Source organism: Pan paniscus, chromosome 1 (assembly GCF_029289425.2).
Source record: "Pan paniscus chromosome 1, NHGRI_mPanPan1-v2.0_pri, whole genome shotgun sequence".
Taxonomy (NCBI): Eukaryota; Metazoa; Chordata; class Mammalia; order Primates; family Hominidae; genus Pan; species Pan paniscus.
In genome coordinates, this window is record NC_073249.2 from 62,952,769 (window position 1) to 63,507,675 (window position 554,907).

The following is a 554,907-nucleotide window of genomic DNA, read 5'->3' on the forward strand; positions in this document are numbered from 1 at the left end:
ATATAATTAAACACATATCTAATTTATTACCAGACCATTAAACTATTTGACAGAGACTAACTAAACTTTTTTTTTTCTCCAGCTAGACTCATTTTTTAAAACAACTTTTCAGTTAAATGTGGCCACATAATTCAGTTTCTGGTTGTTAAATGTGGGCAGAAATTTCATGTGCCATTCTTATCTCCATTAACCAGCAGGATGTCAATGCCCAGGAAGACTTCAGATGCCACACACTGAAGAAAGCAGAAAGTAACAGGCTTGTGATTGACATGATTCTGTGGAGCAGGACCCCTACCTCTGTCACACATTGGCCTCTACATGACTAAGAAACAAACCACTTGTTAAGTCTGTGAGATTTCAGGATTTATCTTTCACAGCCTCTAGCATTCTTAAGTAATATGGAAATTGGTGTTAGGTACAGGCACTGTCACACAAAAACCCCACCTCAGTGGCATGAGTTAGAGTTTAGGCATCTAAACACTAGTAAAGCCATAGCCTGGTGATAAGGTCTGAGGTAGACTTGTAGCTGTAATAGAGCTTGTATAATAGAGTATAGAAAGTGTGCTGGTCATTAATGGCCATGTGCAGCATGTCATGTAAAAAAATAAGCTCAGGCAAGAAGTAGCTACTTAGCAAGCAGATATTAAGAGGAATAGAGTACCATTATATGGGATCTCAGAGTGTTGAAAAACTGAGTGATTCTAGAACTCAAACAGTGGAAAATAAGTTTGGAAAGATTTTTATTACAAAGGGTATAGTAAGACTCAGCCCTGCTTGAAGAAAAAAAGAAAAAAAACAAAAAAATCTCAACTAAAAGTTTGGCCTTCCTTGCCCCCATCCCCAAGCCTGATGTTCTCCCAATTGCTGCCATTAATGAGAAACAAAGGTGTAGGGCCTGGAAGCAAAGAAATAAATTTAACAATTCTGACAGCATCTGGTACCCACTAGAAGCAAATTGGTTAGGAGCCTACCTTCTTCAGGGACTTGCATAGCTGAGAACCATGAGGCCATTCTTTTTTTTTTTTTTTTTGCCAAGAAATTCCCTTCTGAGTTTATTTTTTTCTTTTCCTACTTTGAGCCCTGCTATCCCTACTTTTTTTATTATACTTTAAGTTTTAGGGTACATGTGCACAAGGTGCAGTTTTGTTACATATGTGTACATGTGCCATGTTGGTGTGCTGCACCCATTAACTCGTCGTTTAGCATTAGGTATATCTCCTAAAGCTATCCCTCCCCCCTCCCCCCACCCCACAACAGGCCCCAGAGTGTGATGTTCCCCTTCCTGTGTCCGTGTGTTCTCATTGTTCAATTCCCACCTATGAGTGAGAACATGCGGTGTTTGGTTTTCTGTCCTTGCAATAGTTTGCTGAGAATGATGGTTTCCAGCTTCATCCATGTCCCTACAAAGGACATGAACTCATCCTTTTTTATTGCTGCATAGTATTCCATGGTGTATATGTGCCACATTTTCTTAATCCAGTCTATCATTGTTGGACATTTGGCTTGGTTCCAAGTCTTTGCTATTGTGAATAGTGCCGCAATAAACATACGTGTGCTTGTGTCTTTATAGCAGCATGATTTATAATCCTTTGGGTATATACCCAGTAATGGGATGGCTGGGTCAGATGGTATTTCTAGTTCTAGATCCCTGAGGAATCGCCACACTGACTTCCACAATGGTTGAACTAGTTTACAGTGCGAGGCCATTCTAAAAATGCCTCCAATGGCTCAATGCCGACAACAATCTTCAGGTATCCAGAGTTGCATCACATTAAGTGGACTTTGAATGCTCTGGGAAAGGTGTCATGTCCAACACTTCTTTCAGAGGCAGTCAGGGAGGAGACTGGACAAGGAATAACTTCTAGAAAGGCAGAGCCAGGAAACAATGAAAAAAATCTTTGCTTCAAAATGAGTAAAATTAGCTTCTAATCAAGGAAAATTCCCCACCATTAGGGGTAGGGAAACTTCACAGAGCTTGCACAGCAGAATTCTGTAATTTTCATGGTCTTTCATTCTTTTCATTACTGGGTGGGAATTTCTATTTCTGGTTGTACTTTCCCTAATCCACTATGGTATATTAGCCAGACAGAATGGTATAGATAACTTGTCCTTTATAGTTTATAGATCACCAGAACATAAAGATTCACAACTAAACTAAGCGGAGAGGAATTAATATCACCCAGAGGTACTGGATTTATATTCATGGTTGATCTTTCATAGGGAGCATATTTGCACTATACTATCCAGTCTGACAATGTCTGCCTTTTGATTGAGATGTTTAATACATTTTATTTAGTGTAACTATAGACATGGTTGTTTTAATGTCTGCCATTTTGCTATTTGTTTTTGATTTGTCTTACCTGTTTTTCTTCCTCTATCCCTTCATTCTTGTATTCTTTGAATCAAATGATTCTAGTACTCTATATCCATAATTATTTTTTAGTTTAATGCATTATTTGTTAGCAGTTTCTCTGAATATTACAATATGCATCTTTAATTTTTTTCTAATCTAAATTATTGTAATCAAAGTTGATATCAAATTAACCTCATTAAAATATGGAAAACTTGTAATAGTAGATTTTCATTTACTGTCTCCATCTTCAGTGACATCGTTGCCATACATATCACATCTACATACACAACAAACAGCAATGCTATTTATCTTGTAAGAATTAAGAAAACTGTTAGGTATGTGTGTATAAAGAAATCTGTGTGTGTGTGTGTGTGCACGTGTGTGTTGTATAGTCTTTCATAATTCACAGTGTACTATTTGTGGAGCTCTTCATTCCTCTTTGAGTTTCCATGTGATGTCATTTCCCATCAGCTTCCTTTAGCGTCTCTAATAGTGTAGACATGCTAGTTACAAAATTTCTCATCACGTGTTTACCTGAAATTGTCTCAATTTAGCCTTACTTTCAAAGGATAGTTTATCTGGTCATAGAAGTCTTCCATGACTTTTTTTAATTCAGCATTTTAAATATGTTAATAAGCTATTTGACAGTTTTTATTTGACTTTTTATCATTAATCCTAGACATCAAAATTATATTTCTTTATACACTGATATTCAGGTCCTTTCTATAAAAATCTTCACAAATGTATTGTGGAGCATCTCTTGTAATTTTCTGCATAGTTCTGAATATATACTAACATCATTAGGCATGCTAAACTAGTAAAATAGTTCAAACTAGTGTTTGCATATATAAAAATCACCTGCCATAGAAGATGAATTTTGAAACTAGTATTTATAAACCCAGCAATTTAAAAAACAATCCAGATGTTTATGACAAATGTGCATTGAGCACACCAGTTATTAAGCCATCGCTATCCTGACCTTAATAAACCCATTCTGACCTAATTTTCTAATGCAGAACACAAGCACATATAGCACTCAAGATTCCCTGTGCTGGCATGAATGATTCTGGCAAACAACAAGCTGAAAGGAAGCTGGAAAAAAAGTCTGAAAAGTAATTTTTAAATTATTATTATTTTCTTGAGATAGGGTCTTACTCTGTCACCCAGGCTGGAGTGCAGTAGTGTGATCACAGCTCACTGAAGACTTGACCTCCACTGGCTCAGGCAATTTTCCCACCTCAGCCTCCCTAGTGGCTGGGACTACAGGCATGCACCACCATGCCAAGCTAATTTTTTGTATTTTTGGTAGAGATGGAGTTTTTCCAGGTTTCCCAGGCTGGTCTCAAACTCCTGGACTCAAGCAATCTACCAGCCTCAGCTTTCAAAAGTGCTGAGATTACATGCAGAAGCCACTGCACCCAGGCCAATATTATTCTTATTGGCCTCTTTTACATTTTTTCTTAAGATCTTAAACTATATTGACACATTTGTTTTTTTTCTACCTAAATAACGGCTGTTTCTCTAAATTACTCTATGCTTCCACTTAGAACTGCACTGCCTTCTTAGATAATAGTAGCTGTTATTTAATATGTGCCAAATACTTTGTAGCTACTTTTATGTCGCTAATCCTTGTCATTATTGTGCTCATTTAAAATATTAACAAACTGATGCCCAGAAAGGAAAATAATTTGTTCAAGGTCATTGAGCTATTTTATATTTAATCCAGAATTCCAAGCCAGGACTCCTGAATCTAAAGCGTGTGCTGTGTCACCAAATCTTATTTCCATCTGTGACCCTGAGATCTTGGTCTTTTTCAAGAACTATACAATGTATGGATCTACTTGCTCCTTTGGCTTACATGTTATTTATATCTCTCACCTCAATAAATGTGTAAAGGGTGCAGTATATGTGTGTCTGTGTTTATTTTTCCCAAAGGAAGTCTAAATGTGGTACTTGGTATTAGAACTAAATTTCAGGTAAGTAAATTGAATCCCTCTGGATAGCCCCTTCCCCCTTATCCATCTTACTCTGTGCCCTGGGTGCCTGACTCATGTGAACTACATCAATACGACCCCTGCCACCCAGCTCCCAGATGGTTTAGCAAGTAGGAGACACCAGCGGGAGAGTGAAGGACAGGAGAGTGAAGTTGGAATACTTATTTTTTTACTACTCTTCTGCCAAGCCACTATGAGGTTAGTTAACTGATAGAGACTTTAAAAAGAGCAAGGTTAGAAGTTTGTCATAAGACAGTCAGAAAATGCACATCTCAGGTACACACAGAGTAATTTTTGTTTGTGTTCCGTACCCACCAGAAGAATGGGCCAAACATGATGTCAGCTAACATCTTTCCCCAACAACACCAGCTTTCACTCAAAGTGTCCATGCCCAAAGTGGCCAGGATGGCAGAAATGGACATTATAAATAGAGTCAAGAACATGGACATCCACTCACGAAGGTCAATTGGGCTATCATTGTTGAGCACCCAACTTGCCAATAGGAGGCACCAGCATCAGGGCTTCTATACAGCATCACTCATCAGGTGATCAGCTGGCTACATGGTGGCAGACTACTTATATTGAACCCCCCCCCCCATTCATGGAGAGGTAGACACATATTCTTGATGTAAAATGTTTTCTCTTCCTAAAGCATTTCTGCTAGTATCATTTGCAAATCTAGAGAAGGTCTTATCTATTACCTTATCAGTTGTCTTGGGGGACATTGTGTAAAATCAGAAAACACATCTTAACAGCAAAGAAAATGCACAATGGGCTTATGCCCAAGAATATTCCAACCTCACCCCATGCACCTTTCACTCAGGAACCATCTCAGAGGGGTTTGCAGTCCCAGTATATAAAGAGGATGGCTCCTACCAGAAATACAGTGGAAATTATGGCACCCCAATAAAGATAGGTCTACTGAGAATTCAGATCCTATTGGAAAGAAGGCTTGGGTAACCCATTAGATGAAGTGATCTGACCAGCTTAGGTCCGGGCAGCAGGACCTAAGTGGTAGAGGAGTAATTAATCAAGTTAAGATTTGTGCCAGCTACAGAAGCAAGAATAGTCGTTGTTTTATGTTCCTTGTTTTTTTCACTGTCACCCATTTCCCTTTTCTTTTCTAATACTTTATTAGAAAAGCCCTGATTGTGGTTAATATTTTATGTTTTAGGTGACAATATGACAAAAATTGACATCATCCAATAATGACACAGTAGTAAGTAGGACTTTGCCTATCGCAAGAGTTAAGGATGTAAATTTTTTTACTTACATAAGACTGATGGAAAGAAAAAAAAAAGGAATAGAGTGGAGGGGTTTGGAATGTGACCCTATAGATAAAGTATATATCCTACTTCTTCCAAAGCAATATGTCCAATAAAGACTAGTTGGATTCAGCCCTTGGGAGACACTGACAGAGATATAAAAGGCATGAGAAAAGTGAGCTTAGAGTAGTTTCCTCTCGGGTTTCCTCCCAGCTAAGTTGCCCCAAGGTGATTTTGCATTCCCTTAATAAACTCAAGAGGCTTCTCTAAATCACTCTCTCTCTCTCTGGGTCCTGATAATTCCTTCCATCCTTTAACCCTGCCTTCAGGGCTAAAGATGATAAAGTCTTCCCAGAATATTGCACTAACTTTTGTTTACTTTTCTGAAACAATGTCCACATGTTTGTAAATAGTCCCTTTATTAAACTCTCTTTAAATGACTCACTTTGTGCAATCTATTCTTTACTAGGACCCAGATGATATGCAAATTATAATGACGTGTCCTTAGTGACAATTCCTACACAGAGTTCAGCTCATAGATGTCAGTGCATGTGTTTGTGAGTGTATGGTGCATGTACGAGGTGGGGGATACCTTCTTTCATATATCCCTGGGTCTAGAGCCAATATTCAGTTGTTTCATTTGCTAAGAAAGCAGGAAATTCTGAGCCCAAGAGACAGGAGCTGGCAGGTCAACGGTTCTTAAGAGGTTCTGAGCCCAGGTTTCCCTTGCAAGAAGTCCCATTTCTGCTAGTTATGAGGAAGTTCCAAAAAAGTAAAGCTTAATAGTCAAGGCCTTCTAACATCCACAGACTTCAGTACATCGGCTGCTTTTGCCACAAATACAAATGTAATTGCTTTTATAGTCTCTTTAAAATAAAGTTAAGAGTTTATTGAACAACTTTTAGTTATTTTTCTAATGAGTTAATTATGTTATATAATTAACCAGAAAACAAACAAAAAAGCAAAATCAGGGCTAAGACTTAAAGTTCCATTACTTAACTGATATATAAACACCAACAAGGCTAGAGTGGGAAAGAGGAAATCTGGAAATAAGTTTATAATTGCCAGTGTCTATCCCAATTTCTGCAGCTGTAAATCAGCATGGCTATCATTTATTGAATAGTTTTTATATACTAGCAACTGTTCGAAGCAGTTTAGTTGTGTGAACACAGAATTTTCACAAGTAGGTAGACACTATATCTTATCTCTACTATTGCAGAAACTGGGACACAGAGGCTTAAGTAACTTAATAAGTTTTGGAATTCAAATTTGAACCCAGGTAGTCTAACCTCAGAGCCTGTGCTACTAACCACTGCAGGGACTGTGGAGCTGTGGAGCTGTGGCCTTCATTAAATGAATGCAGTCACTTTGGAGCAACTTAGCCTTTGTCACCTGAACACTGAGAAAGTTGGTATAAGGATCGCCAAGATCTCCTTTAGCTCTCAGTCTCCATGCTTTTGGATCTGATTCGTTCCCTACACAGAAGGCTAATAAATTCTCCCTTGACATTGATAGTGCCTTAATTTCTCATATCACTGTTAGACAATACTGTGTCAATGAATCTACTGGGCCCCTCCTCTTCCCCTGCCTTTTTTGGGGGTCGTTCATCATAAGAATGGTCAGTTTTACTTGCAATCACTACTACTAGACTGTGAGCCTCTTGTGATCATCGACTGTTTTCATATTATCTGGAGCTCGCTTCAAAAGTGCTTAGGCACTGTACTCCAACTCCACCTAAAACCTCACCATTCACCAAGCTAGACCTACTGTCATACCAAATTTCAACCAGAGCCTAGAGGTCCACTAATTCCTTGATGACACACATGCCTGTCACACTTAGTCAGTGTTCAAGTGCATTTCCTTTGGATCATCCAAATCTTTCCTATTTTCCCCATCTCTTCCTCTTATGATATCTTTCTTCTATTATTTTATCTGATCTATTCTTCCATTATGTCCTTCTCCAGAACTTTCCTTAGCAACCCATGAAAATCCCAACTCAGGTGAACAAATTCTCCTGCCTCCTCGATCTCAGTTTAGTATCTACTTTTGGAGGAGATCATCTTTGACCTCAAGCTATGTATACGCTGTAAAATGCAGCAGCATACTTTCTAGAGAGTTGAAACTAGCATAATTGACATTAACATCCAAGTGTGGTGGATTACTTTACAGTCAGTGCAACTGCTCTTTAGGGGCTAGATTAAAAATAGCTACCCCACTGATTAAAAATAACTCAAATATTCCTCTTCCTTTAATTGAATCAGTTTTTACATATGTGCCCCAGCTGAAATAGCAGTCTGAAACTCAGTGCTTTCTGGAAAATACAAATAAGCAGCCAGATCTTCAGTCCGATCATATTTGAGATAAAGAAAACATACTTTAAATGTGAACGGATGTTTTTTTTTAAAGTTTATGAACAAAGATTATCATTGATAGTAGAATAATTTGTTTACACTCTTCAAGTTTCTTTAGATGTGTGGCCAATACTGGTCTACATATCTTCCAGCTCCGGCAGAAAAATAAGTGTGTCACATGCTGCAAAGTCTAAAATCTTATTCAAAATAAAAGTTCAAGGAATGATGGTTCTTGCTAAGGCCTTTCTATTTTGGAACGATACATTGTAACTGTTAAAGAGAAAAAAATTATTTGAGGTTTATCAAGAATTGTAAGATGTTAATTAACATTCTTCATCTATTTATGTCCTAGATTATTGAAGTATAAATTGTCTGAGAAGTCACCTCTTTTCATTTTGTTAAAAAAAAGTTGACCAGAACTTTAATTCATTTGCTGCATTTTTCTCCAAAGAATAGTCCAAATTTATAGAGTTTTACATTTAATAACATATTTATCTACTACATTAATGGATATTTAGGGGCACCTATTATATGTTAGGAATTATGAAAGAGCCTAAGAACACAGGAGTGAATAAACCAGAATGAGGTTTATTGAGGGTCATGTTGGAAGAGACTGACCCACACTTGACTCGCCATAATGCATAGTGAGTGTGCAACAATGGATGAACAAAATGATGATGGATGGACATCACAGTGATTACTTTAGGCAGATTACTTTAGGACAAGGTAGAGAAAGTTACACACAGAGCTCAAAAGTTTTAGGTAAGTTTTGAAGGAAAACTAGGAGTCTATGGTTGGACAAAGAGGTTAAGAGTATCTAGACAGGGACCATCATGTGTCCTCTGACAGCATATAGCCTTTCGGAACCAGATGTTTTGTTTCATTCAATTAGTTCCTTCCAACATGGAACTAGATATTCTAATAAGACAAAAGACTTGGCCCTTGCATTCCACTTCTGAGAAATCAAGGTGGAAAAATTCAAAGGAATAAGAAAGCAAATGCTTCTTATTTGTACAAATAATATATCTGAAAGAAATTGAAATTCGTTGAGACTAGGTTCTCCTTTAATCCAGAGCTGTGGTATGACTTCCATTGGACCTAAGCACTTTTGCCTTTGTGGGTCCCTTCCTCCATTTTATACAAACACACACTAAAAATTATATTTTACTATTGTGTTGGTTAAAAAGATCGATATGCTACTATTATATATAAGACAGTTTCTTCTACCTAGAAGTTGTTATTTCTGATTTTAAAGAACATTAATACATTTTGTTGGGCCCCTAGGCACTATGGCTATTGTGCCTAACGGACAAATCACTTTTGGCAACCCCTTCCCATATTCTACTCCTTGTTTTGTTGCCAGAGAATACTTCTAAAAATTCCCTTTTCATTGGATCACAGAGAACCATCAAGGACAGCAACTCATTCAGTGTAGGGATCCCCAGATCTCTGCTTGGATCAAGGCTTCATTCAATATTGTTTTGCCTGGCAACCTGACTCCTAAATGCACCTTTCACTTCTGTCAGGCCAGTATCTTTAGTCCAGTGCTGTGTATTGGAATAACCTAGGGAGGTTTGCGGTTTGTTTTCATTTTTACATTAAAATTTTGATTCCAAAACCAATCAAATTAGAATTTCTGGGTGTGGGACCCAAACATCAGTACTTTTTAGTGCCCTTCAGGTGATTCCAATCTGTAACCAATTTTGAAAACCAGTGATCTAAGCAACAAAAATACAACAATCATTCTCCTGTAATGTGCTATGGAGCACAGGAAAAAGAGATATACACACACATATACAAGTATCATATGGCATTGTAATAACTTGTTTATCCGTGATTCTCTCTACTAGATAGAAAACTTCAAGCATCACTTCTGAATTATTTTTATTTTACCCACCACCTAGTTCAATGCTAGCATCAAGTAGATACTCAATAAATGTTTTTATTGAACGAATTGCCACATGTTCTTAAACTTTTACTTTTCCTCTTCCCTTTCCCTTCTTCATTGTATTACTCCAAAGTTCTCAACCCTGCCAGGACATTAAAATCAGTGGGGAACTTTGTAAAAAAATCATGGGCCCCACCCTAGACCAATTAGGTCACAATTTCTAAGGGTGGGGCCCAGGTAGTGTTTAAAAGATTAGACTATTCTAATGTACAGCCAGGGCTAAGAATTATTGATTAATTTTTACTCACTCTTTAAGACCCTCTTAAAGAGCCAACTTATTCAGGAAAATTTTTCGGGTACTCTTCCCAAATATATCTTTCAGTTTCTCAAATACTGATTGTTCTTGAGAAATATGCAGTTTCAGTCTTAAACATATTATTGTGTCATCCCTGTGAATGTGAAGCTAGCACTTGAGGGCAAGAATCATGCCTCCTATTGCTTTGTTTTCCTCAGAGAGATGACAACAGGGCTGGGCCTAAATTCCAATACTTAGTGACTAAAGGCAGTTACATGGATTCCCTGTTAGAAGATCATGTTTCTTAATCTGGCCTTGACACATGCTATTCATTAAGCAATCAATGAATTGCTTAAAATTCTCAGTGTGCTGTAGTAGCCTATTCATTTTCTCAGCAAGTCACTAGTTTTAAACGTTTTGACTTAAACTAGGACTTGAGTTTGACTCCACACATGATGATCAGCTGCCTCAAAGTCATAATTCAACTTATTTATCAAATGAGGATCCACAGGTAGATTTCAGTTTATGAAGGGACAAGGAAAGGAGATTCAAAATTCAAATTACATTGCACTCCTCTACATTTCTAACCTTTTAGTGATATTTTCCCTGGGGAAGTAAAGGTGGTGCAATAATTTGGGAGGCACCTATTAGCCCTCACCTTAGGCATGTGAACACCTGATTACTTTCATGCCAGATCAGAGAATACCATAATGCTTATTAAAAATGCTGATTTTTTATTAGTCAGCATTACAATGCTGCTGAGTGGTATGAATTTGGTAACTTACCCGTTAATGGATATGCATTTACTGATGACTGTGGACTGTTTTAGTACAGTATTTTGTGTACATATTTTAGCCACATTTTTTTTGGACTCCGATGTTTTGAAATTTATTTTCTTCATTCTTTAGTTTAAAAATAAATATTAAACAAATAAGTGGTTCTCCAGCCAGGAAACATGCATATGCCTCACCTGTATTAAACAGACGAAATGAATATAGAGATTTGGTCAGTCTGTAATTGATGAATAAAAGGTGCTTAATACTTGAGGGGTAAAATACACATTTATAATTGCATAATGCAGATGCAGAATTTGAGTTAATTAGCATTTTAAAGTTTTACTTATCTGAGACTCTTGTTAAATAAAGTCAGCAGAATAATGACTTTGATAAACTTCTATACAGTCTATATGTTCTCATCAGGACTAAAAACACTATAATTTTTCAAAAGGAATTTAGTGAGCCATTTTTAAAAATAATAAAGATGTCTATTTTTCATCCATAAATGTTGTTCTTAATGTTAATCACTGTAAGTACAAAATCATGGAGGTCTTTGATGAACATCTGCTTGGAAAAAAAAATCTGCTAAGTACCAAATATTTGTAAAACATTCAAGCCCACACAGACATACACAGACATGCACAAACACCCCCCAAAGAAAGGTTTTGGTTTATACTCTGAGATCTAAATGGAGAAATGATTATGTAATTAAAAAACCAGTTAGGCACCAAGTGTGCAGAAGTGATTGAATTAAATTACACATCTAAATGCCTTATATTAAGTTAAATATTTAGAATCTGGTATCTTTGCAAACCCACACTCTTTATATACCAAAGCAAATAATGAAAACACAGAGGTCTCTACTGACTCATTTGTTTCCGTTTTCTTGAAAGAAATTAACAATGGATGATTTTGTTCATGATAGAAACAATTTAGCTATATTTTTTGTTAATATTTTATTCATGTGGGTGAAGTGGCAAAAGTAGTAAAACAAAACAAAAAAAAAGATGAAAAGCCAATTTCTTTCTTCATCCTTTTCCTGTATCTATTGGGTAATATCAGGAAGAAAAGACAACGCATGTGTTTTAGTCCATTTTCAAGCTGCTGATAAAGACATATCTGAGACTGGGCAATTTACAAAAGAAAAAGGTTTAATTGGACTCACAGTTTGATATGGCTGGGAAGGCCTCACAATCATGGCAGAGGCAAGGAGGAGTAAGTCACAAGTTATGTGGATGGCAAAAAGAGCTTGTGCAAGGAAACTCCCCCTTACAGTACTGTCAGATCTTGTAAGACTTATTGGCTATCATGAGAACAGCACAGGAAGGACTCACCCCTATAATACAATCATCTCTCAGCAGGTACCTACCACAATAGATGGGAATTATGGGAGCTACAAGATGAGATTTGAGTGTGAACACAGAGCCAAACTATATCATTCCACCCCTGGCCCCTCCCAAATCTCATATCTTCACATTTCAAAACCAATCAAGCCTTCCCAACAGTCCCCCAAAGTCTTAACTCATTTCAGCATTCACCCAAAAGTCCAAATCCAAACCCTCATCTGAGACAAGGCAAGACCCTTCCACCTATGAGCTTGCAAAACCAAAAGCAAGCTGGTTTCTTCCTAGATAAAATGGGGGTTCAGGCATTGGGTAAATACAGCCATTCCAAATAGGAGAAATTGGCTGAAACAAAGGGGCTGCAGACCCCAGTGCAAGTCCGAAATCCAGCAGGAAAGTCAAATCTTAAAGTTTCAAAATGATCTCCTTTGACTCCATGTCACATGTCCAGGTCATGCTGATCCAAGAGGTGGGTTCCCATGGTCTTGGGCAGCTCTGCCCCATGGCTTTACAGGTTATAGTCTCCCTCCCAGCTGTTTTCATGGGCTGGAGTTGAGTGTCTGCAGTTTTACAGGTGTAAGCTGTTGCACGGTACAAGCTGTTGGTGGATCTGCCATTATGGTCTGGAGGACTGTGGCCCTCTTCTCACAGCTTTGCTAGGTGGGGTCCCAATAAGGACTCTGTGTGAGGGATCTGACCCCACATCTCTCTTCCACACTGCCCTGAAGGGTCCCACCCCTGCATCAAACTTCTGCCTGGACATCCACGTATTTCCATTCATCATCTGAAATCTAGGAGGAGGTTGCCAAACTTCAATTCATGACTTCTGTGCACCTGCAGGCTCACCACAGTGTGGAAGCTGCCAAGGCTTGGGGCTTCCACCCTCTGAAGCAACAGCCTGAGATGTACCTTGGCCCCTTTTAGTCACAGCTAGAGTGGCCAGGACACAGGGTACCAAGTCCCTAGGCTGCACACAGGACGGAGACCCTGGGCCCAGCCCATGAAACCATTTTTTTTTTTCCCTAGGCTTCTGGGCCTATGATGGGAGAGGTTGCTGTGAGGACCTCTGACATACCCTGGAGACATTTTCCCCATTGTCTTGGGGATTAATATTTGGCACCTCATTATTTGCACAAATTTCTGCAGCTGGCTTGAATTTCTCCTTAGAAAATGGGATTTTCTTTTCTATTGCATTGTCAGGCTGTAAATTTTCCTAACTTGTATGCTCTGTTTCCCTTTTGAAACTGAATGCCTATAACAGCCCCAAAGTCACCTCTCGAATGCTTTGCCACTTAGAAATTTCTTCCACCAGATACCCTAAATCATCTTTCTCAAGTTCTAAGTTCCACAAATATCTAGGACAGGGGCAAAATGCCACCTGTCTCTTTGCTAAAACGTAACAAGAGTCACCTTTACTCCAGTTCCCTACAAGTTCCTCATCTCCATCTGAGACCACCTCAGCCTGGACCTTATTGTTTATGTCACTATCAGCATTTTTGCCAAAGCCATTCAACAAGTCTCTAGGAAGTTCTAAACTTTCCCACATTTTCCTGTCTTCTTCTGAGCCTTCCAAACTGTTCCAACCTCTGCCTGTTACCCAGTTCCAAAGTCGCTTCCACATCTTCAGGTATCTTTTCAGCAAAGCCCCACTCTACTGGTGCCAATTTACTGTATTAGTCCATCTTCATGCTGCTGATAAAGACATACCTGAGACTGAGCAATTTACAAAAGAAAGAGATTTAATTGGACTCACAATTCCATGTGGCTGGGGAGGCCTCACAATCATGGAAGAAGGCAAGGAGGAGCAAGTCACAACTTACGTGGATGGTAGCAGGCAAAAAGAGCTTGTGCAAGGAAATTACCCCTTATAGTACCGTCAGATCTTGTGAGACTTATTCACTATCATAAGAACAGCACAAGAAAGACCTGCCCCCATAATTCAATCATCTCCCACCAGGTACCTTCCACTACATGTGGGAATTATGGGAGCTACAAGATGAGATTTGGATGAGGACACAGAGTCAAACCATATCAGCATGCTTTACATTTTTTAAAGCATTTTTATATACATTTAAAAATTTTTTTCTTACAGTGACCTATGGGATTTGTATTGTTTTCCCCATTTACTAGAGATGAAGTGAACAATAATCAGAAAGCCTCAATGACTTTCCCAAGTTTCTACACTCCTTTAAATCAATGGTAAAAGATATTATACCAAGTACATATATGTAGCTGCTGTGTAACAGGGAAAGGAAGGTAACACATCTTAATTTCTCTGTCATAAGAGACACAGTACCATTTGAATTTCAGATCAAAGCCTGGCTACCTTATCATTGTTAATACTTCTCACTTGTGAAATATCTTGAGATGAGCAAAGCCATTCACTGAGATTCACTAACAGTCCTGAAATATTTGGAAATAAATTGGCTGCTGTAGTTCTCATGAACTAGTAATTGCTGTGATCACTCCTAAATTAAAGTCTAGGAAACTCCAGTAGCTAAGAAAAAAGCTCATTCATGCTTACTGCCAAATAGTCTCTTCAGTCTCAAGAGTTGGCACGAAGCTGGCAGTACTGTCACACAAAGTGGTTTTTAATAAATGTTGATTCCTAACATCATGGTGGTTATAAATGTTAATAAACTTCCTACAAGGGAAGTAGAAGTGGAAAGTTTTGTTTGTTAAACGCTTTATCACTCTACTTGGTTAGCATGGACAATTACCCCAGTTCCCTGAGGCAGGTAGTCCCTGAGTGTTTAGCAGTTAATGAATATAAATAGTAGCAAGCCAGCAATTTTTAAAACCATAAATAATTGTTCCTCTGAAAGCTCATGCTAATGGAAAAAATGTTTAAAAAAACTGACGTAGCAAAAAAATTACTTATTAACTAAGGCCAAAATTGAAGTTCAAAATCTTAGTAACTTGTACCATCTTAGGACACTGTGAATCTATTCAATTAATTCACAGACAGAGCTTTATAAATGTCCATTTTAAGCAATTGTCTTTCTTATATCTACAGTATTTATTCATTGTATAATCCCCTATAAAACAGACAGACTATTGTTATTGCTTAGCAACAGTATAATGTCCATGGATGCTCAATTTTATCTCAACTGATAACCCTTCTTTACAACTTTTTTGAATTAGCGATATTCCATTAAAAATACAATTTACGTAGTAAATCAAACAACAGAGAAATTAATAAAGAAGAGCTAATATCAGTTGACCCTGAATAACACAGGTTTGAATTGTGCAGGTTTGCTTATATGTGAATCGTTTTCAATAAAGGTTATACTGAGTGTGCCTACCTCTTCTCCTCCTCTTTCCCTTCTTCCACCTCTGTTACCCCTGAGACAACAAGACCAACTCTTCCTCTTCCTCCACAGCCTACTCAATGTGAAGACAGTAAGAATGATGACCTTTATGATGATCCACTTCCATTTAATAAATAGTAAATATATTTTATTTCTTATGATTTTCTTAATATCATTTTCTTTTCTCTAGTTTTCTTGTAAGAAAACAGTATATGCATCTTAATTTCCCTGTCATAAGATGCAAAATACCATTTGACTTTCAGATCAAAGCCTGACCACTTTATCATATTGTCAATACTTCTCACTTCTGAAATACCTTGAGATGAGCGAAGCCATTTGCCAAGATTCCCAAGCAGTCCTGAAATATCTGGGAATAAACTGGCTGCTTTAGCTCTCTCATGAACTAGGAATTGCTGTGATCACTCCTAAATTAAACTTAGGTAACTCCAGTAGCTAAGAACAAACAAAACATACAAACATGTTCATTAACTGTTTTATTGATAAGGCTTCTGCCAACAGTAGGCTATTAGTAGTTAAGTTTTGGGGGAGTCAGAAGTTATATGTGGATTTTTGACTATGCAGAGGGCAGTGGTCTTAATCCCTGAGTTGCTCAAGGGTCATCCATATTTTCCTTTTTCCTTTCCATCAATAAATGTAGTCATTGGCTTACCACTGTTCATTACGAATTAATGTGTCAAAGTATGTAAGAGATATTCAAATAACATGTTAACTCAGGATTTTAATGATATCCTAATAGTCGCTGGAGAAATGGCAGCTATCAGCAAAATATACAAAAAGGGGACAATAGTAAAAATGACAATTCTTGTAGAATTTTTTAATTTGCTGATTAAGTTCATTTGCTGAAATATGTGTACTAGATTTTTATATGCGTTATTATGCCACCAAAAAACAGACTTTAAAATTGTTATTCCCATAGAAATGGGATTATAAAAGAATGCAATATTTTGGCAAAATCTCTACAAAGTTGGAGGAGACATCAAGCTAGAATTTCCTAGTTGCTTTTTTAAAATAAAATCTTTTTATTTCAGAAGAGTTGTAGATTTACATAAAATTTACAAAGATAGTATACAGAGTTTCCACATCCGGTTTTCCTAATAGTTAACATCTTACATAAACACCACAGTACATTCATCACAACAAACCAACATTGGTATATTACTGTTAACTAAACTCTAGACTGTTTTTGGATTCCACCAGTTTTTCTCTAATATTCTTTTCCTGTTGCAAGATCCCATCCACAGTACCACATCACATTTGGATATCATGCCTCCTTAGTCTTCTCTGGTCTGTGATTGTTTTTCCTTGTTTTTGATGACCTTGACAGGCTCGAGAAGCACTGGGCACATGTTTGGTAGAATGATCTTCATTCTGTGTTTATCAGATGCTTTTCCTTTTTTTTTTTTTTTTTTTTTTTTTTTTGAGACTGTCTCGCTCTATCGTCCAGGCTGGAGTGCAGTGGCACAATCTCGGCTCACTGCAAGCTCTGCCTCTCGGGTTCAAGCCATTCTTCTGACTCAGCCTCCCGAGTAGCTGGGACTACAGGTGCCCACCACCACACCCTGCTAATTTTTGTTATTTTTAGTGGAGATGGGGTTTCACCGTGTTAGCCAGGATGGTCACAATCTCCTGACATCGTGATCGGCCCACCTTGGCCTCCCAAAGTGTTGGGATTACAGGCGTGAGCCACCCCGCCCGGCCCTGTCAGATGCTTTTCTTATTCTTAGACTGTGGCTATTGGTCTGGGGAAGAATGTCACATCAGAGAAGTGGCATTCTCATCACATCTTATCAAGGGTACATAGTATCAAAATTATATCACTGGGAAAGTTAACTTTGATCACTTCATTAAGATAGTGACTGCCAATTTTCTGCACCGCAAAGTAACTTTTCACCCCTTCCTATACTCTATTCTGTGGAATCAACTCGCTAAATCCAGCCTATACTCAAGAAGAAGGGGAGGATTCAGTGTTTTGTGAAAAAATGTTTGCTCAATTTTCCTGTAGTAAGCATAGGCAATAGAAATCAAGCTATTACTCTTTCTTTCCAGTTATAAAGTTGGAATTTATTTCCTCTAATCTGATGAGTTTTTTTAATCCGTTGCCTGCTATGGAAGAGAAAGATTTTGACTCAAGGGAGGAAGTTAGGAATGGAAGAAAGGGAAAGAGGAAAGGGACGTTGGGGAAAAAAGGTGAGATATCAGAGTTGATCACTTAGTATATATTAGGCATTATTCTGGGTACAAAGGGCAGAGAGTGACAAGACAAGTTGCAGAGGTCACCTGCTTTTATGAAGAAACAACTCTTAGGAAAAAGAAAACTAGGACCACAGAAATGGAGAATAAACAAGTAAACAAATCAATAAGTTAGATGATTTTGATAGAAGTAAGACTGAAAAATACTGTGGATAATAAAGCAGAGGTGGGTGTAGAAAGAGCCTACTTTATGTTGGCTGACTGAAACTCTGATAATAAGGGCCTAGTTTGAGTTGTGGGTGCTTTGGTTTGTTTGTGTTTTAATTTCTGGATGTTGCTGTTCTTGTATTCTCCACTTCTCTCTGCTATGGCACAAGTCCTGAAAAAGAAGAGTAATATAAGCAATATAAATCCTAAAGTGAATTCTAGCCAAAAAGCTTCTTGATCTAATTTTAATTTATATTCATCAGCATCTCTCTAATATTATGTTATTTATATATAATATTGGACAGATATTGGCACAGTTGCACAGATATGAAATGTAAACCTCAGTATGTTGAAGACGCTTTTTTAAGAGAGTAACTTAGTAATTAGTAAGTGTGACCCATTACAAATATAAAATTAACTTATCATATAAAAGTTAAAAATTAGAGGTCTACTCTTGCCTATAGAAAAAAATTTAATTTAACTAGTCTTCTAAAAATCCTGTAAACAAAACCTGTAGAGTTAGTTTTCATCATTAATGTACACCATTTACTTTTCTTGAAATTAAAATAACCTACTATAATTACTATTTAATCATGTAAATATTAACAATTTTATCACATAATTACTATCTTAACTGCTATAACTAGTCTTATAGCCTATTTTTAGGAATGTTTCTACCCTAAAAGGAAATATGAAAAAAAATACAAATTTTTGTAAATGATAAGGAAACCAATTCATAATCTTTGATTTCAACAACAAAAAAAGACTTGGTATCCCTTGGCCAACTTTTCAGTTAGTAAATGTGTAGAATTGAGCTATGCACATTTCATTCCATTTGTTACCAGCTCTTTCATAAAAACTGTAGGAAAATTACAAGCTATCCATTGATACAATTTTGTTGAAGTGGGCATGGCTGACTAATAACAACTGCTCACTAACTTGCTTAGCTGATTTTGGGCTGTTCTCCTGCCCTCAGGTAACCGGCACACCTACATATTCTATCAGAAGCTCATTTTGGATTGTCCTAACAAGCTTCTCTAAACCTAAAGTAAACCAAATGAGGTAGCAACATTAGTCTTTGTCATCAAAGGATGCATCACTAATACCACCTAGACCTGGCTACTCCCTCCTATCCACCCTCTTTTTGTTCTCTCTTTTCAACCAGCCAGGGGTGGACATCTGGCACAAACGACAGACAATTCAATTAAATTTCATTTGGCAAAGGTTGCCCCTACTCTTTGCCAGATACTGTGCAAGGCACAGCAGTAATCAAACAAGTCTTGCCCTTGCATATGCTGTTTAGAGGAGACAGATAAGTAAAAGGACAATTTCAAAACATTAGTACGAGTGTAAAATAACAGGTGTTATATGGTTTACATTGAAAGTTTTTAAATCCAGCTTTATACAGTCACAGAAAACTGCCCAGAGAAGATAAAATCCAAATAGTGACCTTAAAGTAAACAGAATTTAACTAGCATAAATCACCATTGTCTTCTATGTTGCTAAATCTGATTTTCCATTCTCAATCTTCATCTGACTTGAACTATCAGAAGCCTTGACAGTTGCTTGCTTCCACATCTTTGTAAAGCTTTCTTCACTTGAATTCTGGAACATCATACTTTCCTGGCTTTCCTGCTATCTCTCTCACTCAGTCTCTTTGCTTGGACTCCTTTGTTCTTCAGATACTCTCAAGAATATTGGAGTACCTCTGGGCTCAATTCTTGAACTATTTCTCTTTTCTCTCTACTCTCAATCCCTTCATTTACATCCAGTTTTATGGTCTTAGATGTCATCTATGTGCTGATGATTTCCAAATTTATATTTCCAGCTTGATTGTCTCCTCTAAATCCAGAAGTTTCTACTGAACAGCCTACTTAAACTCTCCACCTGAGTTACTAATAGACATCATGAGCCGAACATATTAAAATAAATTTCTAACACTTACTCCTAAAATCTCTTTATGTAGTCTTTCCTGATGTCAGTTAATGGCAACTTGGCACTTTCAATTACTCAGGACAAAAACCTTGATGTAGTCTTTGATTCCTCTCTTTCTCTTTCAACTCAATGAATGCATTAACAAATCATATAGACGTTTTCTTAAAATGCGTCCAAAATGCAATCACTTGCTGCCAACATCACTGCAACAACCCTGAACCAAACCACCTTCATGGTTTGTCTACATTATTTTAATAACTTTATTTGTCTGATCACTTTTGTCCTTCCTTGTCATCAGTCTAGTATTGACAAAGAAGCCAGGTCATGTTATGCTTTTGTTTCAGTACCACCTCCCCCACAATCTCTGTGGCTTCCCATTTCATCAAGAGGAAAGCCCAAGATTATGAAGCCTTTGTGCTATGACTATACCTTACTGCTGTGACCTAAGCTCCTTCTTGTCTCTCCCCTTTGCTCACTCTGCTCCAGCCATAGTGGTCTATGCACTGCTCCTGGAATTTGTTGACAAGATCAAATAATTGATTTAGATATGAGTACATGACGAAGAGATGGAATTAGGATAACGCCTAAACTTGCAGCTTAGGCCACTCAGGGAATGGTAATGTATTCACTGAGAAAGAGAGTATGGATGGGATACTGACTTTGGAATTGCTAAAAGGAGAAAGAATGAGCCAAGTTTTTAAAATGTTAAATTTTAGTTGCCTCTGAGACACCTAAAAAAATACAACAATCATTTTCTATGTGGGTTTGGAGTTCAGGAGGGAGAACTGCATTGCACATTTACATCTGGGAGTTATGAGTATGTTGTAATTAAAACCATAAAACTTGAGCTAACGGGGGAGTGGACCTAGCAATGGAGCAGTTATAAGCCAATGGTGGGGACAATACTTAATGCACATTCAGATGTGACAAAGAAGGAGTCAAATACATATAAAAGAAAACCCAGTGAGTGAGAAGTATTAGTTTGGATGCTTTTAGTTGAAAATAAAATAAAAGAATATACAACCTGGCATGGTGGTTCACATCTGTAGTCCCAGCATTTTGGGAGGCCAAGGCCGGTGAATCACTTGAGCCCGAGAGTTTGAGACCAGCCTGGGCAACATGGTGAAACCATGTGTTTACAAAAAAAAAATACAAAAATTAGCTGGGCATGATGGGACATGTCTGATCTCAGCCACTTAGAGTAGCTGGGCGGCAGAATCAATTGAACCTGAGAGGTCAAGGCTGCAGTGAGCTGTGATCATGCCACTGCACTGCAGCCAGGGAGACAGAGCTAGACTTTGTCTCAAAAATAAAAGAATAGACTACTAAAAATAGCTTTAAAGGTAAGGATTTATTATTCACAAGACAAGTTACCGGGAAGTAGTCAGTTCAATGGCTCAATGAGGTCTCTAGAGCACAGATTCTTTCCCTTGTTCTATACTTCAATTTACTGGGTTTTGTTCTCAAGTGTATTTATTTTTTTCCTGCACCAGGAAAAACATAAACATTTTTCCTGCACCAGGCTCAATGCTTCAGAAAAATCAACTTATTTAAACCTCATCATAACCCTCTTAAAGCGTTACTATTTTTATCATCATTATTCCCAGCTTACAAATGGGGAAATGTCAGCACAGAGAGATTAAGTAATTTAATCAAGTCATAAGAAAGCCTGCCAGGGAACTGGAACTTGAACATCAGAGTCTAGAGTTCATGCTCTTAATCACTATGTTATACTGCTTCTTCTTTTTACTTATGAGATGGCTATCAGAGTTTTAGACACCACTTCCTCATACAACTCATTTAAGGACTAAGACAGTTTGCCACAGCCCTCTAACTGAGCTCTCCCTGTGCCTTATTAGTGAGAACTACATCATATGTCCTCCCCTAAAGCAGTTACTAACAGTGGAAACTGGGGTTACTTTCCTGGAATGCAGTGCCACCTGACACTTGAAAAAACTCTGGGTTAATTATAAAAGAAGAAGTAGATGTTGATAAGGAGATGCTGTTATAATGGGAACCTAGAGAAGACTGCTTCAAAGAGAAGGGAATAATACAAAATGTTAAATGTTATCATGAGGTTAAGTAAGATAAAGCTAAAAAATATTAATTGGATTAAGTGTCAAGAAGATCATTGGCAATCTTTTTGACAACAGTTTCTTCAGAGTTTGGGGTTAGATCAGCTCAGTGTGCTTTGATAAGTGTTACAGATGGAGAGAGAATAAAACTACTCTTTGAAGTGGAGAAAAAAGCAAAAGATTACAGTAGATAAATAGCGCTATGGAGTCGAGAGGGATTTTCTTATTTTAGAAGAAAAATTTGACTTCAGTGAATCTAAATGTTGAGAGGAGAGAATCAGGAGCAGGAAACTGGAGAAGTAAGCTCCTTGTTAGGAAAGAGAGGCTGGGATCTGAAGTGAAAGTAGAGGAAGTAAAAGTCAGTTACTTATCCCCTCCACTGATGGGATGGAAAGTATATAGGTTTAAGATATTTCATAAATATAAGATCAGAATTTGAGGTGACTCCTATCTAATGACAACACTTGCATCCAGGCAGCAGTATTCAAGGTAGCAAGACTTTACCCACACTTGGCCCAGAAGCTCAATATTGTAACAGTCTGTTGAGACTACTCATCAAAATGTCCACAGCGTTTATAAGACTGGTCTTAGTTGAATGTAGCATCTGAGATCTCAGCAACTGCCTTCTCACAGCTAACTCCATAGACACATTCATTCATAGCTGAATATAAAGATAAATATTTTGCTAATTTCACTTTTTTTTGTATTGCGTCACATGTTCCTGAATGGATTTCGATTCTCTCAAAAGTAGCATCTATATTTGTCATCTCCTAATGCAAGACTATGTCACAGTGGATGGCCAATGACCAATAACATCAAGGGATAGGTGACAGTGATAATGATAGTCCATTAATTACTCTCATTATATACATATATATGATATATATATCATATACATAAAATATATAAGGGTCATTATATATATATATGTATACACACACACACACACACAGAGAGAGAGAGAGAGAGACAGAGACAGAGACAGAGAGAGAAAGAGGAGACAGAGTTTCGCTGTGTTGCCCAGGCTGATCTCAAACTCCTGGGCTCAAGAGATCCACCTGCATTGGCCTCCCAAAGTGCTGGGACTATAGGAGTGAGCCATCACACCCTGCCAAACTCTCATATCTTTAACAATTCTGGCTTTTCCAGGTCAAGTTGAATTTTATAAATTAATTTTACATGTACAATAAATATTAATAAATTCCTGCTGGCCAGAAGCCATAAAACCTGTGATTTAATGGGATTTACATTCTAGACAAAACTGGGCAGTGTCCGAATTGGAAAAGGTATTCTGAAATGATAGATCACCCAGGTGTAGTGCATATCTCTGAGTCAGCTAAGGGTGCCAATCTGAATCATCATCAACCAAAAGTCTATGCCCAGGTATAAACAACAGTCTCTACACAACTAGAATAGGTGGGAGTGGAGGATGGGTGAAGCATAAAAGTAAAATTTCTCCTTATTTAAAACCAATCATCCTTTATAAAAATTCACTGAGCAATTAATTGACACAGGTCCTCTCATGTCTTGAATTTAATTTTAGTCTAACAGTTGAAGATGAAGCTTATTGTTTTATTTTACCGACAGGTATGTCACTTCCAATTGTAGAGCAGGCAGGAAGCATGACATTCATTCATTCACTTACTCATTCACTCATGCCTGGTTGATTCAGCAGATATTTACTGAACACCAATTTTACATCAGGAAGCAGGAATTCAGACAAATATGGACATGAAGTTTGTCTTCAAGTACGTCACAATCCAGTGTACCATCTCACAGTCCAGTTGTGAATGATTTTAATTGGACAGTGGTCACCTAATTAATAATTTCTACTTAAAAGGTTAATTGCTCTGAGCTTATGTAATTAATGAAATTCTTCCTTTTTTCTTATCTTTATGTAAAAGGCAGCTGAAAAAAAAGGAAAATGTAGAATACTGGTCTTAAAAAGGGGTGCTGCTCTTTCAATGATTGTGCAATTAATCAAAAACATTTACATACCTTTAAAAAAATGCAGAAACCAGTGGGAATTGTACACATGAGTTATTTCAGTTATGTGGCAAATATCTTAAAAATAAGATGCTTAATGAACAGTAAAAATATAAAAATGAAGCAAGTATTCAATGAATGATTCTGGCAGACCCAAACATAAAAAGCAATTGTACATTATCTTAATACTCTGGCCTATTTCTGTAAAATTTTTCAAAAATCTCATAAATATAAAGAATGCTATTTCAGTAAATTCATTCAGTGAAACCAAATGCATTTATTTGACATCTTGTTTTCTAAGTAAATTAAAACTAATTTGAATATTTTTGGTACTTCTGAAATTCAAGTAACTTAATACTTTCTATGGTTACTAGGAACTGTAGCTAATTATCTATGAATAAAAAAAACAATTAACCAGGGTAATGATGTTCCTCCTATGTCCTCATTTATTTACATGAAAGTGCCAGTACCTTACAATCTTTTTAATTTATTTTCCTTATTCATTTGTTTAAACAATATTACTGAGCATTAAATATATACAAGTCAATATCCTAGTCCAATGTAAAGAGGAGTAAGAGATGATTTGTTTTCAACAAGCTTGTAATTTAACAGAGGCAATAAGATAGGCAGCCACATTGCCACAAAATCCAAATAGAATATCTGAGAAGTCAATAGAGAGATTTAATGTATGACATGAGTTGAGGGGAGGGAGGATCTCTACTGAGGGTAAAGTAGGAAACACAGAAGGCTTTAAGGAGGTGGTGGTATTTAGCTTGCCCTTGAGCTTGATATTGGCAGGGGTGGATGAAGGGACATTGCAAGCTGAGGAAAAAGATGGGAAAAGACAAAGTGCTCCAGTTTGTCTGGAGTATAACATAAAATAGAAGATTTGGAAGATCAGCCTGGGCCAAAGAACTGATTACTAAGTAATAGAATTTTGAGTGGAGGTAATAGAAAAGGAATAATTGAGACAAAATCCTCCCAAATTTAATCAAGAAAAACAATAGGTATCTAGGAATTAAAGAAACACAGCATCTCTAATTGGCTAATATCAAAACACCCTTCCCCCTGGCTTTTCATCCTATAAAGCGGAAGACTGCAGAGACACTCACTAATCATCCAAGAGATGCTCCTTAAGGTGTGGTTGGGAGGGGCTATCAGAAGTCTCCTCTTTTTCTTACCAGAAATACATTCATACTAAAATTATTCTAAATCATGCAAAGTCTACATGACAGGACTCATCTCAATGATTCAGCATATGAGTCATGGCAACTCATGATCAGTGTTTTTCATTGCAAATAATCTAATATTTCCATCAATACAGGATATCCCACAGAATGGTACAGGCATACTTCACTTTATTTTGCTTCACAGACACTGCATTTTTTGCAAATTAAAGGTGGCTGCAATCCTATAGCAAGCAAGTCTATCGGCACCATTTTTTCAAAAAGCACATGCTCACTTTGTGTCTCTGATTCACAGTTTGGAAATTCTTGCAATATTTCACAATTTTTCATTATTTTCATTATTATTATTAAGATATTATAATTATTATTCCATTATTATCATCCACTATTTTCATTATCTGTTCTGGTAATCTGTGATCAATGATCTTTGATGGTACTATTGTAATTGTTTGGGGGCACCATGAGCCACTCCCATATAAGATTGCAAACTTAATCAATAAGCATTATATGTGTCCTGACTACTTCACCAACCAGTCATTCCCCAATCTCTCTCACTCTCCTTGGGCCTCCCTTTCCCAGAGACACAACAATATTGAAATCAGGGCAATTAACAACCCTACAATTATCTGTAAGTGTTCAAATGAGAGAAAGAATCACATGTCTCTCACTGTAAATCAAAAGCTAAAAATTAAGCTTAGTGAGGAAGGCATGTCGAAAGCTGAGGTAGGCTCAAAGCTAGGCCTCTTGTACCAAGTAGTCAACTCATGAATCAAAAGGAAAAGTTCTTGAAGGAAATTAAAAGTGCTACTCCAGTGAATACATGAATGATATGAAAGTGAAACATTATTGTTTATATGGAGAAAGTTTGAGTGGTCTGGATAGAAGATCAAACCAGCCACAACATTCCCTTAAACCAAAGCCTAATCCTAAGTAAGGCTCTGGCTGTCTTCAATCCTATGAACGCTGAGAGAGGTGAGGAAGCTGCAGAAGAAAAGTTGGCTGATGAGGTTTAAGGAAAGAAACTGTCTCCATAACATAAAGAGGAAAGTAAAGCAACAAGTGCTGATTTAGAAGCTGCAACAAATGCTGATTTAGAAGCTGCAGCAAGTTATCTAGAAGATCTAGCTAAGATAATTGATGAAGGTGGCCACATTAACAACAGATTTTCAATGTAGGTAAAACAGTCTTACATTGGAAAAAGATGTCATCTAGGATTTTCATGGCTAGAAAGGAGAAGTCAGCACCTGGCTTCAAAGCTTCTAAGGACAGGTTGACTCTCTTGCCAGGGGATAATGCAGCTAATGACACAATATGAAGCCAATGCTCCTTTTAGCACTCCAAAAATCTTAGGGCCCTTAAGAATTATGCTAAATCTACTCTACCTGTGCTCTATCAGTGGAACAACAAAACCTGGATGACAGCACATCTGTTTACAGCATGGTTTACTGAATATTTTATGTCTGCTTAAGAGACCTAATTCCCAGAAAAAAATTCTTTTCAAAATATTTCTTCTCATTGACAATGCATCTTATCACTCATGAGCTCTGATGGAGATGTACAAGGAAATTAATGCTTTCATGCCTGTTAATACAACATCCATTTTGTAGCCCGTGGATTAAGGAGTAATTCTGAATTTTCATTTCTTATTATTTAAGAAATACAGTTTGTAAGGCTATAGCTGCCACAGCTAGTGATTCCACTGATGGATCTAGGCAAAGTACATTGAAGACCTTCAGAAAGGACTCATCATTCTAGATGCCATTAAGAACATCCATTATTCATGACAGGAGGTCAAAATATCAACACTAACAGGAGTTTGGAAGAAGTTGATTCCAACCTTCATGGCTTCTTTGAGGGGTTCAAGACTTCAGTGGAGGGAGTAGCTGCAGATGTGGTAGAACTAGCAAGAGAACTAGCATTAGATGTAGAGCTTAAAGATGTGACTGAATTACTGCAATCTCATGATCAAACTTGAATGGATAAGGAGTTACTTTTTATGGATAAGAAAAGAACATGGTTTCTTGAGATGGAACCTACTCCTGGTGAAGATCCTGTAAATTTTGTTGAAATGACAACAAAGAATTTATGATATTACAGAAATTTATTTTATAAAGCAGCACCAGTGTTTGAGAGGACCGACTCCAATTTTGAAAGAAGTTTTACTGCGGGTACAATGCTAACAAACAGTATTGCATGCTACAGAGAAGACTTTCCTGAAAGGAAAAGTCCCCCGATGCAGTGAACATTCTTATTTTCTTATTTTAAGAAATTGCCTCAGCTACTTCAGTCTTCAGCTACCACCACTCTCATCACTCAGCAGCCATCAACATTGAGGCAAGACCCTCCACCAGCAAAAAGGTTATGACTTATCAAAGGCTCAGGTGATCATTAACACTTTTTAGCAATCCTGTATTTTAAATGAAGGAATGAACATTTTTAGAAATAATGCTATTACACACTTAACAGACTACAGTATAGTGTAAATGTATCTTTTTATGGACTGAGGAAATTTTTTTAAATTGTGTGACTGATTTAATCGCTATATTCACTTTATTGCAGTGGTCATCTTCTCCCAAATATTAGGTCTCTGCATCTCCAATGCCTTGTTATTTTTCTCATGTTGTTAAGCAGATAATTTAAAAACATTTTGACCATGCTTTCTCATTCTCAGTGAAAAGACTGATTCTGTTTCCTAGTCCACCATTACTGGAAGTGAACGTCCTATCTAGAATTTTAATTTTTCTTCACCCATTCACTAGGCTGCCTCTCATTTGTCTAGAGTTTTCGAAGGAATGGAGAGATAGCTGGGGCAAAAGGTAGGAAAAGTCGTACTTAACTGACACCAATATTATCTGCTATTGGTTTCTTCTGTGTGATGCCAATGTTAAAGCTGTCTCATTTTCTCTTGAGCACTCTAGTGGGCTTATCCTAGGGTCTCCTGCCTGGCCCCATGCACTGTCCCTCCCTGGATTTAGGCAACACTCCTCACTGACGATGTGTGAGCCCCCTCTGCATCCAAAGCTTCATTTTAGGATCTTTATGCTGAGGCTGCCTGGCTTCTTACAAGAAGCCTTCTTCAATGGAATCTTTTCCAAAACAATTCCAGGACAAAGTTCCTACTTCATATTGCATATCTGATTCCTAAAACATCATACGTCTTTGAGCCATCCTCAGAGGGATGATTTCCAAACACTTTTCCTCAGCTCTTCCACCATGGAATGCTTTAGCCAGCTTCTGGCCTTTTTCTTTATTCATGAATGAGTCAGACATGGCTATGTCCCTTTAATCCAGGGTCCCACTCAAAGCACTCTGAGTGATCTTTAGAAATCCTCTCTCCATGGGCTCACGGTGAAGGGAAAGAGCCTTCATACCATCGCCTTGGCAAGGGTAGGCTTCATAGTGCAACAATTTTCCTTATAGAAGAAGCCCTTAGTTTCTAGCAACTCCAAGCCTCTTCACTTTCAACCATTTTGTGTTTGAATGGGAGTAGTGGCTAAGAAGAGCAAAACTACTTTATATCACTTATTTTGAAAACTGGCAAGAAAAGAAATCAACTTCTCATTTTGGAATGCAGGGCTAGTTTGCCCCTATTGCTTGAGGTCTCAGACAAAATGGAGACATACTGAGTCCCAATGTAATAGCGCCTTCAAAAGGGACAAGCATGAGGAGACATAACATTTCTAGGTTACCTACTCTATGCCATCTCCTATACTATGTATTTTAGAGTACATATTTTTTTCATCTTCTTCTCCCGACCTTATGAAGCTACACTAATCACTGATTGAAAATTCCTATTAAATTAACCTGTATTTTCATCTTAACATTGGATAAAACAAGATTTTTTAATGTAGCAAGAAAAGGTTCTAAAATTAAGAAACATAGTAAGTTAAGAAAATGTGCTTTATGGATTCGACTTAGAGAAATAGGATAATTATCAAACTTCTTCAAACTTTTCCATAAACTGGAAATAAATTTTCTGTCTGCATTCTCGTCTGTTGCGTAATGGGTAAATTACATGAAATAATATTTGTCTTTGTTTTTCTTCTTTGTTTCATGTAATCACAGTGCCCTTTTAATTTCTCTTCTAACCTCCACTCCCATGAATTCGCTGGTTTGTTCCGCATTACCATATTCTGCATAAACAGTACAGATCTCTGGTTGATTTCCCAGCCCTAGTAGTGTCCTCTTTTACTTGTCCATAAACACTGCTAGGAAACTAATCTTCACAGCACACTGTTTTTATTGTATCACTCTTTAATCCAAAAAAATTACCAAGGCATCCTACTGGTAGTTATATTTCCTGGGAGAAGTAGTTAAGGCCAAGACCACTAAACCTTGACCTGCAAAAATGAATGATGCCACAGCTAAATCTTCAAGAAACATATAGTCAAAAAAAATCCATTCTATTATTTATTTTTAGCTCAAGTCCTTGGCTCCAAGCCCCAATCTAGTTCTACCCTACTGCCTACTGAACTTCTGTTTAGCCTAGACTACCTCAGGTCTACACAGTATTTTTCTTGGCCTCTGTTTCAGTTCCTTCCCAGTTTTGTATGAAAGTGAATGATTAATCTGAAGAGGAACCTACCCATAGCTGCCTTAAAAAGATGAATTCCAAGAGACAAAAGTGCAAGAGAAATATATGGGGGAAAGATCCCAGCCCAGTCCTCTATACAATTCCTTTACTAACCCTGCTAAAAGCCCCAGACCAGGGGGCTGCTGGCAAGATGGTCGAATAGGAACAGCTCCGGTCTGCAGCTCCCAGCAAGATCAATGCAGAAGGCTGCATTTCCAACTGAGGTACCTGGTTCATCTCACTGGGACTGGTTAGACAGTGGGCTCAGCCCACAGAGGGCAAGCAGAAGCAGGGTGGGGCATCACCTCACCCAGGAAGCACAAGGGGTTGGGGAACACCCTCTCCTAGCCAAGGGAAGCCATGAGGGACTGTGCCATGAGGAATGGTGCATTCCCACCCAGATACAATGATTTTCCCATGGTCTTCTCAACCTGCAGACCAGGAGTTTCTTTTCATATCCCATTGGCACCTGGAATGCCAGCAAGACAGAACTGTTCACTCCCCTGGAAACGGGGCTGAAGCCAGGGAACCAAGTGGTCTAGCTCAGTGGATCCCAGCCACACGGAGCCCAGCAAGCTAAGATCCACTGGTTTGAAATTCTCGCTGCCAGCACAGCAGTCTGAAGTCAACCTGGGACACTCCAGCTTGGTAGGGGAAGGGGGCATCCACCATTACTAAGGCTTGATTAGGCAGTTTTCCCCCCACAGTGTAAACAAAGCCGCCGCCTGGAAGTTCGAACTGGGCGGAGCCCACCGCACCTTGGCAAAGCTGCTGTAGCCAGACTGCCTCTCTGGATTCCTCCTCTCTGGGCAGGGCATCTCTGAAAGAAAGGCAGCAGCCCCAGTCAGGAGCTTATAGATAAAACTCCCATCTCCCTGGGACAGAGCACCTGGGGGAAGAGATGGCTGTGGGCACAGCTTCAGCAGACTTAAATATTCCTGGCTGCCAGCTCTGAAGAGAGCAGTGGATCTCCCAGCACAGCATTCAAGCTCTGCTAAGGGACAGACTGCCTCCTCAAGTGAGCCCCTGATCCCCGTGCCTCCTGACTGGGGGACACCTCCCAGCAGGGGTCGACAGACACCTCATACAGGAGAGCTCCGGCTAGCATCTGGCAGGTGCCCCTCAGGAACAAACCTTCCAGAGGAAGGAACAGGCAGCAATCTTTGCTGTTCTGCAGCCTCCGCTGGTAATACCCAGGCAAACAGGGTCTGGAGTGAACCTCCAACAAACGCCAGTAGACCTACAGCAGAGGGACCTGAAAACTAACAAACAGAAAGGAAGAGCATCAACATCAACAAAAAGGACGTCCACACCAAAACCCCATCCAGAGGTCACCAACATCAAAGATCAAAGGTAGATAAATCCACGAAGATGGGGAGAAACAAGTCCAAAAAGGCTAAAAATTGCAAAAACCAGAATGCCTCTTCTCCTCCAAAGGATCACAACTCCTCGCCAGCAAGGAACAAAACCGGACAGAGAATGAGTTTGACAATCTGACGGAAGTAGGCTTCAGAAGGTGGGAATAACAAACTCCTCCGAGCTAAAGGAGCGTGTTCTAAGCCAGCACAAGGAAGCTAAGAGCCTTGAAAAAAGGTTAGAGGAATTGCTAACTAAAATAACCAGTTTAAAGAAGAATGTAAATGACCTGATGGAGCTGAAAAACACAGCACGAGAACTTCATGAAGCATACACAAGTATCAATAGCCAAATCGATCAAGCAGAAGAAACGATATCAGAGCTTGAAGATGAACTTAATGAAATAAAGCATGAAGACAACATTAGGGAAAAGAGAATGAAAAGGAACGCACAAAGTCTCCAAGAAATATGGGACAATGTGAAAAGACCAAACCTACGTTTTATTGGTGTACCTGAAAGTGATGGGGAGAATGGAACCAAGTTGGAAAAGGCTCTTCAGGATATTATCAAGGAGAACTTCTCCAAACTAGCAAGACAAGCCAACATTCAAGTTCAGAAAATATAGAGAACACTATAAAGATACCCTTAGAGAAGAGCAACCCCAAGACTCATAATAGTCAGATTCACCAAGGTTGAAATGAAGGAAAAAATCTTAAGGGAAGCCAGAGAGAAAGGTTGGGTTACCCACAAAGGGAAGCCCATCAGACTAGCAGCGGATCTCTCTGCAGAAACCCTATAAGCCAGAAGAGAGTGGGGGGCCAATATTCGACATTCTTCTTTTTTTTTTTTTTTGAGACGGAGTCTCACTCTGTCGCCCAGCCTGGAGTGCAGTGGCCTGATCTCAGCTCACTGCAAGCTCTGCCTCCCAGGCTCACACCATTCTCCTGCCTCAGCCTCCTGAGTAGCTGGGACTACAGGTGCCCACCACCATGCCCGGCTAATTTTTTGTATTTTTAGTAGAGACAGGGTTTCACCATGTTAGCCAGGCTGGTCTCAAACTCCTGACCTCGGGGTCCGCCTGCCTCAGCCTCCCAAAGTGCTGGGATTACAGGCGTGAGCCACCATGCCTGGCCTAACATTCTTAAAGAAAATAATTTTCAACCCAGAATCTCATATCCAGCCAAACTAAGTTTTATAACCAAAGGAGAAAAAAAATCCTTTACAGACAAGCAAATACTGAGAGATTTTTGTCACCACCAGGCCTGCCTTACAAGAGCTCCAGAAGGAAGCACTAAACATAGAAAGGAACAACTGGTACCAGCAACTGCAAAAACATGCCAAGCTGTAAAGACCATTGATGCTATGAAGAAACTGCATCAAATAACAGCCAAAATAACCAGCAAGCATCATAATGACAGGATTGAGTTCACACTTAGAATTATTAACCTTAAATGTAAATGGGCTAAATGCCCCAATTAAAAGACACAGACTGATCTCATTCTCACTTCTATGTGAAATCTAAAATAGTCCCACTCATAGAAACAAAGAACAGAAAGGTGGTTAGCAGGGGTCAAAGGGGAGGGGGAAATGGGAAGATGTTGGTCAGATGGTACAAACTTTCAGTTATAAGATGAATAGCTTCTAGGGAACTAATGCAATGGATGACGACTATATTTTGTAATAATGTATCATATACTTGAAATATGCTAAGAGGAGATTTTGCGTTTTCTGACCACATACACACACACAGACATACAAAGATAACTATGTGAGGTGATGGATATGTTAATTAACTTTATTGTGGTAATTATTTCACAATGTATACATATGTTGAGACATCATGTTGTATACCTTAAACATATTTAATTTTTATTTATCAATTTTACCTCAATAAAACTGGAAAAAGGAAAAAAAAAAAAAAAAGACACAGACTGGCAAATTGGATAAAGAGTCAAGACCCATCTGTGTGCTGTATTCAGGAGACCCATCTCATGTGCAAAGACACACATAGGCTCAAAATAAAGGGATGGAGGAATATTTAGTAAGCAGATGGAAAGCAAAAAAAAAGTAGGGGTTGCAATCCTAGTCTCTGATAAAACAGACTTTAAACCAACAAAGATCAAAAGAGACAAATAAGGGGATTACATAATAGTAAAAGGATAAATGCAACAAGAAGAGCTAACTCTTTGAAATATACATGTACCCAATACACGAGCACTCAGATTCATACAGCAAGTTCTTAGAGACCTACAAAGAGACTTAGACTCCCACACAATTATAATGGGAGACTTTAACACCCCACTGTCAATATTAGGCAGATCAACAAGATAGAAAATTAACAAGGATATTCAGGACTTGAACTCAGCTCTGGACCAAGCAGACCTAATAGATGTCTACAGAACTCTCCACCCCAAATCAATAGAATATACATTCTTCTCAGCACCCCATTGCACTTATTCTTAAATTTACCACATAATTGAAAGTAAAACACTCCTCAGAAAATGCAAAAGAATGGAAATCATAACAAACAGTCTCTCAGACCACAGTGCAATCAAATTAGAACTTAGGAATAAGAAACTCACTCAAAACCACAAAACTATATGGAAACTGAACAACCTGCTCCTGAATGACTACTGGGTAAATAACAAAATTAAGGCAGAAATAAACAAGTTCTTTGAAACAATGAGAACAAAGACACAACATACCAGAATCTCTGGGACACAGCTAAAGCAGTGTTTAGAGGGAAATTTATAGCACTAAATGCCCACAAGAGAAAGCGGGAAAGATCTAAAATCAACACCCTAACATCACAATTAAAAGAACTAGAGAATCAACAGCAAACAAATTCAAAAGCTAGCAGAAGACAAGAAATAACCAAGAAAGATCAGAGCAGAACTGAAGGAGATAGAGACATGAAAAACCCTTGAAAAAAAATCAGTGAATCCAGGAGATGTTTTTTTTTCTTGAAAAGATCAACAAAACAGATAGACAGCTAATCAGACTAATAAAGAAGAAAAGAGAGAAGAATCAAATAGACACAATAAAAAATGATAAAGGGGATATCACCACTGATCCCACAGAAATACAAACTACCATCAGAGAATACTATAAACACCTCTATGCAAATAAACTATAAAATCTAGAAGAAATCATTAAATTCCAGGACATATACAGCCTCCCAAGTCTAAACCAGGAAGAAGTCGAATCCCTGAATAGACGAAAAACAAGTTCTGAAATTTAGGCAGTAATTAATAGCCTACCAGCCAAAAAAGGCCAAGGCCAGAGAGATTCACAGCTGAATTCTACCAGAGGTACAAAGAGGAGCTGTTAACATTCCTTCTGAAACTATTCCAAACAATAGAAAAGAGGGAATCCTCCCTAACTCATTTTATGAGGCCAGCATCATCCTGATACCAAAACCTGGCAGAGACACAACAGAAAAAGAAATTTCAGGTGAATATCTCTGATGAACATCAATGCGAAAATCCTCAATAAAATACTGGCAAACCAAATCCAGCAGCACATCAAAAAGCTTATCCAACACAATCAACTCAGCTTCATCCCTGGGATGCAAGACTGGTTCAACATATGCAAATCAATAAACATAATCCATCACAGAAAAAGAACCAATAAGAAAAACCACATGATTATCTCAATAGATGCAGAAAAGGCCTTTGACAAAATTCAACACCAATTCATGCTAAAAACTCTCAATAAACTAGGTATTGATGGAATGTATCTCAAAATAATAAGAGCTATTTATGACAAACACACAGCCAATATCATGCTGAATAGGCAAAAACTGGAAGCATTCCCCTTGAAAACCGGCACAAGACAAGGATGCCCTCTCTCACCACTCCTATGCAACATAGTATTGGAAGTTCTGGCCAGGGCAATCAGTCAAGAAAAAGAAATAAAAGTTATTCAAATAGGACAAGAGGAAGTCAAATTGTCTCTGCAAATGACATAATTGTATATTTAGAAAACCCCATCATCTCAGCCCAAAATCTCCTTAAGCTGATAAGCAACTTCAGTAAAATCTCAGGATGCAAAATCAATGTGCAAAAATCACAAGCATTCCTATACACCAATAATAGACAGAGAGCCAAATCATGAGTGAACTCCCATTCACAATTGCCACAAAGAGAATGAAATACCTAGGAATACAACTTACAAGGGATGTGAAGGACTTCTTCAAGGAGAAATACAAACTACTGCTCAAGGAAATAAGAGAGGACACAAACAAATGGAAAAACATTCCATGCTCATGGATAGGAAGAATAAATACTGTGAAAAATGGCCATACTGCCCAAAGTAATTTATAGAATCAATGCTATCCATTGACTTTCCATTAAGCTACCATTGACTTTCTTCACAGAATTAGAAAAAAACTACTTTAAATTTCATATGGAACCAAAAAAGAACCCGCACAGCCAAGACAATCCTAAGCAAAAAGAACAAAGCTGGAGGCATTATGCTACCTGACTTCAAACTATACTACAAGGCTACAGTAACCAAAACAGCATGGTACTGGTACCAAAACAGAAATATAGACCAATGGAACAGAACAGAAGCCTCAGAAATAATACCGCACATCTACAACCATCTGATCTTTGACAATCCTGACCAAAACAAGCAATGGGGAAAGGATTCTCTATTTAATAAATGGTGCTGGGAAAACTGGCTAACCATATGCAGAAAACTGAAACTGGACCCCTTCCTTACACCTTATACAAAAATTAACTCAAGATGGATTAAAAACTTAAACATAAGACTTAAAACCATAAAAACCCTAGGAGAAAACCTAGGCAATACCATTCAGGACATAGGCATGGACAAAGACTTCATGACTAAAACACCAAAAGCAATGGCAACAAATGCCAAAATTGACAAATGGGATCTAATTAAACTAAAGTACTTCTGAACAGCAAAAGAAACTATCATCAGAGTGAACACGCAACCTACAGAATGGGAGAAAATTTTTGCCATCTATGCATCTGACAAAGGGATAATATCCAGAATCTACAAGGAACTTAAACAAATTTACAAGAGAAAAACAAAAAAACCCATCAAAAAGTGGGCAAAGGATATGAACAGACACTTCTCAAAAGAAGACATTTATGCAGCCAACAAACATGAAAAAAAAGCTCATCATCACTGGTCATTAGAGAAATGCAAATCAAAACCACAATGAGATATCATCTCACGCCAGTTAGAATGGCGATCATTAAAAAGTCAGGAAACAAGAGATGCTGGAGACGATGTAGAGAAATAGGAACGCCTTTACACTATTGGTGTGTAAATTAGTTCTAGCATTGTGAAAGACGGTGTGGCAATTCCTCAAAGATCTAGAACCAGAAATACCATTTGACATTATGCCATTACTGAGAATAAACACAAAGGATTATAAATCACTCTACTATAAAGACACATGCACACGTATGTTTATTGCAGCACTGTTCACAATAGCAAAGACTTGGAACCAACCCAAATGCCCATCAATGATAGACTGGATAAAGAAAATGTGGGACATATATACCGTGGAATACTATGCAGCCATAAAAAGGATGGGTTCATGTCCTCTGCAGGGACGTGGATGAAACTGGAAACCATTATTCTCAGCAAACTAACACAGGAACAGAAAACCAAACACCACATGTTCTCACTCATAAGTGGGAGCTGAAAAATGAGAACACATGGACACAGAGAGGGGAACTTCACACACCAGGGCCTGTTGGAGGGTGGGGAAATAGGGGAGGGATAGCATTAGGAGACATACCTAATGTAGATGACGGGTTGATGGGTGCAGCGAACCACCATGGCATGTGTATACCTGTATAACAAACCTGTATGTTCTGCACATGTATCCCAGAACTTAAAGTACAATAAAAAATTTTTTTTAAAAGGAAATAATCATATAAACTGGAACTCTCACTCTTTTAGCCAGCCCATTAATTAGTACACAATGAATCTTCAGTTTGTACCGCTCCATCAGGGAAGTCTCTCCATGTTTTGTTAAAAGTGTGGTTGGCCTGGAAAAGATTAATACCTTTCATTTATTGAACAGCTTATAGTTGGGGTGTTCACATTCCATTAGCTCATTTTATACCATAATGATTTTTTGAATTAAGCAGGAAAGCGGGAACATTACTTTCATTTTATTAAAAAAAAAAAAAAAAGAGGAGCTCAGAGAGATCAGGCAGACTTCCAAAGTTCATCTGGCAAGGTAGTAGTTAAAATGATGTTAGAATAGTGGTTTTATATGCTCTTCTTGCTACACCGCAATATACTCGAATGTTCTTTTTCACCTTAGCATGACAATGAGAGTCACTCTCTTAAACCAAAAATGATGACTAGAACAAGAATTTAGGGCCAGAAGCAACCATAGTAGATTCAGGCTTATGTCTTATTGGAGTTTAAACTTCCAACTAGAATTAATATTTTGGTTAGTAATAAAGCTATAACCCAAACTCCAGCCTGTTACTAGATGATTTTCAGCCTTTGGGATATGTCCCATTCCAATCAAGCTGTTCCTTTTCCTGTCTTGAAATGTGCTAACCATATTTAAACATTTAGCTACAACAACTTCAACCAGATGCTAAATTAAATGGAAAAATTTGGGAATTTGATATTTCCCTTTCCCAAATGTCTAATTTTGTACCCTTGCTACACTTCTTACACTTACAATTGACCTTCACCTTTGTTGTTGTTGCCAGTTTAATCACACAATGTTTTACTTCCATGCTATCAATTAAACATTTTTTTCTCAGAAAAAAAAAAAAAGCCCAGACCTAGAAGAGGGTTATGTTTCCATGAGCTCCCCCTAGAGGTTGGAGTGCTCATTAACACTAGTTAGCTATCAAAACAAATTCACAATCCACATTGTATTCAGAATAGACCACGTTCATCCAACATCATTTGCTTGTAATTCAGTAATAAAACACGAACAGATGACATAAGAAATTAAAAAGTGTCGTAGCATTTAGAGAAAGGTTTGACTGGTTGTTTCATTCATTCATTCATTCATTCATTCCATAAATACCTTGGGCTGGAACATAAATTTTACCTTTTAATTTTAGCATAGTTGTCTTTCCAATAGGTACAAATTATAGGGCCTAGAAGAAATAAAGGGCACATTCGGTCAGTATTTGGAAAGAGAAGAGGACCAAAGAAAAGTCTCTTTAAACAACAAAGACTCAGTTTGCCTGTTTCTTTCATTAATTTAACCGTTCAACGTTGTTGAGTGCTCATTATGTGTCAGAATGCATTTGATATGGGAATTGAACAGTGAACAAGGTATGACATCTGCCCTTATGAAGTTTTCAATTCAATGATTGCTGACAGGTCAGGTCACAAAAATAAAGTCACATGAAAGAATGTCAGTGGAGAAATAAGAGCAGACAGCAAAATGGGATAAGTATTCTAGCAGAATGTGACATATGAGTCAAATTTTAAAGGACACATAAATTTGGGTTAGATGGGGGCAGCAGGAAAGAAAGTTGGATAATGTCAAATAAAACTATCAGAGATGTATCATAGACCAATGAATAAACTGGAAATTTACATTTTGACTTCAATAAAACGTTTATTGCAGAATTTTTTAACGTAAGAGGAGAGGCAACACTTACAAATGCCTGGAGGCCTAAATGGCCCAAATTTTCCTCAGGGGCCCAAAAAGGTGATTTAAAATGAATAGAAACTCAGAGGACTGATGCTTAGAAGGGATGGGGTGCTTTAATGATAGAATTCTATCTAAATTATTATTAGAAACACCTTTAATTATTGTAATACTGTCTTAAGGGCCTCAAAAAAAAAACTCAACTAAATTCATTTTATACAATAAGTATATAGTAGACAAGTTTTTTTCCACCAGCCCAACATCATCTTGTGTTTGAGAAAACAAAGATCCAGAGAAGTTAAGTAAACGAAGTTACACAGAAATTTCTGACAGGGGCATGTAAGTGAGATATAATTCACTTCTGCATGTACTATACCAGAATGAAAAAATCAAAACATCGTATGTGGGCAATTACACAGAACTACATTGAAACCATTTGCTTTCCACAATCTGTTATTAAAGTTTGTCTTAATCCATAAACTGTTATTAAGAACTTCTAGAACATGTCAGTATAACAATAAATTTTTGACTGAGATTATTAAAAGCATGCAATTTTATTAATCAAATGATTTTTTAAAAAATCCATTTCCTAAGATTTGGAATTTTCCACTTTCCATGTTCTCCCTATGTTCAAATAAGAAAGGAAAAATACAGATTAGTTGAAAAACCTCTTCGCAGAGGTACCACATTACCATTCAAAATGTGTAAAGTTGGGCTTCTTTCATTTGAAGCTAATATTTGTGAATTACACATTCAATGAAGATTTATTGAGCACTCACTATGTGTACGGATTGTACCAAAGGCTAAGGATAAAACAGCAAAAACAAACATAAAACAAAACAAAACAGAAATAGATCTTGCTCTAGTGGCAAAAAGTGTAGTGAATAGCATGTAAGAACAGCATGTTTTCAAAACTGTTTATTTCAAACAGTATGTTTTCAAAATTATTTATTTCGATATTTTAGTGGCTTTTATTGAAATCAAATTACAGACTCAGATTCTATAATTCCAAACAGATTAGTTCTACACTTTTGCTCTCAAGGCATTGACTTTTTGACAATCTGATGACTGTAAAATGGTATGGCATTGGGTTTGTAATTTGCATATACCTGATAACTAAAGAGTTAGAGCATTTTCTTTCACATATATATGGGCCATTTGTATTTCTTTTGTGAAATGTCTATTTATTTTGCCTGTATGTTTATTGAGTTATCGATCTTGGTTATATTTAGGAATTGTTATATATTGTGGATATTAATCTTTTGCTATCATTTGAATTTTGAGTAAGACACAAATGGCTCGGAGGCTTGATTTTGCCTGTGTCCCTTAGTGAATCTGCTCTCACATATATGTTAGCCAAAGCTGCTCTCACTTTTGTATGCTCAAATCTGTTTCCTGCAACTCCAATCCCTACCCCACCCAAAACTCCTGCCCTGAATTTGCAACTTTTCACTAAGGGTCATTCATCCTGTTCCAGAAGTTCTGAAACTACTTCAAATCCACCATTACATTTATATAGCCCCAACACTTAGAAGAGTATCTGACACACTGTGGTTTTGTAATGGTTTAGATGACACCTTCTTGCTATTCCTTCACATGGTGGAAGGTCAAGGGGATCTCTTGAGCTTCTTTAATAAGGGCATTAATCCCAATCATGAGGGCTCTGCCTCATGACCTAATCACCTGCCAAAGACCCCAACTCCAAATACTATCACATTGGAGATCTGATTTCAACGTATGAATTTGGAGCAGGGGAACATAAACATTTAGACCATAGCTATGGGAAAATAAAACAAACATGAGTACAAATGAAGGCAAGAATCAGGGTTGTATGGACATTTGAGCTTAAAGAGATGATATACAAATTACTATAACATTTCACCAGAGCAAAACCTTTCTGCTTCAGAGTATCTCTTGAAGTTTCTATTTCACGCATTTACCTACACTGGTCTTAAAGATTCTGGCTTCAGAATATGGAACATGCTACTTCCTCCCATTCTTTACTCCTCAGTACCAAACCGACTAAGTCAAATAGTATTTGAGAACAAAGAACATGTATTTCCATCCTTTGACTTCCTATTATGCATCAGGTATTTTTCATGCATCATCACATTTAATACTAAAAACATTACTTTATAAGAAGGCTCATTTTGCAAAAACAAAAATAAAAAGGAATTATAAATTGACAATTATTTCATAAGATTATGGTGAAGAATTTAAATGAGTAAAGTAAGGCTAAAAAGGAGAAGCTACTTGTCCAAGGTGACCAACTCGTGACCTGGTGGAGCCAAGATTTAAAGCCAGGAAAATGTTAAACAATTACAACATATGGTTGTATTTGGCACTAATCCATTCTAAATGTAATCTACTCCTAACCTTGTCCCCCAAGTTTTTTTTAACTAAACATGGATAAATACCTGAGACTGAGTAATTTATAAAGAAGAGAGGTATAATTGGCTCATGGTACTGTAGGCTGTACATGCATGGTGCCAGCAACTGCTTGGCTTCTGGGAGACCTCAGGGAGCTTTTACTCACAGCAGAAGGCAAAGTGGGAGCCAGTGTCTTCCGAGGCAAGAGAGAGAGCAAGAGGTGGGGGAGGTGCCACACACATATGAACCATGAGATCTCGCGAAAACTCACTATCAGGAGGACAGCTCCATGACACGAAGGATCCGGCCCCATGACCCAAACACTTCCCACCATGCCTCACCTCCAACATTGGGGATTAAAATTCAACATGAGATTTGGTGGGGACATATATTCAAACTATATCACTGAACTATATCACTATATCACTTCCCTCCTCAGAGTATTGGGACGCTGAGAGATTGCCCACTTGTTGAATTAAAGCCTTATTTTTTGCTTTCTGATTTTTCAATAAATCGCTAGGCAGCCAGGGTTTTCAAACATAGCATTCCTTTGAGTTCTCCCTTACTATCCACTCCCCATCCATAAAAACCTAGGCTAGAGTGTTTCAAAAATGTGTTGCTGTTTTCCTGAAAAAGCTGTGTTTTGATGCATTACACTTTGGACACCATACCATGTCTAAACATTGAATTTTATATCAGTGCTTCTAGGAGAAGCACAGTGTCTCCCTACCCCATAGTTGACATATACCACAATAAAACTCACGCTAATCCTCAGACACAATGGAAATGCTCGTTTAAATTAATTTTATTAATATCATGTAAGAAATTGCAAGGAAGATGTATTTTCTTAGACATTGAATAGTCTAAGAAGTTAGGATCTAGAGTGGTGAGCATTTGATAAATATTGCATAGTGAAGCTAATGAAAGTCTAATGAGAGTCTAAATGTTTTATAGTCAATCATAATCTTTTTTTTTTTTTTTTTGAAATGGAGTCTCGCTGTGTTGTCCAGGCTGGAGTGCAGTGGTGTGATCTCGGTTCACTGCAACCTCCACCTCCCGGGTTTAAGCGATTCTCCTGTCTCAGCCTCTCGAGTAGCTGGTATTACAGGCATGTGCCACCATGCCTGGCTAATTTTTTTGTATTTTTAGTAGAGATGGAGTTTCACCACACTGGCCAGGCTGGTCTCGAACTCCTGACCTCATGACCCACCTGCTTCGGCCTCCCAAAGTGCTGGGATTACAGGTGCGAGCCACCATGCCCGGCCCCATAATCTTTTAATGTAAACTTAAGTCACAACAGGGAAAATGTCCATATTCAGCTTTACTATTCAATATTATATCCTTTAACAATCAGCATTTCAGTATATATGTAAGATATTTTCCTTCATTCCTTTACCAGTCTCTTCTCTGTCGTCATTTCTGATATAAAACTATATTTTTACATATAATTTTATCTTTAGATAAAAATTTTATTAAAATAACCAGATTCAGGCCGTTGAGCTGTGGTCAGGGGCTGGGGAATTCCAGCTGGTTTACTGCATTGAGTTCTCAAGGGAGGACAAACTAAGTCATAGGAAATTTGGTGTCTATCAGCTGAGTTAGATAAATCTTAAAAATCATATTTCAAATATTTTTCTCTTTTTTCTCTCTCTTTTTTGTTTTTTCAGATGGAGTTTCACTTTTCTCACCCAGGCTAGAGTGCAATGGCACAGTCTTGGCTCACTGCAACCTCAGCCTCCCAGGTTCAAATGATTCCCTGCCTCTAATCAGTTCTGTCCTCTAGACTTTGTAAGTAGATTGAGAACTTAAAGGAAACTTCCCAAAAAATTTCAACAGCTCTAAATTTTCCCATAAAGCATTTGGATTCTTGGGGACGGTAGCAACTGATTGGAAAAACAACTTTTTTATAGAGAATTCAAAACTTTGATTCTCTCTGTTGCTTATATCCATCAATTTTTAAAAATGCAATACTAATTTAACATAGAGACAAGACTATACACTTTAAATATTAAATACAGCCTAAAATGACCAGGTGATCTCTCTCCTCAAACCTTTAAGAAGCCTCTGAAAAATCTAAACCATCTGTGATTGCTAAACTCTGGTATTTTAATCTAACAAGTCAAGAAAGGTGGCAATTTTAATCAAGAATTCCCCTCCCTCAATTCCTCATAAATTTAGTATTAAATTTTGTTACTGGCTAATGTAAAATGTCTAGTATCCACTCCTCCCCAGCTCACTTCCTTCCCCATTCCTTATCTAGGAAGGATGTGGTTTCTCTCTATCTCAGGGGCAATTAATGTTTCCAGAAAGTATGCATCAATGTCTCATTATTTTAGCACACAACCGAAATTTTAAGTTTAAGGAAGGCCTCTGGACATCCTAATATCTTAGTTTGTATTTAGTTGTCTGAAAAGAATGACACATGATGGTTTGTAAAAGTATACTTAAAGACTTATTCAACCAGCCTATTTCTAAAGCCCTAGGAAATGCTTACTGGTGAGAGAAAGTTAAAACTGCCTGACAGCTAATTAAAGCGCGCGCGCACACACACACACACATTTCTCTTATTGTACTAGAATAATGCCTGAATAAATGAAAACATAAATCAGAAGCCATATTACTTTGTATTTATAATTTACCTTAACGGTAATGCTTTACTCCTTAATTACCAAATGAAATGAATGAGAGGTAGCCATATATAGATTTCCATGATTTACAGAGCCATATAATATCAACTTATATAGATGTGGCATTTCATATTACAGTCTCTCATTATCACTATAAACCTCATGAGAGCATTCCTGTAAAATCATGTGTTATCTATGTTTTTCAACTGAGTGAGCTAAGACTCAGACAAATTCATAGATTTGCCCAAAGCTGCAAAGCTAGTGTCAAGAGTGAGGCTCATTCCTGGTCTTTAACCCAGAATCTGGTGCTACTTATCCATAAAGAAAGCCCCATGTTCTCTACTGCCAGGATCAGACAGGTTCTTAGATATTATCCTAGAAACTACATGTGGTACAAAACTTGAGCAAGTTGCCAAAAATAGGTTTTTCAATTATTGGGGTGATGTTGCTACATAGAATAGTAAAGAAAATGAGCTTTGAGGTCTATCAACACTTGATTCTTTCCCTCTCTCCTGAACTGACTCACTCTGGGAACTTAGACAAATTATTTAACTTCTGTGTACCACAAAAACTTTACAAAATTATTGTGAGTAATAAAAGTAAAATACGTGGCTCCTCAGGGACACTCATTAATGGGAGTTATAAAAGGAGTGAAATGCCCCAGCAGAGGAGAAAACGTTTGGGGAATCAGCAGAACCGCCTGTGGAGCTTTGAAAATGCTGGTTTCTCTTAACTGGGACTATAAGAAAGAAACCAGGCCAAGCACTTGATTACAACTTAATAACACGACACTACAAGATAGAAATTATTTTTCCCAAGTTAAAGAAAACAAGACTGACACTTGAAGAAATTAAAAATGATGGAGCCAGAATTAGAACATAAATCTCCCTAAATCTTTTCACTGCACACTTTATGTTTCTGCATATTCATGTTTGCTGCAACTATGACATATGTTGTCATTGAAGCTGGCTTCAAAGTTAATGTGATTATGGCAATGACGTACTTCTGAACCATAAAATTGTTGATTCTGATTAATGCCACATGAGATGAATAGAATGGAAATACACAGCATTGTGTAAATAGTTAGATTTTCTTTGCAAAGACCATGGTTGTTTACTTATTTCTCAAGACTGGACTTCTGAATATAGATCATTTGACTACAATGAATCATCTCTCCTAATAGTACTTACTATGGATGTCATCTTCAAGTAGGACATTCTATAATTTAACTCCCTTTCAATGAAATCATATTTTATATGCAAAGAAAGCTCATCCACACAATACCTAAAAATACGTAGTTGTAAATTTACATATAATTCATGTTTTCAGTATATCCATTATTTTGTAGAAAGTTTAACTGTTATGATGACATATTTGTAATATTAAGCTTCAGTATGATAGTCTAATGTCTACATGAATAGAACTCATAGTCATTTTCATTCATTCAATTATTCATTCAATCATTATATGGAGTATACACATTGTGTTAAGAATAAAATGGTGAATAAAATCATCAGGGTCCTCTTTACGAAGCTTTCATTCTAGTTAGAGAGATTGATGTTACTCAAGTAATCCCATAAGTAAGTGTAAAAATGCAACCATCTTAGGAACCATTAAGAAAACACATAGAGTGACATAAGAAGTCATAATTGGAAGACTTTTCTGATAAAGTGCACTATGAGTTCTGAACAATGAACAAACTTCATTAGGTAAAGAGTTATTAGTTAGTTAGGACTAATATGCAGGCAAAGAGAGGAGTCTGTGTAAATGCCCCGTTCTAAGAACTAAAAGTACTAACTAGAAGACTAACAGAGAGAGGAAGCTGAGGTGGAAATTAAATGAGAACACACGATGCAAAGCCTAGTAGGCTTAGGAAGAATTTTTTTCTTTATCCTAAGAGCATCTGCAGATGTGGAAGGATTGCAAGCCAGAGAATGACTTGTCAAATTTTTATTTTATTTTATTTGAAAAAGATCTATCAGACACAGTGGCTCACACTTGTAACCCCAGCACTTTGGGAGGCCGAGGCAGGCAGATCACGAGGTCAGGAGTTCGAGACCAGCCTGGCCAACACAATGAAACACCGTCTCTACTAAAAAAAATATAAAAATTATCTGAGCATGGTGTCAGACACCTGTAATCCCAGCTACTTGGGAGGCTGAGGCAAGAGAATCTCTTGAACCTGGGAGGCAGAGTTTGCAGTGAGCTGAGATGGTGCCACTGCACTCCAGCCTGGGCCACAGAGCTAGACTCTATCTCAAAAAAAAAAAAGAAAAAAAGAAAAAGGAAAAGATCATTTTGGCTGCTTTGGATAATAGATAGGAAGGAAACCAGAAGGCATATGTGAGAGTAGATTATGGTTTGAGCCAGGGTAGTGGTGGTAGTAAAAAATTACACAAATGCAAAAGATATTTAGGAAGTAAAATCATGAAAGAAGAATTGTGCTATAATTTGCTGAAAGGGGTGAACAAAGACAGGCAGATTTGGTGAGGTGAATAGGGAGAGGGCAGAGAGGGCTTAGATCATGAGTTCCATTTTGGATATGCCAAGTTTGAGGTGTCATTGAAACATCCAGGTGAAAACATAGGCCTTTAGATATTCAAGTTTGGAGCTCAGAGGAGAAGTCTAAGTAGAGATATGAGTATTTGAGCCATCTGCTGATAATTGAGCCTAGGGGAAGAGCACAAAAAGTGAGAAAAGAGGGGCTAAGATCACATTTGGAGGCAGTACAATATAGGACAGGGGAGGATGAACATAAAAAGATGAGTGGTAACAAATGCTCAGAGAAGAAAGAGAAAAGCCATGGAGGGTTATGTCAAAAAGTGAAGGGAAAAGGTAGTTTAAAAGAGGAAAAGATCGATCTCAACTTGTGCTGCCCAGAGGTTAAGTATCATGAGGTCTAAAAACGTGGCCAAACCTGTTGTATTGTTTTACTCCATTATATGTGCCTCTTGCATTTTATTATTTTAAATATTTATATACATATATTTAACTGCCAAAACATTTTATGGCTAACCAGGCATGTGAAACCTTTGTAAACAAAGGAATTTTTTGGTCCTGGGAGGCACCAAATAGATAATAAAGCCATGCTTCCTGATTATATTTCTCAGAGTAGGTAATTAATTGTTGTCACCAGGTACTGCTAACACACACACATGATCTTAGAATCACTCAATTGTAAAATGTCATGTGAAATCAAAAGCATTTTGGAAACCATGAAAATGAATTTCAAAATTTCTCAGAGCCAAGTGCGTTTGTTAAAAAGTTAAGTAAAAGATGATAAAAAGTTAAGTAAAAGATGTATAACCTCTGTTAGATCACGGAAACAAAACCTATCTATTTGCAATATGTAAAACACATATAAAACAAAGCGACTAAGGAAAACTAATAATGGGAGAACAGGGGCCGGGCACTGTGGCTCACGCCTGTAATCCCAGCACTTTGAGAGGCCAAGGCAGGCAGATCACCTGAGGTTAGGAGTTCGAGACCAGCCAGAATGGCCAACATGGTAAAACCCCGCCTCTACTAAAAATACAAAATTTAGCCGGGCATGGTGGTACGCACCTGTGGTCCTAGCTACTCTGGAGGATGAGGCAGGAGAAACACTTGAACCTGAGAGACAGAGATTGCAGTGAGCCAAGATCACGCCACTGCACTCCAGCCTGGGGGACAGAGTGAGACTCCATCTCAAAATAAATAAATTAATGAATTAAATTTAATTTAAAAAAAGAACAGGAAATGACACGATAGGCAAATGCAAAGAAAAATATATTTTCAGTCAAAATGGAATGCAAGACAAAAAAAGCATTAAATTTTAAAAAAGAAAAGTTTCTTATGATAGAAGCCAAGTATAAATAAAGATCCACTAAATGTGAATATTTATAATGAAATAAAATTGTATTGAAAAGTATAAAGCAAAATTAAAACAAGTGTAATACAAGGATGAATACGCAGAAAACAATGTGAGGAAAATTCACTTATCTTACTATATCAGTTTGCTAGGGCTACTGTAACAAAGTACGAAAAACTGAGTGGCTTAAACAAGAGAAATTTATTATGTCACAATTCTGGTGGTTAAAAGTCAAAAAAGATGTCGATAGGTTTATTCCTTCATATAGCTAGAAGGGAGAACCTGTTCCATGTCTATCTCCTATCTAGTGGTGGTTTGCTAGAAATCTTTAGTATTCCTTGGCTTATAGCAGCATAATTCCAGCGGTGTTCTTTCTGTGTCTACATTGTTTCTAAATTTTACCTTTTTGTAAGGAGATAGTCATTCTGAATTAGGGCCCACAATAGTGACCTCTTCTTAACTTGATCATCTGCAAAAACCCTATTACCAAATAAGGTCGTATACATAGGCACTAGGGGTTATAATTTCAACATTTTTTTTGGTAGGGGCAGGCACATAATTCAACCTATAACACTTACTCTAACTTATAATAAATAGGCTAAAAATATATAGGCACCATCTAATGTAACTAAATACAAAATACAACTTTTACAAATGATAATGGAGTATTTGTAAAAACTGACAAAAACCCAAGAGAAATGAAAACATATGTCCATAACTAGATTTATATAAAAATGTTTTCTAGCTAAATTATTAATAAAAAAGCAAAACTGGAAATATCCAGGTGTGCATCATAGGAGAATAGATAAAGAAATTTGGCATATTCCTACAATGGAATACTTCCCCATAATAAGGAAGCAATTACTGATACATGCAACAACATGAATTAATCTCCAAAACATGCTCAGACTAAAAATGTCACACACACAAAAAAGCACATACTCTTAGATTCCATTTAGAGAACAGGCAAACTAAACTATGGTGGAGAAGTATCAGAATAGTGTATGTCTCTGAGGGTGAGAGGTGGAGATTGACTGGGAAGGGGGCATGAGGGAACTTTCTAAGGGGATAGTACTATGGCTTGAATACATGGATCCCTCCAAAATTCGTATGTTAAAACTTAACTACTGAGATGGTAGTATTAGAAGGTGGTACCTTAAGGAAGTGATTAAGTGCCTTCAGGACGTGATTAAGTCATAAGGGCAAGCCGTCAAAAACGGATATAATGACCTTGTAACAGAGACATGAGGGAGCTATTTGACTTTGTTTTGCACTTTTGCTTTAGCCACATGAGGACACAGCAACAAAGCACCATTTTCGGAGCTGAGAGCAACCCTCACCAGACAATGAATCTGCTGGCACCTTGATCTTGGAGTTCCCAGCCTCCAGAACTGTGAAGAATAAATTTCTGCTGCTTATGAATTACCCAGCCTAAGGTATTTTGTTATAGCAGCAGGAACAGACTAAGAGAGATGGTAACATTTCTATCTTAATATGGTGTGCGGTACACCAATATATGAATTTCTTAAACTTTAGCTAATGTATAATTTTAAGATTTTTGTATTTTAGTATATATAAATTTTACCTCAAAACAAGGAAAAAAACCCCGAATAAGTACTGAATACTAGCTAATGATATACATGCTGAAGTATTTAGAGGAAAGTGCACTGATGTTTACAATTTACTTTAAAATGCATGAAAAAATAAGATGAATTAATGTACGGATAGATGTATGGCTAGATTGATCGATATGTGAAAAAGCACATATAGTGAAATGTTAATGGTAGAATCTCGAGGCTGGGTATATGGTGTTCTCTATAATATTCTGTCATCTTTGCTGTATGTTTAAATTTTTTCATAATAAAATGCTAGAAAAATAGACAAAATCAATAAATTATAAAGTTCAATAAATTATCAAACTGTTTATTGTACATTCTCTATTCCAAATGTAATAAAATTTATAAGTAATAACACAAACAACATAAACATTCTGGCCCACTAAAAAGAAATGTAGAAATAAGAAAAAAAAAACTCTCAAATCAAAATTGCAAAATTTAGAAAATAAAAATTATGTAAATATTACATACAAAAATCTTTGGAACACAAGAAAAAGAAATCAATTTCAAATACATGAATGTAAACACTCAATCCAAGGTAGAAAAAGACTAATAGGAAAAAATGAGGAAAGCAGAGAGAAGAAATCAATATGTTAAAAGCAGGAAATAATAACCATATCACAGGGAGTGTGATGGTTAATTTTATGTGTCAACTTGACTGGACTAAAAGATACCCAAATACCTGGTATTTCTAGGAGTGCCTTTGAGGGAGTGCGTTATTTCTTGGAGAGCCTTTGAGGGAGTTTCTGGAAGAGATTAACATTTGAATCAGTGATCTGAGTAAAGAAGATCCATCACCAGTGTGTGCGAACATGATTCAGTCTGTTTAGGGTCAAATAGAAAGGTGAAGGAAGTGCAAATTTTCTCTCTCTTCTTGAGCTGGGACAATTATCTTCTCCTACCCTATAAGCATTGCAGCCCTTGTTTCACAGGTCAAAGGACTTTGAGACTTACACCAATCCTCTATTCCCTACTCCCTCTCTTCTCAGGTCTTACAACTGAATTACACCTCAGACTTTCCTGGGTTTCCAGTTTGCAGATGACATATCATGGGACTTTTCGACCTCCATAGTTGCATGAGCCAATTCTCATAATAAATTTTCTCTTCTGCCGGGCGCGATGGCCTGTAATCCCAGCACTTTGGGAAGCTGAGGCGGGCGGATCACGAGGTCAAATGATCGAGACACGAGACAATCCTGGCCTATATGGTGAAACCCCGTCTCTACTAAAAATAACAAAAATTAGCTGGGCGTGGTGGTACGTGCCTATAGTCCCAGCTACTTGGGAGGCAGAGGCAGTAGAATCGCTTGAACCCCGGAGGCGGAGGTTGCAGTGAGTTGAGATCGCACCACTGCACTCCAGCCTGGCGACAGAACTTTATTTAAATAAATAAATAAATATTAAAAAATTAAAAAATTATCTTCTATTTATATATATTGTAGATAGATACATACATAGTAATGGCTCTGTTTCTCTGAAAAACGCTAATTGGGGGAGGGCTCCTCCAATCGGATGTACCCACCCAAGACTATAAGACAGTGTTTCCAGAACCAGGATTCATGCCAAATAAATTCTGAAAACAAGTAGCAGAATTGGTTGCATTTATTTTGGATTTCCAGAGATAGCAAGGACAGCAGATGTGGTGGTACCATTGAGAGTCCATGTTCTTTGCATTGGCAGCACAAGCCACATCTGGAAATCAGCTCTGCCGTCTTCTTCTCCATGCTGTAGAGGGTCTTTGGAACATTGCTCTTGGGCGTGTAGCCTCCTGGTTTAGTTCTGAGCATTCCAGGAGGTTCTGTGAGCCTCCCAAATACTTTCATGAATCTATTTTCCACTAATATCAGTCAGAATATGTTTTTATTTCTTCCAGATGAGAATCTGGACTGACATACAATAAAACGTAAATGAGTCTGGGTGTGGTGGCTCACACCTGTAATCCCAGCACTTTGGGAGGCAGAGGCAGGAGGATCATTTGAGATCAGGAATTGAAGACCAGCCTGACCAACACGGTGAAACCCCATCTCTACTAAAAATACAAAAATTAGTAAAGTGTGATGGCACATGGCTGTAATCTCAGCTACTCGGGAGGCTGAGGCAGGAGAATCCCTTGAACCTGGGAGGCAGAAGTTGCAGTGAGCCGAGATCACACCACTGTACTCCCGCCTAGGCGACAGAGTGAGATTCTGTCTCACAAAAAAAAAAAAAAAGTAAATAAAGGCTGATGAATACATCTTTTAAAAATACAAACCCATCTTACATCTAAGTATCAATGTTAATATAAAAATCAGTTGGCCGGGCGCGGTGGTTCACGCCTGTAATCCCAGCACTTTGGGAGGCCAAGGTGGGTGGATCATGAGGTCAGGAGATCGAGACCATCCTGGCTAACACGGTGAAACCCGGTCTCTACTAAAAATACAAAAAATTAGCCAGGCATGGTGGCGGGCGCCTGTAGTCCCAGCTGCTCGGGAAGCTGAGGCAGGAGAATGGCGTGAACCAGGGAGGTAGAGCTTGCAGTGAACGGAGATCGCACCACTGCACTCCAGCCTGGGCGTCAGAGCGAGACTCCTTCTGGAAAAAAAAAAAAAAAAATCAGTTAATAGAATACAGCAACTTCTTAGGAGAATACTTCACCATGACTCAGAGGGGTTTTCCCAAAGAAAGATTTTCAGTATTAGGACATCTGCTATAATTAATATAATTAAAAGGTCAAAATAAATAAGCCATTTAATCATTACTATAGATGCCAAAAAAAGTATTATAAAGTTTAATATTTATTACTGATTCAAAAGAAACCTTTGTAAAACTGGAATGAGAGATTATTTCCAACATATAATATGTTTCTTCAAACTCAAATTGCATCATGCCTAATGGGGAAACTATATATTCTGACTAACATCAGGAACAAGATAAGCATCCCACAACTTTAATATTAGTTACTACAATTTTTAAAGAATTAAACAAAGTAAGTAGAAAAAAAGAAGAAATAAGTCACAAAAATTAAAGAACAAGAGAAAAAATGTCATTTATTTTAGATGGTATGATTGTATACCTGTAGGGGCTCGAAGGCATCAACTGATATTCAATTGTAAAGTTAAAAAATAATTAAGCTGGCTAGATACAAATTAATGTAAAAAACATCATGGCTCTCCTACAATGACTTTCTTTACAACTAGTTAGGAAAATGTAGTAAAGATTTTATTTACAATAGCAACAGTAAAAAAAAAAAATTAGGAATAAACGTAAAGGTGTAAGAATTATGTGATGAATAGCCAAAGAGAGATATTTTTAAGAGTTGAATAAATAACAATGCATACTTTTTTAAAATTTTCACTGCTATAGTTGTGTTTATTTCCCTTAATTTATTTTATAAATACAATGCAATCCCAATAAAAATACGCTTTTTTTTTTGAGACTGGGTCTTGCTCCCCTGCCCAGGCTGGATTGCAGTGGTGAGATACTGCAGCTTTGAGCTGCCTGGGCTCAGGTGATCCTCCTGCCTCAGCCTCCTGAGTAGCTGGTACCACAGCTTGCGCTACCACACCCAGCTAAATTTTATTTTTTGTAGAGACAGGGTCTCACCATATTGCCCAGGCTGGTCTCAAACTGCTAGACTTAAGCAATCCACCTGCCTCAGCCTCCCTAAGTGCTGGAATTACAGGTGTGAGCCACTGCACCTGTCCCAAATATGTTTTATGATGGAACAAGGCACGGATTACAAAATTCATGTAGAAAATTAAAGAATACCAAGTCAATAAAGAAGTAATGAAGAAATAGCCCTATCAGATATTTAAATCTGCTATAAAGTATAGTAATTAAAGCAATGTGACATAAGTAATAGAAAGATCAGTAGAATAGAGGAGTTCAGAGAGAGACCTGAAGAGAGAGAGAGGACTTCATATATGATAAGGCAGCATTTTACAATAGTGAAAAATTATAAAGTATTCAAGAGATAATACTGGATAACTGTTTGCCTATTTGGAAAAGAACAAACCAAGCTGTATTCCTACCTAATTCCTTAGACCATGATATATTCCAACTGTATGAAGTGTTTAATGTAAATAAATGAAAAAGTTAAAGTTCTAGATGAAAGCCTGAGAGGATTTTGGGAGGAGGCCTTTCTTGATATTCAAAACATAGAAGCCATTAAAGAGTTTGATAAATGCATTAAAACATTCCTAAACAATGGCAATTATGTATATATAAATACATATACATAATAAATGTATAAGTATATAAATAGCTACACACACACATACATATATGTGTGCATCTATTTTGTGTGTGTAGAGAGAGAGAGAGAAAGGAGAGAGAGTAATCATGTCAGAAAGAAAACACATTGGAAAGGAGTCTGGCAAGAGCTTACTCTGAGAAAGCTTGAGCCACTCAGGTGGCTAAATCCTGGGCAAGATAGAAAGGAAGATGGTGAAGCTCATTCTCTCTCATTCCCTTCTGCAGAGGAGCATGTTCCACCAGGGAGCTTGAACCATCACACTGTGAGAAGCAGGTACTGTAAGAGCTCTAGTAGAGCTGAGACCCATTCAAAGCCTCAAGCTCCAATCCTGAATGTATAACCGCCAAGTCCTTGCTGAGTACAAATAGGAAGTATCTTAGCTTAGGATTATCAGGAAACAGCTTCTGAGATGGAGACTTTCACAATGGATGCTTATCAAAGAAGGAATGGTCTGGGAAACAACATCCGTAGTGGTGAAGGAAGTAGTATTGCATAGAAAGAGGTCATGAACTGCAGGAAACTCGTAGCAGCCAACCCTCTCAGCAGTTGAGAAAATCAGTTATTTAGTCTCAAAGGGCGATCAGGGCAGTTCTCTACAGCATCTACCACAGACAGCAAGAGTGCCCCAAACAAGCCTTGGCTAAGAACAGAGATGAACAAATGCATAAAAATTCTTTTCTAAACGCGCGCACGAGTGTGTGTGTGTGTGTGTGTGTGGTCATTCACGTCTGTTTAGTGTTTGGTCTTAGACTTGTATTTTGTTTACTGCTATATCCTTGTAGATACTTACATAGAACAAACCTTTAGACTCAGTATATGACCAATTAATAGACGTTGAATTAATAAATCCATAAATAAATGACAATTAAATTTTAATTATCTTAAAATATAAAGAATTATTTCAACTATTTGGCCAATATCTGTCAATATTTTTAATGTATAAATCCTTTGGCTTTATAATTGCATATCTAGAAATTTTGCTATAGTGATATTCACATAGATGAGCAAAAACATGTGATAGAATATTGCTTGCTGCATTATTTATGATATTAAGACTATAAACAATATAAAGTCAATAAATATGGAACTGACTAAAGATTAATCCCAGATTGATACAATGGATTATCATGCAGTTGTTCAAAAGGAGGTAGTAGAATGTGCTTGTAAGCAACTATCTCAAACATATATTTTACAATGATAAAAGGATGATACAAAACAGTGGACATAGTGTCCCCACATTTGATACAAACAAAAAGTATACATAGATAAAAATAAAAATCAAGTAAGAACATGATAAAAAACAAAGTGAGGATTTCCTCCTAAATTTCTTTGGGTTTAACAAGGATATTGTCATGTTTTTTACCTCACCTATTAAAAGGGTTTCTGACTTTTCACCCTCCCAAAAATCATAAATAGAGTTACATCTTATTTATTTCAAGTATGCACTTGTAATAATCCTTGCTGGTTTTAGGCACTCTTTTAGATATGAGGAAACTTAGGCACATAGAAATTAAAGGCATTGTCCAAGATATAGCTCTAGTTATACCAGAAACATGCTAGAATGCCACATACCTGACAGCAATCAGGTATTCCTTCTGGTACAAAACAAACATTTCAGATTTCATCTAGCATGAGGTTTTTGGTTAGGTGAGACAGCTGAAAAATAAATTTTGACTTGTGAGAAGAAAAATATTAATAACCAAGTATGAATTTATTTTCAGACATAATGCAGCTGAAATAATCATCCGTTAGGTAAAAGTCTGTTCCTTGGCTAAGTAGGGTGATTTTTTCAGTGTGAATCTGTATAGTACAAACTTCCTGAGAAAAATTAAGAAAACTTTTCTAATGGAACTCTATTACGTAAATCCTTATTTAAATATTCTTGAAATTTTTTTCTTAAAAGAGTTTATATTTCTGTTTAAAGAGGGTGTTTGAAAGCATGTATCATAAAGCTTTCTCTAAAAATCGATTGAGATCCAAAGCTTATTTTGTAGCAACAAGCTTTTGCCCTTTGCTTTTAGCACAATGGTGAAGCACACAGACTGGTGTTAGACTTCCCTTGGTCAAATCTCAGTTCTTCCACTTAATATATGCGTGACCTTGGTCAATTGCATGATATTTCTGTGCCTCAGTGTCCTTATCTGTAAAATGTGTATGATATACTACTACTTATCTCTATTAGCTGTTTTAGAAATTAAACTAGTGAATTGTGCAATATTATAATAGAACCAGTTAGATACCAAGCCTGTGTAAGAGTTATCTATTATTATGCAGAGATATGGCCATGCTTTTAAAGTTTTGCAGTAATAGGAGAAATAACTGGTAGTCCAGATCCTTCTTTCCTTCCTTCTTTAGTAAAGATTTACTAACTAGTTGTTTGGCCGGGCACGGTGGCTTATGCCTGTAATCTTAGCACTTTGGGAGGCCAAGGTGGGAGGATCACTTGCAGTCAGGAGTTCAAGACCAGCCTGGTCAAAATGGCGAAACCCCATCTCTACTAAAAAAATACAAAAATTAGCTGGGTTTGGTGGTGGGCGCCTGTAATCCCAGCTACTGGGGAGGCTGAGGCAGGGAGAATTGCTTGAACCTGGAGGTGGAGGTTGCTGTAAGTGGAGATCGCACCACTGCGCTCCAGCTGGCAACTGAGAGAGACTCCATCTCAAAAAAAAAAAAAAAAAAAAAAAAGATTTGCTGAGCACCTACTTGGTTCAATACACTTATCACCCTTGAGACAAATGTATTTCTATGGGAGAGGATAACCCACCTTGTAATCTTTCTCATTTTCAATATATTTTTACTCTTTTCCTGTACTGAGTGCCCTTAGTAGGGCATGAACTGAATTAATTTTTCTAGCATCCATTGTAAAATTGCTCAGGGTCACCTTGATTCCCTTTCTCACCACAACTTTGCATTTGTGAAACTGCAAACTCAAAATGGGAATGTAGTTCCTGAATAAGGAACAAAATAGTCCATGATATCTACATTTTTCACCTCACCATCATAAATCTTTTTGATCCTATTACCCAAACTAAAACCTAGAACACTGAAATTAAAATGCCGCTTTAAAAGAAATCACAAAAATTCGTGTGCACTGTTTTTTGTTTAGTTTTAATGTGACTTTATACTGAAGTTGATTTACGGTAGAGACAACAGACTTTAACCGTCAGTGTCCCCGTGAAGACAAGAGTTTAAGCTTCAGTGTCCCTTGCTTGCACTGGCTCCTTCGAAGGCATTGGGAGAAGACCTAGCCTTGTAGAACTTGGATGTTGTCTACTTGAAAAATATTTGATGAGTCCTAGCACAAGAAAACTTGATATGGTCCAAAAACCTCATCACTCATTATGAAAGAAACTTGATAGTATCAAGTTTCTCTTGAGACAATTATCTTGATTTTCTCAAATTTCATAACAATTCAACCACTTCTCAGCCTTTTGACTAACATCAAGGGTAAGAAATTAACATGACATTGTCAGTAATGAGCTGTGATGCTGAATGAAACTTTTTAAACTATGAAATTAAAAGTACAATAAACTGTGATAGAAAAAAGACTCAACTGTCTTTTTATTATCTCTATAGCAAATGATATTCCAAAATCAGTGTAAGAGAAAGAAGTGGTCAAGAAGTAAACAATATGCAACCAAAAACTATAGGAAAAAAATATGCCATGTAATTAATGAAATGTGTTACTTTTTTCTAAGTCTTATGGTGTTGTCACCAGTGGAGAGTGTCCAGGTTCTTGGCATCTTGAACAAAGAATTGGACAAAATGCACAAACAAACCTAGGAAGGAACGAAGGGATTTATTGAAAATGAAAGTACACTCCACAGTGTGGGATCGGCCCAGGCATACGGGCTCAAGGACCCCGTTACAGAATTTGGGGGAGTTTAAATACCCTCTAGAGGATTCCATTGGTTACTTGGGGTATGCCCTATGTAAATGGAGAGGATGAAGTAAAATTGCAAAGTTATTTACACGGTATGCCCTATGGAGTTACCTGTCATAGCTGAAGTGTGAATCGGCCTTATGTTCCCTGCCTCCAGACCCATTTTCCTGCCTCAGTGTGTGTGGCATTTTTTTGTTATTTTTGTGTGACTCCTTTTCATATTCTAAATAAACATTCTCTTTCTGTCTAATTTGATATTTTGCATTAAATTTCTTTAAAAGAACCATTTTCGTTATAAAAGCTTTAGGCAACAAAAACTTTGTTGTTCAACTTTGTACAGGAAATAAACATTATACACAGTTGGGTATTTATTATAGAGAGAGGAGATTTCCTATAGGAAAGTGATAGGCTTGGCTGTGAACACACCCAAATCTTATCTTGAATTGCAGCCCTCATAATCTCCACGTATTGTGGCAGGGACCCAGTGGAAGATAATTTAATCACCCGAGCTGTTTTCCCATGCTGTTCTCGTGATAGCAAATAAGTCTCACGAGATCTGATGGTTTATAAAGGGCAGTTCCCCTGCATACACTCTCTTGCCTGCTGCCATGTAACATGCGCCTCACCTTCCATCACGATTGTGAGGCCTCTCCAGCTGTGTGGAACTATGAGTCCGTTAAACCTCTTTCTCTTTATAAATTACCCAGTCTTGGGGATTTCTTCATAGCAGTATGAAAATGGACTAATACAGAAAGCCCAATTGAGATCCTCAAACCAATCAAGAAAAGGACATTAGAACACATGGGCAGAGTGTCTCATCTAGGGCTTGCATACAGAAAAGAGTAAAATAGATTTCATCTGTGATGAACATTAATAACACCTAATATATATGTATAAATATCAAATCACCTAAGATTCACAGAGTGTTGACTATGTACTAGGCACTGTTCTAGGTGTTTCACAGGTATTACATTTTTATCCCCACTAAAGATCAGTGTAATTTAAAATGTTTTATCAACCCTGTGATAAGAAAACTAAGGGACATTGAATTAATCTTTCAATGACCAGGCAACAAGAAATCAGCAGAACCTAACCCAGAGTCCGTACTCTTAACCATGCAGGGTCCTACTTCTAGGTAGCTTATTTTGTACAGTAGGGAAACAAACAAACAAAAGCCATGTAAATAATTAAATCTCAACTTTGTAATTCACTTGCTGTGTGGCCTTGGTCCTCTCTGAGGCCCAGTGTTATTATCCATAGAAAAGATATTAATATGTATATCAGACCTAGCTTTATGAAGATTAAATTACACTCTATGAGTCACCTGAAATAGATATTCAATGAATGCTATAATAGAACAAAGGTGGTGGCTCACGCCTGTAATCCCAGCACTTTGGGAGGCTGAGGCGGGTGAATAACCAGAGGTCAGGAGTTTGAGACCAGCCTGGCCAATATGGTGAAACTCCGTCTCTACTGAAAACTACAAAAATTAGCCAGGTATGGTGGCGGGTGCCTGTAATCCCAGCTACTTGGGAGGCTGAGGCAGGAGAATCGCTTGAACCTGGGAGGAGGAGGTTGCAGTGAGCTCAGATCACGCCACTGCACTGCAGCCTGGGCATCAGAGAAAACTGTCTCAGAAATAAAAAAAAAAAAAATAGAATGGCACAGTGTTCATGAAAGCATTGCAATCCTGACTTATTTCTCTAAATTATTTTAAATTTATGGAATACAATAAATATTTGATACTGTATATTTTCCTCTGTTAATTATCAGCTTAGAGAAGAGTAACAACTCCAAAAATAATGACTAAAGTGTTTTCTTCTTTAACCAAACAATACAAAAAAAAGGAATGTTATTTTATGACATAAGTTGGCATCTTAGCTTTCTTTATCTTTTTCTGTGGAACTTTTTACTACAAAGCCCAAAATATTTGTATTGAAACTGCCACATGTAGTATATTTCTTTTATTTTTTTGAAAAGGGGTTTTGCTTTTTTTTTTTTTTTTTGAGATGGAGTTTCGCTCTTGTCGCCCAGACTGGAGTGCAATGGCGCCATCTCGGCTCACTGCAACTTTCACTTCCTGGGTTCAAGTGATTCTCCTGCCTCAGCCTCCTGAGTAGCTGGGATTACAGGCACCTGCCACCTTGCCCAGCTAATTTTTTTTTTTTAATTTTTAATAGAGATGAAGTTTCACCATTTTGGTCAGGCTGGTCTTGAACTCCTGACCTCAAGTGATGGTTCATTTATTCACAAAACACCTCATCAGAGAAGGAAGGTGTGCTATCATTTTTATAAACAAACCCTCCCTGACCAACCTGTAATTCGTAATCACTGAACCTTAGTCAATGCTTTCATATAACTTACCTCAAATTTTAAATATATCCATTTCATTCTTGCTAGCTTATATTTTGCCTTCCCTTCCATAATAAAACACAGCTCTTATTTTTGATAATCAGTGATAATTGCTAGTCCTGTAATGAAAATATATGACTAAGTGAAGGTGGTTCCAAGAATACAGAAGAATAAAAACCAAACATAATCGGTCATTTCTTGAACATCTATTGAGTAATAACTAGAAGCCATGGATTTACAGCTACCCCAGTGGCAGGTTGACTTATAAAATCAGGTCTTCATTGCTTGATTGATGTTCTGCTTCAAAGTCACGCTTTGTATTTTGACTCAGACATAAGCTTCTATCCATAGAATATGCTTAGTAAATACGTTGAGAAAATAGAGAATGAAAATATAAACAACAATCACAAAGAATGAATATTGCATACAATGAAAAAATATAGATTAGATATAAGATTTAGCTTAATATATAAGGATTACTTAAAGTTAAATTTCAAAAGTGAGCAATAGTCTAGTAAATATTAAATGTACCCATTACATCATTTTTACCATTTTTGTTTTGTTTTTCCAAGTTTTTTTTTTACATGAAAAAAATTGGCAAGAAACTTAAAAGAGGGAGTGGGCATCTTTAAATAAAATTTTTGCCATTTGCTTCTAAAATAAATCACATGCAGCACTTATAAGTGAAAACAGCTGATTTACAGAGTAAGGCTTTACTTAAATGTGAAATGAAAAACCTAAATTTAAAAGCAGTATTTGCAGCTCTTCAAATAGTACCAGAATGGAATCAAGTTGAACCACAAAAAGAAGACATGTTCTGGACACTGAATGTTATATAGGCCCTGTGTTCATCTCTGTAGAAGAGAAAATTTTGTGTGATAGCCAACAGCCCAAGGGTTGATTTGAAAACAGCTCAAAGTGTAAAATTTGAAATATAAAATATAAAATTTAAAATGGAAAAGTGGAAATGAAAAGACATTTTAAATCTCAAGAGCAGAGCACAATAATGACCACGTTGCATTTGAAGTAATGGGTTTCAGGAAGCCTGAATGTATTAGGTTTAGATCTCTTCTGATAACTCAAAGGAGTCCATATATTTTATTTATCTTCATGACAAACATGAGTAGATGAAGAAACTGAGGGATAATAAATGTATGTATTTGCCCAAGGTCATGTGGTCAGTGCCTCAAATTACGTGCTTCTTTCATTGAACTATGTTGGAAATAATGATAGGGTCTTTGATATAAAGAGATTTACATTCTTTTTATATCAAAAAGATATTTTAAAATCTTTGATAAAAAGAGAGTTACTCTTTGATTAAATCTTTGCTATAAAGAGAATTCAAATCTCTTTATATCAAATTACATAAAATCAAGTTAGGCAATGTAAGTAAAAAGTACCTGATAACAAGATGAAAGGAAGAAAAGAATTTCATTTTATCTATGGAGAAAATGACTCATTTTTACTATCTAACAGAACACAATCTATTATCTCTTTTTGTTTGTTTTTTGTAGAGACAGGGTCTCACTTTATCACTTAGGCTGATCATAGCTCATTGGAGCTCTTGGGCTCAGGTGATCTTCTGTTTTATTTTATTTTTTTCTTTTTTTTTGAGACGGAGTCCTGCTCTGTCGCCCAGGCTGGCATGCAGTAGCACCATCTCGGCTCACCACAACCTTCACCTCCCGGGTTCAAGCAATTCTCCTGCCTCGGCCTCCCAAGTAGCTGGGATTACAGGCATGTGCCACCACTCCTGGCTAATTTTGTATTTTTAGTAGAGATAGGGTTTCTCCATGTTGGTCAGGCTGGTCTTGAACTCCTGACCTCAGGTGATCCGCCCGCCTCGGCCTCCCAAAGTGCTGGGATTACAAGCGTGAGCCACTGCACCCGGCCGGGCCCAGGTGATTTTCTTACCTCAGCCTCCTGAGTATCTGGGACTACAGGTGCATGCCACCATCATATTTTTTATGGTATTTCATTTGTAAATAAATTTTTATTAAAATATTTATTTTATAATATAAAAGTAACAAGCATTTATTTAGAAAACATAGAAATACAAATAAGCAAAAGATGAAAATAAAATTGGCCTTTAGCCCCACCAATTAGAGATAGCTGGTCCTAAAAAACATATTAAGAACCTGCTAACTGCTAAATACCACTGTGTCAGACTTCATCTCCCAGCATCCCCTTGATTCCCTTTCCACCACGCATACTGGTCTTCTTGCTGTTTCTTGAACATTTCTAACAGCGACCATTTTCCCTCCATTACATTTATGTACTTAAAGATGTAAAAAGATGAACAGTTCTTGGCATACAGTTATAATGCAATACATGCACACTATATATAGCATTTATTTTATTATTACATTACTAATTTGTAAGACTTAATGTTCACTTGATTTTATTTGTATTTCCTTGCTTCTTCATGCAATCTATTTTTTCATAAGAGTACTAAGCAAATTTTTATTGAATTAGTTGATCATGGCTTTTTCCTGTTTATTTATGTGCTTGTCATTTTCATGTGTGTGTTTTTTTTAACTTTTGTTTTAGGTTTGGGGGTATATGTGAAGGTTTCTTACATAGGTAACATGTGTCATAGGGGTTGGTTGTACATATTATTTCATCATCCAGGTATTAAGCCAAGTACCCATTAGTGATCTTTTCTGCTTCTCTCCCTCTTCCCACCTCAAGCAGGCCCCAGTGTCTGTTGTTTCCTTCTTTGTGTTCATAAGCTTTTATCATTTAGCTCCCACTTTTAAGTGAGTACATGTGGTATTTGGTTTTATGTTCCTGCATTAGTTTGCTAAGGATAAAAGCCTCTGGCTCTATCCATGTCCCTGCAAAAGACACAATCTCATTCTTTTTTATGGCTGCATGGTATTCCATGGTGTATATATACCACATTTTCTTTATCCAATCTGTCATTGATGGGCATTTAGGTTGATTCCATGTCTTTGCTATTGTGAATAGTGCTGCAATGAACATTCACCTGAATGTGTCTTTCTGGTAGAATGATTTATTTTCCTCTGGGTATATACCCAGTAATGAGATTGCTGTGCCAATTGGTAATTTTGCTTTTAGCTCTTTGAGGAATTGACATGCTACTTTCCACAATGGTTGAACTAATTTTTATACTCCAACCAACAGTGAATAAGTGTTCCCTTTTCTCCACAACTTTACCAGCATCTGTTATTTTTTGACATTTTAATAACAGTCATTCAGACTGGTATGAGATGGAATCTCATTGTGATTTTGATTTGCACTTCTCTAATGATCAGTGATGTTGATCATTTCTTCATAAGTTGTTGAGTGCATGTATATCTTCTTTTGAGAAGTGTCTGCTCATGTCCTTTGCCCACTTTTTAATGGGGTTTGTTTTTCTCTTGTAAATTTGTTTAAGTTCCTTATAGATGCTGAATATTAAACTTTTGTCCGAGGCATAATTTGCAAATATATTCTCTCATTCTGTAGGTTGTCTGTTTCCACTGTTGTTAGTTTCTTTTGCTGTGCAGAAGTTCTTAAGCTTGATCAGATCCCATTTGTAAATTTTTGCATTTGTTGCAATTGCTTTTGGTGCTTTTGTCATGAAATATTTGCGCATTCATATGTCCAGGATAGTATTGTCTATGTTGTCTTCCAGGGTTTTTATAGTTTTTGATTTTACATTCAAGTCTTTAATCCATTTTGAGTTGATTTTTGTGTATGGTGTAAGGAAGAGGCCCAGCTTCAATCTTCTGCAAATGGCTAGCCAGTTATCCCAGAACCATTTATTGAATAGGGAGTCTTTTCTCCATTGCTGTGTCAGCTTTGTCGAAGATCAAATGGTTGTAGATATGTGGCCTTATTTCTGGGCTCTGTATTCTGTTCCATTGGTCTATGTGCCTGTTTTTGTACCAGTACCATGCTGTTTTGGTTACTGTAGTCTTGTAATACAATTTGAAGTCAGATAATGTGATGCCCCCAGCTTTGTTCTTTTTTGCTTAGAATTGTCTAGGTTAGTCAGGCTCTTTTTTGGTACCATATGAACTTTTAAATAGTTTTCTCTAGTTCTTTAAAGAATGGCATTGGTAGTTTGATAGGAATAGCATTGAATCTGTAAATTGCCTTGGGCAGTAGTATAGCCATTTTAATTATATTGATTCTTCCTATCCATGAGCATGGGATGTTTTTCTATTTGTTTGTGTCTTCTCTGATTTCTTTGAATAGTGTTTTGTAACTCTCATTGTAGAGAAGTTTCACCTCCTAGGTTAGCTGTATTTGTTTACCTTTTTTATTCATTTGGATGTGTTCTTTATTTAGCAAATATTATTATTTGCCAAATGAATTTCCCTAGCATCATTTGTCTTTTAATTTTTTTATTATGAGCATTTTAAAAACACAGAAATACTTTAAATTTTATCTAATCAATCTTTTTCAGATAACCTTTGTCTTAATCATCACATACTCTTATTCGTTTGTTCAAAAAATACTTTTGAGCACAAACCATGAATTAAGTACATATAATAGGTATTGTTCTAGGTGTTAGAGATACACATGTGAACTGGAGAGACAGGATCATACATTCATGATCAGTACATTTGAAAGATGGAGCAATAAGCAAGTAAGTAAGTCCGTTTTTTAAATTAGATTTTAAAAAGTAAAATGAAAAAACTAAGCAAGAATATGTAATGAAGAAAGTACCTGGGAGATAGGATATTTGAACTGATATCTGAGAATAAGACAACTTCAACCATCCAGAGGAAAACCACTCTGGTTGGAGATAACAGCAAGTGGAAGTGCTTTTAGGCAAAAAAAAAAAAAAAAAAAAAGAGAGAGAGAGAGAGATTAAGAAACATAAAAAGCCCAGTATGACTAGACCATAGTAAAGGAGGAAGACAATTGTGTGAGGAAAAGTTAGAGGTAGGTATGGCCTTGTAGGCCACAGAAAAGAGTTTAAATTTTATTTCAAGAGCAATGGGAAGCTGTTAGATTTGGCAGATGAAATATGATGGATAATATCAACTTTTAATAATCCAGTTGACCTTTGAACAATATTAGAGGCACCAACACCCAATCCCCACACAGCTGAAAATTAGTGTAACTTTGACTCCCCAAAAACTTAACTACTAATAATCTACTATTGGCCAGAAGCCTTAACAGTAACATAAACAGTTGACTAACAGTAGATAGGCTTTGTATGTGATATGTGTTATACCATATTCTTACAATAAAGTAAGCTAGAGAAAAGAAAGTTATTAAGAAAATCATAAAGAAGAGAAAATATATTTACTATTTATTAAGTGACAATGGATCATCATGAAGGTCTTCGTCCTTGTCATCTTTAACACTGAGTAGGCTGAGGAGGAGGAGGAAGAAGAGGTGTTGGATCTCACTGTCTTTTTTTTTTTTTTTGAGACGGAGTCTCTCTCTGTCGCCCAAGCTGGAGTGCAGTGGCGCGATATCGGCTCACTGCAAGCTCCGCCTCCCGGGTTCACACCATTCTCCTACCTTAGCCTCCTGAGTAGCTGGGACTACAGGCGCCCACCACCACGCCCGGGTAATTTTTTGTATTTTTAGTAGAGATGGGGTTTCACGGTGTTATCCAGGATGGTCTCGATCTCCTGACCTCATGATCCGCCCGCTTCGGCCTTCCAAAGTGCTGGGATTACAAGCGTGAGCCACCGCGCCTGGCCAGATCTCACTGTCTTGAGGGTGGCAGAGGCAGAAGAGGAAAAGGAGGTAAAAGGGGAGGCAGGAGAGGCAGGCACATTCAGTGTGACTCTGTGGAAATACAACATAATTTCTAACATTTTTGCTTTTTCATTTCTTTAAAAATGTTTCTATATGGCACCAATCTTCCTACCACGATTTGCTTTAGTTTTAGTCCCCATATCATAGAAGAGTCTGTGTTGCAAAATAAGTCGAAAGCAGTCTTAAGTAATCAGAACCCTTTTGCCAGATTGTCTAATGTCAATTTGTTTCCTGGCACTGCTGCTTCTACATCTTCCTCTTCATCATCTGGCACTGGTTTGGAAGCACTCATCTCCATCCAGTTGTTCTGTTAATACTTCTGGTGTAGTGTCTATTAGCTCTTGAATTTCTCCAAGATCCATACCTTGAAACCCTTCACTTGCCACCACTTTTGCCAGATTCATGATCTTTTTTGTGATTTCTTTGATTGGCTCTATCATACATCCTGGGAAATCATGCAAAACATCTGGACACAGTTTTCTCCAGTCAGAATTCATTGTTTTGGGCTTGATGGCTTCATGGCTTTTTCTATAACAATGATGATAACTTCAATTGTATAATCCTTCCGGACTTGCATGTTGTTCTCTCTGTCGAGATTATCTTCCATAGCATTGACAGTCTTTTCCCTAAAGTACTATGTGTAATGAGTGTTAAAAATCCTTATGACCTCCTGATCTAAAGGCTATTAAGAGATTGTGTTTGGAGACAAGTAGGCCACTTCAACACCACAGGACCACTTCAACACCTGTGGTGTTGAACTCATGGGGTTCTGGGTGGCCAGGGGCATGATCTAATATCCAAAGAACTTTAAAAGGCAGCCCCTTACTGGCTAGGTACTTCCTGACTTCAAGGACAAAGCATTAACGGAACCAATTCAGCAAAAGTGTTCTTGTACAGACCTTGTAGTACAACCAAAAGACTAGAAGCTAGTGTTTTTCTTTTCCTTTCAAGAGTTAGGGGTTAGCAGCTTTATAGATCAAGGTAGTTCTGATCATAAATGCAACTGCATTTGTGCAAAACAGTAGAGTTTGCCTATTCCTTCCTGTCCTAAATTCTAGAGTTTGCTCCTCTTTCTTTTTCTTTTTTTTTTTTTTTTTTTTTGAGACCTAGGCTGGAGTGCAGTGGCACCGTCTTGGCTCACTGCAACCTCCACCTCCTAGGTTCAAGCAGTTCTCCTGTCTTAGCCTCCTGAATAGCTGGGACTACAGGCACCTGCCACCACACCTGGCTAATTTTTGTATTTTTAATAGAGACAGGGTTTCACCATGTTGGTCAGGCTGGTCTCGAACTCCTGACCTCGTGATCTGCCTACCTCGGCCTCCTAAAGTTCTGGGATTACAGGTGTGAACCACTGAACCGGCCTGCTCCTCTTTCTTACTAATAAATGTCCTTTGTGGCATTTTTTTTTTCTAAAATAGAACACTTTTATCTGCACTAAAAACCTGTTCAGGCAGATATCTTTTCTCCTCAATGATTTTCTTAATGGTGTCTGCTACCTCTTGGTCCACAGAAGCTGTTTCTCTTATTGTCTCAACTTGTTTTTAAACCAACTTTTCCAAATTTACCAAATCATTCTATGCTTGCATTTAATTCTTCAGCTTTAGATTCTTCACTGTAGTTTTGCTTTAAGTAGTCATATAAAGACTTCATTTTTTACTCAAATAATATTAGAGTCTAACTATAGATATGATTTTTATAGTAATCCTGCATTCACATAAAAGCTGCATTTTCCACAAAAGTAAAATGATATTTTGCAAAAAGTGCAAGGTTCTCACACCTGCTGGCGTGGCTACAGCTATAGCTTCACGAATTTCCTTTTCTATTTTTTTTTTTACAGTCGTCCTTATGTTGGATTCATTTATCTTAAAATGGTGGGCAACTGAAGCTGCAGACCTGAATCTATGGTACATATCAAGCAATTCAACTTCTTCTTGTAATGTCACGACTTTTCTCTGCTTTTTGAGAGCACTTCCAGCATCACTAATGGCACTTTGTATGGGTCCCATGGTGTTAGTCAGGGTTTACAGTATTGCACTAAACATGATGAAAAAGACACAAGAACCATCAGAGATTACTTGTTACTGGGATACACAATTTACTGGAGAGATGAACTGCTCAAGTGGAGGTGATTAGCATCATAGGGAGCTGTTTGAAGCAGGTAACCACCACACTTGAGGGCAGTACAATACCAACAGGAGCTGGCTCTGAATTTATTACCAAAGTACAGTATGTAATACAGTTAATTTCATGCAGCTATAGTCTAATGCTACATCTTTACATTTGTTTATATTACTCTTCATTGCAAATGGCACCATGTATGGTCTGTAAGTGTTTATGTGTTAGGTTTTGATAAATCTTAATTTTTTATAGCAGATTTGTATATATTTTATGGTAGTAAATAATAAAATAGACTAGTGTCTGTATATTTCATGAATTGTGACATACCTAACCTTTTCTCTTTTTTTCAGTATTTCTTGGCTACATAGTTTGTGAGATTTTTCAAATTATCAAACATGTCTTAAAAATTTTTCCAATATATTTATTGCAAAAACTGCATATAAGTGGATCCATGCAGTTCAAACTGTGTTTTTCAAGGGCCATCTGTACATGTTTAAAAACTAGGAGACCTTAAAATTGACATATATTCAGCCCAACTGCTTATGTGTAGCTGTTGGGACTTATTAAACAATAAATTCATAGGTTGGGCAAGGTCTATGGGAAATTGATCAGGACTCCTTCTCAATAATACCATCAAAAACTAGGGTTCTTTTTAGCATTTTTTTCTTGTATCATGGATATAAGATTTGTTCTTCAGGTGCAAAATGGCTGCAACAGCTCCAGTCATCACACTGAGATGACTCCCGCAGTGTCTGCAACAACAATTGCATTTTAAAAAGAGCTTTTTTAGTCTTACTCCTTTACATTTGAAAAAAAAAATTAAGGGCTTCAAAAATGCTGATGACTTTGATTTTAAAATTATATTTTTAGGAAATAGCTACATGATAAAATGAAGGTCATCTAATTTTTGAAGTTGATTTCAAAGAAGATAGATTCACCCATTTATTCAATAAGTATTGAGTACTAGTATATGCTAGTCATTTTTCTAGGTGCTTGGAATATAACAGTAAACAAAGCAGACAAAAATTTGACCTTCATGGAATTTACATATTTGGAAGGGAAAGACGCATAGTAAACAAAATATGAAAGTAAAATATGTAGCACATTAGATGTTGATGAATACTAATAATAAATCTTGGTGAATTGTGAACCTGTTCATTCCTATGGAAAATATTAAAGGAAAATTATTTTTTGTTAAGAGGATAAGTTGAGTTTTTAGTACGGTAATATGAAAAGATCCAGGGGACAATTTCACAAATGGTTTTGAGCTTCAGGTAAGAGTAAGGGATAGAGGTAAAGCTTTGGAAGCAAGAAACCCTGAAGTGCTTGTCAAAGCTATTGGGAAAGATGTGAACCTCTAAAACAAGAGAGTGGTGATTCAAGAGAGGAAGAAAGAGGCTTCACATAAATGCCATCTTTGGAAATGACGGGGGTGAGAGAAGGAATAAATTTTTCAGATGTTTGCAAAGCAATCCTTGTCCTTAGGGTAGAGTGAGGTTTTAGTTAAGAAAGGAAGTAAACTTTCCATGAGTATCTCAATGAGCATCTGACACTATTCAATCTACACAGCATTTAACCTTGAAGCTTTTTCCCAATGATTATCAAGAATCAGCAAACAAATATGCATCGCCTTCAGCAAAACAGTCCTGTGGCTCGTGTGGTGGATGTTGTTTTCTCACACCACTAATAATCAAATGTAATATCTATAAAAGGTAGAATTAATATGCAAAATGAGTTCATTTTAAGCCCAGTTCAGAGTCACAGCAAAATTGAGCAGAAAGTACGAAGAGTTCCCATAGAACCCCTGTACCTTTCTTTACAAGAAAAGCTCATGTGCTATCAGCATTCTTCACCAGAGTGATACAATTACTATAATCAATGAATCTACATTGACACATCAGTATCACCCAAAGTCCCTAGTTTACCCCAGGGATCATTCTTGGTGTTGTGCATGCTATGGTTTTAAAAATGTATAAAGACACATATCCACCATGTTTTTTTGTTTGTTTGTTTGTTTGTTTTTTTGAGACGGAGTCTCGCTCTGTCGCCCAGGCTACAGTGCAGTGGTGCGATCTAGGCTCACTGCAAGCTCCGCCTTCCGGGTTCATGCCATTCTCCTGCCGCAGCCTCCTGAGTAGCTGGGACTACCAGAGCCCACCACCATGTCCGGCTAATTTTTTTGTATTTTTTTTTTAGTAGAGATGGAGTTTCACCGTGTTAGCCAGGATGGTCTCGATCTCCTGACCTCGTGATCCGCCCGCCTCGGCCTCCCAAAATGCTGGGATTACAGGCGCGAGCCACAGCGCCCAGCCTTCTATCCACCATTATAGTATCATATAGAATAGTTTCACTGCCCTAAAAATCCTTTGTGTTCTGCCTTTTCATCCTCACCCCCAATCCCAACTTCTGGCAACCACTACTCCTTTTAGTGTCTCCATAGCTTTACCTTTTCCAGAATATCATATTGCTGGAATCCTACGGTAGGTATCCTTTTCAGATAGGTTTCTTTCACTTAGTAATATATATTTAAGATTCCTCCATGTCTTAAATATATGATGGTACCACATTTTCTTTTACTGCTGAGTAATGCTCTACTGACTGAATATATCACAATTAATCCATTCTCCTTCTGAAGTACATCTTGATTGTTTCCAAGTTTTTGAAATTAAGAATAAAGTTGCCAAAAACATTTGCATGCAGCTTTTGTATGGACATACTTTTCAGCTCATTTTGGTAAATATCAAGGTGTGTGACTGCTGGATCGTGTATTAAGAGTATGTTCATTTTTGTAAGAGTCTGCCAAGCCATCCTCCAAAATGGTTATACTATTTTGCATTTCCATTAGCAATGAATGAAAGTTTTGCTTGTTTCATTTCCTCACCAGTATTTTGTGTTGACAATGTTCTGGATTTTGGCCATTCCAATAGGTGTGTATTATCTCATTTTTGTTTTAATTTGCATTTCCCTGAAGACATGTGTTGTGGTAAATCTTTTCATATGCTCATTTGCCATGTATTACATGTGTATTCTTTGGCACTGTGTCTATTCAGGCCTTTGACTTATTTTTTAACTGGATTGTTTGTTTTCCTATTTTTGAGTTTTAGGACATCTTTGTATATTTTGGATAACAGTCCTTTATCTGAAATGTTTTTCGCAAATATTTTCTCCCTGTCTGGGACTTGCCTTCCCATTCGTTTTTGACAGTGTCTTTTGTGAAGCAGATGTTTTTAATTTTACTGAAGTCCAAATTGTCAATTACTTTTTTCATGAATCATGCCCTTGTGTATCTAAAAAAAAATCATTGCCATACCCAAATCCATCTAGATTTCCTTCTATGTTATCATCTAAGACTTTTATAATTTTACATTTTACATTTAGGTCTATAACCTATTTTGAGTTAACTTTTTTATTAAAAGTGTAAAGTCTGTATCAAGAGACTTTTTTATTTTTTATTTTTTTGTTTTGCTTGTTGATGTTCAGTTTTTCTAGCACCATTTGTTGAAAATGCTATCTTTGTTCCATTGTATTGCCATGTATCCTTTGTCAAAAATTAATTGACTATATTTATGTGGGCCTATTTCTGGACCCTATCTATTCTATTGATCTATTTGTCGATTTTTTTGCAAATACTATGCTGTCTTGACTACTGTAGCTTTATAGTAAGTCTTGAAGTAAGATAGTGTCAGTCCTGCAACTTTGTTCTTCTCCTTCAGTATTGAGTTGGCTTTTTTGGGTCTTTTGCCTTCCCACATAAACTTCCTTTTTTTGAGACAGGGTTCTCACTCTATTGCCCAGGCTGAAGACCAGTGGTGTTGATCACAGCTCATGGCAGCATCAACATCCTGGGCTCAGGGAATCGTCCCCTCCCAGCCTCCTGAGTAGCTGGGACTACAGGCATGCACCACCAGGCCCAGCTAATTTTTTTGTAAACCCAGAGTTTCACTATGTTTCCTAGGCTGGTCTTGAACTCTTAGGCTCAAGCAATCCTCCTGCCTCAGCCTCCCAAAGTGCTAGGATAATAGGCAGGAGCCACCGTGCCCAGCCTCCATATAAACTTTAGAATAAGTTTGTCAACATCTACAACACAATATGCTGGAATTTTTATTGAAATTATGTTGTATCTATAGATTAATTTAAGAAGAACTGAAATCTTGACAATCATGAGTCTTTCTAGCTATGAACATGTAATATCTCTCCATTTATTTAGTTCTTCTGATATTTTCATCAGTTTTGTCATTTTTCTTATACAGATCTCATATATATTTAGTTAGATTTATACCTAAATATTTAATGTTGGAGGGTGTTAATGTAAATGGTAATGTGTTTTTAATTTCAAATTCCACTTGTTGATTTCTGGTATACAGGAAAGTGATTGACTTTTGTACGTTAACCTTGCATGCTGCAATGTTGCTATAATCACTTCTTAGCTCCAGGAGTTTTTTGGTCAGTTTTTATAAATTTTCTACATAGATGGTCATATCATTTGCAAACAAAAACAGTTTTAATTTTTCCTTCACAATCTGTATACTATTTATCTATTTACTTATTTATCTATTTATTTATTTATTTATTTTTGTCTTATTGCATTGGCTAGGGCTTCCAGTATGATGATGAAGAAGGGTGATGAGTCAGGTACAGTGGATCACTCCTGTCTGTAATCCCAGCACACTGGGAGGCTGAGGTGGGCGGATCACTTGAGGTCAGGAGTTCAAGACCAGCGTGGCCAACATGGTGAAATCCTGCCTCTACTAAAAATACAAAAACTAGCCAGGCATGATGGCACACTCCTGTAATCCCAGCTACTCAGTAAAATTGCTTGAACCTGGGAGGAAGAGGTTGCAGTGAGCCAAGATCACACCACTGCATTCCAGCCTGGGTGACACAGTGAGACTCCATCTCAAAAAAAAAAAAAAAAAAAAAAAGAAAGAAAGAAAGAAAAAAGAAAATGAATGGTGAGAAAGAACAAAATTGTCTCACTTCTGGTATTAGTAAGAAAGCTTCTGGTCCCCCATCATTAATTACAGTGTTAGCTATTAGTTTTTTGTAGATGTTCATCGTCAACTTGAGGAATCTTCCCTCTATTTCTACTTTGTTGTTTGTTTTTATTATGATGGGTATTGGACTTTGTCAAATGCTTTTTTCTGCACTATTGATATAATTGTGTGATTTTTCTTCTTTACTCTGTTCATGTGATAGATTGTCAATTAAATGTTTAATGTTAAGCCGGCCTTACATACTGGGACAAATCTGACTTGGTCATGTTGCATAATTATTTGCATATATTGTTGGACTGGATTACCAGCATTTTGTTGAGTCATTTTGCATATATGTTCATGAGAGATATTGATATGTTATTTTATGTTCTTGTAATGCCTTTACAATCTATGAGGTAATGCTGACCATATAGAATGAGTTAGAAAATATTCTTTTCTGCTTCTATCCTCTGAAAATGATTACAAAGAATTGGTATAATGTTTTCTTAAATGTCTAGTAGTACTCACCAGTGAACTTATATGAGCTTGATTCTTTCTGTTTTGGAAGGTTATTAATTATCGATTCAATTTTTTAAATAGGGATAGGCCAATTCAGATTGTCAATTTCTTATTGTGTGAATTTTGGGAGATTGTACCTTCTAGAAATTCATCTAGGTTATCAAATCTGTGGTCAAAAGTTGTTCATAGTATTCCTTTATTATCCTTTCAACGTCCATGGGATCTGTAGTGATGTCTCCTCTACTATTTCTAGTTTAAAAAAAACTTTTAGATACAAGGTCTCCTCTGGTACCCAGGCTGGAGTGCAGTGGTGTGATCATAGCTCACTAACCTCGAACTCCTGGGCTTAGGCAATCCTCTTGCCTTGGCCTCCCAAAGTGCCAGGATTACAGGCATGAGCCACCACAGTGGAGCTCTCAATTCTGATACTAATAATTTGTGTCTTCTCTTTTTTTCCTTAGCCTGACTAGAGTAATCAACTTTATGTCTTTTAAAATAACCAACTTTTTGGTTTTACCCATTTTCTTTTTTGATTTTCTGTTTTTGATTTGATTGATATCTACTCTAATTTTTTATTATTTCTTTTCCTCTGCTTACTTTGAATTTAATTACTTTTCTTTTTTGTAGTCTCCTAAAATAGAAGCTTATATTATTGATTTTAGATCTTTCTTCTTTTCTATTACATCACTCAATGCTATAAATTTCCCTCTAAGCATTGCTTTCACTGCATCCTACAATATTTCAACTCTGTTGTTATTTAGCTCAAAAGAGGTTCTTAATTTCTATTGGGATTTCTCTTTAACCCATGTGTTATTCAGAAGTGTTCTGTGTGATCTCCAAATATTTGGGAGTTTTTCAGCTATCTTTCTATTATTCATTTCTAGTTTAATTCTATTGTGGCCTGACAGCATATATTGTATGATTTATATTCTTGTAAATGTGTTAAGGTGTGTCTTATGGTGCAGAATGCGGTTTATCTTGCTATATGTTCCTTAGAAAATAATGTATGTTCTGCTGTTATTGGATAAAGTAGTCTATAGATGTCAGTTACATCTAGTTGATTAATGGTGCTGTTGAGTTCAGCTATGTCCTAAATGATTTTCTGTCTGCTGTATCTGTCTATTTCTGACACAGGGCTGATGAAGTCTCCAACCATAATAATGAATTAATCTATTTTTCTTTGCAGTTTTATCAATTTTGTCTTATATATATTGATGCTCCATTGTTTGGCACATACACATTAAAAATTGTTATGTCTTCTTGGAGAATTCACCTTTCCATAACATGTCACATTTCCCTTTATTCCTGATAATTTTTCTTGCTCAGAAGTTTGCCCTGTTGGAAATTGACAGAACTACTCTGGCTTTATTTGATTAGTGTTAGCATGCTCTCTCTTTCTCTATTCTTACACTTTTAATGTATACTTGACTTTGTATTTAAAGTGGGGTTCTTATAGAAAACATATACTTGGTAGGGTGGGAAGTAAAATAAAAAGAAATATTTGGGTATTGGTTTGATCCACTCTAACAATCTCTATGTTTTAATTGATGTATTTAGACCATTGATACTTATTTTTTTATTCTCATCCCTGTGATTACCCAGAGAGCTGCTTAAATTGATTATTGATATAGACAAATTAATAATTAATATCTACCCTGTTTGTTACTGTTTTCTATTTTTCATTGCCCTTACTTTCTGCTCCTATTTTTTGCTCCTTTTTCTCTTATTTTAGGTTTTAATTGAGTATTTTATATCATTCTATTTTCTCTCCCTTCTCAGCATATGAATTATCTTTCTTTTTGGCTTTTTTAGTGGCTGCCCTGAAGGTTGCAATGTACATTTACAACCAGTCCAATTCTCCTTTCAAAAAACACAATACTGTTTCATGGCTAGTGCAAGTACCTAATAATAAGAAGTCACTCCTAATTTCTTTCTCTCATTCTTTGTATCTTTACTGTTATTCATTTCACTTGTACATAAGCTGTAATCTTTCAATACATTATTGCTATTATTATTTCAAAACATGTTATCTATTATATCTATTTAAAATAAGAAAAATAGGCCAGGTGCAGTGGCTTACTCATGTAATCCCAGCACTTTGGGAGACCGATGGATTGCTAGAGCTCAGGAATTCGAGACCAGCCTGGGCAACATAGTGAAACACTGTCTCTACTAAAAATACAAAAAAAAAAAAAAAATTGCTGGGCATGGTGGCATGGGCCTGTGGTCACAGCTACTCGGGAGGCTGAGGTGAGAGGATTGCTTGAGCCTGGGAGGCAGAGGTTGCAGTGAACCAAAATCAAGCTACTGCACTCCAGCCTAGGTGACAGAGTGAGACCCTGTCTCAAAAAAAAAAAACGAAAAAGAATTATTTTTATTTATCTTCACTTATTTCTTCTCTAATGCTCTTTGTTTCTTTAGTATGTAGATCCAAGTTTCTAACCTGTATCATTTTTCTTATCTCAATAACTTCTTTTAACATTTCTCACAAAGCAGATCTACTGGCCACAGAATGCCTCAATTTTCATTTGTCTGAGAAAACCTTATTTCTCCTTCACTTTTGAAAGATAATTTTGTAGGGTACAGAATTCTAGGTTGTAGGTTTTTTCCTCTCAAAGTGAAATATTTCATTCCACTCTTTTCTTCTTTGTATGGTATCTGAGAAGAAGTCAGATGTAATTCTTATCATTATTACTTAAAAGATTGCTTCTGTTCCTTTCTCTCTTCTCCTTCTCTTCTTTCCTTCTCTGTATATTACACCTTTTATAGTTGCCCCATGTTTCTTAGATATTATGTTTTGGTTTTCTTCTGTGTTTTTTTCTTTGATTCTCAGTTTTAGAAGTCTCTATTTATATATCTGCAATCGCAGGGATTCTTTCCTCTGCCATGTCCGGTCTACTAATAAGCCCTTACAGGCATTGTTGACTTCTGTTCCAGTGTTTTTGATCTCTAGCATTTCTCTGATTATTTCTTGGAATTGCCATCTGTCTACTTACATTACCAACCTATTCTTGTGTGTTGTCTTATCATAGTAATTGCAGTTGTTTTAATTTCATAGGTATTGTAATTTCAACATCTCTACCATATTTGACACTGATTCTGATGCTTGCTCTGTCTTATCAAGCTATGTTTTTGTCTTTTAGTGTGACTTCTAATTTTTTGTTGAAAGCCAGGCATGATGTACTGAGTGAAAGAAACTCAATAAATTGTAATGTGATGATAAGAGGTCAGGGGAAGTGAAGCATTCTATAGTCCTATAGCAGGTCTCAGTCTTTTAGTGAGCCTGTGCCTATGAATGGTGACTTTCACAAGTGCTTTTCATTCCACTCTTTTCCTGTCCTTAAGTGGGACAAAATCACTGGAGGGGGCTAGAATTGGGTATTTCCCTTCTCCAAAGTAGAAGCTAAAGAGAGGGCCGGAGTTGGGTATTTTTCTTCCCGTGTATGGAAAGCTAGAGGCAGTTAAATCTGGATATTTTCCTTCTTCTAATTCAGTTAGGCTGCGACAAAAATCCCGATAGTTTAGGCTCTAATATTATAAAATAGTTTCTCTTGAGTATAGGCCTTATTAAGAACACTATACTCTGATGGAGCTGAGGGGGAGTTTTCTCTGATATTCACTGCGAGAACCTCGTAGAGCTCCAGGAAGCAAAACTCACAAAAGTGTGGGAGTCTTCCAGAATTTTTCCTTTGCAGACTTATCTGCACTGAACCTCCAGAAATTCATCAATTACAATTCAGGTTTTCCTACCCAGGTGCTGGTTTTCATGGAGGTTTCTGCCTGTGCATTTCTGCTCCAGTAAGTTGTTCTTCTTGTATGGTCTGTCTTTCAAATTTTTTAAGTAGGGTTATGACCTGTCACCTCACTTCTCTGACAGTTCTGAGAGTGTTGATTTTTCAGTTTGCTTAGATTTTTACTTGTTTTTAGGATGAAGTGACAATTTCCAAGCTCCTTCCTGACATGCCAGATCAGAAACTGAAAGTCCTAAGCCTCATATTCTGTGCGTGGGTATGTTCACATCCTGCCTGCTCCAGTGCACCCACCTCACACTCTCTTTCCCTTCCTTGTTCCCTTGTGAGATTTCTAGGTCCAATACAAAGACTGTGTTCAACTCGTTCAACTACTTTGGCTCATCTGAGTATTATAATGAACAATCACAAAAAAAATGAAGTAAAAGAAAAATCCATCAAAGAATTGAGATATTTGAGAAAAAGAAAGGAGATCAGTGTTTTATAAAACTTAGAAATAGATTTTTTAAGTGTTTCTTCATTGACTTATGTGAAAGGACTTTTCTTAATTTAACAAATTATGTGCTTTCGTTTATAGCCTCAAAACTTCTTGTGTAGCTAAGAATGGGTAAATAATCAGGCTTTACTGAAGGACTAACGTAAAGATCTTCTATAAGTAACATTTCTGCTACTCAAGGAAGAGATAAACTTCATGGCATAACCTTGCCAAAGTATACTAAGAATAACCCTGACACAAAGCTCTTTTTTCAGCCAACATGCCATGAAAGAAAGAAGACAAGGGGCGATCTCCACTCTCTAAGTGAACCACTAAACCCACCAAAGAAGAAACGAGGGAAATAGAAAGAGGACCCTTGCCTGAGATAATGGATCTATAGGTATGAGTAGTAGAACCCTGCTCAAAGTACAAGGAAGGGAAAAAAAAGTTAGTTTATTTGGAATTTTGGACATTAAGAGTCTTTATTGTTCATTTTCTTTTAACTCACATGAATGGCTTATCACTTCAATTAATAAATATTTCATTTCTTTTCAACATATTCATGAAACAAATCTGAAATGAACAGTGCAACATGTGAATGTTTAGAACATTATAAAATTAAACACAAAATCTTTCTGGCAATCTTCCTAGCATCTTAGGAAAAAAGTTGACAAAATTTCAAGCAGCAGAAGGGGGCAGTAAAACTCAACAGAATGCTCTGGAAGATTTTTAAGATTCTTCCTTATTTTCTTTTCATGTAGAGTATTTCCCAACAAATTTCAGACGCTAATAGAAATTTTGTACAACAGATCCATATATTTGCCTAAAATAGACACAGAAACATTGAATATATGCAAACATGAGAGCTATAAGTTTTACATGATCAAACCTTTTTTTTATGGTACACGATAGTCACAGTACTTTTCCATATAAAACAGGTTTAGTTGTCTTAATTTAGTTTGGCACATTTAATACACTCCCATGACCAGCATCCCAAATGTACCTATCCGTTTTATTTTATTGTCTCAGAATTGTCAGTTATTTAATAAATTATGTAACTTTTTTCCTTATGCTCAGATTTGCACTTCTTTCTAAAACTCTGCCCATCCTTAAAGTCCCAGATTCTCCTTGAACTTTTTTTTTGACTTTCCAGGTACATGGAACTCTCTTCACTCTATCCTGCTATATAAGTGACAGAATTTCCACTATGGGATAGATGGAGTTCAATTCCTTTGAGTTTAAAATAATCTAAATATGATTATTCCTTATGCCCTGTTTTTCCCTCACTTTTGTATCCAAATCTCTTTTCAGACAACAGAACAATTAATGTCTGATAAGGAAGACAATGATGATGATCACTTCAAAATGAATTCAGGATTGTAATGTAAAATTTTAGTACTCTCTCACAGTATGGATTCTAACATGGCTTCTAACCCAAACTAACATTAGTAGCTCTAACTATAAACTTCAAATTTCAGTAGATGTAACCTACTCCTTTCAAATGAAACAGAAAATTGAAATTATTAAATTATCAAAAAGAAAATGATCCACGCTCTTAGTTGAAATTTCATGTAAGATTCCATGCAATAAATAGCAGTGCCATAAATGGAATGATGAAATATGACTAGAGGAGGAGAAAGGCTTCCTAGATGAGATGGAATTTTAGTCATCCGTGTCTCATGTAGAATCAGATGTGTACACTAAGCAAAACGGTTAAAAAAAAACCTCCAAGTGAGTCTCTTATTTATTTTTTTCTTATAAGACTTCTACAAATTGAGGTACCTGGTGTAGTTTTATTTCAGGTTTTATGCTGTCATTTTCCTGTAATGCTAAGGACTTAGGACATAACTGAATTTTCTATTTTCCACTTCTTTTCTGGTGTGTGTGTATATATATATGTATATATACACACACACATATACATATATATTTTTTAGTATCTCACCCTCACATGCTCCTCCCTGAGCACTACCCATGATAGATGTTAAACAAAAGCAAAGATGAAATTCCAACTGTCAAAATCTCCCTTCCATCTAATTAATTCCTCATCAAACTATGTTCCAAAACGAGAATAGAAAATTAGCCCCAATAAGCCCAGGCAACTGAAAAGTAAATGCTATGTTGTACTTTGATCCATGGTCACAACTCATAATCTTGGAAAAGTGGACAGAAAAGACAAAAGAGTGAACTTTAAAACTCGAATTTATTTTACCGGTATCTCCTATGAAGGGCTAGTAACCAAAATAATCCACGCATCAGGGAGAGAAATGCCTTAAGGCAGACGTTTTGGACATTTAGCGTCCCTGCAAATTCTGGCCATCGCCGCTTCCTTTGTCCATCAGAAGGCAGGAAACTTTATATTGGTGACCCGTGGAGCTCACATTAACTATTTACAGGGTAACTGCTTAGGACCAGTATTATGAGGAGAATTTACCTTTCCCCCCCACCCCCCTTTCCAAGAAACAAGGAGGGGGTGAAGGTACGGAGAACAGTATTTCTTCTGTTGAAAGCAACTTAGCCACAAAGATAAATTACAGCTATGTACACTGAAGGTAGCTATTTCATTCCACAAAATAAGAGTTTTTTTAAAAGCTATGTATGTATGTGCTGCATATAGAGCAGATATACAGCCTATTAAGCGTCGTCACTAAAACATAAAACATGTCAGCCTTTCTTAACCTTACTCTCCCCAGTCTGTCCCGACGTGACTTCCTCGACCCTCTAAAGACGTACAGACCAGACACGGCGGCGGCGGCGGGAGAGGGGATTCCCTGCGCCCCCGGACCTCAGGGCCGCTCAGATTCCGGGAGAGGAAGCCAAGTGTCCTTCTGCCCTCCCCCGGTATCCCATCCAAGTCGATCAGTCCAGAACTGGCTCTCGGAAGCGCTCGGGCAAAGACTGCGAGGAAGAAAAGACATCTGGCGGAAACCTGTGCGCCTGGGGCGGTGGAACTCGGGGAGGAGAGGGAGGGATCAGACAGGAGAGTGGGGACTACCCGCTCTGCTCCCAAATTGGGGCAGCTTCCTGGGTTTCCGATTTTCTCATTTGCGTGGGTAAAAAACCCTGCCCCCACCGGGCTTACGCAATTTTTTTAAGGGGAGAGGAGGGAAAAATTTGTGGGGGGTACGAAAAGGCGGAAAGAAACAGTCATTTCGTCACATGGGCTTGGTTTTCAGTCTTATAAAAAGGAAGGTTCTCTCGGTTAGCGACCAGTTGTCAGACGACTTGCAGTGAGCGTCAGGAGCACGTCCAGGAACTCCTCAGCAGCGCCTCCTTCAGCTCCACAGCCAGACGCCCTCAGACAGCAAAGCCTACCCCCGCGCCGCGCCCTGCCCGCCGCTGCGATGCTCGCCCGCGCCCTGCTGCTGTGCGCGGTCCTGGCGCTCAGCCATACAGGTGAGTACCTGGCGCCGCGCACCGGGGACTCCGGTTCCACGCACCCGGGCAGAGTTTCCGCTCTGACCTCCTGGGTCTATCCCAGTACTCCGACTTCTCTCCGAATAGAGAAGCTACGTGACTGGGGAAAGAGCTTGGACCGCTAGAGTCCGAAAGAACTCCGTGGGTATTCCAGCTTTCCCACAAGCACTGATCATTATGAGCCAGTTACTTAACCGATCTGAGACACTCTCACCTCCTAAATAGGGATAGATGATACTAATTTGCAGGTTGTCATTATGATAAGACAGGATCTGATCAATATATGTGAATTGTTCATATTTGGAACCTTTTTATTGAGTGGAAGAAGTTGTTTTAAATACTCTAGTCAGTTCTTTCCTGCTCCCAGGAAAGCCCAGATTATGTTTTAAGATAAGCAAAATGTCTTAAAAGTAAGCTGTTTTACTTTGAATTTTTCCCTAAATGTTGATTAGTGTACTAGATCCATTTTAATTTGGAAAGTGAAGTGCTACTTATTTGAACTTCTTAAAAATGCTAATTTTAACATCTAAAGAGTTAACTAAGAAAAGCTTAGTAACATGATGTACCAAGTTGAATATGCTGTTATCCTCATTTAGAATAGAAAATTGGTATTTCTACGTTTTATCCATTCTAAGGCAGGTTAAAAAATTGTATTTCCATGACTACCTATATATTTCTTGAATTTATTATTGTAAAGTTGATTCATAGTAAAACAATTAAATGTTTAAATTAAGATTAAGACACTAGAGAATGATTTATTTGCTGTCCTTTAATTGCAGCAAATCCTTGCTGTTCCCACCCATGTCAAAACCGAGGTGTATGTATGAGTGTGGGATTTGACCAGTATAAGTGCGATTGTACCCGGACAGGATTCTATGGAGAAAACTGCTCAACACGTAAGTTTGTCCTTTGGTTGCCTCATTAGGAGTGGGGCTGGATACAGTTATCATTGTATAGATTTGTGTCTTATAATGAGTCCCATTAATTTCTCCCTCCCTTTCTTCGTCTTCTTGCAGCGGAATTTTTGACAAGAATAAAATTATTTCTGAAACCCACTCCAAACACAGTGCACTACATACTTACCCACTTCAAGGGATTTTGGAACGTTGTGAATAACATTCCCTTCCTTCGAAATGCAATTATGAGTTATGTGTTGACATGTAAGTACAAGTGTCTTTCTAAGGTTTTTAGCTTTCTCAAAGAAAAATATGCTTTATAATACTGTAAGCCTAATCTAAAAACATATTTCCAAGCTTATCAAAAAGACTTTAAGATACCTTTTAAGTTTGCCTTCCATCTCAATCGCCAAAAATATTGACATTTAGTCCCATCCAGTTTATACAGTCTGCTCACAACTCTGTATACCTCTTCTAACCTTTACTGTTTGGTCCGTTTGTGGAGGTAGCATGGTCCAGCTGTTTATTGAATGCCCATGGGCCACAGAATTGTTCTGAACATGTAGCACCCATTAAAATAAATCTGGATTTGGATCAGCAAGAAAATAACTTTCCATGATTCTAAAGTGGGTGCCATACTCAGCCATTCCTTTCATAGGCCTCTTGGATAGTGAGCAGATGGCTACCTGAAAAATCAATATTGCCAGATTATAATGTGCAGAGTATATGTATTTTATTAAAGATGTATTTCAAGTGGCCGTTAGACTATAAAGTGTAGTTGTTTTAAAATAGATTTTTCTTATTTTTGGAGTTAAATTCAACCTCTAGTGCCACTTTCCACATTTTACAATAAAAATAATGGTTGATTTACTTAACAAATGAGAATAAATAAAACATTTTTTTCTTTGAAAATTTCAGCCAGATCACATTTGATTGACAGTCCACCAACTTACAATGCTGACTATGGCTACAAAAGCTGGGAAGCCTTCTCTAACCTCTCCTATTATACTAGAGCCCTTCCTCCTGTGCCTGATGACTGCCCGACTCCCTTGGGTGTCAAAGGTGAGTAAGAAGAATCCATTAGAGATGTATTAACTATAAGACGGGCTGCATTGCTGCCAAAAAAAAAATTGACCTTAGACTACCATTTATTTATTAACAAAAGCAGTTTTTACTTTTAGCATGGATATCTATGGGTATTTTTTAAAGTATGAGTCTATGTAAACTATTATGTAAAAGCAAATGAGCATCTTGGTATAATGTCTTAATATTTTCAAATTATTTCATTAGAAATGAAATAATTCTAATTAAAATAGATAAAATCATTCAGTAAGAAGTTGTTCCACCATATCTTAGAACTGTTGTTTATATTATGATCCTATTCACAATTGTAATTCTCATATAAATGAAGAATTCTTGGTATATTGACAGTCACCATCTCCTTTCTTGAATACATAGATGGATTCTTATCTTAGCTTTCTCATTTTTCAGGTAAAAAGCAGCTTCCTGATTCAAATGAGATTGTGGAAAAATTACTTCTAAGAAGAAAGTTCATCCCTGATCCCCAGGGCTCAAACATGATGTTTGCATTCTTTGCCCAGCACTTCACGCATCAGTTTTTCAAGACAGATCATAAGCGAGGGCCAGCTTTCACCAACGGGCTGGGCCATGGGGTAAGATAGAGTTAATATCTTAGAGTTAGTAAAATTATACCAAATCATAGTCAAGGGCTAACATTAAAGGAGATATACCGATAGATAGATCCAAATAACTTATCCACTTTTTTAAAAAAGAAGCCTTATCTATAAAAACCTTAAAGGAATTTTCCATTTACGTCACTGGTCTAGTAAAATTATACACACACACAGACATGCACACACATATATAAACATTCACACACATACATATGTACAGGTATTGTTATTTGTAATTTGACCCCTGTATTTTTTAGTTTAAAATGTTAGTACTGCAAAATGTTATGTCCTCAAAAACACATTGTATCATGATTATGCTGCTTTCAATATTGTAAAGTGAGGTTTTTGCCGCATTATTATTTTTTGGATTTCAATAGCATAGCTTCAAGTTATTCGCAAGAATTTTTTATAAATAATACATTTTTATACTTTTTTAGAATTACCATATCATCATAGTGAAGTATATAATATATATGATATAAGCTCAATATAGTATATTAATTCCATTAAACACAAAGACATATCAGTTTGTAGCTTTGGTGGATAAACAAATTAATTTAGCAATTTGTGACTATGAAAAATGTATATTTTATTTAAAAATTTTAAAGAAAGCTAAATGATCAAGTTATTTAATGATGAATTATATGATAGACAATTTATATAAGAAAAACTTCAACAGCAACAAATTAAAATTTTTTCATCATTTTCTAGGTGGACTTAAATCATATTTACGGTGAAACTCTGGCTAGACAGCATAAACTGCGCCTTTTCAAGGATGGAAAAATGAAATATCAGGTATCCTTCCTTTGACTATTAAGACTTAGTTATTACCGCTTATACCCATATTTTAAAATCCCTAAAAATGTGTTCCTTAACTTTTTAACTGTTTATTTATTATTATTATTTTTTTAGATAATTGATGGAGAGATGTATCCTCCCACAGTCAAAGATACTCAGGCAGAGATGATCTACCCTCCTCAAGTCCCTGAGCATCTACGGTTTGCTGTGGGGCAGGAGTTCTTTGGTCTGGTGCCTGGTCTGATGATGTATGCCACAATCTGGCTGCGGGAACACAACAGAGTATGCGATGTGCTTAAACAGGAGCATCCTGAATGGGGTGATGAGCAGTTGTTCCAGACAAGCAGGCTAATACTGATAGGTAAACAAGAAAATGATTTATATAAAACCCTCTTCCCCAGGGAAAATTAGTGTGCTATCTTTGTTATGTTTTGAGTAAATGACAAGATATGGTAAATGAAAACTCACACATTCTATATACATTAAATATGTAAGCATGACTGATCATATAGCTATCTTTTGATACTGACAAGGAAGAAAACAGAAATGAAGGAATAGCAAATTTTAAAAATTGCATTCCAATTGCTTGAAAGCTTGTGATCAGATGCAATAAATGTTTTTATTATTTATTTTGTGCAAATAGGAGAGACTATTAAGATTGTGATTGAAGATTATGTGCAACACTTGAGTGGCTATCACTTCAAACTGAAATTTGACCCAGAACTACTTTTCAACAAACAATTCCAGTATCAAAATCGTATTGCTGCTGAATTTAACACCCTCTATCACTGGCATCCCCTTCTGCCTGACACCTTTCAAATTCATGACCAGAAATACAACTATCAACAGTTTATCTACAACAACTCTATATTACTGGAACATGGAATTACCCAGTTTGTTGAATCATTCACCAGGCAAATTGCTGGCAGGGTAAGAATTATTATTGAAAACCAAAACAAAAGACTAGTCAGTAACTTTAGAATTTCTGCCACGGAAATTATTTTTCTTAAACTTACTAAAAGAGTAGTTAGTTATATTGCTAGTAAAATTATTTTATTGATATAAGAAGCCTAACTTTGTTTGAAAAGTCTAAACTTTTAGTCTAGTCTACAGTTGTCAGACAAATAGCAAATTGTACCCCTACCTTAAAAATATTTTCAAAAAGTATCTATAATCTTATAGGAATAAATATTTTAGGCTTGAATACTAGTGTTATTTTTGAAATGTAAAAAGGCAAATTAGTTCTAGGCTGGTGTCCCATTGAATTTTAAGCAGAGCTCCTGTTGAAATGTAGGTAAGCATCTTTCCAGCAAATAAAAATTGTCTCCGCTGGGAGTTTCAGTTTTATCTGATTTGTACCTAAGGCAAGCTGAATACAAACAGTAAATATGCCTAAAATTCTTGTTTTACAACTAATTTTACTTTCCACAGGTTGCTGGTGGTAGGAATGTTCCACCCGCAGTACAGAAAGTATCACAGGCTTCCATTGACCAGAGCAGGCAGATGAAATACCAGTCTTTTAATGAGTACCGCAAACGCTTTATGCTGAAGCCCTATGAATCATTTGAAGAACTTACAGGTAAGAAACAGTTTCTAAACTTCTTCGTTTTTTGTTTGTTTTTGTTGTTTTTGGTTTTCTTTTTGAGATGGAGCCGCCCTCTGTCACCCAGGCTGGAGTGCAGTGGCGCCATCTCGGCTTGCTGCAACCTCCGCCTCCTGGGTTCAAGCAATTCTGCCTCAGCTTCCTGAGTAGCTGGGACTACGGGCGCACGTCGCACACATGGATAATTTTTTGTATTTTCAGTATAGACGGGGTTTCACCGTGTTAGCCAGGCTGGTCTCAAACTCCTGACCTAGTGATCCGCCGGCTTCGGCCTCCCGAAGTGCTGGGATTACAGGCGTGAGCCACCGCGCCTGGCCCCTAAACTTCTTAAAAGAATCAGGGGTCAAATGGAAACAGAGAAATTGGCAGCAAATTGAGCAAAAGAATCAAACTGTTTTTTATTTTGTGAAGTTTGACATTGGTTGTATCTCTGTCTTCATCGCCTTCACAGGAGAAAAGGAAATGTCTGCAGAGTTGGAAGCACTCTATGGTGACATCGATGCTGTGGAGCTGTATCCTGCCCTTCTGGTAGAAAAGCCTCGGCCAGATGCCATCTTTGGTGAGACCATGGTAGAAGTTGGAGCACCATTCTCCTTGAAAGGACTTATGGGTAATGTTATATGTTCTCCTGCCTACTGGAAGCCAAGCACTTTTGGTGGAGAAGTGGGTTTTCAAATCATCAACACTGCCTCAATTCAGTCTCTCATCTGCAATAACGTGAAGGGCTGTCCCTTTACTTCATTCAGTGTTCCAGATCCAGAGCTCATCAAAACAGTCACCATCAATGCAAGTTCTTCCCGCTCCGGACTAGATGATATCAATCCCACAGTACTACTAAAAGAACGTTCGACTGAACTGTAGAAGTCTAATGATCATATTTATTTATTTATATGAACCATGTCTATTAATTTAATTATTTAATAATATTTATATTAAACTCCTTATGTTACTTAACATCTTCTGTAACAGAAGTCAGTACTCCTGTTGCGGAGAAAGGAGTCATACTTGTGAAGACTTTTATGTCACTACTCTAAAGATTTTGCTGTTGCTGTTAAGTTTGGAAAACAGTTTTTATTCTGTTTTATAAACCAGAGAGAAATGAGTTTTGACGTCTTTTTACTTGAATTTCAACTTATATTATAAGAACGAAAGTAAAGATGTTTGAATACTTAAACACTGTCACAAGATGGCAAAATGCTGAAAGTTTTTACACTGTCGATGTTTCCAATGCATCTTCCATGATGCATTAGAAGTAACTAATGTTTGAAATTTTAAAGTACTTTTGGTCATTTTTCTGTCATCAAACAAAAACAGGTTATCAGTGCATTACTAAATGAATATTTAAATTAGACATTACCAGTAATTTCATGTCTACTTTTAAAAATCAGCAATGAAACAATAATTTGAAATTTCTAAATTCATAGGGTAGAATCACCTGTAAAAGCTTGTTTGATTTCTTAAAGTTATTAAACTTGTACATATACCAAAAAGAAGCTGTCTTGGATTTAAATCTGTAAAATCAGTAGAAATTTTACTACAATTGCTTGTTAAAATATTTCATAAGTGATGTTCCTTTTTCACCAAGAGTATAAACATTTTTAGTGTGACTGTTAAAACTTCCTTTTAAATCAAAATGCCAAATTTATTAAGGTGGTGGAGCCACTGCAGTGTTATCTTAAAATAAGAATATTTTGTTGAGATATTCCAGAATTTGTTTATATGGCTGGTAACATGTAAAATCTATAGCAGCAAAAGGGTCTACCTTTAAAATAAGCAATAACAAGGAAGAAAACCAAATTATAGTTCAAATTTAGGTTTAAACTTTTGAAGCAAACTTTTTTTTATCCTTGTGCACTGCAGGCCTGGTACTCAGATTTTGCTATGAGGTTAATGAAGTACCAAGCTGTGCTTGAATAACGATATGTTTTCTCAGATTTTCTGTTGTACAGTTTAATTTAGCAGTCCATATCACATTGCAAAAGTAGCAATGACCTCATAAAATACCTCTTCACAATGCTTAAATTCATTTCACACATTAATTTTATCTCAAGTCTTGAAGCCAATTCAGTAGGTGCATTGGAATCAAGCCTGGCTACCTGCATGCTGTTCCTTTTCTTTTCTTCTTTTAGCCATTTTGCTAAGAGACACAGTCTTTTCATCACTTCATTTCTCCTATTTTGTTTTACTAGTTTTAAGATCAGAGTTCACTTTCTTTGGACTCTGCCTATATTTTCTTACCTGAACTTTTGCAAGTTTTCAGGTAAACCTCAGCTCAGGACTGCTATTTAGCTCCTCTTAAGAAGATTAAAAGAGAAAAAAAGGCCCTTTAAAAAATAGTATACACTTATTTTAAGTGAAAAGCAGAGAGTTTTATTTATAGCTAATTTTAGCTATCTGTAACCAAGATGGCTGCAAAGAGGCTAGTGCCTCAGAGAGAACTGTACGGGGTTTGTGACTGGAAAAAGTTACGTTCCTGTTCTAATTAATGCCCTTTCTTATTTAAAAACAAAACCAAACGATATCTAAGTAGTTCTCAGCAATAATAATAATGATGATAATACTTCTTTTCCACATCTCATTGTCACTGACATTTAATGGTACTGTATATTACTTAATTTATTGAAGATTATTATTTATGTCTTATTAGGACACTATGGTTATAAACTGTGTTTAAGCCTACAATCATTGATTTTTTTTTTGTTATGTCACAATCAGTATATTTTCTTTGGGGTTACCTCTCTGAATATTATGTAAACAATCCAAAGAAATGATTGTATTAAGATTTGTGAATAAATTTTTAGAAATCTGATTGGTATATTGAGATATTTAAGGTTGAATGTTTGTCCTTAGGATAGGCCTATGTGCTAGCCCACAAAGAATATTGTCTCATTAGCCTGAATGTGCCATAAGACTGACCTTTTAAAATGTTTTGAGGGATCTGTGGATGCTTCGTTAATTTGTTCAGCCACAATTTATTGAGAAAATATTCTGTGTCAAGCACTGTGGGTTTTAATATTTTTAAATCAAACGCTGATTACAGATAATAGTATTTATATAAATAATCGAAAAAAATTTCTTTTAGGAAGAGGGAGAAAATGAAATAAATATCATTAAAGATAAATAACTCAGGAGAATCTTCTTTACAATTTTATGTTTAGAATGTTTAAGGTTAAGAAAGAAATAGTCAATATGCTTGTATAAAACACTGTTCACTGATTTTTTTTTTTAAACTTGATTTGTTATTAACATTGATCTGCTGACAAAACCTGGGAATTTGGGTTGTGTATGTGAATGTTTCAGTGCCTCAGACAAATGTGTATTTAACTTATGTAAAAGATAAGTCTGGAAATAAATGTCTGTTTATTTTTGTACTATTTAAAAATTGACAGATCTTTTCTGAAGATAAACTTTGATTGTTTCTATACATCTTTGTCATATGACATACGATTTCTCTGAAGCATTACTCTTAAACCATTATCTTGCATTCTCCTACCTGTTCAAAACTAGGACTGGCCCTTCATGAAATGGTTTTGCCCTCAATTATATAGAGGCTTCCTAGAGTCACTATTTAAATCTCATAATCCTTATTCACTGCGACACTGTGTTGGAAAATGTCTAGTTTGTGTATCTTTACAGAAGATGGCAAACAAGCTTATTTTCATTGCCTAGTCTAGAAGAAGAAGAAAAAAATCACAATAAGGCAAAGAATAAGACATATATTATGAAGGAGGCACAAAGTTAAGAAGTTCAAAGAGGAGGAAATTATACAAAGTTGGGCAAATCATTGATGCAAAAGCTCGTAGGCTTTTGTTGTACCTCTATCCTTGACATCTTGGTAATTTCAATATCTACATGGACCACATATTTAGCATCTTCCCTGGCCTCTCCTCTTTGGCCTTCTCCATTCCAGGGATGGCCTCTTCCACCATATTTCCTGAAATCATACATATCTTGATATCATTATGATTAATTACAGCACCACTTTCAAAATCTTGATTCCAAGCATCTTCCAGCTCACCTATTTTATTGCTTACACTCTAACATCTAACTCTCAGTCTCACTGAACCTACCGATCCACCAACCTCATCACTTCACTATTTATCACCTCTTTTATCTTTCCATTTACTTCCATATGCATCTAGCTCAGATTCTATTGTCCATCATTCTAATCATTCCCCTCTGCTCTGTATACTCTCCCTCTACTGTGCTGAATTGACACAAGTTGATTAAATCCAGCCATTCTCCTAATCTGTTTTTTATTTGGCTTCTCAGTAGCATTCAACACAAATAGCTATAATCTCTTTACTGAAAGTACCCCTGCCCCCCACCTTGGCTTCATGGTTTGATACTCTCCTCGTCTTTCTCTACCTTTCTCAGAGCACTATTGCTCAGTCTTTTCTCTCTCTCTTTTTTTAAGCTCTTTCTCTTCTACTGTATGTATAAGTTGAAGTGTCTTGATATCTGCTCTGTCTGCATTCCTCCAGATTAATCACATTTAAGCTCATTATTTGAAATAATAAGCACTCACAAATAAGGACTCCAGGACCAACGTCTAATTGTCAATTGACAACATCTCCAAATTGTCAATTGACAACCTCTCCACTCAAAGTCATCAATTTAATTGCTTCTTTTACATTCTTCCCTCCCAGCACCATATATCCCAAATAATAATTGTCCAACATTAAAGACACCACCATACTCTTTCCTTCACTTGCATAGCCAATCCAACAGCAATCCTGTTGACTACAACCCACAAATAAATCCTAAATCTGTCACCTTTTTTCCAACTTCACAACCTAGCAGTGTAATAGTCTATTAATTGGTGTTCTCTTGTCTATTCTTTCCTCAGCCCAAACCATTCTCCTTATGGCAGTGGCAGTAATTTTATATATATATACACACATATATATATATGTGTATATATATTTACATATATATGTGTATATATATACATATATATGTATTATATATGTGTATATATATTTACATATATATGTGTATATATATACATATATATGTATATGTATATATATACACACACACTTTATACTTTAAGTTCTGGGATACATGTGCAGAACGTGCAGGTTTGTTACATAGGTATACATGCGCCATGGTGGTTTGCTGCACCCATCAACTTGTCATCTACATTAGGTATTTCTCCTAATGCTATCCCTTCCCTAGCCCCCCACCCTTCGACAAGCCCCAGTGTATGATGTTCCCCTCCCTGTGTCCGTGTGGTCTCATTGTTCAACTCCCACTTATGAGTGAGAATATGCAGCGTTTGGTTTTCTGTTCCTGTGTTAGTTTGCTGAAAATGATGGTTTCCAGCTTCAACCATTTCCCTGAAAAGGACATGAATTCATCCTTTTTAATGGCTGCATAGTATTCCATGGTATATATGTTCCACGTTTTCTTTATTCAGCCTGTCATTGATGGGCATTTGGGTTGGTTCCAAGTCTTTGCTATTGTGAACAGTGCCACAATGAATATACATGTGCATGTGTCTTTATAGTAGAATGATGTATAATCATTTGGGTATATACCCAGTAATGAGATTGCTGGGTCAAATGGTATTTCTGGTTCTAGATCTTTGAGGAATCTCCACACTGTTTTCCACAATGGTTGAACTAATTTACAATCCTACCAACAGTGTAAAAGCGTTCTTATTTCTCCACATCCTTTCCAGCATCAGTTGTTTTCTGACTTTTTAATGATTGCCATTCTAACTGGCATGAGATGGTATCTCATTGTGGTTTTGATGTGCATTTCTCTAATGACCCACCGGTGATGAGCCTTTTTTCATGTTTGTTGGCTGCATAAATGTCTTCTTTTGAGAAGTGTCTGTTCATATCCTTTGCCCACTTTTTGATGGGGTTGTTTGTTTTTTCTTGTAAATTTGTTTAAGTTCTTTGTAGATTCTGGATATTAGCCCTTTGTCAGATGCAAAAATTTTCTCCCATTCTGTAGGTTGCCTGTTCACTGTGATGGTAGTTTCTTTTACTGTGCAGAAGCTCTTTAGTTTAATTAGATCCCATTAGTCAATTTTGGCTTTTGTTGCCATTACTTTTGGTGTTTTAGTCTTGAAGTCTTTGCCCAATGTCTATGTCCTGAATGGTATTGCCTAGATTTTCTTCTAGGGTTTTTATGGTTTTAGGTCTTACATTTAAGTCTTTAATTCTTCAATGCAGAAAAGACCTTCAGTAAACACCCCTTCATGCTAAAAACTCTCAATAAACTAGGTATTGATGGAACATATCTCAAAATAATAAGAGCTATTTATGACAAACACACAGCCAATATCATACCTAATGGGCAAAAGCTGGAAGCATTCCCTTTGAAAACTGGCACAAGACAAGGATGCCCTCTTTCACCACTCCTATTCAATATAGTATTGGAAGTTGTGGCCAGGGCAATCAGGAAAGAGAAAGAAATAAAACATATTCAAATAGGAAGAGAGGAAGTCAAATTGTCTCTCTTTGCTGATGAAATAATTGTATATTTAGAAAACCCCATCATCTGAGCCCAAAATCTCCTTAAGCTGATAAGCAACTTCAGCAAATTCTCAGGATACAAAATCAATGTGCAGAAGTCACAATCATTCCTATACACCAATAATAGACAAACAGAGAGCCAAATCATGAGTGAACTCCCATTCACAATTGCTACAAAGATAATAAAATACCTAGGGATCCAACTTACAAGGGATGTGAAGGACCTTTTCAAGAAGAACTACAAATCACTGCTCAACAAAATAAAAGAGGACACAAACAAATGGAAGAACATTCCATGCTCATGGATAGGAAGGATCAGTATCTTGAAAATGGCCATACTGCCCCAAGTAATGTATAGATTCAATGCTATCCATTGACTTTCCATTAAGCTACCATTGACTTTCTTCACAGAATTGGAAAAAACTACTTTAAATTTCATATGGAACCAAAAAAAAGAGCCCGTATAGCCAAGACAATCCTAAGCAAAAAGAACAAAGCTGGAGGCATCATATGCAGTAACCAAAACAGCATGGTACTGGTACCAAAACAGATATATAGACCAATGAAACAGAACAGAGGCCTCAGAAATAATACCACACATCTACAACCATCTGATCTTTGACAATCCTGACAAAAGCAAGCAATGGGGAAAGGATTCCCTATTTAATAAATGGTGTTGGGAAAACTGGCTAACCATATGCAGAAAACTGAAACTGGACCCCTTCCTTACACCTTATATAGGCAGTAATTATGTTTTAACATAAATCATATCATGCCTTTCCCATGTTTAAAATCTTCCAGTAGCTTCCTACTACACAATGGAAAAATATAATCTTCTTATCCTACCCTATGAGGATCTCGATGGTCTATTCCCTGCCCATCTATCTGAGCTTATCTATTAAAATTCCACACTCTTATTCATTATGCTCCAGACACAGTGGCTTTCTTGTGATTCCCTCAGTAGCTGTGATTCTCAGGTGTTGCCCTATTTTGAATATTTCTTATGCAGATTTTCACATCCTTCTCAACATTTAGATCTCAGCTCAAATTTCCCCTCTTTAGAAAGGGCTTCTCCAACAACCAAACTAAAGCAACTACTAAGGCTGTTTGATTTTCTTTATACCATTTATTTCTATCTGATAATGTCTTATTTGTGTGTTTACTATCTGTGTCCCCTTTCTGGAATTTTGTGAAAGCAAGGACCTTGCCTGCATTATTCACAGGTTCCAGAACAGTGCCTGACATTTAAAAGGCATTCAAAAATATATGATTAATAAATAATAACAGACTTCATGAAAGAAGTAGAATATGTGGTGATTCTTGAAGAAAGAGTAAGATCTTACAGAGCAGAGACATCCACGATGAAAAAGTTTGGTAATTTATTCTTGAATTAAAAATTCACTTACTTATATGTAATGCCTTTCTGCTTATGTTATTAACAAAATACTGCAAAATTATGAGCTCAAATTTATTATCTAAAGTTCTGGATGTTAGAAGTTAGAAATAGGTCTTATGAACTAAAATCAAGATGTCAGCAGGGCTGTGTTTCTTCCGAAAGCTCTAGGGAAATCTATTCCTTGTCTTTTCCAGCTTCTAAAGGCTGTCTTGGCTCATAATTTATTTCTCCATCTTTAAAGCCAACAGGATAGCATCTTCCAAAGTCTCTAACTCGGATTGTTTTACCTTCCCCTCTCATAATGACCCTTCTGATTATCCTGGGGCCCATGCAGATAATATAGGAAATTCTCTCCTGCTCATGATCCTTAATTTCTTCACATTTACAAAGTTCTTTCTGTCATGTAAGATAACATTCACAGGTTCTTGAGATTAAGGCATGGACATTTTGGGGGAGCCATTATTTTGTTTACCATACCACACAACCCAATTGTATTTGCACTCTTGACCAATTATCCAAGAATTGTGCTCCTTGGCCTTTACCCCCCAAAAATAAAAACCTATGTTCATGCAAAAACCTGTGCATGAAAGTTGTAGCACATTTATTCATGATAGCCAAAAACTGGAAACAACCCAAAGTCCATCAATAGGTGAATGATTAAACTAACTGTAGCAAGGTGTGGTATCTCTGTGGTATCAATGAAATACTATATAGTGAAAGGAAAAAAGCCTACTAATACACACAGCACTTTGGATGGAACTCAAGGGAATTATGTGTAAATTATGCTGAGTAAAAAAAGCCAGTGTTAAGTTCCACTTGTAATTCCATTTATATAACATTCTTGATATAACAAAACTATAGAGGTGAAGAAAATATAGTGGTTGCAAGATTAGCAATTGGTGGGAGGATTAGAAGCTATAAAAGAGTAGTGTAAGGGAAATGTTTGCTGATTGAACAGTTCTTTACTTTGATTAAGGTAGTAACACAAATCTCTATACATGGCATAATTGCATAGAACTATACACACACAAAAAAACATGTAAATGCATATACAAATTATGAAATGTAAATATGTTCTGTGGATTGTACCAAGTTCAGTTTCCTGGTTTTGATATTGTACTATAATTATGCAAGATGTCAACATTGGGGGAGGTATTATGAAGTTTGCATCTTTCCTCCTTATACATTTCTTTGCAACTTTCTATGAATTTATAATATTTCAAAATAAAAAGTTTTTTTTAAGGAAAAGATGCAAGGTTCTTCTTGTTGATGGGGTTAGGTTTGCAAGCCATTTTTGCATCACGTGATTTCCTTTATCCTCATCAAAACTGCCAGAATAGATTATCCCCAGAATGAATACTGAACCCAAGCTAGAAAATAAAATTCCTTCTCCTAGGAGTTTGGCAATTAGGATGAAGAACCTAGTTCAGACTGACAATTTTACAGTTGACAGTGATGACTATGCAATCTGACTGGTAAACCAAAATCTCTTTTCAGTAAATAGTATAGGAACTACTGAACATTCGCACGAATAGAAAGAACCTTAATTCTACCTCACAACACTCACGAGTTAATTCAAATGGTTCCTTTATCTACATATAAAACCTAAAACTATAAAGCTCCCGGAAAAAAATATTGTATATCTTTATAAGCCTGAGGTAAGCAAAGATTTTAGATAGGATCCAGAAGGTACTAATTATAAAAGAAAAAATTGATAAAATGGACTTCAAAAAATTAATAAAATTGCTCATCAAAAGACTATATTAGGGGCTGGACACAGTGACATACGCCTGTAATCCCAGCACTTTGCGAGGCCAAGGCAGGCAGATCACTTGCAGTCAGGAGTTCAAGAACAGCCTGGCCAGTATGGTGAAACCCTGTCTTTACTAAAAATACAAAAATTAACCTGGCATCGTGGCAAGCGCCTGTAATCCCAGCTATTAGGGAGGCTGAGACACGAGCATCGCTTGAACCTGGGAAGTGGAGGTTGCAGTGAGCCAAGATTGTGCCACTGCACTCCAGCCTGAGCAACAGAGTGAGACCTTGTAAAAAAAAAAAAAAAAGACTATATCAGGAAAGTAAATATACAAACCACAGACATATAGAAAATAATCACAGTACACATATAGAACAAAGGATTTGAATATAGAATTTATAATTACCTTCTTCAACTCAATAGCAAAAAAGACAAACAATAAAAATAAACAAAAGTCTTAAGCAGGAACTTTACAAAGGAAAACATGAGTGCTCAATAAGTAAATGAAAATGTGCTCAGCATCATCAGTCACCAATAAAATGCAAATTAAAACAACAGTAAGATACTACTACACACCCACTAGAGTCATTAAAGTTTAAAAGACAAACTGTGATGGTTAATTTTGTGTGTCAACTTAACTAGGCTTTGATATCTATTTGTTTGGTAAAACACTAGTCTAGATGTTGCTGGGAAGGTATTTTTTTAGTATATAATTAACATTTACATAAGTAGAGTTTGAATGAAACTTATTTCTTTACATAATGTGATGAACCTTGCCCAATCAGTTGAAGTCCTTAAAAGCAAAGAGTAAGGTTCCCCAAAGGAGAAGAAATCCTCCTTAAGATTGTGCTCTGGTTTAAATGATGGTGCCCTCTCTCTCCAAAATTCATGTTGAAACCTAATGCCCAATGCAACAAACAGTATTAAGAGGTGGTGTGTTCTTTGGGAGGTGATGAAGTCATGAGGGCTCCATGCTCACGAATAGGATTAGCACTCTTATAAAAGGGCTTGTGGGAATAGGTTCCCTTCCGCTCTTCTGCCATGTTAGGATGCAGCAAGAAGGCTCTCACAAGACACATAATCTGCCAGCAATTTGATTTTAGAATTATGAGCCTCTAAAATGTGAGAAATAAATATCTGATGTTTATAAATTACCGAGGCTGTGGTATTTTGTTATAGCAGCTCATATGGACTAAGACTGACTGGAACATAAAAATCCTACCTGAAGGCCGGGTGCGGTGCCCCACGCCTGTAATCCCAGCACTTTGGGAGGCCAAGGCAGGTGGATCACGAGGTCAGGAGTTTGAGACCAGCCTGGCCAACATGGTGAAACCTTGTCTCTACTAAAAATATAAAAATTAGCCAGGTGTGGTGGCAGGCACCGGTAATCCCAGCTACTTGGGAGGCTGAGGCAGGAGAATTGCTTGAACCCAGGTGGTGGAGGTGATCTCAGCAGTGAGCTGAGATCATGCCACTACATTCCAGCCTAGGTGACAGAGCAAGACTCTGTCAAAAAAAAAAAAAAAAAAATCCCTGCCTGAGTTTCCAGCCTGCTGCCCTACAGAATTCTGACTCAAAACTATATTAACTCCTACTTGAGTTGTCAGCCTGCTGGCCTGCCCTACAGATTTCAGACAATCCAACACCCTACAATCCCATAATCCGATTCCCCTTAAAGTCACTCTTTTTATCTCTCTTTTCCTTCACATACACACACACAAACTCACATCTATACACACACACATATCCCATTGTCAAAATCCTGCACCATGGTGGTACATTGGTTACAATTGATGAATCTACACTGATACAGCATAATTATCCAAAAGCCATAGTTTACATTAGAGTTCACTGTGGGAGTTGTACATTCTACATTATAACAGTGTACAAAGTGTTTTCACTTTCCTAAAAATCCTCTTTACCTCTCCAACCCTCCCACTGCCACCCACCAACTCCTGGCGACCACTGATCTTTTTATTAATACTATATCCACAGTTTTGCCTTTTCCAGTATATCAGACTCTAAAAATGACCATTAGAAAAAGCACATGGTGTGTGTGCATGCATGTGTATTACATATGAAAGTCAGTCTGAGTCTTCATTAATTTACGGGAATAGATGTCAGCAGAACTGAAAGAGTTCTGGTAGCAAAAGGTCTCCCCTGGATGTTTTCTTAGCTTCAAGTAGTTAATTCAACTCTCTCAAACCATATGGCTTCCTGGATTCTATGAAGGAGAATCCAATATTTACAAAATATTGTAGGACTATGGAGTCAGAAGAAGAAATAAATTTTGGGATCAAGGGAGTTGTATATTAGCAGGATTGTTTTTATTATTTTCACTGCATGTTATGAAAGGAAAAAAAATAGTCCTAGAATCTGCACTAATCACTGACACTGATCACAAACATAGGACCACCCATGAAGAGCCAGAATATGTTTATTTTTATTATAATTGTTTGTGTGTGTTGGGGGGGAGGAGGAAGGAGTGTGAATGGTTTAGGTAAAGGGTGGGAGTGGAAATGTTTATTAAAAAGCATAAATAAATTTTGTTCTTAAGTAACTTCCTCTGAATGAATCTGACTAATCTTGCCAGTGTTTTCTTGGCTTCCAAGCAATCTTTATCACACCAGGAAGTAGGTCAGCCAGACCTGGGGCAAGACAAGACAATTGGTTGGTATGTAAATAGCTGAAAGCTTTCTCCTACAAATCAGTAGGGGATTTGTAAAATTTCTGTACTTAAAATGTTGCTAGTCATATCTCAGAGGCTCTCCCCACCTTTTCATCTTCCTTCACCCTGAATTCACTGATACAATTATGTATGCACACAAATTAAGAGGTGGAAATATTCAGTAAAGTCAGTCTAATAAGAAAGTAGAATTTTTAACACTACAGAACATGTCTATTACGTAGATAAAGCTAAACAGAAGAGAAACACCGTTACATTAAATAAGTAACGACTCTTTGTTAAAAATATAATTCCTCCTAGATTGATTCTAAAAGCTATCATTTATGAATAGAAAGTTTTAGTTACTGGAGAATATGATTGTATATGTCTCAGAATAAAGTAGCAACTCTTAGAGATGTGGTCTATAGACTCCCTAGTCCATACTATCCTTCAACAATCTATAATTAGACATTGAGAGTTTTGACACATGACTCAGAGTCTTGCACCTCTCCACAACTCTTGCTCACCTTTTAGAAGGTTTCAGGGGCTGTGTAGATAACTCATTCAATGGCCTATGGTTTTCAGTTCTACTCCATTCAGCCACCATCCACCCCTTTCCAAGTCCACCCTTATCATCATTCAGCATCATCCCATCTCCTAAAGTTTAACCCACAGTCTTTCACCTGACTCTTGGATCAACAATTCTCTCCCATCTTAGCTAATGCCACATTACACTCTCACTTCAGGTAGGCCTAGTCCCATATCCCTCTATTTTATTTAACTCAATCGGTCTTCTTTTGAGTTTTCTTTCTTCTCCATCATATATTCTCATTGTCTAGTGATAATTATTCCTAATATTTTGAAAAATAAGAACATTAAAATATTCTAACTTGAATAGAAATCTTACTTTTTATATAGTTATAACTATATATAAAAACTACTACATATATTTATATATAAACTTTTTTCTAGCTTTATTGAGATATAATTGACAGGTGGGGGGAAGGGGGAGGGATAGCATTAGGAGATATACCTAATGCTAAATGACGAGTTAATGGGTGCAGCACACCAGCATGGCACATGTATACATATGTAACTAACCTGCACATTGTGCACATGTACCCTAAAACTTAAAGTATAATAATAATAAAAAAAACTTTAAAAAAGAGATATAATTGACAAAAATTGTATATATTATGGTGCGCAATATGTTTTGATGTATGTATACATTGTGAAACGCTTGCCACAATCAAACTAATTAACATGTCTATCATCTCACATAGTTTTGTGTGTGTGTAGTGAAAACATTTAAAATCTACTCTTAGCAACGTTCAAGTATACAGTACTTTATCATTAGCTATAATCACCATGCTGTACAATAGACTTACAGAATTTATTCATCCTGTCTAACTGAAACTTTTATTTTTCATAATTTTAAAATCTTGTTAAAATACCGTTCACTTTAAGGTCTACATTGTATTCTACTAATTTCATAGTTTTATGTTTCACAATTGGGTTTTAATCCATCAGGAGTTCACCTTTGTAAAAGTGGAATAGGAGTGAAAACTCGAGGAGCTCAGATCTGAGAAGCATCAGGGAGTGCCGTTGGCATGGATTAGGCAGGTGAGCTAAGGACATGAGACTTCCCTACTGTCTGCAGCCGGGCACTACACACCCAGCCCTTACTCCCCAGGCAGGAAACCATAGGCCTACTCTCAGGAGAAGTTACACTAGATGGATTTTGGACTCCATACAGCAGAGGAAAGGGTTAAAGAGCAGCAGGAAGGGGTAAAAGTGTTTGTCAAAATAGAAGGAATAAGTGAATCTCTATATACTAAATATTAAGATTCCCAGATAATTCCCTTGTTCAGAAAAAATATACACCCTCTAAACAAGAGATTGGAACCTTCTTTCCTCAAGACAATATACTGCACTAGAGAGAAGTGTTCCAGATACAATGAAGTAGTGGTAAATACTATAAAGAAAATAGCTTTGGGAGGCCGAGGCAGGTGGATTACCCGAGGCCAGGAGTTTGAGACCAGCCTAATCAACATGGAGAAACCCCGTCTCTACTAAAAATACAAAATATTAGCCGGGTGTGGTGGCACATGCCTGTAATCCCAGCTACTCGGGAGGCTGAGGCAGGAGAATTGCTTGAACCTGGGAGGTGGAGGTTGCGGTGAGCCGAGATCTCATCATTGCACTCCAGCCTGGGCAACAAGAGCAAAACATCTCAAAAGAAAAAGAAAAAGAAAAAGAAAACAGCATATGAATTGGGGTAGATTATTTTATTTGGAAAGGCCAGTGGTGGCCTTAATGATTAGGTGACATTTGAGCAGATACTTGAAACAAGTGAGAAAGCCATGAGGGTTATATGGTTTGGATCTGTGTCTCTGCCCAAATCTCATGTCAAATTGTAATCCCCAATGTTGGAAATGGGTCCTGGTGGGAGGTGATTGGACCTTGGGGGCAGTTTCTCATGAGTAGTTTAGCAACACCCCCCATAATGTGGTTCTCATGATAAAGTTATCATGAGATCTTGTTGTTTGAAAGTGTGTGGCACCTCACATACACCTCCCTCTCTCTTCCTCCTGCTCCAGCCATGTAAGACATGCCTGCTTCCCCTTTGCCTTTCACCATGATTGTAAGTTTTCTGTGGCATCTCCAGAAGCAGAAGCCACTATGCTTCCTGTATATAGCCTGCAGAACTGTGAGCCAATTAAAACTTTTTTCTTTATTAATTACTCAGTCTCAGGAATTTCTTTATAGCAGTGTGAGAATGGACTAATACAGATGGTAACAGAGAAAAAGTTATATCAGAAAGAAGAAACAGAACTTGCAATTCTCCTGAAGTAGAAGTGCTTGGACTGTTTGAGGAATAGCAAGGAGCCCAGCTGGTTGCAGTGGCATAAGCAAGATGGAAACTAGCAGAAAATGAGGTCAAAGAAGAAGCCATATGCTGAATCATGTAAAACTTCATAGGCCATGGTGAATACTTTGGATTTATCCTAAAAGGGATGGAGATTCTCTGGAAGCTTTGAACAGAGGTGTGACAAGAACTGACTACATATGGAGAATCTGACTACCTTTTTGATTCTTACAAATTATTGCTTCTGGTATCTTCCTTGTCTTGTTTCTGCTGTCTTTGTAAAGAGAAGGATCTTAATGTTTGTTGATTTTTATGGTGTAAGTTTGGGAGTAAAGAAAAACTAGTAGAAGTCTTCAGTCCAGGTTGTGATCCATCCTGTCTTAATGCACAAATATGTCCAACATAGAAGATTATTTATTTTCTTTAGGAAACTTCACTTACTGCTGAGGGAGTGATTCTACCCATTTACATGTCTTTGATTTTATTTTGAGAGAGCTACTATTAATATGCCTGATATAATTATAAACAAAAGTACACGCATTCCTCTTTCCACCCCTGCTCTGAGTTTTATTTCAAAGCTTTCCTGAGTTGACTGACAATGAAGATTGCTATGCTCAAATTATTTTTTTTATGATTGTGGACTGGCTTTCCCATGTGGAAAGAAAGATGATTGATGGAGTTTCCTGATAATACACTTCCATCTCCAAGACCCAAAAGAGAAATCCTCTTCTCCAGTTCCAATAAAACTCCAAAAGGAAAGCTTCTGGTTGGCCTAGCTGGGACCACATGTTCATCCTTGGCTTAATTACTGTGGCTACAGGAATGAATGAGTCACTCTGACAGGCCAGGTCCAGCTCAGGTGCCCATCCCAGCCCTGAGGAGAAGGTGGTATCATGGGTAGCCTAGCAGGAAGAGGAGGAGAGACAAGGCATACAAAAAATATAAGCATCTAATATACATGACATACAAAACCTTTGACAATCTGATGTCCACCTACTTCTCCAGCCCTTATCTTGTTCCACTCATTAATTTGAACTTTGTGCTCTAAAAATGACCAGAGTAGTTCAGAGCATGAGCTGTGAGGTTAGCATATCTAGGTTTGCATTAGAAATTTACAATTTACTCATTACATTACCTTGAGTAATTTTTTTAACCTTTCTAGTCTTTGTTTCTTCATTTCTTAAACATAATAAATAATAGAACCAAAGGAAATGATGCAAGTAAAACATGTGGCATAGGGTGGCAAGTGCGAGATTTTAGGAAGTTTATAAATAGCACCCCTCTTTTCCTCCTTCATGTTTGTTTAATTTAGAGATACACCCAGCAATCAGGAGAATGAAAATAGCTTTAAAACCTGTCAGGTCATGTCTTTCTGCTCAAAACTGTACAGAGGTTTCCCATCTCGCACAGAAAAAAAGTCCAAGTCATTATAGGCCCACAAGGCCCTGAAATCATCTTCACCACTCCCCAAATCTCAATTACCTTTTATCCTCATCCCCTATGGTTTCCTCCTTCATCACATTACACAGCCACGCTAGCCTCATTACCTTGCACTAAACATTTAGAAAAGCTCTCACCTCAGGTCCTTTGCCCTTGCTTTTCCCATTGCCAAAAAGACTATAGGTTCATGGAGAGTACCTAGCTACTCTCCACTTAGGGAAGGAAATAGACATAGTCTTTGCCCTCATTGAGCTGACAGTCTAAAGGGGAGATGGGCATTAAATGCATAAACAAACAAGAGTGATACGATTATAAAGTGTGATGAGTACTATAATATAAAATGTCTATACTCTCTGGGAAAATAATAGGATGGAAGTACTGAATTCTGAATGGTGGACAAGGGCAGGGCCTCACAAGGAAGCATCATGAAGGTAAGAGTGGTATGAAAATAACATAGACCGGGTGCGGTGGCTCACACCTGTAATCTCAGCACTTTGGGAGACCAAGGCAGGCGGATCACAAGGTCAGGAGATCAAGACCATCCTGGCTAACATGGTGAAACCCCGTCTCTACTAAAAATACAAAAAAATTAGCGGGGCATGGTGGCATGTGCCTGTAGTCCCAGCTACTTGGGAGGCTGAGGCAGGAGAATTGCTTGAACCCAGGAGGTGGAGGTTGCCGTGAGCCAAAATCATACCACTGTACTCCAGCCTGAGCGACACAGTGAGACTCCGTCTCAAAAAAAAAAAAAAAAAAAAAAAAAAAAAAAGAAAGAAAGAAAAAAGAAAATAACACAATTGGAAAGTATAGACCATGTACAAGACCCATTATCTAACCTATCAGAGATAGGACGATAATGAACAGTCACCTGAGAGTCAGGCAGAGAAGAAGTCAGCCTCTGGAATGTTCAGACACACCCAGTCACTGGTAGATTGGAGGTCAAGAACAGGAAATTCAGTGCATGTGGGAATCCAATTAAAAGCGAACTAGTCTAATGAGATCAGAGAATAACCAAGAATGAGACTGATTCAGTGCTTTATTGAGAACTAATTGGTGGGCCTTCTTATAACCCCTCTTTCTTAGAGAAAATTGTTCTTGGAACAAAATGGAGCTTTCTTTACCTCTCCACTAAAATGCAAATAAGTAAGGATAACATTATTTGAGGGGTAATCTTGGCTATTTTCAAAATAATTTTTTAAATTTTTTGTTTTAAATAATTGTACACTCAGAGAAAGTTGCAAAAGATAGTACATAGAGTCTTCTGTACCCTTTGCCTAACTCCTCCTAATACTGACATTTTATGTAAATGTCATGTGATATCAAAACCAGGAGACTGGCTTTGGCACAATATTGCTAATTAGACCACAGACCTTATCCAGTTTTTACATGCAGTCATTTCGGTGTGTCTGTGGGTATGTGTGTGTATGTGTGTACTCCAATGCAATTTGATAGCACATCCAGATTAATGTAGCCACCATCACAATCAAGATACAAAACTATTCCATCAGCATAAAGAAACTCCTCACACTCCTATTACTTAGTCAGTCACCTTCCCATCCCAATCTTGATCCCTGGCAACCACTAATCTGTTCCTTATATTTATGGTTTTGTCATTTTTAAGAATCATATACTATGAAACCTTTTGAGATTGGCTCTTTTTTTTTTTTTTACAGAGATCCATTCAAGTTATTGATGTATCAATAGTTCATTCTTTTTAAACTGTTGAGTGGTGTTCCATTATATGGATGTACCAGTGTTGGCGTAACTATTTACACTGAAAGACATTTTAGTTGTTTCCATTCCATTTTTATCTTTAAAATTTGCAAACTTCAGGTCTTTCACATTTACAAATAACTTTTAATCTACCTCAGTAGTGATTGGTACGGATTCAGGGTTGCTGAGCAAGGTGAATGCAGTTGGAGGTGACAGCAGGTAGATCATGAAAGCTGCTACCATTTGTAACGAGTATCACATAGGCTTTCACTCTGTGTAAACATGACTTTGTAAGGGTAACTTTTTTTTTTTTTTGGAGACAGAGTCTCGCTCTGTCCCCAGGCTGGAGTGCAGTGGCGCGATCTGGACTCACTGCAAGCTCCGCCTCCCGGGTTCACGCCATTCTTCTGCCTCAGCCTCCCAAGTAGATGGGACTACAGGTGCCCGCCACCACGCCCGGCTAAATTTTTTTGTATTTTTACTAGAGACAGGGTTTCACTGTGTTAGCCAGGATGGTCTCAATCTCCTGACCCCGTGATCCGCCTGCCTCGGCTTCCCAAAGTACTGGGATTACAGGCTTGAGCCACCGCTCCTGGCCTGTAAGGGTAACTTTTCAAATTATCTGTACACGAATTAACAGAGAGCTTAATTCTAAATTGGGTCAAGTCTTAGGTGACTGTGGTGGGAGGGAACCAGAGATGGTGAGCATGAGGCAAAGAGGGTTGGTCCACTGGAAATGTCACATAAGCATAAAGAGGAGGGGTGACAGGGTGAAATGGTGTGGGAATGAGTAGAACATACCTTTCCTGTGGTTCTGAAACAGGAAGATGATCACATATGCATCACTTCCACTTCCCATTTCCCTCAAATCATCACTGGCTGGGCTGTCACTCTCATCTCAGTACCACGTCCCTTTGTGCCTGCACTTCATGCCTCATAATAAACATTCCATTACTGATTTTAAAAAGCTATATATAGAAAGAAGACCAAAAAAATGGCCATGTTCTGTGCTAGAACAAATTCAGAAGAGTTTTTTTGTTTGTTTGATTGTTTTTGTTTTTTGACAGAGTCTCATTCTGTGGCCCAGGCTGGAGTGCAGTGGCACGATCTCAGCTCACTGCAACCCTTGCTCACTGCAACCTCCACCTCCTGGATTCAAGCGATTCTCCTGCCTCAGCCTCCAGCCCAGGCTGAATGTGTTCTTTTTTAAATCAACTAAGTTCTTATGTATTTGAAGTTAGCTTTAGTCCACTTTGGGTGAATAATTTACCCTATCTTAACATTAATTGCTATACCGATCAAGCAAAAGAATCACCTTCTCATCCTGAAGACAATAAAACAGGTAAAAATAAAACTCCTTGAACTGCTACTTTTCTTATTTCATTAAAATATAGTATTCTGCCAAAATATTCTATGAGAAAGATAAAGTCCCTAGTTGAACAAATATAAATTTTAGACACAGTCTCTGCTCTCAGTAGGCTCACAATTTAACTGGAGAAAGCCAGAGTTGAATGTATAAAACATGAAGTATATGCAAATGGAATTACTCTAGCAATTAAAAATAAATATTTCTGCCGGGCACGGTGGCTCACGCCTGTAACCCCAGCACTTTGGGAGGTCAAGGTGGGCTGATCATCTGAGCTCAGGAATTTGAGAGCAGCCTGGAGAACATGGTGAAACCCCATCTCTACTAAAATACAAAAAAATTAGTTGGGCATGATGGCACTCGCCTGTAATCCCAGCTGCTTGGGGGGCTGAGGCAGGGAAATTGCTTGAATCTGAGATCATGCCACTGAACTCCAGCCTGGGTGACAGAGTAATACTGTCTCAAAAAAAAAAAAAAAAAAGGAAGAAAATAAAATAAATAAATAAATATTTCTTGGTTCCTTGACATCCTCTTCCTCATTCTACCTTAGTTGGCCATTCTCATGGTCATCACTAAAACAGAGCCATCACACTATTAAATCACCCATCCTGCTCTGTGACCATTTCCTCTTATCCTTCCAGACTGCTTGTTGAAACTCCTCGTGGGATCACGCACGCATGGACCTCCTTGGGCTCTCCAGTCCTTTACATGTCTGCTGGGTCTCTCTTTTTTCTTTCTTTCTCTCTTTCTTTCTTTCCTTCTTTGTTTCTTTCTTTTCTTTGTTTCTTTCTTTTTTTCTTTTCTTTTCTTTTTTTTTTTGAGATGGAATCTCACTGTGTCGCCAGGCCGAAGTGCAGTGGCACGATCTCAGCTCACGGCAACCTCCACCTCCCGGGTTCAAGTGATGCTTCTGCCTCACCTCCTGAGTAGCTGGGACTACAGGTGCACGCCACCACACCCAGCTAATTTTTATATTTTTAGTAGAGACGGGGTTTCACCATGTTCAGGATGGTCTCGATCTCTTGACCTCATGATCCGCCCACCTCAGCCTCCTAAAGTGCTGGGATTACAGGAACAAGCCACCATGCCAGGGCTGTGTCTCTTTTATTTAGCTCCCTTCAGTCATTTGTTCTCTTCCTTTCCAGAATAAATACAATGGTCTATCCCCTCAATAGTTCTTTTGCCAAAACCTTCAAGTCCCTTGTCCCTCTACTTATCTGTTTTTTATGGTAAAATCTCTGGAAGAAACTGTCCACTTTCTTCACATTTTCTCCACAATTTCTTCATACTTTCTCTATACTCATGCACCAGAATTTAAATGAAAAAGTCACACAAGAGAGAAAGCTGGTACCTTTTTTTAAAAAAACACTTTTGTTTGGTTTCATTTTTTAGAGACAAAATCTCACTATGTTGCCCAAGCTGGCCTCAAACTCCTGGCCTCAAGCAATTCTCCTGCTTTGGCCTCCCAGAGTATTGGGATTACAGTCAAGGGCCACTGTGCCTGGCTTGGTACCCTTATGATTACTAAGTTCAAATATGCCTTCAGTACTCCTAGTAATCCCACTCTGCTTCTCTGTGCAACTCCTCCTCTCTTTTCCAAGAAGGCTTTTTCACACCTTGTCTCCCCTCAAATTTCTGCCCTTGCCCCATTCTTAACTCTTGCTCCCTGAAAATGACCTACCTGTAACTTCATAGAGAAAATCGAGGCAGCAGAGATGGACTCCAGCATGTTCCTCCTGTCATACCTAGAAAATGTTCCTGCTCCTGGACCCATGACAGCCACCTTCCCTCCTGTTTCAGAAAATGTGTCCCTCCTCCTATTCAAGGCCTAGCCTCAACCTGGGTTCCTAGTCTCTTTTGAACCCAACACCATCCATTGTACCTTCTTTCTCTGGTCTCTTTATACTTCCCCTCTAATCAGTCCTTCCCATCAGCACTTAAACATGCATGTTTACCTCAGAATGCAGAGTTCCTCCCTTAATCTCACTTCCTCCTTCAGTTACCATTATCCATCCTCCCTTCCCTAGTTTACCATGAAAAAATAAAAAGCTGTTTACTACAACGACTATAGTTTATGCGCCATAGCTATCCACTAGTGCCATCCTCCCTACCTATCCCTTTTCTAGTAAATGACCACACCCTCTACTACAGAAGTGAACACATGCCCCAAGCTTAACCAATCATGGTCATTCTCTGACCTCAGAAATTGGTAATTGGTCCTACAACCTGTATAAACTCAACAGAAATCTCTCTGAGTTTTTCAAAGAGAGGAATTAATTCAGGGAGGTTTTTCTACAAGTTTGAAAGGTCAAAAGAGCAAAAAGGAAATTAAGAACTGCAGGAAGCAGCCATTATTCCCTAGGGCTGGAGAAGCCAAAGAAAAAGGGTGAGGGTTGTGACTTAGGAACTCACTGGAGGGGGTCTGTAGACCTGGTGTTCCAAGCTGTAGCAGGAAGCTCTCCACATGTGACTTACGGATAACTGAGGAGACTTGGCCAGGCAGTTGTTTGGACAGCCCAGGAGGTGCAGCCGAGCAACTACACTCCCAACTGCATAGAGGTTGAAGCCTGGCAGTTACTGGTTCCTCTAAGGAGCATAGTAGAGAAGATGCTGATGAGGTGGTCTCATTGTCTGGGGTCAATACCCGAGGTTCACAGTCTGGCGCCAAGAAGATTAAGGACATGGACACACACAAGGAGTGAGTTTAGGAGCAGAGATTTAATAGGCAAAAGAAAGAGAAAGGGGGCCAGGTATGGTGGCTCATGCCTGTAATCCCAGCACTTTGGGAGGCCGAGGTGGGCAGATCACCTCAGGTCAGGAGTTCGAGACCAGCCTGTACAGCATGGTGAAACCCTGTCTCTACTAAAAATACAAAAATTAACAAGGTGTGTGGCATGCATCTATAATCCCAGCTACTCAAGAAACTGAGGCATGAGACTCACTTGAACTTGGGAGGTGGAGGTTGCAGTGAGCCACGAGCGCACCACTTCACTTCAGCCTGGGCAACAGAGTGAGACTCTGTCAAAAAAAAAGAAAAAGAAAAGAAAGGAAAAAGAAAGAAGAAAGAAAGAGAGAGAGGGAGGGAGGGAAGGAGGAAGGAAGGAAAAAAGAAAGAAGGAAAGAAAGAAAGAGGAAGGAAGGAGAAAGAAAGAAAGAAAAAGAAAGAAAGAAGAAAGAAAGAGAAAGAAAGGAAGGAAGGAAGGAAGGAAGAAAGAAAGAAAGAAAGAAAGAAAGAAAGAAAGAAAAAGAAAGAAAGAGAAGAAAGAAAGAAAGAGAAAGAAAGAAAGGAAGGAAGGAAGGAAGGAAGGAAGGAAGAAAGAAAGAAAGAAAGAAAGAAAGAAAGAAAGAAAGAAAGAAAGAAAGAAAGAAAGAAAGAGAAGAACAGCTCTCTCTCGTGAGAGAGAGGGGGTGCCTGAATGGGAATTCTGGCTCATGGTGGAGTGCACCAGATTTTACAGACAGGTTTGAGGAGTGGGTGTCTGCTTTACATAGGGCCCAAAGATTGGTTGGATCAGGTGTGACATTTACAAAGCACACGGGGAAGCTAGCGGCCCCACCCTAATTTTATTATGCAAATGGAGTCTTTGCCTGGCACGCACCATGTTGCCTGCTCCTTACTGCACAAATGACTGGCAAAAACAAGGGAAGATGGAGCCGCCATTTTGAACATGCCTAATCCCAGGTAGCCTTCTCCTATTGGCACAACTGCCAGCATTCATCAGTGCAAGCTTCCAGCTTGCTTGTCTGTGTTTGCAGCTCGATTTTACAGGCTGCTCTTTGTTAGAAAAGAAAATGATTTGGGGGCTGGTTTTCATTAAAAGGAAAACCTTACCGGGGACTCCCATACCCTCACTATCTGCCTAAGTAATTTTTTCTTAATCGTATGTTACTGAGAGTTCAGAAAGAAGATGGAAACTAGAGCCACATTTATCTTGCTGTTGGAGTAATAAGGTAAGAACTGAAAAATGAGGAAGGACTTCCTTCTTGCCCACCTCTTCCCTTCTAATCCTCCTCTACTGCTTCCCATTGATCAAACCTAATAAGAAACTAAATTAGAAAGGAGTCTGAGAAATGTTAGCTGAGTCCCAGCCCCAGCATCACACAGCAGAGTGTAAAAGTTGAAACTTACAAATGTGGCAATAGGTAAAATCCTGGTATATGATCCAAGCTGGATTTCACTTGGAAATTCAGATCAATAGGAATCTTTTTCTCCTCTCAACCCATGCTGTCATGAGGATTGATCTAAGTCCAAGCAACCAATTCCCAAGCACATGAAAAACCCTGACCAAAGACAACACCAAAAATAAACAGGAATAAGAATCCTAACACTATCATTGCCCAGCTTCTAAGACTCTAACATTCTAAGGAAAAAGGAATGGGATCTCCAACGATATCTACCCAGGGGTAGAGGAATTTTAAAGGATTTTTTTCTTTAACTGGCTCAGGTTTGAGCATTGAAAATAGGATCTTTTCATAACAAATGTTATGTTTTGTCAGTAAGTACATGTTCAGTGTAACAGTTACTCCAACATTTTTGAAGAGGAGATTGGAGAAGGAAAAGCCAGGTAAGAGGCAGAGAAGCTTTTGCCAGAGAGTCAAGAGACATCAGAACAATGTCCCAGAAGTCAAAGGCAAAGAGGGTTTCAAGAACTGTGCACTAATGTTCAGTGCCATCAAATGAATTACCCAGAGTGAATGATTAGTATAATGCTTGTTAGTCGCCCCAGGCTAAATGTTTGTAACTAATTATTCATTTTATAAATACCCCCACATCCAATAAATCCTTTCAGTAATATATTTCTAAATTCCTGATTAAGATCGAGGGCCAGATTCCTGGTTTATAGTTTACAGAATTTATTTTATTTTATTTATTTTATTCTTTTACTTTAATCAAGTAATTAAAGCCGGAGTATCTAATAGATGACAGTCTCTTGCTATTGCCCAGAAAATGCACAGAAAACAATAATATGGCTTAGCTCCTTTTCTGAAGTAACCTATAGGTGAGTCAGGGAGAACCTTCTGATTTAAACTGAGGAGCTCTGGATCTTCTGCCAACTTCAGGAGAAAGTCATGACTTTTATATTCTACCGCAGATGTATTGGAAACAATTCTTTTAAATATCAGAAAACACTTACTAGGTCATATTGCACACCTGTGTGTTAGTTTTATATGGCTACCATAACAAAATACAACAAAGCTTGGTGGCTTAAGCAATAGAAAAAAAATTTTTTTTTTTACAGTTCTGGAAGTCAGAATTTCAAGATCAAGGTGTTGGCAGGTTTGGTGTCTTCTGAGGCCCCTCTTCTTGGCTTGCTGCTGGCTGCCTCCTCACTGTGTGCTCACGTGTTGTTGTTGTTGTTGTTGTTGTTGTTTGATAGGGAGTCTCACCCTGTTGCTCAGACTGGTGTGCAGTGGATCAATCTCGGCTCATTGCAACCTCCGCCCCCCAGATTCAAGCAATTCTCCTGCCTCAGCCTCCTGAGTAGCTGGGATTACAGGCACCCGCCACCATGCCCAGCTAATTTTTGTACTTTTAGTAGAGACGGGGTTTCACCATGTTGGTCAGGCTGGTCTGGAACTCCTGACCTCATCACCTGGGCCTCACGTGGTTTTTCCTCTGTGCTCACATGTGTCAGTGTCATAATCTCCTCTTCTTATAAGGACCCCAATCACATTGGATTAGGACGTACCCTAATGACTTTATTTATCTTCATTACTTCTTTAAAGGCCCAATCTTTGTTTTGTTGTTTTTGCTTTTGTTTTTTATTTTGTTTTGTTTTCTTTTTTTTGAGATGTAGTTTCGTTCTTTTTGCCCAGGCTGGAGTGCAGTGACGCATTCTCGGCTCACTGCAACCTCCGCCTCCCAGGTTCAAGCGATTCTCCTGCCTCAGCCTCCTGAGTAGCGGGGATTACAAGCATGTGCCACCACACCCAGCTAATTTTTGTGTTGTTAGTAGAGATGGGGTTTCTCCATGTTGGCCAGGCTGGTCTTGAACTCCCGACCTCAGGTGATCCGCCCACCTCGGCCAAAGTTCTGGGATTACAGGCGTGAGCCACCACACCAGGCCTAAAGGCCCAATCTTTGAAAACAGTCACATTCTGAAGTTCTGGGGCTTAGGACTTCAATATATGAATTTGGAGGGGGGAAGCATATTTCAGCCCATCACACTCTGAAAATCAATTCTACACAATGTAGTGATTTATGCAGCCAAGTTAGTATGATCCATAAAAAGAGGTGGATATTCTACATGGATGAAATCGTTTTCTAATTCACCAGACAACTTATTTTTAAAGAAATTAGACAAAGATCACATTATTTCAAGCCAAACCATTTCAAAACTTGCCTAGGAAGAAATATCATCTACCTAATAAATATTAGCACTTACAATGGAACGCTCTCAACTTTCAGTCAAGCTATGTATTGGCATGAGTTTTCTGGGCTTAGGTCAGTTCCTCTGCTTTTCATGGCAACAGTTGGCTGTGATATCTGCTGTTCTCATTCCAACTCAGAGTCTTTAAAGAAAAGTCCTTGAGTGTATATACTGTTTACTTTTTACAGCCTTCATGGCAACAGGGTTTGGTATCTCCTGCATTTAAAAAGCTCTTTTCCACGTCCCTCACCAGGCCCTCTAGGAGAAAAACATTTTCCACATATTCTGCTTATGTTTCTTAGTAGCTGATTATACCTACGTTTGTTTCCAAAATACTGCCCGTTACAACTTGCATAACTTGGAAGCAAGCATATCATTATGCAAAAGTCTATATTTACATGAAAATTTGTCTCCTTTTCCTGCAGGCATCAAGTTGCAGTGACCTGCCCTTCTGAACCATTCATAGGTTTTGGAAGGGCAGAGCACACACTTATGCATCATTGCCTTGGCTGAAGAACTAGCTGGTCTTAATGCTCCCCAAGGGGAATTATGTGTCTTCTATTAGAAGGCAGGGAGGGAAACCCTACATCTCTTACTCCAAGAAATTCCTTAGGAAAACTGGGTGATGCTGTAACCTGCCACATTGGATAAGATTCTGCCTAGAAACAGTGAAAGTCAAACAATAGTGTAAACAAAAGTGTTATTTATTAATGGCAAATCATTATACTAATTAACATCAAAAGTGAATGAGTAGGCCGGGCATGGTGGCTCACGCCTGTAATCCCAGCATTTTGGGAGGCCAAGGAGGGCGGATCTCCTGAGGTCAGGAGTTTGAGACCACCCTGGCCAATGTGCCAAAACCCCGTCTCTACTAAAAATACAAAAAATTAGCCGGGCATGGTGGCGGGCGCCTGTAGTCCCAGCTACTGGGGAGGCTGATGCAGGAGAATTGCTTGAACCCAGGAGGCAGAGGTTGCAGTGAGCCGAGATTGTGCCACTGCACTCCAACCTGGGTGACAGAGCAAGACTCTGTCTCAAATAAATAAATAAATAAATAAATAAATAAATAAATAAATAAATAGAAAAGTGAACAAGTATGTAGAAATTAACTTCAAATCTAAGAAATCTATCCTAATTTCTAACTAAAGTGATAAATGTAGTCTTTTAGAATTTAGACCTAGAAAAAGTGTTTTTCCTTCAGAGGAACAAAGAGGTGCCCTTTTTCCTGGTAGTGCAAACTATACTTTTTCAATCATGATGCCATGGCTTACAGGTAGACCCCAGAGTGTTTACCAGTGTGCCCAAACACTGATTCTTTCCACCCTCAGGTTAGCTGGCACCCAGGATAAATAATTTTTTCCTATATTCCTTAAAATTATTACATTATTTTGTCTATGCTATTATATAAGAAGAAGTAAGAAGCTCTGTTGTAATTAATCATATTTTCCTTTTTATTTTCTTGTATATCAGGAAGCTTTGAAACAACTGTAAATTTCAACTACATATAATATCATAAAATTTGTGTATTTTTTATTTTCTTTTCTCCCTTTGCTCTGATTTTCTGTTTTGGTATTCTTATCTTGCACATGTTTTGTGCACATAAATCCTTTCAAAAAATAATCAAGATAAAAATTTCTATTACTGGTATTAGAAAAGTTAAAATGTAAAATATAGTCGTGCAAACATTGCCCTGCCTGCTTAACAAATAAAAGTGATGATCATCCTATCAAGAGAAGTGACCTTTCATGAAAGTGCTAAAGTAGACTGCAGTTAAATACATGCTTTCAAATCTAATTCACAGTTGTTTCTTCCACATGGTCACTCACTACATTGTTCAAAAAATGTATATTTAGCCAGGCCCTGGTGGCTCACGCCTGTAATCCCAGCATGTTAGGAGGCCAAGGCAGGTGGATCACTTGAGGTCAGGAATTCGAGACCAGCCTGGCCAACATGGTGAAACCCTGTCTCTACTAAAAATACAAAAATTAGTTGGGCATGGTAGTGCATGCTTGTAATCCCAGCTACTCAGGAGGCTGAGGCAGAAGAATCGCTCGAGCCTGGGAGGCGGAGGTTGCAGTGAGCCAAGATCGCACCACCGCACTCCAGCCTGGGTGACAGTGCGAGATTCTGACTCAAAAAAAAAAAAAAAGTATATTTAGCGAGTCTTCCATAAGTCAATAATATTCAGTTGATATGTGCAGTGCATTATTGAATGCAATCACATAGTTAATATGTAATGGTACACAGCAGCAGAGGGGATGGGCCATGTAGGTAGCTCTTAAGATGGAAAACTTGAAATCCATGATTCAGTTTCTTTAAAAATAAGTCCTTCAATTCTATTCTACCTTCAAAGAATATTTATTTCTCACCACAGTTTATTACGGATAGCATTACTAACCAAAATCTTGGTATCCAAGAAATAATGGTTAGAAATAGTTCTACCAGGATCTAGAGTATTACAATTTTCCATGACTTCATTTATCCTATTACTGGTGCCCCAAAATACTGGGACACTATTAAATTCGCCCAAATGCTATAAAATAGAATGAAAGAAAAACAGAAACATAACTAGCAATGTAACTCATTGTTCATAGGAACTGAATAAACCTCAAATCAAGAGAAGCCAAACTATTCCTGGTTTTGAGTTCATAAATGAACCACACACTGTAAGGTGGTACAATAGAAAAGAAATATTCTGCTAATATATATTTTTAGTTTCTTAGAGACAGGGTCTCACTGTCATGCAAGTTGCAGTGCAGTGGCACTATCCTAGCTCACCATAGCCTCAAATTCCTCGGCTTAAGCAATCCTTTCACCTCTTGAGTAGCTAAGACTACAGGCGCATGTCACAACACCTGGCTAATTTTTTTTTTTTTTTTTTTTGTAGAAATGGAGTCTTACTATGTTGCCCAGGCTAGTCTCAAACTCCTGGCCTCAAGTGATCCTTTCACCTTGGCTTCCCAAAGTACTGATATTATAGACATGAGCCTCCACACCCAGTGAGGACCTTTTAATATGCCATAATATCTTAACCCCATTTACAGGTAAGTGTGACTCAACAATGTCTAAAATTTGGCTCCAGTCAGATTAGTATTCCCTTGGACGGTTAATATTTCTTTGGAATAAGGAACAAGAGATTGTCCTTTACTTTGTTACTCAATCAGTAGTTCAATAACTCTTTGAGCCTATAAATTAAAGAGAAATGAAATGCAACTTTCCAATACATCCAGAAAGCATAATCACTCAAAAATGTTTTAAAAATAATAATAGAATTTTGAGCTCTTGACTTTTAAGCACACTAGAAAATTATGTTTTTGTGAACTAGCTAAAAAGGCCCAACATTTCTGGAAAAAAAAATATTCCTGGATCCAAGAACTATGGATAAGATACAGGAAATGATTTTTTAAGACCTTCATTTCTAGTTTAATCAACAAAATATAGTGATTAGTCATCAACAAATATTTCTATATACACAAAGAATAAACCCTCTCTGGTGGCTTCAAAATCCAAAAGAAAGGGGAAAAATCAAATGTTTTTTGTTTTGTCTGTGCGGGTGTGAAGTCAGCATAATGATCCCTGACCAGTAGCTAAGTCTATAAAGATAATGAACAACCAAGTAGAAAAATATTCTCTAAAGCATAGCCATAATTGGCAATTTTACTCTAATCTTTTTTTGTTTTGAACATTAAATATATTTTCAAAAATTCTGTAGACTGCAAGACAAAGTACCAGAAAGACTAACCCAAGATTTTCCTTATTTAATAAGGAAATAATTTTCTTATTTAATAGAAAACAAGAAGACAAAATGAATAGAACTGAACCTTCAGTACCAACCATGGGTTCTTAGGCTCTCAGGCAACAGAAATTGACAGGAGGCTGAGAAAGTTTCCCAGACGAGGCTTTGTTGGGGCTTATGCTTGAGCGCAAGGGATATAGCATAAGAGCAAGAGTTCCCTGGCTGGCTCCCGAAGGGCAGGTCTTTATGGTGCTTTAAGAAGAATGACATGAAGAAACAAGAGGTATGCGAGTGTCATCACAGGTGCAGACTGGGGTGCAGAGTGTGCAGCTGCAGTGAGAAATCATGTTAGTAGGTACATTACATAATCAATAAATGGCAGACAACCCGCCCCAGGCAGGGATTTTAGTTGTAGACTGAGATGAGGGTCAGAATTGGTCAGTCTCCTGGTCTTGCCTGCACATGGGTGATGGGGTTAACTTCCTTAGGTAAGATTTGGTGGAATGCTGCTTATCTTAGGTTCCTCACATAGTTTGCAAGGTCTTTAGTGATCTAGTATGGCACCAGCGCAGGTGATGGTTAGAGGATATGTATGGGAAACCTACCTGTTCCTGGAAGTGAGGCCAAGTCCCGTTCCTCCTGTGTGCCCATTTTTGAATTGGTCTTTGTTGGGGTTGAATTGTAGCAATTGTGAGTGTTTGACAGATTTCTAGAAATATTAGTTACACTTCAATTTTTGGTTTTCCAATGCTTTTTTTTTTCTTTTCTTTTTTTTTTTTTTTTGAGGCAGAGTCTCACTGTGTCACCCAGGCTGGCGTGCAATGATGCAATCTTGTCTCACTGGAACCTCCGCCTCCAGAGTTCAAGCTATTCCCATGCCTCAGCCTCCTGAGTAGCTGGGACTACAGGTGCCCGTGACCACGTCTGGCTAATTTTTGTATTTTTAATAGAGACAGGTTTCACCATGTTGGCTGGCTTGTTCTCGAGCTCCTGACATCAAGTGATCTGCCTGCCTCGGCCTCCCAAAGTGCTGGGATTACAGACATGAGCCACCACACCTAGCTACTTTTTTATTTTTTTTATAACAGTTTTATTTCGTAGAGCAGTTTTCAGTTCACAGCAAAACTGAGTTGAAGGTACAGAGATTTTTCCATCTACCCACTGCCCACACCCAGGTATAGCTTCCCCTGTTATCAACATTCCCCACCACAGTGGCATATTTGCTACAAACATATACCTAAATATTTATTATAAATTTTCCAAACCCATTGAATGCACAACACCAAGAGTGAACCCTAATGTATACTATGGATTCTAGTGAGAATGTGTCAATGTAGGTTCATCAATTGTTCAGACAGTTTAAAATCATAAAAGAAAAATAAAATTGTCTCAGACTCCCTCATTCATTTATCTGTTCAGGACATGACCCTCAAAATATACAGTCTATGAAGAAAAGAATGGTTTTGGAATAAGGTAATGAGCACTATGTAGATACAGGTATTATGGGGGGAGAGAAGCATTGAAAGCAAAAGGAATGGAAAGGATGGGAAGAATTGAAAGAAAAAAGAAAAAAAGACCAGCAAACTTACCTTCTCCACCCTTGCGAGAGGGACACTAATGAGATTACTCCTTGCTTTTTGGGACAATTCAGCCCTACCCAGGTCTTTTAAAAATACAACTAGTAGACAGACCAGAGAATCCCATCTGATGATTCAGCTATTATACAATGACAATGATTCATTTCTCTTCAATCTATATTTTCTCTCTGGCTCTCTTTTCCATTTCTGTCACCTAGGTTGCCAACTGAATGTCAGTGACTTACAAATCTTTATCTTTTGCTCATACCTTTTTCTTGGTTACAGACTCCTTTACCTAACTGACAATGAACTAGCTTCACCTGGTTTTCTCAGAAGTTTCTCAAAGTCCATATATGCAAAGTTGAATTCATAGACTTCCCCCACCAATTTGATCATCCCTGTATTTCTATAATTCATTAATTAATATCATAGTAGAGACTCATCTTATATGATCCTTCTTCCCCATCAGCAACTTCTAATCTGTCCCACTATACTGTTCTTTTATAAACATTTCCTTTTATAAACACTTCCTAAACACTTTCTTCCCTCAATTTCCATTGTCAAAGTACTATAGCACACTAATGTTTACAATGAATTTTTTTTTATTATACTTTAAGTTTTAGGGTACATGTGCACATTGTTCAGGTTAGTTACATATGTATACATGTGCCATGCTGGTGCGCTGCACCCACTAACTCGTCATCTAGCATTAGGTATATCTCCCAATGCTGTCCCTCCCCCCTCCCCCCACCCCACAACAGTCCCCAGAGTGTGATATTCCCCTTCCTGTGTCCATGTGATCTCATTGTTCAATTCCCACCTATGAGTGAGAATATGCAGTGTTTGGTTTTTTGTTCTTGCGATAGTTTACTGAGAATGATGATTTCCAATTTCATCCATGTCCCTACAAAGGACATGAACTCATCATTTTTTATGGCTGCATAGTATACCATGGTGTATATGTGCCACATTTTCTTAATCCAGTCTATCATTGTTGGACATTTGGGTTGGTTCCAAGTCTTTGCTATTGTGAATAGTGCCGCAATAAACATACGTGTGCATGTGTCTTTATGGCAGCATGATTTATAGTCCTTTGGGTATATACCCAGTAATGGGATGGCTGGGTCAAATGGTATTTCCAGTTCTAGATCCCTGAGGAATCGCCACACTGACTTCCACAAGGGTTGAACTAGTTTACAGTCCCAGCAACAGTGTAAAAGTGTTCCTATTTGTCCACATCCTCTCCAGCACCTGTTGTTTCCTGACTTTTTAATGATTGCCATTCTCACTGGTGTGAGATGGTATCTCATTGTGGTTTTGATTTGCATTTCTCTGATGGCCAGTGATGATGAGCATTTTTTCATGTGTTTTTTGGCTGCATAAATGTCTTCTTTTGAGAAGTGTCTGTTCATGTCCTTCACCAACTTTTTGATGGGGTTGTTTGTTTTTTTCTTGTAAATTCGTTTGAGTTCATTGTAGATTCTGGATATCAGCCCTTGGTCAGATGAATAGGTTGTGAAAATTTTCTCCCATTTTGTAGGTTGCCTGTTCACTCTGATGGTAGTTTCTTTTGCTGTGCAGAAGCTCTTTAGTTTAATTAGATCCCATTTGTCAATTTTGTCTTTTGTTGCCATTACTTTTGGTGTTTTAGACATGAAGTCCTCGCCCATGCCTATGTCCTGAATGGTAATGCCTAGGTTTTCTTCTAGGGTTTTATGGTTTTAGGTCTAACGTTTAAGTCTTTAATCCATCTTGAATTGATTTTTGTATAAGGTGTAAGGAAGGGATCCAGTTTCAGTTTTCTACGTATGGCTAGCCAGTTTTCCCAGCACCATTTATTAAACAGGGAATCCTTTCCCCATTGCTTTTTCTCAGGTTTGTCAAAGATCAGATAGTTGTAGATATGCGGTGTTATTTCTGAGGGCTCTGTTCTGTTCCATTGATCTATATCCCTGTTTTGGTACCAGAATCATGCTGTTTTGGTTACTGTAGCCCTGTAGTATAGTTTGAAGTCAGGTAGTGTGATGCCTCCAGCTTTGTTCTTTTGGCTTAGGATTGACTTGGTGATGTGGGCTCTTTTTTGGTTCCATATGAACTTTAAAGTAGTTTTTTCCAATTCTGTGAAGAAAGGCATTGGTAGCTTGATGGGGATGGCATTGAATCTGTAAATTACCTTGGGCAGTATGGCCATTTTCACGATATTGATTCTTCCTACCCATGAGCATGAGCAAGGAATGTTCTTCCATTTGTTTGTATCCTCTTTTATTTCCTTGAGCAGTGGTTTGTAGTTCTCCTTGAAGAGGTCCTTCACATCCCTTGTAAGTTGTATTCCTAGGTATTTTATTCTCTTTGAAGTAATTGTGAATGGGAGTTCACTCATGATTTGGCTCTCTGTTTGTCTGTTGTTATAAGAATGCTTGTGATTTTTGTACATTGATTTTGTATCCTGAGACTTTGCTGAAGTTGCTTATGAGCTTAAGGAGATTGTGGGCTGAGACAATGGGGTTTTCTAGATATACAATCATGTCATCTGCAAACAGGGACAATTTGACTTCCTCTTTTCCTAATTGAATACCCTTTATTTCCTCCTCCTGCCTAATTGCCCTGGCCAGAACTTCCAACACTATGTTGAATAGGAGTGGTGAGAGAGGGCATCCCTGTCTTCTGCCAGTTTTCAAAGGGAATGCTTCCAGTTTTTGCCCATTCAGTATGATATTGGCTGTGGGTTTGTCATAGATAGCTCTTATTATTTTGAAATACATCCCATCAATACCTAATTTATTGAGAGTTTTTAGCATGAAGGGTTGTTGAATTTTGTCAAAGGCTTTTTCTGCATCTATTGAGATAATCATGTGGTTTTTGTCTTTGGCTCTGTTTATATGCTGGATTACATTTATTGATTTGTGTATATTGAACCAGCCTTGCATCCCAGGGATGAAGCCCACTTGATCATGGTGGATAAGCTTTTTGATGTGCTGCTCAATTCGGTTTGCCAGTATTTTATTGAGGATTTTTGCATCAATGTTCATCAAGGATATTGGTCTAAAATTCTCTTTTTTTGTTGTGTCTCTGCCTGGCTTTGGTATCAGAATGATGCTGGCCTCATAAAAAGAGTTAGGGAGGATTCCCACTTATTCTATTGATTGGAATAATTTCAGAAGGAATGGTACCAGTTCCTCCTTGTACCTCTGGTAGAATTCGGCTGTGAATCCATCTGGTCCTGGACTCTTTTTGGTTGGTAAGCTATTGATTATTGCCACAATTTCAGATCCTGTTATTGGTCTATTCAGAGATTCAACTTCTTCCTGGTTTAGTCTTGGGAGAGTGTATGTGTCGAGGAATTTATCCATTTCTTCTAGATTTTCTAGTTTATTTGCATAGAGGTGTTTGTAGTATTCTCTGATGGTAGTTTGTATTTCTGTGGGATTGGTGGTGATATCCCCTTTATCATTTTTTATTGTGTCTATTTGATTCTTCTCTCTTTTTTTCTTTATTAGTCTTGCTAGCAGTCTATCAATTTTGTTGATCCTTTCAAAAAACCAGCTCCTGGATTCATTAATTTTTTGAAAGGTTTTTTGTGTCTCTATTTCCTTCAGTTCTGCCCTGATTTTAGTTATTTCTTGCCTTCTGCTAGCTTTTGAATGTGTTTGCTCTTGCTTTTCTCGTTCTTTTAATTGTGATGTTAGGGTGTCCATTTTGGACCTTTCCTGCTTTCTCTTGTGGTCATTTAGTGCTATAAATTTCCCTCTACACACTCCTTTGAATGCGTCCCAGAGATTCTGGTATGTTGTGTCTTTGTTCTCCTTGGTTTCAAAGAACATCTTTATTTCTGCCTTCATTTCGTTATGTACCCAGTAGTCATTCAGGAGCAGGTTGTTCAGTTTCCATGTAGTTGAGCAGTTTTGAGTGAGTTTCTTAATCCTGAGTTCTAGTTTGATTGCACTGTGGTCTGAGAGATAGTTTGTTATAATTTCTGTTCTTTTACATTTGCTGAGGAGAGCTTTACTTCCAAGTATGTGGTCAGTTTTAGAATAGGTGTGGTGTGGTGCTGAAAAAAATGTATATTCTGTTGATTTGGGGTGGAGAGTTCTGTAGATGTCTATTAGGTCCCCTTGGTGCAGAGCTGAGTTCAATTCCTGGGTATCCTTGTTGACTTTCTGTCTCGTTGATCTGTCTAATGTTGACAGTGGGGTGTTAAAGTCTCCCATTTAATGTGTGGGAGTCTAAGTCTCTTTGTAGGTCACTCAGGACTTGCTTTATGAATCTTGGTGCTCTTGTATTGGGTGCATGTATATTTAGGATAGTTAGCTCTTCTTGTTGAATTGATCCCTTACCATTATGTAATGGCCTTCTTTGTCTCTTTTGGTCTTTGTTGGTTTAAAGTCTGTTTTATCAGAGACTAGGATTGCAACCCCTGCCTTTTTTTGTTTTCCATTTGCTTGGTAGATCTTCCTCCATCCTTTTATTTGGAGCCTATGTGTGTCTCTGCACGTGAGGTGGGTTTCCTGAATACAGCACACTCATGGGTCTTGACTCTTTATCCAATTTGCCAGTCTGTGTCTTTAAATTGGAGCATTTAGTCCATTTACATTTAAAGTTAATATTGTTATGTGTGAATTTGATCCTGTCATTATGATGTTAGCTGGTTATTTTGCTCGTTAGTTGATGCAGTTTCTTCCTAGTCTTGATGGTCTTTACATTTTGGCATGATTTTGCAGCGGCTGGTACTGGTTGTTCCTTTCCATGTTTAGTGCTTCCTTCAGGAGCTCTTTTAGGGCAGACCTGGTGGTGACAAAATCTCTCAGCATTTGCTTGTCTGTAAAGTATTTTATTTCTCCTTCGCTATGAAGCTTAGTTTGGCTGGATATGAAATTCTGGGTTGAAAATTCTTTTCTTTAAGAATGTTGAATATTGGCCCCCACTCTTTTCTGGCTTGTAGGGTTTCTGCTGAGAGATCCGCTGTTAGTCTGATGGGCTTCCATTTGAGGGTAAGCCAACCTTTCTCTCTGGCTGCCCTTAACATTTTTTCCTTCATTTCAACTTTGCTGAATCTGACAATTATGTGTCTTGGAGTTGCTCTTCTCCAGGAGTATCTTTGTGGCGTTCTCTGTATTTCCTGAATCTGAACGTTGGCCTGCCTTGCTAGATTGGGGAAGTTCTCCTGGATAATATCCTGCAGAGTGTTTTCCAACTTGGTTCCATTCTCCCCATCACTTTCAGGTACACCAATCAGACGTAGATTTGGTCTTTTCACATAGTCCCATATTTCTTGGAGGCTTTGCTCATTTCTTTTAATTCTTTTTTCTCTAAACTTCCCTTCTCGCTTCATTTCATTAATTTCATCTTCCATCGCCGATACCCTTTCTTCCAGTTGATCGCATCGGCTCCTGAGGCTTCTGCATTCTTCACGTAGTTCTCGAGCCTTGGTTTTCAGCTCCATCAGCTTCTTTAAGCACTTCTCTGTTTTGGTTATTCTAGTTATACATTCTTCTAAATTTTTTTCAAAGTTTTCAACTTCTTTGCCTTTGGTTTGAATGTCCTCCCATAGCTCAGAGTAATTTGATCATCTGAAACCTTCTTCTCTCAGCTAGTCAAAGTCATTCTCCATCCAGCTTTGTTCCGTTGCTGGTGAGGAACTGCGTTCCTTTGGAGGAGGAGAGGCGCTCTGCTTTTTAGAGTTTCCAGTTTTTCTGTTCTGTTTTTTCCCCATCTTTGTGGTTTTATCTACTTTTGGTCTTTGATGATGGTGATGTACAGATGGGTTTTTGGTGTGGATGTCCTTTCTGTTTGTTAGTTTTCCTTCTAACAGACAGGACCCTCAGCTGCAGGTCTGTTGGAATACCCTGCCATATGAGGTGTCAGTGTGCCCCTGCTGGGGGGTGCCTCCCAGTTAGGCTGCTCGGGGGTCAGGGGTCAGGGACCCACTTGAAGAGGCAGTCTGCCCGTTCTCAGATCTCCAGCTGCGTGCTGGGAGAACCACTGCTCTCTTCAAAGCTGTCAGACAGGGACATTTAAGTCTGCAGAGGTTACTGCTGTCTTTTTGTTTGTCTGTGCCCTGACCCCAGAGGTGGAGCCTACAGAGGCAGGCAGGCCTCCTTGAGCTGTGGTGGGCTCCACCCAGTTGGAGCTTCCAGGCTGCTTTGTTTACCTAAGCAAGCCTGGGCAATGGCGGGCGCCCCTCCCCCAGCCTCGCTGCCGCCTTGCAGTTTGATCTCAGACTACTGTGCTAGCAATCAGCGAGACTCCGTGGGCGTAGGACCCTCCGAGCCAGGTGCGGGATATAATCTCGTGGTGCACCGTTTTTTAAGCCCGTCGGAAAAGTGCAGTATTCGGGTGGGAGTGACCTGATTTTCCAGGTGCCGTCCGTCACCCCTTTCTTTGACTCGGAAAGGGAATTCCCTGACCCCTTGCGCTTCCCAAGTGAGGCAATGCCTCGCCCTGCTTCGGCTCGCACATGGTGCGCGCACCCACTGACCTGTGCCCACTGTCTGGCACTCCTTAGTGAGATGAACCCGGTACCTCAGATGGAAATGCAGAAATCACCGTCTTCTGCGTCGCTCACGCTGGGAGCTGTAGACTGGAGCTGTTCCTATTCGGCCATCTTGGCTCCTCCCTTACAATGAATTTTTTATTCACTTCCCTTCTCTATTTTAAATTAAGAAATCATCAGAGACTCTCCTTACTATCACTTATTTTCACCACTCGTTTAGTGCTTCATTTTCTAGCGTCATTCCCCACCATCCTCTCCCTTAATTTTTTTTTCATTTCTTTTGTAATTTCTAGGCAAAAAGGATTGCCAGCTCCCCAAAAGTGCCAAACTTTGTCATGCCTCTATGCAGGCATACAGCCTTTCCCTCTACCTGGAATGACTTTTCCTCCGTCTTTGCCACACCTCATAACCTGCCTTTTCCACTGGGCTTTCTTAGTCATGCTTAAAGACAGCTTTTCCACTTTCTCCTTGAGTCCTTTCCACACCTGTACCCTTTCCCCCAGGCAGAGTGATTAGCAATTCCTTTTTCCTTGGGGACGAGCCAGAAGTATGAGTAGGAAAATCCCTTCTCTTTGGATGCAGACAGAAGAGTCAAGAGAGAAGGACAGAATTTGAAGTCCAACAAATCCAATCTGATGGATTCATTTGCACGAGTTTTTCTGTTCAGGACTGGGGACGGAGAAGTCCTCTGACTTTCGTTTTTCCATGGTGGTCTATTGCTGATCACTCTGTGCTTTCCTTGGTCTTTTCAGAGGGACACATCATTTATTTAGAAACATTAATATTACTGATTGGACTGAGTCAATTCTTATGCAGGCCTGAGAACCTCCCTCTTTCTTCGAAATGATTATGTCTATTTCTTTTTTTTCTTCAAGTCCAGCCAACATCATATATTTCTTATTTTATTCCTTAGTTTGGATTTTATAGTTTAACTGTCAGAAGTCAACCTCGTTTCCAAGTTCTTAAAGACAGCTCACTATGCTCTCATATCCAATTTACATTAGTGATTTCTGAATTTATTTTTTTTTTTTTGACAGAATCTTGCTCTGTTGCCCAGGCTGGAGTGCAGTGGCGTGATCTCAGCTTACTGCAACCTCTGCCTCCCAGGTTCAAGCAGTTCTCCTGCCTCAAATACCTGGGATTACAGGCTTCCACCACCATGCCCAGCTAATTTTTGCATTTTCTGTAGAGACTGGGTTTCGCCAGGCTGATCTCCATCTCCTGACCTTAGGTGATCTGCACACCTTGGCCTCCCAAAGTGCTGGGATTATAGGCATGAGCCACCACGCCCAGCCAGATTTCTGAATATTTTTAATATTGATTTCTGTTGTTGAGAGAGACTGAGAGAAAGGGAGAGAGAACATGGAATATTATCATATAAAATGCACGGAAGAAGAGATGTTCTAGTTGAAGCAGGAGCAGGAGTAGGGGCACAAAGAGTCAGCCCCAAGGCCTGTGTCCCTCTTGTCCCTCTTCAAAGCAGTGTACTCTCCAACTCACATCCCGATTATACCTACTATTTACTGATTAATGTTAAGTTGTCATGCAAGTGTTCACTGATACAAGAATTTACAAATATGGGCTTCTATAGTGGTTGTTCTTGATTTTCTTTTCTTTTTTTTTTTTTTTTTTTGAGACTGAATCTCGCTGAATCACCCAGGCTGGAGTGCAGTGGCACAATCTCAGCTCACTGCAACCTCTACCTCCCGGGTTCAAGCAATTCATCTGCCTCAGTCTCCCCAGTAGCTGGGATTACAGGTGCCCGCCACACCTGGCTAATTTTTGTATTTATGTAGAGACAGGGTCTCACCATGTTGGCCAAGCTGTTCTCGAGGCTCCTAACCTCAAGTGATCTGCCCACCTCGGCCTCCCAAAGTGCTGGGATTACAGGCATAAGCCACTGCGCCCAGCCTATTTTTGAGCTTTTATGGGTTATGAGCTTCATGGGAAACTAGAAAAACTATGAACAGTTCTCTTCAGAAAAATATTCATATAGCAAAAAATAAAAACCTCAAATTTTGTTTATATTTGCAGGAAATAACAAAACCTCTGAAATCCTATGTAAGCTATAGATTAAGACTTATTTTCTATAGTTAGGAAAATCCATCTATTAATTGAACAGAATTTCATGGTAAGGGAGAAAGAGTGGAAATGATAGTTGTCACTTCCAAACAGAAACTCCCGAAGTCAGAGCATGATAAACCACATTTGCTTTCTTTGTCCCAGTGGTAATGAAACAGTTCCTAGGTAATTCCTTCATCAGCTTGTGTTCCTGAGTGACAATAACCAAAGACACCTGTGACCAGTGAGTTCTTTCCCTACTTTCTATTGGTCACAAAGGAACAAATGACAAGTACAACTTTTAAACTTTGATACACTTCATAAGTATCCTCATCAAATATTATTTATGATAATATACTTGTTCTGTTACTAATATTCTAAATTCTTCCTCTGAGCTATACATGTTTTGACTTAAATCTTCTAAACTTGAAAAATCAATTCCTTAGCTTTTGGTAACTGTCAAGATAAAAACATGCTACCATAGTTTGGAGGGAGATGGCATACTCAGTTATTTTCTATGAAGTAACTGTAAAAAAAAAAAAAATCAGCGTTGTGGTGCCCATCTTCTACTACTCCAGGGCATGTAGGCAGAGACAAACATTTGACTATCATCTGTTGCTAAAGGCATCTCTGGTCCTCCAGCCCTTCCTATAGGACACCGTAGCCTTTTTTGCACTTGCTTCACTGACCCATAATTGTTTTTATGCCTTTCTGCCTCATTAAACTGTTAGCTCATTCATCCAACAAATATTTGTTTTTAATCTCCTTTATCTTTATATGCCTTCTATGAACACAAGGCCTAGCACAAATGAGAGTGTAGAATTTATAAATAAATTAAAGAATATATTGAATACTCATTATTATTTTTACAGTAATAGTTGCTAGTTATTGACAGAAAGCCAGGATTCTTAACTAATTTAATGAGCACTTTTTATATTCCAGAGTTTGTGCTAAGTGGTTTACAGGTATTACCTTCTTTAATCCTCATAATATCCCTAGGATATTAGGAGATTGGTATTTAATAGATGACTGACTCTACTACATCTCCGACATTGCTAGGGTTTAACTGTGCCCCTTCCACCAAATTTATATGTTGAAGTTCAAACCCTCAGTACCTGATTATGACCTTATATGGAAACAGAATCCTTAAAGTCATAATTAGTTAAGTTAAAATGAGGTCATACTGGAGTAGGGTGAAACACTAATCCAATCTGGCTGGTATCTGTATAGAAAGGCAAATTTAGACACAGACACACACACACAAGGAGCCCATCATGTGAAAACTGGAGTTATGCTGTCACCTACCCAGAAGCTACCAGGAACCAGGAGAGGGACCTGAAACATTTTTCCCTAGCACCTTCAGAGTGCAACTGCCCAATGGGTTCACCTTGCCCACTGCCTAGACACAGCCAATTTATAAGGCAGGGGAATTGCAATAGAGAAAGTGTAATTCACACAGAGCCAGCTGCATGGGAGACCAGAGTTTTATTGTTACTCAAATCAGTCTCGCTGAGCATTCGGGGATCAGAGTTTTTAAGGGCAATTTGGTGGGTTGGGGGAAGCCAGTGAGCTGGGAGTGCTGATTGGTCAGTTCAGAGATGAAATCCTAGGGAGTCAAAGCTGTCTTACTGCACTGAGTTAATTCCTGGGTTGCCAGGGTGGGCGGGGGTTGCCACAAGATCACATGAGCCAGTTTATTGATCTGGGTGGGGCCAGTTGATCCGTCAAGTTCAGGGTCTGCAAAATAGCTCAAGCACTGATCTTAGGAGCAGTTTAGGGAGGGTCAGAAATCTCGTAGCCACCAGCTGCATTCCTAACCCATAATTGCTAATCTTGTGCCTAATTCATTAGTCCTACAAAGGCAGTCTAGTCCCCAGGAAAGAAGGAGGTTTGTTTTAGGAAAGGGCTGTTATCTATTGTCTTTGTTTTAAACTAAAACTAAGTTCCTCCAGAAGTTAGTTCAGCCTATGCCCAGGAATGAACAAGGACAGCCTGGAGGTTAGAAGCAAGGTGGAGTTGGTTAGGTCAGATCTCTTTCACTGACTCAGTTATAATTTTGCAATGGCAGTTTCAAGAGGAAGCATAGTTTTGCCAACATCTTGATTTTGGACTTCTGGCCTCCGGAAATGTAAGACAATGAATTTCTGTTATTCTAAGCCATCCAGTTGGCACTTTATGATGGCAGCCCTAGGAAACTGACACACATTCTCAGCATCTCCTCTCTCCCACTCAACTAGTGAATGAAAGACTTTAATCAATATCAAGCAGCTCCTCTTCACCAGAAGGTTACTGATCTGCGATATAAGTATAGACTCAAATATTCTCAACTTTTCAAGGATCGTACAACTCACTACATGTCTCTTCGATATAACAAAGGACCTTTTCTATTTTCATGTGTGAAAAAAATAGAAATCAGCAGTGATTTTCTCTCCATCTCATGCCTCACCATCCAATCTTACCTGCATCTGAACCCATTCATTTCCGTTTCCCCTGCAACAATAGGAAAGCTGTCTTCTTTCCCACCTATATTCGTCAGGGTTCTTCAGAGAAACAGAATGAATAGAGTATCTGTAGATATATGTATAGGAGGAGATTTATTATGGAAATTGGCCATCATTATGGAGACCGAGAAGTTTTATGGAATGTCATCTACAAGCTGGAGATCCAGAAAAAACAGTGGTATTATTCAGTCCAAGTCCAAAGGCCTAAGAAGCCAGTGATGCAACTCCCAATCTGAGGCCAAAGGCCTGCGGGGCTGAGTGAGGAGATGGTGTAAGTACCACAGTGCAAAGGCCCCAGAACCAGAAGCAACAACATCCACAGGGCAGGAGAAGATGGATGTCCCAGCTCAAGGAGAGAGAAAAGAAAGAAGAAATAAAAAGAGAGAGAGAAAAAAAAAATCTTCCCCTGAGAGAGAAAGAGAGAGACCTTCCCCTGCTCCTTTGTTCCATCCAGGCCTTTAATGGACTGAATGATGTCCGCCCACATTGGTGAGAGAGGATCTTCTTTACTCAGTCTGCTGATTCACATGCTAAAAACACCTTCACAGACACACCTAGAAATAATGTTTTACCAACTATATGGGTATCCATTCATCCAATCAAGTTGAGACATAAAATTAACCGTCACACCATGCAAAGTCATTTATTTTACTTCTGCTCTGAATTCCATTATCTGCCCTCAAGAATCACCTTTCATTAGTTTTTCTCTTGTTTTCTGCATTTCAACCTCTCAATCCCTTCTTTTGTCTTTCCAATTTAATGTTTATATATTCTCAACTACCTCCCATCTTAAAAAAGGCGAGAATATATTTATCTTCTTTTCTCCAAATCTACTTTGAGCTAATATCCTACACCTGCCCTGTAGTTTTATGGGCAGAGTTATTGCCGGGATCGTTGACACTCCCTACCTCCTCATTCTCAGATCGCATTCATTTTTCAGCTCACTGAGTCTGTCTCTTACTCCCATCATTCCAATGAAACAACATCACCAGGGTTATGTCTTTGTTACTTAACCCAGTACCCATTTTAATCCTTTTCTTACTGGGTCACAAAGGCTTGTGTTTTTTGTTTTTTGGTTTTTTTTTTTAATCTTTAAAGAAATTCCTGGATTTGAAAATCTTCATTCTTTGACCATGTTATTACCCTTCTTTCTTTTAATCCTCCCTTCTCTTAGACTTACTCTCCTGTTTCATTATTAGTATTTCTTCTTCTTCTTCTTCTTCTTCTTCTTCTTCTTCTTCTTCTTCTTCTTCTCCTTCTCCTTCTCCTTCTCCTTCTCCTTCTTCTTCTTCTTCTTCTTCTTCTTCTTCCTCTTCTTTCTCTTCCGCCTCTTCCTCTTCTTCTTGTTCTTGTTCTCTCTCTGGCATTTTCTTTCTTCTTTTTTTTTGTTTTCTCAAACCTCGGTTCTGAGCTCCCTCTGGCCTTCCCATTTCAGTCTGCAGCAGGAGGAGCTTTTCTTTCTCTGATCATTCCTTAAATTTGAATTATTTCTATCCTCCACACTTTTTTCTTCCACTGCCATCTTCCCCGTGATCACATGCTCTCCACTGGCTTCAATTACCATCTTTTTGCTGATGATTCTCATATCTTATCTAAAGCTTTTTCATACTTTGCTTGTTGTGGATAATTTGCAGTCAGCATCTATTACTATACTCTTCTAGGTATTTCTTCATCTATTACAGAGGCTGAAAGTGACAACATTTCCAAGATTCACTTGCTTCTCGAGTTTTATGTGAATTAAATTCTATGAAATAGATGTATTAGCAAGAGATTTGGAAGGCAGAGTAGGTGCAGACCACTTTCCTGTTGCTTTGACTGTTTCTTCTGGCAAGCAACATTGTGGAAGCATGGTATTCTGCATCAGTATTACAGCTCTGTGGATGTTATAAAGTATTATGGCAGCAGCAAGGGTAACTTCTTAATTTGGTTTCCTGATTTCTGGATCGCAGGTACAGGGGTATGTTCTTGGATTCAGTATCTCTAGTGGAAGCCTTATAATTTCTTTCTATCAGAGGTGAGAACTTCCATAGAGGTCAATTCTGCCTAAATTCTATTTCTCCTGCTCGTCAAAAACTTTATTAAGCATCTACCTCTTTGGGTTTCAATCCTTTTCTGCCTGAAGTAATTAGAAGGATTTCTGTTTCTGAAACAGGTAGATAATTTGATAATTTTGTTCCTAGATTCAGGGCATTGTTATAACAAAACTAAAAATGTGTAGTATTAGCTTGGTGGCTGGGTGATTGGTATCAAAAGGACAGATATTTTAGAATTAAAACTTAGGAATGCTTGTTTTATATTTTTAAAAAGTTTTGGTAAAACTGTCACAAAATTTGAATACAAACCATTTGCTAACAGAGCTTATAATTCAAGTGGAAATAATTGGAAAAATTCATAATATCAATGTTAGTCAGCTGCTTCTTGCCTCTTGTACCAAAGTCCCAAGAAAGACTTGAACTCATGCTTGTTATAAGAGGTGATTCTGGCTCTAGGGAGGTAACACTAAGGAAAACAGGCTGTAGCCCACCCTTTCTAAGGTATCTCCATTAACATTTTGCAAGCAGGTAATGAGGAACTTGCTCATGGCAAAACTTCACCCTGGCAAAGTCAGATTAAGAGTATTGCCTTCCTATACAAGGCTCTTCTTTCAGACAACTTCAATTTGGGGGTCGGGAGTGGAGGTAGACAGAGCATCAAAGGCAGGGGGAAAATAGTAGAGATTTCAATCATACTATGCCTAGATGATATGCATTTCTGTGGTTGCCTGTAAACACCAGAAGCTTTTCAAGTTTTTGAGGAAAATGTATTGCTGAAAACCTATAAGACTGGCTCACAAGGCCTATGATTTCTTTTTAATCTCTAAAGAAATTCCTGGATTTGAAAATCTGCATTTTCAAGAAGCAAGTTCAAAAGATATTCAGCCTGCTAAGGAGGGCATAGCCCCACTACCCACTTCAGTTGTAAACGCAGAAAACAGTGGACAGGGCAATTCCTTTCAGAGAGCGGAACAAGCAACTGAAAGACAGAGTAACCAAAGTAACTCTACCATCAGGGTAGGGAATTTATCCAATTTTTCCTGCTAGTGGGACTTGAAAATTGCTAGGGTCCTGTCATTTTTATGCATTTCCAATTCTTTCATTTCCTGAATGGGAGTACGTACTGCACTTATTTTGTTTCTATCCCATCTTTGTATACCAGTTGGGGCAGAGGTGTGTGGAGAAAATATTTCTTTTAGTTTATAGATCACTGGATCATAAGATCCACATCCAGCCCTAATTGAAAGGCAGCTGAACACCCAGGGATACTGCACTTTGCATCATCCTGCAATCCTGGACTTTAAGCCAAATGTAGTAAATGAATAATTCCTGGGGATTGTCTCCCTTGCCTAAGAGGTGAATATGTCCTATGGGTATGTACAGAGATTTTTTGGTCACTAAAATGTCAGACTGGCAGAGGTTTCTAGTTGTGCCCTCAATATCTGTCCTCTACTTCTATAATAATGGAAATTTTGATAGGAATATGGCCTCAGAGCTAAAGATTGTATTTCTTAGCTTTAATTTTGTAGCTAAATGTGACCATGTAACTAAGTTCTGGCTAAAAACATGTAACCAAAAGTAATGTGTGAAACCACTCATGATTTAAAAATAGAATATACCCAACCTTCTACTTTTCAAACTTCTACTTTTATTACAAGGAATAACACGTTCATTTTTGGACCTGATCTACATTTCTTTCAGGGGTTTCCTTTGACACTGCTTCACTTGTAACATGTTTCTACTGCATTGACTCAGAAGGTTGCAGTGTGACAAGATTAGAGGGTATAGAAGGTATAGTTACCTAAATCTATAGCTGAACCTTAGTTTTGTATGTAGGCCATGATAATTACTTACTTCTCAAAAAATGAACAATTTTTCAAAAATGAATGCAAAGATAAAAATGTGATCTTTTAAATTTTTTTCTTTTTATATATTTTTATTTTTTTCTATTGCTGTTGAACAAATTAATTTTTCTAAGGGGAAACGAACTTATTTCTCCTTTTTGTTTATTTATTTGAGACTTGGTCTTGCTCTGTCTCCCAGGCTGGAGTGCAGTGGCATGATCACGGCTCACTGCAGCATTGACCTCCCAGGCTCAAGCAAAATCCTCCTGCCTCAGCCTTCCAGGTAGCTGAGCCTACAGGCATGTGCCTCTATGCCCAGCTAATTTTTGTATTTTTCATTGAAACAAGCTCCCACTATATTGCCCAGGCTGGTCTCGAACTCCTGGGCTCAGGTGGTCCTCCCACCTTGGCGTACCAAAGTGCTGGGATTCCAGGCATGAGCCACCATGGCCAGCAAGAATGTAGTCTTGAAGAAAGAGCCCGAGAGCCATAATTAGAAGACCTGGGTGTGCATCTCAGCACTATCATATGAAAGCTTTGTATAAATCATAGATGATCATAGAATGGATAGTTTCCATTACCTGACAGAAAATGGTGTTCTCTTCCACAGGAGTTACAGAGCTTCTCTGAGGCCAGCAAGATGTGAGTGGATTTGAGAAATGTCACACTTTTTAAAAAGTTTTTAAAAAGTGAGTGAAAATTAGGAAGATTGTTTAGCACTTAGTTTTTTTTGTTTGTGTGTTTGTTTTTTGAGGTGGAGTCTCACTCTGTTGCCCAGGCTGGAGTGCAATGGCGTGATCTCGGCTCACTGCAACCTCCACTTCCCGGGTTCAAGTGATTTTCCTGCCTTAGCCTCCCAAGTGGCTGGGACTAAAGGGGCACACTACTATGCCTAGCTAATTTTAGTATTCTTAGTAGAGATGATATTTCACCATGTTGGCCAGGTTGGTCTTGAACTCCAGATCCCAAGTGATCCGCCCACCTTGGCCTCCCAGAGTGCTGGGATTATAGGTATGCCACCACGCCTGGCTGCACTTAGTTTTGTTTTGTTTTTGTTTTTTATACTCTGCTTATTTTTCTAATATGTTTGCTTTGAAAGTAATATGATTAAAGATCTGAAGGAAGATATGGAGATCTGCTAAATTATTAAGTGACATTATAAATACTTAATTTTTTAATGTCATCCTATTACATTGATTGGGAAAAATGTTGTTTCTACTCTTAGGTTTATTATCAGTTATATTTTACACTGAACTTATGTTATTCAATCACTATATTAAAAACCAATAGAAAGTACCTCAATATTTATATATTTTCCTATTGACTTTTATAAAATTTTATTAAAACAAGTGTTCTGTTTTCTTATTTAAGAAAAACTTGTTTGGGTAGTGAAATCATCATCCAGAAAAAATTAAGTCTTTCTCAGGAGAAAAAAGTAAGTAACCAGTTTGAAAGAAAAGCTAATACTTTCATATGAACAACCATAATGAAAGTTTATAAAAATCAAACTAAACAGGGAATATTCAATCATTTTGATCTAAAACAGTCTGAAATACATAATCAGGGGAGTCCATTAATTCATTGAAAAGTTTTCATTATGTAGAAAGTAAAAACTGCAATCAGCTTCTTTTCCTGTTTTAACCAGTTGCCTGATTCACTTTACCAGTGTTTTGTTTTGGTATCGTTTCTTTTGTGTTGATAAGAAATTTCAGGAAAGGATTTAAAAACTGAAAGCGTAATAAGGTCTATTCTGAAAACGTCCAGATTTGTTTGATTATAAACTGAGGACTAGAGCTGGAAGGGCCTTGGCATCTCCTGCAGGAGCATATGAGCAATTTCTGGCTTCTGTTAATGAAAGCATAAATAAAGTAGGTTGTATAAACATGCTGCACAGCTGAAAGTGGGGTTGCCCTAAAATAGCAATAGCATGCCAGTTTTATTGAATAGCCCAATAAGGACAGATGATATTAAATGTCCCTAATTAGGTAGGGTTAAAAATAAAACCATATTATAATTTTAAAAAGTTGCATTTTTAATCAGAGAACTCAAGCAAGGCTTGTAGAAAGTAATTCCAAAATTTTATGAGCAGTGGCAGAAAACTAGTAACATGTGAGTTCACAATTAGAGAAAACTTGAAAATAACTGCAGGTGAGTTCAGAGACCTGGAGTCACAGCACTGAGATATAACTATTATTCATTGGTTTAGACTATGTTTAGAATTTGTGTTTATTAATATCTCTTTGTCACTAAGACAACTAAGAAACAAAGCTATGCTGAACCACAGAGCCAAGCTGGGCAAGCAGATAAGAGAATTGCAGAAGCTCAGTTGAAAAAAGACACAGATTCAAAAGAAACTTGCTTAGAATTTTATTTTTGACATGGCTACAGAGGAAGGAAAGAAAAGAAGGGAGGGATTTGTGACGAAAAGGGCTTTCCAGAAAAGCAGCGTTTCAGTGCAGTGTTTCCCACTGTTCCGAGAAACAATAACTAAAGTCCTTCCCAAATCTGTGACTCCTGTGATCAAAAAAAAAAAAAAAAAAAAATTTGATCAAACTGTTTCTTGAACTTTGTTGCTTGAATTTTGACGAATTTTGATTACAACCCAGATATGAGTTGGTTGTAATTAACATCATTTGTTTAAGATTAAAGTGAATTAATTAATTGCTTTCTTTTTCATTTTTAAACCAACCTACCTACTGTTGGCTGAAATTTAGCAGTCTTCACATCTAATTTCAGTGGCTCTGTCCTCTACTGAGCTTTAAATCTCAGGTCAACTCACTGTTGATGGCATCACATAGGCCAAGGACAAAATTCAGAGAGGTCAGATATGTTCCTTTAAACATGTATTCCAAATTATAGAGAAGAATCCCTGATGTATCAAAAATGGTAATAACCCAGGAAAGCAGAAATAGAAGAAAGTATTTTGATATGGCAGTTTTGACACAGTAATAAGAATTTTAGGTTGAATTTTGAGAAAACTTTAAAAATACAATTAAAAAATTATTCAATAATATACCACAAACACCTTCATCTTTACACATATCTAAACTTCATTCTTGATTTTCACCATTAAGATATAGGTTAAGTTTGTGAAATGCAGTGAAGCTCAGGAATGGGGTAGGGTCAGGATTAGGGTGGGGATCAAAGGAAGTTATACTTGGGCAGAGTAGGAGTGACTAAGTGTGTCTCAGGGATAGAGTAAATCCCAGGGATGAAGAGGATCAGGGATGGACTGAGGGTAAGCTAACATGTATGTGAATCTATATGGAAACCATTACCCACATGGTTCAATCAGGAGTTTTACATTCAAAGAAGAGCAGAAAAATAAGAATTTTGATTTTTCTTTATGTTGTTCCCCCAGGTCATCAGGAGAAACCCAAGTACGTAGGTCTACAATAACTCATTAAATTTCAATTTCTGGCCGGGCGCAGTGGCTCATGCCTATAATCCCAGCATTTTGGGAGGCCAAGGCAGGCGGATTACTTGAGGTCAGGAGTTCGAGACCAGCCTGGCCAACATGGTGAAACCCTGTCTCTACTGAAAATACGAAAATTAGCCGGGCGTGGTGGCACTTGCCTGTAATCCCAGCTACTGGGGAGGCTGAGGCAGGAAAATTGCTTGAACCCGGGAGACGGAGGTTGCAGTGAGCAGAGATCGCGTCATTGCAATCCTGCCTGGGTGAAGAAGTGAGACTCCCTAACACGGTGAAACCCCGTCTCTACTAAAAATACAAAAAATTAGCTGGGCGTGGTGTCGGGCGCCTGTAGTCCCAGCCACTCCGTAGGCTAAGGCAGGAGAATGGCGTGAACCCGGGAGGTGGAGCTTGCAGTGAGACGAGATCCCACCACTGCACTCCAGCCTGGGCGACAGAGCGAGACTCCGTCTCAAAAAATAAATAAATAAATAAAAAATAAAGAAGTGAGACTCCGTCTCAAAAACAAACAATCAAAAAAAATTCCAATTTCTGTCCTTTTCAGTTCTCCAACACCCTGAAAATCCCAGATGGTTATCACTTTCCTACCCAGGATGACTCTTTTTCTCAAAAGTATTACTCTGTTCCCCAGATCTCCCTGATCACATCTCTCATTTCTGCACCTAAAGCTTCCACGTCTTGCTAATAATATGTCACATGTTCAGATATTGCCAAGCCCCTGAAGAGTTTAGCTTATCTTCCTTTTTTACTCCTTTTCCTAAATAATAATTGTTTAAAAATAGTCTGTGACATTTATTCTTGCTACTTTTTCCCAGATTCCAGGATTCTGCATAACACTCTTCAGAATCACAGTGGGTGTGACACAACCTTCTTCTGTATAGAGGAAGTGGGCAAAGCCTAAGAACAGTCATATATTAATAATTCTTGTCGGCCAGGCGTGTTGGCTCACGTCTGTAATTCCAGCACTTTCGGAGGCCGAGGCGGGCGGATCACAAGGTCAGGAGATCGAGACCATCCTGTGAATGGTGAAACCCTGTCTCTACTAAACAAAAAATACAAAAAATTAGCCGGGCGTGGTCGCGGACGCCTTGTAGTCCCAGCTACTCGGGAGGCTGAGGCGGGAGAATGGCGTGAACCCAGGAGGCGGAGCTTGCAGTGAGCTGAGATTGCGCCACTGCACTCCAGCCTGGGCGACAGAGCGAGACTCCGTCTCAAAAAAAAAAAAAAAAAAAAAAAAAAAACTACTACTACTACTACTACTAATAATTCTTGTCCAGTCACCCATAAATTACAGTAATAATTAAAATATCAACATTTAAATATTTTAGCTGCAAAATAAGTATGAAAATCAATATATCCATGACAACCTAAATAATGATCATGTCGAAATGTCACTACTCCAGTGAAGAGGCCAAAAGTAAAAATCCATTTAAAAGCTGGAATAAATTTATTTCTTTATGCCACATAATAATGGACGCTTAACACTTAAGAAGACTCAAAACTTCTGACACAGAGAGGGCTGTAAAAATGTTTATTCTCGTCATAAAGGTATTACCTTGTGCCCCAAATTTGCTAATGTGCTCAATCTTAAATACAAGTCTAAATGTCATATTCTTTTTAGGTACTTTGTAATAGCAATACTTCAAATCCATCACCAAATTCTATACTAATCGGCTTTGCTGAGGTGATAAAACAACTCAAACCGAGTGGCTTACAACAACAAACATTAAATTTTCCTCATGGTCCATGTCAGGACCAGTAGGTCATCTGCAAGGGCTCTGTTCCTCATCTTCCTCTCATAGGACCCAGGATTACAGTGCGGTCCCTATTGGGGCATGCATCCTCCTGGCAGGAAGTTGGTGGATACACACAATGATTCATAAACCTTCTTCTTTTTTTTTTTTTTTTTTTTTTTTTTTTGAGATGGAGTTTTGTTCTTGTCACCCAGGCTGGAGTGCAATGGCACAATCTCAGCTTACTGCAACCTCCGCCTCCTGGGTTCCAGGGATTTCTCCTGCCTTAGCCTCCTGAGTAGCTGGGACTACAGGCACCCACCAACACGCCTGGCTAATTGTAGAGACAGGGTTTCACCATGATGGCCAGGCTGGTCTCAAACTCCTGACCTCAGGTGATCTGCCTGCCTCAGCTTCCCAAAGTGCTGGGATTATAGGCATGAGCCACTGTGCCTGGCATATCACCTTGTCTTAGTCTATTTGTGCTGTGCAACAAAATACTCAAGACTGGTATAAACAATAGAAATTAATTTTCTTGCAGATCTGGATTCTAGGATGTAATTCTCTCCTGCATCTTCTCTGGCCTCCCCTTCTGTGTGCTTCCCATGCTCTCCTTCCTTTTCACCTTGGAAAGTGCTGTGGCCCAACTGAGTGCTGTCCTTGGCCACTATTGTCTTCCTGCTGTTTGTGCTCAGCCTGTATTCTCTCGCCCACGACTTCAATTGTTTACTGAGTGAAGATAATTCTGCAGTGTGATTCTAACCTAGATCTTGCTCCTCACCTTCGAACTTGTGAGTCCCTACTAGACATTTTCTAAAATATTCCGTGTTTCCTTGCACCTCCAGAACTTTACAATCCTGTTCTTTCAGTCCAAAAGATCCTTCACCTTCTACAGTCTAATCCTTATTCAGACTGTAATATTTAACCCAAGTAGGCCAGGCGCGGTGGCTCATGCCTGTAATCCCAGCACTTTGAAAGTCCCAGGCGGGCGGATCACGAGGTCAGGATATCGAGCCCATCCTGGCTAACATGGTGAAACCCCATCTCTACTAAAAATATAAAAAAATTAGCCGGGCATGGTGGCGGGCGCCTGTAGTCCCAGCTACTTGGGAGGCTGAGGCAGGAGAATGGCGTGAACCCAGCAGGCGGAGCTTGCAGTGAGCCAAGATCGCTCCACTGCACTCCAGCCTGGGCGACAGAGTGAGACTCCGTCTCAAAAAAGGTAAATAGATATCCAAGTATTCCCTCTCTGGAAAGCTGTCTCCAACATCCTATTGTGAGCTGGCAACCTCTTCTGTAGAGTCCTGTGCACGGCCCCATTATGGCACTCATTGCCCTGTACTGTCATTGTTAGATTGTTTGCTTCTCACCTGTATTAGAAACTCAGCTCCTTTAACAAAAATACAGTGATTTGTCTTTGTATATATAGCAACAGTTCTATGTCTAGCATATAGCAGATACCCAATAATGTTTTTAAATGATAGATTGAATAAAGAATAAGTATATTTGTGAGAGATAGGTGGGATTCTTTTGAGTCAGGAGATAAGTTTGGAAACAGAAAAGGATGAGTTATGGTATGTCTTTTTTTCCTCCAAAAAGTTCAAGGCAACAGTGTTTGCAACAAAAGAAGTTGGGAATGGGAAGTACAAGAACATCAGGTATTCAATGTCTCCAAAACTTGCTATGTAAAAAGCCAAATAAGAATGAATAACAGAAATATTTTTCAACATAATGTAGGATATCTTATGAGAATTTTTTATTGTAAAATTTCATTTTCATAATCATCCAAAAATAATTCTATTCTGCATTCTATGAGTGACTTTGTTATAACCAAATATCCCACAAGATTTCATTGCCCATGTTTTCATTTTTGTCTGTAATCATGTTGCTGCCAAGTGGAACTATTTTAGTTATGCTGGGCATATCAGTCAGAGAGTTCAATCAGGGAATAAGGACTATTAGGGATCTCTCTCTCTCTCTAAAAGGATTTGTTACAGGTATTTGACCTTACACAATTATGGGAGCTAGTTAAGAATCAGCATCTGATGCCGGATCTTAATATCTGTGAGGCAGGAATGGGAGCAGTGGCACATGCCTATAATCCCAGTGCTTTGGGAGGCCAAGGCGAGAGGATCACTTGAGCCTAGGAGTTCAAGAACAGCCTGGGAAACATAGTGAGACCCTTGTCTCTATAAAAAATCCAAAAATTTGCCAGGCTTAGTGTCATGCACCTGTAGTGCTAACTACTTGAGAGGCTGAGGTGGGAGGATCACTTGAGCCCAGGAGTTCGAGGTTGCAGTGAGTTATGATAGTGCCGCTGCCTGGGTGACAGAGTGAGACCCTATCTCAAAAAAAAAAAAAAAAAAAAAATCTGTGAGGCTGACAGTGAAGAAGGGAAGATGCCTGTAAAGTCAGGAGATTAAGAATAGGCAGGAACCCACAAGCACAAGCTGGAACCTGTGAGGATGGACTAAAACTTGTGTTAGTTCTTGTTGTCTCTGCCCTTAGTGGTGTGGGTGTCCTGGAGAAGTCAGGGTGCTTCACCATGGAGCTAAACAAACACACCTATCCTGGGAGTCAGAGAATCTGTGAGAATCTCTAAGAAGATCCAGGGGAAAGTTGAAGAGTAGTAGGCCCAGCCACTGACTCACACAAATTGCGTGAGCCAGGACATAAATGACAATGCATGTGAGCTACAAAATAATTGCTTTTTCACTTATGCCCTCCAAGTTTTGCACAAGAATGTTTCTTGTGGTTTACTCTAACCAGAAACACACAGGAAAGATAACTTGGCCTAGCCAACACATTGCAGAGCCACCACACAGGCTTATGAATAGTCAACTATAAATAATGTGTTATATACCAGATGACATCACAGCCTGCTGTACAAGTAATAATAATTACTATTTATTGAAATTTTTATGTAGGTTCTATTCTTTAGGCATTAACCCATTGAATTATCACAACCCATTGCTGCAGGTACTATTATTGTTACCCTTTTCCAGAAATGGAAACTGAATCCCAAAGTGATTAGGTAACTTGCCTAAAGTCACAGAGTCAGTAATTAATAACAGAAGCAGGATTCACACCACTAGGCGATCTTGCTGTAGAGCCTCTGCCCTTACCCACTAGACTCTGCCAGCACCCTGTGTGACAATGTGAGAAAAGCTGTAGCCAAATGGAGTCAATAAATGCCACATTGCAGCTGATGTTGGCCAACTGCAAAGGAACCTAGGCATGTGGAGAAAAATCCTTGTGAGTTGTCACTGGGAATGTAGACTGGTATAGCCATTACGGAAAACAAGATGGAGGCTTCTCAAAAAATTAAATATAGAACTATCACATCACCCCGTGATCCCTCATCTTTGCATATACCCCCCAAATTTAATCACCACCTTGTAAAGATACCTGCACTCCTGTGTTCATTTTATTTTATTTATTTATTTTAAGATAAAGAGTCTTGTTTTGTTGCCTAGACTGGAGGGCAGTGGTTCTATCTCAGCTCATTGCAACCTTTGCCTCCTGGGTTCAAGCAATTCTCCTGACTCAGCCTCCGAGTAGCTGGGATTACAGGCACCTGCCACAACACTCAGCTAATTTTTGTATTTTCCTGTGTTCATTGCAGCATTATTCACAATAGCCAAGACATGGAAACAATCTAGGTGTCTGTAAATGGACAAATGGATAAAGAAACTGTGTGTGGTACATACAAAACAATGGAATATTATTCAGCCCTGAAAAAGAATGAGACCTTGACCTTACTACAAATGGATAAGCCTAGAAGACATTATTCTATGTGAAATAAGCCAGACACAGAAAGAAAAAATATTGTATGATTTCATTTATATGAGGAATCTAAAAAAAATTTCAAATATACAGAAGTAAAGCATGAACAGTGGTTTAGTGGGGGTGGAGTGGTGTGAAATAAGGAGATACAGGTCAGAGGACACAAAGTACAAGATATGTAGGATGACCAAGTCTAGAGATCTAATATATGACATAAGGACTCTAGGTAATAACATTGTATTTGGAATTCATGCTAAATGAGCAGATCTCTTGCCCTCAAAATAATTTTTTGTTTGTTTGTTTGTTTGTTGTTGTTTTTTTTTGAGATGGAGTCTCACTCTGTCACCCAGGCTGGAGTGAGGTGGCGCGACCTCTGCTCACTGCAAGCTCAGCCTCCCAGATTAACAGCATTCTCCTGCCTCAGCCTCCCAAGTAGCTGAGACTACAGGCGCCCACCACCACGCCCGGCTAACTTTTTGTATTTTTTAGTAGAGACGGGGTTTCACCCTGTTTGCCAGGATGGTCTTGATCTCCTGACCTCGTGATCCACCCGCCTCGGCCTCCCAAAGTGCTGGGATTAAAATAAATTTTTAAAAAAGGTAATTAAGATAATGTATATGCTAATTTGCTTCACTCTAGTAATCTGTTTACTATCTATATGTATCCCATAACATCTTGTTAAATACCTTAAATATACACAATGCAATTTATATATTAAAAATAAAAATAAAAAGACCTGGGCCATAGCTGTCAGCACCTAGCCTATTGTGGGCAGTACAATATTGCTCATCTGATTAAGTTAATGATTCAAATTTTGCTTGGATTTCTATTTTATAGACTTATTTTTATTTTATGTTGTATAAAAACTATAAGGAAGTGTAAGAAATTTAGTCACCATTTATATTTGCATGCATAATTTTTATGATGAAAATAATTAAAATCAATACAAGTCTCAAATAGTGAACAGCTTCATTCATATTTGGGCAAGCTTGACTGTTTCTAACAGATAAATGGGATGTGAGGGGCCAACATATCTGAGTATGTCAGTAATAAATTAAAGGATGAGTAAGTGCATTAACACTAAATGAGTGAATCATTAATTAGGTCCATAGGGAAAATGTTTTGTTAAAAACCCTCAATCCCTCCTGTATGAGAGATGCTTTTGCCAGATGATATTAACTTATTGAATTAAACGAGCGTGCAGTTTTCCTCATCCATTCACACACACAAAAAAACCCACCAGATTTCCACAACAAAATACTTCCTCTTTGTCTCTGGGGGCAGGTTTTCAAAATGTCCCGAATGTGCTCTTGGAAGCAAAGCCAGTTGGAATCAAGGCTCTCTGGTTGGAAGTCTTCTGAGACTTTCCTTGTGCAATCCTGTGTGTAATTCAGCATTTGAAAATGAAAACGCATTTGGAGTTTTCGGTGACAATGACTGCATTGCACAAGTCTCAAGCTGCTTTCGATCCCTTAACCACTTCCTCCTTACAGGGATTGCCTGCATTTCCTTTACTGCACGTTGTGCATTCAGAGGCACCGTGTCTGCCTGTTAAGAGTGTTTCACCTGCTGAACGCTGTGACACTGAACTTGGCACCCAGCCTGCTGGACAGAGACCGGGCCCTAACTGCAGTGGCTCAATACTGGAAAGCTAATTTGTATGAAATCCTGAAACTACAAGTCTTTACAAATATAATCTATTATATATAAAATATATTTTTCCCAAACATAGCCCATTAAAAGCCTTGTCTGCAGATCATCCGCCTGCCCCAGCCCCGGAGTGGCTCCTGTTGGGGTTCACTCTGGATGGATGACGCTGGCCACACCCACCACAGGTCCAGTGGAGTTCGACTTCACCTCACCTGCTGCTTGGAATCGTCTGTTATCTCCTAAGGAGTCCTAATGATTCGCCACAGAACTCTCCCATACTTTTTTACTTCCTCTAATTCAAATTCCTCTCATTGCCAAAACCCGACCCATCCACTGTCCATCCACTGCCCTCTGTCTCAAAACTGTAGATCAGCACTTTCAGATGGACAAACACTTTGTTTTAGTCTGAGGGGAATAGTGATCAGCTCAAACGAAGTCCTTTCCTGACTCCATCACACAGTTGTTTTTCTCTCCATTCTCCCAGAGTATGCTTTAGACCTCTTTTTCTTTCTTTCCTTTTTTTTCTTTAACCTGACACAGGTATTGTCATTGCCTCTTATAAAATTTAAAAGTCCTGGGTTCCAATTCTGTCTTTTCTACTACCCATGCAATCTTGTTAAAGTCACCCAATCTTTCTGATACTCAGTTTTCTCATCTGCAATGTATTAATAATAATCACAATAAAATATAGCAATAGTCATAAGATCTAGCACATAGAGAGCTTACTCTGTGCCAGGCACTCTCTTAAGAGTATGTATGTATACGAATATTTCAATAATGTAGAAGAATGATTAAATAATTTTTAGCATAACCATACCACAGAATACTAAGTGGCCATTAAAAAGAATGAGATGTGGGCCAGGCATGGTGGCTCACACCTGTAATCCCAGCACTTTGGGAGGCCGAGGAGGGTGGATCATGAGGTCAGGAGACTGAGACCATCCTGACTAACACGGTGAAACCCTGTCTCTACTAAAAATACAAAAAAATTAGCCGGGTGTGGTGGCAGGTGCCTGTAGTCCTAGCTATTCGGGAGGCTGAGGCAGGAGAATGGCCTGAACCCAGGAGGGAGAGCTTGCAGTGAGCCGAGATCGCGGCACTGCACTCCAGCCTGGGCGACAGAGCAAGACTCCATCTCAAAAAAAAAAAAAAGTGAGATATAAAGACATGCAAATGTATTGATGCTAAAATAATAAGTAGAAAATCAAGTTGCAGAACAATATAACATGATCACTTACATTAAAACTACATTAGACATATAAATAACATTTCTCTCTGTTTATATCTATAGATCTATCAATACATTTACACAAGCACACATATACAGTGTGAATTTTCACAAACCATGTATTTATATGTCTGTATAGATTAATTTCTCAGTGATCATTTTAAAAACAATGAATAGAAAAAATGACTATAAAAAGAAAACTTGACTTTAACAAACATATCAGAACTGGCAATTTAAGTAAATTAATGTTGTGCTCATGAAAATAAAAACTTTGGCTAGAAATTACCTTAATTCCAATCATAATTTTAAAAATAGTTTTCATGTACCCCTTTAAGAACTGCCAACTAAGTCAGGATTGCATTTTTCTGAATATCCCCAATGACAGCATAGATTTCTAATTTGGGGATGTTTGATTTTCCTTTTTAACAGACAATGGTCATTTTTCATCACAGCTGATGACTATAATTGCTAATCAGTCTGGGTAATGCTAATTTTGGTCAAAACTGTATCACAGACTTATTATTATTCAAAGAGCTGTAATTTTTAAGGGATATTTCAGAGGCAACACTTCACTCCTTTTACAGGACACAGAGCTTCAAAAATGTTTCCAAAGTCTATTTCAAAATAATAGGCCTGATTATGCATTGTAGGAAGAAATCAACATGAATAGTGTGCATAATATAAAAAAATAAATCAGCACTGACTTCATCTGTAATTTTATGCACCAGTGTAACCAATGACTTTCTTAGTTTTGAGGTCATAATAGAAATGCCCCCATTTCTTCACCTATCAAAGATTAAAATATTTTATTCATTTTTAATTTTTTTAATCTATTGTCCCTTGAAAAATTTTAGCAAAATCAAGAACTTCATACACTTTACTTAACACTCAAATTTTATTTCACAAGTATCTCAGAAATTGTTATTGTGGTCAAGATTTTTGTTGCTGTTGTTGTTAGTTATTATTGATTTTGTTATTTTTGCAATGTTTTGGCAGTCTATTTACTTATCTAAATTTCTCTACTCAGCTCCCATTCTAATAAGTTGCCGATCAGAATGAATCTTTAAACTTTTCAATAATTCCATCAATCTGGATGTTACTAGATAAATAGATTACCGATCACCTTAGAGTTCTTTCCTGACTTCTTTAATAATAATATTCCTGTTATTACTTCACCTCTATAAGTAATTTTTATTACTATTATTATTTTTATTTTTTTGAGATTGAGTCGCCCTCTGTCGCCCAGGCTGGAGTGCAGTGGTGTGATCACAGCTCACTGCAACTTCCACCTCCGGGTTCAGGCGATTCTCCTGCCTCAGCCTCCCAAGTAGCTAGGATTATAGGCATGTGCCATGATGTCTGGCTATTTTTTGTATTTTTAGTAAAGACGGGGTTTCACCATGTTGGCCAGGCTGGTCTTGAACTCCTGACCTCAAGTGATCTGCCCACCTCAGCCTCCTAAAGTGCTTGGATTACAGGCGTGAGCCACCACGCCCAGCCAGTAATATTCAAATATCAAGTATCTCACTTACATACCTTATAACTCATTCTTGCTTTGAAATGAAAATGTATATATATTTTTTGTATATATTTTATATATATATATATTTAAGTCTGTCATAGTTACCAGCACAATAATGAGTAGCAGATCTTAAAAGTGCTGTTACTTCAAGTTGAAATCTGATGCAGCAACACTCTCAACTTCCTGCCTCACCTCCAACATGTATCTAGCTCTGCACTGTGGCTTGTTTATGTTTCTTTCATTAGTGAACAATTCTGTCCAGGATTAATCTCTCGAGCCACTCTCAGAAGTTTGCTCCATCATTTAGATTCATTCATCCTTACTATCAGCCTGTGTTTTCACCTAGCTTTTACCCTCTCAATATTTAAAGGAGCTTAAGTCATTCCCATTGAAACTTGAAAGAAAAAGACAGAGACAAACAGAAAGACAAGATGAAAGAAAGAAAATCTTGAGCCCTAGGTCTTCTTCTAGCTTCTGACCAATCATTTACCTTTTTCTTTTAAACAATCTTCTTGATCAAGTCATCTTTACCTGCCCTCTTAACTTATGCTCATATTCTTCTCCAGTCACAGCATCCAGAGTTTTGCCTCAATGACTCCAGTGAAAAGGTTTCAATCATGGTCACTAATGACCATCCATTTTCCAAATCCAACACGTAATTTTCAAGCTCTTACTTCACTTCCTTGGCATTGTACGTTTCTTCACTCCTCACCACTTCCTCCTTGAAACCTTACCTTGGTCTCTGTGAAACCACACCTTCTTTGTTCTCCTTCCACCCCCTGTTGCTTTTTTGTGTATTTCAAAGACATCTTTTTTTTTTCCTTGTTTTTTTTTGTTGAGATGGACTCCTGCTCTGTCGCCCAGGCTGGAGTGCAGTGGCGCCATCTTGGCTCATTGCAACCTCTGCCGCTAGAGTTCAAATGATTCTCCTGCCTCAGCCTCCCGAGTAGCTGGGATTACAGGCACGTGCACCACACCCGGCTAATTTTTGTACTTTTAGTAGACATGAGGTTTCAGCATCTTGGCCAGGCTGGTCTTGAACTCCTGACCTCGTCATCCACCTGTCTCAGCCTCCCAAAGTGATGGGATTACAGGCGTGAGCCACTGCACCTGGCCCGAGGACATCATTTTTAACTTGAAGTTCCACCATAAGCCTTTTCTTTTCTCATTCTACACATTTATCCTGACTATCTCTTCCTTGGTCAAGGCCTCAACTACTACTTCTACCTCATGGAATCCTACTGTTTGAGTCTGAGCTGAGCTTTGTTTCTAGAGTACCAGTCTGAATTCATCTGAATTCATCATGTGGCTCTACAAACCCTCTTATCCTTGGTGCTGTCTTTTCGGCAAACGACACTGGACACTACCCAGTTGTTCACATCAGAAATACAAAGCCCTCCTAGACTTTCTTTTTCCTCATCTTCCATATCCATTGATCATTAAGCCCTGCCAATTCTATTTATTTATGTGATTTGCTTGCTTGTCTATTTGTTTATTTAGACAAGGTATCACTTTATTGCCCAGGCTAGAGTGCAATAGTGCAATCACAGCTCACTGCAGCCTTGATCTCCTGGGTTCAAGTGATCTTCCCGCCTCAACCTCCTAAGTAGCTGGAACTATAGGCGTGCACCACCATGCCTGGATAACTTTTATTTTTTGTATAGACAAGGTCGTACTATGTTGCCTAGGCTGGTCTCAAACTCCTAGGCTCAGCTGATCCTCCCTTCTCAGCCTCCTAAAGTGCTGGAATTACAAGAGGGAGCCACCATGCCAGGCAACTCTGCTTGTTAAATGTTTATTCAAATGCCCAGCATCCTAATTCAAAAATCTGACATCTGAACTGCTCCAAAATCCCACGCTTTTTGAGTACCAACACGACACCACAAGTGGAAAATTCCACACTTGACCTCATGTGATGGGTGGCAGTCAAAATGCACGTGCATACAGTTTATTCAGTGTCCCCCAAGGGAAAAAAGATGCCCCTAGCCCCCTTCAGCTGCGATATTCCTTTTCTGCAAACAGCATGATAGTGATGCCAATCAACCACAGATTGTCTACATGGGTGGCTGAGATAGTGACACCTTTGCTTTCTGATGGCTCAATATACACAAACTTCGTTTCAAGCACAAAATTACTTAAAATAATGTATAAAATTGCCTTCAGGCTATTTGTGTAAGATATATATGAAATATAAATAAATCTTATGTTTAGACTTGAGTCCTATCCCCAAGATATCTCATTATGTATATGCAAATATCCTCAAATCCGAAATCTTAAACATTTTGATCCCATGCATTTTGGAGGACTCACACTTTCTTCTATTTTTCTTTTCTTTTTTTTTTTTTTTTTTGAGATAGAGTCTAGCTCTGTCACCCAGGCTAGAGGGCAATGGCACAATCTTGGCTCACTGCAAGCTCTGTTTCCCAAGTTCAAGCGATTCTCCTGCCTCAGCCTCCCAGATAGCTGGGACTACAGGCGCCCACCACCACACCTGGCTAATTTTTGTATTTTTAGTAGAGACAGGGTTTCACCAAGTTGGTCAGGCTGGTCTCGAACTCCTGACCTCAAGTGATCCACCCGCCTTGGCCTCCCAAAGTGCTGGCATTATAGGCATGAGCCACTGTGCCCAGCAGTCCTATGCATTTTGGATAGGATAATCAACTTGTATCAGTTTAGGGCTTTTCTACTTCTTGCTAGATTCCTACCAAAGCCTCGCTGAACCTCTGCTGTTAGTCTCATGTCTCCCAATATATCCTCCCCAATGCCATCACAATGAGCTTTCTAATATGAAAATTTGTAGCTCCCCATCAACTTCCAGATCAAACCCAAGCCCAAAGCTGTACATCATCTGGCTCCTGCCAACCTTCCCAGTCTTATCTTCTCTCTAAACTTCATAGGTAACCCAAGATCTGGCCACACTCAACAGCTTGTAGTTTAGTGGACATAGTCTCTCCTTCCATGCCTTCTCATTATTTTCCATCCCTTTTCTCTCTTCTCAGTCCAGCTAATTATTATTTCATCAAGAAAATCTCAATTTTCCTTTGTTAAATTAAAATTATAGGAGGCCATTGTTTTGGACTAAGTCTCTGCACTAGGCCACAAAGACCAGACAAAACCAAAATGGAGTCACTCGTATTAAAGTTCTATGCCACCAAACCAAAACTAAGTTGTTGTGTGACTTTCTAAGAAATCAGGAGTGAGAGGTAGCAGCCAGAATCTCAAACAAGTCAGTTTCAGTTGGCATAGTGATGAAGTTTCTTCTGTTTTATTCTTTACAAAAAAGTAATTTGAAGTAACCTGATGTCAACCACTGTGTTCCCTTCTACAAGGAAAGTAACTTTAAAATGACAGTCTACTCTTTTTTCTTTGTTTAAGTGCTCTTTACCCCTCTTCTGCTTGGCTCATTGAAGCACTCGCGCTGTTTATGGAATGAAGTCTTGTCTAATTCTAGAGTCACAAATGAAGCCAAATGAGAACTTTAAATTTCCTGTAAACATTTTGTTTTCTGACAGATCTGGCAACCATGAAGGGAACTGCAGGAGACTGCTGATGACCCTGAGACCCCTTGTAGAACACAGGAAAGGTGTCACTGATCCCCTTTCAGGTACTCTGTCTTCCTCATGGAGCCCTGAGAGTTGTGAGTTCCGCTTAGGTCCGAGCTCTGCTCTCCTTTGCATTTGAGCTTTCTGACATCTTTGGCTTTTGGAGTACCAAGGGTTAGTTGGTGCTATGGCAAGGCATATGACATTTGGGTTTGCAGTGACTGCTGAATCACTGGCAAAAAGCCAGTTTTTAAGGTAAATGACAGCAGTTGTAGTAAGTGGTTATTATTGCAAGGCTTTTTCTTATTTTCTTTTTGCACACCAAGGTAAGAAAAACATTGACTAAGTTGGTGAAGAATATCTCAAATCCAAATATCACAGCTTTGAGACACCCAAAATCCAACATAAAAATTGAATTATTAATTGTAATTGCAAGACAGGTTCTTCTCACTTGCTGCACAGATAAATCTGATTTACTGAAGCAATGGTATTGCAGTAAAGAAAGAACTGAATTAACACAAGGCCGGCCAAATGGTAGGACAGTTGTTTATTATTACTGAAATCAGCCTCCCTGAGAACTGAGAAGCTAGGGTTTTTATGGATAATTTGGTGGGCAAGGGGCTAGGGAATGGGTGCCGCTAATTGTTTGGGGGTGAAATCACAGGAATGTGAAAAATGGTCCTCATGTGCTGAGTCCATCTCTGAGTGGGCCACAGGATAGGCTGAGTCATGAGTTCTGGGTCCAGACGGAGTCAGTCAATTGCGAGAATGCAAAAGTATGAAGAAAGCACATCAAAAGACCAATCTTAGGTTTTACAATAGTGATGTTAACTTTAGGAGCAATTGGGGAAGTAACAAAACTTGTGAGCTATGGCCACGTGACTCCTGAGCAGCAAGGGATCATAGAACATCAGGCTAGAAGGTAATAGCTGTTTATTGTTTAGCTACACCTTCATTTTGGCAGAATCCAGGCTCCTCCCACAAACCTAATCTTGTGTCCTTTCATTCGTCTTACAAAGGTGATTTCGGTCCCTAAACAAGGATGGGGTTTATTTTAGGGAAGGACTATTATTATCCTTGCTTCAATGTTAAACTATAAACTAAATTCCTCCTACAATTAGCTTGGCCTACACCTAGGAATGAGTGAGGACAGCCAGCCTGTGAGGCTAGAAACAAGGTGGAGTCAGCCATGCTTGGCTTTTCTCATTGGCATAATCTTTGCAAAGGTAGTTTCATAATTTCTAAAGATCTGAGTACTCCACTTTCTTGTATGCCTGCCTTTTTCATGTATAAGAATTATAGCTTCAGAAGCTGCAAATACTTACAAAAGTGACCAAATCTTACTAGAGCTAACTCAGAATTACAATGGCCATTAAGTGGAATGTTCCAGATGAACAAGATTGTTCCTCTAAGACATACACTCAGATCCCAAGCCTCCTAAATTAAGAATAGAGAATGTGATTCTTATTTCAATTGGCATTCAAAAAACTTCAAAAAGACAATAGGAATTTAAAAAAATAGCTTTTTAAAAAGATTCATTATGAAAAATCAACGAGAGGTTGAGCACGGCGGTTCACGCCTATAATCGCAGCACTTTGGGAGGCCAAGGTGAAGGGATCACTTGAGGTCAGGAGTTCAAGACCAGCCTAGCCAAAATGGTAAACCCCTGTCTCTACTAAAAGTACAAAAATCAGCTAGGCATGGTGGTATGTGCCTATAGTCCGAGCTACTTGGGAGGCTGAGGAACAAGAATTGTTTGAACCCGGGAGGCAGGGGTTGCAGTGAGCTGATATTGCGCCACTGCACCCAGGCAACAGGGCAAGACTCTGTCACAAGAAAAGAAAAAGAAAAATCAATGAGAAGTGAAAAATGCAAGCTATGCCCCATACCAAGGACAGTAGAACCGGCATGCTCCTACTTCTCCCCTCTTACTTTGCCTGAATATGTCTAATACATTCTATTCCTGAATATTCACAGTCTAGTAACTCCGTCTGAATTGCTTTTTGTGTGTGCGTGTGTGTGTCTCTGAAAAAGCAGTCAAATTGCTCCTTTATAAAATAAAACTACCTGAAAATTCAGGAGATAATCCCTGAGTCACTTACATTCTCTGGACAAAAACAGGGCTTAGGCTATAAAGAATTTCCCAATCCTAGGGAAGACCCTCAAAATTTTCTCAAGAATTCAGTCTTAATTGGAACCTATGACTCCTGGATATCTACCCTCTATTAACAAATGCACATGTTGCTGGGACCTGAGGAAGCCCCAAAACGGATGTAAGAAGCAGAACAGTATTCTCCTGAGAATGATATCAAGGACCCAAAAAGCCCCACCTCATTTATTTATGAGCCAAAGCCTTAAACATCCCAAATGACCTTTGAAAGCTATTCCTGATGTGTTCCCCACCCACACTGACTGGTCTATATCATCTAGGCCTGCAGGTAAAAGAAAAATGTGTCTGTTATTGATTTTAAAATTTGCTTGGAAGCCCTATTTCTCAAGGTATTCCAGCTTCCACCAAACTGATGATACAATCCAGCCAGCCCTAGCTGCCTTTTTTGAAATGGGCTCCTCCTGGAGATTAGCAGACTCATAAAAACAAAACAAAAGATAGGATGGGAGGCTACAAGACCAGCTGAACTAATAATTATAGGTGAACATTTTGAAATGATCTGAGAATAAGATAAGAAACAAAAGCCTTCTAAATTAATATCCTAGCAATTATAACAATTTCATGGCAACCAGCAAACTGGAATGACTTTTGGACCTGCCCCAGGGCATTTTTCCAGTATGCAACTCCTAAAACAACCATTTCCAAAAAATTGTTGCTATTTGTGCTAACAACTGGGACACTGCTAAAAGTACTGCCTCCAAAGATTTTTTAAGGGAAGCCCCAGAATACAGGCTGCCCACCCTCTGATAATAATCTCCATGTTACCAGTGGACAGACAGACCTCCAAGGGAAGGTCCAGTAAGCTTCTGCCATTTATTCATTTAAAAAATCAAGGGGATACACAGATAAAAATTAATGAAGATTTTTTTTCCAATCTTAGTTGACACCAGAGCTACTGGTTCTAGCTTAAACACTACTTTTATAGAATAACTTCTCCCTAGCAGTAAAACAGAATTTCAGTTGTGGGGTTTTCAAATCAAGTTCAAAAGGAATTCATGTCTTATCCTACACAAATGGCTCTAGACCCTTTCACTGAAAAATATTCTCTTTTGTTGTTTGACACAGCTCTAGTCAATTTATTGGGCAGAGACCTTCTGTCTAAGCTAAAAGGTCTGATATGGTTTGCCTCTAGTGGAGATGTGACTCTGGAATTTTCTGACCCACCTGAGCCAGATCTCATATGGACTTTGCAGTCTGTCCTAGACATAGAGGAAGAGGACAGTCCACAAAATGCCCCAATCTAATTGAACTACCCAATTGCTATGAGCCACATTAAATACTGACCTTGGAAGAATAAAAAGTGCAGAGCACTCAAATTCAAGTAGACCTCACTAAACCCCTTCCTCAATTACTGCAATACCCATTAAAGCCTGAGGCCGTAAAAAGTCTTGTCCCAGTGCCAATGATAGAAGACTTAATTGCTCAAAGATTAATTATTCCATGTAGCAGCCTTTGTAACACCCCGATTTTACCTGTACAAAAACCTAATGGATACGGATGGCAATTTGTTCAGAATCTAAGAGCCATTAACAGGATAGTTATGCTGTTTCCCAGTGGTTCCAAACCCTAACAGTCATTTGTCACAAGTTCCCCCAGATTCTAAATGGTTTACAGTTGTAAACTGTAACATGTTCAGCCTTCTTTAACATTCCAGGTGACTCTGACAGTCAATCCTGTTTGCTTTCACCTGGAATAATCAACAGTATTGGAGGGTCATGTCTCAGGGGTTCATTGAAACCCCCTTCTATTTCTCTTAAGTACTCTGTCGAGACTTGAGCATCCTCCAGTCTCCTAGAGGGTCGACTCCTGCAATACACCAATGACATCTTACTTTGTTCACTTACTAAGGAGGCATCCCAGCAGGATTCCTTCTATTTATTATAGCAGTTAGCAGAAAAGGGACTTAAGGTCTCCAGAGACGAATTACAAGTATCAATAGATGGTGTTCACCATTTAGGACATGATCTGAGTGCCGCAGGCATCCAGATCTGGTGTCTGCTAGTTAAGCTTTCCCAGGAATTTCCTAGGTTGGTAACTAAGAAGAAACTTTCTAGGTTCTTAGGTTTAATTAGATGTTGTCAACAAGGGGTCTCTAGTTTTCCCCTCTTAGGGTCTTTACTGTATGAACTCACTAAACACTTAGTCCCTGAACCCCTTTCTTGGGAAGAAAAACATGAACCAGGACTTTGTAAAATTAAAACAGGCATTATAAAAACTCCCTGCTTTGGGATTGCCCAGTTACTAAAAACATTTCACCCTATTTGTACCTGAAAGAAATAATCAGGCCTTGAGAAACCTTGCACAAGAACATGATAATAAGCTTAGCCCATTGCCTCTTGTAGTGCTTGATTAGACTATTGCCAAAGCGTCTGTGGATCTAACCTCAGGTAATAATGCTTATCTCCATATATCACACAAGGTGAAAAGTCTTCTCAACTCTAACCTTACCCAATATCTTTCTTTTCTTTTTTTTTTAATTTGTGGTTAAAAAATAGACATATAATTTTGTATCTTAACCATTTTAAAGTGTACATTTCAATAGTGTTAAGGGTATTCACGTTGTGAAACAGATCTCAATAACTTTTGTTTTTATCTTGGTTTCCTTATATTTGTTCTTTCGACAAATATTATTGAGCAGTTAGAATATACAGGCACTGTTCAAGCACTGAGGATAAAGCATTAAACAACTCAGAATGAAATATAAGATTAGACCTGTTTATTTCACAAATCTGTTTTTTGAGGTTAAATTGAAACAATGCATGTAAAATTTATGAAGTATATCAGTAGTTCTCAAAATTTGGTCTAAGGGCTTTTTTACACTCTTAAAAATTATTGAATAAATTTTAAAATGCTTTTGCTTATGTGGGATGCACTCACACAAACTTGTGTATATATATTTACTATACTAGAAATTAAAATGAAATATTTAAAATATATTTTCTAATTCATTTAAAATAAAAATAATACATTTATTGCATGTTTGTATAAATAACATATTTTTAAAATACTATATTTTATTAAAAGCATTTACCTAAACAAAAAATGTTCAGTAAGGCTGGATGTGGTGGTTCATGCCTATAATCCCAGCACTTTGGGAGGTCAAGGTGGGAGGATTGCTTGAGGCCAGAAGTGCTAGGCTAGACCATAGTAAGGAAAGAGAAAAAGAAAAGAAAGAGGGAAAGAGAGAGGGAGGGAGGAAGGAAGGAAGGAGAGAAAAAGAGAGAGAAAGAAAAAGAAAGAAAGTAAGTAAGTTTAGTGAGAGGCGAGGCATTGTGATGCATTTTGTAAATCTCATTAATGTCTGGCTTAATAAATGACAGTTGTAGTCTCAAAAGTGATGTCGTCAAAATGGGAGAATAGAAATAATCTAGCTTCAGTGTTCCCCACAGAAAACCAAAAACAACTATCCAGTACCTAGATTATCATCACCAGTAACCAAGAACTGGGCCTTTTGATGATTTTTGAGACCACAGAAAAGTGAAAAACTACAAGCAGAAAGTAAGAGAAATGAACTTCAGTTTCTTTGATATGCCTCCCCTACCTAAGTTGCCAGGCACTACATGGAAAAGTCCCCCTAGACTTAGGGTTTCAACAATGGAAAAAGTGAGATCAAGGCAGGAAAGACAGCAGGCTTCCCCACCATCTTGGGTTTCTTAGCAGGACTGCCATTTCTGCCTCAACTCAAGAAGCATCACAAGTGCCTGTAGAGAGAAATATCCTAAAGGCGGCTAGACTGAAAAAAAAAAAAAAAAAAAAAAAGAGAGAGAGAGTGGAGAAGGGATAGCAATCCCAGGGTGCAAAATGTAGGGCTGCTCTTCAGCTCAGCAAAAAGAGACACCAAACCAGAAAAGCAGTTCAGCAGCACTGTGCTCTAGGAGGCATTCTTCATGGGTCCTCAGGACACAAAACTCTACCCAGCCTCCCCACACAACCAAGGAATCTCCTTTGGGACTCCTCCCGCCACACAGCCCCCCATCTGACACAGGCATTCTCCAAACTTTTTTGAGAGCTGTAGAAAACTTGGACTTAGGGCACCATCTAGTGCCAAAAAGGAGGCAGCAGTCCGGGGCTAAGGGAACTCAACATGCAAACCACACAGAACCTCTAAACATGCATAGCCTAGAAAGACCAAAGCAATCCAGACAGTGAAGACTGGAATCAATAGCTAAACCTTTAGTGCAAAGACAGAAATGTAAATCCGTAAGAAACAATAGCAAACAGGAAACCATGACCTCCCCAAATGGACAAAGCAAAGATCCGGTGATAGGCAATGGGGCAATGGTGTGGGCTCTCAAATCAGGAATTCAATATGGCAATTCAATATAGCAATTTTGAGGAAACTCCGTGAACTCCAAGATAACAGAGAAAAACAATTCAGAAATTTATCATAGAAATTTAACAAAGAGATTAGAATAATTTTTAAGAAGAACAGAAATCCTAGAACTCAGAAATACATTGGCTGAACTGAAAAATTCATCAGAAGGTCTCGGCAGCAGAATTTATCAAGTGGAAGAAAGGTTCAGTGAGCTTGAAGATAGGGTATTTAAAAACACACAGGGAAGAAAAAAGAAAAAATAATTTTTAAAAAATGAAATATGCCTACAAGTTCTAGAAAACTGCTTCAAAAGAGCAAACCTAAGGGTTATTGGCATTTAAGAGGGAATTGAGAAAGAGGCAAAAGGTAGAAAGCTTATTCAAAGAGATAATACAGTAACACTTTCCAAACCTAGAGAAAAATATAAATATGCAAGTGCAGAAAAGTCAAGGATTATAAAGGATTATCAAATAGATTCAACCCAAATAAGACTACACCAAGGCATATAATAACCAAACACTCAAAGGTCAAGGTCAAAGAGAGAATTCTAAAATCAGCAATAAAAAAGAAGCAACATCATATGAAAAAGCTCAAGTTCATTGGGCAACAGACTTCTCAGCAGAAATCACACCCAGGAAGGAGTGAGATAACATATTCAAAGTGCTTAATGAAGAAAACTGCCAAATGATAATACTGTATCTAGCAAGCTAGCCTTCAAACATGAAAAATAGATAAAGACTTTCTGAGATAAATAATAGTTGAGGATATGACTTACCACCAGACCAGTCTTACAAGAAATACTGAAGGGAGTTCTTCAGTCTGAAAGGAAGCTAACATGCAACAAGAAAACATAAGAAGATATAAAATTCACTGGTAAAAGTTAGTATAGAGACAAATTCGGAATATTCTATAATACTGTAATTGTGGTGTGTTAATCACTCATATCTTTAGTATGAAGACTAACAGACAAATCTATCAGAACAATAATAGCAACAAAATTTTGTTAAGAAAGATGCAGTTATGAAAAGATGTAAACCGAGAGAATAAAAAGCCAAAATATGGGGAGGTGGAGTCAAAGTGTAAAGTTTTTAAGTTTTTCTTTGTGTTTGCTTCTTTTCTTTACTTTATGATCAAAGTGAAGTAGTTATCTGCTGATAAAAAAACTTGTTATAACTATAAGATGATTCTATAGGCCTCGTGGTAACCATAAAGCAACAATTTATAATAAATATCCTAAAAATAAAAATAAGCAATTAAAACATACTACCAGAGAAAATCACTTAACCACAAAGGAAAACAGTGAGAGTGGAAGAAAGGAAAAGTTACAAAACAAACAGAAAACAAGTAACAAAATGGCAGTAGTAAGTCCTTATTATCAATAATAACATTGAATATAAATGCAATAAATTCTCCAATTAAAAGACATAGACTGGTTGAGTGGATTAGGAAACAATACCCAACTATATACTTTCTATGAGAAGCTCACCTCATATATACACACACACACATAGACTGGAAGTAAAGGGATGAAAAAAGATTTTCTGTGCAAAAATGGAAGCCAAAAAAGAAAAAAGCAGAGCTAGCTATACTTAGATAAAATAGGTTTTAAGGCAAAACCTGTAAAAAAAGATAAAGAAGTTAATTACATAAACAGTAGTAAATATATATGCAACCAATATCAGACCACCCAAATATGTAAAGTAATTATTAATAGATCTAAGGAGAGAAATAGACTATAATACAATAATAGTAGGGGACTTTAACAACCCACTTTCAATGATGAACAGATTAGCCAAACAGAAAATCAATGCACATGTACCCTAAAACTTAAAGTGTAATAATAATAAAATAAAATTTAAAAAAAAGAAATTTGAGTTAAACTACACTCTACACCTAATGGACCTAAGTAATATTTTAAGAACATTTTCTCCTTCTGATACAGAATATGCATTCTTCTCAACTGCATGTGGAACATTATTCAGGATAGATCATATGTTAGACCACAAAACAAGTCTCAGTAAATTCAAAAAAGTCAAAATTATATCAAGTATCTTTTCTGGCCACAATGAGATAAAACCAGAAATCCATAACAAGAACTTTTGAAACCTAACAAATATATAGAAATTAAACCATATGCTCCTGAATGACCAATGGGTCAATGAAGAAATTCAGAAGAAATTTTTGAAAATTTCTTCAAACAAATGAAAATGGAATCACCTCATATCAAAACCTATAAGACACAGCAAAGGCAGTACTAAGAGGGAAGTTTATAAAAATAAATGTCCATGTCAAAAAAGTAGAAAGGATTTAAATAAACAAGAAAATGATGTATCTCAAGAAACTAGAAAAGCAAGAACAAACCAAACCCAAAATTAGTAAAATGAAAGAAATAACTATTGTTATTGTTACCTATATAACAAACCTTCACATGTACCCCTGACTCTAAAATAAAAGTTAAAAAAATTAAATTTGACTTCACCACTTAAAAAATAATAATAAAACAATACAAGTACAAACAAGTGGAAAGAAATAAAGGGTGGAAAATTACAAGGTCTAGGAAGGGAAACGAATATCCAGATTTATGAAGTCTTCTAATAGATTGACTCTAAAGTGGCCTATACTAAGAAACATTATAATTAAATTATACAAAGTCAGAGACAAAGAGAATGTTGAAAACAGCAGAGAAAAGTAACTCGTCACATATAAGCGAACCCCCACAAAACTATCAGCAGAAACCTTGCAAGTCAGTAGAGAGTTTGATGATATATTCAAAATACTAAGAAAAAACTGCCAACCATGATTACTCGACCTAGAAAAACTGTCCTTTAAGAATGAAATCGGGACAAAGACTCCTAGAAAAAAAAATTAGGGAGTTTGTCACCATTGGACCTCTCATTCACGAAGTATTAAAGGAAGTTGAATTGAAATAAAAAAATCCTAAACAACAACATGAAAGCATATGAAAGTATAAATCTCATTCGTAAAGGTAAGAATAAAGACAAATACAGAGTATTGTAATACTGTAATGGTAGCACAGTTTTTAACACTAGTATATAAATTAAAAGACAAAAGCATTTCACATAAGTATAACCACAGAAAAATTGTAATGGAGACACAATATAGAAAGAAGTAAGATCTGACATCAATTACATAGAGTTGGAGGGGGGCAGTAAAGTGTAGAGGTTCTATCTGTAATTGAAGTTAACTCATTATCAGCTTAAAACAGACTGCTATACCTATAAAATGTTTACTGTGTGCCTTATGGTAACCACACACGCACACACACACACACACACACACACACACAAAACACACAACAGGTATGCAAAAGATAAAGAGAAAAGAGTCCAAGCATACCATTAGAAAACAAATCATCAAACCACATGGAAAGAAAATGAGAAGAAGAGAGAAACAATAAAATTATACAACAGAAAATAATTAACAAAATAGTAAGTTTTACCCATCAATTACTTTAAATGTTAATGGGCTAAATCCCCCAAAGACATAGAGTGGCTTAATGGATAAAAAAACAAGACCCAGATGTATGCTTTCTTTTTTTTTGGCGGGGGGTGGGGGGGGTGGGGGGAGGGCGGGGGGACGGAGTCTCACTTTGTCGCCCAGGCTGGAGTGCAGTGGCGCGATCTTGGCTCACTGCAAGCTCCGCCTCCCGGGTTCACGCCATTCTCCTGCCTCAGCCTCCCGAGTAGCTGGGACTGCAGGCGCCCACAACCGCACCCGGCTAATTTTTTGTATTTTTAGTAGAGACGGGGTTTCGCCGTGGTCTCGATCTCCTGACTTCGTGATCACACAAGTGGCAACCAAAAGAGAGCAGGGGTGGCTACACTCACATCAGGGAAAATAGGCTTTAAGTCAAAAACTATCACAAGACAAAGGTCACTCTCTAATAATAAAAGGGTCAATTCAAAAAGAAGATATAACAATTATATATGCACCCGATTTTAAAAGCCTGAAAGGAGAAATAGCAATACAATAATTGCGGGAGCCTTTAATATCTTATTCTCATAATGGATAGATCATCCAGACAGAAGATCAATAGGGGAATAGCAGAACTGAACAATAGACCAAATAGACCCAACAGATATATACAGAACATTTCACCTAAGAGCAGTAGAGTAGGCATTCTTCTCAACGTTTTTTTTTTTTTCCCAATATGAAAGATCACATACTAGGTCATGAAACAAATCCTAACAAATTCGAAGAAGATTGAAATCATTGAAAGTATCTTTTCTGACTATAATGGAATGAAACTAGGAATCAACAATTAAAGGAATGGACAAATTCACAAATTCATGGAAATTAAGCAACACAAACAAATATTGGGTCAAAGAAGAAATTTAAAAAAATTTTTTAAATATCCTAAGAAAAATGAAAATGAATATACAACATACCAAAATTTATAGGATGCAACAAAATCAGTACTAAGTGGGACGTTTATAGCAATAAATTCCTACACTAGAAGAGAAGAAAGATATTAAATAAAAAACCTATCTTTATACTTGAAGAAACTAGAAAAGGAAGAGCAAACTTTACCCAAAATTAACAGAAAGTAGAAAATAATAAAGATTCAAGCAAAAGTAAACAATTTAGAGAATAAAAATGTATCAAAAATATCAGTACATAAAATTGAAACTGAAAAAATTACAAAAGATTTACAAAATGAAAAGTTGCGTTTTTGAAATTATAAATAAAATCATCAAATCTTTAGTTAGGCTAAGAACAAAGGAGAAGACTCCAACAAAATCAGAAATAAAAAAAAGAGACATTATAACTGATACCACAGAAGTATAAAGGATTATTAGGAACTATTATGAATAACTATACACCAACAAATTGGAAAACCTAGAAAAAATTATAAATTTCTGGTGACATACAACCTTAAAAGATTAAACCACAAAGAAATAGGAAGGCTGAGCAGATCAATAATGAGTAATAAGATAAAAACAGTAATCAATAGTATCCCATCAAAGAAAAGCCCAGAACCTGATGGCTTTCCAGCTGAATTCTACCAAACATTTAAAGAGGAATTAATACCAGCTCTACTGAAACTCTTCAAAAAAAAATTGAAGAGGAGAGAATACTTCCAAACGTTCTACAAGGCTGGCATTATTCTCATACCAAAATTAGACAAGGACACAACACAACAAAAGAAAACAACAGGCCAATCCCTGATGTTCATACATGTAAAAATCCTCAAGAAAATACTAGCAAACTAAATTCAACAGTACACTAAACAGATCATTTACCATAATCAAGTAAGTTCATCCCAGGGATGCAAGGATGGTTCATCATAAACAAATCAAATGTGACACATTACATTAACAGAATCAAGAACAAAAATCATATGATCATTTCAATAGATGTTGAAGATACACTCAATAAATTCAACATTTCTTCATGGCAAAAACTCTCAACAAACTGGATATAGAAAAAACATACCTCAAAACAATAAAGGCCATATATAACAGACCCACAGATATTATACTAAATGGGGAAAAATTGAAAGCCTTTCCTCTAAGATCTGGAACACAACAAAGATGCTCATGTTCGCCACTTTTATTTAGCATGGTATTGGAAGTTCTAGCCAAAGTAACTAGGCAAAAGAAAGAAATAAAGGGCAGACACCCAAATTGGAAAGAAAGAAGTCAGATTATTCTTTTATTTTGTAGAGACAGGGTCTTGCCATGTTGCCCAGGCTGGTCTCAAACTCCTGGGCTCAAACAATCTGCTTGCCTAAGCCTCCCAAAGTGCTGGGTTACAGGCATGAGCCACCATAACCAGCCTCAAATTATTCTTGTTTGCAAATGACATAATCTTATTCTTAGAAAAACCTAAAGACTTCACCAAAAAAAAAAAAAGTATTAGAACTCATAAACTCAGTAAAGTTACAGGATACAAAATAAACATTCAGAAATGACAACAGAGGTAAACAATCTGAAAAAGAAATCAAGAAGTAATCCCATTTACAATAGCTATAAAAAATTTCTAGGAATCAGTCTAATCAAAGAAGTGAAAGATCTCTACAAAGAAAACCATAAAACATGGATGAAAGAAATTGAAAAGGACACTAAAAAATGTAAAGATTTTCATGCTCATGGTTTAGAACACTTAATATTGTTAATATATCCATACTTTCCAAAGTGATCTACAGATTTAATGCAAGCCCCATCAAAATGCCAATGACATTCTTCACAGAAATAGAGGGAAAAAAATCCTAAAATTTGTATGGAACCATAAAAGCTCCCAAATAGCCAAAGCAATCCTGAGTAAAAAGAACAAAGCTGTAGGCATCACATTACCCAATTTCAAACTATACTACAAAGCTATTATAACCGAATCAGCATGGTAGTGGCATAAAAGCAGACACATAGACCAATGGAACAGAATAGAGAACCCCAAAATAAACCCATGCATTTACAGACAACTCATTTTCAACAAAGGTACCAAGAACATACACTGGGGAAAGAACAGTCTCTTCAGTAAATGATGTTGGGAAAATTGGATAACCATATGCAGAAGAATGAAACTAGATCCCTACCTCTCACCTTATGTAAAAATCAAATAAAGATGTATTAAAGACTTAAATGCAAGACCTGAAACTATGAAACTACTAGAAGAAAACATGAGGGAACTACACCTTAGGACATTGGTCTGGGCAAATTTTTTTTTTTGGTAAGTCATTAAAAAGCACAGACAACAAAAGCAAAATTACACAAATGGGATTATATCAAGCTGAAAAGCTTCTGCACACCAAAAGAAACAATCAGCAAAGTGAAAAAAACAACCTATAGAATGGAAGAAAATATTGGCAAACTATCTAAGATGAGATTAATAATTAGAATATATATGGAACTCAAACAACTCAATAGCAAAAAATCAAATAATTCAAATAAAAAATGTGCAAGAGATCTGAATAGACATCCCTCAAAAGAAGACATACAGATGGCCAATAGGTATACGAAAAAATTTTCAACATCACTAATCATCAGAAAAATGCAAATCAAAACTACGAGGAGGTATCATCTTACCCAGGTTAAAATGGCTTTTATCTAAAAGAAAATAGAAGATGCTGAGAAGGGTGCATAAAAGAATAGCTAACACTCTTGCTCTGTTGCTGGGAATTATAAATTAGTACAGCCACTATGGAAAACATTATCAAGGTTCCTCACAAAAACTAAAAATAGAACTACCATGTGACCCAGTAATCCCACTGCTAGATACATACCCAAAAGAAGAAAATCAGTATATTGAAGAGATGTCTGCATTCCCAAGTTTATTGCGGCACTATTCACAATTGCCAAGATATGGCATCAAGCCAAGTATCTATCGAGGAATAAATGAATACAGAAAATGTGAGATATATATATATATATATATATATATATATATATATGGATATTATTCAGCCGTAAAAAAGAATCCTGTTATTTGCAGCAGCATGAAAGGAACCGAAGGGCATTTTGTTAAGTGAAATAAACCAGGCACAGAAAGACAAATATTGCATATTCTCATTCATATGTAAGCTAAAAAAGTTAATCTCATGGAGGTAGAGAATAGAATGGTAGTTATCAGAGACTGTAAAGGTGAGTGGAGAGGTTTTAAAGAGAGTTTGGTTAGTGGGTGTAAAAACAGAAAGAATAATTTCTAGTGTTCAATAGCACAATAGAACTATGGTTAACAATAATTTGTTGTAGCTTGAATAAAAGCTTTGGAATATTTCTAACACAAAGAAATGACAGTCTTTTGAGGCCAGGCACAGTGGCTCACGCCTGTAATCCCAGCACTTTCGGAGGCTGAGACAGGCGGATCACTTGAGGTGAAGAGTTCAAGACCAGCCTGGCCAACATGGCAAAACCCCATCTCTACTGAAAAAAAAAATACAAAAATTAGCAGGGCCTGGTGGCCTGCACCTGTAGTCTCAACTACTTGGGAGGCTGAGGCACAAGAATCACTTGAAGCCAGAAAGTGGAGGTTGCAGTGAGTCGAGATTGTGCCAGCCTGGGCGATAAAACAAGAGAAGGAAGGAAGGAAGAAAGGAAGGAAGGAAGGAGAGGAAGGGAGAGAGAGAAAGAGAAAGAAAGAAAGAGAAAGAAAGAAAGAAAAGAAAGAAAGAAAAAGAAAGAAAGAAAGAAAGAAAGAGAAAGAAAGGGAGAAAGAAAAAGAAAGAAAGAAAAGAAAGAGAAGGAAGGAGAAAGAAAGAAAGAAAAAGAAAAAAAGAAAAGAGAAAGAGAGGGACAATTGTTTGAAATAATGGATATTCCAATTATCCTGATTTGTTTTTTATGCATTGTATGCACATATCAAAATACCATATATACCCCATAAACATGTAGAACTATTATGTATCAATTAAAAAGACAGTTGGATTCTTAAATCTGCTTCTTTAACCTGTTTTAATATATTGCTTTGTTTTAGTCCATGAAAAAAATCCAGTGTCACATAAATATGTCGCTGGAAAGATGAGGATTATTTTAGTAGCCTTTTCAGATAATTACAGATATTCTTTGATACTACACCAACACTTGAATAGTGAGTTTCTTAAAGGTATAGTGCAATGTGGAGTCTGAAACTATACAAATAAACTTTTCATATTGGTATATTAAAATCCATTGGTCTATCTTGCACTTTGAATGAATCTTTTATCCATAGATGATTTTGAGCTCATGTAGACGATTTTGAGCCTAGTGTTTCCTAGAGCATGCTTGGAGAACAGTTGTGTCACGTAGTTATTTATGAAACTAACAGATATGTATTGGGTTGTTGCCATATGTCAGTCACTTTTTTATGAGATGGAGATACAAAGAAATGATTTAACATGACCTTTTCTACTAGAGCTCATCGTTTTTAACATATTACCTGAGAACTCTTGGCTTCATAAAGAGACTGTGTGGGAAACATTTCCTTCTCCACACCTCCTCCAAGTATTTTGTAAACCAAAAAGTTTCCATCCCAAACCATACTAGAGAGAACTTATTCTCCACAGAAAAAGACAAATGACACTTTCTTGGGTATGCAAGTACATGGAGGGCAATTAAAATTGTTTACACACATACTTTCTGTATTGCTTTATTACTACCACCATCACGATAAACCACCCATATAGATTCTTAACTCTAACATCTTCATGCATTAAAGCCAGATGCCATCATCTTTCTTTCAAAAAATTCCAGAATCTGCTGTATCACCTCCAACTTTTTTTATTCTTCCAGGCACAAATTTATAATAAACAATTACTTCATAAGGTGACCTCACACATCAACTCCCTGAACTCTCTCTACATTAATTAAGCCACAATGATTTGAAATCGGGGAAAACCCCATATACTTTCTGTGGTTGATGATTTCCTCTATCTTGCCAATTTTTTTTTCAACTTTAGTCAACACTGTGTTATAGTTATAATCTTCAACTATACATTAAATAGCATAGTTTTCTAATCTGGATGTGAAGACATAGCTTAATCAGAACTATGGAAAAGTTTTTTCAGGTTGTATTCTTTAAATTTCATCATAAAAATATAAATCAATTATTACTACTCAGAAGAGAAACTGCCTGATACTGGACAGCAAGGATATTTTTGTGCTCATATTTGTAGCTACTGTATGTTTTACTTTTATTAAAGCAGGTGCTACACGAATGTTTGTCAAATTGAAAACAAGAGGAGAGTCCAAACATAAGGAAACAATTTCATAACTTTAATCGAAAAGTTCAGAGACAAAAATTTATGTGACAAGAAATTATACTAAAGATAAAAATGACAATTGAAATTGCTCGTCTAGTTAAAGGATAATCTTTTTTTTTTTCAGACGGAGTCTCGCTCTGTCTCCCAGGGTGGAGTGCAGTGGCGCACTCTCCGCTCACTGCAAGCTCCGCCTCCCGGGTTCACGCCATTCTCCTGCCTCAGCCTCCTGAGTAGCTGGGACTACCGGCGCCTGCCACCGCGCCTGGCTAATTTTTTGTATTTTTAGTAGAGACGGGGTTTCACCATGTTAGCTAGGATGGTCTCGATCTCCTGACCTCGTGATCCACCCGCCTCGGGCATCCCAAAGTGCCGGGATTACAGGCGTGAGCCACTGCGCCCAGCCAGGATAATCTTTAATAAACCTTTGAAAAATACCCTCAATTCCTCATCTTTAAAATGAGAAAAGAGAGTCTGGGTGCAGTGGCTCATACCTGTAATCCCAACCCTTTGGGAGGCTGAGGCAGGAGGATTCACTTGAGCCCAAGAATTCAAGATCAGCCTGAGCAACACAGCAAGACCCTGTCAATAAATAAATTAATTAAATGAGAGGAGCAATACTTTCCAGCTCCAGTTGTTAAAGTAACACATGAAATAATTGATATAAAGCATCTGGCACAGTTCCCGGCACCTAATAGGACTCAACTAATATAGTTCCCTTTCTTTCCTCTTTTCTGAATCTCCTCCATAAGGATGATCCTTGGAATACACTCTTCTTGATTGACTAAAGCAAAACAATAAGTATCAATTACACTGTTAATGACTCTAAGGTTTGGGAGTTTCGGGTTTTTTTTTTTTTTTTTTTTTTAACAGGATCATGTTCTGTCACGAATGGAGTGCGGTAGTGCCATCAGGGCTCACTACTACCTCAACCTCCTGGGCTCAAGCAATCCTCCCACTTCGGCCTCCCAAGTAGCTGGACCCACCCACACATGCCACTATGCCCAGATAATTTATGTATTTTTTGTATAGACAGGGTCTCACTATGTTGCCCAGGCTGGTCTTGAACTCCTGGGCTCAAGCAGTTCTCCTACCTTGGCCTCCCAAAGTGCTGGGATTACAGGCATGAGCCATCGCACCCAGCCACCAAGCTTTTTAAAAATGTTTTCCTGTATGTGTTTTTAAAACAACAGTATATCCAATGAATATTTACTGAGTACCTACTACATGCCAGGTCCTGGACATATAGGTCTGAATGTGTCATATACAGTCTCTGAATCTCATAGAGAAGACAGGCATCTACCAAATAATTAATTATAAGTATCCCTATTTCTTACTTTTTCTCCTTAACTCTTCTTATTGAATAGCATACAATATTCCTGGCCTGTTTACCTAGTTTATTGTTTGTCTCCCCTACTAAAATGTTTGCTTTATTCTCTACTGAATCCACCAACATTAGTGCTTTGACAGATAATATACACTCAATGAACATCTGCTAAAAAATGAGTGAATTACAATTTTAATGAGCACTTTGAAAACGTTTAAGATACTATGTAGCCTTATGACAGGTAGATAAATCTGGGGTTTCATATTAAGGATGACAGAAAGATGTTGCACTATATTTAAAAGACAAATAAACAGACCGGTCATATAGAAATGTGAGAAGGCAATTGATGTCGTCTGCCTGAAAAGCCACAAGAAACTTGTTTAGGTCTTTCACCTCCGTGGTTAGCTGTATTCCTAGGTATTTTACTCTTTTTGTGGCTATTGTGAATGGGACTGTGTTCTTGATTTGGCTGTCAGCTTGGATTTTGTTAATGTATAGAAACGCTACTGATTTTATTTGCATTGATTTTGTATCCTGAAAGTTTACTGAAGTTGTTTGTCAGATCTAGGAGTTTTGGGGAAGACACTGGGTTTTCTAGGTATAGAATCATATCATTTGCAAACAAAGATAGTTTGACCTTCTCTCATCCTATTTGGATGCCTGTTATTTCTTTTTAATGACTGATTGCTCTGTCTAGGACTTCCAGTACTATGTTGTACAGCAGTGGTGAGAGTGATCATCCTTGTCTTTTTCCAGTTCTCAAGGAAAATGCTTCAGCTTTTGCCCAGTCAGTATGATATTGGCTGTGGGTTTGTCATAGATGGCTCTCGTTATTTTGAGGTATGTCTCTTCAATGCCTAGTTTGTTGGGGGTTTTTACATTAAGGAATGTTGAATTTTGTTGAAAGCATTTTCTGTATCTATTGAGATGATCATGTGGTTTTTAATTTTAGTTTTGTTTATGTGATGAATCACATTTATTGATTTGCATATGCTGAACCAAAGTTGCATCCCAGGAATGAAGCCTGCTTGATTATGGTGGAGTAGCTTTTTGATGTGCTGCTAAATTTGATTTGCTATTATTTTGTTGAGGATTTTTGCATCTATGTTTATCAAGGATATTGACCTGAAGTTTTAGTTTTTTGTTGTATCTCTGCTAGGTTTTGGTATCAGAATGATGCTGGTCTCATAGAATGAGTTATGAAGAAATAAATTCTCCTCAATTTTTTGGAGTCATTTCAGTAGGAATAATACCAGCTCTTCTTTACATATCTGGTAGAATTTGATTGTGATTCCCTGGGCTTTTTCTGGTTGGTAGTCTTTTTATAACTGATTCAATTCCAGAACTTGTTATTAGTCTGTTCAGGGATTCAAATTTCTTCCTAGTTCAATCTTGGGAGGTTGTATATTTCCAGAAATTTAACCATTTTTTTCTAGGTTTTCTAGTTTGTGTGCATTAAGATGTTCATAGTAGTCTCTGAGGGATTTTTGTATTTCTGTGAGGTCTGTGGTAATGTCACCTTTGTCATTTCAGATTGTGTTTATTTGGATCTTCTCTCTTTTTTTTGTCTAATTAATGATCTATCAATCTTATTTATTCTTTCAAAACCCAACTACTGGATGCTCTGATCTTTTTTATGGTTTTTTTGCATCTCAATTTCATTCAGTTCAGCTCCAATTTTGGGTATTTCTTGTCTTCTGCTAACCTTGGAATTGGTTTGCTCTTGTTATTCTAGTTCTTCTCAGTGTAATGTTAGGTTCTTTTTTTTTCTTTTTTTTTGCCTCAGTTTCCTCATCTATAGTTAGGTTGTTAATTTGACATCTTTCTAACTTTTTTATTTGGGTGATTAGTACTATAAACTTTCCTGTTAACACTGCTTTGGCTATGTCCCAGAGATTCTGGTATGTTGTATCTTTGTTCCCATTAGTTTCAAAGAATTTCTTAATTCCTGCCTTAATTTCATTGTTTATCCAAAGTCATTCATGAGCAGGTTAATTTCCATGTATTAAGTAATTTTGAGCAATCTTCTTAGTATTGATTTCTATTTTTATTGCACTGTGGTCTGAGTGTGTGGTTGGTATGATTTCAGTTTTCTTGAATTTGCTGAGAATGTTTTTATTGTTAATTGTGTGGTTAATTTTAGAATATGTGACATGTGAAGATGAGAAGAAAGTATATTCTGTTGTTTTGGGGTGGAGAGTTCTATGGATGTCTGTTAGGTCCATTTAGTCAAGTGTCAAGTTCGGGTCCCGAATATCTTTGTTAGTTTTCTGCCTCAATAATCTATCTTATACTGTCAGTGGGGTGTTGAAATCTCCCACTATTATTTTGTGGTGCTCCTGTGTTGGGTGCATATATAAGATAGATAGGCCCTCTTGTTGAACTGAACCCTTTACCATTATGTAATGCTCTTCTTTGTCCTTTTTGATTGTTGTTCGTTTAAAGTCTGTTTTGTCTGAAATTAAAATAGCAACCTCTGATTTTTTCTGCTTTCCATTTGCCTGGTAGACTTTTCTCCATCCCTTTACTTTGAGCCTATGAGTGTCACTGCATGTGAGATGGGTCTCTTGAAGATAGCATACAGCTGGGTCTTGCTTCTTTACCCAACTTGCCACTCTGTACCTTTTAATTGGGGGCACTTAGCACATTTACATTCTAGTTTAATATTGATCTTGTCACTGTGTTGTTATCTGTTTATTATGCAGAGTTGATTGTGCAGTTGCTTTATAGTGTCAATAATCTATGGAGTTAGGTGTGTTTGTGTAGTGGCCCATAACAGTCTTTCCTTTCCTTATTTAGCACACCCTTAGGCAGGTCAGATGGTAGCAAATTCCTTTATCATTTGCTTGTCTAAAATGGATCTTATTTCTCCTTTGCTTGTGAAACTTAGTTTCACTGGATATGAAATTCTTGGTTGGAATTTATTTTCTTTAGGCATGCTGAATATAGACCCCCAATCTCTTCTAGCTTGTAGGGTTTCTGCTCAGAGGTCCACTGTCAGCCTGATGGGGTTTTCTTTGTAGGTGACCTGCCCCTTCTTTCAAGCTGCCTTTAACATTTTTTTCCTTCATTTCAATCTTCAAGAATTTGATGACAATGTGTCTTGGGGATGGATGGTCATCTTGTATGGTATATTGCAAGCGTTCTCTGCATTTCCTAAATTTGAATGTTGTCTTCTCTAGTGAGGCTTAAGAAATTTTCATAAATTATATCCTCAATTTTATTTTCCAAGTTGCTTTCTTTCTCTCCTTCTCTTTCAGGGATGCCAATAAGTCATAGATTTTTGTCCCTTTGCATAATCCCATATTTCTCAGAGGTTTTGTTCATTCTTCTTAATTCTTCACTAGCTATTTTTGTTTGAGTTCTTTTGGAGAACTGGCCTTTGAGCTCTGAGATTATTTCCTCAGCTTGGCCTGTTCTGCATTAATGCTGCTGATTATATTATGAAATTCTTTTTTTTTTTTTTTTTAGAGGAGTTTCACTCTTGTTGCCCAGGCTGGAGTGCAAGGCCGCAATCTTGGCTCACTGCAACCTCCACCTCCTGGGCTCAAGCAATTATCCTGCTTCAGCCTCCCAAGTAGCTGGAATTACAGGCACCCGCCACCATGCCTGGCTAATTTTTGTATTTTTAGTAGACACTGTATTCTTAAAGTCAGTTTTTCAGCTCTATAAGATCAGTTTCATTCTTTCTTAAAATTGCCATTTTGTCTTTCAACTCCTGTATCATTTTATTGTATTTCTTAAATTCCTTGGATTGGGTTTCAACTTTCTGCTGAATCTCAATGATTTTCATTTGTATCCATAGTCTGAATTCTATATCTCATTTCAGCCATTTCAGGGTGGTTAAGAACCATTGCTGTAGATTCAATGTAACCGTTTGGAGGTAAGAAAACACTCTGGCTCTTTGAGTTACCAGAGTTCTTGCATTGGTTCTTTCTCATTTGTATGGGCTGATGTTCCTTTAATCTTTGAAGTTGCTGTCCTTTGGATGGGATCTTTTGCTTTTATCTTCCTTGATGACTTTGGGGGTTTCATTGTGGCAAAATGTGGTTATAGTCAGCTGGCTTCATTTCTGGAAGATTTTAGGGGGCCAAGGCTCAGTTTAGCACTCCTGGGCTGCTGCATGCTCTAACTCTTGGGGGCTGGTAGTGGGCTCCTGGATTTGTTCTTTAGACCTTTGAAGTTAAGAACTTGCTGCACTGGAGGGGCCAAGGTATTCCCAGTCCCCTGGTCACAACACTCCAATGGGTAGTGGTAGCCAAAATACTTCATCGAGGTGATGGCAGTGGAATCCATGTTCATTCACATGTGCCAGCAGCCATAGCAACATGGCAGAGTATAATTGTTTTTTTAAGACTTTAATTTTTAAGAACAGTTTTTGATTGATTCATAACAAAATATAGAGAAAGGTACAGAGATATCCCATGTACTCCTTACCCCTACACATGCATAGCCTCCAAATTAACAAAATCCCCCACCACAGTGGAACATAGTCATAACCAAGGAACTTACATTTACACATTATAATTACCCAAACTCCACAGTTTATATTAGAGTTCACTCTTGATGTTTTACATTTTATGGGTTTGAACAAATGTATAGTGACATGTATTCACTATTATAACATCATACAGAGAATTTTCAATGCCCTAAAAATCCTCTATGCTCTGCCTATTCATCCCTCCCCAAACACTAGCCCCTGGAAATCACTGATTTTATTTCTTTTTTTTCTTTTTCTTTCCTTCTTTTTTTTTATACTGTCTCTGTGGTTTTGTCTTTACCAGTCATACAGTTTGAAACATACAGTTATGTATCCTTTTAAGATCATCTTTTTTCACTTAGTAAAATGTATGTAAGTTTCTTCCATGTCTTTTCTTGGCTCCATAGTTTATTTTTAGTGTTGAACAATATTCCACTGTTTGGATGTGCCATAATTTATCATTTCACTTACTAAAGGACATCATGGATGCTTTCAAGTTTTGGCAATTATGAATTAAACTGCTATAATCATCGATGTTCAGGCTATCATATGGACGTAAGTTTCCAGCTCCTTTCAGGGAAATATCAAGTAGTGTAATTGCTGAATCATAGGGTCAGATTGTGCTTGGTCAGGTTGTATAATTTTTAAAATATGCTGTTGAATTCTATTTGCTAATATTTTGCTTAAATTTTTGGATCTAAGTTTATGAGATATACTAGTCTGTAGGTTTTTTTTTCTTGTAATGTCTTCATCTGGTCTTGGTATTAGGGTAATGCTGGCCTAATGGAATGAGTTATGAAATAGTCTCTCAGCTTCTATGCCTTGCAAGGTATTATGCAGAATTTGTATATCTTTCATAAATGTTTAGCAGAATTCACCAATGAACACATTTGGCCCTGGTGCTTCCATTTTAGAAGATTATTCATTGTTGATTCAATTTCTTTAATAGTTATAGGTCTATTAGGTTTGCCTATTTCTTATGTGAATTTTTTTTTTTTTTTTGAGATGGAGTCTCGCTCTTTCACCCATGCTGGAGTGCAGTGGTGTGATTTCGGCTCACTGCAAGCTCCACCTCCCGGGTTCACACCATTCTCCCATCTCAGCCTCCTGAGTAGCTGGGACTACAGGCACCCGCCACCATGCCCAGCTAATTTTTTGTATTTTTAGTAGAGACGGGGTTCCACCATTTACAGGATGGTCTCGATCTCCTGACCTCGTGATCCACCTGCCTCGGCCTCCCAAAGTGCTGGGATTACAGGTGTGAGCCACCGCACCCAGCCTCTTATGTGAATTTTGACAGAATGTGTTTTTCAAAGAATTGGTCCATTTTTTTCTAGGTTATCAAATTTGTCAGCATAGAGTTGTTCACAGTATTACTTTATTGTCTTTCTAATGCCCATAGGGTCTATAGTGATGTCTCCTATTTCTGATATTGGTCATTTGTGTCATCTTTTTTTTTTCTTAGCCTGGTTAGAAGCTTATTGATTTTTTTGCTCTTTATAAAGAACTAGTTTTTTGTTTCATTGGTTTTTCTCTATTGATTTCCCATTTTTAATTGTATTGATGTCAATTCTACATTTTGTATTACTTCTTTTCTTCTCCTTTCTCCTAGTTCTATAAGGTGGAAACTTAGATTATTGATTTTAGATCTTTCTTCTTTTATATGTATTTGATACTATTAATTTTCCTCTTAGCATTACTTTCACTGTATCCCATCAATCTTGATAAATTGTATTTTTGTTTTCATTTAGTTTAAAATATTTTTATAATTTCCTTTAGAGTACTTGTTTGACCTGTGTGTTGTTTAAATGTGTATTATTTCAGCTCCATATATTTTGGGATTTTTCAGTTATCTCTGTTATTGATTTAATTCCCTTTTTTCTTTTAAGAAGTTTTTATTTATTTATATATTTTTATAGGCTTAGGGGGTATAAGTGCAGTTTTTGTTACATGGATATATTGTGTAATGGTGAAGTCTGGGCTTTTAGTGTAGCCATCACCAAAATACTGTATGCTGTATCATTAAATAATTTCTTTGTGGTTTAAGAGGAAATATTGTAAGATTTCTATTCTTTTAAAGTTGATAATGTGTATTTTATGGCTGTGTTGGTGAGTGTTTCATGTGAGCATGAGAAGAATGTGTATTCTGCTGGTTTTGAGTTGTCCCCTATATTCAGTTGATTGATGCTACCATGGGGATGGGCCACTCTTCTAAAAGCAGCTTTCCTTGGACTTTGCCTCCTCCAGATTGTTTCAGCCTTTCATTAGGATCCCAAAGCTCCTTTCAAAGGCACTATTATCATGGATGCTTGCCAAATTCATGTTTTGTGGTGTGACAAGGGCAGGAGACCTCCTATTCTGCCATTTTGCTGATGTTACTCCTCAAGATTCTTACATTCATTCTTGAGACTAAAAAAATAATCTATTTGGCTGGGCATGGTGGCTCATGCCTATAATCCCAGCACTTTGGGAGGCTGAGGCAGGCAGATCATGAGGTCAAGAGATCAAGACCATCCTGGCCAACATGGTGAAACCCCATCTCTACTAAAAATACAAAAATTAGCTGGGCGTGGTGGCACGCACCTGTAGTCCCAGCTACTCAGGAGGCTGAGGCAGGAGAATTGCTTGAACCCAGAAGCAGAGGTTGCAGTGAGCTGAGGTCGTGCCACTGCACTCCAGCCTTGGTGACAGAGCAAGACTCCGTCTCAAAAAATAAAAATAAAAATAAAATCTATTTTTATCCATTCATCCTGTGATAACTATTGATTTTTTTCTATGTCTTTGGGTCTAACTGAACATTTTGTTATTGTTTAATAGTAGTCTATTGTTGAAGACATCCAGAAATTCTAAATTATATTCACTGAGTTCATTTAATTAAACAGTAAACACAGATAACATTTACTGATGCTTATGTGGCAGTCTTTTTTCCAAGCACTTTACATGAATTAATTCATTTAATCTTTACAATAAATAAATAAGTAATCTTTATAAAAGTAAAACTATGTGATTATAGTTATATAGATATATACTATATACAGATGCCACTGCTTCATTTTAAAGATTAAAAAAACCAGGTCACAAAAATTTAAGCAACCTGTTAGTAGGCTTAGGATGAAATTTAAGGCCAAGTAGTCTAAATTGGCCTAAAATCCATACACACAACCAATATGCTGCACTGTGAAAAAGTTCTGAAAAACTTATTTTGACAAATTAAATATAACTTTGAAGAACTTTTATTGTACATAGTTAGTATCTGTTAAAATTTTTACTGGCTTTTCAGTTATCTGATTAGTTTGGTAGTACAGTTGAAAATAAACAAATAAATTTGACCAATTTTGATATTCAAAGAGAAAAAAAGATACTTATTAAATTTGATTTGAAGCTCAGTAATATGAAAAAATAGGTGGTCAGTATAATTTGATAACAGCTAAGTTTCTTATCATATTTAATATATAGTGGTGAAATTTATTATAAAATTTGAAGTCATGATGTATATGATTGCATGAGTGAGACCAGTGTCACATAATGCCAGTTTATAGATTTGTAGTACTGTCTAATACATACAGCAATGGTTAATTTAATTTAACTTAATTGTTTTAGTTGGAGAGAAGGAATTTAATTTATTTAGGCATTATTCAGAGCCTCCATGTTACATAAACATACTGGTTTAAAATGCTATTTAAGGCCGAGCGCAGTGGCTCATGCCTGTAATCCCAGCACTTTGGGAGGCTGAGGCAGGTGGATCACTCAAGTTCAGGAGTTTGATACCAGCCTGGACAACATGGTGAAACCTCATCTCTACAAAAACACAAAAATTATCTGGGCATGGTAGCATTCAGCTATAATCTCAGCTACTTAGGATGCTGAAGCAGGAGAATCGCTTGAACCCGGAGGTGGAGGTTGCAGTGAACTGAGATACCTCCACTGCACTCCAGCCTGTGCAAAACAGTGAGACTCCATCTGAAGAAAATAAAAATTAAAAAAATGCTATTTAGACAATTCTGTTACATTTTACTGTATTGGATGGTGCTTACATTTTTTAATTTTAAAATTAAAGCAAAAGTAATTTTCAAATCTAATTTTGATTAAATCATGCAACATGCAAAAAGAGAATAAACATTTTATGATCCTAATCATTAAAAAATCTAAAAAATGCAAAGGTATCTCCTGCGAGAAAAAGTAAATCAATAGTTATTAGGACAGCTGGGAAGAGCAGCAAGAGAGAAAGATTACAAAAAACAAGAGGCAAATATGTGAGAGTTTGGATCATAATCCCAAAAGACACAATCTCAAATGTTGAAATCCCAAAAGATCAAAATCCGTAAAAATTAAAATTGCTAAAGTCTATATCTCTAAGTCTAAAATCCTTAATGTCTAAAATCCTGAAAATCACAATAACAAGATTGCATCATGTTACATGGATTTACCTTGTTACTGTCTTTATGCAGATTTCAAATGAATCCCCAAACCCAAATGACAAATTTGAAATCAGGTGTGATCAATCCTTCTCAAAGTGAATTTCGAGATATTACCAATAAAGTTTGTTTTTTTCATGCAGCCCAATGCATTTGGCAGAAAACTCAGAAGACTGAAATGGCTATGAGGTATGGCAATGACAAAAACTTCAGTTTAAAAATATATCATTTGTCTGCATTAACATTCCTTTCAGCTGATGACATTTCAGGAGACTTTAATGAATTAAATTCAAATTTCCCCAAAGAAGCCAATAAAGCTACTGACTAGGTCAAAAATAATTATTAGGTGGTGCAAAAGTAATTGTGGTTTTTGCCATTGAAAGTAATGGCAAAAACCGCAGTTACTTTTCCATGAACCTATGTGCAATGTTAAGAAGACACTTGACACAACAGTATTGCTGTTTGATTACCAGTATTGTTTCTGCCAAATTTGTGGTGTGTATGACAGTGCATGCAAAATGGATTTCCACATACCCAAAACAACATAGAGGCATGTCAAAGAAGACAGGACATTTTAATAAGGAATGTTCATGTCAGTGTACACTGAATCATTGAAGAATTTCAAAAAGAGAAGTGTCACATATAAAACGAATATGAATGTTGTATTAGTCTATTCTCATGCTGCTAATAAAGACATATCCAAGACTGGGTAGTTTATAAAGGAAAGAGATTTAATGGACTCCCAGTTCCATGTGGCTGGGGAGGCCTCACAATCATGGTGAAAGGCAAGGAGGAGCAAGGTCATGTCTTACATGGCAGCAGGCAAGAAAGCATGTGGAGGGGAATTCCCCTTCATAAAACCATCGGATCTTGTGAGATTTTTTTCACTATCACAAGAACAGCATGGGAAAGACCACCCCCATAATTCAATTACATTCCACCGGACCCCTCCCATGACACATGGGAATTATGGGAGTTGCAATTCAAGATGAGATTTGGGTGGGGACAAAGCAAAACCATATCATTCAGCTTCTGGCCCCTCCACAATCTCATGTCCTACTATTTCAAGACCAATCATGTCTTCCCAACAGCCCCCAAAAGTCTTAACTCATTTCAGCATTAACTCAAAAATCCACAGTCCAAAGCCTCATCTGAGACAAGTCAAGTTTCTTCTGCCTATAAGCCTGTAAAATCAAAAGTAAGTTAGTTACTTCCCAGATACAAGGGGGCTACAGGCATTAGGTAAATATACCCACTCCAAATTGAAAAAATTGGACAAAACAAAGGGCCTACAGGCCCCATGCAAGTCCAAAATCCAATAGGGCAGTCATTAAACTTTAAAGTTTCAAAATGATCTTCTTTGACTCCATGTCTCACATCCAGGTCACACTGATGCCAGAGGTGGGCTCCTATAGCCTTGGGCAGCTCTGCCCCTTTGGCTTTGAAGGGTACAGCTCCCCTCCTGGCTGCTTTCATGGAGTGACGTTGAGTGTCTGTGGCTTTTCCAGGCACAAAGTGCAAACTCTTGGTGGATCTACCATTCTGGGGTCTGGAGGATGGTGGCCCTCTTCTCACAGCTCCACTAGGCAGTGCCCCAGTGGGGACTCTGTGTGGGGGCTTTAACCCCATATTTCCCTTCTACGCTGCCCTAGCAGACGTTCTCCATGAGGACCCCACCCCTGTGGCAAACTTCTGCCTGGACATTCAGGCATTTCCATACATCCTCTGAAATCTAGGCAGAGGTTCCTAAACCTCAATTCTTGACTTCTGTGCACCACAGGCCTAACACCATGTGTAAGTTGCCAAGGCTTGGGGCTTGCACCCTCTGAAGCAAAGGTGTGAGCTGTACATTGGCCCCTTAGAGCCATGGCTAGAGCTGAAACAGCTGAGATGCAGGGCACCATGGTGGGAGGCTGCATAGATCAGGGGGGCCATGGGCCTAGCCCACAAAACCATTTTTCCCTCCTAGGCTGGAAGAGAGGAGGGAAAAATGGGAGGGGCTGCCATGAAGTTCTCTGACATGCCTCGGAGACATTTTCCCCATTGTTTTGGTGACTAGCATTTGGCTCCTCGTTACTTATGCAAATTTCTGCAGCCAGCTTGAATTTCTCCCCAGAAAATGGGTTTTTCTTTTCTACTGCATTGTAAGGATAAAAATTTTCCAAACTTTTATGCTCTGTCACCTCTTTAATGCTTTGCTGCTTAGAAATTTCTTCAACCAGATACCCCAACTCATCTCTCTCAAGTTCAATGTTCCACAAATGTCTAGGGCATGAGCAAAATACCACCAGTCTCTTTGCATAGCGAGAGTGTCCTTTACTTCAGTTTCCGACAAGTTTCTCCTCTCCATCCGAGATCACCTCAGCCTGTATTTTATTGTCCATATCACTATCAGTATTTTGATCAAAGCCATTCAACAAGTCTCTAGGAAGTTCCAAACTTTCCTACTTTTTCCTGTCTTCTCCCGAGTCCTCCAAACTGTTCCAACTTCTTCCTGTTACTCAGTTCCAAAGTCACTTTCACATTTTTGGATATCTTTACAGCAGCACCCCATTTTACTGGTTCCAATTTACTGTGTTAGTCTGTTCTCACACTGCTAATAAGGACATACCTGAAACTGTGTAATTTATAATGGAAAGATATTTAATTGACTCACAGTTCCACATGGCTGGGAAGGTCTCACAATCATGGTGAAAGACAAAGGAGGAGCAAAGTCATGTCTTACATGACAGCAGGTGAAGAAAGCATGTGCAGGGTAACTCACCTTTATAAAACCATCAGATCTTGTGAGACCTATTCATTATCACAAGAACAGCACAGGAAAGATTCACCCCCATGATTCAATTACCTCCCACTGGGTCCCTCCTGTTGGAATTATGAGAGCTACATTTCAAGATAAGATTTGGGTAGGGACACAGCCAAACCATAATAAATGTATTCTCTGAGGCAAGCCATGTCCTAAAAGAAAAAAAGCCACTATTCTTCATGATGCAAGCCTTCAAAGTATAGTTAATGATCATGAATGTTGGCCAGGTCTTATAATATGTGCAATTGCCCATAATTTGTCCTTGTAATATACTTTTTATGTATCAGATATTCTTCTTAGTTTTTCTCTTTTTTTTTTAGTTTATTCACTATTTTAAATTGTCAGCCTTATTTTTTACAATTTGCTATGCTATATAGTTCATCTCTGCATCATTTTCAATGCTTCAGGTATAAATTGTGCAAAAACTTTTAAGGAGTTCTAATTCATTTCATGCATTTTTTGCAAATGTGCTTCCATAAAAGTACATTATTACAACATTTAATTCATATTTAAGCATTGTGTATATATGTAAAAACATTGAAACTTCCTCAGTAAATGAAGAGATGTCTTTTTGTATACCTGCATGTGTGAAAACTAAATTTTTTTGAGATCTTGGCTCTTTTGGTGAGTGGGGCAGTAGTGATGCAGTGGTGACCCATCATGTTTTTCATGTCAAAGGATTAAGATTGTTTATCAATGGTATTTCAAAGGACTACAGGTATAAATTACCAACTATAGTGATATACATTTACACATTTTACTTTTTGATCAATTTATGAATATGGTTGGTATGATCATAACTGTTATACCCATGTGACTATCATTAGAATACATGAGTGTGTTTAAGCTTGCAAAAATAGGTACGTTATTATTGTCTATTTTATTGTGTAAAGTGGCCTATCAAAGTGTTCTGTCATGTTTTTGTATGTTTCTCAAATCCCGTTATAAAAATGTCAGTAAATATCTTTCAAATTATTTTTTTCCAGAATTACATACTCAGGACTTTGATCTTTTGGGATGCCAACATTCAGGATTATGGCTTTCAAGATTATATTTTTTGAGATTATGATCAGCTCCCAATATATGGTGACATTTTCATGATTATGATAGTTTAATAGGTTCATCCATATTTCAAAATTTATCAAATTATACACTTTAAATCTGTTCAGCTTATTACATGTAAAGTATGCCTTCATAAGGCTTTAAACAATGGCTGAGGATAACAAATTTGGCCAAACATGGAGAGCTATTTTCTGCCATCATAGTACCCATCTAAGGAAAGCACAGAAATTTTGGGACTCCATAAAAGTTTTTCCCCCATTTATTATCACATAACTCCAATTTTTTAATAAATCACTCCAGATATTCCCTGAACCCCAGTGGCCAGTGGCAGGAATGGTGGCTGCTGGTCAAGCAGTACCAGGCAATGCCTCACTTGGGGCACTGGCTCATGGAGAGGTCATGGTAGGAGAGAGATGTAGTAACTGTGATCAAAGGAAATCACCAAGCACATGAATAAAACACAGGACTACAGTTCACCAAAGTACATTTTTATTTTCAAATACTTCTCCACAGTCTGCAAGAAAAGCTTATGCTCAACTAAGTGATAAACTTATTCCTAAAATAATTAACCTATTTGGTGAACAGTCATGAGCCCCTTCTGCATTGGAAGCTATTTACTCTAAAGGAGCTGTTCCATGCAGATTGGCACATCATTCAGTAAAACACAGATTACAGTGGGACTGTCTCCAGAAAATCTTGCATTGGAGCCTCTTCTTAATTATTTTAGCTGAAGATGTAAGAGATAAACATCCATATACCTTTGTGCCAAAGGAAGGTTTTAGAGAATTACTTTTGTTCAAATGTCGTCCTGAAAAAAACTGCTGTGCCTTTGCTGCCTAGACTGATTTCTGTGATAAAATAATTGCTGGTCCATTCAGATGATGAAGGTTTGAAAGAGGATTGAACGTAATGGTACACCTAAGTGTCATTGGTTAGTCCTTCTCTAAATGATCACCTGAAATTACTGCTTACAAGTCCTTCCAAGAAACTAATGGATAATAAATTCAAAGAGCCAGTTGCTAGTGAATTACAAAAGCTGGGGCAGCATGATGGAAATGGAAGTGCCGTCATCATCAAATATAAAATTCCAACATATTGCTTCACATACTATTGAATAAGAGAGCCAGAAATTATCTTACCACCTGGTGACAGGTGTTAAACAGTGCCCATCTTCATTCAGTTCAGTATATTCTTTTGTAAATCACAGCCGCTATTCATTATTTACTAGATTAAAATGAGTATACACAATCCCACTGAATCATAGTAAAATTATTCATCAACAAAAAAGAACAGTTAACAATGGTAAGCTATTAGAAGAAGTTCTATAATAGTAAAGTATTATGGGGATTATTTTTCATATTTTTATCACTTATGCAAAAAACCATGACTGAGGTTGTAAGATCAGATGTCTTTCTGTTTTCTAGTGTGACTTATTTATAATATCCTTCTTGCAATCAATGTCTAGCTTGCACTCATCTTTATAGATATTTTGTGCTTACTTGGGTTTTATATTTATCAAGGCTATAGGAACTTACAATAGTTAACAAACATTTGTGAATTCACTACTAGTTATTTTTTGTAAATATGTATTCTACAGTGCAGAATTCTGCATTTTCTGGGACAAAAATTTTCCTCCCAGAGTAATTCATTCAAGAAAAATTTTTAAATGTATACATTTTCTTATAAGTTTATTGTTTTATTACAACTTGTTAAAAGTGTCTGAACTTTAGGTGTTAATTCTATTTAAATAAATGTTATTTTTGTATATTCTAGCCCCAAAATACAAATTTAAAGAGATATTCAGAAATTAAAAGTTTCACATTCAAAAAAATCACCTAAGCAATGAATAGAGCCTAGAGATTGAAGATGACTTACATAGTAAGGCTTTCATTATTGTACACACCAAAACAATGTGCAGCTGGCGGTTCTTGGGTTGGGAACTTGGGAGCTAGAAAAAATTCATCATAAGCAAGCATCATGGGAAACCAACATGTCCTTGAAAAGGTAGTCCTTCCTTGAAACCTGCCAGCCAAACAGATAATGCTGTTCTCTGGGCCAAAAATTGGTCAGTTCCATGCCCTGTCTAGTCAGAGAGATGGGAATGAGAAGCCCCTAAGGGCTCAGTACTCCTACTGCCGTCAATCAAATGGGAGGGCACAAAGGTCAGCTTTCTTGAGCATATTGGGGGTGGTGACTGATGCATACTTTGTGGTTCTACCAGATGGTGGAGGTAAAATGGGCTCGGCCATAACTCTGGCAATAGTTTGGGGTAGGTTATAAAGTACAACATAGCTACACATTGCTACTCACATAACTGAAACGTATAGGGTATGTCCCCACTGTGAACATTTGGATGTATGAGATTCAATTCAGGCTGAAGCCTCCTCATGGAGACTTTCCTCCAGGGTTGCTGCACTGAACAGGAGAGTGCACATATCCTACACATCTAAGGCCTTTCTGTTATGTGATTTGGCAGGTGTGTACTGAAGTGATTCCTTTGGGTAATGGATTTCGCGCATTCACTACACTCATAAAGGCTTTCTCCAGGATGAACTTTCTCATGTCAACTTAGTGTTGATCTAGTGATAGAAGACTTTCTGCTTTCACTACACTCATAAGGCCTGTCTCCAGTGAGGGCTCTCTGATGGCAATGGAAGGTAGAGGCACAGGTAAAAGATTTCCCACATTCACCACAGTCATAAGGTCTTTCTCTCTCTAGTGACTCATGAGGTCATATTTTCCTCTAAATGATTTCTCACATTCCCCACCCTCAACAGGCTTAACACCTGTGTGAACATTCTGGTAGTTGAAAGAGACCAGTACATTCTCTACAGGATTTCCTACATTCACTGCATTCAAACGGCTTTTCTCAAGTGTGAACTGTCCAATGTTCACTGAGGTTAGAACTATGGTGAGATGTGCCACATTCACAGCACTCATGAGGTTGTGCTCCTGTGTGAACTTTGTGGTGTTCAGCAAGGAGATTTCTTTGGGTAAAAGATTTCCCATATTCTCTGCACTTGTTAACACCTTGTGCCAGTATGATTTCTCCAGTGTTGACTGAGGGTGGAGCTTTGTCTGAAGGATTTTCCACATTTGCTACACACATAAAGGCTTTCACCATTGTTGACTCTGTGATGCATGAGTGAGGATTTGCAGCTGAATTCCTTCCCATGTCTACTGCACACAAAATGCCGTCTTCCAGGGTGGACATCCTGCTCCTGAGCAAGTGTGTGTTTGCAGCTAAAGGCACTATCCCCATGTAGAATGACTTTTCCACTGTAAAAGTAGGCCCTGAACTAGATGATTATGACTGATTTCTCCCCATTGTGAGTGGTCTGCTGCTGGGGATAGCCCAAGGTGCCCTGAAAGTCTTCCCTAACCTCCTTTACCTACACCATGTTGCAGGTAAAGGGCTTCTGTGACTCACTGAATGTGCAGATCTTCCCTGTCCAAAATGATTCTGGAAGAATTTTCTCCCATTTGCTGTTTCTGGTGCTGTTGAAGTTTTGCCCTGAAATAAAATTATTTCATACATGTCCCACACATGCACAGTGTCTGAATGAGTTGTGTTCCTGGGTGTTTAGTCAAGTGGAATATGTCTCTCAAGATCAAACTACACATAGCATAGGGCTGGATGTTCTCGGAAGAAAAACCTGCCTTGGCAGTCCTGGCCTGTAACAAATATAGAGAAACACTCAGTTCAAAGGGTGCCTCTGTATCCTCTGCTCCACTCCAGCCACCTGAGCTGGGACCGCCAGCCTGGCTGCCACCATTGAACTTCATGGCCAGAGCAAGGCCAGGAGCCACAGGCGACCACTGTGGGGGCCTGGGTACAAGGGTGCCTATCCTGGCCCTGGCACATGTCACCTTGGACAGTGGACAGTGCTACCGAGCCTCAGATCTGCCTCTACAGCAGAACAATTCCTCTTGTGCCTTCGCAATGGTTAATTTTAGAATTGAGCATTTCATCTGCATTAAAGCAAAGTCAACATCTACAAATATTGCTTTGGATTTCTACCTCTTGGATGTAGAATTTAGATTTTTTTTAACCTATCAAGTCTGCGGTATGGATACCACAATATAATATTAGTAAAATCAACTGAATCTCAAATTTTAATCCAGAAGTAGAGAGTTGAAAGAGTAAGGAGGCCAGAGAAAACAAGATTAGATCAAGTTACCTGAATTACTTTCAAAGTGATGTAATGCAAGCGTGCTGGGAAAAGTGCCAAGGTATGAAATTGAAATAAGCAGGTAAATGTCATGGTATTAAAGTCCTTTGTATGCCAGACATATTAGAAAAGCATTGAAGAGCTACTGAAAAATTTTGAGCAGGGACTGATACAGACAGCTTGCAGAGTAGAAAGGCAATCCTGGAAGCAGTGTATTGTGGATGTTGGGCTAAGAGTAGTGAGGAGAAGAGTGGGTGAAGGTTGATGGTATCACTGCACTCGAGGAAGCTAATAAACAAGATATTTAATAAGGAAAGCCTGAATTAAGGCAATGATATCAGCAACAGAAAGTTGGATCAGATTTGGTAAATAATTAGCTATATAAATACATAACTATATTTATTAGCACCTATACATATGGTTCCTCTATTTAAAAAACAAAACAAAACTCTGTTAATTACTCATATGACCTTTACCTTCCTTCCTTACTATACCCTCACAAACATCTCAATTCCTCTCTGTCACTCCCCACACATTCTTTTTTTTTTTTTTTTTTCAGGGTCTCTCTCTCTGTCACCCAGGCTGGAGTGCAGCGGCGCAATCACCACTCACTGCAACCTCTGCCTCCTGGACACAAGTGATCCTCCCACCTCAGCTTCCCAGGTAGCTGGCACTAAAGGCCCATGCCACCATGCCCAGCTAATTTGTATTTTTAGTAGAGAAGGGGTTTCAGGCCGGGCGCAGTGGCTCATGCCTGTAATCCTAGCACTTTGGGAGGCTGAGGCAGTTAGATCACCTGAGGTCAGGAGTTTGAGACCAGCCTGGCCAAAATGGTGAAACTCTGTCTCTATTAAAAATTAGCCAGGCATGGTGATGCACACCTATAATCCTAGCTACTCGGGAGACTGAGGCAGGAGAATCTCTTGAACCCAGGGGCAGAGGTTGCAGTGAACCAAGATGGCACCACTTCACTCCAACCTGGGTGAAAGAACAAAACTCCATAAAAAAAAAAAAAAAAGAGAGAGAGAGAAGGGGTTTCACCATGTTGCCCAGGTTGGTCTTCAACTCCTGACATGCATTCTTTTTTTGTATTCTTGGCTTCAAATTCTTCCCAGGATGTTAACATTACCACTTAGCCACCATGATGTCAGGAAGACTATAAGCTCTTTGAGAATTGAAGCCAAGATTTGCTTGTTCACCACCCAAATGTCTGGCAATAGTGTCCAGCATACAGTAAGTACTCCGTATATTTTTGCTGAATAAATAAATGGTTGGCTTCCCTTTAGCTACATTTGGAAGGTCTACTATGTCTGCTAGAGTTCTTTGTTGCTAGGTACAGAAACCATCTCTGAGGAGACAATGAGAAATGAAGACTTCGGGGTTGTAATAAGGAAAGCGGGTAAAGGTTGTATAGCTAATCAGCAAGGTTTTTAACTAAGCAATAGGGAATGTATTGGAAGGTCAATAGGAGATACAGAATCTATAGAAAGGCTGGCACAAACACAGGAAACAAAACAAATCTTTGAAGGCAAAAATATAAGAACTACAAAACTTTCTTGGTTAGAGCATTAAGACATCACCAATGAAATAAATACATTCTCTTTGTCACTTTGTTTGAGATCAAATTACAAGGTAATAACATCTAATTGGCACAATTTGTGTGAAATACCTAACTATAATTAAGGCTAAAACTCTATCACCAAGAACATAGCCCAGACAGTGAAGTCTCTGTGAGTACTTGTTCAGTTTTCAAAAGTTGCTGAACCTTTAGTTAGGACAGATCATGTGATTTCTGTCCAGCTGGGTTATATCCAAGGGGCAAAAGGTTAATTCACTAAAAGCAAATCTCATGTCAGAAGTAGAACAAGATATAAGGCAGCCAAAAAACCAATAAATATTTGCCACATCTAAAAAATGCCAAGAATACAGTAGGTTTTACCACATTCTGAATACTCAGGAAATCCTGTAATTAATGTTGTGTAATCCAACAGCATTTTAAAAAAGGAAGTGGCCAAGATAAAATTATATTTAACAATAAAATTGGGATGCTAAACCATGATTTCTTCCCCTTTTCCCTATCTCCTTATTTCCTACTTTCTGCAAAGTTGAAGTAATGTGGCTTCTGGGATACTACTTATGTGCCTTGCTTTTTTATTACTATTTGCAGCTGTTTATAAATTCCTCTTTTTTATTCCCCATTCTTTTCCTTCCTCCTTGGAAAGCAACAAAGAGATTATTTTCTAATGTGATAATAATCTTTCTTATGTTATTATTTTTCTGCTTCCTTGCTTCACTCTGGAATTCATCTCCTTCCCTGATTTAACCCAGCCCCAGAGTCTTAACATTCAGAGTATAACATCATTAAGCATTTCCTCAACTGAGTCATGTAATAAGGATAGCATTTACTATTAAAGTTTAACAATTTGCTAATATGAAACCTTTGGGCTGGGCGTGATGGTTCATGCCTGTAATCCCAGCACTTTGGGAGGCTGAGGTGGGCAGATCACGAGATCAGGGGTTCAAGCCTGACCAACATGGTGAAACCCCATCTCTACTAAAAATACAAAAATTAGCCAGATGTGGTGGTGCACGTCTCTAGTCCTAGCCACTCGGGAGGCTGAGGCAGGAGAATCGCTCGAACCTGGGATGGGGAGGTTGCAGTGAGCCAAGATCCTGCCACTGCATTCCAGCCTGGGTGACAGAGCAAGACTCCATCTCAAAAAAAAAACAAAAAACAAACAAAAAAAACACTCTTACCTTTTGCTAGATCCACATAAAACAGGATATGATAGAATGCTGTGAAGAGTGAAATGCTTTCTTCACAAAAGTAAAAATACATTATATTATTTTAACGTATTATTTATATGGTGTTGGCATGATAGCCATGAGGTTTATCCAAAGCCTTGCAATTACTGATTATTATAAGGCCATCTCTAACTTGTTGAAAATAATATGAGAGGAAATCACAAAACTCATAATGATATCCATATTCAGAGTATTTTTTTTCAGGAAAAGCTCTGATGAATAATTATTAAAAGCAGTTGTGATGAGGTAAATTTCAGACTATAAAACACTGGACAGAGTGAAAGGGATGCAGTCATGGTTTAAGGGTGGAAGTGTTGCCCACGTAGTTTCCTTGAATGGTAAGGAGAATTTGATGCTTCCACTAAATCAGAATGATAGAGAATCTTATCTCAGAACAGTAAAAAGAGTAAAATGTGGCAACATTGAAATTTTTGTGTACCTCAGACACTTTTAATGGCTTGCCTGACTGCAGTACAGCAAAGCAGTGAAGGGTTAGACAAACTTAGGTTAAATTCTTGCTCTACTATTAAGAGTGTGGCTTTAAGTAAGGTTTCACATTTAATTCTCAGTCTTGACATGGAAATAATGCTTTCTTTACAGAGTTGCTGAAGGAATTAATCACACAATATGTGTAAAGCTCATTAAACAGTTACTGACATGAAAGAAGTTATTAATATGTCAACTGAATATTTGTTTACAGAATACTATTCATAGAGACACCCAATGATGGTGCAACCTAACACCAAAGACACAGAAGAACCTGCTAAATGCAAAGATAAAACTTTCTTTAGTGCAACACTGAAATAAAATACATAGATTTAAAAAGCCATTTTTTTTTACCCAAGCTATAATTTCTGTAAAATTTCTAGGAAATACATTAACTGTTTATTATGAGTCTCTCCTGATTTGGCTAAAGGGGAAGTGATATTATCCACTTTTCTATTTAAGTTGAGTCTATGAAGATAATTATATATCCAGATTTTGTGTGTGTGTGTGTGAAATGGTCTCAGTCACCCAGGCTGGAATGCAGTTGTGCAATCATAATTCACTGCATCTTCCAAGTCCCGGGCTCAAGCAATCCTCCCGCCTCAACCTCTTGAGTAGCTAGGCCTACAGGAACACAGCACTATGCCAGTCTAATTTTTTATTTTTATTTTTGTAGAGACAGAGTCTCACTATGTTGCCCAGGCTGGTCTCAATCTCTTGACTTCAAGTCATCCTCCTGCCTCAACCTCCCAATGCACTGGAATTATAGGTGTGAGCCACCACGCCTGGCCTACATCTAAATTTTTAGAAATATAGCAGTGGAGCATTTCTCCAGAAAAAAATAAAGATAGAAAAAAGGCCATAAAAATAATAATGAAATAGCATTTCTCTGTCTTTGGCCCTCAGCCATAAATGTTGGGATTCTAGATTCTCCCAACTTGTTCTTGAAGGCATCTGAGTTTATCATATTTATGCTTCACAATTGGCTCTCTGGTACCACAAGGCTTTCTCCTCTTCACCTCCTTGGTTACGGTTGTGTTATCCCTGAGTGTGACATTCTGTCCTGCTTCTTCTCTTTTCCAGGTGTTGTGTCTGTTCCACAACTCAACCTGCTCCAAAAGCAAACACAATGCAGAAATTTCCCTTAACCCACAGCACTGCCATACTCTGTTGCATAGGATAGAAAGGAGGGTTGCCTTGTCGTCTCAAGTTCTTAAATCTCTCTCCCTCGCCCTCTCTTTTTTTACTATCCCCTCTTTTGGGGCTCTGACACAAATCTCTGGGGACAACAGTAAAATAAAGGGGCAAGCCGAGGAGCACATCCCCAGCTTTCCTGAAAATTACCTTTCCATTATGACACTGACCCTTTAACTTGGGACTAACTCACACTCTTCTCTCAGAATGAGTTCTGTTCTGAATGGTTCCTCAGTCACTTATAGAAAATGACTCCTTTGAGGCTTCCTGTCCCAGTCTTACAGATGAATACAAACATATCTGAATCCAAGAGATAGGCTCCACAATCTAAGATTCCTACATCATATGAAAGAGGAAACGCTCCTCAAAATATAGCATAGGAGATCTAGTGTGTCCCCTCCACTCTGTCACTGAGTATACTCTTGCAAAACATACCGACAAGCCCTCATTGCCTGATCCACTGGGCCTTTTACATTTTCATTTGCTTGACCTTGGTGCTGTATATCTGGCACCATCATTGCAATTTTGTTTTTCCTTGCCTTTGCCAAAGCCAATCTCTCCTGCTTTTCTTTCTAGTTTCACTGTTTCTCAGACAAAGGTAATAATTTCTATGTCTCTCTTTCTAGCCATGATTATTACAGGTAAAATATTCATTATCATATTCCTAACTGCCTTTTGTATATGTAAACCTGGGTGGTCTCAAAACATTTCAATCTGACATGCTCAAAACCAGCTTCTCTTCCTTCCTGTCTCATATTAGTATTGTCATGCATCTACTTCCCTGTTTAAGGGCCTCACACTTCAACTTTTATTTCACTCCCAACATCAAACTTCTAACATCAATTATTACATTATGCTGATTGTATCTCTAAAGTACCTCTGAAGTACAAGCCTTCTTGTTAATTCTATTGTTGTAGCCCTAGTTTGGCCACTCATAGTTTATCAAATAATCAACAATGAGTTTTGCCCAGTATCTTCCCATTCAGGTATTCTTCACAGTAAACCCAACATTACCTCTAAAACCACATCAATTTGTGTCATTCTTCTGGTTCAAAACCTTTACTAAAACTTTCCATTGCTCATGGCCTTTTACAATCTGTTTCCAACCAATCTTTCCACCATCATATCACTCAAGGTTTTTATATCTCATTAAAAAAGCCCATCCATCATTTCCTGAGCATACTATTCACTTTTATACTTTCCTGCCTTTCTTTATGCTACTAACTCTCTTGGAATATCTCCTTCCCTTTCTCTGTTACACATCTTTCAGAAGTATATACTCAATTAATATTTGTGTTAATTAATTTAAAATATTAGTTTCCTTAAAACAATGGCTTACCTAGGATTTTCTGTAAACTGAATCTATTTAAAGGACCTGGACTTATATATTAAATGTCAGGTTAAAAAATAAATATGGGCCAGGCGCAGTGCCTCACGCCTGTAATCCTAGCACTTTGGAAGACTGAGGCAGGTGGATCACTTGAGGTTAGGAGTTTGAGACCAGCCTGGCCAACATGGTGAAACTCCGTCTCTACTAAAAATAGAAAGAAAAAAAAAATTAGCCAGGCGTGGTTGCAGGAGCCTGTAATCCCAGCTACTCAGGAAGCTGAGGCAGGAGTATTGCTTGAACCCTGGAGGCGGAGGCTGCAGTGAGCCAAGACTGCACCACTGCACTCCAACCTGGGCAACAGAGCGAGACTCCATCTCGAAAATGAATAAATAAATAAATAAATAATAAATATGAATTTTCTATGGCTATCAGAACATCATAAATTAGATACAATGCCTATGATTTAACCCAACAATTAAATTATTTGTGTCTAGATGAAATAAGTATAATTATTTTGGTTATAGTAACTGAAACTGAGTGACTAGTGAAGAAAAAAGGGGACTATAGCGTAAGTAGTAAATTGTCTCACTGAACAAAAGGACAGAATACAGCTTCCTCAAGAGCAACTGAGATGGAAATTTAAGTCAGTCAAGAGTCTCTCCCCAGCTTTAATCTTTGCTTATCTCTGTGAAACTACTTCACTATTCCCTCTCATCTTCCCCTCCCTTCTTCTCCCCTTTCCTCTTTTTCTCTGTCTCCCCCCACTACCCTTTACTTTTCTTGTTTTCAGGCCCATGCGACAGAAAACATGGCTCCCAACAGCACCCAAGGTTGAGGTTTAGTAATTCAGTAAGTAACTGTTCTCTCTTTTTTACAGTCTAATATCATATTCTTTTTGAGCTAACTTGAGTCAGGTTTCACCTATGGCCAGGAGGCAGGATCTTACTGTAGGAACAGCATGACTCTCATGCTGCAGGAGATAGAGAAAGGCGATTCCCTGGAAAAAAAAGAGCCAAAAAAATTGCTAGAAATGGTGCTGGGAAGGGAGGCAGTTATTAGCCAATGAAATAAATGTACAATTCACCAAGTGAAAACAAAACAAAACCAAAGAAACCACAAGGTAAACCTACAAATAATTAGTGAAATAAACTGATTTACATTCTATCATTTTATTTCCTTCTTTATCTAACTACAGTTTAGTTGAAATGACTTCTTGGCATGATAAGAAGAATAGAATAAATGATGATCAATAGCATATATTATAAGTTGACTAATTAATAGCTGAATAAGCAAAAACTGACTGTACAGCAGAGCATATAAAAGGGTGTTCATTGAAGCACTAGAGCCATCAAATGTCCCAGGACAAAATTATTTGAAAAAATATCAGCATACTGCAGCCCTCTCCTGGAAAGTCATGATATGTATTTATGTTCTAAGAACTTTGGAGAATTAATTCTCTATAAACTCCAGGAAATTGTTCACATTCTAAACTTAATCCTTTTTAATGATTTTGAACTTATTGTTTTTCTAGCTACTGTTTTATATTATCCGTATGATATTTCTATTGAGCCTTGCATCATTTTATGCTCTTAGTCACTGAATGTTGCCTAAACTTAGGATGGGCAAGAGTCTTGGGCTCATTAGACAATTTCCAAAGGGTTTAGACCAAGCATAGAAACTTAAGAGAAGCTTACTGTGTTCACTAAGGAACAGTCAGTGTCTTCACCTTTAATAAACCCTTTGTCTGACTCTTTAACAAATCTCACCTTATATAAGTTCTAGATGCTTTCTTACCCTCATTTGATTCCTGAGGCAACTAGGATTTTGGAGAAATTCGATGCAATTTAACAAACGAATGTTAAGCTAGTTTTCAGATTAAGGGCTAAACATGTATCTAGGTGGATTTGTTTGTAAGAATGCTAAATTTGCTTTTGTGGGTCCACAAATATTTTATGGTTGAAACTTTGGAACTTCATTAAATCTTCATTAAATCAATTTACTCTAAGAAACAGAAAAAAATTTGGCATAAAATATTTTTATAGGGCAAGTCAGGGCAATAGAACCATCTACTACATTAAGAATTTCTTGTTGAACTCCAAATTCGATGGGAATTTCCAACTCTATTATCTTCCCTGTAAAGCTTTATTTATTTTTTTGAAAACTCTTAAAAGAGTTAACATGGAAGGTGACATCTGTTTAAAAGTTAAGCATATATTGTATTTCAACAAATAGTCATCATATTACAAAGCATGGTGACACAAAGCCTGTCATGTCATAGGAAACTAATAATAAATATATTTTATATAAAAAGGAAGACAGAATTTTGCCATGACACTTATAGTTGCAAGAAATTTTATAGTTAGTTTTAAAATGATGCTAGGTTGAATCGTTTCTCCTTCACTGGTGTTTGGGTCTAAAATGTTACTTCTGAATCACCAAGCACACAAAAGGATCTTAGTGACCCTGAGAACATTTCTTGCCAGGTGTTTTCTAATATGTCATTTATAAAAAGGGGTCACGAGGCTATCCCACACCGCAGTTAAATGACTATAAGAAATTTAAAGGAAAATATTTGAACATTAAAGATTGGAAAATCCCGAATGCTTCCCTTACATTGGAAAAACCCCCATTAGCTGAACAAATAGATAAAGGATATATCCAAACAGAAGACACAAATAAGTGATCAGTATAGGTGTATATCATGCCCAGGTAGATACTGTAAGACAAATAAACTCATGGGGTGGGGACACAAAAGTATTTCTAAACACGAATATGTTTGCCGTATATAAAGAAAAAGATGTTGCTATACTATGTACATGTGACTGTAGAATAAAAACATATAGAATTAATTGCAAAAAAGTTTCAGAATAAATATTAGGAGTCCTATTGAGTCCTGTGACTTCCTTCCTAATAAAAGTATTTGGAAATACGTTGTAATGGTTAGATTTAATGTCTCCTGTATTTATCTTACAGGAACTTTAATCCACACTGTCTTCTTTTGAAACTAAAAATACTTAAGCTAAATTTCATAAATTATTTGTATTTCACCTGCATCTAAACATAGCAACTTTTTATTCAAGTTCTTTATAATCTGGATGTTGTGGGTGGAGGATGGATTGGAAAGCAATTTCCCTTTATTTATATATTCAAAACATATGTATTGAGTCTCTACCTTACTCTCTCTGAGTCAATATTCTTGGCATGCTGTAAATAGAGGTGAACAAGAAGGACAAGTTCCTTTTTCTCCTGGAGCTCACTTTCTATTGGGGAGAAAAAGTAGTTAAATAAGTAAACAAGCAACAAATTTAGGCAAGGTAACTCGATTGTGACAAGAGCTAAAAATAAAGAAATAGGATAATACAAAAACATTCAGTTTACCTAAGGGGTGATGTTTGAATCGAGACATAGCTCCAGCCACATGAAAAAACCTGGGTAAAGGGCTCTAGTTACACAGAGCAGCAAATGCTAAGACCTCAAGAAGCAAAAGAATTTCATTCTGCTCTAGGAACAGAAGATAGTCCAGGGAAACTGCAGCATTAGTAGGAAGCAGGAGAGAAGTGTGAAATCAGCTTGATGAGGAAACCAGAGCTCAGGTTGTTGTAAGGAATTTCCATTTTATTGAAAATGCAATGGTAAACCATTGAACTTCCTGGTTGGACTCAGAGGCTAACAACATAAAATGAAGTCATAAATATTTTAAGATGTCAACTAATACTTATAAAGTTTGTGGATTCTTTCGTGGAAGTTTTTTTCACTGTGAAATCTTAACATTTTTCTTCCATACTCTTATCTAATTCTTGAAGATATGAGATCTTAGCTATAAAGTTAAATATAGTTATAATTCGAAAAAATATTATTTGGAAAGTTGAGAGTTTACATTTTGAAGTGATTAATGTGTATAGATCACAAGTAAGGAACAATTGATGCAAAGGAAGTTGTTTGGGGATAAGAAGTTTTCAGAAGTTGATTAATTTTTAATGTCGAGGTTAAGAAAGGCTTTCTGAAGCAGAAGTTAATATACATTATTTGGTTAAAATTCTTTAGATGCTAATTTTACTGAATTTGGCAACTACAAAAAGGTACAAAGGAAAAAACAAGAATCACCTATAATAATATCATTTTCAATCTTTCTTAATCATTGTAATATATGTTTAGCAAAACTGAAATTTTACTACCTCATCATTTTAATTTAATATTATATTTTAGTAACTTTTTATGCCAGTAAGTATCCTTTGGCAACACTATCTTAATATTTGCATAATAATTCTTGTGGCTGTACTATAATTCATTTTATTCATTTATCTGATTTTGGTTTCTTTTTCCCTCTTTAAACTTGAAGGGGTTTACTAGAAGCAATTGTTTTTCATAGCATTATTTTTTAATTTTAAAACTTGTCCCATTAGAAGGCACAGGACCAAACCTTGGCAAGCAGAAATATAGGAATTCTTGGTAGTGGAACACATTTCTCTTAGTTATGTTAAGAAGAATTATAGTGACTAATAACCCAACCTCAACAATGACAACAAAAAATACTAATGGCCTGAACATTGGTGTGAATTTTATATATGTATATCAGAAAAATATTTTTCTGAGGCTATTCTCTCTCCTTACTTGATCTCCAGTGTAGCTTTAGAGGTTATGTTTACTATGGAATGAGGTGGGTGTTGTACATTCATTGATTCTGAATTTAAAGTGTGACTCTCAACTACCAAGAGAATTCCTGTATTTCTGCTTGCCAAGGATTGGTCCTGTGTGTCCTAATGTAATGGGACACATTTTAAAATAAAAAACCTACCATGAATAAGGAGATCTTTTTTGAGGCAAAACATTAGTGCTGAAGTTTTTATTGGAGATATCTGTTTTAGTCTAAAGGTCAAATGTTATTTCCTTATTCAACAAAGTTTACTTATCATCAACTATTTGCCAATAAACGTGATCTCTGCTTTGATGGAGTAAAGAGATAGACATCAACCAAGCTATCATACAAATAAAGAAGTAGTTCCAAGTGTCATTAAAAAGACCGAGTACTGTGAGAAAACCTAACAAAGGACGTGTATTAGCCTCGAAAAGGTCAGGAAAGTCTTCCCTAAGGAAGTGACATCTGAGGAAATGGGAAAGAGAAATAGATGTTAACTAGGTAGAGATACAAAGAAAAATAAAGACTCATTGCTTAAATTATAACTATTATAAATACTGGGAAGAAAGTTTTTTTTAACTAGTTCAAACTCCTGCTTACGCTTCCACAGGAGTCTAGTCAGTTTATTAGTCATATTTCATGCCATTTACATTAAATGGTGATGTCACTTACTAGGCAACCACCACTCACTCCAAACAGTGACATATAAATATTAAAAGCGAAAAAGAAACAGCATTGTTTTCAGTATTCTCTTATTTGAAGCATTTGAACCAGGGCTTCATTTTAAAGAATAAAGATCTATGTTTTATACCCATGTCCTTAGGGTATAAAACAATAATTGTGGGGAGTGGGAAAGTACGAACACAATTCGCTACTGTTTTTAAGATAGTTTTTAACTACAAAGACAGGTTATCTTACCTTTTTGCTCATATCAATTTATTACATCATTTGGAAAGAAGATATAATAGCAAGTCTTTGTCATGGAGAAGTGGCATCCAGAAATATGCTCATGGTCATCATCAACATCACAAGTTCTGTGGTATACATTTGAACTGAAGTATTCAAAGCTGCCAATATTAAGTCTCTGCTATAATCTGAAAAAAATCTGCCAATAAATAGTAGGAGTAGTAGGAATAACAGTAGTGGTAGTAGCAGTAGTAGTAGTAGAAGTAGTAGTAGTAATGGTAATTGCTATTTATCCTGAGTTTAGCATGCACTTACCAGGCTATTGCTTTATCTCTAATATTTACAATTTTTGTCCAAGTCAGATATTGTGGACTTTGTTTTACAGACAATAATATTATAAAGTTCATCGAGGTACATAGAGGTAAGTGGCACTGTGAGCAGTGGAGTAAGGACTCAGCCCTGGTCTCTCTGCTCTCTTCTCCAAACCAACATTGCTTGGACCCTGGGAACTTGTCTGGTTCTTCTTCTGATGATGAGAAATGCTATTATGTTTCTCTCTGAGTGATTATTTTACTATTTCCATAGCAATAAAATAATAAGCACAGTATTGCTTTTAATCATTATTCCCTTAATTTTTTAAATTTTAACTGGTCCCAATAATCCCCCCAAAATGAGGAACATTTTTAAAATAGAAACAACAGTTAAAAGAGATATTAGGACCTACTTTCAATGGGATAAATGTTTGAAGAAGAAAGGAGAAAATTTGAAATGGAATGCAACAGAAACATTATAACATACCATAAGGATTTATTGGCAGCAAGGGTCATATTCAATTCAAAACAGCAGCCAAGTTCCATTGAAAAATATATATTTTCAGCTGGGAAGTAACAGGACCAACAAGTCTAATGTAAGTATGTTGTTCTTATCCATGCCTCTAGTAAAATTTTCAGATTAAATGACACTAAATATGGCATGAGGTCATCTCTCTCTAGATTATATTGGAAAAGGATGAAACAAACCCCTCTCACACACACACAACCTTAACAATGTCTTATAATTTATTTGGGATATGAGAATAGATGAAAATACTACTACATTTAAAGAAAAAAGAAAAAACTGGCATTAACAAAATTGAGCTTTCTCCTACATAAAATGAAATATAGACAAAAAGGTTGTAAGAAGATACATATAATAATCATGTTAGGATGTTTTACCCTTATCTCTTGAAAAACATTAGTGAAGAAATTATCTCATTGTTTTCTGTTTCTAGCTCAAACAGCATGAAATGAGACTGCTACTCATGCTAGCTTGAGTTGATAGTTCCCTCTTCCTCACAATACGTAACAATATCTGCTGATTCTGACTACAATAATCCAGGGAGGCAGACAAACACACAGTCAGAAAGAGAAAGAGAGAGAGAGAGGAGACATCTCATGGATCAAAGGCTTGAAGAGCTCCACTTAGATTTCTTGCTTTTTATTTTTTGTGTATCCATTGTAAGGTTTTGTTTTGTGGTTACCATGAGGCTTGCAAATAACATCTTATTACCCATTATTTTAAACTGATGACAACTTAACTCTGATTATAAAACTCCACTTAGAAAAAATAGAAGCTGAATGATTGGCAGTCCTAGATGTCTGAAACCTAGTTTTATAGCGTTAGCTTGTGGGAAAGAGAGGGTTTAAAAATCTGAACGATTTGTGTGGCAGTATGGGAAGAAGGAAAGACAGCTCCATAGATTGCACAGAAGAGGAGCTGGAAAAGGGCAGTTGACATAAACAGGCCCTTTAAGAACTAAAGTTTGTTCTGTTCTAGAAAGTATAGGTAGAACAAATTAAATAGAATAGAGGAGACATTTGCAATGAATTGGAGACATTTCCAATTCAGGGTAGAATCTATACAAATTGCAATAAGCAGCTTAAGCCTGAAGTACATACCTGCATGCTCTTCTGAAGAGTGTGTGTGTGTGTGTGTCTGTGTGTGTGTGTGTGTGTGTGTGTAACTGAGCAGGTCCTTGTAAGAATTTTTCAGAATTAGACTGTTTTGATGAATTACAGGCCATAAAAAGAAATCTCTCTGTCTATAGGACCTGTATACTTACCCACGGCCCTTATATTTCAAAACAAACCTTTTTGTTTAAACCATGCTGCACAATTGAAAAGGAAGCACCCCTGCCAGCTACCTGCATTAATCAACATAGACTTATATTTATAAATTTAATTGGTCAGTGGTTAGGATCACCAGATATTTTAAGAAAGCAAAGAAAGTGAAAGAGAAGATCAAGATGAATAAACAGAACAACTGATCCCAAAGGAAACAGATAATATAAAGCATTTTTTAAAAATTAAGCCAGGCGCGGTGGCTCAGGCCTATAATTCCAACACGTTGGGAGGCTGAGGCAGGTGGATCACCTGAAGTCAGGAGCTTGAGACCAGGCTGACCAACCTGGTGAGACCCTGTCTCTACTAAAAATACAAAAAATTAGCCAGGCGTGGTGGTGCATGCATGTAATTCCAGCTACTCAGGAGGCTGAGGCAGGAGAATCGCTTGAACCCAGGAGGCGGAGGTTGCAGTGAGCCGAGATCATGCCACTGCACTCCAGCCTGGGCAACAGAGTGAGACTCTGTTTCAAAATAATAATAATAATAATAAATGTTTAATTATTATACACAGAGAAATTAGAGAGGATATATACAAAACAAGAAGAGTGTCGTAGTAAAGGAGCAATCAGAGAAAAAGAAATAGATCTTAGATATTGAAATATTGTACCAAAAAATTAAACAGAAAGACAAATTAATAGAATTAATTTGGAAACTAAATTATCCATCTGGAAGACAAAGAAATACTCCAGAATGTAGACTAAAACAATTAAAAAAAGGGGACACTTAAGAAATAGGAGAAACCTAAGGGTTTTCATTCATCTCAGACATGCCTGTAGAAGAGAACAGAGAAAAATGAAGCAAGGAAATAAAAAGTAATTATAATTAAATATTTTTTCCTAACCCCCCACCCCCAACAAAACAACAAAAACTCAGGTTTTCAGTTTGAAAAGGCCCCAAGTGCCAAGCAAGGTAAATGAAGACAGACCCACAGCCTGGTAATCAGACAAGAATTCCTTGATCTTCCCTTCTAAACCTGTAAGTCCTCCTGCCTCTGCACCATCTACTTCTCCTTCTATCCTGTTACTAAGGAGGATGCATCCACCCATCTATACCTCTCTCAAAAGCTAATCTTTCACTTGTACACTGGATATGAAAACTCACATATATTCAAGGTGTTCTTTCAGTTAGCCCCTTTTCTTCCAGCTATATCATTTCTATTAACAGGCAAATATGTTTGAGAATCTTACCCAAAAGCAACAACAAAAATTCTCCTATTATATTCTATTTTAGATCCCAATTTCTTAGCTCTTCTTGGGCACTTTTCTTTATTGTAGATGTTTTTTAAACAACATGTAATCTCTTCCTTTACCAGTATGTATTTAAAAAAACAAACAAACAAGAATTGTCTGCTCCTGTTGTCTCTAGTTCCTCACTTCCCAATCATATATCAGCTCATTTCCATCTGGATGCCACTCCCCAGAAGTCCACTGGCATTACTTTTGTTAAGGACACCAGAGCCTAGATACTACCAAGCTCAATGGATTTTGTTTTCACCTTATTTAACTTCTCATCAGTGTTTGACACAGCTGGTCACACCTTCTTCCTTTCCAGAAACTTTTTTCCCCACTTCATTGGCTTCTCCTCCTCATTCTCTTTTGCTGATTCCACCATCTTTACTAAGTTCCTAGATGGTAGGCCTCTTTAGATCTTGCACTCTCTCTAATGTCTTCTTTTCTCTTCTCTTCTTAGCTAATTTCATAGTTGCCTCGGTGTGACTACTGCATATATGCTGTCAACCCATATCTATATTTCTGGTGCACACTTCTCTAAACTCCAGACTTGCACATTCAACTTCTTTTCTGACATCTCGACTTACATGTTTTATCAACTTTTCAAAATTAAAATGTCCAAAATATGAAATAAAACCTGGTCTTCACCTGTACTCCAAATCTTTCTACCTCGGTAGATGAAATTACAATCTACCCAGTTGCTCACACCAAAAAATCTAGAAGTCATAATTGATTTCTCCTTTCCCTTTAGCCTCCATATTAAATGTACCAGCAAATCTTGTTGACTCTTATCTTTAACATATATATTCACCCTGCTTGCCTCTCTCCATCCCCTCTATTACAAATAATCAATTAAGTGACTTGTAGCATTAGAGACTCTTTCAGTTACACTGTGATTTCTATAAGCATGATCTCATAATCCTTATAAGAAGAATATGATGGGAACTAGAGAAGAAACATTCTTACTCAAAGTAAGTAATCTGACCAAGTTTACACAATAAGCGGAGCAGATGAAATGCAAAACCAGAAATTAAACTATGTGAACAAGTGACAATTAGCATTTTGATTATGTGCTATGTTAAGCATTTTCCATATTTTATCTCATTTAATTCTTGTAACCAGAAAGTATAATTGTTATTATCTTATAAATAAAGTTCATAGACACATTTTAGGCCAGTTGCCAAAAATGACAGAGTTGCCTTTGCTCCTAGTCTTCCTTCCATGCTTCCATTAATATCACTATAGACATGTGTCAAAAATACAATTCTCATCATGTCATTCTGCTGCTTAAAATTCTTCAATGTTCATATTTGGCTAAAGAATAAATTTATTGTCATGAAATTGAATTGTTTTTTGTGACCTGGCCCTCACCTACCTTTCAAACTCCATTTGCCCCTACTTTCCACCACACCAGCCATATCAATCGCATTAGAGCTAAATCTGAACAGGCTGTGCTCTTTCCTTCCTCCATGCCTTTATCCTTGCTCTTTCTTCTTAACTTGATTGTTCTTCCCACATATAGTGGAGCTGGTCATCTTGCTAACATCTGTTTTTGTTTGTTTTAATAGTTACTCCCATTTTTGTTTAAATATCCACACTTCTCTGGTTATATGCTTTGAACTTGGAGCAGCTCTAGCTAATCAGCGTAATTTTACACTCTAGTTACAGTTCTTGGTTCAGATAACTCAATTAGAGCCAGTGAGATGTAAGGTAAGGTTTATGTGAAAAAAATTTCCTGACTCCTCTGAGGTGGTTCTGGAATTGACACTCTCTCTTGCCATTGATGTGTAGCTGGTAAACATCTTATGAACAAGAGGGAGAATGAGTCTTAAACTAAAGCTTTACACTCTGGAAGGCAGAGAAGACAAAGGGAGATGTCAGGTCCTCAGTGATTTCATTGAGCTACTGAAACAAACCAACACTGAAGCTCACTTTACCCAGACCTTTCAGTATGTGCACCAATCAATAATCTTTATTGAGAAGATTTTTTAATGCTACTTGCAACTGAAAACAGCTAAATGTTATACCACATTTTACATTTTATATCTACTCATTATAGGTCTTCTTTAATCTCTCAAAGGTAAGCATTTTTTCTTTTGTGACTCTGAAATTTATTCTGTATTCTCCTATCAAAGTCCATACTACATTAATTTTTATTCTGCTTCTCCAGAATACTGAACACCTTAAGAAAAGGAGCTCTGAGTTTAGTATAAGACTGAATGTGTACAGAAACAACCCACTCTCTGTCAAAAAAATACTATTTTATTTGATTCAAGGTTCTTCAACTTCAGCACTACTGACATTTTGGGTCAGATAATTCTTTGTTGTGGAGTATCCTATGAAATGTATGTTTAACACCATCCTTGGCCCTGCCCACTAGATACCCATAACACCACCACCACCAAATGGTGTTAATAAAAAAATGTCTCCAGGAATTAACAAATGCCTTCTGGGGGATCAAATTATCATCAATCGAGTATGATTGACCTAAAATTATGACCAAAAGTTTAGATTTTATTACAAACATTTTGGGCTTTTAAGCCAATGGCAGTTTACAGAGGTTAATTCTTACAGGATCATACTATATCCAACCCTGAAAGTTGACAAGAGGGGCTAAGGATCCCACAAAGGGCAGAGTATATCAGTTTCATGTGAAACTATTGGTTTGGTATGTAATAAAGCAGCGCTAGGGTAAACTCCACCTTTACTGGGTACAGGATGTGATCTCACACACGAAACCTGCTTTTCTCACAAACCAATCCCTCTCCAGTAACTTCCCATTCCAAAGAGATGGGTCACTTTCATCGTTGGAAAAGGAAAGATCAAAAAAAGGATAAAATGTCTTATACAGTATGAATATTATACTCGGTGCCTGTGACAAAAGATCTTGTCACCAAACTTCTTTCATCACCTCATTTCTTACACATACAAGACCTAATCCTCAAATGGTTTCTCCTACCTTAGCGTGAGACCTTTCAAACTGTTACTAATTATAAACTTCTTCAGAGGCAAGATGTTTTCACTCAGAATGAACATGCAGGTACTTGAGCCCACGTAACCTCCTTGGCTTCAGGCAAGCAGTTTGCCTAAAATGCCTCTCTAATAGACAGGATGATGAAAACGGAAGCTGTGGAACTGAGTGAACCAAGCCAAAAATCTTGTTTGGATGATTAAGTTTTCTCTAATACATAAAGAATTCCGAGAAATGGTGTAAAATGAATACACCTATGATCTGAAATAACATAGTCCCTATCTTTATATCCAAAAAGTATTTGTATTTATACCAAATCACTACATGAATATGTGATTTTAGTAAACATAATCATAAATTTTTGGAGGTGAAAAATACAAACTATAGGCATCCATCTTGACTTTTCCCCTTTGTGAAGTTAACACAATGTTTGTCCTTGAACCTAGATATACTTTTAAATATTAATTTATATATGTTGATTAAAACATTTATAAGACCTCAACTAAAATTCTTGACTCTGCACATAAGGAAATTAATGAAATCCATACCATTGTATATAAAATGTCATAATTAAGGTCATTAATATGATCAAGAATGATAATGATGTATGGTATGGCTCATTTTCCCAGATACTCCAGGAAACAGTATAATTTGGGGCTATTGATGTAGTCATGGATGGAGCTCCTACATTGCCTTTATTAAAAAGAGATTTTACATTTTAAAAATAAGCTGATACCATAAATGAATTTCTCTAGAACCTGGAATGGAAAATTATAATGGGCATTTCCATGATATGGTTTATAGAAGGTAATATTCTTTAGAATTACCTTAGGGATTAGATATAGCAGGAAAAACAAACCATTTTCTGTTTTTCCTGTGCTACTCTCAACATAGCACAGAACATTTCTGTGGGTTTGTTTGTGTGCTTGTTTGTTTGCCAGACTGGCCAATTCTCCATCACTTTGGATAACTTGGCCAAAGTCACATAGCTTGCAAGAAATAAACCACATTCTTCCCATGAAGTAAGAAAAACAGTATCTTGTCTATCAAATAGATTCATAATCTAGAAGGAATCATCTGGGTCCTTGCATTTCACTAAAGGAGGCACATCAAATGTGTAAGTAGCACAAAGCTGGAATGAAAGCTAAAAAAGTTTCAAATGAACTTAGCAAGCTAGAACAAATAAAAAATCAGTAAGATTAAATCATTATGAGAATAGATGTAATGACTTATTTATGTCTAAAAACCACAATTAAATGAATAATAAGTGATGGGTTAGGGGCAAAACCCTATCTGTCAAGAATAATTATGAGCAGTTTGCTACTGTCACTTTACGAAATATCTTAGGTGTCTATAGCATTACCTTCATCTATCAACCTAGCAACCCTAGCAGAAATAAAACTGATTTGTTTATCATGACCTGTTCTCTTGGAACTCATGCTGGATTCTAACTCAAAATAACATTACTTAAGTCTTCCTAAGCTATTCATTTAGTAATATATTCTAGAAAATGTTCCCAGGGATTAACGTGAATTTTACTCTTTAGAAATCTCCCAACTCTACCATATTTCTTTTAAAAAAAAAATCAGAGCCACTCTTCTTCTCTAAACCTCTGCCATTTCTACACAATTTTCCAAAGACTACCAACAGAGAGCTTTATGGTCACATATCAAAGTACTTTCAGAAATCAGGGTGTAATTCCACTGGATGTATATAGTTTGAGTACAGTGTGAAGATACTAGCTATCTTACTAGTTGGAAACAGAAGAAAAGTTAAGCACTGTTCAATATGCTTCAAACATATTATTTCATTTGACCCAATTATATCAATAGTCCAGTAGGTATTATTATTTCCATCTTAAAGATGAAGAAAATGAAACTTTATATACACTCAGCTTGACTAGATCAAACACCTTCTCTAGTCACATATCCAGTAGGACATAAATCAAACCCTGGTTTAATGTCAGACCCTATAATTTTTCCATTATTTTATACTGGCATTGCTTGTCTTAGTCCCCTTTCCCAAATTCCAATTTTCTCTTTGTAGTCACCCATTAGCACATATCAGCAGGTTAATGTAAATGCCATTCTCTTAGAAGAAGATGAAAGCAAAATAGCTTTGTTTTCTTTCTGTGACTGGTTAATTTTAGTTCTCCATCTCTAAATAGTAGATCTGTCTCTACCTAATTCTTCTTATTCTGAACATCACTAGCAAAATAAAAGACAAAGAAAGAAAGAAAAGAAAGAAGAGACAGAGGGTGGAGGGAGGAGGAGGGAGGGAAGGAGAGGGGAAGGAAGAAAGGAAGGGAGGGAGGGAGGGAGGGGGAGGAAGAGGGAGGGACGGAGGGAGGGAGGGAGGGAAAGAGCTAATAAATAAAGAAATAAAAATTTTTGTTGTTTATCATTTTGCAGTTCTTCATTGATTATGAACTCCAAGTTGCCACAGACATATCTCTTAAGTTCTATGTTATTCATGCATTTCTCAACCACTTATTTTTTGTCATAATTAAACCCAGAGAAAGAGTTTCTCTTATCACTTCCATTTAAGACATTAAATTTTCAGAATAAATTACATATTTTTATATATTGTACTTTTACTCTAATCATAATGACATATATCTGGTTAGTGGAAATCACCCAAAACACTATATCTTGTTTATATATAATAGTGTGTTCGAATACCTTAATACAGAAAGTCTGTTTCAACATCATCTTGAAAAGAGTCAGCTCATTCAAAACATGTTTTTACTTCTAATAAACCAGGTAGAAGGCCAAGAAACCAAGAAGTGATGGTGCTAATAGGAAATTTAGATAAGCTGTTCACTGAGAAAAAAAAGCGTAATTTCTTAGTACAAACTTTCCCTTAAAATGTATTGATTTTTTGTTTACACTTGTAACGAAGGAATTTTCCATCTTTGTCACAAGATTACCTTAGAACATCTGTTGTAGGGGCAATGTTGATTTCAACACATCTGAGAATGGTTAATATTTGGCATATGAATAGGTGGTGATTTAAAAATACAGTCAACCTTTAATACATTCTGAAATTTAATTTGAAAGGAATGTTTAGAAAAATATAGTGGTATTTCTTCTCTTCCTGTCTATCCACTCTAGTTTACAAAGTTCCTTCCTTCCTCATCCACATCTCACATTCCCAATCATCACACTGTATCAACTGTCATTTTAATGACTGATTCTAAATTTCATTTCCAGTTGTATTTGCTCATCCAAGCTCTAGCCCTCTATTATTACCTCTTCATAACTCCTTCCTTCCAACAAACAAGAAACAAGGAGGAAAATCTTGTTTCTCTCTTGGGAGTATTTCCTCTGCCAGACCTTCTTCTTACCTACTGCCTTAGTTTATACCACTTATAATCTCTCACCAAGATAATAAGAATAGCCTCTAGCTGATCTCCTGCTAAGTAGTATTTTTACTTTCTTGTTCAACGTCTAGGTGCCATATCTGATTATTTTCTAATTTAAATCCTTCATTGGATCTCTCTTGCCTTTGAGACAAAACTGTTACTCATTGGCATTGAAATTCAGAGCTGGACTCCATTGATGTCTGGTACCTTTATTTTTGCTTACCCTATGTTCCTAACCCTATATAAAAAGCAGATATCATTCCTAAGAACCTTGAATTTATCTTCCCCTGAATATGCCATGCTCTTTCACAACCAATTACCTTTAATTATTTGCTTCATTTGGCCTAGAAAATTTTTTTTGTCTTCTCTACATGTATCTTCTGATTCTTCAAATTCACCATCAGTATCACTTCCTATATGATTTGATTTTTCTTCCTAAGTGAAAATTAACCATACCCTCCCTTTGGTCCACAGACTTCATTCGTAGTACTTACAAAATATTGACTTTAACAAGTATTAATTTAAACATGGTGAGTAAAGCACTATAATAGTGGTAGATAAACTATATAGAGTGAAAAGGAGAGGGAAAAAATTAGTTCTTGATCTGAGTCCTGCCTTAAACTGTGAGTTCACAGAAGACAGCAACCTGGCTTGATTCACTCTCCATTCAATTTGGACTCTTATCATTGATACATGGTGAGTATTCAACACACTTTTCTTTAAAAGACGGTCTCTCTAAAAAACTTTAATTACTAACCTTTACAAATGCTTTTAACATGAATTTCATGTTCTTCTATTTGTCTCCAATTGTTTAGTGTGTTCAAACCTAGTCTGCCCAATAGGAAGACTATACTTTTTAGAGGTGAGGTACTCAAAAGAGTCAGACTGAATTAAATAATAATCTTAAACTCAATAAACCACTTTTACCTCAAAATTTGATTCCCAAATTGAATTTTTAAATCATTTCTGTATAAACATACCAAAATTGGATACCATCTGTTGAGTGGTCATTCCACAGTTTACTGAAAATGCGATTTGAATATATTCACAATCTAGGGGGATTTTTCCCACAATGATGATGCAAGATGTGGACAAATACCTCAGGGATGACACAAAAAATTTAATAAGTTCTCATTTTAAGTTATCACAGAAATCCTGTTAGTTCTATGAATCTCATTAGTTATATAATAAAGAAAAAAATCAGCCAATAAATTTTAATCATTTTAGAGTTTCCAGTGTTACCATTGTTTATGCCAGTTTTAACAATCTGAATAAAATCTTAGCACTCTGTGTATGCTATTTGTTTACATAAAACAAATGCTGGGCTTTTAAAAATAATATAAAACCAGATCAATTCTGTTTATCTAAAAACTTTACCTAAAGTTGAAAGATTTTTATCTTTTTAAAAATCACTGGAAATACTTTAAAACCCAAGTGGGTTTGGGGGCTTTTCTGTTCCCTTTACATACATTTATGAGAAATGTTATTTTCAATAATTTCAAATTTTTGATTATTTAACTTTGGCTGAAGATTAATTCTTAATAGTTTCCTTGCCGGCTAACATCTCTGATTAGAATCATTTGTAATTTGGAGTATCTGTGATCTATCTTAAGGAAACAATTCTATACTATAAAAAAATACATACAAAGCTGTCTATCATATTACTATGCAAAATATAAAGTTGAATACAACTTCAGATTCTAAAATTAAAGTAAATATTATAAATATTAGACTCGATGTAATATTACAGAGTTCAAAAGACTGCACCAGTGTAAAAAATGCTTATGTTAATTTTCCCAAAGCAAGATATAAAATTGCATATGTATTTTGATTACAAACATGAAAAAAAAGATTATCTAGAGGGAGGTGTTTGGGGAATCTTAAGGAAGAGACTTCAAAATGTTAGAAATGGTTGTGTTCAGTTTATGGATTGGGGGTGTGTATGTGATTTTTCTCACTTTATTTCCCAAACTGTCAGATTGCTTTGTTATTTTTTTAATTTATAATTTAAAATATTATTTGCAATAGTATGTATTTGGTAAACTACTCTAGGAATAAAATGACTTCACCAATCAGTTTATTACTTTTAAGTACTTAAAATAACCTAAAACTGTGTTATCCATACAATATTTATAAATATACAGATAATATCAACTCACAATATTGCTATTTTTTTTGGAAAAAATGATATGACTACTCTGCTTGTTCTCACACTTCCCTTTTCTATCTGTTCTTCAATTTCCATGTATTTCTTTAAGTCCATCTTCAATTCAATAAAGATATGAATGGGTCAAAATCTGGCAAATGGAAACAATCTGACCTAGTCCTAGATTTTTCTCTCCATGCATGGATATGCTAGTTAAAAAAAAAAACAATCTTTGGGATGCATTTACATGTGTTTCAGGCACAGCACCAAAAATTCAAATTTATTCTTCTCCAAGCAGACCTATGAGATGGCTTTTTTGCCCTTATCCATGAGAAAACTGAGACCAAAACAATGAAGAAATAACTATATTTTGACTTCAGTAACTATGAAAGTATGCTGGAGAGTATCAGACAAGCGGTAAAATCCCTATGGAGCAAGAACGCCCAGGATAGCACCATAGAGAGAAGAATGAGGCATCCTGCCTCTGTCACAGTCTCCCTTGCCCAGTCAGGAGAGACTTCTTATAGAGAAAAGGTAAACTGTAGACCCCCAGTGATCCTCATTACCAGCACAGATGCCAGAAGTCCTTGCTACAGAGAGTCCCCTAGTCCTCACAGACCACAAATCCAGTTTGCAGAGTTACCAGGAGTTTGCATGGCTAAATGGCATCAGAGCAGAAGCCCAAATTGAACACCCCTATACCCCTGACTTAAGATGCTACAGCATAGTGCTGTATTGAAACTGAACCCATTGTAAGAGTGTGTCCTGCACTGGAGGCCAGTAGCCACTGGCTGCATTCATTCCTGAATGCCTGCCATTATTTCATCACTTCCACATGGGTACCTACAGCATCATGACCCCACCTGCCTGGAGCCTAGGTCCAAATGAATGACCAAGAGCCTGGCATGTGAAACCATGCAGCACCCAGCCCCCTTGGGAAAAAGGTGAACCTGCACAGTGGGGAAGCCACTACACATCTAGCCAGTTCACAATGTCAGCTCATGCCAGCATCTGTGCCTTTCTTGACATCCAGTTCAACAGGCCTGCCTCCCTATAAAATCACCATACAGTTGCTCATCTTGCCATGCATGGGCCTATATGTGCCCAGCCTGACAAACACCCCAGCAACCCCACGTTCAGCAAAATCACACTATCGTTGTCACAAATTCTTGCAGTCTAAGCTACTGAGGCAATCACTGACATTGCTGGTGATTATTAATGCTGAAGAAACTGTACAAAGACCATGCTACTGAGTCCATCCAGTACCACAGTCAATGCACCATACCCAACCAATATTCTCCATCTACATAAAGAAGTCTATATTTACATACATTATCATCATTTCTTTACAGTTGTATTACAGCATTAAGCATTTCTTGTAAGGCTGAGGTAGTGATGACCAGTTCCCTCTGCTTTTGTTTGTCTGGGAATGTCATTGTGTCTGCATTATTTCTGAAATATTACTTTGCTGGATGAAGTATTCTTGGCTGAACTATTCCATTAAATTGGAAAAAGTGACAGTTTCACTAGATGTGCATATATCAATGTAGAGACACAAGAAATATGAAAAAGCAAGAAAATGAACCCTCCAAAGCAACACAATAAGTCTCCAGTAACAGATCCCAAAGAAAAAGTTATTTACGAAGTGCCTAAAAAGATCAAAATAATGATCTTAAGGAAACTCAGAGAGATACAAGTATATATAGACAAACCATTCAATAAAAGGAGGAAACCTATCATGAGCTGAATGAGAAATGCAACAAAGAGATAGATATCATAAAAAGAATCTAACAGAAATCTTGGAGCTGAAAAATTTAATGAGAAAAATAAAATAACACAACTGAAATATTGACTAACAGACTAGATCAAAAGAAGAAAGAATTTCTGAATGTGAGCTAATAAAAGAAAGAAGAATGAAGAAAGCCTACAGGGCTTATGGAATACCATTAAATGAAAAAACATTGACATTAAAGGAGTGGCAAAAAGAGAAAATATGGAGAAATGCATGGAAAACCTATTTAACAAAATAACAACTGAAAACTTTGCAAGTCTGGAAAGATATAGGAACATCTAGATCCAGGAAACTCAAAAGTCCCCAATTGGATTCAAACAAAAAAGATTATCTCCAAGGCACATTATAAGCAAACTGTAAAGAGTCAAAGACAGAGACAATTCTAAAAATTACAAGATAAAAGCATCAAGCCATATATAATAAAATCTCCATTAGACTATCAGAAATTTCTCAGCAGAAAATTTGCAGGCCAGAAAAAAAAGGGTTGAAATATTCAATGTGGACAGAACAAAAAAACTGTCAGCCAAGAACACTTTATCCAGCAAAGTAATATTTCAGAAATAATGCAAACATAACGACATTCCCAGACAAACAAAAGCAGAGGGAACTCATCATCACTACACCAGCCTTACAAGAAATGCTTAACACTGTAATACAACTGTAATGAAAAGATGATAATTACTATCATGAAAACATGTGAAAGTGTAAAACTTATCAGTATAGGTAAATTCATAATGAATCTCAGAATACCCCAGGGATATAATGGTGCTATGTAAGTGTTTCAATTGTATGAAGTATGTAGTATGAAGGTTTAAAGTCAAAATGGTTCAAAACAAAAAAAAAAAAGGAAAAAAGAAAAAAAGCACAGCACCACAGAAAACCACAAATGTAAAAAACAACAGAGGAAGAAAGGAACAAAGGATCTACCAAACAACTAAAAAATAATTAACAAAGTGGTAGAAATGAGTACTTATCTATCAGTAATACCTTGAAGGTAAATGGATTAAATTCTCCAATTAAAAGATAAATAAAGATGGCTGAATAAGAACAGCTCCAGTCTGCAGCTTCCAGCATGATCAACGGAGAAGATGGGTGATTTCTGCATTTCCAGTTGAAGCATTTGGTTCATCTTACTGGGATTGGTTGGACAGTGGATGCAGCCCATGGAGGGCAAGCCGAAGCAGGGCAAGGTGTCGCCTCACCCAGGAAGTGCAAGGAGTCAGGGGATGTCCCTTTCCTAGCCAAGGGAAGCCATGACAGGCTGTACCTGGAAAAACGGGACACTTCCGCCCAAATACTGTGCTTTTCCTATGGTCTTAGCAACCAGTAGACCAGGAGATTCTCTCCTGTGCCAGGCTTGGCAGGTCCTATGCCCACAGAGCCTTACTCACTGCTAGCGCAGCAGTATGAGATCAACCTGTGAGGCTGCAGCCGGGCCGGGGGAGGGGCATCTGACATTGCTGAGGCTTGAGTAGGTAAACAAAGTGGCCGAGAAGCTCAAACTGGATGGAGCCCACTGCAGCTCAGCAAGGCTACTGCCTCTATAGACTCCACCTCTGTGGGCAGGGCATAGCTGAACAAAAGGCAGCAGAAATTTCTGCAGACTTAAACGTCCCTGTCTGACAGTTCTGAAGAGAGCAGTGGTTCTCCCAGCATGGCATTTGAGCTCTGAGAACGGACAAACTACCTCCTCAAGTGGGTCCCTGACCCCTGTGTAGCCTGACTGGGAGACACTTACCAGCAGGGGCCAACAGACACCTTATACAGGCAGGTGTCCCCCTGGGATGAAGCTCCCAGAGAAAGGATCAGGCAGCAATATTTGCTGTTCTGCAATATTTGCTGTTCTGCAGCCTCTGCTGGTGACACCCAAGCCAACAGGGTCTGGACTGGACCTCCAGCAAACTCCAACAGACCTGCAGCTGAGGGACCTGACTATTAGAAGGAAAACTAACAAACAGAAAGGAATAGCATCAACATCAACAAAAAGGACATCCACACCATAACCCTATCTGTAGGTCACCAATGTCAAAGACCAAAGATAGATAAAAACCACAAAGATGGGGAGAAACCAGAGCAGAAAAGCTGAAAATACTAAAAATGAGAGTGCCTCTTCTCCTCCAAAGGATCGCAATTTCTCACCAGTAAGGGAACAAAGCTGGACGGAGAATGAGTTTGACAAGTTGACAGAAGTAGGCTTCAGAAAGTTGGTAATAACAAACTTCTCTGAGCTGAAGGAGCATGTTCTGACCCATCATAAGGAAGCTAAAAACCTTGAAAAAAGGTTAGACAAATGGCTAACTAGAATAAACAGTGTAGAGACAACCTAAAATGACCTGATGGAGCTGAAAACCATGGCACGAGAAATTCGTGAATCATGCACAAGCTTCAATAGCCAATTCGATCAAGTGGAAGAAAGGATATCAGTAATTGAAGATCAAATTCATGAAATAAAGTGAGAAGACAAGTTCAGAGAAAAAAGAGTAAAAAGAAACAAACAAAGCCTCCAAGAAATATGGGACTATGTGAAAAGACCAAATCTACATTTGATTGGTGTACCTGTAAGTGATGGGGAGAATGGAACCAAGTTGGAAAACACTCTTCAGGGTATTATCCAGGAGAACTTCCCCAATCTATCAAGGCAGGCCAACATTCAAATTCAGGAAATACGGAGAACACCACAAAGATACTCCTCGAGAGGAGCAACCCTAAGACACATAATTGTCAGATTCACCAAGGTTGAAATGAAGAAAAAAATGTTAAGGGCAGCCAGAGAGAAAGGTCAGGTTACCCACAAAGGAAAGCCCATCAGACTAACAGTGGATCTCTTGGCAGAAACCTTACAAGCCAAAAGAGGGTGGGGGCCAATATTCAACATTCTTAAAGAAAATAATTTTTAATCCAGAATTTCATATTCAGCAAAACTAAGCTTCCTAAGTGAAGGAGAAATAAAATCCTTTACAGACAAGCAAATGCTGAGAGATTTTGTCACCACTAGGCCTGCCTTACAAGAGCTCCTGAAGGAAGCACTAAACATGGAAAGGAACAACTGGTACCAACCACTGCAAAAACATGCCAAATTGTAAAGACCATCAATGCTATGAAGAAACTGCATCAACTAAGGGGCAAAATACCCAGCTAACATCATAATGACGGGATCAAATTTACACATAACAATATTAACCTTAAATGTAAATGGGCTAAATGCCTCAATTAAAAGACACAGACTGGCAAATTGGATAAAGAGCCAAGTCCCATCAGTGTGCTGTATTCAAGAGACCCATCTCATGTGCAGAGACACACATAGCTCAAAATAAAGGGATGGAGGAAGATGTACCAAGCAAATGGAAAGCAAAGAAAAAAAAAAAGCAGGGGTTGCAGTCCTAATCTCTGATAAAACAGACTATAAACCAACAAAGATCAAAAGAGACAAAGAAGGCCATTACATAATGTAAAGGCATCAATTCAACAAGAAGAGCTAACTATCCTAAATATGTATGCACCCAATACAGGAACACCCATATTCATAAAGCAAGTTCTTAGAGACCTACAAAGAGACTTAGACTCCCTCACAATAATAATGGGAGACTTTAACACCCCACTGTCAATATTAGATCAATGAGACAAAAGGTTAACAAGGATATCCAGGACTTGAATTCAGCTCTGCACCAAGCGGACCTAATAGACATCTACAGAACTCTTCACCCCAAAACAACAGAATATACATTCTTCTCAGCACCACATCTCACTTATTCTAAAATGACCATATAATTGGAAGTAAAGCACTCCTCAGCAAATGTAAAAGAACAGAAATCACAATAAACTGTATCTCAGATGACAGTGCAATCAAATTAGAACTCAGGATTAAGAACCTCACTCAAAACCACACAAATACATGGAAACTAAACAACCTGCACCTGAATGACTACTAGGTAAATAACGAAATGAAGGCAGAAATAAAGATGTTCTTTGAAACTAATGAGAACAAAGACACAATATACCAGAATCTCTGGAACACATTTAAAGCAGTGTGTAGAGGGAAATTTCTAGCACTAAATGCCCACAAAAGAAAGCAGGAAAGATCTAAAATAGAACTAAAATCACAATTAAAAGACCTAGAGAAGCAAGAGCAAACACATTCAAAAGCTAGCAGAAGGCAAGAAATAACTAAGATCAGAGCAGAACTAAAAGAGATAGAGACATAAAAATCCCTTCAAAAAATCAATGAATCCATGAGCTGGTTTTCTGAAAAGATCAACAAAATTGATAGACCACTAGCAAGACTAATAAAGAAGAAAAGAGAGAAGAATCAAATAGACACAATAAAAAATAATAAAGGGGATACCACCACCGAGCTCACAGAAATACAAACTACCGTCAGAGAATACTATAAACACTTCTCCGCAAATAAACTAGAAAATCTAGAAGAGATGGATAAATTCCTGGACACATACACCCTCCCAATACTAAATCAGGAAGAAGCTGAATCTTTGAATAGACCAATAACAGGCTCTGAAATTAAGGCAATAATTAATAGCCTACCAACCAAAAAAAGTCCAGGACCAGACAGATTCAGAGTGGAATTCTACCAGAGGTACAAAGAGGAGCTGGTACCATTCCTTCTGAAACTATTCCAATCAATAGAGAAAGAGGGAATGCTCTCTAACTCATTTTATGAGGCCAGCATTATCCTGATACCAAAGCCCAGAAGAGACACAAGAAAGAAAAGAGAATCTTAGGCCAATATCCCTGATGAATATTGATGCAAACATCCTCAATAAAACACTGGCACACTGAATCCAGCAGCACATCAAAAAGCTTATCCACCACCATCAACTCGGCTTCACCCCTGGGATGCAAGGCCGGTTCAACACACGCAAATCCATAAATATAATCCATCACATAAACATAACCAATGACAAAAACCACATGATTATCTCAATAGATGCAGAAAAGGCCTTCAAGAAAATTCAACAGTGCTTCATGCTAAAAACTCTCAATAAACTAGGTATTGATGGAACGTATCTCAAAATAATAAGAGCTATTTAGGAGAAACCCACAGCCAATATCATACTAAACAGGCAAAAACTGGAAGCATTCCATTTGAAAACCAGCACAAGACAAGGATGCCCTCTCTCACCACTCCTATTCAACATAGTGTTGGAAGTTGTGGCCAGGGAAATCAGTCAAGAGAAAGAAATAAAGGTATTCAATTAGGAAAAGAGGAAGTCAAATTGTCCCTGTTTGCAGATGACATGATCGTATATTTAGAAAACCCCATCGTATCACCCCAAATCTCTTTAAGCTGATAAGCAACTTCAGCAAAGTCTCAGGATACAAAATCAATGTGCAAAAATCACAAGCATTCTTATACACCAATAACAGACAAACAGAGAGCCAAATCATGAGTGAACTCCCATTCACAATTGCTACAAAGAGAATAAAATACCTAGGAATACAACTTACAAAGGATGTGAAGCAACTCTTCAAGAAGAACTACAAACCACTGCTCAACGAAACAAAAGAGGACACAAACAAATGAAAGAACATTCCATACTCATGGATAGAAAGAATCAATATCATGAAAATGGCCATACTACCCAAAGTAATTTATAGATTCGATGCCATCCCCATCAAGCCACCAATGACTTTCTTTACAGAATTGGAAAGAAAACTACTTTAAAGTTCATATGGAACCAAAAAGAGCCCGCATTGCCAAGACAATCCTAAGCAAAAAGAACAAAGCTGGAGGCATCATGCTACCTGACTTCAAGCTATTCTACAAGGCTACAGTAACCAAAACAGCATGATACTGGTACCAAAACAGATATACAGACCAATAGAACAGAACAGAGGCCTCAGAAATAAAACCACACATCTACAACCATCTGATCTTTGACAAACCTGACAAAAACAAGAAATGAGGAAAGGATCCCCTATTTAATAAATGGTGCTGGGAAAACTGGCTAGCCATATGTAGAAAGCTGAAACTGGATCCCTTCCTTACACCTTATACAAAAGTTAATTCAAGATGGATTAAAGACTTAGATGTTAGACCTAAAACCATAAAAACCCTAAAAGAAAACCTAGGCAATACCATTCAGGACATAGACATGGGCAAGGACTTCATGACTAAAATACCAAAAGCAATGGTAGCAAAAGCCAAAATAAACAAATGGGATCTAATTAAACTAAAGAGCTTATGCACAGCAAAAGAAACTACCATCACAGCGAACAGGCAACCTACAGAATGGGAGAAAATTTTTGCAATCTATCCATCTGACAAAGGGCTAATATCCAGAATCTACAAAGAACTTAAACAAATTTACAAGAAAAAAAAACAAACAACCCCATCAAAAATTGGGCAAAGGATATGAACAGACACTTCTCAAAAGAAGAGATTTATGCAGCTAACAGACACATGAAATAATGCTCATCATCACTGGTCATCAGAGAAATGCAAATCAAAACCACAATGAGATATCATCTCATGCCAGTTAGAATGGCGATCATTAAAAAGTCAGGAAACAACAGATGCTGGAGAGGATGTGGAGAAATAGGAACACTTTTACACTGTTAGTGGGAGTGTAAATTAGTTCAACCATTGTGGAAGACAGTGTGGCAATTCCTCAAAGATCTAGAACTAGAAATACCCTTTGACCCAGTGATCCCATTACTGGGTATTTACCCAAAGGATTATAAATCATGCTACTATGAAGACACATGCACATGTATGTTTATTGTGGCACTATTCACAATAGCAAAGACTTAGAACCAACCCAAATGTCCATCAACGATAGACTGGATTAAGAAAATGTGGCACATATACAACATGGAATACTATGCAATCATAAAAAAGGGTGAGTTCATGTCCTTTGCAGGGACATGGATGAAGCTGGAATCCATCATTCTCAGCAAACTATCACAGGGACTGAAAACCAAACACCGCATGTTCTCCCTCATAGGTGGTAATTGAACAATGAGAACACTTGGACACAGGGCAGGGAACATCACACACTGGGGCCTGTCGTGGGGTGTGGGGCTGGGGGAGGGATAGCATTAGGAGAAATACCTAATGTAAATGACAAGTTGATGGGTGCAGCAAACCAACATGGCACATGTATACCTGTGTAATAAACCTGCACGTTGTGCACATGTACCATAGAACTTCAAGTATAATAATAAAAAAAAAGATAAAGAATGGCTGAATGGATTAAACACACACACACACACACACACCCCTACACACAATCCAACTATATGTTCCCTATAAGAGAGTCATCTCACCATTAAAGACAAACATAGCGTGAAAGTGAAGGAATGGAAAAAGATATTTCATGCAAATGAAAACCAAAAGCAAGCAGGCATAGCCATACTTACATAAGATAAAATAGACTTTAAGTCAAAAACTGTAAAAATGACAAAGAAGACTATTATATAATTTTAAAGGAATTAATTCAACAAGAGTATATTACAATTATAAATATATATGCACCTTATGCCAGAGCAGACAAATATATAAAGCAAATTTTATTAAATCTAAAAGTAGAGATAGATTGCAATACAATAATGGCAATAATAACAATACTCCCACTTTAAACAATGGATAGGTCAATTGGCAGAAAATCAACAAAGAAACATTGAACTTAAACTTCACCATAGATCAAATGCACCTAACAGACATTTAGAGAACATTCTATTCAATAGCTGCAGAATGTACATTTTTCTCAAAAGCACATGGAACATTCTCCAGGATAGATCATATATTAGGCCATGAAACAACTCTTTAATAATATAGAGATCATATCCAGTATTTTTTCTCACCACAATGATATAAAACTAGAAATCAAAAACAAGAAAAATCTTGAAACCTTTCTACATACATGGAAATTAACAATATACATTTAAATTACCACTGGGTCAATAACAAAATTAAAAGAGAAATTTTAAAACTTTTTGAGACAAACAAGAAGAATGGAAACACATCATATGACAGCCTCTTATACATGGCAAAACCGGTTCTAAGAGGGAAGTTTATAGCAATAAATGCTTATGTCACAAAAGAATTAAAAAATTCTTATAAACAACACATTAGTGCACCTCAAGGAATTAGAAAAACAGGAAATAATTAAACACAAAAAAGTTGGATAGCCTAGAAGAAATAGATAAATTCTATGTCTTTTAAGTGGAGAACTTAAACCATTTGCATTCAAGGTTGTTATTGATATCTGTGGTTTTGTTCCTGTCATATTAATTATTTTCTGGTTGTTATACATATGTATATATAGAGAGATAAAAAGATACAGATATAGATATTGATATATAAAAGATATAGAAATATATCTTTTCTTTTTCTCTTATTGATTGTTATTGTGGTTTGGTGGATTGCTGTAGTGGTACCGCTTGAGTCTGTTCTTCTCCTTTGTGTGATTGCTTCATCTGTGAGTTTTACAGTTTTGTATGTTTTCATGGTGGTAAATATCCTTTGTTTCCAGGTTTAGGACTCCCTTGAGCATTTCCTAAAGGGCCCATCTAGTGATAACAAATTTTCTCAGCATTTGCTTATCTGAGAAAGACTTTATTTCTCCTTCATTTATGTAGGATAATTTTGCTGAATGTAGTATTCTTGGCTAATAGTATTTTTCTTTCATCACTTTGACTGTATCGCCCCATTCTCTTCTGGTCTGTAAGGCTTCTGCTGAGAAATCTGCTGTTGGTCTGATGGGATTTCCTTCATAGGTGACTAGATGCTTTTCTTTTGCCGTTTTTAAGATTTTCTCTTTATCTTTGACTTTACACAGGTTGACTATAATGTGCCATACAGAAGATCTTTTTGCACTGTATCTTCCTGGGAAATCACTGAGCCTTCTGTATCTGAGTGTCTAAATCTCTTATTAGACTTGTGAAGTTTTCATCTATTATTTCATTAAATGGATTGTCTAATCCTTTCTTTGTCTCTTTGCACTCAGGGATACCAATAATTTGAATATTTGACCACTTTATGTTGTCCCAAATGTGGCAATGGCTTTGCTTGGTCTTTTTTATTATTTTTTTTCTTTATTTTTCTCTGAATGGATTATTTCAAAAGACTTGTATTCAAGTTCTGAGATTCTTCTGCCTGATCCAGATTATTTTTGAATATTTCAAATGTATTTTGTATTTCCTTCAATTAATTTTTTAGTTCCAGAATTTTCATTGCGTTATTTTAAAAAATATATGGCCAGGTGTGGTGGCTCATGCTTGTAATCCAGCACTTTGGGAGGCCAAGGTGGGCGGATCACTTGAGGTCAGGAGCTTGAGACCAGCCTCGCCAACATAACAAAACCCCATCTCTACTAAAAATACTAATAAATTTGAATATATGACCACTTTCTGTTGTCCCAAATGTGGCAATGGCTTTGCTTGGTCTTTTTTATTCTTTTTTTCTTTATTTTTCTCTGAATGGATTATTTCAAAAAACTTGTCTTCAAGTTCCGAGAGTCTTTCTTCTGCCTGATCTAGATTATTTCTGAAGATTTCAAATGTATTTTGTATTTCCTTCAATGAATTTTTTTAGTTCCAGAATTTTCACTGGGTTATTTTTAAAAATATATGACTGGGTGTGGTGGCTCATGCTTGTAATCCCAGCACTTTGGGAGGCCAAGGCAGGCAGGTCACTTGAGGTCAGGAGTTTGAGACCAGCCTGGCCAGCATGATGAAACCCCATCTCTACTAAAAATTTAAAAAATTATCCAGGAGTGGTGGCATGTGCCTGTAGTTCCAGCTACTCGGGAGGCTGAAACAGGAGAATCACTTGAATCCCGGTAGCAGAGGTTGCAACAAGCCAAGATTGCACCACTGCACTCCAGCCTGGGCAACAGACAACAGAGTGAGACTCTGTCTAAAAAATATATATATATCTTTTATACAATTTTTATTCAGTTCCTGAAATATTTTTCTGATGTATTTGGATTGTTTTTCAGAATTCTCTGGTATCTCACTGAGTTTCTTTAAAATAAGTATTTTGAATTCTTTACCTGGATTTCAAACATTTCTTTTTGATTAAGATGTGACTATTCCCTAAGGATTATTGTCTTTCTTTAGAGGTGTCATATTTCCTTGCTTTTTTTTTCTTTTTTTTTTTCTTTTTTTTTTTTTTTTGAGACGGAGTCTCGCTCTGTCATCCAGGCTGGAGTGCAATGGCACGATCTTGGCTCACTGCAAGCTCTGCCTCCCAGGTTCACACCATTCTCCTGCCTCAGCCTCCCGAGTAGCTGGGACTACAAGCGCCCGCCACCACGCCCGGCTAATTTTTTGCATTTTTAGTAGAGACAGGGTTTCACCATGTTAGCCAGGATGGTTTCGATCTCCTGACCTCATGATCCGCCCACCTCGGCCTCCCAAAGTGCTGGGATTACGGGCGTGAGCCACCGCACCTGGCCTTTCCTTGCTTTTAAAATTTCCTGGGTCATTATGTTGATATCTGTGCATCTGGTGTAACAGTCACTTCTTCCTATTTTTGAATTAACTCCTGTAAAAGAGGACTTTTCCTGAAGATATATGTATTGTGTTGGTCTGGTAGGGTACTTTGCCTTTGATTCTGTGTGTGTGTGTAGTAGTGTAGTCTCTGTACGATTTCTTTGGCTGTAAACAGCATTAATGGCATCTGTGATTTCCTCAGTATGCTAAAGTACAGTTATTAGAGGATGCTGTGGTGAAGTTGTGCTGGTGGCTGAGATGCCAGGTGGGCCAGTTTTCAGGCCCCAGTGGTGGCATCAGTGGCTGAGCATGCCTATTTTTGTGCCCCAGGGTGGTGTGCACTGGTATTTCTGTTGGCAGTTAGCAGTGAGCAAATTCTTGGGACTCCAGGTGGCTTGCTCTGATGCTGGTAGTGGCAGCAGTGGACCAGGTGAATAAGTGAGTGGATTCTCAGGCCCCTGGGCAACTAGTGTGGTTTAGGCAATGACAATAAGAGTGGGAGAATAATTCTCTGGGTCAAGCAGTGTGCCTTGATATTGGTAGTGGCTGCGATGGACTAGACAGGCCAATATCCAAGCCTAAAGATGGCACTTGCAGGTAGGTGCCAGCTGAAGTGGTAGCAGCTGGGAGTTTAGGTCCAACCGCAGGCTCCACAAGGAGTGCTGAGATGCCCGAAGTGGTAGCTTGAATTGGGCAATCTCCAGGACCCCAAGCTATGTTCTCTGTCCTGAAGGGAGGGCTGAAACCAGGGTAGATAGGCCTGTTCTCAGGCCACCCAATGGTGACAGCAGGCACCAGCTGTGGTGGGCAGGGGCATAACAATCTTCAGGTCCCAGGTGGAGTGCTAGGATGAGAGGCAGTAACAGCTATGCTGAGGAACACCACTAGAGAGAGTGCGGCCATCGTTCGTGGCCACAGCCTGAACCAGCATGTGGGGAACACGCATCACTCTTACACTTGGTGCTTTCCCCCAGCCCTGGTAGCAGCAGCCCATGCCTAGCTCACTATTCCATCCCAGCTGCAGGAGCCCCCACCCAGCACACAACAACGTCCCAGCAGCAATTCATGCCCCACTTGTGTCCCAGTCTCAATCCTGGTAGTGCTTATTTCCTGACATCAGGAGCTGCAGCCCACACTTTTCTTGCTTCTTAGCTCCAGCCCCAGGAGCACACTCAGCTCATTCTCTAGTTTTAGCAGCAGTAGCCTGAGTTTCCATAACATCTCAATTCTGGCACCACTGGGCCACAGGGCAGTGTGCAGTCTGCCAAAGGCTAGGTTTGATAATAGCACCTTGCTGTAACCACTTAAGTCTCAGATAGGGTGTGGAACCCGGTGCAAGCTCTCTCCCTAGTACAGTTCCATCCCACAGTCTCCTGGCAGCTACCTATGTTAATTTCAGGGGTTGGGAGGGTCAAAGGGTTCTCCCGTGACCAGGATTACATGATTCCACTATGGGAACGTTAGCTGCCAGAAGTCTCTCACTCATCCTTTCCTCGTGCTGGGAAATCACTTTTAGCACCCAGGCAATCCCTGCCAAGCAGGCTGCCTCTTTATTTTTTCCTTTCTTGCTTTCAATGTGTCCTGTCACCTCTCTGTTGAATTCAAGTTCTCTCTGGGATAACATATTCTAATATAGTTCAGATGCTTGTCCCCTCCAAATCTCATATTGAAATGTGATCCCCAGTGTTGGAGGTGGGATCTGGTGGGAAGTGTTTGAGTCATGGCAGCAGATCCCTCATGAATGGCTTACTGCCCTCCTTCTGGTAATGAGTGAGTTCTTCCTCCGAGTTCACAAAAGATCTGATTGTTTAAAAGAGTCTGAGAACTTCTCCTCTCTTTCTTGCGCCCTCTCTTGCCATGTGATATGCTGGCTCCCCTCTGCCTTCTGCCATGATTGTAAACTTCCTGAGGCCTCACTAGAAGCAGATGCCAGCACCATGCTTCCTGTACAGCCTGCAGAACTGTAAGCCAAAATAAACCTCTTCTCTTTATATATTATCCAGCCTCAGATATTCCTTTATGGCAGCACAGACTAACACACTGTTCATGTACTATTTAGGTTCTTCTAAGTGGAGGAGGTGGTATGAAATGCTGCTAGTCAGCCATCTTGAAGCCCCCTCTTTGAAATTTAATTTTAGCCTTTTATTTTTACTTTTTTTTTGGCATTGGGGGAAATATTTTATAACAGACTTGAATTCCTTTTTTACTTACTTAACTCTATGTAATGACCATTCACATGCATTATTGAATACCTGCAAAACATCACTAATCATTATTTGTAATATCACATTGTTGGGATATGCCCTAACTTATAAAACCATTTATCTATTTTTAAGATATTTATTTCCTTAAGAGAGATTACTAGAATTAGCAATATTGATTTAAGTAATATAAACATTTCTCATGGTCCTGAAGTGTAGCAATAAATAGCCTCCTTGAAATCATTGGTGCCTTCCAGCTGTGATTTTAAAATAATCCTGGAAAATGACCAAAAATTGCCTATTAACTTTGTTACCAGGGAAGCCTTGATGAAATAACTGGGAAAGTTCTTTTCCTCACTGTTTTTCTTTAGTCTCTTATTTATAGGCACAGCTGCTTGAAGAAACCATATGGACTTGGATAGCACCAGAGCTTTATGACCTATGACCAGATACCAGAGGGAGATAAGACCCCCAAACTGGCACAAACTGAAACAGATTACCTTTAGCTGGCATAAGTCATTAATATATTATTATAATGCTAACATTACCTCCCCCAAAAAGAAAGTCTCTGCTATTCTGTATTTTGTGTTTATGAGTTTTAGGAAGATGTATGTTTGTGAGTTGAGCCTGCACGTCTGGAGTCCCACCCTGCACATACTAACATTCCTCTCCCACTTCTCACACAGTCCTTAAAAACCCCATTCCTTCTATGGTTTGAGGAAAAGAGATCTTTAGAGTGAGAGTGCACTGCTTCTCGATTTCTCGCCAGTGGCTTGCTGGTCTTTCCAACTGGGTGTTCTTTCTTTGCAACCAACATAAAGTAGAGAAAGAACTCAGTTTACCAGTGACACTTTCTGATAATCCAGTTATATTAGCAGCTCTACAACTTCTTTTATTTCTTGCACTTCCCATATAATTTTTCTTTTTCTCTTTTCTTCCTTGCATCCATCCAGCATATTGATGGATGCCAATAACATAACCAGTATGAGAAAAACAAAAAAATATGCTTTTTAGATGATCAAGGCTTACTCTTAGCTAATGCAATGGAGAAAAAACTGTCAGATTAATGTATGAATGGGCTGGACAATTAATGTTTACTTTAAGCTAATCAAATATTAATATTAGGTAAAAGCACTGAATCTAGAAAAAAAGCATTTTCCCAAATTAAACAAATTCTTCATGTCTTTTAGCAATGCTATTTGTCTTTGCTTTCCTAAATTTCATTTTAACTTAATGTTGACTATATAGCAAATATTAAAACATATATTCAGAATTCATTTTAAACAATCTATAGCGTTCAAACTTTCAGACTTGCAATATTATGAAAAATCTGAAGATGGCTAAGAAACATAGCAAGGCCTGGTGGCAAGAGCTATAATCTCTGAGTCAGAAGCTGAACTTACTACCAAAAGCTGAATGACCTCAAAAAGGTCATTTAAGTCCACTGTGTTATAGTTTTACAAACTATAAAATGGGCATAATATTTATCCTGTATATTTAACATTAATATAATGAATATAATGTTTCAATTAGATTCACAAATATTTATTTTCTTTTTTTGGACAGGGTCTCACTCTGTTGTTCAGGCTGGAGTGCAGTGGTGTGATCTCAGCTCACTGCAACCTCTGCTTCCCAGGTTCAAGTGATCCTCCTACCTTAGCTTCCTGAGTAGCTAGGACTACAGGTACATGCCACCACACTCGGCTAATTTTTGTATTTTTTTAAAGACGGGGTTTCACCAAGTTGGCCAGGCTCGTCTCGAACTCCTGAGCTCCGGTGATCCACATGTCTCAGCCTCCCAAAGTGCTGGGATTACAGGCATCAGCCACTGTGCCCAGCCTAATACCCTTTTATATCCCAAGCATTCTTCTAGATGTAATTTTTTAAAAGATGTGCATAGTCTCTAACTTCATGGAATTTATAAGAGATTAATGACAATGATGACTCACAAAAGTATGATGAATGTTACAAAAGGAAATATAAAGGTAGCTGTGAGAGCTTTAGATCAAGGGGATTTAAATCTGTGGGGGAATCTCCTGAGAAGATGAAGGGCTAAGGCCTAGGAAGAGGGGTATAACGGAGAAGATTAATATCTTAAGTTTTCAACTTGGTTGCATATACGAATAAAAATAGCAGCCGAACATGCTTTACTGACTTTTAGTGTGCTTAAGAAATTAGTTGCCGATATTGAAAAACTTTGAGATTACAGAAAAAAAATCAAATTTCTAGTTTTCTTGAAAAATTAGAGGATCTAAGACATGGCAGCAATCAGTTGAACCAAGTAGCAGCTGCTTTTATGAGAGTATGTGTTTTCCATTTTGCCACAGGTACCAGCAATCCTGACTGTATTATACCTGATCTGCTTCACTTTAATCTGCCTCTGCTACATTTGGATTTTTAATATCTGATCTAAAAAGAAGGTTGTACTATACACTGGAGAAGGGAAGTAAATCCTGTGCGTCTTGAGCAAGAGACAAGGAAGAATCAGAGTGGGAGCTGAAGCTGAAGTGGTACGTAGGTATCTGACACAGACAGGGAAAAAAAAGTGTTTTTCCTTCTCTAACACTCATTCAATACAGCACAGGATGCTTCTGTGACCAGATGTGAGGGAGGGGTTCCCCACACATCAAGCAAATCTCCAGCAGACACCAGAGGGGTGTCCTGGAATTCTATTCAATTCTCACATTATTTACCTGGAGATAACTTAGGGTAAGGGCTCAGTCCCACAAGACTGACACTCACTTCAGATGCCAATCACAAGCCACAGGTTGTTACCTTTTCTTCTGACTGACTGGCTATAAAGTAGGGGTTCCCATGACCTCTTCTTTGAGTTTAATTTGCTAGAAGAGCTCACAGAACTCAGGAAAACACCTCACTTATATTTACCCATTTATTATTAAGAATACTTCAAAGGATACAGATGAACAGCCAGATGGAAAAGACGCATAGGGCAAGAGATGTGAGAGCTTCCCTGCCCTATTTGGGTGCCACCCTCCAGGAACCTCCACATGTTTAGATCCCCAGAAGCTCTTCAAATGCAGTCCTTTCAGGTTTTTATGGAAGATTCATTGCATAGGCATGACTGATTAAATCATTAGCCAGTTGCGATCGACCCAAATTTCACTCACCCTGGTTGGAGAGTGAAGCTAAAAGTTCCAAATCTTAAATTGCAGGGTTGGTTCCCTTGGCAACAGTTCTCCATTCTGAGGCTATCTAGTAGCCCCCAGTTTTCCAGGAGTCCCCAGCCATCAGTCATCTTTTCAGCCTACAAAAAGACATATCACTTAAGAGACTTCAAGAGTTTTAAGAGCTGTATGCCAGGAAAAGGGAAGGAAAACCAAATGTATTTAATATTTCACAACATCACAGTGCCAGATGTGGCAGGCCTGGTAAGCCTTAGGTCAATGGATGCCACTGAAGAGACTAAAACAGGGAAATTACATGCTCATATTTTAGTTTTAAAAATGTATTTCTAAGTGCAGTGTGGAAAGTGAATTTCAAAAAGCTGAAGATGAAAAAGTATTAATTTGCATTATATTGCAAAACTTCAGATGAAAACCAAGGATACATTTTAAATTTTGTGTGCAGTAGGTTCTATTGTGATAAAAGAAAGGTACTATGACTCTTCAACTTTCTCTAAAGACGATAAAATAAAAATTAGTCATATCTTGAGAAAACATTGACCAAAATTATTCTAACATGAAGGGGAAAAAAATTTGCATAAAAAGTGAAAAACCAGACGATAAAACCTGAGTGATAAAAGTTTCCCGCATGTTACAGAAGAGTCTTTCCCTTGCTCAATACAGTACATCTTAGTATTATTCAAATAAACTTAAACTAAAACAGACTCACTAAAAAGGACATAACTCAGAATGACCCATGGGGCTTATTTCCTGTTAGATTCTATCCCTGGTTCTGCTCTATAATTCTTTTTGAATACATTTCAGCAATGATTCATCTTGTCAGTCTGCCAACAGTCTTTCCTACTGAGAAAGTGGCATGTACTTCACGTACTTTAGCAGAAACACAATTGAAGACTTTGCTTAGATTGCCCCCAATTATCTTATTTACTTCTCAAAAATAAGTCATACTATTTTTATCAGTAATATGGCTCTCTAAAACTAAATATTATATGACAAACAGTGAAAGTTCATTTAAAACACCAAGAAAACACTATCAAGGGTGACGGACCTGAATTTTGGGGACCTAGCCTCCTTTAGCAAGGCTCACTGCCTGGGATCTGTGTGGACACTGCATCTGATGTCCAGGGTAAGTCTCTGCCTTCCAGGCCCAGCCTAGAGCAGTGGGTACCATGGCACATCTGACAGCATTGCACACTCTTTTTTTTTTTTCTGGTGATTCTTCTGCCCTAATATATTGGCAAGATTTTAGGCAAGAATATTATTTCATTATTATAGTCTCACTTTATTCCCTACTATCCTCATCTCCACCTCCAGATTGAGACCTGGAGTTCATGAAGAGCTGAGCTAAAGTAATAATACTTGGTTATTTTAAATGGCTAATATTAAATAGTTAATATTTATTGAGTCATTATGTATCAGAGACTATTAAAAGTGCTTTGTATGTATTAGTTCCTTTTATCTTCACAATAACCGTATCAAATAATTAGGGAAGTTATCATTTTTAAAAATAAGAATACCCAGCCATATAGTGATTAAGTTAACAGCCCATGGCCAAATACAGCAGGTGGTGAAGGTGGAATTTAAAACCTTGCTATTAACCATCACTCTATAGCTCTAGAGCCCACACTTTGAAGCTCTACATGATAGACATTCTGCTGTACTTGGAGTCACATTTTTTCTGTAATATTTGACTTCATTAAATGTGCTGTTTTCTAGGTGACCTCTGGTCAGCCACGAAATTAGGCTCCTGGTGGATACATTCTATCAGTCACGAGTATGAGCAGACATAACTGGATATCAGTAACTGACATAAGTTCAAGCTGGGACCCCTATTTTTCTCAACTCCTGGAAACAGTGACCTCACAGTTCTCTCTTGTTTTTTCCTTCATCTTTATCAAGTCAGACCGAAACCTTGACTTTTTGCTTCTCCTACTTAATGCCTTTATTGTAGATGACATTCTTTCCTCAACTGGGCATGAGTAATAGCAGAGAGCAAATAAGGAATCCTCTCTCTCTTTCTAGGTCAGAAACAAAAAAGGGGGAAGGAAGCCTACTTCACGCAAATATGTTATGGAGGTTTTGCTGGCAGCAAGGATTTTCTGTGTTCCTAAGATCCAAATTTCCCAGCTGCAACTCAAGATCTAATTTCCCCCAACGGAGAAGTGATTAAGCCAAATCAGTCATAGACTCACCTCTTGAGCCGTTCTCCTGAACTCTCATTTCCTTCAAGCAATACATCCTACCCTTAGATTGTTGAATCCATCAATTTCCCTCCATTGTTATCCCCAGTAACCTTGCAAAGATCACCATCATCACTTACCTAAATTACTGAAAACGCATCCTACCTGGTTTCCCAGGCTCCTATCCACCCCCATTCTCATTTCATTTTTCACACTGTTGCCAAAGAATCTTTGAAAAATGCATATCTAGTCAAATTACCTCTATGTATAAAATTCCTCAATGACTCTCCATTGTTCTTAGAGAAATCAAAATGTTTCAATATTGCTTTCAATGACCCCAATCTCATTTATATTTCCAGATTCATCATTCATCATCCTTCCCAAAAGTGGCTCTTCAGTCTTTTCCATTCTATCACCCATAACTCCTCTTTATTTCACTAAGGTAATATATATTTTTTCTTACCTATGGATATTTGCATGTCTTTTCTCCCAACCTCTCATTGTCCCTTCTCCTTTTCCAGGCTAACCCTTTCACATTTTGTATGCATCCATATCACCCTATTTTCCCATTGTTTTCATGGAAGGTTGCATTTTAATTGTTATTATTTGTATAGTTTGTACCTCAAGCTAAACTGTAAGCTACACAGGAACAGGAACTACTTTATTTTGATTACAATTGTATCTCCAGCACCTATTTCAGTGTCTGGCAAATAACAGGTATTCAGTAATAATTTATTGAATGAATGAACACATGAGTAATCTGCTGCATTATGAGTTAAATAAGTTCCCATGGGTCTATTTGAAAGCTAAACTTTCAAATGAAGTTCTGGAATAGTCTGTTAATAATTTGGGATTTTGCTCCACTTTGCCCATTTGTTTATTTAGAAATGGAATGCATTTTTACACAATCATCTGTTCCTTTCCTCCTTAAAGGCTGCTTCTAGATTTCTTATATTTGTTATTTAATCAAACAGGAATACAGAAAAAAACCATGATCAGAGGTAGAGATGTCAGAAATAGCATTAGGAGAACTAGAAACAATAGAAAATAGAAAAAATAAATGTTATAAAGTGTTGACATATTACCTGGTGTTTATTGAGTGTTTAACAACTAACACTTAGTAGGTCCCCCCAAAAATGTTAATTTTCTTTGTGAATGCAGCAATTTTTCAGAGTAGTCTTATCTGAATGTCCCTGATAGAAGAAGATGTTGATAGCCATACAGATGCCTCTCTGTCTATAGAATCAAGTTTAATCATTGACTTTAAAATTTTAGTGTCCAGCACTGTAGTATAATAAGTTTATTGTGAGATCTTCCCCCTATAGAATTACGCATTGTGAATAGAATGGAGTCTTGGAGGCACTGTAAGTCTTACAAAAGGTTTGGAAGTTATGTTAGTATCTTTCTGAGTAGAGGAGTGGTGGTGGGTAGGTTTAACTGTGGCCAGTGCTGGCAGCTGGAAATAGTAGGCTGCCCAGAGGAGTTGGATTGCCCTGAGACAGATACTGGTAGTATAACACTATTGGGATTCTGAGCCTTAGACTAGCACTGAGGTGTCAACTTGAGCCTTCACTTTCAGCTGATTTAAGATACTCACAGAGAATTTAAGTGGTCCTTGGCTATTAGAACCCTTTGGATCTCAGCACAAGCAATGCCTCTCTGTTGAAATTATTGCCTAATTTAGACCCACTTGAATGTCACATAGTAAAGTAAGATTAGCTCACAATAAAAGCTTATAAAGAAAAGGCAAAGTTAACATTAGCTAAAGCTAGCAAAACCAATAAACAACAGATCTAGACCTCCTAGACTTTATGTATGGAGTCATAAGAAAGAATGCTGGAAGATGGCTGATTAGAAGCAGATGCAATCTGTGGCTCTCATGGAGAGAAATGAAAGGGGCGAGTGAATTCAATACCTTCAACTGAAATATCTGAGTTCTCGCACGGGTACTGACTAGGCAAACAACTCAACTCATGGAGAACAAAGAAAATAAGGGTGGGGTGATGGTCCATCCTGGAGTGGCATGGAGCTGAAGGAACCCCTACCCCCAGCCAAGGAAAGTGGTGAGTGATGTACGACCCTGCCAGGGAAACCATGCTTCTCCCACAGATCTTTGCAACCCACAAGTCAGGAGCTCCTCTTCCGAGCCCATGCCACCATGGTCTTGGGTCCAATACACAGAGCTGTGTGGAGTCTCAGTAGAGTAGCTGTTCAGGCACACACAGAGACCTGGGAGTTTTACATACTTCAGCCCCAAGATCCCTAGCAAGGTGGGAGATCCATCTGCACATATGCCTAGGAAGAGGGCCGAATTCAGGGAGCCAAGCAGCATCATTCTATGGATTCCACTTCCATGGCACCTCACAACTTAAGACCCACTGGCTTGGAATTTCAGTCAGCCAATGACAACAGTCTGGAGTCTGTCTGAGATGGGACTAAGTTCCCAGGGGAAGAGGCAGACACCATCTCTGTGGTTTCGTTGACTCCGCCATTCCAGCCTGCCAGCTTTGGAGAGTCCAAACAGTTTGAATGAGGAAGGAACCCCCACAACACAGCACAGCTGTTTTGCCAGATAGTGGCCAGAATGCTTCTTTACGTGGGACCCCAATACATTCCTCCTCACTGGGCAGGACCTGCCTGCCAGGGCTTCAGCCACTCCAATCAGAGTTATGTGAACAGAGCTCCATCCCAGGGAGAGATCAGTTGACTCAGCTGTTCCAGCCTGCCTGCTTAGGAGAATCCAAATGGTCTGGATGAGGAAGTGTTTCCTCCCACAATTCAGCACACCTTCTTTACCAAAAAGCAGCCTGACTAATTCCTTAAGCAGTTCCCTGATCCCATTCCTTCTGAATGAGTGAGACCTTCCAACAGGGGTCTACAGCCATCTCCTACAGGTGCATTTGGGCTGGCAATAGGTCAGTGCCCCTCTGGGATGGAGCTCCCAGAGGAAGGAGCAGGCTGCCATCTTTCCTGTTTTGCAACCTTCACTGGTGATACCTCCAGGTACAGGAAAAAGTGAGGCAACTAGGGTCTGGAACAGACCCTGAGCAAGCTGCAGCAGCCCTACAGAAGAGTGGCCTGACTGTTAAAAAAATAAAAAGCAAACAAATGGAAAACAACTACAACAACATCAACAAAAAAGACCCCACAAAAACCCCATTCAAAGGTCAGCAACCTCAAAGATCAAAGGTAGATAAGCTCACAAAGATGAGAAAAAAATCAGTTTAAAAACACTGAAAACTGAAAAAGCCAGAGTGTCTCTTTTCCTCCAAATAACTGCAACATCACTCCAGCAAGGGCACAGAACTGGGCTGAGGCTGAGATGGCCAAATTGTCAGAGGTAGGCTTCAGAAGGTAGATAATAATGAAATTCACTGAGCTAAAGGGGCATGTTGTAAGCCAATGCAAAGAAGCTAAAAATCATGATAAAACAATACAGGAACTGAGCCAGAATAGCCAGTTTAGAGAGGAACATAACTGACCTGATGGAGTTGAAAAACACAGTATGAGAACTTCACAATGTAATAACATGTATCAATAGCAGAATAGACCAAGCAGAGGAAAGAATCTCAGAGCTTGAAGACTCTGTCTTATCTTTCTGAAATAAAACAGGAGGACAAAAACAGAGAAAAAAGAATGAAAAGGAGCAAACAAAACCTCCAGGAAATATGGGATTATGTAAAGAGACCAAACCTGCAACTGATTGGAGTACCTGAAAGAGATGGGGAGAATGGAACCAAGCTAGGAAACATGTCAGGATATCATCCAGGAGAACTTCCCCAACATAGCAAAACAGGTCAACATTCAAATTCAGAAAATGCAGAGAACCCTGGTAAGATACTCCACAAAGATACCAACCCAAAGACACATAATCCTCAGATTTTCCAAGGTTGAAATGAAAGAAAAAAATGTTAAGTGCAGCCAAGAGAAAGGTCAGATCACCTACAAAGGGAAGCCCATCAGACTAACAGCAGAACTCTCAGCAGAAACCCTACAAACCAGGAGAGATTGGGGGCTGTTATTCAACATTTTTAAAGAATAATTTCCAACCCCAAATTTCATATCCAGCCAAACTAAACTTTATGAGCATAGTAAAAATAAGATCCTTTTCACACAAGCAAATGCTTAGGGAATTCGTCACCACCAGGCCTGTCTTGCAAGAGCTCCTGAAGGAAACACTAAATATGGAAAGGAAAACCCATTACTAGCTACTACAAAAACACACTGAAGTACACAGACCACTGACACTATGAAGCAATCACATAAATAAGTCTACAAAATAACCAGCTAGCATCATGAAAACAGGATCAAATTCACAATACTAAACTTAAATGTAAATGGGCTAAATGTCCCAATTAAAAGACACAGAATGGCAAACTGGATACAGAATCAAGACCCATCAGTATGCTGTATTCAAGAAACCCATCTCACCTGCAAAGACACACCTGCAAAAACACTCAAAATAAAGGGATGGAGGAAAATTGACCAAGCAAATAGTAAACTGAAAAAAGCAGGGTTGCAATCCTACTTCTGACAAAACAGACTTTAAACCAATAAATATTTTTTAAAAAAACAAAGAGGGGCATTACATAATGGTAAAGAGTTCAATTCAATGAGAAGAGCTAACTAACCTAAATATATGTGTACAGGAGCATCCAGATTCATAAAGGAAGTCCTTGGAGACCTACAAAGAGGCTTAGCCTCCCACACAATAATAGTGGAAGACTTTAACACCCCATTGACAATAGTATACAGATTATTGAGACAGAAAATTAACAAAGATATTCAGGACCTGAACTCAGCGGTGGATCCAGTGGACCTGATAGATATCTACAGAACTCTCCATCCAAAAAAGAAAAAAAAAACAGAATATACATTCTTCTCATAACCACATGGCACTTACTCTAAAATGAATCACATAATCAGAAGTAAAACCCTCCTCAGCAAATGCAAAGGAGCTAAAATAAGAATGAAAAGTCTGTTAGACCACAGTGCAATCAAATGAGAACTCAAGATTAAGGGATTCACTCAGAACCATACAACTACATGGAAACGAACAACCTGCTCCTGAATGACTCTTGGGTAAATAACAAAATTAAGGCAGAAATCAAGAAGTTCTTGGAAACTAATGAGAACAAAGAGGCCATGTACTAGAATCTCTGGAACATAACTAAAGCAGTGTTAAGAGGGAAATTTATAGCACTAAATGCCCACATCAAAAAATCTAGAAAGATCTCAAGTTAACAACCTAATATCACAACTAAAAGAACTGCAGTACCAAGAACAAACAAGCCCCAAATCTAGCAGAAGACAAGAAATAACCAAGATCAGAGCTGAAGTGAAGGAGATAGAGACATGAAAAACCCTTCAAGAAATCAACACATCCAGGAGCTGGTTTTTTGAAAATATTAATAAAACAGATAGACTGCTAGCTAGACTAATAAAGAATAAAAGGGAGAAGAATCAAATAAACACAATCAGAAATTATAATGGGGATTACACCACTGACCCCACAGAAATACAAACAACCATCAGAGAATGCTATAAACACCTATGTGTAAATGAACTGGAAAATCTAGAAGAAATGGATAAATTCCTGGACACATACACTCTCCCAAGACTGAACCAGGAAGAAATTGAATCCCTGAATAGACTGATAACCAGGTCTGAAATTGAGGCAGTATAGCCTACCAACCAAAAAAGCTCAGGACCAGATGGATTCACAGCTGAATTCTACCAGAGGTGCAAAGAAGAGCTGGTACCATTCCTACTGAAACTATTCCAAACAATTGAAAAGGAGGCACTCTTCATTCTATGACACCAGCAATATTCTGATACCAAAACCTGACAGAGATAAAACAAAAAAAGAAAACTTCAGGTCAATATCCTTGATGAACATCAATGCCAAAAATCCTCAATAAAATACCGACAACCCAAATCCAGCAGCACATCAAAAAGCTTATCCATCACAATCAAGTTGGCTTCATCCCCGGGATGCAAGGTTAGTTCAACATATACAAATCAATAAGTGTAATTCGTCACATAAACAGAACTAAAGACAAAAATCACATGATTATCTCAATAGATGCAGAAAAGGCCTTTGACAAAATTCAACATTCCTTTATGTTAAAAACTCTCAATAAAGTAGATATTGAAGGAACAAACCTCAAAATAATAAGACATATATTACAAACCCACAGCTAATATACTGAATGGGCAAAAGCTGTAAGCATTCCACTTGAAAACTGGCACAAGAGAAGGATGCCATCTCTCACCACTCCTATTCAACATAGTATTGGAAGTTCTGGCCAGGGCAATCAGGCAAGAGAAAGAAATAAAATGTATTAAAGTAAGAAGAGAGGAAGTCAAATTATTTTTGTTTGCAGATGACATGATCCTGTATCTAGAAAACCCCATCATCTCAGCCCAAAAGATTCTTAAGCTAATTAAAAACTTCAGCAAAGTCTTGGGATACCAAATCAATGTGAAAAATCACTAGCATTCCTATACACCATCAACAGGCAAGCAGAGAGCAAAATCATGAATGAACTCCCATTCAAATTGCTACAAAAAAAAAAATGCCTGGGAATACAGCTGTATTAGTCCATTCCCACACTGCTAATAAAGACATACTTGAGACTGGGTAATTTATACAGAAAAAGAAGTTGAATGAACTCACAGTTCCACTTGGCTGGGGAGGCCTCACAATCATGGCAGAAGGAACATCTTATATAGCAGCAGGCAAGACAGCATATGCAGGGGAACTTCCCTTTATGAAACCATCAGATTTCTTGAAACTTATTCACTATCATGAGAACAGCAAGGGAAAGACCTGCCTCCATGATTCAATTACCTCCCAACAGGTTCCTCCCATGATGCATGGGAATTATGGTAGTTACAACTGAAAATAAGATTTGGGTGGGACACAACCAAACCACATCAACAGCTAACAAGTGAAGGACCTCTTCAAGAAGAACTATAAACCACTGCTCAAAGAAATCAGAGAGGACACAAATGGAAAAAAAATTTCATGATCATGGATAGGAAGAATCAATACTGTGAAAATGGCCATACTGCCCAAAGTAATTTACAGATTCAATGCTATTCCCATTAAACTACCATTGACATTCTTCACAAAATTAGAAAAAACTATTTTAAAATTCATATGGAACCAAAAAAGAGCCCAAATAACCAAGACAATCCTAAGTAAAAAGAACACAGTTGGAGCCATCACATTACCTTACTACAAGGCTATAGTAACCAAAACAGCATGGTACTGGTACAAGAACAGACATACAGACCAACGGAACAGAATTGAGAACTCAGAAATAAGACTGCACACCAGCAACCATCTGATCTTCAACAAACCTGACAAAAACAAGCAATGGGGAAATTATTTTCTATTTAATAAACGGTGCTGGGAGAACTGGCTAGCCATATACAGAAAATTGAAACTGGGCCCCTTCCTTACATAATATACAAAAATCAACTCAAGATGGATTAATGACTTAAATGTAAAAACCAAAACTATAAAACCTTAGGAGAAAATCTAAGCAATACCATTCAGGACATAGGCATTGGTAAATATTTCATGACAAAAATGCCAAAAGCAATGGCAAAAAAGCAAAAATTGACACATGGGATCTAATTAAACTAAAGAGCTTCTGCACAGCAAAAAAACTATCATCAGAGTGAAAAGACAATCTACAGAATAGGAGAAAATTTTTGCAATCTATTCATCTGACAAAGGTCTAATATCCAGAGTCTACATGGAACTTAAACAGATTTACAAGAAAAAAACAAACAACCCCATTAAAAAGTGGGCAAAGCACATAAACAGACACTTCTCAAAAGAAGACATACATGCAGCCAACAAACATAGGAAAAAAAGCTCAACATCACTGATCATTAGAGAAATGCAAATCAAAACCACAATGAGATACCATCTCATGCCAGTCAGAATGGCTATTATTAAAAAGTCAAGGAACAACAGATGCTGGTGAGGTTGCAGAGAAAAATGAATGCTTTTACACTGTTAGTGGGGGTGTAAATCAGTTCAACCATTGTGGAAGACAGTGTGGCGATTTCTCACAAAAATCTAGAAGCAGAAATACCATTTGACCCAGCCATCTCATTACAGAGTGTATACCCAAATGAATATAAATCATTCTTTAATAAAGACACATGCATGCCTATGTTCACTGCAGCACTATTCACAATAGTAAAGACATGGAATCAACCCAAATGCCCATCAGTGATAGACTGGATAAAGAAAATGGAGTACATATACATCATGGAATACTATGCAGCCATAAAAAGGAATGACATATGTCCATTGCAGGGACATGGATGGAGCTGGAAGCCATTATCCTTAGCAAACTAACACAGGAACAGAAAACCAAATGCTGCATGTTCTCACATATAGGTGGGAGCTGAACAATTAGAACACATGGACACATGTGGGGCAACAACACACACTGGGCCTGTGGGAGGAGCAGGGGAAGGGAGAGCATCAGGAAGAATAGCTAATGGATGCTGGGCTTAATACCCAGATGATGGGTTGATCTGTGCAGCAAACCAACATGGCACTTATCTACCTACGTATCAAACCTATACATCCTGCACATGTACCCTGGAACTTAAAATAGAAGTTGAAAAAAATAAAAGAAAAAAATAAAAAGATGCTGCTTTTTTATAAAAATAAAACTAGAAAAGAAAATAGGTTAAAAAAGAAAAAATTCTGAGTAAATGTTTGAAGAAATAAAGGATTCTATTACAAAGATAGCAATTAAATCTATGAACCCATAGATTTGAGAAGGAAAAAGAAACATCTAAAAATGAAAATATAAGAGTTGAAATTAAAAACTCAACCAATAGGCTAACTAGTAAACACATCTAAAGGAAGAATTAATGATGATAGGTCTTGAGGAATTACACAGAATGCATTACAAAGAGATAAGAAAATTGAAAATTTTAAAGAGGTATAGAGGACAGAAAGAGAAGGTTAACATAGACTTAGCCAGAGTTCTAGAATAGTAGAATGACAGAAAGGTGAAGAGGCATAATTTAAAGACATATGTCACAATTTTTGAAATCCAAGAAAAGCAGGAATCTTCACAGACAGAGAAATCAATATATTCCAAGTAGGTTAAATTGAAAAGAAAATCCAATCCTGGAAACATGAAGTTACAAAAAAAAAAAAAAAAAACAGTTGGAATGACAACAGTAAAAATGAAAGTTAAGAGAAAGTGGGAAAATCTCTTCTAATTGTTGAGAGAAAAAAACTGTCCACCTAGGATAATGTATTCAGCCAAGCTGCCATTCAAGAGTGTGCAAAATAAAGATGTTTAGACAAACCCAAACTGAGAAGCTGTATCAATAATATATATTCAGTATATTAATAGATAGGAAGAAGAGAAATTACACCCAGAAGCATGATCTGAAATACAAGAATAAATGATGAGTTATGAGCAAATAAAGTGATAAATATTTTTGTGAATAGAAGCAAACATTGACTAAATAATAATTTTTAAATATGAATGCATTCATCTGTTTGTATACTGCTATAAAGAACTGTCTGAGGCTGGGTAATTTATAAAGGAAAAAGGTTTAATTGACTCACAGTTCAGCATGGCTGTGGAGGCCTCAGGAAACTTACAATCATGGCAGAAGGCAAAGGGGAAGTAAGGCACCTCCTTCACAAGGCAGCAGGAAAGAGAATGCCAAACAAAGGGGAAGAGCCCCTTATAAAATCATCAGGTCTAATGAGAACTCACTCAGTATCCTGAGAACAGCATGAGGGAAACTGTCTCCATAATCCAATTACTTCACCTGATCTCTCCCTTGATACATGGGGATTATGGACAGTGTAATTCAAGATGGAGATTTGGGTGGGGACAGAAAGCCTCACCATATTACTCTACCCTCGACCTCTCCAAAATCTCATGTCCCTGTCACATTTTAAAACCAATCATGCCTTCCCAACAGCTCCCAAAGTCTTAATTCATTCCAGAATTAACCCAAAGGTTCAAGTCCAAAGTCTCATCTGAGACAAGGCAAGTCCCTTTTGCCTATGAGCCTGTAAAATCAAAAGCAAGCTAGTTACTTCCTAGATACAATGGGGGTACAAGCATTGGGCAAATACAACCATTCCAAATGGGAGAAACTGGCCAAAACAAAGGAGCTACAGGCCCCATGCCAAGTCCAAAATCCAGCAGGGCAGTCAAATCTTAAAGCTCTGAAATTATCTCCTTTGACTCCATGTCTCACATACAAATTACACTGATGCCAGAGGTGGGTTCCCACGGCCTTGAGCAGCTCTGCCATAATGGCTTTCCAGGGTACAGCTCTCCTCCTGGCTGCCTTCAAAGGCTGACATTGAGTGTCTGCAGCTTTTCTAGGCACATAGTGCAAGCTATCGGTGGATCTACTATTCTGGGCTCTGGAAAATGGTGGCCCTCTTCTCACAGCTCCACCAGGCAGTGCCCCAGTGGGGACTCTGTGTGGGTGCCCTGACCCCACATTTCCCTTCCACACCACCCTAGCAGAGGTCCTCCATGAGGGCTTCACCCATGTAGCAAACTTCTACCTGGACATATAGGTATTTTTATACATCCTCTGAAATCCAGGTTGAGGTTCCCAAACCTCAATTCTTAACTTCTGTGCACCAATAGGCCCAACACCACGTGTAAGCTGCCAAGGCTTGGGGCTTTCACCCTCTGAAGCAATGGCCTGAGCTGCATGGTGGCCTGTTTTAGCCAAGGCTGGGACCCAGGACACAAAGTCCCAAGACTGCACAAAGCAGCAAGGCCCTGGGCCTGGCCCTTGAAACCATATTTTTCCTAGGTCTCTGGGCCTGTAATGGGAAGGGCTGTTTAGAAGACCTCTGACATGTCCTGGAGACATTTTCCCTATTGTGTTGGCAATTAATATTTGGCTCCTCATTAGTTATGCAAATTTCTGCAGCTGGCTTTAATTTCTCCCCAGAAAATGGGTTTTTCCTTTCTACTGCATTGTCAGGCTACAAATTTCCAAATTTTCCAAATTTTATTTTCTGCTTCCCTTTTAAACATAAGTTCCAATTTCAAACAATCTCTGTGGATGCATAAAACTGAATGCTTTTAAGAGCACTCAAGTCACTTCTTGAATGCTTTGCTGTTTAGAAATTTCTTCCTCCAGATGCCCTAAATCATCTCTCTCAAATTCAAAGTTCCACAGATCTCTAGGGCAGGGGCAAAAATGCTGCCAGTCTCTTTGCTAAGGCATAGCAAGAGTCACCTTTATTCCAGTTCCCAGCAAGTTTCGCATCTCCATCTGAGACCACCTCAGCCTGGACTTCATTGTCCATATCACTATCAGCATTTTTGTCAAAGCCAGTCAACAAGTCTCTAGGAAGTTCCAAACTTTCCTGCATTTTCCTGTCTTCTTCTGAGCCCTCCAAATTTTTCCAACCTCTGCCTGTTACCCAGTTCCAAAGTCGCTTCCACATTTTTGGGCATCTTTATAGCTGTACCCCACTCTCTACAATACCAATTTACTGTATTAGTCCCTTTTCACACTGCTATAAAGAAGTGCCAAGACTGCGTAATTTATAATGGAAGGAGGTTTAATTGGCTCACAGTTCAGCATGGCTGGGGAGGCCTCAGGAAACTTACAATCATGGAGGAAAGTGAAGGGGAAGCAAGGCACTTTTTCCACAAGGCAGCAGGAGGGAAAATGACAAAGGGAGAAGAGCTTCTTATAAGACCATCAAATCTCATGAGAACTCACTCACTATCCTGAGAAACCACCACCATGAGCCAATCACCTCCACCTGGTCTCTCCCTTGACATGTGGGGATTATGGGGATTATAATTCAAGATGAGATTTCATTGGAGACACACAGCCTAACTATATTAAGTAATGTCAAAATTATGGAATTGAATAAAAGGATAGGATTAAAATTCTGGACAAAATTAGCACATATGTTTAGGGAGGATTAAAGTATCGTAAAGTCTTTGTCTTTTTTTTTAGGAGAGTGCTAAGATAATGATAATTCTTAGAGTTAAAGTATTGTAGAGTCTTTGTATAATTTTTAGGAGAGGGCTAAAATAATGATAATTCTGACTCCTGTTAATGGTTTGCTAGGTTATTCTGATAATATTTGTTAACCCTAAAAAGGAAGAATGAACAGGCTAGAGGCAAATAAACATTTATTCAGGAACAGGGATTACATCCCAGTTAGCAGCCAGAGACTGCACCACCTGAAAGAGGAAAGAGGGCTTACATTGAGAAAAACTTATTTAGTTTACATATGTTGTTTGTCAGATTATTTCATTAGTTGATTAAATGTGAATAAATTACATCAGTTTGTCAGAAAAGCTATATATATAAAGTTCTTAAAGATAGTGACCGGTTTCTTTATAGTGTGTACTGTTGAGAGTACAAATATTTGTGAAGGAAGTGTTACTTTGTAGATCTCAAAGTTCATCGGCAGTATTAATGTGAAGTCAGTAGACAAAGATGAAATTACTGATGGCAAGCGTGGAACATTGATAAGCTCACATTTCCCTCATTTGATCAAGATATTTCTCCCAGGAGAGAATATCTGTGATCACCACAGGTCCCTAGACACTGACGAGATCAATGCTGTATGAGCTCCATCTTGTCCTGCAAAAGCCAGGGTGAAGTGAGCCTATCTGTTCTGGGTCTCTGGCTCACAGGGAAGTGAATTTACAAGCTATTTCATAGACTCAGTCAAGCTTATAATTCTAGGTGCTGTAAGTTCCTTCTGGATGTTCAGAACAGGCTACAGGAATCTGGGCCAACATCAAATCAGTGGGCAGCATTAGTGCTTGTTCTAAGCATTGAGACAAACACTTACAGATCAACAAAATTATCAGAAACAATAATGTTTTCCAAGAACTTAGTGAACAGTTTTTAAAAAGAAACAATAATGTTATAATGATACTAAGTTGTAACAGGGATCTAGTCAAGGAATGTATCCTTTCTGTTAACAACTAAATAAGTCAAAGGATGGCTTACCAATAGATGGCACTTGTCTTAGCTGACCTGCCTAAACTAATTTTATTGAGCTCCAGTTCAACTACTTCAGAGGCATTTTCCCAAGTATAACATAAGTTGTTAACTATCCCACAAACATTTCCCTGTACTGCCAACAGATAATCTAGAGTAATTCTGTTATTTAATACAGTTGCTGCTAATGAATTTAAAGATTATTACTGAGTGGCAATAACTTTGACAGTTGAATAGGTTAGTGTATTAGTACATTTTCACACTGCTATAAAGAACTTCCAAAGACTGTGTAATTTATAAAGGAAGAAGGTTTAATTGACTCACAGTTCCACACGTCTGGAGAAGCCTCAGGAAACTTACAATCATGGTGGAAGGTGAAGGGGAAGGAAGGACCTTCTTCACATGGTGGCAGGAGACAGAAGCGAGCACACAGGAAAAAATACCATTTATAAAGCCATCAGATCTTATGAAAATTCACTCACTATCACAAGAACAGCATGAGGGAAACAGCCCCCATAATCCAATCACTCCCCTCCCTCAACATGTGGGGATTACAATTTGAGATGAGATTTGGGTGGGGACACAGAGATAAACCATATCAGCTAGGTTGCCTAGGATTTGAGAGAAATCAGTAATCATGATCATATTTCTCCATGTTCTACTCCAGGCAAAACAAACAAACAAACAAAAAAACACTAATTGGGCAGAAGATGACATATTTATGCCTCAGGTGCTCTAGGAGTTTCCCTTTTGAAACAGGATAAATATAATCCTTCTGGCCAGAAGAAGGTGTTATTGGAGGGATAAATGAGGTATTTTAGTGACATGAGCACCCAAGTACACTGACTTGCTAATGACCAAGAGTCAAGGAATTTTCTTCCCCAGCATATAAAAGGATTTGGTCCCCATTCACGGACAAATATATAAACATAAGCATACAGGTTTTTCGTACTTTTGAAGGAGTCATTTTTAGGTTCAGTCTGATTTGCTGTTATCAGTCAGTTTTAAGAGTGGGAAAAATTGCATTGCATAAAGACCAACTTTGATTAGCATTTGCAAAACCAAAAATGACAAATAAACTGGTTTTCTTTTTGCATTTTCTCCTGAGAAACAGAGTTTTAGTTGTTGAGTTATAGCAACAACTATTCTTTTTCCATGCTTAAGAGAACAAGATCAAATTGAAACAGGGTAGGTTTTTGTCCTAGTTTCCCTTTATGTGCACCCTGATAATAAATAATGTCTGCATATACTAGTTCTACTGTGGCATTGGGAATTCCCAAGCAGTTTGTTATTGAAGTTACTCATGAGTCATAGTGGAAGGACAAAGTTTTATAGCAATCATGGCAGATCCAATTAGAAAAAGTAACATATGTGACATTATTGACTAATTTCCTTAAGGCATTTTCATTCCAAGCATTTATAACTGATATAACAGTTAAAAAATTAATAACACAATCATTGTTTATTATAATTTTGTTGAGCCTTTTCTAACAAATATGCAGCAAAAATCTCACATAAATGTCAACAGTTAACACAACCTCCATAGCAAATTTTCTGCTTGTTGTACTATACAACTAGTCACTTCAAAGATTTGGTAAGTTGAAGGGTCAGTTTTCCTGTTGAAGTTGATGCCCTTGGGGGTTGGAGTGCTTTCTTAAGGTGTGAAATATGGATCCAGGAGTTTATTTTCTGTAATTTGGAAGTACAAAGATTAGTTAACAACACTTGATAAACTTCATCTCATCAAGTTTCCAGAGAAGGTTTGGATATAAAGTACTTCTTATAAACAAAGTCTCCTGATTGGATATAATGTAGTGTGTCATCATCTCCTAGAAGCTCTTTCATAAAGCATCATTTACAAGTTGATAGTTACAATTCACTTGGGTGATTAGTCCTTTGCAGTACTGAAGTATTGGTTCTTTAATGAGGATGGAGTCAGAACGAACTAAGGGTGATGACATAGGTATGCCTATAACTATCTCATAAGAGGCTAGGTGATGTTTTTTTAAGGGGATAGCTCTCAGATTCATCAATACTAATGGTAAACAGTTTGGCAAGGCAATTTAATCATACATATATTTTCCCAATTGGGTTTTTACTATTCCATTAGTTCTTTAAATGAATCCTGAAGATTGTATGCACAATGAAAGTACTAAAATATAGGTTATGCCTTGCCTATAGTTGGAATTGGAGACTCTGTCTCATGAAATGTGTATGCTGGTTTCTGTGTAACTCTTTAGAAACACCTCAAAGAGGTATTATTTTTTCTAGTAACACTTTCACTACTGCCATGGCAGTTGCTTGATGACAAGAGAAGTCTTCTGCCCAATTTGAATACATGCAGACCATAACCAAAACATATTTGTAATCTCAAAAGGGAGGTAACTGGATAAAATACAACGGAAATACTTCAAAGAGGGCTTCTAGTAGGTCAAATTTTCCCCTTGAAACTTTTATGGGTTTTCCCAGGTTAAACTTTGGACAGGTTGTACATGTGTTACTTACCTGTTCTGCCTCAGAACAGAATTTTCCCCACCAATATTGTTTTGTTTATTCAAACATTTTATCATCTGTCCAGTGAGCTAAATCATGGAGTTTTTCTAACAAACACTTTGATAACGTTTTAGGTAATATAGGTTTTTTCATTGAGACCTTTCCAGAGATCCTTTTGTGTATTTAAATAGTAGTCTTGTTCTTTCATTTATTAATCTAACTGACAAATGCATGTTGTTGTGTATGTCTTGTTATAGTTTCCATGGATTCCTCAGGGGGCATAATGAGAGAGGATGCCAGGGAGGTCATGGGGCATACATTTACACTTAGTTTATAACAAAACCAGCAGTCATAGCTGTTCCTATGATCAGCTAATGCATTTCCTTTTGCCTCTTTAGTATCTTTAGTGCAGTGGGCTGGTACCTTATTTATAGCCATTTTCTTAGGTAATTGAATGGCATTTAGTAATTCATTAACTAGAGCACCATTTTTTATGTGATGTCTGGATGAAGTTAAAAACCTCTCTATTCAGACAAGACCATAAGAGACAGAGAGAGTGAGAGAGAGAGAGAGACCTCTCTGTTTCCAAAGCATTCCAAAATTATGGTCAACACCAAAAGTCTGTCAACTATCTGTGTGTGTATATGTATATGTATATATATATTTTTTTTACAGTGTGTTTTCTGGCCAGAGTGCAGGCCCAAATTATTGCCTATAATTTAGCTTGCTAAACACTCATATATGAAGGAAGAGTCCCACCCTCAACTTCATGTTCTTTTGAGGCTATAGCATACCTGGTTTGTAAATCTCCATCCCTGTTTTTTAAGTCAGAAGCCATTTGTAAACCATCCAAAATCAGCATTTTTTAAACTGTAATTATTTTAAATCAGGTCTTGATATGGTTATGTGATGGTTAATATTGAGTGTCAACTTGATTGGATTGAAGGATGCAAAGTATTGTTCCTGGGTGTGTCTGTGAGGGTGTTGCCAAAGGAGATTAACATTTGAGTCAGTGGACTGGGAAAGGCAGACCCACCCTCAATCTGGGTGGGCACCATCTAATCAGCTGCCAGCATGGTCAGAATAAAAGCAGGCAGAGTAATGTGAAAAGACTAGGCTGGCTTAGTCTCCCACCCTACATCTTTCTCCCATGCTGGATGCTTCCTGCCCTCGAACATAGGACTTCAGCTTTGGAATTCCGACTGGCTTCCTTTTCCTTAGCTTGCAGATAGCTTATTATGGGACCTCACCTTGTGATCATGTGAGTCAATACTCCTTAATAAACTTCCCATTATATATGAATCTATCCTATTAGTTCTGTCCCTCTAGAGAACCCTAATACAGGTTATGTGATTGGTATAGGCTGCACAATCACATTCTAAAAGGCTTGTAATCCCAATGGTTAAACATCAGCAGTATTAAGACTGGTGGTTTTAAAGAATTTTATATTATGTGATGAGAGAAAAGTAAACTCATTGTGTGAGGGGGCTTGTAGATAGATTATGAGTATGTTGGGAATTTAAGAGAGTCTCAACAAAATGTGGAACATAAAGGTTTAAGACTTATCCAAAATGCTCTCTGATACTGCCTTGACCATAAGGTAAGTGGCAGACATAGTATCAGAGAGAGGATAGAAAGGCCTGAGCAAGTGGATCAAGTTTCTCAGAGAAATAGTCAAGAGTTCTCTGGCTATTGCCATGTTTCTAGGTTAGAATACCGAAAGCATGCCCCTACTTTTTATACACATATTAATTAAATTCTAAATCATAGTTAGGATATCCCAAAGTAGAGGGAAAGCAGAATGATGTTTTTAAAAATTTTTTAAAAACTTCCTCTATCTCTGTTATTCATTTTATTTATCAGGACTTCCCTTTAATGAAGGGATTTAGCTAAAACAGAAAACTCGGGTATCCGTTACCAGCAATATCCAACCAATCCCAAGAAATCTTGTAACAATTGAGAAGTTTTAGGTTTGCGGAATTGCTGGACCCCTTTTATTCTTTCTGGGTCTAATCACTTTCCTTTAGCAGATATTAAATCTCCTAGAAACTTAAATGATGGTTGTGTTATTTCTAGTATTTTCTTACTCACTTTATGTCCATGTTCAGCTAAAAAGATTAGTAATATAAAGGAGAACACACTAAAAGGGAGAACACACTAAAAGGTCATCTACATATTTTAGCAAAGAAAGCCCAGGTTTTAAAGATAGATCTCTAAGATCTTTGCTAAGGGGGTCTGAGAAAAGTATGTAGGACTGTCAGTATATCCCTGAGGCATTACAATCCAGGTATATTGTTGATTTTTCCATGCAAAGACAAAAATTATCTGTCTTTATATACTGGCATGCTAAACAAAGCACTACACAGATTCACAACACAAAAGAAAATACTATCCTGAGGATTGAAAGAGAAAAGGGTATGGGGATTTGGCACAAGAGGGTGATGGGGAATTACTCTATTATTGATGCTCTAAGATCTTGGACAAAATACCAAAATACCACCTTCTATTTCCAGGCTTTTGTTTTTTTTTGGGACAGAGTCTCACTCTGCTGCCCAGGCTGGAGTGCAGTGGCACAATCTCAGCTCACTACAACATCTGCCTCCTAGGTTCAAGTGATTCTCCTGCCTCAGCCTCCCATGTAGTTAGGATTATAGGTGTGCATCACCACGCCTGGCTAATTTTTGTATTTTTAATAGAGATGGAGTTTCACTATGTTGGCCAGGCTGGTCTCAAATTCCTGATCACAAGTGATCCACCCACCTCAGCCTCCCAAAGTGCTGGGATTACAGGCATCAGCCACCATGCCCAGGCTCCAGGCTTTCTGAGTAGAATAATTGGGGTATTACAGGAGGGATTAGTACAAGGTCTAATCAATCCTCATTTTAAATGCCCTTTGATGATAAAGGTTATACCCTCTATGGCATGTTGTGGAAGAGGATGTTGAGAAAGAGAGGGAAAAGGCCTTTTAAGATCTAACTGGACACCTATGGGCTCATCTGATTTAGTCAATATAATGTCTGCATTATCTGTTGCCCAGGGGACATCTGGGACTGAAGATAAGTACAGGGTCCAGTAGCTAACTTAGAAAGTTATGTAGTAATCATTTTATAGAAAGCTTCTGGTTCTTCTGGTAAGATTGAGAATTCTGAGTAAGACAGACTAAGTTCCTCCTCTTGAGAACAGGATAGCAGCTTTTATTTTAATTAGAAGTTCCCTACTCATCAGGTATGCTGGTGCATGGGGTACTAGTAAAAATAAATAATCAAGACATAAATTTTGTAGTTTCATGGGCAAAGGAATAGAGATAATGGTGTTTAACTGGTAGTATCTGAGACTTCTGCCATGGGAAGTTATTGCAGTCCAAGGCAACAGACAATTAATTGTGGTGGGGTTTAAGACTGATAGGGTTGCTCTAGTGTCAATAAGCATGAAAACTTTTTTATTATTTGCTAGTGGTGATACTTAGCCTTCAGAACTCAAAGGTATTACAGGGAAAGACTTTTTTTTTTTGGATCCCTGTCATTCCTAATCTTCTTGGTCTTTTAATGGGGAATCTAAGGGTTTGGAAGTAATTTTAGATGTCAGTTTGGCCTTTAATATTTTGCAATCTTTAACCTAATGTCCAGGCTTTTTGTAATAGTTTTAGACTCCTTTAGAAGAATTCTGAGAGCCTGTATTACTGGTTAATTATTGCAGCTATAAATTCATTATCCATTTAGCTTTTGATTGATGGGCCCTATTTAAGGTTTGAGATAATTGATTAGCCAAACTTACCAAGTATTTATGGTTTCTCAACTTAGCTATGCTCTTTTAGCCAATATGGCTAAATCTTCATCAACACTATTGACAAACATGGAGCTTACTTTAGTGGCATCACTCTTTTTTGTGAGACAAGAATTGTCTTTGAATATACCTCTAGTCTATTATAATAATCATGAGCTCATTTGCCTTCTCTCTGAGTGCCACCCTGAATTATATTCTAAACCACTGGCTTTAGTAAAGCTGTGGGAATAGCTTTAATTATTTCGTCAGCAAATTTTTAAGTTTTTTTTGTATCTTGGGGAAGATTTAAATTTAAATCATCAGAAGGATTTTTTCATCTTGCCATTTTTGCCCAATAGCTTGCTCATTGTAGCCCTACAAGCAAAGCTATTAGCCAGTATAAATCAGAAAATCCAGGGACATAAGTTATGCGCACCATTGTGAATTCCTCAGCAAATCTTAGGGTTTCCTCAGTCACCCTGGGAAATTATTTGGCTATCACGCCCAACTCGAAATAAAACTAGAAGGTGTAAGATACCACCTACCACCGGTAAATTCCCTTTGTTGTTTGAGCAGTATTTAAAAAGATATGCGAGAATTAGAGCAGGAGTAGGAAAGGCCACTGTGGGGGATTGTCAATTTAGGGGTTTGTAGAACAAGTTTAGGTTCAGCTGCTTAGGCAGCTGTAGAGGAGAGAGGGGAGAAATTTTTGAGTCTGCAAACAGGAGTCCTGCCAAAGAGGGCCATAAGAAGGATGTTGAAGGTGGACTTTCTTCTGAAGGTTTTAATTTTAAATCTTTGTTTTCCTTTACCAATTTAAACAGTGTCTTGGAGAGAATGTGTTCATGATTTTTTCTTTCGTAGGTTCTGAATACCAATTAAAGTATATCTCACTTACTCTGGGAGGTGAGACCTTTTTTATTTTCAAGATGCTGTCTTTAAAAAAAATGTTTGAATAGCGACCAGCCTAGCCAACATGGTAAAACCCCATTTCTACTAAAAATACAAAAATTAGCTGGGCATGGTGGTGGGCACCTGTAATCTCAGCTACTCGGGAGGCTGAGGTAGGAGAATTTCTTGAACCTGGGAGGTGGAGGTTTCAGTGAAACAAGATCACTCCACTGAACTCCAGCCTGGGTGACAGAGTGGGACACTGTCTGAAAAAAAAAAAAAAGTTTGAATAGCAAGACAGCAAAATAGAAGGTAACCCACTTACATCCCCCAACAACAACAAGAATTCTGCACCAATCTATGGTCAAAAGTGTCTCTGCAGGAATCTTAGGCTTTGAGTAAGAGTCTATGAAACCTGGTGGAGCCCAAGACTTAGGAGGGTGGTTTAGAGAATGCACACCAACACCCAGGTAGCTAATCTGGCAATCTTGCTCCAAAGTTCAAGCCTGGAATTGGCCCAGTCCTTTAAGGAGCTTAGCTACAGCCCCATTTGGCCTTAAGCCTGGAACCAAAACCAATCTGTTAAGGAGTCCAGAACAAATCTTGCACACTGGTGCCTTGACGTAAAGGCTTGTCTGCCCTCTGACAGAGGTCTCAGCAGTGAACCTGAAAGTTAGCTCATGGCTCTGCTCTAATCCCACTAAGATGAGATCCCAGCTCAGAGCTGCTCACACAAGGATGCAGAGGGAGCCTGACAACGCCACCAACCTCCAGCCCACAGCTGATCCTGAAGTGGCCCATTCTCAGCTCCAGCCTGTCTTGCTGCAGTTGAGGAACTATCTGGCCTCGTCAGGGTCCTCCTGGGAGATGTGTGTGCCCCTCTGAGCCAAGGAGACTGAGCTCTCCAGCCTCCATCTCACAACAAATCTGAAGAGGGCCCAGCCTCAGTTACAGCCCCTCTTACTGCAGTCTGGCAACTATCCTGTCTGTGCAGGGACCTGCTGAGAGGCAAAGACTTGTCTAAGACAATGTGATAGACAAGGCAGCCTCCATTCCACAATAGATCCCAAAAGGCCCAGTCTCAGCTCCACCTCTTCCTATTGCAGTCAAGAAACCACCCTGCTTGTGCAGGTATCTGCTGGGTGATGCACACTCATCTAAGCCAGTAAGACAGGCCAACTAGGCTCCTCCCCACAGCAGATCCTGAAGGGGCCAATCTCAACTCCAGCCCCTCTAGCTACAGCCTGAGACCCATCCTGCCAGTGCAGAGACCTGCTGAGAGGCATGCCTGCTGGGCCATTGGTATAGTTTTTGAGACTCAGGTCCGTGAACAGTATTCCCTCACAGGCCCAGTACATTCCTTGAGTCTTCCCTGGTCCATCTGTGCTGGAAAGCCATATCAACCACAGAGTCCTTGTGAGACTTGTGGCAAGCTAAGAGTGTTTCCTTTTGCTGAGACAGCTGCATTGGTCACAGGCTCAGGGAACACAACCATTAGTCTGCTTAGAACCATGGAAGGCCCTCTGAAAAAAAAAGCAGGCACAAAGCTGGATGGTGAAGACTAAAATAAATACCTAATCCCTCAATGTACAGACATTGTCACACATCCATAAGCATCAAAAACACTGAGGGAAAAACACCCTCCCCTAGCCAAGGGAAGCCATGAGGGACTGTGCCATGAGGAATGGTGCACCTGGGCCCAAATACTATGCTTTTCCCGTGGTCTTTGCAAACCGCAGACCAGGAGATTCCCTCAGGTGCCTATGCCAACAGGTCCCTGGGTTTCAAGCACAAAACCAGGCAGCCATTTGGGCAGACACAGAGCTAGTTTCAGGAGTTATTTTCACACCCCAGTGGTGCCTGGAACGCCAGCGAGACAGAAGTGACACTCCCCTGGAAAGGGGGCTGAAGCCAAGGAGCCAAGTGGTCTAGCTCAGCGGCTCACACCCCCACAGAGCCCAGCAAGAAACGATCTACTGGCTTGAAATTCTCGCTGGCAGCACCAGAATCTGAAGTCTACCTGGGACACTCGAGCTTGGTGGGGGAAGGGTGTCGCCATTACTGAGGCTTGAGTAAGTGGTTTTCCCCTCACAGTGTAAACAAACCCATGGGGAAGTTAAAACTGGGTGGAGCCCTCTGCAGCTCAGCAAAGCCGCTGTAGCCAGACTGCCTCTCTAGATTCCTCCTCTCTAGACAGGGCATCTTTGAAAAAAAGGCAGCAGCCCCAGTCAGGGGCTTCCAGATAAAATTCCCATCTCCCTGGGACACAGCACCCTGGGGGAAAGGGTGGCTGTGGGCAGAGCTTCAGCAGACTTAAGCATTCCTGCCTGCTGGCTCTGTGCAGTGGATCTCCCAGCACAGCGTTCGAGCTCTGCTAAGGGTCAGACTGCCTCCTCAAGTGGGTCCCTAACCACCTTGTCTCCTGACTGGGAGACATCTCCCAGCAGGGGTCAACAGACACCTCATATAGGAGAGCTCTGGCTGGCATCTGGTGGGTGCCCCTCTGGGATAAACCTTCCAGAGGAAGGAACAGGCAGCAATCTTTGCTGTTCTGGAGCCTCCACTGGTGATACCCAGGCAAACAGGGCCTGGAGTGGACCTTGAGGAAACTCCAGCAGACCTGCAACACAGGGGCCTGACTGATAGAAGGAAAACTAACAAACAGAAAGGAATAGCATCAACATTAACATCAATAAAAAGGACGTCCACTCAGAAACCATATCTGAAGGTCACCAATATCAAAGACCAAAGGTATATAAATCCATGATGATGGGGAGAAATCAGTGCAAAAAGGCTGAAAATTCCAAAAACCAGAATGCCTCTTCTCCTCCAAAGGATCACAACTCCTTGCCAGCAAAGGAGCAAAACTAGATGGAGAATGAGCTTGATGAATTGGCAGAAGTAGGCTTCAGAAGGTGAGTAAACGCAAACTCCTCCAAGCTAAAGGTGCACGTTCTAAACCAATTCAAGGAAGCTAAGAACCTTGAATAACAGGTAGACAAATTGCTAACTAGAATAACCAGTTTAGAGAAGAATAAAAATGACCTGATGGAACTGAAAAATACAGCACAAGAACTTCATGAAGCATACGGAAGTATTAATAGCAAATCAATCAAGTGGAATAAAGGATATCAGAGATTGAAGATCAACTTAATGAAATAAAGTATGAAGAGAGATTGGAGAAAAATGAATGAAAAGGAACAAACGAAGCCTCCAAGAGATATGGGACTATGTGAAAAGACCAAACCTACATTTGATTGGTGCACCTGAAAGTGATGGAGAGAATAGAACCAAGTTGGAAAACATTCTTCAGGATATTTTCCAGGAGAACTTCTCTGACCTAGCAAGACAGACCAATACTCAAATTCAGGAAATAGAGAACACCACAAAGATACTCCTCGAGAAGAGCAACCCCAAGACACATAATCATCAGATTCACCAAGGTTGAAATGAAGGAAAAAATGTTAAGGGCAGCCAGAGAGAAAGTTCAGGTTACCCACAAAGGGAAACCCATCAGACTAACAATGGATCTCACTGAAGAAACCCTATAAAACAGAAGAGAGTGGTGCCAATATTCAACATTCTGAAAGAAATTTTCAACCCAGAATTTCATATCCAGACAAACTAAGCTTCCTAAGTGAAGGAGAAATAAAATCCTTTACAGACAAGCAAATGCTGAGAGATTTTGTCACCACCAAGCCTGCCTTACAAGAGCTCCTTACAAGAGCTCCTGAAGGAAGCACAAAATATTGAAAGGAACAACTGGTACCAGCAACTGCAAAAACATACCAAACTGTAAAGACCATAGACACTATGGAGAAACTGCATCAACTAACAGACAAAATAACCAGCTAGCATCATAAAGACAGGATCAAAGTCACACATAACAATATTAACCTTAAATGTAAATGGGCTAAATGCCCCAATTAAAAGACACAGACTGGCAAATTGGATAAAGAGCCAAGTCCCATCAGTGTGCTGTATTCAGGAGACCCATCTCACATGCAAAAACACACATAGGCACAAAATAAAGGGATGGAGGAATATTTACTAAGCAAATGGAAAGCAAAAAAAAAAAAAAAAAAAAAAAGCAGGGGTTGCAATCCTAGTCTATGATAAAAAAGACATTAAACCAACACAGATCAAAAGAGACAAAGAAGGGCATTACATAATGGTAAAGGGATCAATGCAACAAGAAGAGCTAACTATCCTAATTATATATTCACCCAATACAGGAGAACCCAGATTCATAAAGCAAGTTCTTAGAGACTTACAAAGAGACTTAAACTCCCACAAGATAATAGTGGGAGATATTAGACAATCAATGAGACAGAATATAAACAAGGCTATTCAGGCCTTGAGCCCAGCTCTGGACCAAGCAGACCTAAGAGATATCGACAGAACCCTCTGCCCAAAATCAATATAATATACATTCTTCTCAGCACCACATCACACTACTTCTAAAAGTGACCACATAATTGGAAGTAAAAAACTCCTCAGCAAATGCAAAAGAACAGAAATCATAACAAGCAGTCTCTCAGACCACAGTGCAATCAAATTAGGACTCAAGATTAAGAAACTCTCTCAAAACTGCACAATTACATGGAAACTGAACAACCTGCCCCTGAATGACTACTGGGTAAATAACTAAATTAAGGCAGAAATAAGTAAGTTCTTTGAAACCAATAAAGACAAAGACACAACATACCAGAATCTCTGAGACACAGCTAAAGCAGTGTTTAGAGGGAAATTTCTAGCACTAAATACCCACAAGAGAAAGCAAAAAAGATCTAAAGTCAACACCCTAACATCACAATTAAAAGAACTAGAGAAGCAAGAGCACACAAATTCAAAGGTTAGCAAAAGACAAGAAATAACTAAGATCAGAGCAGAACTGAAGGAGATAAAGACACAAAAAACCCTTCAAAAATCAAGAAATCCAGGAGCTGGTTCTTTGAAAAGATCCACAAAATAGACCACTAGACAGACTAAAAAAGAAGAAACAGAAAAGAATCAAATAGATGCAATAAAAAATGATAAAGGGGACATCACCACTGATCCCACAGAAATACAAACTACCATCAGAGAATAATATAAACACCTCTATGCAAATAAAACCTGAAAATGTAGAAGAAATGGATAAATTCCTGGACACATACACCCTCTCAATTCTAAACCAGGAAGAAGTCAAATCCCTCAATAGGCCAATAACAAGTTCTGAAATTGAGGCACTAATTAATAGCCTACTGACCAAAGAAAGTCCAGGACCAGACAGATTCACAGTTGAATTCTACCAGAGGTACAAAGAGAAGCTGGTACCATTCCTTCTGAAACTATTCCAAACAATAGAAAAAGAGGGAATCCCCCATAATTCATTTTATGAGGCCAGTATCATCATGATATGAAAACCTAGCAGAAACACACACACGAAAAAAATTTCAGGCCAATATCCCTGATGAACAATGATGCAAAAATCCTCAATAAAATACTGGCAAACCCCATGCAACAGCACATCAAAAAGCTTATCCACCATGATCAAGTCAGCTTCATCCCTGAGATGCAAGGCTGGTTCAACATATGCAAACCAATAAAGGTAATCCATCACATAAACATAACCAATGACCAAAACCACATATTATCTCCATAGATGCAGAGAAGGCCTCCAATAAAGTTCAGCACACCTTCATGCTAAAAACTCTCAATAAACTGATGGGACGTATCTCAAAATAATAAAAGCTATTTATGAGAAACCCACAGCCAATATCATAGTGAATGGGCAAAAACTGGAAGCATTCCCTTTGAAAACCAGCACAAGACAAGGACGCCCTCTCTCACTACTCCTATGCAATATAGTGTTGGAAGTTCTGGCTAGGGCAGTCAGGCAAGAGAAAGAAATAAAGGGTATTCAAATAAAAAGAAAGGAAGTCAAATTGTCTCTGCAGATGACATGATTGTATATTTAGAAAACCCCATCGTCTCAGCCCAAAATCTCCTTAAGCTGTTAAGCAACTTTAGCACAGTCTCAGGATACAAAATCAATGTGCAAAAATCACAAGCATTCCTATACACCAATAACAGACAAACAGAGAGCCAAATCATGAGTGAACTCCCATTCACAATTGCTACAAAGAGAATTAAATACCTAGGAATACAACTTTCAAGGGATGTGAAGGACCTCTTCAAGAAGAGCTACAAACCACTGCTGAATGAAATAAGAGAGGACACAAACAAATGGAAGAACATTCCATGCTCATGGATAGGAAGAATCAATATCGTGAAATGGTCATACTACCCAAAGTAATTTATAGATTCAATGCTATCCCCATCAAGCTACCATTAACTTTCTTCACAGAATTAGGAAAAACTACTTTAAATTTCATATGGAACAAAAAAAGAGCCTGCATAGCCAAGACAATCCTAAGCAAAAAGAACAAAGCTGGAGGCATCATGCTACCTGACTTCAAAGTATACTACAAGGCTACAGTAACCAAAACAGCATGGTACTGGTACCAAAACAGAGAGAGACCAATGGAACAGAACAGAGGCCTCACAAATAAAACCACACATCTACAACCATCTGATCTTTGACAAACCTGACAAAAACAAGAAATGAGGAAAGGATTCCCTATTTAATAAATGGTGTTGGGAAAACAGGCTAGCCATATGCAGAAAGCTGAAACTGGACCCCTTCCTACACCTTATACAAAAATTAATTCAAGATGGATTAAAGACTTAAATGTAAGACCTAAAAACCATAAAAACCCTATAAGAAAACCTAGGCAATACCATTCAGGACATAGGCATGGGCAAAGACTTCATGACTAAAACACCAAAAGCAATGGCAACAAAAACCAAAATAGACAAATGGGATCTAATTAAACTAAAGAGCTTCTGCACAGCAAAAGAAACTATCATCAGAGTGAACAGACAACCTACAGAATGGGAGAACATTTTTGCAATTGATCAATCTGACAAAGGGCTAATATCCAGAATCTACAAAGAACTTAAACAAATTTACAAGAAAAAAAAAACAACCTCATCAAAAAGTAGGTAAAGGATATGAACAGACACTTCTCAAAAGAAGAAATTATGCAGCCAACAAACATATGAAAAAAAGCTCATCGTCACTGGTCATTAGAGAAATGCAAATCAAAACCACAATGAGATACCATCTCATGCCAGTTAGAATGGCGATCATTAAAAAGTCAGGAAACAACAGATGCTGGAGAGGATGTGGAGAGATAGGAAAGTTTTTACACTGTAGGTGGGAGTGTAAATTAGTTCAACCATTGTGGAAGACAGTGTGGCAATTCCTCAAAGATCTAGAACTAGAAATACCATTTGACCCAGCGATCCCATTACTGGGTATATACCCAAAGGATTATAAATCATTCTACTATGAAGACACATGCACATGTATGTTTATTGTGGCACTGTTCACAATAGCAAAGACTTGAAACCAACCCAAATGCCCACCAGTGATAGGCTGGATAAACCAAATGTGGCATGGAATATTATGTAGCCATAAAAAAGGATCAGTTATGTCCTTTGCAGGAAAATGGATGAAGCTGGAAACCATCACTCTCAGCAAACTAACACAGGATCAGAAAAACAAACACTGCATGTTCTCACTCATAAGTGGGAGGTGAACAATGAGAACACATGGACACAGGGAGTGGAACGTCACACAGTGGGGCATGTTGGGGGGTGGGGGGCTAGGGGAGGGATAGCATTAGGAGACATACCAAATGTAGATGATGGATTGATGGGTGCAGCAAAACACCATGGCACATATATACCTATGTATGAAACCTGCACGTTCTGCACATGTACCCCAGAACTTAAAGTATAATTATAATAAAAAAATACAAAAAGTAGCCACCAATGGTGCCTCATACCTGTAATCTCAGTTACTTGGGATGTTGAGGCATAGGAATCACTTGAACCCAGGAGGCAGAGGTTGCAGCGACCTGATATCTTGTCACTGCACTCCAGCCTGGGCAACAGAGTGAGATCCTGTCTCAAAAAAAAAGAAAAGAAAAAGGGTGAGATGGAAGGATCACTTGAGCCCAGGAGTTCAAGGCTGCAGTGAGTTGTGATCACACTGTTGAATTCTAGCCTGGATAACAGAGCACAATCCTGTGTCTAAAAATAATAATAATAATAATAGTAACTTTCCAAACCTAGAAAAAGATATAAATATTTAAGTACAGGAAGGTCAAAGGTCATCAATCAGAATACCCAATGAGAATACCCAAATAAGAATACCCAAAGGTATATTGTAATCAAACTCACACATCAGAGACAAAGAGAATTCTGAAAGCAGCAAGAAAAAATAAGCAAATTAACATATAGGGAGATCCAATACACCTGACAGCAGACTATTCAGCAAAACCTGAAAAGCCAGGAGTGGGTGGGACAATATATTCAGAGTGCTGAAGGAAAACAAACAAACAAACAAACAAAAAACCCTGCAAACCAAGAATACTGTAGCCAACAAAACTATCCATCCGGAATAAAAGTGAGATAAGGACTTTCCCAAAAAAAGCTAAGGGAATTTATTACTACCAGACTTGTTCTACAATAAACAATAAAGGGAATTCTTCAAACCAAAATAAAAGGATGCTACCATGATTGTTACACTGATATTGTAATCATGATGTGTAAACCACTAATATTTTTACTAAGAAGACCAAAAGATAAAACTGTTAAAAATACTAATGACTACAATGATTTGTTAAGAGATTGGCAATATAAAATGTAAATTATGACATCAAAAATTCAAAATGTGAGGGGAGAAGGGAGTTGTTGTGTAAAGGAATTTTTATTGTCATTAGTTTGTAAAAGTAAACAGACGAAGATGTACTAGGCAGATGCCAATCACAAGAAAACTGAGTCATATTGATAAAATATAAAACAGGTTCATAATATAAGAAATATTGGTAGGGATAGACAATAAGAGTAACAATGGAACTTAAACTTGAGATAAATGGCCTCTTTCTTCTGCAAGTCTATGTAATAGTCCCAATATTTTCAGACTTTCTTCCCCTTTCTCAGTGCCCCCAATGAAAAAGCCACTGAATTTCTACTTCCTTTCCTCCTGTTTTGCTTGTGTACTCTCTTCACTAGTCTCGTGGTAGTTTTTAATCCTTCTTTCATTAAAATTTCATGAGTTTTTCATGATTATGATTCATCAGTCCAGAAATAAGTTACAGGAATCAGTATTTTCATAAAGATTCAGAAGGAATTCTAATGTGCATCCAAGATTGAGAACTGCTGGCCTAGAGCAACTGAAGGGGAAGCACTGAAGTCTTCTGCTCTTGTGGGTCTCACCAAATGTACTTCCTAACTAAAAAATAATAGTCATAATAATAATAACAGAAAGATATAAATATTTAAGCACAGGAAGGTCAATCAATCAGAATCAACCCAAATAAGAATAAATGAAGGTATATTATAATCAGACTCACAAAGGTCAAAGACAAAGGGAGGATCCTGAAAGCAGCAAGAGAAAATAAGCAAACAACATATAGGGAGATCCTATTTGAAGCACTGCGTTTTGCTGCCTCCCAGTTCCTCACGACCCATCCGCAACCTCAATTCTGCCACTCTGAACTTGGAGAAATTTATAGGGCTCTGCAAGGGATTCAAACCTTTCCCAGGTGAGCTTTGCCTTGAAATTAAGTGGATTTAAGTTTGGTCAGTCTAAATGTTCTCCAAGCCTGTTCTACATATTGTAGCCAGAGCCTTCTTTCTGACCTCAATCTAGTATCCTTCTGCCCCACTACCTAACATGTACCCTTCAATGGTCTTTCACAGCCTTTAAATAAGGTGCAAATTCTTTGACTTGGCTTATAAAGCCCTCCTTGATCTGGACCTTGCCTTCCTATCCAGACTCAGCTCCTACCACTAGTTCCCTCAAATGTGATGTGCCAGTAATATGGATCTTCATTCTTTCTTTACACTCATTGTGCTTTCTAGTCTTATGTCTTACATATGTTTCCTCTCCTTAAGACTCATTGGCCCTCCTCCCTCCACTGCCCTTGACTACCCCTCCCCTTCTACTCTTTACCTGCCTAACTCCCCATTCAGCTCTTAATATATATTTTACTCCCTGCAGATGGCCCTGAACTTCTAGGATAGATTCCACTGTTTCCAAGCAACCCAACATCTGTATTTTTGAACATTAATCTGACTTATAATTAAATTATTGTAAAGTACTATTTGTCTGACTTCCAGGAGGGCAGAGATGAGTGTGGCTTGTTCACTTCTGGCTGTCCAGCAATGAGCACAACACTGGAAATGAGGGGAATGCTCAATATATATTGAATGAATGAATGAATAGTTACCTGATGGGTAAAGTTTCTAGTTTTGCCTACCTAGTTCCCTTTCCCCATTCTCAGACCCTGCAAATACTGAAGCTTAGGTGAGTTAAAAGGCAGAGAATTTATGATGTGAGTCAAATTTGAGTGGACAAACTTTTCTGAATAAAATGGCATGAGAAATGCTAACGGGGTTAATCTTCAGTGAGAAATCGTTGATTGTCTTAGATGCTCTGACGTGAAGCCAGTTCATACTGAAGGCTTCTGTTCCTCCCCCTTTCATCCTGAGGATTCAAATCCCTGTGCTTTGCTTAGAGTCATTGTTTACATAGTCCATCTAGATATATTTTTCCTTTTTAAAATTATATAAATCCTTCTCTCTTGTGCCTTCCATGGCATCTTATGTATTGAAAGTAAGCCTTTGCTAATGACAGTATACTATCTGCTGTCCACTTCATATGGCAAACCTGGTCATTTGTCTGGAATGAAAGTTTTGTCTCTACAAACTTATATGCCAAGCATGTCAATTACCCTTGATTCATTCCACACTCATTCATTGCCCTTCTCAAAATAGCTCTTAGAAACTCACTCTTCTCATAAGTAAATAGAAGAATTCCAAGAAGTGGAATGAAACAGGGAAGAGAATTCAAGTGAAGCATGATCATAAAACACCCACACATCAACAACATACTATTACTCCCTCCAATACACATGATCATTGTCTCTTAAAAGCAAAACAAACAAAAACAAAAAGTCCAGGTTAACTGTCCTTAAAATAATGTCTCAGAAATCCTACCATTTTTTTCCCAGAAATATTTCTGTCATAGAGTCTGATAAATTCGACATTACTTTTCATTGTAAATATGAATAAAATATCACTGCTATACATTGAGACAAAAAATCTTTGTTACTTCTATTTTAATTAAAATGTCATGAATGTTTAATAAGAAAAATTATATATGCTACTTACATATCTTACATACCCTAAATAACAGGATAACCCATGTAACTTTTTTAAATGTTAAAGGGAATAATTCAATGCAAAAAAAACAAAACAAAACATTGTGACCAAAAAAGAGAATGGACATGAATGCCTAATGAGCCAAAAGTATATCCTATGGCTCAAAAAGTAACTAGAAAAACCCTAAATTGACAATGATACATCAGAAAAATACAAATAAACTCAGTAAAATCTCAAATATAGCTAAAACAATAACTAAACTGAACAGTTAAGAATTGTGAAACATTAAGCTAAAGGCATTTCTATGTGCACCACACTAGTGATCTATATTGAGAATGTAATATCCCAAGATAAAGGAATTTTTATACCTGAAAATTCACACTTAGTAACAGAATTTACTAGCTGGAAACAGACAAGATGATGAGCTAAAACTTGTATGAAAGTTACATGGAATTGTGGGACTATTGAAAAGTTCAAACCACTATATTCAGCCTCTCCTTTTAATGGACATTTCTATTTCAGAGTAGACAAATGGCTCTAATTCTCCATTCATCAGAAAAAAATTCAGGAATTAAGGTCATTATTCTTATGGACTCCCAATTTAGAGAACATGTGCTTCCAATCTTCTAATATAGGGAGATTTCTGCCAGTGTTTCCAGAAAAAAATATTATATGCAAATGTAATTGTTTACACTGTCTTACACTGTTTATAACCCACTCATTTCCTCTTTTCACTCTTAGCTCTGTTCTAGCCATGAGCATATGTTACTAATAGCTCAGTACCATGTTATGCTTTTTTTTTGGCTAGGGCATCTTCTTTTGCCATGGGCCTCAATCAAAACCAGAAGTCTTTCCAGTCACCTGGCAAATGGCAAAAGCAGGATACACAGGTGGGTATATGCTCATTCCAAGGCATATCAAGTGTTGGGACTCTTTCTCAGTGGTATAAGGCCCAAAGTATTGTAAATTGTTTTTCCCTTTGGTGGGGATACCTTGACATCTTCCAGATGTTCTCTTAGTGTTACAGCAGAATCTAGTATCAAGGTTGTCTGGCCTTCCTTTCATTCAAGGGAATCTGATCCTGTAAACAAGTAATTTTAGGAATTGGCTAAGGGATCTGATCACGGCTTTTTTCTTTCCATGGCTTAAGACTTGTTTGTTAGACCTGGAGTTTTTGTTTCTTTTATGTTATGTGGTTGCTCTACTCCCAATTTTTTCCTAGGGAACTCATCCACAATCAATCAGAAGGAGCCAGATAGTTTTTCCAGGCAGGCCAGTCTGATGATCATGCCAAACTACTGCCTGTGATGTGAAGGTCTTGCCTGCTCTGTCCCACTCCCATGGTACTGCTCACTGTAAATTAAGTATTTCATAACAGAATTTCTGGACTAGAGAGAACCGTATTTTAAACAGATGTATTCAAACAGTTGTTTTAAAGATACTTGTGTTTTCTTCAATATGTATTTCAGGTGTTTGCTGAACAGGCTATCCTCTAGACCCTTTAGATTTGACTATGTCTATAATTTCTAAAGTTAAACATTTCTATTATTCTAACATGTCAACTTTCTTTGACACCTGAATGCATTTGCATGTTTCAATTTGTGTGTGTGTGTTAACTAAGACAAAAATAACTGTTACAATCAACTTAGCTAGTCTATTTTATACAGAATCTCTGGTACATTAACCACATTGACAAATTCAGTAAAACTAAAATCATGCTGCACTCTCCTTGGCCAAGCGTCCATAAAATCTATTCTCACATATATTTTCCACTTTAGGATTAACAAACATTGGCATTTTCCTGCTTGCCATTCTTTTGTTGTGCAAAATTTCATTTTCCAAGATTGATTTTGGACTCTGGGGCATGTCAGGGTATAATTCTAATTAATGATTTATGGATGAAAATATGTGGGGCATGAGCAAGACTGTTGACTTTTTTCTCAATGTGAACTCCCTCAGATGAAGCTACATGGGCATGTACCAGCATGAAAACAAACTAGCTTTCTGAATAACAAAGAAGTGTCATTTTCTGTCAAGAAAGGCTCAGTGGGGACTTAGAGGGGTTTGGGGGTTTGAATTACTCTGATGCCTCAGGTTTACTTTTTCCTAATTGATGCACTAACTTTCATGTAAGAAATATAGCAAATTCTGATAGTAGTCATTTTTGCTGTGCACCAAAAATTTTCAGTTCTTATACTGGATGGAATTGTACATTCTTGCCCCCTTGAAATTACTAAAGTACATATGACTTGCTTTAGCCAAAGATATATGAGCAAATGTGACCTCTCTCACTTCCTTTAGATGCCTTAAGAGCCAGTGCACAATTCCTCACACTGCCTTTCTTTCCCTTTGCCACAATGACCAGCAATGCCCCAGATAGTCACTGCTGCACCAGGCTGGGTCCTGCAGTAAGGATGATGCACAGCAGAACTGCCAACCAACCTGCAATGGATACGCAGTACAAGTGAGAAATAAATTCTTAAGTTTTAAGCCACTGACATTATGGAGTTATTTTGTTACCACAGTGTAACCCAGCTCATCCTGACTGATATGACTGTGAATTCAACTGGTGATTAAACACTGAGTTCAAATCTTGGCTCTCTCAGTTCAGTATGTACAAGATATAGGAGATATTTTCAACAACTTTACATAAAGTCCCTAGGTTTACATCCATTTTTTAAAATGATATTTTGATATCTTGGGCTTATCATTTTTTTGCTTTTATTCTTCCAATGCCATCAGAAGGAGCCTCCTTACACTGCTGTTTTTGAATTCCTCACAACCATTATGCTATTTCATGGTAGAACTAGTCTAAGCCTTCAAACTTTATCTTTTAGATATTTTTTCCCAAGTGACTGTAGGTGATAACTCACCTAGCCTCATTATCACAGGGCATCATATTTGATATCTCACCCTTCCCTCAGGATCTTTGTCCTAAGATTCCTCATCACGATGTCCCTTGCTTAAAAGCAGCGGAAACTGAGTTTACTGTAAACAAAAGGGAGTCTATTAGAAGGATATGGGCCTCTCAGAGAAGACAGGAAGTTAGGGGACCAGAATTGATATGGGAAAGAAACCAAGGGAACTCTGGAAGACAAGGGAAAAAGAAGCAGGAGATAATAACTATCTTAGAGCTGCAATAGCAGTTGCTTTCATGAAAGACTTTTGGCTGTTCTCTCTGTCCTTGTATCACTTGCTCAGACCTCAAAGCCTTGGGGAAAACTTTCCAATTAGTGGAGCTTAAATCACAAGCTTACCAACTAGCATTTCAAAGAAGTGGGAAAGAATTGTTCTGACCCATTAAAGTTACAGGCAGAGATGGGCCTGAAATTCCCTCCTAACACAATTATACACAATGGGAGAAAGGCAAATCCTCAACTAAATCAGTTCTACTAGAAAGAAGAATAGATGCTAATCAACACCACCACCAAAAAAAGATAGTTGTTCGCTAGAAAGTGAGAAAAGGAGAGAGTAATATGGTCCTTAACAAAAGAGAGTTTTATAGCTTCCTTATGTTATTAGGTTATTATAAGAACTCAGGAAGTATTCACTTATCAAATGCATTTCTTTCATGCAGGGTCATGTAGTTGAAGGCACTTTAGAATAATACAAATCTTAATTCAAACCAGGGTCTGTCATTAAGTGGATGCTTTGGGGCAAGTTCCTTAACCTTTTTGCATCTGTTACCCCGAGAGTTGTCTAGGGGATTCTGAGTTAATATGTATAGAATGCCTGACACATATCCTGCACTAAATAAACATTAGTTTTCATCCCCTGTGTATTAGTCAGGGTTTGTCAGAGGAACAGAACTAATAGAATGTGTGTGTGTGTGTGTGTGGTGTGTACCATAGATAGATAGATAGACAGATAGATAGATTTATTTTATATATAAAGAGATTTATTTTTAAGGAATTGGCTCACATGAGAATAGAGGCTAAAAGCCCAAAATCTACAGGGCGGGCCAGTAGAGACCCAGAGAAGGGCCGGTGCTACAATTCAAGTCCAAAGGCCATCAAGCTAAAGACTTAGGAGGGAGCCAGTATTGTAGTTCAAATATAAAAGTAGCCACCTGCAGAATTCCATCTTGCTCAGGGGAGGTGAGTCATATGTTCTATTCACACCAACAACTGATTAGATATGGGCCACCTTTATCATGGAGGGCAATCTGCTTTACTCAAAGTTCACCAATTTAAACATTAATCTCATCCCAAAACACCCTTATAGAAATATCCAGAATAATTTGTGACTACATATCTGAGTACTGTGGCACAGCAAGTTGACATATAAAATAAGCCATCTCACCCTAAGAGATGTTATTATTCCACAAAATAGTCTGTCTTTTTCTGGATTCAGCAAAGCACTTCATATTCTGTTAAAACTAGTTGGGAAAAAGGTGCCTGAGACTGGACCTATTGTAGTGATAGGGGTGGCAGGCGTGAGATATGAAATAGCAGTTCCCAGAGGTCAAGTACTCAAGTTTTAGAAAAGGCTCACTCTCAAGGAGTCCTTTGCTATAGCAAGAAAAAGGTATGGCTTGACTCCAAAGAAAATGGTAATATCACCAACACCAACTTCTATCAGCAAATTTTTAACCTGATTTAAAAAAAAAAATGAGCTCATTATCTGCAAGCTTGTGACTAAAGAAAACAAATGGCTTTAGGTAACAAGGCACATACCAAGAGATGAACAAATATTTACAAACAAGATTCTCATGAAACACGTTCCCCAGGCTGAAAAAGCAGGTAGGGTTCACAAGAGGCTCCTGGATGACCGCTGTAGTTGGACTGTGTCTCCCAAATTTCATGTGTTGGAAACTTAATCCGCAATGTGACAGTATTGAAAGGTACGACCTGTAAGAGGTTACTGGATCATGAGGGCTCTTTCCTCATGAATAGATTAATGCATTCATGGATTAATGAATTAGTGAGTTATCATGGGGGAGGAGCTGGAGGCTTTCAAAGAAAAGGAAGAGAGATCACAGCAAGCGCATTAGCACATGCCTCCCTATTGCCATGTGATGCTCGGGATTCTTCATGGTACCCACCAGAAAGAAGGCGCTCAACAGATGCACTCTCTCAACCTTGGACTTCCCAGGTTTCATAACTATCAGAAATACATTTCTTTTCTTTATAAATTACCCAGTTTCAGGTCTGTCATAAACAACAGAAAATGGTCTCATAAAATGACTATGCTGAGGCCACTAGTGCTTTGAGAAGCAGCTACAGGCCAAGAAGGAAAAGATTATCCAGACCTTGTCCAAAAAGACAGAGATTAAGAAATAAATCTCTTCCTCTTTTATCTGTACCTAGTGGCTTCATCAACAACAGATGATATTTAGAAAAAAAAAAAAACCCAAGCTTTTATCGAGGGGAAATGATTAAGGCAAAGAAACAAAATATCTAAGAAATTTAATAATATAAGTGATCAAAATAATACCACTAAATGAAAATTAATGTAATATTTGAATTTAACCATATGAAATTGCTATTTTTTTTTACCAGTTTTAACTTATGAAAATGGCAATTTCTTATGCTTCTGTTTAATATAAGAATAAGAGGCCAGGTGCCATGGCTCGTACCTGTAATCCCAGCACTTTGGGAGGCCTAAGCAAGCGGATCCCCTGAGGTCAGGAGTTCAAGACCAGCCCGGCCAATGTGGCAAAACCCCGTCTCTAATAAAAATACAAAAATTAGCCAGTGTGGTGGCAGGCGCCTGTCATCCCAGCTACTCGGGAGCCTGAGGCATGAGAATCGCTTGAAACCTGGAGGCGGAGGTTGCAGTGAGCTGAGATCCTGCCACTGCATTCCAGCCTGGGAGATAGAGTGAAACTCTCTCAAAAAATAAATAAATAAATAAATAAATAAATAAATAAGAGTCAACGCCGGCACAGTGGCTCACTCCTATAATCCCAGCACTTTGGGAGGCTGAAGCAGGCAGATCACTTGAGCCCAGGAGTTAGAGACCAGCCTGGCCAACATGGCAAAACCCTGTCTCTACTGAAAATAAAAAAATTAGCTGGGCCTGGTGGCACACACCTGTAATCTCAGCTACTCGGGAGGCTGAGGCACAAAAATCACTTGAACTTTGCAGGCGCAGGTTGCAGTGAGCCGAGATTGCACCACTGCACTCTAACCTGGTAAGAGTAAGACCCTGTCTCAAAAAAAAAAAAAAAAAAAAAAAAAGAAAAGGGATAAGAGTCAAGGTGAAGCAAACAGGCAAATCCTGTCCTGTAAGTTATATCATCATTCCAAGTCCAAGGGAATATAGTCGATAATTGTGAAAGGGAAGCAGAATTAAATATTTTAAATGCTGACAATTCAATAATATAAAATCATGGCCTTGAAATCTACTAGAGCTAGTAGAACAACTAAATACGATGCTGATGCAGAATGTAATGTGTATCAGACACATTTCTACAATAGAAAGAACTGCTCTCCTTTCTCTTATAAGCAGGGAAGATGGTTTGGCATGGCAAGAACAAGACTCTTTGTGGGCTTGGGGATTAGGGATTGGGGGAGAATAACATATGTTTGTGTATGTATATGTAGGTGTAAATGTGTGTGCATTTGTACATATAGATATAGGAGTATGTATATTTATGTGCATAGATGTGTATGTGTGTAGGTGTGTGTGAAGTAAAATTTTCCAGTCATAATGTGAACAAGATTCTAAAGAAGAGAAATCTTATGCCTTATTACCTCATTCCTGGAGGTCTACATGATATCCTAAGGTCTCCTAAGGACACAAAAGGCAGTTGCAGAATTTAGTTTCTTTCTTCCAAATAGGAAATAGCATGAAATCTGAACCAAGTCCATTTTCCTCCTTTCACCTTCTCCTTGCCAGTTCTTCACTCCTTCTTTTCCTATCTCCCTTTCAAGAAATATGGGAGCAGGTAAAACCTCACATAAGGGAGGTTCTGGCTGCCATGTTGCTCCTGATCCAGTCAATTAATGATTTTTGGATGTTCTCCATTGACCTATGACTTATTCTAAAAAGTGATGCACTGGTTTCCCATAGTTCATGGAACCAATTTAACTGTTTTGCTTGTCTAGCTTTGCTTTTAGTTTTTCTCAGTTAAATAAGGAGGCTTACTATGTAAGTTGTTATATTAATCAAGTGGATAAAATAATAATTAATTTACAAAGCCTAAAAGCTTGAATCTAAGTAATTCTTAAATGCCACATCTGTTTTATGATAGTAGAAGATAAAAAAAATTTTTGAAAGAAAAAAAACCCATCATGTTTCCCCAAAGCACTTATTATCTAGGCTTCTACTTCACAAAGATCTGTTAAGCTTTGCAGGTATCATTCACATACCTAAAGATTAGATTTGGGAAAGTAAAGGATGACCAAAGTCCAAGAAAAAATCCTTGATCTGGATAATTCTACAATGTTTTGGAAGCAGTACAAAGAAAAACGCATAATCCTGCTGTTGGACTACAATGCCCAGGAAATGAGTCCAATGACAGCTTTCATCACCTCATTTTCAATTCATGTTATTAGAGAATATTTTACAAAAATAATTTTGAATTAATTCAAGGTATAATAAATTCAAAAGAGGCAAATTTATATTTATTTCAACAAGTATTTAGCATCTACTAAATGCCAACTACTATCAGAGAAAGAAAATTAGTATAAGAGAGTAAAGCTTTAAGGAGTTAAAATGTTTTCTGGGAAGTAGAAACTCCAATTTTGGTAGCAGCCCTATAAAACCTTGGTTCACAAAGTTCCACCAAAGCTAGACATTCCAACATACTTAACTCATGGCTTTTGAGACTGCTTTAAAAATACCTATGCTAGAAACATGAACACACCTACAAAAGTAAGGAGGAAGTACCCATCAAAGAAACCTTGTGGACCCTTACTTAGGTTTCACAAATATTGGAAAAAACAACCACCTTAAGTTCAGGGAGGACAGAAATGAGTGTTCTCTGAACTAGTTTGTCTCAACAAGCATGCATTTCAACCCCCAACTTGTGGGGGTTCCTGTGGTCATCATGACCCTGGATCCTAGATCAGGATCCTGAGATCACTCAGCCAACACTGCCTCCCCAGAAATCAGTCCCCTTTGGCATAATTACACTAGCAGTACTTGATTCTACTACTACTACTACTACCGGTTTCAGAACATGATGAGTTGTCCAGTAGATTCTTTTCCCCTCTCATTTCACAGATTTCTAACACAGCACGCCATTCTATTCTAATGGGCATGCATTGTTGGAAATTTAACACTGGAGGCTAGGCACTCCAGTTCATGCCTGTAATCCCAGCAGTTTGGGAGGCCAAGGTGGGTGGATCACCTGAGCTGGGGAGTTTGAGACCAGCCTGGGCAACATGTCGAGACCCCATCTCTACAAAAAATACAAAAAATTAGCTGGGGGTGGCGGCATGTACCTGTGGTGCCAGCTACTTGGGAGGCTGAGGTGGGAGGATTGCTTGAGCCAGGGAGGTGGAGGTTGCAGTGAGCTGAGATCACACCATTGCACTCCAACCTGGGTGAAAGAGTGAGACCCTGTCTCAAAAAAAAAAAAAGAAAAAAGAAGAAAAAGAAAATTTGACACTGGATGTAAAGAAATAGAGATGGCTTGCTTCTCTTATCAGCGAAACTATGTTTTTATTCCCTGAATAAATAGAACAAATGAAACCAAAGATTTGGCTTTTATCCTTGGTGGCACTACATATAAGGGAGAATATATGCATGTGTGTGTATTTATATACATTTATATGCATATTTATATACATATAAATACAAATATATATTTCACAGATATTTGTTTCATACACACACACACACACACACACACACACACACACACATAAATAACAACTCAAGGAAAATTAGAGGACCAAAAAATAATAACATCGTGTTGAATAAAAAGTCCTATGGGAAAGAAGGTAAAAGAATGGCCAAAATTCTATGAAATGAATATAAGAAGCCTTCCTGAAGGAAGGGAAGTACATTCACGATAGAGAACATGGGATGTGCAAGAAGGCATGGAAATAGCATTTATTAAGTTTTAGGTCATCTTAATTTTTACATTCTTAACAATATAGCAGTTCCATAATAATATAATATAATAAATTCTGGGAAAGGGTATTTATTTACCTACATTTTATTATGATTTGATAGAGAAGGAAAATAGGTATCATTCAGATACGGAAAAAAAATTTCTGTAGTAGTCTGGATTATGAAAGCTAGATTTTAAATGAAATCAATATTGTCAACATGTAAGTCTAAACTCGCATAAATGTCACTTAAACTTACAGCATTGGCACAACCTTAATTTGAGAAAAATGTTTGGAGTTTCCCTTTTGACTTAAAAGTAATATTTCACTCCTATTCCTTCCTTCTTAATACTTTAGAAATCTAGAAACAGTGATGTTTTATGCTTTAGAAAAAATAGACGATTGTGAGACACAAATTTGATCTTACTCTATGGATGAACATTGTAATGGTTAGAACAGTCCAAAGTGAGGTTGGCCAGCCATAGGACAGAATAAACTCCCATTACTAGAAATGTTCAAAAATAAACTAGCCAACAATTTAGAAGGGTCAAGTGGATTTTTAAGGACCCTTCTAATTTCGACCCCATGGTTCAATTACTTTCGGGGAAAGCTTTCCACATTTATGCAGCGTCTTCAGTAGAGGTAAAATTTTCACTTTCTTCCAGCAATGAACTTTGTCCTTCCCAAGACCATAGCCAGGGCTTCATTCACTTGCTTGGTATTCTGCAAAGTTTGGCTCTGGAGGCATCCACATCACAAGCTCTGCAATGTTTACTAAACTCTGAGATTCCCAGACCACACCTCAGAACTACAAAAAAAAAGAATCTTTATGGGTGAGCCCAGAAATCTGCATATTTAACAAGCTTTCCAAGTGACTGATGTACTCACTGCAATTTGTGAGCCATTGCTCTAATCCTTGACATTCCTACTGAAAAGATAGACCAGTAAGGATTACTTGGAGTTATGATTGCTCTTATATAGTTATTTGTTCCTTAAGGAGTGAGTTAAGCTCACAAGCGTTTCGCACACTATTTAAGCATCCGACCATGTCTGGAGAATAAACTTGCAGCACGTAAAATCTTCTGTCACCTTTTCATTGCAACAGACAATTTTTTGTTTTCATGAGCATTCCAATTACTAAAAATAATCTTTCCCAAATCCTTTGTCTCACCAAAGAACATCAAGTGAACAAAGCCTCACTTATCAGCAATGTTTGCTTAAGATATGAATCTATGAGTACTTTAGCTGCTTTAGTTTCTATTTGATATTTTAAAAGAACACAGTATTCAGATCACATTGGCAACCTAAACCACAGAACGCAAGTTAAGAAATCCAAGGGAATCATCTGAATTTTACTGTAAAAATAGTAACTATTTGGTTGTATAGCAACCCATAACTACTCTACCATTTGTCCTATGGTGTAAAATCACATAAGCAAATTTGAAGATTTAAAAATCTCACCTTCCATTTCTTCCATCACAATGTTCTTTAAAAGATCAGGAAAAGGATTTAATTGTAGCATATTAAAAATACAGAATTAATTAATAGTAAAACTCTGGCCAAATTGTGCTAATTCAGGGAAAGGTAGTTCAAATTTTATAAAAAGAATGGATGGTTAATAAGGCTTTAAAAAACATTATTTTCTGTGAAATATCTGCACTCCCACATTTATTGCTGCACTATTCACAAGAACCAAGATTTGGGATTAATTTACAAGTACATTAATGGATGAACGGATAAAGAAAATGTGGTGCATATACACAACGGAATATTATTCAGCCATAAAAAAGAATAAAATCCTCTCATTTGCAACAACATGGATAGAAGTGGAGGACACTATGTTAAGTAAAATAAGCCAGGCACACACACACAAAACAAATTTTGCATTTCTCACTCATATGTGAGAACTAAAAATTAAAACAATTGAACTTATTGAGATAGAGAGTAGAATGATGGTTACCAAAGACTGGGAAGGGTAGCAGGAATGGTGGCATGAAGTGGAATGGTTACTGGAATGAACCATTAGTTAGAATGAATAAGATCTAGTATGTGGTAGCATTTGGTAGCACAACAGGGTGACTATAGTCAGCAATAATTTATTTTATATTTTAAAATAACTGTAAAAGCGGAATCAAAATATTTCAATTTTTTTTGTTGTTTTTTGTGTTTTTTTTTTTGAGATGGAGTCTCACTCTTGCCCAGGCTAGAGTGCAGTGGCGCAGTGGCGCAATCTTTGCTCAGTGCAACTTCCATCTCCTGGGCTCAAGCGATTCTCCTGCCTCAGCCTCTCAAGTAGCTGGGATTCCACGCCCAGCTAATTTTTTTGTATTTTTAGTAAAGACTGGGTTTCACTATGTTGCCCAGGCTGGTCTGGAACTCCTGACCTCAAATGATCTCCCTGTCTTGGGCTCCCAAAGTGCTAGGATTACAGGCATAAGGAATTGAAATGGAATTTCACTGCCCCTGGCCCTGGAATTGGAATGTTTCTAACACACAAAAAAAATGATAAATATTTGAAATGATAGATATACCAATTACTCCAATGTAATCATTATACACTGTATGTCTGTATTAAAACATCACATGTACTCCATAAATATATACACATCTATTATCTACCCATAACAATTTAAAATAAAAAAATCTTAAATATTTTCAATAATATATAGGACACCAAATTTCAAATGTGAAATGATGGTTATGAGCATATATAACCTTTTTAATAGCAAAAAAGCAAAGAAAAATAATTAATATTACTCAATTAAGTTTTTGCAATTTATTCTATAAATAGACCAGGTCCAAATCCTGCCTGAATTATAAAAAATTCCAAATCAAGGGATTTTGAACTTTACTATTTATCTGTTGTTTGGATTTGAATAGTCAAATCACCACGTAGATTAGTTATCTTTCATGCCTGCCTCAGTTATATTCTAAGGGCATTGTTTTAATTGGGATAAGAGTAACAAAATACTCTCAGCCAGGTGGTGGCTCAGGCCTGTAATCTCAGCACTTTGGGAGGCCAAGGCAGGAGGATTGCTTGAGCCCAGGAGTTCGAGACCAGCCTAAGCAGCATAGTGAGACCCCTCGTCTCCATTTAATTTTTTAAAAAGTTTAAAACTTGGAAGAAAATGTAATTTCATTTTTATAATTCCCCTTGGGTACCAACTGAACATAAAGAAAATGTTAACATTAGAAGGTTACAAAAACTCCTATCAGGAATATTTGAAAAGGTTACTTCAATTCATGACAACACATTTTGTCTTAAGTTAAGAACCTCTTAAAATTTATAGATTTTATATTTTACTTGGCTTGGTGAGTTTTGCTTATTTTAGAAAAGAAATTTTGCTTTGTGGCCCTAAACAAGTTCAGAAGAGAAAATAATTTTTCCTAGAATATTATTAGAACCCCATTTTAGAGAGAACAGAGAAGTAAAACGTTCTGCAAAGAGTATATGTTTTAAGAATAATGTGTTACGATATGTTGTAAGTAAACAAGTAGTATGTGTCTTTAGTTATAAACCTTGATTTAACTCTTCAGATAACCACAGAACTGATACAGGGACAGAGTTAGTAAGGTGGTGGAGTAGAGCATGACAGACAAAGTGCAAACCCTAGCTGCAGAACGTCCTTGTTTGTAAGACCACTCTGAATCACCCTGAATAATTTACATAATCTTTCTAAGCCTCAGTTTCTTCCTTTGTACATGGGAATGGATGATATCTACTTTCCAGGGTTTTACGGAGACTAAAGGAAATAATAACTGTAATGCATTTAGCATCATATCTACTGTATATAAAGCCTCCAATACATATTAACCATTATATACATACCTATAGATATATGTACATGTGCATATATAGACACATATACAGATGTTTGTATCTATGTACCTATATACATATATGGGTACATATATGTGTATATGCCTATACAAATATATATACATATGTATATATGTACATGTGTGTAAATATATGCATATACATATATATGCATATACATATATTTACACACATGTACATATATGTATGTGTATAAATAATATGTATATGTGTGTAGATATATGCATACACATATATGTATATGCATATAAACATATATGCATGTAACCATATATTTTGTTTATATACGTATATAAATGTATATATGTATATAAACATATATACGTATATATTTTATGTTTATATATGTATATGTATATAAACATATTTTATACGTATGTATGTGTATATGTATATAAACATATATTTTAATAATATTTATATTCAAAAATATTCAACAATGTTTTTGATATTTATGTATATATACATTTATGCATATATGTATATATACATACATAGATATATATGTGTATACATGTTCCTGTGCATGAAAACTCCAGAAAATTTTAAAAGTACACACAATAAATTGTTAGTAAGTTCTAAGAAATAAAAAGTGGATCCTAAATAATCCACATAATAGAACATGTCATTAAAAATCATATTTTCAAAGAATAAATGGTGAAATAGTAATGATATAATGTCAAGTAAAAATAAGGACATAAAACCATAGTTTCTATGAAAAAAAATGAATGCACAGAAAAGAAACTGGAAATACTGGAAGAAAATTCCTCAAAATGTACGCAGTGGTGCTTTCTGTTTGGGGGCATTACAGATGGTATTGCACATGGTCTGATATCTACCATCATGGTCCCTCTCCTATACTCCTGTTCGTTAATATCCTTTTAAATATACAGATATTGGAGCAGCTAACTAAGCATACTATTCCACATGTGTTCTAATACAATAGGATGATCACTGTCGTTTGAATGCTTTTTATACAACCAAGGATGCACATATTTATTGAGCATTTACTCTGTGCCAAGCACTGAGTACACAAAGACATTGATGCTGCCTTAAGGATCGTACAGTCTAGAAAAGAAAATAGAAAAGGTAAATAAGAGAAAAAGTATGCTGAATAGTCTGAGAGTATACAAGGTACTACAGAGACAGAAATGAGGGCAGTCCATTTTCTTCTTAAGTTTGGGGTACTTTAGCTGAATCTTAAAATATGAATAAGAATTGCTTTGATTTCACACCTAAGTGTCATGCAAGTGAGACATTCTTGTGGAATTGTTCAGTAATCAGTGGAACACATGAGTGTAGAAATCAAGAAAGAGTTCCAAGATGAAATGAGGATTCGAGAGCCTCCAACACATAGGTGGACAGTTTAAGCTAGAATGGATGAAGTTGGTAAAAGTAACCATGAAAAAGGAAAAAGGAATATGATCTAGAATCAGAAAAAGGACAAGGCCCTCAAAAACACCATTAGTTAAGGGATATACATAGCAAGAGAACCCAAAAATGAAGGCTGAGAAGAAATGGTCAGAGACATAAAATAAGAACCAAAACAGAGCTGGTGAGGAAGCACTGGATTGAGAATTTTTAAACAAGGGAGCAGACTGATAGTACTAGAAGATGCCTAATTAAGTGAGATATGAAACTAATTCATTAAATTTAGCAGTCAGGTTCTTTTGGATACATTTACCAGAGCAAATGTGTGTGTCTATGTGAGTGTGCACATAGATATATGTACATACTCATACATAAGATGGGAAGATAGGGGCTGAAGGCATTAAATGGGATGAGAAGGTAGGAGGCGAGGGCGCACACTCATACAGGGATGGAAAGGTAGGGGGTGAGGGCATTACATATTAAAATGATGAGGCTAAAGGGCATAAACACAATTCAGAAAGAAGGAAATACAAATGTAAAATAAATATGTATTTTAAAATTGACATCTCTAGCTCATAAATGCAAACTAAAACTAGATACCAATTTTATTTTAAATGGTAACACTTCATGCTGGCCAGGGTACAGTGAGACAGCACACACTGCTGATAGAAGTATGACATAATTCCACATTTTTCCTAGTATCTACCTTGTGTAACTAATCCCCTCTTTCTCTGTGGCCCCACTGTATACTATTTACAACATTTAGTTGTACTTATATTCTTCGTATATAGCTCTTCCTCTATTTGGCTTATAAGGTTTGACTACTCTCTATTCTCATTAGTTTCTAGCATCTATCACAGTGTCTGACTCACAGTAATTACTTAAGTAAGTACTTAAGAGGTGTTTGTTAAATGAATTCATAAAGTCCAGAGTTCCTGTTTCGATATATGTTATTCTAGCTAAAATGCAAAATTCATCCCGAGTTCATGTTATAATTTAAAGAAATTAAGTCAGAAAAAAATGATTTCCTGTATTAAATTCTGATAGCATCTGTGAAATCAGTGACAAAGGTAGGGACATATCTTATCATTTCATGCATATCCACAAGTATTTATGCTGTCCTGATCCACCTTCCATTTTGTTATTTTATTTCTCCCAAGGTAAGTATTTTCTTTTGTTGAAGTTTCCATTCATCACCTCATAATTCTTTGAATATAAACTTTAAAAGCTATGCAAAGCTGCCTAGTCAATGAAGACAGTCATACCCCCTGCTGTTCAGCTGGGCATATGACTAAACCTATGCCTAACAAGTTTATTGAAATCAATGAAAATGGAAAATGTATAAATTCACTTGGTATTTGAGGTGGGAAAGTAAAACATGAGTAGGCTTTAAAATATATTTTATGTGCTTCATATTACTAAGCTGTAATTTTAATGAATCATCAGAAATTATTGCGTCTGTATATATCATTCAGGGAATCTCAGGAAAAGTAGTCATCACTGAGCCCTCAGGAATATGGATGTAACATTTTGATACCTCTTCTATGAGAGCCAAAGTCCCCCACCATCAGCATTACCTAGTGTTATTCTTCTAGGATTTATCAACACCACCTGGAGTGTGAGCCAAGTCAACTCCTTCAAAGAACTTGGCAATTTTTTTTAACCATGCCAAAACTGAACTACTATTCCTTTGCTTGCTTGTGAAGATATTGAAATAATGACAGTTTCTCTAACTATACATTACTATCCCTTTGTGCTAAATCAGTGTTACTCAACCAGGGACAATTTTGCCCCTAGGGGACTTAGACAATGTCTAGAGACAAGTTTGGTTGTCACAACTGGGGGTGGGGAGGGGGTTTGCTACTGGCATCTAGTTGATAAAGGCCAGGGATGCTGCTAAACATCTCACAATGCACAGGAAAGAACCCACAACAAACATTATCCTATCCAAAATGTCAATAGTGCCAAGATTGAAAACCCTGTGCTAAATCATAGACTAAATGCAGCTTTCAGGGTATCATATCCATCTTTTGAGGCCCAACTAAGGCTATGATCTTTTTCATGAGGTTTTTCTCAGATCAACCAATGATGGCATCTTCACAAGTTGGACTTTTTATGTATAATTTAGATTTGATGGTAACTCATCTTAGAGATGTGTCGAAGAATCAAATGTTCATATTCATATTCACTGCTGACACTTCTGTCTTCCCTTTTTGTAATTTGTGTTCTATGATAAAACTATTAGATAACTTTATATTCAGAAACTATGTATATTACTTTCTCTTTCTAAATTTTTTTAACTTCTCCACAATCTTATCTACTATAACACTGGTTTCATAGAAAATAAGTTTTGAAGTGGGAAAGAATAACAAACTACTCTACTATTTTTCCAGCTAAAATGTTTGGGCAATATTTCTAGTAATTCACATTGCCAATCTCCATTGTTTGGCCATTCTACTAAGAATAAAAACAAACAAAAAGGCTATGATTTTTGGCCTCTGATCAATTATGTAATTCTCCTTTTATTTAAAGTTTAAAGATTCAGCCTGTTAGCTACTTTTAATGCCAGGAATTCACATGCCATTAAGCCAGTAGTGGTGGGAATGAGAGGCATGAAAAAAAAAATTTAAGCTCCGAATTAAACTCAATAGTTGAATAGAGTTCATTAGCAACACTCTTATGAAACAAGTGGTTTTCTTGAATAAGAAAAGTCTTTTAATAAGTCACTGTCATATTCTTTGATTGTGTTTCAGATTCTTGAGAGTCCTTCAATATATTGGTTATACACAAACATAGAGTCTACAAGTACATATGGAAGTTTGTCAAGAAATGAATTGTTATACAAAATGATATGAAGGCTTATGAGAGCTATTTCCATACGACCTACCCAATTAAAAAAAATCCAGCTAGGCAGGTTTACTTGGTTGTACATTTCCGAAAAAGAAAGGGCCATTATGGAAAATTCTGAATTCTGCCTAAGATTGAAGGGCGTGATGAGGTGGTGGAAAAGTCACTGGCAGAGGTCAACTAGAAGATGTTAGTTCCCATGCCAAACTGAAACCTGCCTTCCTGTAACTTCCACACTGCTCTCATCTGCAGCAACACAAACCAAGTCCAATCTGTCTTCCACAGAAAATCCCTTCACATACTGAAGACAGCTGCCCTATTCTCCCTCAGTCTTCCCTTTGAACTCATTTTAAGATACATGAAATATCTAGCCTAACCAAAGATGAGAAAACGATATAATTCTGACACTTGAGTGTAACTGAAGAGTGAGCAGTCTATCTTTGGAGATTTAAATACAATTTGACTTAAACTCCAATCCCCAAAAGTTGGAGCATGCCCCCAGTTGTCTTCAGGGATTCTTGGATGAGAAGAGTTGAGACCTCACTTTTCTCCTGGTTCCCCCAAGCTCAGAACCTGTGTTTTCCAAGAATATTTCATCTTATTTGATTCTCACTTTCTGCAGATGTTCTCTTTTTTCTTCTGTCTTTAGTACTAACTCAAATATTAAACACAATCCCTGTTCTAGATTTTCCCAAAACCAATCACACAAGGCATTTGTGTTTGTATCAAATTTACTGTAGTTTGGGGGCAACAGAGGAAACTTACATTGTAGGAATGAAAATGACTTAAAATTATATAGTAGGCATCATTGTAAAATTATATAGCAGGCAACCCTGTTCTTAGAAGTCCTTCAGCAATCTTGTTTGATCTTTTGCACTTTTTAAAACTCTCCCATAGATTCCACTCATTCTCTTAGCTCCAGCATCAACATGGAATTCTTAGCCATGAACTCCAGCCTGTCTCACCTAAGTATTCTTCTTCCTCCAACTTCTCTCCAAATCCTAATCAATATTGAAGGGCACATTTAAATCCTACTTTGAATTATACCTCCTAATCATTCTACCTTGCCTTTCCTTCTTCCTCCTCTAAACTGTATCCCGTTCACTTTGGCACTTGATAGTTTCACCTTCCTGGGTGCAGGTCTTCTAGCTCCAGAAAGTTTAAGCTCTTTTAAGCACTCTAGGTTCTTTCTAACTGCTTTACTGCATATGAATTAAAAGCTGAACAAGACTGAGTCCAACTTCCAGTTGCAGGTCTGGCATGTGAAAAACCTGAAGTCATCACTCTGTCCTAACAAGTAAAAACCTGAACAAACTGAAAACAGATGATTTTCCTAAACCTGAATTTTCTCCTTTTAAAAATATCTCTTCAGGGTCTTATTTACCATGATATTGCTTTCCTGAATAATAATTAAATTCCTAAGTAGGAAAAAATCATCACCCCATTACCAACTAAAAAGTAAAGGTTCAAGTCTTTAAGAAGAAAAAATTCTTTCATAAAAGCACATGTGAGGCCAGGTGCAGCAGCTCACACCTGTAATCCCAGCACTTTGGGAGGCCGAGGTGGGTGGATCACCTGAGGTCAGGAGTTCAAGACCAGCCTGGCCAACATGGTGAAACACTATCTCTACTAAAAATATAAAAACTAGTTGGGCGTGGTGGTGGGCGCCTGTAATCCCAGCTACTTGGGAGGCTGAGGCAGGAGAATTGCTTGAACCCAGGAGATGGGAGTTGCAGTGAGCCGACACGGTGCCACTGCACTGCAGCCTCAGTGACAGAGTGAGACTCCGTCTCAAACAAACAAACAAACAAACAAAAACAAAAAAAAAGCACATGTGAAATCTCTACTGTAATTTGCACTAAATCTTAAGCTTTCTATTTGTACTTCCCCCTCCTCATCTCCTCAGTAGCTCCTTCAAACACGTTTTTTTCCAGAATATTTGTGACAAAATACCAGAAAATACAGTCTAAGAATCTTACTCAATTCTGTCTTGTGCATTGGTCTCTGATAGTTTCCTAGTTCCACATGGAAGAATGTGTTTTTCAAAATCTATACTTTAAAAATTCAGTATTTGAATATTCATGTATCCCTTAACAATGAAGATGTGTTCTGGGAAATGTGTCATTAGGCAATTTTGTCACTGTGCCAACATCAAACGGTGGATTTACCACAAACCTAGATGTACATACTGTGCGGGTACTAGCCTACTACACACCTATGCTATATGGTATAGCCTACTGCCTCTAGGCAACAAACCTGCACAGCATATTACCCTACTGAATACTGTAGGCAACTGTAACACAATAGAAAGTAGGTGTGTATCTAAACATATCTAAATATAGAAAAGGTAATGTGTTACACTAAGATGTTATGGTGGCTACAATGCTACTGTGTGATAGGAGTTTTCACCTCCATTATAATCTTAGGGGACTATTGTTATATTTGCAATCCGTTGTTGACTGAACCATCATTATGCAGTGTATGACAATATAATACAAACTATTTATAGTGCACTTATGTGTAGAGTATATTTAAATTGGTCTACCTGCATTATCTCATTTAATCCTTAACAATCCTATGAATGCAAACTATGATTATTCCCATGTAGTTGAGGAAACTAAGGCATAGAAATGTTAACTTGCCCAAAATATCATGGTGAGTGAAGCATAAAAAGCCTAACAACAGTGTTCAAATGCTATGTATAGTTCCATCCACAAAAAACAGGAAAGAGAGTCTCTCACTCTCTGGGTGTGTTTGTGTGTGTGTTCCTTTTAAAACACAATTTTTAAAAGTCATAATTGCAAATTATTTTTCTAATGCAAATCACACATATCCTTTTGATAAGGATATTCAATCACAGAAAATATTTAAAAGTATTTTTCTCCCTAATATTTCATATCGTATTTTAATCAGTTGAGCAATGTGTATAAAAGGAAAAAAAATGACTGCATTTACATGTTACTATGTGGTTTCCTTTGGAATCAGTTCTTCTGACTTAAGGTCAAACCAGACAGCCGGCCTGTATGTGATTATGCTGCCCTCACGTGACAGACGTTGTGAACTGCAAGTAGAGTGGGATCCTAGCAAAGACCACCAAGCCCGAAAACTCAGAGGAGCCGAGACTAGCTACTCCCCCAACTGTTCACTGACCATTTTCAAATCAACTTTTACCTGTGACCTCAAAACATCAATGTGATTTTCACATGTCCTTAGCTTACTTCTATTCAATGAGTACAGGTATCTACAATACTGTGTATTTACAGGTCTTACATGCATTTACAATTTAGTAGTAGGCAGTATCAGAAATGTTCTATTTCCTCTGGAACTTAATATGCTAATAGAGAATGGTGGCATATAATAATATTTAAAAATAACCAAAAAGGTCTTGAAATTTCTCCAGGGGCATATATAATTTACCTATTTGGTCATACAACCTGACAAGTGCTACCATTTTAAAATCCTTCTAGAAACATGGCATTTAAGACTAAATTTAAAGACCTCTATTAATAATTATGAATGTGGCTGGGCGCGGTGGCTCATGCCTGTAATCCAGCACTCTGGGAGGCCGAGGCAGGCTGATCACCTGAGGTCGGGAGTTTGAGACCAGCCTGACCAACATGGAGAAACCCCGTCTCTACTAAAAACACAAAATTAGCCGGGCATGGTGGCGCAAGCCTGTTATCCCAGCTACTTGGGAGGCTGAGGCAGGAGAATTGCTTGAACCCGAGAGGTGAAGGTTGAGGTGAGCCGAGATCATGCCATTGCACTCCAGCCTGGGCAACAAGAGTGAAACTGCATATCAAAAAAAAAAAAAAGAAGAAGAAGAAGATAAATAAAATAAAAATAAAAATAATTATTAATGTGAATACAGCCTGTTTTGGTAAGATAAAATGTGTCATACAACAAAAATCCAGGCGAATCTCTAGTATGGTCCTTCTCTCCTTGATAAACAGTTCTTTGGCTCGCAAAAGAAATGGGAATGGCTAAAATTCTCCTTTGACCATAAATTTTTATGATAGTTTCATTGACTATGGAGTTAAAAACTAAAAACAGAGCATCAAAATTCCACCCTAGATGATGTAGGAAATTGCCTAGAATATGTGATCCGAAGCCGCCAAAAGACCTCTCAGTGGCTTCAAATGATCTTTCAAACTGGCTTGCCCTAGAGCCTAGGATTCCTGCCATTAATACATTTTTTCCTACTTACAGTATGATGTCTCTGGTAGTTTGATTTTGAAATATCAAAACACAGCATTATCTGGAGAGATAAGACACTATAAATCACAAGTTCCTTAGCACAGATTAATTAATCAGGATACTTAATGTCAAAAGGAAAGCAGTAAATAAGACCTTGAGGTCAAGCTACAGGTAGTAATTTATGGACAGGAGGATAGAGGTGTGGTCCAAAGGATACAGCACTGCTGAGAAGAGATCCCAGCCTGGGCAAGAAAAGATCATTTAGCAAGAGAAGCCAAACATGGACAGGGAAAGTGGAAAGAAGCTGAAGATAAACTTGGGCTGCTGAAGAACTGCATGTAAGACTGGCTCTTTAACTGAAACTAAAATATAAAAAATATCCAATAAAGAGGAAAAATTTTATCAGACTTTATAGATTAAATAAAGCAAATATCAGAATGACCAAGTTTGTTTTCAAAGGACTTTAACATTTATGACTTTACCACAAAAACTCTCACTTTTTTAAATAAAAAATTCTGCACATAGAAATATCAAATAGTATTAAAATACTAATGCGTCTGCTAAATATTAAATAGAGTGCTCTATCTCTTTGTGGCCAGGATGAGGAAAGGGCCATATTCTGTTTCTAATGATCTTACTGATTGTGTGTCTTGAAATGTTTAGAATACACTAAATAAATGTAAAAGCAAGAAACATAACCAAAATAATGTGCTCCCAGATAAGGAAGAGATTTTTACAACTCTCAAAAATCTAAGTCCAACCTTCCCAAACTGTAAAAACGAACATTAGAAAGTTTACCAAGTAAGTGATCATATAAATTTTTTTTCCTTATCTCTGAGAAAGCAATTGTTAGTTGGTTCTTTTCTGGTGAACTCTTTTTCAGGTTCATGCTTATTTGTAATGTAATAGCTCTTCTTTCCACAGGAGACATCTTTCAGTATCTACACTCAAATCTCCTGTGGAATCACTTGTTTCTGTCAGTGATTACGAACATATAAAACAAACATTCTGAGATCCCTTTGAATACCTCCTAAGTAGGTAGAATTTAAAAATTTAAGTAAATTTTTCTCTTTTTGTAACGAGGAAAGACCTCAAGGAACAGCAGGAATACAAATTTAGACATGGAGGGAAATGGTATTCGATTCCTTAAATGGCTCTAGTGTCTGAACCAGGGTAAAGAAAGCAGCCACAGCTGGTGGAGCTGCTCCTTCCAGTAAAGGCCAGTGCAGAGTCCTAAACTGGGGTCTCTTTTAGTCTTTGACCTTTTTTTCCACTCAGAAGACAACATACTTTAGGTGAAGGATCAATTTTTAGTTTTCATTCCCTAAGGATGATATTCAAAATATTTTCTTAAAAAAAATAGGGCAACATGGTGCTCTGTCTAATCAGAACAGGTTCAGGATATAAGCAACAGTATTTACTTACCATATTGTTTCCTCTACCTCTAGCTCCATTTCAGTGTCATTTTTCATTCTTCTTAGTTTTCTATTTTAGTAAAATTTAAATACCATAACTTAAAGTAATCCCAATATTTTTTAAATAAAGCCAAAATATGTGTTGTTTATAACTATGGCAAAGAACATAATTTAGTTTAAGCTTCACATAGTCATGTAGCTACATAGAATATTTTAAAAAGAAAATCAAACAAGAATCTTACAAGCTTGACACCATCAACATGGTGAGTTAACATACAAATTTCCTGAGGTGCTGATCACATTTGAATTGCACATTTAACATATTGAAAGATATTAAGAATTTTAAGGTGGAAAACAAGAAAATATATAGTCCATATGTAAGGAGGAATACTATATCTCAGATGTAGCAATATTACTAGAAAAATAGCTATATATAAGTAATAGGAATAAAAACCCATGTGGAATCAAATTAATGTCCACATCTTGGTCCCAACTTTTATTGGTTCTGGGATCTTGAGCAAGTTACTCAACCTCTCTTAATCTGTTTCTTCATCAATTAAATTATAATAATAATGCTCCCTCCAATCAGTTTATTGTGACAATCACAATGAAATCATGTCAGTGAAAGTATTTTGTAAATTATTAAAAGTAATCCAAATATTACCAATTAAGCATTAAAATAACAATAATATTATTAAGCTAAATCCTAAGACAGTTTCAGATTCCCTGTAAGAAAAGTTTTCTTCATGAACTATTCTTTAAGGTACTAGATATGTGATAACAATGTAAAAGCTTGACAAATGGTTTAGGGACTAACACTGGATTAAAAAGGCAGGTAGGCTCAACAATCTCTCATCACCATGACTGCAGCTTTGCACTTCATCCTTGAAAATTAATGTTATTTATAGATAAAGCTGCCCAGTTAAATCTCACAAGAGGATTACAAGACTGCCAATCAAGACAAAGCCCCAGCAGGTGGGGTTTATGTGAGCTGATAAAACAGGTTCTGGCAAAGCACTTGCAAAAGTGAATTCCAGAATCACTGACCCTCCCATACCGTATTATTTATTTAAAAAAAAAAAAGAACAAAAAATAAGAGCTGATATTAAATAGATAGATTTAGGTTAGAACAAAAAATAAGAGCCTGGTATTAAAAGATAGATTCCACCTAAAATGCTCTGTAGGTTATACAGAGAATATACGTGTTCTATATACCTAGATTTTGAAAATTGCTAATACTAAGAATTCAAAAGGCAATCTGAGGTTTTCAAGGGTATCTCGATGTAAATTATATTTGTCAATTATAAGAATATTCTTTTACATACAATATTAGATTCTTCATTTATGCTTCAGGCCCAAATTTCCATTTGTATTTAGGGCATCTCTCCCTGGGCTACCCAAATGTACTTCATATCATTATGTTCAGAATCATCTTTGTTCCCGAACCTCCCTCATGAGGGTTTGATCTCAGTGAATAGTATCACTCAGTGATGCTCAGTGACTAATATCATCATCTTTGACTCCTTCCTCACCCCTCTCCCACCACTGTCATTAATTAATTCATCCCTTTGGCTTCTATCTCTGAAGTGTCTTTTGTATTCATTCATTCCTCTGTTCCATTGCTTTTGCCACTACCCTTGTCCAGGGATTCATCATATTTCAACTAAACTATCTGTACAATGTCTTAACTGTTTTCACTGACTCTTTCACCTTTCCAAATGTACTTTCCACATTCCTGACATAGAAATCTTCTAAACAATAAGGCAGTAAGATTAAAACTCTTCAGCAAGGTAGTTAACAAACTAGGGTATATCTTTTAGTCTTATTTCTAAGTTGATGTCTCCACAAATTCTATTCCCTAGTTCCACCACACACTATAATAGTCACCCTTCCCTGAATACTGTACTTCATAGTTCTGGGCTTTTAGTTATATCATTCCCTGCATCTAGAAAATCCTCACTCCCTTCTCTAAATACTAGCATGCATTTATTTTTAAAAATCCAGTTCAGGTACTATTTTCTCCACCTCTTTCCATTCAAGCTGCACCCCAAACTAAAAATTTATCACTGCTTCCTATACTCTTACAAAGCCCTGTTTATATCCCTAAAAGAGGACCCTTCTCACACATGCATATTGTTTTCTTACTAAATTGTAAGTCCAAACACTGTAAGCATGTCATTTTTAGCTTGGTATCCCCTATGATTTTCGGGTGTGTGTGTGTGTGTATGTGTGTTTTATCCATAAGTAGCTCATTGCATGTTCACTAAAAATAACGACTACCCTTAAATGAGTGCTTATTAAATATCAGACTCTATCTCCAACCTTTTACACTATGTTAATTGAGTCATTTAATCCCCAAAATAAATCTATGAAGTAGCTAAATTTTACATGTAAAGTAGCAAATGCCCTACGAAGTTAAGCAACTTACCCAAGGCCAACACTAGTCTGGTGTCAGGACAGGAATCAAGGTCTTTCATAATTCATACCTTCTGCCCTTAACCAATTCATTACGTAGCCTTAAACATCTATCTCTGGGTAGTCAAATACAAAAAAACTATAGTGGATTAAAAGGCTATATATGAACACTGACTGAAAACATAGAGAAGCTTTACTCTAGAGCATTGGTGCCTAAAGGTATTATGGCTAGAATTCATAAATGTAAACTCTGTTTAAAGAATACTATTTCCTACCTCATAAGACTATTTTGGAGAATAAGTGAAATGCAGCATGTAAAAGGCCTAGCACAGTACCTGAAACACAGTAGGAGCTGAAATATTAGGTTGGTGCAAAAGTAATTGCAGTTTTTGACATTAAAAGTAACATGTTCATATTATTTTCTCAGTTGTGAATAGTATAGAAATTATACCCAGACTTATTTCCTATATCACAAAATCCCAGGGCAAGGAGATGTGCTTTCAATGCATAGTGGCCTGAGTGTCAGACAAAAGGAAGTGTTGTTTTAAATTTACACATAAATTTAATAAATTTATAAAACATTTCAGCATATCTGATATAGATAGAAAAAATGAATGGATTAATAATTGTTTGGACGAAGTTATGAATGATGGCCTTTTAGATCAAGAGATCTTAGCTTTTAAGGCCGATGGCAGGAAAAAACATCATATCCCACAATACATTCCTCTCCTTCTCTGCTGGAAATAGAGCACTGGACTATGTGACACCTGGACCATGAAATTGATCCAATAGCAATAATCATTCCTTCAGCAATGTGCTAGACACTGGGCAATGCAGTTCATATGTTTCAACACATTTACTTCTCACAAATCACCTATTAGGTTGGCGCTGTTATTGTTGTTATTATTATTATTTCTCAAATGAGGAAACCAGGGTGTGGAGGTTAGGTAATTTGCTCCAAATTGTACTGCTGTGAGTAGCATAGCCAGGATTCAAGTACACATCTGTCTGACTCTGGAGTCTGACCTCTTTACCACTCAGGCTGTTTTTGCTCAGTCTGTAATCTACTGTTGTTTTGGAATTTTCTTTTACAAAGGGACATTTTTTGTGATTCATTACATTATAAATACTAGCTTCTTTTAAAAAATTTCATTCAAGCAAAACACTCATTGTCTAGGCAATCCAACTTCTTTTAATTTAACTAAAACAGCAGACATAAACAAATTACAATTTATGTAGTCTGAATTTCACTACCATAAAACCAGAAGGCACAGTGTACATTTATCAATCCACAGTCTTTTCCTAGAATTGTCTGAAAACCAACAATGACATCATTGGGGGGTAGACTAACTTCATACCATATGACTGTATGGTGATGTGTTCTGCATATGTTATTATCTTGTTTTTTAATAAAGGTCATACGGGTAACACAATAAATATTTTAAAACTTCAGCTTTTCCCAAGTCAGCCACATCGTCCAGTCTTTACATCTACATATTTGCACTGTCATTTCCTGGGTAATTCTCTTTGTCTAATTTGACACCACTGTCTCCTATATAGTCGGGTCCTTACTTTAAAAAAAAAGTCCCTGTAAATAATTGTTCACTTGATAATTTCATCCTCTATAGGATAATTTAAGTTTTAAATATTTATGTTGGATCTGTGCAATGAAATAAAAATGTGTACAATGAAAGCAAGTACTTAGGCTTTACCATAACTAGCTGTGACATCCCTTTCCTCCACCACATAAAGAAGCAGAAATATGAACACAGAATTCAGAGGTTTAATTTAACATGATTGTGGTTTGGGGGCTCCAGCATCTGATGATAGTAATTATAGGCGTCTCTTGCCAAATTTAGTATTTTTGAAGTTGAGTCAAAGTTTTTATTTAAACCTAAATTTCAACTATTCATAAAGTTATTTTTATTATTTAGTCAGACACCTCAAATGCTGTTTCTCAGTGATTATCTTGAAACTCCAGAGATACCCATTAAAAAATGCTTTTCTCTTTACATGCTTTGAACTGTTAGGTTTTTGTGTCACTACTCTTTCATCTTTTTTAGCTTTGTATTTCTGATTTTTTGGCCAGTCCTAGCATAATTAAAGTCTAAAGCTATTCTAAAAGAGAATTAAGATCCTCAGCAAATCACTCTACAAGGTATTTTTACATATTCTGTCCTAAAATATTTTATTTGGATGAAATATTTAACATTTAAATTGAAAAGTTGAAAAATGACAAACCTGTTCAGAAGAGTGTACGTGGAAGAGAAAAAAATAGGATATGTTGAACTCTAAGTGTATAAATAGGAGTTCCCCACTAATTTTTTTTAACCAGCTGAAGAAATACAAACTTAACCAACCATCAAAATCTGTGTGTGTCAATTTACACTAAGTCCTCACTTAACATCATTGATAGGTTTTCGGAAACTGGGACTTAAAGCAAAACAAAACAATGTATAACAAAACTGATTTTACCATAGGCTAATTGATATAAACATGGGTTATATGGCATATTTCTGGTCACAAAAACATCACCAACCTCTAAAAAAAGACCAAAATACTTCCCATATTAAATATTTAAATAAGTGTGAGGTATATATGCATTTAAGAAGATTAATAAAAACAAGATAATTATTTACCTAATTATTCCTGTTCAGGGTGGCTGCTGGCTGGAGCCTCTCCCAGCAGTTCAGGGCACAAGGCGGGAACCATCCCTGGACAGGACACTATCCCATGGCAGGGCACACTTACACACACACACACTCAGACTGGGACCTTGTAGACGGGTTAATTCACTTAACTTGCACATCTTTGTGATGTGGAAGGAAACAGGAGTAATTGGAGAAAACCCACGCAGATGGAGAACATGCAAGCTCCACACAGACAGTGACCCTGGCTGGGAATTATTACTTTTTTATCTCATCAATATTGTTATGAAATGACATTGAATGGAATGAAGTTATTTGAGGTCCTGCTATATTTTCTTGTTGTTAGAATCAAGCCTTTAGTTTAATTTAAACCATCATTTTGGTCAGTCAGGAAGGTATAGCGATGTATTTCCTCCCACCCACTATGTGACCCTTGTAAAGTTATTCTTGCACAATTCTCCAATGTGCAATTATTGCACATTTTGAAACAGACTTACTCTGTCTTGAAATGAAATCCAGTGCCATCAATTCATAAAAACTGCTCAAACTACATTTAATAATAGAAACAGGAGATAATACCTTTCCAAAACACATTCCTGGTAGGCTGAATAATGACCGTCAGAGAGATTCAGATCCTAATCCCTGTAGCCTGTGAATATTGCTTTATTTGGCAAAAAGAGACTTTGCTGATTTAATTAAATTAAGAATTTTGAGATGGAGAGATTCTCCTAGACAATCTGAGTATCCCTAAATGTCATTTTAAGTATGAAGAAAGAGAGAGCCCTAACTAGAGAACGGAAGAAGGCCATCTTAACACTGACGTAGAGATTGGAGTGACGTGACCAAGAGATGAGGAATGCCAGCAGCCTCTAGAAACCAGAAGAGGCCAGGAATGCACTTTCACCTGGAAACTCCAGAAGGAACTAGCCCTCTGACAACACTGACTTTAGTCCAGTAAGACTCATCTTGGAATTCATGCCCCCAGATGTGTAAGAGAATAAATTTCTATTGTTAAGACAATAGAAATTAAAAGCCAGTACATTTGGGGTAATTTATTACAGCACCAATAGAAAACTGAGATAACATTTTACATATATGGCTGCATTTTATAAATAGGAGAATTGTTGCCAAATATGTTAAAGTCAATTTACTAATCTTTCAAAACCAGCATTCTCAAAGTTCAGTAATGAAGTGAGAGAACTTCTGGTTTCCAGTTCAGTATGTAAGGAGTTTAAAAGTTGCTCCGGTGTCCTAACAAGTTTTTAAAAACTCAACAAACTGAAAACATCAATTCTTCTTTAATCTGTCATAGAAATGAGGTCATAGGCACTTACCATTTGTAAATTTGTTTACATGGATTAACTCATTTACATGGATTAATACAACTGTTAATTGTGAGACACAGGATTTAGGGACATTTTACAGACACAGAAATGTTAAGCAATTTGCCTAAACCCTGTCCTCCAGTGCGCTCTGAGAAGGCACCACAGTGCTTTTCTTCCTCGAATAGGTAAATCCTTTCCATGTAAGCTGGCTATTTTTTGAGGTACCAGTTTGAAGTATCATTTCAAATAATTATCATTATTTAGACTTATAAAATATAAAATAATACCTAATCATCAATTCTAAGTTCCCCATTATAGTGAGATTTAATTGATATTACATTCTTTAAAATGTACTGATTTATCAAATACAAATAAAGAACCTTCTACGTACATGACACCACTGCAGTAGAGTTGGCCATTGAGGAGCTAACAATCCACCAAAGAAATGCCATGAGTAAGTATAACAAAGAGATGGTCAGATAAATCATTTCCAAGCAAATGCTTTCTTAATTCACTGAGTTTAGATATTTTTAAACATCAAATGTATTTGTTTTCCTAAGTTTGGTCACTCTTGGCTGGGGTCAAAAATAAATGTCTATTTCCTTATTTAACGTTTTCTTTACCAACTGCTCACCACCAAGTGGTTGTTTCAATTAACCAACTGTTACATAATCTAGCTTAAAAGAAGGGCCAGGCCTGGTGGCTCAGACCTGTAATCCAAGCACTTTAGGAGGTAGAGGCAAGAGGATCGCTTGAGCCCAGTGGTTTGAGAGCAGCCTGGGCAACGTGGTAAAACCTCGTCTCTACAAAAAATACTAAAATTAACCAGGCATGGGGGCGTGCACCTGTAGTCCAGGCTACTTGGGAGGCTGAGGTGGGAAGATCACCTGAACTCTGGGAGGTCGAGGCTACAGTGAGCTGAGATCATGCCACTACACTCCAGCCTGGATGACAGGGATTGTAAAGGAGAAAAACCACTGAACAATTTAATCCAAGGACTATTAATGGTTTTACTATTATAAGTTGAATGAATGAATAACTATGGTAAAAGTGACTGAATTATAGACTCAGCATCTGCTCAGTTCCAGAGAGTTGAGCCACAAAATACTTTCAACTTCATGAGTAATATTTTTACTAATACATAGAATTCACTTTTTCTGGGTGAAGGATTTCATGTAATACAATATCTGTAATAGCACTGACTAGCCCTTTTCTGACAAAAGTTTTCTCAGCAGCAATTTGAAGTTTAAGAAACTGTAAACCCTGGTAAGCCAACAATGTATTGCGATGGTAGTAAGAAATAAATATTCACTTAATTCAATAAAGTAACTCTTCAATGTTATTTTTATATTAGCCAAAATTTAAGACAGAATAAGCATAAACAAATAACTAAAGGAAATATAATCCAACCCAATAAAATAAATAGTATACTTTCTATTTATTTTTCAATACTTGCCAAGTTTTATAAATGTTCAGGTCCTATACTAATAAAAAATTTTAATAATAGGTTCCAAACTATAGACTCAAAATGCAAAGCAAAAAATCAGATAAATAACCCCAAAGAGAAATAATACAAATACGTTCATTATAAAGGTATGTATTTCTAATATTCAAAGGCAAGATATATAGATGTTTGAGCATGCTAAACTGTAGTCTCCCATAAAAGAAATGAGTCCTGAACATCCCAGAGTTAAAGAAAAGGATGAGGTTTTTAAAGTAGGCACTAAAATTATTTGAATTAAGACACATGAAAAGATACATAGAAATGAGGGAAGCAGAGGAAGCAAAAATAAAAATACTGATAATAAAATTATTAGCTGCTCACTATATGCTAGTTATTATATTAAGTAATTTACATTTATTAGATTCTCACATCCATGAAATAAAGTCAATATTCTTATCATTTTATAGATTAGGAATCAGAGGCCCAGAGAAGGATATCACTACAACAATGAGCAAAATAACTGGGACTTGAGTGTGGGCATTTCTTACTCTAAAAACAATGTTCTCAACCACTGCCATGTGCTAACCTACTTAGCAAGCAAAAATAAATAGGAAAAAATGACTCTTTTAATTTTGTGTGGTTTTCTACTTTGAAATAATTTCAAGCACACCTAGAGGTAAGAATACTACAAAAGAGAATTTTAAACAAATGTGATAAAATGTTAACAATTGAAGAATCTGAGAGAAGAATATTATGGAGTTCCATGTATTATCCTTGTAACTTTTTGGTATGTTTAAAATTATTTCTAATTTAAAAGTCACAAAAAAATTTAAATGTGTATTTTTACACATTTTTTTCCTTAGCCAGAATCATTAGAGAGTAAATTTGTAGATGTGGTGCCCCATTATCTCTAAATACTTTAGTGTGTATTTCCTAAGAGTAAGAACATTCACTAATTGTCTTAATAATGTCCTTAAAACCCAAGAACTATTGTAATCCAGAATCCTGTAATCCAGGATCATATATTGCATTTAGCTGCCATGTCTCTTTAATCTCCTTAATCTGAAATAGTTCTTTTTCTGTCTTTCACAACCTTCCCCATAGAAGGCCAGTTACTTTGTAGAATGCCCCTCAATTTTGTTTTTGTCTGATATTTCCTCATGATTAAATTCAGACTACATATTTTTGGTAAGAATATCACAGAAGCTGTGCTGTGCCTTTTTCAGAATCAGAATGCACATGATGTCAGTTCATCTCATTGTTGGTGATTTTTAACTGCTCATGTCATTAGATGGTTTCTATCAGGTTTTTCCACTGTAAATTTGATTTTTTTCCCTTTGTAATTTATACATAATTTGTGGGGAAATAACTTGAGGCTATATAAATATCCTGCTCCTCATCAAATGGCCACACAATAGGTTTAGCATCCATTAATAATTCTTACCTGAATGAAATATTACCATGATGGTTACCTAATAGTCATCTTTTAACTCTTTATTCCTTCTACATCTTGGTTGGCATTTTACTATAAAGATGGGATTTTCCTTTTCCCCCATTTATTTATATCAGTATATACTCATAAGTCCTTACTTTATTCTATAGATTAAATCCATTATTATTGTAATTTTGATGCTCAAATTTTTCCAGATTTGGCCAGTGGAGCCCTTTCAAGCTGGTTCCTGTATCCTTCCGATACATCTCCATGATTTTTTTAGCATGCTTTAATTTTTGGCATAAGATTGTATCTTAGGCTCATTTTGTACTTTTCTGTTCCAGCCCTAGCTAGTTTCTTTCCCAACATGCCTTGATTTATTTTAGTGAAGACATTGTTTAGAAATCAAGATTTTGGTACTAAGTATACTCACTACTACTGGAGTATCATTGTTTTGGGCCCTCTTAGTGCACAGAGCTGGGAAATGTACACACATACATAGGTAGATGACAGGGATAGATAGATGGGTGGATAGATAGGTTCAATAGATGATAGACAGATAGATGATAGATAAACAGAGAGATAGTCAGATAGCTGACAGGCAGGTAGATAGAACAAGCTGTGAATTCATACCGATATCTTCAATCCCAATCCAACATCACAGGATTCACTCTAATCTTTTCCCAATCCATGGCTGTCTTCCTGTCAACAATGAGGAATCAGACTTCTTTTACACTCAATTTATTTGTTGCCCAATCCTTAAAAACACGTAAAGCAGTAACATATTACTAACTTACAACATCAAAAACAACAGTGCTACTTATTAAAGTTCAGTACTTGTGTATAGTTCTTTTGGTCTTTATTCCTAGGTTAAGTTTCCAAAATACTATATCAAAAGATAACCTGGGTCCATTGCTCCCATCTTCAATGTGGTTGTATTTTTGTTTGAAATAGTTTCACTTGTTTCTGTCTGTATTCCATTTTAGATTCCTCTGATTTTTATTAGATTTATTTTGTGGGTTTAGTTTGAGTATGTAAAATATTAGCAAGATTACAAAAGTTAAAACTCTATGAAAAATTATACTTGGGGAGGCATCACTATCTCATTCTCAACTCTTGATTCTCACTCACTTCTAGTAGGTAACCAATCTTATTGGTTTCTGGGTTTTTCATTCCTGCGTTTCTTTTTGCAAAAATAAACAGATATATGTATATTTTCTTGTATCTCCTTCTCTCTCTTACCCAAAAGATAGCATGCTATATATACTTCATACAATTTAACTTTGCTTTTCCGACTTAACAACATATTCTGCAAATCACTTCATATCAGCCTTAGAGATTTTTTTCTTTTAAACTTCCATAGTACTTCATTCTATGGATGTACCATAGTTAATTTAACCAACCTCCTATGGATGGACATTTAGGTTGTTCCCAATATTGTAAAATTATAAACAATGCTTCAATAAATAAATATGTGCATATACATTTTCATATAGTTAGAGATATATTTTCAGGGTAAATACTCAGAAGTGGAATTGTTAGGTCAAAAGGTAATAACATATGTAATTTTGTTAGATAATGTCAAATTTTCCTCTATAAGTTTTATACCAATTTTTATTCCTACCAGGAGTGTACGAAAGTGCTATCTCACATCTTGCCAGCAGAATATGTTGCCAAGATTTTTGAATTTTTGCTTATCTGATAAGCCAGGAATGGTATCAGTATAATTTTACTTTCTCATATTCTCATTTCTCATATTATGAGTAAAACTGAACATATTTCCTTATGTTTAAGAGCTATCTATGTATGTAGATATGTTTTATATATAATATACATATTATAGACTATATGGTGTTAGAAGTTAGAATAATGATTACTCTCAGAGAAAGACAAATGGTGACTGGCAGTGAAATATGAAAATTCAATGAGCTCATGATATGTGCACTTTTTGAATATATTTCATTGAAAGATATTTTTTAATAATGAATGTCTTCCAAATAGAAGAAGGAATGTAAAGGGATTAAAGAAAATATAATCAATCAAAAGGAAGTTTGGTAATAAGAGAGGAAGGCAAAAATTCAATCATATAAATGTCATTAAAAAATTAAAACACAAAATAAAATGATAGGTGTTAAATCTATCAGACATCAAAACAAATGTACATGGACTAAATTATCCAATTAAAAGAGAGACATTAGCAATTTGTATAGAATAGACAGTACACACCTGTATGGTATTTACAAGAGACATTGGTTTTTTCTTTATAATGGCCATCCTAACAGATATAAAGTGATATCTTAAAGTGGTTTTGATTTGCACTTCCCAGATAATGAGTAATGTTCAGCATCTTTTCATATACTTATTGGCCATTTGTATGTCTTGCTTGAAGAAATGTCTATTCAAATCCTTTGTCCAGTTTTTATTTTTTCAATTTACTACTGCTCTGCAAAGGTTTCAACTTTTTAATAAGGTTATGTGCTTTTTGCTATTGAGTTGAAGGAGTTCCTTATATATTTTAGATATTGACCCCTAATTAGATAAGTGGCCTGCAAATATTTTCTTCCACTTCATGGGCTGGCTTTTCATTACGTTAAATGTTTCCTTTGCTTGCAGAAACTTTTTAGTTTGATATAGTATCATTTGTCTATTTTCACTTTTGTTGCCTGTGCTTTTGGTGACATATCCAAGAAATCATTGCCAAGACTAATGTTACAAAGTTTTCTCCTGTTTTCTTCTAGGATTTTTACAGTTTCAGGTTTTATATTTAAGTCTTTAATCCATTTTGAGTTGATTTTGTATACAGTGTAAGATAAAGGTCTCATTTCATTCTTTTACATGTGGAATCCAGTTTCCCAACACCATTTTGTTGAAAAAAACTGTTCTTTCCCCATCATGGGTTCTTGGCACCCTTGTTATAAATCAGTTGACCATATATGTGTGGGATTATTTCTGGACCCTTTATTCTGTTGCATTGCTATACGTGTCTGTCTTTATGTGGGTACCATACTACGTTAATTACTGTAGCTTTGCAACCAACTTTGAAATCAGGAAGTGTTATGCCTACAGTTTTGTTCTTTCTAAAGACAGTTTAGGGTATTTGGGGTCCTTTGTGAATTTTAGGATTGTTTTTCCTATTTATATAAAAAATTAGATTATTGATAAGGATTAAATACAACCTGTAGATTGGTTTAGGTGGTATTAAAATTTTAACATTATTAAATCTTCCACTCTAGGAAAATGGGATGTCTTTACAATTTATTTTCAGTAATGTCTTATAGTTTTCAGGATCTGAGTCTTTTATCTATTAAGTTGTTAAGTATTTTATTCTTTTTGATGCAATTGTAAATGAGATTGTTTTCTCTAATTCCCTTTAACATAGTTCACTGTTAGTGTATAGAGACACAATTTATTTTCGTATGTTGATTTTTATCCTGCAATACCATTAAATATATTTGTTAGCTCTAACAGTTGGGTTTTTTATTTTTTATTGATACAGAATAATTATACATATTTATGAGGTACATGTGATATTTCAATACATGCATACAATGTTTAATGATCAAATCATGGTATTTAGGATATGCATCTACTTGAATATTTATCATTTCTTTCTGTTGGGAACATTTCACATCTCTTCTAGATAATCTATCATTATTAACAGTAGTCACCCTACAGTGCTATCAAAACTTATTCCTTCTGTCTAACTCTAGTTTTGAACTCATTAACCAATTTCTCTTCATATCCTACCCCTTCCCAGCCTCTGTGAACTAGCATTCCATTCTCTACCGCCATGAGATAAACTTTTTTAGTTCCCATTTATGGGTAAGAATATGCAATATTTGTCTTTCTGTACCCGGCTTGTTTCACTTAAGATAATGTCCTGTCTCTATCTCTTTATTTCTTTAAAAAAAAAAAAGTAGAAAATGTAAGTGAAACAAATTAAGCAATAGTTAAGCAATGCAGCATTGATTATTTCCTTAGACAATTTTATGGTCATGTGATGTACTGCATACCAGTCAAAATAATAGTTAGGAGATTTTAAATATCTGGTGCCATACACGTCATAGAAAATTTCGCTAAGTTGTCTATACTTCTGATTAGATGTTTGAACTCATACAAATTAAAAGGTAAATTTGGCAAAATCAACCCCCCCCCTTTTTTTTTTTTTTTTTTTTTTTTTTTTGAGATGGAGTCTCACTCTGTCACCCGGGCTGGACTGCAGTGGCGTAATCTCAGCTCACTGCAACCTCCGCCTCCCGGGTTCAGACAATTCTCCCACTTCAGCTTCCCGAGTACCTGGGACTACAGGCGCCCGCCACCGCACCCGGCTAATTTTTTGTATTTTTAGTAGAGACGGGTTTTCACCGTGTTAGCCAGGATGGTCTCGATCTCCTGACCTCGTGATCCGCCCGCCTCAGCCTCCCAAAGTGCTGGGATTACAGGCGTGAGCAACTGCGCCCGGCCTGTTTTATTCTTTTATTACCATTTTTCCCTGAGTTTTGAATCATTCATATCTTTATTTAAAACCACTTCCCAGTTATTTCAAACTTTCTTAATTCCTGTGAATCTTTACCACTGCTCTTCTTCTGGCTTGGTTTCTGATGTCTTTCAAGGAATCATCTTTTCATATCTTACTGTATTTTTTGCCATTTACCTTTTATTCCACTTTAAATCTTCATTGCTTTGATTGGAAAGTCTCCAGAAAAACACCTTTCTTGATCTTGTTTCCATGCCCTGAAAGCCCATAAAAGATGTGTTTTTAAAAAAATCAAATCTCATTATTGAACATCTTTAGTGGAGTCAGCCTTTCACTTCTGGTATTTTGTTTTCTCATGTTACATCGTGGTCTTTAAAAGAGGAAAATGAAAATACCACTTGCATTTGTAAATTTCTCGGTTTTCTGCCAGAGACTTCATAGAAATCCTTTTTGAGTTCTCTTCTGAGAATAACATTCATTTTCTGCAAAAATATGCATAATGGAATGTGAAAACCATATTATTTGTTGCATTTGGGATGCATTCCCTGTGAAGATAGCAAAATATGTGGAGTAAAATTGAAACATGCTCAGATTTTTTAAAAAGAATATGTGGGCCGGGTGCGATGGCTCATGCCTATAATCCCAGCACTTTGGGAGGCCAAGGTGGGAAGATTACTTGAGGTCAGGAGTTTGAGAACAGCCTGGTCAAAAAGGTGAAACCTCATCTCTACTAAAAATGCAAAAATTAGCCAGGCATGGTGGTGCAGGTCTGTAATCCCAGCTACTTGGGAGGCTTAGGCAGAAGAATTGCTTGAATCTGGGAGGCAGAGTTTGCAGTGAGCTGGAATTGCACCACTGCATTCCACCCTAGATGACAGAGCAAGAGTCTGTCAAAAAAAAAAAAAAAAAAGAAAGAAAGAAAGAAAAGAAAAGAAAAAGAAAGAAATGTGATCCCCAAAGTTGGAGGTGGGGCCTTACTGGGAGGTGTTTAGGTCATGGGAGCAGATCCCTCCTGAATGGCTTGGTGCCCTCCCAGCAGTAAGGAGTTCACATGAGATCTGGTTGTTAAAAAGTCTGGGACCTCCCTCCTGTCTCTCTTGCCCCACTTTCACCATGTGACACACAAGCTCCCCTTTGCCTTCTGTCATTAATAAAAGCTTCCTGAGGCCTCACCAGAAGCAGTTACTGATGCCATGCTTCTTGTACAGTTTGCAGAACCATGAGCCAAATAAACCTCTTTTCTTTATAAATTGCCCAGCCTCAGGTATTCCTTTGTATCTAGTGAAACCAAATGGACTATCATGGAAGCTTCCTTCAGTACAAATAAAAATTTCTTGACGATGGAGGATAATGCTCTATCCTCCATCTTTTGACAATATTTTTCAAAAGATGGACGATAAAACATTAAATTGCTACTCCAGAGTTAATTCTGTCCAGCAAAAAAATAACCAGCCAGTAACAAGGATGTGTTGTAAACCTTCAAAAGGAAGCAACTAAGGGACTTAAGCTACAAAAAGAAAAGAAAAGGAAGGCTGACTATAGAAGAGTAAGTGCTACAGATATATAGAAGGCAATAAGCATTACAGAAGGCAGGTGCCTGTAATCCCAGCCACTTGGGAGGCTGAGGCAGGAGAGTTACTTGACCCCAGCAGTTCAAGGCCAGCCTGGGTAACATAATGAGATCCCTTCTCTTAAAAAAAAAAAGTTATATATTCTTTTGCCAAAGACTCTCTAAAATAAATAACATCAGGAGATAATAAAATTCTGACAATAACTATCTCCACATATTTTTAGGAAAGGAGAAAGATAAAGTGGCTGATGGTGTAACATCTCAGTGAATGCCCAGATGATTTGTTAAAGGATACTATAAAAAGGTAGAAAAAAGGGTATGCAATCAAATATGATAAAATAAAATTAAGAATACTATAATCCAAAGTAAAATAGGTTTCAAAAATATGTTTGAAAAGATTTTAAATTATGCATATAGTAAGAAGACAATGAAGGAAGATATGTCTCCTCTTTACATGAGTAATAAATTGCTAAGAGAAAGAGAAACTGGAATTCTTACCTTGCTTTCCTCTTCTCAACCAAGAAGAATAAAATTCAGACAAGAAAGAGTAGAACATATATTGGAAAAGGGAAATAAAATCCTAAACAGAAGAAATTACAGGACTATCTCATTCTGGTAAGTCTTTTCAGCAGTATGGTCTTGTTTCCAAACATGCCCTTCCAGCTCTAAATTTAATTCTGCTATTTGAAGACTGAGGGACATGTTTTCAAGTTCAAAGTAAGGAAAGGTTTATTTTTAGTAAAAACGATGTCTGCCACAGCGCCTGCTTCATTTACACCCTTTATTACTAAAAGTTCCCCAGCCCCTACTGAAAGGGAGCCCTATGTAGATCACTAACCTTGCCATCTGGCTAAAGCTGATTAGACCAAGGGTGTGACCTTGGCCAAATTATGCCAATGGCATAATGAAGCAAAATGGTTTTGGCTAAACAAATCATATTCTCCCAGAATACTCATTTGGAAACATGGAAATAGCCAAGCTGTTATCAATAGATGGGAGGCTTAAAAAACTTCTATAGATAGGTGTCTTGAGTAGAGTCAAGGCCATGAGGGGGGTTATGGAAAACAGAACAAATAAGAAAATATATATTGAGGAAGCACAGGCTGTAAAGTAAAGGTGATATGGAAGGCCTTAGGAAGAGTATTAACTAGTGACAGAAGATCAGCCACGGCGGGAGGAGCAGGGTTGGGGGCAGGCAGTGCATGTGGTTAGTGGGATGGAAAGCCACAATCTTGGTGTTTGAGCCCTACTGGGAAGATCAACAGACCCCTCCCAGCTGCTAAGGTGTTTATGCCAGTATTGTATCCTCCAAGATTTTGAGCTGACATTCCATTCTCCTAGGACTAGAGTGTATAGCTGTCCTTGAACTCCTAAGGAATTCATGCTTTTCTTTCAATTCTGTCCTTACAATTAACTTTCTCACGCTCAAAAAGAAAAAAAAAAAAAGAGCAAGTAGATATGTATGACAGCCTTGGAACCAGAAGAATCTCCACTGAAGGCTGTTTAGGGTTTAAAGAAAATTCTGTAATTTCATCTTTTTAGAGCAGGTAATTTAATCTGCCCTAAACAGGAGACTTTACTGGTTAATAGTGTGGACCATGGAATTAAGTCATACCTGAATTCGAATGCTGGGGTCTGCATGGACATAATGTCAATATTTGAAACATAAAAACTGTTTTCTTGCTGCTGTATATAGAAGTACCTTGTCCACAGAAGAGTGCTTTCACACAGTAGGCATTCCACTAATATTGGGGAATAAATGCATCAGTTAGATAAGTTATAAAACTTATCCAAGACTGTCTCCTCATCTATAAAATTATACTTGACCTACCTCAGGGGATTGTTGTAAAGATTATGCGAAGTAAACAATTAGTACCTGACCTGGCATGATGAGCACTCAGAAAGTGTCCTAATTATTAATATTTTTATTTGTTTTCTAAGATATTTTCAGCTGGTTTATAATGTTTGTGCCTTGTAAAGTATTTAGTATTCTTAAAATTGGATGTAAAATCATATATAAAAATCTAAACACTATATCAACATATAATTCTAATACTTTTAAATGTTTTTACATCAATCAAGAATCATATGTGTGAAATAATGACCTTTTGGGCTTTGACTCTTGACAAGTTTTCATGATCTACAAAAATTACTCAATTCATAATTGAAGCAATTAGATCAAATATGCTTGTCCAAATTGTAGGCAAGTGTGTGATGTCCGTAAAGACCCCAAATCCCTCCAGTGAACAGGTGCCAGAGATAGCACAAAATAAAAAGCAAATTATGGAAATGTCTGTGTTGGGAAGGTGGGGGTAGGATAGGAATTGCTATAGTAATTTTTTTTTTACCGTAAGTCTCTATGCTTGTGCCTATATTACATGTTTGAACATATGAGTACCAAGCTATATTTGACAGTAACTTAAAACATATTTTTTGAATGTTAAAAGCACTATGACATTTTTTATCATCAAACTGAAATATTAAATTTCTTCACATTTGCCATCAGAAGGCATCTTTTAAGTTACATTTGTATTGCACCTGACTACATTCTAGATTCTTTAGCTAGAGAGAAAACACTCAGTTCATAAAAACTGAAAGTGAATTGCCCTGAGAAACTCTGTTGAAAAGCATATGTATAGCACACAAACTGGAACATGAAACCTGCTAAATGGGAGGTAAAAATTTGATTTAAGGATGAAAATCAAAGTTAATTTAGAAAATACTTTGATTTCTGGAAGAATCTCTGTGAAAATATTTATGGTTGTGACTCTCTTAAATATTGTAAATTTTATGTACTCTTCTCTATTCTTGAAATCAAATTCTACAATAAAAAATATATAAGCAAACAAAGTTCTGAAATGTGACAGGTTTCCCTCTTACTAACAAAGAGTAAATAAATGACAAATTAATTTAGTATAATAAAACATAACTATTAAAATTTATTTAGACACCATCACTGTTTAAATTGCATTAAGATCCACTTAAAGTTTCTGGGTGAAGCTACATATGACTAAACCTTATAATTTAAAAATCTAAATGTGTTCATTTTAATTGCCATTAATATTAAAAATTTTGTCCTCTTGCTAATTAAAAATTTCCAGTTTTAAGCTTAGAGTAAATTAAATCACCTACTTTGGCAAAGTTAGATGAGAATTTGGCTGTGAGGATGAAAGATGCTAGGAAAAGATGGAAGATTAAACACATGCATCTACTTCCCCTACATCTCAAAACTCCATTAAAAAACAGCAGGAAAGGAATTTTTAATGGTAAAAACCAGAAACAATAAAGAGAAGTGAAAAGGAGAAAATGCCAATAAAACTAGAATCCAGAAAGCAAATAGATCTGTAAAGACAGCCCATCTGAAAAAGTTGTATTAAAAGCCTGTAGTAAGAGAAGATGAAAATCATAGTATCTCTCTTATTCCTCCCAATGTTGTAGTAATCATAGCACTTCATTGTGATTATCTTTTTACTTACCTGTCTCCCCCACTAGACTGCAAGCCTCACGATATAGGAAATAGGGTTTATTTGTCTTTGTACCCTAGTGCCTAGCTACTGCTTGTTTCACACAGAGTAGGTGCTCAGTAGATGATTATGGGACTAATGAATACAACTCATGTTATTGCGATAAATAGTACTCATAATGACCTCTGTCTCTCATCTATTCAATGTGTTCTGTAAAATATAAACTGACTACTCTTTGTTTGGTTTTGCCTTATTATTAATGAACTGGCCTTGCTAATTCTGTCAATCCTATTACTTGTTCAGAGCTATTTCTGCAAGGGTCATCAATATCTGGAGATTTTAAATCTGAGCTTAAACCTATTGAAGTTCAAGACGAGTTCAGTAGACAGGGATTCTCACCCACTCAACAAGGACACCAGGCACAGAGATCCAAACTGTGAGTCCACAAGTAGTCCTTTTGATAATATAATTTTAAAAATTTTACCTTAGGGGAAAGAATGGTGATTCACTGTTTATATATTATTGTGTTAATGTAAAATAGTTCAAAGTACATAAAGTTTTGAATTATCTACTATAAAGACAATTAAATACAGCGTATCCTTCTCTCTTTCAGTAATTTCCACCAGTCATCTTCACTAATACAGATTCAGAGTAAACAACACAATTTTGAGCCTGATATTCTAGACTGTTAAAATAAGACCATGACTGGAGAATTCATTTTGCAATTTTAAATTTCCTTTGAGTGAAGGGAGAACTGAAGGGAATAAATGATGAGTCCTCGCACTTTATGTGTGAAGATCTGGCTCCCAAGTTGGAAAAAGAGTGCGGTAGTTGCCCCTTATCCAAGGGGGATATGTTCCAGGACCCCCACTGGATGCCTAAAACCATAGATAGAACTGAACCTTGTGTGTATACTATGTTGTTTTCCTGAACATACATACCTGTGATAAAGTTTAATTTATAAATTAGACACAGTCAGAGGTTAACAATAATCACTAATAATAAAATAGAACCTTTATAACCATATGCTAGCATCACAACACTTGCGCTTTGGGACCTTATGAAGTAAATAAGGGTTACTTGAACACAAGCACGGCAATAGTCAATCTGATAACCAAGACAGTAATGCATACGGTGTGGATATGGTATACAAAGAGATGTTTCATGTTCCAGGCCAGAGAGAGCAGGATAGTGTGAGATTTCATCAAGCTACTCAGTACACTGCAAATCTAAAACTTGCAAATTTTTTATCTCTGGGATTTTTCATCTAATATTTTTGGACCAAGGTTGACCAAGGGTAACTGAAATCACAGAAAGAAAAACCTCAGATAAGTGAGGACTGCTGTATTCATCCAGCGCTAAGGCATGTTTTGAGGCTTTTCCTTAGTAGTATGTTGTTGTGGCGGTGGTTTGTTGGTGGTTTTTAATTTTTAAAGTAGAAATAATGTTTGTTTTGAAAGGTTACTTTAGCAATTTAATGAAACAGAAATAATGTTTTTAAAAGAAAAGAACACTGAGAGTTTGCTGATATTTCTTAAATTTGGTGAAAATTTTCTTTCAATTGGTTTTTTTTTCTATTTTGTTTCCATGGAGGTTATTATTATTACTAATAAACCTTACAGTTTGCATCATGAAAATAAGTGCAGTAATTGATTTGCAATGGAGTATTTTTATTAACTGCAAAAATAGCTTCTAACTATAGAATCCATTTTAAATATATATATATACACACACATATTGTCCATTGTACGTGCTACTTAGAATCACCTAATATTAAAGCTAGAAAAAACTTTAGAGATCATCTCATTCATCATGACAATTTCTGCCCAAATACTATGTTTATAAGTGGATGTGATATTATATAAGTCATTATCAAAATATATATGAACCATTCATAATAATGTCTGTAATGGAATTCAAACAATATGTACAGGAATATGTATATTTACAAGATAAAGAGATACTTTAAAAAAGATGGCTGTTATGAATTTCTAAAATTCTATTTTCTCCAGAACAAGTAAAAGAATATCTGTATGTCGTAATAGCAAACTTGGATAGGTGGATGTCTTTTCACTAGGAACAAGAATTCAGTTATGACTTTTAAAGCTCATATTTCCAGAGTAAATTTTTTTTACTGATGATACAGGATAACAGATAGGAAATTGATATTTGCTATGCATTCCTGACATACTAATTGTTTAAAAGGCTCCCTACAACTCCCCTGCCCAGTCCCATTTGTTGAAAAAGCAAAACTATTTGAGTAGGGTAGAAACAGAAAATATTACATCAGTTCTATAGTGTCTTATATCAAAATTTCTATCATAGTTTTTCTATCAAAGTTCTTATGAACTTTATCTAGATACTGGGAGTGGGGGGAAGTCAGGCATAAAGTAAGGAAAAATTTCAACAGCATCAAGATGAATGTTTTGTATTTAAAAGAAAGAAAACAAACATTTGCTGACTGCCAACAATTTTCTAATTTGTTATAGCCATTTTGAGGACCATGTGTCCTGTATTCCACTCATGTGTCCCAAAATTTAATTTTAAAGAAAACTCTTATTATGATACCACAAAATGTAAAAATTGACCTATCCCAAAATTAACAACTAACATAACTGAAGGTGGCAACAAAAATCCTAAGTTTTGTCTTACTCCATTAGAGAACTGAAATTCAGAAAAGATATATAAAGCATTACAACATAAATGCAAAAAGGAAAATCAAACAGAAAATCACCTATGATCCGCAAAATCATGGGTAGGGAAGACAATTCACTGGAAAACAAGTATGCTACATTCAAATTAAATAATCATTCCCATTTTCCAATTCCAATTAATTCAAGAAATTAATTGTTATGAGGCATAAAATCCCCTGTGTGTCTCTTGTGGAGACACTGAAAGTCTCCACAAGCCCAGTAATACTTTCATGATCTGACATGGTGTTGTCAAACCTATCTGATATGAAATTCTCACCACTGATAATTTATTTTAACAAGAAAGGAAAGGTACAACTGCTTTCTATAGAGTCCAATATGACATTGGGGAAGATATTCTTGGAAGGGGTTAAAACACTTCATATTAATGTGTCTGTATTGGTGAGCATATTAGCTTAGCTTAGTTGATCAGATTAGCTCACAGTCACCTTAGAAAACAGGAAAGCAGAGACCTAAGGAGATGTATGGTTAGAGGTAGAGAAAAGTAGGACATAAAGCCCTGCAAAGGTGACTAGAACACAGTGTGACACTCCGTGGGGCACAGATCAAGATACCAAATGTAGATTTCTAGCAATAGAATGAAGCAGAATGTCTGTCAATTTTGCCCACTTAGCAGTTTTTCTTAGTTTTAGCCATCTCAAAGCATAGTATGTGCCAGGTAGTGCCTTCAAGATAGATAACTTACTAAATTTCACTTCAGTTGATTTAAGAGGCATTTCACTTCCATACTTGATTTCCAGTCTGCTATTTTTATCCCATGTTTAATCATGTTCAGTCATTACAATGCCTTTTTAGTGCAGCACCTTCTCTGAAACAGTTTCTTATTCTATGTGTTTCCAAAAGGGAATATGAATATATGCTTTCATGTAAATGAAAGAAAAAAGATTGTTTATTTTAAATTTAACAAAACAAAAAACAATCTTACTCTGAAAATTTTACATTGGAGCTACTTCAATGCTCTATGTTTTCTGCGTTTTGTACATCCATGGAAAGATGTCAGGTATGCTATAGGTAAATAGATAATTTAATGTTTGGCTGTTTAATTTCTTTACTTTGTACTTGGGGAAACCAGTATGAGAATAAGACTGTGAAAACCTTTCATCATAATTTGCAAAAAGAAAAAAGGAATAAGGATACATTTACCTGAACCTCAGCCCTTCTAAATAAAATCTATTGTTTCTACTGAGCATCAACCTTTTAGTTTGCTAGGGATAATAACAGTTATTGAAATGCCAAAAATATTTTTTCTCTGTGTGGAAAACATTGCATGTGATATATTTTTTAGATGTTCTACTAGTTACTTGATCCGACCTGGACTAAAGTGAGTATATATGCTGTATACTAAATCTGTGTACCACTTTTCTGATTTACTTTTTTAGAGCAATACCCTTAATTTTACTGCAGTTAGTATAGAATACTATTATTTTCCTTAACATCAAAACAAGCCAGTAACTGGCCAAATAAATAACTGGCATTTGTATTATCTAACATGCAGAGGAATACTGGCATGCATATATATATTTTATTTTTATTTTTTATTTTTTATTTTTTGAGACAGAGTCGCGCTCTGTTGCCCAGGCTGGAGTGCAGTGGCGCAATCTCGGCTCACTGCAAACTCCGCCTCCCAGGTCTACGCCATTCTCCTGCCTCAGCCTCCTGAGTAGCTGGAACTACAGGCGCCCGCCACCACGCCCGGCTAATTTTTTTTTTTTTTTTTTTTCGGTAGAGACAGGGTTTCACCGTGTTAGCCAGGATGGTCTCGATCTCCTGAACTCGTGATCCGCCCGCCTCGGCCTCCCAAAGGGCTGGGATTACAGGCGTGAGCCACTGCGCCCGGCCACTGGCCTATATTTTTGTGGGCTCTTCTGTGGCATCCCAGGATTGGGGGTCCACAGGCATGGAAAGAACTAGTGAATAGTCAAAAAAAAAATGAAAGAGTTAATTTTAGGTATGCCTCATTTCCCTAACTGCAATTTTAAAGGGTAGGTGGGGAATCCTGAAAAATCCAGAGGCTCAAAGCTTTAGAAATTAAAGAAAAGGCAGGCTATGGAGACAGAGAAATAGTGGACAGCATCGGTGTAAAGTCATTCTTTGCAAAAGTCAGAACCAGGAGCTATGAACTGAAATATATTCCCTCAAAATTCATACATTGAGCCCCTAACCCCAAATATGACAGTATTTAGAAATAGGGGCTTTGTAGAAGAAATTAAAGTTAAATGAGGTCAAAGGGTATGGCTCTGATCCCATAGAATTACAAGAAAAGACACCGGGGAGCTAACCCACTCTCTGTCATGTGAGGACACAGTGAGAAGGCAGCCATCTGCAAGCCAGGAAGAAGGCCGGCACCAGAAACCAGCCTTACTAGATCTTGATCTGAGACTTTTAGCCTCTGGAACTATGAGAAAATTAACTTCTGTTTTTTAAGCCACACAGTCTATATTTCGTTATAGCAGCCCAAGCAGACAAAGGTACCTAGCAACTGTGTTTATCTATGACTTCTGACAAATAGAAGAGTGGCAGAAAGTTTGAGAGAATGAAGTGTTAGTTTTCAAACATAAGCCACACACTGAGATTTTATACAAAACTTGGGCTAGATCATAAAAAGCTTAAGAAACAAATAGACTTATTTTAGAAATTGATCTTAGGCGTGGGCAAGGACTTCATGTCCAAAACACCAAAAGCAATGGCAACAAAAGCCAAAATTGACAAATGGGATCTCATTAAACTAAAGAGCTTCTGCACAGCAAAAGAAACTACCATCAGAGTGAACAGGCAACCTACAACATGGGAGAAAATTTTCACAACCTACTCGTCTGACAAAGGGTTAATATCCAGAATCTACAATGAACTCCAACAAATTTACAAGAAAAAAACAAACAACCCTATCAAAAAGTGGGCGAAGGACATGAACAGACACTTCTCAAAAGAAGACATTTATGCAGCCAAAAAACACATGAAAAAATACTCATCATCACTGGCCATCAGAGAAATGCAAATCAAAACCACTATGAGATATCATCTCACACCAGTTAGAATGGCAATCATTAAAAAGTCAGGAAACAACAGGTGCTGGAGAGGATGTGGAGAAATAGGAACACTTTTACACTGTTGGTGGGACTGTAAACTAGTTCAACCATTGTGGAAGCCAGTGTGGCGATTCCTCAGGGATCTAGAACTAGAAATACCATTTGACCCAGCCATCCCACTACTGGGTATATACCCAAATGACTATAAATCATGCTGCTATAAAGTCACACGCACACGTATGTTTATTGCGGCATTATTCACAATAGCAAAGACTTGGAACCAACCCAAATGTCCAACAATGATAGACTGGATTAAGAAAATGTGGCACGAGCTCCCAGCGTGAGCGACGCAGAAGACGGGTGATTTCTGCATTTCCATCTGAGGTACCGGGTTTATCTCACTAGCGAGTGCCAGACAGTGGGCGCAGGCCAGTGGGTGCGCGCACCGTGCGGGAGCCGAAGCAGGGCGAGGCATTGCCTCACCTGGGAAGCGCAAAGGGTCAGGGAGTTCCCTTTCCGAGTCAAAGAAAGGGGTGACGGACGCACCTGGAAAATCAGGTCACTCCCACCCGAATATTGCGCTTTTCAGACCGGCTTAAAAAACGGCGAATCACAAGATTATATCCCACACCTGGCTCGGAGGGTCCTACGCCCACGGAGTCTCGCTGATTGCTAGCACAGCAGTCTGAGATCAAACTGCAAGGCGGCAGCGAGGCTGGGGGAGGGGCGCCCGCCATTGCCCAGGCTTGCTTAGGTAAACAAAGCAGCCGGGAAGCTCGAACTGGTTGGAGCCCACCACAGCTCAAGGAGGCCTGCCTGCCTCTGTAGGCTCCACCTCTGGGGGCAGGGCACAGACAAACAAAAAGACAGCAGTAACCTGTGCAGACTTAAGTGTCCCTGTCTGACAGCTTTGAAGAGAGCAGTGGTTCTCCCAGCACGCAGCTGGAGATCTGAGAACCGGCAGACTGCCTCCTCAAGTGGGTCCCTGACCCCTGACCCCCGAGCAGCCTAACTGGGAGGCACCCCCCAGCAGGGGCACACTGACACCTCACACGGCAGGGTATTCCAACAGACCTGCAGCTGAGGGTCCTGTCTGTTAGAAGGAAAGCTAACAAACAGAAAGGACATCCACACCGAAAACCCATCTGTACAACACCATCATCAAAGACCAAAAGTAGATAAAACCACAAAGATGGGGAGAAAACAGAACAGAAAAACTGGAAACTCTAAAACACAGAGCGCCTCTCCTCCTCCAAAGGAACGCAGCTCCTCACCAGCAACGGAACAAAGCTGGATGGAGAATGACTTTGACGAGCTGAGAGAAGAAGGCTTGAGACGATCAAATTACTCTGAGCTACGGGAGGACATTCAAACCAAAGGCAAAGAAGTTGAAAACTTTGAAAAAAATTTAGAACAATGTATAACTAGAATAACCAATACAGAGAAGTGCTTAAAGGAGCTGATGGAGCTGAAAACCAAGGCTCGAGAACTACGTGAAGAATGCAGAAGCCTCAGGAGCCGATGCGATCAACTGGAAAAAAGGGTATCAGCAATGGAAGATGAAAGGAATGAAATGAAGCGAGAAGGGAAGTTTAGAGAAAAAAGAGTAAAAAGAAATGAGCAAAGCCTCCAAGAAATATGGGACTATGTGAAAAGACCAAATCTACGTCTGATTGGTGTACCTGAAAGTGATGGGGAGAATGGAACCAAGTTGGAAAACACTCTGCAGGATATTATCCAGGAGAACTTCCCCAGTCTAGCAAGGCAGGCCAACGTTCAGATTCAGGAAATACAGAGAACGCCACAAAGATACTCCTCGAGAAGAGCAACCCCAAGACACATAATTGTCAGATTCACCAAAGTTGAAATGAAGGAAAAAATGTTAAGGGCAGCCAGAGAGAAAGGTCGGGTTACCCTCAAAGGGAAGCCCATCAGACTAACAGCGGATCTCTCGGGCAGAAACCCTACAAGCCAGAAGAGAGTGGGGGCCAATATTCAACATTCTTAAAGAAAAGAATTTTCAACCCAGAATTTCATATCCAGCCAAACTAAGCTTCATAAGTGAAGGAGAAATAAAATACTTCACAGGCAAGCAAATGCTGAGAGATTTTGTCACCACCAGGCCTGCCCTAAAAGAGCTCCTGAAGGAAGCGCTAAACATGGAAAGGAACAACCGGTACCAGCCGCTGCAAAATCATGCCAAAATGTAAAGACCATCGAGACTAGGAAGAAACTGCAGCAACTAACGAGCAAAATCACCAGCTAACATCATAATGACAGGATCAAATTCACACATAACAATATTAACTTTAAACGTAAATGGACTAAATTCTCCAATTAAAAGACACAGACTGGCAAATTGGATAAAGAGTCAAGACCCATCAGTGTGCTGTATTCAGGAAACCCATCTCACCTGCAGAGACACACATAGGCTCAAGATAAAAGGATGGAGGAAGATCTACCAAGCAAATGGAAAACAAAAAAAGGCAGGGGTTGCAATCCTAGTCTCTGATAAAACAGACTTTAAACCAACAAAGATCAAAAGAGACAAAGAAGGCCAGTACATAATGGTAAAGGGATCAATTCAACAAGAAGAGCTAACTATCCTAAATATATATGCACCCAATACAGCAGCACCCAGATTCATAAAGCAAGTCCTGAGTGACCTACAAAGAGACTTAGACTCCCACACATTAATAATGGGAGACTTTAACACCCCACTGTCAACATTAGACAGATCAACGAGACAGAAAGTCAACAAGGATACCCAGGAATTGAACTCAGCTCTGCACCAAGTGGACCTAATAGACATCTACAGAACTCTCCACCCCAAATCAACAGAATATACATTTTTTTCAGCACCACACCACACCTATTCCAAAATTGACCACATAGTTGGAAGTAAAGCTCTCCTCAGCAAATGCAAAAGAACAGAAATTATAACAAACTATCTCTCAGACCACAGTGCAATCAAACTAGAACTCAGGATTAAGAATCTCACTCAAAACCGCTCAACTACATGGAAACTGAACAACCTGCTCCTGAATGACTACTGGGTACATAACGAAATGAAGGCAGAAATAAAGATGTTCTTTGAAACCAACGAGAACAAAGACACAACATACCAGAATCTCTGGGACGCATTCAAAGCAGTGTGTAGAGGGAAATTTATAGCACTAAATGCCCACAAGAGAAAGCAGGAAAGATCTAAAATTGACACCCTAACATCACAATTAAAAGAACTAGAAAAGCAAGAGCAAACACATTCAAAAGCTAGCAGAAGGCAAGAAATAACTAAAATCAGAGCAGAACTGAAGGAAATAGAGACACAAAAAACCGTTCAAAAAATCAATGAATCCAGGAGCTGGTTTTTTGAAAGGATCAACAAAATTGATAGACCACTAGCAAGACTAATAAAGAAAAAAAGAGAGAAGAATCAAATAGACACAATAAAAAATGATAAAGGGGATATCACCACCGATCCCACAGAAATACAAACTACCATCAGAGAATACTACAAACAACTCTACGCAAATAAACTAGAAAATCTAGAAGAAATGGATAAATTCCTCAACACATACACTCTCCCAAGACTAAACCAGGAAGAAGTTGAATCTCTGAATAGACCAATAACAGGAGCTGAAATTGTGGCAATAATCAATAGTTTACCAACCAAAAAGAGTCCAGGACCAGATGGATTCACAGCTGAATTCTACCAGAGGTACAAGGAGGAACTGGTACCATTCCTTCTGAAACTATTCCAATCAATAGAAAAAGAGGGAATCCTCCCTAACTCATTTTATGAGGCCAGCATCATTCTGATACCAAAGCCGGGCAGAGACACAACCAAAAAAGAGAATTTTAGACCAATATCCTTGATGAACATTGATGCAAAAATCCTCAATAAAATACTGGCAAAACGAATCCAGCAGCACATCAAAAAGCTTATCCACCATGATCAAGTGGGCTTCATCCCTGGGATGCAAGGCTGGTTCAATATACGCAAATCAATAAATGTAATCCAGCATATAAACAGAGCCAAAGACAAAAACCACATGATTATCTCCATAGATGCAGAAAAGGCCTTTGACAAAATTCAACAACCCTTCATGCTAAAAACTCTCAATAAATTAAGTTTTGATGGGATGTATTTCAAAATAATAAGAGCTATCTATGACAAACCCACAGCCAATATCATACTGAATGGGCAAAAACTGGAAGCATTCCCTTTGAAAACTGGCACAAGACAGGGATGCCCTCTCTCACCACTCCTATTCAACATAGTGTTGGAAGTTCTGGCCAGGGCAATTAGGCAGGAGAAGGAAATAAAGGGTATTCAATTAGGAAAAGAGGAAGTCAAATTGTCCCTGTTTGCAGATGACATGATTGTATATCTAGAAAACCCCATTGTCTCAGCCCAAAATCTCCTTAAGCTGATAAGCAACTTCAGCAAAGTCTCAGGATACAAAATCAATGTACAAAAATCACAAGCATTCTTATACACCAACAACAGACAAACAGAGAGCCAAATCATGAGTGAACTCCCATTCACAATTGCTTCAAAGAGAATAAAATACCTAGGAATACAACTTACAAGGGATGTGAAGGACCTCTTCAAGGAAAACTACAAACCACTGCTCAAGGAAATAAAAGAGGATACAAACAAATGGAAGAACATTCCATGCTCATGGGTAGGAAGAATCAATATCGTGAAAATGGTCATACTGCCCAAGGTAATTTACAGATTCAATGCCATCCCCATCAAGCTACCAATGACTTTCTTCACAGAATTGGAAAAAACTACTTTAAAGTTCATATGAAACCAAAAAAGAGCCCGCATTGCCAAGGCAATCCTAAGCCAAAAGAACAAAGCTGGAGGCATCACACTACCTGATTTCAAACTATACTACAAGGCTACAGTAACCAAAACAGCATGGTACTGGTACCAAAACAGAGATATAGATCAATGGAACAGAACAGAGCCCTCAGAAATAACGCCGCATATCTACAACTATCTGATCTTTGACAAACCTGACAAAAACAAGCAATGGGGAAAGGATTCCCTATTTAATAAATGGTGCTGGGAAAACTGGCTAGCCATATGTAGAAAGCTGAAACTGGATCCCTTCCTTGCCCCTTATACAAAAATCAATTCAAGATGGATTAAAGATTTAAACGTCAGACCTCAAACCATAAAAACCCTAGAAGAAAACCTAGGCATTACCATTCAGGACATAGGCATGGGCAAGGACTTCATGTCTAAAACACCAAAAGCAATGGTAACAAAAGTCAAAATTGACAAATGGGATCTCATTAAACTAAAGAGCTTCTGCACAGCAAAAGAAACTACCATCAGAGTGAACAGGCAACCTACAAAATGGGAGAAAATTTTCGCAACCTACTCGTCTGACAAAGGGCTAATATCCAGAATCTACAATGAACTCAAACAAATTTACAAGAAAAAAACAAACAACCCCATCAAAAAGTGGGCGAAGGACATGAACAGACACTTCTCAAAAGACGACATTTATGCAGCCAAAAAACACATGAAAAAATGCTCATCATCACTGGCCATCAGAGAAATGCAAATCAAAACCACAATGAGATACCATCTCACACCAGTCAGAATGGTGATCATTAAAAAGTCAGGAAACAACAGGTGCTGGAGAGGATGTGGAGAAATAGGAACACTTTTACACTGTTGGTGGGACTGTAAACTAGTTCAACCATTGTGGAAGTCAGTGTGGCGATTCCTCAGGGATCTAGAACTAGAAATACCATTTGACCCAGCCATCCCATTACTGGGTATATACCCAAAGGACTATAAATCATGCTGCTATAAAGACACATGCACACGTATGTTTATTGCGGCATTATTCACAATAGCAAAGACTTGGAACCAACCCAAATGTCCAACAATGATAGACTGGATTAAGAAAATGTGGCACATATACACCATGGAATACTATGCAGCCGTAAAAAATGATGAGTTCGTGTCCTTTGTAGGGACATGGATGAAATTGGAAATCATCATTCTCAGTAAACTATCGCAAGAACAAAAAACCAAACACCGCATATTCTCACTCATAGGTGGGAATTGAACAATGAGATCACATGGACACAGGAAGGGGAATATCACACTCTGGGGACTGTGGTGGGGAGGGGGGAGGAGGGAGGGATAGCATTGGGAGATATACCTAATGCTAGATGACGAGTTAGTGGGTGCAGCGCACCAGCATGGCACATGTATACATATGTAACTAACCTGCACAATGTGCACATGTACCCTAAAACTTAAAGTATAATAAAAAAAAAAAGAAATGTATTAGAATTTGCCTAGATATTTTTGTGCTTTTTAAAACTGTTCTCATGTGACAATATTTTTGCCAAACTTTGGTAGAATTTCTCAACTATATTGATGAATTTGAGTTCCTGGAATTTCTAACTCTATTTAATTTGATGTCTCAAAAATATTTTCAAGTGAAATATAATCAGTTCTATCAAATTCAATACATGCTTCCCCTTTCAACTTACATACACAACACACACACACACATAGGCACACACACACACATTTTCCCACAGGCTTATTTTTCTGTGAAATGATATTTTCTCATAGAATTATGATGATTATACAACATGGATACAAACTCTCTATATAAAAATCTGCAATCAAGTTATTCTGTAATTTGAATCTATTTAGACCTTTCATTGAATGACTTTGAACGAATAAATTCTTAAGGCCTGGAAAATTATCTCTCATTTAAAATCAAATGTGAGTGATTTCCAAACAGCTTATTAAAACACAATAACGCTAGGATTACAATGTCTTGTTTATCATTTCGTTGTTGCTGTTATTTTTATTGTGTTACCTTTGTTACTTCCTCAGGAAACTAGGTATTGAACATTTTTAGATCAGACAATAATATTTTCCAGCATTATTTTGAAACCTAGTTATATTTTAATTCAATGATCTTGAAAATTATATCAGATAATCCTGGATATTACTTAGATGTTGGTGGAAATAGTTTTAGAAGTTTTAATATATAGTATTGAATAAAAATTGTGTCATTTTACTGTTTAAAATTATTTTAAACCTGTTAATGGAGCCGATATGTTGCTAATGAAATCTGCTTAAACTTTTAATGTATTTATATCTTTGTTTTAACTTATAAATAGCACTAACTCTAACCTGAAAAAGTCTTGATAAATATAAAAAAAAACTAGTGCTTGGAGAATAACCACAGAATTTCCTAATAAATATATTGTGTGTGTTCAAAAAAAAAAAAAAAAAGAAAATGTGGCACATATACACCATGGAATACTATGCAGCCATAAAAAATGATGAGTTCATGTCCTTTGTAGGGACATGGATGAAATTGGAAACCATCATTCTCAGTAAACTATCGCAAGAACAAAAAACCAAACACTGCATATTCTCACTCATAGGTGGGAAGTGAACAATGAGATCACATGGACACAGGAAGGGGAATATCACACTCTGGGGACTGTGGTGGGGAGGGGGGAGGGGGGAGGGATAGCATTGGGAGATATACCTAATGCTAGATGACGAGTTAGTGGGTGCAGCGCACCAGCATGGCACATGTATACATATGTAACTAACCTGCACAATGTGCACATGTACCCTAAAACTTGAAGTATAATTAAAAAAAAAAAAAAAAGAAATTGATCTTAAAAATCCCTCAATCTGTAGAATTGTAACTTCAAATACATTTTAAAAATCAAATACTATTGTTTGGAATATAGGATTAATTTTTTTATTGGTTGATATGAATCCATGAGTGAAATATCTCACTTTACAATATAAATCTCCACACAAAGCTCACAGTGTAATGTTTCCATAATTTGGCCACATGTAAGAGTAGTTCTATTAAGAACATTTCCTAGCTTTACTTTTATGTATAATTGATGCATACTGCATATTACACTTGCTTTTACAAATGACCGAGAGATGCAGGACTGATGATAAGTTCTCAGTGAATTCATATGATTGTCAAAAACCAACAGCAGGTCTTTTATACTGACCTTCCAGAGTGGTTATTAGTCAGTTAAAATTAATTCCATTAACATGAAATAGGCCAGGTGCGGTGGCTCACGACTGTAATCCCAGCCACTTTGGGAGGCTGAAGCGGGTGGATCGCAAGGTCAGGAGTTCAAGACCAGCCTGGCCAACATGGTGAAACCCCGTGTCTACTAAAAATACAAAAATTAGCTGGGCATAGTGGCGTGTGCCTGTAATCCCAGCTACGTGGGAGGCTGAGGCAGGAGAATTGCTTGAACAGGGACCCGGGAGGCAGAAGTAGCAGTGAGTAAGATCGCACCACTGTACTCCAGTCTGGGCTACAGAGCAAGACTCTGTCTCCAAAAAAAAAAAAAAAGAAAAGAAAAGAAAGAAATAAACAGACTCTTCTATTACATTCAGTATAAACTAATGAGGTTTAATCCAAAGCGAAAATATATCATTCAAATAAGTACTGTCTCAAGGAATTTAGAGACATGGTGATTTATTGCTTTCCATTTCCTCATCTTGGTTTTAATGCATATACAAAATTTAGGTCGGCTTCTTTGGTTAACACATTCATTCATTAAGCATTTTATTGAAGTGGAATGGCGTAATGGAAAAAATAGAAATTTTGGAGATTTGAGAGTCAGAGATTTGAAACCTGGCTCTATACTACCTTTGTGAGCTCTGGCAAATCACTCAGTCTCTCAGAGTCTACAATTCACCTCTGAAAAACAAGGATAATAGTTTTGTGTGGATTAAAAATAGTATCTAGAGTACCCCGCACATAGTAGGTTCTTTAAAATTTGCCACTGTCATTTATGAAGTATTTACAATGTATGAAACGATTATAAGAGGTACAACAACAAGTAAAAAATTGCCTCCATCCTCAAAGAATTTACAATAGTGGAGCAAAACACGTAAAAATAAATGCTATAAGTTGTTGTGGATGCTAGGAGAGAAGTCAGTCTATATCATACAGTGATTAGATAATCCCAACTATTTGAAAATCTACCAATAAACTACAATAGCTAGTCTTGAAAGCTAAGCTCTTCTTAAGCAATACTGAGAATATACAAGTTAATTTAAAACTGGATATTCTGATTAAACAGGTTTGAAGTGACTAACAATTGTCATGTGCGAATGATAATGATGATAATGAAATGTTTAGGGGTAGATTTGTTTTTTTAAAAGAGTCTTTTAAAACTAATGCTTAAAAATTTTACTCACTTCCTTTGTATTCTAGATCATCGCTATCATATATGAAACAGGAACAACACGCAGGACCATTTATATTTGAATCATTTTATTTCTTGGTAATTACTAAACCATAGTTGGGAGGTGTTAGAATTTTGAGGACAAGGTTTGAGAAGTGTTATCCTATATAAGGTACTATTTAAAATTATTAAAATCCTAAATTAAGAGGAAAATAAAACCCTAACTTGGTAAAATTCTATTTTAAGCTGTATTTCTCACCAATATTAGCTTTTACTATTACTTTCAAAGAGGGTGATAAAATTCTTTTAAATGCACATTATTCTGTCAAAGGATCCATATACAATTTTTACTTAACACAGGTTTTCATTGAAACAGTATTATAACTATTTAAAATAAAAAAGTACAAAATCACAGATTTTCATAATTATGTGATGTGGAAAATAATTCATTTGAACCAAAGTAAATCTTGGTGAAGGCAAGATTTTTACCTTCTGCCTTCTTGCCTTACTTTATTACCAATTTCCAATCACACAAAGATGTGCTTACCCAAAGCCCTGTAATAATCCTATTGTCATTTTAAATGTTTTAGCCTAAAGTAGACATGAAATCTTTTAACCACGAAATAATAGCATTGTAAATCAAATGTTTATATTTTTTAAATGACTGATATATTGCATACACATATGTAAAAGATGTATTTTTATTTTATCTAACAGACTCATAGAGCAGTTATTATGTGCCGAGATTGAAGCACCTTGCAAATATTTCAATTAAATTACTTGTACCAGCTGGGCATGGTGGCTTATGCCTGTAATCCCAGCACTTTTGGGAGGCCAAGGTAGGCGGTTCACTTGTGGTCAGGCGATCGAGACCAGCCTGGACAACATGGTGAAACCCCATCTCTACTAAAAATACAAAAATTAGCCAGGTGTGGTGGCCCATGCCTGTAATCCCAGCTAGTTGGAAGGCTGAGGCACAAGAATTCTTGAACCTGGGAGGCAGAGGTTGCAGTGAGGGGAGATTATGCCACTGCACTCCAGCCTGGGCAACAGAGTGAGATTCTGTCTAAAAAAGACAAAAAAAAATTAATTGTATGATGCTAATGTGTACATTTTGAAAAAGATAAGATTTTGGGATAATCAGAAAACCCCAGAGTGAGTTGGTGACAGGATAAATTAATAGGAAGGTAGATGAAATCTATTAATGGCTCATAATATTCTACTTGTGTCTTCCTCTAGGTGCTTTAAGCAGTGCAAACAAACACACTCATGTCTTAATATTTTTCTTTCAATCTGTTCATTGCTTCCCTGGCAGTAAACAGTAGCAATTTTTGCCAATCCTTGTACTCTAACTCAAATGGAGGCATTAGATAAGGATGGACTCTGTCCTTTACTTAAACAGGCAACCCAGTTGATTTAAGTCTTAGTATTAGTGAGCACCATACTGGAAGAGTTTTGTTCTTCATGTAATTCAGAGCCCAGGAAAATGCCTAGCATATAGTCTATTCTCAACATATATTAATCCAATCAACAAATACATTTTGTCCTAAGTAACTGGATTATCTTTTCATTAAAGGATTCCTTGAAATTGGTGAAAACCTTTTCTGGAAAAGGAATTTCTTTTTCCCAGTAGATTGTCAACTAGGTAAACAACAAGCAATTCAAGAAGGAAGCTGTGCCCTGTATCTTCAGCATCTGAAATAAAATTATTTTTAGATTTTCTTGAACTTATGTATATTTACTGAGAATAGTAGCTACCCCAAATTAACAATCCAGTCTTAAAAAGTAAAGAGACTGGATTGAGTCTCTGTTTTTCTGGGAACTGAAAAGTTATTGAAATTATCAAATAAATTTCCATTTCTTTGTTTTGTAGTTTTCTTTCGAAGTAAAAATTTTCATGTCTTTTGAGATGCAAAATTTATTCATAAATAATTACACTAATAAGATGGCTTTTCTGTACAGCAGTTTTTACTTTCCATTTTCCATTATGCTTTTTAATTACTAAATCCATTCAAATGTAATATTCTTTATTACATTTATACTTACCTAAACATTGTGAAATTGATTGGCTTTCCCTTGACAGTCTTTTCTTGTTCAAGTGGAAAAACTCAAATTGGCAAAGACATTTGACCTCCAGTGATTCTGGATAGGGATTGCAAAAAGAGAAACAAAATTACAGGACCAGTCCAAGTGTTGAGACCAAAGGTAAAGGCAAAAGAGAAATCAAGAAAGAGTTCTGTGTTACCACCCTGCGCCTTGGGAAAGCACCACACAGACCAAATGCAGGATTGAAGTGTAATCAATAGAAAACTAAGATGAGTTTCAAAGTATAAACTGTGCGATATAGTGCCTAAAACTGACTTCAAAAGAAGGAGGCAAAGCAAAAAAAGTGAAAGAATAAAGTATAAAAGTAAGATAGTTTATCTACGATTAGTATATCCTCCCTGACTTGAAAACTTCAGGAAAATCACAACTATATGGACCCCTGAGGGAATATGTTAGTATGTATAATAATTGAGTTTTCTGGATAGTCCAAAGCTAAAAAAGGAAATAGATTTGATATGAGTGTGAACCAGATAGAATGAAAGAATAGATTCTACATGCGGGCACCAAGGAGTTTCGTATGAATAAAAATCCAAGTGCTTTTAGTGATTTTCTATTTTAGCCTGTCAAAAATACTATAAACTGGCAGGGTGTGGTGGCTGACTCCTATAATCCCAGCATTTTGAGAGGCCAAGATGGGAGGATCACTTGAGGCCAGAAGTTCAACACTAGCCTGGGCAACATACCAAAAAATAAAAAAAAATTAGCAGGGTGTGGTGGCGCAAACACACACCTGTAGTCCCCGCCACTCAGGAGACTGACGTGGTAAGGTCACTTGAGCCCAGAAGTTTGAGGCTGCAGTGAGCTAAAATAGCACCATCGCACTGAATGAAGCCTGGGAGACAGAGTTAGACCCTCTCTCAAAAAACTTAAAAAAAAATACTATAGGCTTACCTACTGGCTATTTTCATTTACTTGGTGGGTACTGTTGTCATGAAAACTTGTCCCATGGTATGGAGAGAAGCTATTGAATAGTGTTCCTTAGACCATCATTCTTTAATGCCAATTCAAAGATTTGATTTGCCAAATCATACTGAGAAAAATGACTCTATTATAGAATGTTAATTTCCGTAATAGTGTAATGATTAAGAGTTGGCTCCAAAGTCAGAAAATGTAGGTTCAAATCTTTGCTCCACCACTTATTGTATGATCTTGGGCAAGTAACTTAAACTCTCTGCCCTTCAGCTTCCTCGGTTACCACATGTCATTAACAATTGTTCCTACCACATATGGCTATGTGAGAATTAAATGAGTTTTGACACATAAAATAATTTAAACAATGCCTGACACATAGTGTTCATAGCAAGTATATAATTATTAATTTAGTTTTTATTATATGAAATAAGTAACATATATTACGTCATATATTCAAATTTCACATAATATTAGGAAATTAGGAAAATCAGTAATAAATAATGTTCACTAACCACATAGACTTAACTGGAAGGCTTGAGTTAAGAAAAGACAAATGATGAGTTATATAAAATCCTTAAGTCCAGACATCTTTAATAACACATGTTAAATTAATGTCCTTTTACATTGCGGACAGAAACATTCTAAATACTTTACCACTGAGTGATTATCCTTAGCCTATTATGGAATCTGGCAGCAGGAGACTATAAATATGCATATACCTATATATTTATCTATATATATATGTATGTACATCCTGGAATTCTTGTGTCATTATTATTTCTTTGTTCCTCCTATAGATTATATCAAATCCAATCCCTAAAATGGAAGAAGCCAAAAGCCAAAGTTTGGAGGAAGACTTTGAAGGACAGGCCACACATACAGGCAAGCAAAGCTAGAAGAAAAAATAATTATTAAATTAAAATTAAATATGGCAATATCTAATGTTCTTATTGACACTATTCAGTATGTACTTTAAGTAATATCTTTATATAAATTGTTATGCTAATCTAAAAAATATTTGAGCGGGCAAATTAATTTTTGAAATCAAATAATTCCTAACAGTTTTATTTAGATGTCAGAGTAAAAAAAAAAAAAACACCAATTACTGGTAATTTCTTGCTGCCCAGCTATCACAGGACCTCTTATCTACACTATAATTAAGCCACTTTCCTCTCTCCTGATTGTACCCCACCCTCAGTATGAACTTTCATTGTAAACAAGATTAGACCAAAAGGTAAATAAATGGCCTTTAATTTCATTTTTTTCATCTAATAAAATAAAGGGAATGATAAGATATTCCCTTTATTTTTTTGAATAAATAAATTTCAGTATTCCTCCAGAAAACCTAACACTTCATTTCATCCAGAGTCTGTTTTCTTAATCTGTTAAATTATGTTTGGCTATCTATATGCCACTCCTAAGAGCTTAAAACTTAAATATCATGACTTAAATTTAAAAATTCACATTTAACTCTATTGAATCTTATTTGAATGGTAATTTCCTCTCTCTTTTAATTTGGATTGAGCCATTAAATTTAGCCAGAAGTTTGAAAGAATTCACAAGAGTACCAGCCAAAATGTGTGGAGATTTATTTTATAATAGCAATGTGAGGAATACCTTCCTAATTATGATAAAAACAAAAACAACAACAAAAAGACCATTGAAGAAAAGGTTGGTAAATTCATTTATAAAAAGGAAGGAAGGATGGATGGATGAAGGGATGGAGGGAAAGTGGGAGACAGGGAAAAAAAGGAAGGAAATATCTGCTGTCTGGTAAAGGTCACCAGGAACAAAAGTCAAAAAGCATTTAACAAATTGGGGAAAAACATTTGCAACTCAGTTGACAGTGTCAGTTTCCTAATATATATTAAGAGCTTCTACAAATTGATAAGAAAAGAAACCAATTACCAAATAGAACAATGAGCAAAAGATAGGACAGACTATTCATGGGGAAAAAAAGAAACAGAAAAAAGTAACACAAAAAACTATAGTGAAAGCAAGTAAGTTTAATAACACATTTTTGGCACCCTCATACATTGCTGATAGCAGTGTAAATTGGTACAATCTCTGTACAGGCAACCTAGCAATATCAAAATTAGTAATGTATATGCCCTTTGACCAGGGAATTTTACTTATATAACCATAACTATACCTGCACAGAGTGTTAAAAATGTATGCACAAGATTCTTCACTCAGCATCATATGTCATAGAAAAAACTGGAAACAACAATGTAGATCACGATTAAACAGTTTAAGTCAATTATGTATATCTACACAATGGAACACCATGCCTCAATTTTCTAAATAAGGAAGAACCTTTTCATGTGTGTATACTGAAAAAATCTCCAAGATATAGTATGAAACAGAAAAAACAAGGTAAGGAAAAATGCAGATAATACACCACCATCTGTAGAAAACACGAACAAAATGGATTCTCTTTTTTAAACAAACATACACACATGTATATTTTGCATATGCATAAAACATATCTAAAATATTGATATGAACACTGTATGTGAAAACAAAAAGCTTTGATTGCCTGCATATAATATAAACACATTCATAACAAATTTATATTAAATATATATCATATATAAAACAAAAATTATTAGGCAATATAGAGGAGAAAGAAGGAATACATCCACATATAGAATATGATATAGAATATGGACATTAAAGGTGTAGATATAGCTAAGCTTTAGTGAAGGATAGTCAGTTTAATATTCCTTGTTTTAAAGAATTTAAGACTTTCTTAAATGAATAATGTTGTTAGTCATCAGGTCAACTGAATATCAGAATTCCAGTTGAATCATCCTTCATTTAATTAGTTTTACTTAAATCTGCCAATCTGGCCAGGCACAGTGGCTCACACTTGTAATCCCAGCACTCTGGGAGGCTGAGGTGGGCAGATTACTTGAGGTCAGCAGTTCAAGACCAGCCTGGCCAACATAGTGAAATCCCATCTCTACTAAAAATACAAAAATCAGCCAGGCGTGGTGGTATGCGCCTGTAGTCCCAGCTACTCGGGAGACTGAGGCAGGAGAATCACTTGAACCCAGGAAGTGGAGGTTGCGGTGAGCCAAAATCATGCCCCTACACTTCAGCCTGGGCAACAGAGCAAGACTCCATCTCAAAAAAAAAAAAAAATCTGCCAATCCTATTCTTTCTATGTTTGCAAAATATGCCTAGAATCTTAGAAGAATGGGATGTTCTCGTAATAATTTTCCTAAAGCCATTTTAGTTTTGTTGAGGTCAGGCCCCCTGCTCACCAGTTGTTTTTTATATACTATTGTTATTTTGTTTCCCCAACATTCCCAGTTTCCTTTATTAATACTGTAATGCCAATTTTAGTTTGTTGCTGAAGTTTTTTTCTTAGGTAATAAAAGTGCTATTTTTTCCAAAATTCTAGTATCCTATCAGGACTCTAATTTTTAAATATATTAACCCCAACCTTTTGCCAGTAGTTCAAAGTGCATAATTTATATTTTCATTAGTACAAATGTTTCCGAAATATCCTTTACCAAAACCTATTTAACAAGATTAATGTGGGAGCATATTTTTATGAGCAGGGCAGTCAGAAATTTCTAGTCCAAACAAGATGTTTGTTTCTGATGCAGGAGACAATAAGTTTATTCCATGACAATACTTATACAAATTTCAATTATGCCAATAGTCCTTTTGAAAATAAAAAGGAAAACAATTTATTTTTAATTTCATTCCAGGACCCAAAGGAGTAATAAATGATTGGAGAAAGTTTAAATTAGAGAGTCAAGACAGTGATTCAATTCCACCTAGCAAGAAGGAGATTCTCAGGCAAATGTCTTCTCCTCAGAGTAGGAATGGCAAAGATTCAAAGGAACGAGTCAGCAGAAAGGTAAGATAATACAAAAAGCAGTAATAAATAATTTACAATGTGTTTTCTAATCTAAATCAATCTAGAGAATCACTTTAGACTATTACAAAATATATTCATTACAATATTGCTTACGCTGGCAAAAAAAAAATGGAAATGAAGTGAACACCTATTGTGGCATTCTATACTAAGAACAGGTACAGTTATGAAGAGAATTCGTTACAAATACATGAGCTGACCTAGAGATAGTTTCACAATATGAGAAAGCAACATACAGAGAATTCCATCTGGGGAATTGTAACAAACCTGCTCCACTTGTTTTGAAAACATGTAAAGAAAAAATAAATGTAAAACTATTTTGAAACATGTAAAATACTACACAAATGTAACACATAATCACTATTAAAAATTTTATGCTAAGGTTAAACTTTGGAAATGTATCTGAATGCTTACATATCCATATGCCTGAATATGTGAATGAAACAAGTTTTCATATAAATGCTCAAATACATCTTCAAGTCAAATTTGTGTGGTTTGATCTGTTAAATTAACAGAACTATAGCAACAACTTAAAAATTATATGAAACATTGGAAATTTTTAGGATTAAAACTAAATTGGGACAATATTATTATTATTATTACTATTATCATTTTGAGACAGAGTCTCATTCTGTCACCCCAGCTGGAGTGCAGTGGCGCAATCTTGGCTCACTGCAACCCCTACCTCCTGGGTTCAAGCGATTCTCCTGCCACAGCCTCCCAAGTAGCTGGGACTACAGGCATGTGCCACCATTTTTTGTAGAGATGGAGTTTCACTATGTTGCCCAGTCTGTTCTTCTGGGCTCAAACAATCCACCTTCCTTGGCCTGCCAAAGTGCTGGGATTACAGGCATGAGCTCCCATACCCATCCCGGGACAGTAATCTTAAAACAGAAAAAAATATGATAAGGAAAAGAATGAGGACATTAGGGAAACAAATATAAGAAACAGAAGCAAAAGAAAGAAGTAATGAAAGCATCATAAACTTTTACTTAACTTAAATCTCAGTGTCTTCTGTAAAATGACACTAATAGTACCTACCTCAGAGGTTATCTGTAAGGATTAGATAACATAATCTACGTGAAGTACCCAACACCTGGTATGTTTTTAATAAACATTAGTTTCACGTGTTCTCAATTCTCCTCTACTTTAAAAATCCATGGTTCTGAGCTGCTCCACATCTATTAATCACACTATGCCCCATTGTTCCTTTATACCGTTTTTTCTTTTTTGGTTGGGGGAATAGGTGCTTAATATTCTGTTAAATACATTAATAATGGAGTAGCTATTATGAAAGGCCCTGCAGGTGACTTTTTATTCCAACTGCAATGAAAAGTAGCTATCTTAGAAAATGGAATTTGGGCCTTTTCTTACTTCAGCCCAAACTAGTGAATAATAATACCTTGGAGGGCTTGTTAAAATATGGATTACTTAGCCTCACTCTTATAGGTTCTAATTCAGTAAACCTAGGGTGGTACCCAAATATTTGCATTTCCTAGAAGTTCCCAAGTGATGCTGATGCTGCTGGTCCAAAAATTAACCTCTTGGATGATCGGATGAACTCCAAATAGTAGGAAAAGCTGTCTTACTTGAATTTTTTGGATATTCAAAAAAATCAGTAAGTTATAAGATATAATAGTGTTTGTTGCTATAAAGAAAATAAACCAGCATAAAGATGGAGAGTGTGAGATGGGGACCTTTTTAGGTAAAGTAATCAAGGAAGGTGACATTTAAACAAAAGCTTCAATGAAGTGAAAGAGAAAGGCACATCAGGAGTGAAAGGTAGGTGGTCCAGGCAGAAAAAAAAGAGCAAAAGTACACTCCTTCGGTTGAGAATGGGCTTGGTATATCTAAGGAATAAAACTTCTGACTTAATAATTTCTATCATGTCTTTATTCTCAGATGAGCATTCAAGAATATGAACTAATCCATAAAGAGAAAGAGGATGAAAACTGCCTTCGTAAATACCGTAGACAGTGTATGCAGGATATGCACCAGAAGCTGAGTTTTGGGCCTAGATATGGGTTTGTGTATGAGCTGGAAACTGGAGAGCAATTCCTAGAAACAATTGAAAAGGAACTGAAGATCACCACAATTGTTGTTCACATTTATGAAGATGGTATTAAGGGTTGTGATGCTCTAAACAGTAGTTTAACATGCCTTGCAGCAGAATACCCTATAGTTAAGTTTTGTAAAATAAAAGCTTCCAATACAGGTGCTGGGGACCGCTTTTCCTTAGATGTACTTCCTACACTGCTCATCTATAAAGGTGGGGAACTCATAAGCAATTTTATTAGTGTTGCTGAACAGTTTGCTGAAGAATTTTTTGCTGGGGATGTGGAGTCTTTCCTAAATGAATATGGGTTACTACCTGAAAGAGAGGTACATGCCCTAGAGCATACCAAAATAGAAGAAGAAGATGTTGAATGAAGATTCACTATGTCAATATCTCATGTTTATCCTTTAGGTATTGGATGATGGTTTTGGTAGTATCTATATTGCTTTAGTGAACACAGAGTATGGGCATGGCTATGCTAATTTGACAAAAATGATTGATGCAACAATCGAGTTATTAGCATTTCTTAGTATTAGTTACTCAAATTGATACAATGCTTGACTACAAAACAGAGCTGTCTTCAGCAACATTATTAGTAGACAAAGAGGATGTGGATAATATTATGACATTTTTCAAAAATCCCTTTCAAGTTATGTTTTGTCCTTTTTACTCCATTTTCCCTCCTCACTGTTATTATTTGGACTTTTCAAATTACATTATTCATTATAATTTTCTTTGTGTAATAAAAATGAAATCTCGTGAGGAAATAAATTTTCTATTTGAAGTCTATTCTTTCTCAAGCATTACATTACCAAGACCCTAAAAACATTATAAAGCCCAAAATACAAAATATCATTCAGTAAAATATCTTATATTCCAACCAAATTAATGCATAAGAAACTTAGAAACACTGTGCCAAGTTAAAGTTGTATTTTAAAAAGGAAGCAATATGTTTTTATTCTCTGGGTGTAAGAATAATATTTAGTGGTAATAAAATTACAATATTCATTTGTTGATTGCCTATTATGGGCCAGTATTTTATACATATCATCTCTAATTCTTAACCACAAATCTGTACATAGATAGTATTACTCCCATTTTATAAATAGTAAAACAGAGAATCATAGAAGTGAAGTGTAAGTTCTACTTTTATTTCCCTTGAAAACATTTGGAAGTCTCTCCTCCAACACAAAAACATGGAAGTGAAAAATAAAATATGTTTAAATGTCTTTAAATGAACAATGAGATGAAGAGCAAGATAAAAGAAATTCCTAGATGTCTGAATCACAGTAGAGAAATAATGGTGCTGACATAATATGGCCTGCAATTAAAGATATGGTACTTGATAAGTACCCAAAAAGGGGCTCCCTGTGAGAAATCTGTTTAAAGCAGGTTTGCACAATTTCCTGTGGCAGCCTAATGTTGAAATCAGACATTTGCCACAAAGTCTACTTTTCACTCTCCTAAATGACTATTGTTATAGCTTGTCTCCTTTCCATAAGCCTTTTATATCACTTTCCTCCACTTCAAACATTTCATCTTACTCATACTTCATTGAGAAAACAGAAGATATCAGATGAGACCTACTTCATCTTTCCATCACCAGATCTAAAGTGGACAGCTGAAGTAAACACTGTTTCTGCTGATGTCATGATGGAAGAAGTATCCATTCTATCTAATGCCAACTGATCAAACTGTGCTGTGAATCCTACTCTTTTTATCCACATAGTAATTATTTCTCCTGCAATTACGACTCCCCTCTCTGTATCATCTCTTTCTTCCTTCTCTATGTTGTATTATTTATATTGGCTTACATGTGAATTTTTAAATTGCCCACTGTTTAAAATACGCCCACCTATAACTTAAATTTTCCAGCTATCACTCACTTCTCTGCTTTCCTTTACAATTGTGTCTCTCAAAAGAGGTATCTAAAGTCACCATCTTTATTCCTCACTTCCAATTTTTTTTTTCATCTCACTCCAAGCAGGCCTTTGTTCCAAGTACTTAGAGTCAAACTTAATAGCCAATTCTCATTCCTTATTTTTTTTCTCCCTCTTAAAAACACATGTCATAGTTGACTATTTTCTACACCACAACCCACCCTGTTTTTTTTTTTCTTTTTCTTTTTTTTTTTTTTTGAGATGGAGTCTCACTCTGTAGCCCAGGCTGGAGTGCAATGGTGCAATCTTGGTTCACTGCAACCTCCGCCTCCCAGGTTTGAGTGATTTGCCTGGGAGTAGCTGGGACTACTGGCATGCGCTACCACCCCTGGCTAATTTTTGCATTTTTAGTAGAGACGGGGTTTCACCATGTTGGCCAGGGTGGTTTCGAACCCCTGACCTCAAGTGATCCACCTGTCTCAGCCTCCCAAAGTGCTGGGATTACAGGCGTGAGCCATGGCACCTGGCCTCTTACCCTTTTTAAGTCACTTCTTTGGCTGATTTGAAAACTCACTGCTTGTTTGCCTTCTATTCCACTGACTATTCCTTCCAAGTTTCCTTTGCTGATTTATCCTCTAAACACCCCAGGTAACGTCCTCCAGTTCATAATCTTAACTACCATTTATATTAAGGTCACTCTCAAATTCACATCTCCAGTTTTATCTCTGTCCTAGACTCTAAAATCCTATGTCTCAATTGCAGGAAGGGAAGAAAGGAGGAAGCAAATGGTGTGGCAGTGGAGGGGAAGAAGGTCTGCGATTGTACTGGATTTTGGTGAAACAAAAGTGGGTGAGATAGAACTCCTGACTGTGACTACTCCCTAACATATGGTCACTCCAATAGGTACTGAGTGTTTTTGCTCATGAATCTAAAATTCCATCCTCTATTCTTCTTTATCAATTGGGAAAGTAATTTTAATTGCCCCATGGACTATTTCTAACTTGATGAACAACAGGCATATCACATGGAGAAAAAGTGCTAGAAAGGAGACATTCAGGGTAATTATATATAAAATAAGTAGCTTTAAAGTAATAGTTCAACATGTTTTCTCCTACCAAGTAATTGCTAACAAATGTATTAATCCCATACAGAGTTCTTTGCTAAGGAATTACTGGACCTAAAAAACTGTAGCAAAAAACAGGATCCTTGCATAATATATTTATAATTCAAAAACTCCTCAGTGGAACAACTCTTTATAAATTGACATTAATTCCATGGACTGAAAGTAAATACTTAGAAGAATGGTAGCAAGGCAGTAATGAAGAATAGTCAAATAAGCATCTTAAAAGAGAGCAATATTTTAAGAATAAAATATGTTATTTTTAATCATTAGCCATTGTTAACTGCGATGTAATACAGTTTTGTCAGCCAGGCACAGTAAAGCAAGGCTGAACAGTGAAAGACTCATCTACAGAAAACAAGAATCAAAATGAGTAAAAATGAGTAATTTGAAAGATTCCTACTTAAAGAAACCTTTACTCTTGAAAGAAATAACCTACCGTGCCTTAATTTAAAATAGAGAACTAGCAAGCTTAAGCAGGACTAGGCTCAGGAATGTATTTAACCCATAATTGCCAAAACAAAAGTAACTAGGTGGCACCTGTTTAGAGAGTAAATGATGATAGCAACCATTCTCAAAGTAAGCACTCGATGACTAATGGATGCCAAGGTGAAGCTTTAATCACAACACTCATCAGGAAGAGTTGAACAAAAAGCAGGATTTGCCTAGAATATTTGAAGCCTGCTGCTGCAGAAATACTGGATTACAAACTGCCCTCGTGTAAACACTTAATCTGCAATTCTTTTGGCAGGAGGAGGAGAAGAAGAGATCATTATTGTCTCAGCAAAGGATGATGTTTTAAATGTAAAGGCTTAAAATGTCATAACATGTCTCATAACAAATCACCCAAATAATAACTGGAATGGACTTGAAGGAAAAGCCAAGAGTGTTAGCTGTAAACTAATAGGAAACTTTAGAGGAAATAGCAAAATTGTCCTGTAAAGTCAGAAGCTCATTCATTTATTTGTTCACAACATACTTATTGATAAGATGCCATTTAACAGCCAGTGTCCTTGATCTCAGAGATCTTAAGGTAAAGAAAACAAACATCAAACAAGCAATCAAAGATAAACGCATCGGCATTTGTATCCATGTGTCTATACTGTAATGGTGGTTAGTATCTTGAACACCAGATCTCCTAAGTTTTAATTCATTCACTGATTTCGTGACTTTGGGCAAATTAGTTAACCTCTCTACTGTTTCCTCATCTGTAAAATAAGAAAAATAATAGCACATGTTCATTGGGTTGTTGTGAGGGGAAAAATGAGTAAATTATGTAAACTAGAGCAGTACCTGACACTGACATTACTCAAATGTTAGTTTTCATTATTATTAATAGATATACATGAAGTAAAATGGTGCATACAGTACACAGATATACGATTTTAGGGATCTGCTTATGTAAATAAAAGTTAATTTATTAAGAAGTTGGGATTCAATTAATCTATGCTAAACACACCACTCACATTTCTCTGTATTAGAAACTTATTCAAACTTTCATGTATGTGAATTGAAAGAGAGAAGTCCCAAAAAACTGCCATTTCAGAATGACTGTAGATACCACAATAAGCAAATTAAATTAAGTCTGAAAACAAAATAAAGTTTAGCACATAAATAAGAAATTCATTTTGAAGTTTTATACTGAATGTATTATAGAATAAAATTTAATCATATACTTATCTATTCAAATATATCTAATACATTATCTCATGATACAAATTTTATATATTTTTGTTCCCTTTCAAACATTCTACAAATGTCTGAGTGTCTAATACATACAAGGAATTATGTTAAATAATAGAAGAGATGATGAAAATGTATAATATAATCATTCTTTCTTTTCAACAGATTTACAGTCTAAGAGGGGAGCACACATTTCTTAAATTAAAAGATATAGTGACATTTTAATTTTACTTATTTATTAATGTTGAGATCTTATATTCTGGAACCCAGCTTATACTGGATTTCAGTGAAGAAACTGTCATCCACTCATGCCCCTCTGATTAGCTAACATATTCTGGCATGCAGTTCTTCCTTTTACTTTTACTGCCAACTTCCCTTCAATTTCAATATACCATTCTCTGATGATAGTCATCTACCCTTCCAGTTCTCTCAATTCATTTTTTTCTTTTCTTTTTTTCTTTGAGACGGAGTCTCGCACTGTCGTCTGGGTTGGAGTGCAATGATGGTATGATCTCAGCTCACTGCAACCTCTGCCTCCCAAGTTCAAGCGATTCTCCTGCCTCAGCCTCCTGAGTAGCTGGGGTACAGGCGCCTGCCACCAAGCCTGGCTAACTTTTTTAGTAGAGATGGAGTTTCACCATGTTGGCCAGGCTAGTCTCGAACTCCTGACCTCAAGTGATCCACCCGCCTCAGCCTCCCAAAGTGCTGAGATTACAAGCTTGAGCCACCGCACCTGGCCCTCTCAATTCTTTTCTACCAAACCACACGTTGTTTAAGACCTGCAATTTCTCAGCCTTGCCTGTTTGACACTGCCTTTCTCCACCTTCCCTGTTTCTATCCTTCCTGTGCAGCCTAAACACTTGACAGATGTCATCAATCACCTTGCTGCTGGCACTTCCCCCATTTTTATCCCTTTATTCTTCCAAAGCACTTATCGTTTAAATCCCCAAACTTCCAATCATTTCAACCATCTGATCTCTCTTTTCCTAACTACTAGCTGGTAAGTCCTACTCAACAAAATTGTATCTTCCTCAAAATTTCATACATATATCAACCAATCAGTGCTCTTCAACTGGGGTCCATAGCTTGTTCTGCAAACAGATCCCTCTTCCGTTTCCCACAGCAGCTATTCCAAACCTTCATTATTCTCCTCAGTCTCCCTCTCCTAAATCCTTAAACGACCTTCTTTCAACATCCCAGTAGACACTGAGCCCACCAGGCATGAACTTCCCTAATTTCTTACCCCACATCTATTAACTCATCTATTTTCCATTTTATTGTTCTCAAAGATGTGTTTCTATGTGAGACTAATATTGTCATCTGTGCTTTTAATTGGATTATAATACATTCAAATTTCTTTTTTATTCATATTACAGTTCTATCCCCTCCATGTTTTTTATTCACAACCTAAAAACAACTTTCTATCTCTTATTTAAAAACTTGTCTTGGTTCTTCCAAATTATTACTACCTATTGTCTCCAGTATTTTCCTTCTCTTCTTCATTCCCAAAACTCCTTGCAAAAACAAACAAACAAAAATTCAATGTATTTAATCTTCTTCCTTTCTTTCCATTTATTTTTCCACCTATCTGCCTCAACTATTCCACTGAAAGTGGTTCTGATACAGATCAGCAATGACCTCTGTGTCAGGCACGTCCCTGGAAGGAAACAGCACAAACAGAAAAGGTATGATTGAAGGGAGTTTAAAGAAGACTATTTGCACATGTATGTTTATTGCAGCACCATTCACAATAGCAAAGACTTGGAACCAACCCAAATGTCCAACAATGATAGACTGGATTAAGAAAATGTGGCACATATACACTATGGAATACTATGCAACCATAAAAAATGATGAGTTCATGTCCTTTGTAGGGACATGGATGAAGCTGGAAACCATCATTCTCAGGAAACTATCTCAAGGACAAAAAACCAAACACCACATATTCTCACTCATAGGTGGGAATTGAACAATGAGAACACATGGACACAGTAAGGGGAACATCACACACCAGGGCCTGTTGTGGTGTGGCGGGAGGGGGAAGGGATAGCATTAGGAGATATACCGAATGTTAAATGACGAGTTAATGGGTGCAGCACACCAACATGGCACATGTATACATATGTGACTAACGTGCAGATTGTGCACATGTACCCTAAAACTTAAAGTATAATAAAAAAAAAGACTGTTTACAAGGGTCTAGGCAGGAAACTAACAAAAGATAGTGAAGCACCACCTATTAACAGGTGAAAGTGACTCCTACCCACAGGCCTGGAGGGGGCAAGAAACCACTGAGACCTGCAGCTATAGGAAAAAGCTGCCCAACAGGAGCTTTAGCTTTTGGAAGAGAAACACTGCCCCTGTCACTCTGTGGCCCAGCAGGGACAGAGCTTCAGGGAAAAACAACTTGCACTCTCTCCTCGTGCTCTTCTATCTCTTTTCAGGACCTTTCATTGTCAGAATCCAGCTGAAAGCCAGAGGACAAGAGAACCCTGTTGATGAAGTCTGTTAAGTCAACCTTCTCTAGGGATAAAACAGGATGGAGAAAGATAGAATGTGAATTTTAAGAAGCAAATGGAGAATATCCAATACACCACCTAACCACCAAGCCTGTTAGACTCAACAGTCCTCATCTTACTTAACTTTCGGCTACATTGAATGCTGATTACCAATCCCAAATTGAAATTCTTTCCTCACTTTGGTTTTCATAATACCACTCTACAGATTCTTCTCTGCTTCTGTGACCGGGGGCATGCATGCTCCTTGTCTATTGGTGTTTTTCTGGATTAGTCTCCTCCCTCACACTTCAGATGCTGTTATTCCCTCTGACGACTTCAGGTACCATCTACACCGAGGCTTCTGAAAATCACCACTATTTACATTTTGGACCAGATAATTCTTTGCTGTGGGGAGTTGTCTTGTGCATTATAGTATGTTTAGCAGCATTCCTGGCCTCTAACCAGTAGATACTATTAGCATCCCTCCCTCAGTTGCAACAACTAAAACTATCCTCAGACATTGCCGAGTGTCCTCTGGAAGGTAAAAATCATCCCTAGGAAAGAACTGCTTACCTCTACATACAGAATATGTATCTTCTGTCCCATGAGTTTCAGGTTGATGGAAACTTAATTACCATCATCTGTCTCCTGGACAATTGCAATCATTTCCTAAGTGGGCTCCACAACTCCCAGTTTTCACGCTCACATCAGACTGATCCAAAAAAGACTGTGAATGTGTGAGGGAATCCCAAGGCTGTCAAGCCATGCAGCTGAAAATATTCTTAAAACATCTACGAGACACATGAAAAGAAGTGGAATTGTAAGAGTTTTTGACTTACACTCTGAAACATTTGGGGATGTAGATGCTCTTCTTGATGACCTATGACTTGTGGGAGTGAAGTAGCTCTGTACAGAAATATTGTACCTCCCATTACAGGAAAAGATATTCCTTCAGAAGAAAGTAAACTCAACAGCAGCATTTCTCTAGTCAATTTTCAAAAGTTTGGTCTCTAACTGGAAGTTTAAAACGTGAAAAGAGTATAATGACTAAAATGGTACGAACATATATTTAGATAAAAATATGCAGGCTCTATGACAAAACAGTTATCTTTTACAACAATTGGATTTGAAAAAAATTACACACACAATACACACACACACACACACACATATATATACATAAACAATAATCATTTTAACTTGACTTTTCAAGATAGGTGCTACTGCAGTAACTCCTGTGCTTTTAATAACAAAATTTTGAAAAATCATTTAAGAACAAATATATTTGTCATAGGTAGTTGTTTATATGCCTTGCTATGAAAATAAAGTACCTCATGAATAAGTTAGATATTGCATTCCTGAAACATATATAAAAGTCAAATACTATGTATGTTCATAATTACTAAAGAATTGATGTAAAGACAGTATAATCCATGCTGTGGAATAGCTTTGTTGCACCAAATATAGCCAACATTTTTATGATGTATTATGTTACATAATTATTTCACATACATTATCTCACTGGAAGAACTACGAGACACAATTGCTCTATGAGGTAGGTAGAAGAATGTTTTCAATATGTCCTCCTCAAGGATGACAAAATTGAAGTGTTTGTGGTTAGCTGACTAGTCCAGGTTATGCAGCCAGGAAGATATACAGGTTGAATTTAACCTTGGGCCTCCCATCCCTGGTTCCTGTGCTTTTCATATCACAGCATACTTCTTACTGGCAATCATCAATGCAAAGAATGCATTAACAAAAAAATTCAGGATTATCTAAGATTAGAAGATCTACCTTAATATATTTCAGGCCCATATATCGATTCTGCAGGAAAAAAACAAAAACAAAAGAACAAAGTTACCTGGAATCCAGAGAAAGCTTCAGTTAAGTTCCACAACTCTAACAACTAATACAGTGGGTAGGACTCTGGCAGAGAGAACAAAGCAAAGTATAAGGTAATCTCAGTTTTCAATTATGGATATTCATTATTTGGGCAATAGCATTTAAGGAAAACATTTAATTTTATCTTTACTTGAGGCTCTCACCTATAACAGCTGTCAAAGTCTGTTCATCTTTCAGGGATTTTTTTACATAGTATAAAAGAAAATGCTCCTAAAAATTAGTTTTTCATAAAATAAGGTGTTTCACCCTAGGTTATTTTATTTCTTAGAGCGTTCACTCCCTGCTTCCAATAATTGAACACAGACTAGCTTGATTTAAACATGCTATATCAAAAACATTAATTCATTTTTAAAGGTTTACATATATTCATTGCTAACAACATACAATTATTTCCCCTACAGGGTTCCTGTTATAACAAATCAGATGCACTTTCAATAGGCAATAATAATCACACATGAAATTGAACTTTCTGGGTAACTTGAATTACAGAGACTTACATAATAAACTGTGTAAGTCCCACAGAAGTTTAGAAGAATAAGGCCATGGCTCTACATTACATTTATCTTTCATTAAAAATAAATAAAGATGTCATTTTTGCCAATCATTGTCTCTCCAATTTATCTTTTCCCTTCTTCAAGCATTTCCAGAGGATGAGGATTTTTAATTTTCTTTTTTGTTGCTTTTGTTTTGGTAGGGAAATGGAAAGGACTTTTAAACCTCCATTTGGCTTTCCCTGAAGGAGCAGCAAGGAGTTTCTATTTGAAACCAGAGTTATTTTACCATTCTTTCCAGTTCCAGAGTAAGAATTTAAAGAGGCAATCATTCCAAACATAATAATAGTAACAAAAACCATAAATGATTTCAATTTAACAGTTATGAGGTATATATTGTCTAATTAGACATTTTTTAAACCCAGGTATTGGCTATTCAAAAGAGATACATTCAAAACATAAGGATACAGAAAAGCAAGATGTAAAATGATGGAAAAACTATATCTAGCAAATACAATTCTTTAAGCAAGTATCAATTAATATCAGACAAATACATTTAAAGAGAAAAAGCATTATTAGATATAGAAATATATCTTATATACATAATATAATATTACTTACATTATTACATAACTATAAAATGGTACAGTACCACTAGGATAATCTAAAAATTTTAAACATATATATGGCTAATAAAATGTCACAGAATATACATAGTAAAAACTGACAGACTACAGGAAAGAAGTGGCAATCCACCATCAGAAATTTCAGTGCAGTTCTTTCAACCTTTGCTAGATCGCGTAACAAAAAATTAGTATCTATGTAGATATTAACCACAGAATTAACAAGCTTGTTCTAAAGGACATATTAAAAACACTGCAACTGGCCAGGCGCGGTGGCTCATGCCTATAATCCCAGCACTTTGGGAGGCCAAGGTGGGTGGATCACCTGAGGTCAGGAGTTCAAGACCAGCCTGGCAACATGGCGAAACCCGTCTCTACTGAAAATACAAAAATTAGCCAGGCGTGGTGGCGGGCACCTGTAATCCCAGCTACTTGGAAGGCTGAGGCAGGAGAATCGCTTGAACCCGAGCGGCAGAGGTTGCAGTGAGCTGAGATCACACCAGTGCACTCCAGTCTGGGCCACAGAGTGAGACTCTGTCTCAAAATAATAATAATAAAATAATAAAAATAAAGCATTGTAACTAATAATTAGTAAAGTAGCCACGTTTCCGCCTCCAACACACAAGGAACATTTTCAAAAGTTAATAATGAACTAGTATACTGTAAGACAAATTACTCTTTAGGACCACAATGCAATTAAGTAGACATTAATAACAAATATGTATTTGCTATTAATAATAAATACACATACATCTAAATAACTTCTGTGTCAAGGAATAAATTATACTGGAAATCTGAAATTCTTAAAACTTAAAAAAAAATAAGAGTATTTTATATCAAAACTTTGGAATATCAAGAAAATATTACTATTAAAAACATAAATTACAAAAGAAGACTTAAAACAAATGGCCTGAGTTTCCAACTAAGAAAATAAAGCAAACCCACAAAGTAGAAACATAAGGAAATAAGTACCTGCATAAATTAATATAAATTTTATAGATAGAATTCACATGCCAAAAATTGGTTCTCTAATGATTTTTAAAAATCTGGCCGGGTGCGGTAGCTCACACCTGTAATCCCAGCACTTTGGGAGGCTGAGGCAGATGGATCTTGAGGTCAGGAGTTCGAGACCAGCCTGACCAACATGGTGAAACCCCATCTCTACTAAAAATACAAAAATTAGTCTGGTGTGTTGCCATGCGCCTGTAGTCCCAGCTACTCAGGAGGCTGAGGCAGGAGAATTGTTTGAACCCAGGAAGTGGAGGTTGCAGTGAGCCGAGACCACACCATTGCACTCTAGCCTGGGTGACAGAGTGAGACTCCGTCTCAAAAAAAAAAAAAAAAAATCTGCCAGATTCACTGCAGGGGGTGTGGTGGCTATGAGAAAAGCATAAATAAACAACATTAAAAAAATTTTTTAAAACACATGCTTAGATAGAGCTGAGATAAAAATGATATAAAATATTATGAGCAACTTAATGTCAACAAATTTGAAAACAAAAAAAAATAGATTTCTAGAAAAATATAATTTACCAGAATTGATTTAAGACAAATAGAAAGTCTGAATAGCCCTGTAACCAGCAAAGAAACCAGAACAGTAGTTAACAAAATATTACCCCCCAAAACAACACAGGGCCTAGATGTATTTATAAGTTAATTCTATCAATCTGAAAAGAAACATTATTTTACACAGGCTTTTTCAGAGAACAGAAAAGGAGAATAATTATCAACTCATTTTATTAAACTCGTATAATCTTTGTACCAAAACTGGACAAGGGCAGTATGAGAAGGGAAAATTACAGGCTAATATTACCACAAGTATGGAAACAAAAAATTTAAATAAAATATTAGCAAGTCAAATCCAACAGTGTATGTAAAAGATAAAACATGATCAAGTTGGATTTCTACCTGGAATATAAGGTTGGATATATAAAGCTCACAGTTTGTAGCTATAGGTTATGTTCCTACTGTAGCCTTGATGTCTTTAGTTGCTGGCATCAATACCTAGGTCCCCTCCCACCTCCAAGCCATATATGGGAAGCTACCAAAACTTGTTCCAACTGCGGTAATTACTCACTTAGGCTGAATGAGACAAATTCTTTATTAGAACCAGAATCTAACATCCTCAAAAACTATGAAACTGAACCCACCATGATTCTTAATCTTGCATTAATCACAATCAGTATCTAAAACATAAGCCCCCTACCAACTTTTCCCACTCCCTACTTCCTGCCCACTCCCAGCTTGCCCTTCACCTTAATACTCTACTACACCATTCCCATGAAAGTCTGTACTTCCTTGCTCTCTAAAATCAGAATTTCCCTCTATTTTCAACCTTTTATGCAAGAATTCCTTCCACATCTTTGCCATTACTGAAATCTGCCTCTTCAAAGAGGGTAGACTTTCTCTTTAAGCTTGCAAATGGTGATTTTGTATTATTTCAGAATTCAAATATCATTAGTGACACTATCCCTTACCCCAGATTATTCTTCTCATTGGCTTCCGTAAAAATACTACATATCTTTTAGGGTCATGCTATTTGTATGTATCACTTTTTTTCCATCCTTGCAACTGACAAATATTGACCTTCTAATTACTCTACCTTTCTGCTTAAGTTTTGTGGCCATCATTAAACTAAATTTCTATGACCTTTTTTAATTTCAACTCATCTGTCTATTAGATAAGCCTCCCAAATATTGCTCTTCATTTTTTTCTATTCTTGAATCCGAGAAGACAAAGATTGCTGGGGGAAAAATACACAACTTAATCATTTGTGATTACTAACCTCAGAAGGATTTTTACCACTCTCTGGCAATTCCACGATTTTTCTTTGGCCACTTGATATCCCATTCTTTGCAATACTTCTTACGAATCTTTATTTTCGTCATCCTTCACTCTTGGAAGATGACCTTGACAATTTTATAGAAATCTGAGGCATCAGATGAGATTATCTTCAACTTTTCACCAGCACACCTACAAGTCCGTATATATTTACACCTATTTTCTTCCCCCTCTGAGCTATTATGCTAGAAGAGGTGTTCCTTCTCTAAAGGCCAAGAGCCACCTGTGCTTTAAGGTGTATCCTCTCCAACATTCCAAAAATCTTATGTTTATGCTTTCTTAGTTGTGTACAGTCATCTATCTTGTTTCTACACACTTAATTATTCCCTTTCATCAGTATGTTTCCCCTTAATCTGTATATGCACAGTAATATTTAGGCTTAGAAAATGACTTTCCTGAACCTGTTTCTGAATTATTAAAACAAAAAAAAAAAAAGGGAGGGAGGGTGACATAGAAATGAAAGTACTTTGTAAACTGTAAAGCACTATTTATTGAGAGTTAGTGTAATGTTAGAATTTGTTCCCACTTAAAGATCAAAGGAATTAACTGACTTCACAAGGTTTTATTATTTTTCTTTTGGCAGATCTAGGAATATAACTCAATTCTCCATAATTATTAACTACTTATAATTAAAAACTAGAAAATATTTTAATAGTGCTAACTTGAAAGCACAGAAAAAAATATTAAAATTATGTTGGTTATTTTTGTTAAACACAGAAATTGCAGTCTAACATCTTAGCTTATTGACGTTCAGAATTTTAATCATGGGGGTAGGCATCTGGTGTTTCTACAACTAAATTGGATTTGCCTAAAATAGAATCTAAGACCTGATTAAACTACCTTCATCTCTATCATTAAGTTCCTCTTCACCATTCTGTAAACAAAAAATCTCCTCAACAAATTGAGCAAGTTGAATAAAGGATAGTTTTCTAAAATACCAAGCCTTTTTAATTAAGGATTTTTGTACAGTGCTCTTCTGGGATCAGAAGTTCCATAGTACAGTACAAAATCTAGCTTCATTTAATGGTGTTAAGTAAATAAAATACCTATATTTTTACAAAGATGAAAAAAGAAGAAATAACCTACTTCTGATTATTAAGACAAAGATAATAGTTATTTACCCAAATATCTACTCTATGTGTCCTTATGAATAATAATCAAAGTCTATTTCTATTATATTAATACAATTTGAATCTAACAAATCTTTTCCCTACATACAATACAAAACTGTTATAAAAATCCAATGAAATAATGAAACTGAAACACTTTCAAAATGGCAAAAACAAACAACTGTAACTTCTAACTCTACTTTCATCCTTTGTTCTTAACAACTAACAATCAATACCTATTAACATATTAATTTACCTTTTAATAAAATGTTATAAATTTTGTGAGACCTCATTGACCACCTTTGATTAATATTCATTAACAGACTTGATATTTCCAACATAATTATTTATTAGGTTAAAATCAGAAATCAAGAACAACTTACCAGGTATTTATTATGCATTGGTTAATTTATATTTAGACAAATCTTTTAGGTAAGAGTCAGCAAACATAATGACATTATATTATAATAGGGCTTGATTATTCCTAGTTATGTTGGTGATATAGTCATGAACCTATTGACTATTGAGGATTGTAGGGGTAGGTAAAAGAAAAGACATTTTATTTGTCCCCAGAATTGTCACAGTGAAAAAGAGGAAGACAGAGGCACTATAGTAAAAGACAGACTGCGATTAAGGGTCATATGTGGATTTTTTTTGTAGTAACTATTTCTTTAGGGAACTCTTTTGTCTGTTCTTTCTCCTAAACATGCATATCTTATTTTATTGTAGTTGGCTTTATTGCACTTCACATATACCTCATTTTTTACAAGTAGAAAGTTTTTACAACCCTGCATCAAGCAAGTCTATCGTAATTTTTCCAACAGTATACGCTCATTTTCTGTCTATGTATCACATATTGGTAACTCTTGTAATATTTCAAACTTCTTCATTTTCATTGTCTTTTTTTTTTCTTGAGACAGAGTCTCAGTGTGTCACCCAGGCTCAGTGTGTGCACTCAGGCTGGAATGCAGTTGCACAATCATGGCTCACTGCAGCCTCGGCCTCCCAGGCTTAGGTGGTCTTCCCACTTCAGTCTCCCAAGTAGCTGGGACTACAGGCATGTGCCAACCACAACCAGTTAATTTTTGTTTGGTGTTGTTGTTTTTCTTTTTGTAGAGACAAGATTTCATCACGTTGCCTAGAGTGGTCTTGAACTCCCAGGCTCAAGTGATTTACTCGCCAAAGTGCTCGGATTATAGGAATGAGCCACCATGCCCAGCCTTATTATATCTGTTACAGTGATCTGTAATCAGTGACTTTGATGTCACTATTATAATTGTTTTGGGGTTCCATGAACCATGCCCATATAAGATGGCAAACTTAATTGATAAAATTGTGTGTGTTCTGATTACTCAACCAATCAGTCATTTCCCTGTCTTTCTCCCTATCCCTATTCTCTGAAACACAATATTATTATTATTAGGCCAGTTGATAACCCTACAATGGCCTGTAAGTGTCCAAGTGAAAGAAAGAGGTATATGTCTCTCACTTTAAACCAAAAGCTAGAAATGATTAAGCTAAATGAGGAAGGCATGTCGAAAGACAAGACGGGCTGAAAGCTAAGCCTCTTGCAACAAACAGCCAAGTTGTGAGTGCAAAGGAAAAGTTCTTGAAAGAAATTAAAAGTGCTACTCCAGTGAACATATGAATAAGTGAAATAGCCTTATTGCTTATATGGAGAAAGTCTGAGTGGTTTAGATAGATCAAACCAGCCACAACATTCCCTTAAGACAAAGCCTAGTCCAGAGCAAGGCCCTAACTCTCTTTAATTCTGTGAAGACTAAGAGAGGTGAGGAAGCAGAAGAAGTTTGAAGCTAGCAGAGGTTGGTTCATGGGGTTTAAGGAGAGAAGCTATCTCAATAACATAAAAGTACAAGGTGAAACAGCAAGTACTGATGTAGAAGCTGCAGCAAGTTATCCAGAAGATCTATGTAAGATAACCAATGAAGGTGGCTAAACAATAGATTTTCAATGTAGATTAAACAGTCTTCTATTGGAAGAAGATCCCATCTACTTTCATAGCTAGAGAGGAGAAGTCAATGCCTGACTTCAAAGCTTCAAAGGACAGACGGACTCTTGTTTTAGGGGCCAATGCACCTGGTGACTTTAAGTTGAAGCCAAAGCTCCTTTGCCATTCCAAAAATCCTAGGGCGCTTAAGGATTATGCAAAATCTACTCTGTCCATGCTCTACCAATGAAAAGTAAAGCTTGGATGACAGCACGTCTACTTTCCTCATGTTTTACTGAATATTTTAAGCCCACTGTTGAAACTTAATGCTCAGAAAACGATTCCTTTCAAAATATTATTGCAAGAGCTCTTATGGAGATATGCAGAGATTAACGTTTGTTTCATACCTACAAATACAACATCTATTCTTCAGACCATGGATCAAGAAGTAGTTCTGACTTTCAACTTTTATTATTTAAGAAATACATTTTGTAAGGTGATAGCTGCCAAAGATAGTGATTCCTCTGATGGATCTGGACAAACTAAATTGAAAATACTTTGGAAAAGCTTAATCATTCTACATGTCATTAAGAACATTTGTGACTCATGGAAGCAGGTCAAAATATCAACATTAACAGGAGTTTGGAAGAATTTTATTCCAACCCTCATGAATGACTGAGGGGCTCAAGACTTCAGTGGAAGAAGTAATTACAGATGTGGTAGAATTAGCAAAAGAACTAGAATTAGAAGTGGAGCCTAAAGATGTGACTAAATTGGTGCGATATCATGATAAAACTTGAATGAATGAGGAGTTGTTTCTTAAGGATGAGCAAATAAAGTGGCTTCTGGAGATAGAATCTACTCCTGGCAAAGATGCTGTGAACACTGTTGAAATGACAACAAAGGATTCAGAATGTCACACAAACTTAGTTGAAAAAGAAGCCATAGGGTTTGAGGGGACTGACTCCAATTCTGAAAGTTTTACTGTGGGTAAAATGCTATCAAATGGCATCACCTGCTACAGAAAAATCTTTCATGAAAAGAAGAGTCAATTGATGTGGCAAATGTCATTGTCTTTCAAGAAATTGCCATGGCCACCCCAACCTTCAGCAACGACCACCCTAATCAGTCAACAGCCATCAACATCAAGACAAAACCTTCCACCATCAAAAAGATTATGACTGAAGGTTATGAAGATTATGACTGAAGGTCAAAAAGATTATGGCTGAAAGGTCAGAGGATTGCCACTTTTTTTTTAGCAGCAAAGTATTTTTAAATTAAGGTATATACATTGTTATTTAGACATACTGCTATTGTGCACTTACTAGACTACAGTATAAAAATAATTTTATATGCACTGGGAAAACAAAAAAAATTTGTGACTTGATTATGATATCAGCTTAGTTTTGGTTGTCTGGGACCCAGCCCACAATATCTCTGAGGTATGATTATATTTTCAATCTTCTTTTTTTGACATATACTAAAAATGTGTAGTTACAAATCTCCAGTAATGACTGCCATCAATTCTTTCTCTCTCTACAAGCACATGCCACTTCCCCAATGAGATATGGGCTTCTTTTTCCTCTCCTGTGGAAACTGGACTGGATCTGTGTTTGCTTTGACCAGTAGAATGCAAAAAGTGACATTCTGGAACTTCTGAGAAGACCAGGCCTTGAGAGGACGAACAGTTTCCACATCTTTCATCTCTGAACACTGAATCTTGGAACACTCCCTTTTGGAATTCAATCACCATGCTGTGGGAAGCCAAACTCTTTGGAAAAGTCATGTGAAGGAAAACCAGATAAACTGTCAACCATGTGGATGAACTGTCTTGGATATCACAGCCTTTAGATAATTGAATACCCCACACAGCATCACGTGGAGCAGGGCCACCCAACTGAGTCAGCTAAGTTCCTTCTATACAAAGAGTCATGAGTTAACAAAATGGTTGCTTTAAGCCACTAAGTTTTGAGGTTGTTTGTTGTGGAGCAAAAGATAACTGCAATAGAAACTGGTATCTAGAAATAGGGTGCCACTTGGTCAAACCCAAAACTTACGTAGCCTCAACTTTGGAATTAAACAGGAAATGCAGACAGTGGTGGCTAGAAGATCAATGAGAAAACAGAAAGGCAACACTTTCATTTGCAGTAATGTGAAAGGTAGAACTAATAAGCTCATGGCAATTGCTAAAGGGAAAACATAACCTAATAAATTTGTGAATCTATCCAAGGAGACTTCCAGGCAAACATGGAAAATGCCACCTGACTACTTCTAGCTGCCTATCATCAAATAGGAGAAGAGAGAAATAAACTAAGAAACTGTTCAGTTTTGGAGCAAAATTTATAGAATATTTAAAGTGTGTAGAACATCTTTTCCAGCCAGCAAGAGGTTCTCAAGGAAGAAATCACCTTATGGCAAAGATCAAATCAAGAATTGTTAGTAAACCATAGAATTAGGATAATTTAGGATCAACGGTGCATCTGTAATATCCTTTAAGGTTTCAGAAATATTTAAGCCAGTGCCTCATAGACCTCTTAGCTAGACAAAAAGACTTCTAAGAATCTTATGAGCACATTTTGTAGATTACTTTGCTTGATAATGAGTATCTAAGGTAGTTAAGGGTGCTGTTCCTCAACATCCTCTGAGTTCAAATTAGAGACAGGCCTGTCTTGAAGAGATGAGTATGGATTTTCTAATGGAAAAGTCATGGAAAAGAATGACTGAGAGCAAAGTCAAGATCTTACAGGGAAGAGCCAAGAGTTGAGAACCACTCTCAGGTAGAATTAGGCCCTAATTGACATACATTCTGTGCTCCCAGAGTCATAAGGAATTAGACGTGCCCAATTGGAGTTCAGAATTGCTATGAACCATTCACTGCTATGTACCTCTCATTTTTCCTCTTTTTTAAACAAGAGTGTATATTGCCTGACTCACCATCGTAGGCTGGGTGAATATGGGAAAGAAAACTTGTCTTTAGTTTCACACATCTTCGGATTGAGGGAAACTGTAGTAAAGGTGCCTCATATGTTACTGAAACTGGTTTAGATCATGAGATTCTGGGTCTTGAGCTTGAACTTGATGTCATATTGAGATGAGACTTTAAGGTTTCCTAGGAGGTAGTGAAATAATTTTCCATCAGGAACACAAATTACTATGACCAGGGGGTACATTGTAACTACCAAAGATTTCTGCCATCAATTTCTTTCTTGCTCGTGTATGCATGACCCCTTCCCATCAAAAAGGGTTTTTTTTTCTTTCTTTCTTTAATCTAGGCTGACCCTGTAGATTACTTTGACCAATACAATGTGGTGAAAATAATGTTCTGGGATTTCCAAGCTAAGGCCCCAAAAGGACTTAGCTTCTACTTTCCTCTTCTTGAAATGCTTATACTTGGGATGCTGCTTCTTGGATCCCAGCCATAAATGATAGCAAGCCCAGCCACCACGACTGGAAGAACTCCAAGTCCCATGGAGAAGCCACATAAACTGAGATGTGGCAGCTGAATTCGCAGCTGATAGCCACCATTAACTGCCAATCATGTGCATGAGTATCTCAGATGTTTCAAGCCCAATCCAGCCCCTAGATAACTGCAGCTAAAGTCACCATTATGTGGCGCAAAACCACCCAGCTGATTCCTATCAACTCACAGCATTGAGGCAAGTGAAATGGTTGTTATTTTAAGCTAATTAAGTTTGAGGGTAGTTTGTTAGTAACAGACAACCCCACCCAAAATTTATGTTAGTGCCATTAAGTAAATGAAATGAAGATCAAGAAACCCATTACTCAAGAACGAAAGTATCACTAATATTGTTTTATGTATTCATGTGTTACACCTTGCCACTATCCTGAGTTTTATGACTCCTTTAAAAGAAAAAGTTTTATCACAAATATACATATTCCTACATAATACAGTTTAGGTTTCTTTTATAGCTTTATAAAACTGTAGCATACTGTATGTAGACTTCTGAGACTTGCTTTATCATTTTTAAGATTACTCTGGGTTGTTGTATGTAGGTCATTCTCCCTGCTGAATAAAATTACAAAACCCGTTGTTTTTTGTTGTCAACGGACATTTGAGTGATTAAAAACAGGGCTGCCACAAGCATTCTCACATGTGTACTCTTGAGGTACACATATCCAAGAATTTCTCTAAGGCATTTATGTAGAGGTAGAATGGTTAGTGTACGTGAATTCTTAACTCTAAGAGATAGTGCCAAATTGCTTTCTGAGCTCAGAGTCTATCAGTTCAAAATCCTATCTGCAGTGTGAAAGACTGAGGCACATCATCTTTATTGGTATTGTTGTATTCCTTAATTTTTCAATCTATTGAATGTAAAATGTTATTAATTATGGTTTTAATTAGCCAATCACTTACAAGGTAAAACTTCTTTTCATGTGTTCCGCCATATCCTCTGAAAATATCTGGTTTGTCATTTGCTTATTTTTCTACAGGACAATGATAAATAGAAGTGGTGGCCGGGTGCAGTGGCTCACACCTGTAATCCCAGCACTTTAGGAGGCCGAGGCAGGCAGATCACCTCAGGTCAGGAGTTCAAGACCAGCCTGGACATCTTGGTGAAACCCTGTCTCTACTAAAAATATAAAAATTAGCCGGGCGTGGTGGTGGGCACCTGTAATCCCAGCTACTCGGGAGGTTGAGGCAAGAGAATTGCTTGAACCTGGGAGATGGAGACCGCAGTGAGCCGAGATCACGCAACTGCACTCCAACCTGGGTGACAGAGCGAGACTCCATCTAAAAAAAAAAAAAAAAAAAAAAAAAAGCACAAGTAGTGGTGATAATAGCCACCCTTGTGTTCCTGATTTTTAAAGTATACAACTTAGTCATGATGCACTGTTTTAATATGTCAAAGTTTATTAATAGTGCTTTTGACTTTACAAGTGTTAGTAAGTGCTATCGGCCTGTAATTTTCTTTTCTCCTACTGAATGTCTCTGATTTAATATCAGTAAGTTATATCAACCTCACACAATATGCTGGCAAGTATTCCCTCATTAGCTATTTTTGAAAGAGCTTGTATAAAATGTTAGAATTTTACCCCCCTTGAAAGACCTGTGCCAGGTCTTGTCAAAAAGTTAATTATTGTTTACTATTCAACCTATGAATAAGTATATTCAGCTTTTCTATTTCTTCCTGAGCCAATTTAAATAAATTGCAGTTTTCTAGAGTTTGGTCTATTTTGTCTAAGTTTTCAAATACATTAGCATTAAGATGTTCCTGGTAGTCACCTTTTCATCCCAGCTTTATCAAGGGATTTGGACCCCTTTTTCAATCTTTGTGTCCCGTTTCATCTTGTTCAATTATGCGTTTTACTGTTTGTCATGATAACAACTTTAACATATAATTCTTTATCAGTTTCTAATTCATTGATTTATTCCCTTTCCTGTATTTCCTTGCTTCTACATTGCTTTCGCTATTGTTTTTCTAAGTTGCACATTTAGTCTTTTCCCTTAAGCATTTAAAGCCATTTCCCTCAAAGTGCTGTTTCAGCTACAATACCCAATTTAAAAATATATATTACTTGTAACTAGGCTTTAAGTATTTCTTTTTCTCCTCTGTGAAGATCTAAACATGTAAATGTAATATTTAAAAAAATTTTAACCTTTATTACTGACCTCTACTTGCTTCTGATTATCCATTTAATACCAATTATTTGATATGTTTTGTGACTTGCTTCATGCTTAAAATACAGGGTCCAGTTTTGCTAATATACAATGCTTAAGAAAAATATTCTTTAATTGTTTAATACATTATTCTAAATGTTTATTGAATCAGTATTAATTACATTAAATGCTTTCACTAATTCTTTATCATTAATTAGTTGTTGAAATCTCCCATTATTGCTCATTTTGTTGCTTCAGCCCTATTGTTGCTTCAGTTCATACATTTTGGGGCCATTTCATATGGTGAATGCACACTGAAAATTATTATATAGACCTAGTAAATTGATCCTTTATTTTTAATGGCCTTCTCAATCTTTAATATCATAAATTTAATTATTGTGATTTAATATCACTAAAGCTACACAAGTTTTTAGTATTTACCTACTTCATTTAAAAAAAAATTTTTTTTAACTTTCAACCTCCCCATGTCTAATATTTTAGGTGTTTTATTTTAAACAGCCTAGTTGGGTTTTTTAAAAAATCTGACCAATGCTATCATTTAATTGGGTAATTGTCTATTCATATTCATTTTAATATTAGACTTGTTATTATCTTACTTTCTAACTTCACCCCCCACCCACCTCCATAATTTCTTTCTTTATTTGTACTAGGTTATTGCATACCTATTCTGTATTTTAAATAAATTTCTTTTCCTTTGGAATGATTCATCATCTTTTTTTTTTTTTTTTTTTGAGATAGAGTCTCACTCTGTCACCCAGGCTGGAGTGCAGTGGTGCAATCTCACCTCACTGCAACCTTCGCCTCCCCGGTTCAAGTGATTCTCCCATCTCAGCCTCCAGAGTAGCTAGGATTACAGGCGCATGCCATCACACGCAGCTAATTTTTGTGTATTTTGGTAGAACGGGATTTCACCATGTTGGCCAGGCTGGTCTGGAACTCCTGACCCCAAGTGATCTGCCTGCCTCAGCCTCCAAAAGTGCTGATTATAGGTGTGAGCCACCGTGCCTGGCCAATCCCCTATCTATTGTTGTGGCAGTTACCCTTGAACTCTTGACTACACATATTTATTATAACATAGTCAATTTTAAGGTTAAACAGTATCTTAACCAGTTTTCTGAATAAAAGAACCCCAGACCACTCTAATTCCAATCACCCTTCTGCCAGCCAGCAGCTATTATCCAATTTTACAATTATATCCTTATTTAAAAATTCCACATTAATGTTGCATAACAATGTTTATTTAGTTTTACATTTGTTTACAATTTCTTATAAACACTTTTCATTATAATTGTTTTATACAAACAACAGTTTAAATTTACTTATGTTTATCATTTATTTGCTTACTAGTTTTTCAATTTCAGATAATCCTTTTAGAATCATTTCCCTTCTTGAAGATCATCCTTTTGTAGTCTCTTTACTGAAGTTGTGCTGAGGATAACATCTGTTTTTCATCTGAGCATCTGTTTGTTTCAGTTTCGCTTGTTGCAAATTCTAAGCTAATAGTTTTTCTCAGAATTCTACCCTCTTTTGGGTACATTGTTGCTGTTAGGAAGCCTACTAAGTATTTGACTGTCTTGCCTTCACTGATCTTTTTCTCCCCATGGTTGCTTTTAAAATCTTGTATTTGGTATCTTGTCATTTACAATACCTTGAGTCTAGGCCTGGATTTTATTTAAATATATGTTTGGTATATATTGTGCTTCCTGAATTTATGAATTCATGTTTTTCCAACAAATTTGTAAAATTGTGTTATCTTTCAAGTACTGCCTCTCCTTTATTCTCTAAATTTTCTCTTTCTAGGACTCCTAGTCTTTATAATTCTTCCCTCGAACTCTCTTAACTTTCCAATGTTTTCTAGCTCCTTGTTTCTCCTCACTGCTCACTGGGTAATTTCTTTAGATCCAGCTTATAGTTTAGTTCACTTGTCTCTTCAGCTGAGTCTAATAAAATATTCAACATGTCTGAGGGCTTTTTTCTTATTTCAATAAATATTTCTCATTTCTAAGAGTTCTATTTGGTTCTTTTTCAGATCTGCCTGTGGTTCCAACTTCATTCCTTATGTTGGTGATGAAACCTTGAAGAACTGAGTTCAATGTTTATTTTTTCTATAGCTTTCTTGTCATGTTAGTTTGTTTCAACTTGTGCCTGTGATCTCTAGTCATAAAATAATACTACTTGATAATAATCTGTAGGAATCTTGGAACTAAATTAGGAATGTTTCCCTCTTGCTTCTGCCAGGAGCTAGAGCACTGCAAACTGAGGACCACTGAACCTTCTTTAACTGTCCTCTCTAGGGCAGCATCTCAGATTCCGATGTCTTCTTGTTTCTGATTTGAGGCAAACTGCATATGACAATGTTGCTATTGGTATCTGCCATCCAGACAACCATAATCCACTTGTATGGTCAGTATTCATGACTCCTAACTTAAAATGCGTTCATTTTTTGTGGCAGAGGAAATGTAGAAGTATGGTTCTTGAAAATTCTCCTACTTCCAGTGAACCTATTCAAAAGCAGATTTTATTCAGGATCTAGTTGTTTTATAATATCTAGTCTAACATACTTGCTGGAAGCAAAAGTCTTAATTTTATATATTAAATATATTAAAACAGTTATACAGTAACCTGAGAAAGCACGTATTTTATGTCATTTCTTACTAATGGGACTTCTCTGGAAAGGTTCCCTACCCCTTGATCAGAACAAAACACACAGTATACAGGAACTGAGTGCACATTAGAAAGCTCCTAGAGGATGAACTTATCCTAAAGTTGTTGTCTCATTTGGTAGAAATTTTTCTGGTGCTCTATTATTAAGATGTTACATCAACATTCACTGTTCAAATTATTATTCCTTTTTTTTAAAATTTACTTATGTATTTTAGAGACAAGGTCTCATTTTGTCACCCAGGCTGGAGTACAGTGGTGTGATCATAGCTCGCTGCAGCCTCAAACTCCTGGGCTCACGTGATCTTCCTGCTTCAGCCTCCAAGTAGTTGGGACTAGAGCTGATTGCCACCATGTCCAGCTAATTTTTTTTTTTTCCAGTAGAGACAGAATCTCATTATGTCATCCAGGCTGGTCTCCAACTCCCTCCCAGCCCCAGGTGATGCTCCTACCTCAGCCTCTCAAAGCATTAGGATTATACGTGTGAGCCATCATGCCTCTGTTCAAGTTTTTAATGTCCTGATTAATATGTGATTCAGATTAGTAAGACTAAAATCTATGATCATATCCCATCATTTTGAAGCTTTTAAAAATAGATAATAATGATTTGTTACATGCAGCTTCCATCTAGATGCATAACGTTATTTCTGGAAATGCGGGCCACCTACAATGTAAAGCAGGCTAAACAAGGCAGCTTGTGATTTCATTTTAATCAGAAACACACCAAATAGGCATCATGGCAGCAGATCTGGCTGCTAGTGTTTTAAATACAGATGGATTGTTAACATCTTTATTATTCATAATTGTCTGTCAATGTTCTCTGGATGATCAAGAAACTCTTTGTGCCTCACCCTAATCACTGAAGTAATGAAAGGAGATACCCGCAGCAAGGACTGCAACTGTAAATGCTGCAATCACACCTAAAAGTAAAACAAACACAGAACAAATGAAAATGGAATGAGCAAAAGAAAGGCCAAACTAATCCTAGGCTCTGAAATGTGGGTAACTGATGGGCCTAAAAAACAATACACAAACACACAATCATACATAGACATACATATGTATATACTAAAAGGCAGCAACATCTTAGAGAAAAATACAGCAATTAGTTGAAAAACTAGATTTCAAATGTTGGACAAAGTATCTCTCTTGCACACATGTGCACTGAGACGTATCTAAGAGAAAAAATAACAAACACTTTAAAGGGCTTATATAAATATTTATATTGGCATACCAGCTGTCTTATGCTGCGTAGGTTAAAAGAAAACGGCAGCTCCGGTAGGCAGTAGTTCTCAATCATTATAATATAAAGCCACTTGTGTAACTTGTGTAGCTATTGAAAACTGCAGAAGTCCATGTTCGACCATTATAAAATCTAATAATTAGTACATCTAAGTTGTAACTTTTATTTTTTCCTGATTATAGTAAGCTAAAGAAAGAAAATGACCATAGTAGTCCAGACAGACAGACAGACACACACACACGTACAAAAAAATTAATTAAATTTATCTAATGAATGACAAGAACTACAATTAAATCTTCTGGCTCCTAACTCTCAGTCAGAAGTCTTAAAACTTAGTATTTCTCAAATTGTTACTCCACTAAACAATAGTCTGCATGTTCCTTGTTCAAAAAGTCTGAAAACTGTTAAAGTAATTCTTAGAGCCTTTAAAATATAAAAATACATTATAAAATTCCTGACTTGAATTTGACGTTGTTTGTCATAGAACACCTATCAAAATCTCCTGCAATAGTAATTCTAAGAACACCCGTTTGTAAAACATTAGCCCTACTATATTAACTGATTCCCAAAACTCTGCAGCTTTTTCTTTTAAGAACGTTTTAAAAATTAATAGGATGTGTCATCTTTGAGGGCACTTAGATAACAATGTATGAATTATAAATCTTCCTATCTCTAGGGCCTGGTACTTTCCATAATACCCAATAAATACTGTTAAGTCTAGCAATCTTAAGAAAGAGAAATGAAATACAAAGATCTTAAAGTAACAAGAAAACTCAAATCTAAATATGTTTTCAGTGTTATAAAAGAAGTAAAATTAAATACCTATGTTTTGCTGAATTTTCAATAACATTGTAGTTTTAATTGGTGGTTTTGGTTGTTCATCATCTGTGTTGTCCAATGAAGCTTGACTATTCATAGAAGAACTCATACAAGCTGAAAGGGTATAATAATAATAAATTCCACATAAAATAAGGATTAACACATGAAACTGAGCTTTAAAGAACATTATAAAAAACTATACGATCATCACCATTTTCTACTTGTTTTTTTATATAACATACTGAATTTGTTCATTATCAATTGTAGGTGAATTAAATTTAATAGAATATACGTCAAATTAACAGTTTTCAAAACAATGTAGCTTTATCATTGAACTAAACCAGAGGGCCACACAGCCAGTTCTGAATGACTTTCAAAAATTGTAATTTGTTGGCCAGGCATGGTGGCTGACGCCTGTAATCCCAGCACTTTGGGAGGCTGAGGCAGGCAGAGTGCCTGAGCTCAGGAGTTCAAGACCAGCCTGGGCAACACAGTGAAACCCCGTCTCTACTAAAATACAAAAAATTAGACGGGCATGGTGGCGTGCACCTGTAGTCCCAGCTACTTGGGAGGCTGAGGCAGGAGAACTGCTTGAACCCGGGAGACGGAGGTTACAGTGAGCCGAGATTGCACCACTGCACTCCAGCCTGGGTGAAAGAGCGAGACTCTGTCTCAAAAAAAAGTAACAATAATAATAATTTGTTTACTATATAGTAGTAGAGATAAATTTATACCAAAATTCATAGCAGAGTAAACTTCGCTCTTGAGATTAATTTACTTTTTTTTTTTTGAGACAGAATCCTACTCTGTCACCCAGGCTGGAGTGCGGTGGCATGATCTCAGCTCACTGCAACCTCTGCCTCCCAGGTTCAAGTGATTCTCCTGCCTCAACCTCCTGAGTAGCTGGGATTACAGCTGCCTGCCACCACACCTGGCTAATTTTTGCATTTAAATTTAATTTAATTTAATTATTTGAGACAGAGTCTTGCTCTGTTGCCTAGGCTGGAGTGCAATGGCGTGATCTCAGCTCACTGCAACCTCCACCTTCCAGGTTCAAGCAATTCTCCCGCCTCAGCCTCCCGAGTAGCTGAGACTACAGGGGTGCACCACTATGCCCGACTAACTTTTGTATTTTTAGTAAAGATGGGGTTTTGCCATGTTGGCCAGGCTGGTCCCCAACTCCTGACATCAGGTAATCTGCCCACCCTGGCCTCCCAAAGTGCTGGGATTATAGCCATGAGCCATCACACCTGGCCTAATTTTTGTATTTTTAGTTGAGATGGGATTTCACCATGTTGGCCAGGCTGGTCTCGGACTCCTGACTATAAGTGATCTGCCTGCCTCGGCCTCCCAAAGTGCTGGGATTACAGGTGTGAGCCACCATGCCCAGTCTAATTTATATCATTATTGGTGGTTTTAGCAATTAATAATTTCAAATAATTAGATATTAATAATAAAACCACTGACCAGCACGTTGCAGTACATGGGCCTCTGGCTCATGACCTATTTTTGTAAAAGCTCTTAAACTAAAAATCTGTTTTTCATATTTTTAAAAGACTGTAAAAAAAAAAATGTGAAAAAGACCTTATGCGGCTCACAAAGCCTAAAATATTTATTTGTACAAAAAAAAGTTTGCTGACTCTGGATCCAACTTGAAATTGAAACTATGATCAAAAATTTGACCTTGAAACAACTCAGAATGGTAAGCAAGGCAAGGACATCATCGCATTTTACAAATGGAAAACATAACCTGGGAGGTTAAAGTGCATTTTGACCATCACAGGCATTTGACTGATGATTTGGACACAAGTTCTCTTTCTACTTCATTATGCGGACAGCAATTTATGCAGGTTGGCCTATCCGAATTTATTTAATGCTGAATGAAAGTGTGTGAACTGATAGCATCCTCAGAGACCACACAGGCTAATAGTTTTCTGTTTTTTTCCCCTAGGACTGAAGAATCCTATGAAAACAAAGAAAATCTGACAGAAATTCCCAGTGTGTAAAAAAGATGAAAGTATGCTACCCAGGCTGAAGCTGGGAGGGAGGACTCCTGGAGTCAGACCAGCTTCTTTCTTCCATCCTAGAGGTGACATTAGAATGCTACTCTATAGAACTCCAGGGAACTAGATTATGAAAGCAACTACTTTAGATTTATCTGTTTATTTACCCTCACCCCCCCAAAAAAGAGAGAGAGAACTCAAGAGAGATAGTAAATATTACTGTTTAAATTTAAAGTAAAATAGCCTATTGTTGAATTTACAATGTTCTTATAGACATCTTTGCACCCCAATATGGCAGCACAAGCTCAAAAGAATGACATATAAACTTACTGAAATAGGTATATATGATACTAAAATGGATGAAAAAGAAAAAAAATTACCTACTTCTCATTAATTTCTCACAAAGAAAAGTTTATGATTTTCATAAACAATTCCTAGTAACTATCTTAGTAGAAATAAGGGCACCACTATTCTTTTTTCTTTTTCTTCTTCTAGCATATAACTAAAATACTTTAAAAACAAACAACAAAAAAACCCTCCCCCCTTTTTTTTTCTATTCTCACATCAAACCAGTCACAAAGAACAACAAATTCTTATGAACTGTCTCTAGGAATATCTAGTCTTCTATATTGCCAGTTTGTAGTTTTCTCAAGGGCTATAATACTTCAGTTCTAGACTATATTAGCTCAGTAATTTAAAATTTCTTCCAACTTCAGTCCATAGGTCTAAAAATCGAATGGCTCATACAATTTTACATCAAATAAAAACAAAAACAAACTTCGGCTCTTCTATGAGCAAATATCTCTGTTAAAAAGGTATTTTTTGGCCGGACGTAGTGGCTCACGCTTGTAATCCCAGCACTTTGGGAGGCCGAGGCGGGCAGGTCACGAGGTCAGGAGATCGAGATCATCCTGGCTAACATGGTGAAACCCCGTCTCTACTAAAAATACAAAAAAATTAGCCGGGTATGGTGGCAGGCACCTGTAGTCCCAGCTACTCAGGAGGCTGACGCAGGAGAATGGCATGAACCCAGGAGGCAGAGCTTGCATGAGCCAAGATAGTGCCAGTGCACTCCAGCCTGGGCAACAGAGCAAGACTGTCTCAAAAAAAAAAAAAAAGGTTTTTGTTTTTTTTCCCCATATTTGGGCCAATAAAATCCTTATATCAGATAACAAACAAAAATAATGGATGGTATGAATTATACCTGTTTGCTATAGGAAATTTATTACTTGAATACTTGCATATAAAAAAACAAAATTGTTTTAGTTGTCATAATATATTACTTATATATTTAATATTGAATTATTACATATGAAGATCATGCTCTAGAAGATCGTACTGAGCAAATAATTTACTTTCATAAAAGACATTCCATTGCCCTATTTCCATTTTTAAATCTGTCATACAAAATCATGAGGTTTGATACAAATTTGAGATAATTTTACTGAAGCAGAATGTTTTTCAATAATGAATAAGGCCTTATCACAGCAATTTATTTGTCTGTTTGTTTTTGGTGGGGGCTTGTAGGATTTTTAAACCAAATCTCAGGCACTGTGTTATTTCACCAATATTTTAATATATTACAAGAAATTTAAATGCAAATAACACAGTGATTCAATAGAACATTAGATCTCAACCATTCCTTAAAACCAAGTCATTTTAAATTCAGACAAATCGAAAACTGATCATGTTAAGAGTATTCTTGAGCAGCTGTCAAAAAGAGAGAGAAAACAAGGGCTGTGAATGCATGCAAAAGTTGCAGACGTGTTCAGATTTCATTCCAAGCTGCTGATAGGTAGGCAGAACTATTTAGAAGCTTAAAATGAAATGTTAAGACTTGAACTTCTTAGTAGCCTGTGTTCTTCCTATCCCTAATTCCTAAATTACTGTATCATTATAGTCAGCGATGTAGCCATAAAATTATATCTTCAGTATTACTCATTTTTCCTTTATAATTGTCAATGTTTAACCAAATGACAAAAATTAATCTCAGCTCTGATATTGGCAAAGATGAGGTTCACCAGATTTTAAAGGTATGACTTCAAATTTTTTTAGATGGTACTGTTGATAAAAGTACATTGAAATTATCAAGTTAACATCTACTAGGAGATGACTAACACAGCTAAGAAATTTTAAAGCCATAGTTATCCCTCACCTCAAGCGAGTCATTTTGACAAACAAACTGTTCTTCATCTCTTAAGTCATTTAAAAGTATGTTATTTTAAGATACTTACTTGGCAAATATGTATTTTAAACATAGCAACTACTTGGGCAACTATACTATAGAACAGAAATAAGTAATAATCAGGTAAATCATACAAGTTGAGCATCCTTTACCTGAAATGATTTTTTTTTCAAATTTTGGATTATTTGCATTATACTTACTTGTTGAGCATCCCTAATCTGAAATCCAAAACCCAAAATGTTCTAATGAGTATATTTCCTTTGAGCATCATGTTGGTGCTCAAAAAGTTTCTAATTTTGGAGCATTTTGTATTTCAGACTTTCAGATTAGGGATATTCAACCTCTAATGTTAAATACTTAGAAGACAAAGCAATATGTTTATAGCAAATTTAATGTTCCTAAATGCGTAGTAATTGATTCCAATTTTTGAATTTGAACATTTGAGCTCCACTTTCTTATGGTTTATTTTATATGGAAACTCTAATTTCAAATATTTAGGAAAACTTATACATATTATAAGACATTTTCATACTTTAACATTAATATTTTTCATTACAAGTCAGAGGTTCAGTATTTAAAAGCCTAATAATGTGTTAATATCATCCTCCATTTATATATCTCTTTCTGTTTAGAAAGCATTTTCCCTAACAGTTTTACCAAATTCTCACATCAACCACAAGAGAATCTAGGACTCAGAGGGGACTTCTTTAAGATTAGTTTTAAGTGGCAGGCCTGGACTCCTGGACATTATCTTTGTAAAATTATGGCATCTACTATCTTTGAGTAAATGAATAAATGAGTAAATGAGTGAATAAGTGCACATAATTCTAAAAAAAATAGGATGTTTATGTAAAAGCACTTAATTTTTCTATTAAAATGTATGTTTTTATTCTATTATTTAGGAATGTGTTCTTTATAATAAATATGCAGAATTACTATATCATTCCTTCCAATTTAACAAATGCTTGATGAAACTTATACTTCTAGGTAAGTCATATTCTTGGTTGTAATACATCTCATACCAGTGTTCAATTCCTAAAAAGCTACTTTTATTTGTATTCATCCTTCAAAACGAACTCAAATGTCACCTGCTCTAAGAAGCTTTCCCTGAATCCCTTACAGAGACAGTGCCTCTGCTAAGAGTTCTGACTCTTCTCTGTTTATTCTTGTTATAGAATTATTAGTGGTTTCAGTAATTAATAATTTCAAATAATTAGATATTAATAATAAAACCAGGGATCAGCATATTACAGCACATGGGCCACCTTGTTTTGAAATAACTCATTTCTTTGTATTTCCCATTGCACTGTGGGCTTCTTGAGAGTCAGGACTACATATTTTATCTGTAGAATCCTAATACATAATAGGCAGCCAAGAACAGACATCACTCACTCACTCAGTCACTCACTTGAGATCCATGTAAGTTTCAAAAACAGGGCAGAGTCCTGAAAGGATCATACCTACCATACTGAAGTATCTTCAATACATTATACAATATTAGAAAAATGTGTAATATCATCTAGAAACCATGAGTTTAATATGGCATACATGTAAGTATACACACCTAAACTTTCCAAATTGCTGTTTTGCTTCCTTTGTTCTTGTAATATTAAACTCTTCCTACTGTTAATCCATCTCTATACTAGACTGTCAGCATAAAAAAGAGAAATATAGACAGTAAATAATTTTTAAATACAGTGTGAAACATATAACTAAGTTTTAATATTAAAGGTTTATGAAAGTTAAAATCCACAAATCAGACATATGTATTAATATTTATATATTATCTAAGATTTTTACGTTATTTTAAGGTATTTCATATTTACTGGTTCATGCTAATATTTCACAAGGTACAAATAATGCTAATGATAAAGCTTACTGAGGGAACCCAAGAAAGAGGATTAAAATATATTTACTATATATATAAATAAAAACAATTCATTAGAGAATAGCATTTATATCTGACAATAATGGATAAAAAGTATATTGTTTTGAGGCTAAAATTAAAACTTTTATTTATTTGCAAAAGCAAACATCATTCAAAACTATGAAACTTTCAATACAAGTAGGATCATACACTGTATATTACAGAGCATCAATTTATAAAACTGGTGTGTGCTTTCAGTGACCTTTCAGTTGAAGTGAAACATAGAAGTAGTACAGGTTGAGTATTCCTCGTCCAAAATGCTTGGGATCGTAAGTGTTTCAGATTTCAGATTTTTTTAAATTCTGAAATACTTGCAGTACACCAGCTTAGCATTCCTAACCCAAGAATCCAAAATCTGAAATGCTCTAATGAACATTTCCTTTGAGCATCATATCGGTGCTCAAAAAGGTTCAAATTTTGGAGCATTTCAGATTTTAGATTTTCAGATTAGGGATACTCAACATTATAATAAAGAATAAAAAAAGGGAAATAATTTACTAACTCTTTTTTTTTTTTTTTGAGACAGAGTTTCGCGCTTGTTGCCCAGGCTGGAGTGCAATGGCACGATCTTGGCTCACCACAACCTCCGCCTTCCGGGTTCAAGTGATTCTCCTGCCTCCACCTCCCGAGTAGCTGGGTTTACAGGCATGCCTCACCACGCCTGGCTAACTTTGTATTTTTAGTAGAGACGGGGTTTCTCCATGTTGGTCAGGCTGGTCTTGAACTCCCGACCTCAGGTGATCCACCTGCCTTGGCCTCCCAAAGTGCTGGGACTACAGGCGTGAGCCACCGTGCCCAGCCCACTAAAATTTTAATACAGGAATGCTAAAACTTTGTTACTGTATATTATAGATTACTGCTAATGCCTATAATAGAGACTTTTTTCTGATTAAATTATTAACCAAATCACTGGAGACCCTAAAATTCTGATCACTAATCTTGATGGAGTTCTTAGGTACTCTTAGGACCTTACTACATTCTCTGCATAACTAATCACACATATACATTCTATCTTTCCTCTAGGCTTCTAAAGGAAAGGAATCAAGTTATTGATTCATATCTATTATATTGTCTTGAACAGAGCATAAGCTTAATAAACATCTGATAAAGAGACATACTAAATGCTGTAAACTAGATTAAAATTTCTGGGGCAACAACTAGTGCTACATATTTTCATATAAAAGACATAATTTCATGACTTAAATGTTCAAAACTCCTGAAAATGTTCTGAACTACTGAGCCATACAGCTATGAATATTATAGACTTTTTAAACCCTCAACATGTTCAGTATACTATACTACACAAATCTTTAAAACCTTGTCTGTACAGGCATAAGCTAATAATTTCTCAAGTATGAAATAAATGTGAAAACAAGAAGTGCTGTAGTTTCCTAAGAATCATTTATTCAGTATTTATGAATCAGTAGCAAATAATTAGGAACACCTACCATGTTTTAGGTACAGATAAATAAATACTCTACTTACTCTCAAAAATCTTATAGTCTAATGTGAAAGATCAACATTAAATATGCAATTAATGATTTAAATAATTACAAGTATGTAAAGTATTATAGAAGAACAGCATAGAAGAGGGAACTACAAGAAAGTTTAGTGAAGGAGTTTACCTAGTCTGAACTAGTCTGAAGTTAGTAAAAACATAGTATCTACACAGACATTTTTTTAAAAAACTCTATTGGCTGGCCTTGGTGACTAACACCTGTAATCCCAGCACTTTGGGAGGCCGAGGCGGGCGGATCACAAGGTCAGGAGTTAGAGAACAGCCTGACCAACATGCTGAAACCCCATCTCTATTAACAATACAAAAATTAGCTGGGCTTGGTGGCACGCACCTGTAATCCCAGCTACTCAGGAGGCTGAGGCAGGAGAATAGCTTGAACCCGGGAGGCAGAGGTTGCAGTGAGCTGAGAATACAACATTGCAATCCAGCTTGGGAGACAGAGCGAGACTCCGTCTCAAAAAACAAACAAACAAAAATCTACTTAGCTCCTTGAAGACAGAATCAGCATTTTGTTGTTCTTTGGACTCTAATCCACAGGACAAAATAAAGAATTTATTCAGTCAACAAATATCTACTGAATACCTATGACATGCTAAGGCTAAGCTCTTAGTAAAGTGCTAGAAACACAACAGTAAGCAAGAGAGGCAAAGGCCCTTTTTGCTCTTTCAACAGATGTTTGCTGAAATGCACATGTAACGGTTTCATGAGAATTTGAATTTATTGGGTTTTAGTTTTGGTTTTGGGATGCTGTCATGCCAGGTTGCCATAGTTACCTCTTAGGAATACATTACAGTGGTTGAAGCTACTTAATTTTTTTTTTTTTTTTTTTGAGACAGGGTCCTACTCTGTCACCCAGGCTGAACGGCAGTGGTGTAAACACGGCCCATTGAAACCTCTACAGCTAATTTTTGTATTTTTATTGTAGAGACAGGGTTTCACCATGTTGCCCAAGTTAATTTTTTTTAATGTCTTAGCAATGTAAAGAAAGAATATAAACCTCTGTTATTAACTGTTTGTTAAAATATTAACTTAAAAAGAACTGAATAAAAGTCTTAAACTAGTCTATATACTTGTGTTTAACATACAACATGAAATTAAATGAGTTAAAAATACTTAAGACAGAAATATTTTTAAGAATTATTTAAAAAACCTAGATGAAATGACTCTCTCTTCCTATTCTTTTATATCTGACTTTTAAAGTAACTTGTGAATGGGGCAAGTTTTGCATACAGTGCTACCCTTAGTCATTCTTAGTTTAAGAATGTGAGATGCACAAGAATGTGACAAATAATTCGAAAAATTATATATAAACATGATATATTTTATATTTTTATAAGAAAACAATACATTTTTGTATATTGTTTATATTATATATTTTATAAACATATTCATATAAACATAAAAACATGTTCACATAAACATTTTTATGTTTACATACATACACAAATTGTTTATATTACATGTTTATGTATGTATATGTTTATATTATATATAAACATTATATATTGTTTATATGTTTATATAAATATAGATAATGAGATCCAAGATTCCAGCCAACAAATGAGAAATTATATTGACATAATCTAGATGAAATTAAACCAAGATAATGTAACATCATCCATTTACACTTGAAAATGTTTAAAGGGATGGAATGAAGAACGCCAGGCTAAAATATGTATCTATATCATGGAAAATAATCATACTATACTTCATTATTTAGCTCCTACACAAAGGCAGTAAAATAAAATTTTTAGAAAAGAAGCACAGACTCTAAAACCAAACTGCCTAAGTTTAAATTCCAGCTCCACCATTACGAGCAATGTAACTTTGAAAAGTTACCTGGCCTTTCTGAGCCTTAATTCTCTCATCTGGAAAATAGGATTAATAATGTTATTTACATCACAGGGTTGTTATAAGGAATGATAATTTAGTATTTGTAAGACTCTTAAAACGGTGCCTGGCAGATATATAAATAATGGCTATATTATTTTTAGAGCATTAGCTTCGTCAGGGTAACATATTTCAAGGAAGGCAAACCAGAGTATATTTAAGAAGTAATTTTTAAACTGTTTGAAAGCGATAGACCTTTTGTTCAGAAAAAAAATCATACAATTACTTTCAAGTGGTTTGTGGACCTTCTAAAAGTTCAGCTCTGACACCAAAGGTTTTGAACCCCACAGGTTAAAAATTCCTAATCTACCGGAAAGCAAACAAGGTGGTAAGAAAAAAATGTGGTCTGGAAACTGTAATAAAATGAACAGCTTAAGGTAGGTGAGAATATACGGCTTTGAAATGTTTAGAACATAATAGTTGCTCTCAAATTTAAAGCATGGTCTCAGTGAGGAAGTGGTACTCATGTTTTATTGCTGCATATTACTGAAAGAATAGGTTACAGGGAGGCAGATTGGTATTTAGAATAAAGAAGAATAGAATCTGAATCCCCATCTGCTAGGGATGTAGTTTTCAGTATTAAGAGGTTAAATTAGGTCAATTTGAATGATCCTACCAACATTATAAGATCTATTCAACAACAGAATGGCTCAAGAACTATTGCTAGGCCTTAACGACAGAGAAGTGAACAAAACAAACAAAAATCCCTGTCCTCATGATCCTAAGTTTCGTTGGCAGAGATAATGCAGTCACTAACCAAGGAAAATAAATTTTGGAAAGCAGTAAACATTTTTACCAGTCTACTTTCAAAAAGCAGATACTTTCCATCTGCTACAGTTATATCTTTAGAAATATTAGTTTTCATGGAACTATGCTAGAGTTGTATCTTTAAAAATATTAGTTTTCATGGGATTAGAAAGTAGTTCTTCTTTATTTTAACATCAGGCATTGGGCAATTTAGAATATTTTATTTTCCCCACTGAAACAAGCTTATTATTGCTCTACATCACGATCTGGTATTGCTGAAAAACTAAAGGGTGGTTTGCAACTAACTTGAGGCAGTTTACTATAGATCTGAAGTTCCCCAATCAAATACTTACTTGACTCACTATAATCTCAAGCACACTCTGAATCAAACACCCTATTCCTGAAGGGAGAATTAACTATGCAAAGAATAACTAAGAAATCAGAAAAGGAACTTACATATTTATTTATAGACATGTTTTCATACCCTGAACTCACTAGAAACAAAAAGAAAGCAAAAAAACCAAAACAGTCTTCCAAAGTATAAAGTCAAATGTGAAAGTGATGGCTAGGGAAAAAAAAATGTGTTACAAAACCTGGATAGTAAAGCAAATCTATGCTCTATAAAAGACATCTAATTTCTGGAACTGCCCATTTTGGCTTAGTATCCCAATTACATGAAAGGTATATGAAAAAAAAAAGGCAAATAATATGGAGAAAATGTTTAATAAATTAGTGTTTTAAAACCTTCTGTTCTGACATGATGCTTTACCAAGTAAGATAATGAGTTTTGAGAAAACTTTTATATTGAAAGAAATACCTTAAAGCTTTGTAATTTTACCTACTTAATCCTGAACTTGTTTTATTAAGATCTACTTGCTAAGCTTGAAAAATACCTTAGTATCTTAAATTTTGGTACAATTTCCCAGGAAATACTCACTGTATGTCTAGACATGTAGAAATTAAACATGTATTTTAAAATGTCTCAGTTAATATTTCGAAGTGTCAAACAGAACTAGCTTTAAAAAAAATCTAAAGACATGATATTTAAACTAGACATCTCATAGGTAAAATCTTAGCTGTAATCTAACCAGGTTCTTAAATAGCATCATATAATGACCTGTGTTTGTTTCCTCTGCAATTTCCAAATCTTCTATTTGAATTGTGTGATCCAACATCTCCATAAAATGGTCCCTGATTTCTTCAGCTGACTCATCGTCAAATTTATAATCACACAACATTACAGTGGATCCAGGAAGGGGAACAAAGACTCGATAAGGGAGGACGTGGAACTCTTTTTCAGAATCTAAAAGGAAAAGAAATATTATCAATATTTAGATAGGTTTGTCACTGGTATCAGTGATACATATTTTAGAAGTACATACAAAAACTAATAGAAATAAAGCTTAAAAGGTCAATATTTTTTCATTTTCTGGTTGATCTGGCACGAAATTGCTCTTACCAAATTCTGCTTTACCTCAAAACCCCTGGTCTTTGCAAGGAACCTAAATGATACTCCTATGAAAAATAAACTTATCTCCAGGCGCGATGGCTCATGCCTGTAATCCCAGCACTTTGGGAGGCTGAGGTGGGCAGATCACTTGAGGTCAGGAGTTGGAGACCAACGTGGCCAACATGGTGAAACCCCGTTTCTACTAAAAATACAAAAATTAGTCAGGCATGGTGGCAGGTGCCTGTAATCCCAGCTACTCAGGAGGCTGAGACAGGAGAATTTCTTGAACCTGGAGGTGGAGGTTGCAGTGAGCCAAGATCGCACCACTGCACTCCAGCCTGGGCAACAGAGCAAGACTCCATCTCAAAATAAAAATAAAATAAACTTATCATTGCCTTCAATGTAAAGATGTTGATTACACATTCTTATACGACCCACTGTCCTATGAAGAACACTCAAGAGACAATTTTGTCCTTGATGTCAGAAACTATTGTCCTTCTTGTCTGTTTTAACCTCATAGGCACTGTACATTTTATAGTTAGTTTTTCTCTTCTTCATCCAAGTTTGGAGCCAAATTACTGGCCGCCTTACATCTAGTGCACAGGATCTGATAGAATACATTTTTGTATTAATCTCCCCATGAATTTAATCTTACTAGATGTAGCCCCCTTCCTATATCAAGCATGTTTAGGACATCTAGTCATACATACAGTTTTGTGTACCTATCTCACTACCAACTCCATTTTGCTTTCTTTTTTTACCTTCCCTTTGACTCTTTATTACTAATATTTATTTTCACTTGTTTACTTATGCTTCTTTGTAAAAAGCCTTAAATCATTTTTAGAAAAAAATAAATCTAAATAAATAACAAATATCTCATTCTTCTGTGAATACTTACAAACTGGAATATATTATTTCCCCTAATTTCTAACATAGTCACTGTTGCATGTAAATATATAATTACTTTTTAGTTAAATGCTACGATCCTTATGAACTATCAGAAAGATAGAAATTTTGTGAAAAGAATGACCTCTTTCAGCAACAGATATGATTAAAAAGTTACTAATGTAAAGATCAAGTAGAAAACTAGGGCTTACTTTAATAGTAACCTAAACTTCGTTCTCAAGAAACTAGTGGTAACTTTACATAATTACAAACAGAAGATGACGAACAATGCCTTAAGTGTCACAGGAAATGCAATGGCTTAAACTACGTGTTCCTTCCAGATTCTGTGTATTATCTTGTTTGCACATGAGAACTGGGAGATAAATTTTACTCTTTGACCAGACTGCCTCCTAGCTGTAGAAGAATATTACTGCAATTTGTACTGTAGCATGAAAATTGTCCACACATTGAAATTAGGACTATATTATTTTATTTTGGGCCACAGTTACTTGAAACAGATTAAGTAAAAACTCAAAAATGACTCTAATGTGCATGTGCAATTGGCATGCAAAATTTTAAAACCATTTCAAACTACATCAATTCTTGGTCTATCTGAAAAATAACAAGCTAAAAAAATCAAATGTTAAATAACTGGTTCCAATAAATTTAAATTACTCATTAAAAAGAAAAAGCACTACAACTTTCAAATTAAGAAGTTAAATTAGCAATTTAGTATTTAAGTAAGACTCGTTTTCTGTTGGTCTGAGGTTTAAATGGGAGGAGAAGTCTTTTGGAAAAGACACATCTCAAAAAGCACTCCAAAGCAGAATCCTTTAGGAATATCCTCATGTCATAGTATCTAGTTCAACATTATCTGAATAAAGTCAAAACAAATAAAAAAATTTTAAAATTAAGCCAATATAATAAGAATTGGGTTTCTATTGGTTAAATGTCCTAGCTGGTATCAGAGTAGTACTGAAACTTTTAAGTTATTTATGTATTTTTTATAGAATTTTTTTTAGAATAGGTGATAGCACAGCTGAAGCTTAAAGGATAAGAGGACATCTGCATAAAGGGATAGGATAAGTGCCATTCAGAGAGTGGAATCATGGGCACAGGCAAAGAGGATTACAAATGTTCTGGGAAGACAGTGGAGTGGTACAGAGGATACTGATGTGGGGATGGGCAAAGGTAAGAGGTTTCATAACTGATGACCTCCATTTTCACAATGAGTAGGTCATCTATGAGAGTAAGTTGAGCAGGATCAAATGAAGACTTATAACAGTGAAGAAGGCTTAGGCTGTATCTTAAGAGGAATCAAAGAGGAAGATCACAACAAGTGCAAGGATTAATTGGAGTTTGTTTTTTTTTTTTAAACTGACATTGAAATACTAAGTTCTTTTATCTGGATAGCCAAAATTAAAAGCCTAGGTTTAGTTTAGAGATCAGATATATAAAGTAATTATGTCCTTAACAGACTTCCTCATGCATGCAAAAATACTCTAATTCAGGTTAATTTTATGGCATACATTCTATATTTTACTATATTACAGCATCTATAAGATCTTACCAGTATATAAGAAAAATAAGCTAAGTAAAATGAGGACAAAATCTAAAATCTAACAATTTGGTGTATAAATTCAACATCAGAATTTACATTTATTTATGCTTGAGGGGATGGATAACTCATTCTCCATGATGATTATTTTATATCACGATTGTAACAAAACATCTCATATACCTCATAAATATATATATATACCTACTATGTATCCACAAAATTTAAAAATTAAAAAAATTTTTTTAAAGAATTTACATTTATTTATATTATCACACTTACAATGTATTCTTTTATCTTGATACCTAAGATCAACTAATATGTTGTTGGAATAATTATCCTGTTACTAAAGTGTTGAATATATATTTACATCTTATTTCTGTTTGAAATATACTAAATTTCCCAAAAATTGAAGTTAAGGCATTTTAAAGACAATTAACATAAGTTGTTCTCCATCACCTCCAACATGGTATCAATACCACTTGATGAGGGCTTGGCTTACACCAATTTTATTAGGGGCCTTACAAACATCATCTCATTTAATCTTGCACCCTCAAAAAGTAGGTACCATAATTCCTATTTTATATATAAGAAAATGGGGCCATTGATAGTGGCTCATGCCTATAATTCTCAGTGCTTTGGGAGGACTGCTTGGGGCCAGAAGTTTGAGACCACCTGGACAACATAACAAAGCCCCATCTCTACAAAAAGGTAAAAATTAAAAGATTACTCAGGCATACTGCTGTGCGCCTGGAGTCCCAGCTACCTGGGAGGCTGAGGGAGGAGGATCCCTTACAGCCAGGAGTTCAAAGCTGTATTTAGCTATGATCATACCTGTGCACAGCCACAGGACTACAGCCTGGCCAACATAGCAAAGACTCTTGTCTCTACAAAAAAGTTAAAAAAACAAAAATTAGCCAGGCGTGGTGGCCCTTGCCTGTAGTCCCAGCTACTCAGGAGGCTGAGGCAGGAGGATCACTTAGGACCAAGAGTTCAAGGCTGCAGTGAGCTACAACTGCATTATTGCATTCCAGGCTGGGTGACAGAGAGAGACCCTCTCATTAAAAAAAAGAAGGAAGAAAGGAAGGAAGGAAGGAAGGAAGGAGAGAGAAAAGGAAAAGGAAAGGAGAGGAAGTAGAGAGGAAGAGGAGAGGAGAGAAGAGGAGAGGAGAGAAGGAAAGAAACAAAGGAAGAAAGGAAGGGAAGGAGGGAGGGAAAAGAAGAGAGAAAGAAAGAAAGGAAAGAAAGAAAGAAAGAAAGAGAATAGGATGCCTATAAAGTTATTTGTCTGAGGTTACTCTGCTAGCAGCAGAATAGACACAGAACCAGAGAACTTGTCTTCGCAGAAAGAAAGGAAGAAGAAAGAAAAAGAGAGAGAGAAAAAAAGACAGAAAACAAGAAGAAATAGAAAACCTGAACAGACTGATAAAAAATCACGATTGAATCAGTAATGAAAAATCTCCAAAGAAAACTCCAAGACTGGATGGTTTTACCAATGAATTCTACTGAATCTTTAAAAAAGAATACCAATTATTCTCAAACTATTACAAAAAAATGAAGCACAGAGAACTCTTAACTCATTCTATGAGATCAGCATAACTTTAATACCAAAAACAAACAAAGACACACAAAAAAGAAAACTACATGACAATATCCCTGATGAACATAGACACAAAAATCCTCAACAAAATACTAGCAAACCAAATGCAACAGTACATCAAAAAGATAATACATCGTAATCAAGTGGGGTTTACTCTAGAGATTCAAGGATGATCCAACATACAAAAATTAATAATGTGATACATCACACCAAAAGAATGTCAAAAACTATGTGATCATAGAAAGAGAGGGAGGAAGGGAGGGAAGGGAGGGAAGGGAGGGGAGGGAAGAGGAGGGAAGGGACAAGATGGGATGAAGAAGGAAGGAGAAAGAAAGAGAAAGAGAGGAAGGAAGGAAGGAGAGAGAGAGAGAAAGAAAGAAAGAGAGAAAGAAAGACAGACAGAAAGACGGACGATGCCTATAAAGTCATTTGCCTGAGGTCACTCTGCTAGGAGCAGAATACACACAGAATCCGAGAACTTCAAAGTCTTTGCTCTTTCCACCAAACTACAGTCTATGCTCTTCACACAGGTCCCAAGGGCACCCAATTGCCAGTAAAAACTTTTTCACCTTTTAAAAATTTAGGATTAGGCTTTAACATTAACTTCTAAATGTATCAAGTTTAACATACAAACAATACAACTGCTGTTAGGGGCCATTAATTTTACTAATTGAACATCAGCAAAAATTTCAAAGTACTAACAATATGAAAGAATACCAGGATAGCCATATAATACCACTTTTATAAAGGATTTTTAAATAGAAGAGTATACTAATGTGTCTGCTAAGGTAAATCTTTAACAATAATGGTGGATACATCCCCATACCCTGCAAATCCTGAAACCTGCAATGCAGCTATAATATACACTGTTGCTCAGAAACTGAAGCAATGATTTACACCACAGGAGTTACCACAAACTCAAAGTCAAATTGCAAAAACAAAGCCACACTGAGATGGGGCTGCTAGACTGATGGACTATGTGAACAGGTCCCACATACTGCCCTCCCAAAACTCTCAATCCAATTGTTGCGTGTAAGATTCAAATTCATGTTCCAGCAAAATTATAAATTATTAGTAAATGGAACTTTAGGGTTGTGAATTACGAGAAGGTTAAATGTTAAATCTGCCAATCATAGAATCCAGCATACTAGGAATATAAAAAAAAAAAGATTACAATTAGTCCATCAAACTTAACATACTAGCTATCAGTAGTACTAAAAGAAGTTGGTTATATAGAGGAGCTATGCTTTTTTTCCTATGAACATAAAAATATTCCCTTCAAAAGCTAATGTGGGCTGGGCCTGGTGGCTCATGCCTATAATCCCAGCACTTTGGGAGGCCGAGGTGGGTGGATCACCTGAGGTCAGGAGTTCGAGCCCAGCCTGGCCAACATGGTGAAACCCTGTCTCTACTAAAAATACAAAAATTAGCCAGGCGTGGTGGTGGGCACCTGTAATCTCAGCTACTTGGGAGGCTGAGGCAGGAGAATTGCTGGAACCCGAAGCTAATATGAATGTTTCAATTATGTACATATCTAAATGTGAATTGCAAATCCACTAACATCAGAATAATAAGAATGGGGAAATGATGATGTAGCTTTAAAAAGTGTACTCAATATTTTAACTTGCTTTCGATTAAAAAAATTTTTTAATACAGATTACTGCGATGGTATAAATTGTTATGTTTCCCAAAAGTTGCAATCGTTATTAATGGGTAAGATACTATAACTTAGCCTTTTTTAAACCTAATGAAGTCTGTTAGAGTAATAGCTGAGAAGCATATAAACTAGTGTAGTTTATATAAATAGTACCTACTAAAGGAGCTATTATATAGTATTTAACACTAATAATATTTTGATTATGGCTAAATTATTTAAAATACTAATAGATATCAACAAAAAATATTAACTTTAAAATGTCAACAAAGTTTACTCATTCTGGCAGGAGAAGTTCACTTGGAATTAATTTTTTAAAAAATCCTCCCTGAAATTCTTAATTGTTGACAAATTTGCTAAATTTGATAAAGTGTTCTAAAACATTTTTCTAGAGCCAAGCATGGTGGCTCACACCTGTAATCCCAGCACTTCAGGAAGCCAAGGACAGTGGATCACTTGAGTTCAGGAGTTTGAGACTAGCCTGGGCAACATGGCAAAACCCTGTCTCTAGAAAAACAATACCAAAAATTAGCAAGGCATCATGGCATGTGCCTGCAGGCCCACCTACTAGGGAGGCTGAGGTAGGAGGACTGCTTGAGCCCAAGAGGCTGAGGCTGCAGGTGAGCCATGACTGTGCCACTGCACCCCAGCCTGGGCAACACAGCGAGACTCTGTCTAAAAAAAAAAAAAAAAATCTGGGTAGCAACTGAAAAATTTTCATCCAATAATAAAAGATGATATACTGCTTGAAAATATGGATAGGTAGCTATAAAAGATGATGTATCTGCTATATCTTGATATCTTATTACTATATCAGTTGAAGATACGCAAAAAAGTACTTATTTTATACTCATAACTTTTTTTTCTGGAATTTCATTCAAAAGCAGATCCTCAAATAGTATTTCACAACGATCAGCAACTGTGTTCAATATATCCCTCTTTACTGCCTACAGGGAAAAACACACAAAAACACAGTAAAAAATAAAATACTTTAGATTTACAATATTTAACTAACAAAAAAACATAATTTGCTTTCCAGTACAATCATGCCCACTAAATAACTGATACATCATTCAATGTTTTATTTCCACTTATTTAGCACACTTATTAACAAATTTATAGTTTAATGATAAATTTATCTAAATAGTTAAAAACAGATAAATGAATAAAATTTCACATCTAAAAAAATAATTGCAGTGTTCCAAATTAGATACTAATATGTATAACAGTGGAACACTTACTAAACTTGTATAGTCATCATTTTTAAAAAGGCACAAAATAGATACTCTACATATGAAAATCTTGACACCAATTATATGGTACATTTGGACTGCACAATAGGCCATTATCAGTTAAAATAAAATTAATAATTACAAAATATAAGATTAAAAAACGGTAAAATTTTAGGTTTTTGTTAATAGTTAACATGGTTCCATATGCTAGTTATTCCTTTTTGTACCTGCACAGCATCTTTAACTTTGGGTTTACTGCTGTGGATATAAGCTCTGCATTTCACAGCACCCTTAAGGTTTACAGAACCGCTACATATCTGGACTGTGGCTGTGGATCTGTGGTCTGAATTCAGGAGCTGAAAGACAAAATCTGTTTAAGTTCTAATAACCAACAATGATTAACTACAGGAAATATTTAAACATTATATTAGCGATTTTATGAAGAGAGAAGAAAGATTTGACTGAGCCAAGCATTTGAAATTATTCTCCGCAAATTATTTAAAGGCCTTCATATTTGTTTTTATAAGTTATATATTATTTTCCAGGCATTTTGAAGGTATACTGAAATTAAACACAACTACATCTAAATTTTTCTAACATAACCATCTAAAATGGTTCAATATTCACTCGATATGCTCCTAAAAATATATTATTTGCAAATTATTCACATCAGTACTGTGATGATTAAAAGATATACAAAGAAGATATGATGTAGTAGATGTAAGTTGTGCAATGCAAAATAAGTTCACAATAACAAATACAAAGTGGGATGTGATAACTATGGTAAAAGTACAAGCAATGCACAGACACATATATTTACACACTTTCAACCAAAAACTTTCATAGACTAGTCCCATCCTCTTTAGTCTAAGGAATGCCAGTGCTCTTGTTCGGTTTTCAGGTGTTTCACATATATTTTCAACCCCATCATCTTTATAAGTGCCAAAAACAAGGACAGTATCGAAACAGTTAAAGTACTACAGGTTGAGCATCCCTAATCTGAAAATCCTGAATGCTCCAAGATCCAAAACTTATTGAGCACCAATGTGATGCTCAAAGGAAAAGGTAATTAGAGCATATAAGATTTTAGATTTTTGGATTAGAGATGCTCAACTGGTATGTATTCTGCAAATATTACAAAATCTAAAAAAAATCCCAAACCCAAAACACTTCTGGTCCTAAGCATTTCAAATAAGGCACACTCAACCTGTAATAGAGGCCTATAATAACAATGGAAACAAAAAATAATGATTTAAAAAAATAACCAAAAAATGGAAATGGTAAGGAAGTAATTTATGTTCTAAGAACACTTGGAATATAAGTCATTCAACAACCAAATCAATTCTGAAGAACAAAAGTCAAATCATACAACTTGTGAAAAGTGCTTTGTGCCTATGTGCTTATGCAATCAGGAATAAATGCGGAAAAATAATGAAGAGTAGAATACTTACATGCATAGCTACTGAAAGAGCATTATTTGATGTCTAGTGTAATTCAAGCAATGTCTAAGGCAATGTAAATCTTCTAGGTGTTGTTAAACAATTTAAACTTTAAGATGGTCAAGGACTTGTTGACAAAAAATTGGCCACAGACCACACAGCTCCAAAGGTCCTGGGTCCATTGAAAAATGGCTATCATCAAACCAAGCAGCAGTGTGACGATGCTGATACAATGTCTGGAATAAGCTCCCATATGACACATGTAGAGTTCATTGATACATCAATAAGGTGGGGTTGGAGGAGGAGTAACAGGCTTCCCCTACCTACTCCATAAATTTTTATTGTAGACAAAACTACTCTAAAAAGAATGCCCTATTTTACATATTTAACATATAATTTATATATTTTTAACATATAACACATTTATATATTAGTATATGTAAATACATGTGTATGTGTGTATATACATCTATCTATCTATCTATCTATCTATCTATCTATCTATCTATCTACAATTACGGCATTGTTATCCAAAATAGACTAGACTATTAAAGACTATACACACACATATTAAAGAAAAGAGGTATTTTTTCGTTGGTTGGTTAGTTTTATTTTGTTTTGTTTGAGGCAGGGTCTTGTTCTGTCATCCAGCCTAGAGCACAGTGATGCTATCAGAGCTCACTGCAGCCTGAAGCTCCTAGGCTCAATCGATCCTCCCACCTTCGCCTCCCAAGTAGCTGGGACTACAGGCGCACACCATCACCCCCAGCTAATTCTTGTATTTTTTTGTAGAGACAGGGTTTCACTTGTTGCTCAGACTCATCTTGAACTCCTAGGCTCAAGCGATCACCCTGCCTAGGCCTCCCAAAGTGCTGGGATTACAGGCATGAGCTACCATGCTCAGCCAGGAAAAGTTTTAAAGAATGTAAGGTCTGACTCATTCCTTTTAGGTGGAAATGTAAACCAGTTGGGGTCTACAAATGTAAACTCCTCTTGGTTATTTGGACTTAGGAATAACCTGGCTGACAAACAGCCTATAGGTGAGGGAACTTCTGTGATGCTGACATGGCATTTGAAAAAGAGAAGATCCCCATTTCTATGGGAACTAAATGAAATCTTACACAAGTAGTGGCATTTGGGCTAGATCTTAATGTACAGATAGGATTTTGACAGTTTGGGTGACAGAGAAAAGAGCAAAGACATGATACATAGTTCAGGAAATACAGAGTTTTAAAGGTATGGCAAGCATACATCTAGAAAATAAGAGGTAGAAAATAAGAACAAAAAGGTATGCTGAGGCTATGAAGAACCCTGAGTTGGATTTCTCTAACTAGTCAGTACAGAACACTTAAGAAATTTTGAGCAAGGAGAGTACCATAATCAGTGTCCGGCTGTTGTACAAACTCAATAAATACTTCTTGAAAAAAATTAATAACTGAACATAAACTATGATTCAGAAATGATCATCTGAGTGTATAAACAGGATAGAGTAGATAAATGGAAAGTATTTCAAGAGATATACTAACAAAAGTAGAAGGGATTTAGAGAAACAATCACTTTGGACAAGAATGTATAGATGAAGAGAGACCAGTTAAGGGTTATTGTGCTAGTTTAGGTAAAATAATACTGTTGTAAGGCTAATGACAGCAGGACTGTATGGAAAATAAAAGAAAAGCTTAATACTACAAATAAGGAATCAATATGACTTAACTGGGAGAAAAGTGGCAATAAATACTTACTGACTACTTACTGTATATTAGTCACTCCAAAATTTCCAGTTAGGTGATTGGTGGAGTGACTGCCAAAAATATATTATACTATATAATTTTATTACTACACCTGGCCAGGCGCGGTGGCTCACGCCTGTAATCCCAGCACTTTGGGAGGCCAAGGCGGGCGGATCACATGGTCAGGAGATTGAGACCACCCTGGCTAACACAGTGAAACCCTGTCTCTACTAAAAATACAAAAAATTAGCCAGGTGTGGTGGCAGGCGCCTGTAGTCCCAGCTACTCAGGAGGCTGAGGCAGGAGAATGGCGTGAACCCAGGAGGCAGAGCTTGCAGTGAGCCGAGATCGCACCACTGCACTCCAGCCTGGGAGACAGAGCGAGACTCCGTCTCAAAAATAACAATAATATTACTACTACAATAAATTATCTCATGAGATTATCTTCCACTCATCTCTCTATATTCCCACACTCTATACATCTCCCGACTACAATTTTATACTACTAATAAAATAATCTTAACCAAATTGTTTAATAAACCATGAAGTAAGCCTAACTAGTGAAGAGCACATAAGTAGTGGAATAGCCAGCCTCAAAACAAAGGACACTTCTAAAATCAAGACAAAGTAGAAAATCAGAGACTAAAATACCTCTAAGGTATTGAAAAATGAAATTGAGAACTCACATTGAGTGGCATATGCCCAAAGACAATTTACTAATGCTCTATTGCTACACACAGAAAAAGAAGAAACTAAAACATCCTCAAATGCCAAATTGCTTTTAATTCTATTCTATTCAGTTCAAAAAAACACAAGTCCTGAGAGTATTTCTGTTTCAAAATCCAGTATAATATTGAAATAAAGTTTCCTACAAACACGCGTGTGCTATTTTATACCCTTGTCTGTTCTTTAGGATAATTTCAAGTAGGATTAAAATCAAAGGTATGTATTTTTAGGAATAATTAGTGGCTTTAACTTTTTATTCTTTAAGATATCCAACTTTTAAATTTTCGAAAAGACGTGTAAATTAAAGCAACCACACATAAATATAAAACTTGCTAACTAATACTTTGTGATTTTTATCAAATCAGGGGGTATAAATCTAATTAATCTACTTCAAAATAAGCATATGACAACTCTTTGCACCTCTGTATACACATCTTTTAAGTTGTTAAAATTGCAACTTTAACTATAAAAGCTACAACCCAAAATATGTACACATACATACATGTATATGTATGCATGTATGTGTACATATTTTTTTAAACTGCTATCTATTGATGTTAAAATTTTAATATTCTTGAGGCAAAAAACCCAAACAGGTTTTATTAAAATGATGTTTCTTGGGAATAACCTTCCTATAACCAGCCATTTCATATAGTCTCTTACAGCTCTAAAATCCTTTTATTCTCTAATGAGAAAAATAAAAACAGAAACAGTTTCATTATGGTTATGCTAATAAATGTTTTAAGTGTTATTTTAAAATATTTACCAACTGCGTTAGCACTCTGACATCAAAAGAATGACTAGCTGCTTGAGTATTTCCTCTAGAAGATTTTTTCTGAAAAAACACAAAAGTTAAAAAGCCAAATTGTGAAGCCTGTAAAACATAAAAGACAACTTATAAACTATTGTACATATACTAAGTAACTTAGAAAAAAACAAGTCTTTTAATTATTTTAATTTAGCTTTTTATATAGATATTACTTTATGTATTCTGTATCAATGTACACTCTTTAAAACAATTAATTCCATACTTTCATTCCTCTAAAGCAACAACTGGCAAACCACTGCCTGTGGGCAAATACCTACATTGCCACTCATCTTTGTAAATAAAGTTTTACCGGTATGCAACCAGGATCATTCACTTACGTATCTCCTGTAGCTGCTTTCATGCTACACAGTAGAGATAAAAATACAGCCTGTGACATCTAAATATGTAGCATTTTTCTCTTCACATAAAGTTTGCTGATCCCTGCTTTAAAAAGGGAGAGATCACAAAAATTCCGCTTCCTTCAGGTCAAAGCTATTTTAGAAGCCTCTATAAACCTCTTTTATAAAATGGCCATAGCTTTTGAACTGCCATCAGGGCAGAACAACATGTGGCCTTTGGTTGCAGGTCAGCAGTTTACAATTTGGAAATCAGATGAAATTCAGATGACACTCCTGTAAAGTTTCAGGATTCCAATTACATCATTTTCTTTTTTTTCCTGGACTTATTTTTTAACTTTTAAGTTCATGAGTACATGTGCAGATTTGTTACACAGATAAACTTCAGTCATGGGGGTTTGATATATGGATTATTTCATCACCCAGGTATTAAACCTAGTACCCATTATTTGTTTTTCCTGATCCTCTCCTTCTCCCTCCTTTTAGTGTGTGTTTTTCCCCTCTATGTGTCCATGTGTTTTCATCCTTTGGCTCCCACTTATAAGTCAGAACATATGGTATTTGGTTTTCTGTTCCTCTGTTAGTTTTCTTCTTTTCCTTTTCTTTTATTTTGAAATGGAGTCTTACTCTGTAGCCAAAGGCTGGAGTGCAGTGGCACAATCTCAGCTCAATGCAACCTCCACCTCCCAGGTTCAAGCCATTCTTCTGCCTCAGCACCCCGAGTAGCTTGTGATTACAGGTACCTGCCACCACACCCAGCTAACTTTTGTTATTTTTAGTAGAGACAGGGTTTCACCATGCTGACCAGGCTGGTCTTGAACTCCTGACCTCAAGTGATCTGCTCACCTTGGCCCCTCAAAGTGCTGGGATTACAGGCATGAGCCACCACGCCTGGCCCCTGCCTCCCAAGTAGCTGCGATTACAGGCACCTGCCACCAATGCCCAGCTAACTTTTGTATTTTTAGTAGACACAGGGTTTCACCATGTTGACCAGGCTGGTCTCAAACTCCTGACCTCAAGTGACCCACCCACCTCGGCCCCCCAAAGTGCTGGGATTACAGACATGAGCCACCATGTCTGGCCCCTGCATTAGTTTTCTAAGGATAATGGCCTCCAGCTCCATCCATGTTCCTGCAAAGGACATGATCTTGTTCTGTTTTTATGGCTGCACAGTATTCCATGGTGTATATGTACCACATTTTCATTATCCAGTCTATCACTGATGGGCATTTAGGTTGATTCCATGTCTTTGCTATTGTGAATAGTGCTGCAATGAACGTAATGCATGCATGTATCTTTACAATAAAACAATTTATATTCCTTTGAGTGTACAGCCAGTAATAGGATTGCTGGCTCAAATGGTATCTCTGTTTTCAGGTCTTTGAGGAATCAACACACTACCTTCCACAATGGTTGAACTTATTTATACTCCCACCAACGGTTTATAAGCATTCCTTTTTCTCTGCAGCCTTGTCAGCATCTGTTATTTTTTGACTTTTTAATAACAGCGATTCTGACTGGTGTGAGATGGTATCTCATTGTGGTTTTCATTTGCGTTTCTCTAACGATAGTAATGCTGAGCTTTTTTTCATACGATTCTTGGCTGCATGTATGTCTTCTTTTGAAAAGTGTCTGTTCATATCCTCTGCCTATTTTTTAATGAGGTTGTTTTTCTACGAAAAACATTTGCCTTTTACTTTGAAAGAAATCAGAAATGAGAGGTAGATGAAATCAGTTTTCTTGTAGGCAAGGACTAAAAATAAGTCATCTTTTATTTTTCCTTAAGCACTAACAATTTAATAAGATGATTTTCTCTTAACTTACCTGTCCTTCTAATAGGTCACAATCTTCATCTTTAACTTGTCCATTAATCAAATAAACACCATTTTCTATTTCCTTGGCCCAGCGTGTAAGTCCATTCTTAACAGAAACACAACATGGAAATCTTTCAGATACAATGCCATCTCAATTAAACTTCCTATAATCTACTTTGTTCCACCTAATAAATTGAAATATTAAAATCCCTAAATCTCATTACCGCAGCATTTAAATCTAGTTTCACAAATTAAAAAAAAAAGTATACCCCCATTCTTGATACCTTATTATATTTAATAATTAGTTATTTTCTGATCTTTATCCCAGAATAACATTTATGTCACAGACTCAGGAGGTTATTAAGTACATGACCAGTTAAATAAAATTTAATGCCCATTACCTTAAAAAAAAAAGTGAGAAAAAAGCATCAAATAAGTCTAAAAAATAAAAAAAAAGCTCTATTTGACATCTTCAATGGGAAAAATGAAGAAAAATAAGATAAAAATAAAAGAATGGTATAGAAATACAAAAAAGAACTGGAAAAAGGAAGACAAAAAAACCTAAGTACTAAGAGAAAGCTAAAAGTCCAAACAGTATAGCTTCTTACATTAATTACATTTTACATGTTAATTAATGAATACTGGTATATTTAGTTTAATGACAAAGCACATAATACTACTTAATCAGCACATAATAAGTACTAGTATATTTAGTCTAATAACTAAATTATTAGTTATTATTAAACTGAATATACTAGTATTATGACATTGTTCCACTTCTAAAAATTTCTAATTTGGCTGCGGTAATAAGTTACTCACATAACAACATTATAAGCAGAATGTAATTTTTGAGGATTGTAAAATGAATGACACATGTAAGCAGAATAAAAGCAGATTGTTCACTCAGCAATCACTGAAGAAAATTCATTTTACCCTGGTACCTTTGTATTTTTCTCCAGAGTATAGCTGACAGAAGTAGCAGAAAGTGGGATGTGAATATTAATGTGAACTGTACACTCTAAAGAAAGCCATGAGGATGATAATCCACTTTGATACTTCCAATCTGCTGGTCTTGCTGAACTCTAGCAGTGGAGAAGGGAGAAAAATAACTATGATGTAGTCTAGATAAAATACATGGATCAACAAAACATTATTAAATATACAACCTAAATAACGCATACAAACTGATATCTAACATATATAGCTAAACCCTTGATCAAAAGACTATAGGTTGAACTAAACACAAAATAAAGCATGTGTTAAGTTCAGTACTCTTCAATACATCCTTGGCAATACTTCTCCTCCCAATGGTAGGCAGAAAAAGAATCAGAAATTTCCATGTTTAGAATTCTGAAAGGTCCTTTGATCCTCTAGCTTCAACAGTATCAATACTGAAGATTCTGATGTGAAGCAAATAATCACTGAGCAACTCCTAGGTGGCAGGCATTCTCCTTTCTGTCCCATCCTTGCTAATGACACTGCAAAGTTACTTTTTCACAACCCTTTTAGATGGATTAGCAAAGTGCTAATCTGGGTTTTGCTGAATACGCATAGCTTGTTTAATAGGCAGTGCAGCTACCAAAAGTCCTCAGTCACTTTTACTACCAGCCTCTCAAATATAAAACTAAATACACAAACAAGGTAGGAGGAGATTAACAAAGATATTTTAACAATTTTTTAAAAAGTTGGCTGGCCGTGGTGGCTCAAGCCCGTAATCTCAGCACTTTGGGAGGCGAAGGCAGGCAGATCACTTGAGCCCAGAAGTTCAAGACAAACATGAGTAACATGGTGAAACCCTATCTCTATCAAAAAAAACAAAAAACAAAAACAAAAATGATTAGCCAGGTGCAGTGGTGCACATCTATAGTCTCAGCTACTCAGGAGGCTGAGGTGGGAGGATCCCTCGAGCCCAAGAGGTGGAGGCTGCAGTGAGCTATGACTGCATCACTACACTCTAGCTTGGGCAAAAGAGTGAGACCCTGTCACACACAAAAAAGTTTTCCTTATCTATAATAAAATTAATCATATTTCAAAATAAAAATTACAGTTGTTTGTAGACATCAATAGGAAGTGATGGCAATGGAAATTACTAAAACTAAATAAAAGCTGAATTTTGATTGAAAATACTTTGTGACACAGAAAAATCTTTAAAGAGTAAATTTCTTACCTTTGGATCATGGATATCATAAGTTCGACAAAATATTCTTCACTAATTAAGGACAGAAATAACCAAAAAAGGCATTATTGGTAACTAAAAGAATATAAACTATCAAAAAATAAACTAAAAAATGCACGCATCCAAAAGTTCTTACAAAATCATAACACTTTAAAGATATGCGTACATATATGTACATGTGTGCATAGGTATACATATGTGTATATATAATCATACATACAAACTGCTATCACTATAGTACTTGCGGTGCTTGAAAATCATTTCCTACCTTTTATGAATCCCGCTAATTGCAATAAATAGAATCAAAGCACTCGTGAGATTTTGCTCAAATATACACTCTCCATAACAAAAAGTACCACTGTTTTATATGAGGTAAAACCTGAGACTATTTATTGGATTAAAGGGCTTGTATATGAAACTTTGCAGTTAAATACTAAAGATTTTTTTGTTGTTGTTAAAAAAAAAAAAGCCCTGCTTCTGCAGGAATGGTCACTTTTAAAATCCTGTCTTTGGAAGTCCATGGATCGTGTCACTCCTTTGGTGAGGCTGACCCTTGCTTGGGAGGTACTCTTGCCCTGCTAAGAGGCTGTGTAACTGGCTTTTAGTGTCATTTCATCTTAGCCAAAGACATAAGAATTTCTCCGATGTCCTATACCATCCAGCTCTGTGCACCTGTGCTTTGAATTGTACATCCTTATCTATAGAAACTGGAGGTGAAAACTTTAACATAATAAAAACACTACTTTGCCTAAGCCATCAGTTAGGCATTTATCTCTGTAGGGAATCTGCTGTGCTTGGATGTACAGGGGCAGATAGCTGGTAAAAAATTCAGAATCCTGAGTCTTTCATATTACAGATCTCAAGCTTTTTATGACCTTGGGACATGATTAACAACCATTATTGCTATTATTATTATTGGTGGCTCTAATTCCATGTTATTTACAGAAAAATCTTACAAAACTATGCCTATTTTTTAAATGATGATTTAAATAAATAGTGAAAAAACCTTGCAAGAATATTATTTTGGTACTTTGTACTTTTAAACCATAAACTGAACAAAAGATACTTTTTTGTAGAAGCACAAATGTGAAGTGTCACTCGTTCTGAGACTTCCTCCTCTGTGAAATTCCACAATCTCTTTCTATTTATAGACTTTTCCACAGCAAACATTAGCTGAAAGAGAGAAAAATACATACTAATTGAATGCAAAATGAAAAAAAAAAAGGTGAGTGTTGAAATAGGCAATTATAATGTCCCCAACTCTCATTTAGCTTTAAAATTCCATGATTCTTTATTTATTGGAGAAGGGGTCTCACTGTGTTGCTCAAGCTGGCCTTGAACACCTGGGCTCAAGTGATTCTCTCACCTCAGCTTCCCAAGTAACTGGGACTACAGGTGTGTGCCACCATTAATTTTTCTTTTCTTCAAATTAAAGACTGGAGCTAATTACTAACCTTTTTGAATTCCTTTTAGGAAGTTACAGAAAAATTGGGTTTAAATAAAAAAATGTAATTCACTATCATTAGAGATTAACTGGACACGAAAAATTAATTTGGGGCAACTAGAATTTATATAAACTATAGAAAAGAGACTTTAATTAGAATGAGAAATGACAAGTGATTTTAACTAAAGAAATCAAGCATGTCACCCATTTAGCATTTCTTATTTAAACATCACGCAAGACTTAAGGCAATATATAACAACATATAAAATACAGTAATAACAAATTGAAAGTTAAAGTAGAATAGTGAGATAAATTTGTGTCAGAAATAAGAATTACAAAAATGCATACTTGATGTAAGGGGTGGTAATACATTTCGGTCTAAGCTTTCTAACAATAATGTGCAGAGAGAAATCTAATCTGTAACCTAATTCACATGGTCTGGAAGCTAAAAACAATCATCAGAGGAGGCACAACCTTCCTCATAATATAAAAAGAAATTCTTCCGGAAACACAATATTAATGTAATATGATGAATAAAGTCCTTAACAATAATGGGTGACACTGACAAATTTTATAAGGCTGTTTCTTGTAGTGTTTGTCAATGTAGCCAGTGGAAACAATTAGATAATTGAAACTCCGTAATGTCAGAGATAAAGCATTCCTAAAGTTTTATATACTTTTTAGGAACAAAACATACAAAAGCAAGGAAAGCGGGCCTGGCTGTATCTCTCTAGCACTGGGCCCACATTCAACCCCCTCAATTCAGCACCAGGCACAAAAGGTTGCACAGTCGATGCTATTAATATTAAATACGCATAGATTTCGGTTAAATTTCAAAATGCCAAAGGGAATGAACAATTGTAAACAAGGTAAATTTATTTAAGATGGAAAAATTGGCAGAGGGTTAAACAATTTAGCAGGGAGGAGAATATCTCCATTTTCTTCCCTTACTCCCTTAGGTGCAAATATCAAAGGCTTGAGGCTGGGACACCTGACAGGACAGGTTACAAGACTGAAAAAATCTGTAACATCTGAAGTTCTCAGCTGCGTATTTTTTACCTAAAAAATGTTTTTCTGGGATACTGTTGGGGTTGGGTTTTGTATGTCTCAAGATTTTAAGGTTCCCCCTCTTTTGGGGTATGAAATACCCTTCAAAAAGTTCATGCGGATCCTGAATGCTAAGAGAGCTGGCTACACAGAATCTACCTTAGGTTTGGGTTTAAGGGAAAACAGCATGTGGACCTTCATATTTACTTTTACACTATGTTACCCAATTCTCTGGTGCAGCAATTAAGCAAAAAACACAGGAGATTGCTGATAGATACTGTGTCCAGGAATAATCTGATTGTTTATGTTTTACTCTCAGGATCTCGGGAGAATTGAGAAGAAGGTAAAGAATTTCAGCACCTATTAATTTCATGTTACAGTAATCACTAGGTACTAAATGGAAGGTGTGACAGAATACTGCTATTGCATAAGAAAAACTGTTAAAGCGTTATAATTTGTTTCCTAATAGTCAGAAATTACCTCTAAAATAAAGATTATTTTAAAATATGTAGTTTTTCTGTCAAAAAGAATTACTTCCACAAAGATGCCTTTTTTACAACAAATTATTAGATCCAAGTGACTTTGAGTTCTTAATATTATAATTAATCATTTGAATTTTTCAATATTTTACAATGAATTATTTGCTTGCATAATTTACATGGAATTACTGTCATTAGTCATGGTTATTATTGAGAAGTAAATAATTTAACTTTTTAACTTGAGGAAAGAATAGCTTTTTCAGATTTGTATGAAATGCCATATGGGCTGATGATAGCCCTGGTTTGGGTAGTGTACTAAATAAAGAATAAAATTACCCATGGAAAAAATAATAAATAAAATGTGTAGTTTTTAAAAAATATAAACATTTTTTACACTCAAGATATCCAAGCAATTGAGTGACAAAAGCTTTTTCAATGTAACCCCAACAAAAAGAATTATGGAAAACAAATGTAAATATGCCTAGAATCATTATACATACTCATAATCAATAAAAATTACATATAACTGATTTAAGAATTTTCGATATATCAAACTTACTCTACGCAGGGCATTTTGAAAATCATTTGCCAGTTCTAAAGTAGTAATAATAAATACTCCAAGAACTAAAAGTCCCCCTGGTAGCATTCTGGATACCTAAAAATAGAAATATATTATTAGCTAATAAATTGGCATTATATGCAATCCTTTCTGTTTGAGAAACTGTCTGCTTAGCGTATCCTTAGCTTTTCACCTTAAAACTACTTTATAAATAAAACTATCTGATAACAATATCCTTTAGCTACATCAATAAATAAACCCTTTTCTCAGGAGATCAAAGACTGAAATATTTTTTCAATGGTGTTCCACCATCAGCTAAATAAAATGAAGTTTTATTTTAGATTGATATTTCAGACTTTCTAGGATCTGGTCAATCTGATGTTATACCCTCATTTGACACTACTTTTCCTCAAGTAATTCAAATATTTGTCAAAAACTACTTGAAAAGTAGTGTCAAATGAGGCTATAAACTGTTTTCCATACACATCCTAGGCTTTCTAACTCTGTGTCTTTACTCAGGGTGTTCCCTAGGCCGAAACTGACTTTTTCTTGTATTTCTACGTGTCTCAACCCTACTGGATACTTCAAAGGCAGCTTGAGGAAGCTGCCTTCTCTGATCTTTTGATCTCTGAACTCCGACAGGGCTTTGGTGTAGTTTTCCCATGGATTTTATCACACAGTCTTATATCATAGTTATCTGTGAACGCTACTAGTTGGTCAGGGAGCTCCTTAAGGGAATAAGTAATTCTACCTTTGTATCCCTATTTTTAGCAGCATACCAGATCTGGAATTTGAACAGAGGGAGTCTGACTTGAAAATCCATTATTTTCTATTGCATAGATTAACCTCAAATTTTTAAGCCCACTTACTGATATTGGGCATCTATGCTATATCTAATTTTACCTTAAAATAATATTGATTAAAAATCCTAGTATATCTTTCTGCATTCATAGAATTATTTGTTTAGGACAAATCCCTTGAGGTGGATAACTGGTTTAAGAAGTTATACATATTTTTAAGGTTTTTGATACATACTACCATGATATCTCCCTATCTGTATTTCCCTTCACATGATTGTGGCTAGTTCTTAATACCACATGGATTTTTTTCTATGATCTACACTCAGAGATTAGAGTGTTTTGGTTAGCTTTTGATTACTTAATGTACAAGCAATCAATCAGAGTAGAGTCTTAGAAAATTAGGTACCATGCTCTAATCCTTAATCTACTTGCACTATGTCTGCCGGTGTTTTCCTCTGATTTAATAAATTCTATTTACTATAGTAGCACAATTCTGACAAATAAAGTTTTCATATTTAGCATAAGGAGCCTGCATATCTTTTCAAAATCACCAACACAAAAAAGTAACCATTTTTTAGGAGATGGAGGTGAGAGCAAGAAAGGGGAAAAAGTAAAATTAACCTTTTCTTTCTAGAGGTAAAAGGTTAAGCTAATTTACTATATAAATTCATTAATATTTGTGTGTGTGTGTGTGTGTGTGTGTGTGTGTCATATACAATTTTATGAGAGACCAAAAGCAAAATTAGAGTAGAAAGTTATTTACAAACCATTGGGAATTTAACTTTACATTACTTAATATTTTCTTCAGAAGATAGTTGCCATGTTTGTCCCCTTAAACACCATGTTGAAATGTGAACCCAAGTGGGGCCTAATGGAAGGTGTTTGGGTCATGGGGCAGATCCCTCATTAATGGCTTGGTTCCATCCTCAGAGCAGTGAATGAGTTCTCGCTATATTTGTTCCTAGGAGAGCTGGTTGTTAAAAAAAAAAAGCCTGGCACCTCCCAACTCCTTGCTTCCTCTCTGGCCCAGTGATCTTTACACACCAGCTCCAATTTGCCTTCTGACATGAACAGAAGCAGCCTGAGGCTTTCACCAGATGCTCAACCTTGCGGCCAGCAGAATCATGAGCCAAACAGGCCTTTTTTTCTTTATAAATTACTCAGTCTTAGGTATTACTTAGTAGCAACCCAAACAGACTAAAATAATAATAATTAAATATTGGATTTCTTCGTTTTGTTTTGTTGAGACAGAGTCTCGCTTTGTTGCCCAGGCTGGAGTGCAATGGTGCAATCTTGGCTAATTGCAACCTCCGCCTCCCAGGTTCAAGCAATTCTCCTGCCTCAGCCTCCCAAGTAGCTGGGATTACAGGCACCTGCCACCACACCTGGCTAATTTTTCATATTTTTAATAGAGACAGGGTTTCACCATGTTGGCCAGGCTGGTCTTGAACTCCTGACCTCAGGTCATCCACCCACCTTGGCCTCCCAAAGTGCTGGGATTACAGGCAAGATTTTATTTTATTTTTTAATATAACTACACACTGCTCCATAATCAAACACATACACAGACACAAATATATGTCCATGTGTGTATATATATATATATCTATATATATATATATATCTATATATATATATATATATATATATCTACATACACAGAAACACGTTTGAGTTTAAAAGATTTAAAGATTTAAAGTTGATTGGAAAATGAAATAAATCTTTTATTTATTAAAGAAAATTCTTTTTCTTAAAACAAACAAACAAAAACGCAGAATGTGCAGGTCTGTCACATAGGTATACGTGTGCCATGGTGGCTTGCTGCACCTACTGACCTGTCCTCTAAGTTCCCTCCCCTCACCCCCAACCCCAGAAAAGGAAATGATTCTATTTTTACCTTATTCTAACATTATTTATTTGATGATATATAATTCATTCAATAAATACTTGTAAGTGAATTAATTTAGTCATTATTCCCACTCACCCATCCCAAATCTGTTTCTTCCTCATGTAATGCCAACACTATCCTCCTAGACACCCAGACTAAAAATCTCAGTCATCTTTAGCTACTTTCTCCCTATGTCTCTTCTCTCTACTCATTCACTAAATCTTCTTGATTCTAGCTCTTTTTTGAAATAAAACTTAAACATATAAACAAAAAACAAGATAACCTGGCAGGCATGTTCTGTGGCCCATTCTTCATCCAAGTTATCCAACTTAGCTTTGGGATGTTTGAGGTTCTCACTTTGCTCCTCTTTGGGTGGTGTTCTAGTGGCAAGAATCACATAATCCTTTTGTGACGAACACTTCAAAAACAAATTAAAAAGCTTGTTAGAGTGATATCTGATTCCTCAATCTAATTAGAGTGATACCTGAATTCCTTAGCTTTTATGACATGCAAAAACTGAGTGATATTTGTAACAGGTTAAATCATTAATACCCACATTATAGAGGAAGCTAAAGGGAAGCTAATTTTCAAGGATGGCCTTACAACCTTTCCCTCACGTTGTTTATCTTTTAATGTATTTAATATCAGCTTCTTATTTATTTGGACAACTCAAATGTAAATCATGGAGTGGTCCCTAAAAATGGTTTACTGGATGAGTGAATGAATTACATTAACTAAAAAGTAATATGCTTATTCAGTTTTCTAGTTATATTTGTTTTATAAGTTATAAATGAACAGATTGGAAAATATTAGTAAAATTAAACAACAAATGACCTTTTGTGTCTTATTTTAACTGAAATGATGACAGTAGGGAACTTCCACATACATTTCCACAGAATAACAAAGGGGATTTGGGACACAATTTAAAGTGATACAGATTCTATGTTCCTCAAGTTTTTGTTTTGTTTTGTTTTTTGTTCTTTGTGTGTGTGTGTATTTATTTATTTATTTAGAGACAGGGTCTTGCTCTAATGCCCAGGCTGGAGTGCAGTGGTGTGATCATAGCTCACTGCAACCTTGCACTCCTGGGCTCAAGCAATCCTCCCCCCAAGTAGTCTCCCAAGTAGCTAGGACTACAGGCTCAAACAATCAGCCATAACGCCTGGCTTTTTTTTTTTTTTTTACTTTTTTGTAGAGACAGAGTCTTGCTATGTTGCCCAGGCTAGGTCAAACTCTGAGCTTCAAGCAATCCTCCCACCTCAGCCACCCAAGGCATTGGGATTACAGGCATGAGCCACCACACCCAATCTGTTCTTCAGCTGTAATATCAGTTAAGTAGTAACCAAAGTTGGGAGATCTAAAAATAAATGTAGGGGAACATTTAATAGCTCAGTTTCACTAGAGTGAAAGTTTCCTATAAAAAAAGAGTGAAAATAACACTGCTAATGCAAGTTAGCATTGTATCATCCCCACACATGACCTGAAACTCTGATCATTAGTATCATCTTGGGATAGAAAATAAGAGTAACTATTCCTACAGGTTATTTTCAGGAAGTTACATTCAAATAAACACAGGAAAAGAAAGTAGGTCTCAGTTAAGAAGGCTCCTCTTTTCTTCATAAAATGTATAACTTTGAAAAGAAAAAGAAACTGACAGAGACCAGGAAACAGGCAAGCTTAAGAGGAAGGAGAGGAAAAAGTAATGAACTCTGGAAGAAAAAGCACGTAGAATACTGAAAGGAATGAATGGCTCTGTCCGTGAGCAATACATACTAGAGCATAAAAAGAGATAGAAGGAAGGCCTTAAATTATGAGACACTCATTTGTAAGATGGCAGTTTGCCTGAGCTTTAGAAACAACCTTTATCCAGTTAAGACAAATTTAGAAGAGGGTCTTTCTCCCTGACTTTTTATCTCTACTGATCACATCTTTCTCTAAGACTCTTCTTCTCTTAAATATTTTAAACAAAGAGAAAGAAAAAAACTTAAATAGAAAACTCCTAACAAAAAGAGCACCACATTACAACTGAATTAAAAAGAAATTCACACTGTTCTCAAGAGAGGCAGTCTGGCTGTCTAATGAGAGGCCTCACAGAGTGGTGCTACCTGGTTGAACCATGTAGATCTGCCCTCTGTCTTGCAAATTAAGAAATCTGATTTGTAAAAATTCTGAAAATGAGCCTGTCTTTCATGGCTAGACTGACATTGATTAAGTTTATTCAGAATGATGTAGAAAACTAAAATGTCATGAAGGCATCTGAACACTTGAGTCCTCTGGACAGTGTATTCTTTATAAGTAGATAACATGGGGCATCAAATTATAAAAGAAAGTAGCTTGGGAATATGGATAGAATCAGAATAAGGAAAGTTAATTACGTAATTTGAAGATTCTAAGGCATCAGGCTAAGATATCTAGAAAGAAAATTGTCCCAATAAGAGCTTTATTGGCTAGTAGGCCTCAAAATCAAGTCCTTGGGCCAAAGTGCACTCTCCCGTGTTTGGATGGACACAGTCAGCTTGCCTGTGTGACTCTCCTTTTTTTTTTTTTTTTTTTTGGCTTTGTACTACTGACCGGTCCCTCTTGCCGATTAACACGTTCTTCCTTCACTCATAAGAAATCAGTGGCATGGGTTTTAAAATAAGTATCTGAATCTCTGTTCCATTTTGTGTTTTTAAGACTCAGCTCTAAGAGGAAATTAGAATTTGTCTAATTTCCAAATTTTTCCCAATCCCTCTCCCTCCCTATTGATCCAACAACAACAAAAAAAAATTCAGTAAGATGGGTACTATAGCTTATAACAAAAATATGACCACTGTTGCCATAAGTCTGATATAAGACAACACAAATTAGAATAGGAATAAAATTTTCAAAAGCTTCTTTTGTAAAGAATTGGACAACCAGATATTAAAAAGATTAGAAGGGAATACAAAACACTTTGGAAAGACAACAAAATGTGAAAAATCTGGTCAATAAACATTCTAATTCTGAAGTTTCCATATTATAAATTACGTTTACATGGTCAAAGGGGAAGGTGTTGTGACGAGCAAAATTGGGCTAGGTTTGTCTACTTCTCCATGTTTCCTCAAAGACCTACTTTAAAGTTACTTCTTCCACATTTCTTCTTCCATCCCCCAATCTTGAGTTTATTATTAAATAGCATCTTTTAACTTTAAATCAACAAGTAATTTTTTAAATAAATTACAGAGTAATTATTTAGTAATAAATGCAGAGTAAAAGATACATACCTGTCCTATTAAAAGGCCAGAGACAAAAGCCTTTCCTTGGAGATTTATGTTTGAAAGATACTGGCCAACAGTCTCTTCTACAATGTAGGTTCTTCCCATTTTTAGGAACTAAAATCTCCTATATCACAAGGAGAAAAGATACAGCATTTTTAGGTAAAATATCATTTGCAATGTCTTTATCATGGGAGTAGTTTAGCAAGAGAAGTGATACTATCCTGAGGCTATCTCATGCCTTGCAGCAAATGCTTATTACATAGTGTATTCCTTCTTGCAAAGTTCAGATGCAGTTCCAGAGTTCTTCTCAATACAGTGCAGCAGGAAACAACCACAAATCAATCAGAGTTGACATGAGAGATCAAACCTTTTACTCATACCTGGGATAAGGGAGAGGATAAGAGGATACTAAACTAGTAAGCAACACACCAGTTTTTTTTTTTTTTTTTTTTTTGAGACGGAGTTTTGCTCGTCACCCAGGCTGGAGTGCAGTGGCGCAATCTCGGCACACTGTAACCTCTGCCTCCCAGGTTCAAGCGATTCTCCTGCCTCAGCCTCCTGAGTAGCTGGGGTTACAAGGGCCCACGACCATGCCCGGCTAATTTTTGTGTTTTTAGTAGAGACGGGGTTTCACCATGTTGGCCAGGCTGGTCTCGAACTCCTGACCTCAGGTGATCTGCCCGCCTCGGCCTCCTAAGTGCTGGGATTACAGGGGTGAGCCACCGTGCCCAGCCAACACACCAGATTTCTTATTTTAGATCTACTCCCTAGTTGTATTATCTTTGATAATCTATTGCTAAGTCTTGGTGTTCTCATTGCTAAAATCGTAAACATGAATTTCTGAATAGTTCATTAGGAGGTAGAATCAAATTCATTTACTTGATAAGCATATATGAAAGAACTATACTATTTGCTTAGAAACTATGCTAAGTGGGATAACACAAAGATGAGCAACACAATCTCTGTCCTTGAGCAATACATACTACAGTAAGAGTTATTTAAGTGGATAAATAGCAATACAATAACAACACTTACATAGCTTCTACTTTGTACAACGCATTATTGTAAGTACTTTCCATGTAACATTAATAATTCATAAAACCCCAGGAAGTGGGTACCATTATTATAATCCTCATTTTATAGATGAAGAAACTGAAATGAGAGAAGTTGATTAAATAACTTGCCAAAGTGACAAAGCTGGGTACGTGGCAAAGGAGGGACTTAAATTCAGACACTCTGGCTCTAGAATCCATGTTTTTCAACACCACGCTCATAATGAGGAATCGTAACCAGTCCTTCAATTAAATCATTACTAAGGGTAGCTCTTACTCTGTTTTCTCTCTGGTTTGTGGATGGAAGTCAGTATATTCATTCCCTCTATTGGCTTATGCTCCTTTGATTTGCATTTCTATAGCTTAAAACCAAAGATATTGAATAAAAGAGCTAGGCAATATAATGAATGATTAAATCAAGGAGTTCATAATCAGTGAGGATGAAAATGTAAAAGAGATGATATCCAAAAGAGCTATAAAACAAACAGAGACTGCAGGAACACAGTTACAGTATTTTGAACACTGCAATTTAGGAATCATCATCATTTGGATTCTGTTAAAAATGTGAATCTTATTCAGTACCACAAAGTTAAGGCTACCAGAGATATGCTGGGATGGTATATCTGATACCAGTAAACTGTCAGTCACAAGACGGTTTTGCATTTTAAAACTAAAGCCCAGAGAATGGATTCAAGTTTGAAATGTCCTACTGGAGGCTGTTTCCTTATTGTTTCAATGAGCTTGTTCAGTTTTGTCTCAAAATACATTAATTTCTTCCTGGCTCTTTTTTTTTGTTTTTTGAGATGGAGTCTTGCTCTGTTGCCCAGGCTGGAGTGCAGTGGCGCGATCTCGGCTCAATGTAAGCTCTGCCTCCCAGGTTCACGCCATTCTCCTGCCTTAGCCTCCCAGGTAGCTGGGACTACAGGCACCCACCACCACACTCGGCTAATTTTTTGTATTTTTAGTAGAGACGGGGTTTCACAGTGTTAGCCAGGATGGTCTCGATCTCCTGACCGTGTGATCTGCCTGCCTTGGCCTCCCAAAGTGCTGGGATTACAGGTGTGAGCCACCATGCCTGGCCTTCCTAGCTCTTTTTTGACAACAATAGACGTGAATCAGATTTGCATATCATTTTTTAGAGACTAAGTCTAGGAATGCTTGTCTAAATATCACTGTTGCTTCTGTGAAGTTAAGGGCTTTTACCTTTTAGTAATGCCTTAAGGTATGCAATTCTATGTATCTACTTTCCTCTACATCATATTATACTCCTTTTCCTTCTGGTCTAATAATTCTTAATTCTTGCAACAAATACAAGTAATTCTAAAGTTATATTTAACCTTTTAACCTTATTTCTTCTAGGGTGTCACCTAGTAGCCATATTAATGTGTAAGAAACTGAATGTAATAGGGAGATGAAAATCTATTCAATTATGAAATCTGATTGAATGTCAGATAAGTTTTTCTTTAGTGCTCTTTCAAAATTTTTAAATGTAGTCAACCATACTTTATAAAAGGCAGTACTAAAAATGTATATAGTCAGCTTTCCACATCTGTGGTTTCCACTTCCATGTATTCAACCAACCACAGATTGAAAAATTATTTTTTTAAAGCATGATTACATCTGTATCATTAAAGATGTTTTTTCTTGTCACTATTCCCTAAACAATATAACAACTATAGCATTTACATTGTATTAGGTATTATAAGTAACTTAGAGATGATTTAAGATATGCAAATGCTACACCATTTAATATAAGGAACTGGAGCATCCATGGATTTCATATCCATGGGGTGGGCAGGTGAGAGGGTCCTGGAACCAATGCCCCACGAATACCAAGGGACAACTGTATTTTGCCTTATAGGGTCATAATTTTCCAGAAATGTTGTATATCAGCCAAAGCCTTTGTGGTGCAAGCACTGTGACTGACACAACTCAACCTTTCTGGGCTCTGGTTTCCTAATCTATAAAATAAAGCATTTGAATCCTAGCAGATCTGAAAACCTATCTAATTTTAGGATTCTGTGAATCTAAGTACAGAAAAATCTACATTTCCCAAATGACAGATCAACAGTATGATAATACTGTGGGCTTAGGACATAGCATAATACTTCATATACCAGCAACTTTAATTACAATGCTTATCTAAAAAATATTTTTGGGGAAAAATCAACCTTAAGCTCCGCTGCTGATTTATTTTTCCTTAGTTATTACAAAATATCATAAAATGCTTCCATTTAGATTTCTCAGACGGCTTCACGACATGATTCAAAAGTAGGAACTAGAGAAAAAGAATAAATTTCATATAAGAACTAAATCACCAATTCACAGAAGGCCCACGACTGTGGGAACTGCAGAGAGACGACACTGGGAATGCATTATTTACAATGAATAATTTAACAAATTCTTTCATAATAGTAAACACGAAACAATCTACGGATTGAGCTTTAAAATTACAGAATTATGATCTGGAACCATACAAGTTCTGTTACTGTAGAAATTAACAATGTGTTTTAAAACTTCAGTTACAACAGTTTTCAATTTTAAAAACAATATAATGTTAGGTAACAGTTTCTGCAACGAAAAATTTAAAACATAGGCTACACTCAAAGTGCTACCGGTTTCTTTTAATTCTCCTCCTGAAGAATTAACCCGGGTCCTTAAATTCCCGGGTACTGAATCACTCAGTACCACCTCCCCACCACCAAAAACCATTTAGGTACGCCGTTTCACACAAGGTAAGTTCGTCAGAAGTGTGTGCCGGAGTGACTGTCCATGTTTCCAACACTGTCCCTTCCTTTTTCTCTTGAAAAGAGAGCGCACACACACAAACACACACACACACACACACACACACACACACACACTACACTTAGGCTGACTTACCTGTTTTCAGAATGTGCACTCGTGGCAGACAATTACCTCGGACGGTCTCTCCGCCGGAGATGGGGGTTTCGGGCGCAAGTACCAGCCTCTAGGGGCCAGATTCCCTCAGGTCTCAATTCACTGCCACTGAATTCATCAGAAAGCGACCTACTTCCCACACCTCACTTCCCACTCCAAAGCCAGGGTCTTGGGAGTCAGGTGGCGCAGATTGATGACGTAAAGCCCCCCTCCCTTCCCCGCAGAGCCTCAGCCAAAGCGACTGCGGTCGCCACCCCGCCCCCTTCTGGGCGCCATAGAGAGCGTGGCGGTAGCCCGGAGCCTGCCGTCCGGCCCTACCGGGACCGATGCCCTCTAGTGGCTCAGTGTCCAGAAGCCGCCAACGAGGACGATCCATGGCATCCCGGGGCTTTGACGGTAAGGTCACCAGCTCTTCAGGGAGGGCCAAGGGGTGACGAGTACGTATGTGGCGCCACCGTGCGGACAGCGGTTACGGGGCCGAGATAGGAGAGCCAGGGGAGCGGGGAGAAAAACGGAAGCTGAAAGGGCGGTGCAGGATTGGGCTCCCGGAAGGGAATGAGAAAAACACTACATTTCCCAGAGCCCTATAAGGCCTGAAGTGGGTGGAGCTGGAAGCCGGAAAATTGAGTGCGCAAGAGGATCAGGGATAGCCTCTGAGCTCGGGTTCCCAGGGTTCGTAGCTTCCAACGGCTGCGCGCGCACTTCGGTCGCGGGCGGTGAGGTGCTGTTGCTGAAACGCTGCCGCTGAGGGTGGACTCGATTTCCCAGGGTCCCGCCGTGGGAGTCTCCGGCGGGCGGGCGCGCGCGAGCCACCGAGCGAGGTGATAGAGGCGGCGGCCCAGGCGTCTGGGTCCTGCTGGTCTTCGCCTTTCTTCTCCGCTTCTACCCCGTCGGCCGCTGCCACTGGGGTCCCTGGCCCCACCGACATGGCGGCGGTGTTGCAGCAAGTCCTGGAGCGCACGGAGCTGAACAAGCTGCCCAAGTCTGTCCAGAACAAACTTGAAAAGTTCCTTGCTGATCAGCAATCCGAGATCGATGGCCTGAAGGGGCGGCATGAGAAATTTAAGGTGGAGAGCGGTAAGTGAGATGCTCTTTCCGTCCTTGGTTTTGGGCTCGACTCCCGCCCTTTGGGTCTGGTCTTCCCCCATCAAGTTGGCACTGGGTACCGCTCTGTTAACCTCACTTCCTGGGCTCTGTGGATATCCTGAGCCTTCGCTTTCCTGCTCCTTACAGTTTGATAAGAAGCCTTTGAAAAAAAAATCTGAATCTAAGTTTAGTAGCATTTTCTTTGTAGTTAGGGTAGGCTCATACAGGGACGCTTATTTTCCTTCGTCCGGCAGACGGGAAACAGACTTGATAGAGTCTGCGAACCCATCTCTCTAAGCCTAGAGTACCTTATATGTTTTGTTGCACTTCAACTGATAGTGGCTCCGCCCTATTTTCTAGGCACCTGCATTCTAGGCCTTTGCCAAATTGACCGCTCTGTGCACTTGTTCTTAGTGTGTGCGTCGTCCCGTGGCTCCAGAACGAATCAGATGTTTACAAAAATGAATATTAGGTGCATAAGAGCGCTGGAAACACAGTGAATGTGCAGTACATAAATTTAATATATTTTGATTTCTCTTAAAAAGTTGGAGTTTGATAGAAAATATTAAAATTTTCTTGTAATTACCTAAAGTAGGCCTTTAAGTAAGAAAGTTACTGACAATAATGGCTTGAACATCCTTGAAAAAAATATGAAGAATATAGTCATTACCATTAGTAAAATACAAACTTCCTGTTAATGTGTTTTGGTTTACCATTTGTTTGGGGAGGTTCATACTGTTCTTGCTAAGTTGACTGGAAATTCTGAACAAGTTTTTACTTCAAAAAAAGTGTAACTGTCAAGCAGAATTGACCTTGAAAATTAGTTCTCTGATCCCAGAGCTGAGTATAGTACATTGCATTCTATTTATTAATTTGCACCATAAATATTGAATGTCTTACATGTTCCTGATACTATGCTGAACATGATATTCAATCCCTTCCCTTGGAAAGTTTACACATTTACTTTTACATAAATTTAGTAGTTTTATGCTTTCAGGTAATATCTTGACTACTATAAAAGAAGTCTTTTAAAACAAAGCAGTTTTTTTTGTCTAAACAATTTTTTCTCGTTTAATAAATACTTTATTTATTAAGCAGTTTACTGATGTCTGGAGAAAATACTAAGATAAATGAGGTTACCTGCCTTGAAGACATTGATTTGTAAAGCCCCTTTTAGGCCTTATTTTTATTTTTTATTTTTTGTCATGTAAGTCGTTTGGAAATGCTTTAAGTCCTTTTCAGTGCTCAGTCTATTTATCTTTACTCAGATTCTCTTACGTGGAGCGCAATTCTAATACTGTATCTTAAGTTTTAAAATCAAGGTTATTAGAAATAAATAACAGTATTCACAATGTATGTACATGTGTTTGATTTTGTTTTTTTGTTTTTTGCTTGTCTGCTGTAGAACAACAGTATTTTGAAATAGAAAAGAGGTTGTCCCACAGTCAGGAGAGACTTGTGAATGAAACCCGAGAGTGTCAAAGCTTGCGGCTTGAGCTAGAGAAACTCAGTAAGTATTTAATGCATCTTTATAAGTGTTCTCGGAGTATCGAAATCTTCAGATACTCCTTTATATACTTTGGAAACATTTACTTACTAAACATGAAAATATTGATTAAGCATCATTGGTTTTTATTATGGTGATATTTTGATTTTTCACTTAGTGGTAAAGATTTTGTAAGAACACAGAATTTAATGGTCAGGAGGCCTGGATTCTTATTCTGATTTTGCTATTAAAATTGCTTTTGCCACATGTAAATCTTAACAGTATCTGATTATTGTTTATAAAATGGTTAGACCCACATGTCTGTCTACCTAGACAGCTTTGTAAATCAAATGAGATAAGCGTTCTTGAAATCTTTTTAAAAAGGTGAAAGCATTATGCAACTAAAGAAGTAGAGAGTGGCTTGTTTTTAAGTTGAAGAATCGAAGCCTATTGATTTCATTATATTTATGTTTTAACTCCATTTTTTAATAATTTTTATAAATATCTATGAATCTCAGGATATTTCCCCTTTAAGGCCTAGTTCCTATAAAAGATTGATAGCTAATCTCTTTCTTAGTTTTCTTACATCATTAAGTTTTAGAAAGTTCACAAGATGTTAAAGATCCTGACATTTCTTAGGAGGATGATATGTCTTGTGCTTTGCTTTTCCCATCCAAGTTCTGACCAGGCCCCACCCTGCTTAGCTTCCGAGATCAGACGAGATGGGGTGCCTTCAGGGTGGTCTGGCTGTAGACTACTTCTGATTTAAGAAAGCAAACACCAGAACATTAGGAAAGATCTCTATGAAGGCGTAATTAATTTTTTTTTTCCTTCTTTTTGGAGACAGAGTCTCACTGTGTTGCCCAGGCTGGAGTGCAGTGGTGCGATCTTGGCTCTCTGCAACCTCTGCCTCTTGGGTTCAAGTGATTCTTGTGCCTCAGCCTCCTGAGTAGCTGGAATTACAGGCATGTACCACCAGGCCCAGCTAATTTTTGTATTTTTAGTAGATACAGTGGTTCGCCATGTTGGCCAGGCTGGTCTTGAACTCCTGGCCTCGAGCGATTCTCCCGCCTCGGCCTCCCAAAGTGCTGGGATTGCCACTGTGTCTGGCTCGTATAATTAACTGATACTCAATATAGTTCAATTTTAATTTGATTGATGGAGAAGGAACACAGGAAGTTCGTAATCAAAGAAATGATTAAAATTGCAGCTTTCCTTCTTAATGGGTCCATGACCATCAACTATGTAGGTTATAACTTTTTTCAGCTACTTTTGGTACCCCTCATTTTAAGAACATAATGTATATGCATACATGTGTGATGGAGCATATATAGCTAGATCTGGTTCATTATCTATGTAGTTTTGCCTAGGCATAATAAAAAGATCTGTTTAGTAGTAGTGCCGAAGAATTTGAGAAAAATGACTGTGAATACAGCTTTTACGAGATCTGGGAGAAGAGAAAAAGGGATGAACCTACAGATACATCAGATACTTTCCTGTGGTATACAGTTAATGTGTGTGCGTGTGTGCGTGTATTTATATACTCTGGATCAGTAAGTCTGGAAAGCAGTAAATAATATTAAAACAAAATAGAAAATTTAGACACATTTAATGGGGTTTTTTTGCTTTAATGGTCCTCTTTAAATAGAAGTTAAGATTAGAATTAATTAAAATGTATTTGCTTATTAAATTGCCAACATATGTATTTTAGTGAAATACAGTTTCAAAATGTATATTTTTGGAAAAATTTTAAAAATTATATTTTTTCTAGTTAGCCTGTGTTTAGAAGAGAAACTGCATGTAAGGGAAAAGAGCCCATTTTGAGTGGCAATTGAGAGATTGATAAGTGCCTTATCAAGCATAATGTTTTTTCTTTAAAGGCTCTATTTAGAGTGATAAATGATAGGAATTGCAAATATTCATTATTGTGATTTGCAGTATATACATGTTATATAGTTTAAATGCTTTTTCTCTCTTGATCCTGTCTTTTTAACTCCATTTTCTTACTGCTAAGTACAGTTCACTGTTTCTTATGATATATGTTGACTTAGAAGATGGCATTGAAAAATAAAGGAATTACTAATTGCATGTGACTTTCCCCATAAATGTTGGCTAGGATTATTATACATTTGATTTGGAGTCAGGATAGCATATTTAAAATTTTGGTCTAGAACACAGTAAATTTTGAATGCATTCATGAATTTGGAATGTGATGTACAATGCAGTCTTTCTGGGCTTCTGTTTTTTCATTTATTAAAATGTGTAAGGTTGGCAGTTGCATAAAAACACTCATTGCAAGTTTTAAGCAAATGTGTATGTATTCATAAAATTCCTTTTATCCAGACAATCAACTGAAGGCACTAACTGAGAAAAACAAAGAACTTGAAATTGCTCAGGATCGCAATATTGCCATTCAGGTAAGAGATATTTCTTTGAATAAGCTCATTGTAGACATGTTACTTGAAGGGACATTCTATTCTGATTGTTTATCAGTTATTAGTCAATGGGAAGATGTAACTGATGTCCTATTAGGGGAAGCTACTAACAAAAATATGTATATATAAATTCCTTAATTGGATCTATGTTTTATTGATAGATTGGACATCTCTTTTATTCAACAGAAATTATCTATTGAATGCTTACTGTAGTCCAGGTATTATATCAAATGTGATACAGTTGGGAATTTGGGTGAATCCACATTGGTAGTCATTTCCTTAGGGTAGTTTTGTAAGAATGACAGTTTGAATATGATCACAGGGATTGCTGACAAATTTGTTAATTAAAGTGGTTGCACGCAATTATTTTTTAACCAGATACAATCTTATACTTTTGCCATTGCTTTTTTAAAATTTGCATTTTATTTGGTGTTGAAAGATAATTGCTTCACATTTCTGAAGGGAAAAAAAAATTTACTTCCAGAATCTGAATAGGCACAAAAAGCCTCGTAGTATACCTAGAAAGGCTTTGTAAGAAATGTATTTATATGAAGAATGACTCAATACCCAAGAAAACTCAAATACTTCTCTGAAAACTGTGAGAATATACCTTTATAAATGAAGATATTGCAAATTTCTGGATGGAAATGTTTTCCAAATTAATGTGTTGGTAATACATTTTGACTCTTAAGTCCAAGTCAGATAGCCAGAAACTTGTTAATGTAGTTCTAAAGATGATTGGGGAAAAAAACATAGTAATAGCTAGGATGCTTCTAAAAAAAGGAAGTATCAATTTAAATTAAGTACTTGCATAGCCACATATTCAAGTTTTATAAAGTATGGTTATTAAGATATTACAATGCTGATATAAAAATCAGTACAGAGAATAAAAGGCAGTCCAGAAATAAAACCCAATACGGAGGTTCTTAATCTTTTGGAAAGAAGCAGAGCTGTCCCAAAATCTTTATAAATCTTGTAAAAACTATGGATCTGTAACCGAGGAAAATAGTGTGCACACAGTCACATAAAATTTTTCAGAAAAAAAAAACTATGAAGTGACTTAAAAAGTAATAGAATTTATTTAACTGCTTGGTGGCTGAAAAAAAGAAACTGAAAGCTTTTTCACTAAGATCCAATGCAAGGCTGGGATGCCCACTCACCACTTGTATTCAGTATAGTACTGGAAGTACCAGCAAGAGCAATCAGACAAGAAAAGGAAATAAAATGCACCCAAATTGGAAAGGAAGAAATAAAATTATCTTTACTTATAGATTATATGATCCTATATGTAGAAAACCTGAAAGATTCCACAAAAACCTGTCAGAGCTAATAAGTGAATTTATACAATTGAAGGATACAAAATCAATATTAAAAAATCTAGTAGCATTTCTATACACAAACAATGACTTAGCTGAAAAAGAAATTAAGAAAAGATTTCATTAGAGTACCATCAAAAAACAGGAATAAATTTAACCTGGGAGGTGAAAGATTCATATACTGAAAATAATATAACATTGACGAAAGAAATTGAAGATGCAAATAATGGGAAAGATATACCATACTCATAGATAAGAAGAATTCATATTGCTAAAATGTCCATCCACACTATAAAGTGGTATAAAGATTCAGCCCAATCCTGTCAGAATTCCAAAGGCATTCTTCACAGAAATAGAAAAAAAAAAAATTCTGAAATTCTGATGGAATCAGTTTTAAAAATCCTGAATAATAACCAAAGCAGTACTGAGCAAGAAAAAGTTGGAGGCATCATACTTCATGATTTAGAAAACAGTTATAAAACTATAGTAATCCAAATAGTACAGTACTGACATAAAAAGAGAAAAGTGACCAATGGAATAGAATAGAGAGCCTAGAAATAAATCCAAACATATGGTCAACTAATTTCAACAAGGGTGCCAAGAAGACACAATGGAGTTGTGATCGTCTCCTCATTAATGGTGTTGAGAAGACTGGATTTCCACATTTGAAGAAATGAATGTTGGATGTTTGTGTTGCTTACATCATATACCGAAATCAAGCCAAGATGGATGAAAGATCTAAATGTAAGACCTGAAGCCATAAAACTCAGAGAAGTGAACATAGGGGAAAGGTTCTTGACATTGGCCTTGGTAGTGATTGTTTGGATCACATCAGTAGTTCAAGCTGCAAAAAGAAATAAACGGAACTGCATCAAACTAAAAAGCTTCTACACAGGAAACAAGAATATTAAAAGGCAACCTACAGTTCTGGCATAGGTAGCTTGAGATAGATATTTCTAACTCAAAAACATGTAGATTGCCATTGTTTTGCTGGGAAGCAGTTTGGCAAGTTTTTTGTTTTTGAGACAGGGTCTCACTCTGTCACTCAGGCTAGAGTGCGGTGATGCAGTCTTGGCTCACTGCAACCTCTGCCTCCTGGGCTCAAATGATCATCCCACCTCAGCTTCCTGAGTAGGTGGGACCGCAGGCATGTGCCACCATGTCTGGCTGTTTTTTTCTACTTGTAGAGACTGGGTTTCGCTGTGTTGCCCAAGCTGGTCTTGAACTCCTAGACTCAAATGATCGGCCCAGCTTCATTTCCCAAAGTGCTGTGATTACAGGCATGAGCCACTGCACCTGGCTGACAAAATATATTAAAACTTTTAAGTAATTCAATTTTTAGGAATCTTTCTTGAAAAATAATTTGAACTAAGGTGTAAATACAGTGATATTCTAAGTTATTAGGACATTTACATGTGATTAAAAGAGATATGAGAGAAATTTTCATAAGCCTAGTAAAAATGTTTTAAAAATCCAAAATTTAAATAGAAACATTGGAATTACGGGTATTTTTTAACTTTGATGTGTAAGTTATAAGAGAAAGCCAGTCATTTACGCTACAGCTGATGTTAACTAAAGTGACAATTCTATGTTCGCTTTCCTGTATTGCTCTACTTGATTTTCTTACTTATTACTTCTTTATATGACAGAGCCAATTTACAAGAACAAAGGAAGAATTAGAAGCTGAGAAAAGAGACTTAATTAGAACCAATGAGAGACTATCTCAAGAACTTGAATACTTAACAGGTATGAAGAAGTGCTTGTAGCTTTTAGCTCCATTCCTTTATTTTTCTTCAGTTAGTGCTAGGAGTTAGTGCTCAGCCCATTTCTGTTGCTGATATTTTTTTGTTATGGTTGAGTATAGAGTTGTCATATCCTATTATTTCTCCTACTCATTTATCTTTAAATCATTATCAAGTGTTTAAAGAAGTGTCTAGAAAGTGCACAAATGAAGAACATCTCAAAGAAGTAGTAATTTGGACCAGATTTTACATGCAAAGATTTTCACTACAATGCTATACATAATATCAAATTGGAAGCACTTTAAATATTTGCAAAGGCTGAACTACTGTTCTTTATTTCATATGGACATCCTTGCTATATAATAAGCATTCAATATAAGAACATATACTCAGCCCATATTTATAAACAGACTGAAGGAGGCAGAGACATAAAATACATAAACATAGACTGTAGTATATAATACAGCTGATGTAGTCAGGTGAACTTGACTCTGAAGCAGTTAATGGTAAGAAGTTTCCTTTGGTGCCCGGGCACGGTGGCTGACGCCTGTAATCCCAGCACTTTGGGAGGCTGAGGTGGGTGGATCATGAGGTCAGGAGTCCAAGAGCAGCCTGGCCAAGATGGTGAAACCCCGTCTCTACTAAAAATAACAGAAATTAGCCAGTCATGGTGGCACGCACCTGTAATCCCAGCTACTTTGGAGGCTGAGGCAGAGAATTGCTTAAACCCAGGAGGCGGAGGTTGTAGTGAGCCAAGATTGCGTCACTGCACTCCAGCCTGGGCGACAGAGCCAGACTCCGTATCAAAAAAAAAAAAAAAAAAAAAGTTTTTTGGGTTCTTTTTTTTTTTAATGGTTTTTGAAATTTTTTTATTTCTGTAAAAGAAAGGATTTTCAGATATTTATATCATTATACAATAATATTCCATTAGTTAAGTATACTTTCCCAGTCTCAACAAGAGTTCCTTCAAAATACTTGAGTGTGTTGATCAACAAGTGGTAGTTACAACTAAAGGAATTCATAAAATCTAGATATTTAATAGATAGTTTTTTAAAAATGTATATTCTATATTGAGTAGGTTTTTATATTTATCATTGCTTTTTAGCTTAATGATTATTTATAAAATTTTAATAGATCTTTGGATATATATCAGGAAAATTAAGGTTAACGTTGAATATTTCGCTTAAGACACTGTATTTAAAATAAATTTGGATAATTCACAAGTTTGGATACACAAATTTCAATTTTTTGTCATCTATTTGTAGAAATTGAATTTGTAATTAACTATGGCAGAAACAAGTTAAAATAAGAGAGTTGAGAACTACAGTTGACCCTTAAACAACACAGTGGTTAGGGTTGCTGATTCCCCCCACAGTTGAAAATTTATGTGTAACTTTTGACTCCCCAAAAACTTAACTACTGCTGTTAACTAGAAGCCTTACCAATAACATACACAGTAGATTGTCATACGTTTTGTCTGTGATCTGTATTATATACTGTGCTCCTTCAATAAAGTAAGCTAGAGAAAAAAATGTTAAGAAAATCATAAGGAAGAGAAAATACGTTTACTGTTCATTAAATGGAAGTGGATCATCACAACCATCTTCATCCTCCTTGTCTTTACATTACCTAGGCTGAAGAAAAGGGGTTGGTCTTGCTGGGTCAGGTGGCAGAGGTAGAAGGGGAGGCAGGAGAGGGAGGCACACTCAATGTAACTTTACGAAATACAGCCTAATTTCTGTCTGACTTGCTTTTTCATTTCTCTAAAAATGTTTCTATACATTACCAATCTTCCTTCCACCGTTTGCTATAGTTTCAGTGCCCATGTAAGAGAAGGATCCGTGTCATAAAAGAAATCAAAAGCAGTCTTGGGTAATCAGAACCCTTCCACCAGATAGTCTGTTACCAATATGTTTTCTGACACTGCTAGTTCTACATTCTTTTTCCACATCGTCTGGCACTGGTTTGGAAGCACTCATCTCCATCCAGTCATCTTCTGTTAATTTCTCTGATATGGTGGCTATTAGCTCTTGGATTTCTCCAAGGTCCGTATCTTGAAACCCTTCATCCCACCTTTTTTGCCATATCCACAATCTCTTTCATGATTTCTTTGATTGGCTCTGTTACAAATTTTGTGACATCATGCACAACATCTGGACAGTTTCCTCCAACAGGAATTTATTATTTCAGCCTTGATGGCTTTCATAACTTTTTCTGTAATGAAAAAGAAGGGATGGCCTCTTCAATGTGTTATCCTTTAAAACTTTCATGATATTTTCTCTGTTGGGGTTCTCTTCCACAGTGTTGACATTTTCTTTTCACAAAGTATCATCTCTATTGAGCTGTAAAGGTCCTTATGACCCCTGATCTAAAGGCTGAATTAGAAACATGTTTGGGAGCAAGTAGACTGCTTTGACACCTTCCATGTTGAACTCCTGGGTTCTGGGTGGCCAGGGACAGTGTCTAAAATCAAAAGAACTTTAAAGGCAGCCCCTTGGCCAGGTACGGTGGCTCATGCCTATAATCCCAGCACTTTGGGAGGCCGAGGCAGGTAGATCACCTGAGGTCAGGAGTTCGAGACTAGCCTGGCCAACATGGCAAAACCCCATCTCTACTAAAAATACAAAAATTAGCTGGGCGTGGTGGTATGCGCCTGTAATCCCAGCTACTCAGGAGGCTGAGTCATGAGAATCACATGAACCAGGGAGGCAGAGGTTGCAGTGAGCCAAGATAATGCCACTACACTCCAGCTAGGGGGATAGAGCGAGACTGTCTCCAAAAAAAAAAAGGGCAGCCCCTTTACTAGCAAGGTACTTTCTGACTTTAGGGACAAAGCATGAGTGGAACCAATTCAGAGAAGGGGGTCTGTCATCGTCCAGGTCTTCTTCTTGTGTAACCAGAAGACAGGCAGCTGGTGTTTATCTTTTTCCTTTGGGCCCTGGGGTTAAAAGCTTTATAAATAAGGGCAGTCCTTATCATAAACCTGACTGCATTTGCTCAATACGGTAGAGTTAGCCTATCCCTTGCTGCCCTAATCCTGGTGCTCCCTTCTCTTTCTTACTAATAAATATCTTTTGTGGCATTGTTTTTTCCAGAATAGTACACTTCTATCTGCATTAAAAACCTGGTGCAGGCATATAACCTTTCTCAATGATTTTCTTAGCAGCATCTGCTGTTTCTTGGTTGACAGCACCTGCTTCTTCAGTTTTGTTGGCATTTTTTTAAGTCAAACCTTTCTAAAATTATCAAACCATCCTTTACTGGCATTAAATTCTCCAGCTTTAGATCTGTCACCTTCCTTTTGCTTTTAGTTGTCGTATAATAACTTTGCTTTACCTCGAATCATATTAGAGTCTATAGGTATGTGATAGCAATCCTGCACCCCATAAAAGCTGCATTTTCAATGCGAGATAGGAAGGTATTTTGCAGAAATGCACTTTTTTATGCTTGCTGGAGTAGCTGCAGTGATGGCTTTACGAATTTTCTTTTTATTTCTTTTTTTTTTTTTACACAACGGTCCATATACTGGATTCATTTGTCTTGAAATGGTGGGTAACCATAGCTGCAGTCCTCAATCTGTGGTACATATCAAGCAATTCAACTCTTTAAAATATTGTCGTGATATTTCCCTGCTTCTTAGAAGAAGTACTTCCAACATCACTAGTGGCACTTCTTATGGATCCCATGTTGTTATTCAAGGTTTATGGTATTGTACTAAACACAATGACAAATATGCAAAAACTTCAAAAGATTTCAAGTTTTGTGGTATTGCACTAAACACAATGACAAATATGCAAAAACTTCAAAAGATTACTATTTTCTGCATTATGCAATTTACTGAAGAGAGAAACTGCTCACAATAGAGTCACACAGCATTCTATACAGACACTCAAAACACTTGAGCTTACTGCAGTAGTATCAGGAGGTGGCTATGAAAGTATTACAGTAATACAGTATGTATTACAGTTAATTTTATGCAGTTATGGCTTAATAAAGCATATTTATATTTGCTTATATTTCTCTTGATTGCAGATAGGGTTGTGTAGTGTTTGTGTGCATAAGTTCTGATAAATTTTTTAAGTTTGTATCATAGATTTGTGCATATTTTAATGGTAGTAAATGATAAAATACACTAATATCTACATATTAGTACATGTTATGCACTTACAGTAGCTTTTTCTTAGTTTGTTCCCATTTCTGGGCTGCCTGGATTGGTCTGTGGTCTCTGAGTTTTTCAAATTGTAAGTTTTTGGGAAAAAATTCCACTATATTTATTGAAGAAAATATGAGTGGAAGTGAATCTGCATGGTTCCTATCTGTGTTATTCAAGGGCCAGCTGTGCATACTTTGTATTAAAGGTTTATATTCCTAGAAATATATTTTTGATATTTGGTTCCCCTGAGTGTTAATTAGTTATTATTTTTTAATTCTCTTCACCATTCTAGAGGATGTTAAACGTCTGAATGAAAAACTTAAAGAAAGCAATACAACAAAGGGTGAACTTCAGTTAAAATTGGATGAACTTCAAGCTTCTGATGTTTCTGTTAAGGCAAGTACCAGATGATTCCTAATGCATAAACTATAGCTTTTTATTAAAACTCACCTAAATTAAATTTCAAATATAGGCAATAAAGTAATTAAAAGCTGCATTTTGTTTTGTTTTTAATGTCAGAAAATTAAGCATTAGGACAATTCTAGTTCATCTGTTTTGCTTGTTTGAAATTTAAGTTTGTTACAGTTCTTAATGTTTTCTAGTTAAGAATCTATGCAAATACTTAATTTCTGTTTTGAAATAAAATTCTGCTTGTGTCCCTTAGCTACAGACAAAATCTTTTGAATAATCATATATCATCTTTAACTGTACGTGTTATTTTCTTGGATTTCTTTAGTATCGAGAAAAACGCTTGGAGCAAGAAAAGGAATTGCTACATAGTCAGAATACATGGCTGAATACAGAGTTGAAAACCAAAACTGATGAACTTCTGGCTCTTGGAAGAGAAAAAGGGAATGAGATTCTAGAGCTTAAATGTAATCTTGAAAATAAAAAAGAGGAGGTAAGTTAGTAAAATTGTGTTTTTCTTCATGTTGAGTATAACTTACATTTGTGTGTCAGTTTATTAAATATGTATTCAGTAGTGTGTACCTGATTAGTTGTAAGATTAGTGGTTAAATGTGAATAATGCATTACATTTGGCGTAAAAAATCAACCAATTGCGTTTACATAAAGAATTTAAGATTCTTTGTCAAATCTGGTTAGTATCTACTGTCTTACGATATATCTTTCCTAAAATATGTGTTTGTTTAAGAAGTGGTGGTAAGTTTTTGTGAGCTAAATCTAAACATTGTTCTGTGAGCAGTTATTCTTAGTTTTCTTAAATATGCATATTTTAATTGCTTTTTCAGGTGGGGAGGGGGAGTTACTTAGCTTTTCCTTAGCAGCATAAACCTCATGTCAGAGTAATTTCAGTTAATATGACATCCTTTCCCCCTGCTCTATTTTTTGTTTTTAGGTTTCTAGACTGGAAGAACAAATGAATGGCTTAAAAACATCAAATGAACATCTTCAAAAGCATGTGGAGGATCTGTTGACCAAATTAAAAGAGGTATATATGACCATTAAAATGTCTTTTTTACAAAATATTAAAGCACTTACGAAGCTATTATTTCACAAAATGATGTCATTTTTTAATCTGTCCTTGGCCCCATAAAACAGTGAGAGTCCTCCTTCCATATGCTGTGGCTAGGCTAAAATAGAATCCGAAATAGCAATTATATGTTATATTGAAAATACTATCTAAAAAATGAGTATGGGTTAATTTTATTGTTTAATATTTTACTTTGAATTTAAAATATCAGTAATATTTTATCCTTAATTTATCTTTGTCATGAAGACTGATATGAATTTGAGTGTTTTAGATTTAGCTCTTACTTTACAAAAATGGAATTTTTCATCTTGTCATTTGATAAGCATTCTAAATTTAGTTCAAAGTAGACTGCTATAATTGGGCTATTTTTTTCAGGCCAAGGAACAACAGGCCAGTATGGAAGAGAAATTCCACAATGAATTAAATGCCCACATAAAACTTTCTAATTTGTACAAGGTAAATATCCCACCACACATGTTAGTATCTAAATGTTGCATTGTTGACTGTTAGGTAACTTTTTAAGATTAACTTTTAGAGTGCCGCTGATGACTCAGAAGCAAAGAGCAATGAACTAACCCGGGCAGTGGAGGAACTACACAAACTTTTGAAAGAAGCTGGTGAAGGTAAGTGTTTTCAGTTATGGGAACATTATTTTTGTTATTGTACTCTTTTTTTTCTTTTTACCCTTGTTTTGTATAGATGATTGGATTTAGGTGTTAGACTTTATTTGGGACGGAATTAGGTACAGAAGAAAGAACTTTGGATTAGGAAATTCAGAATTATATCTTAAGCAAATGTAAGTTTATATATTTTTGAAAATACAGACAGCAGGGGGTTTTGTTTTTTATCTAATAATCTTGTATAATTTGCTGATTTCTAATGAGAAAGTTTTCTTTTTTGAAACATTTACTCTGATTATGTTTGAATACTCTTACTTTATAAATAAGACATCCTCTTTATTTGCATTTTGTAAAGTCTTTTATTTCCTCAAATTTTTGCTTTTTTCAATGTATTATATTTATGGTCTTTTCCAATAATTTCCTTTACTTAGGATTAAAGATCAAAATCGAAATCAAAGATATACCTAGAACCACTTTTTACCCTTTGTATTTCTTTATTTTCTTTGTGGGTAAGAGACATCAAAAGGAGAAACACCAGGCCAAGACAATTCCAAAATTATAAGTAGAGCAAGAACTTTCAATAGATACTGTCAGCTGAAGCCTCTCTAGAAATTTAATATTATCTGCTGAGGGGAGAAGTGACTGATCTGTTGCATTTTGTAAACTAAAATTTTAACTGTATGTTTGAATATTTGGTCTTTAAAATTGTTTTTTAGCCAACAAAGCAATACAAGATCATCTTCTAGAGGTGGAGCAATCCAAAGATCAAATGGAAAAAGAAATGCTTGAGAAAATAGGGAAATTGGAGAAGGAATTAGAGAATGCAAATGACCTTCTTTCTGCCACAAAACGTAAAGGTATGGCTAATAGATGCTTGTTAGTGACTTGAAATACTACAGCTTTCCTACATAAAAGTCATTTAATTTCAGTAATAGTATTTATCTGTCATGCTGTGATGTAGGAAACTCCATCGAGTTATATTAATAGAATTTGTTTTAAAATTAATACTCTTATCTGTATCTTTACAGAATCGGGCATATAAATACCATTTGATCACACACAGTCTTGTAAATTCCCAGGTTATTGCATGATTTTTTAGAATTAGATGTGTTACATGACTTTTTGATGTCATGTATTTAAAATTTTTATAGGAATTACTATATAATGTACAGTACATGTCACCTTGAAAAATTATTAATGGCTTTTAGTTTGGAATTTTACAAATTATACTAGATGTGTATTTGTTGGCACAGGAGCCATATTGTCTGAAGAAGAGCTTGCAGCCATGTCTCCTACTGCAGCAGCTGTAGCTAAGATAGTGAAACCTGGGATGAAACTAACTGAGGTAAGAATGGTATTAAATGTTGTTAAATTCTTTTTCTTCAGCAAATGTATACAAATCTCTTCAAAATTTAATTCTCCCAAAACTTATTTTTAATCATCTTATAATTAGTGGATCATTCTAGGAAAGGCTTTCTTTGGTTCCTAGTTCTGTGTAACTAACATATAGTAAACATTGCCATTTTGTGTTACTGTTAAAGAATGTTTATTATGAAACTAGATCAACTAAATATTTGCGTTGTTATGGTTAGATTTGAAACAACCCTTCGTCTACTTTCAGCTCTATAATGCTTATGTGGAAACTCAGGATCAGTTGCTTTTGGAGAAACTAGAGAACAAAAGAATTAATAAGTACCTAGATGAAATAGTGAAAGAAGTGGAAGCCAAAGCACCAATTTTGAAACGCCAGCGTGAGGAATATGAACGTGCACAGAAAGCTGTAGCAAGTTTATCTGTTAAGCTTGAACAAGCTATGAAGGTTGGTTCCATTCCTAAAATTTAGCTGTGGTAACAATACAAATGAGAAATGATTTACTAGGTATTTTTTTTTCTTAAGGTGATTGAGTCAGAAAAATCTAAATACGATTTTCAATAAACACGTTTTGAAAGTTATCATTATGTTATTAAACACTGCTGATCACAAAACGTCATACCTTTAGCAATTTTTATGTATTTCACAATTTTTATATAAAATTGTGAAAGCATTTTAACCTTTTTTTAATGCATTTGCTATGTTTTCCTTAGGATTCGCAACTAGAGAATAATAGCCAAATCTCCTAAAACTGCTCTTCAAATTAAAATAATCTCTGTGTAATAAAACTCTCCTATTTGGCATAATCATTCTTTATCAGACAGTTGTAATAGCCTGCCTAGAAATAATAATATTGTTTGACCGTAGGTAGAACTCCTTTTTTATACCATTTCACAATTTGGCGTGTCTCTATATGCATTATTTTGTTATTGCTCATTTGCTTATTAGAAGTGTTAATGAAATTCATAAAGATTTTTTCTTTTTAAGAGATACTGATTGAAAAAGAGGTTATACTCTGAATGTTTTGCCTTATGGTACAACTATTAACATTACTGAGGGAAATTGTCAAGATTTCTTGAACAAGTTTTATGGAGGAAATTCAGTTAAATGAATTTATATCTACTCTTCTAAACTGATAAATTGTTTCCCTTTTGTTGGAAAAGAATATAAATATATCCCTATTTCAAAATTAAATCTCTGTTGCTGTTATAATTTAGAAGTCAGTTTAAATCCAAGTACTTTATTATATCAGCTGGTTTTTTCTTCTTCATCAAGTGAAGTCTAGAAGTCCCACCTGCCTGAGAATATTGACTTTTTTACCAGCAGTGTAGTTTGCAAGAGAGCCCTTGGGTCCAATTAGATCTTCCTTGAATTTTTCTCTCTGTTGAAAGTGAGGGTTTTACCTGAAGCTTGTTATTGTCTGAATGAGAAATAACATGTTCAAATTTATACAAAACTTCTTTTTTAGTGGCTACAATATTATGTAGGATTTTATTTAGTGTATAAGTTGATTACTGGTGGTGTTTGAGTATTGTATGTCTTTATTACTTATATAAATCCTAGAAGGAAGTACAAAATTTTCACTTGAATTTACATTTTAAAGGAGATTCAGCGATTGCAGGAGGACACTGATAAAGCCAACAAGCAATCATCTGTACTTGAGAGAGATAATCGAAGAATGGAAATACAAGTAAAAGATCTTTCACAACAGGTTAGAATTTTTTTGTTTGTTTTCCTACTTTTAAAAACCTGACTGCCCAGTAATCTTTGAATCTGTTTGAAGGTATCTAAGATAGAACTACCATGTATGAAATTCTAATTAATTAGGATTAGTACTCGAGCAGAGTTGTACCCCCATTGTTTCTTTTCATAGCCCCTCCCTTTTTTCAAATGTTTGATAAATTTTTAAATTATACGTGTTGGTTGTAATAAATGAAGAAATAATTCAAAGATAAATAAAAGCTTTCTCCAATTTCTACCCCTCTACCCTCTGAAGTCCCAAAGTGTAGCTAAGTTAACACAGTTGTGTATTTTTTTCACATCCTTCTCTGTATGTGTATATACATGAGCATATATAAACATATGTAAGAATTATTTGATTTTACTGAAATAAAATTGGACTGTATGCATTATTCTGACACTTAACAAGCAAATCAATAAATTAATGTCTCATTCATATATTTTACCCTAATTTGTGTGTGTGTACATCCATGCAATGCACAAATGTAAAAATTTCACTTGAATGGCATTATATATATGCTTTTTGTTTAAATGTCTGTTTTTCATGCTCTGCCCTATCATATATACAAAAGCACACACAAAAAAATAGATATTTGTCTCTGTGGGTTTTATGTGATCACTGTTTTACAAAACTGGAGCCATGTTTTGGGAATTGTAATTTGGCTACTTTGTAATAAGTAATAGCCTTCAATACATACTTAAAAGTAATTTTATTCTATTAAAATTTGATTGTTTAGATTTTAATATCTAAGGATGCTTTGTTTTTAAAGATAATTTGAGGCAGTACAAGTTGAAGGTTTTGTAAGTAATGTTTTAATTTGAAAACTTTCATTCTAAACTTTTCCAGAATTGTAACTAATACTATTTTATAACATATTAAAACTTTGTTTTTAGATTAGAGTGCTTTTGATGGAACTTGAAGAAGCAAGGGGTAACCATGTAATTCGTGATGAGGAAGTAAGCTCTGCTGATATAAGTAGTTCATCTGAGGTAATATCACAGCATCTAGTATCTTACAGAAATATTGAAGAGCTTCAACAACAAAATCAACGTCTCTTAGTGGCCCTTAGAGAGCTTGGGGAAACCAGAGAAAGAGAAGAACAAGAAACAACTTCATCCAAGTAAGCAGTCACATACCTCAGCTTGTTGAGCAAACATTTATGAAAACCTCAGCTAGGCTCAGTGTCTCATGCCTGTAATCCCAACGTCTTGGGAGGCCTAAATGGGGTATCATTTGAGCCCAGGAGGTCGAGACCAGCCTGGACGACATAGTGAGACCATGTCTCAAAAAAAAGTAAAAAATTAGCTGGGTGTGGTGGCACATGTCTATAGTCCCAGCTACTCAGGAGACAGGCTGAGGTGGGAGGATCACTTGAACCCAGGAGTTTGAGGCTGCAGTGAAGCATGATCATGCACAGCACTCTAAGTGGGACGACAGAGTAAGACCCTGTTGCCCGCAAAAAAAATCTATGTGTTCCTAACAGTGCTAGATACTTGGGATATAGTGATATAGGGAGGAAAGAATTGAGCAACAATACCAAACAAAAAATTTCTACTCTAAGACAGATGTAATAAATAGATAATAAAATAGGCAAGTAGACAATTTGCATTCACTGTGATTAGTGCCTATCTGTGGGATCATAGAGATAGAGGACCTGTCCTAGATTTCAGGGAGCAGACCGGCTTCATGGAGAACCTGGAGAACCTATGTAAGAATTAGTCAGAGGTTTTTTCAAAATACATGTATAATGTCTTCTAGAAGAGGAAGAATGGCTAAGAAAGCAAGAAGACTAGAGTTTGGAGTGAGTGGAACTGATTTAATTTTTACAAACAGATTTTTCAGATTGCATTGGTAAGTATAAGTACCTGAGTCCTGTGTGGTGGGGATTTAAAAAGTAGTTCATAAAGTACTCAGCGTGAGAAAAAAGGATGAGAGAGACAAAAATGGTATGATTAATGGTAGGCAAAGATGCTTGGTTAATTACAGTAGAAATTACAATCAGTTAACTCTCAGTTCAGTCCTGTGAATTAGGCCAACTTTTTCTACAGAATCACTGAGCTTCAGCTCAAACTTGAGAGTGCCCTTACTGAACTAGAACAACTCCGCAAATCACGACAGCATCAAATGCAGCTTGTTGATTCCATAGTTCGTCAGCGTGATATGTACCGTATTTTATTGTCACAAACAACAGGAGTTGCCATTCCATTACATGGTAGGTTTTTATAAAGTTATTTTAAGGAATAATTTAGAAATGTATATTAAGGGATTAATTTTGCAACATAAGCAATAGCCACTCTAATGATGGTAGCTTCAAATTTGACTACCATATATAATTGCTTATAACATCCCATCAACTGTAAAACATACCATTATTTTATGTATTGCTAAAAAGAAATGCTTTCTATTGTTGAAAAAGGTGCATCTCAGAATCAATGAATTACAGTATTTATTTTGGTTATGTTTTAATGACCAAAACAGATATGTTTTAATAAAACATAAATATGGATTATGTTTTAACCCATAAATACTGAATTATCTCTAATAACCATCAAAAAATCTTAATACATTGTTTAGTAGATTCCTTATTTAAAAACTCCTATAATCTTATTGTTTCATTTCAATAAGTTTAGCTTGTTTATTTGGTAATAGTGTATTTGCAAAGAAGCGTTAAATTAAAGCTGATTTATGAAAGCCAACAAAGCATTTTATTAGTCTTTACTTTCCTGAAGCTTCAAGCTTAGATGATATTTCTCTTGCATCAACTCCAAAACGTCCAAGTACATCACAGACTGTTTCCACTCCTGCTCCAGTACCTGTTATTGAATCAACAGAGGCTATAGAGGCTAAGGCTGCCCTTAAACAGGTAAAGATCACACCTTTGTCCTGGGTTAGGTTTTTAGAGAACACAGTGTTACCTTCTCATAATCTCCAATATTTAGTTGCAGGAAATTTTTGAGAACTACAAAAAAGAAAAAGCAGAAAATGAAAAAATACAAAATGAGCAGCTTGAGAAACTTCAAGAACAAGTTACAGATTTGCGATCACAAAATACCAAAATTTCTACCCAGCTAGATTTTGCTTCTAAACGGTAAGTTTTCTTTTGTTTCAAATTAATTAAGTCTAAATGTTATACTTTACAATTCAAATCATTTAAATTCAAGAGCTAATTTGCAATAGTGTTGCTTTTTTTGTGAACCGTGTTCCAGAATGAGAACCTCTGGTAGTTCATTTTTTTCATATTGATTAATGATTCTCTAGGCAGTGCTAAGGGTTTAGCTTGTTTAATAAGTTGAGGCCAGGCGCAGCGGCTCACGCCTGTAATCCCAGCACTTTGGGAAGCCGAGGCAGGTGGGTCATTTGAGGGCAGGAATTCAAGACCAGCCTGGCCACCATGGTGAAACCCCATCTCTACTAAAAATACAAAAATTAGCTGAGCGGCAGTGATGCATGCTTGTAATCCCAGCTACTCAGGAGGCTGAGGCAGGAGAATCACTTGAGCCCAGGAGGCAGTGGTTGCGGTGAGCCAAGATTGGGGCCACTGCACTCCAGTCTGGGCGAGAGAGTGACATTCTGTCTCAGAAAAATAAAATAAAATAAAAATAAGTTGAAGTTCATGTGAGGAATGTTGGTAGTTTACCTTCCTAAGATTAAAGGACTTGTTTCGGTAGGACTTAATTCTTTTAAAAATGCACCAGATGATGAGAGAAATGAGAGCAAATTTTATTCCACCTTTTCTATTCTAGGTAGAAGAGAAGCAAGTGCTATGTAGTTTTAGGAGAATTAATTTTCTTGGTCACATCCAAAGAAATAATAAATATTTCATGATTATTTGTTATTAGATTCATTGAATGCTTGTTAGTTTAGTTTGTTAGGACAACATTTATTTTTATATAGTACATGATAAAACTGTTTCTGTTTTATAGCAGGCAGGATATATTGCAGGCAGTTACCCCTATACATCTAATAGTTCAGCAACCCCAATTAAAGCACTTCTTTTTTCTCTGTTGATAACTCTAGCCAGCCATTATGTAAGCTTTCAAGCACATAAGAAAATAAAACTGAGGATTATAGAAGAAAAAAGGATTAGCAAAAATCCATCACTAACCCTGTATAATAACTTAATTTGCATACTGCATTGTAGTGGGTGTCTGGTGTTATCAATATTGCATTGTCATTATTTTAAATATAATTGATTTTTTAAAAATAAGATTAAAAAGTTACTTAGCATGAAATACTTTGCTTACTTAGAACTTGAACCACTACATTTGGAATTGGGAAAAAAGAATGAAGGTTTTACCTTATTACACAAGCCACTTCTTCATAAATCATAAAATTAACCCCTTTCCCATTTAGAAAAAAAAAGTGCAGCTTGCTGCCAGTGCTCATTTAATTTTACATAAGCATGCTGTTTGAGGTTGAGGCAAATCTGACAGATTTTCAGTGTGAAAATAAAATAGAAAAACTGTTCCTGGAGTTATTTCTAAGCAGAATTCAACTTAACAGAAATATATATGATGTTACATTAGGATTAGAGACAATATTCTCAGGGCATTTGGGGAAATGGGTTAAGCTATTGTGAAATTTCTTCAAGGGATTAAGCTAGGATATCATTTCAGTTACTTGTAGAATTACTTTTTTCATACCAGTTATGAAATGCTGCAAGATAATGTTGAAGGATATCGTCGAGAAATAACATCACTTCATGAGAGAAATCAGAAACTCACTGCCACAACTCAAAAGCAAGAACAGATTATCAATACGATGACTCAAGATTTGAGAGGAGCAAATGAGAAGCTAGCTGTCGCAGAAGTGAGTCCAATATCCCTTGTCCAACTTGCATTATAAGTTGCATTTGACATTTCTTTAGTTTTTACTTTGAATTTTACTCACTGATAGGACTTAGGTATTTAAGAAGTTTGGAGGTTACGCCAAGTAATTAATACATAGTTTGCAAATAGCCAGTGTGCGTTAGTGGGGTGATTGTTTCTATTAAGAGAGAAGAGGGAAAGGAATTTGTTTTTCTGCTGGGCTAAGATATACTCGCAAGTCTTGCATTTCAAAATAAATTTGTAGGTCAGTGTTTGGTTCTAACAAAGACTTTTTTTTTTTTTTTTCTTTTTTTTTTTTCTTGAGACAGAGTCTCACTCTGTCGCCCAGGCTGGAGTGCAGTGGCACGATATTGGCTCACTGCAAGCTCCGCCTCCCGGGTTTACGCCATTCTCCTGCCTCAACCTCCTGAGTAGCTGGGACTACAGGCGCCCACCACCACACCTGGCTAATGTTTTGTATTTTTAGTAGAGATGGGGTTTCACTGTGTTAGCCAGGATGGTCTCGATCTACTGACCTCGTGATTCACCCGCCTTAGCCTCCCAAAGTGCTGGGATTACAGGCATGAGCCACCGTGCCTGGCCAGACGAATATGTTATTCATTCTTGCTCATCTGTAATAAAAAGCAATATAAAAATTACATTGCATTGAATTTATATTTCTGAATTTTAACTTGAATATAAATGTCCATTTGAAATTATTACTTTTAACTAAATAGTTTTGTGATGATAAATTTTTTATATAGTTTTCTTTGTTATTCAGTTATCTCTTCTGTCTTTGATCATTACTTGTAAGCTAGGTATAGTTGTCCCCCATTTTACCTGTGTAAAACAGACTCAAGAGCTAATGTATAATTTGCCTATTTTGGGACAGTCATGAGAGATGGGTTGGTTAGGACTTGAACCCATGTCTTATAATGCTCTTATAAGGCTCTATTCTTTATTTTTATCTTGCTCCAACTCCATTGTGAGGAGTGGACAGCAGCACTTTTTCAAACTGGTAGAGTGAATTTTATCATTGATCATTTATATGAATCTGTGTGTAAATATGAGTACTTGTGTGTAAATATGAGTACTTTGAGCTTTCAAAACACTCTCCCTGGTCCCCTTGAGACTCAGACTCTTGGGGTTGAGGGGAGGGAGAAACTTTAAATAGATCAATCATCACTTTTAAACAGGTACTTTGAAACCGGCTTGGATTCTAAAAGTTACATAATTTAATAGTAGTCAGGTATGAATGATTACAGCAGTCATGCAATTCTGCTTTCTTCTTCTCACATATTAAATTTTTCTTGCTGTTATTTTTTAAACTGTGGATTGTTAGAGCAAGGAACCATAAGTATTTGTAATTGAAAGATTTTTTCATTGATGATCCCCAATAATTTTTGCTTCGTATTTTAGCACATGAAACTGTTTTGTATTTCCTTATACAATGAGGAGGTATAGTCCCTAAGAGCATTAAAAAAAAGTAGTGATGTATGAATCATTTTAATTTTATAATCTTAATACACTTGACACCATGTTTTTCAGCATTTTTTATTTCATTTCTACTTATGTTTAGGTAAGAGCAGAAAATTTGAAGAAGGAAAAGGAAATGCTTAAATTGTCTGAAGTTCGTCTTTCTCAGCAAAGAGAGTCTTTGTTAGCTGAACAAAGGGGGCAAAACTTACTGCTAACTAATCTGCAAACAATTCAGGTAACCAAATAAAAAGCCTATGTAGAAAAAATGTATAAAAGTTAAATTTAGATTTTTTTATCCTCTCAATTTCCTTAATTAGAAAATTTATCCATCACTTTTGTCATCCATTATGATCATTGAATTTTGCAGTTTATTAAGACATTTAAATATTTTAAATAAAATATTGAAAGAGAATTGATTGAAACCATACATTGGTAAGTCCTCAGGTATATTTACAGTGTCCTGTGCAGTTTTACTATTTATAAGATTAATTCTTTGGTTTTTATTTTCTTTAAAACTTTGGGAAATCTGAATGACGATTTTAATATATTCCATCTCTTTCATGTATAATAGATGTTTTAATATGAAAAATACCAGAATACTTTCTTGATAAATACTGTAGATTTTAGCTGCTTCATGTAGAAATGGGTTGTAATACTGTAATTCTTTCTTGCCTTCAATTTTTATTTTTTTGTATTGCCTTTTTCTTAAGCATAACCAAAAATCTTTTCTTTGCTTTAGGGAATACTGGAGCGATCTGAAACAGAAACCAAACAAAGGCTTAGTAGCCAGATAGAAAAACTGGAACATGAGATCTCTCATCTAAAGAAGAAGTTGGAAAATGAGGTGGAACAAAGGCATACACTTACTAGAAATCTAGATGTGAGTCCATCAGAGTTCTGAATTTCTGTAGTGTGTTTATGTTCAGTAATTAATCTGGTGTGTGGACAGTCTGCCATCCAAGATGAAGCATGATTTTGAAAAACTTTGTTACTAAGTTTTTCTTGCCTCACTCTATACCCAGTAATTTTTTTATTGGGTGCCATATATTGTGAGTTTTACCATGTTGGGTGCTGAGTATTTTTGTATTCCTTTAAATCTTCTTGAGCTTTATTCTGAGATGCAGTAAAGTTAATTTAAAATGATTTGATTCTTTTGACTTTTGCCTTTTATGATGTATTAGGTGGGCCCAGAGCAGTGTGCATTCTGGAACTGAGGCCAATACTTTCATGAGTATTAGTGCCAGTGTCCATTGCAATTGTGGGGTTTTTTTAGTCTGGCTGCAGAACAGGCATTATTCTTGACTTTCTTTGAGTGATAGGTATTCTTCACTCTTAATTCCTTTGGACAATTCTTCCCCTGTCTGGGGTAAGCTCCTTATATATTTGCAGCGATCGCTACTCTGATGAATATTTAAGGAGGACCCTCTGTAGAGCTCCAGGGTACTCTGTGTGTGCAACTCTGCTGTCTTATATTCTGTTTTACAAATTTGAGCTACTTTGGTCTCCCTGGACTCTCAGATCTGTGTTCTCAATTCAGAGAGTCTCCTGGGCTCTGCCTCATTTCCTCTTCCCTGTGTCATAGCCTGGAAACTTTTAAATCAGTAAACCAAGACAATCTAAGGTTCACCTCTTTGGTTTTCTGTCTCAGGATCTCAGTTGTTTCATGTGTTTTGTCTGGTTTTTTTTGGCTGTTTCAGGTGTGACGGTAAATCTGTTTTCTGTTACTCTCTTGGCCGAGCTCCAAAGGTCTATGAAAAGATAGTTTGAACCTTTAGTTACTTAGGAACCTAAAGAATGTTATAAGATTAATGTATTTTATAGGTTCAACTTTTAGATACAAAGAGACAACTGGATACAGAGACAAATCTTCATCTTAACACAAAAGAACTATTAAAAAATGCTCAAAAAGAAATTGCCACATTGAAACAGCACCTCAGTAATATGGAAGTCCAACTTGCTTCTCAGTCTTCACAGAGAACTGGTAAAGGTAAATAAAATAAGTAGACCAATATAATTGTAAATAAACAAGTACTTCTTGGGATTATAATATATCCTGTCAGTAAATAGCCTAATTCTTTGTGAATGCTAGTAAAATGAAACAAACAAAAAAAAAAACCCAACTTTTTCTTTATATAGTGGTACTCAATTTTGGGCCTAAACTAGTAAATTTGCTGTCTTAAAAGATTCAGAATAGTTCGGCTTGGCATTTGATCAAGGTATGTACCCAGCTTTCTAATTCTTGAAACTATTTATTGATACTTTAAAAATTATTCTTTCTGAAGAGGGTTATTTGATTTTTTAACCCGGGCCCCTTGGAAATAAGGTTGCTTACCAAATCTGCAAGAATAAGTTTCTCTTAAAGAATGAGTTGATTTGTGATCTCCTTTAAAGCAGTATTCCCAATATTTGCTCGTTGGTAGCCTCAGATAAAAGATTTGTTTCATAGATTTTGCTTCCCTTTTTAAATACATCTTTCAAGTTCGAAGCATTTGTGTCTTAATAATCTTTCTATATGGTTTTATTTCTTTTTTTTTTTTTTTTTTTTTGAGAGAGAGTCTCGCACTTTTGCCCAGGTTGGAGTGCAGTGGCACGATCTCGGCTCGCTGCAAGCTCTGCCTTCCAGGTTCACACCATTCTCCTGCCTTAGCCTCCCGAGTAGCTGGGACTACAGGCGGCCGCCACAACGCACAGCTCATTTTTTGTATTTTTTTTTTTAGTAGAGACGGGGTTTCTCCATGTTAGCCAGGATGGTCTCAATCTCCTGACCTTGTGCTCTGCCCGCCTCGGCCTCCCAAAGTGCTGGGATTACAGGCGTAAGCCCCAGCGCCCAGCCAGTTTTATTTCTTAACACAAGGGAAATAAATAACTAATAATTGTGTGCAGACTTTCTGATTTACACAGTTTTTCAATGTATGGTGTAAAAGCAGTACACATTCAGTAGAAACTACTTCAGTACAGTATTTGTTCAGTAAATTACATGCAATACTCAACACTTCATTATAAAATAGGCTTTGTGTTAGATGATTTTGCCCAACTGTAGGCTAATGTAAGTGTTCTGAGCACATTTAAGGTAGTCTAGGCTAAGCTATAAGCTAAACTATGGTGTTCAGTGAGTTAGGTATATTAAATGCGTTTTCAACTCATGATAGTTTCAAATTATGATGAGTTTATTGGGATGTGACCCCACTGGGAGTAGAGAAGCATCTCTCTGTATCTGTCCATATATACAGACACATAAATATCTGATCCATATAAATAATGGGTGTATAATTATCTAGTAGATAATTATATACTTTCCTGTTGATATCATGTGATAAAACATTCTTTCCAATTCACAGTTTTCTGCCTATTTGATGTACTTACAATAAAAATTGGGCTAAATTTTAGATTTAAGATTTAGTGTTTTAGAGTAAATAATGTTTAATTATTGGGAGAACACACCCCCAATCTTTCAGCGTAGGTTCTTTCTATTTTCTATGAGCGTCGGCTGGCTGAGAAATAGAGACAGTACAAAGAGAGGAATTTTACAGCTGGGCTGCCAGGGGTGACATCACATATCTAGGACCGTGATGCCGGCCTGAGTCTCAGACCAGCAAGTTTTTATTAAGGGTTTTAAAAGGGGAGGTAGTGTAAGAACAGAGAGTAGGTACAAAGATCACATGCTTCAAAGAGCAAAAGCAGAACCACTGATAAGGATCTAACAAAGATCACAGGGCAAAGGGCAAAAGCAGAACCACTGATAAGGGTCTGTGTTCAGCCCTGCATGTATTATCTTGATAAACATCTTAAACAACAGAAAACAGGGTTCCAGAGCAGAGAACCGGTCTGACCACAAATTTACCAGGGCTGAGTTTTCCCAACCCTAGTAAGCCTGAGGGTTCTGCAGGAGACCAGGGCTTATCTCAGTCCTTATCTCAACTGCACAAGACAGACATTCCCAGAGCAGCTGTTCATAGACCTCCCCCCAGGGCTGCATTCTTTTCCCAGGGTATTAATATTCCTTGCTAGGAAAAGAATTTAGCGATATCTCTCCTACTTGCACGTCCATTTATAGGCCCTCTGCAAGAAGAAAAATATGGCTCTTTTTTTTCCCAGCCCCACAGGCAGTCAGACCTTATGGTTGTCTTCCCTTGTTCCATAAAAATTGCTATTATTCTGTTCTTTTTCAAGGTGCACTGATTTCATATTGTTCAAACACACATTTTACAATCAATTTGTACAGTTAACAGTTATCACAGTGGTCTTGAGGTGACATACATCCTCAACTTAGGAAGATAATAGGATTAACAGATTAAAGACAGGCATAAGAAATTATAAAAGTATTATTTGAGAACTGATAAATGTCCATATTAAGATGAAATCGTCACAATTTATGTTCCTCTGCCACGGCTCCAGCTGGTCCCTCCATTCGGGGTCCCTGACTTCCCATAACATTTAATAAATTAAGAATTCTGTCATTTCTTCATATAGCTAACTCAGTTTCGTGGAAATATTTGATTGTTCTCTTTTGAATATCCTTTTCTTAATTTTTGTAACAGATTTAAAATATTAATATTTGAATTTTTTTGTTTTTGAGGAAGTAACATAACAAAGTACCTGCTTTTATTTTGGTATTCGGCATGGATTGAAATATACTTTCTAAATATATCTGTATTTGAACCTTAATGCTAATTTCATAAGCTCTTTATAACAGTCATCTCTAATACTATTGAAAATGTTAATTTTAACAGAGCTGTTATGTCTTTTAGGTCAGCCTAGCAACAAAGAAGATGTGGATGATCTTGTGAGTCAGCTAAGACAGACAGAAGAGCAGGTGAATGACTTAAAGGAGAGACTCAAAACAAGTACGAGCAATGTGGAACAATATCAAGCAATGGTTACTAGTTTAGAAGAATCTCTGAACAAGGAAAAACAGGTATGTATAATTCTGAATTCAGAATTCAATCTCAACACATTTGTTAACTTTGTTTTTAGTAACTAGAGGACTGCTTTGTAAGGCATTCGTATGAATTAGACCAGGGTCATTGCCTTTAACCTTGTGAAAGTACTTGAGTCTCATAAGCCAGATAAAACAAAAACACACAAAATTCATGAAGCAAGGAGGTTATCCTTGCTGTAGGAATGGTCCAGATCAAATGTTGAGGAGACTGAGAGGTAGGGATTGTTATTTGTCTTCTGGGTATGCATGCCTTCACCAGAGAGATGGCATTTGTGCAGGCAAAGCCTTGAATGAAGGTATCTGTATAGGAAAATAGAGTAGAAAGGTATTTTACGTAATGGGAACCCTCAGCCATGGTAGAAAGGCTTCAGAAGATGACAATTTGTAAAGTGAGTAGTGAGGGGATACAGTTATAAATGTAGTTGATAATCAAATGTGAAAGGTTTTGAATATCATGTTAAATTATGTTCTGTAGGTTTATTAAGAGCCATTGATTTTTTTAACATGTCATAATCAGATTTTTTTTCTTTTTTTTGGTTAGAAAATTAATGTGGTAGATTGGAAGATACAGTGTTCATTTTGAAGGCTGTAGCAATAGTCTAGGGCTTCAATTTTAAAAGATCCTTTTGTGGTTGACATCATTGTAAATAAATCAAAATGTGTGAGGAAAATACCTTTCGTTTGTAGAATAGATGGATTTGGCAAGTGGATATGAGGATTGAGGGAGAAATGAGAGATTGGAAATTTCATTTCAAAAGAGAAAAATGGCCAGTAGCCAAGTTGAATGGTAAATGCTTGTAGATTTATATGGTGTTTTTGCTTGTTGTTGAATCTTCTAATCACCTTCGATGGATTCTTTTTTTAATATACAACAAACATTAATTTTATTACTTCTCAAATTAGTTTTGATTTGGAGAAAATAATTGTATGTCTTTAAATGTGTGTAATTTTTATATCCTACTGTTTGTAATATGGTAAAGGTGACAGAAGAAGTGCGTAAGAATATTGAAGTTCGTTTAAAAGAGTCAGCTGAATTTCAGACACAGTTGGAAAAGAAGTTGATGGAAGTAGAGAAGGAAAAACAAGAACTTCAGGATGATAAAAGAAGAGCCATAGAGAGCATGGAACAACAGGTAAATAGGTTAACCATATTAATTTTTTTTTTTTTAACTTGTAAGGATTTGAATTCTTTTAACTAAGTCATTAGTTGCCATTTAGTTCATCTCAACAGAAATTTATTGAACACATAGGCAAAATTTTAGTTTTATGTTTTACTGTTTTCTATACCTCTATATACATTTCCCATTGAAATTTTTAGACTACTTTACAGAAATAGGTATCAGTGGTTCTTTTTAAAAGCCCCTACCTGAGACTTGACTTATGCAAATGTTAGGGAATGGATATGGAGTTGCAAAACTGATTATATCAGGGTGTAAACATTTTAAATTTAGCAGCAGTTTTTTGGGCTAATTGGATCTTAAAAAATGAGACTTCAATTTAGTAACACTACAATACAGTATTTTCTAAGTAAGTTTGCAATTAATTTTGGTTTTAATCTTGTTCTTTCTGTTTAGTTATCTGAATTGAAGAAAACACTTTCTAGTGTTCAGAATGAAGTACAAGAAGCTCTTCAGAGAGCAAGCACAGCTTTAAGTAATGAGCAGCAAGCCAGACGTGACTGTCAGGAACAAGTAAGTATAGCCAATCATTGAGAAATGAACTTTGATTCTAGAGAATGATTCTTGAAGTATATGTATGCATTATGAGAACTGGTGAACCTTACAAAAATTCAAGGTAATTTCCACTTTTGTGGAACTTAGACAAGACAAATTGAAAAGTATAGATGAAGGCTAAAACATAGGTCAATATTCATTAACAAAGCAATCTTGACAATGGGAAAATAAAAACAGGACTAGGAGACTAAAATTTGTACTTGGCTCTCATTTGCAAAAATTATTTTACTATTGTCCTTCACTAGATCTGATTATAAAATTATAGATACAGTTGATTAGAGGCAACCTTTGCTAACAAAACAAGAACCTCTTGATAACATTGTTAATGCATTACCAAGTTTGTGCAGATATCTATATACTATTTATAAAATGTTTAAAAAGTATCATTATTTTGAGTGTATGTATGTATGTGCACAAAGTATTGAAGCTTTTTATAATTTTTTTATGAACAGGAAATGATAAAACAATTCAGGATTCAGAGTTACTAAAATGGTAGGATGGGATAGGAGTACATTTGAGCATATTGGTAATGTTCTTATTTTAAGTTGGGTGTCATGTTAATAGCTATTCATTTGCTTACTATTCTTTATTGCCTATATATATGTAACGTGTATATTGCTATTTTAAAATGTAATACAGGGAAGAAATGCTTCAAAGTAAATTTCATTAAAATCAATGGATCTATAATTTAGTACTTATATAGCTGAGTTATGTTTAGCTTCTTATATCAAAAAGTTTGTCCAAATTGCTACAGTCTTCTAAGCTTCATTTCTGACAGTTTTATAATATTAAGTAACTAAAGCATTAACTTTTAATTATTTTCTTATTTTGCTACATTTAGATTGTCTTTACTTTTATTATTTAAAAAGTCCAATGTGTATCTTTGGACAAGTGCTAACTAGTTTTATGGATTTTTAATCTTTGTTATCAATTGGGTAATAATTTCTTATAGGCTAAAATAGCTGTGGAAGCTCAGAATAAGTATGAGAGAGAATTGATGCTGCATGCTGCTGATGTTGAAGCTCTACAAGCTGCGAAGGAGCAGGTTTCAAAAATGGCATCAGTCCGTCAGCATTTGGAAGAAACAACACAGAAAGCAGAATCACAGTTGTTGGAGTGTAAAGCATCTTGGGAGGAAAGAGAGAGAATGTTAAAGGTATTATTGTAAATCTGAATAGAATGTTCTGTCGAATTGAAAGAGTTGTTTTTTTATTTATTTTATAATGTTTTGAGATGGAGCCTCGCTCTGTCACCCATGCTGGAGTGCAATGGCGTGACATTGGGTCACTGCAATCTCCACCTCCCGGGTTCAAGCAATTCTCCTGCCTCAGCCTCCCAAGTAGTCGGGATTACAGGCATTAGCCACTGCGCCTGGCCAAGTTGTTTTTTTTAAATGTGCATTGGAAAATCTGCTATTCTGATAGACTCTTGGCTTGCAGGATGAAGTTTCCAAATGTGTATGTCGCTGTGAAGATCTGGAGAAACAAAACAGATTACTTCATGATCAGATCGAAAAATTAAGTGACAAGGTCGTTGCCTCTGTGAAGGAAGGTGTACAAGGTCCACTGAATGTATCTCTCAGTGAAGAAGGAAAATCTCAGGAACAAATTTTGGAAATTCTCAGGTAAATCATGTTCTTACTGCTTCATTTCTGTGGTATAACAACTATGAAATGAAACTACAAATGCATAAATTAGAGAAGGAGATTATACACGATTTTGATATAAAGTTCATTCTTTTATTTGTCAAAGAACTCATAACTTTTAACATTTACACATATTAAACAAGTGACTTTAAAGTTGAATCTGATAGTAAGAACTAGAGCAGTTTTCTCTTGAAAAACTAAATGCCTTTCAGATCATTTTAGAGATAAACATTCTAAAGCCAGTGTCTATAAAAGAAAATAGAAATACATCTCCCATTATTATTTATTAATGAAAATGTGTAATAGTTATTAAAGTCAATGATTTTTGTCATCTTACCAAATTACCTACGTTTTGAAATGTTGGCTTTTTAAAATTCACATAAAATTTTAATATCTGTATTTTTGTAGATTTATACGACGAGAAAAAGAAATTGCTGAAACTAGGTTTGAGGTGGCTCAGGTTGAGAGTCTGCGTTATCGACAAAGGGTTGAACTTTTAGAAAGAGAGCTGCAGGAACTGCAAGATAGTCTAAATGCTGAAAGGGAGAAAGTCCAGGTAGGTATATTGAGCTTTAAGAAAGCACTTGTTAAATCAAAAGAGAAGCACTCATTTATATCTCTACCATTTAACGTAATATAAAATTTAACTTGAAGTAAGCATTCTTCTAAACTTGTAAATTCATTAAGCATTTGTTAAACACTAATATAGTATAGTGCTTAAAAGTAAAGGCTCTGTAACCAAACTGCCTGGTTTCAGATTCTAGCTTCATACCGTTAGCTGTGGCCTTGGGTACATTGTTTAACTTCCCTGCTCTTAGTTTCTTCATCTGTAATATTTGGATAATAATGAGGATTAATTGAGTTTGTGCACATGAAGCATTTAGAAGCATGTCTGGTATGTAGTGGGTGCTTAATAAATTCCAGCTATCTTAATTTATTATAGTTATGGATTATACGTGTGGATAGTCATTCTAGGATAAAGTGATTTAAACTGCTACAGAATATCTTTCTCACCCAAGGAGCAAAAAGTAGTAAAAACTAACAACCAAAGGAAAAGAAGCTGTGGTAGTGAAATGGATGATAATAACACAAGCTTGACTCCTTACCCCACACTACCACCCAAAGCTTATTGTTGAGTTACTTCATTCTTAGGAGCTACAGTAATATACCCCCACCTCTAGAAGGAAGGAAATTAAGATCTTAAAACATTTATCTTCTTTTAACTGATGAGTAGTCAAAATGACTGTTAAGAAGAAACCATTGAACAGGGAAAAGTAAATAATGAATTTTATGGGATTTATGTGTTCAGCAAAAGCTAAAGGTTCCAGAATTATATCCTGTTTAATTCAAATGTATCTCACCATGGAAATAATAGAGCCTCCAGTTCAATAGAGTTAATACTTGGAGGAAAAGGGACAGAATCAGAGTCTCTAACAAAGACTGCATATTGTTTCAGTCTTTTCCACTTCATTTTTTATTCCTTTGGGCTATAGAAAGTAAATACTAGAAAATGCCCGCCTACGAACAAGTTCATAGGGGGAAACCAACTCTTAAATACAGGAAGAAGAGAGTCAACAAGTAACATAGATTATATAAAAAATAATATAATGGGCCGGGCATGGTGGCTCATGCCTGTAATCCCAGCACTTTGGGAGGCCAAGGCGGGTGGATCATGAGGTTAGGAGATTGAGACCATCCTGGCTAACGCGGTGAAACCCCGTCTCTACTAAAAATACAAAAAAATTAGCTGGGCATGGTGGTGGCAGGCACCTGTAGTCCCAGCTACTCGGGAGGCTGAGGCAGGAGAATGGCGTAAATCCGGGAGGCAGAGCTTGCAGTGAGCCGAGATCACACCACTGGACTCCAGTCTGGGCGACAGAGCGAGACTCCGTCTCAAAAAAAAAAAAAAAAATTATAATAGTAATGTAATGTCTGTCTAAGCATGAACAGTGTAGCATGGCAACCATGAAATATGCTATAGCTTTAAAAATAGTGGGGGAAGAAAGTAATACCAAGTGCAGAAGATGGATAATTATAACCTATGAGAAGGAAGAAATTCTTCACAGATAATTCAGTAAAATTTCTCATAGCCAAAGTGATGAAACAATGGATCAAAATGAAGAGAGATTTCTGAACAAGAGGGAATAAACTGAGGATTAGAATAACATTTTAGAACTAATAAATTTAGTGCAGCAAGGAAAAAAAGATACAGAAAGGTAAATAGAGATTTGGATTAATGTTTTTACCTAATGTTAATACTTTGTTGGTGGGATTTGTAGCATCTTTTCACTTTTGTCTTTGTAATTCTTGTATTTGTTTAAAGTCTGCAGTTAGCATGCCTCACAGAAAAGTAAACGTGAACTTTCAAAAATTTTAGTTCTAAAAGTTGAAACTTAAATCCTCTTTATTTTGTCATAGGGAGGATTTGAGCTCATAGGAACAGGTAGACTTTCAACTATTGTTAGATGTTGGTATGTATATTTATTTGAAATGTTTAGGTAACTGCAAAAACAATGGCTCAGCATGAAGAACTGATGAAGAAAACTGAAACAATGAATGTAGTTATGGAGACCAATAAAATGCTAAGAGAAGAAAAGGAGAGACTAGAACAGGATCTACAGCAAATGCAAGCAAAGGTTTGTTGCTTGGTTATCAAGAGTGGAAGCATGTTGTTTTTAATAATAAATGAATTTTTACATTTATTGTTAAATATTGGCATGATTTTCAGGTGAGGAAACTGGAGTTAGATATTTTACCCTTACAAGAAGCAAATGCTGAGCTGAGTGAGAAAAGCGGTATGTTGCAGGCAGAGAAGAAGCTTTTAGAAGAGGATGTCAAACGTTGGAAAGCACGTAACCAGGTAAATGCAGTTAAAACTCTTCCAAAACATGGAAACACGTGTTTTTAATAATAGGGGAAACTTAGGGGAATAAAAATATTTGAGGAATTAGTGAAAATTACTGTGTTTATTAGTGAAAGTCTATTATGTTATTAATACATGTGAATACGTGACAGATGTTAAACTTATAACCCAATTTATGAAAAATTTTGGTTATATTATATATATTTCTAAAAAGCAGTTATTTTCCATAATTTTAAAGTTTTAGCCTTTCATTTTATCTCTAAAATATTTTTATACATGAAAATAGAAATCTGAGGCCAGACATGGTGGCTCATGCCTGTAATCCCAGCACTTTCTGAAGCCAAGATGGGAGGATTGCTTGAGCCCAGAAGTTTGAGACCAGCCTGGGCAATGTAGTGAGACTCCAACTCTACAAAAAATTAAAAATTAGCTGGGCGTGGTGGTACATGCCTGTAGTCCCATCTACTTGGGAGGCTGAGGTCAGAGGATTACTTGAGCCCAGGAGGTCGAAGCTGCAGTGAGTTGTGATCATGCCACTGCTTGCTAGCCTGGGTGAGAGAGGGAGACCCTGTCTCAAAAAAAAAAAGCAAAATAGGAATCTGTATAATTTATTGAATTTATTGAAGCACTTTAAAAAGACTTGTTCACTGGAACGTTTTTAGGGAGATGAAACCACGTAACATACTGTGGTTCGAAACTCCAGCCCTTTATTCAAACAAAAGGTTAGAAATCTGCCTTGCATGTATTATTTATATGACTTGAGAGAGTTTCTTAACCTCTTGGAGCTTTAGTTTTCCCTTATCACCTTTTGTGTGATAAAAATTTAACAAATGTGAAGCACATTACCTGGCATCTACAGAAGGTTTGTGTGTTTAACTTGTAATGCATTGTCTATATTTTTTTTCTTGTAAATGTCACTTCAATGAAATTAGGTACTTAATATTGAAAGTTTTGATTCTTCAGATCCCTTTATTTGGCTTCTTTGTAACTAATATGAAATGTTTATTCACAAATATGAAAAAATAATGAGCATTTAATGACATTTTATTTTTTTTTCCTCTTGTATTGTGGGTAGACTTCTTAGCCAAACAAGCCAAAGCTTAGTTTGATCTTAGTATCTTGTAGTTCCATGCTTGATTACTTTACATGCAGGACATCTAATGTAAACATAATCAGATATTCTGCCATTTTATTATAGCACATTTGTTTCATAAAACCTAAAAAAATCAAGTATGCATTTTTGTTGTTCTAGCATCTAGTAAGTCAACAGAAAGATCCAGATACAGAAGAATATCGGAAGCTCCTTTCTGAAAAGGAAGTTCATACTAAGCGTATTCAACAATTGACAGAAGAAATTGGTAGACTTAAAGCTGAAATTGCAAGGTATATGGAAAGAAGCCTTAAATCATATATAATATAAAAGAAGTTTATTTTACTTATTTACGTGACTCCCCAAGTGCCTGCCTCCTGGTTTTAGAAAGAATGGAAAGTGCTAGAGCACCTATATCTGACTTCCATCTACTTTGTAGAGTCAAGCAGTGATTTAATATTATGCCTTTGTATATAAAATATATATTAGACTATCCTCATAATTATTTCTCTATATTTTATTTTTTAAAGAGCTACTCAGTAGAAGTCTGAAGCTAAATTTACAGCTATCAAAAACTTACAAGGAGGTTTTTTTTTTCTTTTGGTTAGCTTATATTTGTGACTCTATAAGGGAAGTGGGTTTTATTACTTTGGCTTTTGTGTTCCTTTTTGTGGAGAACAGTGTTTCCCTCTGTTGCCCAGGCTGGTCTCAAACTCCTGGGCTCAAGCTGTCCTACCACTTCTGCCTCCCTAAGCGCTGGGATTATAGGCATGAGCCATCATGCCTGGCCAAGGGAAGCTTGTAAGTCTAATTTTTTCTCACATGAACTAATAGCAAAGTATTGCCCCTTTAAAATTAAGAAATTAAACATTAAAATTAATGTTTCTGGTTTACCTTTTGTAAGCTTTAGTGTAATTTGTCCATATCATGGTCCCACTTATATATTGCTTTACAACTTACAAATTTTTGTGATATATATACGTACATTCTCTTTATAGCAATCATCTAGCATGTTAAGTAGGAGAGTTATATTTTAATCTTAAAAATGAGGAGCCTAAGATTCAAAAAGATTGACTACCTAATTCAGGCCATCTGATTTCAAGTTCAGTTCAGAATTAACCCATACTCTTAATTCAGGCCATCTGATTTCAAGTTCACTTCAGGATATAGTACAGGGGTTGGCAAACTGTAGCCCATAGACCAAATGTGGCCCTTGATTTGGTTTTGTACAGCCTATAAGCTAAGAATGATTTTTATATGTTTAAAGCATTGTTTAAGAAAAATACAGCAAAGACTTTGTGGCTTGCAAAGCATAACATTCTATCCGGCCCTTTTACAGAAAAAATTTGACAATACTCAGTGCAGTAGGAAGAGGGTAGGTTTTGCTCTTAAAGCAAGTCTGAATTAAAATCTGGGTACCATCACTTGATTTTAGTTTGTAAAATTGCGCATGTTACTTGACCATTGGTAGCTCTGTTTTTCTCATCTCTAAAATGTGCATGTAAACCTATGTAATAAGATCTTGCCGAAGGGCTGTAAATTCGTAAGGTCTTACCTTTGAAGTATATGGGTATTTTTTAGGATTTTCAAAAAAAAATGTTATTAAAGCAGTATAACATAAAGTTACATTGGACTTCAAACTTTGAAAAATGTCTCATATACTTAATCTTTCTTCTTTCCTCCATTTTTTAAAGATCAAATGCATCTTTGACTAACAACCAGAACTTAATTCAGAGTCTGAAGGAAGATCTAAATAAAGTAAGAACCGAAAAGGAAACCATCCAGAAGGACTTAGATGCCAAAATAATTGATATCCAAGAAAAAGTCAAAACTATTACTCAAGTTAAGAAAATTGGACGTAGGTACAAGACTCAATATGAAGAACTTAAAGCACAACAGGATAAGGTATTTTGAAGAAACTTATCTTACAAAAAAAAATTAGGATGAATGTTATGAAATCTTATTTCTTTGTAATTTTGAATATTACTAGCTTTTAGATACCAAACTCGTGTAAGCATATATGATATCTTTATTTAAGATTAGTTCTTTAATATGTCTGAAAATGCATTATAAACTCACAAATTTTGGTAAATACTAGATAGTTCAGTCTTCACCTTTCAAATACTCTCCATTTTCAAAGCTATGTTCTTATAACTCATTGCTAATTAGAATTGTGTATATTAAAAAATGGTGACTAATCTGGTTTTGTATAGTTTTAAATAAATTGTTTATGTTAACCACCTATCAAAATTCAGAAATCTTTGTTATATTTATATTTTGAATCTAAATATTGTTTTTAATTCCTGAAGGTAAGGAATTTGTATGTTGAGAATTATGTATTTATTTCATGTTGGATTAGAAAATAAATATAAAGAAAAAAAATTCACAATTACTACCCCTTTGTTTTAGCCACTATTAGTACATTAGTATCCCTTTTCATACATGTAAGTGACGTTTTTCCAAAGAAATAATATTATATGCTTATATTCTTTTGTATACTTTTTTCACTTGATTCATTATCATGAAAATACAGTTAAGTGTTGAAAATTCAACTGTAATGCATCATTTTGATTAGCTGTTTAGTATTCAGTTATGTGGAAAACCATAACTAGTTCCCCATTTTTGGAGATTACAGTTGTTTCATAGAAAATTCTGTTTTGAATACCTTCAGGGATAAAATTTCTTTGCAAAGCTGTGACTATTTTCTTAGACAAACTTGCAGAAATGGAATTACTGAATATAAATATGTGAGTGTATTATTACTGTTTGTTGTCTTAGGTTATGGAGACATCGGCTCAGTCCTCTGGAGACCATCAGGAGCAGCATGTTTCAGTCCAGGAAATGCAGGAACTCAAAGAAACGCTCAACCAAGCTGAAACAAAATCAAAATCACTCGAGAGTCAAGTAGAGAATCTGCAGAAGGTATGAGTGTGAGAACAGTCTGTTCCTAATTCTTTCCTGTTATACACCTAAAGAAATATGTGTTAACTACTGACACTTTCTCTTACCATGTGGGAATGGATACATTTTATTCTTTTTACTTTGAATGGCTCATGTATGTAAGTAGTACCCAATCATCTTCAAGTGTGCATTTAGTTGGTCTGACCACCATTTTTATACTTATACTTCCATTTAATCTTTTAAAAAGCAAATTAATAAGTTATACTTTAAGTTGCTACCACATACAGTTTATATTGAAATGATTGAATTCCATGGTGAATACTTTGTTTTCCTTTAAAGACATTATCTGAAAAAGAGACAGAAGCAAGAAATCTCCAGGAACAGACTGTGCAACTTCAGTCTGAACTTTCACGACTTCGTCAGGATCTTCAAGATAGAACCACACAGGAGGAGCAGCTCCGACAACAGATAACTGAAAAGGAAGAAAAAACCAGAAAGGCTATTGTAGCAGCAAAGTCAAAAATTGCACACTTAGCTGGTAAATATCTGTTTAAAGTTTGAACTTGGTAGTGAAAGTTGATTATGTGTTGCAGGCTTAAAACTAAATGGAATAGAAATAAAAGGTATCTACTTATGAAGGGTGTTTGTGTGTGTATGTGTGCTTTAAATATTAGGAATAATTAGTTGGACACAAAGAGCAATCCTAATTTTCAAGTGATGAGGATATCCTTGATATGATGAAATTTTTCTCAATTGTTGGCTGGCAATAGATAATGGAATACTGCTATCCTTCTGCTTTCATGGATAACAATTCTGTCTTGTGACAGAGATCCTTTGAGCCCAGACCATGTCTAGAAACCTTATGTAGACTGCATAAAGATCTTTACCAGCCCAGGGATTTTTTTGTGCCTCGTTTGGTGGAGGGCCCCTCTAGCTTTTCAGGGAGAGTATCATGTCAAATTTATGAAGAACCTAGTTCTTCAAGGCTCAGGGCTTTATTCAGCCTTGCCTATCAGTCTGCTGAGTAGTTAAATAAAATGTCAAATCAGTTGGATTTTGTTACAGGCATTTTTTTAAAATGATCTCTAAGACAGTGTCCTAACAACTTACTTGATTTTAAAAGTTCTTGAATTATTTTTAAACAGTGCTGTAGATTATATGAAATAAAAATTTTGCAATTCGTAGTAATGAATTGCATGATACATTGAAATATAAACGGGCTTCTGTTAACTAGGATCTTTAGCTTTTTGAGATTTTAGTTAGGAAAAAGTAAATTTTTATGTTGGAATAAGTATATTTTATATTCTAGTAATAAGTTAAAACATGAATGTACTTAGAACTTTGCTCATTGAGATGTATGATGTATCATAACTAATGTAGATGTTATAGTAGTAGAATCTGATGTGACCATGTGCCAATTAAGTGCATAAATGCTATTTTAAATGTTTGATTATAATATTAATATAATCACCTGGTTACTTCTTTAGGTGTAAAAGATCAGCTAACTAAAGAAAATGAGGAGCTTAAACAAAGGAATGGAGCCTTAGATCAGCAGAAAGATGAATTGGATGTTCGCATTACTGCACTAAAGTCCCAATATGAAGGTCGAATTAGTCGCTTGGAAAGAGAACTCAGGGAGCATCAAGAGAGACACCTTGAGCAGAGAGATGAGCCTCAAGAACCTTCTAATAAGGTGATTAGCTAATTCTGCTTAAGTAACAAATTGTTTTTCTTTGTACATTTTACTTGAAAGTGCTTGGTGATATAGGAGCCTTTGTCAGTGAATTTTGGCTAAAATTCAATATATGCGGAGAGAATTAACAATAATGACAATTTTTTTGTGGCATTTTTAGTGGACTCTTGTGGGCTAGGAACAACAATCAAGAGCTTTCTCTTTATAGGTCCCTGAACAGCAGAGACAGATCACATTGAAAACAACTCCAGCTTCTGGTGAAAGAGGAATGTGAGTTTTAGTTATTTCATAGTCTGTTATTTTTCTTTTAAAGCTCAGGGAATATCTAGTGATCTTTCTGTTTAGGAAAAAGAAATCTGTGGATTCTATTGTAAAAACATACACTAAAGAGTTGTTTTCTCTGCAGAACTGTATCATGTATTTGCCAGCTTGTTTTCACCATACTTTCAGTCCTATCAGATGAAGCTTTGTGACAGAGAAAACGTCTCTCATCTTTTAGTTTACAATTGGTTTCTAAGTTAGGCTGCTACTGATTTTCCCCGTGATGTTACATGATGACAGATAGAAAATGCTGGGCTGAGACTTGGGTTCAGCAATTCAACAGCTAGATACATGTTACATTGTCAGGATGCACCACTCTGGAGCATTCCCTGTGTAGTTTTTAATGCTTAAATTCAAAACAGCTTTAATAAGGCTCTGAAATATTTAGTGAACAAAAAAATGGAGACCTATACTCACTGTGTTTTTAAAAGTATTTGCATAATAATTTGTTATTAATTATTCTTCCATTTTCTCCTCTATAAGTGCCAGCACATCAGACCCACCAACAGCCAATATCAAGCCAACTCCTGTTGTGTCTACTCCAAGTAAAGTGACAGCTGCAGCTATGGCTGGAAATAAGTCAACACCCAGGGCTAGTATCCGCCCAATGGTTACACCTGCAACTGTTACAAATCCCACTACTACCCCAACAGCTACAGTGATGCCCACTACACAAGTGGAATCACAGGAAGGTTAGTAAAATAATACAGATCTGATGAGACTGATTGCTTATTTAGATTTATTATGAGAAGATGACAGTAATTTCAAAGACAAATGAAGCATCCACTACAGCTGAAGTCACGTCATTGTAAAAATGGGTGTTTAATATTTGAAGGACATACTTCTAGGACCAAAATTTTCACTTGTAATGACAAAGAATATATGAAATCCACTTTGGAAAAACATACTGAATTACTGGCTCAACCCAACATTGCTTTCTCACTGAAACTGACCATTTCATTGCTTTCTTCAATTTTTTCCCATGACACTCTTGTTATTCATTATAGCAATTACAACTTTGTATTTTATTCTGTGGTATACATGCTTTTTACTCCACTACATTGAGCTCCTCAAGGGCAAAAATTTCGGCTTCTTATTGTTTAATCCCTTTACCTAACTCCACAGTAGGTGTTCAGTAAAACTTTGCTACCTGCATATTTCCTTAGATTCTTATCTTGACAAATGTTAGAATTCAGTAAATTATTCAAGTATTTCTGTGCTGTGAAAGTAGAGAATGTTTTATTTCAGCTACATCCAATAAACTAAATATATTACTAATTAAATTTACTATCTGTTATATCAATTAAAAACTAAATGATGCTTAATGAAAAATTCTAATTTTACTTTGAGCTTAATTTCATTAATTTTATTCAACAGTAATTTGAATGAATAGATGCAAAATCAGTTCCAGATATTTATTTAATTCAGGCAACATTTTATTGCATGCTACCATATCAATTACATAGGGAATATAAAAATGCATAATACATTACCTTTACCTACAATGTATTTGTCTACCAAGTGCCAAATCTGTGTGAAAGGTGACATGTACCACAGAATAGGAAGGATAATTTCAGCTTTGATAAAAGTAGAAGGCTTATATTCAGCATTATAATTATTTTTCAGCTATGCAGTCAGAAGGGCCTGTGGAACATGTTCCAGTTTTTGGAAGCACAAGTGGATCTGTTCGTTCTACTAGTCCTAATGTCCAGCCTTCTATCTCTCAACCTATTTTAACTGTTCAGCAACAAACACAGGCTACAGCTTTTGTGCAACCCACTCAACAGAGTCATCCTCAGATTGAGCCTGCCAATCAAGAGTTATCTTCAAACATAGTAGAGGTTGTTCAGAGTTCACCAGTTGAGCGGCCTTCTACTTCCACAGCAGTATTTGGCACAGGTAAAATTAATTTTAAAATGAAGTCAGAGTAGACCTGTGCATTTATAAGATCTTGAGTGTATCTTGAGTATATATATCTTGAGTATTCTTTGTACAAATCAAGTTAGAATAGACCTACGCAATTATAATATCTTGGATATAATACGTATCACAAGTATTCTTTGTGCATACATGCTTTCTACCAGGAATTAGAATGAATGAATATATTACTAACATTTTATTTCATGTTTACTACTGAATATGACTATTTTAAATCAGTTGTTTGTCATTAGGATGATTCTCCCCCTCCAGTTTTTTTTTTACTGGTCTTACATATTAATGCAAAACATATTGTATATAATTTAACAGAAGTCCTGAGGACTAAAAGACACCTAAGATAAGACTATATACTGATTTACATACAGTGTACATTTTTTCTTATTCAAGGAGTCCTGAGTTTTATAGAAGGTCCCATGTAAACTTCGTAGATAACAACATAGTAGTACAATCTCAGTGAATCAGATATATTGTAAAAATTGGCTGGCTTTATTAAGCAAAGCTTGGGTTGGTATAAAAACATTGACTCAGAGCATAAGTTGCTCTTTGTTTACCCATAGCTTAGCAGAAACAAATTACGTTGATGGACATTGATCTAGGAGTTGATTGATTGTATTTTAGTAATCTGTACAATTAAATGTTTACTGTGTTCTCCTTTAGTTAAGTGACCATATTGGGTAAACTATCTTTATCTAAATTGAGTTATTATCATGCTCTAATTCAAGATTTATATAATTTCAAAGTTTCGGCTACCCCCAGTTCTTCTTTGCCAAAGCGTACACGTGAAGAGGAAGAGGATAGCACCATAGAAGCATCAGACCAAGTCTCTGATGATACAGTGGAAATGCCTCTTCCAAAGAAGCTGAAAAGTGTTACACCTGTAGGAACTGAGGTGCGTAAAGTTCTTTCTGTGTATTTTAATTTTTACCAGTAGAGTTAAGGTACTCTTTTCAGTTATAGCCTAAAGAAAATTAACCTTTTGGGGCCAAAATGTATTATCTGGAAAACACTTTTATTGAACTTTCTACAAAGATTCCACTGACAACCCAGGTTATTATTACCAACAGTGTTTTATATTCTTGCATATCTTTAATTGAATTTGTTTCTATTTCAATAAAAAAGCTCAGTCATAAAAACATAAGTTGAATTTCATCTCGAAGTTTCTAAGTCTCATGGACAAAAACTGTTACCTGCTATCTTTTTCTAAGATTAGCCAAAATTATATTCCTTTTTGTTGTTAAGATTAAATTGTAATGAAGCAGGTTTCAAATCAAACATTAAGGCTACTAAATTAATTGTATTAGCATGTATTAATGTTCATAAACCTTACTTTGTGTATACTGAGGAGGAATGTGATTATAATTTTTAAATAAATTTTTTTATTTTTCTATAGTTTCATAAAACATAGATTTGAAGGGTTTTTTCAAATGAGAGAACTAACAAAAACAGGTAACCTTCATCTACTACACTGATATGGTTAATATATTAGTGTATTATGATACAGGAAGAAGTTATGGCAGAAGAAAGTACTGATGGAGAGGTAGAGACTCAGGTATACAACCAGGATTCTCAAGATTCCATTGGAGAAGTAAGTAAAAACACACCTAAAGTAGCAAACCGTTGCTTTTCGTGAATGAAATTAGCTTTGACAAATTGAAACATTATTTGGTCTTTTTTTTTTTTAACTTGTTCTTATTATATGTAATGAAATACTACTAGAATTAATCATTGCAGAGTCTGCTTTCTTTTACTCCTATGAGTATAGTGTACTGCCTTCTAAACTTATATTAAAGAAATGTTTTTCTTCATATATAGCACAGATTTCCAGATTTTTTAGAGTTGTGAGCCAAGATTTTTCACTATTTTAATTACATGAAATACAAGAGTGCTGGTTGCATCTTGAGTTAATTTATAGTGCCCCATTTGCTGGTTCTCTCTTACTCCCCTGTATTATTTCCCTTACAGAATTAAAGTAATCCATAAAAGGAAATGCATTTATACACCTCTTCATTTTTTGATCTCTCATTGAGGTTCCCCTAGAGCAGTTTTACTAGCGGAGAGAATATAGACCCTGAAGTTACAAAGCATGAGGTGTCATTCCTAGCTCCACCACTAGGAAGCTTTGTGACTGTAAGCATATCATTAATTCCCTGCATTGTCTCACTTGTCAAAAAATATAATTTTTAAGATTGTAAAATACCTAAAGTAGTACCTGCCACATATTAGGCACTCAGAATATTATTACTTTCCTTTCTTCCTTCTGTCCCACAAAATGAGAATTCATATTGTCATCAAGAAGACCTCCAGGGTGGCTAAATAGTGTTTAATAGAAAGGAGAGCTTTATTAGTGATATCATTTTGCTCATGAGGAAGAAATAGTCTCCAGCATGGACCAAAGGTGTTCTGTCTTCACACAGGGCAGGGACAGGTGTGGTTTTATGCCTCACAGGGTCCTTATTACACAATAGAGTCATACATATTCAGCAGGTTTTGGGGAAACGCTGTGCATATTTATGAGGGGAACTGAGCATATAAACAGTAGGTAAATATATATAATATACATCCCATGTTCACTTTGGGGCAGCGTTTTAGCATGAAAATCAGCTGGAATTTGGCTCTTTACGTGAAGAGTGAACAAAAGGTGAACTACAGGACACAAAGACAGTTTGTGCGCAGCCTCTTTAAGCAGGTTGAAACTAGCTTAAGGTGTCTGCAGTTGCTTGCAAGTGCTCTCTACAGTCAGAGTTGTAGTGGTCTGGATTGTAAATCAGAGATAGGAGTCTGATAACTTGCCCGATAGCTCCACTTAGAGGAGTTTAGCAAAGGCTTATTTTTTTTTATTGTAACCATACGAATTTAGAAATTTACCATGCCAGACAGACCCGGAACCCTTGACCTACGGGTAACTTTTGTTTCCTTAACCTTAGGGTTTGTCTTAGTTGAGAAAATGGCATCTATTTTGGTCTCTCAAATCACAATATATGATAGTAATTAAATATCAATATTTAACACAGAACTCACTACTATATGCCAAATGTTGATCTAAGAAATTTTTATTTATTAACTAATTTAATCTTCATTATACCTCATAGTTACAGAAACTGATACCCAGATAAAGTAGTGTACCGAAGTTCACATAGCATTGGAGCTCAGATTCAAACTCAGGCTGTGTAGTTTTCAACTGTCCTAAGCTTGAAACAGTACTTTTCTCTGTATAAACTTTCTGGATCATCTTATGCTATAATTATTTTATCATGTAAAATTAAGGAATTGTCTCAAGCTAACCATAAATAGTCATATCGCAAGTAAATTTTAGTTTCTTAGCTGCGTTAATTTTGTAAGTTAATTTTACCAGCTTTCTTTGACTGAAAACACTAAACTGAATCTTCAGATGATTATGTAGTACAGGTTGAACATCCCTAATTTGAAAATTCAAAACTTTTTAGCTGCCAACATTGCAAGCCATGTGTGTAATGTTCCACACCTGACCTCATGTGATGGGCCACAGTCAAAACAGTTAGAACTTCATTTTATACACAACACTATTAAAAATATTGTGTCAGATTAACTTCAGGCTGTGTGTATAAACTTCAGGCTGTGTGTATACACCTTTGTATATGAAACATAAGTGAATTTTGCATTTATGCTTGCATCTTATAGCTATCTCATTATGGATATGCAAATATTCCAGAATCCTAAAAAATCCAAAATCTGAAACACTTCTGGACCCAAGCATTTTAAATAACTTATTCAGAGCGTACTATAAATGATATCTTTTTCATCTATCCTTCAGAGAGCATTGTTTCTGAAGAACATAACAATTTGAAAATAATAAGATTTTCTGCCTTCTTGTCAGACTTGGTTAAATTATACTGAAATCTTCTGCAAAAGCTTTTTCTTGAAATTAGCAAAATTGTCTGTGACTCCAAAATACCATTTGGATTTTTATTCCACCCCTCTAGCATTGTCTACTGAATGTGTAACAGTTCATTTTTCTGATTTTCTGACAGTGAAGCAGATGTTCTTTTCAAGTGTTGCTTTTTCTGAAATAAGCATGTCACTTTGAGGCACTTTTTAAATTATACCATGACTTACTCATTTTTTCCATTACGGCATATGTAATTTTTTATGAATGTCTTAGTTTAAAAGATATTGTTGCTAGCTTGTATAAAAAATTGATTTTAGTGAGTGCTTAAGCCAAAAAGACATTTAACTTTTGATAGTAAATATTATAAATGAAGTTAAAATAATAGTTTATTTCAGTAGTTAACAAAATAGAATTGTGGAAATAGATTGAGCAAAGAATTGTTTAGTATCTGATATATTTATTTTGATTTGAAGGCTTGGAATAATTGGAATTTTGAGGAGGGAAGAAGTTCTTTGTAAAAAGACAATGATAATAACTTATGTATTCAGTGCTTTTCTTTGTAAAAAGACAGTGGTAATAGCTTATTTATTCACTGCATTTCCAAATTAGTTCTGGTTTGGGAAAACCTTCTCTTTAAACATTGCAGACCCATGAGTATTTTTTTTTCTTTTCTGACTTTGGTCTGCAGCTGTATTGTGCACTAACCGCCCTGGCCATTGAGCAACTGAAATATGGCTGTCCAAATTGATACAAATATAAAATATACATCAGATTTTTGAAGACTTAATAGAAATTTTAAAATGTGAAATATCTGGTTAATAATTTTTACATTGATTACATGTTGAAATAATATTTTGGATATATTGGTTAAGTATATTATTAATCACCTGTTTTTAAGTGGCTACTAAAAAATTTAAAATTACATGACATATTCCTGTCTCACAGCACTGATACGCGATATCACACTAGTAGTTTTGAATGCACAAATATTTGTTTATTTTTTTTCTCTTTTTCTTATTGGAGTATTAACCAATAAGATTTATGATAATTCTTCTATAGGAAGACATTAAGGAAACTCAAAGGTTCATCTTCTTTCTTCAAAAATACTTGAAATGCCATTTTTAAAATTAAATGTAGCTGGCTGAGGTAGCTCACACCTGTAATCTGAGTACTCTGAGAGGCCAAGGTGGGAGATCACTTGAAGTCAGGAGTTCGAGACCAGCCTGGCCAACATGGTGAAACCCTGTCTCTAATAAAAATACAAAAAATTAGCCAGACTTGGTGGGGTGGTGCCTATAGTCCCAGCTACTCAGGAGGCTGAGGCAGGAGAGTCGCTTGAACCCAGTGGGGCGGAGGTTTCAGTGAGCTGAGATAGCACCATTGCACTCCAGCCAGGGTGACAAGAGCGAGACTGTCTCAAAAAAAATATATATTAAATTAAATTAAATGCTGCTAGTCCATAAGTACTTATTATTCTTTACTTTGACCTATAATAATACCTCACATATAGTTTTAGATATGTTTATAGGGCTCTTAATTCTTTTTTAACTTTTTTATTTTTAAAGGGAGTTACCCAGGGAGATTATACACCTATGGAAGACAGTGAAGAAACCTCTCAGTCTCTACAAATAGATCTTGGGCCACTTCAATCAGATCAGCAGACAACAACTTCATCCCAGGATGGTCAAGGCAAAGGAGATGATGTCATTGTAATTGACAGTGATGATGAAGAAGAGGATGATGATGAAAATGATGGAGAACATGAGGTAAATTTGATTTGAAATCATCTAGTGTTTTTAAACTATTGGATGAAAGTGCTCAAATCCTTGGGATACTAATGCATTGGCTGTAAATTCTGGTTCCCAGTCAGCTTAAATAGATTATATTGTTTTTCTTCTATCTTAATTAGTTCAGAAATCAACATTTTATAATGAAAATTAGTGTAGAGCCAGTGATGGAATGCCCATTTTTAACGTTTTGTTTCATTTTGTTTTTTTGACGATTGATGAGTCTTTTAGGATTTGTTATCAGTTAGACCTAATTTTAAGTCTTATTGATAAGTGACTGTATGGCTTTAAATGTAAGTGCTATGGTTTCCGGAGATAAAAAGAAGAAACAAGAATTGTTTTTGTTTCCTCTTGGAGCCCCATAGTTCATTTTTGTCATTTTTTTATATATAAAGTGTATTTTATATATATAAGGTCAAATTGTTTGTTTTATTTTGGGGTTTAATCCTATATTGACAGCTTCTTATTTTAGATTAATAAACATTTTTTAAATAGCTCCTGATACAGTGTAATTTTATCATTTTCTTCAACTCTACCTGTTTAAATTTAGAATTAAACTGGACCACTTGATATTTTGCTGACACCTGAGGTCTATATTATCTTTGAGCAATCTCATGCAAACAGTTAGAATTCAGAATTGATCATTATTGCACTAATTCCAGTAAGTATCACAGTTGTGGTATTTGGTGCTGCTGTACTAATCCCATACAACTCTCAGGACAATTCCTATCTTCTGATTAATGAGTCACTTAAATTTCTAAGTGTGGTATCTAGACATGCAGAGCATGTGGGCCATATTCTAAACTTTTATTTATGCCTGGGGAACTTTCTACTAGGATTATGAAGAGGATGAGGAAGATGATGATGATGATGAAGATGACACAGGGATGGGAGATGAGGGTGAAGATAGTAATGAAGGAACTGGTAGTGCCGATGGCAATGATGGTTATGAAGCCGATGATGCTGAGGTAACTGGCTAGAATTTTAACCATTCATAGTTCTTTCTATGAGCTTTCTTTCACTTGCTGTTTTCCAAGGATATAGAAAGGCTTATGAAATTCACTAAAACCTTTGGTTGTTTTGTTCATTTGTTTTGTTTTTTGTTGTTATGGTTACTTATTTGTTTTTGTTGTGGTTTGGTTTGGTTAATTATTCTGTCCGGTTTTTTTAACATATTTATTTTATTTGAGCATTATGTTACCACATTTTGTTTTTAGGGTGGTGATGGGACTGATCCAGGTACAGAAACAGAAGAAAGTATGGGTGGAGGTGAAGGTAATCAGAGAGCTGCTGATTCTCAAAACAGTGGTGAGATTTTTATTAGCCTTTTTTGAATTGAATATCTCTGGTATTTTCTAAACTAGAATTGCACTTAATTATAATATATAAATTTATTTATTGAATTGGTAAAAAGAGATTGGCCCCTGTTCTAGCTTTGTGACTGTTGTGCTCTCATAAAAAGTCTACTATATTTATGATTGTTAGGTGCTGTCATTATACTCTTTTCTGCCTCATTGGGCTGCTGTAAGATGCAAACATTTTGTAACCCTTACGGTATTATAAATGCTATATGCTGCCATTAAGAGGAAAAATTAAATTAGGGACTACTTGTAACAGCAGTTCACAACCAGAGGAGGTCAGTCTAATCAAGCTGCATGCTTCAAGATTTGGGGCTATTGGAGCTTTGCAGTATGGTCTGCTTTTCCAATGAATAAAAGATTTTTGGACCAATATAGCATATATTTTGTTAAATCTTGGATAAGTCCTGGAGGTCCACTGAAAAGTTGTGGGCATTAAAAGAGTATGGAAGTCGTAGAAAATAATTTTATTTTGAAATGTGTATTAAATAATTAGTGATTATCTGGTAATAGATAACTAACAACTGATACTAAGCCGAAATCATTAGTGTTGACATAGTAAAACCTTAGCTGTTTAGACTAATGGGAAAATACTGTATCTGGGTTTCTGTAGAGGCCTGGGTATTTAAAAGGGCAAGATATATTCTCATTTTAACTAAAGAACAGACAAAAATTAAAACTTTTAAATTTTTTAAGAGAAAAATACATTAATGAATATTAAGCCATATAATAGGTAATACTATTCTTACTTTTAAAGGGAGATGAGAAATTGATATACTTTGAACAAAAATTTACATTTATAAACAATTTGTAGGTTAAGAAACATTTTTTGTGTATCACGTAGTTGAAATATAGAGGGAGGAATTTTTGCTGCTCTAGGTCTCCCTCCGTTCCTTCCTTCCTTCTTTCTTTTTCCTATTTATTTTTATTTTTATTTTTGCAACCAAGCAAAAATAGGCCTAGTGCCCTGAACAAAATTAATGGATGGATTTGAGTACATTTCAAGCAACTACACTTGTATTGAATTGTTTAATTCTTGTAGTAAACTTAATAAGGTTTAGGTATCAATGAAGAATCTGAATCGCAGAAGTAAAGTGACTTGAGGTGTCACATAGCTTACTAAGTAGCTAAGTAGCTCAAGTATTAGACCAAGGATCTGAATCTAGACCTCAGACTTTTAAACTATGAAATTCTGTGACATCCTGTTCAACTTTTCATAGTAGAAGATGGCTTCTTTTGTTGCTACAGTGTATGTGGAAGAATACCCAGACATTTGAGAGACATTTGTTAAAATTCAAAATTCAGGAAAACCAAAAGATTAAAATGTAGTTGTAGGGCTTTTCCTCTGTCTTTATCCTATTTGATTGTTACACTGATTCTCTAATGGTCTAACCTTTAGGTAATTTGTCTACTTTATTAAAATTAATCCAAATTTATTAAATGTTAATTTTATTTTTATTTTATTTTATTAAATGTTTACTTTAATTTTAGTGTTTTAAATGTTTATCATAGGTCGAGCTAAGAGCTTTATGTTCATTATCTGAAATCTTTAGAAAAACCATTTTAGAAACACCATACTTGGAGGTTACATTTGCTCTATTAACCAACCAAAAAATAGACTCAAAGAGGTTAAGGCACTTGCCCAAAGCCACACAGCGAATAAGTACACATCCCATTATCTCTGGGTGTAAAACCCACATTTGCTTCCATCACACCTCAGTACTTTACTTCTGAAAATATTCGTGCGGTGAACATTCCTGTTAGCAAGATTTATACTTCTAGGGATTGTCCAAGTTTTTTTGTGGTAAATTTAGCAGATCAAAAGTAAATTTCTCTTTTCCTACAGGTGAAGGAAATACAGGTGCTGCAGAATCTTCTTTTTCTCAGGAGGTTTCTAGAGAACAACAGCCATCATCAGCATCTGAAAGACAGGCCCCTCGAGCACCTCAGTCACCGAGACGCCCACCACATCCACTTCCCCCAAGACTGACCATTCATGCCCCACCTCAGGAGTTGGGACCACCAGTTCAGGTATTAAAAGTACTGGTCATTATGAAAAATGAACTTGAAAAAAATCTTGGCTTTTCTCCCTTTCCATTATGTATTTCTCTCTCTCTCTCTTGGTTTTTTTAAATTAGCAATCCCATGAACTTTTTGGTATTTTGGCATATTTTTATAAAATTCTTTGAACTAAAACTAATCTCTGAGGGATGTTTAGAAAGGCAAGTGTTACTAAAAGTTGTGCATACATTGAAATGGTTATAGTCATAGCAAATAAAATTGTTATTTCTCAAGTGAGAAAAGAAAAAGATTTTCTTGGGTTTTAATTAAAGTACATTTTAGCAGCTCACCATTATCTGATTTGAAGGTTTCTTTCTCTACAGTGCACGTATTTATAAAAGATAAAGGAATTTCTGTTGTACTTAACAGAAGAATATTTTTTCTCATTTCTTGGTAATCACATATTTTAACTTTTAAGTTTAATGAAGGTATGTATGACCCCTTATATTTAGCATGTAGTAGGGTCGGGCATCTCTTAATCAGAAGCACTTGGAAAAAGAGTAGGAAAAGTACAAAAGTTTTATTAATTTAGCTTAAGTTTTTCCCTATAAAATAGTATGTGTAAACACTGTCAAATATAGATTCTACTGAAATACCACTAGTGAAAATAACTTCATGATGGGAAAATATAAAGTCTTAAAGGATCCTGTATGGAGGCTACAAAAATATATCCAATCTATCCATTTAGAATTATCTTAACTGGAAAACAGTTTAAAAAACAATACTGCTGTTTGAACTCCAAAAGAATACTTGCTAACACTTCCAACTAAGGAAATAGGAATTAAATTTGTTTACATACAAGATGGTATCATAGATCTGTTTTAAGTATTGGTTAATAATTGGTCTGTTGGTTAATAGAATGATTTTTATTGGTTAATATTATAGACTATAGTTAAAAATTTGTCATTGACGAAAGTGATTTCTTGGCAGGTTTTCCTGGGAAAATGTCCTAATTACCTGTCTGCTAACTATTTTGTTGGCAGCGTAATAAGCTGTATCTGTTGATATTTGGTGTTTGTTTCATTGCCTCATTTCTTAAAGCAAATGTAATTCCTTTATCTTGACACGCAGAGAATTCAGATGACCCGAAGGCAGTCTGTAGGACGTGGCCTTCAGTTGACTCCAGGAATAGGTGGCATGGTAAGTACTTACCCATTATGTAAAAGTAATTCATTTCTTGAGCAGATATTTATATAGTCCATATGTGTGGTGTTTTGTTTGTTAACTCTGTTTTCTATCTTTGTTTTAGCAACAGCATTTTTTTGATGATGAAGACAGAACAGTTCCAAGTACTCCAACTCTTGTGGTGCCACATCGTACTGATGGATTTGCTGAAGCAATTCAGTAAGTTAATGAAAGAGAAACATATTTTATAACTAATAAAACTTTTAGTCTTTCTCTGTTAGTTTGTTTATCATTTGGTTAACTCATTGTTTGTTGAGTCCCTCTCTACTATGTACTAATAAGTACTTGGGGTAGGTCAGTTGAGGATGTATTGTTGGGGAAAATTATACAGAGGTGAATGGCATACAGTTACTTCTACCAAGAATTTTGAAGTTAAAGACAATATAAGAATGTTTAAGAACATGGCCTCTAGAGTTAGAATGCCTGTGTTTGAAACCTAACTCTACTGTTTACTAGCGGTAGCAAGTTCCTTAGGTTCTCTGTTCATGAGCACCTTAATTTAAAAAATGGGAATAACAATAGAATAATTTCTATTGCATAAGTTGTAAGAATTAAGTGAATCAGTTAATTTGTGTTAACATGTTTAAGATGTTACCTGACACATGATAAATTGCTTTATAGTTGTTAAGTGTTGGTAATTACAGTGATCATAATTTATAGTATTCTTGTGAAAGCTAAGCAAATGAGCAACTAACTGTAATATAAACAATGTAGAAGGATAATAGAGGAATAAGCAGTAGGCTTTGTTAATACAAATGAAGAAGTAATTTATTTCAACAACTAATGAGAAAGAATATGAGATGATTTAACGCGGATGATATTGAATTCAGTCTTGGGAAAGAATAGCTAGCATTTATTGAGCATTTTCATGCATTAGTTTATTTAATTCTCATAACTTATGAGAGTAGACATTATTAATGTTGTCATCTTATAGTATACTGAAGCACAGACATGTTAACAAATTTGCCAGAGGTCAGACAGCAAGGAAGTTGCAGTTTTTAGTTTCAAACCAGTTAGTCTGGCTGTAGAGGCTATGCTAAGTGTTGTGCTATACCACTCCTCTTAAATGGTTGAAAGGCTCTCCGTGTGAAAGTATACACATTTATTCGTGGCTAAGGTATTAGTTGCTTAACAGGATGTATTTGAAGATCAGAATTTAAAAATTTCTACAAACTTGGGGAAAGGTTGATTTTTCTGTAGATGTAACATGTGGCAGTTAGAACCAGTTTTAAACTTGCTCAGTTAGCCACAATTTACCTTGGCTAACACATTTTTACAAACCAACCAATCAATTTCAGCTCCTTCCTTCTGAAAGGCAGCACTCAGGAAGAGACTCACTCCAATAAACATGCAGAATTCTGAGTACCAGCAATCAACAGCATTTTCACTCAAATAAATGTCACTACCCCTGTGCCTCTAGAAGTCACCACTTCCTGAACTCCATGTTTCCTAAAGACATTAATAGCTCACTAGCTAAGGAAAGATAGGCAGAGTTAAATAATGCTAAGTTTTATGTCCCGAATTATAGGCAGAAAGATAAATGATAGTGTTATTAGGATAACAAAGAAAGCAAGTTTTTAGCTATCTAATATTAGAATTTTCCTAAACCTTGGGAGCTAGCTAGTGAACTCTTAATAAGCTAGACAGGTGACTTGATTTTTCTATGACTAAATGAAAACTAAGATAAAACTTTGTCTCATGACTTCATTCTAACTCTTTTTGTTATGTTTTATGTTGAGTTTGTGTTGCTTTCAATTTATCTATGTGAGGATATCTGAGACATTCAAGAAATGTGAGGCATAGTTCAGGAGAGCTGAAAATTATTTACATATAAATCACAGGTTATTCTTATTACCAAATTCACTGACAGCTGATAGTATAAAAGGATTTTTATAAGTAAGAAACCCTTTAAAATAAATAGACTTTATTTTCAATCTGTTTCCTTCCCAGTTTGTTGATGTTCATTCTTCCTTCTTCCTATATTTTTTTCACCATTGTGGTTTAAATAGGTTAACTTTAAATTTCATCTTAAATTAGTTTTTGTCCATTTAGTTCGCCACAGGTTGCTGGTGTCCCTAGATTCCGGTTTGGGCCACCTGAAGATATGCCACAAACAAGTTCTAGTCACTCTGATCTTGGCCAGCTTGCTTCTCAAGGAGGTAAATAGTTAAACCTTTAGATCCCCTGAATTTGTATGTATTTGGTAATAAACTATTAAGATGTGATTTAAGGGGGGAAAAAGAGCAAATATGAATATTTTTAAAATTGATATTGTTTGCTAATTTATTTTTTTTTAATGCTGTAGTATACTTATTAAGCACTGCCTTACATCTTATCTTTCCAACAAAGTTCTAATTTCTTTGAGCATAAGGATTAGCTTTTACATTAGTATCTCTTCTGGCTCCTGGTGTAATGTCATACACGTAGTTTAAGTATTCAGGAATATGTGTTGAACCAATAAATATAGGTACTACTAGCCATTTTAAAGTTGTTGGAAGGAATGCAGCATGTTTTCTGTTTACAGTTTGACACTTGTAACATTTCTAATTAAATGTATAAGGCTAGTTATATTTTTTGTATTAACATTACTTAAAAAAACAAAAATAAAAGACCAAAATATGTGGAATAAAATGGCCACTACATTAAGTAGTAGAATTAGCTAGTTTTCCACATATGAATTATGCTATTTGTGGAATTGATTACCTTTTAATCCTCAGTTGGAATTCATATTACCCTCTTTATTTCTGGGAAGCTGTCTGGCACTTGGTAAATGAATAGAGAATGCATACTACTATTACAATAAGCTCAATCTTTAGCCGTCATAAAAGTCATGTAATGTAACATCTGCTTGTTTAGGATATTAGTTCTAACACTGAAGTCCTCTTCTTATATGAAATTGTAAGTTGACTTTGTAAATTTAAAATGTTATGTGATTTTGTGACTTTGTATGTTAATACAATTTCCTAGACTTGGGCATCTAGGCTTAAATTGGAATGCCAACATTTTAAGCTTAGTAACCTTGGTAATTACTTTGTTAATTACTTTGTAATTAACATCCATAGTTGGATACTCAATAAAATTAGCTTGTATGAAACTCTTAAGAGCATTTTAGCGAATGTTTTAAGGGTTCTTTAGCATTAGAAAGTTTAAAGGATGTCTTTAAGTTGTATTTAAAATTTTGAGGCCAGGTGCAGTGGCTCACACTTGTAATCCCAGAACTTTGGGAGGGCCAAGGCAGGAGGATCACTTGAGGCCAGGAGTTCAGGTGCAGCCTTGACAACATAACAAGACTGACCCTTGTCTCTACAAAAATGAAAAATAATTAGCTGGGTCTATGTTGGTAGCCCTAGCTCCTTGGGAAGCTGAGGTGGGAGGATCACTTGAGCCCAGGAGTTTGAGGCTACAGTGAGCTATGGTGGTGTCACTGCACTCTTAACTTGGGTGACAGAATGAGACCCTGTCTCTAAAATAAAATAAAAAATAAAAGTTTGAGAGATGGATTTTTGCTTGATGGAATAATTAAATCGTGGACTTTAGTAAAGTTGTATATCTCCAATAATTAATATTTTTCTTTCAGATCCCTGACTTGTTGATAATTTTATGTTTTTTTCAGTCATTCATTAATATTCAGAATTGTCTTTAGGTTTAGGAATGTACGAAACACCCCTGTTCCTAGCTCATGAAGAAGAGTCAGGTGGCCGAAGTGTTCCCACTACTCCACTACAAGTAGCAGCCCCAGGTAGGGATCAAAGGCAGATAGTAGGTTCTGTTTTATTGGTAAAATGAAAACCTATGAAGTATCTTCTGGCTAAAAATGTGATAAACCACAAAGTTTTAAAGTTCTTTTTCTTGTGTTGTCTTTTTAAAGTGACTGTATTTACTGAGAGCACCACCTCTGATGCTTCGGAACATGCCTCTCAATCTGTTCCAATGGTGACTACATCCACTGGCACTTTATCTACAACAAATGAAACAGCAACAGGTGATGATGGAGATGAAGTATTTGTGGAGGCAGAATCTGAAGGGTAAAAGTTTATTTTGTTGTTTTTGCTTGCTTTAGTCTCAACAGACTTGTACATTTGTTTTCCTTTAGCCAAGAAACAATCTGCAAAGTTGTGTTGTGTTTTGTTTTGTTTTGTTTTGTTTTGTTTTGAGACAGAGTCTTGCTCTGTCGCCCAAGCTGGAGTGCAGTGGCGTGATCTCGGCTCAGTGCAGCCTCCGCCTCCTGGGTTCAAGCAATTTTCTGCCTCAGCCTCCCAAGTAGCTGGGATTACAGGCACCCGCCACCATGCCTGGCTAATTTTTGTAGTCATTTTGTACTGAAGTTTTCACATGACTTAAACTGGAGCAGATTCATGTTATTCTTGTACTGTCTCCCTCATTTGTGTCTTGAATGGAAGAGAGAAAGATGGATGTAGCCACTGAGCCAGGAATTTTACATACCCATAGCCTATCTCATCTGGGCTAGAGCCCGTGGTTTGGTTACTGGTATACTATTTAGTAGTGTGACTGTTGTGAACTTTTTATAGTACTGTGCTTTCCTAAAATGTTGTTTTGAGACTTATCAAAATCTGGACCATATATTTCTTATGAGTGTCAAGAATGTGAACATCCTTGTCAAAAGGAAAAAGGAAACATAAGAAGAGGAAAATCATAAACTAAAATTGGAACATGTCATAGTGAGAAAAGGAATGAGGAAAAAACAATTTGAGCTCTTTTCCCCCCTGCTCCTTTGAAAAATATATATGGTAACCAAATCAGTCTATAATTTTTTGTTTAAGGGAGCTCTGGATTACTTAAGTGATAAAATAGATTTAAAAGAGTGGATATAATTTACGATTGACTGTAGGATCAGTTTTGTATTTTCTCATTTTTCTTTTCCTTAGTATTAGTTCAGAAGCAGGCCTAGAAATTGATAGCCAGCAGGAAGAAGAGCCGGTTCAAGCATCTGATGAGTCAGATCTCCCCTCTACCAGCCAGGATCCTCCTTCTAGCTCATCTGTAGGTGAGTCCCTGCCCTTGACTGCAATACAGTTTTTATACATCAAACTTGTTTGTGAAAACACTGCTTTATTAGTAACAAATTAATAATCCTTTTTTCCTGTATTTTAAAATGCTTTATTTAAAAGAGAAATTTTATTATTAAAAGGAACTTGGTTTATATTGAAATAATTATTCTAAGAATATTCTGACATCAATAATAAGAAATATGGACATGGTGGATCCATCCCAAAAGAATAGCTCACTCATGTTTCATCTAGACTATTGGTTGTCAACATATGTTTTGTAGAGCTCTTGGGTCTTTTAGAGGTGCTACAGGGGTTGTAGTGGATGGGTATACTGGGAGGGAGGCTAAGGAGTGCTAGGGCACTCCAGGCCTCTTGCCTCTGTTTGAACCACAGCAGCTCCATTTTTATTTGTTCTACATATTGGGGTTCTACATGAGATTTGATGTGGAGAGTTAAGGGGTAAGAGCTCAGTTGCTTAAAAAAATTGTTTGAAATTTACTGATGTAAACAGTTTCAGAGTTTGGCTTTTCAAATTTTTGAAGTTATTTTGAAAAAAAGATATGTATTATTCCTGTAATAGAAGTTATTTTTTAGAATAACAGTTAGCATTTACTGAACACTTAACTGTGTGTCATGTAGTATTCTGAGCCCTTTACTTATATTTACTTATTTGATTCTCACAACTCAGTGCGGTAGATATTCATCCACATTTTATAGATATGGAAGCTGAGGCACAGAAAGGGTGAATAACCTCTTCAAAGTCAAATAGCTAATAAGTAACGGACAAGCAACGATTACACTGAAGAAGTCTGGCTCCAGAGACCCCACTCTTAAACAATACACTATACTAGCTCATCTATCTCAAATTTTTAGACAGAGAATTACCTTTATTATTAAGGATATACAGTACTTGGTCATTCAGTCTGATTATTTTAATTTTTAATTGTTTACAGTGGTAATTCTCAAACTCTGCCATGGAACCTTCAGATTTTATGGCAGACCTGCTCAGTTATTTATTACTTTTTTAAATCACAGAACTTTGCTATCCCAAAATCTCTTCCCCTGATTCTCAGCTGCTTTGATGTGACACATCAGCCTATTGGTTAATATCCCTAATATCTACTGTTTCATATCTGGTAACTTTAAATTTCTATACATTATGTAATATGGATACTCATAACTAATCTTGCAATCAGGATTTAAAATAATGTATGTAAATTACAGAACCATTTCATACGCAGTAAGGCTTAAAAAAATGTCTAACAATCATATTAATGATTACTGAAGTTTTGTGCCCCCAGTTATATTTTGATGTCCCATAAAAATTGGCTTTCCTCAATAGAATTAGCACTTGTTATATCTTATCAGAGCTTGTATGAGAAAATATGGTTGTTGTTTCCTTTAAAGTATAATATGAAATTACGATGTCTTTAAATTTATTTGATAATGTAAAACTGTACTTCCCCCATCTGAGTATTCATTTGGTCGACAAATATTTGACAGTGTAGCAGGCAGTTTCATAGGAAGCATCACTAAGAGAAGGTGACATTTAAGATCTGAAAGAAGAAAGGGATCAAAGCTGTGCAGTTACTTAATGAAGAGCATACTAGATCAAAGAGAATATTAATAGATGCCAAGTCCGTAAGGCAGCAGTGTGTCTGCTTGTGTTCAGGGTCAACAAGGAGGCCACTGTGGCTGGAGCACAGTGAGTGAGAACAGAGAGTAGCAGGAGATACGTTAAGAGGCGGGAGAGGATAGATCGAGTAGATCATTGTAATTGCCTTGGCTGTCATGGATACCAGAAGCTATTGGAGGGCTTCACACAGAATAATGACATGACATGATCTGATCAGTTTGGCTGCTGTGTACAGAAGAGATTAAAAATGAATAATGGACAGAAACGAGAAACTTTGGAGGCTACTGCAGTAAGTCAGGAAAAGATAGTGATGGCTTAGGTGAGATAGTAGAGTTAGGATTGTGAGAAGTTGTCAGATTTGGGGTATATATTTAAATTTGAGCATTCATGATTTGCTAATGATTGCATTTGGGGTGTCTGAAAAAGAATCAGATATAATTTGTGTTCTGTTGTAGGCTGTTTGCTGAGGGACTTGATATTTTGTTTTCTGTTGTATTTCTCAGCACCTGGCGGTATGTTCGATACATGGGTAGTCAACAAGTAAATATTTATTAATATAAGTGAATGAATGAAAAGAAGTCAAGCACTTCTGGTTTGTTTTTTTTTTTGTTTTGTTTTTTTTTTTTTTTTTTGAGACAGGGCCTCGGTCTGCCTGGTTTTTTGGGTGTTTTTTGAGGCAGGATCTCACCTGTCTCCCTGGAGTACTGTTAGCTTGATCATGGCTCACTGCAGCCTCAACCTCACCCGGGCTCAAGTGATCCTCTAGCCTCAGCCTCCTGAGTAACTGGGACTGTAGGCATGTTCCACCATGCCCAGCTAATTGTTTTATAATTTTGTAGAAACAGGGTCTCGCTGTGTTGCCCAGGCTGGTCTCGAACTCCTGAGCTCAAGTGATCCTCCCACCTTAGCCTCCCAAAGTGCTGCTTTTTTTGTTGTTTAACCATTTACCCTTTTTTGGTTTGTTAAATGTTCCTCATTGTTTGAAAAAAAGAATTGAAATCAAATGAACAAGTCTGCATCTTATTCATTCATTCATTTAGTAATTAGTTTGTATCATTATAAATACTTTCTCATTTTTTCACTTGCTTTTCTTTTAATGTTTTTCTTAGATACTAGTAGTAGTCAACCAAAGCCTTTCAGACGAGTAAGACTTCAGACAACATTGAGACAAGGTGTCCGTGGTCGTCAGTTTAACAGACAGAGAGGTGAATTTCTGACATAACTGGATTACATGATAGAATGTGGAATAGTAATAAATGGAACAAGTTTTCTAATCCTTAAGCCTCCAATTTATTTTTTTAATGTTCCAAAGTTTTATTAAATAATTACATGTTGAGCAGGTGATATTTACCAATCTGTAAACTTCATGTAGACAGATTTGTATACCTTAGATATATAATAAATATGTGCTTATATTTTATATTTATTGATTTCTTCCTTAAATCCAAATTAAGATTTGGAAAATATGAAGTGTTATAGTGTTATATTCATTTGTTGTATCTCTACCTATTGCCATTATATTGTTAATGTTTTATACAACACGATAAAGCTTTGTGATTATGTTTTAGCTAGTAAAAGTGTAAAATTTTAATATTTCCATGTTTTCCAATATAACTTTTAGATTGTACTTGTGTCACAAAAAGAGGGATTAATCTGCTTGTAATAATTTCCATTGAAGTTGTAGAATACCCAACAGTTTTATATCCACAATGCCTAGATATTTTTTATAATGAACTAGGGTAAGTGAATACACTAGTTTTGAATTCTTAAAAGATATATTCAATTTGATTCTTTTTTCTTTTACAGGTGTGAGCCATGCAATGGGAGGGAGAGGAGGAATAAATAGAGGAAATATTAATTAAATGGTCTGTAAACAATAACAACTGTGAATAAGATTATCAAATCTGTTTTAGTGTAATGATTGTCAAGTTTAAAAACATTTTTATATATAAACTGGTATACTCATGTCAATATTCTTTATTAATAAAATGTTTTTCAGTGTCAAAATTTATTATTCTTTTCTTCATTAGTTGACTCCTCCTTTGCTCATCAGTCTAAGGACAGTTGTACCAGACTTTGGATAAGGTCTGCCCAGAACGAGTAGTAATTGCTCTTGCTGTTCTACTAGGCACATCAATGTTATAGTATTGATCTAAATGGAAGAGAAAACATTTTTTTAGTTAAAAAGAAAACAATGCCCAAACTAAAAAATAACTTATGTTGACTATTACGCTCAAAGACAATGTTTATCATTTTAATAGAGATGTTTTTACTAATTAATTTGAACTTTATAACAAAAAGAAAAACAATTGCCTAGACTTTTCAGCTTTTTTGATGTTTCAAAAGATTGACATTTCACCATCTTTTTGTAAAATCAGGTTCAGCTCTCCTTTATGAAGTAAACATTAAAGAGTAACCAAGTTTGAAAAATAATTTACTTGGGGTTATTCCTTTTAAAAAATACATGCCAATGTCATTCATATTATGAAATTACAGGCAGAATAACTTAGATTTCTGGGCATTTCAAAGAAAAGCATCCTGAGTAATATAATTTAATTAATAAAATTAGTTTCTCAGGAACTTCTTTCTGATCTTACAGACTCTGCAGTGATGCAAATCATTATAACCTTGTGCCAAACAAGGTATCTGTTAAATGCCACAAATGATAGAAGTAAAATACTATCGTCAGTAGCAAGTTTACTCTAGTAACTGGATGTTTTATCGTAATCTCGTGAAGGTTAGAGCAGAATTGAGTTGCAGTGCCATCATTTTAATTGAAATTAAAGCAAAAGTCTTAACTCTTTTCCACAGCAATTAGAATAAGTATCGTAGTGTAACTTCTCACATTGAGTCATCATTGCAGCCAGCATTTTTACTTTATCTTCATATTTTCACAAATGATATCACCTCCTTGGGAAACTATTAGTTAATACCTTACCTTTAGAAAAGGCATAGTAATCATAGCCGTCAGGTTTTCTGATGTTGGGCAGTGATATAGCTGAGGTAACCACATTTGGAAGTCCTCTCCACAGTATACTCACTTTAACTTCATTATGAAGGACACCTGTAAGTGGCATGTTTAATAAAAGATACCAGATTAAAAGGCAATGTACTATCTTGGAAAGAGCCAGACATCTGAGTTTTAATCTCAGTTTTAGCCCTCTGATGTAGAACTATTGAGGGTTATAGACTGGTATATAATGTTCTTGGTAAGAAGTACTTGATAAATAGTATTGGTTATAACTAACAAACCTGAACAAACTGCTTTCCTTACCCACAAGGAAAAAGAAAGTATTGGTCTTTGGTTATTCACTAAGGCAAGTGGATGAGTTTTTCATCAGTAAGCTTAAATTATTAGGGGCTGTTTGATCAGTATCCATATTTCATAAGCCTTACTGTATAAGAAACTGTATTACATCTACTTATGTTTAAGGATTTTTTTTAACACAATAAAAATGTTACCTTTGTCTTGATAAGCCAGTCTGGCAGGTGAATAATGAATTCTGATGGTGTGTGTTTGAGAAGGTCCTATAGCACGTTCAAAGCGACGTCTCCTAACCTGTGTCGTTTCTCCATACACTGGATAATTTAGAGCAGGCCTTCTTCCAGGGCACTTCTGTACAGGTTCCTGTTTATAAATATACTGCTGAATGCTGCCACCTGTTATGTATTAGAATATCACATGGAAAATGAAAATTAATTTTAATACCCTCAGAAAAGGTGGAAAACAACTTTTACAATGTATAGGAAACAGTTTTGTTCTCATTTTTCATATAATATATTGATATTAATAATGGCTATTAGTCAAGGGTATTATAAAAATAATTATTAAACTCTGAAATACTTGTTGAATGAATAGATGCAGCAAATTACATAGTTATATATTTAATTTCAATTGAAAGTGACAAGTGCTCAGTTTGGCAGCACATATACTAAAACTGGAATGATACAGAGATTAGCATGGCCCTTGTGCAAGGATGACATGCACATTTGTGAAGCGAAAGTAAATGACATTCTATCAGTGACCTGAAAACTCAAATGAATTGTGACTCGCCTGTGAAGAAATGAAAATAAAAATTGAGGGCAATAAGAATACTACCCTCAATATTGATTTTTTTCACTGAAAATATTTGATTTCAGCCATTAAAGATATCTTTTGACAGTAAAGTCAATAATAAATGAAAATGCTGAGTGTAATTCTTTAAAAGTTTTGTAATCTTGTCAGTTATGTAACACATACCTCTCTTGAAAAAATACACAGATTCAGGCCAGTTCTTGTATTTAGCTGTTGAAAGCGCTGCCACTATTTGTCCAGTTAGTCCTCCAAATCCTTTGAAAATTGGTTTGGGGTACCCTGCATCTTTTATATCATTGGTAAAACGCCAGTACTGAGAATCCTGATAATTTAAAAGAGAAAATTATGTTATCAGCTTTGGGAAAAAAGATTTGGAACTCCTTTCTAGATTTAAGTATAGAGAGAACGTGTTAACTTAGTTAAACAGTTGAATTTTGACCATTACTGTTATCAAACTGTTGAATTATGATTAAATTTTGATGACAGAGTATTTAAAAGGACACATATTGGAGGTTAAGGCAATATATGTTGTAATAAATAATGCAGTTACAAATTATTATTAAATTTCTCTCACAAAGATATTTGTGTTACCTTAAAGAAGAAAGTTTTTCCTTCACAGTTGCACCTAGTAAAAACAGTATCAATGGGGGAAGGAATACCCCAAACTTCAGTAATTCTGCGAGCTGGAGATGGTGGACTGAATGGACTTAGCATCCAGAAATAATGACCTAAAATTTAAGGAAAGACATCAGCCTACAAGCTGAATGCTAAACCTATCACAAAAGAAACCAAAATGAAAAAAAATGTAGTTTTCTTATGCATTGTATGACTGGAAGTTTAGTCAGATACAAAAGGTAGTATTTGAACATTTCTGAGAGCAGGTATTTCCCAAGTCCGAAATTTAGCATAACCTTTGAGATACTTTAGTTTTCTAGTTTCTTTAGAAAGAGCCTATTGGTTGGGCCAGGTGCAGTGGCTCACACCTGTAATCCAGCACTTTGGGAGGTCAAGGCAGGTAGATGGCTTGGGCCCAGGAGTTTGAGACCAGCGTGGACACCATGACAAAACCCTGTCTCTACAAAAAAAAAAAAAAAAAAAAAAAAAAAATTAGCCAGGCATGGTGGTGCACACCTGTAGTCCCAGCTACTCAGGTGGCTGAGATGGGAGGATCACTTGGGCCCAGGAGATCGAGCCTGCATTGAGCCGTAATTGCGCCACTCTACTCCAGCCTGGGTGACAGAGGGAGATCCGGTCTCAAAAAAGCCTTTTGGCTTTGTGACTTACAGTCACTATCTCTTTAGATCTCAATTTCTTTATCTCTTAGAACTAAGGAATTATAATTTAATGACTAACATCTCTTTAGCCTCTACTGTACGAAAAGGAATTGCTTTCAGATTTAATCTAAATATGTGTCAAGACTGGACTAGCAGAGTACAGCAGAGAATTAACATGAAATAACTTTTCTTCTGTTACTCTCCGACAGAGAGTGTAACACTTGAACACATCACAATTGAGATGTTATTTTCAAATAAAGCAGCGAATATGCATGCTGGTGTCATTTCATTTGGTATGAAATTAAAATTTTATTTTATTTTATTTTTTAAATTTTAACTACCCCCCCCAAAAAAAAAATTGAACTACTTTTTAAATCTTAACAGTAGGAAAAAACCTCAGTAGTATCAGTTCAGGGTCTTGGTTTTGTTTTGTTACTTTGTCTAATTTTCTTAATCCAATATTTCTGTTATTACTCTCGGATTCTCCTGTGAGGTGTGCTTATCAGTCAGATTCCCCTCCAGAAAACAACCCAAACTAGCACTCTTCCACGGCTTTCGTTCTCATAAATGCCAAAACAGAATGATGAGAAGAAAAATAAATGTGTACATAGCTCACCTCGGAATGCAACTAATGTCCCATTGCGCAAAGTAGTCAGTCCATCTACTGGCTTACCATTGCATATATTGGTCTCATCTAAACAAATTAACAAAAACAAAACAAATATAGAACAGAATGAGAAAAGTCTGTATGTTCTTTTCAAGTCTTTCCACATGGTTCTATTTCCTGTTTACCTTTTCTAAGATCTTGAAGGACACAGTTTGACCTGTTTGCATAGTTATATACTTGATAATTCCATTTTACTTAAAGATGATACTCTTCAAAAGTATTATATGAAATAAATTATTATGAATTGGAATGGACCAGGTTACCTTGATTTTCATGTAAACTAGACATTTTTTGGATGTATGAACTCAATGTGAAATTGCATCTTTCAGTTCTGATTGCCCTTTGGGTTAGTTTGGAAAATGATACTACAGATTTTTGCTTTGCATTGTACTTTTAAGAATAGACTCCGAACTAAATTTTTTTGACTTTCTATATACCATCTCTGCTGCTCACAGACACACATATGCTAAATTCCCAGCCCTACATTATTACTTAATTTTCTAGAGAATGAAAAAGCTTACTATAATTACACCTCTGCTTACCTACAGGGAAGCTGTAAAACTTCACAAGCTAACAAGGTCAGGTAATATATCTCAGTTGAGTGATACTAAACTAAGGCATTCTGGTTCAGATAGATGTAAACTAACATTACCAGCTTTAAAAATGAAAATAACTGATTTTTAATACCGAAAAGCATGGGATTGATGATAATGCCTTGATTGGGTACTCTCGGTAAGTAATCCATGTCAGGAGTAACTTCAGGCATGAACACATGGGGCCTGAGAAGCATATGAGGTGTTTCTCCTTCAGCACCACCTGCATCTTCACTCTTTGGATTTACTTCAACTAGTTTGGAGTTTGGAGTTTGGTTAGGTCTGGTGGTGGTTTGGAGCATGGCTTCTGCTACTCTTGAGGTAGGGTTCAATTCTGGCATTGTTGATGTCATCTTGCGGGGAGTTGGTGTCGTCTTTGGTTTTCTCACTCTAGGCATTGTTTTTGGCTTTTTGGTAGAAGTGGGTTTTTTGGGTGCTTTGGTTGGCTTTTGAGGTTTAGGAGTTGTCACTTTAGAATTAGTAGCTCTGTCTTTTGGTTTAGCTGTTTCTTCAGGTTTGTTCATAATCTCAGTGGTAGTAATTGTCTTTTTTGTTGTAGTAGTTACTTTGGGTGCAAGAGTAGTTGTTTTAAGAGTAGTAATTTTGAATGGTGTGGTATCTTGAGTTGTGGTAGATGTTACTTGTGTGGTTGTAGTTGTTATTTTGGATTCGGTAGTTTTTTCTGTTGTAGTTGCTGTCTCTTTTGTCATCTTAGGTGCAGCAGTTGTAGTTTCAGGTGTAGTACGTAAGTCTCTTTCTGTTGTCTTGTCTTTAGCTGTTGTAGTCATTTCAGGTTTAGTTGCTGCAGGAGTCTTAGTTGTAGGTACACCAGGTTCCTTGGGACTGTTTTCAAGAGCTTTTGGTGTGGGTTCTGCAGAAAGCTCAGGAGTTGATTCATCAGGGCTTTTGTGGATAGTGGTAGGCTCCTTGGTGGTAGTTGGAGTAGAGACCTCTGAAGTGGTAGGAGGAGGTGTCTCAGGAGTAGTTGGAGCAGGCTTCTTGGGGGTAGTGGGTGCAGGCTCCTTGGGGATAGTTGGAGCAGTCTCCTTAGGTATAGTTGGAGCAGGCTTGTCAGAGGTGGTAGATGTGGGCTTCTTGGTGGTGGTGGGTGCAAGCTCCTTGGGGGCAGGCTTCTTGGGAGTAGTGGGTGCAGGTTCCTTGAGGGTAGTTAGAGCAGTCCCCTTAGGGGTAGTTGAAGCAGTCTCCTTAGGGGTAGTTGGAGCAGTCCCCTTAGGGGTAGTTGGAGCAGTCCCCTTAGGGGTAGTTGGAGCAGTCCCCTTAGGGGTAGTTGGAGCAGTCCCCTTAGGGGTAGTTGGAGCAGTCCCCTTAGGGGTAGTTGGAGCAGTCTCCTCAGGGGTAGTTGGAGCAGTCTCCTTAGGGGTAGTTGGAGCGGGCTTGTCAGAGGTGGTGGATGTGGGCTCCTTGGTGGTGGTGGGTGCAAGCTCCTTGGGGGCAGGCTTCTTGGGAGTAGTGGGTGCAGGTTCCTTGAGGGTAGTTGGAGCAGTCCCTTTAGGGGTAGTTGGAGCAGTCTCCTTAGGGGTAGTTGGAGCAGGCTCCTTAGGGGTAGTTGGAGCAGGCTCCTTAGGGGTGTTGGGAGCTGCTGTCTTGGGAGTGGTGGGAGCGGGCTCCTCAGGGGTGGTGGGTGCGGGCTCCTCAGGGGTGGTGGGTGTGAGCTTCTCGGGGGTGGTGGGTGTGAGCTTCTCGGGGGTGGTGGGTGCAGTCTCCTTGGGGGTAGTTGGGGCAGGCTCTTTGGGAGTGGTGGGTGCAGGCTTCTTGGTGGTGGTGGGTGCAGGTTCCTTGGGAGTGGTGGGTGCAGTCTCCTTGGGGGTAGTTGGGGCAGGCTCCTTGGGGGTGGTGGGTGCAGGCTCCTTGGGAGTGGTGGGTGCAGGCTCCTTGGTGGTGGTGGGTGAAGGCTCCTTGGGAGTGGTGGGTGCAGACTTGGTGGTGGTGGGTGCAGGCTCCTTGGGAGTGGTGGGTGCAGGCTCCTTGGGGGTAGTTGGGGCAGGCTTCTTGGGGGCGGTGGGTGCAGGCTCTTTGGGAGTGGTGGGTGCAGACTTGGTGGTGGTGGGTGCAGGCTCCTTGGGAGTGGTGGGTGCAGGCTCCTTGGGGGTAGTTGGGGCAGGCTTCTTGGGGGTGGTGGGTGCAGGCTCTTTGGGAGTGGTGGGTGCAGGCTCCTTGGTGGTGGTGGATGAAGGCTCCTTGGGAGTGGTGGGTGCAGGCTCCTTGGGAGTGGTGGGTGCAGGCTCCTTGGGGGTAGTTGGGGCAGGCTTCTTGGGGGTGGTGGGTGCAGGCTCCTTGGGAGTGGTGGGTGCAGACTTGGTGGTGGTGGGTGCAGGCTCCTTGGGAGTGGTGGGTGCAGGCTCCTTGGGAGTGGTGGGTGCAGGCTCCTTGGGGGTAGTTGGGGCAGGCTTCTTGGGGGTGGTGGGTGCAGGCTCCATGGGAGTGGTGGGTGCAGACTTGGTGGTGGTGGGTGCAGGCTCCTTGGGAGTGGTGGGTGCAGGCTCCATGGGAGTGGTGGGTGCAGACTTGGTGGTGGTGGGTGCAGGCTCCTTGGGAGTGGTGGGTGCAGGCTCCTTGGGGGTGGTGGGTGCAGGCTCCTTGGGGGTGGTGGGTGCAGACTTGATGGTGGTGGCTGTGGGCTCTTTGGGCGTGGTAGATGCAGGCTCCTTGGGAGTGGTGGGCGTGGGCTCCTTGGGAGTGGTGAGAGCAGGGCCTTTGGTTGTAGTTTCAGCTTTGGGTGTAGGTTTAGCCAGCACTTTAGATGTGGGTGCTAAATCTTTAGCAGATGTTTTCTCTATACTTTGTGTCTCTTTAGCGGAAGTAGTCTTCTCTTTTCCATCAGTTGAAGTCTGTTTATTTGTTGTAGTAGTTTCTTTAGTTTCAACTGTTATCTCTTTATTCACTGTCAAAGACGTCTCTTTAGATGTATCAGAATTAGGTGGAAGACTGGGTCTGGGATTTATTGGTTTTGCTGTTGTGATCTTGGGAGATGTGGTGACTTTATTGTGTTGGGTGGTAGACGTGTCAGGAGTTGTGACCTTGAAGTCACCATTGTCCAATCCACTTCCAGCTTCATCTACAACTAGTGGTTTGGGGGTAGTTTTCTTTTTAGTTCTGTTCTTCTTGTTATCTTTTACTGGAGAAAAAATATACATCTTGTTATTTTAGAATATTTTTTTCTTTAATAGTGACATAAAGATCCCATCTTTATCATTGACTAGTTGTGTGTTTCTAAGCAAATTGCTAACCTCTACTATGTCCTTTAATTTGCTGTAAAATGGCAAATACTCAGCCTATCTTATTGGGCTGTTTTAGGGAATAAATGAGATGAGGGATGAAAAAGCACAAATAAAACTCTATACAATTAATACATGGAAGTCAGTGGCAAGTTCAAAATTACCAGCACGATAAATAACACTAATTCATCTGTTTATATTAATGTTCTTTACCCCCTACTTTTTGTACTCTTATTCTTCAGTGCCCAGTGTCCCTTCCTTCCTCCTGGAGTACTACCATCTTGCTGCACCAATTATCTCAGAGGCCTCTACAGCTACCTCTGAGCAATCTGCCCCAGTCACCCCCACAGTCCCTGCTGAGCCTTGTTCCCATACATAGGGCTATTAGCCACTCCTTTTCTTCTGTGCAGCTAAACTTGCAAGTCCCAGGGGACATAAGGAGGAGCTTAGGGTGTGATGGGCAGAAAAAGACAGTATTTATCAAGGCTTTCCCATAGCAGCTGCCCCACATGTGAACTACAAAGCCCAAGGGTGGCTTCCTGCACGATTTTCTGGGTGACTAAAAGATTAAATGTCTGGCTATTTATTTAGAGCGAATGCTTCGGAGGAAATCACAACCACTTAGAGTTCTTTAAAACTCCCTTATCCAAAAATACAGTATTTCCTGGAGAAAGAGAATATATATTTAGAACCAGAACTTCAGGAAATAATAAACAGCAAAGGAAATCTCTTTTCAGGCAATAATAGCCTATTCTGTAGCACAGTCTCTACTAGAGGAAAAGTCAGCCAGATATAATATATAAGTTACTAGGAAAATAAAGAGGATTTGTAAAATATGGATAATATTTTTTCCATAGAGGTTTGTAAGAATTTAATGAGTTAATACTTGTAAAACACTTAGAACAATAGTATATAAATGTTTGTTAAAATAAAGCTGGGGAAGGGAAAATGAAAATGCAAGGAAATGAAGGAGAAGAAGCAAAATGATGTCAAGTAAACAAGAATGACAGTAGAAAGCCATCAATAATCATCTCTGGTGCCATCTTCTGGTTCCACAGTCCTGCTACACCATCTTCTTATCCTTTGCTTTTAGAGTGGCTTCTTAGCCGCTTGGCACTAATTTCCTGTAGGAAGTATTCATTTGGTACTTTCTAAGATAATATTTATAAAGTTATATCCCCCCCATATTAAGATGTCCTCATTCTACCAACACGCATTACTTTTAAATATAATCATTGTTAATATGGCATTGATACAGTCTTTGATCTTTATCAATGCTCAAACCTTTGAGTTTCTTCTGTAATTCTCTATTAGCAGCTGAATTTTTGGAAGACTTGATTTTCCGAATTGTTGAAGAAGAAGAGGAAGAGGAGGAGGAGGAGGACTCTTGATTTTCAGAAACAGAATGTTCTATAAATCAAATAGAAAGTTTGATCACACCAACTGTGATTTAAAACAAAAAAGAACTACCAGTCTAAACACAGCAGGAAGTGCTATTTACTAGTCTACAAGTATCTGGATTTTGCTTTTATTAGTAATATGACCAACTGCCTTTTAATCTGTCAGTTAAAAGCAAGGCACCTGGGCTTATCAGAGATACTAGCAGTATTACTAGTATCTCTCAACTTTCCCATATCCTCCAAAACACAGAATCAAATTATTCTGCAAAGAAAATCATGGGGTGGTTTTTGTTTTTTATAGTAAGATTTGTCCCTTCTGATTTGTTTTAACCCAGACTCATGCTGGGTTTGGTAAATACAGAAAGAGCTGAGAGTTTATACTTTGTCTTAAACTTTACTTAAAAGCAAAGTCTAAAACCTTCGAGTGTAATGAGCCTCATGATTCCTAAGATTACCCTGTTCTCTGAGAATGGGCTTAGATAAGCAGTCACCTACAAGTTACTTCATCTAAGAAAGCTCCTTTGATTATATCTGTCATCTTCCTACCTTCTGTTATTTCCTCTGATTCTATAACTTTCTTAGTCTTCTTCTTGTTTGGTGGTTTGGGTGAACGTTTGGTTGTTGATTTGATGGTTTGAGATGCTCCTGAAGGTGGAGGTGCTTTCTTTGAAGATGGTGGTGATGTGGGATTATGCACTGAGGCCAAGCAAGACAAGTCAGTTAACATCTTGTTTATGTTCATCAGCAGCTCTAACTGTGAAAAGCACGGATGCATCTAGCTTCAAGAGTAGATGCTGGTGACAGCCAGTGCAGGCAGGCTCCAGCTCAACACAAATGACTCCATTTAACTCTAAGGATGCATTGCTATAAAATACTGGTTCTCAAATTGTTGTAAGTTATGACAGGGAGCAAAGTCTCAGGAATCAGAAGACCTAAATTCCAGTCCTAGGCCTGCGAGCCTCTACCATTATGACCTTAGGCAAATAATTATCTTGAACTTCATCTTCTTGTCTACAAACTAAGATGTTTATTCAAGATGATTTCTGAAGGTCTTTGCCTTCAGAATTTTTTTTCTGTTTTAGTATTCATTTTTTTCTGTTTTAATATTCATTTCAATTAAATGATACCAATTTGCCTTTTGTTCTTTTTTTAATTACAAAAGTTCGACATGAATATTCTTGTGAAAAATTCACACCTTCACATTGTGCTTTTCCTCAAAATGCCCTGCCCTTCCCAAAGATACAACTGTTAATGGTTTGGTGTGTATCTTTTTAACCTTTTAGTCCCCTTCCCTTTTCCGCTTCTCAGTCTAGAAGAGAAAACATGGAACTTTTTTTTTTTTTTTTTTTAGGAACAAGAAGAGGGACTAACGAAGGATAAGAAAACAGCTTTGGGGACTCTCTGGGTACAGAAGGGTTGTGATAAATCATGCTGCTCCCTGCAACATCGCCCCAGAACCCTACTGCTATAGTCTCTGTGAACTGGCCACTGTCCTTCTTGTTTCTCCTCCTACCCAGCAAAAACATCAAGTATCTCAATTTGAGAAACAGATCTGCCATGTACTAGCTAATGTTCTTGGCCAAAACGGTTAACCTCTTGGACTCTGTTTTCTCTTTCACATTCAGAGGCACTTGGATGGCTGGGATTCCTTCAATTCTTGAAATGTTATGATTTTTAGATATATAGACACCTGTAAGTAGTATCTATACTGAAACAACTAAGTGGTGAATCTCAAGATAGTTTGGTTATTATACTTAAAAAATGAAGTATTGAGGTTCTGAGTGGTTTTATTATTTTGAGTTGGGACGCTGACTATCTTATGAATTCTGTAAAGAAAGTTGGCCCGCATTGCCTTCATCATTTTTTTTCAGAGTTCTACCTAAACTTTAGGTAATCTGACCAAATATTTCATAACATAAAGTGTTATCTTTATCAAAATGTTCTCTCAATGTCTCATCACTTTCTAACCATCTTCACTCCCTACACATCCTCTGCCCAAAACAAATTCTTAGCTTTCTTGTCTCACAGCCAAAACAATTAGGGTAATGAGTAAATTATGTGTCACTCATCATGGGGCCTGCTAAAAGCTGCAGGAAGGGTGAGCTCTGAGTTTTTTATTACAAGGGTGTTGTCTTCATTATTTTTGGAATGTTTTCCCATGAAAACATTGAACGGTTAAGAAACGTCTCTCAATTCTGCTGATTAGCAGTTTTCCAATCTTTCTTCACTGTTCTAAAGAAGCAGGAAGTGCAGGCTTGTTTAAATAAAATGATAAGATTGATTATGCAAGCAAAGCTTATTTTCACTTTTACCTCCACAAATATTCTTGTTTTAACAAAGTAGAATTTAAGAACAACCATTTGGTAAAGGAAAGTAATCCAGTATTCCAGTATATTTTAAAAATCTTTTTCTGTAAAATCTGGAGCCTTTTGTTATACTCTAGAGTAGTCCTTCAAGACCTATAAATAGAGAAGATGATTTTAAGATGGGAATATCCCTTGTTATTGACTTTACCATGCACATGTATTGGAATAGAGACTGCTGAGGAGACTGCAGAAATGGGAAGGAACATGACAGTTAACAACGTGTTAGGTAGATTTGCCTATAAATTTAATGGCTTAAACTAATTCATAAATTTACTTGTTTAGGGAAGCTGAAAGTGTTGCTTGTGTCCTTAAATATATACTCAAACACTGAGGCCAAAAGCACAGATAGCTCAAAGGATAGTTGACTTCGTGAAGTCAGCAAGGGTGAGACAAGAAATCATCAAGTGAGTTGATTACTGTTGATTTAACCTGAAATTGAACCATATCTGAAGAAAAAAAAGACATGTACATTCAGCCTTATCTTCTATGTTCGCCCTCTGGCAACATCTTGTACTCTTGGAGCCTGGCTGAGCCTGGGGGTTCTGCTATTGGAAGGCGCTTTTCTTCTTTAATTCATCTCCACAAAACAAAATTATTATGAAATAGCTTATATGTTAGTAAAATCAAGGCCTAAGATGGACTGCGTGTTAGACATTATCAGTGATGCTAAGGTAGGTGCACAGATCTGGCTGTACTGAGAAGCATTGTTTGGTACTTTGATGCTTACCTTCTGCACAGAAACTCTCATAATCAGGACAGCACTTGTCATACTTCTTACATTGGGCGTCGCAGTCACACTCCCTCCCTCTCTCGAAGGACTCAAAGCAGCGGCCTTTACAGGAAAGCTCTACCCAGAGCAAAACAAGAAGTTACAGATTATTCATTGTGAAGCCAGGCCCACGTATTTGACAGCCATTTCCCACCTTAGACTTGACTAGGTTTCCAAAAGTTCATTTCTAAGTCTTTTATTTGAAATTTGGAGTACATCATCCAGGAAAAATTAGATGGTATCCCAGATCGAGACAGCCCAAGTCAAAAAAGAAATATGGTGACTGAAGGCAACTCCTCTTGCCCTTCCAGACTCCAAGAGACATCCCGATGCTGCCCGAGTTATTTACATGTATGGACAAAGAAAAATCGGGAAATGTCTAAATAGTGAGATAGGCTTCATATGAAATCTCTTCATCCTTCTCCTCTTCACACACTGCTTTGTAATGGATTCACAGTAATTGAATGTACAGATCTCAGCAATATATTCCATATAAATATATATGTATATATATTCCACATAAATGGGTCATTTTTGAGGCTTAAAAATCATTTGTAATGCAGAGGCCCTTATTATGACAAACTGGGGAAGGTGTATAGTTGAAAGCTTTCGGCCTAATCTTACAGTGTGGACTATGTTAGGGAGGACTACTCATTTAAAAAATGAAAATTTAAAAAGCCTTTGTTAGAGTTAACAGGGACTTACCAAGGCTTATTTGAAATAATTACCTATCCAATACATAAATTGCACAATATATTCCTCAACTTCACATTCAAATTCTAAAGCAAATACACCTTTCAAATAACTTTAATTACAATTTTCTTAAATTGAATAGGAAATGTTTCTGTGTTAATAATAAAATGGCCCAAAATATATTCAAGTGAAACACCACTCATAATTTAAAATTCAGACCTTCAAATTTTAACTGAAATTCATCATTAAACACTAGCACTTTATCTTTAAAGTGTCTTTTCCAGGTAATTTACAAATGTGTTAACATCAGAAAGTCCAATGGTAGACAAGATTATTCCATGCTCATGTATTCTTTTGATGAAACTATTGAAAGTCCTCATTACTAGTCGAGGACATCTCTGATTGTAAATAATTACTCCTTACTATTTACTTAATGACTCCTGACTCACAGTATCTTCTCTATTTAAAATAAGACATTTTACTTGGAACTAGTCAATAACCTTGTGCAAGTGACAGACTTCCAGGCTCCCCTTACCCTCCCCAATAATCACAAGCTTTGACACCATCCTTAGGTACAATGCGCTGCAACATTTATGCAAGTGAAGGAAAGTCACTTAAGCAAAGGAAGTGATACAGTGGGAAAACAGCACTGCAAGCGGGTGCAAGGGGAGGCTCAGTCTCACAGCACTGCACGAGGGTGCAAGGGGGGACTCACAGACTCGCAGTGTTGCTTGACAGAGGAGACACCCGCTCTCAGGACTTACCCGCAGTGCAGACTCTCTTGAAATCAGGGCAGCACTCCATGTAGTGTTGACAGTTATAATCACAGTTGCAGGTGGCATCTCTAGAATACCCTTCCCCACATCTCCCTGCACAGCTTGATAAATCTAAAATTATACAATACTGGTGTAAATATGGCCAAACCACTTTATAGAAAGGGAGCAATCTAACGAGGGGGACAAAGCCACTTGGTGAGAGAGAATTTTATTGATCGAGAAGGTGTTGGAATGATGTCAGTAATAGGCCCAGCTGATATTTGGCTGATGTCTTAGGTGATCTCAATTATGTCACTTTATTCTTCACTAGACTGAGATGATAAACACATTTTTGAAAACCAGGCAAAGTAATGGCTTTGCCTAAAGAGGATGATACTCCTAAGGAAGAGGTGGCAGCTACAGCTACTACCGATCTGTGGTTTTGATGATTAGCAGTTGCCATTTATTGAGCTTCTCTATGCCAGGTGCTGAGTCATACATTATCTCTAACGCTTATGAAAATGTTTCCAGGATTTAGTAGCCCTTTTTTAGAGATAAGAAAGCTGAAACACAGAAATTTTGACAACTTGCTCACACGACTAGTTAATAGTTCCAGTATATTGGCATCATAGGTTAATTAATACCTCCCAATTATTTGTAGTGAACTCTTTTACCCTTATAATTGTCCTAATTTAGATAATACATTTTACGGTCACCTTAAGTAAACAATCCATCCAGAATTTGAACTCTGATATATCTTATTTTAAGCCTGAGATGTTTCCACCTGTCGCTTTGCCTCCCATTCCTGAGGATAAGTTTAAAGCGCGCTGGTTGCACCAGCATAAACTTTACTGAGCTTTTTCTTCCTTAATTGGTGGGGATAACTGGATTTTTAAAATGTCAGGGGAGCCAGATGCTTACAACCACTGCTAAAGTGAGAACCCTTAAAATAACTGGGCATAACTATAAAGGTCATGAACAGAGGTTTTCCAGGCAACAAATAAGCAAACAATAACAAAAGCATACTCATTCTCAAATATTTTTTTAAAGTCATTTGGAAAACACCACCTTAAAACCCTTCCTGAGAAATGACTGCAGAAATATGACAATGGAATCCATCTCTGGAATAGAAATTGGCAGGTGCACTGTCCTAAATCCACAAAGGAATGTTGAAACACACTGAAAACAAATCTTAATAGAGTCCAGGAATGCCAAAGTCTGAATATGCAAATAAAACAGTAAATTGTAGGACAACTTTCAGAACTTTTTGCGTACATGAGTGCATAATGCATACAAAAATGTATATATAGTGTATGTATATAAATACATATATTATATATAAAGAAAAAAGAGAATGAGAAGAGGTTGAGAAAGCAAGAGAAGCAGACAAGACAGTATCAAGAGATTGTTCTTTTATAGTCGGCAGATTTCTGAAATAAGAAATCATCTGTAATTCCAGCACTTTGGGAGGCTGAGGCGGGCGGATCACCTGAGGTCAGGTGAGACCAGCCTGGCCAACATGGTGAAAACCTGTCTTTACTAAAAATACAAAAATTAACCGGGCATGGTGGCAGGGGCCTGTAATCCCAGCTACTCGGGAGGCTGAGACAGGAGAATCGCTTGAACCCGGTAGGTGGAGGTTGCAGTGAGCCAAGATTGTGCCACTGCACTCCAGACTGGGAGACAAAGCAAGACCCAGTCTCAAAAAAAAAAAAAAAAAGAGGAAATCATCCCTACAGGAAAAGCTTACTTTCATAGATTAGGTGTCTGTCCTACTTTTATTGCTATTAATTGTAACCATTAATTTTATTTATTTATTTATTTATTTTTGAGACAGAGTCTCACTCTGTTGCCCAGGCTGGAGTGCCATGATGCAAGCTCAGCTCACTGCAACCTCCACCTCCTGGATTCAAGATATCCTCTTGCCTCAGCCTCTGAATAGCTGGGATTACAGGCACACGCTACCACACCTGGCTAATTTTTTTGTATTTTGTATAGAGACAAGATTTTGCCATGTTGCCCAGGCTGCTCTTGAACTCCAGACCTCAGGTGATCTGTCTCCCTAGGCCTCCCAGAATGCTGGGATTACAGGTGTGAGCCACCACACCCAGCCCCATTAATTTTAATTTGATTTATTTAATGACAATTAAAATTAAAGTAACACTGTTTTAGTGAACAACCAATTGTATTACAGAGGAAAAGGCAGTTTAGAAAGTGCCCCCAGTGTTGTGAACCTTGTCACATTGTTACGAGAAAGCCGAAGGGTCTGGAGATACTGGAGTAGTCATCATTCTTATTGAATATTCACATTTGCTTTCATGTGTTTTCCTGTCTTTTCTTATCTAAACAATTCTGCAACTTATGCCTATGCAGACAGTTACCACTCATGTTCAGGTTTCATAAGAATCTCGTATTTTACTGGAAATGTTTACTTTAGAAACATAATTTCATCATAACTGTCATGAATCTTGATTTTTATTCTCTCAGATTTTGCTTATCAAAGGGGAACAAAAGGAAAAGAAAAGAAAAGAAAAATCCAAAGCTTGGCATTGTTACTATTAATGTCCCTAGATGGCATGCTAGCATCTTTTACTAATGTGATTTCACTGAATGTACTTTAACAGTCTCCAAAAATGAGTAACAAGAACTATTCATCCAGGACCTGTTTTGGGAGAACTGTGAAAAGTTTAATGTTATAACACAAAATGACAGTCACATCTGTATATGTCCATACCTGGATAAATAGTTCTTGTAAGAAAAAGAGAACATTTTCAAGACTAATAAAATGCCATTTGAAACACTATAGTTTATTATAATATGGTATCTATGTCTAAATGATGCCAAAATAAGTTATTTATCAATAATTTATTTGATTTTAAAAAACAAATTGTTCAACATATAGGCAAAAATTACATGTTATCTAAATATTGTTCTTTTTTAGTTATTTTTATGATACTATATAGCTCCAGCATAATTTTATGATGAACTGTCTGCACTTTTTAAACTTTCGAGAGAACCATAGAAATAACAAGTACCAAAATTATTCTTTACACAAGCTCAAAACTCTCAAAAGGAGAAAAAGATGAGAATTCCAAAGCACTTACAAACAGGCTACATGTTATATATTATTTTAAGGTTGTACAGTATATTAAACTCAAGCAAATATAAATTTTTAGAAATATATTTCCGTTGTTATAAAAATCAAGACTGAATGATTAGCAATAGTTGTTAAATAAAAGTATGTTCGATGGTTAAGCTACCTTGAGATGAAACTTGCTGAATCACGAAAACAGACAGCAGCAACAACAGGTAAATGGGAAGTGTTTTCCATGCCATCGTTGTTTTCAGGTACCGTAGGTACCCTTGCTGAAAATAAAATAAAAGTATCAGAAAACTGCTCTTTCATCTCACCACTAACTTAGGCTTGCATTATACACATTTCAGTAACTTTAAAAATGTAACTTAATAATAAAACCATCCCATTCTTGAAACAAGACTTTAAATCAGCTTTAATTTTATAGAAAATATTTGGCCATTAGACTTAATCTTATGCAGAACAAATCAAGTCACCCTCAGCCACGTTATTGACAGTTTTAATACTTAAGAAATCTCCAACATAGAATAGACTTATCTTAAAATTCTAGCCAAAGTATGGCATGTACTTAACAGTGCAAGGTTAAAATTTTATCTTAAGGAAAATAATAACCTGTGTCACAGAAATGTAATTTAATAAGCATCATGGAGTTACTGTTCCAACTTTTTCTTAATTCTCAATATAAATTCAGAGGCTTCCAACAGGTGTATTGCATAAACATAATCCTTTTCAAAAATTTCCAACTACTATCTTTACACATTTTTTTCAAACACCTCTAATGAAAACACATTTAATTCTATGAAGCAAGTTAACTTTGACACTTACCCTTAAAGGATAGATGAGTTTATCCCACGTCCTGGGAGTCTTATATATCAGTGCAAATACAGTGGGATGAACCAATTAGTCCAAAGGTTAGACAAAATCAACAGTGACAACCTATGAAATCAAACTTTCCTCATTTATTGGAAAAGGGCCCAGACGACTAGACTTAGGCAACATCTGGAAAACACTTCCATTAAGCAAAATGACTACCACAAAATAAATTTAGATGTATTGGCCAGAGCACATTTCTAATTTCTAAGTGAAGTGAACAAATTGTCCTGAGATGGTAAATAGCTCTGGCAGACTTTGACTAGTATATTGAAGCAGCAACTTTAAAATATTCACATACTGGTATCATTTATTTCTTCTGCTTTCCAGTTAAATCTAGCAAAGGTAGCTTTGAAATTTACCTAGTGTTAGCTTGTGGCATACATTTTATATACTTATACCATTATATCAAATATACATTTCTTGAGTAGTTTCATTTTCTCTGAGCACAGAAAACATGCTCTCAGTTACCTACAGGTAGATTATTGACACTGGATTTTCTAGCTTCCTTTATTATTTTAAAAACCTGCTTAAAAACTGTATTGATATTTTCCTTAGATCCTTCCTTTAAGATAAGCATGTTTGGAAAAGGTCTTTTAAATTACTAATTTTGTTTCCTTCCCACAATGAAAATGTGAACCATTACCACTGCAGAGCTAAGTCAGCTCAGTCCAAGGCTTTACCCCATTTTCATACGGAATGTATCGGTGTAAAATCTTACCCACCAACATAAGGCTTCGCTCATGTCCTAGCACCTCCCTGAAAACTTTCCAGATCAAATTCCAATCACATCTAGAATTATAGTCAACAATTGTACTACGTTTTACTAAAAGTATCTCTTCATCTGTCTCACACCCCCAACAGACTATGATTTCCCGAAGGACAACCAACACCTATATGTTAGTCTATTGCCAACATACAGCCCAGTTGTTTCACCAATGTTATATGTTTAAAACATGCTCACGCCGGGTGCAGTGGCTCACCCCTGCAATCCCAGCACTTTGGGAGGCTGAGGTGGGCAGATCACCTGAGGTCAGGAGTTTGAGACCAGCCTGACCAACATGGTGAAACTCCCTCTCTACTAAAAATACAAAAAATTAGCCGGGTGTGGTGGCAGGCGCCTGTAATTCCAGTTACTCGGGAGGCTAAGGCAGGAGAATCGCTTGAACCTGGGAGGCAGAGGTTGCAGTGAGCTGAGATCACGCCACTGCACACGAGCTTGGGCAACAAGAGCAAAACTCAGTCTCAAAAAAAAAAAAAAGAAAAGAAAAAAAAAGAAAACATGTTCAGTGAACCACATGGTTGTAGGCTGGATTCTGCTGTCTACTACTCATTTGGTAGGTACTGCATTTAATTCTCACAAAATGTCTTAAAGTTAAATGTAATCATCCACATTTACAAATAAGAAGATGAAGACCCACAAATGAAGAATGTGTGACCCATCCAAGGATCTATAAAGACTAGAGGCCAGAACCAAGATTTGAACCCATGTCTTTGCATTTTAAGTTCCGTCATGTTTCCACTACATCCAGCTCCCTTTTGATCAAAACCATCACTTAATTTGTAATCATTATACTAAATTTTACTCCTTTACTCTACATGTATACATAGGTTTGTGAGATTGTGACTTTTTTAAGACTAGAATTATAAGCATCTATTTTCTTTCCACAGTGCTTATTTCACAGGACTAAATATGTAAAGACAATTTCGAGGCTATCTGCTCATCTCTAAATAATCCCCCTTTTCTGGGAACTACTTCTCTTTCTATCGGGCTATTTTCCTTTTAGCTCTGGTTATATATGTTATCTTCCCACATCAGCCACAGCCGATAGGATTAGGAATTGGAACTTGAACAACCCGAGCCAATATGTTTTCTTCTCCTGGAAATTTGAAATTATAGTTCAGAGATTACAAATTTGTCTGTCTATGTAGACCAATAATGTGTACATTTCTGCCCATGGTCTAAAGGAGTAGAGAAAGTCCTTCAGAGTGAAAAGATCCATAAATATGAAGCAACCACGCAGAGAGAGAAATTTCTGATAACTTTCTAAGTCTTGGTTACTCTGTTTTTTAGACCCAACTTCTTGCTCTGTATCTTTATGGCAAGTTCCCCTTTTGGAGCTGAAGCTGGCTAAAGATGCCTTTTGCTACTTGAAATCAATACACAATAGACACACAAAAGATCGTGTATGGAGTTGAACATTAGACAGAATTCTGTTAATTCTTAGCTCTACTGAGGCCAACAGCGGGGAAGCTACAAGCTTTGTAAGTTTTCCAAGTAAGACCTCTACAGTGTTGCTTTATTATTTCTTTGGACTATTGGGAATGTCCAAATCAGATACAAATATACCCAGAGATACATATTTTTAAATAAGATATAAATTGTTTTCTAATCATTGCCTTTTGAACTATATGCACTATCATTTTCCTCCTTTGTATTAATCTCATAATGGTGATGGCAAATAAAATTCTTGAATTGATTAATATCCACTTGTTCTTTTTTTTTTTTTTTTTTGAGATGGAGTTTCATTCTTGTCACCCAGGCTGGAATGCAGTGGCGTGATATGGGCTCATTGCAACCTCTGCCTCCTGGGTTCAAGCAATTCTCCTGCCTCAGCCTCCCGAGTAGCTGGGATTCCAGGTGTGAGCCACCACGCCTGGCCTATTAAATAGATTTTTATAAACTGTGCTACATACTCCATTCTGTGAATATTGATCCACTTAACCTTCCTTGTTGATCACACACTGCAATCATCCCGTTCGTTTATAGGTTCCTCCTTTAAGATTTCCCTTCTGTTAAAGGTATTTTCTTAATGTTCACTTAAATCTCATTTAATTGGGATAAAAGTTATTCCAGAATTGGTTTTTGATGTGTGGGAAATGCGGAGAGTAAAGAGACATGGAGAGGATATACACAATATTGAATCCTAGAGACCTCTTCTAGGGATGATTTTCACAGGGTTCAACCTCATGAACATCAGTTTTATGCTTGGCAGCAGTACAGTGATGCCTTAGAGAACACTCAAGCAAGTTTAGGGACATTTTCCCTGTGCTAGATTATCCTAGACTGTGGTGCTTTTATACTTTGTCTCCATGCCTGCCCATTAGCTGTCACTTTGCCCTGTAGCCAGAGTGTCTGCACCTAGTGGCACCCCTCCACCTTTCCACATCTTTGATGTGTTTCATTTCCTCCAGCAGCAGCCTAGGAAAAACTGAAGCACGCCAGGGGAAAACCATAGATGTGAGCTTGTTCTTTATTGCCTTAATGTTGCTCACAATGCTAAGTTAGTGTGCTCTAGATGTGAAATAACTCCCCTCCTCTCACATGAACTAGAGAGTAGGACTTAGGGACTACTCCTGCCCATTCTGTTCAGGCATTTTCACATATTAGAAAGTAATGTGGCTTTTTTATTTTCTGCAGGTTTGCTCAAAAGTATGACTATTAGATCAGTGAAAGTATTATTAGATTTGCTTTTGGAGATTGTGGCAGGATGATCATTGATCCCAATCTTTTCTAACTTTTTCTAGCTGCCCAGCTAGAGATTATATTTCCCACCTTCTCCTTCAGGTAGTTGTGACCATACAACTGTGTTCTCTCTAGTAAAATAGGAATAGAAGTAATATGGGCAACTCACATTCATTTTTCTAACAGGAAATTGCTTGGTCTGGACTTTCTCTTTTTCCTGCTTCTTGCAGAATGGAAAGGGGTCATCAGAGACAAGCTTTGATCATGTAGACAAGGCTAGCAGCCTAGGGAATAGTATTCTTGGTGGAATCCAGATGCTCTCTCACTCTCTGCACTAGTCAGAAACTTTCAGAAAAAGAAATACATTTCTATTTTATTTGAACAACACTAATTTTAGGTCTTTTTAGACATTATCCTAACATAGAGATCATAGGAAATTTCTAAACATTTAAAGGAATTATTCTAATATTTGATTTGTATTCTCTGCAACAATAAACAAAATGAGCTAAATGACCTATCAGTAATAAATTACTGGCATTCGAGAGGGAGAGGTAAACTATCTTTATTTGCAGATGACATAATTGTGTATGTAGCTTTAAAATCCTAAAGAATCTAAAAGCTATAAAAACTACTGAGTGAATTTAGCAAGACTGCTTGATATAAGATCAACAATCCTATATCCAGATTCATACTAAGGCCATTTTAATGCATAAACCCGGATGTGCATGAATAAAGAATTTTCTCTACTGAATTTTCTAAGAATAAAAGTTCATCCAATTTGTTCATTCATTCTATTGAGGGGAAATTATCAAATAGTGGTCACTACACACCAAACCTAGTATCAATTTCTAGTGATACATATATGTGCAAGAAAGAATCTCTGGTCCCTAGCATTTCTTGGACTATTCAGGTAGCCAGAAACAAATAGTTCAAATGTCATGTGCAAGGAGTAGGCAGTGTGGTGAGCAGCTAGAGCTGGGCTTTGGAGTGGGTCAGAACATTGTTCAAATCTCCGCTACAAAATTGTCTACCTGATGGCTTAATACAATTCTCTTGAATTATCTAGGCCTCAGTCTCCTTATCTGGAAAGTGGGAGCAATAATTCCAATTATTTGGCATTGTAGAGATGCATAAAACATCAGAGAATTATATTGAACATTAGTGACATATACAGAATAAATTACAGGTGTTATTGTTATGGTTGATTATGATTCTAAAGCTGCACACAAACTGTTATGGAAACATAGATGAGGAAGTGCCAACTCTACCCAAGGAATTCTTTGCAGATGAATGACATATAATCTGGAATCTAAAGGCTCCTACGGCTAAAAACTGGGACAGTAGCCAAAGGTGACAATAAGAGAAAAAATAATATAGCTCCACTTTTTCATTCTTCTTACCTACTTGTTCTTTAGTTCCTGATAATGTGGCTTTTTCTTCCTCCAAAACAGGGCTTTGTGAGATAAAAAGTAACCTTAAAATCATTCTAGTATAGCCTTTTACTAATGGGCCATTTTAGTAACCTAATAATAATAGAAAACATGTGTTGAGTGTTTATTTTGTTACATGGCATAAATGTATGACTTTATTGGGCCTCACAGTAATTTTTTTGTTGTTGTTGTTGAGACGGAGTCTCACTCTGTCACCAGGGTGGAGTGCAGTGGCGTGATCTTGGCTCACTGCGACCTCTGCCTCCCGGGTTCAAGCAATTGTCCTGCCTCAGCCTCCGGAGCAGCTGGGACTACAGCCGCCCGCCACCACGCCCAGCTAATTTTTGTATTTTTAGTAGAGATGGGGTTTCACTATGTTGACCTTGTAATCCACCTCCCTTGGCCTCCCAAAGTGCTGAGATTACAGGCGTGAGCCACCGTGCCCGGCTGAGCCTCACAGTAATCTTATGACATAATAGTTATTATTATTCATCCCATTTGACATTTGAGATTATCTGAGGCATAGAAAAGATAAATAATGTGTTCAAGATTAAAAAGCTAAAAAGCCAATAAATGATAAAGTTAGTATCTTAACCCAACCCTTGTCTGACTCCAAAGCCCATGATTTTAACCAACTCAATGACCCACGTGCTATAATATCCACGGTTAGTAATTTCCTTCTTTGTGCTCCTATGTAACTATTTGCATCTCTAAAACGGCATCTCACTCTTATCAATATCCATCTTTCTCACTATGCTGTAAGCTTCTTAAGATTTCAGAATGATTACATTTTGTAGCTTTTTCACAGCTAGCATGGCTTCTTCTCATACGTGATAAACTTAGGTTTACTGTCTTTCTTCTAACGGCCACTTTGCCATCATATGTCTGATTTCTAATCCAAATTGCTGCAGTATTGTGATCATTCAAGTCCGCATCACTTGGGTTCCAGATGTCAAGGAAGCATACTATGTGACAGCTCAGACAGGAACATTACTGTCTTATTTTCCAGTAGCCAACAACATGAGTAATTTCCAACATGAGTGAGTGAAAGTGAATTGGGGTGCTATAACTCAGTATGACAAATACTTCATAATTGGGAAATTCAGAGAGTGGGAGCAAAGCCTGGGTATGGTTGAAGGACCCATAGATAGGTGGGATAAGAGGGAAGTCTCCCAAGAGACATTGTAGAAGACATTTCATTGAGTCATTCCAAAGCAGGAACACCAGGCTCTTTAAAGATATTGAGTATAATGCAGTATTGGCTGATTGCATAGTATTGCATAATAATCCATTTAAAATCCCTTTCCCCATGATGGCAGCTAATTTCTATCAAAAGGATTAAGAAGCAGGACATTTGCAACAATTGTCTCCATGGAGCTTATGTTAAGCTTGATACAGAAAACTCAATCAGAAGATTAAAATTCAACATTTCCTCCTTTCTTTTGGTTGATTGCTTATGAAACAAGACTCCAGAGTATCTCTATATCTCTGGTAGCTCAATAAATGTTCTTGAATGAATTAACGAATAAATGTCACTGGTAATATTAGCACTTGCTCTGCCTGTCCCTTGGACTGGGGAAAAGGGCTTTGGTATTGACAAGCACTTGGGTTCATTGTATGTGTAACTTAGACCTCAAGATTCATGAGGGGGTGGAGAGCAGACACAGAATAAATGGCTACCTATTTATCCTTTTATTTGTATTCTGCTGTTTGTGCAAAGAAAATATTTATGGGAGGGGCACTGATAGAGACCAGACCCTTTGTTCCTCCAAGTCCTCCTCAGAGTAATATAGTAGAAAGCTTTGTTCTTTACAGAGGCAAACTCAGGGTCACAGCTATGCCTTGAGGAGTCCTATTCCAGGCTTTGGACAACACCTCCACAAACCATCAACATTTATTAAGTATCAGCTAGGTGCCAGACATTTATTCTGATTAAAGCAAAACAAACATAAACAAAATAAAAATAAGGAAAAACAGTGAGGTAGATTTTATTATTATCCTCATATTACAAATAAGAAACTGAGCATCAAAATTTCAGTAGCTTTTTCTGTGAAAATGGCAGCAGTAGGATCCCAGCCTACATGAGTCTAAAAACTATGCAGTAGATTCCTTTTAAGATTATACTGCAAGTTCCAACATCAAATTACTATAAGGATCCAAAGAAGCTTTGGAAACTTAAATTTATCCTCAGTTTAAAAGAAGTCTTCCTGCCTCATAGATGGCTTGTTATTATGATGAATTCAGTAGAATATGGCAAGTAACTCTAAGCCTCTAATTTTCTTTTGTATTTAATTATAAAAATATTTTAATACAAGAAAAGCACTCACCTATAATTTTACCATCCTAACACACTATTTACATTCTTACCTATTCTCTTCCAGATTTAGTCCTTATGCCATTAATTAGTCCTCATGCAATTAAATTAGTCCTTATGCAATTAAAATTGCATAAACATATTCAAGATCAATAATTTATATTTTTTATTGTTTACTATCAACTTACTATTCAATTAGCCAACATGTTTATGTTTTCTTCATAAGTGTTATGATAATTACTGCAGAATTCTCCATGTAGTTGAGATACCATAATTTAATTTTATTGAGCGAATTCTCTATTATAAGACATTTCTGGCTTTTTTGTAATAAAAATGTACATTTAGCTTTTTCTCTTCTATCAAAGATAATGGGAATTCTACATAGAAATTACACAGGTAACTTGTGCTTTTTTGCATTTTTGGAGGTCTTCCAAAGCAGTCATAGCCTGAACTCCAGCTGCATAAACTTTGTGTCCCAAAGAAAACTTTTACTTCCATGCAGCCTCTAATTAACTGTTCTCCCAAATCTGTTCATGGTATATTATGGACTCTCCTTGTTCAGTGATCAAGTATAATTCTGGTTTACTTAAATAGCCTGCCGGGCGCGGTGGCTCACGCCTGTAATCCCAGCACTTTGGGAGGCCGAGGCGGGTGGATCACGAGGTCAGGAGATCGAGACCATCCTGGCTAACACGGTGAAACCCCGTCTCTACTAAAAATACAAAAAATTAGCCGGGCGTGGTAGCGGGCGCCTGTAGTCCCAGCTACTCGGGAGGCTGAGGCAGGAGAATGGCGTGAACCCGGGAGGCGGAGCTTGCAGTGAGCCGATATCGCGCCACTGCACTCCAGCCTGGGCGACAGAGCGAGACTCCGTCTCAAAAAAAAAAAAAAAAAAAAAAAAAAAAAAAGAAATAGCCTCTCTTTGCCCCAGTTTCTTCAAACTCCTCGACCCTATATATTATACTTTTTAGGGAATATTTGTCCTAAATTTTTCTAACCACAAAAAATGAGATATATTAACAAATGAGGTATAAAAATGAGAACGCCTTCATAATAAAATTGAACTTTGCAAATAGCAGTGGTGTATATTATTAGAGTCAATCTTTCTGTTTTATCTTCACAATTATTATTCTAAATGATGGTATGGTATTTTGATCTTTACTTAACTATCATTCTGTTATTGACCTCCATACAAATTGTTTCTAGGTTTTTGGTAATGACTAATGCTTCAATAAATTCCTTTTTTTCATGCAGCTTGTATTGTATTTTACCTTTAAAATAAATTCTTAGGAGTGGGAACATCTTCATAATTCTTGATAAGTATCAACAAATTATCTTGCAGTTTAGATTGTAAATTCATCAAAGGCAAGGATATGTTGTATCCCCAGCACTTAGTAGAGGACTTGGCACATAAGTGTTTGATAAAATATCAGATTGAATTTAATGAAACTGTAGGATTGCCATTAAAAATTCTTTTTCTCCTAAAAATGAATTTGGTGCTTAGAGACACATACTGCTTCTTCTTCCGGACAGCATGCATTAATAGGCACGAGACTGAACTGATGGATGTGGCCTGTGTAGGCTGAAAAACCCAGCAAGGTAAGAAACAGTGCTGGGAAACAAATGACTTCTCAGAACTGAGAAAAGTTATGATCAGCCCGCCAAAGCACTGAAAACAGGAACTGCTCTTTACTTTGATCGTTTTTTCTGTTTTTTTTTTTTTTTTTTCGAGACAGAGTCTCGCTCTGTCTCCCAGGCTGGAGAGCAGTGGCGCCATCTCGGCTTACTGCAAGCTCCGCCTCCCGGGTTCAAGCCATTCTCCTGCCTCAGCCTCCCGAGTAGCTGGGACTACAGGCGCCCGCCACCACGCCCGGCTAATTTTTTGTATTTTTAGTAGAGACAGGGTTTCACCGTGTTATCCGGGGTGGTCAGGAGACCTCGTGATTCACCCGTCTAGGCCTCCCAAAGTGCTGGGATCACAGGCGTGGGTTCACCGCACCTGGCCCTCTAGTTTGTTTTTTTAATCTTGAAGCACATTGCTATAGATATGAATGCTAGCAGAAGAACACAGGAGGTCAAAGTTTAGGAGAGTAGCCAAAAACTAATTTTTTCCCCAACACCCTTTATCTCTTCCATGCTTCTTGCAGAAGAGGAATGTGGAGGCCTTAAGGAGAAGATAAATGAAAGGCCAAAAAAAAATAAGTCGTGATGTAAATAGATGACACAGCTTGCACATAACCAACTATCTTATACCTGGTAGAGGCAGGCAGGAATGTCAGAAAGGAAAAAAGTAGAGTAATTTATATTGATGTAAGACTATAATTGGGATTGTCTAAGGTTTTTTGGAAATCAATTGAACTACTTTGTGGTTCTGCTTTTGGATCTAAAAAATTAGTTTAACACAGGAAAGTAAAGAAACTATGTATTATGCAATGTAATGATCTAGATAAAATGTTATTTTTTTGAAAGCAACAATTCATTTTGCCCTCATCTTGCCTTTCAGGAGAAAGACTGATTTTAGTGAAACAAGATTTTAATAATTTCTCAGTTATGTAGAAGGTGGCCAGCACCCAGAGATTCTGCACAATAAAGAAAGGTAGGAGGAAGCAGACGAGGGAGTGGTGGGCTGGAAGGAAAGGAGAGAGAGGGAGGAAGGGATCTTGGATAGAATGATGGTAAGCCTGAAGAGGGAACTTAGGTAAACAGCAATGGAGATTTATTAAGATATGTGCTGTGTGGTGTGAAATATAACTCCTTTCCCTGTTCTTTACACAATCTTTAGTAAATCCTATAAATTTACAAAAGCTTTTGATTTCAATGGCTTTGTTATGGTGGTTATAGAAATTAAAAAGAAGATTCTTTTTGCTATATACATATTGGGTCATGATTGACACTGGGCAAAACTAGAAACTACATATGGGTGACTCTAATCCTTTATCGCTAAGGATACTAAATAATGACATTACATCTTATGTGTAAAATATAGAAACAGGAATATTGTCAGAGCTGCTTTCAGAGGCTGACAGTCACAAGGAGGGTATGGGCTGAAAGTATAAGTGTCCCTAATAATTAAGGAATAACCGGAGGTAATCAAAATGTTTGACAGTTGACAGAACATCTCTGACTGGGAAACTGACACGGAGGCCTATGGGGCAGATCCCTGCCATCTCTCCAGGGCCTCTGTCAGGTGCAATCTGTCTGGGCTGATTCTTGGTCTGTCCCATGAGGCAATTCTAGAATCCTGGGTTGAGGTATCTAAGGACAGGAGAGATAGCATTTGGTTTTTTGCTTATATTTTGCTTTGTCATTGAATAAAGCAATATTTAGGCATAATATAAAGAAAACAATTCTAACAGCAAGTGAAAGTTTTAAAATATAGGAAAGCTGTTTACAAGGGGAAAAAAGATGAAGATGGCTATTTGTTGTTCATGGATTATAGCCAGTTCTTCCTTCCTTGATGGTGATTCTTATAAATGATGCGCTGTTATAAACTGGAATAACATCTAATGGCCGGAGTGAATCACTGATGGGAAATTAGTCAACAAAGCACAACAACTTTTAAGTAAAAGGTCAATTTCTATCTTCTGACTTGAGCCACTCTCCCTCTCCCTTTGCTCCTAGAATTTCACCTGGACATCTCTTTTCTGCTTTACTGCATCAAGGAAAGTTAGGCTCAACACTGATTTTTTCAAGCCTCTTACAGGAAGCAAACCTATGAATCAAAGACTAATCGAGTGACCTAATGGCTAGTCCAGGCTTCCTGCCACTGGCAACCCACCAACCCATTCCCTCCTTCGGAAGATTTCTTTATAGAAGTTGTGAGTGCTAATTATTTGCAGCTGTTGCTGACCGTGCTGTAACAACCTGATGGGCTCGCCCTAGGAGTCTGGCGGACTGACCAGCCTATGTGAGGTTATTGACCAAATCCTACTAAAATCAAAGACAGTGGGAGTATGGAAATTATATGGGGGAACCCTAAGGAGAATCTCAGAAAAATACCTGTAGAAATGTATATTTTGCCTAAAAGCAGCCAATTCCAGAACTCTTAGCTTTAGAAGGAAAGTACCAACAAGGAATTGTAGAACAGAAGAAAAAGGAAAGATCGGTGAGGGAGGATTAAGGAAGGAAAGAAGGAATCAGCACTCGGAGACTTGGATCTAGGAAGGCAATTCCTCCCCAGGGTGGCAGGTTGCAGTAAAGGGGACAATCCCGCCCCTTTTATAGTCCAGGAGTAACAGTCATGAATGGAAATGTTAAATCTGGTAGTTACCTTGGGATAGAAATGGGACCAAAGGGTACAGGACAAGGAAGTGAGCACACACCGAGGCCTGACCAGGTGGCGCGCCATCTACAAGACGTTCAATCCGACACCCTGCAAGGGCCACCCTTCCAGCTTAGGAGGAACAGCTGGCTAATCAGGTCAGTTCTAAAACTTCTGCCCCAGCTCAGGACTGGGGCTATTTTTTCTCATATGTAATCTGAATTTTTTAATACTTTTCCTTTTCTTTTTTAGATATTAAAAAAATTATCTGATTAAGGATGAGAAAAATATATTTAAAAAATAGCATGGAAACTCATAACTGCAATTGCATCAACCTTTATCATAGCTTCAACCTTTATCATGAAGCCTAAGCTAGGCTTCACATCTTGATTTTAAACTCTGGGAAAGGGAGCCATGCCTTGCTTTGGACCAATTCAACATTAAGCAGAGATTTAGTAGATGTGAGTAGTTTCTTGACTACTAGACTATTACTTATATCATCATAAAATAGGGCACAGGAATATAAAGTTTGGAGGCAAATCCAGATACAATAGAACAGTGTATAAATTTAAATATACTGTATGATACCTAATATTTCAGCATATTTAGTAAAAATCAACAGAATAACACGAGGCATTTGTCTTGTTCCACACAAGCTTTAAAAAGGCATTTTGATATACCATGGACTAATGGGAAAATGTGAATTCATAATCTAATTGGTGGACTATCATAAACTTTGAAAGCTGTTGAAAATTTCTCCTGTGGGTAAAAAGACTATTATATGGAAAATCATATAACAAAGTAACTCAAGTGTAGGCTCTGTCAATCACTAGCTATGTGAACCTAGGTAAATTATGTAGCCACTCTGGCCAAGAATACCTATTGTGGAAGGATGTTGTAATGATCCACACAGGTTAATGCATCTAAAGCACTTAGAAGAATACTAGCTGCATAATATATACTCAGCAAAAGTTAGCTTTTATTATTGGTGTTCTTTTAATTACATGAGTTGAAGAGTTATTTGGTGTGCCGTCAAATTTCATGGTAAAATGACTATCTTCAGAGACTTAACAGATTATCATATGGAAGAGTATGGCATTCTGTCATAGAAAATGGTAGAGAAGGAAAGATCCAGGTTGGAATCATAACAGTTCACTGGTATATCATAAAATATCACAGAATCTCAATCTCAAATAGATTCTCTCTACTTGCCCCTCTACCCCATCCAACCCCCGGATCAAACCTTGATGTGAATAAAGCTGAGCACCTTCAATGTTTTTAAACAATAATTGTAATCTGTAAATACAGCATTTTTATGTTTTTTAACTTTTGTGACAATTTCTGAAGAAGTACAAAGGGGATTTTTGTTGTTGTTTTTCAGGAACACCCGCTAACTCACTGGTTCTCTCCTCCATTCTCCATAGCTGACCCAAATATTTTATGACAGTGATTATAATGATAAATAATTAGGATGTATATATGATAAAATAACACTTAACTATTCATATTGGCCACTATAAAGTTTAAAACTCAATTTATGGCTTAGATCTAATAAGAGTCTCTTGAGTCACATAATTGCTCTATAAAGTAGTGTGTAATTCAAATGCTTCAATAAAATAAATTCTCTGGGAGGAAATAAAATAGACGTAGGAGATATGTTCAGATAGGTTTTATTAATACCACTCATCTTCTTGTCTGTCATATAAAATTTGTACCAACAGTGGTTTTTGAGAAAGCAAATATAATGGATTCAATGTTCATGTCCCCCCTCCAAATTCATATGCTGAAATCCTAACTCCCAATATAATGGTATTGGGAGCTGGGGCCTTTGGAGGTAATTTAGGTTGTGATGGTGGAGCTCTTATGAATGGGATTAGTGTGCCCACTAAGGAAAAGAGACCTCAGAGAGTTCTCTACCCCTGCTCCCACCATCTAAAGATACAAAAAGAAGTCAGCAGTCTGCAGCTTGGAAGAGGTCCCTCACCAGAGGCCAACTCTACTGGCACCCTCACTGGAAACTTCCAGCTTCCAGAGCTGTGAGAAATAAATTTCTATTGTTTATATGCCACCCAATATACAGTACTTTGTTATAACATCTCAAATTGACTAAGACAGCAAGTAGATTAAAAATGTTAATGATATGAATGTAAAAATTAGGACAATCTCCAATCAATATCCAAATGATAGCCTACAAACAAACCTGGGGAGGAAAGAGTAAGGAAACAACTGTCACAGAAACATCACTGAAATAAATTTAAAATGTAGCATCTGTTAGTTTAAGTTTTAGCATGGAAATTGAGGAAGAGAAAACTTGTGTTCTCTTTGTCCTGGGCACACAGTTGGATTGCATTTACCAGCATTCTATATAATTGGGGGGGGGGGACCCACATGATTGTGTAATGGATTGTGGGCAGAAGTGATGTACACCCCTTTTATTTTGGATGAAGTGGAGGACTCCAGTGCCCTAGATGATGGCAGAGCCACTTCATGGGAGAAGTCTGGATCCATGGATGACCATCAACCAGAGGCTCCCCTCTCCTCTTCCCTGCTTTGGACTGTGCCATGAAGCATAAATAAACTTTAATTGTGTATTAAAAATATGAGAGGAGTTATTTTTTTCTTAAATGGCAGTTAGCATAGCCTGACTAAAACAGAAATCTTACAAAACTAGTAAAACATAAATTGAATTTTCTTCTGGAGTACACCCTTGAGATAAAATAGAAAAACATTCCCATCTCTGGTGAGTAATTTTATGAAGTGCCTGTGGCACTTGGTAAAAAGAGGCTGCTGAGTGGAAAATCCCCTTACATCAAGCTGTGAGTAGCTTAGTTATCTGAAACTGATCCTCAACTTCCCCGTTTTGGAAACCTTAAAATGTGACGAGCAGTTTCAATGATACTATTCCACGTGGTATTACATTTTTTTAAAGTACCATTTCCACCATTATTTTTGTAAAGATATAGAGGATATTTACTTGTCACAATCCCTGGACACAGAAGCAGAGCCCATTTCCAACAGGAGGGGAAAGAAACCTGAAGACAGTCTTCAAGTGCTGGTATTCCAAGCAGAAGAATCTTCTGCAAGCAAGTCTCCTCTGCACTCCATCTTGGGACAGATCTAATCATCTCAGGTTTCTGTAGGATTCAGCAAGCTTGGGATGATCTCTATTATCCTTAGGGCAGCGTAGTGAGAAGGCAGTTGCTGTGATAGTGAGCCCAAAAACTAAACTGCAAACCACTAAAGATTCATACACTGAATAAAAATTATCTATAAGGAGTCATGCCCCTTTGTGCTCAAAATAATATCTAATATCTCAGTACAGAACATAAGATCCTTCATGTTCTGGCATTTGTTTACCCTACAGCTTCACCTTTTTCCACTCTCCCTTCCCAATTTATACTGGCTATGCTGAACCTTTTAAAGTTTCTTCAATTGTCCCTGCTCTTTCTCAATTGGAATTTTCTTTGTACATATTGTTTCCCTTCTCACAGCTGCTAAAGATCTGCCCTACTTACTCCACTGCTTGTTAACTGAACAGAGATTCAAGGAGGCAACTGATTGGCATGAAGGAAGTGGTGCTCTGAGAGGATTCAAAGAAATACGTTTAGCAGTTTTGACCTTCCCAGCCTCTGCCTAGATATCCTTTCCACCTGGAAGCCATCTGGTTAGTTGCTTCATCTATGTCCTCCTCCAAGTGTCCCTATGCCAATGTATTCCAGTCATTGCACTTTATTCCTAGTGTACCCCTACCCTCCACCACTCCCAGCACACGCACGCACGCACACACACACACCCCGAAGAGCTTCACGAGAACAGTGCTCAAGCCTTGTCTGCTCCTGTTATCTCTCAGGCCTCAGTGCTTAGGTGTTTGTTGAATGATTAAATGAATGCATCTGCCACCATCATCAAACTAAGTAGCTGAAACAGCCCCATCCACCTGCTTTTCTGCTCCAGTCTAAATTTACTTCTTTTTAATGACATCTTGTCTCTTTGATGCTGCCATTGACTTTCACTTAAAATTTATATCTTATGTATTAAAATACATCAGTAAATGGAATATATGCTGTATTTTACCCACAGAATTCTGTTCTGGCTTAGGGGATGCTCATTAACTATAATAATGGCAAACTTCTTTCTTTCCTTTTTTTTTTTTTTGGCATGTGGATGCAATATAGAAAAAAATTAAAGTGATTATGATTTACATTTTTTGATTAAAAATGAAAAGTTCTATTTAGGAAAAAATGTATATTCATATAACTCAAAGAGCATATGGAAAGAGGAGTATAAATTAAAAGGGAACTACTATAAAAATATCATTTTAACTTTTCACTGAAAATAATTTCAGACTTACCAAAAGTTACAAAAAGGTACAAAGATTTCAAATATATCTTTCACCCAGATTTCCTAAATGCTAACATCTTACACCACTACACTTTTCAAAATCAAGAAATTATTATTGTTATAATATAGTACTGTATGTATTTTAGAGACTTTATTTCAAATTTCATTAATGGCTTGGCTAATGTCCTTTTTCTGGCCCGGGATCAAATCCAGTAACATATATTGCATTTAGACATTAGATTTACTTATCCTCCTTTTTAGAAAAGCTCTTCAATTATTTTGTCTTTAATGACATTGACAGTTTTGAAGATTATTGGCCAGTTATTTTGTAGAATTTTCCTATGTTTAGGTTTGTCTGATTTTTCCTTGTGATCAAATTCAGGCTATGCATTTTTGATAAAAATACTACAGAAATGATGTTGTATTCTTCTCAGTATATCCTATCAGGAGGCACATTTTACCAATTTGATCACTTGGCTAACGTGGTATCTGCCAGGTTTCTTCACTGTAAAGTTACTATTTATTTTCCTCTGCAACTAGTAAATATCTTTTGGGGAGATAATTTAAGACTATACAAATATTTTGTTTCTCATCACACTTTCATCCTCTAATGGCAGCATCCATTGGTGATCTCCACCTAACACAATTATTACTATGGTGCTTGAAAGACAGTAGCTTTTAATTTTCTTCTTCTTTTTTATTTTTCCGAGATGGAGTCTTGCTCTGTCATGCAGGCTGGAGTGCAGTGGCGCAATCTCAGCTCACTGCAACCTCTGCCTCCCAGGTTCAAGCAATTTTCCTGCCTCAGCCTCCCGAGTAGCTGGGATTACAGGTGCCCACCATCACGTCTGGCTACTTTTTTTGTATTTTTAGTAGAGACAGGGTTTCACCATGTTGGCCAGGCTGGTCTTGAACTCCTGACCTCGTGATCAACCTGCCTAGACCTCCCAAAGTACTAGGATTACAGGCATGAGCCACCGCGCCTGGCCCAGTAGCATTTAATTTTCTTATTCTTTCTACATCTGTCAGGTGGAATTCTACTGAGGAGTTTTCTTATTTACTTATTTATTTATTCATGGACTCTTATTTTAATAAATAGGTTACAATCCATGACTTTCATTATTTACTTCTTGTTCAAACTGTTCCAGATTTCAGGAGGTTAAAGTGATATAATTTTATATATCCATGGCACCTTCCATAGGGCAGACATAGTGGATGCTCAAAAAATATTTGCTAAGTCATGAAGGATGCTAAAGGAAAAAAACCAGAATGTATTATTTATATATAAGAATGAAGAAGAGAATATGAATTAATTTTATTTATAGATTGTTTCTATAAAATTCATAGCAACATGGTAAGAAACTCAAAATTAAAAGTATAATGTAAATTAGAATAAGAGAGAATGTTGGTGCAAAGAAGAAACTAAGTAGAAATATATGATGGAAATAAGAATAAGGGGAGTGCTCAAAATGTATAACTTGATCTACACAATTGCTGAGAATAGACAGTAGAATTGTTTGCTTAATTTAGTGCACTTATGGTGACAATAACGAACATGACTGCTGACTTCTTCAAGGTCAATTTGAGACCGAGGTTTCAAGCCTGGGGTGAAGGAGTAAATTTGTTTGTTTTTAGAAAAGGCGGTATAATGATCATCATAATCTTCTATCTTAAATTGCTTTCTTCACTTAAACAGATGTTTAAAGGGCAAAAGGTGAATCTAATATACAACAAGAAGAGAATATCATACAAAGAATGGGAGAGAACAAGAGAATGTTCCATTCTTGGCTTCTTTTGGCTCTTTAAGAATATTGCTAATGAGCCCCATCTGTGTCAGCTTCTGAGTCTTTACAACTTGTTTCTGGTTGGACTCACATCCCTGATTTTTCTTTTATGGAAAACAGCAGTCTAAAATCATGCCCTCCCACAGGAAAAGGTTGCCAAGCCATCTGGGGTCCCTCTGGGGACAAGAACAGTTTACCATACCCCATTGGAGGCAGGCAGATATGCCCTACATAAAGACCAATAGCTGCCTAGCAAATCAAAAAGAGAACACAAATAATCATTAAAAACAATTTTTACTGCACTGCTTAAAGGAAAAACAAATTTGGTCTCTGCATACTGAAGTTACTATATCTCTAGGAAAGCAACAAACTGCCCTGGGGGCACTGTAATGTCCTGCTTTCGTTCTTCCAAATTCCTACGCTTTCATCAGTTTCCTTTACTGCAGATCTACTCGGAGCCTTTAATATGAGTTAACGTATAGCATGACTTTCTGAAATGGGGAGTGTTATGTAAAATATTTTCCAAATGTGTCTTGTAATATGTTGGGACATTTGCACAGGCCAGTAGTTCTCAAACATTAGCAGGCATCAGAATCACTTGCAAGGCTTGTTTAAAGAGGAATTGCTGTTCTACCCCACTCTGTAGTTTCCAATTCAGCAGGTTTGTGATGGGGCGCAGAATTTGCATTTCTAACAAGTACTCAGATGATGCTGATGCTGCTGGTCCAGGGACTATTTTGGGGACCACCAGCCTAGGTACAGGGTACCCAAACCATTTTGGTTTAAATATGTCCTTAGGGGTCTTTTATATCTTTCAATTTCCAGTAAGAGGCAAATTAAAAATAGGTCTCAGCTCACTGGAATTTTTTGCTGTTGTTAAACCTCCATCTAGTATTTTCAGAATTCAAAGAATTACTAATGATCTATTGCAATTCTGCCAGGGACCTACAGGTTGTGTTATTATACCATTGTGTCTATAATATGACAACATCTGGGTTTCCAACAAATAAGAAACATTGACTTACAGTATTTTACAATTTCAGATTCCATCCCATTGGTGATTCATTAAGAGAATCGGTCTTCTTACAGATTATGGCAGGGATTCTTTGCATTAGAAGGTACTCGCTCTACAGGTGTTGGGATTTGTTTTTTGTTTTTCATTAAAATTTTTGGTCCTGGGGAAAAAAACTAACTTCTAGGCACTTCTTAGAGGTGCTAAAGTTTCTCTGTGGCCATGAAGATAAGAGATGGTGGAAATATCAATAAAGAGCTCTGAGGGCCGGGCGCGGTGGCTCATGCCTGTAATCCTAGCACTTTGGGAGGCCAAGGCGGGTGGATCACCTGAGGTCAGGAGTTCGAGACCAACCTGGCCAACATGGTGAAACCCTGTCTTTACTAAAGATACAAAAATTAGCCAGGCATGATGGCAGGTGCCTGTAATCCTAGCTATTTGGGAGGCTGAGGCAGGAGAATCGCTTGAACCCGGGAGGCAGAGGTTGCAGTGAGGCGAGATTGCGCCACTGCACTCCAGCCTGGGCAACAGAGTGAGACTCTGTCTCAAAAAAAAAAAAAAAAGAAAAAAAGAACAAAGAAAGAAAGGAAGAAAGAAAGAAAGAAAGAAAAAGAGAAAGAAAGAAAGAAAGAAAGAAAAAGAAGAAAAAAAAAGAGCTCTGAGAGCTGTGAATCCAGTGAATTAAGTACCAAACCTGGTTTACAAACCAATTTTAAATCAAATATATGTGTATAAATATTCTCTATTTGCTATAAATATCTAAGGAGTGCTTTCAGGCCAACTAATATCAAACTTGCCTTTTCATTAAACATGGATCTGTTCTCCTTGGTCTTGGGGCACAAGAAGGAAACCAAAATTGAAGTTCAGCATTTAGTATTATGCTAGTGATTATCAGTAACAATCCTGGTACATATCTGTTATTCAAAAACTCCTGGAACCAGATGTGTTTCAAAATTAAGAATTCAGAATTTCTACCATTTTGGAATGATAAACAGTAAACACATTTTGCAATATATATAACATTTCCAGCAGGGTCCAGGATAGCACCTGATAAAGAAATGAATTAACGTTTCTACAGAAAAAGATACACGTAGTCACACTAAGTGGCATAAATAAAGACAATCAACAGTTTTATAATGGTCACATTTTGCTACCAAATAAGTTCAAGTCATATTTTTTCTTTAATGTTTAGAAATAGCTTTATTGAGATTTAACTCATATTCCATAAAATCACTCTTTTAAAATGTACAATTCAGAAGTCTTTAGTATACTCACAGAACTGTGCAACCATCACCACTATCTAATTTTAGATTGTATCCATCGTGCTCTATTTCTCTTTCCTCCTGGCTCCTGGTAGCCACTAATCTTTCTGTCTCTGTGGATTCACCTATTTTGGACACTTCATATAAATGGAATCATACAATATTGGCCCTTTGTGTCTGCCGCCTTTTGCTTAGCATAATGTTTTCCAGGTTCATCTATGTAGTAATACATATCCGTATTTCATTATTCTATGTTGCTGGATAATATTCCATTTTATGGCTATATTACATTTTGTTTATCCATTCATCAATCAATGAACATTTGGGTTCTTCACCTTTTAGTTATTAGGAATAATGCTGCTATGAACCAGTAGGTACAAGTCGTTTGTTTGTTTGCTTGTTTGTTTGCTTTTGAGACGGAGTCTTGCTCTGTCACCAGGCTGGCGTGCAGTGGTGCGATCTCGGCTCACTGCAACCTCCAACTCCCTGGTTCAAGCAATTCTCCTGCCTCAGCCTCCTGAGTAGCTGGGATTACAGGCATGCACCACTACACCCAGCTAATTTTTGTATTTTTAGTAGAGACAGGTTTCACCATGTTGGGCAGGATGGTCTTGATCTCCTGACCTTGTGATCTGCCCGCTTTGGCCTCCCAAAGTGCTGGGATTACAGGTGTGAGCCACCGCGCCCAGCCACAAGTTTCTGTGTAAACACGTAGCTATACACATAAGAGTGGACAAGTTTTGTGTGAACATATAGAGTGGACAAGTATATATATCACACACGTGGAATTATACCTAAGAGATATATATACATATATATATATACACCTAATAGTGGAATATACCTAAGAGTGGAATTTCTGGGTCTTGTGGCAACCCTGTTTAAGTATTTTTTAGGAACTGGAAAACTTTTTTTCCAAAACAGCTGCACCACTTTCCATTCCCACCAGCATGATGGTTCCAATTTCTTTTCATCCTTGCCAATACTTGTCCTTGTTCATCTCTTTTATTATAACCATCCTTGTGACTTTGAAGTAGTGTTTAATTGTGGTCTTTTTATTTCCCTGATGGCTAGTGATTGTTGAATTTTTTTCATTATTAGTCATTTCTATATCTTCTTTGGAGAAATATTTATTCAAACCATTCACTCATTTAGAAAATTGAGTTATTTCTCTTTTTGTCGTGGAGGTATAACAATTCTTCATAAGTGCCCCTTGTATTGTTGCAAGCCTTTGGTTAATTTGTAGAGTTCTGAAAGTTAGATTTTTAACTTTTTTTAACATTTTTTGCCAATATTTTCATAACTTTTGTGGAGGGTCTGATTTGCAGAGCTTCTTATCCTGCCATTCCAGAAGTACTTCCCAGGTCATATCTTATAGATTTTTTTAAAAAGCCTTTAATTTTTCAAAACTTTTCTGGGCTGTAGAATTGTGAATCACATTTTGCTCTGAGTATAAATTAGGCCCTCATTTCACCTTTTTGGTGTACATATGTTTTGAATAAAGGAGATGGCAAAATCTTATGACTGAAAATATAACTTTTCAATGTACAGTACAATCTAGTCATGAGGATGTGAAAAGAAAATTGAAAATGGAGATGATTATGTCAGAGTTGCTAAAATGGAGCTGGGAGGGCATGAGGAGTTGGATCTCAGTCACATACACACCCAGATGGAATTTGACCTGTTTAAATGGGCCAAATTATAAAACCAGCTGCATTTGATTTGAGCTATTTCTACTGGGCCCAATCACTGACATCCTGGAGAAACAGCTACACAAAACTAAATCGATCTTCAACTAGAGACATCCTAAGCTGATAACCAGCCATCATCAATCATAGACCCTCCAGATGTATGAACTTACAATAGTTGTTAAAAGCCCTGCCTTACCTTGCCTGGGTAGAACACGATTTAGCTGCTTGCTAGATTTGTGTCTCTCAAATTGCAATTCCTAAGGCCCTGATTAGAATGCCTATCTTCTGCTTGCTGCTCTACAGTGTTGGTTGTATTTCTGGTATTTTTTTTTTTTTTTTGAGACAGAGTCTCACTCTGTCACCAGGCTGGAGTGCAGTGGTGTGATCTGGGCTCGCTGCAACCTCCACCTCCTGGGTTCGAGTGATTCTCCTGCCTCAGCCTCTTGAGTAGCTGGGACTATAGGCGAGCGCCACCATGCCTGGCCAAATTTTTTTTTGTATTTTTAGTAGAGATGGGGTTTCACCATGTTGGCCAGGATAGTCTCCATTACTTGACCTCTTGATCTGCCCACCTCGGCCTCCCAAAGTGCTGGGATTACAGGCTGTATTTCTTACTCATTGACAAGGAAGAGGTAAATATAAATCCTATATTTTTATGTTGATATCATGGAACAACTTTGTTATAACTCTACCTACATGATAAGAAACCATAATATTAGTGTTAATTTATACTTATTTTATGTTAAAAAAAAGACTTGCTTTCATAAGAACAGGCCAAAACCCAGATGTTTTGGTTTTTACTGGCAGAAAGTAAAGGCAATATAAAAATTTAATTAAGGTTGTAACTCTTCCATAAATTTATAAATTTCACTGACAACCACCCTGTGTTTTGATATGTTCTGCCCTTTAAAAATATGAGAATTATAAAAATTAGTCTAATTATACAAATTTATTGAAAAGCCATCAAAATTTTAATATTAAGCTGCTAAGGGTTTCAAAGAGTCATGTTTTGCTTAGAGATTTTAGACACCAGCAGAGGATAACAGAAACTGGCCTGCTAGTGTAGGAGAGAAAAATGTCTTCCCTCCACCTTTCTAGGTTCTTTGGCTGGGCTGTAAATTAAATTGCCACTACACAAATTAGCAGGAGAAAAAGCTACAAAAATTAGCAGGAGAAAAAGCTACACAAATTAGCAGAAGAAAAACTCCTGTGTGTATGCGTGTTTAATTAAATGCATACACAGAGCAGTCCTGTGAAAATAGATGATTTAAGCTTATATAGCATCCTGAATTACATACAGAAAGGAACTGGGACTTGGGGCTTCTGGTGGGCGGTGGAAATAAGTTTCAGAAGGATGAGGTAAGGAAATGCATGGTGAATAAATGTTGTCTTGTTATGCAGATTAAAAGTCAGGTAATAAAGTTGTCTCAGAGCAGCCCTCTTCCTGATACAGATACTTTTACTGATGTAGATTTCCTTTATAGATGTAAATTTCTTGTATAAAAGGATGGGTTTTCAGAGCTACTTCTGTGTCTGCAGCGTCTCCGACTAAGCAGCTCAAAACATGCTCAAAAGGCATATTTTGTGGTGGAGTATTCTGGTGTCCTATAGTCATATTTTGGGATGTCCTCAGTCTCCACACCAGACTTGGGAGTCTTAGAACTGGTATTTATTGAGCATGTACTATATGCCTGGAAACATATGATTGTGTTTGGAGATAGGGCCTTTAAAGAGGTAATTAAAGTAAAATTAGGTCATGTGGGTAAGCCCTGATTTAATATGACTGGTGTCCTTGTAAGAAGAGGAGATTAGGACACAGACAACACACACTGAGGTTTGGCCATGTAAGGCCACAGAATGTGGTCATTTACAAGCCAAAAGAGAAGCTTCCCAAGAAACTAAACCTGACAACACCTTGATCTTGGGCTTCCAGACTTCAGAAGTGTGAGAAAATAAACTTCTGTTGTTTAAGCCACTCAGTGTGTTGCTTTTTTTTTTTTTTTTTTTGAGACAGAGTCTCACTGTTGTCAAGCCAGGCTGGAGTACAATGGCTGGATTTCGGCTCACTGCAACCTCCGCCTCCCGGGTTCCAGCAACTCTCCTGCCTCAGCCTCCCAGGTAGCTGGGATTACAGGAATACGCCACCACACCTGGCTAATTTTTGTATTTTTTAGTACAGATGGGGTTTCACCATGTTGGCCAGGCTGGTCTTGAACTCCTGACCTCAGGTGATTCACCCGCCTCAGCCTCCCAAAGTGCTGGGAATACAGGCGTGAGCCACTGCACCTGGCTGCATTTTTTTCAATGGAAACCCTAGCAAACTAATATAATGAGGCAAGAAGATAATAAAATAAGAAAAAATGTGTGACAATGTGATACAAGCACTAGGAAGAAAGGAGGGATGAAGGGGCTGCTATATATGATAGTGTGGCTCAGGGAAGACATCTCTAGTGACATTTGGGAGACTTGCATAAAGTGAGGAAGTAGATGTCATAGACATCTGAGAAGAGACGGAAAAGGTAACAAGTGCAAAATTTCTGAGGTTGAAATGCATTTATCACTTCATCATGTAGGGCCACTTGGCCTGAAAGCACTCTGAGACACATAGGGTTTGGGGCTGTAGGAGTGGTCTCTAATTGCCTAGTACCCAAGATTGGTTGGTTTGCATTTGAAAGACACGCCCAGTGAGTCCTTTGCTGTCTCTGAAAACTGGCTATCGCTGGATGGGACAGTCTCTGTGGTCAGCAAGGTTTTAAGATGTCAAAACATTGTAAAATACTGAAAAACAAATGTAAAAAATGATCAATACAAGCAAATAGTGAAGATCTGTGCAGATACATTTGATCTAAAGTTAATTTGTAACTAGGTTTGGTACTTAACTAAGGATTCATAGCTCAGCTCGCTCTCAGAGTTCTTTAGTGATAATACCACCATTCCCCATCTTCTATTATAGCAACAAAGAAAACTTAGCACCTGCAAGGTAGTATCTGATCTCACTAAAAAAAGTTAGAGGATTTTTCTTAAAAATGGTTTTTAGTGAGATCGATAAATGCACGCGCGCACACCCACACACCCCTATAAGTTCTTAGACATAGTTAAAGTGAGGCTTAGGACAGTTAAATAATATTTCTAATATCAACAGAGAGTAAAATTTTGTCTGATTATAAATCTCATATTTTACATTTTTTAAAATCACATTTTTGAAAACAATAGAGGCTTAAGTAAATTTCAGATGTTTAGGAAATAGTCTGGTGGTTTATTTATGCAATCAATGGTGTCATCTAGTGGCAATTCATTCAAATTTCAATCAAATCCCCCAGAGGGCTATGCAAAAGTTATTAGAGAGTATGACTAACTTCTCCAACTTAAATGACTGTCAAATTATAGTCATCACTTTTTTGCAATAATTACATTCAGAGGAAGTTACAAAGATAGTACAATGAGGCCTGTGCACCCTTCATCTAATTTTCCTTCATCTAACTTTCCCCTGTGCACCCTTCATCTAATGTACTATAGTTACTTTTAATGTAACTGATAGTTATATAACTATAGTACATTATCAAAACCAGGAAATTAACATTGGAACAATGTGTCTATAGTTCCATGTCTTTTTATCATACATGTAGATTTTGCATAACCACTGTCACAATCAAGATACATAAATATTTCATAATCCCAAATACAGTCAGCCCTCTACATCTATGGGTTCTGCATTCATGGATTCAACCAACTGCTGATAAAAAATATTTGGAAAATAGGTAGAATGAAGAAGACCTAGTATTTCATAGCACAACAAGATGACTGTAGTCAATAAAAATTTAATTGTACATTTAAAAATAAGAGTATAAATGGATTGTAACACAAAGGATAAATGCTTGAGGGAATGGATACCCCATTTTTCATGAAGCGATTATTACTTATTACATGCCTGTATCAAAAACTCTCAAGTATCCCATAAATATATATACCTACAATGTACCCACAAATTTAAAAAATAAAAATAAAATTAAAAAGACTTAAAAATCTAAAAAAAGTTTGAAAAAATGTGTATTAAACATGCAGAGACTTTTTTCCTTGTCATTATTCCCTAAACAATATAGTATAAAAACTATTTACATTTAGCATTTACATTGTATTAGGTATTATAAGTAACCTAGAGATGATTTAGAGTATACAGGTAGATGTACATAGGTTATATGCAAATAGTAGGTCATTTTACATAAGGGGCTTGAATATTACAAATTTTGATATCCACAGGGGTCCTGGAACCAGTCCTCCACAGAAATCAAGGGACAACTGTAACTCTCTCATGCTACACTTTCTTATAGTCACACCCATCTTCCTCTTCCCTACCATTACTTACCACTAATTTGATCTCCACCCTAAAATTTTGTCATTTTATTTTTATTTTTTATTTTTGAGATGGAGTCTCGCTTTCTCACCCAGGCTGAAGTGCAGTGGCGAGATCTTGGTTCACTGCAAGCTCCACCTCCCAGGTTCACACCATTCTCCTGCCTCAGCCTCCAGAGTAGCTGGGACTACAGGCGCCCGCCACCACGCCCAGCTAATTTTTTTGTATTTTTAGTAGAGACAGGGTTTCACCGTGTTAGCCAAGATGGTCTCGATCTCCTGACCTCGTGATCCGTGCGCCTCAGCCTCCAAAAGTGCTGGGATTACAGGCCACCGCGCCTGGCCCCTATAATTTTGTCATTTTAAGGATGTTGTCTAAATGAATCATGTAGTGTGTGACTCTTTGAGATTGACTTTTTTTCCTACTCAGCATAATTCCCTGGAGAGCCAGAGAGGTTGCTCTGCATGTCAATAGTTCATTCATTTTTATTGCTGCATAGTATTCCATAGTATGGCTGTACCACAGTTTATTTGACCATTCACCTGTGGAAGTACATCTGAGTTATCTGAATTTTTGATGATTACAAATAAATATGCAATAAAGGTTTTGTGTGATCATGTTTCAATTTCTCTGGAATAAATATCCAGAAGCATGATTGCTGAGTTACATGGTAAGTGTATGTTCAGTTTTTTAAAGAAACTGCCAAACTATTTTTCAGAGTGGTGGCACCATTTAGATTCCCACCAATAATGTATGAGTGATCTGGTTTCTCTGCATTTTTATGAACATTTGGTGTTGTCACTATTTTTTTTATATTGGCTTTTATGATAGGTGTATACTAATAACTCATTGTGGTCATAATTTATACTTCTCTAATGAGTAATAAGGTTGAACATCTTTCCATGTGCTTGTTATATGTATATACTCTTCAATCAGTTGTGTCTTCATGTATTTTGTCTACTTTCTAATAAGTTTTTTTGCTGTTGCATTTTAAGTTCATTTATATTCTAAATACAAGTCTTTTGTAGGATACAAGTTTTACAGATTTTTTTCCTAGTCTGTAGCTTGTTTTTCATCATCTTAATAGGATCTTTCAAAGAGTAAACATTTTAAATTTTGATGAAATCCAATTTATCAAATTATTTATTTTATGAAACATGCTTTTGGTTTCAAGTCTAATAACTCTTCACCAAGACCTAGGTGCTGAAGAGGTTCTACTATGTTATCTTTGTTTATTCTCTTTGGGGTTCACTCAGATTCTTGAATCTGAGGGTTTCTGTCTGTCTTCAAATTTGGGAAAATTTCAGGCATTATTTCCTTAAATAACTTTTCAGGCCCTTTCTCTTTCTTCTCTCCTTCTTGAACTCTGTGACATAAATGTTAGATCTTTTGTTATAGAACCGCAGGTCCCTAAGACCCTGTTCACTTTCGTCAGTGTATTTTCTCTATTAAGATTGGGTCATTTCTATTGTTCTGTTTTCAAGTTTGCTGGTTCTTTTCTCTACTCCTTCCATTCTGTTGTTGAGCTCATCCATTAGGTTTTTGTTTTGTTTTGTTTTTGTTTGTTTTGCTTTGAGGTTCTTGTATTTTACAGTTCTAAAATTTTCATTTGGTTCTTCATTTGACTACCACAAAAACCTTCTCAGAAAATCCTAACCTAACATAAATGTCATCTTGGTTTTGGTGTCTATTGACTCAAGTCAAGATTTTCCTGGTTCTTTCAATGACAGGTGATTTTTGTTTGAAGCCTGGACGCTTTGATATTCTATTCAGAGACTCTAGAGCTTACTGAAATCATTGTTCTTTTCTCTCTCTCTCGTTTTTTTTAGACGGAATTTCGCTCTTTCACTCAGGCTGGAGGGAAGTGGTGCGATTTCGGCTCACTGCGACCTCCGCCGAGATCGAGCCACTTCACTCTGGCCTGGGCAAAAGAGCGAAACTCTCTTCCACCTATTATTCCATCTATTATTCTATCATCTCAGCATAATAAATCCTCCTGCCTCAGCCTCCCGAGTAGTTGGGATCACAGGCGCACGCCACCACACCTGGCTAATTTTTGTATTTTTAGTAGAGACGGGGTTTCACCACGTTGGCCAGGCTGGTCCCGAACTCTTGACCTCAGGTGATACACCCGCCTCGGCCTCCCAAAGTGCTAGAGTGCTAAGATTACAGACACGAGCCACCGCGCCTGGCCGTTGTTGTGTTTTTGTTTTTGTTTTTGTTTTTTTTTTTTTTGAGACGGAGTCTCGCTCTTTCGCCCAGGCCGGAGTGCAGTGGCGCGATCTCGGCTCACTGCAAGCTCCGCCTCCCGGGTTCACGCCATTCTCCTGCCTCAGCCTCCCGAGTAGCTGGGACTACAGGCGCCCGCCACCACGCCCAGCTAATTTTTTGTATTTTTAGTAGAGACGGGGGTTCACTGTGTTAGCCAGGATGGTCTGGATCTCCTGACCTCATGATCTGCCCGCCTCGGCCTCCCAAAGTGCTGGGATTACAGGCGTGAGCCCCTGCGCCCGGCCTTTTTTTTTTTTTTTTTTTTTTAAAGCAAGTATTATTTGATGCTGCTTTAGTGGAGGGAAGGGAATGCTATTTCATCATTGCTAGATGGAGGTGGAAGTACAGATTCCCCACTCAGTCTCCACTGACATACAGGGTGGGAAGGTGTTCCTCCTCTTAGCTTAGTGGGGTTGGGTGTTCCAGCCCAACTAGGCTTTTACTGACATTACCTGGCTGAGAAGGACAGGACTATCTCATCCCTGCACCCCACATGGTCTCCAATGACAAAGCACAGTAGTGAAAGTCCTGACCCTGTACTAGTCGTTCTCTGATACCACAGCAACATGGAGAGGAGGGATCTGTCTTTACTGCTGGTTGCGGGTGGAATCTAGATTCCCTGTTCAGCCTTTGTTGACGTGGGTGGGGTGGGATTGCATTTTTTTTTTCCACCATGTTTGACAGGTGTAGGGCAATTATCGTCAAATAGTTTGTCTTGCTAGGCTGCCCCTTTCCTAATCCTTTGGCTAGAGAGAGAAAGCTGTTTTATTGTTGTTGTTGTTGTTGTTGTCTGTAGCTGTTGGGATTTCCAAGTTGCTGGCATCTCCATCTCTATCACCCCATCCAAGACGTATGAAGCAAAATGAAAACTTAGGAAATATACTCCCGTGTTGCTTCTCACGCCCTAATGTCCCTAGACAGTCTGACTTTCTTCTTCCACCATTTGGAGTCTTCTCATGTTTGTTTAATAAGTAACTTCCAGGGTTGTTAGCTGTATATTTAATGGGAGGAAAGGGGAAATTATGTCTACTCCATCTTGTCCAGAAATGAAAGTAGAAGTCAGTCACCAGGTAAATTTTGTTTATTAAAGCAAAATTCACATAACGTAAAATTAAACAATTAAAGTGAGCAATTAAGTGGCATTTAGTACATTAACAATGTTGTGTGACCAACACCTCTATTTAGTTCCAGAACATTTCGATTAGTCCAAAACAAAAGCTCTTACCAATTAAGCAGTTTCTTCTCACTCCCGCTTTCCTCAGCTCCTGGCAACCACCAATCTGCATTCTGTCTCCGTGGATGTCTCTATGCTGGATGTTTCATAGGACTGAAGTTATACAATATGTGATCTTTTGTGTCTGATTCCTTTCACTTAACATGGTTTTGAAGTTTATCCACATTGGAGCATGTATCAGTACTTCATTTTTGAATGATCTTCCATTGTATATTACAATTTGTTTATTCATTTATGCCTTGATGGAATTTGAGTCATTTTGTTATTCCTACATTTTGCATATTGTGAGTAGTGCTGCTATGAACATGTGTGTGCATGTACTTGTTTGAACACTGGATTTCATTGTTTGGGAGGATATATACTAAGGAGTGGAATTGCAGGGTCATATAGTAATTATATGTTTAACTTTTAAAAAACTGCCAAACTGTTTTGTACAGAGTCTGAACTATTTTGCATTCCCACCATCTATGTATGTGTTCCAATTTCCTACATCCTCATCAACACTTGTTATTTTCTATTTTTAAATCATAGTCATCCTAGTGGATGTGAAGTGGGGCTTATTGTGGTTTCAATTTTTGTTTTCCTAACAACTAGTGCTCCTGAGCATCTTTTTATGTGTTTGTTGGCCACTTGTATATCTTTTATGGAGAAATGTTTATTCAAGCCCTATGCTCATTTTAAAAATTGGGTTGTTTGGCTTTTTGTTGTTGAAATGTAAGAGTTCTTTTATATATTCTGGATACTAGGCCTTCATCAGATACGATTTGCAAATATATATATATATATAGTAGGTTTTCTTTTAACTTTCTTGATAATATCCTTTGATGCATGAAAGTTTTTGAGTTTGATGAATTCCAATTTCTTTTTTTCTTTTGTTGCTCATGCTTTTGGTATCATGTCTAAGAATTTATAACCAAATCCAAGTTAGTGAAGATTTATTCCTATGTTTTCCTTTAAGAGTTTTATATTTTTAGCTCTTATATTAAGGTGGCTGTTCCATTTAGAGTTAATTTTTGTATATTTTTATATATTGTGTGAAGTATAAAACATTCCCAGAATTAAAGAAAAACATGATTTAACACATGAAAAGGGTCAACTAGTTGCTAAAAAATTCTATTAATTAAAACACCACACATATAAATTATGGGGAAAAACCTTACTTAAAGTTTTGAGAGAGGTAAAAACAGATTTACTACAAAGGAATGAAAAAGAAAATTAAATCAGAACTATCTAAGATGACAGTGGATAATCTCAAAAGTTTTTGGGGAATATCCCTAAAGATAAAATTCTAACCAATTATCCTTCAACTGTGAGTGCAAAATTATCCTTCAACTGTGAGTGCAAAATAAAGAGGTTTTCATTTAAGCAAAGACTCAGACATTTAGGATACCCTCTCTAAATCAATTACTATGAGATATGCCGTATTAAAGAAATCCAAATTCAAAAATTCTAGAGGAATAAGTAAGTTGCAAAGAACAATGTAAGCAAAGAAATCAATAAACATAATATTAGTTGTAAACAAACCCTAAGTATAAACACATTTTTAAGTAAAAATTTGGGAAAAATTGAAATACCAATATGAGAGGTTGGTGGCTTTGAAGTGTTTGTGAATGGAGGAAAGTATTAAGATTTCTATATTGCTTAAAGGCAAGATATGCCTCTTTAGAAATAAACTTTAGGTTGAATAATGACTGCTTAAAGATGTCTACATCTGAATCCCACAAACCCATAAATATATTACCTTATATGGCAAAAATATTTTTTAAGGTGTGATTAATTTAAGAATATTGACATTGAAAGGTTTTCCTGTATTATCCAGGTAAGCACAATGCTATCCAAAGGTTCCATATAAGAAGGATTAATAAAGAAAGGAAAGAGAGGAGATGTGACAACAGATGCAGAGAAGTCAGACTGACGTGGGACCATGAGCTAAAGAACGTGGGAAGCTAATAGGAAGTTAGAAAAAGCAGGAACATGCATTATGTTCTCCAGAAGTAAAACAGCCTTGCCAAGGCATTTTGGACTTCTGACCTCCAGAACTATAATAGTGCTCTGTTGTTTTAAGCTGTAAAGTTTTCGGTAATTTGTTATAGCAACAGTAGGAAACTAATACAATAGCTTTAAGTATTTGTGTTAAAATTTAAGGTTGACTTATGGAAGAATAAAGATAGAATGTATGAATTCTAAACCATACACGTGTATTTACTGTGGCACTATTCACAATAGCAAAGACTTGGAACCAACCCAAATGCCCATCAATAATAGACTGTATTAAGAAAATGTGGCATATATACACCATGGAATACTATGCAGCAATAAAAAAGGATGAGTTCATGTCCTTTGCAGGGACATGGATGAAGCTGGAAACCATCATTCTCAGCAAACTAACACAAGAGCAGAAAACCAAACACCACATGTTCTCACTCATAAGTGGGAGTTGAACAATGAGAACACATGGACACAGGGAGGGGAACATCACACACTGGGACCTGTCAGGGGAGTGGGGGGCTAGGGGAGGGATAACATTAGGAAAAATACCTAATGTAGGTGACGGGTTGATGGGTGCAGCAAACCACCATGGCATTTGTATACCTATGTAACTAACCTGCACGTTCTGCACTTGTACCCCAGAACCTGAAAGTATAATAATAATAAAAAAAGGAAAGAAAAAAAAGAAAATGGAACAAAGAAAATCTGAACAATTCAACAAATGACAGGAGATAGGTAAACAGGAAAAAAAAATTGTAGTCAGTAGAAAGCCAAATATTAAAATGTCAAGACCAAATCCAAATATAGCAATAAAAATGGTAAGTATAAATGAGTTACACTCACCCATTGTAAAACAGAGAGATTCTTAGGTGATTATTAAAAAACAAACAAAATAAAAGCTAAATTTTTCTATGTGCTATATAAAAAGATACTCCTGAAACAAAATGATAGTGAGACGTCTGCTTTCCGGCAGAAGGGAATATTTGATGCTGAACTAGCCCTCTCACTCTCAAAACTAGACAATTAGACACAATATAGGAAATAACTTTTCAGATTTTGTACAATAGGCAATGCAAGACTGATTCTTGACGTTTTATATAATTCTTTTTGACTTCATCATTTTTAGGTAGTAATTTAGCAACTTTAGCTTAAGACAAATTTTGCCTTTATTACTGCTTTATAATGTATTGAATACTGAAAGGTAACATTACTTTCTATTATTTTCTGTTAATTTTGAAGTCTTGTCCAATTGAGTGCTGAGGGTAACATTTTCATCAGTGGCTGGGCTGATGAAATCAGAATCTCTGAGGATGAAGCCCAGGCACTGGAATATTTTAAAGCTTCAGGTGATTCTAAAGTTTATCAGGACTGCGCGTGGTGGCTCACGACTGTAATCCCAGTACTTGTGGGATGTTGAGGTGGGCGGATCACCTGAGGCCAGGACTTCGAGACCAGTCTGGTCAAAAAGGCAAAACCCCATTTCTACTAAAAGTACAAAAATTAGCCAGGCATAGTGGTGGGTGCCTGTAACCCCAGCTACTCTGGAGGCTGAGGCAGGAGAATCACTTGAACCCAGGAGGCGGAGGTTACAGTGAGCCGAGATTGTGACACTGCACTCTGGCCTGGGCTGAGCAAACTCCCTCTCAGAAAAAAAAGAAAAAAATTCATTAGGATTGAAAAATCACTATTATATCTGAAAACAAAATCAAACAGAAACCTGTTTAGGATAATGAATAATAGAGGACATTTTCTGCAGATTAAATTATTTTGTCATATGAATTAACTATATAATCGAAGCCAGGTGTGAGTTATAATGATGAGTCCTTTTAATAATCAATAGAAGGATGCCATGTAGATCAGACTTTCTAATATATTTTTTCATTCTACTAAAACATACTGAATGCCTACTGTAATCTAGGCTTTGTGCACTGGAAACCAAAGTGAACAAAAAAGTCATGGTCCCTTAAGAACTTTATGAACTGGAGGAGCCAGACATTAAATACATAGTCATACAAGTCCGTGTTTAAAAATGGTCTGTGGCAAATGCTATGACAAAACAGTACAGGTGCTCAAAGAGTATGCATGTGAGGCTCCTGTTATAGTTTAAAATGTCAGGGAAGTTTGAGTTTTAGTTGAAATATTTGAGTTGAGAAATTAATAAGGTGAAGGGAGGTGGGCAAGATAACTGTTTCCTAGAAAAGGAAAGAGCATTTGCAATGTTCCTAAGATGCAGAGTTGTGCAGGGTAGCGCTTCTCACACTTTAGTGTGCATAAGAATTGTCTGGGGGGATCTTATTAACAGGCAATGAATCTGATGTGGAATCTGCTTACAAGTGATACTGATGTCGCTGGTTCACATTCCACACTTTAAGTATCAAGAGAAGGACATTCAAGAAAATGAATGATTTTTGGTGCGGTTTGGCCCCCAGAGTTGGAAAGAAATGAAGCAGGAGCCACATGGTACTGCAGGGCCACTTATGTCATTTAGTCCTAATAGTTTGTCACTTAAATCTTGCATTGTTTAAATTGATGGTAATTATCATCTAGAATTTACAGCTTTTTCTCTCTCTCTCTTCCCACCTATCCCTTATGGAGAAAAATGATTGTAACTCTTTCACTGAATTGGGCCAAAACCCCTAGACAAAGACTACAAGAAATGCACTTGTAGTTAAAATTAGGCTTATTTGTTTAGTTTGCTGCCAGAAAGAGGGAATGCACCTGGAAGGAATCATAGAGCTTTTAGCCTGGGGTAGAAGGGAGGGGCTTCCTCTAATGTTTGGGTTTATGCCGAGTGGTTCTAAAGAGGGACTAGGGAAGAGGAGACATGTTCTGGGTTGGCTTGTATCTAGAAGCAGCAGTTTGATATTCCAGTAATCCTGTCCCTTTCTCACCTGCATAGCTCCAGAGATCAAAGTCTTTTGTTTCTTTTTCAGCACGTACTGAATCCGTGTCTGATAACGCCACTATCTGAGTCCCCTACAGGACTGTTTTTTTTTTTTTTCTGCTAGTTTTCATTCATGTTGGGCGGTCCTTTCATGGAACTGTTTATTATTATTATTATTATTACTATTATTATTATTATTATTATGCCAGACTTTGAATTTGCAAAATTACAGAAACAATTGGAGTTCCAGGAAGATGTAATCTTCTAGAGTGGATTTACATTTACTTTCGTCTGGCTTCTTCGTATTGTTCCAACTTTACGCATTGAACTAATTTGAAGCTGAGCTTCAGTTTCTGTGAGGGCCATCCACTTCCAGTTCACTCTGCTCCTAGGAGGCAACACTGTCTGAAACCAAAGAAAGAAGCTTCATTGGACACTCTTTTAGCAAGTTCTGGATCTCATTTCTATTCTTCAAACCCTGTGACTCTTTTAAAAGCACTGTTCACCAAGATGGCCGAATAGGAACAGCTCCAGTCTACAGCTCCCAGTGTGAGCAACGCAGAAGATGGGTGATTTCTGCCTTTCCAACTGAGGTATCAGGTTCATCTCACTGGGGCTTGTCAGACAGTGGGTGCAGGACAGTGGGTGCAGCACACTGAGCGTGAGCTGAAGCAGGGCGAGGCATCGCCTCACCTGGGAAGCACAAGGGGTCAGGGAATTCTCTTTCATAGCCAAGCAAAGCTGTGACAGACGGCACCTGGAAAATCAGGTAACTCCCACCCTAATACTGTGCTTTTCCAATGGTCTTAGCAAATGGCACACCAGGAGATTATATCCTGTGCCTGGCTTGGAGGGTCCCATGCCCACGGAGACTCGTTCATTGCTAGCACAGCAGTCTGAGATCGAACTGCAAGGTGGCAGCAAGGCTGGGGGAGGGGCGTCCTCCATTGCTGAGGCTTGAGTAGATAAACAAAGCAGCCAGGAAGCTTGAACTGGGTGGAGCCCACCACAGCTCAAGGAGGCCTGCCTGCCTCTGTAGACTCCACCTCTGGGGGCAGGGCATAGCTGAACAAAAGGCAGCAGAAACCTCTGCAGACTTAAATGTCCCTGTCTGACAGATTTGAAGAGAGTAGTGGCTCTCCCAGCATGGAGTTTGAGATCTGAGAACGGACAGACTGCCTCCTCAAGTGGGTCCCTGACCCCCAAGTAACCTAACTGGGAGGCACCCCCTAGTAGGGGCAGACTGACACCTCACACGGCCGGGTACCCCTCTGAGAGGAAACAGAGGAATGATCAGACAGCAACATTTGCAGTTCACCAATATTCACTGTTCTGCAGCCTCTGCTGCTGATACCCTGCAGCCTCTGCTGCTGATACCCAGGAAAACAGGGTCTGGAGTGGACCTCCAGCAAACTCCAACAGACCTGCAGCTGAGGGTCCTGACTGTTAGAAGGAAAACTAACAAACAGAAAGGACATCCACACCAAAACCCCATCTGTATGTCACCATCATCAAAGACCAAAGGTAGATAAAACCACAAAGATGGGGAAAAAACAGAACAGAAAAACTGAAAATTCTAAAAATCAGACCACCTCTCCTCCTCCAAAGGAACGCAGCTCCTCACCAGCAACGGAAAAAAGCTGGATAGAGAATGACTTTGACAAGTTGAGAGAAGAAGGCTTCAGACAATCAAACTTCTCCGAGCTAAAGGAGGAAGTTCAAACCCATCGCAAAGAAGTTAAAAATCTTGAAAAAGAGATTAGATGAATAGCTAACTAGAATAACCAATGTAGAGAAGTCCTTAAATGACCTGATGGAGCTGAAAACCATGGCATGAGAACTATGTGACGAATGCACAAGCCTCAGTAGATGATGCGATCAACTGGAAGAAAGGGTATCAGCGATGGAAGATGAAATGAATGAAATGAAGCAAGAAGAGAAGTTTAGAGAAAAAAGAATAAAAAGAAACAAACAAAGCCTCCAAGAAATATGGGACTATGTGAAAAGACCAAATCTACATCTGATTGGTGTACCTGAAAGTGACAGGGAGAATGGAACCAAGTTGGAAAACACTCTTTAGGATATTATCCAGGAGAACTTCCCCAACCTAGCAAGGCAGGCCAACATTCAAATTCAGGAAAAACAGAGAACACCACAAAGATACTCCTTGAGAAGAGCAATTCCAAGACACATAATTGTCAGATTCACCAAAGTTGAAATGAAGGAGAAAATGTTAAGGGCAGCCATAGAGAAAGGTCAGGTTACCCACAAAGGGAAGCCCATCAGACTAACAGCTGATCTCTTGGCAGAAACTCTACAAGCCAGAAGAGAGTGGGGGCCAATATTCAAAGTTCTTAAAGAAAAGAATTTTGAATCCAGAATTTCATATCCAGCCAAACTTAGCTTCATAAGTGAAGGAGAAATAAAATCCTTTACAGACAAGCAAATGCTGAGAGATTTTTATCACCACCAGGCCTGCCCTAAAAGAGCTCCTGAAGGAAGCATTAAACATGGAAAGGAACAACCAGTACCAGCCACTGCAAAAACATGCGAAATTGTAAAGACCATTGATGCTAGGAAGAAACCGCATCAATGAACGAGCAAAATAACCAGCTAACATCACAATGACAGGATCAAAATCACACAAAACAATATTAACCTGAAATGTAAATGGGCTAAATGCTCCAATTGAAAGACACAGACGGGCATACTGGATAAAGAGTCAAGACCCATCAGTGTGCTGTATTCAGGAAACCCATCTCATGTATAGAGACACACATAGGCTCAAAATAAAGGGATGGAGGAAGATCTACCAAGCAAATGGAAAGCAAAAAAAGGCAGGGCTTGCAATCCTAGTCTCTGATAAAACAGACTTTAAACCAACAAAGATCAAAAGAGACAAAGAAGGCCGTTACATAATGGTAAAGGGATCAATTCAACAAGAAGAGCTAACTATCCTAAATATATATGCACCCAATACAGGAGCACCCAGATTCATAAAGCAAGTCCTTAGAGACCTACAAAGAGACTTAGACTCCCACACAATAATAATGGGAGACTTTAACACCCCACTGTCAACATTAGACAGATAAATGAGACAGAAAGTTAACAAGGATATCCAGGAATTGAATTCACCTCTGCACCAAGTGGACCTAATGGACATCTACAGAACTCTCCACCCCAAATCAACAGAATATACATTCTTCTCAGCACCACAACACACCTATTCCAAAATTGACCACATAGTTGGAAGTAAAGCACTCCCGGGCAAATGTAAAAGAACAGAAATTATAACAAATTGTCTCTCAGACCACAGTGCAATCAAACTAGAACTCAGGATTAAGAAGCTCACTCAAAATGGCTCAACTACATGGAAACTGAACAACCTGCTCCTGAATGATTACTGGGTACATAATGAAATGAAGGCAGAAATAAAGATGTTCTTTGAAACCAACGAGAACAAAGACACAACATACCAGAATCTCTGGGACACATTCAAAGCAGAGTGTAGAGGGAAATTTATAGCACTAAATGCCCACAAGAGAAAGCAGGAAAGACCTAAATTGACACCCTAACAGCACAATTAAAAGAACTAGAGAAGCAAGAGCAAACACATTCAAAAGCCAGCAGAAGGCAAGAAATAACTAAGATCAGAGCAGAACTGAAGGAGATAGAGACACAAAAAACCCTTCAAAAAATCAATGACTCCAGGAGCTGGTTTTCTGAAAAGATCAACAAGATTCATAGACTGTGAGCAAGACTAATAAAGAAGAAAAGAGGGAAGAATCAAATAGATGCAATAAAAGATGATAAAGGGGATATCACCACTGATCCCACAGAAATACAAACTACCATCAGAGAATACTATAAACACCTCTATGCAAATAAACTAGAAAATCTAGAAGTAATGGATAAATTCCTGGACACATACACCCTGCCAAGACTAAACCAGGAAGAAGTTGAATCTCTTAATAGACCAATAACAGGCTCTGAAATTGAGGCAATAATTAATAGCTTACCAACCAAAAAAGGTCCAGGACCAGACAGATTCACAGCCGAATTCTACCAGAGGTACAAGGAGGAGCTGGTACCATTCCTTCTGAAACTATTCCAATCAATAGAAAAAGAGGGAATCCTCCCTAACTCATTTTATGAGGGCAGCATCATCCTGATACCAAAGCCTGGCAGAGACACAACAAAAAAAGAGAATTTTAGACCAATATCCCTGATGAACATCGATGCAAAAATCCTCAATAAAATATTGGCAAACCAAGTCCAGCAGCACATCAAAAAGCTTTTCCACCATGATCAAGTGGGCTTCATCCCTGTGATGCAAGGCTGGTTCAACATACACAAATCAATAAAGGTAATCCAGCATATAAACAGAACCAAAGACAAAAACCACATGATTATCTCAATAGATGCAGAAAAGTCCTTTGACAAAATTCAACGGCCCTTCATGCTAAAAACTCTCAATAAATTAGGTATTGATGGGATGTATCTCAAAATAATAAGAGCTATTTATGACAAACCCACAGCCAATACCATACTGAATGGGCAAAAACTGGAAGCATTCCCTTTGAAAACTGGCACAAGACAGGGATGCCCTCTCTCACCACTCCTATTCAACATATTGTTGGAAGTTCTGGCCAGGGCACTCAGGCAGGAGAAGGAAATAAAGGGTATTCAATTAGGAAAAGAGGAAGTCAAATTGTCCCTGTTTGCAGATGACATGATTGTACATCTAGAAAACCTCATTGTCTCAGCCCAAAAATCTCCTTAAGCTGATAAGCAACTTCAGCAAAGTCTCAGGATACAAAATCAATGTGCAAAAATCACAAGCATTCTTATACACCAATAACAGACAAACAGAGCCAAATCATGAGTGAACTCCCATTCACAATTGCTTCAAAGAGAATAAAATACCTAGGAATACAACTTACAAGGGATGTGAAGGACCTCTTCAAGGAGAACTACAAACCACTGCTCAACAAAATAAAAAGAGGATACAAACAAAAGGAAGAACATTCCATGCTTATGGGTAGGAAGAATCAATATCGTGAAAATGGCCATACTGCCCAAGGTAATTTATAGATTCAATGCCATCCCCATCAAGCTACCAATGCAATGACTTTCTTTGCAGAATTGGAAAAAACTAAAGTTCATTTGGAACCAAAAAAGAGCCTGCATTGCCAAGTCAACCCTAAGCCAAAAGAACAAAGCTGGAGGCATCATGCTACCTGACTTCAAACTATACTACAATGCTACAGTAACCAAAACAGCATGGTACTGGTACCAAAACAGAGATATAGACCAATGGAACAGAACAGAACCCTCAGAAATACTGCCACATATCTACAACCGTCTGCTCTTTGACAAACCTGACAAAAACAAGAAATGGGGAAAGGATTCCCTCTTTAATAAATGGTGCTGGGAAAACTGGCTAGCCATATGTAGAAAGCTGAAACTGGATCCCTTCCTTATAGCTTATACAAAAATTAATTCAAGATGGATTAAAGACATACATGTTAGACCTAAAACCATAAAAACCCTAGAAGAAAATCTAGGCAATACCATTCAGGACACAGGCATGGGCAAGGACTTCATGTCTAAAACACAAAAAGCAATGGCAACAAAAGCCAAAATTGACAAATGGGATCTAATTAAACTAAAGAGCTTCTGCACAGCAAAAGAAACTACCATCACAGTGAACAGGCAGCCTACAGAATGGGAGAAAATTTTTGCAATCTACTCATCTGACAAAGGACTAATATCCAGAATCTACAATGAACTCAAACAAATTTACGAGAAAAAAACAACCCCATCAAAAAGTGGGTGAAGGATATGAACAGACACTTCTCAAAAGAAGATATTTGTGCAGCCAAAAGACACATGAAAAAATGCTCATCATTACTGGCCATCAGAGAAATGCAAATCAAAACCACAATGAGATACCATCGCACACCAGTTAAAATGGCGATCATTAAAAAGTCAGGAAACAACAGGTGCTGGAGAGGATGTGGAGAAATAGGAACACTTTTACACTGTTGGTGGGACTGTAAACTAGTTCAACCATTGTGGGAGTCAGTGTGGCAATTCCTCAGGGATCTAGAACTAGAAATACCATTTGACCCAGCCATCCCATTACTGGGTATATACCCAAAGGATTATAAATCATGCTGTTATAAAGACACATGCACACGTATGTTTATTGCGGCACTATTCACAATAGCAAAGACTTGGAACCAACCCAAATGTCCAACAATGATGGACTGGATTAAGAAAATGTGGCACATATACACCATGGAATACTATGCAGCCATAAGAAATGATGAGTTCATGTCCTTTGTAGGGACATGGATGAACCTGGAAACCATCATTCTCAGCAAACTATCGCAAGGACAAAAAACCAAACACTGCGTGTTCTCACTCATAGGTGGGAATTGAACAATGAGAACACATGGACACAGGAAGGAGAACATCACACACCGGGGTCTGTTGTGGGGCTGGGGGAGGGGGGAGGGACAGCATTTGGAGATACACCTAATGTTAAATGACGAGTTACTGGGTGCAGCACACCAACATGGCACATGTATACATATGTAACAAACCTGCACGTTGTGCACATGTACCCTAGAACTTAAAGTATAATAAATAAATATATATATATATTAAAAGCCCTGTTCAACCCCTCAGACTCCTCCTCTGGGATTGACATGGGAACCGTCCAGGATTGGCAAACATCTCCAAGGGAAAAGTGGTCCTCTCTGGGCTTTTGGCTCAGTACTTCTTCATATATTTTTAGCTCTGTAATTCCATGAAGCAGTTAAAAAAAAAAATCTCCAGCTTTTCTAGTTGTCTTCAGTGGGAAACTTGGTCTGCCATTTCTACAAGCACAAGTCCATACCATACATAATTTTTATAAATGAATTATATTTTATTACCTTTAAAGTTCTTGCATAAAATTAGCTATCTGGATATGGCATATTTATACATTCTTTATTAGTGGAAATAAGTTGTTAGCCAATACCTCACTCTTCCAAACCATGATGGATAACCAAACTAATTTTCCTTTCTAGAAGAATAGTTTGCATTTCTTTAAAGGCAGAGTTTACTAGAAACTTACTGTTGCAGCCCAATGCTTCACAATTAAGTTGTCCAGTTCTGTTTTCTCCTACTGGGTCTTCTTTAATTAATCAAAGATTAAGACCCTCATAAGGGGAAATACCGGTTATAACCCTCCACACACTGAAGTAATAGATTTATTCATTTAGCCTTTGCTTTTGTAAGACTTGTCATCAAAGAAGGTAGAGTGTCAATGGTAATTTGGAGACATTACTTCATTACCAATGGATCTGAGACCGTAATTGGTTTCCTTTCCTAAACCATGTGTATCATGCACATCTGTTAAAAAGGAGAGTTGTTTGCAGAGTCAATACAATTTTGCCATTACAAAATCTGCAAAGGGACATAACAACAGAGTCTCTTCCAAACTTGCAGTTTAACATAATATTTTTCTTTACCTGCTTTCCCGCTGAAATTAATTTAAATTTAAACTAAGCTAAAGGATGTTTATAGTTAGAAGGAAACTGCCCAGTTGAAGCTGTGAAGCCAACGTAGCAGAAATGGAATCTTTCCAACCTGAAATCATTTCATAGTATGATTTAATGGTGACAAAACATGAGTTCCCAGAAAAATATAATTTCCATTTCCCTTACTGCAAGTGTTCATGCAGTTTGAATTGTTAATATCCCTGAACCTAGACCAGCATCAGGAAGTGCCCTGAATATAAGTGATTTTCCAGTTATTTCCTTAGATGTGGAAGGCAAAAATGCAGCAGAATACAAATGGGCCCAATCTGATTATATTAAGCGTGCCTCGGGGAAACGGCTTTGTGAGAAACCGGTATTACTATTAGAGATTATAAAGTATACAGTTAAGGACATTAGAGAAATATCATATTAACGGGAATGTTAAGAGCCATCTTAATGACTGGGGAAGCTTGGAACAGAGGCATATTTTACGTAATATTAAGAAAGACATTAACTATGGGAAGCTATCAAAACAGTAAGTTAAAAAATAGGAAAGAAACTGGGGTGAAATTGGTTATATTTTTGCCTCTTGGGATTAAAGACAAAGAAACAACAATAAAAAGCAGTTTGAAATTGAACCGTCTTTAGTCACTCTAAACTCCAGAGAGAGAAACTTAATTTACCAAATAGAAATCACGTCTGGTCTCCACATAGAGGCAACATGTAATTGCTGACCTCTACCTGCCTGATTTCTACACTGTTTCTGGGAGAATAGCCCATCATTGTTTCCCTTCGGGGTAAGCACACCAAGCAAATATGAGCAAATTTTTGAAGGTTTCATAAGAGGCTGGTAGTGGTTTTACAGTATGTAATTGTGTTATTCTGTTCCTATGAGCAGAGCTAATTGAGTGCATTATCCTATAGCCAAAATTTTTCCTTTAAAAACTGTGAAATGAATGAAGTTCAGTAAAGATGAATAAGGCTGGTTAAAAGTGCTGTGGAAAGTGATCATGATTTAACACTTTTAAATGCTTGGCAAGAAGGTCTACTCAGTCTTTTGTAAGGGCTCTAGCATTTAATGTGTATTACATGTTCCCAAAGAAAGGTATTTGATTTTGAATCATGGATCTGCTCGAAGACATATTCTTTTAAAAAAAAGTTGATGCCACTCTGCTACATGTTCATGGTCTTCCATGGTCACCAAAGTCCACAGAGATGCCCAATTTAATCTTGTCTTGTGGGTGGTTATATGATATTTTTGTTGAGCTAATCATGTAGCATGGATGGTGTGTTAGTTTCCTATTGCTATTGTAACAAATTACCACAAATTTATTGGCTTAAAATAATGCAAATTTATTATCTTAGTAAATTGACGTTTTGAAGGTCAGAGGTCAGAAATGGATCTTCTAGGGCGAACATCAAGGTGTCTGCAGGGTTGAGTTCCCTCTTCAGGCTCTGGGGGAGAAAACTTTCCATGCCTTTTCCAGTTTCTAGAGCTGCCTACATTCCTCACCTCCTGGCTGCATCCACTCTGACCTCTGCTTCAGTCATCACATCTGTTCTTTGACCTTCCTGCCTCTCTGTTCTTGTAAGGACCCTCATGATTTTTATATTGAACCACTGTCAAAAATAAACACAGCTGGACATTAAAGCAGTGAATATAGATTTTATTCAATAACCACTGAGTGTTGGGGAAAGAGCCCAGCTCCATTCCGATGTGTGCAGAGGTGATTGGGTATTTTAAAGAAAGAATGAGGGAATAGGGACAGGGAATGTCAGGGGTTGAGCAGAATTAGGGAAGTGAACAATTACAGTAAGTGGGAAGGGGGGTTGGTGCATGTGAAACCCATCGGGTTTGCTAACTGGCACTTGTTGAAATGTGGCTCCTGCTCTCCCACAGAGATGGGGAAACAGAGGCCAAATCTCCAGGTATTGGCTAGAACAAACAGTAAGTGATTCTGGCAGTCTTATAATCACCAAAGTTCAGTTTTTACGAGTAACTCTGTGATTACAGTGATTCTATTTAATTTCCAAATAAATGTATTTATTCATGTAATTAAAAAACATTGAGTATTAGCTATAAAAGCTTTAATTCCTCAAGGGGTCTTCAGATAGAGACTATTTTCTTTATCCCTGACTCTCCTGTCCCTACCACAGTGCCTTGAATATCAATAATCAATAATTCTTTGACATAGGTAAGTAAACATGTTTGATGCAGCTATGAGAGAAGGAAGCACAGGGAACACTCCTATGGATATGACAACATACGGTGTGCGATTTGGGAACCAAAATATTTGGGGTCTTGGTATTGTAGCAGACGTATATACTAGGCAGTTGAGAAAATAGGATTATAAAGGGCATTGAGGAAAAACAATTTCAAGGTTGATATTGTAGAAGACAGAAGGTGAAACCCTGTGTCTACTAAAAGTACAAAAATTAGCCGGGCATGGTGGCGGGTGCATGTAATCCTAGCTACTCGGGAGGGTGAGGCAGGAGAATCGCTTGAACCCGGGAGGTAGAGGTTGCAGTGAGCTGGTTGCACTCCAGTGTGGGTGAAAAAGCAAGACCTTGTCTCAAAAATAAAATAAAATAAAATAAAAATAAAAAAATAAAAAAAAGAATAAACCAGGTGGAGATGGGGAAAGGCATCAGAAGAAGAGGGGAGAAGATAACAGGAAGCACACTGTAGACAGCCTCCTATGACTTTGCCACATAAAATGTTATTTAAAATGTTCTCTACTTGAATTTAAGGAGTGCAGGTTGTTTCCTCAGGTATATGAGGGTATAAATATACTTTGCCTTCTTGATATTGATAAGCCATAATACTATAGGTTGTCATTCAATAGCATTATATGAATCTACAAATAACTAACAAAGAAAAGTTTGAGCTGTGTGAGATTAAAACATTTGAAGATGACCTCTTATTTCCTAGATTGAAGTATTCTCTCATTCAACTTCAAAGCAAAATGTCGATTTTTGATGGTTAATCCATCATCCAGGTATAGTCAATGATTGTAATCAGAAGAGGCTTGGAACCCTTTTTAAAATTGTATACAAATAGTGAAATGAATTTAAGATATAGTATAAGATGTTTTGCAAAAGCTTCCACACCTATTTCAGCATCTCTGGCAAGTTAATAAATTCAAACCTGAAGCTGCAAAGAACTATAGGATCAGGAAATCCTTCACTATTAAAAGATCTTTTCTCTGGTAAATAATGCTTAACACATTAAACCAAAAATTTCATAATGAACATTTTCCTTTTTTCATGGCTTGGAGATAAATGGTGAGTTGACTTTTCACAGTGTATTTTAGCCATATATCAGTTCCTCTGACACTTTCCCTTCATACATGTATTTTACCTGTATTACTTGCCCCATACCCTGTCAATGCATTTGACACACTTAAACACTTTTGTCTTCAGTAAATGACATCATAGCCTCAGTAGCTCAGATCATCTTGAATCCTGTCTTCCTGTCACAGCCCCACATTCAAACCAGCAGGGCTTTTCTTGTTTATTTTCTGTCTGCTCTCCTTAAATGTAAGCTCTGAGGGAGTGGGGATCTTTTCAGTCCTGATTATAAACAAATCCTCAGGACTAGACAGAGTCTAGACAGAGTAGGTATTAAATGCATATTTATCGAATGATTTAATAAAAACTTTAATAATATTTTAAATATTTTTGTATAAAATATTCATTGTCTTTGGTGATATTTTCTTTCAATATACTATTTTTAGGGGCAGTTCTAGGTTCCCAGCAAAATTGTAAAGAAAGTACAGAGACTTCTTCTATACTTACACTCCCTTCCCCCACAGATGCATAGCATCCCCACCAATATCAAATCCCCACCATTAGCTACAACTGATGAACATTGATACATCATTATCACCGAGAGTCCACAATTTACATTCCGGTTTCATCTTGGGTTTGCGCATGTATCCACCATGAGAGTATCATACAGAGGAGTTTCACTGCCTTAAGAATCGTCTGTGCTCCTCCTAATCATTCCTTCCTCTCCTGTAACCCCTGGCAACCACTAATCTTTTCACTGTCTCCATAGTTTTGCCTTTTCCAGAATGTCATATAGCTAGAATCATACATTATATAACCTTTTCAGATTGGTTTATTTCACTTAGTAATATTACTTCTTTCAGGGTTCCTCTACTTCTTTTTATGGCTTGATACTTCATTTCTTTTCATTGCTTAGTTTTGAAAGAAACTCTCATACTGTCTTTTAAAGTGACTCTACCATTTTGTATTCCCACCAGCAATGAAAGAGAGTTCCTGTTATTCTATGGCCTTGTCAGCATCTGGTGTTGTCAATTTTGGCCATTCTAATAGATGTGTAGTGGTATCTTGTTTTAATTTGCATTTCTCTGATAGCTATAATGTACAGTATTTGTTCATATGCTTATTTGCTATCTGCATATCTTCTTTGGTAAAGTATCTGTTAAGGTCTTTGGCCCATTTTAAAATTGGATTGTTTTCTTATTGTTTGATATGGTTTGGCTGTGTTCCTCACCCAAATCTACCTTGAATTCCCATGTGTTGTGGGGAGGGACCTGGTGGGAGGTAATTGAATCATGTGGGCAAGTCTTTCCCTTGCTGTTCTCATGATAGTGAATAAGTCTCATGAGATCTGATGGGTTTAAAAAGAGGAATTCACCTGCACAAGCTCTCTCTCTCTGCCTGCTGCCATCCATGTAAGATGTGACTTGCTCCTCCTTGCTTTCCACAATGATTGTGAAGCTCCCCCCACCATGTGGAACTGTAAGTTCAATTAAACCTCTTCCTTTTGTAAATTGCCCAGTCTCTGATATGTCTTTATCAGCAGCATGAAAACAGACTAATACTGTAAATTTGTACCAGGAGTGTGTTGCTGCTGAAAAGATACCCAAAAATGTGGAAGCAACTTTGGAACTGGATAACAGGCAGAGGTCAGAACAGCCTGGAGGGCTCAGAAGAAGACAGAATAATGTGTCAAAGTTTCGAACTTCCTAGAGACTTGTTAAATGGCTTTGAACAAAATGCTGATAGTGATATGAACAATGAAATCCAGGCTGAGGTGGTGTCATATGGAGATGAGGAAATTGTTGGGAACTGGAGCAAAGGTGATGCTTGCTGTGTTTTAGCAAAGAGACTGGCAGCATTTTGCTCCTGTCCTAGAGATTTGTGGAATTTTGAACTTGAGAGAGATGATTTAGGGAAGCTGGTGGAAGAAATTTCTAAGCAGCAAAGCATTCAGGATGTGACTTGGGTGCTGTTAAAGGCATTCAGTTTTAAAAAGGAAACAGAGCATAAGAGTTTGAAAAATTTGCAGCCTGACAATGCAATAAAAAAGAAAATCCCATTTTCTGAGGAGAAATCCTAGCTGGCTGCAGAAATTTGCATAAGTAACGAGGAGCTGAATGTTAATCACCAAGACAATGGGGAAAATGTCTCCAGGACATGCCAGAGGTCTTCACAACAGCCCCTCCCATCACAGGCCTGGAGGCCTGTGAGAAAAAAGTGGTTTCATGGGCTGAGCCCAGAGTCTCTCTGCTGTGTGCAGTCTAGGGACTTGGTGCCCTGCATCCCAGCTGCTCCAGCCATGACTAAAAGGGTCCAAGGTACAACTCAGGCTGTTGCTTCAGAGGGTAGAAGACCCAAGCCTTGGCAGCTTCCACGTGGTGTTGAGCCTGAGGGTGCACAGAAGTCAAGAATTGAGGTTATGGAACCTTAGTCTAAATTTCAGAAGATGTATGGAAATGCCTGGATGCCCAGGCAGAAGTTTGCTGCAGGGGTGGGACCCTCATGGAGAACCTCTGCTAGGGCAGTGCAGAAGGGAAATGTGGGTTTGGTGCTCCCATACAGAGTCCCTACTGGGGCACAACCTAGTGGAGCTGTGAGAAGAGGGCTGCCATCCTCCAGACCTCAGAATGGTAAATTCACCAGCAGATTGCACTGTGCTCCTGGAAAAGCCACAGACACTCAATGCCAGCCCATGAAAGCAGCCAGGAGGGACAGCTGTACTCTGCAAAGCCACAGGAGTGGAGCTGCCCAAAACAATGGAAACCCAGCTCTTGCATCAGCATGACCTGGATGTGAGACATGAAGTCAAAGGAGATAATTTTGGAGTTTTAAGATTTGACTGACCTGCTGGATTTTGAACTTGCATGGGGCCTGTAGCCCCTTTGTTTTGGCCAATTTCTCCAATTTCCGATGGCTGTATTTATCCAATGCCTGTACCCCCATTGTGTCTGGGAAATAACTAACTTGCTTTTGATTTTACAAGCTCATAGGCAAAAAGGACTTGCCTTGTCTCAGATAAGATTTTGGACTCTTGACTTTTGAGTAAATTTTGCAATGAGTTAAGATTGGGGGACTGTTGGGAAGACATGATTGGTTTTGAAATATGAGGACATGAGATTTGGGAGGGGCCAGGGGCAGTATGATATGGTTTGGCTGTGTCCCCACCCAAATCTCATCTTGAACTCACATCTGTTGTGGGAAGGACCCAATGGGAGGTAATTGAATTATGGGGGCAAGTCTTTCCCTTGCTGTTCTCATGATAGTGAATAAGTCTCACAAGATCTGATGGTTTTAAAAAGAAGAATTCCCCTGCACAAGCTCTCTCTCTTTGCCTGCTGCCATCCATGTAAGATGTGACTTGCTCCTCCTTGCCTTCCACCATGATTGTGAGGATTCCCTAACCACTTGGAACTGTAAGTTCAATTAAACCAATTTGTTTTGTAAGTTGCCCAGTCTCAAGTATGTCTTTATCAGCAGTGTGAAAATGGACTAATACATTATTGATTAGGTGAGATTTTGAAATGTACAGAAAAGTGCAAAGAATGAAATGGTGGTCTCTGTAATGTTTGTATCCAGAGATAATCACTATTAATAATTTGATATATTTCTTCTAGAAATCTAAAAGTGAATGTTATATGCTTTCCAATAGATCCTTAAAAGATGAATTAGCACTGAAGGAGATTAATTTTTAAGGCTTTTAAGACACATTGAGATATTAATGTTTATAGAATTTTCTTTTTCCCTCACATAAAATTATATAATAAGTGTTTTCTCATCTGGCTAAAATTTGAAGATATCTTTTAAACAGGAACCCATTTGTTAAGGTGCAAATGGAATTTGCTGGTGAGTGTGCCACCCTGCATCTGCCACACATCACTGGCAAGGAATTGGCTTCCTTGGAGCCCAGCCAAACTTGTTGAAAGATGACCACTGAGTCTTTTGCACGTCATTGACAACCACACTGTAGGAAAAGAATGAAGGCACACCAAAAACAGGAAGAGAAGCTCTTTCTTCTGTTGTGCCTTGCAGTGTCCCACTAGTGTCCAATACTGACAAATTCTAACATTATTCCAGCTGGCAAAGAAGAAATATTTACATACTCCATATCCAGAATTATAATGCAAGACAAAAAAGGGTAGAGATGGCATACCATTGTGAGAAGCACGCTCACCCATTCAAACACAAAGAATGGACTTAGAGGCACGAAGAACAGTGAAAGTGAGACTTTTAATAGCGGTCTTGCAAGATTGGGTGTTTGGTAGGCAGGCACACCCAGGGCAGTCACAACAGGTAATTTATCTCCTAGCATGCAAGTCCCTCCCCCAGTTCCTCATTGGTTGAGTACTATGGGGTTACAATCTTCCCGGATGTCTCCTAAGTTTCTTTATCCCCCTTATAAGGTTATACCCCAGCCTCCTTCCATGCTGAAATTTCAATTTCCCAACAACAAAACTTTCTTCCCTTTTATGGGCTGATCCCTACTCTACATTCTGTTCACTTATTGTGATCTTCTAGCTGCATGAGCCATGTGGTTTGTTACATTTGCAGGCTGGCTGCCAGTACTTAGATTTATCATGCCTTGAAAATGGACCATTTAAAATGTTTTATCACACCATCACACATAGTACTTTTTTAATAGAATGTTCTTATTATGACTAGTGCATAGAATTTCCATGAAATTTTGCCTATCGATATCATATTTAGCAACTTTGATAAACTTTCTTATTAATTCTAGTTTGTATATCCTTCTGGTTTTCTATGCTATCATATCACCTGTGAATAATAACAGGTGATATGTCTGTCTTTTGTTTTCTTCTTTATAATCCTTACACAGTTTTTTTCCTTTTAATTGCCTTCTTGAGCTGAACAGAACTTACAATACAATGTTAAATAGATGTGATAATAGTGGCATTCTTGACATATTCCTGAATTTGAAAGGAATGCTTGTAACGTTTCACTACTGAATATAATATTTGTTGAACTTTTTGTTCATATACGCTCTAGGTTTAATAAATGATATGGTTAGGCTTTGTGTCCTCACCCAAATCTCATCTTGAATTATAATCTCCATAATCTCCACATGTCAAGGGAGAGACCAGGTGGAGATAATTGGATCATGGAGGCCATTTCTTTCATGCTGTTATCATGATAGTAAGTGAGTTCTCATGAGAGCTGAAGGTTTTACAAATGTTTGGTAGTTCCTCCTGCATTCATTTCTCTCTCCTGCTGCCTTGAGAAGAAGGTGCCTGCCTCCCTTTCACCTTTTGTCATGATTGTAAGTTTCCTGAGGCCTCCCCAGCCAGGTGGAACTATGAGTCAAACCTTTTTTCTTTATAAATTACCCAGTCTTAGATAGTATCTTTATAGCACTGTGAAAACGGACTAATACAGTTAATTGGTATCATGGAGAGTGGGGTACTGCTATAAAGATACCCTAAAATGTGGAAGCGACTTTGGAACTGGGTAACAGTCAGAGGTTGGAACAGTTTGGAGGGCTCAGAAGAAGACAGGAAAATGTGGGAAAGTTTGGAACTTCCTAGATACTTGTTGAATGGCTATGAATAAAATCCTGATAGAGATATGGTCAATGAAATCCAGGCTGAGGTGGTCTCAGATGGAGATGAGGAATTTCTTGGGAACTGGAGTAAAGGTCACCCTTACTATGTTTTAGCAAAGAAACTGGCAGCATTTTGCCGTGCCCTAGAGATCTGTGGAACTTTGATCTTGAGAGAGATGATTTAGGGTGTCTCACAGAAGAAATTTCTAAGCAGCAAAGTGTTCAAGAGGTGACAGAATGTAAAAGTTTGGAAAATTTGCAGCCTGATCATGTCATAGAAAAGAAAAGCTATTTTCTAAGGAGAATTCAAGCTGGCTGCAGAAATTTACATAAGTAACCAGGAATCAAGACAATGGAGAAAATGTCTCCAGGGCATGTCAGAGACCTTCATGGCAGCCCCTCCCACCGCAGGCCCAAAGGCCTAGGAGGGAAAAATGATTTTGTAGGCCAGGCCCAGGGCCCCCTGCTGTGTGCAGCCTCAGGATTTGGTGCCCTGCATCCAAGCTTGGTGGCCAGCTCCAACTGTGGCTAAAAAGGGCCAATGTACAGCTCAGGCCATTGCTTCAGGGGGTGCAAGCCCCAAGCCTTGACAGCTTCCATGTGGTGTTGGGCCTGCCAGTGTCCAGAAGTCACGAATTAAGGTTTTGGAACTTCTACCTCGATTTCAGAGGGTGTATGGAATTGTCTGAATGACCAGGCAAAGTTTGCTGCAGGAGTAGAGACCTCATGGAGAACCTCTGCTAGTGTTACCGGTGGAGGGTCTTGACAACATGTTGTCCAGGTCCTTGGCATTTTGAACAAAGAATTGAACAAAATGCACAAAGTAACAAAGGAGTGAAACACAGGAATGAAACAGCAAAAACAGGAATTTACTAAAGTGAGAAAGCACTCCACAGGATGGGAACGGGCCTGATCAAGCAGCTCAAGGGCCCAGTTACAAAGTTTTCTGGGCTTTAAGTACTCTGAGGTTCTTGTCAGCTTCCCCCTATCTGGATGAAGGCTTTGGTCTGTGGCTAATTAAAGGCTGAGATGAATTTCACCTGTGGCCAATCCAAGGCACTTTCCCTTTCCATCTGAGACTTGGTGGAAGGGGAGGGCTGTAGGGAGAGTAGCCTTTGATCCTTTGTTACTCAGGTGTGGGGAGATGGGTTTTTCCTTTTGGTTTAGCCTTAGGAAGTTTGTGTTAATTGGCTTTAGATTGCCTGCCGCCAGACCCAGGTGTTTTCCTTTTGATCCAGCTTTGGGAAGTCAGCAAAAATTGGAACGAGATTCCCTGCCCCCAGACCTTGGTGTTTTTCCTTGATTCAGCAAGTATTAGCCTTAAGTTCCCTTCCTTCAAACCCTATTCTCTTGCCTCACTAGGGCAGTGCAGAAGGGAAATGTGGGGTCAGAACCCCCACACAGAGGCCCCACTGGGGCACTGCCAAGTGGAGCTGTGAGAAGAGGGCCACTGTCCTCCAGACCCCAGATTGGTAGATCCACAGACAGCTTGCACCGTGTGCCTGGAAAAGCCACAGACGCTCAACGCCAGCCGGTGAAAGCAGCGGGGAGTGGAGCTGTACCCTGCAAAGCCACAGGGTGGAGCTGCCCAAAGCTGTAGGAGCCCATCTCTTGCATCAATGTGACCTGGATGTGAGACAAGGAGTCAAAAGGGATGTTTTGGAACTTTAAGATTTAATGGCTGCCCAGATGGATTTTGGACTTACATGGGACTTGTAGCCCCTTTGTTTTGGCTAATTTCTCCCATTTGGAATGGTAACATTTACCCAATGCCTGTGTCCCCATTGTATCTAGGAAGTAACTAACTTGATTTTGATTTTACAGGCTCCTACATAGAAGGGACTTGCCTTGTCTCAGATGAGACTTTGTACTTGGACTTTGGGGTTAATGCTGGAGTGAATTAAGACTTTGGGGGCTGTTGGGATGGCATGATTGATTTCTGAAATGTGAAAGGGACATGAAATTTGGGAGGGCCCAGGAGCATATTGATATGGTTTGGCTTTGTATTCCCACCCGAATCTCATCTTGAATTATAATCCCCATAATCCCCACGTGTCAAGGGAGAGACCAGGTGGAGGTGATTGAATCATGCAGCGGGTTTCCCCCATGCTGCTCTCTTGATAGTGAGTTCCCACGAGATCTGATGGTTTTATAAGTGTTTGGTATTTCCTCCTGCGTTCATTTCTCTCTCCTGCCACTTGTAAAGAAGGTGCTTGCCTCTCTTTCACCTTCCACCATTATGTCAAGTTTCCTGAGGCTTCCCCGGCCATGTGGAACTGTGAGTAAGTTAAACTTTTTTCCTTTATAAACTACCCACTCTCGGGTAGTATTTTTATAGCAGTGTGAAAATGGACTAAGACAAGAAAGTTCTTCTCTATGAAATTCTCATTATTGGAGTGATTTTTTTAAGGCATACTTTCAAGAAGAACTTTATCAAAATTATAGTAAGCCTTTATTTAAGTTTTCTAAATTTGTGTTTATTAGAAGCAGAGCAGTTAATATTTCACATTCAATAATTTACAGTTTATGAAAATTTGAGCTATACAATAACCATTTGAGGTAGGAGAAGCCGTGGTAGAAATTGCTACTTGCTTTCTCTCGTTTTTCCATAATCATTAATTTTTTAAGCTGGAACATGGTCAAAGTAAAGATACGTTTTTCTTTGCAGTGAGTGTGGCTATGGTACTTTGTTCTGGTCAGTGGGATAGATGTTGAAGCGTCATGTAGCATTTGCACAGAAATCTTTAAGAGGTTGTTGATGTGTACTCTTTGACACTTCAATTTTTCATCTACTTTGCTGCTTGGAACATGGATAATACCATCTTAGGCCATGAACATAAGAACTCCCTGTAGTAGAATGTCACAGCAATGAGCTTGAAAAAGCTGGTTCCCTGAGGACTCTGTGGAACAGAGTAACTGTGCCAGGTCATTTATGCACTTTTACATGAGAGAAAACTTCCTGTCTTCTTTAAGCCATTTTTGCTTGTACTTTCTCATTTTTGCTTATTTTTTTTTCCAAAAATGAACTATGAAAACATATATGTGATTTATATGTGGTCTATATATGTGGTGTATATATTACGTTAACACTTAATTTATGTGACTACTTTGTTGAGTAGATTTACACTTAGACAAATATTTTATATACTTATTAACATAAATTAAAAATTCCTAAATATGAAAGCAAATTAAAACAATTGAATATTGTATATTGAGTAAGTGGTATAACCAAACTGGGAAAGAATATTTCAGATAACTTCATAGCACAGCAGTTTGTCTGTGGATACACTGTGTGAAATACTCTGAGAACAAAAATAATTGCAAGGATATCTTAAAACATATTCAGTAATCGGCCAGGTGCAGTGGCCCATGCCTGTAATCCCAGCACTTTAGGAGGCCAAGATAGGCAGATCACTTGAGGCCAGGTGTTTGAGACAAACTTGGCCAACATGGTGAAACCCTGTCTCTACTAAAAATACAAAAATTAGTCAGGTGTGATGGTGCACGTCTGTAATTGCAGCTACTCAGGAGGCTGAGGCACTAGAATTGCTTGAACCCAGGAGGCCGAGGTTGCAGTGAGCCGAGATCATGCCACTGCACTCCAGCCTGGGTGATACAGACTCTGTCACCAAAAAAAAAAAAAAAAATCAATAATCTATTGTTGGTCGTGTTGGTATTGTTATAGATGGGGGTGTATGTAATTGCAGGATAAACTTAATGGGTTATATATTTTGGTATTGATTAGAATGAGAATTTTTCTTTCAATGGAATAATAAAACATAAGATTTAAGTGAAATACCTTGTAGTCCTAACTTGACTGGAGTTAAAAATATAAATTCATGATGTGCTTTATGTTAAAGAGAAGTGTCATGTAGTTCTGTTCACTGAAAAGTCCTGAAAGATTAACTAACACAGTAATATTGAACACCTGTAGTGCTAAAAGGCTTCTAAATTTACTTTTCCTTTAAAAGTTACCAAAGTTTCTTGAAAAATGGTTGATTCCAGCTCTGGGGCAGAAAATGTACAAGATAAGATGTCTTATGACTTTGGAAAGCAAGATAGTACTACTATCAAATACTACTAGGGTCATATCAAAAAGAAGCCGAAACCGACCTGAAGATGGTACACCTGGCCAAAATGGTGCAATCTATCAATAGAATTATAGTTGCAATATATTAAAGCACATAAAATGTTTATGTCCTGAAGCTCATAATACCAAAAGACAAAACAAAACTTAAAGATCACTTTTAGAAGTAGTTTGCAGAATAACTTTATTTGAAGGGAGCGAATAAAGGGAAAGGAGTATTGATCTACTTATATTGCCCTTTCTGTATGAAATATTCCTCAAGGTAACCACACAGTTAATAAAGAGAAATGTTTCTTTATAAAAGTATCCCAGCTAATGATTGTGGAAGAAACTAGATAATTAGCATCTTACCATTTTGCCAGCCCAGGTGAATTAGTAGATCTAGGTAACGGTTATTAGTAGCTAGCATCACACAAAGAGATATCCAGACATATATGCACCATCACCTATGAAATATTCTTGTAGAGGCTTGAAGTTTAATCTAAATCAAGTTATTTATCTAATTTCTGATGTGTAGAAAGGAAATATAGGGGACAGAGAAACATGTTGAATATCATAGGGATGTAGTCAGCAAAATCCAGACTAGGAAACTCTGCAGGACAACCACCTGGTTTTTTCAAAAAAGAATTAAAAGATAGAATGATAATGGGAGAACCTATAAATTAAAAGCAACTGAAAAAATATATCCACCAATCACAAGGTATAGACCTTATTTAGATCTTTCCCTAAAAAAATAGCTAATCAGGGAAATTTGAACACCGATTGGACATCTTGGAATATTAAGAAATTAGGGTTAATATTTTTAGGTGTGATAATGATATTGTGGTTTAGTTTTTTAACAAACCCTACTTTTTAGAGATTCATACTATTTACAGATGAAATAATATGATGTCTGGAATTTGCTTAAACATCTGAAAGTAGGAGAAGGAGTAATCTGGGGTAGAGATAAAGCAAGACTGTCCAAGAGTTAATAGTTGAGGAAATGGGATGATCCTTTACAATTAAATGTTAAACTATATTCTACTTCTGAATATACTTGAAATTTTCTTTAAAAATGTAAAAAAACGAAAAATACTGATGACCCCTCCCTAAATTCCAGTTTTAAAAAGCCTGAGGTGGTGGTAGATGCTTGATGAAACCAAATCTCATTTAGTTGAAGTTAAGCAGGAAAACAAGAGGTACAGTTTCAGATGGGCAGAGCAGATTGAAAAGTACTTGTGTGATAACCAGAGAAAGAGAACTGGAAGGAGGTCAGGAGAAAGGGATGCTAGACCTGGCCTTGCTTCTAGGGAGTGGATGAAACTAGACAAGTCACTTCATCTCTATGGGCCTGTATTTCTTCGTCTGTAAACTGAGGGTGTAGAATATTTAATTTCTAACATTCTTTCCACGTTTTGCAGTGCGTGAGAGAGGGGCAATTGTTAAGTACATTGAGGTACCCAATATTACACCATTATAGCATTTTCTTAATTTTTTCCAACCAAATAATTCATTTGGCCTTTAGAATAAATGTATTTGCTTCTCGGTGGAACCCGACTCAACTCCCTTATTCCCATGGTTGTTCCCCTGTAGCTGCTCACCTCACTGTGGGGTCCAGCTAGCAGGATCTGACTGGTCCTTCAGCACGGTCCGTCTGCTCTTTTATTGCACAAACACCTAACAAGTCGTATTATAGTTCACAAAAATAAAAAAATTTATTATGTGGAGTTATACAAACATAAATTCCATACAATGAGGTAAATGTGTAAAATGTATAAGGCATGGACATTTGGAACAGTGGGAGGTATCGGAGGTCTGTCCACAGAGATGTGACAAGATCATTTTGGTATTTTTGAAATCTCTTTGTGGCAATAGTGTAAAGTGATACAAGTTCAGACAGGTGGCCCAGCTTGGTGATAAGAGAATGGGTCCCTGAGTGCTACTGTGTTTGAAAACTGGCTCTGCTGCTTATTAGCTGTGTGACTGGTGTGTGTTGTTATGTAACTCCTCTGTGCCTCAAGCCCCCCATCTGAAAAGGGGAGATCATTGTAGTAGCCTTTCCACAGGGCTCTTTTGAGTATTAAATAAACTGATAAAAAGCACTTAGAATAGTGCCAGAGTAGGACATGGTGGCTCATGCCTGTAATCCCAGCACTTTGGGAGGCTGAAGCAGGTAGGTCACTTGACTCCAGGAGTTCAAAACCAACCTGTGCCAACATAATGAGACCCACACTTGACCCATCTACCAAAACAAACAAACAAAAAAACCCCACCAAATTAGCTAGGCATGATGGTGCACACTTGTAGTCCCAGCTACTTGGGAGAGAGGCTGAGGTGGGAGGATCACTTGAACCCATGAGTTCAAGGCTGTAGTATGCCATAATGGTGCCACTGCACTCCAATCTGGGTGACAGATCCCATATCCCAAAACAAAAAAACAAAAAAAACAACAAATAGTGCCTGTCTCAGAGGAAGCACTATATTATTATATAGTGTATAATAATTATTATTCATGGCAAAAAATACTTCTAGTGTAATTTTGAGGATGATAGTTTTGTTATAATTCTGCTACATATAACATAAGAATTATAGGAGGAGGGCATACAATATACCTTCCTCATTTATGAAAAGGTATAAAATAGAATGCAAGGCAAAGAAAACAATTCTGAGGAAACTTTTTTTAAATGGAGACAATTATAAAAATATGCCTGGAGGGAATTCACATTAGGATGAAAATTATGAGTTATTTAATTTGACACATTTTTATCAAATGTCTTGAACTAGAAGTCATAGTTAAATGTACCCATGACGAAATCTTGTCATCTGAAAATACACAGAAATATAATAGTAAAAAATACATTTTTTTATTTTCAAAAACAGATGTCCTGAGTTTTGAAATTATTTGTACCAATATATTACTTGAGAATATTAACATTGTCCACTCCTTACATGAAGAGAAATCTGTTTCACTAAAAGAATTGTGGCTTCCTTGGTTTGTATGTGTGAGGGCACTCTCAGATGGCCAGATCTTGAAAACATGAGACACATCTTCTCTGAGGAGGTTCAATCTTGCCCTAATTAAATAGTGGTCACCACAGGCTCAGCCAATCATAACAAACATGTGGCAAAATACTTGGCTATGGAGAAAAAACATATTTCTGGGAGACCCTGTGGACCTCTTGGGATCATAGAAGAGGCATTTTAGAGGAAAGCAAATGTTCTTTGGCTCTTACTGGGTAACTGAAGCCTTAATTATGTTAAATAAATCAGTGGTTGGGTTGTTGGTGGTGAAAACTGTTAGTGTCTTTGGCCCTACACTTGAAGAATGTTTTTTTTTTCTTTTAGAGTAACAGCTCAGAGACATATATAATTCACTTCTTATAGGACAATAACAAAAACATATAGCCACCTATTCATGAAGGCAAATATGAAGGAAAAAGCCATTCCCCTCATCCGTACTTAGATAACTTACACTTTCTGTTTTTCCTTTTTTTAAAATCAAATTGTAAAAAAAATTTCATAAAGCATAGGGAAAATAAGGTTAGCATTTTATTGAATATTTGAAACAAGGACTTCCATCAAGAAGGCGTCCCTTATCCCTGTATGATTTCTTAGCTTAACAACCTTAATGAATTTTAATGAATTTTAATTTTGTGGAAAATTCAAGCTCCCTCTTTCACTCCTTCCATGATCTCCATGGTCATCTAGAGGATGTCAGCACATTGAGGAACATCTTGTACTTTATTACTGAAGAGGAAGATGATTTAAAAATTACACATGAGCTTGTATCCTATGATTTTTGTTTTGCCAAACAGGACTCTTGCAGGAGCTCATAGAGCGTGGTGTAATTTGTAGATGCTGGGGAAAGTCTCTGGGTCATGAAGGATGTTATTCCTTTAATAACATTCCTTATTACAATACATATATCACACAAAGAATGGGTAGAGTTATTGACTTGCCTTGTATTTAGGATGAGTCTAACAGCAAGGTAGTTATGAAAATATCTAATAGGACCCTGGGAAGGAGTCGCAGGAGGAAAATGCTGGAAGTCAATGGTTGATGATGATGATATATAGTCGCTGATAGGGAATGAGGACTTACTATATGTTAAAAATATCAGTGGAATATCACAGTTGAGTCCAGAGCCCAGATGAGTTTCTGTGTTCCTTTCTACTTCTTGCCTGCCTCTTGTTTGGCTGTCTACCCTTCCCCCCTCCACTTCTCCATTTGTATCACAACTCATTTTGTTCCCTCCTGCCACACACATTGACTCACCTGTGTGTCAGTCACACATTGCCTGTGAATGAGATGAATGTCCTGCCTGCCATTGCTGCTAATCTAAGTGTTCACGTCTTCCTCGCGCTGTGGTTGTACAGGCCCATGCTAAGGATGACCTGAGTTTGTGAGCCGTCTTCTAGGTCTCAATCAGTTCATCTTGTTTCCTTTTTTTTTTTTTTTTTTTTTTTTTGAGACGGAGTCTCGCTCTGTTGCCCAGGCTGGAGTGCCGTGGTGCGATCTCGGCTCACTGCAAGCTCCACCTCCGGGGTTCATGCCATTCTCCTGCCTCAGCCTCTCAAGTAGCTGGGACTACAGGCACCTGCCACCACGCCCAGCTAATTTTTTGTATTTTTAGTAGAGACGGGGTTTCATCGTGTTAGCCAGGATGGTCTCGATCTCCTGACCTCGTGATCTACCTGCCTCGGCCTCCCAAAGTGCTGGGATTACAGGCTTGAGCATCTTGTTTCCTTTTAAGCTGTGTCAACTTCCTGGCCCAGAAAGCTGGGAAATAGATGCCATTGCACATAGTGGCCTCATGATGATGATGATGATGATATAGTAGCTGATAATGTAATGAGGACTTACTATGTGTCATGAACTCTAAGTTATTTGAATGTACTACCTTTTAACCCTCAAAATTGGTCTTATGAGTTTAGGAACTATTATTCTCATTTTACGGATGAAGGAATTAAGATTCCTTCTACATGAAGATCAAGGAACTTGCCCAGAGCACAGAGGAAGTAAGGGATGGGCTGGAATTTGAGCCCAGTCTGTGCGGTTCTGGAGCTCATGCTTTCAAATGATTCCCTCTATTTGACTTTCACCTCCAGGTACTCAGCTCAAATGTCTGAAGAATATCAGAAGTTATAGACTTTTCTATGCAACTTGGTTGAAGATAATCTTGTTTCTGCCTTTTTCTATCTGCCCTTCTTAAGGAACCCTCAACATCACTTGCAGATTATTGGGGTCCATTGTTGCTTTCTGTTGACCTTAGCCACTCATAGGTTCTGTTGCTCTGGAGGACATCTGGGACCTGAGGAGTCATTTCATGGAGGCTTCTTCTGGGAGTTGCTTGTATATCTCCTCATTGGGAATGACTCACCCAACCCTAGGGTGAGAGGGTGTCAGGAATAAGAGATGTGATGCCTGCCCAATGAGTCACACACTTTTCTCCTCCGGAACTCCTCTTGTCTTGCTTCTGCCTAGACCTCACACACTCTGCTTCTTCACTTAGAGTGATTCAATTCTGTTGTTCTTTCAACCCTGCTCAAAAGTAGGTAGATGTCTCAATGGAACTGTTTGTCTTGAATTTTCCCTTTCAGGAAAGGTTGAGGTGCTTCATACAAACCAAGAACCCATATACAAAACAAACAGTGCCTTTTCTAATAATCATCATGCATTCTCAACACTTCTCATATGTTTTCTGCCCAAGCAGACAGATCATGTTCATGTTTCTATATTCTCTATATGTAGTTGTAGGTGGTGGGACTAGAGGTCTCCACTAGAGTAGGACAGGACAGAAGTCACCTTGGAATCGCTGAGCATAGCTCCCTTAGTTCTGAGGGCTCTTGTGTTTTGAGGATTTATTAAAATTTGGTAGTTCAACTCTGAGGGGTAGCAAATGTTACATCTAATGGCAACCAGTTCTCCTGGAGTGTTATGTTCAGGCATGTGACTGTGTAGGTGAACTGTCTAAGTGAACTCATTGATAGGGGATATATCAAGAGTGAGTACTCAGATCCAATAATGAGAAAAGGTCCATAATGCTGGAGATATTCTTTTCCTAAAGCATCATGGGAAGAGAGCTCTGTCCTGGTACTCACAGCAGCAGCTGAGGCATAGGATTCTGTTTTTACCATTGGGCTCTAGACTCAAAATATGTGAACGGCTTTGCTGGTGAGTAAAATATTTTTCTTTCCGACATCTTCCATCCATGCTGGATTGCCTTATGTGTTATGAAAAGGCAACTCCATTGCTGTCATATATCCTGGATCTACCACAGCCAGAGTTTCCACAACTTTATAGGGAAACTGGAAATAAAGAACTTTCAACATAGGATCCTGGCCAGCTTGGCTGGGAGCCCCTCCACTGAGCATAACACTGGGCTGTGGGTAGCCTACCATAAAGAGATTGGCTTCTGTAGATGACTATGCTATTCCAATGGCTGTGGCTTTTATCAGGGTTGGGGGCTTTGCATGGCTTTCTAAATTTTAAGATGTGATTCACAAAGGCTAATTTCTAATAAAAACCGGTGACCCTCTGCCATCATTGCGTATATCAAGAGAGATCTAAGAAGGACTGATTTCTGTCTTTCACACTCTTTTAAGCATTTGTGGAATCTCTGGAGATAGGAGCCTAGAGGGTGATGGACTGGCTTTGTAGAAAACCTGCTGTTGCCACAGGTATAGGCTCAAGCATTTGCATTTTGTGAATAGATAAGAAGCAGCTAGGATGAACAGACACCCCAGATACTATATGTTTACAGCCGTATATATGCATGTGACTGTGCACATATTTATGTATATATTGGGAGGGGGAGAAAGGATACTTGGAATATTAACATATCCTAGATATGAAAAATAGAGTAGATATCAGGCTAAGGTTTAAAAGTATATATATAACTGATTTTCTATAAATACAGAACAGCTATTAGAATAAATTCAAAGTCCTAGTTAAGACTCTAACTGATGAACACCCTGTGTTGGCACAACATCAGAATCATGATTCAGCAAAAACACAAAGTGCATCAACATTTCAGACATGAAATCTCATAAGTATGTTACATATCTTCTTTCCTTTGTTTCAAATTGCTAAATGTGAAACACTGCCCTACATGCAGACATGTTGGTACTAGTCAAAGGAACACTAGCTGCTGTAACAAATAAGTCCCCAAATCTCAGTGGCTTATAATAAAACTTATTTCTAGCTTATGAACACACTATTGCAATTCCTGGTAGATGAAGTAACCAACCATCCTGGGTTGCCCAGAATGGAGGGGGATCCTGGAATACAAGATTTTCAGTGTTAAGACTGGGGAAGTTCTGGGTAAACCAGGACAACTTGGTCATCCTACTGGTCAAACAAAATTTTTTGAAACTGGGACCCATGTACTTGGCTTTTTCCCATCTTATGACTTCAACCACTTTATCACTTGACTTCCAAGGCTCCCCTGAGGGCTGTATTCATTCCCATCCAGCTAGAAACAGAAAAGAACATGGAAGATATCATGGAAGCTTTTCTGGCCAATGCTGGAAGTGGCATATATCACTTCTTCCCTTATTCAATTGCCTAGAGTCAGACACATGGAAACGCTTAGCTATGAGAGTGACTAGGAATGGCAGTCTTCTTTTCAGAAAGACCTTATTTAATGACCAGTGAGTAGTCTTTGGTATATCAACATATATAGATTGTGTTGAATATACAGAAATAGATGGCAACCAGTGATTTGGTAACAGGCAATCTAATATTTTCCCCAAAGATTTTTGTTCTCTGATCATTCCTTTCAAAATTGCTTGCACATTCTTAGGAATTATTTTTATAGCCATTTAGCAGTTTATTTCTTCCACTGAATCTTTCCCAACAGGAACTATTTCTTAAAAATCAGGGAGTACTCAGTCTTCATCAGGAAGATGTGGAATAGGGTTGTTCTTACCCACTGCTTGGCAGAGAAGACATTCCGCTTAACTGTGCTATCTGCTTGCCAAGGTTACCACATCAGGAAAGTCAGAGAGCCTGTTCCAGGGATGTGTGCTGAAGTTTGTAGCAGTTGGGTAGGCATCAGCCTTTCAACCCAGACAAGAGCAGGAAAATGGAGTGCTCTTGAGAGGTATTTTTCAGAAAAGGAGCAGGTTCGAATATCTGATATGATGAAACATTTGAGAAAATTGAGCATTATTATCAGGAACATATTACAAGACACAAAAGGCCTTCTCAAAAAAGGCTCTATAAGAAAGTGTGTGTAATCATAATAAACTTCTTGGCTTTTAGGTGAACGACGTATAAGTAAAATAGCAACATAAATACAAATGATAAAATTACATTGGATACATGGCAAAAGGAGTTTGGGCTTGATGTAAAAAACAAAAAGGTCATATCCTTATAACAGAAATACAGATAGTGTCTAAAACTGATAAATCAGGGAATAGAAGTGTAGGCATGTTTGTTTGAGATAATTACTATAAAACTTAGAAAAAGTTAAAAGTAGTTTGAAGGGGAGATGAACCAAGGGATGAGGAAAGTGGGGCTGGAAACAATTGTTCTTATAACCCATTCAATGCTGTTTTATAAAAAGTGACTAAGTGTATTGTTAAAAATAAATGTTTATATACATGGACATAAAGATGGAAACAATAGACACTGAGGATTCCAAAACAAGAGGGGTGGAGCAAGGGCTGAAAACCTTCCTATTGGGTACTACGTTTACTATCTTGGTGATGGGATCAATAGAGGCCCAAAGCTCAGCATCATGCAATATATCCTTATAACAATGTAGCCCTTAAATCTAAAATTTAAATTAAAAAACAGGTGTTTATTTTTAGAAGGGTAGTGCATCCTTTGGATTTCCATAAACATATGCCAATAGATAGAAAATATTGTTGAGGTTCCACAAAATTCCACAATATTTGCAAGGAAGCAAAAACAATAAAGATAAACAAGATCATGTGTGAATGCTACATAGAGTAAGACTGGGTGGCTTAGTATCAGGGCATATATGAAATTGTACACATTACACCAACAGTAAGTACAGAGTGAAATTTATGGATTTTCAGCTAAAGCATTTTTTTTTCTGGATTGGGAACTACTGAGATAAAGGAGAGATATACAGGAATATACCTCAGGCATGTAATTAAACAAAAAGTAGAAAACAGAATTAATGTGGAAAAACTCAAGATGGTGCAGCGAGAGAAAAATTAAAAGATGAAGTCATGATTCCTGGCATGTTAGTTAAGATAATGCTAGCTGCTGTAACAAACTCTAAATGTAAAATGAGTCGAACATCATCATAGGAGTTTGTTCTTAGCATCTAAGATGTCCAGAAAGTGGTGATTTGGGGGCTCTAGGCTCTTTCCATCCCATGGATGTACTGTCTTCAACACATACCTAACAAAGCAGCATACCCACCTGCATCCAGCCAGTAGGTGGGTTAAGAGCATGGAGGGTCATATGGGGATTTCTACCAGCCGAGCCTGAAACTGCTATGTCTCACTTTTACCTACATTGCATTGGCTGGAATTCAGTTATATGGTATGATGATTAATTTTATGTGTCAACTTGACTGGGCCACAGGATGCCTAGGTATCTGGTCAAACATCATCCTGGATGTTTCTATGAAGATGGTTTGGATGAGATTAACATTTAAGTGGGTAGACTTAGTAAAGCAGATTGTCCTCCATAGAGTGTGTGTGTGTGTGTGTGTGTGTGTGTGTGTGTGTGTGTGTGTGTGTGTGTCTTTCAGTCAGCTGAAGGCCTGAATAGAATGAATGACTGACCCTCCCCTTACTGAGAGAGAATTCTCCTGCCTGCCAGCCTTTGAACTGAAACATTGGCTCTCCCAGCCTTGTGGTTTTTGACCTGGGATGTTGACTCTTCCTGGTTCTACAGCAGTTTGTTGGCCTACCAGTCTTCATAATTATGTGAGTCAATTCCTTACAATAAATCTCCTTAGGTATAGTATTCTATGGTCTGTTTCTCTGGAGAACCCTAATACATATGGTTACATGTAACTCTAACAGAGGCTGTGGAGAATAGTCTTTGTGTCCAGGAAGAAGAGGAATGGGATTAGAGAATAGCTAGCCTATCTCTGCCGTTCCTAGGGAAGCCAGACCCTGGGAGTCAGGCTTTCAACCTTAAAAAAAGACTCTAGTATACAAATTTGGCATTGGAGCAGTGAAGTCATCTGCCATTAGGGGACCATGCTTTCATGAAAAATTATTTACCAGCAGTGACATATGTAGACTGATCACCAAAGGGACTTCCCTAATGCTCTGGACATGACATATAAAACTCCTAAGAGCTTTGCAAAGGTAATAGCGATAATGACTCAGTTTGACTTTTCCTGATTCAGAGGGAAGGAAGATTAAATCTGATTTAGAGAATGTTTTAGCTTCTGCTTCCCAGCAAAAAAGCACAAAATGTCAGTGGCATGTCACACTGACTTTTCTCTATTCCACGTTGACAGGTAGGCTGAGAGGGGTTGTCTGATCCAGGCTGGGCTTGGCTCTGTGCTACAGGTTGGATATGGATCTGCTGTTTGTGTATCTCATCATTCTTGGACCAGTAGCATGTTCTTCTCATGGCTAAAGGCAGGAGTAAGGCAAGATAGGGAAGGCAGAACAGCTTGGGTAAATTGGTAGATGGCGATGTCATTCCCTAAAATAGGGAGAAAAGGAGGTAGATATGGGAAAGGTAGGAAACAGATGATAAGCTAAATTTTGAATCTGTTTGAGGTTTGAGACATCCAAATAGAGACATGCCTTGTAATGAAAACACAGAGAGCACACTATATTCTTGTAAGTTACAAAACCAGTCTGTTCTTCACGCATTTCAGTTCTAGTTTCCCTCTCCCATGTACACTTCACACCAGAAAGTGTTTTCCTGGAAGGCCAAGAGATAGGCCATGATCAAAGGATCAGGTGTTAGGCACCAGGTGTTTTCCATGTGGATATAATTGGAAATTTATTATTAAAACATGGAAAAAACATACAACCCAGGCCTATAGTAACTAGGTAAGATGAAGTTTGGCTTTTTAAATATTCACATGATAGTTCTAGGTGAATTGAAATCTCAAAACTTGAAAAAAGTAGGCTTAAGACAGAAAAGTATTATTTCCCCAGAAGATGGTTGATTTACAGACCTGAAGTTGCAAGATAAAATACAGGATGCTCAGTTAAATGAACTATAGGTTTAATAATGATTACATTTTTAGTATGTTGCAAATATTGCCTGGTCCATAGTAAATATTTCTTACTTATCTCAAATTTATTTATTCTATTTATTTTTTTCTTTTACTTTTTAGAGACAGAGTCTCACTCTATAACCTAGGATAGAGTGCAGTGGCCTGATCATGACCCAACTTTCTGGGCTCAAACCATTCTCCTGCCTCAGCCTCTTGAGTAGCTGGGAGTACAGGCATGTGCCACCATGCCCAGCTAATTTTTATTTTTTGTAGAGGTAGGGTCTCACTGTATTACACAGGCTGGTCTCAAACTCCTGGCCTTAAGCAATTCTCCTGCCTTGGCCTCCCAAAGTGATGGGATTACAGACATGAGCCACCACACCCAGGCTGCTTATCTGAAATTTGAACTGAGTGCCTGACATTTCTATTTTTTATGTTTGGCAACCCTATATAGACATCATTACTTCAAAACAAATATTAAGCTGAAAATATAAAATTTAGTGGCTGCATTAGTTTCCTTTGGTGCTGCAACAAATTACCACAAACTTAGTGCCTTAAAACAATACAAATTTATTATATTACAGTTCTGGAGGTAAGAAGTCTGAAATGGGTTTCACCTGGGTAAAATCAAGGTGTTACCAGGTGTGCACACCCTCTGAAGGCTCTAGGGGAGCATCCGTCCCTTGTCTTTTCCAGCTTCTAGAAGCCCTCTGCATTCCTTTGCTCACAGCCCCTCTATCTTCTAAGCCACCAATATTTCATCTTCCAGTTCCTGCTTCTGACCCATCTCCCTCATAAGGACCTTGTGCTTACAGTGAACCCACCTGAATCACCCAGGGTAATCTCCCAATCTCATGATCCTTAATCACCTCTGCAAAGTTACTTTTGCCACATAAAGAACATATTCACAGGTTCCAGGGATCAGGACATGAGCATCTTCGCAGGGCCATTGCTCTGCCTACCACAGCAGCTTTCCAAAAATATTAGACTCATGCATGTGAAATCTGTAACGAGCTAACTTTTGCTATCCTGTGTGATATGTCACTCTCAGTTTTCTGGGACTTTTCATCAGTTCTTTTTTTTTCTGCGAGGCTGAAAACAGGATTCTGTAAAGTAGCTGGTATACTAGCTCTGCAGTAACATACTTCAATCCTGTCAGGGCTGTGAGGAAATACAGCTATACCAGGGTACGAGACTGTCTTGAGTTATAACTTGGCAACAAAGGGGATGGGATGGAAGATGGGGTTGTTAAACAGCACCTTACTTTAAAGATGTCCAGAAGCTCCCTCTAGGATGTGGCCAAAGCCATGGGTGTTAAAAAGTACAGAAATGTGTCTAGAAGGAATTTTGAAGAATAATTCTTATTTTTAAGTAACCTCTAAAGCAGCAGCATTGAGGAAAACTGTGGACAGAGTGATTAAAAGGCTGAGTTGATTTTGAAGAATAATTATCTTAGTTTTACTTAACCTTTAAAGAAGAAGCATCAAGGAAGAATGTAGACAAAGTAAAAGACTGAGTCAGAATGATGCCAAAGCAACTGCTGAATCTCATCATTTCAAACAACTGGACAATTTCTCCAGTTGGCTGAAAATACATCAAATTGATGGTGTCAGAAAAAGAAAAACATGATTACTTGCTTTTACTTTTCAATTGATTATGAGCATATAAAAGTTTTTAGAAATTATCTGGCACAGTACCTATTATGTTCTTGGATCTGTGCCTGACAATTTTACCTAATTATTTTTTTACTCCCTCATAAAAATCCTCACAGCAGGTATCCTATTCACTATTTTACACGAGCAGAAACCGAGGAGCAGAGAGATGAGCTTGTCTGTCCAAGGAGCAACAGCTTAATGTCAGAGTCAGAATTTAGATGCTGGTTTGTCCTAAACCCAAGACACTTTCATTCTCTGTGTCAAGTTTGTAAGATTTTGTCACACATTGTTTGAAAAGCTATAAAAAGAGAATGTTGAAATGCCGATTAGAGAGGTTTTAATCGTTCTTTATTCCTCTATGGGGGAAGAGTCCTGTTGGTCATGTATAAATTTTCTTTAGCTGTATGGAAACAACCAGATAGCAATTATTTAATAAGGACAATTATGTCCCTCTCTAGAGAAGTACATCCACCTTGTTTTCCATCCCCTCGTTGCCCCATGTAGCTTAATGTTTGTTTTGTAAGGCTATAGTGAGGTAATACATTCTGAATGTTGAGGCATATTTTGGTTTTCTCTGGAGGAGACACGAATTTCTGGCCCTTCTTAATGTTCCTCTTTTGTTCTTTGTACAGTGAAGCACCAAGAGAGTTTCTATTTTTTTCCACAGAATTTTTACTGTCTTGAGGCATTCAGGGATTGGAAACCCAAAACACTGGTGAGCCAGTGACAGGCGTCGGCCCATGGTCGGACCCAACCCAATGACATAAGCTGAGACAATCTCACTCTGCCAGATTTGGTTTCTTTACTACGCTCTGCTGCAAATGTTTTTCTGAACACACCCAAATCCCAAGGATTTTCATCTTCTCTGGGCTCCGCAACATCCGCTGTGTCAAACAACAAGTTATTACAGAACAAACCCAGTCTAGGTTTCCAGTAGGATTCTTACTGGGGACACCATTCTTCCTTGCAACAGAATACCTAGAGGCAATGAGCTTCAGAGTCGTCCTTGATGAGCTTACTGGTCAAAGATGTTTGAAATCATTAGTTTCTGTTGAAGCATCCAGAGAAATGGAAACAGACCCAATGTTCTCCGACTTTGACCACTGCAAGGATCCTTTAGCAGCAAATGACTTAATGGAAATACATGGAGTGTTTTAAAAGCAAACTCAGTGATTTCTTTCACATTCTTGACTGCATTTTCTTTGATAAATAGCTGCATAATTTGTTGGCAAGGAGGGAATGCACGTTTGCAATGTAAGCATCTATTGACATGGAAAGAAGCACGATGTGGGCAAGTCAGGCAAACCTGAGTTTCAGTCTTAGCTCACCACTTACTAGCGGTGTCACCTGGGTAAATGTAACTGCCAGAGTCTTAGCTTTCTCAGTGGTAGAATGGTTAGTAATACCCATAGGATGCTACTATGAGTATTACAGGAAAGGGGTCTCGATCCAGTTCCCAAAAGAGGGTTCTTGGATCTCACATAAGAAAGAATTCAGGGCGAGTCCATAGAGTAAAGTGAAAGCAAGTTTATTAAGAAGGTAGAGGAATAAAAGAATGGCTACTCCATAGACACAGCTGCTGGTTGCCCATTTTTATGGTTATTTCTTGATGCTATGTGAAACAAGGGAATTATTCATGCCTCCCCTTTTTAGACCATATAGAGTAACTTCCTGATGTTGCCATGGCACTTGTAAACTGTCATGGCACTGGTGGGAGTGTAGCAAAACTATCATCACCATCTTGGTTTTGGTGGGTATTAGTGGCTTCTTTACTGCAACCTGTTTTATCAGCAAGGTCTTTATGACCTGTATCTTGTGCTGACCTCCTATCTTATCCTGTGACTTAGAAGGTTTTAGCCATTTGGGAATGCAGCCTAGCAGGTCTCAGCCTCATTTTACCTAGCCCCTATTCAAGACAGAGTTGCTCTGTTCACACGCTTCTGACATTTCCCCTCTCCCTTTTTATAAAAGAACCCTTAATCCTAAGAGTTGCAGAGGGATGAAGATTCATCTCCTGTGACTTCTTCAGGCTGAATAGGAGCGATGATATTCCTGCCGAACTATGAGGGTTTCTTGTGTTCAGGGTAGAGAGAAGCTCAGTCAGAAAGCATCTGTATGGTGAGGGCCATTCATAACTCCAAGTTTCAGCAAAGGGTGATATCTGGAAGAATAATAAGTGTTCAGTTTAAGAAAACAGTAAGCTTATCCTGCATTGCTACACAAAGAGTACAATACAACAGCAATATATTCCACAACAGTAAAGCAAAATAAGTAAACTTATTCCAAGTAAACTAAATTAGAAAGCTTTCCATGAACTGGGCAACTGTGGGAACCAAGCTGATAATGGGGTCACTAGCTGATTGCAGTGTGTCCAGAATTAGAATATTGATTCAGATTTTTACATTACCCATTTCTCTTGTTTCTTCTGAGCAGCAGTCAGAGATCATGGTTAGTTCACAGGAAGAAGCAAGGCTAGTCTAAAATGCAGAAACAAACTTAAAAAACAACTGAGACTAGAATTTAATAATAAGTGTGCCATAGTTCTTGAAACATATTTCTCCAGTTTTCCATTTTTACTAAAGAAAAATTACGGTAAGATCAATTTGCTTTATTATACTTTGCCTAATTATTTGTATAAAGTGCAGCAGGAATAATTATTTGCCATGTAAGCTTTTTAAATTGGTTTTGGTGTGGAACCCTGTTCCATAAGGAATCTCAAATAAGACTTTTTTTTAAAGCTGAGCCCAGCCTTGGGTTTGTACCCTCAAATATCTGAGTTGAGTAAATACCTCTCCTCTTGAGGTTCCAAGACAACTTGGGGCTTCTGGGCCTGATAGAAAGTGGCATTATTTACTTACTACAGGTCAGAAACCTTATACACAGACTGTGTAGACAAGGTATGAGGCATTTCCCAAGGGGCTTTTATTGGCTTTACAAGCCAAGTTTGATTTCTTAAAGGAAAACACACCATTCCAGTCAAAGCCTTGGTAAAATACCCAGTTTTTCCAATTGTGTCCTGTTACAAAAAAAAAAAAAAAAAAAAAAAAAAAATCTTACTGCACTTATGCAAATAACAATATTGCTATAAGTTAATACAAATAGTTCCCAAATTCTAGTGAAATTGGGTAGGGAGAAACAAATATGCTCCAAAATTTGTTTACAGGAGTATACTTAATTGCTACAAGCTGTAAATAGCTTAAAAGTTTTCTTAACTCTGAAAAACAAAACAAAGGGTCAGGAACGTTTTAAGCAAAGTTAAAAAGATTACTTTAGACTTCTTTGGTTTAGTCCATGCAGTTAACTTCCGTTTGATATTCATAAACATTACAGCTCTCTCTGAGAGTTCTGAAAGTGGCTTCCCCTAGTCTGATGTCACAGTCTCCAAAGTTATCAGAAATCTATATTTAAGAACACCTGTTCAAGTCCTATAGCTGATTATAAACCACCTTTCAAAGTGGATTAAAACAAGACAACAATTGTCTGTGGATGACAAAACATCTTAGGACAACCACAGTCAAAAACATGATTGACAAAGAAATTTAGTTACCTCTGTGGCACATAATAATTTAACACAACAATTATAATTATTACTGATGACATATACTGAGGCATATCAGAACTATCAGAGTTTTTATAATTTTAGAACACATACCAATAACACATTTATACAAATACAGCCCAAAGAAAAACACCATTTCATATCTGACAACGCTCCATGTATGATTTTTATGCCAAATAAGCCAAATGTCACTGCTGCATTTGTGCACTATTAATGTTATAAACCCAATTCTTAAACCCTATAGACAAATGTATTTGGTCTTAATCAGTTTGACCATAAGGTAAGATTCTTATAAACCTTTATAACCCTTTACAATTTTTTGTTAAAGAGCAGATCATAAGCAGGTTTTTGCTGTAAGAAAAGCCTGTTGTACTTTTATTCCAGTGTGTACTTTAGAAAAAAAACTGAATAATGTCCATTTAACTTTAGCCAATATGTTATGTGCAGAATTTCTTTTAAAAATTTTTTTTTAGAAACTTTCCACAACTTGCTTAAACCTTCAGCTTTATTCTATTTAACTTAATCCTTTAAATCTCTACACTTAGGCAAGAAATCCACATTCCCAATTCCCATGCTTTCTTATCTTTTACCAAAAGCACATTCTACTGTCCTTACATGCCTTGTGCCTTGTGTGTAAAACTTTTTTCTTTCTTTTTTTTTTAGTAGTCTCAAACACATGTTACACTGTTAACTCTTACTAAGGTTTTCACCAAAAGTAAAAGTTGCTAAGTTCAGGATTTTAATTATGTACTAGGTATGGAGCTTACACCCAGACAGAAATGCAGATAAGGTCTAACTCTTTCCAATGTCTAACTCCACATGTCCCAGGCCTTAGCTGTAAAGCAGGCAAGTTGTACAGTAAGAGTTATAGTGGCATTTTATGAAGCATTTAGGAGGCCTAATCATCTTTAAATCGTACATTTCTTGCATAACTTCCCTGTCATAAATTCTTTCACAACTTACATAGACCATGCTTGGACTACCTGACTTCTCCTAAACATCCCTTTTTTTTTTTTTTTTTTTTGTTTGAACAACCAGTCATTTTACTTTAGGACAAGAATCTATCATACAAGATCCTTTCTTATATAAAATCTCTTTTCTTTAAAACCTTCTTTACATAGCTAGGGGGCAGGGCTAATTCCATATGTCCCCCAGCCTTATCTAGGATCTAATGCTCCAAAGTAGGTAAGCTGAACAATTTTCAAACATCAAGGAAGCAGTTTATGACCTTAAAGCATTTAGTAAACTTAATCTGACCTGCATAATTTAGAACAAATGTTTACATTTTTGAAACAATTTTCATTTTACCAATAATCTTTTAAACTGTCTTTATTTCCTAAAGATTACTTAAGTCACATGAACTAAAGAAAAGGCATTATACTTTTTACTTTTCTGACAAAGTATTTGATTTATTATTAAGCCAATTAAGTAAAGGCCTTTCGTATGTAAACATTACACACACAACACATATAAATACATAGAAGATAAAGGACTTATTTTCTAAGCCAGGAATTGTACTCTGAACCTGGGCTGCCATTGTGAAAAGAGAAAGCACAGCCACGAGGCTACAAGGTTAAGCTCCCAAGGACATACAACACAAGAAGGAAACCTCATCCAGTTTTTTTAGGGACCTGCAGCAAAATTTATAACTGACCAGTTTGTTTGGCCATCTTGAACAGCAGGTCTATGGGGTCCTAGGCATTCATTTTATCCTGAGGTACTCCTCATTATGACAGAACAATACATGAAGACACACAGCACACTAGATTTGCTACAGCTTAAGAAGACTAGCCTCACAAATCCTTTTTCCCACTAATCAAAACTTCACAGAGGAGATAAACAGTGATTTTTACCATTTGTTCAACCAGTCGGCCGAGAGAGAGAGAGAGAGAGAGAGAGAGAGAGAGAGAGAGGCATTGCCTGAGGCAGGGTGGGGAAGGCAAGGCGCTCAGGGAGGCCAGAGAAAGACCCATCCATTGCAGTGACACTGAAACGTTCAGGCGGCTGCTTGTAGGTACCGAAGGGATCTTTTCCAGTAGTCTCATTAGCTCTCAAGTTTCGCTTTTTAGGGAGGAAAAAGCTCGCCATGTCCCACGATCCTGTACTTGCTTAATCCTGTAACCCGTAGCCGTCAGCAAAGAGTGCAAGGCAGATTATTCCAAAGAGAATAGCAGTTAACATCCCATAGTGCCAAACCTGGAGAATAGCAGTTAACATCCCATAGCGCCACACCCGTTTTTAGCTGAAAGAGACTTTACTGAGAGGGGCTTCTAATCCCCTAAATCTTGGAAGGGACTCTAACCCTTCTAAGTTGGGCCTCTAATCCAAGGTCGGTCAAGCGTCCTTCCCTTTTAGTAAGGGGCCTTTAACCCACCCTGTCGTAGGAGAGACTCTGACTCCCCTAAATTGGGCCTCTAACCCAACCCCATCCTTTACCTGAGTACCTCACCACTTACCCAAAGTTGGCCAATCAGTGCTGGAGTCTATTTCCTTTGGATTGGGGGGTTTCTTCAGTATTGTCCCTTCAGGGTTCACCAGAAAGATGTTACTGGACCACACCACTTACCCAAAGTTAGCCTTTGGATTGGGGTTTTCCATACTATAGTGGCTTCTGTGATCTCCAGAAAGATGTTACAGGACAGAGGTCCCTCGTTCTCTATCTTTTGGAATAGTGTCAATAGGATTGGTACCAATTCTTCTTTGAATGTCTGATAGAATTCAGCTGTGAATCTGTCTGGTCCTAGACTCCTAGGCTTTTTTTTTTGGTTAGCAATTTTTTTTAAATTACCATTTCAATCTTGTTGCTTGTTATTGGTGTGTTCAGAGTTTCTATATCTTCCTGGTTTAATCTAGGAGGCTTGTATATTTCTAGGAATTTATCCATCCCGTCTAGGTTTTCTAGTTTTTGCACATAAAGATGTTCATAGTAGCCTTGAATAATCTTTGTGTTTCTGTGAAATCAGTTGTAATGTCTCCCATTTCATTTCTAATTGAGCTTATTTGGATCTTCTCTTCCTCTTTTCTTGGTTAGTCTTGCCAATGGTCTATCAATTTTATTTATCTTTTCAAAGAACTAGCTTTTGGTTTCATTTATCTTTCTTTTTTTTTGGTTCCAATTTCATTTAGTTCTGTCTGATCTTTTGTTTTTTCTTTTCTTCTGCTGGGTTTGGGTTTGGATTGTCCTTGTTTCTCCAGTTCTGTAAGGTGTGACCTTAGATTGTCTATTTGTGCTCTTTCAAACTTTTCGATGTAGGCATTTAATGCTATGAACTTTCCCCTTCAGTGAAATAGATAGCATAAATAAAAAACAATCACAACTTCTGGAAATTCAAGGACCCAATTACAGAAATGCAAAATGCACTGGAAAGTCTCAACAATAGAATCGAAGAATCGAACAAGCAGAAGAAAGAACTTCAGAGCTTGAAGACAAGGCTTTCAAATTAACCCAATCTATTCAAGACAAAAAATTTTAAAAAATGAACAACGCCTCTAAGAAAATTGGGACCGTTAAACGTCCAAACATAAGAATAATTGGTGTTCCTGAGAAGAGAAATCTCTCCCAGCAGGGCTACTGGGCTCTGGGGTGGCACTAGGGAGTATTTGCGAAGAGTGCTCTGATGTGATCTGTCTTCAGATCTTTCAGCTTTGGTATCCATCTTTCAGGTGGATACCAACACCTACTCTGGTGGAGGTAGCAGAGGAGTGAACTGGACTCCCTTAGGGTCCTTGGTTGTGTTTTTGTTTAATGCACTGGTTTTGTGTTGGTTGGCCTCCAGCCAGGAGGTGGTGCTTTCAAGAGCTCATCAGCTGTGGTACTACAGGGAGAATGCAAACTTGCCCTAGGGTCACCTGGTTAAGTATTCAGATTTCTCAGGTGTGGTGAGCAGGGCCATAGAGCTCCCAAGAGATTATGACCTTTGTCTTTGGCTACCAAGGTGGGTAGAGAAAGAACTCCAGGTTGGGTGCAGGGATGGGTATTTCTGGGCTCAGCCTCTCCTTGAGTGGGGCTTGCTGGGGCTGCTGTGGGGGATGGGAGTGTGGTTCCCAGGCCAATGGAGTTATGTTCCCAGGGGCGTTATGGCTGCCTCTGCTGAGTCATACAGGTCCCCATGGAAGTGAAGGAAAGCCAGCAGTCATAGGCCTCACCCTACTCCCATGCAGCCCACAGTCCTAAAGGCCAGTGTTACTCCCACTGTGCCCCCACCAACAGCACCGAGTCTATTTCCAGGCTGCTGGTGACCAGGGCTGAGAAGTTGCCCCAGACCATGAGCCTCCCCACTGATAAAGCAAGCCGACTCAGTTTTTCAGCCTCTCAGGGAGTCTGCAGTGGTGATCAAGTTTCTTCAAAGGGTCTGTGGATTCTCTCAGATTTTCTGATATGTTCCTGGCATAGTCCTTGGAACAAAAGTTCATAATGTAAGTCTCCACGCTGCTCTGTCTGTCTGAGTGGGAGCTGCAAGCCAGTCCTGCCTCCTATCTGCCATCTTAATCCCAAGGGGTTATTCCCTTTTTACTGTTGTGCTTCAAGCTAGCCCCAAGGAGCCAGAACTGACTCCTGCAGAGGCACAAATGGTGCTAGAAGTTCTGCTGTCAATGCTTGCATCTTAAAAGTGGTTTAGACTCTAAAAAATTGAGTTCAATAGCCCAAGTTGTAGTCAAATTACAATGCACGTTGACTACCCTGAGACTTACAAGACTGGGCCAGCCAGGCTTAGGCAAGGAGGTAAAGTTGGTGAAATTGCTCTGGTGTGCTCTACCTGCCTTTTTTATGTCCTTTCCAGTTGGCGATGATTAGACTGACCTGCAATCAGATTGCAGTTCTGCCCTTATTAGCTGTGTGACCCTGAGAAGTCCACAAAGCCTTTCTGAATCTCAGGTTTTTCTCCCCATAGGTAAAAATGGGTAATTGTGAAGATTAAAAGACATGACAGAAATACAGAAAAAAAGAGAAAAAATGCTTTTGTTCTAATTCTGTCTCTCTTTCCCCATTTCCCTATGGGGCTCTGCTCTAGCCATACTGGTCTTCTCTCTCTCCCTCAAATTGCTCAGCTGCTTGGTGCCTCAGGGCCTTTGCACATGCCCACTGCTTTGCATGGAATATTCCTCCCTATGTCTTTGCATGGCTTCCTCTTTTCCCCCCATTTAGGTGTCTGTTAAATTTCTCCTTGCAGTGGCCTTCTTGGACTTTGCTTTATAAAACAAGGAACACTCACCCTTCACTATGTCTTTAGCCTAATTTCTGTTTTCTTCATAGCCTTCATTATGGAAAGAAATTATACAATGTATGTATTATGTACTTGTTTAACTACCTCCCCCACTAGGCTGATGGATCCAAGAGGGTAGGATTTTTTTGTTGTTTGTTTTGTGGCTGAATCCTTATGGTGCAGGAGAGCACCTGGCACACAATTGAGGGTCATTAAATATTTTTGCATGAATGAAAAAACAAATGAATACAATTAATGTGCTTAGCTCAAAGTAGATATTGTGAAAACATTAGCTTTTTTTCCTTTCTGGTGTCCCATTAAAGCTATCAACAGTTTTTTGTTCATTTTCCAAAAATATGTGCATTTAAGAGAGGCTATCTGAAAAGGCAATGGCATAACCCAGTAGGACTGTCCAATGCTGGCAGTTCAGAGCCCAGGCCTAAGAGCCTATGTCTAATTCTTGAGCCAGGGTATTTACCCTTGTCCCCACACCCCAACTAACTGCTTTGATGGGTTAGCAGCCAGCCTGAGAAAAGACGAAGTTAACTGATCCTGAAAAGCAGTGAAGATGAGGAAATATCCTCTCACCCCACATGTTAGGGAAAAAGGCTTACTGCAGAAACCACCCTTCCTCATATGACCTAGATAAGACTAGGGGACACTTTCCTTGTTTACCCATGACAAGGCCAGACACAGATTTTCCAAATCCTCATTCTTTCCCTCATAATTAGCCGAACTGCTTGTCATTACTGGTCAATGAGATCGAAATGACTGTTAACCACACTTTGGTTTATTCTTTCTCTCCTCCTCCCAGTTTCCTGAACATTGTCCCACGCAGCCCAGCATATCACCCCTGCTAAGAATAAGTCAGCCTTAGGGTAAACATTCTCTGGTCCACTGTCTGACCATGCCCCCATTTATCCCACTTCCCCACACCCAGTTTTTTTCTAGTCTGTGTACAACTCCCTGTGAAAGAAAACCCCCTCATCTAATTCTTGAGACTCTTGCAGATCTGTGGTAACAGCTCTCTCCTTATTCAAAAATCCCCCATCCCTTCTAGCAATAGCCTCTTCCCCTTGAAGAATCCTTCTTGAATAAATCTCTTCTTACTAAGTCTGGATTCTTTTTTAAATTCACAAAGAACAAGAATATTGCTTTTCAATGGCTGGTATGGGAGAACGGCTTTGGAAAACTTTAATTCATGTTAAATACGTCTTTAGGTTTTACCTTTTGAGTATATTTGCTGTTTTTCCACCTCCAGTGCTGCTGTTCATTATAACCTTATAAGCAGTTGCCATTCTATCTGCTCTCACCTGGATTACTGCAAGGACCTGCTGGCTGACTTCCTTGTATTTGTTTTGTACCCACCCTAGTCTCCATCCTGTAGCTAAAGTGGTTGTCCTAAATAGCAAAGTTGAGCAGGTCACTGCACTTGTTGAACTGCAAAATTCAACACTTTGGTGGCAAGATAGACTTTTTTCTTAGTATTTTTCCCTTTCCTTTGCTCCCTTTGAAGAGGGAGCCAGCTGCAGTCTTCCTTATCTCTGGGGAAGTGTGTGACATGGCTCCTTGTATTTTTGTTTTTATTTTTTTAAAAGTACCATAGAAGAGATTCTGTGAGGTATTCTAGCAGCTTTGAGAACAGGAGTGTTTATGAGGGAAATTTGGCATGAATTCCCCCCACCCCCTGGATTAAAAAATAATAATAATAAAAGGCTCTGGGCAACGTGACAGAGTTCTGGGGATTCCACAGTCTCCAGGGGACTTGAGCTAGGTTCCACAGCAGACAGCTGGCATCAAAGGGCTCTGGCCAAGTGAACACCTGGGCAGAGCCAAGGCCAGTGGGTGGTACAGTGTTGCTATTAAGAGCAAAATGGTGCCCCACAGAGAGTATGTAGGTCTAGAGTCAGAAAGATGTGGGTTCCAGGCCAGCTCTTCCATACATCAGCTCTAAGACAGTTCAGCTCTTTGAATTTCAACTTCCTAACAAGTAAATAGAGATAATGATAAATAAAACTTATTATAAGAAAGTTATGAGAAATATAAAACTGGGCACTTGGCTTAGACTAGGCACTCAATGAGTATCACTTCCTCTTTCAAGAATATAAATTGTGATCTAAATGTGAACATGGCTGTATCCTGTTGAGCATGTCAGAGGAAAGTCCTGTTGGTACAGATCTTTCCCAGTAGATATAAGGAATAGGACTCTGTTCAGCTCTGTGCTATTTGTGAACAATTTTGTATTCAACCTCTCAAGGTTGAATAAGGCACCCACCAGTTAAATACATCTACAAAGACCCCTATAATGTATGTATATTACCTCTTTTTAATGTTGAATCTTCCACAATATCATTTTTTTAACTTTTATTATTATTATACTTTAAGTTTTAGTGTACATGTGCACAACGTGCAGGTTAGTTACATATGTATACATGTGCCATGTTGTTGTGCTGCACCCATTAACTTGTCATTTAGCATTAGGTATATCTCCTAATGCTATCCCTCCCCCCTCCCCCCACCCCACAACAGGCCCCGGTGTGTGATGTTCCCCTTCCTGTGTCCATGTGTTCTCATTGTTCAGTTCCCACCTATGAGTGAGAACGTGCAGTGTTTGGTTTTTTGTCCTTGCGATAGTTTGCTGAGAATGATGGTTTCCAGCTTCATCCATGTCCCTGCAAAGAACATGAACTCATCATTTTTATGGCTGCATAGTATTCCATGGTGTATATGTGCCACATTTTCTTAATCCAGTCTATCATTGTTGGACATTTGGGTTGGTTCCAAGTCTTTGCTATTGTGAATAGTGCTGCAATAAACATATGTGTGCATGTGTCTTTATAGCAGCATGATTTATAATCCTTTGGGTATATACCCAGTAATGGGATGGCTGGGTCAAATGGTATTTCTAGTTCTAGATCCCTGAGGAATCGCCACACTGTCTTCCACAATGGTTGAACTAGTTTACAGTCTCACCAACAGTGTAAAAGTGTTCCTATTTCTCCACATCCTCTCCGGCACCTGTTGTTTCCTGACTTTTTAATGATTGCCATTCTAACTGGTGTGAGATGGTATCTCATTGTGGTTTTGATTTGCATTTCTCTGATGGCCAGTGATGATGAGCATTTTTTCATGTGTTTTTTGGCTGCATAAATGTCTTCTTTTGAGAAGTGTCTGTTCATATCCTTTGCCCACTTTTTGATGGGGTTGTTTGTTTTTTTCTTGTAAATTTGTTTGAGTTCATTGTAGATTCTGGATATTAGCCCTTTGTCAGATGAGTAGGTTGCAAAAATTTTCTCCCATTCTGTAGATTGCCTGTTCACTGTGATGGTAGTTTCTTTTGCTGTGCAGAAGCTCTTTAGTTTAATTAGATCCCATTTGTCAATTTTGTCTTTTGTTGGCATTGCTTTTGGTGTTTTAGACATGAAGTCCTTGCCCATGCCTATGTCCTGAATGGTATTGCCTAGGTTTTCTTCTAGGGTTTTTATGGTTTTAGGTCTAACATTTAAGTCTTTAATCCATCTTGAATTAATTTTTGTATAAGGTGTAAGGAAGGGATGCAGTTTCAGCTTTCTACATATGGCTGGCCAGTTTTCCCAGCACCATTTATTAAGGAGGGAATCCTTTCCCCATTGCTTGTTTTTGTCAGGTTTGTCAAAGATCAGATAGTTGTAGATATGCAGCATTATTTCTGAGGGCTCTGTTCTGTTCCATTGGTCTATATCTCTGTTTTGGTACCAGTACCATGCTGTTGTGGTTACCGTAGCCTTTTAGTATAGTTTGAAGTCAGGTAGCGTGATGCCTCCAGCTTTGTTCTTTTGGCTCAGGATTGACTTGGCAATGTGGGCTCTTTTTTGGTTCCATATGAACTTTAAAGTAGTTTTTTCCAATTCTGTGAAGAAAGTCATTGGTAGCTTGATGGGGATGGCATCGAATCTATAAATTACCTTGGGCAGTATGGCCATTTTCACAATATTGATTCTTCCTACCCATGAGCATGGAATGTTCTTCCATTTGTTTGTATCCTCTTTCATTTCATTGAGCAGTGGTTTGTAGTTCTCCTTGAAGAGGTCATTCACATCCCTTGTAAGTTGGATTCCTAGGTATTTTATTCTCTTTGAAGCAATTGTGAATGGGACTTCACTCATGATTTGGCTCTGTGTTTGTCTGTTATTGGTATATAAGAATGCTTGTGATTTTTGCACATTGATTTTGTATCCTGAGACTTTGCTGAAGTTGCTTATCAGCTTGAGGAGATTTCGGGCTGAGACGATGGGGTTTTCTAGATATACAATCATGTCATCTGCAAACAGGGACAATTTGACTTCCTCTTTTCCTAATTGAATGCCCTGTATTTCCTTCTCCTGCCTAATTGCCCTGGCCAGAACTTCCAACACTATGTTGAATAGGAGTGGTGAGAGAGGGCATCCCTGTCTTGTGCCAGTATTCAAAGGGAATGCTTCCAGTTTTTGTCCGTTCAGTATGATATTGGCTGTGGGTTTGTCATAGATAGCTCTTATTATTTTGAGATAAGTCCCATCAATATCTAATTTATTGAGAGTTTTTAGCATGAAGGGTTGTTGAATTTTGTCAAAGGCTTTTTCTGCATCTGAGATAATCATGTGGTTTTTGTCTTTGGTTCTGTTTATATGCTGGATTACATTTATTGATTTTCATATGTTGAACCAGCCTTGCATCCTAGGGATAAGGCCCACTTGATCATGGTGGATAAACTTTTTGATGCGCTGCTGGATTCGGTTTGCCGTATTTTAATGAGGATTTTTGCATCAATGTTCATCAAGGATACACAAGATCATTTTTACTAGGCTTTCTCTCAGATGATTATCTTTGGGATTGGGTGGCCATTTATTTCAGGCCTTTATTATTGTGTGAGTCCCCAAACTCTAAATGCCTTTTAGACATTTAGACATGAATTTGGATTGATGCTTTAGTGTTATGCATGCAATATATATTTTTAAAAAATTATTTTGACTTCAATTGGAAGGCTGCTTTGTTTGTCACATAAGCATGAACTTACTGCACGGAAATTTCCCCTGGACAAATATAGCAATGCCTTGTTCTTTTATGATCAGCATTCTGGTATTTAGTAACCCATTAATATGAACCTTCTTATGTAATACAGTGACCTATTTTTAATAATTTACTTTCCACCAGTAATTGTTTTCAATGTGGAACAAAAAATATTTAATCTCATACATTGTGCACAAATTACTATGTATTCTAAAAGTAACAAGCTCAATACTTTGATCAGATTCCAAAGCAATCATAATTAGCTTATAGGGTCAAATATTCAGTGTTTCAACTTGGAGCACCCCAGAGATAAGGATGCTATCAACCTAATCAAGTCATGATAATTCACAAACATAGAGTTCAAAGTATATGATGAGATTTAGCATTGTTATTCCTTTGCTACTCATAGGTTTCCTGCCTGTTTAAGCATAGATTACTAAAAAGTATGATATCCCATTTTCATAAATAGTCATATATTTGCAAATGGTTGACAGTATATTTTTGATCTGTCATGTGATTTATTCTCAAAACTGACATTATGAATTGAATATAATAGAAAGTAGACCCAGATTTTAGATTGAGTATTCAGACCAGAAGATTGTAGCTAGTATTTAATTCTATGCTAAAATCACATTTTTTAAATAAGAATTAAGCTGCTTTTGATTAATCAATTAAGAGTTGGTATTTAACCTACCAACTCTCCAGAAGAGGGTCTAGAAATGGTTGAATGTGAAAGGCTGTGTTGTTATGACCAGAGATGCATTCATTCCACTGCTGTTAGAGTCCTGTCCTATCTGAAATCCTGATGAGGAGTGTCTCCTTGAAGAACTTCTGTAAGCCTCCAGGATCATTGGCTGTGGTGGTTACTTCAATAATGCCAAAGAGGGGCGAGTGGGAAGCCTTCCTCATGGTTACCAAGTATACAGCTATGCAATGTATAATTGGAAGGTGTAACCTCAGATTCCAGCTTCATCACGTCATGAGCTGACAGAATCTCATGTCAATGGTTGAATGAAGAGAAGCCTAGGCCTCCAGCACTGGTCTCCTGCTGCTCTGGCTAAAATGATCCTTGCTTCCTGGGTATGAGAGCATAGAGGTATAGGAGGAATTCAAGCACATGTTGAGATTAGTGAAGAATTTGGGGTTTTCTCAGAATGCATATGGATTTTATGTCCATTTTCCATTTATTTTCTCCCTGCAAGATACCTTCCTTGGGTAAAACTAAGTGTTCATGTGATTATGTCTCATGACTAAGAACCTATTTTCTTTGTTATTATCTGGCCATTAGAAAATAATTGATATATTAATTTAGCCAAATAGGCAAAAATGGGCTTTATCTGTGGTTTAGAGAAAGAAATAATTCACATTTAAATAAAACACCAGCAAAATAATTCTGCATGTATAATGTGTTTTGCTTTGTCTCATGTTGATGTATTTAAGTTGGAGCTACATTTCCCAGAATTTCTTTCACTGCATAATTCCAGGTTAGTGTGGGTCATAGGAGATACTTTGCATACAGTTTGAAAGGTAAAAATAGCCAGGGCCATATGATTTTTACATTGAGATAATTGGTGCAGGGTGCACACATGGTCCAGGGTCTGCTGGTTCATGCTATTGTCATGGACAGCAGCTGGGCACCTCCGGTTCCCACTGGACCACTCCCAGCTGCTGCTTCTCCCGGGCCAAGTGCATGTTTAGCCCCATTATAAAGAGCACCCCTCCTCCTGTAGGTTACTAGCATCATTGAAGTTGGAGACTGGGAGGCCATAAGGGGCCAATACAGGTTCCAGCCTGTCCTCTTGGTTCCAGTTTGTCATTGCTCTCCCTCACCTCACAACTATCTTTCCTTCCTGGATGTCTTCCTTGCTGACCTCAGGCACAGTAATAAATGTGAAAATAACAGCAGAAAGTCAACTATCTGACCAGCTCTCACAATTGTGTGAGATCAAATCTTTGTGATAATCATCTATTACATACGTGACTTCCCAGAGGTTTTCCTTCTCTGATCAAATCATGATTGATACAACTGGTATGTTTTGGTGCCCAAGTGTATAAGCCAGATTTTCTTTCTCTAGAAATGTTTGACTCACAAGAGTTACAAACTAAGGACCTATATATCTTAGCTGGGCGAGGTGGCATATATATCTAAGGACCTAATTACATGTCTGGATAATTTTTGTATTTTTTGTAGAGATGGGGTTTTGCCATGTTGCCCAGCTTAAGGACCTATATTGATATAATAAGTCTTCTGTTCAGGGGAGCTGGCAGAAAACTTGAGAATCTGAATATAGAGAGTGAATGCTCTACCGAGTTTGACTTTCAAGATTTCCTATATATTTATAATCTTACTCTATCTCTGATAGTAGTTTTATTGGAATACAAATTCTCTACTGAATCTGTGATAAAGATACCCTTTTAAAACATAAGATGCAGGCTAGAAACCCTGGAAAAGATTGGGATTGCCTTTGCTCTATGAGCTAAGCTGGTGGATTGCACCAGGTGGTGCTGGAAGTCTGGATTTTGGAATCATGCCAAATTGGAATCAGACATTTATTGCTGTGTAACCATAGACATGCCACTTAATCTCTCTGAACCTTGGTTTTTCTACCTGTTAATTCTGCTGGAAATATGGTAACATTTTCAATATTTAAAAATTGTTGTGAAGACTAGATGAAATAACAAATCAAGGCAAAATTCATGCACACGTGAGTGCAGAAGTTGCCATGTCCTGCCATATCCAATAGTTACCTGTGTATGTTTCACCTCTCTTTCAAATTTGAAAATGCCCTTGAGGGTAGGACTGTGCTTTTTTTTCATCATTGTTCCTAATACTGTGTGAGGTGTTCAGTAACTGGCATGTATCTGGTTCATTCTCAATATTACTTGTGAGACAAATGGATGAATGACTGTCCAGAGGCACATCTTTATGGCTGATGCAGAACAATTCAACCTTCTCTTCTGTGATCAGAAATAGGTAAGGCTGGCTACTGTGTTTAGAAAGTCAGGAGTAATGGATGAATGTCTGAGAATCACTGTGTCTGTTACAGCATTCGAGTTAAGGATTTCTCATCTGAAGATCTTGGAAGGCCTGCTACCTGCAGTTATAATTGTATACCAGTGGATGTCACCCTTGGAACACACAAGCATGCTCTCATGCTTGCTTTGAGAAGGCCAGACAGACATTCCACAGATGTTTGCTCCTTTCACAAGGGTAGTGTGGGAAATGATGTTGATCTCCAGGTGACATTCATCATCATGGAGCTACATCCTCATCCAAGGGCAGAAAGAGCACTTGCAGAAAACTTTGCAAAGCATGCCTTTATCTATAGGAAT

The 554,907-nt window shown here is 37.1% G+C and overlaps 5 protein-coding genes, 1 non-coding gene and 1 pseudogene across 16 annotated transcripts; 5 read left to right on the forward strand and 2 right to left on the reverse strand.

Annotated features, from left to right (window-relative positions):
- The first annotated feature begins 77,693 nt into the window (after positions 1–77,693).
- On the forward strand, positions 77,694–89,052 carry PTGS2 (prostaglandin-endoperoxide synthase 2). The gene is made up of 10 exons (XM_003815592.6): positions 77,694–80,616; positions 81,417–81,533; positions 81,654–81,797; positions 82,452–82,595; positions 83,025–83,206; positions 83,939–84,022; positions 84,140–84,386; positions 84,669–84,955; positions 85,457–85,604; positions 86,080–89,052. The coding sequence occupies exons 1-10, from the start codon at positions 80,565–80,567 to the stop codon at positions 86,487–86,489; spliced, it is 1,815 nt and encodes a 604-aa protein (XP_003815640.1). The 5' UTR covers positions 77,694–80,564; the 3' UTR covers positions 86,490–89,052.
- Positions 89,053–175,290: 86,238 nt separating this feature from the next.
- Positions 175,291–190,236, forward strand: LOC100971683 (PACRG-like protein; annotated as a pseudogene).
- Positions 190,237–217,659: 27,423 nt separating this feature from the next.
- Positions 217,660–390,860, reverse strand: ODR4 (odr-4 GPCR localization factor homolog). 9 transcript variants are annotated; one of them, XM_063602911.1, is made up of 19 exons: positions 389,944–390,045; positions 387,756–387,872; positions 386,727–387,100; positions 383,765–383,899; positions 380,794–380,889; positions 378,331–378,437; positions 377,256–377,292; positions 376,030–376,170; positions 375,099–375,194; positions 372,877–372,945; positions 368,446–368,574; positions 367,843–367,933; positions 360,957–361,142; positions 349,572–349,682; positions 316,190–316,285; positions 294,310–294,389; positions 290,289–290,413; positions 239,611–240,975; positions 217,660–224,214 (listed from the first exon to the last, which is right to left on the reverse strand). In XM_063602911.1, exons 3-16 carry the CDS (start codon positions 386,823–386,825, stop codon positions 294,331–294,333), a joined length of 1,452 nt encoding a protein of 483 aa, XP_063458981.1. In that variant the 5' UTR covers positions 386,826–387,100; positions 387,756–387,872; positions 389,944–390,045; the 3' UTR covers positions 217,660–224,214; positions 239,611–240,975; positions 290,289–290,413; positions 294,310–294,330. The 9 variants fall into 9 exon arrangements, with proteins under 9 accessions (XP_063458981.1, XP_063459030.1, XP_054966385.1 ...); XM_063602960.1 differs by lacking the exons at positions 217,660–224,214; positions 239,611–240,975; positions 290,289–290,413; ... (1 more) ...; positions 387,756–387,872; positions 389,944–390,045 and adding exons at positions 331,130–331,304; positions 332,085–332,114; positions 390,656–390,860 and having other exon boundaries at positions 386,727–386,844; XM_055110410.2 differs by lacking the exons at positions 217,660–224,214; positions 239,611–240,975; positions 290,289–290,413; ... (1 more) ...; positions 387,756–387,872; positions 389,944–390,045 and adding exons at positions 330,864–331,081; positions 332,152–332,216; positions 390,656–390,860 and having other exon boundaries at positions 386,727–386,844.
- On the forward strand, positions 317,965–330,870 carry PDC (phosducin). Its single transcript, XM_057301884.2, has 3 exons — positions 317,965–318,043; positions 320,884–321,035; positions 322,956–330,870. The coding sequence occupies exons 1-3, from the start codon at positions 317,983–317,985 to the stop codon at positions 323,481–323,483; spliced, it is 741 nt and encodes a 246-aa protein (XP_057157867.1). The 5' UTR covers positions 317,965–317,982; the 3' UTR covers positions 323,484–330,870.
- Positions 390,845–452,434, forward strand: TPR (translocated promoter region, nuclear basket protein). Of its 2 annotated transcripts, XM_003815594.6 has the most exons (52): positions 390,845–391,069; positions 391,442–391,750; positions 393,165–393,269; positions 395,589–395,662; positions 398,646–398,742; positions 403,184–403,287; positions 403,628–403,792; positions 404,249–404,341; positions 404,759–404,839; positions 404,919–405,006; positions 405,720–405,860; positions 406,257–406,348; positions 406,625–406,822; positions 407,979–408,086; positions 409,010–409,236; positions 410,165–410,328; positions 410,846–410,979; positions 411,056–411,204; positions 412,763–412,925; positions 414,504–414,638; positions 415,143–415,283; positions 416,225–416,390; positions 419,152–419,318; positions 420,323–420,475; positions 420,917–421,033; positions 422,028–422,231; positions 422,515–422,699; positions 423,129–423,276; positions 425,219–425,356; positions 425,449–425,580; positions 426,836–426,966; positions 428,368–428,578; positions 429,452–429,595; positions 429,914–430,112; positions 431,062–431,267; positions 431,476–431,537; positions 432,072–432,280; positions 433,215–433,487; positions 434,267–434,415; positions 435,028–435,111; positions 438,957–439,157; positions 440,015–440,146; positions 440,396–440,486; positions 442,383–442,567; positions 443,669–443,737; positions 443,847–443,941; positions 445,835–445,941; positions 447,426–447,521; positions 447,651–447,807; positions 448,669–448,787; positions 451,537–451,632; positions 452,234–452,434. In XM_003815594.6, exons 1-52 carry the CDS (start codon positions 391,000–391,002, stop codon positions 452,287–452,289), a joined length of 7,320 nt encoding a protein of 2,439 aa, XP_003815642.1. In that variant the 5' UTR covers positions 390,845–390,999; the 3' UTR covers positions 452,290–452,434. The 2 variants fall into 2 exon arrangements, 1 of the variants encoding a protein (XP_003815642.1); XR_004667269.2 differs by lacking the exons at positions 440,396–440,486; positions 445,835–445,941; positions 447,426–447,521; ... (2 more) ...; positions 451,537–451,632; positions 452,234–452,434 and having other exon boundaries at positions 443,847–443,914.
- Positions 452,435–452,443: 9 nt separating this feature from the next.
- PRG4 (proteoglycan 4) lies at positions 452,444–469,616 on the reverse strand. 2 transcript variants are annotated; one of them, XM_034942551.3, is made up of 12 exons: positions 469,516–469,616; positions 466,265–466,387; positions 464,766–464,885; positions 462,219–462,368; positions 461,557–461,682; positions 457,131–460,172; positions 456,393–456,470; positions 455,094–455,230; positions 454,668–454,824; positions 453,890–454,087; positions 453,366–453,491; positions 452,444–452,579 (listed from the first exon to the last, which is right to left on the reverse strand). In XM_034942551.3, the coding sequence occupies exons 1-12, from the start codon at positions 469,589–469,591 to the stop codon at positions 452,482–452,484; spliced, it is 4,431 nt and encodes a 1,476-aa protein (XP_034798442.3). In that variant the 5' UTR covers positions 469,592–469,616; the 3' UTR covers positions 452,444–452,481. The 2 variants fall into 2 exon arrangements, with proteins under 2 accessions (XP_034798442.3, XP_034798445.3); XM_034942554.3 differs by lacking the exon at positions 466,265–466,387.
- Positions 454,336–454,439, forward strand: LOC112438334 (U6 spliceosomal RNA). Its single transcript, XR_003026781.1, has one exon. It is a non-coding gene; the product is annotated as a U6 spliceosomal RNA (small nuclear RNA).
- Positions 469,617–554,907: the final 85,291 nt, after the last annotated feature.

Bases quoted from the DNA above. Each gene is read 5' to 3' on its own strand.
- PTGS2 (XM_003815592.6), top strand. From the start codon at position 80,565: ATGCTCGCCCGCGCCCTGCTGCTGTGCGCGGTCCTGGCGCTCAGCCAT. The intron at 83,207-83,938 runs GTAAGATAGAGT...ATCATTTTCTAG, and splicing joins CCAACGGGCTGGGCCATGGG to GTGGACTTAAATCATATTTA. The intron at 84,956-85,456 runs GTAAGAATTATT...TACTTTCCACAG, and splicing joins CCAGGCAAATTGCTGGCAGG to GTTGCTGGTGGTAGGAATGT.
- PDC (XM_057301884.2), top strand. From the start codon at position 317,983: ATGGAAGAAGCCAAAAGCCAAAGTTTGGAGGAAGACTTTGAAGGACAG. The intron at 318,044-320,883 runs GCAAGCAAAGCT...ATTTCATTCCAG, and splicing joins AGGACAGGCCACACATACAG to GACCCAAAGGAGTAATAAAT. The intron at 321,036-322,955 runs GTAAGATAATAC...CTTTATTCTCAG, and splicing joins AGGAACGAGTCAGCAGAAAG to ATGAGCATTCAAGAATATGA.
- ODR4 (XM_063602911.1), bottom strand. From the start codon at position 386,825: ATGGGAAGAACCTACATTGTAGAAGAGACTGTTGGCCAGTATCTTTCA. The intron at 380,890-383,764 runs GTTATCTTGTTT...TTCTATTTTTAG, and splicing joins CCACAGAACATGCCTGCCAG to GTATCCAGAATGCTACCAGG. The intron at 316,286-349,571 runs GTATTTAATTTT...ATCCCTATCCAG, and splicing joins GAAAATTCAGCAAAACATAG to AATCACTGGAGGTCAAATGT.
- TPR (XM_003815594.6), top strand. From the start codon at position 391,000: ATGCCCTCTAGTGGCTCAGTGTCCAGAAGCCGCCAACGAGGACGATCC. The intron at 412,926-414,503 runs GTGAGTCCAATA...ACTTATGTTTAG, and splicing joins AGAAGCTAGCTGTCGCAGAA to GTAAGAGCAGAAAATTTGAA. The intron at 445,942-447,425 runs GTAAATAGTTAA...AATTGTCTTTAG, and splicing joins CCAGCTTGCTTCTCAAGGAG to GTTTAGGAATGTACGAAACA.
- PRG4 (XM_034942551.3), bottom strand. From the start codon at position 469,591: ATGGCATGGAAAACACTTCCCATTTACCTGTTGTTGCTGCTGTCTGTT. The intron at 466,388-469,515 runs GTAGCTTAACCA...GTATAATTTTAG, and splicing joins TCAGCAAGTTTCATCTCAAG to ATTTATCAAGCTGTGCAGGG. The intron at 456,471-457,130 runs GTATTAAAAATC...TAATTTGTTTAG, and splicing joins CATCAATCCCATGCTTTTCG to ATGAGACCAATATATGCAAT.